Source organism: Phocoena sinus, chromosome 17 (assembly GCF_008692025.1).
Source record: "Phocoena sinus isolate mPhoSin1 chromosome 17, mPhoSin1.pri, whole genome shotgun sequence".
Classification (NCBI taxonomy): Eukaryota; Metazoa; Chordata; class Mammalia; order Artiodactyla; family Phocoenidae; genus Phocoena; species Phocoena sinus.
In genome coordinates this window covers 49,168,304-49,745,019 of record NC_045779.1, presented here as the reverse complement: position 1 = coordinate 49,745,019, position 576,716 = coordinate 49,168,304, and the positions used below count along the sequence as shown (strand labels likewise).

The 576,716-nt window shown below is 38.4% G+C and overlaps 3 protein-coding genes across 18 annotated transcripts; 1 reads left to right on the top strand and 2 right to left on the bottom strand.

The window, feature by feature from the left end:
- The first annotated feature begins 94,334 nt into the window (after nucleotides 1–94,334).
- On the top strand, nucleotides 94,335–103,046 carry ABRA (actin binding Rho activating protein). The gene is made up of 2 exons (XM_032609370.1): nucleotides 94,335–95,056; nucleotides 102,447–103,046. The coding sequence occupies exons 1-2, from the start codon at nucleotides 94,380–94,382 to the stop codon at nucleotides 102,964–102,966; spliced, it is 1,197 nt and encodes a 398-aa protein (XP_032465261.1). The 5' UTR covers nucleotides 94,335–94,379; the 3' UTR covers nucleotides 102,967–103,046.
- Nucleotides 103,047–110,122: 7,076 nt separating this feature from the next.
- On the bottom strand, nucleotides 110,123–567,722 carry OXR1 (oxidation resistance 1). Of its 16 annotated transcripts, none has more exons than XM_032610521.1 (17): nucleotides 567,415–567,722; nucleotides 485,323–485,496; nucleotides 347,816–348,012; nucleotides 191,833–191,915; nucleotides 186,849–186,956; nucleotides 185,087–185,200; nucleotides 177,917–178,069; nucleotides 170,280–170,464; nucleotides 166,719–167,479; nucleotides 163,174–163,342; nucleotides 157,511–157,673; nucleotides 128,246–128,326; nucleotides 126,197–126,322; nucleotides 125,267–125,419; nucleotides 116,127–116,222; nucleotides 114,636–114,709; nucleotides 110,123–112,040 (listed from the first exon to the last, which is right to left on the bottom strand). In XM_032610521.1, the coding sequence occupies exons 2-17, from the start codon at nucleotides 485,343–485,345 to the stop codon at nucleotides 111,905–111,907; spliced, it is 2,622 nt and encodes an 873-aa protein (XP_032466412.1). In that variant the 5' UTR covers nucleotides 485,346–485,496; nucleotides 567,415–567,722; the 3' UTR covers nucleotides 110,123–111,904. The 16 variants fall into 16 exon arrangements, with proteins under 16 accessions (XP_032466412.1, XP_032466414.1, XP_032466411.1 ...); XM_032610523.1 differs by having other exon boundaries at nucleotides 485,344–485,496; nucleotides 567,415–567,595; XM_032610520.1 differs by lacking the exons at nucleotides 485,323–485,496; nucleotides 567,415–567,722 and adding an exon at nucleotides 425,946–425,980.
- On the bottom strand, nucleotides 474,390–477,757 carry LOC116742695 (serine/threonine-protein kinase MARK2-like). The gene has a single exon (XM_032610536.1). It carries the CDS (start codon nucleotides 476,160–476,162, stop codon nucleotides 474,723–474,725), a length of 1,440 nt encoding a protein of 479 aa, XP_032466427.1. The 5' UTR covers nucleotides 476,163–477,757; the 3' UTR covers nucleotides 474,390–474,722.
- Nucleotides 567,723–576,716: the final 8,994 nt, after the last annotated feature.

The following is a 576,716-nucleotide window of genomic DNA, read 5'->3' as shown; positions in this document are numbered from 1 at the left end:
TACAAAATGACTGGTCTAGAATCTGCAAACCATCAATGTGGTGAAAGTCAAACACTGAGGTACTGTTCCAGGTTGAAGGGGAAAGACATGACAACAGGTGTAATGCATAATCCAGGATTGGATCCTTTGCTCTTAAACAAACATTACTGGGACAATTAGCAAAACTTGAATGGAGTCTCTGAGAAAATGATAAATAGGAGTTCTCTGTGTTATTCTTGCACCTTTTTTGTAGTTTTAAATTATGTTGAAATAAAATAATAAAAACCAAACAACCAGAAGTCTAGGGTCACTTAGGGTGTAGCAGATATCCTCAGGGCAAACCTTCGCTTCCCAGTATTCCTGCTTTCACTTAGGTTTTGGCCTGTATGGATTTGTTTTCTTGTCAGCTCAGTGATGCATTTGAAAAGATATATTTTATCTAACATTTTCAGTTGTCTTCAGTAGAAGAAATATTTAGAGTATACTTTAATACAGTTGACTCTTGAACAACATGAGGGGAAGGGGTGCTGACCCTCTGCACAGTAGAAAATGGCATATAACTTTCTGTCAGCCCTCCATATCAGCAGTTTTGCATCTGTGGATTCAACCGACTGCAGACCGTGTAGTACTTATTGAAAGAAATCTGCATATAAATGGACCGGTGCACTTCAAACCTGCGTTGTTCAAGGGTTAACTGTATATTTTTGTTCTACTTTCTTCATTCTTTCTTTACGAAATATCAATGTGTGTGTATCTCCTTTGACGTTCTGGAACACTCTCTGTATTCCTTTTTTTTTTTGACTCAATGTTTTTTGGGGTTTTTAAAAATTTATTTGTTCAGTTTCCTAGGACCTGTTTTTCATACCCCTAATTCCATATTCAGCAACATCTAGTCTTCAGTTTTCTTTTTGCTAACCCATCTATGTTTTTCACTTCTGATGTGGTTTTGTTTATTTCTCATGGTTCTTTAATGAGTGCTTCCAACAATATTTTTATTATGTTCTATTGTCTTATTTCCACTTTGAGCATATATTTCAGGGTAGCCACTATGGAACTTTATAAAGACTCTCTATCCTAATTTTTGTCTGCTTAATGGTAAAATATTTCTCATCTGAACCAATTTTCAGTCCTTTATTTGTCATATTCCTGTTAATATTTTTTCTTACACTATATTGAGAGGTCCCATTCTAGTTACTTTCTTGTTATTACTAGATTTTTAGTGCCAGCTAAGTTGTTGAAAGAATGCGGACAGCCTTGAAGAATGAAATATAGACATACCTTGGGGGTATTGTGGGTTCAGTTCCAGACCACCACAATAAAGCAAATATCACGTATGCCTGTAGTCAGTAAGTAGCTCCAATTTCAGCTAGTTGTCTCTGTACACTTACTTCCTCATCAGGTGTCTGCCAGCTGAGCAAGTTTCCACTCCAGGAGAATAGAAATTTTTCCTCACTACAATGACACAATTTATCCCATAAGCCACTATGCAGTGATTTAGCCTACTTCTCTGTCGGAGATAAGAAAAATCTATGGCTACAAGACTAATTACGAGCAGTAGTTTACTGACATAGCAAAAGAAACAAAAGAGGTAGTAAAGATGGCACGTCGCTGCATTTGCTCCTTTATCACTGCCCGCGGACACACTGTCGTGTCACAATGGGATATTCATGCGGTACAAGGGACACACAAACACATCTGGACTACACAAGCTCAAAGGACAGCAGGAAGGCCAGAGCGCTTGGAAAGTACTGAGCCTATATGAGATGAGGTCAGAGGAGTAGGTTGTGGCCAGTTCACATAGTACCACAGGCCACGACAAGGAGTCTGCCTTAAATTCTAAATAAAATAGTAAACTGTTGGCAAGCTTTAAGTAGGGAAGTAAACCATGCTTTGGAGGTCAGAGAGGGCTGCTTGGGGGAAATAACTGTCATTTGAATGACAGTGGAGAGAAAGAGCTTGGCTCTTTCTAGAAGCTGCAGGATGCCTGAGACAAAGAGCAAGGCATGAAATTGTGAGAGAAGGGATGGAGAGGTGAAGGCAGTCAGGGCACTGGAAACCTTTTAAACCATACTCAGACTTTGGTACTTACCCTGAGGGCAACAGGGTGTCAGGGTAGGCTATATAAGCAGGGAAACCAAAAGGTACCTATTTCCCTCCTACTCGTACTTCATTGTCATGAACCAGTCACAGACCTCGCACAGCGGCAAGGGCTGTGGAGTAAGGTTCCTGCACACCCAGGGGGGGAAGAGGAGGGAGTCAGTGAGCATTAGCCATATTTACGACAGGCGGGGACCAATTATATACAGATTACATATTCTATCCCAAGTATCCACATTCATTCCTCTTCAGTGGAAAAGACACAGAGACAAAAGTTTTTTTAAAAATGATCTATTAAAGTTGTGGTCTTTGTATATATTTGTCTGCTGCTATAGGATGTAGCTGTAGACAAATATACATTGTCATCAGATCTGTATGTTACATTTGGGATGATTGATCTTTATTACGGGCTCTGCCCCAAGCGCCTGAACAGCTGAAACTAAGGAACATAAAAAGTCCAGTACGGCTGCCAACTTGAAGAGATTTGCCAAAGACAATGTTAAGACACCACTGACGGAAAACCCTGGTTTCAAATCTTATCTCCAAACAGAAAGCATCTACAAGTGTAGATGCTTCAAACTGCTGTGATGGGCTCAAGCTGCTTCTCCCTGTGCAGTGTGTGTATGTGTGTGTGTGTGTGTGTGTGTGTGTGTGTATGTGTGTGTTTGTGCGTGTGTTCCTCGAAGGGAACAGAATGGGGATTGATTTTTAATGATGATGTGATTTCCCTAGTAACTGTAAAAGCTAGCTAGTTTTTGATATTACAGGGAAAGCCCAAACCATAGCTGATATGAACTCTGTAGACACTGCTTGAACGACGTTACTTTCGCTACTGTTTAGGTGAAGAAACATGGCATGTGCTTTGGTTTGAACAGAAGCCTGATTAACCCCAGGTTCCGCCACTACTGGCTGTGTGGTCTTGGGCAATAAACTCAAACTTTGTGAGCCTCAGCTTATTCATCTAGAGTCTGATCAAAATAATGTGTATTTTACTATGTTGTCTTAAGGATTAACTATTTAAGACCTATAAATCACATAATACCACACTTGCCATGTGGTGAGGGCTCAATTAACAGGAGCTCTTACAACCTCATTTTTTAGTTCTCTGTGCTCAGTTGTAGTTTTTGGATAAAACTATTTGAATTTTTTAAATTTAATGTCACAAATTCAAAATGACTTTGTTCTTACTTTAAATGCACGAAAGAATCATTATAAACTGAAGAATTTTTATAAAGTTCATTTTAATGAACAAATTTGATTTAAGAAAAAACATGAATTCTTTTATGGTCAGATCTTTTTCATAAAGTTCTGACAAGTCAAATCAAATGTTTGCCACGTTTCCCCACCTGCCAAGAACTACAGATGTCCTGGGCATCTGGTGCAGGGATACCCACAATCATGCCCACAGGCTGAAGGGCTTTAAAATCCTAATGTGTGGATTCAGAACTCACTGTGCTTGGTGGCTCAACAAGGTCCTCAAACATACAGCCCTCAGGCTTCGCTCTGTAAACTGATGATCCCCTTAGGTATCCCTACAAATTCAGCACTGGGTGTACTGAAGGCCTTTAAATGCAGACAGTGTGTTCTGCAGAGTCCCCAGGAGACCTGATCCATACCAGGGTTCATGTGGTAGAACGGGTTACAAAGAAAGAGGTACCGAATTAAGTAGCGCCTGCACAAGTGTGCTTAAACAGTAGTTAAGTAAAACAAACCAAAATAAACATAAAAGACATGTCATGTTGAAAAGCACTGCATCAGCATCTATTCAGCGTCACCAGGTTGCTGACATTAGGAAAGAAAGAAGAAAAGGACAATGAAAGCAACTCACACTCTGAAAGCAAGCTTCAGAAAACAGTAAGACTAAAGTAGGTGAAATAACACAATCTTTGAAACAGTGACATTGAGCTAGTGAAGAGATCACTAACCAGTATACTTCTAAAGTCCCTTCTTTCATTCTATTGCTAGTATTTCTGCATATGTGCAGGTAGAAGGCAAAAAGCCCAACTTCTAAAAACAAGCTGAGGATAAGTATTAACTTCTGCTCTGTTTCCTTCTATATTTGCAAAGATCAAGATTTAGCCTCTCTTGCAAGTTGATCGTAGAAACGTGTAAAAGAGGTAGTTGGAAAGGAAAGCACATGAGTAGGAGAAATAGATACACACTTTACCAAGAGCTGGGCTGTAGTCCTACTTTGGTCCCTGATAGAATGTGACTTCACTAAATTTCAAATCTTGTGGCTTCATTTCCTAATACGTACCAAGAGAAGGGTTGACTGGTTGACCTCTTAGTAAATGACCATACATCCGAGAACAGACCCAGTTTGCACCTGTTCTGGAGTTCTTATGGCATCTCCTCTCACACTGAAACATTCCCTGGTTTGGTTGATAAATAATGCTCTCCACCCTACCTCTTGTATTTTTGAGCTCTAAAATTCTATTAATACTTCCATTCATTTATTCTTCTACATTGAGAGCATTTATATTCAGCAATGCTCTCACCAGAAAAATAATAGCTGGTGCATATTCACCTATCTTGGTAAGCATGTTAGCATAACTGTTCCTTGCACATAGGTCTTTTCAGCTGGACTTCTGCTGTAAGTCCAAGATGTCATCTGCCTTGTACAATCAAATTCTGAAAAACCTAATTCACTTGAACTTTTCAATGAGGTAAACAAATGCTAATTATTCATTTTCCTATTAGTGAGTCACATCATTTTACACCCAGTGGCCTTCATAGATTAATAAATTATAATGATTAAATTCTTTTTTTTGTTTGTTTTTTTTTTGTGGTACGCGGGCCTCTCACTGTTGTGGCCTCTCCCGTTGCGGAGCACAGGCTCTGGACGCGCAGGCTCAGCGGCCATGGCTCACGGGCCTAGCTGCTCCGTGGCATGTGGGATCTTCCCGGACTGGGGCACGAACCCATGTCCCCTGCGTCGGCAGGCAGACTCCCAACCACTGCACCACCCGGGAAGCCCATGATTAAATTCTTAATTCTTAGGCTATGTCACACTTCCAGTTTCCAACTGGTTAACGTACTCGTTATATTTTTAGATGCCAAAAGCCACTGAAAATATATGTCTATTATGCCATTTTCTGTGGAAGTAAGATTTTAAGAACATTTCAATTTCAAAAAAAAAATACTTCGACCATAAATATATTTAAATAACTAAAAATTTTTTCTTCCCAAGTTAAGGAATATAATGATTAGTAACATATGTTGTAATATGTCAACCAAATTGTATAAATTTTCTGTCTGGAATTTTTTTAAAAAGCTAAATCTCAAACTTACCAATTAAACTAAAAAATATTATTTTAGCACTGCATAAGCCAAACAAATCTATTTCTTGGCTATATTATCCATAATGGATGATCCTTCCTGGAAATAGTTCCTTATTTCCTTCTCCACTTCTTGGCAGCCGTGCTTGTCTTCTGGGACACTCCTCCCTCTGCCTGAGCCTCCAACACCCTTCCAAGACCGGCCAACTCCATCTCGGGCTTGCCTTTCTCCCTCCTGTACCCTTTAACTGGAGCTGCTGATAATTTACAAATGTGTTAACTGCTTTAAGCAAAGCTGTGTTTTAAACATTAGCACAACTGTGTCGGGGGACATCTACAGGCTGTCTTCTTCCATAAAAAGAAGAACTAAGATGAATTACTTGATTAATCAAGGCCACTTCACTGCCATACCTTGCACTCTCATCTTTTCTCCACCAATTAATCTTCACATTTGACCCCATTCCAAAAGAAGACTCAAACATAAATCTTAATTTATCATCCAAGTAAATCTACAAACTAATCTGTATTTATTACTATTATAATAATTTCTTGTAGTGATTATAAACTCTCTCCAACCCATACATGTCTCAAAGTATTTTAGATGATTAATTTTGTACTTTAAACTACGGAATATTAACAGAACTTGACAAGTTATATTTCATATGCAAAGATAAAAATGTTTTGGAAAGTCTAATAGTCTAATAATAAATAACAGAGGAGAACCAAAAATTAAAACAGATGCTTTCAGATACGATTAAAAAATAAATAGGAAATGAGTATTTAAATAATCAACGCTTGCATACATAAATTATTCAGCCATAAAAAAGAATAAAGTATGATACATGCCACAACATGAATGATCCTTGAAAATATGCCCGTGAAGAAGCCTGTCAAGTAAAAGGCCACTACTTATAATTTCATTTATATTAAATTTCCAGAATAGGCAAATCTATAGAAGTAAAAAGTAGATTAATGCTTGCCAGAGGCTGGGGGGAGGGGGAAATGGGGAGTGACTACGAATGGGCACGGGATTTCTTACTGGAGTAATGAAAGTGTTCTAAAATCAGATGGTGGTGATGATTATACAACTCTGTGAATATACTAAAAACTACTGAACTGTACTTTTAAAGGGTGAATTCATGGTATCTCAATTATATCTCAATAAAGCTGCTCTTTTTTCAAAAGCCAATAAATAAATAAATAATCAAGGCTTAAAATAATTATACCCAACATTTACCAAATACTTTCTCTGTACCAGGTCCAGATCTATGCACCTCCTGATGCATTATTACCGTAATCACCCTTCAGGTTAACTGTTTTACAGATGAGGAAATGAAATCAAAGAGAACGGGAATAGCTTTTCAAAGTTCTCACAGCAAGCAGGTAGCAGAGATGGGATTCAAACCCAGGGCCGACTCCATAGTCCTTGATTTTAAATAATTAAGCACTTCTTTATAGATTCATGGTTTTTAACTCATTCATGGTTTCAAATACCCACTTAAAAATAATATTGTCTAACTCCTAGTTCAAAATTCTAAAATAAGTTTACAGAAAATATAATCTACCTACAGATATAATTAAAACAGACAAAAAGCCCCCCAAAACTCCCTAGTTGTTATACAAAAGAGAAATAAAAACAAAGCAAATTACAGTAAAATAATATATAATTCAATATACAAAAACTCACATTAGAAGAAATAATGACCTCAACAGCCAAAAATGCAGACCAACACAGGTGTGTTGCATTTTTTTTTTTTTTTTTTTTTGCGGTATGTGGGCCTTTCACTGTCGGTGGCCTCTCCCATCGCGGATCACAGGCTCCGGATGCGCAGGCCCAACGGCCATGGCTCACAGGCCCAGCTGCTCCGCGGCATGTGGGATCTTCCCGGACCGGGGCACGAACCCGTGTCCCCTGCATCAGCAGGCGGACTCTCAACCACTGCGCCACCAGGGAAGCCTGGTGTGTTGCATTTTTGACTCAAGTACATCAAGCAGTGTTGTCATCAGTGATGAGATGTTCCACAATGATGAATAACTCTCAGAAAAGTTCCAAATAAAACAAAGGAAGACTCTATGTACACAATGGTTGCATTCTGTCAAATTCAGTTGTTGTTAAAACCGCATAAAAATACCATTTGTTTATATGTAAAAAGATCATTTGGTTCTTCCTTCAGAAAATTATAAATAGGTTGTTTACACTTATGAATGTCTGGTGGGACTTCTGAAAGTCAGCAGTACAAAAAGCAATTACTTGTGGCTCAGGACTCTTCTGAACATTATTAGACATCCAACCTGGTGATTCTCCACTCACTAAATGCCAGCAGGGCCTTTCAATCACTGGGACCACCATAAAACAGCCCCCACGGATTTCCAAAACATCGCTTAGCAGCAGGACTGCCCCTAATGAGTACCCCTGCTATAGAAGAGAGTAGACTATACACTTAGAGCAGAGGAAGCACCACCTCTAGGAGAGGAAAAGAAAGCCCAAATCCAAATATAGATGGAAAAGTCTACTTTAGAATGCATAATCTAAGGCAAAATGATTTTGAACTTTAGATGAATACTGAAAAACAGGCCGGCTGGGGTCTCTGGCGTTTAGTTTGGACACTTTTCTCTCCCTTCTCATCAGCATAAGACATCCCACCTGGCGTAACTGAGAACGTGCCTCTGGTCTGCCTCCTTTTCCAAAAAAATAGCTTTGGAATGGGCTAAGTCTACTCTGTGAAGGGAAGTTTATTTGCTCTTTTTCTTCTCTTTCTGCCAAACTCCATCACCTTCCTTCCTCTAGCATCCCTGTCTTCATCATTCTTCTCTTATTCTTAGCAAGTACACCCACAAAGCAGAATGGGGCTGAAATGAGCCCCAGGAACAAATATTTTTGTGATAAAAGATTAGTTGAGGGCTTCCCTGGTGGCGCCGTGGTTGAGAGTCCGTCTGCCAATGCAGGGAACATGGGTTCGAGCTCTGGTCCAGGAAGATCCCACATGCCGTGGAGCAACTAAGCCCGTGCACCACAACCACCGAGCCTGCGCTCAAGAGCCCACGAGCCACAACTACTGAAGCACGCAGGCTTAGAGCCCATGTTCCACAACAGGAGAAGCCACCACAGTGAGAAGCCCACACGCTGCAATGAAAAGTAGCCCCTGCTCGCCACAATTACAGAAAGCCCGCACGCAGCAACGAAGACCCAACGCAGCCAAAAATAAAATAAATAAATTTATTTTTTAAAAAAAAGAGAACTTGATAGAGTCAGGGAACGGCAAATAACTCAATGCTACTAGAGACAGGACAGAATTGACAAGTACTGTGGCTAGACATGTTAGAAAAGGCTAGATCATGCAGGTCATATTTGTCATGCTGAGAAGACTGGATTTTACCCTGAGTGTCATGGGATCCCACAATAAGGCTTTTGTTATGAGAACTGGTTTTTGCAAAGACCATTCTGGCCCTTTGTGGAGAATAGATTAGAGAAGGGCCATAGTGGAAGCAGAAAGACCAGTAACAAGGATCTTGCATTGTTACAGGCTAGAGATAAGGGTAGTTGAGACTAAAGAAGTGCCAATGGGGATGGGGAGAAGTGTCCAGTTTTGAAAGTTATAATGGACATAGGAGTGGATAGGACTAGATGATTGTCTAAACGGGAGGGGTGAGGAGTGCACACACAAACACATGTCTGTCGGCTCAATGGAGGATGGTGCTATTGACCGAGATGGAGACAACAGGTTGGGTGTAACAAGAACGCAGAGGGTGGATTTTGAGGCAAAATACCCAATTGCAGCTCTGTTACTAAGATACCTAATTTTATCAAAGGACAACTTTTCTGTTTAGAGCTGCTGAATTTTGTAATGATGGAACCAAAGAGGACTTCGGTTATCAGACGTTTAACTTCCTCATTTTAAAAATAAAGGAACTGAGCACAGACTAGGAAAGAAAGCAACTTAATCCAAAATTTACAACGAATTAATTAATTGAGGCAGAATGTCTAATGAAGAAAAAGACTCAGAATCAAATCTCTATTCTGCTGCTTATCCACTGCATGATCTTTTCAAGCGTCTTTTCCTGTCTGCCTCCACCCCTTAGTGTTGTTGCAAAAGAGATCACAGGTGCAAAATGCAGCACAGTGCTGGGTACAGAGCAAGTTCTAGAAATGTTTTCTTTGTTTCTCATCCCAAAGAACTTGGTCATTCCCTAGATGAAAGGACAAAAGGATGATTTTCCTAAACTTAAGTGTTCACTTGTCCTCTCCCTGGGCACTGGAATTGGTCAGAATAAGATTTGAAAACAGATTCTGATGCTCTACTGGACAAGGTAACTAAATGTCTTAAATTGATTTCCTTTTCTGTAAATGTGGTGATGCCATCTGCCCTACAGGATTTCCCAAAGATTAAGTGAGTGAACGCATAAACACACTTAAAATATCAATAGTACCGGTCGCATAGTAGATGCTCAGTAAATCGTTCCAAGTAGGCATATATAGTTGAAATTTTAAGCTAGCAGTTTAGAAAGGAGATCAGGATGACAGATCTAAATTGAATTCTCTAAATAGACATGACAACTGATAGGAGATTAAAATTGGGGTGGGATGCTGAAAAAGGGAAAATCTACTAAGTCTTAAGGAGAACATATATTTATGAAAGACGGGGTGTGGTTGGTCAAAGAAGGGAAATAAAGCCAAGGATTACAGGGTAAAAACTATTAACAGAGTTTAGAGGGGAAGTAGGGATTAGTCAAGTGGTAAACACAGCACAGAAGTAAGTAATGAGAGGAGCGGAGAAAAGACTATGAAGTGTGCAAGCTGGATGGGAGAAGAGGGGGACATTTAAGAGATCAGTTTCAAAGTGCTTTCAAACTGTACAAAGTCAGTAAATATGTACTGCTCTTCAAATATTAATTTCACAGGTGTATATATGTGATTGGGTGGGGTTTTGTGTTTTGTTTATTGGTTTTGGAGTGTGCGTGCTACTTAGTTTCAGAGTCAGAGGAAATGGTTCTTCTCTGCAGCATGTTGATGTTGCCACAACTGTTTTGTTTGTTTGGTTGTTTTGGTTTTTTTCAACTAGGGGAGAATAACCTAGAATTATAGGAGAGCCCCATTGTAGGAGTTCACACCGTTTTTCATTTCTATGTACCTGATCTATCCTGGCCAATCCTTTTACTCTCAATAATTTTTGTTATTTTAGTTTTGTCCTTTGGAAACAACATATTTATTTTGGGTTTTTTCTCTCTTTTTAAAAAAAATATAAAACTGTAATCTATCTATATTAAATTATAGACAAATTTGTTATTTACATGTATGTATTTTAATACACCCCTTGTTGACGGTTTGTCCTATAACTACCTGTCCTATAACTTACCTTGTTTCTGTCTTTTCTTTGTGCACTATTGCTATATTTTCTCTACTTTTATCAATTAAAAGTTATCCTAAGTGTTTTCAAAACTCAAAATGTGCTTGAACTCGCTGTTTTCAATGATCAATATTAAGAATGCAAGAGAATCTCTTGACTTTCCCCTGTAAATAAGAAAATTAGCATGTTTGGCTTTCCTTAATTCTCTCTCAGCTACTCAGTTTTTTTATATATAAAATATGAGTTTTTAAGGCATGAATTATTTTTATTTTGTATATTCTCTTTGGGCATATTTTTATATTTGTACTTTTTAAATTTATATTTACAGCAAGAATTTAAACTTATCTATGTGTCACTGGTAGCAGTGTTTATAATCAATTTTTCTTTCTTTTTTCCCTTAGCCACACAACTTGTGGGATCTTAGTTCCCCAACCAGGGATTGAACCTGGTTCAATGTGAAAGAGCTGAATCCAAACCACTGGACTACCAGGGAATTCCCTAAAATCAATCTTTTTATGACCCAATTTGTCCTTTTTTCAGTTTGTTATTAATTTATGTCTTGTTCTAATGTATATTTAATTTTTAAAAAAGATGAGTGATACAATTTTTGATTTTATGAGAATTTCTTTCCTTTATTTAATATGTTTCATATTCCATATACTCATATTTTCACATTTCCTATATACCTTGGGAAAGGAAGGGGAAGCTGGGAGTGACACCAGCACCATGGCAGCAAGAGTCATTCCTCTTTTCTCTCCCCTTTGATTAACAGCTAATTAGACATCCATAATGGAACAAAAGTGCCGCTGCACATTATACCAGGATACCCGGAAGGTTTCTACCCACACATGCTTCCGAAAATGGGCAGACAGGACCTCAGTAGGGGCTATGAGGATGACTTGACGAGCCTGCCCTGCCTTCACTCACCTTGATCACAGAAAGGAAATCTGGAGGGTACAAAACTGGGTGGATACCCGTGGCCACCTGTGAGAAAGTTTGTGGAGGTCCAGCCTTTCTGAGGGGAGAATCTGGCATACCATAGGAGCAGGACAGAGATGAGTTTGGATGCAGAAAAGAGGAAGGAATTTGCCAAGACGGGAACCCCTCTCCAGGGCAACACTGCAAGTGGCTGGGCTTTTGGCTGTGTCAGTGGGGACCCTTCCCATGGAGGAGGTAAAAAGCAAAAGTGGTGAGTGAATTCCAGGCTGTCCCAGGTGTGCAGGTTGCAGCTGGAGAAACCTGTTTCTCTCTACCAACACCCAGATTTCTGAGGATGAAACTCTGTGCCTGGGGAAGGGACAGGAAAGGGAAGGAGGCAGATAACATAAAAGGACTTTGAAGGAGTGTGTTTCCTGCTGTCTGCTTCAGGACTTCAGCAGGAGGTCAGCCTGTGGGCCTCTGGGAGTGACACACTTGAGGAGTTCATCCCTGGGCTCACTCGTGGGTACCCCAAAAGTCGCAGGTGCTAAGCTCACACCTCCCCTTACTCTGCTGCCAGCTCCACATTCCCAAGTGCATCCCAGACAGCCAGCTCCAGTAGGAGAAACCACAGACTTGAGCTATCATGCCACCTTCTGGAATATAAAAGAAAGGTTTCTAGTAGACAGTTCGTCGAATTTTAAGAACCAAAGAACCGAAGTTCAATTAAGGATGGGTCTGTTGCTTCAAATGCAAAAACAAACGTGCATACCTTCAAACAGTATGAAAAATCAAGGAAATGTGGTATCATAAAAAGAAAATGATAATTCACCAGCAACCAAACTCAAAGGCATGGAATATTGCAGTCTAACTTATGAAGAATTCAAAATAGCTGTTATGAAGAAATTCATTGAGCTACAAGAAAACTCAGAAAGACAATTCAATGAACTCAGGAATAAAATTAATGAAGAGAAGGAGTTCTTTACCCAAAGACAGAAATTATAAAAAAAGAACCAAACAGAAATCCTGAAGCTGAAGATTTCAATAAATGAAATAAAGAATGCAATAGAGAGCATCAATAACAGGGAAGAACAGATGGGAGAGAGAATAAGTGACTTGAAGGATAGGAATATAGAAATATTTCAATTAGAAGAGGAGAGAGAACTGAGTTTTTTAAGTGAAAAAACCCTAGGAAAGTTATTGGATTTGATTAGAAAGGCAAATATAACTGATGTATCGGAAGGAAAAGAGAGGTGAAGGGGGCAGGGAGTTTATTTAAAGAAATAATAGCTGAGAACATCTCAAACCTGGGGAAGAACTTGGACATATAAGTCCACCCTGTTGTCTCAATGCAAAAAGACCTTCACCAAGACACATAATGAAACTATCAAAAATCAGTGACAAAGACAGGATCTTAAAGGCAGCAAGAGGAAAAAAGAAAGTAACTCCAAAGAATCCCCAATTAGGCTAACAATAGATTTCTCAGCAGAAGCTCTACAGATTAGGAGAGAGTGTTATGATATATTCAAAGTGTTGAAAGGTAAAAACTGCCAGCCAAGCATACTTTATCCAGCAAAGTTATCCTTCAGATATGAAGGAGATGGAAAGGCTTTCCCAGACAAACAAAAGCTGAGGGAGTTCACCACCAATATACCTACCTGACTTGCAAGAATGCTGAAAAAGTTCTTCAAGCAGAAATGAAAAGATGTTCATCAGAGTCATATGAAAGTATATTACACTCTGGTAAAGGTAAAAAGTTGACAGAATTAGAAAACTATAATTCTATTATTGATAGAATGATGTGTTAACTACTTAACTATAGTATAAAAGTTTAAGGAAATGAGCATTAAAAATAACTATAGCTACTATAGTTTATGAACAAATATACAACATAAAAAGAGGTAAATTGTGACATCAAGAAGATAAAAGGGGAGGAATAAAAGAATAGAGCCTTTATAGGCAAATGAAAATAAATTTGCTATTGGCATAAAATGGACTGTTTTATCTATGAGATGTCTTATGCAAGCTTCAGTGATAACCACAAAGCAAAAATCTACAATAAATTCATGAAACATAAAAAAGGGAGGGACTTCCCTGGTGGTCCAGTGGTTGAGACTCTGCACTTCCAATGCATGGGGCACAGGTTCGATCCTTGGTCAGGGAACTAAGATCCTATGTGCCGCATGGCGCAGCCAGGAAAATATTAAAAAAAAAAAAAAAGGGAGACAGAGCATATACCACAATGGAAAACCACTAATTTACAAAAGTAAGCAGAAACAGACAGAAAAAGAAACAAGGGATATACAAAACAACCAGAAGGCAAACAATAAGATGGCATTAGTAAGTCCTTACATATCAATAATCACTCTAAACATAAATGGATTGAATTCACCAATCAAAAAGGCACAGAGTGGCTGGCTGGATTTAAAAAACAAGACCCAACTAGATGGTGCCTATAGAAGACTCATTTCAGCCCTACGGACATAGGCTCAAAGAGAAGAGATGGAAAAAGAAATTCCAGACAAGTGGAAACCAAAAGAAAGCAGGGGTAGCCATACTTATATCAGACAAAATAGACTTTAAGCCAAAAACAGTAACAAAAGACAAAGAAGACAATTATATAATGGTGAAGGGGTTAATACATTATTATATAATGATAAAGGGTTAAGATACAACAATTATAAATATATATGCACACTTCAGCAGGCTCCTAAATATATTAAGCAAAAACTAATAGATTTGAAGGGAGAAATAGATAACAATACAGTAATAGTAGGGAACTTCAGTACCCCACTAGCAGCAATAGATATGTCATCCAGACCAAAAAAAAAAAAAAAAAAAATATATATATATATCAATAAAAGAAATGTTGGACTTGAACCATACTTTAAACCAAATGGATTAACAGTTATATATATAGAACATTCCAACCAATAGCAGCAGAATACATATTCTTCTCAAGTGCATACAGAATATTCTCTAGGATGGATCATATCATAAGCCACAAAATAAGTCTTAGCAAATTTAAGATTTAAATTATACCAACTATCTTCTCTGATCACAGTAGTATGAAACTAGGAAGCTGTAAGATCTACAAATATGTAGAAGTTGAACAAGACATTTTTGGAAAACCAATGGGTCAAAGAAGAAATCAAAAGAAAAGTAAAACATTATCTCAAAATAAAAAAAAAATGGAAACACAATGTATCAAATCCAATAAAATGTTACAAAAGCATTCAGAGAGAAAATTTATAACAATAAATGCACATATTAGAAAATTAGAAAGGCTCAAATAAACAACCTAATTTTATACCTCAAGGAACAAAAAAAAAAGAAAAAAATTAAATCCATATTTAGCAGAAGGAAGGAAATAATAAAGATCAGAAGAGAAATAAAATATATGAGACCAGAAAAATGATAGGAAAAAACCCAATATAACTAAGAGCTGTTTTTTCAAAAAGAAAACAAATTTTACAAATTTTTGGCTACCATAAGAAAAAAAGAGAGAAGACTCAAAATTAGAAATGGAAAAGGACACATTAGTCTCCCAAGACAACAGAAATAAAAACAAAAATAACCAAATGGGACCTAATCAAACTTACAAGCTTTTGCACAGCAAAGGAAACCATAAACAAAACAAAAAGACAATCCACTGAAAAGACAATCCAGCAAATGATGGGACCGACAAGGGCTTAATTTCCAAAATATACAAATAGCTCATACAATGCAACAGCAACAAAATGCAAACAACCCAATCAAAAACTGGGCAGAAGACCTAAATAGACATTTCTCCAAAGAAGACGTACAGATGGCCAATAGGCACATGAAAAGATGCTCAACATCATTAATTATTAGAGGAATGCAAATCAAAATTACAGCAAGGTACCACTTCACACTTATCATTAAAAGGTCTACAAATAACAAATGCTGGAGAGGGTGTGGAGAAAAGGGAACCCTCCTACACTGTTGGTGGGAATGTAAGTTGGTGTAGCCACTATGGCAAACGTATGAAGGTTCCTTAGAAAACTAAAAATAGAATTACCATATGACCAGCAATCCCACTCATAGGCATACATCTATAGAAAACCATGGTTTGAAAGGATGCATGCACCCCTATGTTCATAGCAGCACTATTCACAATAGCCAAGACATAGAAACAATGTAAATGTCCAATGACAGACGAATGGATAAAGAAAACATGGTACATATAAACAATGGAATAACACTCAGCTATTAAAAAAAAAAGAATGAAATAATGTCATTTGCAGCCACATGGATGCAACTAGAGATTATCAAAGTAAGTGAAGTAAGTCAGAAAGAGGAAGACAAATACCATATGATATAACTTACATGTGGAATCTAAAATATGGCACAAATGAGCCTATCTACAAAATAGAAACAGACTCATAGACATAGAGAACAGACTTGTGGTTGCCGAGGGGGAGGGAATGTGGGGGAGGGATGGACTGAGAGTTTGGGGTTAGTATATGCAAACTATTACATGTAGAATGGATAGACAACAAGGTCCTACTGTGTAGCACAGGGAACTAAATATATTCACTATCGTGGGATAAACCATAATGGAAAAGAATATAAAAAAGAATGTATGTATGTGTATAACTGGGTTACTTTATATATACATTCATAAGAGAATGCTATGAACAATTACATGCCAACATATTAGACATCCTAGAAGACATGAGTAAATTTCTGGAAACATACAACCTACATGACATAAGCAGGAAGAAACAGAAAACCCGAACAGACCAACAATGAGTAGAGATTGAATCAGTAATCACAACTCTCCCAAGAGAGGACAAGATGGCTTATCTGGCAAATTATACCAAACGTTTAAATAAGAATTAATGCCAATCCTTCTCAAACTCTTCCAAATAATTGAACAGGAGAAACACCTCCAAACTCATTCCCTGAGACCAGCATTACCCTGATACCAAAGACAGATAAGGACACTACAGAAAAGACCAACATACCTGATGAATACAGATGCAAAAATTCTCAACAAAATATTAGCAAACTGAATTGAAGACTACATTAAAAGGATTATATCCCATGGCCAAGTTGGGCTTTATCCCTGAGATGCAAGGGTGGTTCAACATATGCAAATCAATAAATATAATACATCACATTAATAGAATGAAAGATAAAGATAACATGATCATTTTAATAGATGCAGAAAAAGCATTTGAAAAAATAAAACATCCTTTCATGATGAAAACCCTCAACAGATTGGGTATAGAAAGAACATACCTCAACATAATAAAGGCCATATACAGCAAACATACAGCCCATATTATACTCTTCCAGGAATAAAACAAGGATGCCAGTGGCCACTCCCACCACTAGTGAGAAGTACTGAAGTTCTAGCTAGAAAAATTAAGCAAGGCAATGAAATAAAAGGCATTCAAATCAGAAAGGAAGAAGTAAAATTGTCATTATTTGCAGATGATATGATTTTGTATATAGAAAATCCTAAAGATTCAACCAAAAACTGCTGGAACTAATTTAAAAATTCAGTAAATTTGCAGGATATAAAATCAACATACAGAAATCAGTTGCATTTATATACGCTAGTTATAAAATATGGAAAAGAAATAAAGAAAACTATCTCATTAACAACATCAAAAACAATAAAATACCTAGCAATAAATTTAACCAAGGAGGTAAAAGATCTGTACAGTAAAAACTATAAGAATTTGTTGAAAGAAATTGAAGAAGGCACAAACAAATGGAAAAACATCTCATGTTAATAGATTGGAAGAATATTAAAACAACCATACTACCCAAAGCCATCTATAGATTCAATGTAATCTTCATCAAAATAATAATAGCATTTTTTAAAGATGTAGGAAAAAAATCCTAAAATCCTCAAATAGCCAAAGCAATCCTGAGAAAGAAGAACAAAGCCGGAGGCATCACTCTTCCTGATTTTAAACTACACAACAAAGCTATAGTAATAAAAACAGTATGGTACTGGCGTAAGAATAGGCACATAGATCAAAGGAACAGAAAGGAGACCCCAGAAGCACACAGTCACATAATATTCAACAAGGGAGCCAAGAATACCAGTGGGGAAAGGATAGTCTCTTCTATAAATGATCTCAGGAAAATTGGATAAACACATGCAGAACAGTGGAATTGGACCCCTATCTTACACCACTCACAAAAATTAACTAGAAATGGATCAAAGACTCAAACATGAGATAGGATACCATAAAAGTTCTAGAAGAAAACCTAGGGAAGAAGTTCCTCAACATTGGTCTCAGCAATGATTTTGAATATGACACCAAAAGTGAAAACAACAAAAGCAAAATCAACAAATGGCAAAGAAGCAGTTAACAAAATGAAAAGGCAGCCTACAGAATGGGAGAAAAATTTTGCAAACCATATATTGGATAAGGGGTTAACATCCAAATATATAAGTAACTCATAGAACATGACAAAAAATTTGTTTCAAAAATGGGCCAAGGAACTAAATAGACATTTTTTCCAAAGAAGACATCCGAAGAACCAACAGGTACATGAAAAGATGCTCAACATCACTAATCAGGGAAATACAAATCAAAATCACAATGAATTATCACCTCACACCTGTCAGAATGGGTATCATTAGGAAGACATAAAGATAACAAGTGTTGGTGGGGATGCTGAGAAAAGAGAAAACTTGTGCACTGTTGATGGGAATATAAATTGGTTCTTCAGCCTCTATGGGACACAACATGGAGCTTCCTCAAAAAATTAAAAATAGATCTATTGTATGATCCAGCAATTCCACTTCTGGTTATACAGCCAAAGGAAATGAAAACAGGATATGGAGGAGATATATGCACTTCCATGTTTATTGAAACATTATTTACTATAGCTAAGGTATGGAAACAACCTAAGTGTCCATCAACAGATGAATGGATAAAGAAGTTATGATATATTTATACAATGGAATATTATTCCACTATGATAAAGAAGGACATCATGCCATTTGTAACAACATGGATGGACCTTGAGCACATTATGCTAAGTGAGATAAGTCAGACAGAGAAAGACAAGTACTATATGATATTACTTGTATGTGGAATCTATAAAAGCCAAACTCATAAAAACAGAAAGTAAAATGGTGGTTACCAGGGAATGGGCACGGGGATAGGACAGATGCTGTTTAAGGGTACAAACTTGAAACACGTAGTAAATAAGTCCTAGAGATCTGATGCACAATGTAGTGCAAGAGATTAGAATTTAGAATTCAATTATCCCAACCTCTAAAAAGAAATAACTATATAACATGATAGAGGTGCTAATTATTGCTACAATGGCAATTATATTACAACCTAAAATTACCAAATTAACATGTTTTATACCTTTAATTTAAACAATGTTATATGTCAAATAAATTTCAACTGATTTTTTTTATTTTAAAAAAGAAAGAAAAAGAGAAAAATTGGATCACAATTTCTTCCCAGGAGTGGATGTAAGTGTTGTGCCCTTAGAGTCTAACACTAATATAAAGAATTGTAAAAACAGTTTCATGGGCTTCCCTGGTGGTGCAGTGGTTGAGAGTCTGCCCGCTGATACAGGGGGACACGGGTTCGTGTCCCGGTCCAGGAAGATCCCACATGCCGCGGAGCGGCTGGGCCCGTGAGCCATGGCCGCTGAGCCTGCGCGCCCGGAGCCTGTGCTCCACAACGGGAGAGGCCACAACAGTGAGAGGCCGGCGTGCCGCAAAAACAAACAAACAAAAAAAAAACAGTTTCATTTCAATTTATTTGTAATTACCCTAGTTTGTTTCTGTTTTGTTTATTTCCATCTGGACACTTAAATAGATTGCTCTCTAGCTCTAAAATTTGAAAACAATTCATCAGGATCTGTCTCAGGGTTGTTTCCTTTTCATCAATTTTGCCTGATATTTGATTGAGACAACTTTATTTATAACTGGTGTTTCTTAAGTCAGTAAAGCTTTACGCTTTTATATATTTGTTCCTTATTACTCTTCATTTTTTTCTGACCAGGAACATTTTTTTCTAATAGAATTTCTTGAATATTGATTACGCCCTTCACTGCTTCTATTGCAGCTGTAAATCAAACTTCATCATTTTTAGGTTTTGTGCAGGATTTTCTTATTTTTACCTGCATAGAAGTCACTCCTTTTTCATATTTCTTGTCAAATGTATATTACACTACTATGCTAGTCACCTACATATACTTGTGTTCCTCATATATTTTTATAGAATACTTTTCCTGTATTCTACTGAAAACCCAAAGCAGATGGTTTATAAAATTTAAATTTGTGTGTTTTACATAATTTTTAGAAGTCTGATTTTTCTCTACGACTTGAGAAAAATAGTGTCATTCTTTAGATCGTAGAATCTTTTCCTAAGTCCAATGTTCCCTTTCACCAGATTCCTCATCTTTCAGCGAGGAGAGCTCTGTTCAGGTTGAGGGTTTCCCACAAAAACAGCCTGAGAACCCAGATTTGGTGCTCTGGTTGATGTGCACGGACTCTAATCAAACTCCTAATGTCTGAACGTTCGTTCTTTTAGAGTTAACATGCTGAATTAACTGTAGCTTGCTGGAGCATATCAGATCATTTGAAAGCCAATGAAGCCCATAAAATACCCCTCTCACCTTTGCCCCAGGAGGTATTCACCAGCACTAGGCACCTAGATAATCTGAGTACAGATTCTAGAGACCAATTGCCTATGTCCAAATCCTGGCTCCACAATTTAGGAGTTTTGTTATCCAGGTACCTTTGGAAAACACCTTCCAAGACTACGGTGGGAGAAGTATTTCATAAGCTTTGATTTTTTTCATCTCTGAACTAGAGATGATGAGTTTTTCCCCCATAGGGTTGTCGTAAGGCTAAAACGAGTTACCATATGTAAAGTGCTTCAAATAATGCCTGGCACACAGTTACCGTTACATAGCATGTGTGCTGTTTCTCAGAAATGTTAGCTTTCAAAGGGATTGTGTAAGATTGGCAAGCTCAGCATTTACATGGATCTATGTGGTATCAAGTAGGAGCTGAAACCACCAGAGCAACCAGGAGTATAAAGACGCTGGCCTAGTGAGCAGAAAACCTCTGTACCTACAGACAGCCCACTCTATACTGGCTGCCCAGAACCGATTCCTCTTTGGGTGTGCTCCCCCAACACCAAGTTCTAACAATTTTGTCAATCCCAGGATGTATAGTCATGCCCATTAAAATCCTTGTGTGGAAAATGTGTCCATAATGATGTAAGTATTCTCATCACCTGGCTGGCAAATGCACAACAATGAAGAAGAGAAAGGACAGCTGTGTTTTGGGAATGAGACATCTGGAAAGATCAAGGAGTGCACCGAAGAGGCCGATGACACAGGAGATGGAGAGACGAAGGGGAAGGGGAAAGACTTTCAATGAAATGATTATTACAGAGAACAATACCCGTGACGTTTCAAAATGACACAATAAAGAGAAAACAGGTTGCAAGAGGAAAAATGCTAAGGAGGCAATGATTCCACAAAGGACCTTGAAGGATAGGGTGTGGGCGCTGCCTCACCGCTCACACAAAGGGCACCTTTTGTGCACCAGACACTTGGGAGTTCAAAGCGCCACCAGATATAATCAAGGGTGAATGTAGAGAAAGGGACTGTGCCCTGTGCATACAAAAAGATTCTGTAAGGGAATAAAAATAAGAGTGGTAACAGATTTGTGATGAGGCAGAAGGACAAAGAAGGAAGAGAGAAAAAGGATTATGCCTAGATTTATTTGGCCACAAACAGCCCACTCCATTGTGCTCATGTTACATGATTTTATATGGTAAAAATAACAAGGGTGATGCATCCCTTGACCATATGCAAAGCAGCCTTTTGTTTCTTTGCCTGATCTTCTTCCCTCCTTGTTCCTTTATTATCAACAGTCTTCTTTTTTGTTTCCAACCTAAGCCTCATACATTTTAAGAAAACTAAACAGACTACTTGAATAAAATAGAATTTGATCCATGGATACTGAAGAGTTTAAGAAAATATGGTAGAATTTTTTTTTTTTTTTTTTTTTTTTTAAACATCTTTATTGGGGTATAATTGCTTTACAATGGTGTGTTAGTTTCTGCTTTATAACAAAGTGAATCATCTATACATATACATATGTTCCCATATGTCTTCCCTCTTGCGTCTCCCTCCCTCCCACTCTCCCCATCCCACCCTTCCAGGCTGTCACAAAGCACCGAGCTAATATCCCTGTGCCTTGCGGCTGCTTCCCCCCAGCTATCTACCTTACTACGTTTGTTAGTGTGTATATGTCCATGACTCTCTCTCGCCCTGTCAAAACTCACCCCTCCCCCTCCCCATACCCTCAAGTCCGTTCTCCAGTAGGTCTGCGTCTTTATTCCTATCTTACCCCTAGGTTCTTCATGACATTTTTTCCCCTTAAATTCCATATATATGTGTTAGCATACGGTATTTGTCTTTTTCTTTCTGACTTACTTCACTCTGTATGACAGACTCTAGGTCTATCCATCTCATTACAAATAGCTCAATTTCATTTCTTTTTAAGGCTGAGTAATATTCCATTGTGTATATGTGCCACATCTTCTTTATCCATTCATCCGATGATGGGCGCTTAGGTTGTTTCCATGTCCTGGCTATTGTAAATAGAGCTGCAATGAACATTTTGGTACATGACTCTTTTTGAATTTTGGTTTTCTCAGGGTATATGCCCAGTAGTGGGATTGCTGGGTCATATGGTAATTCTATCTGTAGTTTTTTAAGGAACCTCCATACTGTTCTCCACAGTGGCTGAACCAATTCACATTCCCACCAGCAGTGCAAGAGTGTCCCCTTTTCTCCACACCCTCTCCAGCATTTATTGTTTCTAGATTTTTTGATGATGGCCATTCTGACTGGTGTGAGATGATATCTCATTGTAGTTTTGATTTGCATTTCTCTAATGATTAATGATGTTGAGCATTCTTTCATGTGTTTGTTGGCATTCTGTATATCTTCTTTGGAGAAATGTCTATTTAGGTCTTCTGCCCATTTTTGGATGGGGTTGTTTGTTTTTTTGTTATTGAGCTGCATGAGCTGCTTGTAAATTTTGGAGATTAATCCTTTGTCAGTTGCTTCATTTGCAAATGTTTTCTCCCATTCTGAGGGTTGTCTTTTGGTCTTGGTTATGGTTTCCTTTGCTGTGCAAAAGCTTTGAAGTTTCATTAGGTCCCATTTGTTTATTTTTGTTTTTATTTCCATTACTCTAGGAGGTGGGTCAGAAAGGATCTTGCTGTGATTTATGTCATAGAGTGTTCTTCCTATGTTTTCTTCTAAGAGTTTGATAGTTTCTGGCCTTACATTTAGGTCTTTAATCCATTTTGAGCTTATTTTTGTGTATGGTGTTAGGGAGTGATCTAATCTCATACTTTTACATGTACCTGTCCAGTTTTCCCAGCACCATTTATTGAAGAGGCTGTCCTTTCTCCACTGTACATTCCTGCCTCCTTTATCAAAGATAAGGTGTCCATATGTGCGTGGGTTTATCTCTGGGCTTTCTATCCTGTTCCACTGATCTATCTTTCTGTTTTTGTGCCAGTACCATACTGTCTTGATTACTGTTGCTTTGTAATATAGTCTGAAGTCAGGCAGCCTTATTCCTCCAGCTCCTTTTTTCGTTCTCAAGATTGCTTTGGCTATTCGGGGTCTTTTGTGTTTCCATACAAATTGCGAAATTTTTTGTTCTAGTTCTGTGAAAAATGCCAGTGGTAGTTTGATAGGGATTGCATTGAATCTGTAGATTGCTTTGGGTAGTAGAGTCATTTTCACAATGTTGATTCTTCCCATCCAAGAACATGGTATATCTCTCCATCTATTTGTATCATCTTTAATTTCTTTCATCAGTGTCTTATAATTTTCTGCATACAGGTCTTTCGTCTCCTTAGGTAGGTTTATTCCTAGATATTTTATTCTTTTTGTTGCAATGGTAAATGGGAGTGTTTTCTTGATTTCACTTTCAGATTTTTCATCATTAGTATATAGGAATGCCAGAGATTTCTGTGCATTAATTTTGTATCCTGCTACTTTACCAAATTCATTGATTAGCTCTAGTAGTTTTCTGGTAGCATCTTTAGGATTCTCTATGTATAGTATCATGTCATCTGCAAACAGTGACAGCTTTACTTCTTCTTTTCCGATTTGGATTCCTTTTATTTCCTTTTCTTCTCTGATTGCTGTGGCTAAAACTTCCAAAACTATGTTGAATAAGAGTGGTGAGAGTGGGCAACCTTGTCTTGTTCCTGATCTTAGTGGAAATGGTTTCAGTTTTTCACCATTGAGGATGATGTTTGCTGTGGGCTTGTCATATATGGCTTTTATTATGTTTAGGAAAGTTCCCTCTATGCCTACTTTCTGGAGGGTTTTTATCATAAATGGGTGTTGAATTTTGTCGAAAGCTTTCTCTGCATCTATTGAGATGATCATATGGTTTTTCTCCTTCAATTTGTTAATATGGTTTATCACATTGATAGATTTGCGTATATTGAAGAATCCTTGCATTCCTGGAATAAACCCCACTTGATCATGGTGTATGAGCCTTTTAATGTGCTGTTGGATTCTGTTTGCTAGTATTTTGTTGAGGATTTTTGCATCTATGTTCATCAGTGATATTGGCCTGTAGTTTTCTTTCTTTGTGACATCCTTGTCTGGTTTTGGTATCAAGGTGATGGTGGCTTCGTAGAAGGAATTTGGGAGTGTTCCTCCCTCTGCTATATTTTGGAAGAGTTTGAGAAGGATAGGTGTTAGCTCTTCTCTAAACGTTTGATAGAATTCACCTGTGAAGCCATCTGGTCCTGGGCTTTTGTTTGTTGGAAGGTTTTTAATCACAGTTTCAATTTCAGTGCTTGTGATTGGTCTGTTCATATTTTCTATTTCTTCCTGATTCAGTCTTGGCAGGTTGTGCATTTCTAAGAATTTGTCCATTTCTTCCAGATTGTCCATTTTATTGGCATAGAGTTGCTTGTAGTAATCTCTCATGATTCTTTTTATTTCTGCAGTGTCAGTTGTTACTTCTCCTTTTTCATTTCTAATTCTATTGATTTGAGTCTTCTCCCTTTTTTTCTTGATGAGTCTGGCTAGTGGTTTATCTATTTTGTTTATCTTCTCAAAGAACCAGCTTTTAGTTTTATTGATCTTTGTTATTGTTTCCTTCATTTCTTTTTCATTTATTTCTGATCTGATTTTTATGATTTCTTTCCTTCTGCTAGCTTTGGGGTTTTTTTGTTCTTCTTTCTCTAATTGCTTGAGGTGCAAGGTTAGGTTGTTTATTCGAGATGTTTCCTGCTTCTTAAGGTGGGCTTGTATTGCTATAAACTTCCCCCTTAGAACTGCTTTTGCTGCATCCCATAGGTTTTGGGTCGTTGTGTCTCCATTGTCATTTGTTTCTAGGTATTTTTTAATTTCCTCTTTGATTTCTTCAGTGATCACTTCATTATTAAGTAGTGTATTGTTTAGCCTCCATGTGTTTGTATTTTTTAAAGATCTTTTCCTGTAATTGATATCTAGTCTCATGGCGTTGTGGTCAGAAAAGATACTTGATACAATTTCAGTTTTCTTAAATTTACCAAGGCTTGATTTGTGACCCAAGATATGATCTATCCTGGAGAATGTTCCATGAGCACTTGAGAAAAATGTGTATTCTGTTGTTTTTGGATGGAGTGTCCTATAAATATCAATTAAGTCCATCTTGTTTAATGTATCATTTAAAGCTTGTGTTTCCTTATTTATTTTCATTTTGGATGATCTGTCCATGGGTGAAAGTGGGGTGTTAAAGTCCCCTACTATGAATGTGTTACTGTTGATCTCCCCTTTTATGGTTGTTAGTATTTGCCTTATGTATTGAGGTGCTCCTATGTTGGGTGCATAAATATTTACAATTGTTATATCTTCTTCTTGGATCGATCCCTTGATCATTATGTAGTGTCCTTCTTTGTCCCTTTTAATAGTCCTTATTTTAAAGCCTATTTTGTCTGATATGAGAATTGCTACTCCAGCTTTCTTTTGGTTTCCATTTGCATGGAATATCTTTTTCCATCCCCTTACTTTCAGTCTGTATGTGTCTCTAGTTCTGAAGTGGGTCTCTTGTAGACAGCATATATAAGGGTCTTGTTTTTGTATCCATTCAGCCAATCTGTGTCTTTTGGTGGGAGCATTTAGTCCATTTACATTTAAGGTAATTATCGATATGTATGTTCCTATTTCCATTTTATATATTGTTTTGGGTTCGCTACTATAGGTCATTTCCTTCTCTTGTGTTTCGTGTCTAGAGAAGTTCCTTTAGCATTTGTTGTAAAGCTGGTTTGGTGGTGCTGAACTCTCTCAGCTTTTGCTTGTCTGTAAAGGTTTTAATTTCTCCATCAAATGTGAATGAGATCCTTGCTGGGTAGAGTAGTCTTGGTTGCAGGCTATTCTCCTTCAGCACTTTCAGTATGTCCTGCCACTCCCTTCTGGCTTGTAGGGTTTCTGCTGAGAGATCAGCTGTTAACCTTATGGGGATTCCCTTGTGTGTTATTTGTTGTTTTTCCCTTGCTGCTTTTAATATGCTTTCTTTGTATTTAAATTTTGACAGTTTGATTAATATGTGTCTTGGCGTGTTTCTCCTTGTATTTATCCTGTATGGGACCCTCTGTGCTTCCTGGACTTGATTAACTATTTCCTTTCCCATATTAGGGAAGTTTTCAACTATAATCTCTTCAAATATTTTCTCAGTCCCTTTCTTTCTTTCTTCTTCTTCTGGAACCCCTATAATTCGAATGTTGGTGCGTTTCATGTTGTCCCAGAGGTCTCTGAGACTGTCCTCAGTTCTTTTCATTCTTTTTTCTTTATTCTGCTCTGCAGTAGTTATTTCCACTACTTTATCTTCCAGGTCACTTATCCGTTCTTCTGCCTCAGTTATTCTGCTATTGATCCTATCTAGAGTGATTTTAATTTCATTTATTGCATTGTTCATCGTTGCTTGTTTCATCTTTAGTTCTTGTAGGTCCTTGTTAACTGTTTCTTGCATTTTGTCCATTCTACTTCCAAGATTTCGGATCATCCTTACTATCATTATTCTGAATTCTTTTTCAGGTAGATTGCCTATTTCCTCTTCATTTGTTAGGTCTGGTGGGTTTTTATCTTGCTCCTTCATCTGCTGTGTGTTTTTCTGTCTTCTCATTTTGCTTATCTTACTGTGTTTGGGGTCTCCTTTTTGCAGGCTGCACTTTCGTAGTTCCCGTTGTTTTTGATGTCTGTCTCCAGTGGCTAAGGTTGTTTCAGCGGGTTGTGTAGGCTTCCTGGTGGAGGGGACTAGTGCCTGTGTTGTGCTGGATGAGGCTGGATCTTGTCTCTCTAGTGGGCAGGTTCACGTCTGGTGGTGTGTTTTGGGGTGTCTGTGGCCTTATTATGATTTTAGGCAGCCTCTCTGCTAATGGGTGGGGTTGTGTTCCTGTTTTGCTAGTTGTTTGGCATAGGTTGTCCAGCACTGTGGCTTGCTGGTCGTTGAGTGAAGCTGGGTGCTGGTGTTAAGATGGAGGTCTCTGGGATATTTCCACCGTTTAATATTATGTGGAGCTGGGAGGTCTCTTGTTGACCAGTGTCCTGAAGTTGGCTCTCCTACCTCAGAGGCAGAGCCCTGACTCCTGGCTGGAGCACCAAGAGCCTTTCATCCACACAGCTCAGAATAAAAGGGAGAAAAAGTAGGGAGAATTAGTAGAAGTATGAGTAAAGAAAGAAGGAAAGGAGGAAAGGAAGGAAGGAAGAAAGAAGCAAAGAAGGAAAGAAAGGAGGGAGGGAGGGAGGGAGGGAGGAAGGAAGGAAGGAGGGAAAGAAGGAAAAAAGACAGAAAGAAAGATGATACAGTAAAAATAAAATAAAGTATAATATAGTTATTGAATTAAAAAATATTTAGAAAAAAAAAAGGGACGGATAGAACCTTAGGACAAATGTTGGAAGCAAAGCTATACAGAGAAAATCTTACACAGAAGCATACACATACACCTTCACAAAAAGAGGTAAAGGGGGAAAAATCATAAATCCTGCTCCCTGAGACCACCTCCTCAATTTGGGGTGATTCGTTGTCTAAAGGAGGGAAGGAAGGAAGGAAAGAAAGAAAGAACGAAGGTAAAGTATAATAAAGTTATCACAATTAAACTTAATTATTAAGAAAATGAATTTTTAAAAAAAAGTCATGGACGGATAGAGCCCTAGGACAAATGGTGGAAGCAAGAGTATACAGACAGGATCTCACACAGAAGCATACACGTACACATTCACAAAAAGAGGAAAAGGGAAAAAAATCATAGATCTCGCTCCTAAATTCCACCTCTTCAATTTGGGATCATTCCTTGTCTATTCAGGTATTCCACAGATGCAGGGTATATCAAGTTGATTGTGGAGCTTTAATCCGCTGCTTCTGTGGCTGCTGGGAGAGATTTCCCTTTCTCTTCTTTGTTCTCACAGCTCACAGGAGCTCAGCTTTGGATTTGGCCCTGCCTCTGCGTGTAGGTCGCTGGAGGGCGTCTGTTTTTTCGCTCAGACAGGACGGGGTTAAAGGAGCCGCTGATTCGGGGCCTCCGGCTCACTCAGGCCGGGGGTTGGGGGATGGGGGTAGGAGGGGCACTACGTGCGGGGCGGGCCTGCGGCTGCAGAGGCAGCGTGACGTTGCGGCAGAGGCCGGCGTGATGTTGCACCAGCCTGAGACCCGCCGTGCGTACTCCCGGGGAAGTTGTCCCTGGATCCCGGGAACCTGGCAGTGGCGGGCTGCACAGGCTCCGCGGAAGAGGGGTGTGGAGAGTGACCTGTGCTCGCACACAGGCCCCTTGGTGGCGGCAGCAGCAGCCTTAGCGTCTCCCGCCCGTCTCTGGGGTCCGCGGTTTTAGCCGCGGCTCGCGCCCGTCTCTGGGGTTTGCGCTTTCAGCCGCGGCTCGCGCCCGTCTTGGGGGCTCGCGCCCTCAGCCGCGGCTCGCGCCCGTCTCTGGGGTTCGCGCTTTTAGCCGCGGCTCGCGCCCGTCTCTGGAGTTCCTTTAAGCAGCGCTCTTAAACCCCTCTCCTCGCGCACCAGGAAACAAAGAGGGAAGAAAAAGTCTCTTGCCTCTTCGGCCGGTGCAGGCTTTTCCCCGAACTCCCTCCCGGCTAGTCGTGGTGCACTAACCCCTTCAGGCTATGTTCAAGCCGCCAACCCCAGTCCTCTCCCTGAGCTCCGTCCAAAACCAAAACCCGAGCCTCAGCTCGCAGCCCCGCCCGCCCCGGCGGGTGAGCAGACAAGCCACTCGGGCTGGTGAGTGCCGGTCAGCACCGATCGTCTGTGCAGGAATCTCCCCGCTTTGCCCTCCGCACCCGTCGCTGTGCACTACTCCGCGGTCCCGTAACTCCCCCCTCTGCCTCCCGCAGTCTCCGCCCGCGGAGGGGCTTCCTAGTGTGTGGAAACTTTTCCTCCTTCACAGCTCCCTCCCACTGGTGCAGGTGCCGTCCTTATTCTTTTGTCTCTGTTTTTTCTTTTGCCCTACCCAGTTACGTGGGGAGTTTCTTGCCTTTTGGGAGGTCTGAGGTCTTCTGCCAGCCTTCAGTAGGAGTTCTGTAGGAGTTGTTCCACGTGTGGATGTATTTCTGGTGTATCCGTGGGGAGGAAGGCGATCTCCGCGTCTTACTCTTCCGCCATCTTCAAGGTCCCTCCCTGAACTTGATCCCTTTCTTCATTGCCCCATATCCTCTTCAATGGTGCACCATCTACAGCCTGAGGCTTGTCTGCTCACCCGCCAGGGCGGGCGGGGCTGGGAACTGAGCTATGGTAGAATTTTTATGTTTCTCCACTCTAACCAGATCAAGTACAGGACAAATAGTTTTTCTTGTAATTTTGTTTGAAATTGCTTCCATAATTGGAACATTTCTGGTGAAAACTCCTTTCCATCTTAATCATCTGAATAATTGTCTCAATTCACGTCCCTTTTAAAAACTGCAGTGTTTCCTCCTTGATTCAATAAATGGCCTTGCTCTTACGAGAAGGCATGGTTTAGATAGAATCCGTTGCAATTCTCACTGTGTCCACAAGATGGCAGGAGGGGATTTAGACTAAGTTTAAGAGTGCTAGTGAAAGACTTTTCATAGATCTTTTTTCCTGATTCAGATCACCTGTTATTCAATCGATTAACAAATCTTTTTTCTTTTTCCCCCAAATTTACTGAGGTATAATTGAAACATTAAAAGTTTTATATAAGGTGTACAATATGATGATTTGATATATGTACGTAGTGAAATGATTACCACCACCAAGCTGATCAACACATTCATCACTTCACATAGTTACCTTTCTTTTTGTGGTGAGAACACTCAGATCCACCTCCTTAGAAATTTCAAGTAAATAATATTGTTAACTATAGTCTGGGGACCTAATGTGCAGCAGTAACCATGCTGTACATTAGACCCCCAGAATTTATTCATTTTATAACTGAAAGTCTATTCCATTTGACCATCTCCCCATTTTCCCCATCCTCCAGTTGGCAACCACCATTCTACTCTCTGCTTCTATGAGTTTGACTTTTCAATAAATCTTCTTTGAATACATATTATGTGCCAAGGATTATACTAGATTTGGGGTGGTGGGGAATACCATCCAGTTTTAAAGATTACCTTTATTTACCATATGACTTAGAAAAAAACACCAGGTATTTTGTTTTCTGGAGAAAAGGCAAGAACTTTTGGACAGTACATTAATATAATTATATGCTGCACAGGAAGCCACAACTAAAATGTATGCAAGAAAAGTAGCACATAAAGCAATAATCAAGATAGCAGACTGGGTGTGTCTGAGAATCTTTAAAAATCCTACCAGGATTACCACAAAAAATCTGAAGATTGACTCCAAAATTCCAAACTTTTTGTTTCTAAAAGTATTTCCTTTGGAATTTAATTTGCTTACAATAATAAAATTGTAAAATATTTTTTTCCCAGAGACCAGTTAACTGAGTAGAAATTGAATTATCAGTGCTAAGAAATAAACCTTCACTATATTATGAAAGTCAATAAACAGAGCTATATTTTAAAATAAAGGGAACTTGAGAGGTCAAGAGATGCCAGGAAAAATGTTCCCTTTCCAGATCTTGAAATTTAAATCTGATAAATTTTCTTTCTACTATACTGATATTAGGCAATCTTAATTTAAGCAAAATTAGAATCACTGTAAAATGACATATAGTCTAGTTTATTTTAGATATTCATATTTTTATTTTCTTAGTGTTCCCTACAATTTAACATAATTATTAAAAGTAAAATCATAAAAGGTAAATTTAAAAATTAGTATTCAGTATTAGAGAATACTAAAATTACATGGCTACAAAATGCCAGATGGTGTCATGGATTTAATCCTGGAACAGAAAAAAAAAGGGCATTAGTGGAAAAAACTGGTGATATCTGAATAAAGTCTGTAGTTTAGTTAGTAGCATAGTATCAATGTTAATGTATTGGTTTTGACAAATGAACCAAGGATATATGACATGGTATTAGCGCATGGGTGATGCTATACAGGAATGCTCCATATTTGCAACTTTTCTGTGAATCTAAAATCATCCCGCCAAAAATGTTTTAAAAAACTTATTAGCACACTAACAAACGTAAGGTAGACAGCTAGTGGGAAGCAGCCGCATGGCACAGGGATATCGGCTCGGTGCTTTGTGACCGCCTGGAGGGGTGGGATAGGGAGGGTGGGAGGGAGGGAGACGCAAGAGGGAAGAGATATGGGAACATATGTATATGTATAACTGATTCACTTTGTTATAAAGCAGAAACTAACACAGCATTGTAAAGCAATTATACCCCAATAAAGATGTTAAAAAAAAAAACTTATTAGTCTAGTTAACAAGCACTATTGGTCATCCACCATACACCAGGTAATGAGCTAGATGCTGGTGAGTTCACAGTCTAGAAGCGATATTAATATTAATGTTAAATCATAATCACAAAATATCTTTACCAGTGTATTTTACCAGCAAGTACATTCTTCCTTTTATTTGGAAGAATTAAAAATCACAGAGAAATTAATATGGGTAAAAGAGGAAGGAGAAATAGTGTTGTAAGAGTTCAAATAGAGAAACAAAAGGGATCATTGCAGAAGCAAGGAATAAGTGGGTGGATGGAGTGCACAGCCTGGTGTGCTGGTGGACATCCTCTCCATCATTGTTTCCTTTAAGACTTGTTCCTGATTAAAATATGCATTTTTTAAATAGCTGCAAAACAAATATGACTTAAATAGTGCAATTCCCATGGATAATTTCATGTGCTATCTTGTTTTATGTCCTACCATTTTGGCTTGTGTGAGGCATGTTTTACCCCATCCTCCTAATAGCATGTTTTATAGGTAGTGGGGGGTAGGGAGAGGAAATAGAAGAAAACAAGCAAATAAAAACCTAAGTTGTGGAAGAGATGGAGAAAATAGAAGAAAAATATAAGGTAGGAAAACAAAAAAAAGGAAAGTCATCTGGCTTCACCCAAAAACTCACTTCCCAAATAATCAAGTTAAAATGCTGGTATAAGCTGAGTCAACCCTCTTCACGCTTCAGCTGTCACCATTAACTATCAACAGATCGCCCAGGGGATTAACTTTACACAGAAAGGATTTAATAGCTTTCTGGGAAGGTGGGCTCGCAAATTCCAAGAAAGTTACGTTTTCATCCTTCTTTTACCAGTCAAGGATAATTTGGCCTCCTCTTAACTCTTTTCAAAAACTGAACAGTTTTTTCTTAATATACCACAATCGATCAACAGTGATGTGTACGGTATTTAGTACCAGAGGACACGGGATATGATACAGATGAAGTTTATGATCTTAACATTTAAGTTGACTAGCCATCTAGAATTTCACAATAAATAACTGTTTTACTGGAAATCATTTCTCATGTCATAAACTCAAGGTTCATGAAGTGGACGACATGCACAGAAAGGTAACGACAATGATCAAAGGAGAGAGAAGGCTAAAAGTTCTGGAACACGTAGTTCTATAAGGGTGAGGCTGGACTGTAACAGAAAAATGAATAATACAGTCACTAACATGGATTAGCAGACGCATTCACCTAATTCTATAATGTTAACATACCCTTCAAATCTGAGTGAGGTGGAGTTAGGAAACATGGAAGTATTGCTTCTTTCAGCTGGGTAACTTAGGAGGTGACAGCAGTTAGAAATTTGTAGAGATTAATTCAAAACTGGTTTGAGAAAAAGAATTTTAGCTAAAATATCCAAAGTGATCACCTCTGTGTGTGTCCAGCATTCCTTTTCTAGGAATTGATCTCTCCACAGCCTGGGTAGTTGCTGCAGGAGCTGTCAGGTTACAACAGGTCACCTGCCCGCTAGCAAATGAGTTTCCTTCCTTGGAAATTTGGACCTGAATCAAGAGAACTGAGACAGTCTTTCCTCGTGTCTACACTGTAACACATAAAGCATGGGAGTTGTTGCTGGATGACTGTGTTCCATCATGTAAGTAAGAGCAAACAATAAACCTATACAGAGTGAGGAACAGAGAGAGAAAAGTCAGTCTTGACAGGGGTTCAGATCCCTGAATCCTGCCTCTCCTGAAGCCCAGAAGCATTCTGTCTTTGGGTTCCACGCTACACTGAGTGTCCTTATAAAGAAATTTCTGGCCGAAATTCATTTTAGTTGGTCTCTGGTCTTTTCAACCAAAATAATTCCACCTAACACAAATGCTCTAAACTATTCTCTTTTTCTCTCTCTCCGATCTTTCCCTTTCTCTTATATCTTCAATTTCTGCGTGTAACCAATACGTATAGCAGAGAAAACAATTAAAAACAGTCATCTCCTTGCTAATCAGTAACTGGAGAGCTTAAACTACAGCTACAGTTAGGTGGATTTCAAGCAGGAGAGGGGGGATAGTGTCACCTGATGATGCAAACAACAGCTAACAAAAATAATGATTTTTAGTGAAGAGTCCAAGTCTGAAGTAGCACTCAGCCTAAAGGGTTTTCTCTTCTTGCCAAATACAACAGAGGTGCCCACAACCTCTTCCAACGCTACACTGCTATCCGGAGAGGTGTCATCGTGCAGTGGAGGCATTTAGAAAGAGCCAAGTCTGAGGATTCAATATTTGTACACACCTTATCGTGATACATAGGAAAGAAAATATGCGTCATAAAGAGAGAGTTGTTGAAAGCCATAAACTTAAATGTGGCAGTTAGTATGTCACCTCAGGCTCTAGAAGGAAAAAAAAAAAAGAGTGGCATGATTGGTCTAGGACAAGGAACAGTCCATGAATCAGCTGATGATACAGAAGTGGTCTTATTGGTACCTAATCTATTCGACAGCATCACTGAACACCTAGCAAGTTTGAATCAGGATCAGCATTTTCAGATCTCTGTCACAGGATTTCACCAGTTTCCTGCGTCATTAAGAACAGCATTACCTTGTACTGACACCTCTCATTTCTAGGGGAAGCAGAGATCCCAGCAAATGTGGCTGCTTGGACTCGATGATCTAAAATTTTCCTTCCAGCTCAACACATGTCTGCGCTTTTTATATTCCTAAATGTGAAAGTACTTTGTGGGAGACTCCATTAAAAAGCTATTAGCAATGACAGTGGAGGAAGAAGAAAAGTGGTGACAAGGTAGAGGAAATCAGTGACTATAAAAAGCCATTTATCTCATCAAAAAACGGATTTTTCTTGTTAAAATGTTTGATGTATTTAGAACATGTCAGACTCTAAAATATCTCGATGGAGTGGGTATCATAATTTATGAAGCTAGACATCACACCCAACTGACTCAGTGTATTCTCATTGCACATTCACGTGTATTAAGAAATGAATCAAAAACATTGCATTGGCCAAAAAGTTCGCTCAGGTTTTTCCATAACAGCTTATGGAAAACCCAAATGAACTTTTTGCCCAATGCGATATTTCCACATGTGTGAATGTGTGAATGGTTTTTATTTTCATACTTTTTCTACTTTGATATAGCAATACAGACCTGTAGCCTTCACTTACAGTAAAATCTCAGTCCTAATTTAGAGTGGATTAGAGTTATTTGGGAATAATAAAATCAACTTTTCTTGAGAAGTTGCTATGCACCACGCATTTTTCTAAGTGCTTTATGTATATATAATTCTCATGCTATCCCTATGTGCCAAGTACTACGCTTACCAAAACTCTTTTACAGATGAGCAAAGAGAGGAACAGAGAGATCTAACTTGCCCAAGGACCCACATCTAGGAAGTCCCAGGATTGGTCATTTGAACCCAGACGTTCTGAATTCAGAGCTGCACTCATAAATAAGCTGTTGCCCAGATCCTGGGAGGCCAGCATGGATAGGATTTTATGCTTAGGGGCTTGGTACTGGCTCCATAAGACCATCAGAGACAACAAAGCTGGAAACAACCTTCAGTGCCCCAACTCAGGTGGGAAATGCTGTACAAAATTGAAATGGGCTGTTCGGAGAAAAGGCAATGGATTTTTGTTTACTTGGCAGACAAACAGCATTGGATAAAGGACCAAGTACAAGTTTAAAGCCAATGCCACTCTACTTATTTTATGTTGTAGTAGGAAATGACAGGTACCAAAAAGGAAACATCTGATTGTTCTCTACGTTGCCCATGTGAAATTCAAAACTATTATTAGGCTACCAAGACCCACCAGGGTAAGCCCGCTTAGATCATTTAGAGACTGCCCCAGTCGCTCACTCATGTGACAGTTAGTAGAGCAATACAAATGTCCTAATGGGACTTGATGTCTGTTTAATACTGCCTGCTGAATTTTAAGTATTTAATAATTTGGGGGTGAATTTCTTATTTTATCATTTAGTATTGGAAATTCTATGGAAGTTACTGGTGGAGAGTTAAGGTAGATTTTAGATGCAAGCCCAGCGTATAAAAAGTTATAAAAGTGTGGCAGCTTCACTGAAGGGGCTCGGAGTTCTGGAGCATCCCCCCCTCCACTAGTACATCTCCCTCCTGCCCCTGAGGGAGTGCATAAAGGTCTTTATGAAACCCCTAGGCCTCCAGACTAGAGTTTGTAAACCACTGGCTGTTACCAAGTGGAAAACAAATGGGCAGTATTCCTGAGCTCTGGAGGTGATATGATATGTTCTGAGGATCAAGAATGAAGTCAGGTTTTGATGACTCTGCCAGAGTTAGCCAGTAAAGTCCATTTCCCTGAAGGTCTTCATGGGAACGGTAGGGATGGGAGAAGGGAACACCCATGTCTTTTCCTAAAAGTCAGAAATGCCCAAGCCCATGTGATGGGCCAAACATAAGCCCCTTTAATTTAGGGTTTGAGGAATATCTTCACGTCATTCTAAGGAAAGAAAGAGTCAAGCAGAGAAGATTCTGTGAAGGTTATTAGCACATATAGGGAAGGGAAAGGGTGGAAGGATGGATGCCCAGGGGCAGAATGACAGTTTGACAAAAATGGTTCCAAATAACTCTAAGGACAAAGAGTGGTACCTGAATTAAATTTGAAGATGACTGCCTAAAGGTGAGAAGGCTGAGGAATGCTGCTAGATGCTGGAAGGATCATCACCAATACAGATTTTAAACACTCAGGGAGCATATTGAAGGGAATAAAGCAAACTTTATGATGGATTAGGAATGGAAACCATTAAGAACATCTTAAAGTTCACAAGATTTTCAGCAAGTGACGGCAGGATGAGCATTGTACGGATGGAAAACCTGGATACAGGTGGTGTTGATGTTGGCGTTCATCCCACTCGAGGAGCCTCACAATCCTGGTGTTAAACTTCATCTCGTTATGGACTTTTGCTCTGGCTGATAAGATACTTTTTAGGTCATATTTATTTTACCCTAAAATTTCACCATTTCTTCTAGCCATTTATAAAATCTACTTGGTGGGTCTCAGCCAGCATTGTTTAATGAAACAGGATTAAAAAATCAAATGCATTTTATACAGTAAGGGTTAGAATTATTTTGTGTGATTTTTGTTTTCATTAAATATATGTGTTTGTTTATGTATACGCATTTATTATGTGTGTATGAATGTATGTGTTCTAAGTCACAACATAAAGTATTTTTTTTTCCTTACTCTTGGGTCATATTCAAGAAAAACTTTAAAGGTCACTAAATTAGATAACCTGGTAGTGGTGATGCTGTTGAAAAAAAGGCACTCTCTTACACTTCAACAGAGAAAGCGAAAAGGTACAACTGTTATAGAGGGCAATTTGGTAATAAGTTCCAAGAGCATCAGAATTATTCAGATCTTTTGATCTTGTAATTCTGCCACTCAGAATTTAGCCTAAAGAAGTATTTGATCAAATACTTAGCTACATATAATTTCCCACAGCATCATGAATAATAATGAAAACCTAGAAACAATCAAGGGATCAAAGGATAGAGTGATGCTTTATACAAATTTTGTGGCAGGTATACATCACACACCAAATGTTGCTAGTTGTTATTTATCAATACAGAAAGATATTCATGATAAGATTACATTACAGTTCAAATGGCGTCACCTAATTTTTAAGTTTTTTTCTTAAATGTGTGTCCATTGAGGGTGTGGAGAAAGGGGAACCCTCTTGCACTGTTGGTGGGAATGTAAATTGATACAGCCACTGTGGAGAACAGTATGGAGGTTCCTTAAAAAACTACAAATAGAACTACCATATGACCCAGCAATCCCACTACTGGGCATATACCCTGAAAAAACCATAATTCAAAAAGAGACGTGTACCAAAATGTTCATTGCAGCTCTATTTACAATAGCCTGGAGATGGAAACAACCTAAGTGTCCATCATCGGATGAATTGATAAAGAAGATGTGGCACATATATACAATGGAAGATTACTCAGCCGTGAAAAGAAACGAAATTGAGCTATTTGTAATGAGGTGGATAGACCTAGAGTCTGTCATGCAGAGTGAAGTAAGTCAGAAAGAGAGAGACAAATACCGTATGCTAACACATATATATGGAATTTAAGAAAAAGAAATGTCATGAAGAACCTAGGGGCAAGACAGGAATAAAGACACAGACCTACTAGAGAATGGACTTGAGGATATGGGGAGGGGGAAGGGTAAGCTGTGACAAAGCGAGAGAGAGGCATGGACATATATACACTACCAAACGTAAGGTAGATAGCTAGTGGGAAGCAGCTGCATAGCACAAGGAGATCAGCTCGGTGCTTTGTGACCAACTGGAGGGGTGGGATAAGGGAGGGTGGGAGGGAGGGAGACGCAAGAGGGAAGAGATATGGGAACATATGTATATACATAACTGATTCATTTTGTTGTAAAGCAGAAACTAACACACCATTGTAAAGCAATTATACTCTAATAAAGATGTTAAAAAAAATTTTTAAAAAAAAGTGTGTCCATAAAACAAGCCCGTCATTGGTGGCCCAGGGCAGAAAGGAGTCCTGCCCCATTGGAATCTGTCCCCACAGCAGCACAGCCGTTGTTGTCAGAGGTACCTCAGTGGCTCCTTCTCTCCTTTCCACAACCAAAGCCATTCCTGCTCCTCTGAAATAGATGGGGCTCCCCCACTTAAAGAAGGAGGAATGGGTGCCCCCCACCAGGCAGGCCAGCTTTGAGCAAAACCTGGGGCGAGGCATCGTAACTTTCTCACACCATCTCTTTCCCATCCCCAGGCAGGAGACCCTGGGTGTGGCTGCCCGGGCTGGGAAGAACACACATTGGATTACAGGGTTGAAACAGAAATCAGAACGTGTTCTTATAGAAATAACGTAAGGGAGCACCCATAACAGGCAGAGGTATACTAGTTAAGTTGGTAGACTTTCCACAAGGAATCATAAGCGGAAAGAAGCAAGATGCAGAAAGTGAGTGTAATGTGATCTCAGTTCTGTAAACAATTACTATGAACGTATGTATGTACATATACATATGTCAACATATGATTATATAAGCACAGAGAAAATAAATTTAATTATATGGACTTTACCTGATGAAGAGGCTAATAAAAGGAGATGGGATGGGGGAAGGGACAAAAAGGAAAATCAAGTAAAATTACACTGAAAATTGAAAAAAAAATGTGTCCATAGAAAAATTTCTGAAAAGGCATTTATACAAAAATTGTAAAATCAGTAACTCTGTGGGAAGTGGGGAGGCATTATGAATGTTTCATTTTTTTCCTTTTCTATTATTTCACTGTCTTTTTTCTAAAATGAATATAGATTTTTATTTTAGAAACATTGACACTTATTTCAATCCTGTCCAATTGGGAATACTATGACTTCCAGAGCCTGTATCCAAAGATGAACCTCTGGTATTCAGCCCACACAATTCCTTATGAGTATCTTGAGTCCTATAGGGACAGCCTAAAGTGTGAAGCAAGAAATGGGAATAGCATATAAAGCAGACAAGAAGAAATTAACCCAGCTGGAATAGAAGATGCCTTTTAAGAATATATTTTAAGATTAAATTGATAAAGGGAAGTCAATAGGATATCAGGCCTTACATGTAGGATATGCAATATGGACTTGATCTTTGTAAAGTATCGAGTCATTTCACATGAGGGCACTGTCACGTTTTCCTATCAGTACATCATAGCGTCTACTTGGTCTAACTTTAACACCCCATGGAAACTAACTCTGAAGGGCAGGAGGTCCACACTGCAACGGGATGGTGTTAGTATATGGAATGGAAGTGAAAGTGATGCAGGAAAGTTCTTCATTGAACTCTTTTCTCAAAAAACAGCAGACATTCTTTTCTAGCTACTGTAGCAAGTACTTCACTTTTTATAACAAGCTAAGGAAAACTGCTATACAGCTATAAAAGTCAGCTTGAGTTCTAAGATTAATATTCTACTTGGAGCTCCATTTCTTACAGGACAAGATCTCTGCAGTTTCATTCTTAGCAATGTTCCAAGCATCGTGTTTGGAAAGCACCATGCCTTAATGAAATAAGACCTAAATAGGCTCAAAGGGAAATAAAAGTCTCTACTTAATACTGTAAAAGATAAGAGTACAAATGTAAGCCTTGGTCTAGAACTTGGCAAACTTTTTCTGCAAAGAGTCAGATAATAAATATTTCAGGCTTTGCCAGCCCAATGTTCTGTTGCAACAGTAACGGTAGACAATATATAAACAACATGGGAGTAGTTATATTGCAGTAAAACTTTCTTTTCAAACATTGATAACATGCCCAACTTTTCCCACAGGCTACAGTTTGCTAATCGCTAACTTAGACGATATAAAATAAACTTCACCAAAACACAAATTAATCTACATTCAGAAATTTACCAAAAAGTAATAATTAAATAAGCAGACATTATTTGATCATTTAAATAGTCTACTATTCAAATATTTATTGGTCAATTAAATATTCTAGATTTTATGCAAAAATTATTAATTTATACTAGATTTAGTGTGTTCTCCTAGAGCGTTTTTGTATTTTACAAATCCAACAATATAGAGGTGAAGATCAGATCTCCTCTTTAGATTTTAAATTTATTAAATATGGAAGTTATTGTAACTCTATTGGAATCTACGTGCTTTTTAAGTACATACTTGAATATGAAAATATTTAGGCTTCTTCTCTGTAACTAGCTCTATAGCCCCATTTCTGCTGATGGTAGAAAACGGGTCAACTCTGGATCAGTTCTGGGTCCAGCCCGAGTACTTCGTGCAGGCCTACAGCAGTCTTGTTATAGTTCCAAATTCCCTCACATGCTTTTGGCTTTTCTCCTTCACCCAGTTGCTGAGTTGCGTCTACAGTCCTAATATTAGGGAGGCTCCAGTAACAGCCGATGAATCTTTGTCCCACTTCTCCCTGGAGCCTGAGTGATTGTGGGTTCCTCCCATGAACGATGATGCCCCTAGCATCCTGTGTAACTGACTCTACGTATTTCCTCCTCCCTGACTTTTGGGATCTATTCAGATTTTGATCAAGGGTCCCTGATAACGTGGGGGTAAACTATCAATACAGTATTTGCCCTCACACTTCATCCTGCTTCTAGCCATGGCCACCAGGTGGCAGGCCTGGGAACACTTCCAATTCTTCACTCGCTCAGGGCCCCAGGGAACTCAAGGACCCTTCCAGTTCTCTGGAGCCCTGAGAAACTCAGGTGGGAGATGAGGGACAGGGCAGTCACTGTCCCTCTGATGCTCAGATACTGTATGTGTCCATTTCAGCTCCCCAACTCAGCCACCGTGAGCTTGGTGCTGTGGGGAGAAGAGGCACCCTGCTAAGATCTCAAACAGGGAAGAGGTTCCAGTGCACTTGCTTTCAGATCCTCAAATCCCACGGCAGTAGGGTTGGGGTGGGGGGTTTGAGGAGGTGAGGCAGGGCATCACACCCGCACGAAGTGCTACCTAACACATTCGATTTCCATATGTAGTTCTTTATATCTGGTAGGGAGGACCCTGAGTTTTACACATAAACCTAAGATTTTGAGGCCCTTTATTTTTCTTGTTTTTTTTTTTTAATTTTTGGATGTATTGGGTCTTCGTTGCTGCGTGCGCACGGGCTTTCTGTAGTCGTGGCGAGTGGGGGCTACTCTTCGTTGCAGTGCGCGGGCTTCTCACTGTAGTGGCTTCTCTTGTGGAGCACAGGCTCTAGGCGCGTGGGCTCAGTAGTTGTGGCTCACAGGCTCTAGAACGCAGGCTCAGTAGTTGCGGTGTGCAGGCTTAGTTGCTCCGCAGCCTGTGGGATCTACCCGGACCAGGGCTCGAACCCATGTCCCCTGCATTGGCAGGTGGATTCTTAACCACTGCGCCACCAGGGAAGTCCAGAGGTCCTTTATTTTTAAATTGGTCTTTCTTTGTCAACTCCCCCTTGGTGTCTGGGGTGGGTGATGAGGGGATTCAGAAACAAAACATGACCTCAGGCGTGGAGGCCAAGATCTCCTTTATTGTAAGGAGATTCCAGTCTCTAGTTATAAGCAGCCCAGAGCCCATGGTTGAAAGCTAGTGGGAATATAACACTTGGCTGGAAAAAGGAAGCAGGAGATAAACATTGAAAATGCTCTCTTTGGGACTGTTATGTCTTAAAGCATTTTCAGGAGGAGGCAGGAATGTTATTCAGACACATGGACTAGTGATTTGAGGATAAGGTGACTGGGAAGAGGAGGAATAACAGGAAACTGGTTCTGAAAGGCCACCTAAAGCAGTACTGAATAGTGCAGTCACTATGCTGTTCGTCATACCTAAGTGCGGTTCGAATCCTCAGTTCCCTCTATTTGCTGTCATGGATGGACTTCCCAACCCACTCCACTTGTACAATGGATCATTATAATCCCAGCTCTTTGGAGGTTCTTCTCTCTCCTGCATCATTCGTCTCCAGTCTTCTTGAGGTCATTCTTAGCAGCGGTACTGTCTGATGTCTTTAAAAAGATAACAACTCCCTCCAGCTATCAGCCCTTTGCTCTGCTCCCATGTGTGGCAACATTTCTCAAGATCTGTCTGTACTCACTGTCTATTCCTCACTTCCCATTCTTAGGAAGGAACTGGCTATGTTTTAATCCCTTCTCAATAAGCATTCGTTCTAGATCACCCCATAGAAACCTCACCCACGTAAGAATCTGCTGGTTATTTCTCAAACCTCATCTTCTAAAGCCTCTTGGCAGCATCCGGCACAGCTGATGATTCTCTTCTTCTCCAAATGCTTCCTTCAGTTGGCCTCCAGAATATTATATTCTTTAAATATGCCTCCTATCTCACTGGCCCATCTTTCTCAGCTGCCTTTGTTGCGTCCGCCTCCTCTGCTCTCTTCTCTACCCTTACTTTCCCTAATCAGTGTACTCAATTCTTGCTTTAAATTATCTTAATATCATTTTTAAGCTGATGATTCCTGAATCTTTATCTCTATTCCTGACATCTCCTCCGAAATCCAGGAAGCCTACTCTACATGTCTACTCAGATATGTAATAAGCACTTCAAATGTAATTGTTCTGAATAGAACTTAAAATCCTCCCTTAGTCTTAAGACAAAAAAAGCAAAGAGATATTGAACTGTAGCTCACAGTTTATTTTTCACAGTGATATGCATTAGCAATTCTGAAACTATTTTGTATATAGTGCAGGATTGAGCAAATGGGTCAACATATTGAGAATAATAGGAACCAGGTTTCTCACTGGCTGGTTGTTTGGAGAAGAAATTACAAATACGGAAATGGAGAAGTTAAAAGTCTTAGTATAAACTTGGGGTATTTGACATAGATCAATAGATGACAGACAGATAGAGTAAATGAATAGAGGAACACACACCCACATACACACAGCTCTTCCTGCTGAGAAGACATAGAAGCACTGACATCCCAGGAACAATAGATCTTGATTTCAAAATGCCATTCCTCACAAAAAGGAATCAGGATTTCTTGGAAACCAAGGAGCAAGGAAAGTAGAAGGTAAGCCTGGAGCATCTTCCTGTGCTAGAACGTAAGGAATTGTTCAAAGAATAATGGAGACATGTCGAAAGGACACAACTAGCATGAAGAAACTCTCACCGGCTAAACTTGGGAAGTTTGAGCATCAAAATAATTAGTAATGGTAATATATAAAAATAATCCTTTGAATAAAACAAATATCCATGAGATAAAACTAATATAAATACATTGATAAATGCAGGGGAAAGTAAAGCTTTACCTTAAAGTGTAATGACAACTAATAAATGTGAAAACAATGATAGAGTTTGGGGGGCATGGAAATCACCATTTTGCAGCCATCTTTGTTAAGACTTGATTTAGCAGAGAATCATCAGTGGATGATAAAACTAGCGGTTGAGTGTTTGAGGAGGAAGAGGGTATTTACAGGATATTAATCTCCAAGTAACTGTCTGTACATTAATGGCAAAGTGAAATACAGTAACTGTACAGTGGAGAGAGGTGGTGGACATTACCTTAACAAAGTAATCAAAGCTAATGTCACCAATAATAGGACAATACTCCATTATATGTTTCTTGATATGACGCAGTGAGGACATAACATTTGTAGTATTCCTGCTGAAAAGGCTTGCTGATCTAATCATAAGGAAACCTGAGATAAACCCAAATTAAAGGACATACTAGAAATTATTTTGCCTCTCCTCTTAAAAAATATCAAGGTCGTGCTTCCCTGGTGGCGCAGTGGTTGAGAGTCTGCCTGCCGATGCAGGGGACACGGGTTCGTGCCCCGGTCCGGGAAGATCCCACATGCCGCGGAGCGGCTGGGCCCGTGAGCCATGGCCGCTGAGCCTGCGCGTCCGGAGCCTGTGCTCCGCAACGGGAGAGGCCACAGCAGTGAGAGGCCCGAAAAGAAAAAAAAAATCAAAGTCTAGAAAGACAAAAATGAGGAACTGTTTCAGGTTAAAGGATACTGAAGATATAGGGAAACTAAAAGTAATGCATAATACTGGGCTGGAAAGAAAAAGAAAGACAATATTGGAAAATTGTCTTTGAATATAAATTAGATGAGAAATAACATTCAACAGTAAATATACTGATTTGGATCATTTTACTGTACTTATGTAAGTGAATTTCTTGTTCTAGGAAATGCACTCTGAAATATTTAGGGATAAAGGGTGATTTGCAACTTTTTTAGATGATTCGTAAAGAGAAATGGAATGTTAAAGCAAGAGAGCTAGAATGTAAAATAAGTGGTGAATCTGAATATGAAGTAGAGTGTATACTATTTTCACAACTTTTCTAAAAGATTGAAATTGCATTAAAATTAAAAGCAATGTTTATATCTATGTTGTTTTAGAAGAATCAGGGACTTCCCTGGTGGCGCAGTGGTTGAGAATCCGCCTGCCAATGCAGGGGACACGGGTCCGAGCCCTGGTCTGGGAAGATCCCACTTGCCGCGGAGCAACTGGGCCCGTGAGCCACAACTGCTGAGCCTGCGCGTCTGGAGCCTGTGCTCCGCAACAAGAGAGGCCGCGACAGTGAGAGGCCCGTGCGCCGCGATGAAGAGTGGCCCCCGCTCGCCGCAACTAGAGAAAGCCCTCGCACAGAAACGAAGACCCAACACAGCCAAAAATAAATAATAAATAAATAAATTAGAAGAATCAGGAGTGGCAGAAAGGTCATAAATAATGTCAGAAGCTAATATCAAGTTCAACAAGAAAAGAAACAACAAGAAACATAAGTGAGGATATGCTGAGAAGAAGGAGTTCAGAATTTTACCACAAAAAGCTGTTTCCAAGGGTTATGATGTCTAAATCATGGCCTCACTAATAACGGCTGTGAAAAGGGAAGATCAAGATCCTGGCATTGTGACAGTTAAGGCATGAAGAGGCCAGTCATCAATACAATGTTCGGAGTCTACAAAGATGACAAGAGTGATTCAGAGAAGTCTTTGTCTACAACTAAGTGTTGAAGTCATCAGATAAGATGGAATCAGTAGATAACAGCAACGAGGTTGGGGAGAAGGTGGCATTAAGTGAATAACATTGGGAGTCCAAAGAAAGGCATTAACAAGGGTTTGTGGGGAGCAGTGAGGGAGAAGCAGATAAATGGAAGCTTAACGTGTAATGACCTTTCCAGGATCAATGAGGGAAGGTAGGAAAAAAGCCCTCTGTTTGAGAGGGTGGCCAGAAAAGCAGTATCATCAGGGAAAACCATGTTTCACTTAAATAAAAGGAACTGAGAGCATTCCAAGGAAATGTCAAAACTGCGGGGTTGTCTCTTCAACAAATGGTGCTGAGAAAACTGATTATCCACATTCAAAAAAATAAGTTGGATCCTTACCTTACAAACTATACAAATACAAAATCAACTCAAATGGACCAAAGACCCAAATGAGAATTAAAAACTATTAGAAGAAAATACAGTGGAAAATCTTCATGATGTTGGATTTGTTAATGATTTCTAAAATACAACACCCAAAGCATAAGCAATGAAAGAAAAAATACATAAATTGGTTTTCAACAAAATTGAGAACTTATACATCAAAGGACACATTAAGAAAGTAAAAAGTCAAGGCACAGAATGGGGGAAAATATTTGCAAACCATATATCTGATAAGGTCTAGTATTTAGAATATAGAAAGAACCCTTACAACAAAAAAAAGACAATTTTAAATGGTCAAAGGACTTGAATAGACATTCCTCCAAAGAAGATATACAAACAGCCAACAAGCACATGGAAAGATGCTGAGCATCGTTAGTCATTAGGGAAATGCAAATCAAAACAATGAGATAGGGACTTCCCTGGTGGCGCAGTCGTTAAGAATCCGTCTGCCAATGCAGGGGACACGGGTTTGAGCCCTCTTCCAGGAAGATCCCACATGCCGCAGACCAACTAAGCCCGTGCACCACAACTACTGAGCCTGCGTTCTAGAGCCCACAAGCCACAACTACTGAGCCCATGTGCCACAACTACTGAGCCCGTGTGCCACAACTGCTGAAGTCTGTGCTCCTAGAGCCCATGCTCTGCTACAAGAGAAGCCACCACGATGAGAAGCCTGCGCACAGCAATGAAGAGTAGCCCCTGCTTACCACAACTAGAGGGTCCGCCTGCAGCAATGAAGACCCAACACAGCCAAAAATTAAAAACAACAACAACAAAAAAAAAAAACACGAGATACCACTTCATACCCACTAGGATGGCCATAATAAAAAATGGAAAATAACTGTTGGTGAGGATGTAGAGAAACTGGAGCCCTCATACATTGCTGGTCGAAATGTAAAATGGTACAACCACCGTGGAAAACAGTTTGGTGGCTCCTCAATAATTTAAACCTTGAACTACTACATGACTCAGCAATTTCACTCCTAGGTGTGCATGTATGTGTGTGTGTATATAAACAAAAGAAAATTTGTATGCAAATGTTCACAGCAGATCTATTCACGATAGCCAAAAGGTGGAAATAACCCAAATGTCCACAATGGATGAATGGATAAACAAAATGAGAGAAATCCATACAATGGGATATTATTGAGCTATAAAAAGGAATGAAATATCAATACTTGCTACAACATGGATAAATCTTGAAAAAATTATGCAAAGTGAAAGAGACCAGAGACCTAAGACCACTTATTCTATGATTCTATTTGTATAAAATATCCGGAATAGATAAATCCATAAAGACAGAAAGCAGGTCAGCAGATGCCAAGGGTGGGGGAACATGGAAGTGACCACTTAATGGGTACAGGTTTCTTTTCGCAGCGGTAAAAATGTTCTAGAACAAGATAGTAACGACAGTTGCACGATACTATGAATGTACTTAATGCACTGAATTTTACATTTTAAATTGGTTAAAAAAGTTTTATGTTGTATATATTTTACCACAATAAAAAAAAATGCAGGTTATTTTAGAGAACCTGGTAGAAGTAGCTAGACAGGTGTGAAATTCTATCAAGCATCTGCAGGATCAGGAACAAGCAGGTGGGAGTAGTTGCATGAAGACACCAAAAAGAAACTTTGGAACCAAATTTTGAAAATCTTTGAACATCATGTAAAAGAGTTTGGACATTACTCTAGAATCAATAAAGAACCACCGAAGAGTTTTAAGCAACCTGGTAAATCGATCTGAAGAAGTTCTAAAGTTACTGTAACATTCTTTGAAATGGAGGCCTGAAATGACATCTAAACATGTATCAGAAATTCTCTTTTATTGACAGTTTCATTAAATAGACTTGATTAAAATGTCTCCCTCTCTGTCCCCAGAAGCCAAGGTGCTAAAGTCCTTTCCTAGTATATAATTTTTCCAATCTCCTTCTTAAACTGTAAGCCAAAAGTACCCAGACTGCTGGCCATCCCTAACAAGGTTTTAATAGGTCTCTTAGGATGCTTTTTACATAAGGATACGAATGCCTCCCTCAACAATTAGTGGACTGAAGGCCTAGGCTATTTTAACAAAAATATTTCCCCTGCTCCCAGGCAGTCCTGAAGCTTCCTCCCAGCTGTGGGATGACCTACGCCTAAGCACAAAAGCCAGGGCTGCTGACATTTCATGGCAGGAAGTCAACTCTGCAGCCTGCAAGTCTGGCATGTAAGGCGTATAGATCTATCTTTAATCAAAACCACAGACCGTTGGCACCTTGGGCACTCCAAGAATGCAGACAAGAATTCTCTGTGATCCAGCCCTGGCCCAAAGCTCCCATGAACACCTGACATTGAGAGACTTGGTAAAATCCAATCTTAACCCTTCACTCTTCGAGCTGAGTTAAATACTATCCTATCTGAGATAGATGAGTTCATAAATCTCACACAGAGGACTCATGACCATAGTTCTCCAATTATGTGCCTTTCCTGGATTTTAAGGTATTATAGCTTCAGATTCAAGTGTTCAACTAAAAAATATTTTTTTTTATTTTTAAAATCAACCACACATTCACCAGGGTTCATTCAAGACCCTTCATGAATTGCCCAGTCTCTCTAACCTTCTAGACTCATCTCCCACTGTTTCCCCACAGAACCCTAACTTTTGTCCACTTATCTCATTAGTTGTGTGTCTTCTGATGTGTCAGTTGCTGAGGATTCTAGGCTGGGTAAGACACAGTTTCTGCCTTCATGGTATTATATCAGCTCAACAGAAAGACAGACACTGGGCTGTCATAGGAACAAGGCATTTGCCAAGAATGTCTCTCCAGTACTGTTTTAGTATCTGTCAAATTTTTTTGCCAAAGATCTTAGGAGCTTTATGAAATTAGTGACGCCTCCCCATTCTAGGCAGGACTTGACTCTGCACGGTTTTAATCACAATGAGATGGAAGCTTAGGACAATTAGACCAGCCAAGAAAGCTTTACTGTCCCTTTTTGTCGGACAAAATGTGGTGCCTAGCAGCACCCAGGAAGCACCAGCTCTTCCCCTGCTCTGAGCAGGGTGTGTGTCTCCCCACCTGAGTGATCCAGGATTCCTAGGGGCATGTGTACAAACCCACAGCCAAACCTCACTTTACCAAGCGATGGCTGCAAAAGGTGAGGGGGTGTTACGTCCTTCTGGCGCGACTTGGGCCTCAAACTGTGCTATCGAATCACAACTCTTTTACTTCTTTTGAGACATAAAGGGGCAAATCTCTTTCTAACCTGTTATAGCATCATTAAACAACATGCAGAACTGTGGACAACTTTATCTCAGAAATGTTTACGAGATCCACATGCTTTCTCCCCTTGTGTGATAGGTAGAATGTATTTTATAGTGACTTGTTTAAGAATAATAAACAATGAGCACAGTTTGTTAATCCTGTTTGTTTCCCATAAAGAGAGAAAACAATCATTATACGGTAAGCGTCAGGGATTTTGAGGCCATTGGTGGATGGTTACTTGACTGGGCTAAGGGATGCCCAGATAGCTGGTAAAATGTCTCTCTCCCTCTCTCTCCCGCCCCCTCTCTCTTGGAGCTGGGGCATCCATTTTTTCCTGTCTTCAGACATCAGAGTTCCTGGTTCTTGGGTCTTTGAACTCCTGGGCTTACACCAGCACCCCTACCACTCCAGGTTCTCAGGCTTCAGGCTCAGACTGGTAGTTACACCACGGGGCTCCCCTAGTTCTCAGGCCTTTAGACTCGGACTGAATTATACCACTGGCTTTTCTGGGTCTCCAGCTTGCAGATAGCAGATTGTGGGATTCAGCCTCCATGATTGTGAGTCAATTCCTATAACAAACCTCCTCATATAGATCTGTAGATATGGATATAGATCCTATTGATCGTGCTTTTCTGGAGAACACTAATATACCCTTTAAAGGGGAAATTGACTGAGAAGCTCCCACAGCAAATATCTAGCCAGTACTGAGCATATGGTAAGTTTGTGATGTCACACTAATTTTAGTAGTAAGTGTGCTTCCATAGGAACCAGATTCTCCTTGAATTTCCAAATAGCACTTTTTTAGTGCCTATTAGGTCAATTTACGTACAGGAATTCTATTACACAATTAGTGACTAAATTTTCATTAATCTCCCCACCCTCTGCACTTTGCAAGCTAACACCCATTTTTTTTTTTTTTTCCCATAGGAACAAAAAGTTTGCTTTATTCAAGAGGTCAGCAACCTGGGGGTATGTGTCCAAAAACCAACCCTGAAGATTCTGCTTGACCATGAACGTTTTTAAAGCGAGACCAAACTAACACCAATTTCTGATGCATCTGAGTGAGTCATGAGGCATACCGTTTCTTGTCTGTTATTTCTACTATTTCTACCCTATGAATCAACCATTCCATACTGCTGGAATGGAATTTAAACAGAGGCAGTGATCACTGTGAACTTTGTATGTAGAAAAAAATTATTGTGGGGCACCTGGGAACCATGTCTGAGTGTTCATTTTGGACTGCATCAGTGTGAAACATCACTATTCCAAGGCTATTAGAGTCTTGGTGCATCCCAAGTGGACCAACATGGAAATCTTTCTCTTCTCCCTGCTCTCCTGGCTGTACGGCAGCCCAAGATCCTCCACAAAGCTCAGAGAGTCAATTCATTGTCCGCTCTGCAGACCCAACTCTCTCCAAGGCCAGTTCAAGGTCTAGATTTAGATGGAGGTAGTAGGAATTTTGCCTTAATTTCCAACCAAGGAGCCCTCGGCCTTGGAATGATTAGTTCTTGATTTAAAAATAATTTGTTTTCCCTGAATCAGTTTTATATCTATTAGCACTTAGAGGAGAGGACAGGTAATTATTTGGTATCCTAGAATGCCAACAGGCTTAAAATGGGCCATTTCTAAACCAGCTCAGTTTCACTTTCTGGGATAGTTTGACCCCAGGGCAAAGGAGACGAGAGACTGAACACTGAACTCTCCAGTTCTAACTCCTCCTCTCCCTAAATACACACAAATGCTGCAGTTGAAAAGGCAGATCCAATACAGTCTAGAATATCCAACACATCTTATGGGTCATCTGGTCTCTATTTCTCTCCCAAATAACAAGAGCAAGATTCTGTTAAAGAAAAAATACCAGAAGAAATATGGGAGGAGAGAAGATTAATAGCCATATAAAGTAGGAAGTAAATTTAACCTCAGCAAAAATAAAAATTCTAACAATGAAAATCCTCAGCAAACGAAGGAAATCCATCACTGGAAACATGATACGGAAGGTAGATGGTCATGGCAGGGGGCTCTAGAGAGGATATACAATTTGACTGAGAAATTAAAGATTCTCTGAAATCCAAGTACATTATACAGAAGTCACCTGGCTGCTTGCTGTCCAGCCAAAGTACAACCTAGCATCATGGCTTTCCTTCCCACATAGCAGGAGAAGCCACCAGGGGTCAGTGAAAGCTAGAAAATAAAATCAAGTTTGGGTGTTTTAAAAAAAAATAACTTGCCTAAATTTACACTAGGAGATAACATTCTGGACATGTTTTAATAGTAATACTGAAAAGTAATGATAATAAAGGGAATATCAAATACAGAACCTCACAAAAATTATCAGAAAAGTTTGTTAATGAACACCATAATAAATGAACTCCCAATAGAGAATGTCTATCTTAGTTAACCAATGCCACACTGGGAGAGGAAGAAACAGTGCTTCCTATTGATCAGATACACAGCAAATAGCAAAATTACTTTAATAAACTTGGCCATCAGACGCATTCCACCTGGGATCACCACAAGCATCACGGGAAATGGGCAGCTGTTGGAGGATCACAGCTTTTGATTAAATCCAAGGAATTTTAACTGGCTTTTCCACTCTCCCCACGCAAATAACCTCGCTCAGATTCTTACTGGAAATTTTAGAGAAGGTTCTGCCTATTTAGGGAATGGCCTCTGCCACAAAGAAACAAGTGAAAATCATCAGCTCCCGCTCACCTCAATGGGCCCTGAAAATTGCCATGCTTAGAACAGACTGGCACCTCCCAGAAAATTTCATATTTTTCTACCTCAAGGTCAATGGGTTCTTATGGGGGCCTCACATGGACTTTCAAATTAGCCATATGCTTGAGAATTAGCTACCCCTCTTTGCCTCAAAAGCAAAGAAGAAATAAAAACCAATATTCTTATACCACTTTATGCTTATAAGACAACATTTTCCCTTGTGTTTGATATTAACAGCAATCCTGTGTTGTGGGTAAAATAATTCCATGCCCATTTTATAGATGAGGAGATGGAGGCTAAACAATTAACCCAAGTTTGCACATTGGGTTAACTTCTCAGCATCGAGTTCCCCACTTGTAAATTTTTCTGACTCAGCTCTAAGAGAAAATAAAAATAAAGAGCCATATGCTCTTAAAAATGTTTTCCCTTTCCATAGAAAATCACCATATAAAGGTAGAATAAAGAGACAAATACAGTTAATCCAGCAGAAAAAAAATTAAAACATTCAATACTGCAACTAAAGAAATTTTTGTCAAAACCTAGTTAAAGATACTCAACTTGTCACGAGACTATACCACTGTAAACAAAATAGAAGTTATATATTTATCATCTATCAAAACACACATTTTTTTAATCCATGTCTTTGGCAGGAACAGAGTGGGTTGTGAGCCAACTTCACTTAATGTTTGCTTATAAGGCTTAATTTTATATTTTGAAATTTTAATGTGAAGAAACTAGGAGACGTGGAAAAGTACAAGTTATGGGGATTTGAGAAGAAGCCTTAATAATATAATCCATTTACCCTCCTGAGTTCTGAACTAAGCAAGATAAACAGAAGTCGGGCAAATGAGACGACAGACGTCAGCTTCACATGAGCTGTTGGGGAATGGGACTCAGGTGGGAAGCAGCAGTGGTCCCTAATAATGCACCCTGAACAGATTTACCCAGAAGCCGGACCCAAGGCAAAGATTTGACCCCCAGTAGTATACCTGGGCGTTAATCCAAGCAGAAGAGTGAGGGGAATGAGACAGGGAAGGAAAGAAAGCCAGCAAGGAGCATGTCCTAAAGTCAGTTACCAATATACAAGTGTATAACTGAATCACTTCGCTGTACAGCAGACACTAACACAACATTGTAAAGCAACTGTATGCCAATAAATATATATATATTTTAAGTATCAGTCAATCAATCAATAAATAAAGTCAGTTCCCACCGTGGGCAGCCTGTTCTCAATCCAGCTGGGGGACTCTGGGAGAAAGCAGAGAACACACCTCTGAGAGTTGTCTCACCCCAGTGTCTCTGAAACTAGCTCTTTATTCATCAACTCCCACTCCATCCTTGCTGGAGACTGGCCTCTAAGGACATCAACTCTAGGGCACTTCCAGCTTGTCCTGTGCATGGGCCAAGCATGTTCCTGTGGCCAGGAACACACGCTAAGAAAGCGCAGGCATTGGTAATAAGCAACCTTCTGCCTGTAGAGGTGAAGGCTGGGAGGAGAGAGATGGGGCACCCACAGTACTTGCTGTACCCATCGAGTCACAGAGAGCACAGGCCAACCTCACCGTGTGACCAAGAGCAGACCAGACGCTAGGCTCTCCTGAGCCAAGAAAGAGAAAGGGATTGAGTCGTGTGTGCTCAGCTCCTCAACCAAAGTCACATCAGCTAAGTCACTCTTCTGCCAAGAGAAACAAGTGAGGGAGCAAGAGGGGCCAGGAGTGAATGTTGACGGAGCTATAGGGAAAAAGGGCCCCCATAAGGACAGTTGGGGTGATGTTTACAGCAGGTAAGAAGGGTCTAGAAACATTACCTAGAATGCCTTCACTCATCTTTTTACCTCTTGTTACCAAAAGGAAATCTCGAGCAAGCCACTTTTCCCGGTTTGACTTAGGTTTCACTGAATTATTAGCATATTTCTACATAAAGACTAGAAAGTATAATTTGGGTACTATAGATCCAAAGCAAATACCTTTAACAGAGTCGACTGGCATAAAAATTACTTTCAGATGTTTTATATATATTATATATATATATATATATATATATATATATATATATATATATATCCTCTAAGGGAGAATTCAAAATCATAACCCAATGGTTGGGTAGTAAAAATCTGTCTAGGGCTTCCCTGGTGGCGCAGTGGTTGAGAGTCCGCCTGCCGATGCAGGGGACACGGGTTCGTGCCCCGGTCCGGGAAGATCCCACATGCCGTGGAGTGGCTGGGCCCGTGAGCCATGGCCGCTGGGTCTGTGCGTCCGGAGCCTGTGCTCCGCAACGAGAGAGGCCATAACAGTGAGAGGCCTGCATACCGCAAAAAAAAAAAAAAAAAAAATCAGTCTACTTTAAAATATTTTTATAACTCCCAGATACCAATTAAATTGACTTAAAGAGGTGAGAAGTAAATAGGCAGAAATAAACACTACAAACAGCAAAACAGCCAAGAATATAACTTGTCAGAAAAAAAGCTTGTATAGGGTTATACCATACTTATGCTAGGACTTAAATACTTCTGGATGTGGCAGACCAACACACCACCTAATTTATTTTATTAGAAAAGGGAAGCCTTTCTGACATGAAAAATATATGGCAGCCCAGTGTATGTATGTGTCTATGCATATATACACGTATGTATATATACATACACACATAGGCTGTGCGTGTTCATGTATATGTGTCTATATCACTGACTTACTGGATGGAGATTAAGTAACGGCCTTTGGCAAGTTTCAGCTCTGTAGGAAGTGGAGACAATCAATACAGATCTCTAAAGTTTCCATGACAGAAGTGTGTGCTATGAGAAACAATGGACTACCTTTAGGGCCAAAAACCATGTATTTATTCAGTCCTCATTCATTTATTCATTCCACAGCAACTGAGTGCCTACTTGGCAGACAGAAGATTAGGAAAGAGCAGAAAAGAGGTTGTATATGTTATCTATTGCTGCGTAACAAGTTAACCCAAATGTAGTATCTTAAAACAACAAAAATGTATTATCTCACAGCGTCAGGAATCTGAGGGAGGCTTAGCTGGGGGCATCTGGCTCAGGGTCTCTCAGGAGGCTGCAGGCAAGGTATCAGTTGGGGCTGCAGTCATCTGAAGTCTTAGCTGGGCTGGTGGATCTACTTCCCAGGTCACTCATGGGACTGTTGCCCACAGCCCTCGGTTACTCACCCCATGGTCTTCTCCAAACGACTGCACACAATATGGCAGCTGACCTCCCTAGAAGCACATGCTCTAAGAGAAAGAGAGCCACCAAGAAGGAAGCCGCCTGGCAATCTCTTTTGAGACAAGTGTATTTGGAGCCTTGAGTCACCATGTAAGAAGTGCTGCTACCTTAAAACTACCATGATGGAGACAGCACATGGAAAGAGCACAAAGACGCAGAGAAAGATGCCCGAGGAGCCCCAGCTGTGGGAGCCCTCGGCCCAGGCCGCAGACCTGTGAGTCTGGAGGCCTTAGAGACCACCCAGACCCAGCCACAGAGGGACTGCAATCCCATGAGAGATGCCAAGGGGGAACCCCCCTAGCTGAGCCTAGTCAACTCAGCATTATCAGAGATAATAAGAGATTGTTCTAACAAACCACTATTGGAGGGTGGTTTGTCACACAATAACAGATAACCTGAAACAGATCTTACGAAGAACACAATCTCCTTCAACTTTAGCCAGAAAAAGGATTAAAAGTCATCATAGATTTGCCTAAAAAGACTGTTGTGTTTTAGAAGGGTTTTGGCAACCCTGGAAGCCAGTGATTTCATTCTCCCAGTTTCCCCTCCCCCCTTCATTCTAAGGCCTCCTGCAGCACGTTTTCTAACGCAGAAGCTCAGCTCTGTCAAACCTTCTTCATTACAAAACAAGTGAAACACCACTTTCTAACCCCTCGGTTTGGAGATTCTAGTGGTCCTCGCTTTCAGAAGCGGCTATTTCGAGAGAGAAAACTACCAAATGACTGACGAAATGCTATTTTACTGGAAGACAGCAGCATCAAAAGGTCACTTTCAACACAGCATTAATATAAATGTTGTGTCTTAAAGCACGTGTAAAACCTTCCTGGGCGGCCCCTTTTAATCACCACACCAGGAGGTGTTTTACTTATTGAAGGACAACAAATGCAGGCAACTCTCAGTGAGGCATTTGCTTCCCAGATCTGACTTACAGGATGCTACCTGTGCAGGCAGGGAAGCAGCCGCAGGAATAACAATCACAGCATCTGCCAATGAGATCAACCACCCCCCTCCCCCTCTTCCCAGGACACTAGCCGAAGCGGGAAGGCAATGGGGGTGGGCGGTAGCCAGCAAGCAGAGTACAGGGGCTGGGCAGGGCAGGGGGATAGGTGAGGTGAAAGCAAGTGAAACACCCGAGCTCTAACTCATCAACTATTTCTCCCTAAGTCCGTGGCAGCTCTCCTACATGGGAGTTAGAGTTGCCACGTATGCTAAATATGAACTAAGTGGCCTGGTCCTCCTTTCTACAGGTACAGAAAGTCAAAACAGCTTTGCTGTCAGATCATGGCCTGAATATTTGATTGGCTCCATAGATCTCAGAGGCCTTTGCTGCAGGTTTTTGATATTTACTTACTGGCCTTTAACTCTGGGCCAGCTCTGCTCTCTATTACAAGTGCAACACAGAAATGTGGTCATGAAGTACTTTGTTGGATTCAGTCACTCTGCAGGTCAACTCCTGGTTCCTCATGCCAACCCAGAGAGCTTACGTGGCACTGTCATTACTTCCTGAGAGAAGCATTACAGTTAGCTCATTATTTAGGTTACTATGATATGGGAATGCCTAACAGGAGTGTGTTGGATAGAAGGTATGTGTTCAACAAATGCAGTTCATTTGTTGACGATGACACTAATTGGCAAGCCTGATTAAGCCCTAACCTCTGCAGCGATGGTTCAAGTCTAGCAGCACATTTGCATCGCCTAAAGGGCTTTTAAAAATGCTGATGCCAAGCCTGCCCCAGAACAGTTATATCAAAATGACTAGAAGTGGGAACGTGGCGTTGGTATTTTTAAGAGCTCCCTCACGGTTCGCACGTGCAGCTAAGTGAACTTCTGCTTTATATTATTTTCATAGTCAATTAATCCTTATTGGTTTCAGAATCAATGTTTTTGAATGCCTTCTCATACTGTAGGGCTGACCACCCTTACTGTTCACCTTCAACTGTTGCTACAGGTAGTCCTGCAAATGGCCCTAAATCCTTCTTAAAAGGAAATTTACCAGTTAAGAAAAAATGGAAGACTATTAGAAAAAGGAGAGCTCTTAGAAAAATTGTCTGTTGCTTGAAAGTAGAAATTCTGTACTCAATTTTCCTGAGTCTAGTCACTCTCCCTAAAAATTTAGCAATTGTTTCTAAGTATCTCATGTAACCCAAACAAATCTGGGTGCCCTCTAGACCAGAATTGGCCTAGTGTTGTATCCATAAACCAGCACAAATATATCTCCAAAAGGCCTTGACAAAGGGTGTAAGTCTTTACTTATATTTCTTGAAAAGTGAGAGAGAAGAAATTATATAGCATGAAACATAGCAAACTAAGATTAAAAACACCATCTTCCCCAAATCCCACATCACAGCATAGCGAATGTCTCTAATATCTCCTCCCTGCTCTCTCAGAAACACCCTTTCAAAAACTCGGCCTACTCAGGATTTTCCATTTCTCTCTCCTTCTTCAAATCCACTCTTTCCTCCCACAAATAGCTTTCTGTCTCTATAATATTTCTGTCATTGTTACCTTTTATGTTTTATGCCCAGTATCCATAATTTCTTATTCTAGTAATAAAAGCACTTTTTCTCAGGAAATCGCCCCCTTCCTTGAAAGTGTTTCAAATGTAGCTGAGCAAACCTGTCTCCAAGGCTGAGTGCGAGAGCTGGCCATCACCTGTAATCCGCAGTGACCTGTCTGTTCAGGGTGAGCACAGGTCAGCCAGCCCAGTTAGAGGCAACGGGACAACTTCAAGACGGCTTATGCTGTTAGACAAAGACTTTCTCTTTCTTCTGAGGATACCAGCCTTAGAAATACATCTCTAATTGCCCTAAGTGACCACAGAAGCCTGAGAATGAAACCAACAACAAGGACATAGAACGCAGGGGTGGAAAATAGGTGCACCTGGGTGTGACAGCATTGCTCAAGTAGGCTAATCCCAAACCTATTAAGCTTTTGATGGAATCCAGCTGTGCTTCAAGAACAACTATCCTGTTTCACAAATGAAAGAGAAACTATTTTAAAGTATAGTGAGTTAGGTTTCTGTCACTTGACACTGAAAGTTATATGCAATACAGAAACCGGTGCTTGGAAATAGGGAATAGTATTACAAATAAGAGTCCATAATGGGGAATTGGCCAAGCTGTGTTAGGTTAGATGGCAGTTAGGAGACCTCTGGCCTAACTAAGCTAAGAAGCTGGAAATGTTTGTTACGAGGTGATTTACCTGTTGCACCTGGGGATATAGAGAACATGTCGAAGAAGGCTGGAATATTAAGGAATTTTGCAGAAAAACTCTAGAATGTAGGGATATATCCGTTACTCCTTGCCGCCTTCACTAAGCTCCAGCAAGAAAAAAATTTCTTTTACAAACAACTCCTGTGCACATTTGCCCTTCTAGAAACAGAGGGAAAATAAAACCTTGCTAAGAAAGACCCTTTCTACGTACAAGTAATTTGGAGAAGCTTTCAATTCTGTTTGTATTTTACTTGCAGGGTTAGAGATACTAAGCCCCAGGATAACGTTGGAATTGAAGATAAATGTGGGAGCAGATTAGACAGCAAGAGGAATCAACAGCCTTCTCCCTCAGGCTTCTTAAAACCTGTGAACTTCCTATTTTAAAAGGAGACAATCTACCCCAAGGAAAAGAGCCAGTCATTGGACTTCGGGTTAGGGACAAGGGAATGATAAGATGGGACTTCTGCCCTATCTTGAGACAGAGGCCAAACTGGAGGGTATTAAGCTGATCGCTGGTCAGATGGACAGAACTCACTCTAATTTCAATTCAGGGGCACTGACTTGACAAGATAACTAGCTTTGTTTTTACTAAAATTGAGTGGCTGCAAACAGAGCCCAAACCTACTAAGCTTTTAAGGGAATTGTGTTTTCAGAGAATCCTCGGTCTATTGAACAAAGTTCACACATATAGTTTTCTGCAGCTTTTCTTTTTTCAGTTAGCAATGTCTCAGGGAGAGTTTCATATCAGTGTCTACGAGCTTAATAACCCTCTCTAACTTCTACAAATTTCCTTGTATAAAGGTTTTATCATTTATTTAGCAAATCCACTATTGCTGACCACGACCTCTACCCAATTTAGAGACAGAATAAAGAATACTGCACTGAATATCCTTGACTGTACTTATGAAAAGAGGTTTTTTTTAAAAAAACAAACAAACAAACAAACACTCAAACCTGGTACTATGGGAAGGGTTGCCATGTCCTAGCCAACAACTTCTGGGAACTCAAACAAGCATTTGTTCAAAAAATGAACTGAAAGCTATCTTTATTACCCATGAGTTTTGTGTTTCATTCCCAGATCCGAGAGACGCAGAAATATCCGCCATAACACTTCATCCAAAGAAAGACCCCAGCTATGAGGAGCGCAGTAACCCAAGGGCTGTGAATTTAAGACCTGACCTTTTGTAACGCTCCAGCGTCCCACCAGCACAGTCTCCACACTCCAATTCTCTTTTTCTTCCCGGCTGGTTTTGTCAAACCTCCATGGTTTCCTAGTATGCCAGCAGCGTGTTTGTTTTTCATTTTCTTGCGGCTTTTAAAGCCGCAGATGTGGGTGGGTGGCAGGAACTCAGTACTTCGCTTCCTTAGCAATAAGTACCGCCATCAACTGCACACATATGGCTCCTATTAAAGTAAATGCAAGGCACGTGTCTAATCTGGAGGACAAAATTGGCAAAACTGAAACAGCTGTAGCTATTGACCCTCTGTTTTGAATGGGTACTATAGGAGGTGAATAGTTCAGTCCCTTTTTCTAACCTGCTTATATGACTTCTTCCTTGCAAAGTGGTCATTTCTTTCTACCTCTGTTCACATACCCTAGGATTTTCCCCAGACTTCTCTAGGTTCAGTATTTCTTTCTTTCTCATTATAAAAGAAAGAAAAAAAGCCATTTGGCATAGTCTGTAAACACCAATGATAAAGAACAACTCCCAGTGCCTGCAGAAACTGGGTGACCAGGTATTGGTATATTTTAGAAGTAAATCAAATTGGGAATCTAACTGGGACAGTGGTTGAACATAAGATTCCTTTTGCCCCCATGTGTCTGTGATTCATGAATCAACGCAGTGAACATATTTTGAGCATCTCAGGGTGCCAGTTACTGGTAGAATCTGGACACACACAAAACAAAGACAATTTATATTTCTAAGGATTTCACATTCTAGAGAGGACAGACCAGAAAACTGCCTCTCACAAGAATCCATGAACAACGAAAGGGCAGAGAAACTGTGCTATTTGTTGTTGTGTTGTCAGTATTCAACAAATATCTGTTGTATGAATAAAATAATTGCAATGTATGTGATGAAACCAACTAGAGACAGTAGAAACACAGATCTGAAAGTTAAAAGAATGGTCCAAACTTGGTTGGAAAATTATGAATCATCGCCGTAGAGATGTTAGAAGAAAATGTAAAAGTGGGTGAGACTGACCAGGAAGAATATAGGAAGTGTGGCCAGCTTCGGAGTGACTGACCTCTAAGTGACAGATGAAGGGCAAGGAACCACCAAGACACAATCAAAGATGTGGGATGAATATCTATGAAGTGTAATGTCCTAGAAGTCAAGAGAGAGTGTCTTAGTTCGTTCAGGCTGCTATAACAAAGATACCATAAACTGGGTGGCTTACTTCCTGTTAGCATCTAAAGGCATCTGTACACCAACATGAATGAAAGGAAAAGTTCTCCAAGATTAGGCTTCAAGGTGGCAGAGCTGAGGGAAGGATGCCTGAATACCATCGTCATGATTGGCCAAATGAAACAGCTGGTCGCTTTAGACGGGCTCAAAGCTTGTGATCTCTACTATTAAATATGAAGAGGGGACTGCACCCAAACCTCTGCACCTGGAAGCAATTGGCCTCCCAGTCTTAGCCGAACTTCTAAGGATGAGGAACCAAAGGCCTTCATCTCATGGTGCAAAATGACTCCTGCATCACTGGTATGCTATCATTTCCCACACAACCACCAAGTGAGCTGGATAGACTCCCCGTTTCCTCCACCCTTGGGAGAATTTGCTGGAAGAAACAGACATCCAACTGATTTACAATTCTGGACAGCCTTTCCTGTGTACGTGAAAAACTATTTCTCACAGGGTTTTTCTCAGCTGTTGCCTTTTCCTGACGCAAGTGTCAAATGCTCTGGCAGGTGAATTCTACACCCCTGTGGTGGCCTTGGGTGTTGGCACTTGTAAACCAGTATATTTCTGTCATCACTTGCATGCCAAAGCTCAAAAGACAGCTACGTGTGTACTGAAGGAGAATGCAATTAAGAAATGTTTTAGCACACAACCTCAGCATTTCCTTTGGAGAATAAGGGGGAAAGCTGGATAGCAAAGGGGGTTCCAGCCAGGGGAATGGAATCTCTAGAACTAGATACATGAATCTAAGAAGCTTAAAGAGAAAGCAAGGCAGAAGGGAATGATAAAAGATCAGACCCCATCCCACGCCTCATTTGGCTCAAACCTTTGTCTGAGGTAAAGCCCAGAAACTGCTTCCTTTGATTTCTGCCCGACAAAGGTGAAATTTATTTCCAATGCACTTAATATTGTATAGACATAGCAGGAACCGAGTGGAATCAAAGGATCGAAATGCATATGTACCAAGGGTCATCCTACTCTTAGCTTGGTTACCTGTCAGTTGAAACATCCAACACTTTACTGGAAGATAATTAGGTGCCTTCCCTACTTTACCAAATAAAAGAGAGTAGGAAAACCAATCACTGGGTTGAAGCAACACTTTATACATTGAAAAGAATGTGAAATATGAGAGCCAGAAATTATCTTAGAATTAAAATTTCCACACTCCTCTTTTTGAGTAAGGAAACTGAAGCTCAAATAAAGTGAGTTCACCAAAGCCAGCCAGCTGGTTAGTGACAACAGAGACTCTGATGTAGTTATTTAGCAAAAAAAAAAGTCATTTTTCCAGGCATGGTGCTGGGTACAAATGGGTGCAAAGGGGAAATAAACAAACTACACTTATCACACCAAGAATCACATACGTGTTACAGTGGATAAATGCAGGAGTAAGGAGATCATTCAGGTACAATGTGCAGAGTGAAAACAGGAGACACAAAAGCCCGTCTCCTCATGAGCCACCCAAGGTTCTTTCCACAAGGCCCACTCCAGTCAATACCTTCAAAGGAAAAACTTAATGTCATCTCCACAGCATCACATTGTAAAATCTTGTGATTTAAGACAGTTTTATGTGAATGTAAAATGTCATGTTTATTACCAAAATGCATTCAAATCTCACACTTGTACTGTTTACTATAAAGCAGATTGGGGTACATAGCTCAAATATCCCAGACTTCAGCACCCAGGAGGTCACATTTCCCTTTTATACATAAATCACAACAGTTGGAACCCCTCATCCTTTTGACATGCATTATTTTCCAGGTTGTCTTAGTCCATTCAAGTTCAGGATGTTCTAAGAGGATACCATAGACTGGGTGGCATATAAACAACAGAAATTTATTTCTCACAGGTCTGGAGGCTGGAAATCCAAAATCAAGGCACCTGCCTGATTTGGTGTCTGGTGAGAGCCCTCTTCCTGGTTCATAGATGGATATTTTTTCACTGTGTCCTCACATGGTACGAGGGGGCGAGAAGCTCTCTAGGGCTTCTATTATAAGGGCACTAATCCCATTCACGAGGGCACTGCTCCTGTGACCTAATCACCTCCCAAGGCCCCATCTCCTAAGAGTATCATCATGTGGGTTAGGATTTCAACATGAATTTCGGGGGAGGTATATAAACCTTCTGCCTACAGCATAGGTTTTCCTCTTTTACCGGTTTCTGAACATCTCAGTATCTTGTGTGTTCTCTAAATCCTCCTGTCACCAGTCATCTGATTCTAGATTCTGTAAGGTGCTTCTTCTCACCCCAGGAGAGCCATTCCCAAGTATAGCAGAAGCCTTTCCCTTTCACAGCCAAGAAGAAACAGGCTACTTTTGAAAAAATAATGATAATAAAATTATTCTAAAAGTAATTCAAGGGGACTGCACAGTCCCCAGCCCCTTCCAGGTCCCTTATAAAGCAAGTTTATAACACGTCCTCTACCCCAGGCCACTTACTCAGCCCCAAGGGTTTATCCTATGCCTAGTGGCTGTTCATGCTCCAGGTACCTCCACATCTCCAGGTCTAGGCCAAAGGGAACCCAGTCTCAGAGAGAGAAAGAAAAGTGTTTCCCTCACCCTGTTCTAAGGCTCATTTAGGAATGACTTCTTTCCAGAATGATCGACAGTTGAAATGTCCATTTCCTTCGGAGGCAAACCCACTCCTACTACAAGGTTGCAGTTGAGCTGTTCACAGGACAGTTCTATGATGACTGATAGCATATTTCCCAAAGCCCATGTGCTTTAGCCCGTCCCCAGTTTGTAGGACATCAGTAGCTCAATGGAAATTCAGTGATGCCAAAGTTAGTATTATTCTGTGTTGGACAGAATAATGCCTCCCAAAGATGTCCACATCCTAATCCCTGGAACCTGTGAATATGTATGTTACCTTACATGGTAGAAAGGACTCTGAAGATGTGATGAAGTTGAGGGCCTTGAGATGAGGAAACTATCCTGGATTATATGTGTGGGCCCAATGTCATCACAATGGTCCTTAAAACTAGAGGAAATTTCCTGGCTGGGATCAGACATAGATATGACTACAGAAGACTGGTCAGAAAGATGCAACATTACTGGCTTTGCAGTGGAGAAGGGGGGCCACAAGCAAAGGAAAGTGGGCAGTCTAGAGAAGACAGAAGAAGCAAGGAAATGGATATTCCCCTAGAGCCTCGAGAAGGAACACAGATCTGCCAACATCTTGATTTTAGCCCAGTGAGATCCGTGTCACAATTCTGACCTACAGTCTGTAAGATAATAAATGTGTGCTGTTTTAAGCCACTAAGTGGTAATTTGTTATGGCAGCCCTGGAAAAGTAATTCCTTATTCCTTTTCAGTCTCTCCTCATTAAGGATACAAAAGACATGGAGACACAGTCTCACCTAGGAATACACTAGCAATATGTATTATACTTGTTACCCTTGTTATGCCAGTTTACCTTGGATGTGGTGTGGGGAATTTTGATAAGCAGCGGTTCTGTACTAACTTTAGTCATTCTTGGACTCAAGAAAATGATCTAAAACAATAAATAAAGTTGACGTCAATTGGAAGAAATTTTAAATCAATTAGAAATAAATTCTCCAACCCAAGGTGTCTCAATTTGGCACTACTGACATCCAGGGCCAGGTCATTCTTTGCTGTGGGAGGTTGTCCTGTGCATTGTAGGATGTTTAGCAGCATCCTCTACCCACTAGATGCCAGGAGCCTCCAATTGTGACAACCAAAAATTTCTCCAGACATGGCCAAGTGTCCCCTTGAGACAAAATAATCTGTGAGTTCAGAACCATTGTTCTATCCCAAAGGTATTTTGAGGGGAAATAAACGAAGCTATCGTCCAAGGATAACTTTGCTATTTCAGGATAGGAAAATGTTCAGTTGAGAATATACACTGGTAGGATATGTGTCAATCCCACAGGCCTTTACATTCTCAATGCACAGAACACACAGTGTCGGGGATACAAATATCTATTTCGAAGTGATTTAGGTATTAGGACCTTCTTGGATAAATTCACTGTACTCTCCTCCACTTTTAATACAAGTTCTTTTTCCATGAGTCAATCATTTTTCCTGGCACACTGACTTGGAATGGCATTAAACAGAGGTTCAGTGGCATAGCGTGACTTCTTAGGAGATCAGACACCAACACAACCAATTGCAGGTGGCTTTGGGTTACAGGGCACAGGCCAGTGGGCGGGGGGGGGGGGGGGGATGTCGCCATACCGCCACTCCCTGAGAGGGACAGGGGCTTCAAACAGAGCTACATTAACTTGGGCTAAAGTTATTAAATGGGATCTGTTCTCAGAAAAAAAAAAAAATTCCACTGAAGTAGATGTCACACCTACAACCAATCCCATATTTTTATTCCATGCTTGAGATTTAGCTACATTAACCTTAAGTGCTGGCACCTCAGGCTGCCACATGCACAAGAAATCAAAGGTTATCTATTCTTCTCAAATATGGTAATGATCTAAAAATAGGGAAGTGATTTAGGAACTAAACAAAGCAACTGAGGTGGTTGTTTATAACCTGTGAATAAGGCAGTGTATGAATTCAGGAGACAACATTTGAAAATGAAGAATTCAGCTAGAGCAAAACTTAATCCATCATCACAATCACATTAACCAAATTAATAAATGAATGGAACAGAGAGTCCAAGGTTCTATTCCATAGCAAAATAACCAAGAATTTGGGTGACTCTTTTTTTGAGGTGTTTTTTTTTTTTAAATCACTTAGCAAAATGCCCTTGATATCCATCAGAGTTTGTGTATCAGTAATTCACTCCATGGTATGGATGACAGATAAACCACAGTTTGTTTAACCTTTCACCTACTGAGGGATATTTTTGTTGTTTCCAGGTTTACAAATAAAGCTGCTATTAGTAATCACCTACAGGTTTTTGTGCTGACATAAGTTTTCATTACGAGCATAATTGCTGAATTGTATGGTGAGTTTATGTTTAGTTTTTTAAGAAACTGACAACCTATCTTCTAGAGTAATTGTACCATCTTACTTCCTCAACTAGTAATATATGAGAGATTCAGTTTCTCCACACCCCCTGCAGCATTTGGTATTGTCGCTATTTTTTTTTTTTGCATAAACCCATTTATTTAATTTTTTTTAACATCTTTACTGGAGTATAATTGCTTTACAATGGCGTGTTAGTTTCTGCTTTATAACAAAGTGAATCAGCTATACATATACATACATCCCCATATCCCTTCCCTCTTGCGTCTCCCTCCCACCCTCCCTATCCCAACCCTCTCGGTGGTCACAGAGCACCGAGCTGGTCTCCCTGTGCTATGCGGCTGCTTCCCACTAGCTATCTGTTTTACATTTGGTAGTGTATATATGTCCATGCCACTCTCTCACTTCGTCCCAGCTTACCCTTCCCCCTCCCCGTGTCCTCAAGTCCATTCTCTACATCTGCGTCTTTATTCCTAGGTTCTTCGTGACTTTTTTTTTTCCAGACCATCAATAAGGTCAGCTGGGTCTTTTTTGTGGGATAGAGACTTTTTAAATTGGGATTTTCTTTAAAGTACATTTATGATGTCCAGTTGCCAGATGTGGTGATAGTCTATGGAAACAGTATTTGGGAATGGAAAAATAAGTTAAAAGTGATAGATAAATGGGTTCTTTTTAGCAGGGTTCTACTTTAGATGATTTTTTATAAATATACTCCCATAATAAATATTACACAATTAGGGGAAAAATCCCCATTCCTCCTTCAAAATAATTAATTCCTATTTTCCTCTTAGATTCAAGGTGATGTCTCAATTACATTACAGATAAAGGCATTACGGCCACAACTTATAGCTCTCTTTAAATATTTCAAGGTCTGTTACCTTAGCGGGGATTAAGTCCCTATGTGTTTCTCCAGAACGAGGGCCCATGGACAGACGCTTTAGGAAATCAGGTTTCAGAACAAAATACAGAAAGAAACCTCTTGCTGTTGTTGTTTAAGGAGAATGGCTTAGCCACAGACTGAGCTCTACTGTACATCAGCTCTTCCAGCAGGGGCTGCATCATCACTGATTTAAAATGATTTAAAGGAGAGGCTAGCCTAGCAGCCCTTAGAACAGCCTCTTCACACTGCCGGGGTCTACACTCCAGCATCTGAAGGTGGCCATCATGTAAGGCTCCCCAGGTGGTGGGTTCTAAGATGTCAGATGACTCTTCCAGCCCCATAGGGACCTAGCACAGCCCCCCAAACCCTGCCACCCAGGAGCATCAGTGACAGGAGGCTTGGCCTATTTTCTGTGTTGGAGCCACTGTTCATGACGGAGCACGAGCTCTGTCAATAGTGCAGGTTACGAGAGAACGCAAATGGCCCACCCTCTGCTCTTCTCTGCCCTTACTCCCCTCGCCATCAGCAAAATGGTTTGTAACCCAGTGAAGAACCCATCCCTAATTAGTCAGGTCCCCTTTTGATGTTTTCAAGCCTGCTCAAAATGTTGGCTCAAACCTACCCCTTGAGTATATTTATAAACCAAAATCATGCATTCAATAAATATGTATCAAGGACCTGCGTGTATCAGGCACTGTAACAGGCGCCGGGATTAAAGGGGTGAGCAAGATAGGGGTGGGTCCTGCATTTCAAGGTGTTAACAAATACGGAAAATATGCAAATAAACAAGCACTAGCATAAATGAAGTATAATTTGGGAAAACGTAGGGCAGTAAAGGAGCACGTAGCGGCAGCCTCTCACCTATCGGGGTGACAAGGGGCCTGCCAGAGCCAGGGGCCTTCAAGCTGAGACCCGAGGAAGGAGAGGGAATTGGACCTGGAAAAGAAGGAGTGTTCCAAACAGAGAACAAAGCACGAAGGCCGGAAGTCAGGGTAGCTATACACTTCTGAGGAAGTGGTAGAAGCTGCCCATGGCTGGGTTATAGGGGATCCCGAGCAAGGAGTCTGGAGAGGAGGGCCAAGGTCCTTCTGCTCCTTGGTGACTGTGTGGTGTAGCCACGTCAACTCAGTTACACTGGGACCAGGGAAAGCCCCACCCCCAAGCACAATAAAACAACGCACCCAATACCAATGCGCGTCTCTTCCTGGGGCAAAGCTCTGTCCCTGCCCAGACATCCCCAGGCGCTGACTTGCTCTGAACGCTTCCTGCATACAGTCTAGAGGTGACACCGTGATAGAGTCAGTGACAGTCCCTCTGCCCTGTTTCTCTGCAGTTCCCACCAAAGTTTGCTAGGACGCTGCCACCCTCTCCCAGAAGGCACCTGTCAACAAGAGAAACATTAGACACCATAGGCTCCAGGTCTACCGACAGCCCCCTGATTCTGGTACTGCCCTCCTGGATCATTCCCAATAGACAGACGTGAGCAGGGACCTCAGTAGGACATACCCATCTGTCAGCATTGTTCTCAGGGCACAGCCTCATCTGGAGAGGGAGGGAGAGCAGGTACTAGTGAGAGAACATGTCCCTTCCATACTGGAAGGGTTTTATCCTGCTTTTCCCCCTGGGGTTGACTGGAAAGGCCATTCTGGAATGACAGATACTGATTCCAGTCTTTCTCCGCCACACCCCACCCCTAGGTTGCATGATATGGCGTGGGGCTGGGGGGAGATTATGTGGAGGCAACTTTAAGCTGTGCAGTCTCTCCATCTGTAAGGAGGGTCCCTGCCCACACCTCTGCATCACCCAGCTCACTAATGGGCAAAGAGAAAGCTTTCTGTGATTCCCACGCTTAACCACTACCGCTGGTTCAGTGTCTCATGAATGTATGTGGATCTTCAGGGCCCACCTCTCCCCTGTTTCTCAGAGGAGGCAGCCTTCCTGGGCCTCGGCATACAAAGGCCCCAGGGAATGCCCCAAGTTCTGAGTAAAAGTGATCAACTTGGTTGCCAAAAGTTCTTGGTAGGCACGGAGTGGCCATCCAGTGTTGGCCACAGACCAACCTAGGAAAAGAGGCTGCAGTTTTATGCAGTCAAAAGTATGATGAGTTTCGCAGAATCTGAACACTAACTGATTGATCATGATACGAAGGAACACTTGTTTATTTTTTAGGTGTGATCATGGTATTATGGATGTATTAATGAGAGAGAGATCTTTTAGAAAGAGAGGCCCAGGTGCAACATTTATTAGTAAAATTGTGTGCTGTCTAGGGTTTATTTCAACATAATCTGACAATGGAAGGAGAGTGGGTACATAGATGAGACAAGCTTGGCCATTAACTTATGATTGTTGAACCTGTGATGGAGACTCAGAGTACACAGAAGTGATTACACTATATTTTCTACTTTTGTCTGTGTTTGAAATTTTCCCTACTGTGGAGTTTTAAAGCGTATCCTTAGTAAATATGCAAACTACTAGAAAGGTTTAAGATAACTGAAATCCTTTAAAAAGGCTTTAATAAATGGCATTGCACTAGATGAATAAAGGCAGAGCAAGGTCTCCAAGGTCCATGTTGAAGTCAGCAAACCTAAGATTGCTTTTGAAAGACCTTCTGCCGCGGATTATACGTAAGTGAAAACTTGGGCTCAGAAAATTAAGATTAGATCACATACAAAGAAGGGGAAATCAGTGCAGAGATCTTAAGTAGTATATAGTCTCTCTTGGCGATAATACTATTAGATTTACCAGGTAATCAAGACTGAACAACAAAAAAACCACATTTATTAATTTTCGGAAAAGTTTTGGATCCAGTTCTGCCAGAGGGAAGAGGTCCAGTTCCAAGGAACCTCCAGGCCTCCCAATTTGGTTTCTGAGTAAACGAGTGAGAACGTGAAACCTCTCAGAGTCATTCTTTCTATTCCACTGATGGCAGGTCTGGTCCCCTAAATGGACACAAGTTTTATTATCAGAGGGATTGGAAATACCCAGGTGTAAGTCTATGGTGTAGAGATACAGCAAGATTCAGGAAGTGAATCCGAACCCTCAGGCTGGGCTCACTCTCAAAATGTAAGAGAAGCGAGGAGAATACAGTGAACAGGTCATTTCATCCTAAGTTAGAATTTAGATGTCTGTCACAATCCAAATTCCTAGTGCTGAGTTCAATAAAAACTGTGCCAAGGGCTTCCCTGGCGGCGCAGTGGTTGGGAGTCCGCCTGCCGATGCAGGGGACGCGGGTTCGTGCCCCGGTCCGGGAGGATCCCGCATGCCGCGGAGCGGCTGGGCCTGTGGGCCATGGCCGCTGGGCCTGCGCGTCCGGAGCCTGTGCTCCGCGGCGGGAGAGGCCACAGTAGTGGGAGGTCCGCGTATCGCAAAAAAAAAAAACTGTGCCAAGGTTTTCATGTCACACTTCAACTGCCACTGAGGGGCAGAATTAGCAGACAGACAGATAGTGACCACTTAAGCAAGTGGTCACTTGCCCCGCCACTTTCGAGTAAGATTAGAGTCTAACAGTGAACTATTGAGTGTCCCCTGGGGCACTAAGCACTTCACCAACATCATCGAATATAAACCTCTCAGCTATAACCTCCCCATTTTACAGATAAGGAAACCAAGGCTCAGAAAGTTACCTGATGTCCTACCACTAGTAAGTTGCTAAGCTTGGGTTTAAATCCAGATCTCTCTGACTACAGAACCCAATGTCCTTCACCACGACGCAAGCCCATTTTATTAAATACCGCAGAGACTAATAAAATATATCAGAGAGTATTTTCTCGCTGGCCTTGACCAAGTAAACACATACTCTTTTGCTGATTCATTGGGCAAGTTGTCTAGCTATGTCCTTTATCCTTCACTGCAGTTAACCTCTAGTGCTGTGAAATCCCTTTCCTTCCAGAAGCTCATCAGGGCTCCAGTCTGGGCTATGACAGCGTCGCTTGTACATTTAAAAGTAGTCACTTGCTTTTCACACACACAGGCACACTCAAACACACATTGATTTTGGTGGATTTGAAAGTTAGAAACTAAGGAAAACATCCCTGAGAAGGATGCCTGTGATCATCAAAAATAACTTCTGATTGGAATTCAGAAGAGCCCCATCTAAGGCAAAGTTGACTTGTTAACTTGCCAGAGAAACTGTGTATTTCCTGCCCAAGGAGGAATTTACTCTAGACCAGCAGGTATGTGGGCAAGATGGCTGCATAAGACTTGAGAAGGAGGTAGAAAAGGAGGAATTCCCTTCGAATAGGGTCTTTCTATATTTCTGTAAGAGGGAAGGCGAATCTTCCCCCTACAAGTTCAAGCTTATTAGCTCTGTGCCACCAACCTCATATGTGACCACCAAAATTTATTGTATAAGTTTTAAGCGAATGCAGTTACAATGTCCTTCTTAACCCTGAAGGACAAGTTCTTTGGCAGGAAAACTGAATATAATCCTTCCTTTTGAGGGGTATAAATATTTATCGCCCCAACACTACTAGTACAACAAATCTGTGGCTAATACACTCTCAATGCAAAGATTTACCACAGTACCTGGCCCATTACAGTCATTACTTAAACAGCATCTTCTCCACGACGTAACTTTTGTGCTAGCTGACCAAAAGTATTTGAAGGTAAAATAAGGCATCTTGTTTCCTTGTTTGTAACACTCACATGGGTAGGCTACGTTAAATCCAATTCAAGAACTCCTTGCTTGAGTTTCATATTATATATTTCAAGAAGCTGCCACCTATTAGGTTTAGTGTTCTGTAGTACTTTGTGCTGGGATTTCTCATGAGTGGTAGTGAAGTGGCTTGTCTATGCTAGGCCATAAGACATTCTTAGGTGTAGTAAATGCCTTCATTTAATTAAATATGTGCAAAGGACAAATAACGGCTCTTCCTCACAGACATCTCACAGTGCTCTGAAGTCAGTGGCACAAATGGTCAATAATTTATCTAATTAATTAAAGTAATTGCAATTTAAGGGGTCAAAATTTATGCTTTTCTTAAATTAAAACAGTCACGGTTTTTCCTATAATGTCACTCTCACTGGTTTATATTTTGTTTAATTGTGGATTTTGATTGATTTTAAATGAGAAAATTCCAGTCCAGTGTAGCTTAATAAAAAAGGGAATTTATTAGTTAACATAACTGAAGAGTCTTAGGGGAGTAACATCTACGGGTATGGCTTGACCAAGGTGCTAAAACAGTGTTATCTGGACTCTAACTCTCTCCATCTTCTGATTTGCTTTCCTTTATGTTGATGGCATTTTCATGTAGGCTCTCCCTATGTAGCAAAACAGCTTATCTTATAACTTAGCAACACCAATAGAAAGGAAACCTTTCCTTCCCAATAATTCCAGAAAAACTCTGGGATTGAGTCTCACTATAGTAATAAGGTTACTTGTCCATTCCTACCTCCAGTGGGGATAAAACACACTGGTTTGTTAGATCAGTCACTCACCAGGACGGGAGGTACAGGACAGGTGGTGGGTTTTTAGTCTCACTCAACTACATAGGCAAAGAATAAGATGATTTCTCAAAGAAAAATTGGGATGCTGTTTCCAGAAAAAAGAAAAATGAGAGCCAAGCAGACAAAACCAAAAGTAGTCAACTCCATATAGCAAGGTGGAGCTTTAGCAAAAGCACTTGTCAAACATACCTAACAGATGATCCTATCTTACCCTTTACTCTCCTGAATGACAACAGTGATGACTATGTGGTGGTATTTGTGGATTATAATTTCATAAATTCTAACAATTTGCTTTCTCATTTTCTTGATAGATACATTTTGAATACGAAAGAGACCAAGGAAAAATGCAAAAAGAGTAAGTAGTATCTCCATATCCATACTGACTCTGATACCATTATGGTAAACTTTGCTTAAATTTACATCCAGATTTTTTTAAGTGCCATCTCTCATGTGTGTGAAAGCAGATAAAAGTTTGAGAGCTGCTCCGAGACCTCTGAAGAATGAGCCTTCGGGTATAACCCAACTCTGCAGAAGGAGAGCCTCTAGCTCATTAAAGATTTTTCTGGCTGCTTAGTTTATGTTATTTGGGTTTACTTTGGAATTTGTTCTTAGATTTTCAACCTATACTAGCATATAATGCAGGAATTGCCAAGGATGTTATTGATATCCACAATATAATTTGCAGAACAATCCATGCCTTAAAATGAAGGTAGAAATGAATGACTTTCATGGCTTTATACATTTAGTTTTTTAGTGTCCTAACATGATACTATCTCGTTTAACATTGTCATAGAACAAGGTATTCTATATAAGAAGATTTCCTAGATAATTGTTTTAATTATGTGTTACTTTGATATATTTTTCGAAAGTGCATTATTGTATGCAGTAGCTTAGTTAGCATACATATCTGGGTCATAGATAAAAACATCAACTAAATTAATACGTCAAAAATCAGCGACAGTCTCAAGGCTTATAACTTACTGGGGTTTGTATGGGTGTTTAGCCAATATGTTAGATGACTTCAAACTCACATGCAGTTGGAGTTGTGTCTGCTGTGTCCTCCTGTGGCTTCACAGTGCTGTAAGTATATCTTCCTCATTGCCATTTCCAACCTGTGGCAGAAGAGAAAATGGTAAGTGAGCTTGTTAGAACTTGTCTAAAATAAGACTACATAGATCATTTAAGGAGCTCTGCAATGAATAAGGTACGACAGTTGCAGTGCATAAACTATTTTATGTTCATCGACCACTACACTCAGAAGTCTAAGACAGCAGGGCCCCATCTGCATTCTTAGAACCTACCAGAGTAGATGATATATAATTGGCACCCAATAAATATATGCTGAATGGCTAAATGAATTTACAGTCTGGCACTTATTTAACTGCTCTGAAACTTTTAAATTTCTTGGCTTTGTAGGTTTAAATATGTGGATTCTGCATAAACTGTTACTGACAGTCCTTGTGAGGTGAGGAAACGTGCAAAACCACTTAGCTTAGTGCTTGATACATAACAGGTGCTCAATAATGTAAGTTGAATCAGCATTTTCCTCCATTATGATGCTGTCTTTGTTTGCTTATTTTTTTAATTGATTTTCATTTGTTACAGAATTTTCAGAGAGGTTGCATGGTATAATGGGAAAACCACTTCATCAAGACTGAAAATACCAAGTTCAAGTTCTGGCTTTTTCAAGTATTATTTAATTCTGGCAGTGGGCAGTTAACATAATTTCTCAGAACCTCAGTTTATTTGAGGGAAAATAGAAATAACTATCCAACTGCAAACAGTGTATTGAATCCCAGTCAGAGTTAAGGTCCATAAGATCCAAAAATGATCTATCGCTTTTCTACTTCATACAGGTTCTTATGAAATTCAAATTAGATAATATAAGAATCTTTTGTAAACTATGAATCAATATCCAACAATTAAATGCTATTTGGATTATTTTTCCATGAAGCTTAAGGTCTTTTTTTTGTCACTGAAAGCCATTCAAGTTCTTTGGTTTCTTTTTCTTTCACTGTACCCTTCAGAGACAAATCAAAACAAGGACTGCTTTGGGTTTTTTCAGTTTGTTTCTATTTGCAGTTGATTTTTCCAAAGCCCAAGTTCTACTCTGCTTTTGGATTTGTTTTGTGGGATTGAGTTACATATTTCATAGATGTTTTGGGAGTGCTGGGGATGAATGTTTGCTTACAGGATCTTAGGGAAAGGTTTACAGGATTTCAATAAGTGGATTTGATTGATCTAGAGATTTTATTTCCTGTATTGATCTAAGCAGGAGTCAAGGAATGAAGGATGGATAGGGCAGATAAGTAGTCTCTTTGAAGCCAGCCCCTTTGCAATACTGGGTAGAGATTCAGGGTATGCTAGGTTGCCAAGTCTAGCAAATAAAATAGAGGTCCAGTTAAATTAGATTTTCAGATAAACAATAAATGAAGCTTTAGCATAGTATTGCCAAATGTTGTATCTTGTATTTTATCTGGCAATTATAGGTGAGACAACGCCTAGAAGGTTCTAAGAAGACTCCTTATTTACTTTAAAGGGTCTATAAGGAGTCAACAAAACAGCAACCTTCAGATCTTTACTCTGTTAAAAATTGAGATACATTTGCCACCTGGAAAAGGGTTCTGTAAGGGTGACAAGAGTCGTCTGAAAGGTTCTCTTTTATGGTCTCTCATGTAGGTGCAATTCCATGGCTGCTGGGGCTGGAGTGGTCTAATCGTGCCAGTGAGCTGCAGACCCAAGAGACCTCACAGAACCGACAACTGACCGGGAGCTCACCTGACAGATACTGAATAAAGTGTCTACATATGGCAAATCCACATGGCTTGGGCATCTCCCAACATGGTGGCTGTGGTCCTAGAGAACATTCCAAGAATGAGTCCAGTGGCCCCCATACCCACAGCTTCCGCATCTGCAAGACTCAACTAACCACAGATCAAAAGTTGGAAAAAAAAACTCCAGAATGTTTCAAAAAGCAGAACTTCAATTTGCCATGCACTGGCAACTATTTTTTTTAATTAATTAACTTTATTTATTTATTTTTGGCTGCGTGTGGGCTTTCTCTAGCTGCAGCGAGCAGGGGCTACTCTTTGTTGCAGTGCGCGGGCTTCTCATTGTGGTGGCTTCTCTTGTTGCGGAGCACGGGCTCTAGGCACACAGGTTTCAGGAGTTGCAGCATGCAGGCTCTAGAGCACAGGCTCAGTAGTTGTGGCACACGGGCTTAGTTGCTCCACTGCATGTGAGATCTTCCCGGAGCAGGGCTCGAACCTGTGTCCCCTCTGCATTGGCAGGCAGATTCTCAACCACTGTGCCACCAGGGAAGCCCACTGGCCACTATTAACACACCATTTACATTATATTTACAACTATTTACATAGCATTTACACTGTTCTAGATATTATAAGTAACATAGAGATGGTTTAAATATATGGAAAGATTACATAGGTTATATGCAAATACTATACCATTTTACACAAGGCACTTGAGCATCCATGGAGTTTGGTATCCTTGGGGGTCCTGGAAACAATCCCCTTTGGATACCAAGGGACAATTATATTCCAAGAGCTAAATCCTTTGCTTTTGCTTTCAAACTAAGCAAACTCAGTGAATTTGTTGATACCACCAATATGCATGCTTTAGAGATGATTAATATTGTTATGGCACTTGTTACATGGCTTCTGCTCTCGAGGACACATTTACTTCAATCAGTAAGAATAAAAAGATGCAGGGCTTCCCTGGTGGCACAGTGGTTGAGAGTCCGCCTGCCGATGCAGGGGACACGGGTTCGTGCCCCGGTCCGGGAAGATCCCACATGCCGCGGAGCGGCTGGGCCCGTGAGCCATGGCCGCTGAACCTGTGTGTCCGGAGCCTGTGCTCCGGGACGGAAGAGGCCACAACAGTGAGAGGCCCGCGCACCACAAAAAAAAAGAAAGAAAGAAAGAAAGAAAGATGCAAGAGAGGTCAAATAGTGCATGTGAAGTGAGGATTGAACAAAGGGCAGAAGGACAGGTGGAGGCAAGTTATAAAGACACAAGTGGTGGCAGGGAACTAGCTATCTTAGGTGGATCAGGGTAGTAGGTAAAATGGAAGAGTTACGAATTACACTGGACTGATATACGGATTATCTAGGATAATTCTGAGAGCTGTTTAATTAAGAAATAAGTTGACTCTTAGGGGAGAAAAACTAAGAACGTGGAATCCAATTAAAAAATCTGCCCCAATATTTTTATACATTAGACCCTATAAGGGACTAAAACATAGTAGGTTAATGGTTTAATCCTTTTTTAAAAAGTAAAATTTTTGTTTGACTTTACACCTGTTTTTCATTTAAGTCTATGGCCAGTTGCTTTAATAAAAGGTTACTTTCCCTTAAACGCACTTAAAAATGTTAATTGAACCAAAAGAACTCACCTCTAACACGGATCTTGGCTTATATTTTGAATTATATGATAACATCCACTGCACTGCTGTTTCCTTTTCATATTTCATGAATGTCCCAAGTATAAGCTGAGAGCCCCAAAGGCATTCAGGAGCCTAAGTGAGTATAAATCCCACTCTATCAACGTTTCTAATCTCAAGTCCTTGACATGCCTAGGCATGTGCAGAAAATGTTTGATTGAGGCTCAGTACGATTGTAGGTGAGCCCCAGAGGTTGCTGTTGGTTAAATAAATAGTAGGTCTGTTAGAAGGTCACCTTTCCCAGCCATAACATAGCTGCCTGCTGAGGAAAACAGTTGGTGGCTGGAAAAGTAGCGAATAAGAACATGTCCTGCCTGTTGCTATGAGATGTGTTAAAGCATATGTAGAGTCCCCGTTTCTTTTCTCCCTTTCCTGTCTCAGCAAGAGTATTTTAGCAGCTCCATTAAGCTATTCAGATTTCCAAATATCAGACTCCCTGGAGTAGCTTTCCAGGTTGAAACTTTACAGAACAGAGGTGGGTAAATTGACATTTTCAGAGTTTGAGATGAAGATGCAATGAAACACACTGCAACATAAATAAGAGAAGACATATCACGATTCTTTTTAAAAGGTCACTTCAACCGCTGAAACTTCACAGCATCAAAATGACTTACTAAACTTTATGGATGGGTAACACTCACACGCTTGAACCACTTGGACAGCCTGAGCACTGAATTAAACCTGGGTCTTGAAAGTCCCACTACGTGCCAGGTGTTAATCCCCTGGTTGCTGGACTGGGGGTGTCTAGAGGTCCCTGGGTCAGAGGTGAGGTGGGAAAGCATGACTGCTGTTCACGAGTATTTCAACATTCTAGCAACCGTACTAGCTGTGTCTGCGTACACCCACATCATATTTTTCCTGTTTTATGCTGCTCCAAATTGTTCATTAGGAGATACAACAGAAAACATGGTATGATCCAGATTTTGAACCTTTGCTGTGGTTCTTAGGCAACTGTGTGATTAATCTCATTGTCTCAGTTTTCTTGTGGAAAATAGTTTTTCTAACCTTAGTCATCACGAAAACACAGATCGTGAAAGCTTTCTGCAGGGAAATCTGTCATCAAAAAGCTCTTTATTACTCTCTAGCATTGTCTGTCTTTGAAATATTCTTAAAGAATTTTCGCCCTGTAACTTTCCTAACACGGTCATTAAAATTGCAAACATACTGTCTTAGCTAGATGACTATCACCGTCACCATCACTGGTGCACTGTGTTGACATTATTTAGATATTTTCAGCGCCTAATGATGTTCTAAAGAGAAGTTTATGTTCACTTCTTTCCACTGTCCTTAAGTCAAATAATTTTAATCGGGTTAAAAATATACTCTCCTCATGTTTTTTACCACAATAAAAAAAATATAATTATGATGTTGGCATCTTAGGGTTAGAGTATATTACAAATCCAGGGACTTCTACTACTAGGACATAAATAGATATTTATATGTATTCAGATACCTGTATACTAATTGAGACATGACTTGTAAACATCAAGACTGGCATATTAAAATGATTAACATGTATATATAAAATATATATGTATATCCTCTACAATATTATCGTGAGTATCCGAGGACACATACAGTTTTCACAACTCAGCCACTTCCTCAGCAGCTGACTTGAGAATAGCACGTTTGCATTGGCCACAAGACCCAAACCCTTAGTTGATAAAGGAATGAAAAGTCAAACATGTACTGAGGGAGACAGACCTGTTTCTTTATCTCATCCGTTAGCAGCCTGAAAATGTTTCTGAGGGAAGAAAAGGTTGTGGGAATCTGGTTGCACGTGGTAGAGGATGATTTATGAAAGTTCAGTTTTACTGCGACCCCATTTGTGGTATTCGCCAAGAACCAGATGTGAGTGTCTTTGGTAAAGTAGAACAGAAAAGCAGCCCTGAACACGTACTGATCTTCAAAACAAAAGAGCAATATGATGGGTGGCTGCCAGATACAAGTCTCCTGAAAGGGCATTGTAATTAAAAATACCTGAATAGTTTTTAAATACAATATACACGGCCATTCCAATAAGAAGGTAACACAGGCACTGACAAAGAATGACAAGGATTCTCAGAAAGCAAGTGCTTGGAAATTACATTGCACGTGAAGTTTCACGTAGGGGCTTTAACAAATTGTGTCAGAAGAAAGGGTATAATTCATCTCCCATTCTAATTTTATTGTCATGACAGGAGGCACGCTGCCACTCAAAGGCTCAGAGACCTGCTATCGCATTGCTTATACCCGCAAGAGACGGTGTATAATCGGAAGTAACATTTTGCAAGTCCCAAAACAAAGTTTCAGTCAAAGGGGAAAACTGGACAGTTTACTGACTGGCAGGTTAGGAAGGGCAGACACAGAAGAGAGAAGCAAGGGTTGAGATTTGCACTGGGAAATGTCCGTTTATGTAGCCCATCTTCTACCTGAACCTGTCTTGATCCACATAGCAAATAGCTCATGCTGTTTTGATTATCTGAGCTTGAATCAAGATGCCAGACTTCAATTCTAGCAGCGTGTATTTCCTCCACAACGTGGACAGATCATTTCCCCCACAGCTTCACTTACCTGGCTGTAAAATGAAGATAAGGCACACGTTTTTCCACTTTGAGTTATAACCAGGAGGTGCTTGGATAGATTCTCTTAGGTGAATAAACCTAACACAAGAAGCAACATAGACTCCAGCAGCATTTACCTATATCATCACTGAAGCAAATTCAAAAGACACGCTAGGGATGTCCTGGAAGCTCATATACACAAGATACAACATAATTCCTTGACCATCATGCGCTTTGTCCATCCTGCTTCAGCCCCATTAAAAAGCAGTTTTCAAAAAGTACGGAATTATAACCACATTTCAGTTATATACTATAATAATACAATTTTTTAGCACTTACCATGTTTTACCAAGCTCGGTTTTAAGCACTTTGCACATATTACTCATTAATCTGCCCAGTAACCCCGTGTCTAATACTGTTTTTATCACCTTTTTATATTTAGGCAAACAGAGTGGATAAATTGTCTTAGATGTACTGGTTTTCTACTGCCGTGTAACAAAATGCCACGAAGTGAACAGCTTAAAACAGCGCACATTTATTCCCTTATAGTTTCTGTTGGTCAAGAGTCCAGGCCTGAATTAACAGTCCCTTGCTCAGCATCTTGCAAGGCTGCAATCAAGGTGTCAGCTGGGCTGCGTCATCCCCAGGCTCAGCAGGGGAAGAATCTACATCCAAGGTCATTTAGGTGGTTAGTAGGAATCATCTCCTTGCACCTGTATGATGGAGGGTGTCCCTTTTATCTGGCTTCTGGTCCTGGAGGCTACCTGCCCCACCCACACTCAAGGGAGGGGATTAGGCAAAGGCATGAACAACAGGAGGGAGGAACTACTGGGGGGTCACCCCAGGGTCTGTCTGCCAGTACTTCTCAAACTTCAGTATACATACAAATCATCTGGTGATCTTGTTAAATGCAGATTCTCGTTTAGTAAGTCTGGGAGGGGCCTGAGCATCTGCATTTCCAACAAGCTCCCAGGTGATGCTGATGCTACTGACAGTCTGGGGACCACCAAGACCCTGTAAAGCTGAGGTAGGAACGAGCAGTTTGAGCTCCTGGCCCTATGCTCTTAACCACTTCACTATACCTGTTAAATCTCCCAGGACTGGACATAAGGTTGTTGGCAACAATGGGTCTGCTTTTATTTTTGCTGTGCATTTATTCTTGGAATCCTAAGGTGTTCCATGTAGTTGACATCTGATTACCTCTTTTGGCATATATGTGGTTTACAGAACAAAGCTTTACCACGGGCAAGCTAACCTTTAAATCAAAGCTTCAGACACCTGCTAGTTGGCCCTAGTGTCCTCCATCCCCTTCCTCAGCCAGGTGACAGTCTGCCCTGGCTAAGGGTGACACCCCTGGGGAGGGGATTTTGCCTGTTCCCTTTTTAGCTTGCTGAGGAGTGTTGGATAAGCGCTCCCCTAGGTTCTCAACCATCACCTCCCCTCTCTAAATGAGAGAAGTTTCTTCTTGACTTGTTTTATAAATTGGGCCTCCATGGATATTTTTACTTGACCAAGTGTTTCACCAGAAAAAATTTTCCTTTTAAAGAAAAGGAAAGATAGTACAGGTTTTGAACACTCCTTGGTGTTTTAAGAGAATAAATATTTACTTGGAAGAAAAGACTTACAAGAATTTAAAACATCTTACTTAACTAACCACAAATAATTCTCCCTGGACTTTGTGGTGGGGGAACCATTCTCACCAAAAGCATAAAAATGGTTGAATTCAAGTTTCTTTTTTGGTAATCTCTCCCAGACAGGAAGCTGTTATCTATCTTCTTTTAAAAATGATGCTTAGACCCTTACAACTTAAATTTAGCTCTCAGGCAGCCTCTCCTTCCTCCCTGTGGGGTACAAGGGGTGTTAAATGACAGACCATTAAACAAGATACCTCCCCACACAGCTGCCTTTGCCTCTTTGAGTAAGCTCTAATCTCTATCTAAAAAACAAAAAAAGAAATCTGAAGATAAGCCTGTCAGAGGGTTCTGAAATTAACATAGCTCAGACCTCCGGTCAGTGTCCTAAAACTTAAAATAGTGAATTTCCAGCTGTCTGCCAGCTAGCTGCAAGGCTTTCAAAGTAAAGCCCCTGTTCCGAGGTTGGAGCAAGTCTGCAGTGCTTACCTTGGCGCTGGGAAAATTAAGGCAGAAGGAAATAAAGGAGAGATAAAGGCCTCCTTGTAAAACTACACATTGAAGAGCTGACGTCCTCCCAGTGCCTAGTGTCACAGCTGCTAACTGCAGAGAAATCATCTCTTCCCATTATTTACTGAGCTGGGCTAACAGCTTTACATTCCATGCCCCATTTCTCCTTATAATAATCCTGTCAAGAGCACATTTGCACTTCCTATTTGCATAGAGAACTCAGGCAGAGAGAAGCTAGGTAACATGCCGAAAGGTCACACAGCTAGCTGGCAATGGGGCTTAATTTGATCCAAAGTCAGCCTATATAATACAAACAGAGAAGCCTAAAAGCACAATAGGATGCCAAAGGAAAGCAAAACACTGCAAGAAGACTGTGGTGGGTTGAATGGTGGCCCCCCAAAAGATACGTCCACAGCCTAACCCCTGGAATCTGTGAATATGATATTATTTGGAAAAGGGGTCTTTGCAGATGTAATTAATTTGAGGAACTTGAGATCATACTGGCTTATCTGGGTGGGCCCTCAATCCAATGACACGTGTCCTCATACAAGAGAAAGGCAGAGGGCAATTTGACACAGAAAGAAGAGAAAAAGACACGGACACAGAGGAGAGAACCATGTAAAGACAGAGGCAGAGACTAGAGTGGCGCAGCCACCAGCCGAGGAAGCCTGGAGCCACCAGGAGCTGGGAGAGGGAAGGAAGCGTTCTCCCCTGGAGCCTTCACAGGGAGCACAGCCAGGCCACCATCTTTTTTTTTTTTTTTTTTTTTTTTGCGGCACGCGGGCCTCCCACTGCTGCGGCCCCTCCCACCGCGAGCACAGGCTCCTGACGCGCAGGCTCAGCGCCCACAGCCCACGCCCCAGCTGCTCCGCGGCATGCGGGATCCTCCGTGACCGGGCCACGAACCCGCATCCCCTGCATGGGCAGGCAGACTCCCAACCACTGCGCCACCAGGGAAGCCCCAGGCCACCATCTTGATTTCTGAACACTAGAACCGTGAAAGAATAAATTTCTGTTTTAAACCACTAAGTTTGTGGCAATTTGTGACAGCAGTCCTAGCAAAATAATACAGACTTAGACAAAACAAATCCTTAGGTTAACAACTTGTCAAGGCCCCTGTAATTATCATGCGCACCTGAATCCCTGACTAGGGTGCAAACCCTGAGACACCACCTCGTGCGTCCTGGCACCTCTTAACAACCATGATACTTAGCTCAATGAACGTTTGTTGACTTGGGCCACGGAAATAATTGAAGGTCTGGCGAGCAGAACCTGTAGAGACAGCAAGCCTGGAATCATCTGACAGCAGGCAGAGGAGGCTGTGATCAGTCAGTCCCTTCCAAAGGGCAGATCAGACTGGAATCGCCTGTGTGGCTCTTCCACAGGACTGAGAAGAAGGACCAGGAACCCTGCCCTCATTTGGGGGGATACAGAGGAGGCCCCATGCAATTCAGAGCAACCAAATGTTTTCAGTCCTCATCAGATCAAAACACAGTCATGGAAATGGAGACAGATTCCTGTAAATTCTGAACTGGAGAACATAACAACTGGAGAAAATAAGAATAAATCTGAGGCCCTTCTATCATTCACTCTTTTGTCGTTTTATTTTTTTTTTTTTTTTTTTTTTTTTTTTTGCGGTACGCGGGCCTCTCACTGCTGTGGCTTCTCCCGTTGCGGAGCAACAGGCTCCAGGCGCGCAGGCTCAGCGGCCATGGCTCACGGGCGCAGCCACTCCGCGGCATGTGGGATCTTCGCGTACCGAGGCTTGAACCCGTGTCCCCTGCATCAGCAGGCGGACTCCCAACCACTGCGCCACCAGGGAAGCCCTGTCGTTTTATTTTTAATTTACCTTTAAAATAGATTCATTATTAAGGTATACAATGGAATTCAGGAACATCTCCCTCCCCCATCACCCATTCATTCACTGACCAAACATTTGTTGAGTGCCTACCATGTGTGCTCCTCTCATGTTTTCCAAGAATACATTCAAATTCTTTGAGAAAAATACCAGATTTCTCTCTTCTGGTCCCACTCTTCTACCTCTAATATCTTTTCTCTAGTCTTTTTTGTCCTTGATTGCTGTCTTGCCATCTCTCCCAAGAATTATTATATCTGCTTTGCGTGCTCCCTTCGACTTCACAGAGGTCATGTTTTCTGTCTTTACAGTTTTGGCTGAAGGTTCACATTTTTCACCTGTTCTGTGGTAGCTTTTTTCTGGTGAGTGGTCTTTGTTGGTAAGTTTATTGCTCTTTTCCACATATTTTTCTTAAAGTGTCTTTGGGTTGCTACTGTACCATTTTAAAACTTTTTTTACATCACTAAATGAGTTGAATTTTTCTGGACTAGGCATTTAAGAAAGTTCCTGTAAAGAAAGAGGATGGACCAGAGAAGCTTCCAGGTGTTTCAATCCAAAGAACTTTCTATAGCCACCTTAGAGATCTGACTGCTTCCTGCAAATATGATGCAGCCATTTAATTCTTTGTGTACCCTTACTGCTTCTGCCTCTTTAAATCAACTGCTTTTCAAATTATGGTTTTCTCAGGGTATATGCCCAGTAGAGGGATTGCTTGGTCATATGGTAGTTCTATTTTTAGTGTTTTAAGGAGCCTCCAGACTGTTCTCCATAGTGGCTGTATCAATTTACATTCCCACCAACAGTGCAAGAGGGTTTCCTTTTCTCCACACCCCCTCCAGCACTTATTGTTTGTAGATTTTTTGATGATGGTCATTCTGACGGGTGTGAGGTGATACCTCATTGTAGTTTTGCTTTGCATTTCTCTAACGATTAGTGATGTTGAGCAACCTTTCATGTGTTTGTTGGCAATCTGCATATCTTCTTTGGAGAAATGTCTATTTATGTCTTCTGGATTGGGTCGTTTGGATAGAGAAGATGTGGCACATATATACACTGGAATACTACTCAGCCATAAAAAGAAACGAAATTGAGCTATTTGTAGTGAGGTGGATGGACCTAGAGTCTGTCATACAGAGTGAAGTCAGAAAGAGAAAAACAAATACCGTATGCTAACACATATATATGGAATCTAAAACAAAAAAAATGGTTCTGATGAACCTAGGGGCAGGATAGGAATAAAGACGCAGACATAGAGAATGGACTTGAAGACACGGGGAGGGGGAAGGGGGAGCTGGGACGAAGTGAGAGAGTAGCACTGACATATATATACTACCAGACGTAAGGTAGATAGCTAGTGGGAAGCAGCCGCATAGCACAGGGAGATCAGTTCGGTCCTTTGTGACCACCTAGAGGGGTGGGATAGGGAGGGTGGGAGGGAGAAGCAAGAGGGAGGGGGTATGGGGATATATGTATACATAAAGTTGATCCACTTTGTTGTACAGCAGAAACTAACACAAGTAAAGCAAGTATACTTCAATGAAGATGCTAAAAAGAAAAACGAAACTGCTTTTCAAAGTCGAAGTTTAGGAGGATTTTGATTGCCAGACCTGACACCAGATTTCTACACTCACTACAGCAAACATGCCATGCAGCTTTTTTACTACACGGTGAATTGCTTCCTTTCAGAAAATGTATTTTTACAAAATCCTTCTGCAACCCACCCCTGCAGGCCTTCTCAGTATCCCTCTTGACTTTCTGCTACATAGATTCTAACCAACCTCAGCTAGTTTTAGCAATTATTACACATATGTCAGAGTCTGTAGATTACCTGTGTCCTACTTAACAGAAGATAGAGTCCGAGAGGTTTTTTTTAAAAAAATTGTACCTGTTGCTTTTAGATAATTTCCAGGAAAAGACGGGAAACATCTGGTGTACAAAGCCATGTTCAATGGGCTATTTCAGCATTTTTTTCTCAAAATGACAGCCCTGCACTGAAAGGAATACTTCTAGCACAACTAAGGTTTCAGGACTGGGAATAAATTGTAACTCTGTGTGACATTCATGCCGGCCTATGGTAAGTTGCATGAGGATAATTAGGATTGGCTATTCCTTCTTGGTTTTCCAAACTTTATCTTTCTGTCAGGACTTTCTTTCCCTCAACATATACACATATTTACACACACACACACACACACACACACGGAAGGGGATGTATACAAGATGCTATAGAATGTTTAAATAAGTTAGAAGTAAAAATCTCCCCTGGGTTTGGCAGTGAGGAAGTCATCTGTGCCTTGACTAAATTGAGTTTGTGGGCAGAGACCAGAATTGTGGGTTGAATGGGTTGAGAAGTGAACAGGAGGTCACAAATTAAGAAGTGAAGACTACTTTTTTTTTTGCGGTACGCGGGCCTCTCCCGCTGTGGAGCACAGGCTCCGGACGTGCAGGCTCAGCGGCCGTGGCTCACGGGCCCAGCTGCTCCGCGGCACATGGGATCCTCCCAGACCGGGGCACGAACCCGTGTCCCCTGCATCGGCAGGCGGACCCCCAACCACTGCACCACCAGGGAAGCCCCGTGAAGACTACTTTTTAAACATACCTTTTTTCCAGCTTTATTGAGATATAATTGACATGCAACAATGTGTAAGTTTAAGGTGTATAATCTGTTGATGTGATACTTATACATTGTAAAATTATTACCACTATAGAGTTAGCTAACACCTCCATCGGGTCACATAAAGACACTTGGCATTAAGGAAAGGAAAGTTTTACAGGATCAGATAGAAAGTCAGGGCTAAGAAACCCTATATTTAGATCTTCTTAAGAAGCTGTTTTCGAGAGTGGTGTCACAAGCTTCCGAAGCCCATCCTTCAAGGTGGGGCGCAAAGCAAGGAGGAGGAAAGGAATTTGTGTCCGACCACAGTCATTAGCAGCCCTGACTCTGGAGTCAAAGTGTCTGACTTTGATCCCAGTGTTAACTCTTGTTGGCTCTGTGACTTGGCATGACTTAGCCTCCATGATCCAAAATGATGCCCTAAACTACATAAGAGCCCAGACCTTACTCCTGAGCTCCAATCCCCATCTACTAGATAACTTACCCTGGAGGTCTTACAGGTATCTCCAGGTTAGTATGTCCAAAACTTAGTATTTGTCCAATCCCCAAGCTTAGCACTCCCTTCGTACTTTTATTCTTCGTGAATGAAATCACCATCTACCTATCAACCCAAGACAAAAAGCCTGTTCGTCCCAAACGCCTTCATTTCTTTCACACCGAATATCTCATTGTGACCAACTCCTATCAATTCCACCTCTTAATTCCACTGTAGTGCTTATTACCTCCTTTCTGACTTTACCACTACCATCTTAGAGTAGGTTTTCATCATCTCTTACCTAGATTTCTGCGCTCCTCCGCCCAGCGCCCTCGCACCTGGCCTGGAACTGTAAATCCCTAGTCCAGATTCATGAATCCGATTCCTGGGGGCGAGGCCGACGGGGGGCGGGGAGAACTGGGGGAAAGCAGGAGCAGCCGCCCATTGGCTAGAATTTGGCGCGGTCAGCAGGGCCCACTACATTTCTCGGTTTGGGAGGAGGGTGGGAGAGGCACTTAGGTTCCCCGACCCCCCGCTGTCATCATAGTAACGAAACTTAGTGGGTGAGGCCGTCTCTCCACTCGCCCACCTCCAGCGGTGGGAACAATTTTGGTCTAGTTGGTGAACTAGTAGGGGAAAGAATTGACTGGAATTTCTGCTTTAGAAGAGCCTTTATAAAGGGGGTGGGAAAGAGACCAGAGAGCCAATAGAGACCCCCAAACATCCTGCCCTCGGCGGGGGTTGCCTCTGGATAAAAGAAAACAAAAATTATCTCAGCCTCTACTCTTACCCACTCACCATCCTTGAGTCCATTCTCCATACTACTGACAAAATGAATTTATTAAAATGCAATTCTCATCATGCCATTCTTCAGGTTAAAACTTTACAAGGTTTGGATAAAATCTGTATTTCTTTTTTTTTTTTTTGCGCTATGCGGGCCTCTCACTGCTGTGGCCTCTCCCGTTGCGGAGCACAGGCTCCGGACGCGCAGGCTCAGCAGCCATGGCTCACGGGCCAGCCACTCCGCGGCACGCGGGATCCTCCCGGACCGGGGCACGAACCCGCGTCCCCTGCATCGGCAGGCGGACTCTCAACCACTGCGCCACCAGGGAAGCCCAAAATCTGTATTTCTTATCAGGGCTTTAAAGTTCCTCCACTATCTGGTCTTATTTACCTGACCAGCTGCCAACTTCACTGCACTTCCTTCCTCGGTTTCCACTGCAGAAGGATGCAGCATTGCTCTTAAGAGGAGAACCTCTTTTGTTTAGAGAGACTTTGGATCTCTGGAATATGCAGAGGCAATGGCGCCGGCTGGTGGAGAATCAGGAGGTTAAGACAAAGGGAGCTACAGCGCAGAAGTCCTGGGACAGGTGAGAGCTTGGAGATCCGTGTGGCCCAGGCAGGGTGAAGAATGGGGTAGGGGAGAGTCACAGGGAAAGCAGTCAGGGGCCTAAACGGGGAGAGTGTGGTAAGACTTTGCAGACCATTGTGAGGATTTTGGCTTTTACTCTGAGGCAAAAAACAGAGAAAAATTTAAGTCTTTAAAGGATATGACTAATGTTGGGAATAGACTGGACAAGGTTAAGAGTAGGGAGACCAGTTAAGGAGACGATGTAATAATCCACAAAAATGCTGATGGTGGCTTGAGCTGCCCATGGTCCAGGTGAGAAGGGGCGGGCAGGTTAATGTCAATAAAGATGGTGAGAAGTGGTCAAATTCTAGATACTTCCATTCACACTCATATTTGAAAAGACTTCTAAGATAGCCACTAGATTCTTTCCGTTTACACTGAGTGGAGGGGGATGTAAGTCGTTTTCTTGGGTTATTAAAAGAAAGGGGGGCTTCCCTGGTGGCGCAGTGGTTAAGAATCTGCCTGCCAATGCAGGGGACACGGGTTTGAGCCCTGGTCCGGGAAGATCCCACATGCCGTGGAGCAACTAAGCCCGTGCAGCACAACTACTGAAGCCCACGTGCCTAGAGCCTGTGCTCTGCAACAAGAGAAGCCACTGCAATGAGAAGCCCGCGCAAGGAAGAGTAACCCTCATTCTCCACAGCTAGAGAAAGCAGCAACAAAGACCCAACGCAGCCAAAAATAAAATAAATTTATATTAAAAAAAATAAAAATAAAAGAAAGGGGACCCCATCAGGCTGTAGTGTGTAGGGAAACCCAGCTTACACTCCAGTAAGACATGCTGTTTCCTCCTCCGTACCTTGAGTTGTTAAACCTCTCTCTGGGGCTTCCTCTCCCCGACCACCTTCGACTGGACAGCAACCCATAATGCTCAGTTCAATCAGCACCTTCTTTTTTGAGGCCTTCCCTAACCCCAAAGATATAACTGATTCTGACCTCAGATATGCCCCTATTCTGACCCGTATATCATAACCCAGTAACACCTGATTGCTTTCTTTCTTTCTCCATGTTCTACTGTGAGCTTCATTAGGGCAGACACTGGTCAGACTCATCTCTTTTGTCGCCCGTCCCCTCCATAGCCCGCAGGTGGTGCTTAGTGGCTACATGGGTGTACATCAGGTAGTAAGGTAAAAGGAGGTGGCACCAATGGAACCCAGAGACGGGGGTATTACAGAGCTCAGTGGTTTACAGTCACTGAGGATCAAATTAGGATCTTAAACCACATTAGGATCACCTGTGGAACTTTAAAAACTACAGCTGGTACAGAGCTGTAACACAGCCAGAGATGTATTACAGTATTACAATAGACCCAGTAGTGAAGAAAAAAAGAGAAGTCCGAGCATGGTGACGGGGCTGCTATCCTTCTTTACAGTTTATGAAACACTTTGGTGTACATTATTGACACTCACACCGAGTCCAGGACAAAGAAGATTTTTGCAGGAAGAAACAGGAGCAAAAATTAAATGAATTGTCTCAGCACACACAAAGCTTCTCTATGTGCGCTGTTGTTTCAGCCATACATCCTCCAAAATAGGAAGAAAAAGGCTTTTTTCGGTGAAATTCCATAGAGTTACCAAACTATAAAGGCAAGGAGTGAAAAGTGAAGGCAAATGATAGCAAGCTTTGACTATGAGGCTAAGACGTGTTAACTTTACCTGGATGATACTGGGAAGTGGTTAAAGGGTTTTGATCAGCTGGGCGAGTTTTAAGGTAAACATGGGAGATGTGTACAGATGGATTTGCATAGAGCAAAATGAGAAGTAGCAAAATGGATTAAGGAGCTATCGCACGAATTAAGTGGACGTGATCAGCCCAAACCAGCCATTGATTTCACTTTTTTTTCATTGAACTATAGGTTGACACCATCCTAGGTGTGTTATGTTATACTATTCAATGATCAGAGGAGTTAGGAACATGGTACTTTGGTTTAGGGTGTTAATGAGGTACACTTCTAAATTGTGCAGTTTGGAGTTAATCGATTAAACATGAATTGAACCAACTTAGTGTTAATAACAGTGAAGACTGAACTGTTATTCAAAGAAGAGTGAGTTTCAGTCATGATTACAAGGTCAGTTTCTGAGACACCACTGTTCAGATTTACTTAAATATCATAAGCATTCATCTGTTTGTCTCCTGAATTAAATTAATGTGACTATAGATTGGTAATGGTTTGTGTGACATTTGTTCTCTGAAATTTTCTTTGGTCTCTGGCAATGTATGTAAATTATTATTGTTTATGATGTAAAAGTTTATGTTGTATTATACATATTGAGGTTCGATGTGCTGTCTGTGAACTGAGGTCATTTATGTAGAAGGTGGCATCATTACCCTCAGTAACAGTGTAAAGAACAATGTGAACAGCTTCCACGTGGTGTTCTTACCCAGCGTATTGGGCATTGTGCTAACTGCTGCACAAACACCACCTCATGTAGACACAAACAACGGCGGGGAAAGTCATGTCATTGCCATCAGACAAGGCAACCGAGTCTCGGAGGAGTTAACTCTTGTGGTACACAGATTCCGAAAGGAGATCCAGAATGCAAAATCAATCTGCCTGAACCCATACCTGGGATACTGGTCACGACACTCTTGAGACCTGCATGTGAAATGTCTGCTGGAAGCCTCTAGAATCTAGAACAAGGGTTGTCAGCCCCGACGGTGTGTTAGGTTAAGATGGTGCTGGGATCCTACCCAAGACCTGTGTCCAGAGACAGTTTAGCACCAGTGGTAGTTTTTAAAGCTCCACAGGTGTTCCCAATGTGATTTAAGATTCTGATGTGAGCCTCAGTGATTGGAAACCACTAAGCTCCATATTCCAGGAGGTTCCAGGAGAGCACCTGTGCTCAACTCTTTGGTTATCCCTACCAAGTAACTGAGACCTCATTTGACCTGCACCAGGCTGAGGGAACCCTTTCAAACACTGCTTTAAAGGCCTCACTATAAATTACCTTACAATGAAGCACTATAAATAAGCGTTCCCTCGCAGCCACCAGTCCCTCCCTACAAATCACCCCGCTTGACCCTCCCACCTGAAGACGCATCCCTGCCGTGGGTTTGGTATCAGTCCTGTCCTTGGTCAGACAGAATTATCTAAGGAGCTTTAATTCTCTAACTCCATGACTCAACATCCAGATATTAATAGCAATAACCACTTATCGAGCTTCCATGGGCCAGGCATGCTGTTCAGTGCTTCACATGTGTTACTCATTTGATTCTAATGAGGTAGACGCTCTGATAATACTCATCTTACAGATGAAAAAACTGAATCTTTTTTTTTTTTTTTTTTTTTGCGGTACGCGGGCCTCCCACCGTTGTGGCCTCTCCCGTTGCGGAGCACAGGCTCCCGACGCGCAAGCTCAGTGGCCGTGGCTCACGGGCCCAGCCGCTCCGCGGCATGTGGGATCTTCCCGGACCGGGGCACGAACCCGTGTCCCCTGCATCGGCAGGCGGACTCTCAATCACTGCGCCACCGGGGAAGCCCGAATAAACTGAATCTTAAGAGGAATTAAGTAACATGATCTAGGTCACCCTGCTAACCTGCAGAGCCTGGATCTTCACCTGCTTCTGCCCGACCACCGGGTCCATGCTCTTGGTTCCTCTCAGTGCTCCAGGTCGGGCGCCCCAGCACTTCCGCAACTCAAGGGGGAAAACCTCCTTCTCACCACAAATCGTCCCTTCTATCCTTTTCCAGATAATGCACCTCCTCACTCCTGTCACTTAAACTGAAACCTCTAGACCACCTCTGATACCCATCACCCTTGGCAACTAGCGGGTCTGATGTGACCCTCAATGGCTCTCAAACCTTTCTCTCTTCTTTCAGATCCTCACTGGGTTCTTTCCAAGATTATTTTTGTAACCCCTATAAAGAGTCTCCCTATCCTAGTCCTATCTTTTTCAAATCCAAACCCCACTTCACTGGTTTTTGATTTGATCGTTTGGTGACGCAAATTTGATAACACATTGAGGTTTAAAATTTTTTAGTGATGCAGTGAGTCCCATTTGATAAAACACTGATTCCTTAGCAAGGCGTTCTTCGTAATATCGCTCCAACTGACTTCTTCAAAGGCCTGTCCTACTGCTCCCGGGCCCCTTGTTCTTACCCCATAAACACTGTATGCTCTTCTCTAAAGCTTATAAACTGGGGGCCCACAGAATCTGGTCCGAGAACTGTGTAGGTTCACCCAGTATTTTGTGTATGAGCATGTGTGTGTGTGTGTGTGTGTGTGTGTGTGTGTGTGTGTATTAACTGTCACCACTTAAAGAACTGGGAGAGTTCATGTAAAAATCCAGACCTCTTACTTCTCTTGTGACATTGCTTCGCCAGTTGCCCACAGTTCTCACCACCCCATATTGTGCCCCAACCCAACTCACCTCATGGGTTTAAATGACCTGCATGCATCCTGTAGGCATCTGAGGTTGTGACCTCCACGCTGGGCCATCAGAAGGTCTCTAGGTTTACCGTGCATCTTCATGCCTTCTTATCTTTGTTCACAGCGTTTCTTCAGATTAGAGCACCCTTTCTCCACCTGGTAGAGTTTTACCTTTTAAGGATCAGATAAAGGACCACCACTGATGTGAAGTCCTTCCAATAAAATCAGTCACCTGTGCTCAATGAGCCCATAAAGCCTTATTTCTGTTTCTAGTGTAGTTCTCCCCAAACTATTAAGGGCAGTTGTATGCATGTCCTCTCCTGGCTAGATGGGAAGACGTTGAGAGTAGTTTCTGCTTTGTTCAGCTTTACACACTGTCTACCATCAGCCCTCACCCATTGTATTCATTCCATGAGCACTGAGTTAATTCACTTGAAATCAAAAGCCATTTGTTGCTGCCCATTAAAGTCTTTTCATTCCCACTTTTCTGTGAATGAACAAGTAAAAAGTGTATTTATTTATGTAGAAAGGATCAATGAAATTATTGTTTCATATAAGCCTTGAGCAAACGTCGGTTTCTAAAGTCTCTTTAGTAAGATTATATAGCTGGTGATGAGAGCTGGCTCCCCCTGGCTTCTAAGTGTATCATGCAGAGAATTGTATAAATATAACTCCCTCCCTTCCCTAGTATTGCCCATATGATCAAATAATAACTAATATTTTTTACAAAACACTTTCACACTTATGACAAATTTCTTAGGTGGTAAATACTTCATTAATCAGGTCTGCATCTTCACCTACAGTTTCTAATCTCATCGTCTCACAGGAAACTCACATTGTAAACTACTTAGTTCACTATATCTTTCTTTGAGACTTTTTTTTTTTGTGTGTGGTACGCGGGCCTCTCCCGTTGCAGAGCACGGGCTCCGGACGCACAAGCTCAGCGGCCATGGCTCACGGGCCCAGCCGCATGTGGGACCTTCCCGGACCGGGGCATGAACCGGTGTCCCCTGCATCGGCAGGCGGACTCTCAACCACTGCGCCTGGAAGCCCCTATTTTCATTTCTTTTACACCTTCTATTAATGCAGAAGAATGCTGAACTCTTAAGAATCTAGATCGAGGTTGAGAAAGAAGATATTTCTTATAAGATGCGCAGTAGGTAGCATACAGACCTTTCTTTAGGGAAGGAATGCCCAAAGCTGACACGAGGAGGAAAAGGATTTCACACTTTCTTCTGAAGAAGCATCAGTGAAGGACCAAAGTTGCCGTGGAAGCAAAATCTCAGAAGGAATGACCAGATTCTTTTAGTAGCTGCCTGTTTTTGCCAAGACTATCTGCTGATAGCCCTAAGCCCAGGCAGCTGACTGCAATGCCTGTTAATACGTGAAAGACTAGTAACATTTTGCTGTTTCCATTCTCTCCCTATAAGAATTGAATGTGGAACAGGTGTGGGCAGGGAAGCAGAAAAGTCCCTTGGAGAGTTATAAATTAGCCTGGTCCTGGGTTGAGTTCATGGGCATCTCTGAGGAACCCCATTCCTTCCCAAGGCATTCCAAGTAGCTGAAGGGAATCTAACAGGAACCAAACAGTCTGCAGTGTATCTACATTCTAAGAAAGAATGCCAGAAATTTCAGACTCAGATTGAAATCTTTGTCATAGTTTTCTTTTCTTGTGATCCAATTTCCTCTTAATCAAGAGGGATTTAGTCTCTGCATTGTCGGGCCACAGTTAACATTTTCAGATGCTGTTGAACTCTAAAAACACATCTGACAGATTTCTAGATAGAGTAGTAAATCGTCTCCCCAGTTGTCTCAATCCTGGGAGGTAAATGACCTACAGGATGGAAAACTGACATCAACGTATTTTTTAAAATAAATTTGTCTCACAATCAGAAGTAATTAAAGTTCTTACCTTTTAATGCTCTTAGACAGCAGTTTTCAATCAGTGTGGTTAACTACATGTCAAGATTGGAGGAAAGTATACAGTTTAAAAATCTATAGAACTGTTGTACGAAGAAAAAATTCTATTTGTCTTACTTTATTGCTCAGTGTTGAGCCCTGAGCATTTTTACCTGGTTTAGGACACTTAATAGATGGTTATTTTCCTGTCCAAGTGCCCTATCTATCCAGTCCTTTTTTAAAAACTATATTTCAGGTCTTTGTTCTGAGAATTGAAAAAACGGTTTTTCTGCATGAACTTGAAGTTCTGCTAAGGAAGGTTGTGTTATTCAAAACAAAAGTTCGGGTAGGGGTTGCTTCTGATAGCATTCACTTATTTTGTCTTTAAATAGTCTGCTTTAACAAAACATTTGAAAAGATTTGTTGTAATAATCTCTGAAGTTCCGTGTGTGTAGGTCTCAATTTAAAGATTAAAAAAAATAATAATTGGACCAAAATTTTGACTATCGTCTTGTGTATTAATAGGATTTGTCTATAAAATAATTCAAACGTGGGACTAAAACACCAGGCCTTTGTCTCCCCCCTTATCTGGGCCTCAATTTTCTCATCTGGTAAATGGAGGTTGGATGAGGTGACTTCTAAAGTCTGTACCGAATAGAGCTAAAGACAAAAAGAAAAAGGCAACTTAGGACCCTTGGTGAGTAGAGTGAAAAGAGGCACATGCCTTACATCAGACATCTGGGTTTGAGTCTCAGATATTATTCGCTACAGGGAGTTACGTGTCACTGTATTTAGCTATAAAATGGGGACTAACTAAGAGCTATATTGAAAACTGTTGAGGTTTCAATGGAAACAAGCCTATAATGTTCCCAGCACAACTTGTGCGTGTATTTTATGCTCCTATAAATGGTAGGACCATATTTTAAGGTCAGGAAAAACCTAAGGCTGAGCACATGGTCGGATCTAGTAATTTCCACTCTGGCACTTGGAGAAGAAAGGGCGTGATCCTCTCACTGTCCTTTACCAACAGAGATGTCCCTCTGCTCTGATGAAACTGGAGCTGTCAGGGTTTAAAAAAAGCACACCATCACAGGGAAGGCACTGCGTCTTGGCAAGAAGTGCTTAACATAGTTTCCACCGTGACCAAATTCCCTTCCCACCCCACGTCCCACTTCTATTTAAATCGCAGGCCCTCCACCGGCCCACACTCATTTTAGCCAGTGCCCAGGCTAGCAGCAGAGAAGAGAAAGGTAGCATGGCTCCAGGGGAAAAGGAAAGGGAGGAGGGGCCAGCCAAGAGTGCCCTCCGGAAGGTACGCACAGCCACCCTGGTTATCAGCTTGGCCCGAGGTTGGCAGCAGTGGGCCAATGAGAACAGCATCAGGCAGGCCCAGGAGCCCACAGGCTGGATGCCAGGAGGGACCCAGAACCCACCCCAAGCTTCTGGACCAGTGATCCATCCCACCACCCACCGGAAAGCTCAGAGTGCCCCAAAGTCTTCCTCCCCAAAGCCAGAGGGACACGGAGATGGACCAAGCTCAGAGGAAGCCACCGAGGTGTCTCAGATCAAAAGGAAAGAGGTGACCAAAACAGTCGTCAGCAAGGCTTACGAGAGAGGAGGGGATGTGGGCCACCTCAGCCACAGATACGAGAAGGATGGGGACATGCCTGAAGCTGGGCAGCCAGAGAGTGAAATGGACAGAATCCTCTGCGGCCATGGCTCCCCGACGCGGAGGAGAAAATGTGCCAGCCTGGTATCTGAGCGGATCGAAGGCTGGAAAGAGATGGGACAGGAGGAACGGGAAGGGCCCAAGTGCAGGAGCAGCAGTGTAGACACAGAGGACAGCGGCTACGGAGGGGAGACGGAGGGGAGGCTGGAGCTGGATGGAGAGCGGGTGGCCGCTGCCAGAATCAAACGCCCCTTGCCCTTCCAGTAAGTGAATGCGTCTCCCAACTCCTTATCCCGCTCCTGAGCCCCAGGCAGCCGCGGGAATCCCAGAGAGCAGGGAAGGACCACCAAAGTCAGAGTGAGAATCTCACAGCTCGGGCAGGCAGCGAGGTCTGGGGAAAGGCACGCCCCTGGGCTAAGAGGGCAGGACCAAGCTCAGCCATGGACCTTTGGGCCAAGGGCCTGCACTATTTGGTTTCTCCTTTCTGTTTTGAACACTCCAGGTTTAGCCACAACAAAGATGAAGCCACCGGAGAGGGGTATCTGCTTTGGGAAAAATTTTTAAGTCAATTCTATAATGAGTAACAAATTGGTGTATTTTTCTGCAGAGACAAGTATTTACTGGTAGACTGAGTGGAGAAACCTTTCCCTTGTCCAAAATCAGTCTACAGTATTTTCAAGAGACACATCTACCCAAATAGTGCCCCTGGAACACGGACTTCTGTGAGCCTGTATACAGGTGGGAAGCTGCTGTCTGACGTCAAAGCAGGCTCTGAAGTCAGACAGACCCAAGTTCAGATTCCAGCTCTGCCCTGACTATAGTTAACAATACTGTATTATGCACTTGAAAGTTGCTAAGAGAATATCTCTTAAATGTTCTCACCACACAAAAAAAACGGCTTATTCTTCTAAACCCATTTCCTCCTTTGTAAAACAATGGCAACAGTAACCTTTTGGAATAAATTCTGTTGTATTGGGAGGAGATGAGAATTTAGCACAGTGCCTGCACATAAGCTCACTATATGAAAGTTATTACTCCTCATATAGATTTTTTTAGCAATTTTTCAAACCTTCAGAAAACTTTGTTCTGCTTATAAACAAAGACAGAAATGCTATAAAAGCTAGGTAATTAAAATATCACAATCCGAAAACAACTAAATGCGCGCGCGCGCGCACACACACACACACACACACACACACACACACACACAGACTCAAACTGATACTTCAGTCTGACAAGAAACGCAAGTTTTGTTTCAAGACAGTAGCTGGCTCCACGTAACAGGAAGTCAGGATTTCTCACTCAACAACCACAGGATATCAGAATATAGGAAAAGTCTCAGATGTGGCAAATAATTATAAACTGACTCCTTCTGGGAACGGTTAGATGTGTAGGTGTGTTTTTCAACTTTTATGATATAATCAGAAGGTAAAGAACAAAATTAGTTACCTTATTTGACAAAAAGCTGTCAGTTTGTGACTTTAAAGATGTTTTGAAAGAATTAGCACTATTATATTGAAAGCTTTCAAGAAAAATGAAATGGCAAACTTAGATAATCATAATTCCGCGTGCATTTAGTGTGTGCTGTGGGTATTTTACGTGCTTTGCCCTTAGAGCTCTCACAGTGAGGTAGGTAATATCCCAGTTTAGGGATGAGAGCACTGAAGCTCAGAGGGAAATTTCACTCAGCAAGTTAGTGACCTGAGATGTGTACGCCTGTCTCCAAATGTAAGGCTTTGCAACCAGACATGATGCTACTTCTCATGCAGAACCTTGAGGATGCATTCAGAGACCTAGATTTGTGCTCTATTTACATTCACGTAGGAATTCATAATCAGAAATCACTATTCTACCAGACCATATGGAACCATAGTCTAAGTTTCGGCCTTGTGAATTTGGGGGTGTGTGTGCTATAAAACAAAACAATAGAACAGAATAAACCCAACAGAACAAAGACTAAGGGTGGCACAATGATGATCTTCCTGTCAGCATGTTTTGAATTGGCCAGAGGTAGGGAGGTGACAGTTGGGACCAATCTCCAATGCATGTTACTCTTCTTTGGCACTTGTCTAAGTATTTATTCATTTAATCCTCAAAACATTCTCATGGGGTAGGCACAGTCATTATCCTCATTGGATAGATGGGAACATAAGACAAAGAAGTATTAGGGAATTTGTATAAGATTGTACAGCCCATGGGATTTGAACCCAGGCACTCTGGATCCAGAGCCCACCCTCTCGACCACTACTCTAAACTGTCTCACCTAGAAGTGAGAACTTCCATACCGGACCCTTCTGTTGGTTCCCCCAGACAGACATGGACATGGACACCTTCTTAGTGTGATAGATACCTTTGAATGAGAGACAGATTTGAATCATGGTCACTCTGGCAAATCCTAAGTTTCTTTGTACTCATCTAAAAAAAATAGAGGTGATAATCCATAGAGTTATTTTGGTATTAATTATGTAAAGCAACGGACCCAGGAAAGCTACTTAATAAGTTGTACTCATTATAATGCAAGGGGCCAGCCCTGGTGATCCCAACACTATGAGATGCTAGGAGATTGGCTCTCAGGGTTTGGGGAGGAGAATGCGAATGAAATCCCTTCCTTCCTTCTTTGGTTCCTTTCCCTTAGTCTTAGAATACGTAGGGTACCAGAATGTTGTACACAGCAACAGCAGCTCTGAATGTCAGCAGTAATCCTAGCTATGCTCAGGAAGCTTCAGCAGAAGCCCAATGGGACTTTTGACCTGATGGGACTCTCACATACTGCTTGAGAAATGAATGTGGCATTATTGAGGAGGCCTATGGGAAAGGGGGTTTTGTTCATTTATTTTTAATTCTAAGCACCATTCTTTCCCCATATCCACTAACAGGGAGAAAATTATGTGTCATGAATATTTAAGTAGAAAAAAAGTTTTCTTGGTGGTTAAGATGTTCTATGGATAACAGAGACAAGTCAGGTTTGGTAGAAAGTAGAAATATTCTTCACCAGTAGAGTTCTACTACCTGGGGCTTTACTATGAAAATGATTTCTATTTTATGCTTTATTTTTTAAATATTCAGTCTTTTGATTGTATAGCTATGTGACTTGTTTGGTCCAGCTCCTTTAGACAAAGGAAATTTTATCTCCCACACAGTAATGATGCAATATTGAAACGACAGTCACTCATCCATTCTCTCCTCCAAGTTCTGTTTGGCAAAAATACTAAAGGTTGAGCGTTTTATAGAAAAGGGAACTGAGCGTGGAGATGTATACAAGTCATAGAGCTAGTAAGTGATGACATTGGGAAGGCTGATGCCAGAGCTTGCATTCTTAACCACTGTTAGACTGATTCTCTGAGGACAGAATGGACTCAAGAAATCAAATGGAGATCAAAGCATCAGCTTCATTAGTGGAATCCCAATAACTCCCAAACTGTAGTGTTTTGGTACCACTATATTGAAGATATTTGCTAGAAATGAAGGGGAAAGTATGGCTTTCTAATATTTGCCCCCAATTCTCGAGCTTGGAACCCTTTCCATGGACTCTGAGGACAGCTGCCGATCTGCAAGGAGCAGCACAGGCTTGGCTCCCAAACATGGCTGGTAACAGAAAGGAGACAGTTTTGAATTCAGTCACCCTACTTCTGATAAGTGTGACCCCATAGATATCAATCTCCCATTAACCAAGCTGGCTATACTTCCTGTGGTGAAGGGCAAGCAAACCAGTGGACAGAGGAGCAGATTCTCCCCAGAACTTCCCTGAGAAGTTGGAAAGGGTGGCAGAAGTTCTTCAGTTTACTGACGGAGAAGTGTTCCAGCCTAAGATATGTGTAACGCTTTGCTTCTATAAATGTGTAACGAGATTGTCTTTCTAAAGCTCAATCTAAACTGTTATTCACATTTTTACTTGAAATTTAGAAAAACAGGATAAGCTGATATATTGAGTCTTACATTCATTGATCAGGAGGATACTCAAGGTATAAGACTTTCTAATCCTGATTTAAACCTGAAACTTCCATACTTTTTAAAAACTGGAAATACTAAGACAATATAGAACGTTTATAAGATAGAAAAAATTAAATACTCATTAAGATATATTTTCTTCTGGTACTTCTTTAAAACAACCTTGTCTATTTTCTAATTCTTGCTAATAGGATCAATTCTTTTGCTGTCCTTTTCTCTTATTACTGGGAATTACAGTTTGACCATATAACAAATGGAAATTAAGATTTAGTAGGTGCTTTTTTAGATGTTTCTCTTCTTCACAGTTATTACCTCACCAACCCCAACCCTTATCCCAAATGACATAGAGTGTCAACACTCAGGGAATTTAAGTTCTAATTAAAATTAGAAGAAAAAATACTACATCAATGAATGAGAGACCCATATAACATACAGTTTAAACAAATTACCTCTGGATGATAATTTGAATATTTTTCTATTTTTCTGCTTCTTGTAAATTCTAAAATCAATACAGTTGATGCAAAACAACATGGGTTTGAACTGTGTGGGTCCACTTATAAGCAGATTTTTCAAATAAATGCTTGCAACACTACTACACAATCCATGGTTGGTTGAATCTATGGAGGTGGAACCATGGATACAGTATAAGTGTAGAGTTATACTCGGATTTTCAAGTGCTTGAAAGATCACAACCCCTCCCCCACCATTGTTCCCTTGAACAACCCGATGAGGATCCTGTAGTACTGTAGTATTTACTATATAAAAAAAAAAAACCCATGTATAAGTGGACCTGCGCAGTTCAAGCCTGTGTTGTTCAAGGGTCAACTATAATACCAGCATGAAAGAGAATTTTGAAAAAGAAAAAAAAATCAACTGTCATCTAGATACCGACATAATTATTTTCAGTTGTGCACATGCTCTTGATTTCTTCGGCCTGGTGTGTACACATTTTACATGGTTAGAATTGTACCATAAATACTCAAATTTGGTTCACTCTGATGATTTTCATGAATGTCTTTTAGTGGTTATTCGTCGTTCTGTTTTCATTATTGAATATTCAACGAGTACCTAAAAGACTGTCTGGCACACAGCAGTTGTCATAAGTACTTTACTAGAGGATGGAAGGAATGTCAAAGTGCCCAGAAGCTCCTTAAAGGGAGGATGTATTATGTTTTATACTACAGGACAGAACCACAGGTGGTGCTCAGGAGACAAAAAGTATGAGCTAATAAACCGTGCTATTCTTTTCACTTTCTTCTGAAATGTTTCAAGTCGCTTCTCCAGCAAGATGTTCCAGCCTTGGGCTTGTTATTGAAGACTATGTCTGCCATGGATTGCCATCATTCCAAGGGCACTAGGTGTTTCCTCTCCTTTGGTCATGAGATCAAGCAGCCCATAATCTGAGCAGCTGAACAGGGACAGTCTGTGGAGATGCAGATGAAGACGAGGACCAGCAGGGTTGAGGGAAATGCATTCCACTTCAGGGCAGTGTAGCTCCTAGCACTTTTCCATACATGTATGATTTTTTTAAGTTGTGATTAATTGTGTAAACAGTTTTTGTATGCTGCTTTTTCCCAATTAACTTTGTCATATACTTTTGCCCATGTCATTACAAAGAAGAGCAGTGTTATATTCAGCAATGTACTCCTAGTTTGAATTCTACTGCAACAGTGAAACAATGCAGCAAGTGTAGGACACAAACCACGGGAATTAGTGAAAGGTCGCCATCTAGTGGATGGCCTTCCTCTTCGAAGAAAACAATGCTCAGGCAAGTAAGCTTGCCTCTCCATCCAGTGTTAGCCTCCTGCATCTGAATGACCAGACTGCAGGAAGTGAGTTTGGATAGCGAGGAAGACTCACATCTGACCCGTTCCTGGGTTTTGAACAGCAAATTGTGAGAGTTCAGATAGCAGGGGCCACTGAGTTCGGGCATGCCACTGCCATAAGCAAATTCAACCCTGCTCTACATCTCCCACTTCCAATGCTTCCACACATGAAGCCACTCGGAGCTGGGGAGAAGGATGGGTGAGTCACTTGTACGGATGAGGAATACAAATTTCTGACTTTTAGGTAGTCCAAGAGTTCATGCTTTACTCATGAAGGCAAAGAGACCTCGAAAAAAAGTCTAGGAGATTGGAGATACAGAAATGACAGGAAAGTCTGTTAAAGACAAATTTTGCCATTTTAAAATTAGATCTGCACCCTCATGACATTATTGGTCTACATTTTCCAATGCTGGTTTTTGTTTTGTTTTAATAAGAAATGCATTCCAAACTGCAAAGGCAGACACACACATTTGAGACACAGCTCATCCACATATTAGACACTGTCCTGGCAGGCTGAGTGGCATCATTACACAGAGGGAAGAGCACTGACTCTGCCTAAGACAGTTTGGGTTTGAATCCTGCCTCTTCCGCTGGGTTAGGGCAGCATTTCACAGAAGATATACACAGGCTCTGGAGCCGGATTAACTTTGGTACAAGTCACAGACCCATCACTTAACAGCTTTGTGACTTTAAGCAAAGTTACTTAACCCCTCTGGCCTCAGTTTCCTCATCTGGGAAGTGAGATTAACAGTACCTATCTCATGAAATGGTTGTGGAAATATTAGTAGAAAGTGTTTAGAAGAATGCCAGCACACTGTGTTCAATAAATGTTACTATTGCTAGCTGGTGTTTCCTATATATACAGCTTGATTTTTCAAAATTTGTGGTACATCATAGATACTAGTATAGATATGCTTCATTAAAGATCCATATATAGGGACTTCCCTGGCGGTCCAGTGCTTAAGACTCCACACTTCCACTGCAGGGGGCACGGGTTCCATCCCAAGTCGGGGAAAGAAGATCCACATGCTGTGCAGGGGGCCAAAAAAAAAAAAAATCCATATATAAAAATCTATACATGAGTAAATATTACAGAGTATGTGTGCCGATATAAGGCTTATTTTGGGCAAATAATTGTTTCTTGATGTCCTGTGTAAAGTGTATTCCCTTAATACACTCATTCGAGTCCAGTTCTAAATGTTACTAATATGCAACTTTAAGATACACATATTTGGGGCTTCCCTGGTGGCACAGTGGTTGAGAATCTGCCTGCTAATGCAGGGGACACGGGTTCGAGCCCTGGTCTGGAAGGATCCCACATGCCGCGGAGCAACTAGGCCCGTGAACCACAACTACTGAGCCTGCGCGTCTGGAGCCTGTGCTCCGCAACAAGAGAGACCGCAACAGTGAGAGGCCTGCGCACTGCGATTAAGAGTGGCCCCTGCTTGCCACAACTAGAGAAAGCCCTCGCACAGAAACGAAGACCCAAAACAGCAAAAATAAATAAATTAGTTAATAAACCCTTACCCCCAACATCTTCTTTAAAAAAAAAAGATACACATATTTGCATTACATTTGTGTAAGGAAGCTTTTTTCTTGAAATAGTTTAATATGATTATTTTACAGAGCTTAAAACATTACTGTTATTTAGAGAGAAAATAATCTAGAAGGAGATACCTCAAACTAAGAACAATGGTGGCCTTGTATATGATTTTTCTTCTTTTATCTGTTACTTTTTTGAATTGTTCATATTTCTTTCATAATGAAACAATTATAGAGTTACATTAAGATGCATATGTACAAGAAGTACAAACAGAAAGCAACACTTGGGTGTTAAAATATCAATATTTTGATTCTTCATCCTCTCTCTCTCTTTTAGGGCAAATAGATTCACAGAGAAACTCAACTGCAAAGCCCAGCAAAAATACAGCCAAGTGGGCAACCTGACAGAAAGATGGCAACACTGGGCTGATGAACACAGACGATCTCAGAAGCTCAATCCTTTCAGTGAAGAGTTTGATTATGAGTTGGCCATGTCCACCTGCCTGCACAAAGGAGATGAAGGCTACGGCCGTCCCAAGGAAGGAACCAAAACTGCCGAAAGGGCCAAGAGAGCCGAGGAGCACATCTACAGAGAAATCATGGACATGTGCTTCATCATCCGAACGATGGCTCACCACAGACGGGACGGCAAGATCCAGGTTACTTTTGGAGATCTCTTTGACAGATACGTTCGTATTTCAGATAAAGTTGTGGGCATTCTCATGCGTGCCAGGAAGCATGGACTGGTTGACTTCGAAGGAGAGATGTTATGGCAAGGCCGGGATGACCATGTTGTGATTACTCTACTGAGTGAACCTTCAACTGCACAAGCCAAACTTGACCCACTCTTGTCTTAATGCTAAATGCGAATGTAGTGAAAAGTAAAATGCAAACTGCTCTGTAATAAGTTGGCAAATATTAAACAATTTTTACATGATTGACTTTTTTGGCACTTTATTTAAGCACACACAAAGCATTTCAGAAAGGACATCGAGGACCATTCGTATATAATAGTATAAATATTTGAAATTCCATTTACCCTTTTAGGCAAAAATATTTGGCTATTCTTTGCACAACTACTATAAATCTTTAAATAAACAATTATATCTAAGAAAAATGCTGACTTCAGGGAAATATCAGCAAAACATATTACAATGTGTCATTGTTCAGGAAAAAAAAATTCCAGCAAGTTTGGCAAAACTAAATTTAAAATTTTCTAGGAAGCTTGACTTTGTACCATTATTTTTATCCCTTAAAAAAACAAGCACACAAAATAAGCACACAAATAAAAAGTTGTATTCAAATAAGATGCTGGAATTTCTCTGTGGACTTTGAATTTAATAGGTTTCCAACAGAAATTAGCCACCCTTCTCTGATGTGATTTGCACAAATCACATAAAAAGACATTGCTGGTGGTCTTAGAGCCAGCAGAGAAGGCGGTTTTGTTCACTTTCTCTATGAAAGCAGAGCAAAGGTAAGACATTTAGATTTACCTGCCATCGCAGGACTTCTTGGGGAAGTTTCATTTTTTCTCAAAACCTTAGTGAGTCATGCTGTTTGAAGTAGAAATACAGAAAATGCTACAGTGAATTGGAATGTTGAGTGTAGAAGAATCTGATAGAATCATGGGTAGATCAGAAACAGACTTGAGACATTTTAATTTACTTCATGCTGTAACAAATTTTTGGAAATATCTGAAAGTCCTAAAACAGCAATATTAGTCCTGCCAAAGTGAAAAAAGTATAGCTTAATGATGACAGACAAATTTATTTGGCACTAATCTGTTACTTGTCAATTGTTCTCAATTAGATTTAATGTGCCTTGTATAATTTTAAAAACAAACTGAATAAAAATTGTGAGATTACAATTCTTTCAGAATTCAATGGAAGTTACTAAATGATATTATAGCACTTCGGTGTTAGATACAGAAATTAATGTCAAAGCATAATACCTCAAAGTAATAGACACTCATAATTGTTAGGCATTAGGTTTAATATAAAGTATGGATTAAACTACTGTAGGAGTTATCCTTGTTTTCATGTATGATTCTCTTTCAAACTGAAAGTTCCAAAAATCTTCTTAAAGAAGGTTTATACATTTTTGTTTCCATAATAGATTTGTTAAATTACAAATTAATAACTAATATTTCTAAGTAGGATTTCATATAAGATGTATACTTTTATCACAACAGTGAAACCTATGTCAAAACTTAAAAACATGGCACAAGAATAAAAGATACTTTCTTGTACTTTATGTTCTTGTTTTTATATTACTGTTTTGAAGTTATATTCCACAATGCCACTTTTATAGAGTGCAACTCGGGTTACTTCTAGAGTCGGTGGAATATTGAGACAGAGAGCGCGTATTCAACTCTGGGCAGTAACAGTTTATGCAAGCATCCATGCAGATCATTCAAAGTTCAGTTTGTCTGAACGTGAGGATGGAATTTAAAAGTCTTCTTCTCAGAGAGCTTACATTAACACTCTTCTGAATAAGGTGTGACTCTAAAATCAGAAAGTTTTCTTAGAGGAAAATGCCTGCTATATGACAGATTTTTATCTTAAAAAAACTCCATGATAGGAAAAACCCATGGTTGAAAACCTTAAGGCTTTTAGACAAAAAAAGATGAGTAGAACTCAGGTGGCAAACATGTTAATGAAAGTCCTCATATTTTCAGTCACCAAATAACATATGAAATAATTATATATAAAGTAAATATACTATCAATAGCACTTTACTTTTGGCAATTCTAAATTCCTAGTAACGGGTAAGTGTACAGTTGGTTTCCAAATCTTCAGGATTTTTCCAAACTTTCAATCAGATGTTTAAAGATCTTGGGGTTACTGAAAGGTACATTTTTGTTTTTTTAACCTTTTCTGTATGGACCTCCAAATGTTTGATGCCTTTTAATTTCTTTAACTTGAAGTTTTATGACTTCCTGATTCCCAAGTTCACCTTCTTATCACTTTGCCCACTTACATCAACAGGAGGGAAGTCGGCACTCGGACTTTCTTTCTCGCCAACACTGTGTTGGAAAATGAGGCTGCAACTATATTTTTACTTCTGCTTTTACTTTCCCTTCCCCAATTCAAGTTCCTTTTTTTTTAAAATGAATTTTTATTTTTAATATATATATTTTTAAATAAATTTATTTATTTACTTTTGGCTGCATTGGGTCTTCGTTGCTGTACGCAGGCTTTCCCTAGCTGTGGCGAGCAGGGGCTACTCTTTGTTGTGGTGCGTGGGCTTCTCATTGCGGTGGCTTCTCTTGTTGAGGAGCACAGGTTCTAGGTGCACGGGCTTCAGTAGTTGTGGCACGTGGGCTCAGCAGTTGTGGCTTGTGGGCTCTAGAGCGCAGGCTCAGTAGTTGTGGTGCACGGCCTTAGTTGCTCCACGGCATGTGGGATCTTCCCAGATCAGGGCTCGAACCCGTGTCCCCTGCATTGGCAGGCAGATTCTTAACCACTGCTCCACCAGTGAAGCCCCCCCACCCTTTTTTTTTTAATACTACCAACAGATATATTAGGTACTGTTTCTCACATGATGTGGGAATAATTTTGTGTAAAGTAGAATTTCGTTTCAGTGGGAACTCATGCTAGAGAAAGTATCGCTGTACTTTATTGTCACTAATTTCAGGGATTACAGAAGCAGGGAACCATCTGGCCCATGTTAAAGTGGCCTCTTAATGCAGATGCCTCCTAGAATATACATTTTCATTCCCAGTACCGAGGATGTTTCTTGATACACAGTAAGAACACAATGTCTGCAGAAGTATTTAATTTATAAATGCGCCATAGGACCTAACTTCTTGGCCTAGAGGTTTTCAGAGTGCTGTGGTTCAATATCATCCCAGCAAGGATTATCTCATGGCATTGTGTGCCCAGATTTGGGGGGCACCCCTGTATCTAACAAAATCACATTGCATTTACTTTTTTTTTTTTTTTTTTTTGCGGTATGCGGGCCTCTCACTGCTGTGGCCTCTCCCATTGTGGAGCACAGGTTCCAGACGCGCAGGCTCAGTGGCCATGGCTCACGGGCCTGACTGCTCCGCGGCATGTGGGATCTTCCCAGACCGGGGCACGAACCCGTGTCCCCTGCATCGGCAGGCGGGCTCTCAACCACTACGCCACCAGGGAAGCCCTGCATTTACTTTTTGACCAATAAATTCCAATCCCCAAATTTCCTTTTAAGATACAACTCAAACAATATGAAAATACATATGCATAACATAGTGTACTATTTTTAATTGTAAAATAATGCAATAACCTAATACATATAGGAAAATGGCCGAAAAAAGCATGGTACATACACATGGATGCAGCTCTGAAAAAAGTAAGGAAAAGGTTGCAGGGGAGATTAAGATGGCAGAGAGTAGGAGAATGCTGAGCTCACCTCACCCCAGGAACACATCAACAGTACAACTTCACGTGGAGCAATTCTCACTGAAGACAAACTGGAGACTGGCAGAAAGGCTATGCTACAACGAAGGCTCTAAAGAAAGATTCACACAGAACCAGGTAGGAAGGGAGGGGAAGCTGTCAGCAGGGCCTGCACCCTGAGCAGGGAACACAAAGAGGAAGGGGATATATCACAAGCTCGGGGATCCTGCCTGGGGAGTGAGGGGTTTGAGACACATATTGGGCACCCCCAGACCTGGAGTCCGACACTGGGAAGATGAGCCCCTTTAGCTGGTTTGAAAACCAGTGCGCCTTACCAGAGGGCTGGCTGTAAGAACCAAGACTCTGCTAGTGAAGAGTGCCCACGTGCTTGATTACTTCCAGGAACAAGCCAGAGGAAGCAGTAAATTAGACTCAGTAAAACAGGTGAATGGGTGAATGTATGGAGGGAGCAGGGCGATGGTCAGGAGAGGAGAAAGAAAGCAAATAGTTCTTTTTTAAACACTCTAGTACATATATTTTGGTAAACAAATATACACAATTACTGTTGGGTACATAGCAAGGAATGAAATTTGCCAGCCAAATTTAGCTTTAGTAGAATACCGCCAAAAAATGTTTTCCAAAGTTATTCCACTTCACATTCCTTTTTAAAATAGCGCTTATTGGCTGTTTTAATACTTTTAGGAATTACCAAAGTCTTCTGCCTTTTTCGTCTTTTGTTTGAGTCGTAGTCATTTGTATATTGTGTATGAGACCTTCATTAGATCTGTGTATTACAAAAACCTTCTACTCTGTTGGTTGCCTTTTCATTTTTAATGATGTCTTTTGATGAAAAGCTCTTAACATTTTAATGTAGTATAATTTACCATTTTTTTCCTTTATAGTTAGTGCTTTTCTGTCCAATGTATGTGTAGCCTAAAGTCATGATGATATTCTCCTATATTTTTCAACTAAAAGCATTATTTTTTTACCTTTAACATTTAGATCTACAATCTGTAATTATGTGGTATGATAGGTCAAGATTTTTTGTTCCATACAGGCATCCAATTAATCCAGCATCATTTATTGAAAAGACCATTCTCTCCACTAAGCAGCAGCAGCATCTTTTTAAAAAATCAGTCTGTTTCTAGACTCTTGACTTTAATCCATTCTTTTGTATATCCTTTGACCAATACCACATTGTTTTAAACACCTTTTTAATAGATCCTGATTATCTAGTATTTAAGACCACAGCCTCATTCTTCACTGTTGCCTCAGCTGTTCTTTGCCTTTACATTTCCATATAAATTACAGACCGGCTTAATTTCCACAAATAAACCTGGCTGAGATTTTCCCTGCCAATACAGATTGATTTTAGAGAACTGACATCTTTCAACTTTGTCTTCATATCATGAGCATGGTATATCCTTCCTACTTATGTCTATCTTTTTGTTACATATCCGATTTTTTCAGTGGTATTGCAAAATGACAGTATTTTAAGCTTCATTTTCTAACTATTGGTTTAGAAAGAATAAAAAGAAGGGTTTTTACTCTTTTTTTTAATATTGAACTTGTCTTTAGTGACCTTGGCAAATCAAATGATTTCAATAGTTTGATTTTTTTGGAATTTTCTATGTCCACGATTGTGTCCTATACAAATGACATTTAAAGTCTTTTCTTCCCAGTCCTTATGCCTTTTATCTTGCTTTATTGAACTGGTTGGAACTTCCAGGATAATGTTGAATAGAAGTGGTGAAAGCAGTTATTATTGTTACGTTTCCTACCTCTGGGAGGAAACTTTCAATAATTCACCATTAAAGATGATGCTTCCTGTACATTTTTCAAGGATTTTTTTTATCAGATTGAGGAAGATCCCTTCTTTTCTAATTTGCTAAGTTTTTATCATAAACAGGCACTGAAATTGATCAAATGCTTCTTTTGCTTCTGTAGAGATGATCATGGATTTTTCTTCTTTAAATGTGGAAAACAATACCAATTTAAAAATAACTACTGTTTGCTTTCCTGGAATAAACTCAATTTGGTTGTAATATATTATTCTTTCATACATTGCTAAATTTGATTTGTGAATATTTTATATAGGATTTTGTATCTATGCTCATACCATGCTGTTCTGTAATTTTTTTGGTAAGGATTGTAAAGTTTTGGTATCAAGGTGGTGCTAGCCTCAATAACATAAGTTCTCCCTTTTCTCAGTACCCTGGAAGAGTTCATGTAAGACTGATACTTTATTTTTCCTTAAATACTTAAAAGGATTACCCAGTGGAAGCATACAGACCTGAGTTTTTTGTGGGAAGGATTTTTTTGTTTTTAATTAAGAGAGTCAGTTTCTTTAATACAAAAATTTTATTTCTTCTTGGATCATTTTTTAATAAATTCTGTTTTCCAAAACATTTTTCTGTTTCATTTACATTGTCAAGTTTATTGATGCAAAGTTCTTCACAATATCTTATCTCTTTAAGGTTCAATGGTTCCAGTGATGTCTCCGTTTAAATTCTTAACAGTGATTTATCTTTTTCTTAATCTTGCTGGAGGTTTACAATTTTATTATTCTCAGATTTTCTGTTCTGTATGCTTGTTTTAAATTTTATTGATTTTTGCTCACATCTTTATTTCGTTTTTCCTTCTATTTTCATTAGGTTAAATTTGTTACTGTTCTTCTAGCTGCTTAAGATGGAAGCTTACAGCCTTTTCTTCTGCCTGTCACTTAATATTACTATACCCCCAAAACCTATCTCAAGAATTCTCTTTTCACTCAGTCTATAATCTCAAAGGGCATCTCATCCACAGGTTATGGCTTCAACATCTACCTATATGTTGTTGATTTAAAATTTTTTTTTATCTATCAGAACAGAATATTAATTCCCCCCTGCCCCCAATCTGTTCTCTAGTTTCTCATATTATACTATAATAAGTTCCACAACTAACCTAACTTCCCTATCTGCTGCTTGTTTCTACTCTTTGTACATCACCCATCTCGATGAATAATATATTCCTAACAAAAAAACCTGAGAGCTATCCTTAACTCTTTCTGACATCCAATTAATAACCATATCTTGTTAATCCTAATTCCTAAATCTGTTTCATATCCATGCCTCCTTTCTTATCACTATTGCTACTATTCTCGTTCAGACCTCAACATTTTCGCTCTGGACTTTTCAACAGCCTTATTAGTGTCCTTGTCTCTAATTTGTTTCTCTACTAATCTACTTTTCACAGACATCTTTCTGAAGTGGAAATCTGATCATAACATTCTTGCCCTCGAATTTTCTTAATCGCTCCTGAGATTAAAAACAATCTACATTTTTTGACACTGCACAACAACAGGGCTCTTTATGAAATTAGTCTTACCTTGCTATGCACTCCCCACCAAGAAAACCAGGGACATAGTTTAAAAATAACAAATGACTTACATTTCCTCATGTGCCAAGTACCCAAGGACATCCCCATTTTTTAAACTGTGCTGTTTGAATGCATCCTTCCAACATTATTACTATTACCACCACCACACCACCACCATAGCTCCTAGAACCATTTTTCACATATAAGACAGTAGTACATTTAATCAGACTTCTTAAATATAAAAATAACTTGATTATTCAATAAATCCAAACTCAAATTTGTACTTATGTATTCAATTTTATTTGGTATACACCACTACGACCTTATTGTGATTGAAATCCAGTACAGGATTTTTTTATGATTAGTCAACTCCACAAAGACAATAATACTGCTGTGGAAGACCAAAGGGGGAAAGAAACTAATATATTTATTTACAGTTCCCTATATTGTAAACATTTAATCTACACACTGGTAGTAACTTTTAATGAGAGCTTTACATAAACAAGGAAACAATGCCCTGTATTTCTATTCATATTCGGCAACAGCATATTAAATAGATTATCAGATTTTCTTTTTCATTAGCACTATGCTTTCTTTAGATAATTATCTAAACTTTCAAAAGATCTAAATATATCCAAGTACTATACAACTAAATCTACTTAAGCCAACATATTTGGCTTATAATTTCATTTTTAGAATAATTTAAAGTGCTATAAGCAACCTGGCAATCAACACTTTCTATAAGAACAAAACTACCTTTAAACATTAATTTACAAGATAATATACAATGTTTACCTGGAATAGCTGAAATTTCAGCACAAGGTCACTGTCACATGTATAACGGCAGGATTTTTTTGCATTACATGAAGCTTTGAAATTAACTGATGAATTATTGCCGCAATGGCTTATTACTGGTTTCCTACAAAAGAGGATAAGAACTACTGATATATTTTATCTTTTCTTTTTTTGAGGTCACTTTACAGTAAGTTTGCATATTCAACAAGTCTACTGAGTTACAATATTCTACTATAATCATTGCCCTTTTATAACAGCAAATGCTAATGGTGATTAATAACATATACCACTCAAAAAAAAAAAATCACAAGTTTTTTTTTTTTTTTTTCTTTTGAACAGGAACCTTATTTTGGGAGTTGGTGTGCAACAAGGCTAAAACAACAGAACTATAAAACAGTATACCTGACACAATATGTTGACGAAATATGCATCTGTTTCTTAGTTTTTGTAGTTATGATAATGCCCTGCTAAGCTACAAATATGTAAATAGTATATTTTCTTGCTTGATATATTAAATTCAGTAGAATCATCAAGTTCTCATTCTCCTTTGTCATTTTATAACTCTTTATCAGATAATTCAACGATGAAAGCATATGCCCAAACCTGCAGATCATGTGCACTGTGGTCTATTACAAGCAGAATTTTCCTCAAATTTCATTTTTATTAAAATGAAATTGAGAATACAGGCAAAATTAATAAAGAGAATGTTGTACTGTGAATTAAAACTAGAACTCAGTGGTCTATGAAGTATGCATTGTTTTGGCATGTGTTTTTTCCTTTGTAAGAATAACTAAGCGGAGCATGTCGAAAAGTCACCTGTGCCAACCTCACAGATACAGCAGTACCTAGTCTTCGTTCCCTCAATATCCCAGGTTAGACTACTCTACTAAAACAATCAATATAGTTTAAAAAATAATAAACCAAAATAGGTTCAACAAAAGAGCACCATCCTATTAGGAGACTGAGAAAACATGGATTATAGATGAGGTGGTCACTATGATCAAAATGCTACCAAAATTCTGACAAAACCTAAGCTGTTACACTGCAGGGACCCACGCCATGGTCTAACCCTAAAGACCTCTGGGACAGAAACATGATTTTAAAAATAAATTCCAAAATTATAGCTGTAAGAAATGGTGATATGAACTATTTTCAAAGCATGAGTTACATGTTACATTGTATTGCTTCTTGAACTTTCCAAACAATGCTTGTTTGTCCATGTCAGGTTTGGGCCATTATCCTGCTAAGAGAGAGAACATTATATTCATTCAAAAGCCCAGATTTCAATGTCTTGGATAAAGAAGTCTTCCTTCTTAGAAAGTGTATGATTTCCAAATGTTTTACAAGAATGGCTTCTTCCATGGTAGAGATCTCCATCAAGCCACAGGGCAAATTCTCCCCTGTAATACATAGAAGAAAATAGTTCTAACAAAAATCTTTTAATACTTATGCCCTAAGTTGTAAAAGAATAATTGCAGAGGTTGTAAAATATTAATTTAATGAGACATTTCAATATTCAACAACTCTAAAAATTTTTTTCAAAACCATTCCCTACTCCTTTCCACACAAAGTGGCACAAGGCAACTTTGTTTTGTTCATATCCCATTATAAAATCACTTAACATATAGATCAAGGAGTAAGATGAACCCTCTAAAATTATAGAATTAGCTTTTGAGGCAGGTACTACTCTGTTATTCTTTGCTTGGTATTATCAATTTCTCTTTGCTGTTTGGTTTTAATATATTTAACATGAGTTTCTTAGAGACATGAAAACTCCCTATCATCTAAAATAAAATGTGTGGTTAATGTTAAGGGTTCACTCTCTTTTTCTTTTTTTTGAGGTATGTGGGCCTCTCACTGTCGCGGCCTCTCCCACTGCGGAGCACAGCCTCCGGAGGCGCAGGCTCAACGGCCACGGCTCACGGGCCCAGCCGCTCCGCGGCACATGGGATCCTCCCGGACCAGGGCACGAACCCGTGTCCCCTGCATCGGCAGGCAGCCTCTCAACCACTGCGCCACCAGGGAAGCCCAAGGGTTCAATCTCTAACTCACAGCTGAGGAAACTTTAGACTTGAGTTGTTCAAGGTCCCACATGTGATTTATGTTGAAGCTGGAATTTGAATCAGGTCTATCTGACTCCAAAGCCTATATTCAGTCCACTACATGATTTTGATTTCTCTGGGGCTCCTGTTTAGAATTCTGGAATATGAAGTCCTTATAGCTCCCATTTTCTGAGATTGTACTCACCTTCAAAGACTGTAAACTTGTCTTAATTTGTTATCAACTGACCCAATGGCTAGTTTAGCTTGCTGGAATCGTGTTGCATCATTAACACTAAGTTGCAGCAAATATCTAATGACATTGTGTACATTACTTTCAAAGACTAAAGGCACCCTTAATAGCTTGAAATTATAAGCCACTTGCTTGTGAGGCTTTCCTGGAGAGCTAACTGAATCACATGTAAGACCACCATTGGAGTAGGGACGAATGACTCTGCCTTCTCCCCAAACAAAAAAGGTGTAATTGGAACATATAAACATTATAAGCTAATTCCAACAACTAAAAATAACATGGTTTTTAGTTACCTGGTTATGTCCTTCAGAGAAGGCTATCATAACCATGGTTAATTTTTAATCATTGAAATCATGTCTTCCAAATACCTATCTATAGAGAAGTTGTAAGAGAATGTGCTAGAATCACTCAGGATGATGAATATTCAGGCTAACAAGATTCTGTGACCTGAATGAATTATTATTATATATCCTGAAATGTGGGAAACAAATAACACTTCTATAAATTTAGGAATTATTTAGCATACATTATTCTGATCCTGAAGGATAGAGAGAAATAACATATGAAGGAAGTCGTGTTTGCTAAGGGCTAGTTGAGGAGTCTAGGCTAAGAGGCAGTAGAGCAAGCTACCCCCAAATACCATGAAGACTAAATGAAGTTGGAATACCAGAACAACAAAAAAAAAGTTTCTCACAATGCTTGCTATGCCAAAAGAATCAAATCAAACTGCTGATGACTCATACTGTTAACAAAAAAGAAAACAAGCCCTGAAAATCGGGGCAGGGGGTGTCACTAACATTTTTAACAGGAAAACAGATTTCTATTGTCTAAAATATCAATCCAAATAGTCTCCAGGGTAGAATAACATGAAAAATTTCAGACCTTTTTTATAAATTGAGAGAAAGAACATATCACCATGGTTTTCTGAAAATTTGAGAAGTTCTAAGGGATTAGTGTATTTCTCTTTCAACTATCAAGAAGTCACTAGACTTTAAAAGAAGGGTTTTAATCAAAAGGGTTAATCAAAGGGGAATCAACTAAACAGCATTTTTTTTTGTTTTTGTTTTTTTTTGTTTTGTTTTTGCGGTACGCGGGCCCCTCACCGCTGTGGCCTCTCCCGTTGCGGAGCACAGGCTCCAGACGCGCAGGCTCAGCGGCCATGGCTCACGGGCACAGCCGCTCCGCGGCACGTGGAATCCTCCCGGACCAGGGCACGAACCCCCGTCCCCTGCATCGGCAGGCGGACTCTCAACCACTGCGCCACCAGGGAAGCCCCTAAACAGCATTTTGAGATGAGTAATATTCTACCAAGAGTTTCAAATACTACACTCAAGCACCTTCTTGCAAATATTATACTTTCTTAGTCATAATATATAAATTAGGATTCCAATGTCAAAACTTTCCAAAGATAGCTGATTTTATAAATAACACAAATGAATTTTTTTTTTTTTTCGGTACGTGGGCCTCTCACTGTTGTGGCCTCTCCCGTTGCGGAGCACAGGCTCCAGACGCGCAGGCTCAGCGGCCATGGCTCACGGGCCCAGCCATTCTGCGGCATGTGGGATCCTCCCAGACCGAGGCACGAACTTGTTTCGCCTGCATCGGCAGGCGGACTCTCAACCACTGCACCACCAGGGAAGCCCCACAAATGAATTTTTAAAGTTTCTTTCAAAATCTCACAGTCAAATGTTCAAGAGACTTACCCTCCACCACCAAAAGCTAGTGAATCCATGTCTCCTTTGATAAAAAACATATTATCTCCTGTCCACTTAAAGACCTACAAAAATGACAAAAGCTTTAAATAAGTAGATGAAAATATCACTATCTATGTGAATTTCTCTTTTCTGACTACAAGAGTCAATGGTTAATGAGATAAGTTAAATAAAGTAGAAAAGTAGTTAAAAACTGAGTAGATGTCATTAACTTTTATTTTAGCATCAAATATAAATGAACATTAATTTGATAATGTTTTAACATTTTGGTATAGGGCCAAGGTCTTTTCTTTGGGTATGAATTTGCCTATCATTATTCTCACAGAAGCCTATAGCACGTGTTTATGCTTTCCAGTTTCAATTTCTTTAAAGAGGATTGAACATAAAAACACTTGAGACATTCAAGGGTAAAACTTTTAGATGTTAATATTCTTAAATATTTTTAACCTTTCATGCAAGTTCTACCTAAACCTAATACAACATCAATTTCTAGCACCTCACCTTTATAAAAATTTTCCGAAGTATTCATTACAGTTTTCAATAAAATATACTTTAGCACTCACTTTTTCATATATATATAACATTTGTTTAATTACATTATTAGTTACCAGGTAGAAACAGCATCATAAAAAAAGGACTGGAAACAAGTATAACTGAAACTTCAAAAATCTGTAATGACTACAAGCTTCCAGGTAGCTGTAGGCATCAGTTGATATGTTTTATGGAAGGAATGGAAAGCACTGGTTAATCTGGTGAGCCACTTAAACCCAAAGTTGTTAAGAGAGTTCGTTCCTATTATGTTATCAAATCCTATTTTGTTCATTATAGAAACTGTTCCTAAAGACAATTTTTAAAAAAACCAATTGTGCTGATCCCTATTTTCAAGGTTATAATTTCATCTCTTAGGTGCTGTCTGACATGCTGAACCTGACTGTACCAGAGACTCTGAGATTGCACTCAATGCTTTAAACAGTTACACATTCACTAAAATTCATGTATTAAATTTCAGATCTCATTGGCATTACAATGTATCTAATTTTAGTCAAGTCACAATAAAGAAAATGAAATCAGGTAATCACTGTTGATTTAACCCCAAATAATTTGTTTTAAAAAGTTTCAAGACTGACATCATTAAACTTAGTCATTAAAAGTTTCTAGAAATTTTACAAAGATAATTAATAAACAAAACAGTAATAATGACGCATACTCCTTACTGAGCCCATGATGTCTTTCTGGTACCACACCAAGTGTTACACATATATGATTCTCATTTCATTTTTAAACAACCTTGTTACATTTTATGATCCCCATTCTAACCACAGGAAAGTTGAAGCTCACAATGGTCAAAAAAGTGCTTGGTTATCAGTTAGTAAAAGGCAGAGATTGAGAGTCAAATGCAAGTATGCAGGACTCCAAAGTGAATGTTCTATTCAAGATGACACCTCTTCACAAACTGAATATAACTGGAATAAGTGTTCTTACCTCAAACTGTGGACAGAACGTAAAAACAAAGGTCTCTCCAGTACCATAAAAGCCATCACTTACTTTAAATGGCTCAGACGCCAATGCACCAAAAACCTAAGGATAAAAAAGGCACGTTCAATGACATGACTATTAATTTGTTTCCGTAAGCACTGTCCCATTATATATGTTTAAGTAAAATGCAAAAAGTTTAATCTAGCATAGTTTTGTCTACTTGTACTTAAAAAGTGAAACATGACCAGTTGTCACACAATTCATATTATTGTCAGGTACAAAGCATATCAGCTTCTCAGTGGGAAAAAAACAGATTTTTCCTAGTTTTGAAATCTAAAAACATGTCTATTATAACAAAAAGATAATCTAAAAAAGTGGTAGCCACATTTCAGCATGACAATGTACACACAGTGAGGACAACATGCTGTTGTGGTACTGTAGCGCTTACGACAGCAAAAACCCCTCAGTATGGGTAAACATTCTACTACTAAAAAGGTATGCCAGTTTCCTCTTCATTAGACAGTAAATTCCATGAGGACAGAACTTCAGTCTGAATTGTTTGGTCCTGTAATAATGCCTTGGCTTTACACAGTACACGACACATAGTAGATACCCTAAAAAAAGGATGAATAAATGAATAAGAGGACTGGACAAGTCATTTCAATGTTGTGGGTCTAAGGTTCCAGATCACGAAATGGCAAAGTAGAGTTCGATGATCTCTACAGTCACTGTCTCTCCTGACATTCTACTTCCAGACTCAATTTTTAAAATAGACTTTTCTTATTGTAAGGTGTGTATGTACATATATATATATATATATATATATAAATAATACAATCATACAGATCAATTTGGAATCACAAAGCAAAGTTCCATTCAACCTTCATGCAGACCTAGAAACAGGACATTACCAGCACCCCAGAAACTCTGTACCACCACCTCCACCTCCCAAAATGAAGCTACTAGGTCTGACAATAACAAAGACGTGTTTTGCCCATTTATGAACTTGCTGTTTCAGGAATAACCAAACTGTGTCTTCCTTATCTGGGACCTTGTTCTTGGTCTCATCCTCACACAATTATCTTTATTTATTTTATAAATTTTATTTATTTTTTAGCTATTTTTTAAAAAACATCTTTATTGGAGTATAATTGCCTTACAATGGTGTGTTAGGTTCTGCTGTATAACAAATTGAATCAGCTATACATATACATATATCCCCATATCTCCTCCCTCTTGCATCTCCCTCCCTCCCACCCTGCCTATCCCACACCTCTAGGTGGTCACAAAGCACTGAGCTGATCTCCCTGTGCTATGTGGCTGCTTCCCACTAGCTACCTATTTTACATTTGGTAGTGTATATATGTCCATGCCACTCTCTCACTTCATCCCAGCCTACCCTTCCCCCTCCCCGTGTCCTCAAGTCCATTCTCTACATCTGCATCTTTATTCCTGTCCTGCCACTAGGTTCTTCAGAACCATTTTTTCTGCTTTTTTTTTTTTTTACATTCCGTATATGTGTTAGCATATGGTATTTGTTTTTCTCTTTCTGACTTAGTTCACTCTGTATGACAGTCTCTACGTCCCTCCACCTCACTACAAATAACACAATTTTGTTTCTTTTATGGCTGAGTAATATTCCATTGTATATATGTGCCACATCTTCTTTATCCATTCATCTGTCAATGGACACTCAGGTTGCTTCCAAGCCCTGGCTATCGTAAATAGAGCTGCAATGAACATTGTGGTACCTGTCTCTTGAGTTATGGTTTTCTCAGGGTATATGCCCAGTAGTGGGATTGCTGGGTCGTATGGTACCTCTATGTTTAGTTTTTTTAAGGAACCTCCATGTGGTTCTCCATAGTGGCTGTACCAATTTACATTCCCACCAACAGTGCAAGAGGGTCCCCTTTTCTCCACACCCTCTCCAGCAATTATTGTCTGTAGATTTTTTGATGATGGCCATTCTGACCAGTATGAGATGGTACCTCATTGCAGCTTTGCTTTGCATTTCTCTAATGATTAGTGATGTTGAGCATCCTTTCATGTGTTTGTTGGCAATCAGTATATCTTCTTTGGAGAAATGTCTGTTTAGATCTTCTGCTCATTTTTGGATTGGGTTGTTTGTTTTTTTGATATTGAGCTACATGAGCTGCCTGTATATTTTGGAGACTAATCCTTTGTCAGTTGCTTCGTTTGCAAATATTTTCTCCCACTCTGAGGGCTGTCTTTTCATCTTGTTTATGGTTTCCTTTGCTGTGCAAAAGCTTTTAAGTTTCAATAGGTCCCATTTATTTGTGTTTTTATTTCCATTTCTCTAGGAGGTGGGTCAAAAAGGATCTTGCTGTGATTTATGTCATAGAGTGTTTTGCCTATGTTTTCCTCTAAGAGTTTTGTACTGTATGGCCTTACATTTAGGTCTGTAATCCAGTTTGAATTTATTTTTCTGTATGGTGTTAGGAAGTGTTCTAATTTCATACTTTTACATGTAGCTGTCCAGTTTCCCCAGCACCACTTATTGAAGAGGCTGTCTTTTCTCCATTGTATATTGTTGCCTCCTTTATCAAAGATAAGGTGACCATGTGTGTGTGGGTTTATCTCTGGGCTTTCTATCCTGTCCCACTGATCTATTTCTGTTTTTCTACCACTACCATACTGTCTTGATTACTGCAGCTTTGTAGTATAGTCTGAAGTCAGGGAGTCTGATTCCACCAGCTCTGTTTTTCTTTCTCATGATTGCTTTGGGGGCTTCCCTGGTGGCGCAGTGGTTGAGAGTCTGCCTGCCGATGCAGGGGACACGGGTTCGTGCCCCGGTCCGGGAAGATCCCACATGCCGTGGAGCAGCTAGGCCCATGAGCTATGGCTGCTGAGCCTGCATGTCCGGAGCCTGTGCTCTGCAACAGGAGAGGTCACAACAGTGAGAGGCCCGCGTACCACAAAAAAAAAAAAAAAAAAAGATTGCTTTGGCTATTAAGGGTGTTTTGTGTTTCCATATAAATTGTGAAATTTTTCGTTCTAGTTCTGTGAAAAATGCCATTGGTAGTTTGACAGGGATTGCAATAGATCTGTAGATTGCTTTGGGTAGTATAGTCATTTTCACAATGTTGATTCTTCCAATCCAAGAACACAGTATATCTTTCCATCTGTTGGTATCATCTTTAATTTCTCTCATCAGCGTCTTACAGTGTTCTGCATACAGGTCTTTTGTCTCTTTAGGTAGGTTTATTCCTAGGTATTTTATTCTTTTTGTTGCAATGGTAAATGGGAGTGTTTCCTTAATTTCTCTTTCAGATTTTTCATCGTTAGTGTATAGGAATGCAAGAGATTTCTGTGCATTAATTTTGCATCCTGCTACTTTACCAAATTCATTGATTAGCTCTAGTAGTTTTCTGATAGCACCTTCAGGATTCTCTATGTATAGTGTCATGTCATCTGCAAACAGTGACAGCTTTATTTCTTCTCTTCTGATTTGGATTCCTTTCACTTCTTTTTCTTCTCTGATTGCTGTGGCTAAAACTTTCAAAACTATGCTGAATAACAGTAGTGAGAGTCTTGTTCCTGATCTTAGTGGAAATGGTTTCAGTTTTTCACCATTGAGAACAATGTTGGCTGTAGGTTTGTCATGTATGGCCTTTATTATGTTGAGGAAAGTTCCCTCTATGCCTACTTTCTGCAGGGTTTTTATCATAAATGGGTGTTGAATTTTGTCGAAAGCTTTTTCTGCATCTATTGAGATGATCATATGGCTTTTCTCCTTCAATGTGTTAATATGGTTTATCACATTGATTGATTTGCATATACTGAAGAATCCTTGTATTCCTGGGATAAACCCCACTTGATCATGGTGTATAATCCTTTTAATGTGCTGTTGGATTCTGTTTCCTAGTATTCTGTTGAGGATTTTTACATCAATGTTCATCAGTGATATTGGTCTGTAGTTTTCTTTTTTTGTGACATCTTTGTCTGGTTTTGGTATCAGGGTGATGGTGGCCTCGTAGAATGTGTTTGGGAGTGTTCCTCCCTCTGCTATATTTTGGAAGAGTTTGAGAAGGATAGGTGTTAGCTCTTCTCTAAATGTTGATAGAATGTGCCTGTGAAGCCACCTGGTTCTGGGCTTTTGTTTGTTGGAAGATTTTTAATCACATTCTCAATTTCAGTGCTTGTGATTGGTCTGTTTATATTTTCTATTTCTTCCTGGTTCAGTCTCGGGAGGTTGTGCTTTTCTAAGAATATGTCCATTTCTTCCAGGTTGTCCATTTTATTGGCACAGAGTTGCTTGTAGTAATCTCTCATGATTCTTTGTATTTCTGCAGTGTCAGCTGTTACTTCTCCTTTTTCATTTCTAATTCTATTGAGTCTTCTCCCTTTTTTTCTTGATGAGTCTGGCTAGTGGTTTATCAATTGTTTTTATCTTCTCAAAGAACCAGCTTTTAGTTTTATTAATCTTAGCTATTGTTTCCTTTATGTCTTTTTCACTTATCTCTGTTCTGATCTTTATGATTTATTTCCTTCTGCTAAATTTGGTTTTTTTGTTGTTGTTCTTCTTCTTTCTCTAATTGCTTTAGCTGTAAGGTTAGGTTGTTTATTTCAGATGTTTCTTGTTTCTGAGGTAGGATTGTATTGCTATAAACTTCCCTCTTAGAACTGCTTTTGCTGCATCCCATAGGTTTTGGGTCGTTGTGTTTTTATTGTCATTTGTTTCTAGGTATTTTCTGATTTCCTCTTTGATTTCTTCAGTGATCTCTTGGTTATTTAAGAGGGTACTGTTCAGCCTCCATGTGTTTGTATTTCTCACAGATGTTTTTCCTGTAACTGATATCTAGTTTCATAGTGTTGTGGTCGGAAAAGATACTTGATACGATTTCAATTTTCTTAAATTTACCAAGGCTTGATTTGTGACCCAACATATGATCTATCTTAGAGAATGTCCATGAGCACTTGAGAAGAAAGTGTATTGTGCTGTTTTTGGATCGAATGTCCTATAAATATCAATTAAGTCCATCTTGTTTAATGTATCATTTAAAGCTTGTGCTTCCTTATTTATTTCCATTTTGGATGATGTGTCCATTGGTGAAAGTGGGGTGTTAAAGTCCCTTGCTATGATTGTGTTACTGTCGATCACCCCTTTTATGGCTGTTAGCATTTGCCTTATGTATTGAGGTGCTCCTACGTTGGGTGCATAAATATTTATAATTGTTATATCTGCTTCTCAGATTGATCCCTTGATCATTATGTAGTGTCCTTCTTTGTCTCTTGTCATAGTCTTTGTTTTAAAGTCTATTTTGTCTGATATGAGAATTGCTACTCCAGCTTTCTTTTGATTTTCATTTGCATGGAATATCTTTTTCCATCCCCTCACTTTCCGTCTGCATGTGTTCCTAGGTCTGAAGTGGGTCTCTTGTAGACAGCATATATATGGGTCTTGTTTTTGTATCCGTTCAGCCAGTCTATGTCTTTTGGTTGAAGCATTTAATCCATTTACATTTAAGGTAGTTATCGATATGTATGTTCCTATTACCATTTCCTTAATTGTTTTGGGTCTGTTATTGTAGGTGTTTTCCTTCTCTTGTGTTTCCTGCCTAAAGAAGTTCCTGTAGCATTTGTTGTAAAGCTGCTTTGGTGGTGCTGAATTCTCTTAGCTTTTGCTTGTCTGTAAAGGTTTTAATTTCTCCATCAAATCTGAATGAGGTCCTTGCTGGGTAGAGTAATCTTGGTTGTAGGTTTTTCCCTTTCATCACTTTAAATATGTCCTGCCACTCCCTTCTGGCTTGCAGACTTTCTGCTGAAAGATCAGCTGTTAACCTTACGGGGATCCCCTTGTATGTTATTTGTTGCTTTTCCCTTGCTGCTTTCAATATTTTTCTTTGTATTTACTTTTTGATAGTTTGATTAATATGTGTCTTGTTGTGCTTCTCCTTGGTTTTATCCTGTATGGGACTCTCTGTGCTTCCTGGACTTGACTATTTCCTTTCCTATGTTAGGGAAGTTTTCAAGTATGATCTCTTTAAATATCTTCTCCGCCCCTTTTTTTTCCCTCTTCTTCTCTGAGACCCCTATAATTCAAAAGTTGGTGCATTTAATATTGTCTCAAAAGTCTCTGAGACTGTCCTCAATTCTTTTAATTCTTTTTTCTTTATTCTGCTCTGCAGTAGTTATTTCCTCTGTTTTATCTTCCTGGTCACTTCTCCGTTCTTCTGCCTCAGTTATTCTGCTATTGACTCCTTCTAGAGAATTTTTAATTCCATTTACTGTTTTGTTTATCATTGTTTGTTTGCTCTTTAGTTCTTCTGGGTCCTTGTTAAATGTTTCTTGTATTTTCTCCATTCTATTTCCAAGATTTTGGATCACCTTTACTATCATTACTCGGAATTCCTTTTCAGGTGGACTGCCTATTTCCTCTTTATTTCTTTGGTCTGGTGGGGTTTTACCTTGCTGCTTCATCTGCTGTATATTTCTCTGTCTTCTCATTTTACTTAACTGTGTTTAGGGTCTCCTTTTCGCTGCCTGCAGGTTCATAGTTCCCATTATTTTTGGTGTCTGTCCCCAGTGGCTAAGGTTGGTTCAGTGGGTTTTGCAGGCTTCCTGGTGAAGGGGACTAATGCCTGTGTTCTTGTGGATGAGGCTGCATCTTATCTTTCTGGTGGGAAGGACCGCATCAGGTGGTGTGTTTTGGGGTGTCTGTGAACTTGTTATTTTAGGCAGCCTCTCTGTTAATGGGTGGGGTTGTGTTCCTGTCTTGCTAGTTGTTTGGCACAGGGTGTCCAGCACTGTAGCCTGGTGGTCATTGAGTGGAGCTTGGTCTTCAAGTTGAGATGGAGATCTCTGGGAGACCTTTCACCATCTGATATTACGTGGGGCTGGGAGGTCTCTGGTGGACCAATGTCCTGAACTCAGCTCTCTAACCTCAGAGGCTCAGGCCTGACACTTGGCCGGAGCACCAAGACCCTGTTAGCCACATGGCTCAGAAGAAAAGGGAGAAAAAAAAAGAAAGAAAGAGAAAGAAAGAAAGAAAGAGAGGGAGGGAGGGAGGGAGGGAGGGAGAGAGAGAGAGAGAGAGAGAGAGAGAGAGAGAAAGAAAGAATGGAAAAAAAGAAAGAGAAAGACAGAAAGAAAAATAAATTAAAGTTATTAAAATAAAAAATATATTATTAAAAATAAAAAATAAGAGTAATTAAAAAAAAAGAAAGAAAGAAGAGAGCAACCAAACCAAAAAAGAAATCCACCAATGATAACAAGTGCTAAAAACTATACTAAAAAAAATCAAAACAAAGCGAAAAAAGACAGAACCCTAAGTCAAATGGTAAAATCAAAGCTATACAGACAAAATAACATAAAGAAGCATACACATACACACTCACAAAAGGAGAAAAGGAAGAAAGAATATACATATATAAAAGAAGAAGAAAGGAAGAGAGTACCAAATCAATAAACAAATCTACCAATGATAATAAGCTCTAAATACTAAACTAAGGTAAACATAAAACCAGAAACAAATTAGATGCAGAAATCAAACCCCAAGTCTACAGTTGCTCCCGAAGTCCACCTCATCAATTTTGGGACAATTCATTGCTTATTCAGGTATTCCACAATGCAGGGTATATCAATTTGATTGTGGAGATTTAATCCACTGCTCCCGAGGCTGCATGGAGAGATTTCCCTTTCTCTTCTTTGTTCGCACAACTCCTGGGGTTCAGCTTTGGATATGGCTCTGCCTCTGTGTGTAGGTCGCCTGAAGGCGTCTGTTCCCCACCCAGACAGGACGGGGTTAAAGTAGCAGCTGATTAGGGGGCTCTGGCTCACTCAGGCCAAGGGGGAGAGTGGGGTACGGAATGTGGGGCGAGCCTGCGGTGGCAGAGGCCAGCATGATGCAACAGCCTGAGGTGCACTGTGCACTCTCCTGGGGAAGTTGTCCCTGGATCACGGGACCCTGGTAGTGGTGGGCTGCACAGGCTCTCAGGAGCGGAGGTGTGGATAGTGACCTGTGCTTGCACACAGGCTTCTTGGTGGCTGCAGCAGCAGCCTCAGCATTTCATACCTGTCTCTGTGGTCCGCGCTGATAGCTGCATCTCGCACCCATCTCTGGAGCTCGTTTAGGCGGTGTTCTGAATCCCCTCTCCTTGTGCACCCCGAAACAATGGTCTCTTGCCCCTGAGGCAGGTCCAGACTTTTTCCCAGACTCCCTCCTGGCTAGCTGTGGCGCACTAGTCCCCTTCAGGCTGTGTTCATGCAGCCAACCCCAGTCCTCTCCCTGGGGTCTGACCTCTGAAGCCAGAGCCTCAGCTCCCAGCCCCCACCCGCCCTGGCCAGTGAGCAGACAAGCCTCTCAGGCTGGTGAGTGCTGGTTGGCAGCAATGCTCTGTGCGGGAACCTCTCCGCTGTGCCCTCTGCACCCCTGTTGCCGTGCTCTCCTCCGTGTCTCTGAAGCTTCCCCCCACCCACCTGCTGTCTCCGCCAGTTAAGGGGCTTCCTAGTGTGTGGAAACTTTTCCTCCTTCACAGCTCCCTCCCAGAGGTGCAGGTCCCGTCCCTATTCTTTTGTCTATGTTTTTTTTTTTCTTTTGCCCTACTCAGGCACCTGGCGAGTTCCTTGCCTTTTGGGAAGTCTGAGGTCTTCTGCCAGAATTCAGTAGGTGTTCTGTAGGAGCTGTTCCTCATGTAGATGTATTTTTGATGTATTTGTGGGGAGGAAGGTGATCTCCACGTCTTACTCCTCTGCCATCTAGAAGCTATCTCTCACAATTATCTTTAACTTTCTAGAATTTACCCACATCTCAAGACTGTCAATTTCCACTACTTCCCGGAACCTCATTCTTATCTCCCTCAGATAGGAATGAACAATCTAAACACCCCTTTTACTTTTTACAGAGTCTAACTATACCAGGCATATTTTGCTTGGCTTTAGAGATAGTCGCATACTTTAGTATTCTTTTCTACCAGACTGTAATTCCTTTGAAGGCAGGAACTGTTTAATTATTCATGCTCATATCTATACCTCTGTAGGACTCAGCATTGCCTTGCATATCAAAAGCACTCAATAATTACCAGTTAAACTTAATAAAATGTACTAATGAAAATTTTTATCAAAAGAATATGCTAACATTACTGTTACTACCATCTCTTAAAAGGTAAGGTTGTTATTTTTCATACCTGCCCATCACTGTCTTTAATCACCATCAGCACTGGAGTGTCTAAACCTGTCATTGTTCGATAAAGGGTCTTCAAGCTTGTACCGTGCTTCCCAGTACCATAAACAAGAGTCCATGGATAGCCAATTGTTCTTGGTGGAAGATGCTTGGTAAGCTTTGAAAAATAAATTGTTAACACATACTCAATAGTTGCTTATTGTTAATCTGTATGATACTAATCCAGCTGGAATTTAATAGTACTTTATAAAATGCAGCCTACAAAAATAACAGTAGAAAATATCATTGTCAAAGACACTGAGATGCTTGAAGAATAACTGTACATTTCTCAGTATGAAATATTAATTGTTCATTAGGAAAAGAAACAGTCATACCAAACAATAAACAGATTAGAATAGAGTCAAGAAACATGGATTACTTATTGTTTGCATCCTCTGTATCAAATTAACAAAAATATTTGATGAACTGTTAGCTTATTAATAACCTCTCAAATCCAGAGGCAGACTATCAGAATTAGAAATCAAGCTTCAATATGTTTTAACTGTATGGCTTTGAACATTTATTTAACCTCTCTGCACCCACGTTTCTTCACTTACAAAATTGATAATAAGAGCATCCAACTCCTACAGGGGCTGCAACAACTACATTAGATTGCCCATATAAAGCAAGTAACTGGCACACAATAAGAAATTAAATACTGGCCATTATATTGTCTCACCTAAATTGCTACTGTTATTTATTTTAATGTCTACTTACCCAAACCTCCTAATATCTTCTATTACTGCTAGCTGCTATATTTTGTTTACTTTCTCTGCATTGAAGACTAAGACTAGGAACAGCAGCCCTGCTTCTTCAGTTTTCAAAACAACTGAAAATAGGGTATTTTATTCTCATGGCACATACTCAGAAAGGCACATATGTGGGTATGTCATACCTTTTCAATTTGATCTGGCAGTAAGAGTTCACTGGGATCACTTAGGTTTGGTCGAAAAGATTCAGATTCCAGGTCTGCTTTCACTGGAGTAACCTGCTTTGAATTTATATCTTCCCTTGTAGTAATCTAAAGAAGTAAACAGCAGCAACATATTAATACAGAACGGCAACCAACCTTCAAAAATTTTAGCCTTTTGAGAGAAATAAAACCTTATACCTTAAAAAAGGTGGCTAAAGCTTTAATTTAGGATTTTAGAATAGGCAAAAGATGCTCCATCTAATAACAATGGCATGTCCAATGCAGAAAAAGTTTTTTTATTAAGCAGACATTTTTCTCATCTACTACATGAGGAAGGACAGGTATTGAATGATAAACTCCACATTTCTGGTAAAAAGAGGTAAGTTGCATGGAAACTTTAATTTTTCTGTTCAAGGGCAAAAAATGAGCCAGCTAAGCTTGCTTTTTATCTGTGCTATTTAAAATATGTGAGAATATTTTTTCATGGTTAACATAAAATTTGCCAAAAGTAATTAAGAAAACTTCCTGGGTGCCAAAATTTTAATTTTAAAAAAATAGTACAAAAAAAAAAGGATAATGTTTCATTGGTGTGCATGTGTATGTGAATTTATCTGCTTCACTGAAAAGGTTACCATTATTTTTAGAAATGCCTTTTTAATTTTTACTTTCTAAACATGAATTTTTTTTATCTAGCTGAACCAAACAATACATTTAAAAGTTAACTTTTTCACAAACCTATTTTTAAATTAGAACAATTTGATGCACTAAAAAGTATGTATGCTTTTCTTGATGGAAATGATCTCACTGATATTCTTAAAATGATAAAAATGTTGATTAAATCAAAACAAATTCTTATACAATTTATTCTGTTGGTACTTTTTCCTATTAATTTTATTTTCATATGTAAAATGGAATAATATTAGAAAATAAAATATATGAAACAACAGCGATATTCTTAAAGTGACAGAAACGATGATTAACTTAAATTCCTGTACAATTTATTCTGTTGGCACTTTTTCATATTAATTTTATTTTAACATATAAAATGCAGTAGTATTAGAAAATAAAATATATGAAACTACTGTTGATGAAACTTTTAAATTGGAAAACAGAATTCTATTGCAGCAGATAACTAAAATGCAGCAATTCTCGACGACTGTGATTCCACGCAGGAATGAAATCTTGCTAAATTTTGTTCCTTTAACAGATTTCTTACCAAACCTAAACAACATATATTTTCAACCAATACATGTTCTAGAACTGTATTGTTTTTTGATGAAAACTATATTAATTCTTTCACATCATCATCATGTTTTACCCTTATTTTGATGATGTGAAAGGTTAAAAAATATCCAAGGCAGCATGAGAAGCATTAAAAGAAAAGAAAAAAATTCAGGAGTTCTAGCAAAGCCATGAAAGCATATCTCATTAAGAAGAGGAAAACACACAATAATACACAAAGCTGAAAAATGAGGTCAAATATATAGTTCTTATTCCTGAAAAATCACAAAGATTATTTCACAGAATTTTAAACAATTTATCTAGCTGAAGTGCCTAATCTATACTATTCCAAAGTATTTCTAATACCAACCAGGAAAACCTAAGGAGAAAAACAATTCATCTCATTATGATATTTGATGTAGGGTTGATACAACTGAAATAGCCTTAAAGAAGAGAACCTTGCTATCCGTTAAATTTTTAAACATTTTCCCATAGTACATCTTTCGGATTCTATTTAGTAAAGATTCTACCTCGAACCCAAGACATTCTTCCAATGTAAAATGAAAACTCCTCATCAATCTAAGAAATACAGTACTGAGAACAGTTCTAAAATAACAGAAAATTCCTCTGAACATTTTTCAAATGAAAAGATGCCAGAAAAGACAGTCCTACAGCTCTTCAAGGCAATACTGGGTATTTTAGTGCTGCAGTCAAAATGAATCCTTCAAAAAAGAGATTTGCCCTGACAAAAGACACTGAAAACAGGGAATATTCAATCTCTGGAGGGGTTTAAACTACTGAAGGGGGCACCTGGAGACGTCTGCAGAGTGTGCGCAGTTCTTCAGTATTTAGAGCATCGATCCTGCGGTGATACTCAGCCACTGACACTACCTGAATATGGAGACAGGAAGACAATAATTCCACTGACAGTTGAGAAAAACAGCCAAAACAAAACAAAAATTGGAGAAATTTAAATGGGAAAGAGAACTGTAATCAGGATTTCTCTCCCCACTCCATGCTGAAAATCCAAGAGATTTATATATTAAACTACGGTGAAATACACATGAATGAATTTAACTTATTAACTACTACATCCAACTAACTACTAGTACACAACTTAAGGTTTATTTATAACTACTAGTACACAACTTAAGGTTCATATAGACAGAATATGACTGAATAAATAGAATTACAGTCCTTTATAAAAGAAACACTATATAAAACATAACATGCTTTGCTAATATCAAAGATAACATCTAAAATCTAACTGTCTTGCAGTTTACAAAGAAAATGGTAGTTTCAACTCTCCCCTTCAAATCAGTTTTAACTCAAACGTTACATCCTAATGGCAATGCTGGAAAAATTTCTTCTAGGCAAAGGTAACAAACATACCCGTGCTATATGATCTGTATCAGAACAGAGAAGTGGGGGAGCAAGAAAAAGATATGAACTACATTTTAAAACCTAAGACAGTAAGAAAAATAAGCTCCAGAAATAGAAAATTAGATTTTTAAAAGCATATCTAATAGCATTCTCAGGCATGTCCACTTAGTCTTTCTAAATGATCCTGAACTGAAAGTTATTGCCTTTCCTCTACAGTAATTCTTTGTAGTTGGTACTGTAGCAGTTATTTGTGACTAAAATGTAATGACTTTCCTACATTCTAAATTTCTAAGGGAAATTCTATATCTTCTGTAATTGTCTAGACCAGTCTCTTGCACAGTGCTGAATTTGAAAGCCATGTCTGACAGATAAATATTATTATAAAAAGCCCACGAAAACAGACAAGTTTCCTCAGACTGACACAACAGCTACAGCTTTTTCAGATCATGACATAATTCCCAAAACAGTAAGCATAATATAGTGAACTCTGGCGGTGCTATAAATGTGTGCTGAATTCTCCTGACCTATGACAAATTCCTCTTGTGATCAATCAATTATGTGTAGAGGTTCTGGCCACAAAATGCAGTTAAACCAACTGACCCATAAAAGGTTTAGATTTTTAAACTAACCTAGGTTTTAAAAGGTTCTTGTTCCAGTCAACTAAAACGAATTAGCTACTTCTATGAAGAGCTGTAAAGTTGTTGAAAGCAATGAAAGCAATGAAAGACATGAGAATAGAAAAAAGGAAAAGAAACTGAACAGACTTTCCATTCTGGCCATTATTATTAGATTGACTTTTGAAAAGCAAGAATGCTTGCAATATGATAGCTGACTCTCTACTTACAAAGAAACCCAAAGTAGTTATGATTTCAAGCTCTGGGGAATCAGATGGACCTAGGTTTTCCCCCTTCCTTATCTATTTCTCCATAAAACAGTGGAAATAATAATAGTACATATTAAATAGGGTTTTTGTGTAAATAAAATGAAGAAATGAAATGCACATTAAGGATTGAGTATAGTGCCCACCACAGACTAAATAGTGGTTAACACTACTTTTACTTAATTTTACATCAATTACCCTAAGGACTAAAGGATAATGTTGAAGAGTGTCCATATTTATTTTTGGTTTTTATTTTTGATATTAAAGTATTTCAGTTTTAAGAACTCAACTATTTTATATATTTTGTCTATTTTGAAAGTTTAATTTAAAAATATTAAAGGTTTTTCAATTAAGAACAGAATTTTCAATAAAGATGAAAGAAAAATTAGGTACTAAAAGTAAAAAAAATCACAGCTTGCTTTTCTAAGACCAGCAAAAGAAATCTCTACAAAATATTTAATGACCAGTTATACCTTTCTTCCTTCTTCCTATGGCATTCAGTCTAATCGAGAGTGTCCTACACAAGAATTTTCAAATTATATGACTTGACTATTCCTCTGCATTCTTTCTATTCCTCTACTCAACACTGATCTTACACTGAAAGCTCTTCCTTTTACCATATAAAACACAGTTCCCGGATGAAAGTAAAATTGAATTTGCTCACAAAACGGCTCAGTATCAACATCACTCAGAGTAGGAATCATCAGTTAGGGAACCATGAACTGGCATCGTAAGTATAAGCTATAACATCTGGTAGTCATAGTTTCTTTAATGTCACAAATCTACTTTCCTCATTCATTTTTTTTTTTTTTTGAACTGTATTCCTTTCTGGAACTTATAAACTCACCGCTTCCTTACCTTTAAATATTTACTCATGCTGTGATGAATGATAATATACAATATTGTCAAAAGAGTAGGTGAACTAAGAAAGAAAAAGGATTTGAAATCAAATGACTATGATCTGGGGGTGGCCTCAGCCTGCAGCAGCTTCAAGCAGGATTTCGGTTCCCCGGCCAGAGACTTAAGCCAGGCCTCGGCAGTGAGAGCGCTGAATCCTAGCCACTAGACCACCAGGGACAGTGGCCAGCGACAAGGTCCCTGGCTTGTCAGCTTTGTAGAAATGAATTCCAAGAGATGAAAAGTAGTGAAAAAAGTAAAGCATTTATTAGGAGGAAAAAGGGTACGTATGAATAGACTCACATGGGCAGACTCAGAGAGTCGAGAGTTGTGTGCTCGTAGTAGTTTACCTCACTTGTATGGGACATTTCTTCTGGGTTCCCTTTGGCCAATTATCTTGCTTTGCCTGGTTCTGGGTCTGTAAATGGTTTATCTCAGGGTCCTCCCACGTGTGCATGTGCATCTCTTAGCCAAGATGGAATTCTAGAGAAGAGGCCTATGGGTAGGTTGACATCACTTACTATGGGGTGACGCCTCCTCCCTTTTTGACCTCTGTGGAGCCTTTCTGCGCATGTGTAGTGGGAAAGGTCTCCTTGACTCTGAGAACGAGAAATATGTGGTCCCTTTATCTTTCATCTGGGCAGGTCTTAGCTTCTCCTTCCTCCTGCTATTGTATTCATCTTGGAGAATCTGTCCACAGGGGATAAACTCCAGCTGCTCAGCCTGGGGCCCATCTATCTCCTGCCTCAACTAGAGAAATATACTTCCTCCTCTCAAAATAAATGAATAAAGAGAGATAGATTCCTCGTATATATGGTGGATCTAGAATTAGTCTCAAATTAATTTTTAACCCCTTGGTAAATCATACGCCATGTACAGAATGTATTACTTTACCCAAAAGATTAAACCTAAGTGGAAAATGGACAGATTGCTACAAAATGTCCTGTATCACACTCCCAATTATTAAAGGTACACAGTTGAGGAAATCAAGACCTTCTAGCTAAAACTGTATTCACTGTCTGGCTAAAAAGTCATTTCCTGAGGAGCAAAGTAGTTTGCCTATACCGCTAAATCCCATCTGCAGAAACTAAGTACTATGAACTACCCTCTGCAGAATTAAGTGCTACTCTCTAGTCTCTTCAGTTTTTGACAAAGGACTCTCACAAAGTGAGAGCATTTATTTTCAACAAATTACAAATGTGAAGGCAGAATTAAATCTACCCATCTCTACTACAAAGAGACTAATAACAACAACAACCAGAACAGAAGCTGAAAATAGAGGAAATGTATAGTTGCTGCAAATCCCATGAATAAGAACATGCTGTCCTAGAAAGAAAAGAGCTTCAGTCTAACATTGGTCTGACAGTCCTCCTTGCAGGATACTCCAGTATTTCCTCCTGAGATTACACCATAAACAAGCCAAAAACCTCCTTTCCTCCAACTGCCTTGCAGACTAAAAAAGATATCTGTGAATGTGCAATTTTTATTTCTCACTTATGCCTTACTGTTATTCCTTAGTAAAGGAAGATGGGGTAGAAAGAAAAATGTTACTTAACAATGCCATTTATATTTACTTTGGAATCCAAAAATATTTTTAAAAAGGAGGAAATTAAAGTTGAGCTGTTGTAGCTAACAAAAAAGGGCATACAACAGCATCCTGAACTTACGTAACATTCTGTTCTGTATTTCATAATGTATGACAAAGTCTTATCACAAAATAAGACCTGGATTATGTTAAAACTTTACTCCTTTTTGCCTTAAATTAAAACTACTGTTTTCAAAATACACTTCCGTGACTTAAATAAAATATAAAAGGAGCAAATAGAGAATCATAAATTAGGAAACTACAAAGTAGAATTATGAGGGAAAAAAGGATTAAATCCAGAATGAATAAAAAACAGAACACATTACTGAAGTTTTGATTTGAAGAAATCTTTTATATTTAAAATTACATCCTGTTAAGTATATCTGCAGATGACTCACATAGAATTTCATAAGAAGGCAGATATATTCACTGTTCTTTTAGTCAAAAAAAAAAAAAAAAAAACCTGTTAACTAGTCAAAACCATTCAATTACAATATGTGTATATTATACTAGCCTCATGGAACAATAAATGTAAGAAGTGACTCTCACAAAAAGGGAATAATCTTGTTTTCCCCACAGCATATCAGGGGAAAATAACACTCATTACATAATCTTGAGATATATTAATTCACTATTATAGTTGGAGACTTCAAAACTCCTCTATCAGTAATTTGCAAATCTGACAGAAAATCAGTAAGGACATAGCTGAACTGAACAGTATTCTCAATTAGTTGGATCTAATTGACATGTATAGAATACTCTACCCAACAACAGCTGAATACATATTCTTCTCAAGCTCACATGGAACATTCACTCAGACAGAACACATTCTGGAACATTAAACATACCTTAACAAATATAAATCGTAAAGTATGCTCTCAGACCACAATGAAATTAAACTAGAAATCAGTAACAGAGAAATAGTGCGAAAATCCCAAATTACTTTAGAACAACACACTGCTAATTAACACATAATCATTAAAGTCTTGGGAGAAATTTAAAATATTCTGAACTAAATAAAAATATAACTTACCAAAATTTTGGGATACAGTGAAAGCAGGACTTAAGAGGAAAATTTATAGCACTGAATGCATATGTAAGAAAAGAGAAAGATCTAAAATCAATAATCTCAGCTTCCATTTTAGGAAACTAGAAAAAGAAGAGTTAATTAAGTCTGAAGTCGAAGAAAAGAAATAATAGAAAAAAATCAGAGTAGAAATCAGTGAAACAGAAAACAGAAAATCAATAGAGAAAACTCAACAAAACCAAAAACCAGTTCTTTGGAAAGATCAATAAAATTGATAAACCTCTAGCCAGGCTAACTAAAATAAGAAAAAGAACACACAAATAAATTATATCATAAATGAAGACAGGCCATCATTATTGATAATAAAGGAAAATAAAGGAATATTATAAACAACTCTATACCTACGAATTTGAAAACCTAGATGAAACGGACCAATTCCTTGAAAGACACAAACCACTAAACTCACACAGAAGAAACAAATCATCTGAACAGCCCTATATCTACTAAATAAATTGAATTAGTAATTAATAGCCTTGCAAAACAGAAAGTACCAGGCCCAGTTCTAGCCAACTAAAATGAATTAGCTACCAGTAAACATCAAGGTAACTCTATGAAAAGCTATGCAAAATTGCTGAGCACTATGACAGACATGATCATAGAAAAAAGAAAAAACTGAACAGATTTTCATTCTGGCCAATATAATTAATTATATTGACTTTTGCAAAGCAAAAATGCATACACCACGGCAGCTGATTTTGTACTTACAAAGAAACCCAAAGTGGTATGATCTCTAGCTCTGGAGCATCTTCAGTGAATCCAGATAGATTCACTAGTGAATTCAATTAAACATTTAAGGAAGAAATTATACTAAATCTCTACAATCTCTTCCAGAAAAACAGAAGCAGAGAAAATACTTCCCAATTCATTCTATGAGGCCAGCACTACCCTAATAAAAAATAAACAAAGACATTGTAAGAAAGACAAACTACAGACCAATATCTCTCATGAACATACATGCAAAAAAACCTCAACAAAATATTACCAAATTGAATCCAACAATGTATAAAAAAGATATCTATATAGTGACCAAGTGGGATTTAATTCCAGGTATGCAAGGGATATGCAAGGTATTTCAACATTTGAAAATCAACTGATATAATCTATTACACATAAATAGATACGGAAAAAGCATTAGTCAAAATCTACCATTCATTATAAAAACTCCTGGCAACCTAGAAATAGAGGGTAACTCCTGCAACTTGATAAAGAACATCTAACGAAAAAAATCCTTCAACTAACATCATACATAATGGTGAAAAATGAAATACTTTCCCACTCCTATTCAACATTGTACTGGAAGACCTAGCTAATGCAGTAAAACAAGAAAAGGAAATAAAAGGTATACAGATTGGAAAGGATGGAATAAAACTCTTAGCAGATGACATAATTGTTTATAAAGAAAATTCTAAAGAATCATCCAAAAACTACTGGAATTAATAAGCAATCATAGTAGGCTTGCAGGATGTAAGGTTATATACAAAAGTCAACTGCTTTTCTATATATCAGCAATGAGTAATTGGAATCTGAAATGTACAACCATACTATTTATATTAGTACAGAAAAAAATGAAATACATGAAGTACAAAATTTTGAAGAAAGAAATCAAAGAAGATTTAAATAAATGAAGAGATATTCCATGTTCATATATATGGAAAGGAAGACAATACTGTCAAGATATCAGTTTTTCCCAACTTGGTCTATAGACTCAACATGATTCCAATAAAAATCCCACCAAGTTACTTTGTGGATATAGGCAAACTGATTATTTAAAGTTTATGTAGAAAGATCCCAATGCCAACACAGTAATGAAGGAAAAGAACAAAACTGAATGACTGACACTATTCAACTTCAAGACTTACTATAAAGTAATCAAGATTGTGATACTGGCAAAAGAACAAACAGATCAGTGGAATGGAAGAGAGCACCTACACATAGACTCACACAAGTACAGTCAACTGATTTTTGACAAAGAAGCAAAGATAATGCAATGAAGAATGGATGGTCTTCTACCAAACAGTGGTGGAACAACTGGACAACCACAGACAAAAAAGTTAATCTAGACAAAGTCCTTATACTTTTCACAAAAATTAACTCAAAATGGATCATCAACCTAAATGTAAAATGCAAAAGTATAAAACAACTAGAAGCTAATACAGAAAAAAATCTAGGTGAACATGGGTTTGAAGATGCATTTTTAGATAGAACACCAAAAGCATGATCCATAAAAAAAACTAGTAAGTTGGATTTCATTATAATTAAAAACGTCTGCTCTGTAACAGACACTGTCAAGAGAATAAAAAAATAATCCACGGACTGGGAGAAAATCTTTGCAAAATACATTGCTGATAAATATCTTATCCAAAATATACAAAGAACTTTTAAAAAATAACAAGATAACAAACAAAACATGAACTAAAGATCTGGACATGTAAGAATATGAAAAGATGCTCTATGTCATATGTCATCAGAAAAATGCAAATTAAAATAACAATGGGATACCACTACGCACCTATTTAGAATGAAAGCACTGACAATATTAAATGCTGGTGAGGATGCAGAGCAGCAGGAACTCTCATTCATTGCTGGTAGAGCACAAAATGGTACAGTCACTTTGGAAAACAGTTTGGCAGTTTCTGTTACAAAACTGAACATACTCTTATTATACAATCCAGCAGTCACACTCCTTGGTATTTACCTAAATGAGCTGAAAACTTAGGTCCACATAAAATCTGCACATGAATGTCTATAACAACCTTTTATTTAGTATAAGTGTCAAAACTTGGAAGTAACCAAAATGTCCTTCTATAGGTGAACAGATAAACTGTGGTACACTGAGAAAATGGAATATTAAATGTCAGCACTAAAAAGAAATGAGCTATAAAGCCATGAAAAGACAGGGAGGAACCTTAAATGCATTTTACTAACTGAAAGAAGTCAATATGAAAAAGCTACATATGATACGATTCCAAGTAGATGATACTCTGGAAAAGGCAAGACTATAGAAAGATTAAAAACATCAGTGGTTCTCAAGTGGAGGGAAGGAGGGATGAACAGATGGAGCACAGGGCATTTTGAAGGCAGTGAGACTACACTGTATCATCCTGTAATGGCAGATACATGTCATTCCACAGAATGTGTAACACAAAGAATGAACCCTAATGTAAACTACAGACTTTGGGTGATAATAATATGTATTAGCTCATAAATTATAACATGTACCACATTAATACAAGATGTAAATAACAGGGGTACTGTGTTTGGAGAGAAAGGGGTATATGGGAGCTCTCTGTACTTCCCATTCAATTTTTCTGTAAATCTAAAATCTAAAATCTCTAAAAAATAAAATCTATTAATTAAAGAAAAACAGGGAAAAAAACCAGGCAAACACAAAATTCAGGGAGGTAGTTACCAATTTGGAGTTGACATGAGATGAGACAGAGAAAGAACACATAGGATGATGCACTTTCACTGGTAACGTTCTAGTTCTTAAGTTGGGTAGTGAATGAGTGAGTGTGATCACAAATACTCATTTTATCATTATGTCTCACAACTTACATATGTAATAAATATGCTTTTCAACTACTAAGTCAAATAAATAAAGAAAAAATATTCTACACCGAATATATGTGTATACGTCCTCTTTTCAATTATGTTGTGACATAATTAGTAAGATGTTTTATACAATAAGGCATAAACACTAGTTAAAAAACTTCCCATGAATATGTACTATAGGTAGGCAACATAGTATAGTAGGTTTAGCTGTAGAACTCTGTCTTAATTCTGATTCTGTTTAATAGTCGTTCCTACATATGCCTGAGAGATTGCTTCCAGAAACCTTCACAGAAACCAAAACCCATGGATGCTCAGGTCCCTTATAGAAAACAGCACAGTATTTGCATATAATCTATGCATATCCTCTCCTTAAATCATCTATATATTACTTATAATACCTAATACAATGTAAATGCTATGTAAATAGTGGTCAGCATTGTGGCAACTTCAAGTTTTGCTTTTTGGAACTTCCTGGGATTGTTTTTCCAAATATTGTTAATCTGTGGTTGGTTGAATCTGCAAACGCAGAACCATCGAATGCAGAACTGGTGGATAAGGAAGTCTGATTATATTAGTTTTGTGAACTTGAGCAACCGTACTTAATCTCTCAATTTCTGGTCTTTCAAATGGAAATAATAATCATATCTTAGGTACCTTATGAGGAATAAATAATAGTATGTGTAAGATACATATAAAGTAGAAAATGATACAGCAAATGTACAAAATAAATGTTAATCCCCTTCTCCTAGTTATAGTCTGAAGATTTTGAGAGCACGTATGGCAAAAAATTTAAGGGCACAGCTTACAGCCAGAATAGAATGCCTGGATTCAAACCACAGCTCTGACCTTTATTGGTCAGAGTATGGCTGTTATATGCCTCTGTTTTGTAAAATGAAGGTGAAAGCAGCAATATTTCACAGGTTGAGGATTAAGTAAAAAACTCATGGTAAGTGTATAGTGTTAGTATAAGTAATTATTAATATTTTAATCAGTATTATAATCATTAGCTGAGGTCCCTGGAAAGAGTTTTACATTTAAATTTGTTCTTAAAATTCTACCTGTGAGCTAATTTCTATACAGATGTAAGTAATTCATCATGTCATGTGTTTTCAAATATAAAGACCTAAAATACACAAAAAAAATTCATCTTGTCATATATTAGGGCCTAAAAACAACAAAAAAAGGAAAAGATGAGAAAATTCAGTGAAGTACTGATAGAAAAAAATGATGTTATTTAATATTTTGTGACTTTAATCTGATTAAACTTATACCCTTATAAAATGAGCTTATAACCTTCACATGAATTACAATTTATTGACAGACACTAAAAAGGCAGGATATAGTATATGGGTATATCAAATATATAAACAGTTTCAAGTAAATGATTAGAGATTAAAGTTTAGGTTATTTATCAGAATAAACTCTAAAACAGCCTTTAAAAATAAAGAAAACATAGCAAGATGGCTGAGCAGAAAGACCCTGAGTACATGAGCACACCAAAATTACAACTATTTACAGAACAACTATCAGTGAAACAGACCAGAACCTATCAGAAAAGATCTTTTACAGCTATAGATATAATGAAGATGGGCAGCAGGGGTGGAGTCATGGTACAGTCAAGACCATACCCCTGGTAGGTGAACCAGAAACAGAAGAATAATTATTGCAGAAGTTCTCCCCAAGGAGTCTGAGCCCCACGTCAGGCTCCCAAACTCAGGGGTCCTGTGCTGGAAAGACAAGCCCCCAGAATGTTTGACTTTGAAGGCAAGTGGGGCTTCCTTTTGGAAGACCCAGAGGGTTGTAGGAAATAGAGACTTCACTCTTAAGAGGGCGTACACACTCTGGGACTGGGGACAGAAGCAGTAATTTGAAAGGAGCCTGAGTTAGGCCTGCCTGTTGATCTTGGAGAGTCTCCTGGAGAGGCAGGAGGCAAAAGGAGCTTACCCTGGGGACACATACACTGGCAGAAGCCATCTTTGGGAGCTTGTTCTACCATGGGGACATTGATGCTGGCAAGTACCATTTGGAATCTTCCCATTACCTTACTAGCACCTGAACCCAGCCCTGCCCACCAACCTACAGGCACCAGTACCAGGTGCCTCAGGCCAAGCAACTAACTGAGCAGGGACACAGCGCCACCCAACAGCAGACAGGCTGCCTTAAGAACCCCTGAGCTCACAGCCTCCCCTGTACATTGCCCAGCCTACCAGAGGGCCCACCAACCAGTACACAGGCACTAGACCTTAGACCAAGGGAATGATCATGATATGATCAAAGAACTCAGGAGAAAAACAGATTAACAGAGTGAGAAATCTTAAGTGTTTAACAAAGAGTTAGAAAATATAAAAGAACAACCAAACAGAGGTGAAGAATCCAGAAAGTAAAATGAAAAATACACTAGAAGGAATCGACATTCGACTAAATGATACAGAGGAATGGATAAGCGAGCTGGAAGACAGAGTAGTGGAAATCACAGAAGTGGAACAGAAAAAAAGAGAAAGGATAAAAAGAAATGAGGACACTAAGTGACCTCTAGGACAACATCAAGTGTGCTAACGTTCGCATTCTAGGAGTCACAGAAGAAGAGAGAAAGGGGCAGAGAAAATACCTGAAGACATCATCACTGAAGACTTCCCTAACCTAGGAAAGGGAACAGACATCCAGGTCTAGGACACACAGAGTTCCAAACATGATCAACCCAAAGAGGACCACAGCAAGACATACTGTAATTAAAATGGCAAAAATTTTAAATAAAGAGAATATTAAAGGCAGCAAGGTAAAAGCAATAACTTATATACAAGGAACTCCCGTAAGACTATGAGCTGAATTTTTAGTAGAAACATTGCAGGATAGAAGGAAGTAGCACAATATATTTTAAATGATGAAAGGGAAAAACGTACAACTGAGAATACTTTACCTGGCAAGGCTCTCAATCAGATTTGATGGAGACATTAGAAGTTTTACAGACAAAACGTAAAAGTGTTCACCAAATCAGCTTTACAAGAAATGTTAAATGGGCTTCTCTAAGTGAAAAAGAAAAGGCCACAACTGGAAACATGAAAATTACTAAACAAAAAAGCTCATTGGTAAAGGCAAATAGGTAGTAAATCAACTGCATAAAAGCTAGTAGGAAGGTTAAAAGACAAAAGTAATAAAACCATCTACATCCATGATAAACACTTAAGGGATACTCAAAAGAAAAGTGTTAATGTCAAAAACAGTAAACGTGAAGAGAGAAGAGTAAAAATGCAGGGTTGTTGAAATGCATTTGAAATTAAGAGAACAGCAATTTAAAATAATCACATACATATATAGATTGCTTGCTCGCTATGTGTGTGTGTGTGTGTGTATAAAAACCTCATGGTAGGTTTTTATACAACCACAAACCAAAAATCTGTAACAGATACACAAAAATGAGAAGGGCATCTGCATGTAACACTAAAGATAGTTATCAAATCACAAGGGAAGAGAACAAAAGAAAGGAACAAAAAAGAACTGCAAAAACAATTAACAAAATGGCAATAAGTACATACAGATCAATAATTACTTTAAATGTAAATGGACTAAATGCTCCAATCGAAAGTCATGGAGTGGTTGAATGCATACAAAAACAAGACCTGTATATATGCTGTCTTAAGAAGTCAGACACACACAGACTGAAAATGAGGAGATAGAAAAACATATGCCATGCAAAAGGAAATCAAAAGAAAGTCAGGGTAGCACTACTTCTATCAGACAAAATACTTTAAAACAAGGCTGTTACAAGACACAAAGAAGGGCCTTACATAATGATAAACGGATCAATCCAGGAAGAAGATATAGCAACTGTAAATATATATGCACCCAACATAGGACCACCTAACACAGAAAATATTAACAGAAATAAAGAAAGAAACTGACAGTAACACAATAATAGCAGAGGCCATTAACACCCCACTTACATCATCCCGACAGAATATCAATAAGGAAACACCGGCCTTAAATGACACATTAGACCAGATGAAGTTAATAGATATATATGGAATACTGCATCCAAAAGCAGCAGAGTATACATTCTTTTCAAGTGCAAATGAAACATTTTCCAAGATACATCACATGCTAGGCCACAAAACAAGCCTCAGTAAATTTAAGAAAATTGAAATCATATCACGCATCTAATCTGACCAGAGTGATATGAGACTAGAAATCGACTACAAGAAAAAAAGCTGCAAAAAAATACAAATATATGGAGGCTAAACAATATCCTACTAAACAAACAATGGATCACTGAAGAAATCAAAAAATACCTGGAGACAGATGAATATGAATCACAATGATCCAAAATCAAAAAGCAAAAGCAGTTAAAAGAGGGAAGTATATAGCGATACAAGCTTACCTCAGGAAACAAGAAAAATCTCCAATAATCAACCTAACCTTACACCTAAAAGAACTAGAAAAAGAATAAACAAAACACAAAGTTAGTAGAAGGAAAGAAATCATAAAGATAGAAGCAGAAATAAATGAAATGGAGACTAAAAAAAAAAAAAATAGAAAAGATTAGTGAAACTAAGAGATAAACTAAAAGATAAACAAAATTGATGAACCTTTAGCCTGACTCATCAAGAAAAAAAGAGAGTAGGCCCAATTCAATAAAATCAGAAATGAAAAAGGAAGAGAAATCATAACAGATTACTGTGGACAGTTATATGACAATAAAATGGACAACCTAGAAGAAATGGACAAATTCCTACAAATGTACAATCTCCCAAGCATAAACTGGGAAGAAAGAGAAAATGTGAACAGACCAAATACCAGTAATGAAACTGAGTTAGTAATAAAAGTTCCCATCAAACAAAAGTCTAGGACCAGACGGCTTAATAGGTGAATTGTACCAAACATTTAGCAAAGAGTTAACACCTATTCTTCTCAAAGTATTCCAAAACACTGCAGAGAAAAGAACACTTCTGAATTCATTCTATGAGGCCAGCATTACCCAGATACTGAAACCAAAGCTATCACACACACAAAAAATTATAGGTCAGTATCAATGATAAACATAGGTACAAAAATCCTCAACAAAATATTAGAAAACCGAACCCAACGAAACATTAAAAGGATCATACACCATGAGTAAGTGGGATTTATCCCAGGGATGAAAGGATGGCTCAATATCTGCAAATCAATCAGTGTGATATACCGCATTAACAAATTGAAGAATAAAAACCATATGATCATTTTGATAGATGCAGAAAAAGCTTTTGACAAAATTCAACAACCATTTATGATAAAAACATTCCAGACAGTGGGTATAGAGGGAACATACCTCAACATAATAAAGGCCATGTACGAGAAGCTCACAGCTAATATTATACTCAATGGTGAAAAGCTGAAAGCACTTCCTCTAAGATAAGGAATAAGACAAGGATGCCCAATCTTGCCACTTTTATTGAACACAGTACTGGAAATCTTAACTACAGCAATTAAACAAGGGGAAAAACAAAGAGATACAAATTGGAAAGGAAGAAGTAAAACTGTCACTATTTGCAGATGGTATGATACTATACATAGAAAATCCTTAAGATGCCACCAAAAGACTACTATAGATCATCAATGAATTTGGTAAAGCTGCAGGATACTAAATTAATATACAGCAATCTATTTCATTTCTATACACCAACAACAAGCTAACAGAAAGAGAAATTAAGGAAACAATCTCATTTACCATCACATCAAAAATAATACTTAGGAATAACCTTACCTAAGGAGGTAATGGTCCTATACTTGAAAAACTGTAGTGCACTGATGAAAGAAATTGAAGATGACACAAACAGATGGAAAGATACACTGTGTTCATGGATTGAAAGAATTAATATTGTTAAAATGACTATACTACCCAAGGCAATCTACAGATTCAATGCAATTCCTATCAAAATTCCAATGGCATTTTTCAGAGAACTAGAACAAATATTTTAAAAATTTGTATGGAAACACCAAAGACCCCAAATAGCCAAAACAATCTTGAGAAAGAAGAACAAAGTTGGCGGTGTCACACTCCCTGACTTCAGATTATACTAAAAAGCTACAGTAATCAATACAGTATGGTAGTGGCACAAAAACAGACACATAGATCAATGGAACAGAACAGAGAACCCAAATATTAACCCACATATGGTCAATTTATCTATGACAAAGAAGGCAAGAATGTACAATGGGGAATAGACAGTCTCTTCAATAAATGGTACTGGGAAAACTAGATATCTGCATGTAAAAAATGAAATTAGAACATTTTCTCACACCATATACAAAAATTAACTCAAAATGGATTAAAGAACTAAATGTAAGACCAGAAACCATAAAATTACTAGAAGAAAACTACTAGGCAGAACACTATTTGACATGAATCTTAGAATTATTTTTTTGGATCCATCTCCTCAGGCAAAGGAAACAAAAGCAAAAATAAACACACAGGACCTAACTAAATTTAAAGCTTTGGCACAGCAGAGGAAACCACTGACAAAACGAAGACAGCCTACTGAATGGGAGAAAACACTTGCAAATAATATGACTGATAAGTGGTTAATACCCAAAATACATGAACAGCTCATAGAGCTCAGTATCAAAAAACCCAATTAAAATATGGACAGAAGTCCAGAATAGACATTTTTCCACAGAAGACCTAGAGATGGCCAACAGGCACATGAGAAGATGCTCAACATTGCTAATCATCAGGGAAATGCAAGTCAAAACCACAATGAGGTATCACCTCACACCTGTCAAAATGGGTATCGTCAAAAAGAACACAAATTAACAAATGCTGGCGAGGATGTGGAGAAAAGGGAACCCTGGCACACTTTTGGTGGGAATATAAATTGGTGTAGCCATTGTGGAAAACAGAATGAAGGTTCCTCAGAGAACTAAAAAGAACTGCAATTCTATTCCTGGGTATATACCCAAAGAAAACAAAAACACTTAGAAAAGATATATGCACTCCAATTTTCCTAACAGCATTATTTACAATTATTTACAATTTAGCCAAGATATGGAAGTTACCTAAGTGTCCATCAACAGATGAATGCCTAAAAATGTGGTGTATATACAACAGACTACTACTCAGTAGTAGTAAAAACAAAATTTTTTTAAAAAATTAAAAAAACAAAAACCAAAAAAACAAAACCAAATTTTGCCATTTGCAACAACATGGATGAACCTAGAGGGTATTATGCTTAGAGACAAACGAGTACTGTATGTTATCACTTATAGGTGGAATCTAAAAAATTAGTGAATATAATAAAAAAGAAACAGACTCACAGATATAGAGAACAAACTAATGGTTATCAGTGGAAAGAGGTGATACAGGGGTAGGGGTTTAGGATGCAGAAACTACTATGTATAAAATAAATAGGCTACAAGTATATATTGTACAGCACAGGGAACATAGCCAGTATTTTATAATAATTATCAATGGATTATAATCTACAAAAATTTTGAATCACTATGTTGTACACCTGAAAATAATATACTGTAAATCAACTATACCTCAATAAAAAACGTATAAGGAAAAGATAAAGTTAAGCATGTTTCATCAACATGGTTCTCACCCAAGCTAACTGGCAAAGGTTTAACTTTATTCCATATATTTTGGAGCATATTCTAACTATTAGTCCTATTATCTTTGAGACTTTAATTCATTTACAAAATGCAAATAATCTATCTCTGGTTAACACACAGTTACTAAGCATTTAGAAAACTGTCCTAGTTTACATAAATATATGGCCATATCAATACTAGCTACAAGACTATTTATTACTTAAGTAATACCATTCTACTAATCAGTTGAGTAAAGTTATGAAGAACTGTAAGAAGTTACAAAATACGAAGTCCAAAAATGAGAAATTTTATTTGTTCTAAAATATTTGTTATACTCCTCGAAAAATTATTTTTTATTTTCAGTTTTAAAGTGGAAGAGCTCCCTCTCTGGCAGAATCTTAGAGGAAGTTTCAATCTACAAAACAAGTAAAAGAACTGCTATCATTTTAATTCGTATTTCCTTAAGTCTTTCTCCTACCCTACAGCTTCTAGGATTTCTACTCCAAAGCAAGGAAAACAGCTAGAAAACTGGGACTTGCGCTTGTCTACACACCAAGACACATCATAATGTATTGTACCATTTTATAAAACTCTCAAAGACATCCTGGCGAGGTAATGAATATGCTAGGGTCTAGCTGTCTCTGTGCTCCATGACAACTTAGTTCAGTAAACCACTCGATATGAATTTTCACCTTTAAAATGGGAAGTAATACTACTGACTTTGCAAGGTTATTGTGAAGGTTAAGTGAAACAACATATATAAACTCTATGTGCAGAGCTGAGGACCAGCGAGAAGCACACTCTCATATCTGAAAAAATAACGTAACAGCTTCCTATGAGGTTAAAAAGGAACTGGTGACTGTAAGTGTGTGATGTACATTATAATGACCTATAAAGTTCAAAATATCCACATTTTGCCTGTATTTGTAACAAATTAAACTATATTACAGTATTAGCAAACTAATGATAAATGTTAATTCAAACTGCAAATCAAAAAAATACATGCATAGCATCACTGTTCTTGGTTTAAAAAAAAAAAAAGCTATGCTAATTGGCTAATCGGATAACCTGATCAGAATTTTAACAAATTCAATCATTTCAGATGCCTAAACCACTCTGTGCTGATGTTTCATAAACAAAAACTTGAAATCATTCAACTTAAAAATAAAAAGACATAAAAAAGTACTCTCGAGCCAAATTACACCACCACCAATGGAAATCATTTTGATATTTTTACATGTTTAACATTTAAGGGTGGCAAGCTGCTTTGGGGGCATCTTCCAAAGTCACTCCCGGTTCTAAGTATATGTCTAGTCTCATTTAAATCATCTATAATCTCAGTAAAAATAAAATTAATATTCATAAGGCAAGATATAATCTTAAATTACCAAAGAAAAAACAACTGGCAATACATTTTCTAACAAATAATGCATACATACTTATACTGAAAAATATCTAGGATTCTTAAAATTAGTAAGGTTGAGTCAGATATTTCTTTATTAGAGTATCATTTATCATCACAGAGTACCATTATCATTTTGTATTAGGCAACAATGCTTGAAACTTTTTGGATAGCTTGAGAAAGACTTTTCTTGGATTGCTAAAATAATAGTCTTAAAACACAAAATTATATTTAGTCTGGGATCCAGTCAATAAAAATTAAAGTTAATTCACTAAGATAGTTCTACTAAATTTATTTTTAAGCAAAACAAAAATTCCAAATATTTTCCTACAAAGTTAAATTAAAAATTAAGGCAGTAATAAAGGTTTGATAACTTCCTGTTGATGTAGAACAGGAAAACCAAAACACTTCCACAAACCAAAATTACAGTCCCTTATTCATTTCCATTTTGAAGATATTTATGATTAGCAGAAATAGCTTAAATTAAGGTACACTTTTATAATCATACAATTTTGTATTCTATAAATATTCTCTATACTTAAACTTTTAAATTATACAATTTTTCAGAATGTCACCATACAAAGACTAATAAATATAGAAACTGAAATCATCGACTAAGATTTACCAGAGTATATTTTTGATTAATTGGTTGATGCCTTCTCCCCTTTTTCCCATACCAGAGACGAGACATTTCCTTTCCAGGGCAAATTAAGTTACATCAAATCTCCTAAGAACTGTTTTAAAAAGCATTCTTCCTCTGTCAAAAATACATTTCTAGCACAAGAGCCCTACTACAGTGACAAAACAGTTTGCTGGAGACAAAGATTTGATTGACAAGACAGAGAGCTAATCACTAAGTAGTATCCATTGCAAAGATAGTCCTGAGTGGAGACTGTAAAGCTGGGGAGGGAAGAGAGGATTTCCCATGTTTAAGTTTGGTTGCACTGTACCCAAATGTGCAGAGAAAGGATTCAAAAGCTTAAAGATACAGAGCATGTATTTCCAAATACCAGTACACTAAGAAATATACTAAAAATAACCCAGTCATAAAAAAGTAATCAGTACAGTTTCCAGAGTCCCTCCCAAAGTACACAAATGATTTGAATTAACATTTTACAATTTGCTCATACAGTCATAAAATTCTGTTCCTCATTTACATCTAAGAGTCCTATACATTTCATCTTACATGTATTTTTTAAGCAGTAAAACATCCTTTGAGGACCCTTCAATCCTCAAACTTTTAGAATGACTATGTAAAAATGAAGCCAATCTACTACAAATAAATCCTATACAGATATTCAGTGTGATCTGAAAATTCCTTTTAGTATTAACACAGTCCATTTTTAAACTGCATTTTCTAACATCTAGTTTCTTGAAAAAGTACTTATATTTACTATGCCTATGTATACTTCACTAACCAGGGGTATCCTGAATATAAGTGAATTTTTAAGTTTAAATATTATTATGACTATAAACTATAATCACCTAGATTACCTCAATTTTAACTAGAATATCAATGCCATATGATATACTGAATATTTCTTCCATTTTAAGCTAAGACTGCTCCTCCCCCTTTACCTTGTTGTGTGTACACACAAAGCTGTGCACACAATGCCACCCTTCACACACACACAGCTACCTTTCTAGTATACACAATGCTGCACCATACCCACACCCCCCCATCTCCTTCCTGCACATTCCAGCACGTGCATGCACAAGACACAGCACACCCCCTGATGAATATCCACCCTGCCATGCCACTCATACCAGTCACCTCCCTAACTCCCCCACCAGCTCCACCACACTTACCTTAAGATCGCTCTCCCACAGTCCCTTGTAGGCACGCTATACCCATCTCCACACCAGCTTTACAATACAGGGTTCAATTATATACATAGTGAACTGTGGTCGCCAACCCCCATCCCTGCACTCCCTCGGCACACACCAACAGCATTAGATAATTTGGTGGTAGTGGGGTGCTCTTCTGAAAACCTATCATTACTTCTAGCCGAATTTTCTAGAATTAGAAATATATGCATACCAAAATGTGGTTTAAATGAGATTTTAAAAAATATACACACATGCACCATGCAAAGGATAGCCTATTTCATTGGTTGTCTTACTCAGCATACATCTCCACACCTTCTTCCTAATACAGTTTTGATTTTGCTAAGGTATCTTTTCAGCCATGTGTTTCTGAGAAGGCTGGCTCCATGCCTAGACAGGATGGGTTCTTAAAGATCTAAACCAGTGGGTCTCAAATTCTAGCCTACAACAGAATCACTTGAACATTTGTTAAAACAGAATACTGGGCTCCAAAACCAGTTTCTGATAAGCTGACTGCAATGGTGCCTGAGAATGTGTATTTTTAAATTTTTTTTTTTTTTTTTTTTTTGGCTGCGCTGCAGCTTGTGGTATTTTAGTTCCCTGAGCAGGGATCGAACCTGGGCCCTGAGCAGAGAGTCCCAACCACTGGACCATCAGGGAATTCCCTGTACTTTCTAAACAAATTCAGAGATACTATTGCTGCTGGCTGTGGTCTAGGGACCACACTTTGAAAAACAACTAAACTACAATGAGATATCACTTCACACCGGTCAGAATGGCTATTATCAAAAAGACAAGATATAACAAGCATTGGCGAGAAAAAGGAGAAAAGGGAAACCCTTATGCACTATTGGTGGGATTGTAAATAGGTGTAGCTACCATGGAAAACAGTATATTTTTTGAGGTTCCCCCCAAAATTAAAAATAGAACTACCATATGATCTAGCAATTCCACTCCTGGGTATTTATCTGAAGAATGAAAACATAAATTTTAAAAGATACATGCACTGCCATGTTCAGTGCAGCATTATTTACAATAGCCAAGATATGGGAACAACTTAAGTGTCCATCAATGGATGAATGCATGAAGAAAATGTGGTATAGATACACAGTGGAATACTACGTAGGCAAAAAAACCAGAAAACAAAAACAGGAAAAGACTGAAATCTTGCCACCTGCGACAGCATGGATGGACCCTGAGTTCATTAGCTAAGTGAAATAAGTCAGACAGAGAAAGACAAATATCATATGACCTCATTTATATGTGGAATTTAAAACAACAACAGAAAATGAAGCTCATAGATACAGGAAACAGATTGGTGGTTGCCAGGGGGTTGGGGGGTGGCATTGGGGAGGGCAAAATGAGTGAAGGGGAGTTCAAAGGTACAAACCTCCAATTATAAAATAAGTCATGAGGATATAATATATAGCATGGTGAATATAATTAATAATACTGCATTATATATTTGAAAGTTGCTAAGAGAATAAATAGATCTTAAAAGTATCACAAAAAAGGTTAACTAGACTTACTGTGGTGATCATTTCACAGTATATACAAATCATAATGCTGTACATCTGAAACTAATATGTTATATGTTATTTATACCTCAATTGAAAAAGAAAAATCAACTGGTCTAAGCTATTTTAAGTGTGATTTTCTGTTTCTTGAAGCCAAATGCTTCCATTTAATAAATACAATACCTACCTAGCAGACATAAAATGAGCTCAGTAAATCTCCTTCTTGCCCTTTCTTTTTTCATAATACTCAGAAAACATAATGCTAGGTCATTTAAATTTGTCTAGACACCCCAGGGCTTGAAGCAGATGTCAATTTAGCATTAAAAATGTAAAATGACAGGCTATAAAATGAAGCACTTTTAAAAACATAACCAGCTTAAGGTTGAACATAATCTGTTCTCATAATTCACATATTCAACTTAATGTTTTTTCCTTTACTTTCTTTATCAGGGCTGAAATTACTGAATTACCTTATATCTGATATCCTCTAAGTTGGGAGCGGTCTACTAGAAGCAATAATACATTATCTACCCTACTCAATATTTAAAGTAATATTTTAATTTTTAAAATCATAAAATAGTCTGTCATTCATTCATCCCTTCTCACAATATCAATTAGACATTTTGTGCTTTAATAGACATTTTATAGTCTATAGCTTTTGGCTAGTAACTGAGATAGATTATTAATAGGGAAAGCAAAGCATTGGTTCAATACTTTCTTGAGGTAGTTAACATCAGTAATAGTCAAAACAGACCATAATGACTCCTGGGTGCTAAATGCTAATATGAAAAAACATAATAGCCTAGAACTAGAGACCTACTCTACAGCACAGTGCCTATAATAATACTGTACTATATACTTGAAAATTTGCTAAGAAGGTAAATCTTATGTTAAGTGTTCTTATTACAAAATAATAACTATAAAGAGGTGAGAAGAAACTTCTGGAGATGAATGTTTACGGCATAGACTGTGGTGATGGTTGCATGGATATACACTTGTCTCCAAACTCATCAAGTTGTATATATTAAATATGCACAGCTTTTTGTATATCAATCATACCTCAATAAAGAGGTTTAAAAAATACTCAATATAGAAATATTATATAAGACAATCTGTATTAACTCATAAATTCTAATTGTTTTTAATGCTTTTGATTTATGAATTTTTCATATTTACTAAATTTCTTTGGCATTATGATTTGTAATCCTATGTGATTAGATCAATGTAAAAAAAAGTATATTCTTCTTTAATTGCTTTTATCTGAGAAATGTGACCTCTACTTAGTGACTTAGAGATAGAGACTACTTTCATTTTGAACAAAATCAATTCTGTATGGATTTTTCAGGCTAGGCTAAGAGATGAGGAATTTTGTTTTATATATTGACTCAATTTTAATCTTGGCATTACTTGTGCTTTAATTTAAAAAACAAAACGAAACAAAAAAACAACCCATGTGTTTAAGAAAATGAACACCAGAATACTCATTGTTTGGCAGCTTAAGAAGTAAAACATTAATCAAACAATTGAAGCCTCCTGATACTGGTGCTTCTCAGAAGTTGCAGCAATACCAAACTGTTAGTCTTCTCTGAGAAACCTAATAAACAACCACGGCAATAACTCTACTTAATTAGTGACAACTAAGAAAACAGAACTGATTCCACATGATGATTACCACATCCTAGTGCAAAGCCAAATCAATAAGGATATAATATGATAAATTTTATAGCCTAAATTGCTAAGATTAGGTTAAATATATTAAATTTATATAACTAAAATGGAGAACATTAAAAATTAATGTCAAAATGGGAAGATCCTATAAATGAGTTACAAAATTATCTACGCCAGAAAGCAGATTCTAAAATACCTGGAGTAGCTACAAAACCTTTGTACAGGTTTATTTAATAAGCAGCCAATATATTTACACTTACACTTTCACTTCAATGAAAGCTTTGATTATTTGAGAAAATGTGAGTAATGTCAAGCACCTAAAAATGAACAAGTCATATCAGAAACCACTGAATGGAACATATTTTTATCAATACTTTGGCAAGTGTAAGAAGTAAGAAGTAAACCAGAGTAATCTTCTAATAACAATCATTGCTTTTAAAAATGAAAAGCACTAATACATTATATAATTTACTATGGGCATGTAATTTTAGTAAATCCATATTTTAAAATTTAATCAACAAGGATAAACCTGGGGATACAATCTTACTAAACTTGTATTTTAAAATTTAACCAACAAACATAAGCCTGGGAGGGAAACTTTTAAATAAATCAATTAAAGCTAATTTAATAAAGTCAATTTCTTAGTTGTTTTGACCACTGGATGTTTTAATTAGTAGGTCTGGAGTATGAGAGATACTGCACTACAAGTGGTATAAAATTAGAGATGAAAAAAAATTGAAACCTTTTTCTGCCAGCTCTTATCCCAAAAGGAGTGGAATGTCAACCCAAAGGAAGTGGTACAACAAGCAATTTTAACTTCAAAAGTTCTACTTTTGAGGCATGTCATCAACCAGCAAGACTGGTACACTCAACAGATGTGACAAGCTGAAACCTAAAACTTTCAGAGGATTCTAGTAGAGTGCCTATTGAAGTTGGTATTTGGGGTCGAGAGTAATAAAGCCTGAGGGGTGTAGTTATGTGCCATGGTACCTGGTGACAGGATAAAACTGATCTGTATTACTGTAGCATCATTTTTATTTCATGATACGAATTTTTAAAGTTTTTTAGGTACATCAGATAAATTAAGAAGATAAATGCAAAATTCACATGAACCTTAAAGATAAAACAAGCTTCAAAGTTATTTCAGGCTTACTGTGGTAGGCACTGCTTTAGACTATACCATTGGACACTTGGGTACTTGTCAAGTACATCAAACCTTAAAGCGCATTTGATAGATAAGTTCAACAGGCACAGATCAATGAAAAAAAAAGTATGGAAGGCCTGGTATATTTCTTGATTTCCCTTTCCTTGTAGTGCCTCTGAGTACATAAGGTGATAGGAGTCCTTCGGTATGTAAGGGAGCTATGCCTGAAGTAACTATGTCAGGATTGCTACTATTGATAAGAAATCTTTTTAAAAATCAAAGCATAAAATGATTAAAGAAAGTTTCTCCACAGTGAAGCAAATTTATGTTTTTGGTGTGCAGATGCAACACCAAAATAAGGGGAATATTTTGAAAATGTTTTATACATTGTAACTTGCATGACAGACACTTGAAAATTAAAGTATATTATGACCAATATAGTCTGAAAGTATCTTTTGTCTTAGCATTATATATGTTTAACACAACACCCAAAGTGGTGGCTTGGGGTAGTACAGTAGTTATTCCACCTCTACTGTACAATGTAATCACCTGAGGAGCTTTAAAAGAACACTGATAAGTAGGTCCCACCCCAAGGCTTCTGATTTAATTGCTCTGAGGTGACCCCGAGTATTAAGATTTTTGAAAGCTCCCCCAGATGATTCAAAGGTTCTGCCTAGGTTGAGAACTTGGTGTGGTAAAGAGTATAGTCTCTGAATTACAGATTAACCACTTTGAGGATTTTAGCTAAAATTAAGCTTAAGAAACAAGCTTAGAGAAATTATCTGTAAAATAAAGATAATAGTCTATGATTAAGTGGGATGCAATAGATCTAAATATTGATTTACAGGAAATTCAAGGCAGAAGAACATGTCAGTAAGGCTGTGGGGATGTGATCAGCAAAATCCAGACTATGGGACATTCTACAGGAAAAATATGATTTCTTAAAAGCTAAAATTACAAGGTAAAAAAGCAAAGCAAGGCAAACAAATGGAGGGAGAACCTACATCTACAGAGAATTAAGAGACGTTTTAACTAATTGAAACATCTAAACCTTAGTTGGATGCCAATTCAAACAGCAAACAGTAAAAATACATTCATATTACGTGTATTTTAAACATTTTTATCACATTTGAAGAAACGTGACCTGGGGAAAAGGAAGGATTACAGATAAAATAAGTTGAGAAAGCTGAGTGGCGCATGCAAATTCACTATACTATTAATCTCTGTATTTATGGATTAATCAAATCAAAGCACAATCATCAGCAAACAGTAGGGGTCAAAATAGGCATCTTTTCCCACCTTTACCTGACACTGCTGAAATGCCATTAGTGTATTTTCCTTTTCAGTGAACATCCATAAAAACACTCCCCATCAAAAAAGCAAGTAATATTTCTCACAAAACTGCAAAGGCCCACATAAAATATTATCCTCAGTAAACATGCTCTACTGACTTCTTGCACTGAGTACTGGCAGAAACCAGAAGACTCTACAATTGCTCCTTTTCAGTCGCAAGGTAGGGTTATTAAACTACCAACAGCAGAAGAATTCATAATTAAGAAACTCAAGACAGTATGGTTAAAAAAGAAACAATGTTGAGGTAACCTGATGTTTTATGCTAACTATATTTATATTGACTAATGACTAAACTAGAACAATAAAGAGTACATATTAAATAACATCAATCTGTTACACATCTTGAGTTACATGTATAGTATTTCTAGATTCTTTCTCCCAATATTCAGGAATCTTAGTTCTAATGTATCTTAAGGGGTTCTTACTCCTGACGATCTTAAAATTTAGCTACCTTTTCTCTTTGCTAGTAAAGGTAGGTTTCTGCTGCTCTCACTTCTCTCTGGAATTCACTGTACAAATCTCTAATACTGCTCTCCTTTTTTTCCTTTTCTCATCATTTCTAATTCTTGAATTCCAACCTTTTCTAATTATCTTCAGAACTGACTTTCAATTTGCACATTTGGGATCTGAAATTGTTTCAAATATTGTAGAATTCTTCTTGCTACAAAAGGTGCACATTTTAGTAATTTGGGGTGCCACAGTTAATGAATCCTTTTAGGGTAATGATGAGGATAGTGTAAGATCAAAGAAGAGTTACTAAAGTCAAACAGAAGTACCAGGGAAAATAACCCTGGTAGAGGATTAAAAAGGAAGATAATAATAATAAATAATAATATTTAATTATATTTAAATATTAATATTTGATAATAAATTTTCATAGTATCATAGTATATAGAAAAATATGTTGTTACTAATGTGCACTGGAAGGAAGAACAAAGACAAATGTATTAAACTTACACAGGTATGCTTCTTTAAATCACCAAGAGAAAGAACTTTCTAACACAACTGTCCGAAACTGAAAAGTACTGCCCTTTGAGGTAGTAAGTTTCTTATCACTAAATATATTACAGCAGAACCAAGAATAGTGTAAAATGTAAAATGAGAGAGGCTGAACTGTCAGTTAATTCCAACTTCCAGAGTCTATGGCTTTATGACAAAATATTTACTACAAGTGACATAAGAACTTATTTTAGGATACAGATCAATTTTTAATAAGTACAAGTTTCATTATTTATTTTAATCTATGTCCAAATTTATTCATTAATGCTGTAAGTATTTATCGAGGATGGATTATGTGCCTGTATTGTTCTTAGCTCTGCAGACAGTGTATGAAACCCATAAAACCCTGCCTTCATGCCACTTACAGAGGTAGGGGGACAGGAAGGAAACAGAAGAGAAGTAGTAGAGGAGGTGAGTTTATCATATGCAGAAGTTTCCTCAATGTATAAATTTCATGTTAGCATGAAATAAATTCATAATAAATTCATCCTAAATTCTAAGTCACCTCTTCTCCGGCCGTAGGTAGAAATTTTGAATTACTCTTATTTTATATATGTCTCTAGTCAAATTCCTTTTTAAAAAAACATCCTTTTAACATTTAAAATACTTTTTATGTCGTTTTACATTTCTTGAAACCCACAGAATGTACAACACCAAGAGTGAGGCCTGAGGTAAACAACAGACTTTTGATGGAGAAAAAAAGCAACAACAACTTTTTAGGTACTTAGTAGCTATCAGGCACTAGACCAACACTATACAAGAGAAATACAATGCAAGACATATGCAAGTACAAATTTTCTAGTGGACACATGAAAAAAGGAAAAAAAAAAAAGTTAAATCAATTTTAATATATTTACTTCACCCAATATATCCAAAATATTATTTCAACATAATCAATATAAAAATTAATCTTACATTTTTTTCTTTCAATTCTAAATCTTTAAAATCCAGTAAATATTTTGTATTTACAGATTATCTCTATTTGGACTAGCCACATTTCAAGTGCTCTACAGCTACAAGTGGCTAGGGGCTATTGTATCTATAGGAATTAGTATATTTTAACTACATCTCAATGCAGACACCAAATTTCATAGGAAATACCTGAACTTACTTAGATCATATTTAGATTTCATGAAATTTATAGTTGAAAGAATAGATTCATATATCCAAGTTGTTCCAAACATATTTAAACGTCATCCAATACTGAATCAAGTATCGGTTTTTACATTTAAATTATTTAAAAGTAAATAGAATTAAAACTTCAATTCCTTAGTTGCATTAGCCACGTTTCAAGTACTCGATAGCCACGTCAACAGTGGCTACTATATTAGATAGAGCAACAAAATGTTTCTAGACAAGGCAGCAAAAAAAGTTTTTAAAATTAAATTTTTTATCATCCATCTTTTTATTTGAATCAATTCTAGTTGAAAACAAGTGAGGGGACCTTTTTTTTCTTTAGAAATCATAACCTGAAGAGTCTTCCACAAGAACTGAGGCAGTTCCTTTGAATCAAAATGTCAATACTCAAAAAAATATAATAAAAGTCTATTATTTCCAAAGTTAAGTATTCCAATCCCAAAGGAGAGAAAACTCTCAACTCCCTTACCTGATTGAAAATATTGCCATCCACCTTGCCATCCAGGTTAGAAACTTCACCATTACCTAATTGTCACTAAATCCTGTCTTATTAACTAGGTAATACATTTTTTAAAAACTTTATTTTATTCCCTTCCACTCTACCTTCTATTGTTACTACCTTTGATCACCGGGGCTATTTTAAAAGTATCCTAAAACTAATTTTAAATACATAGGGATTATTTTGTACATGTGAACACCCATGTAAATCATCACCAAGAATAAAATACAGACCATCTCCAGTACTCTATATAAAGTTCCCTCCTGCCCCTTGCCAAACCCTAAACTCCCAGAAACAGGTAGTCTGGTGGACTTTTGATTAGTTTTGCCCTTATGAATTTTATGTAAATGGAATTATACAGTATATAGTCTTTTATGTTTGGCTTGGCTTCTTTTATTAAACTATTATCTTTGAGACTCATCCATGTTGTTGTTACCAATAGAACCTTTTTATTGCTACATTATTTGGAATTATATAAAATTCTGAAATTTATTTATCCAATCTCCTGCTGTTAGGCATTCAGGTTGTTTCCAGTTTGTGCCTATTGTGAATAAAGCTGGTAAGAAGATTAATAATGTTGGTTTAAATATTAAAATAACTCAAAATAAATGCTCAAAATCTGTTAAACTCTTTTCCTCCATTATGTTGTAGTCACAGCAGAAACTGATGCTGTATATACCACAGAATGGACTTAGGCACATACAAAATCAGGTTTGCATTTTAAACAAAAGACATGCCATGTATACCTTCAATCATTATACATGTTAAGTACATACACAATACATTCATCACATCAACAACTGCAAACATTAACACCACATGGATAACAAAATTTGATTCAGTTTATTATCACATTTTAGCATCTGCTTTGTATTTTCTAATGCACAAAGAGGTTAATCCAGGCAACCATAACAAGAGAGAAACTGGGTACTGTCACCCACCCTATCAATCCCACAAGACAAAGCATGTAAAAACATAATATGTAATACTAAAAGATGGATCTAAGAGGGGTTATAAAAAGTTGATTAGTGTTAATCTGATCATTTAGACAAGCTCAGTAAATTTGAGCACATAAAACTTTCATTACTTAGTAAAATTAGCATCAGCTTATTTCCCTAGCACTATTGCTAAACTGATGTCAAGATAATGCTTTATGAGCTTATGAGAAAGGAGTGCTAATTTGCATGAATGAGTTAAATAACTGCTGTACCACCTCCATGCAGGAGATAACATTAAAACAAATCAGAAACATAACAAAACAAATCAGATCTGAAATAAGTATTTTATGAAAATTAGTATAACAGCAGTTAATATTATTCTAAAGTTCACTCAATAAAAAGCATTTTATTGCTATAGGTTGCTTCTCTAGTATTTTAAAGGAAAAGGAAAATGACAAATAGGAATAAACCAAAGTTACTAATCAGATTTATTCAATAAACATGTATATACATGGACAGTGAACCTTTAAAAAATTACTCTTTCGTACAAAGATCACTTGCACTTTGCCTGTAACTACTATAAAACTATAAATTCACACAAAGCAAAAAGATAAATGAAATCTTCACATTTTCCCCCTTACCTCCCATTCTCTAGCTGCTGCTTCATTAGTAGAATCCTCATTTGTTTCCGATTCTTCAATCTTTTTTACTACTATAAATCCAGGTTCTCTGGTATATTCACCAGTATCTTCTGCATATATTTCCGGACTCCACTGAATGAAGAAGGCATACAAGTGGTCTGTCCTGTTAGAACAAGCGATTATTAATAGTAGACCTAGTATTCTGTGCTGTTAGCTAGAATTTAAAAACTATATTTTTTAAATATTTTCACAAAACTTGAAGACTTAAAATATACAAAATATATACCATGCTTTATTTAAAAATAAAACAAAGCCCACTACCAGGAAGACATTAACTTAAAATTTTTTGGCTGTGTTCTGTCAGGCTCTGAGAAAACTACATTAGGATTTTCTCTAGCATGGTTTTGACATGCTCAGATGCTGTCCACAGTAATGTTTCTTTTCTTTAAAGAAACTTAGCAATGGGAAGGAAAACTGAACCCACCATTTTGACCTCATTTACACAATGATCTAATTATATAAAATATAAGTAAACAACTAACTAATTACCTATTTTAAAACCTGGACATTATACAGATTTTTTCCAAGTTAATAGAAATTTAGTATGTTTAACTTTTATTTTTTTATTTTTATTATTTTTTTTGTGGTCTAGAGTTTTTTTCTTTTTTTTTAACATCTTTATTGGGGTATAATTGCTTTACAATGGTGTGTTAGTTTCTGCTTTATAACAAAGTGAATCAGTTATACATATACATATGTTCCCATATCTCTTCCCTCTTGCGTCTCCCTCCCTCCCACCCTCCCTATCCCACCCCTCTAGATGGTCACAAAGCACCGAGCTGATCTCCCTGTGCTATACGGCTGCTTCCCACTAGCTATCTACCTTACGTTTGGTAGAGTCCATGCCTCTCTCTCGCTTTGTCACAGCTCACCCCTCCCCCTCCCCATATCCTCAAGTCCATTCTCTAGTAGGTCTGTGTCTTTATTCCTGTCTTATCCCTAGGTTCTTCATGACATTTTTTTTTCTTAAATTCCATATATATGTGTTAGCATACGGTATTTGTCTTTCTATTTCTGACTCACTTCACTCTGTATGACAGACTCTAGGTCTATCCACCTCATTACAAATAGCTCTATTTCGTTTCTTTTTATGGCTGAGTAATATTCCATTGTATGTATGTGCCACATCTTCTTTATCCATTCATCCGATGATGGGCACTTAGGTTAGGTTGTTTCCATCTCCGGGCTATTGTAAATATAGAGCTGCAATGAACATTTTGGTACATGACTCTCTTTGAATTTTGGTTTTCTCAGGGTATATGCCCAGTAGTGAGATTGCTGGGTCATATGGTAGTTCTACTGGTAGTTTTTAAAGGAACCTCCATACTGTTCTCCATAGTGGCTGTATCAATTCACATTCCCACCAGCAGTGCAAGAGTGTTCCTTTTCTGCACACCCTCTCCAGCATTTATTGTTTCTAGATTTTTTGATGATGGCCATTCTGACTGGTGTGAGATGATGTCTCATTGTAGTTTTGATTTGCATTTCTCTAATGATTAATGATGTTGAGCATTCTTTCATGTGTTTGTTGGCCAGAAACTATCAAACTCTTAGAGGAAAACATAGGCAGAACACTCTATGACATAAATCACAGCAAGATCCTTTTTGACCCACCTCCTAGAGAAATGGAAATAAAAACAAAAATAAACAAATGGGACCTAATGAAACTTCAAAGCTTTTGCACAGCAAAGGAAACCATAAACAAGACCAAAAGACAACCCTCAGAATGGGAGAAAATATTTGCAAATGAAGCAACTGACAAAGGATTAATTTCCAAAATTTACAAGCAGCTCAATAACAAAAAAAAAAACAACCCAATCCAAAAATGGGCAGAAGACCTAAATAGACATTTCTCCAAAGAAGATACACAGACTGCCAACAAACATATGTTTAACTTTTAAATACCAGGAACATTCAGTGTATTATTGGTTCAGGGATGATCCAACCTTTTAACTCTCTTGTTCCCCTTTTCCATTTTGTTTACTAGAGTAAAGCCTAAATCCCTGATAAACATTATTTGAGGGTCAGCAACACCTTTCAAATATGTATGTTTTGTTGGCTGTAATTAGCATGGATAATTGAAAAGTGATTATAAAACTCTCCACTAGCACATATTAATCAATAACCACCGTTCTGGAAATTGTTTCTAAGTTAATACAATTTTTTAATAATGTCATTTCTTATGTGGCAACTAACACTTTAAAAAGGTATAGCTCAATATCAAAAAAACAAACAACCCAATCCAAAAATGGGCAGAAGACCTAAATAGACATTTCTCCAAAGAAGATATACAGACTGCCAACAAACACACGAAAGAATGCTCAACATCACTAATCATTAGAGAAATGCACACCAAAACTACAATGAGATATCATCTCACACCAGTCAGAATGGCCATCATCAAAAAAATCTAGAAATAATAAATGCTGGAGAGGGTGTGGAGAAAAGGGAACCCTCTTGCACTGCTGGTGGGAATGTGAATTGATACAGCCACTATGGAGAACAGTATGGAGGTTCCCTAAAAAACTACCAATAGAACTACCAAATGACCCAGCAATCCCACTACTGGGCATATACCTTGAGAAAACCATAATTCAAAAAGAGTCATGTACCAAAATGTTCATTGCAGCTCTATTTACAATAGCCCGGAGATGGAAACAACCTAAGTGCCCATCATCGGATGAATGGATAAAGAAGATGTGGCACATATATACAATGGAATATTACTCAGCCATAAAAAGAAATGAAATTGAGCTATTTGTAATGAGGTGGATGGACCTAGAGTCTGTCATACAGAGTGAAGTAAGTCAGAAAGAGAAAGACAAATACCGTATGCTAACACATATATATGGAATTTAAGAAAAAAAATGTCATGAAGAACCTAGGGGTAAGACAGGAATAAAGGCACAGACTACTAGAGAATGGACTTGAGGATATGGGGAGGGGGAAGGGTAAGCTGTGACAAAGCGAGAGAGGGGCATGGACATATATACACTACCAAATGTAAAATAGATAGCTAGTGGGAAGCAGCCGCATAGCACAGGGAGATCAGCTCGGTGCTCTGTGACCACCTAGAGGGGTGGGATAGGGAGGGTGGGAGGGAGGGAGACGCAAGAGGGAAGAGATATGGGAACATATGTATATGTATAACTGATTCACTTTGTTATAAAGCAGAAACTAACACACCATTGTAAAGCAATTATACTCCAATAAAGATGTAAAAAAAAAAAAAGGAATTAAGTATCATCTTTCAGATAATTTGTCTCTATGAAAACAAGCAACTGTTTTTTCATAAATTACTTAGATACAGTACAGTTCAAAATTCTAATAAAACTAATTTTTAATGAACATTAGCCAAGGTGCAAGGACAACATTAAAATGGAAAATTCCATGCAAAAATTAAAATAAAACCAACAGTAATGAGAAAAACAAATCCTTACATTATTTTTAACTAAAGATATAATAGGGTTGAATATTTCATTGTAATCATCTTGGTATCGTTGGCAGATCTGAGTATCTGGCTCTTTGCCTTTCATGTACGCATGAATTATGCAAATCATACCATATTTTTAAATTATTCTAATCACCGTTTGTTGAATGCACAGACTGTACTGTATATTTAGGTGAGGGGGGAGAGAGAAGAATTTTATTCCTGAAAGCAACAGTCTTCAGAGCAACATATAAAGACTTTCCAAGAGGTACACAGACACATAAGATAGTCCTAAGGGAAGTAATCTTATATTCTGCTTCCGTATGTTCATCTTATACTAAGCTGCCTGAGAACAGTGTGGTCAAGACATCTTACAGATTGCCTGTTCTCTGCTTTCACTAAGGCACTATCATCAGTCACCCAGAATTTTACATGCCATAAACTGTAAAAACTTCCTTGTTGCCCAAAGTTGGTACTGAGATGGGGAAAAGTTTTAAAAGACTGGATAACAAGTCCTTTGGCATATCAGGTGGTTTCTAATTCACTGATTTCCATAAAACTGGAGGAGTTTTTAATGAAGTTGTTCACTAATGGTCACTGAAAATAATTTTGATGAAACGTAAGTAATTTTGGAATATAAATAGAAACATGTTTAAAGAACTGACATTATAATAAAATTTTCATAGACTTTTTTATGAACAAAGCTTCTCAATACTTGTAATAAAAAGAAAAAAGGGAGGGGGTAGAACTGAGGGGCTGAATCCTATCTCATCATTTCAATGAACAATATTCATCAATGGATACATAAACTAATTGGAGGAAAGCCCTAAATATTTTATTAAGGCATTTCCTATATTTTACTTTTTTATATGTAATAATTATGACTATTTATAATTTATGTTGCTTTGATGAGCTGTTTATTAGTAATAATTGTAATGATAAAATTTTCTTGTGTTTAATTAACATTTGGAATAATGCAGTTGTTGATAGACAATTTTCTCTTTGATTTCCACATGTATTGTGAGCAGAGGCATCATGTATCTTTGTTCAGCAATAGTACCTTACTCTGGAGCAAAGGGTAACCATGCTTACTGTACATTATAAAAGGTTTAAGTTCCCAAAACTTATGGTTCCTCTTCTTTAACATAACCCATGGCACATGTAGCTGTCACTTGGCCTTCTTCACATCTAACTGTGGGGACTGAAGCTCAAAGAACTCATACAAGTGCTGGTACTGTGACTGCTGCTATTGACTCTGTTTTCTGCCAGCATGCATTAAACTGAGGCAGGCCAACTTGTTAGCAAGGTAGGGTAAGCCTTAGACCCTTTACTCTTTTGACAATAATCACAAAATTTTTAAATAAATGTAATTCCAGTACACACACACACACACATACAGATAAATGTGTAAGTATAGGTAATTTGTTGCAAAAAAATGTAAAAGGGAATAAAAATATAGTACCTTAGAGTAAGATTCTATGAGGAGGTATAATTGAAATACAAATTCAAAGAGAAAAAGTAATGATGCAAATTCTAACTGTTAAAGAGCACATTCAAGTGGTGTTTAAATGGATAATGGTAGAGGGCAAACTGTTAACAATGTTTAGATCCTACTGAGTATATTTAAAGTATAAATGCAAGTTTTAACTTAAAATGTCAATATTTACAATGCAGTGATGACAGACATCCTTTAGAATTGCTTAAACTTAAGAGGAAAAATTTTACTGTGTAGTGGGTATAAAAAACAGTTTGAGGACCACATCCTTTCAGTAGCTAATTTAGTGCTATGTATTCTATAGTAGGCATTCAGTAAGCATTTGATGAAATTTTTAAGAAGGAAATTATACATCATTACCTGCCTTGAGGTAGGGGCTGTACCAGTTAGTATTTTGATGAACCTTCTTGATTTAAGACATTTTAAGTAAGTTTATTTACTACTAAAACTAGGTATATGTTCACCTTTTTTGCATCAAACCATGAAAGGGACTAAAATTAGAAATGGGGTAAATTAAAGAGTGTAAAAGAGGAGGAACTAAACGATTTTGAATAGATTTAATGTCAGGTTTTAATCATAAACTATTTCAATACTTTGCTACTGGTGGGATGTAGTATACAAAATAATTTCAATTCAAGGAATCTCAATAATGTTTTGAAGATTCTGTTGTTGTTTTACCTTTCTTGTGGCACAGCAAACCAATATTCATGTTTCTTATCTCTCTGTGCATACTGCTGCATCATTGCACTTGCTTGAGATACAAATGTTTTCCTCATAGGTTTTCCAACTCTGAGACATAAGAACTTATGTAATCGATGCCTCCTCTTTTCTTTTAAAAGTGCAGAACCTAGAATTGAGACACAAACAGTGTTTATTCAATTCTCATACACCATGCTTGAATGATTTAAAATAATTTAGATTAAGTAATGCTTATCTCCAAACTTCTGACAAATAATTACAGAATAAAACGTCAACTTACTGAATTCTCTTAAGTAGCTTGTATTTTTTCCCATCAGAGGCAAAGTGACAAGTACAGCAGGACTAATGAACTAATAGGCAAAGTATGAGCTGACGTTACGTCTAAGCGTTAGGGAAAAGGCAGAAGATCCAGGAACTGTTGTCAAATTTCTGTTTGTGACACCCGCACTAAAGTATCACATACACATGCGCAATTTTCTGCATGCTCTTTACCAGCCTTCTAGAACAATATCTAAATAAGTCTGTAGAATTTTCAAAGGTTACTGTAATATGGTTGTTACAGACAAAAATTTAGTAAAAAATCTTGTGAAGCTTTTATATGCATATGAAGGTGTGATAAAAACAATATGCTAGATTCAGCCATCAGTTTGGACAGCCTGAATTATCTCTAACCCGTCCAACCACAGATGCTGACATATGACACACTGAGAGTCTGACAACATGGTTCAATTCAGCAATCTAGGCATTAATTAGCTTACGAAGGTGGCATACTGTGAAGAAAAAGCACTTAGTTATAGTCAGGAGTCATGGCTTTTTTCCTGTGTAATACTGCACAAGGTACATAATCTATCTGAGCCCCAACATTTGCATCAGGTTAAAAGAGTGAACTTTTACCATTCTTCCCACAATTATATTTGTACATTTTTATATTTACAGTTTTGTAAGTTTTATGATATTATAAAGTCACTAAAGCTCAGAAACTTTAAATATTTCCCTATTATAGGATCTCAAGTTACTTAAAATTAGTTACTTAAAACTAAGTTTCTTGTCCCCCCCTCCATACACTGGTACAAAAAGAAGAAACCAAATGGTAACAATCCAGGAATACCTATCTAAACTATTTACCAATTTTTCTCCTTTTAGTATTTTGTCATAATGGGATGTCCCTCCCATCACACCCTGCACCCAAACAAACCCAATGAAATAAAAGTAGTCTACTATATTATCGGGTCAAATGGAAATGCCTCATTTTATCTTTTTCAAAGTTTCAAAATATAAGACAACTATCAGACACGAATATATCTAATAAAGATATTTATGCCAGCCTCCTTTAAAACATCAAAGAAATATCTTAATAATATGAATTGTTAATAACAACTGAATGTCTTAATACAGAAATGGCTAAATTACAGGGCCATTAAAAACCATGAAAGAATTATATGGATTCAAGTTGACCCTTGAACAACACGGGTTTGAACTGCACAGGTCCACTTATATGCAGATCTCCTTCAAATAATACATACTATAATACTACAATACATGGTTGGTTGAATCCATGTATGCAGAACCACAGATATGGAGGGCTGACTGTAAACTTATACATAGATTTTCGAATGTGGGAGAGGGGTGTGTGTCACCCCTTAACCCCTGAGTCGTTCAAAGGTCAACTGTATAATGACATGGGAAAATGTTTATTACATAATATACTAAGTTAAAAAAAAGCAAGAAACAACACTACATACAATCCTGATTTTATATGAAAAATACATGTAAGTAAAGATACATACAAAAACTAGCAAAATTGTATGTGTCTGTGTGTATGTATATACACATACACACTAAAGATCAAAGATAAATATACCAAATATTAACAATGATCATTTCTAGGTGATGAACTCTAAGTAATTTTTATAAATTTTCTAAAAACTTCCTACATTTGTCAAATGTTCTTTAATGAACATTCATTAGCTCTGAACAAAGAAAAAAATTACAAAAGAAAAAATATTCAATCTTTTATAGAACCTGCTTTGAGTAAATGAATTCCTTAACATCTATTGAATATAATCCTTAGGTCTTCAGTATACCTAAATTAGACAATGCAAAGAAAATTCAGTGTTTTTAAAAACTGAATCAAACCTTTGTGTGTTGCTGGTAGGAATGTAAAATGGTGCGGCCACTGTGGAAAACAGTTCAATGGTTCACCAAAAAATTAAACACAGAATTACCATAGGATCCAGCAAATCCACTTCTGGTATATATCCAAAAAATTGAAAGAAGGAAATCGAACAGATTATTTGTACACCAATGTTCATAGCAGCATTATTCACAACAGCCAAAAGGTGGAAACAACCCAAATGTCCATCAACAAATGAACATATAAAGAAAATGTGCTGTGTACAGTAGAATATCACTCAGTTTTAAACAGGAAGAAATTTCTGACATGGTACAACACAGATGAAACTTGAAGGCATTATGCTAAGGGAAATAAGCCACACACAAAAGGGAAAATATGGTATAATTCCACTTATATGAGGTACATAGGGTAGAGACAAATTCACAGAGACAAAACGTAGAATGGTGGTTGTCAGGGACTGTAGGGAGAAGAGAATGGAAGTTACTGTTTAATGGGTACAGAGTTTCAGTTCAGGAAGATGAAAAAGTTCTGGAAATGGATGGTGGCGATGGTTGTACAACAATGTTGAACGTACTTAATGCCACTAAATTTTACATTAAAAATGGTTAAACTGGTCATTTTTATTGTATGTATATTTTAACAATTAAAATTTTTTAATTAAAAAGACTGAAATCTAGTATTGATTAATCTAGAATCAATACTCCAATAGAATATGAGAAATGTTAACTAAGATACTTGAGTTATACACCTTTTAACCCATAATGTACTAAGCGGAAGCACTGTATATTAGAAATAAAAGACAAACTATTACTATAATTTTCATAAGTAAATAGTATGAAAAAACAAAATGGTGTTTTAATTTATCCTTAGTACTGCTTTTTAAAGGAAAACATTTAATCAGACAACGATGGAACTTGTGGATACTTGAAAGAATTTCAGAAATAGATTTTTATGTCTAATTGCACTTTTAAAAAATGATGGGACTACAACTTCGGCAATTGCAAATTGCAATTAGGATATTATATACGAAATTTTAAAAGGTATTTTAATGATGAAACATATCAAGAACTAAAAGAGAAATGGAGAAATCAGAGGTATTATGGAACTTGTGTGCACTTTCAAGAAATAAATTGTTTAAAGACAGAATGCAGTGTGTGAGGAATGTTTAAACATGGTGGAAAAGATGCCCATTATGTGTACAACCCACTGTGGGATAAGAAAAGACAGGAGAAACCAGAGACTATGTACTTGTCCCCAGAGAAACATCAGTCAAGGGCTACTAGATCATCCTTCAGAGTGGCCTAAGATACAGTAGCTTTTGAGTCAGTGAGGAAAGACAGAGACAATATGCAATAAGATAAACTAACTTTATATATTCCTTAACACTTACCTTCTATATTGGTTGTTGCTATTTTATGCTTAATTTCTTTTTGTGACACCTGTTGAATATTTTCCCTTTGCTGTTTAGCTTGTTGCATCGTATGGGTTTTCCAGAGTTTCCGTAGCTCTTCTACCTCAGTCTCTGAGTCCTGATTTTGTTCCTTTCCTTGTTTTCCTTTGCTGACAATTGGCTTTTGTTTAAATTCTATTGCTTCCCCACAGGGCACACTTTCTTTTTCACCTTCTTCATGGTGTGATGAATTCTCATTAAGAAGAAAATCCTGGTCTGCATTACCTTTTATACCTGTGCTTTGTTCTTTAGGACCTGAGATTTCTTGAAGATTATCTGTAGTCTGATCTCCTTCCTTAGTAGCCATTTCAAGATTATTTAAATCAGTTTTAAGGGAAAGAGTCCCAACTTCATTGGCAGTATGTCCAGCATCGGATTTTAAGTGGTCAGGAGTACTAGCAGCCTCTGTTATTACTGTCAAACATTCTACTCCACTCTGACTGACGGTTTGCACAGATTCTGATGACGCACCAGATGATTTATCTTGTCGCAGCTCACCTGAAGAAATAAGCTCCTCTCGTATAGGAGAGAGTTCTGATTCCGTGAACACATCTTCAGAAAGAGACTCCTCGGTGCTCCTAGGAGCAGTGCTGGCACTATCATTACCTGCATCGCGAATTCTTGAGTCTATTTCATCAGTATTACTTCTTGTCATTTTCTTCAAATGGCAGACGTCCCTTCCTGATAACTGATCTATCTCTCTGTCAGTAAACAAAATTTAAAGTTATTACTTTTTAAATTGTAGAATTTTATTTTCCACAAACTTAACACTGAATTAATATCACTAAAAAGGTTTTCCTAAAAGGGTGTAGCATACATCTCTTAACAGCATATCAAAAATTTGATTGATTCCTATAGACCATGTTATTAAGTCAAGTTTTGCATCAATTGCTTAAGATCTGGGAAATATCAGTGTAAGATTTCCTGAATTGATCTACCTGAAGAGAAGTTGAAGATACAAGTTCTGGGTGAAGCTATAATTCTAAACTAAAATTTATTCACTGATGAAATATGCAAATAAAATTTTGATTAAAATTTTAAATGTCTTAATAAAATAAAAATACACTGATATTACACACACACACAGTACTTATTTACGTTTAAATAGAAATTAAACTAAAATAAATAACTCAAGTGCAAAGTTAAAAACCAACCTGAATAGAACTGAGGCAAAAGTGCTTAGAGGTTAGATATTAGCTAGCTGAATGGTTCATCATTACTTCTAGATTTCCATGTTTAATGGCATTTGTATATGCAAGCACTAATGTTCAATGGTTAGACAGTTAAGTTCTGGAAGGAGACAGTGTAAACACTACATGAAATGCAAGTCAGCAACTCAAAATGATGGCTAAAAGTAGTTTCTGATAAACAGAAATTGCATGAGTTCTTTGGAAAAAGTATGAACATTTATGCAAGTCTGAGAATAGGAAAGACTGGAAGTAAGCCGACACACAATTTATTGGCTACCTCTGGATGGTGAAGTTGGGTAACCCCGTTCCTCTTATTCTAGTACTTGATATTTTTTATAATGATATGCATAATTTTCATTGTGCATAGGATAGGTAAAATTTATTTTTAAAAAAGTATTAATTAGTTGAAGTCCAGTTCCTATCTCTGCTTCCCTTGTACTGAGTGATTCACCTTAAGAAATGTATGTAAGCATCTAATCTGTGTTATTAAATGTGTAATAGTGTCATCTACTGGTGAGCCCCTAAAACTGCATACATAGGGTCTTGGGACTTGGCAAAAGTTTTGAGAAACTGTACCTGTAGATTTAACAAGACCCTTAGGTATGAGATAAAGTCAAGTAAACCTAACAGCATATAGATTTAGGTAAGTGCTGTAACCTTATTTTTTTATGTCAATGATGCTGCTATTGCTCAGTACAGCTCCTGCACGATACCTTTGCAGTTAGCTTCCCAAGCAGTTACGACAGAAGAAAACCAATCAAATCTTACACCTCATTTTTACCATACATGACATTATCTGACTTGTTGCCAAATATTGTTTTTAATCAATTCATGAGGCAGCACTGAAAGATATTTCTTCTGGAGTAACTTTTTTAAAGGTTTGGATCAAATAGATGGTCTTTCCAGGTGATGTTGTGAATGATGAAACAGTGATTTACAAGAGGAAGGGCCCTATAGCATCTGTGTAGAATAGTTATGGATCATTCAACATAATAGAATCCCAAAGTATCCTAATACAAATGGAAAAGCAGGGCAAGATAAAATGGATCCCACCAATGACTGGCAACATATACATACATATACTCTTCTTGTTTCTCTTTTAATCTAATCCTTCACTCCTTCACCTTTGTCTTACCCCTCCAGCTGCCACAATAATCTTTACTTGCTGAGACTGATTTTGGATGATGATATATTAAATAGCTAACAGTAGAGGCAATCCTAGGAATAATCTGCACCTCTAAGGATGAGTTTACCAAGCCAAAACAGTATCTACTGGGGGGCCGTTATAATGGAGACTGTTTAAATAAAAGATTTTATTCTACCACAGGTATTCTAACAATTCATGTAGTCTGCCTCAGAAACAAAAATAATTTGCCCTCCGTCCCTTTTGTAAGTAGTTCTGTCTCACAGGGGTTAATTTTGAAACAACGATTATCATCCCTGTGGGCTATTATAGGGATAGAAATCTCAGTATCAGTTAAAGTGAAGCCAGTTTTTTAAACTGTTGACAAAGTCATGTATGGAGGAATGGGGGAGTTCTTTTCTATTACATATCAATTTCCTTCTTTTGTCCTTCCCTTCCTTTGTTTGTATACCTGTCTTTTATTTTCTTCTCCTTTTATTTCTTATCCTTCCCTTTTCTTTGTTATTCCTTTAGTTAAACACATTACTTTCAAAGGCTATGCTGACCTGTAGCCTCACATCTATGTTACCTGAAACACACAAATTCCCTAACCAGTATATTCCAAGGTTAACTCTTTAAATTTGTGCAATCTGTGGGTCTTCTTCCCTGTGTTTTATACTTTTCTGAGAGAAGGGTGCAAACATATAAATCAATAAACGACAAAGCTGCTCTGGCTTTATTAATGTCAGGTCTTTGCTCATGTGACCTCCCCCAAACCCCACACCCAACTCTTCAGGCTCTTCTAAGGAAAATTTGAAAGCTACCCGTGATTACTTATATTACCTTAAATTACTAATAAAAATAATTTGAATTTACCTGAATAAAATGGGCTGGTAAACATTGAATTAAATGAGTACTATAGGTTACTTTTAAATATCAGGTTCTCTGACCAAATATACAAATATAAATCTAAAACAATTCCTAACCTAGTGCAGTAAGAATAATCTTTTCATTAATTAATAAACTCATTAATAAATAAACTAATTCATTAATGAAACTACTGTTTCATTAATTATAAAATGAAAAGCAGCTATAATAAAACTATTAAAAAATACTTCAGAGTTATTAGACCAGGGTCAACTATCTAGATGAAATAAAATTGCAAAGGAGTATAAATATCACTCTTACATGGGCAAGGATTCCTTTATTTTGCTATCGAAAATTTCTTTGTACATTGCAGCTGACATCACCTCTTCCATTGGACACATGATGCCATATTCCTCACAGCCATTCTCTTGAACCAAGGGGTCAGTTTTATGTGGATCAAACATTATATTATTTGGCGTAACTAGCAACACACCGCTGACTGTGCCCTAAGATGAAAAAAGAAAATAATGTTTAAACTTCAAAGTTTAAATTTTCAAAATTATTCTAGATATTTTTATTTCCGATGTTAGGCCACCTACCACATATAAAAGTAGTATAGTCAAGCACTATGGCATTCTCATGGAAATGTTTTTAATAACACCCAAATTTTCCCAGTAAATTCTCCTTGTTAGCAGAGGCAAAATACAAAGAATATCATATTCACCTTCAATCAATCAAGTCAGGAATTAAAATTTGCAGCCTCAGTAAAATGCTGAGTTATATCAGCAAGATAACTTCAGTAATATAAGAAGGATTGTAAAGTCCTTCAAGGCATGAGCCATGTTTTACATTAACTTGCATACAGCCTCCTGTGTTCTTCCGTCACTACAGGTATCAAATAGTTTCATGCACACACTGCAGGTTTAATAAATAATGTGCTGACAACTCAATCCATTATAAAAGGAAAATAGTATAATCTGTTTAAAATATCTTTAAAAAAAAAAATCTCCGTTTCACTCAATTCTGCTACTGCCTAGTTATGTGACCTCTGGCAAGCAAAGCCTCTGGGGTTGTTTCTTCATCTGTAAAATTAATTAGATTAGATTACTTCTAAGGCATACAGTAATTATTTTAATCATGAAAAGCTATGAAATTTTAAATATATTTATACAAATAGTGATACAAATATAAAGAGTCCAACCCTCTCATCTTACAAATGAGCAAACAGAAGTACTTAAGAAGCTGATCCCACTAATATTAGCTAATGTTTCTTGAATGCTTTGTATGTATCATGCTTTATATATATTATTGTTCATTTATATATATTAGTGTTCAATTATAGCTCTGAGATGAGAATACAGGTGGGGAAATTAAAATTGAGAGAGGCTAGGCAATTTGTCCTAACTAATAAATAACATAGCTAACTAGTAAGTGGCAGGACCAAGATCCAAAATCCAAGCAGTCCATGCTTTTTACTATAATCTTTTCACATTTGAGTTACAAACAATCATCACTTCAACTCAAGTACCAAATATTCCTTAATCCTATTTATTTTATTTATTTTTATTGAAGTATAGTTAATTTACAATGTTGTGTTAATTTTTGCTGTACAGTAAAGTTATTCAGTTATGTATATTCTTTCTTAATCCCATTTTCAAACTCCCATTCCACTACATCCTGTAAGAATAAAAATAAAGAGCCAGACAGAATTCTAAAACTAAACCAAATAATTACTTCAAAGTTGTCTTTTTTTTCTGAAGATACCAATAGAAAAACTTAAATATTGCTTGATTTGGTATCACACCCTCCTTCCAAGTCCATATTCAGCTCTGTGAATTTATCTGATTTAACTTTAAGAATGTAAAACTTAAGTTATGACAGACACTAACTTTAGAAACAAAAAAATAAAAAGAAAAATCCTACTAAAAATGGTCACCCAATCACAAACGAAAAAAAGTTATTGCCAATGTTCGAGATTATAAAATACGCTTATTATTTACAGTAACTGCATGCAATACTGGAGAGAAGAATACGTGTGTGTGTGTGTGCATCTTGGTGGAGGAAAGGGAATCAATCTCAAACTCTGACTAGTATTTCTTTTAGTTCAGACCATGGACCTCCTAAATAAGGAGGAACTTTATGTAAACCATAGCCTAATCATCTTTTGATCAATATTTTATTTTATTGTTTTTTAATATCTTTATTGGAGTATAATTGCTTTACCATGTTGTGTTAGTTTCTCCTGTATAACAAAGTGAATCAGCTATATGTATACATATATCCCCATACCCCCTCCCTTTTGCGTTTCCCTCCCACCCCTTGATCAATATTTTAAACAGATTCATATACATTATGTATTCCTGGATCACATGCCAAATGAAATCAATGAGTGATGATAAAATATGTTGCAGGGACATTTACAACTGCCAGGGATAATCCAAGAAATAAATAATCAAGAGTAGAGTATATACAATATAAAAAAGCTGTAAGATTTCCAATCTTTAATACCTTCCTCTATCTCACCACGTCTACAAGCAAGTTATTTGAGAAATGAAACCAAACAATCAGTAAGGATTAAGGAGAGCAAACTTCAGGTTCTCTGAAAGACTTCAGGTCATTCTTGATTTCATAAATTTCATCTGAGCATTAGTTTTAAATGATGATATAATATTTGGTCCACTGGCATAACACTACATCTTCTGCTTTAGAGGATTTTCATTAAAGACAATGATTACTAGGTATTATAGAAAAGGCCCAGTGTTATAATAATACTTTAATTCACTATACACATGAATACTATAATCTTAGTAGTGTAATTATAGAAACCATTTGAAAGGTCTCTCAAAACCGTACTTCTTTACTTGGATTACAAGGGGCTTGAAGCCCTATAGCTTAACACTGGAATGATCAATTTGCTAGTGTTATATTCCAGGAATTCACCCTTATTTGCTACTACTGAAGGATGCACTGATATATTCTTCAAGCTTCTTTCCCTCTGCCTTTAGCTGGAGCTCTTTGAGGTATTCTGTGAGATGTCAGGTGTCTCCATAAATCAAAAGAGACAGCCATGAGAAACATCACAACACAAAATTCACAAAAATCTCTTTAGAAAGTAGCCTCTCAAATTCATTTGACCAAGATCAAATCTGAAATCATAAACTCATACTAAACCATTAACACTTCATTCTTTTTAAATACTGTTTCATAAATGTAGACATATTTTCAGGAGCAAGAGCATACTGTAAGTAAGAGATTTCCAATTACCATATCTTAATCCACATGACCTTCAGAAACTTTAAGCACCTACTTCCCTTTAGTATTAGTAACTTCCAATTCCTTATGTGCAATTATTTGACTAATCTTCCAAGAAGGAATTATTTCTATTAGAAAATAAAGTCTATTTCTAAAAGAAAAGTTACCACTTATATTTCAATATTTCTGTAAATACTAAAAGATAAAAGATTATGATTTGGGAACTCATCCCAGGAGAAATAAAAGCTTGTACTGATTTTTTTTTCAGTCTTAAGTCCACAGTAATTTAACCATTACAATAATTGTTGATAAATTTCCATAATTTTATATAAATAATCTTTACTACAATCAACCTGTAAGAAGAAGAAAGAAGATGACTTGTATGAGAAAGCATCTTTTCCTGCTTACTTTCTTACAAGAGATTATGTTTCAAGAACACCAGTGCAAGCCATTCCTAACCCTACCAATGACTTTATCTTTTCTTTGATTCTTAAACAAAATTGTTATTCAAATACTTCCAACTAAAATTTTGCTTCTAGCCAAGAACTAATTCTGCCTAAAGCTACTAAAACACATAAAATACATGAAATAACTCTTTTCCGATACTATAATGCTGAATAAGGGGAAACAAATAAGATGAGATCTACAAATGCCCCAGCACACTGGGTGGAGTTTCCTGGCCACAGACAGAGACAGGAAAGGAGAGAACACTCCCTACTGAGAAAGCTTTGGAGATCTACAGAGGATTCTTTTCCAAGGTTCCAGCTGAGGACTGATTGCCACGTGTGTGAAAGCAACTATCCAAGGATGAGAAAAAAAGCACTCAAAAGAGAAGCTGAGAAAACAATCCCTAGAGTCCACAGAGTCAGAAATAGTTTGTGTTCTCACCAACCAGAGCAAAAACCCTTGTAATTTACAGCACCTCAATACTCAGAAGGGTATTGTCTCAGTAAGGGGAAAACTAGTTAGACTTAAAAGCTGTTCTGGTCATGCCTGACAAAACTTAAAAGCAAGCCATGATAGGATGAAGCTGTTTCCAAGAAACCACCATGTCACAGAAAAATGCGCAAGAATATGTACAGAAATACAAAAATATCCAGCACCCAACAAGATAAAATCCATAATATCTGGTATCCAATTAAAAATTACTAGGCATGCAAACAAACAGGAGAATATGGCTCACAGCAGTAACAAAAACCAATTAACTGAAACAAACCCAAAAGTGGAAGAGAGAAAAGAATTGGTAGAAAAGACATTAAAACAATTATTTTAACTATAGTCCATGTATTCAAGAATATAGAAGGAAGATTTTGCGTGTTAAGTAGGGATGTGGAAGACATAAGCGACCCAGTTTAAACTTAGAGGTGAAAAATACACTGGATAGAATACCAGATTAGATTTGGCAGAAAAATAAATTACTGAACTTCCAGATACAGCAATTGAAATTGTCCAAAATGGAGAGAGAGGAAAAAAAAGAGCAGAGTATCAGTAAGCTATGAAGCACAACATCAAGCAACCTAAAATATGCATAACTGGGGTTTCCAAAGAAGAGGAGAGAATGGGGAAGAAAAAACATTTGAAGAAATATGGCCAAAAAATTTTCAAATTTGATGAAAACTATAAACCTACAGATCCAAGAAGCTGAACAAACCCCAAGGAAAACAAATATGAAACACACACCAAGGCACATCATAATTAAACTGCTCAACAATATCCAAAAAACAAACAACCTAATCAAAAAATGGGCAGAAGACCTAAACAGACATTTCTCCAAAGCAGGCATAGAGATGGCCAAAGGCACGTGAAAAGATGCTCAACACTGCTAATTATTAGAGAAATGCAAATCAAAACTACAGTGAGATATCTCCTCACACCAGTCAGAATGGCCATCATCAAAAAAATCTACAAACAGTAAATGCTGGAGAGGGTATGGAGAAAAGGGAACCCTCCTACACTGTTGGTGGGAATGTAAATTGGCACTATGGAGAACAGTATGGAGGTTCCTTAAAAAAGTAAAAACAGAACTACTATATGATCCAGCAATCCCACTACTGGGCATATATCTGGAGAAAAACATGGTTTGAAAAGATACATGCAGCACTCCAATGATCACTGCAGCACTGTTTACAACAGCCAAGACATGGAAGCAACCTAAATGTGTATCAACAGATGAATGGATAAAGAAAATGTGGTACATATATACAATGCAATATTACTCAGCCATTAAAAAGAATGAAATAATGCCGTCTGCAGCAACATGGACGGACCTGGATATTATCATACTAAGTGAAGTGAGTCAGACAGAGAAAGACAAATATATATTGCTTATATGCAGAATCTAAAAAGATACAAATGAACTTATTTACAAAACAGAACAGACTCACAGACATAGAGAACAAACTTATGGTTACCAGGGGGGGAAGGTGGGGAGGGAGGGGTAGACGGGGAGTTTGGAAGTGATCTGTACTATATTTAAAATAGATAACCAACACTGTATACCACAGGGAACTCTGCTCAATATTCTGTAATAACCTAAATGGGAAAAGAATTTTAAAAAGAATATATATGTAAAAAAATAATAACAATAAAATTAAAAAAAAATCAACTTGCTCAAAATCAGTGATAAAGACATCATCTTAAATGCAAACAAAGAAAAATATATATTTTATACAGCACACCAAATACAAAAATAATAGAAGACTTCTCCAGAAACAGTGCAAGCCAGAAAACAGTAGAGATTTGAAAGAAACATCTTTAAAGTTCTGAAAGGAAAAGAAAACCCTGTCAACCTAAAATTCTATGCCCAGTGAAAATATCTTTAAAAAGTAAAGAAAATACCAAAGCTATATGAATAGCAAATAAGCAAATGAAAAGATGCTCAGTATCATAAGTCATTAGGGAAATGTAAATTAAATGAGTTATCACTAAAGACCAATAAGCATAACTAAAATCTAAAACACTGGCCACGGTGAACGCTGGTAAGGATGTGGAGAAACAGCAACTCTCAGTGACTGCTGGCAGGAATGGAAAATAACACAGCCACTTTTGGAAGGCAGTTTGGTAGTTTCCTACAGAGCTAAACACAGTCTTACCACACGATCTAACGATCACATGTCTTAGTATTCAACCAAAGGAAATAAAAACGTATACAAAACCTGCATATTAATGTTTATAGCATCTATCTTCATAAGTGTCCAAACTTGGCAGCAACCAAGATGCCCTTCAGTAGGTGAATGGATAAACTGTTGTACTGTATATCCACAGCGATAAAAACAAATGAGCTGTCAAGCCATGAAAGATATGGAAGGCTCTTAAATGCATACTGCTAAGTGAAAGAAACCACTCTGTAATCATTCAATCATACTTTATGATTCTAACTGCATGACACTCTGTAAAAGGCAAAGCTATGGAGACAGAAAAAAGATCAGTAGTTTCCAGGGGTCCAGAGGAAGGGATGGATGAGTAGACAGAGCACAGAGGATTTGGGAGACAATGAAACTATTTTGCATGATACTGTAATGGTGGATACATGTCATCATACATTTCTCAAAACCCATAGAATGTATGACACAAAGAGTGAGTTCTGATGTAAACTATGGAAACTCACTTTAAGTGTAAGACACAGTCTCAAAGTAGAAAAATGGAAGAGATAAATCAAGTTAACACTAACTGAACAGAAGCTAAGTGACTACATTTGTGTCCATCAAAGCAGATTTCATAGCAAAGAGTTTTACCAAGAATAGTCTTTCATAATTAAACAAGTCCATTCATCAAGACAATATTAGAATCCAAAACATTTTTATACCTAACCACAGAGTTTCAAAATACACACAAAAAAACTGATAGAACTAGAAGGGGAAATAGACAAACCCACAATTATAGAGGTATTTCAACATCCTTCTGTCAATAATTGATAGAACAAAAAGACAGAAGATCAATAGTAACACTCAACTTGATTTAATTGACATTTATAAACTATTTCTCCCAACAACAGCAGAATACACATTCTTTCAAAGTGCACATGTAACACATATCAAGATGTAATACATTCTGCACCATTAAACGTTAAGCCTACAGTAAATCAGTAACAGAAAGATATCTTGAAAAATACCAAATATTTGGAAACTAAGAAACTTCTAAATATTCCATGGGCCAAAAAAGAAATAAAGAGAAAGTATTATGAACTGAAAGAAAATGAAAATACAACATATCAAGACTGCGGATTCAGTTAAAACAGTACATAGGGGGAAATTTATAGCACTAAACACCTATTTCAAATACCCATAATTTATGAATTACTACTATAAAGAAATGGTTCTCACGTGTGACTTCTCAAGTGGGTATCATACTATAATTACTTTCTTTGCAACACCTGGAGTTTATTTTGAATACTACTGTACTTTACTATAATTCCCTTTGCAGACTGGAAGTTCTCTGCTTTAGAAAAGCAGCAACGTATGGTAGATAAAACACAGATTCAAACTGGGTTTGAATTCTAGCCAGGATAGAGAAACCCTGGACTCGTTAACCTTTTCTGAAAGTTTTTTTTCCTGTGAAGAAGGAATAGGACTGCCTATTTCACAAGATGATTTTAAATTGATCATCACGTGCTGATGCTGATGACTAAAAATGTAAATGCAAAACTGTCATATTTTAGTAATAAATAAAAAATGATTAAAAGTTTTTTCTAAAGTTTTATCCATTACCTTGCCACTGGTAATATATCTGCAATTAATTTTAAGAAATTTCTCAGTAAATGCTTCTTCCTCCTCAGAAGTTGAAGATACAACTCGTGCAGGTCGAATACCAGTAAAAGCAGATGAGAGAGTTTCTTCTTTCGGGTGGACTACATCAGGATTCTTTAAAAAAAAAAAAAGATAAAGACACTTCAGAGTACTAAATAAAACTAAGCACATTGTTAAATGCAAATGCATAGCTCTCCCCAGTAAGTGTTCTTCCTTCTCATCACATTCTGTAGAACAGCTCAAAATGTTTTTATGTAAAAAAATATGGGAAAGACGGCTTCCCTGGTGGCGCAATGGTTGAGAGTCCGCCTGCCGATGCAGGGGACACAGGTTCGTGCCCCGGTCCGGGAGGATCCCACATGCCGCGGAGTGGCTAGGCCCATGAGCCACGGCCGCTGAGCCTGCGCGTCTGGAGCCTGTGCTCTGCAGCGGGAGGGGCCACAACAGTGAGAGGCCCGCGTACCATAAAAAAAAGAACTGAAAATATGTGAGTTCTATTGGGGGCAAAGTCACAGGTATCCCTGGTGCTTTTCTATAGTTTGCTGCTTATATTCTTAATCTTTAAAAATGTTAGATTTCACTTAAAATTTTTTCTATCCAAGTTCACAGAACTCATAGTTTTCCCAAAGTTCAATATTCTGTACAAATGTAGGAAGGTTAGACAGACGCCTTTTAATCTTTGTTTTAAATACCTCCACAGAGGCATTTCATACCTTATAAGTAAATGCACAATGCCTTATATAATAGTTTTCATAGTAGCAAGGTTCTTCAGAGCTTTGAACTAAAATCTGCCACTTTGTAATTAATACCTAATAGTTATTATTTGCCCTTTTGAAATAATAAACAAGACTGCTTCCTCTTCAGTCTCACAGACTTTGAGATACTTGAAAAGAACTATCAAATTTTAACATAACTTTTTCTACTCTAATAAATGGATCTAATTCCTTCAATTCTGTCCTATATAGGACAGAATTTGTAGACTTCCTTTCTAAATTTCATATACCCTTCCTAAAATATAGGGCTGAATCCCAAGCACTTGGGGAGATACTCAACAGACATTTTTTGAAGGTAGACCAGTTCAGAACACTGCAAAACAGCTACATTTGATATAATTATATTTTTAAAAAACCTAAAATGGAATTATATTTTAACAGCTGCATGATACTGTTATAGCATTATTATCAATCTTTTCATTTTGTGATACAAACTAATAACTTTACATTCATCCTGCTGTGTCTGGTAGTTACTGTATCTAAGAGTTTTATACCATATATAAATTCATTTAGCACAGATAATTAAATAAGGGACATTAATAATATTAATTGATATTTATGAATACCTTTATATTTAAGTATATTATAAAGACCATTTCATTTTCAAATCACTCATAAGGTATATACTATTACCTTAATTTTTAAGGAAACGTATGCTTGTCCAAATTCAGTAACTTGCCCAATGAGTAAGATGAAGCTGAGATGAAAACCCATGTTGCCAACACATGAACTAGTGAGCTTAACTGCACTACTATATGCTTTCCATTTCAAACATTCTTCTACAAGATTGTGTGCAGAGGGGAAAAAAAAAAGCCAATACAGAGCCATCACAGGGCCCCCTGCAAACTGGCACAAAGCAATACACAAATTTTGTCTGACTGTTCAGTTACTCCCAAATCAGGTGACAACAGTATCTACTAAATAACCATATTATTCACAGAAACTGTATCAGGGTACATTGTCAAATATTTTCCTTAAACATACACCTCATAGAACATGATCTCTGAGGTTCCCTCAAAGTCTCAAATTCTACAACTCAGTATCAATAGCAATCCCAACTTGTCAAAGTAATCCTATTAAAAAGAATACATGAGATTAGCTTAACAAATGCTCAAAGTATAGCACAAAAGAGTATTTCTTTAAAAGAGATCAAAGTTGTTTAGAGAAATCATAATCAGACCTCATTTTAACTTACATACATGTACATGATCCAAAGTATCAGTATCTCCATATCTCTGTGAATTTACAGATTCTGTTTCTTAATAAGGTGATTTGAATAAGCTTATTTGAGTGCTTTCTGAAGCTTCTTTGTGCAATTTTGTTTTAGCCACTAGGGATGGAAAGGTCCTTAAAAATATAGGATTATAAACATTTATTTATCAAGCCTCAATTGTCACCTCAATTGTTCAAATGTGCAAAAGGAAAGCAATGCTATGACAAGTGACCCAAAAAGGTTGACTTATGGTCATCTTTTTTGTACAATATGATTAAATATTATATCATTTGTAGAGTATTATTATAAATCATTACCATAAGCTAATTAGCAACTCCAAACTCTCCTTTTCCCATGTTGCCTTGGCTTTATGGAGTTTTTGTTCTTTAGTGATTGAAAATACATAGAAATGTTCTCTGGTAACACGTAGGTAAGGCATACAAAATTTGAGAAGGAAAAACCATACAGGCACAGAAATACCAACATTTATGTTTATTTCATACAACATATATAATATATAATCTAAAATAAAATGTCTATTTTTAAAGCAGTGAATATTATGTTTCTTCACTCAATCCAATAAATATGATGGGTACCATTTACTTCCTATAAATTGTTATGTTTAACTATCACTCTTAGAATTTATTTAAACTCCACTTCTCAAGAATTTGAGGCTCTTAAACATACAGAATAAAATACAATACAAATAAAAAATAAAAATATCAGAGTGAAGAAAAAATAAAATGCAATTTTAAGTGTTGCACTTGGAGTTTTGGATCTGGCACTGAGCTTTTTAGCAACCAGGTTAAAAAGCAAAGAAGGATCAATTTTTAAATTCTAATTATGAGAACAATGCTTGCTTTCAGAAGCTAGAAGAAAACTCTTACCCAGTAATTTAACTATTTATTTGTGATATGACAAATACAGAGATTTCTTCTATATAAAGAAATGCTTTCCTAAAAATCTATATAAATACAAAGTCGTACTATGAAGTTTTATGTTTTCACATATTTCAAATATAAAATTTTGTTCTAAGAATGTAAGACTAAGGTATAATTATAGAACCATCATTTGAAAAGTACATATTAAAAAATTATAATTCCCTAATAAACTGCTGGTATTTAAGTTTAAAAGCACCAAAGCTAAATTATATTATACAATATATAGGTAACATATAATTCATGTGTCATTTATACATACAGCATTTATAGTTGTTTAACTTTATTTTAATATAATATGTAATATATAAGCTTATGTTTATTATATAATAAAGTATATATACTTACATATGAAAATTTAGGTTTAAAAGCATGAAATTTAAAATCATAATTTATATATTATATATCAGATAAAATATATTTTATATATTATATATTTTAGTGATTTTAAATTTATTTTAAGTTTAAATATATAATATTATACACAGAGAGAGAGGGGAAGGAGGTGGAAGTAAGGAAGAAGGGAAAGAGGGGAGAGGAATGCTTGTGACTAGTTTAAGGATGGCATATGTGAGAACAATTTTTGAAGCATATGCTATATTTAATCTCTTCAAACTATATTGATATTTCTAACTAAAATTTTTTTAACTTCTTGCATGTGTGCTATTACTTTAATGTCTGTTTTCAGGTATATAAGTTCAGGATGTCAATGAATTATGTGATTAGTATAATTAAAATAGAGGGAGGTTTATTTTATTAGATTTCACAAATATTCTCAAGATCCCCAAAACCCTGTAAGAAATTAACATCACTCTTTTATATATTTTCTCATCTATATGTAAAGAGAATAGTCACTGAATGTCTTTTTAAAAAAAATCTTATTTGACTAGAGCTAGAAAACCTTCTAAAGTTCCCTGACTAAACAATGTGGTTCTCTTGAAATTTTATAAAAGGCAACATTATGACACTTCACTGTGTCACCCAAGAAGATATGCTGAAGTCCGAACCCCCTACCTCAGAATGCGACCTTATTTGGAAATCAGCTTTTCACAGATGAAGTGAGTTAAGCTGAAGTCACACAGGAGGAGTAGAGTGGACCCTTAATCCAATTTAATTGGTTTCCTTATCTGAAGAGGAGACCACTATGTGAAGACACAAACACACAAGGAGAAGACAGCCATGTGACTACAAAGGCAGAAACTGGAGTAATCTGTCCAACAAGACAAGGAATGACAAGGATTGTGGGCCAACACCCAATGCTAGAAGAGGCAAGGAAGGATCCTCCCCCACAAGGTGCTTGCCAACATCTTGATTCCAGACATCTAGCCTCCAGAACTGTGAGGTAAGTTTCTGATTTAAACCACCCATTCTGTAATCCTTTGTTACAGCAATCCTAGGAAATTAATACAGGCAAATAATAATTTTTTAAGTTACATAAACAGAAGAACAACATACTTAAAAGTCCAGAGAATCTTAAATATTGAGGAAAAAAAAGCAATGCTTTTGTTCACCTTTTAATCATTTTAAGCAATACTTCCGATTATCTGCTTTACTTTTATTTTTGCTTTGGTAAGCAAAAATTTGCTACATTACTTCCACATAGCTCTTTACTACAAACTTTCTAGTTTCTACAATTTGGGACACATATATTTTAATTTTAGATTGTATGTCTCAGTCACAGAGAATCTGTACTGCTAATCCTTACCCTTTCATCAATTAGTTCAAAAAGTGGTCAAGAATATAACACAAAACCTGGATGTAGACTGTCAGGGTTTAAATCTCAGCTCTACCACTCATTAAGTATGTGACCTTGTGTAAATTACTCATTCTCTCTATGCCTTAGTTTCCTCATTAATAAATGCATAGTAAGTACTTTTTAAATGTTAATAGTAACTGTAGCAGAATAATTGCCTATGCTTAAAAAGAAGCTTTTAATGTGCCTAAACTCTATTAATGCTTTATATATTTTCTCCTGTAAGACCTTCTAGGCCTTCCATAGAATCTCTTAGTAGTATTTTTTTCAAAATTATATTTTCTTACATTATAAGTACTCTACTTTTCTTATTATCCTTTAGATTTATTAGAGTATACTAAAGAGTGTTTTATATTAAAGAGAATACAACTATCTGCTAGCCCATCTTTCAGTGGAGTATAGTAACATAAGCAGAAATTAAAAACTATTTAAAACCATTTCACTTTTCCATATTATTTATTTAAAATTTTTTTTCCTCTGAATTCCATCCTAAATTTATCACACTAGTAGTTCTAGCCTAAAATGGCATTAGCATAATAAATAAATTTAAGATGCAGAGAGGAGAAATTAAAGGAGATAAACACGAGGTTTTTATATTTACAAAAGAATGTCAGATTAAAAAAATTTTACAAAATGACAGTGCAAAAGTGACAGGTTTTACTACACTCACAATGATTGAATATTACTTATCTTTTTGGGTTGGGTCCAATTATTTACTGATCGATAGTAGTGTCTGAGCTATCAATTTCCAGCTATAAAATGCTAGTAAAAAAACATGGGCTCTGGACTCAGACTATCCGCGTTGGAATCCTAATTCAGGTAAGTAGTCTAGCTTTTCACAATTTTGCTTTAGGGTATGGAACACAAGCTAAATTAACCGAAGGCTACACTGCCCTCCTTTGTCATTGCCCCTTATGAATGTATCTGTTAAGTCCCATGGGACAATGGCATGGCCATGTTCAAAAAGGTCCAGTAACCGTTTGGTCCAGTATCATTAGAAACTGACTTCCATTTTCGTCAGTGATGAGAATAAATGTAATATATTCCTTTCATGTAGCTGTATTCTAAAGTAGTTGTCATTTTTACAAGATAGCCAGCAAATAAAACATTTGAAAAAGACCCCCTTTCTCCCTCCCTCCCTCTCTCTCTCACCACAAACACACAGAAAAAAGTCCCTAGGCAAGGAGACAAATACTTATTAATAATATCATGTCCTTTACTCCATGAGAGAAGTGGAACTAGTCTAATACTACAGCTTAGAAACTAATAATTCCTAATAATTTATAGGCAAATTAACATTAATAATTTGTGTTTTGTTACCAGTATGCCATTTGGTATCCTAAACTTTGAGTGCAAATTGGGGCAGAGAAAAGGATGTCTCCTAAAATCAGCACAGCAACACAGAAGAATCTCTCACAGGAGTCTAGCCAGTTAATGGAGAAATAACCTTTTACATGTAAACATAATCACTGGGTCATTATGAAAATGGGAAATTATGATTAGTATTAATTTACACAGGAAAGGCACAAAAAACATAGTTCCTGTCAGAGGAATTTTAATCAAAATTATTAAAGTTTTTTTCCTCGGAATTCATTTGTAAAATGTAACATATAGAACATCTATTCCTTTAAAATGCTAGATAAATTAATATACTATTAGTTACTCTGAATTAATATTCTGAAGAACAACTAAGATAATAATTTTTTTTTTTCTTTGGCAGTGCTGTGCAGCATGTGGGATCTTAGCTCCCCGACCAGGGATCGAACCTACGCCCCCTGCAGTGGAAGTGCGTAGTCTTAACCACTGGATTGCCAGGGAAGTCCCCATAAATTATTTTTTTAAAGTGTGCCAATAATGAACTCAAGAGTTTTAAGTATTATATAAACATTCACAGAAACTCAAATAAAAATCAAACTGGGGGCTTCCCTCGTGGCACAGTGGTTGAGAGTCCGCCTGCCGATGCAGGGGACACGGGTTCGTGCCCCGGTCCAGGAAGATCCCACATGCCGCAGAGCGGCTGGGCCCATGAGCCATGGCCGCTGAGCCTGCGCGTCCGGCGCCTATGCTCTACAACGGGAGAGGCCACAACAGTGAGAGGCCCGCATACCACAAAAAAAAAAAAAAAAAAAAAAAAAATAAAATTGGACGTGGACTTCCTATCATGATATACTCATGTTTGTTAAGTAAAATTCCTTTCTTAGTTAAATTATTATATGATATTCATAAAAGGGCTGATGAATATCTTTGGATTACTACTACCACCAACAGTAATCAATTTAAGCTGTCTGATTTAATAAGAATGTTTCACTTTAAAAACCGGGATTTACAAATTTAATTAACAAACTAAAAAGGTAAAATTTCGTTCAAGCCATAGGCAAAGTAGGATTAAAAAAATGGTGATATATACAAATACAGTGACATTTCTTGATAGCTTTGAAAAGAAGGGAAACTTACAGTGGTCTTATCAAGTTCAGCCTCGGATGATGTTGGTGACAAAGGACTTATGGGGCTTAGAGACGGGGAGCTCTCAACACTGGAGACATATTCAGGATCAGGAACATATAAAACCTGGAAGAAAATATTCACATAAAGATTTAGTCAAACTAAAATATTAATAATCAGATGGTATTCTCTAAGCGAGCACCATTAACAATGACCTTCAGAAATAAATTTTAAAAATTAAAACCTTCAGATTAAAAGAATGTTTATTACCGAAATAACTGTAACAAAATTTTTAAAAAGATATTTAATTTAGATAAGTTTGATAACACAAACCATGGGCAACAGTGAAGGGAAACAGTAATTCTTAAAAATTATGGGTGTTCCCCTTAAAGGACAATTTGTCAACAGCCAGCAAAACTTAAAATGCACATATCCTTTAACTGAGCCATTTTACTTCTAGGACTTGAATTTATAGACATACGTGCATATAAAGAAAAAGAGAAACAAACAAGAATGTTTCCTAGAGCAATGTTTACATAGCAAAAAAGTAGAAAGTCTAAAGCCTACTGTGCTTGGTTAAACCATAATACAGGCACATGTCGTTCTACTGTGTCATCTTATTGGACTTCGCAGATATTGCGTTTTTTACAAACTGAAAGACTGTGGCAACCCTGTGTCAAGCAAGTCTATCAGCGCCATTTTTCGACTGCATTTGCTCACTTCCTGTCTCTGGGTTTCATTTTGGTGATTCTTCCAATATTTCAAACTTTTCATTATTATTATATTTGTTACGGTGATCTGTGATCAGTGACTGCTGCAAAAAGATTATGACTCTCTGAAAGCTCAGATGATGGTTACCATTTTTTAGCAATAAAGTACTTTTAAATTAAGGTATGTACTTTTTTTTTTTTTTTTTTTTTTTTTTTTTGCGGTATGTGGGCCTCTCACTGTTGTGGCCTCTTCCATTGCGGACCACAGGCTCTGGACGCACAGACTCAGCGGCCATGGCTCACGGGCCCAGCCGCTCCGTGGCATGTGGGATCCTCCTGGACCGGGGCACGAACCCCTGTCCCCTGCATCGGCAGGCGGACTCTCAACCACTGCGCCACCAGGGAAACCCAAGGTATGTACTTTTTTTAGACATAATGCTATTGCACACTTAGCAGACTACAGTGTAGTATAAATATAACTTTTATACACACTAGGAAACCAAATAATTCTATGACTCGCTTTACTGTGATATCTGCTGTACTGCAGTGGTCTGGAACCAAATCCACAATATTTCCAAGGCATGCCTATATATTAATAGAGTGCAATACTTTACATACATGAAAAAGTCTGAGATTGAGTTATGCTTCAACAGAACATTTTTCCAGAATCAAAGTTATTTATTTTTTTTAAAGAAGAAAGAAAGGCTAGAATATTTTTGGAAGGGGATACATATTGGTAACTGTGGTTGCTTCTGGAAAAGGAAACTGTAAGTCTGAGATAAACTACCTTTAAAAAAGTTTGAATTTTTTATCAGGTACATGTACTGCTTTGAATATTTTTTAAAGCTCTTTAAAACTATATTTGAAAAGACAACAGTTATTTTCAATATGTATTAAGAAAAATTCACATGGATATAAGTGACATTTAATTTCCTCTTCTAGAACCAATGTGATTTGTTCAAAGTGTGCATAAAATTACTCTTCTTAAATTAACTGTATTGCAATGGATACTTTCTGTCTTAAAACTGATGCTTCTAACCATCAATGAATTAAAAAAAAGATACCTGTCCAGTAACAACTGCTCGGGAGAATAACTTATTTAACTGAACAAGTTCGTTGGGCGTTGTATCAAATTTCAGGGCTATACTATTCAAAGAATCCCTTGATTCAACCTGTTTAAGAGAAAAAAAAAAATAATTTGTTAAAACAGAAAAACTAAACGATGAGGTTTAATGATCATTAATATGTCTATGGACCAATTTTACATTTGACTAATAACTGGTATTTCCATCTTTAGAGATAGGATAACTTGACAAATTTTGTGTTTGTTAGCAACTGATCTCAACCTATTATGATACAGAGTATATGCTTTATCATAATACATCACAATTACATGTAGGTCTCTACTTCAAGCAATTTCAAAATACAAAATATAACTGTCAACACACAAACAAGTGATTTTTATTTTACAAAGACTTTAAAACAATATAAATAGTTTGTAAAATATATGTAACTTCTAGAAGCTAATTTTACTTTAGCAAAGTATGCCTGTATTAAACTTAAAGTGCTGTTTCTAATGATCTTTACATAATCTTCCATTTAAATAGATAAATTAGAAAATATATTTGAACCAAAGCTGAGGAATATGTTTTTGAATTAGTATATTTTAATGATCATATTTATAGAAATCTTAAATCATGGGATTTAATTGTCAATTATCCTGAAAGAAAGTCATTTGATCAATGTATTCCTTTAGAGTTCTCTATACATAAAGCATCTCTGTAGAGAATGATGAAGTCCAATGAAGTGGTTTTAGGGCATAAGGGATTTACAACCTAGTTAGAAAGTAAGAAAGACAAAAAAGGTTATATAAAAGATAAAGAGCAATTTAAGTGAAACAACAAATGCAACAGAAGCTCTGAGCAGACAGAGCAACATATTTGCTCCAAATTGTCCAAGAAAGACTTTATGGAAAAGATTTAAAGCTATCTTGAAGAACGGGTAGGAATTTGAGAAGTAGAGGGTAGGGAAGAACATTCAAAATGAAGAGAATAGAACTGACATATTAGGAGACAGAAAAGAACAAAACACATTTGTGGGATACTATCTCTTCCTCCTAAACCATCCAGGGTACACTCATGAATTTAGGATTCTAGGAAGGTACGTAGAGCCAAATCTCAAAAAAAGGATGAGATTGAATCAGGCATTTTGAATTAGACTGTAAAAGACTTCGAAAATCAGGAAAAGTAGATATGTATGTGGGGGTAAAAAAAAACCAAACAAACAATATATATTTTTTCTTTAATGGTTTTGTAAAACCAAATTGATGCCAAAGACACAGACTAATAATAATCTAGCCCTGCTCTCTTCTTCCATGCAAACTTTCTCATCTATGAAATGAGATGGTATGTCACCTACCTTATTGAGATAATGTATGTAAAAGCTCTCTATAAACCAATTTTACTTTGCAGAAACATCTGGAAGCTTACAAAGTTCTTATTAATTAACACACATTTCATCTTCACAATGATCCTATCAGTTGTGGTAATGAAAGTAATAAAAACACCAATATGAAGCAAGGAAGTTACATGGCCGAGTGGCATCTTAGATTAATGGCTACAGGTCTATGATTAATGACACAAGAGAATGGATGCAGAAAAACCAATGTAATACTACAGCAGCAGGATCATCCTTAAGGTCATACAAATGTAAAGAAAGAGATAAAGGTATAAGATTTTCAGATAAGACTCAAGAGAAAACAGGAATGGATTGAATCAAGTTGTAATAGAGCAGTAGTTGTATTACGTCAGAGGTGTAAACATTAATGATCAACTGATGCTAAATCCAAAAATTCCAACCTGGATGAACAACAGATTGAAGGAAAATAGAAACAAGAAAATAAAGCATTAGGCAAGAATGAAGAAAAAATTGGTGAAAGGTTTGCTATAATTTGTTAAATATGAAGTGGTGGTAGGAAATGTAAGCATCTAGAAGGGCAGAAATAGAAAAAAGTTTGGGTCTTACTTCATATAGTAAAGTTCTTAAGTTCTCTAAGTTGCAGAATGTAAATGGGAAAGTGAAAAGATACAAGGAACCACTCACATTTGGAATCAACAAGAGCAGAACAAGCAGTGAAAGAGGTGTAAGATACAGTCAAAATGTTAGCAAGAACAGGGCAATGAAGCATAATGATAGCAAAATGTAGTACAATTAGTTTCTAGAATAAATTGAGAAAGGAGAGTATATAATCAAAGAAATAATGGCTGATAATTTTCCAGAATTTATGAATGGCATGATTCCTTAGAGTGAAGAAACACAATAAGTAAGATAAAAATTTGTCTGAATCTAGACTTATCACAGTGGCACTATAGAACTGTAAGGACAAGAAGTAAACTTAAAAAAACAATCTAAAAAAAGAAGACTGCCTAGAAATGAACAAAAATAAAAAGGCAACAGAAGGGCATAAGATAATAGATAACTACATTCGAAGTGCTGACAGAGGGCTTCCCTGGTGGCTCAGTGGTTGAGAGTCCGCCTGCCGATGCAGGGGACACGGTCCGGGAAGATCCCACATGCCACGGAGCGGCTGGGCCCGTGAGCCGTGGCCGCTTAGCCTGCGCATCCGGGAAAAAAAAAAAAAAAAAAAAGTGCTGACAGAAAATAACTGTTTACCTAATAATCTATAGGCAGCTCAACTACCAGGAATGAGGGTGCACTGAAGACTTTTCAGACACTGCCTGATTATCCATTCACAGATCCTCACTGAAAGATACATTAAAGAACATTGAGAAGGAAAGTAAAACAAGAAAGAAGGAGCAGTGAGTGGTATGCAACAACAAAGAAAAAGCCACCAGGTTTGATAATTAGAAAATCATTAGTGACTTTAGACAAGGCTTTCGGTAGAATGGTACAGGGATATTAAATTAACTAGGAAGAAAATGGTTATGTATAACATTTTCAAGGTCTACTTGATCCTACTGAAAGTAATTTTATAGTTAAAAACTGTGCGTGTATGTGCATATATAAACACATACGTAATATATATGTATGTTTTTTTTATGTATGATTCTAACTTTAAAGCTACCTAAGGTACAATGACTAATTTATACTATATTTAGGTGGTCCGAAAATACATTTAAGCTAACCATAAATATTTTAGAATAAGTAAATGTTGAGAGTACACTGTGATATTGTAAGATTTCAAAAGAAATATAGAAAAATATATTTTTCCCAAATACAAAAATCATGTTATGTACCTTATATAAAGATATTATATGAAGATCTTACAAATTATAATAAGAATAGAAGACAGTAATATCTTAGTTTTAGAAACACATGTGTTTCTATCTTTAGGATATGGCATCGGGAAAAAACAAAGGGATAAAAAATGAAAACAAAGATCTCCTAGAGGATGTTTTATAACTTTTCTTATCAGTAACTGATTATTTCCCAAAGGTCATTTATAACATAAGAAAAAATATATAGTAATTCCTCAGTATCCCAGGGGATTTGTTCCAGGATCCCCACAGATATCAAAATCCATGGGTGCTTAAGTCCCTTATATAAAATGGCATAGTTATTTGCATATAACCTACACACATCCTCCATATACATTCAATCATCTCTAGATTACTTATAATACCTAATACAATGTATGTAAATAGTGGCCAGTAAGGGAAATTCAAGTTTTGCTTTTTGGAACTTTCTGGAATTTTTTTCCCCAAATATTTCTATCCATGGTTGGTTGAATCCATTGATGCAGAACCCAAGGATACAAATGGCCAAGTTTCAATTAACCTTTGCCCAAAATAATGGTTCTTAATTTAAATTTAAATTTGCTACCGATAACACAAGTTTTATTGAATTACAAGAACAAAATTGGGAAGCTCCTGAATTCAAAACCAACTAAACTTTTGTAATTCTTCAAAACCACAGGATTACGTATGTAGATAACATCTTATGCCTTATGCCTACAGTCTTACGTCTTAATAAACACTAATGAATACATCAAACTACATTACTCAATATTTTACTGTCTGAATTTATATTCTCAATTTCTCAATCATGCAGAGAAGGTACAAGCACACTCGAGTTTATAATATGCTTAAGAGGAGATTCTTTTGATAGTAGTAAATATAATTCCACCTTAAATTATCTGGTTTCAAACCTTTTTAAAATACTTAAAATCTCAAACTGTCAATTATACAGTATATGAAAATAAAGTATAACTCAAGGTTTTGATAATTTGTTCAATTTTTAGAATTTATGAAAAATAATCAAGACTCAAACCAAGATTGGAAGACTTCATGATGACACAAATGTATAAATTGTTTCAACTTGCTATTTTCTTCTTAATACAGTTACAATAACATATTAGAAAAACACAACACAAAATTAAGCTCAGTTAAAATAACAGATTTTTAACATGTTAAAATTATCTAACAACATTTACATTCAATCAAAGAAGCAGCATATCACAGACTAAAGTACATTTCTCACTTCAGTTTTCCATAGTAACCAGAAATATGAAAAGCTGACTGCAAGGAAATTTGAGGGTCATTTCAAGAACACAGGAACTTAGCCATAAATCAGTGTAAATAATCTAATGTGAGAGGTTATTCTGGAAAATTAATAGCAACTTGTTTTTTCCGTATTCTATCTGCCATTTTCATTATCGTTAGCACTGCTGGGAATATAATGAAGATCACATTTCTAAAAAAGTAAATATTTCCCTAAAAGTCTAACCTAATAAAAAATTATTGTACCACAGGAACTTTAACTCCAAGTAAATTATCATTTTGTTAAATTTGCTAGAATAATTATCTTTATATCACACTTAATAAAATTTTCCTTTAAGGAAAAAAAATCCTAAAATACAGTTAAGAACTGAAGTATCATTATTATTAGTAAAGCAGTTATCGAGAGTGGTGTACAGATTTTTAAAATAAGGCAATTAGGAACCTTTGTCTTATTTACAGCATAAACAAAGAATGTCTCAAATAAGACTATCACAAAGAGATATCAGCTTTTTCAAAACAAATAACTTACAGTATATTCAGTAGTCCCTTTGGGTTTCTGAAAAGACATTCTTCTCCCATCTTTCTTGTCTAGGGTCTTCTTTTGGCCAGTGTCTGAAAAAAAAAAAATGATGCAAAACTCTATTAAATTCATTTTCCTTTCACCGTAATGTCAAGGACTGCTAAATAGAGCTCACTGGGCAGATATCTACTGGATTCACCAGTAATACAGCTTGCTACGTAGGATTCTCTACTCTAAAATACAACCGAGTATCAAAATAAGTAAATGTACCTTCCTTCCTGCTTGCTTTCCGAACTGACCAGTATGAAACACTATTAATAACTGGAAGTCAATTCAAAACCTAACTGGAAGTCAATTCAAAACCTAAGTAACTGTCAGCTGAAAGGAAGGTATTAAAAGTTAAGTTAAGGGCCATATCTTTCAACACATCTAACCTATTATAATAAAACTATATTTGAAGATTATTATTATTAACCAAACCAATTCTGAAATATGTAACATTAATCTTCACAGTGTTTCTACTTCTACAATCATAGTAAAAGACAGAGCCGTCTTTTGTATTAAATTACTGAATTCCTTACATATACCATGAAGTAGATTAAGATACTCTTTCATATACAAACATACTTTTATGCACTTCATTTCAGAAGGAGTGCCAACTATTTTTCACTTGCTTATCAAGACATTTCACTTGAACACATCATTACCACCAAGTTTATGGTATCTGTTTTAGTTTAAATTTTGCACTAATGTTAATCTTCTCATCTATACTTCATGTAACAAAGATTGCACTGAACTGATAAAATACCACTCCTATCTAAACAATTTTAAATAAAATCTCTAAAAAAAAAATCAATCTCTAAAACACTAATAAAAACCTCAAAACTGAGTAAGACAGTAAACATAGCAAAATGCTATACTCACACTCATTTTTTATAAGATTAAAACAGTAATTTTCAAGGAAAAATTAGTTCTACCTAAGCCTAAAGAATCTAGAAAATATCCACTTCATTGCTCTCCACCTATCCCATCTTAACTGACATTTTGACCATACCAGAGTTTGCTTATATGTATCTAATTAGCTCAGTTGGGTGAATGGTTCTAATGAAGCATTAACAGTAACAAAAATAATATTAATAATCAAGTCTGAATCCGAAAGAAGTCAGTTAGCTCTGCAATACTTAAAAAGGCTGTCCTAAAACCGTCCTGATCACCCAGGCTAAGCCAGATCTCTGTTATTAGTCACAGAGCATCTTTGTCTCCTTCACAGCATCTAGCACAGTTTCTTTTTAAATCTCTCCCACTAAACTGTAACCTATAAAACACCGTGCTTGCTTTGTTCACAACGACTTCTCAGTGCCTAACAAAGAGCCTGACACAAGGCAAGCATCATATTTGAATGAACTAATGTTTTGAAGCTATAACTTGAACTGCACCTAGAACTGCCACAATTCTTATAGCCATTTTTTTTTTTTAAGAAAAGTGGACAAAGGAAAAAAATATATATATACAGTCTGGCTGTAGAAAAAGAGGCATTTTTCTAAAGGTATGGTGAGAATGCAAAATGGTACAATTCTTAGTGAAAGACAATATTTTTGCTTATCACTATATTTTAATATTTTCTCCAATGAACAGCATATATGTGAATTTGATTTTTGTGATAAAACATTAAAACTATTTTTAAATAAATTTTTAAAATTTATTTCTGCTATTTCATAAACAGCAGGAGCCAAAAACACTTTCCTCATTTTGCAATTTAAAAGCAATGCAAAATACAATTACAGATTACTTTTAACTACTAATATATATCCCTTCTTAATTGATTTCAGGAGTAAACGTTAGTCTACACTTATTTGTCTAACCGTAGTTTTTCAATCCGTTAAAGAGTTCGTTAAACATTTAATCACAATTAAGTTTGCAACTGCACTACCATTTTCAAAAGTTCGCCACGGAGTGCAGTTCAGAGCAAAAAAACTAATATACCAGTTTTCTGCAGTTTAGAGTTTCAAACAAATTGAAAGTATTCACTTTAATAATGTAAAATTGTAAAATATATTGTAATAATATTATAAAAATAGTTCTAAAATTATTTTAATAACCAATATTAAAACATGTATTCACAAATATAAGTACCAGAGTACAATGAAATACACTGATCATTCTTTTCTATCAATATGAAAATATAATCACAGTAATTGAGAGTTGAAAGTGATCACAGTTGTTACCTAGTCCAGTCTCTTACTTGGTAACTTTATAATACCCTCTCTTACATGGTAACTTTATAATACCCTTTTAAAGACAGTTGCCAGCAAACATGAATCTAGATTGGGAGTATGGAAAGGAGAGGTCCTATTTTTCTTCTTTACAAAAATTATTACAGTTTAGAAATGCATAGATATTTGACAATCAAAATAATAGTTAACATTTACCAAGTGCCTAGCATATTCCAGGCACTGTTCTAAGGACTTTATATTTACTTATTGTCTTACCTAATTCATCAACCTTATAAAGTAGGTATCATTATTATCCCCATTTTACAACTGAGAAAACCAAGGCACAATTTTGGTTATCAAAATGAAGGAGTATTACTGGCATCTAATGGGTATAGGCTGTGGATACTGCTAAACATTGTGTGCTAAAAAATGCACACAACAGTCCCCCCAAAAAGAACAATGTCACAAAATGTCAACACTGCTGAGGCTGAGAAACAATGCTATATACCAAGCACCTAATACAGTAGTAAGTATGACATATGGTAGGTGTTCAATAAATATCTGATAAATAAATGAATATATATGACTTTCCCTGAGATATAATTATCTGGTATATTGGAAAGAGCAGGGAGTTAGATTTTACTCCATCATTACCAGAAGCAAAATCTTAATATATGTAATCTAAAACAAGAAATTCCCATCTAGACTGCATCCTACAAGTTTTGATACATTGTATTTTAATAAGTCCATCCAAAATATTTTATGGCTTTTACCCTATTTCTTCTTTTGCTATTTAGAGAATATTGTTTAATTTGCCAATCTATGACAATTAAAAATTTTTACCTTTTGGTTACTGAGTTCTAGCTTAATTGTACTGTGGTGAAAGAAAATACTCTTAAATAGTTAAAACCTATAAAATTCGTTGAAACTTGCTCTATAATCACATATAAATTTAGTAAATGCTCCATACATGCTTGAAAAGAATGTGTATTCTGTACTGTAGGGTAGTGTTATATGTGTGTTTATGCGTATGTGTGGATATTCATACATACACACACACACTCCTATCTCCACATCCATGAGATTAAGTTTGCTGATTGTGTTGTTCAAATCTTCTACATCCATATTGGTTTGCTTCTGCATGCTTATTCTTTAAATTACTGATAGAGACTGTTAAAATCTCCCACTATGATTGTGGGTTATTCAGGTCCTCCTAAGTCTCCTTACTTTGCTTACTATATTTTGAGACCATGTGATATTAGGTTCATACAAATTAAGAACTGAACACCTACTAATTGTTTTAGATTACATCTTTCCAGTATATTGAAACTTTTCTTACAATATTTTTTGCCTTAAAGTCTGACATACTCTTTAACTATTATGTTAGTGGTCATCCCATAGATTACAGCCTAAATTACTAATTTTCACTATCTAATATTAATTAGCACTTTTATCATCTTTCTGGATAATATAAGGATGTTAAAAACTATGTGCCTTTACCAAGACTTATATGCAATTCTTATTACATACTTTAATTACATGTATGTGTATTTAAAAACACTGTGAGAGATTATTATTTTTCTAGATAGTCAACATTCATTTAGTTTTGCCCTCATATTTACCATTTTAATTGCAGCTCTGGGTAATTTCACAGGGGATGGATTCTAAGCTGGTAGGTATTTTCCCCTGCCGTTTAGTTTCCACTGTTTCTGTTGAGAAATCAACTGTCAATGTTATCGCTACATCATTGACTACTTGTTCTGATTGCTTTTAAGATTTTTCATCTTTAGTGAGATTTGTATTGATTCCATTAGGGGCCTATACGGATGCTTGAATCTGTGAATTAAAGTATTTCATCAGTCTTGGAGTTTTCAGCCATTCTCTCATTAAATAATACTTTTGCCCCCCTTCTTTCATTTGGGGGACTCAAATATACACACATCATAACTTCTAATTAAATCTTTTTTTTTTCTTTTTTGGCTATGTTGGGTCTTCATTGCTGGGCATGGGCTTTCTCCAGTTGTGGCAAGCAGGGGCTACCCTCCGTTGTGGTACGCAGGCTTCTCATTGAGGTGGCTTCTCTTGTTGCGGAGTGACATGTAGGCTCAGTACCTGCAGCATGCGGGCCCTAGAGCAACCGGGCTTCAGTAATTGCGGCGCATGAGCTCAGTAGTTGTGGCGTGCAGGCTCAGCAGTTGTGATGCGTGGGCTCAGTAGTTGTGGCGCACGGGCTTAGTTGCTCCGTGGCATGTGGGATCTTCCCAGACAGGAATTGAACCCATGTCCCCTGCATTGGCAGGCAGATTCTTAACCACTGTGCCACCAGGGAAGTCCCAAGAACTTCTAATTATATTTTGTATTAAGCTTACCCCCTCCTTTATTTTCCTTTTTTTTGTCCCTCTCTCTTTATTCTGGATATTTTCTTCTGACCTATCTTTCAATTCACTAATTCTCTCTTCTGTGATGGCTAATTTGCTGTTAACTTCATCCACAAAGATCCTAATTAAGACCTTTAGATTACATTAATCTAAAAAATTGGATTACATTTTTCAATTCTAGAATATTCATTTTTCTTTTTTATAGTTTGTACCTCTACAAAACTCTTAATTAGCTCAAAATTCTCAACACAGCTATTTTAAATCTGATAACTACAAGATACAGAGTTCCTGTGGATCTCTTTCTATTTTCTTGTTTTTTTCTGCTATCTTGTCAGGTGCCTAATTATATTTTATATACTGGATACTAAATTTGAAAAATGGTCTATAGACAGAATTTGACACAAAGAAAGCTGTATTTCTCCAGAAAAGATGTTTGCTTCTGCCAAATACTTGAGGACACTAGCAATACCAGATCTTATTAATGCAGTTACAGGAATGATAATTTAAAGCTAAGCTACCATCCTATGAGAGCCTAGCCACTTCAGTTTTTCTGTATCCTAAGGTACAGCATTTTGGGGTCCTAAGTGAGAGGAGTTCACCCCTCTCCTGTGGTGGGTCTTATACTCTGTCCCTGTCTCCTTATACCCAACAGGCTACCAAAAGCACCTCTTAATCTCTCAGCTGCTGCTTCTGGAATCAACACAACCCCCAGGGGAAAAAAAGCAATCCCAAATTGGAGCTGCTCCTCCTTGGGCCTCTGTCAGCACTCAGATCCTAATTTGGTCATATCAGTTAGCATTCTAATACCCTCAATAAAATGTGTTTTGTTTTCACTCAGCTATTTATTTATTTATAACTGAAGTATAGTTGATTTACAATATTGTGTTAGTTTCTGATATACGGGAAAGTGATTTAGTTATACATATATATACATATTCATTTTCATATTCTTTTCCATTGTGGTTTATTACAGGATATTGAATATAGTTCCTGTGCTATACAGTAGGACCTTGTTTATCTATTTTATATATAGTAGTTTATGCCTGCTAATCCCAAACTCCTACTTTGTCCCTCCCCCACCTCCCTTACCCTTTGGTAACCATACATTTGTTTTCTAAGCCTATGAGTCTGCCTCTGTTTTGTATATAAGTTCATTTGTATATTTTAGATCCCACATATAAGCAATATCATATGGTATTTGTCTTTCTCTTTCTGACTTTAGTTCACTTAGTATCATAATCTCTAGGTCCATCCAAGTTGCTGCAAATGCCATTATTTCATTCTTCTTTATGGCTGAGTAGTATTTTATTGGGCATATATATACCACATCTTTATCCATTCATCTGTCGATAGGCATTTAGGTTGCTTCCATGTCTTGGCTATTGTAAACAGTGCTGCTGTGAACACGGTTGCACGTATCTTTCAAAACTAGAGTTTTCACCAGATATATGCCCAGGAGTCAGATTGCTGGATCATACGACAACTCTATTTTCAGTTTACTAAGGAAACTTCATACTGTTTTCCACAGTGGCTGCACCAATTTACATTCCCACCAACAGCATAGGAGAGTTCCCTTTTCTCCACATCCTTTCCAGGATTTGTTATTTGTAGACTTTTTAATGACTGGCCCAGCTTTTTAAATTGTTCTCAGCAGGACAATCTGAATTACCTAGCTTGCTATAACCAGACGGAGAAGTCCCAAAAGATTTTTAAGTAGAGAACTGAGAAAGCAGTATCAGACTTTAAATTAAAAATCATGTTGGTAATAGAATGGGAAAGGCAAACTGGAAGAAGCAAGGCTGAAAACCAACAATGAAAACTGTATGAGGTTTAAAATATGAAAAAACACCTAGTATAACTGAATATTGTAATTTTGGTAGTAGCTACTGATAAAAAGTTTGATGATTTAAAAATACTGACATAGACCTTCAAGATGGCGGAAGAGTAAGACATGGTGATCACCTTCCTCCGCACAAATACATCAGAAATACACCTACATGTGGAACAACTCCTACAGAACACCTACTGAACGCTGGCAGAAGACCTCAGACTTCCCAAAGGAAAGAAACTCCCCACGTACCTGGGGAGGGAAAAAAAAAGAGAAAAAACAGAGACAAAAGAACAGGGACAGGACCTGCACCTCGGGGAGGGAGCTGTGAAGGAGGAAAAGTTTCCACACACTAGGAAGCCCCTTCACTGGCAGAGATGGGGGGGTGGTGGGGGGAAGAAGCTTTGGAGCCACGGAGGAGAGCACAGCAACAGGGGTGCAGAGGGCAAAACAAAGAGATTAACGCACAAAGGGTCGGTGACAACCAGCACTCACCAGCCCAAGAGGCTTGTCTGCTCACCTGCCGGGGCAGGAGGGGGCTGGGAGCTGAGGCTCCGGCTTCGGTAGTATCCCAGGGAGAGGACTGGGGTTGGCTGCGTGAACACAGCCTGAAGGGGGCTAGTGTGCCACAGCTAGCTGGGAGAGAGTCTGGGAAAAAGTCTGGACCTGCCTAAGAGGCAAGAGACCATTGTTTCGGGGTGCACAAGGAGAGGGGATTCAGAGCACCACGTAAACGAGCTCCAGAGATTGGCAGGAGCCACGGCTATCAGTGTGGACACCAGACACGGGCATGAGATGCTAAGGCTGCTGCTGCCGCCACCAAGAAGCCTGTGTGCGAGCACAGGTCACTGTCCACACCTCCCCTCCGGGGAGCCTGTGCAGCCCGCCACTGCTTGGGTCCCGTGATCCAGGGACAACTTCCCCGGGAGAACACACGGCGCTCCTCAGGCTGGTGCAACGTCATGCCGGCCTCTGCCGCCGCAGGCTCGCCCCGCACTCCATACCCTTCCCTCCCCCCCGGCCTGAGTGAGCCAGAGCCCCCGAATCAGCGGCTCCTTTAACCCCATCTGGTCTGAGCGAAGAATAGACACCCTCAGGCGACCTACACGCAGAGGCAGGGCGAAATCCAAAGCTGAACCACAGGAGCTGTGCGAACAAAGAAGAGAAAGGGAAATCTCTCCCAGCAGCCTCAGGGGCAGCGAACTAAATCTCCACAATCAACCTGATGTACCCTGCATCTGTGGAATACCTGAATAGACAATGAATCATCCCAAAATTGAGGTGGTGGACTTTGGGAGCAACGATATATATATATATTTTTTCCTTTTTCTCTTTTTGTGACTGTGTATGTGTATGCTTCTTTGTGTGATTCTGTCTGTATAGCTTTGCTTTTATCATTTGTCCCAGGGTTCTGTCTGTCCATTTTTTGGGGGGTTTTTTAGTATAGTTTTTAGCTCTTGTTATTATTGGTGGATTTGTTTTTTAGTTTCGTTGCTCTCTTCTTTTTTTTTTATTACATTTTAATTTTTTATTTTTAATAATTATTTTATATTTTTTATTCGAATAACTTTTTCTTTTCTCTTTCTTCCATGTTTTTTTTTCTCTCTCTCTCTCCCCCCCCTTTTTCTTCTGAGCCATGCGGCTGATACGGTCTTGGTGCTCTGGCTGGGTGTCAGGCCTGTGCCTCTGAGGTGGGAGAGCTGAGTTCAGGACACTGGTCCACCAGACACCTCCCGGCTCCACGTAATATCAAATGGTGAAAGCTCTCCCAGAGATCTCCATCTCAACGTGAAGACCCAGCTCCACTCAACGACCAGCAAGCTACAGTGCTGGACACCCTACGCCAAACAACTAGCAAGACAGGAACACAACTCCACCCATCAGAAGAAAGGCTGCCTAAAATCGTATTTTCGCAGACACCCCAAAACACACCACCAGACGCGGGCCTGCCCACCAGAAAGACAAGATGCAGCCTCATCCACCTGAACACAGGCACCAGTCCCATCCAGCAGGAAGCCTACACAACCCACTGAACCAACCTTACCCACTGGGGGCAGACACCAAAAATAACAGGAACTACGAACTTGCAGGCTGCAAAAAGGAGACCCCAAACACAGTAAGTTAATCAAAATGAGAAGACGGAGAAACACACAGCAGATGAAGGAGCAAGGTAAAAACCCACCAGACCAAACAAATGAAGAGGAAATAGGCAGTCTACCTGAAAAGGAATTAAGCATAAGGATAGTAAAGATGATCCAAAATCTTGGAAATAGAATGGAGAAAATACAAGAAACGCTGAACAAGTACTTAGAAGAACTAAAGAGCAAACAAACAATGATGAACCACACAATAAATGAAATTAAAATTCTCTAGAAGGAATCAATAGCAGAATAACTGAGGCAGAAGAACGGAAAAGTGAACTGGAAGATAAAATAGTGGAAATAACTACTGCAGAACAGAATAAACAAAAAAGAATTAAAAAGAATTGAGCATAGTCTCAGACACCTCTGGGACAACATTAAACACACCAACATTCGAATTATAGGGCTCCCAGAAGAAGAAGAGAAAAAGAAAGGGACTGAGAAAATATTTGAAGAGATTATAGGGAAAACTTCCCTAACATAGGAAAGGAAAGAGTCAATCAAGTCCAGGAAGCACAGAGAGTCCCGTACAGGATAACTCCAAGGAGAAACACACCAAGACACATACTAATCAAACTATCAAAAATTAAATACAAAGAACAAATATTAAAAGCAACATAGGAAAAACAACAAATAACATACAAGGGAATCCCCATAAGGTTAACAGCTGATCTTTCAGGAGAAACTCTGCAAGCCAGAAGGGAGTGGCAGGACATATTTAAAGTGATGAAAGGAAAAAACCTACAACCAAGACTACTCTACCCAGCCGGGATCTCATTCAGATTCGATGGAGAAATTAAAACCTTTACAGACAAGCAAAAGCTAAGAAAATTCAACACCACCAAACCAGTTTTACAACAAATGCTAAAGCAACTTCTCTCGGCAGGAAACACAAGAGAAGGAAAAGACCTACAATAACAAACCCAAAACAATTAAGAAAATGGTAATAGGAACATACATATCGATAATACCTTAAATGTAAATGGATTAAATGCTCCAACCAGAAGACACAGACTGGCTGAATGGATATAAAAACAAGACCCATATATATGCTGTCTACAAGAGACCCACTTCAGACCTAGGGACACATACAGACTGAAAGTGAGGCGGATGGAAAAAGATATTCCATGCAAATGGAAATCAAAAGAAAGCTGGAGTAGCAATTCTCATATCAGACAAAATAGACTTTAAAACAAAGACTATGACATGAGACAAAGAAGGACACTACATAATGATCAAGAGATCAATCCAAGAGGAAGATATAACAATTGTAAATATTTATGCACCCAATATAGGAGCACCTCAATACATAAGGCAAATACTAACAGCCATTAAAGGGGAAATCGACAGTAACACAATCATAGTAAGGCACTTTTAACACCCCACTTTCACCAATGGACACATCATCCAAAATGAAAATAAATAAGGAAGCACAAGCTTTAAATGATACATTAAATAAGATGGAACTTAACTGATAAAGGACTTTCCACCCAAAATCAACAGAATGCACTTTCGGCTCAAGTGCTCATGGAACATTCTCCAGGACAGATCACACCCTGGGTCAGAAATCAAGCCTTGGTAAATTTAAGAAAACAGAAATCGTATCAAGTATCTTTTCTGGCCACAGCTATGAGACTAGATGTCAATTACAGGAAAAAAAATCTGTGAAAAATATGAACACATGGAGGCTATACAATACATTACTTAATAACCAAGAGGTCACTGAAGAAATCAAAGAGGAAATCAAAAAATACCTAGGAACAAATGACAATGAAAACACCATGACCCAAAACCTACGTGATGCAGCAAAAGCTCTAAGAGGGAACTCTATAGCAATACAATCCTATGTCAAGAAACAAGAAAAATCTCACATAAACAACCTAACTTTACACCTAAAGCAATTAGAGAAAGAAGAACAAAAAACCTTCCAAAGTTAGCAGAAGGAAAGAAATTATAAAGATCAGATCAGAAATAAATGAAAAAGAAATGAAGGAAACAATAGCAAAAATCAATAAAACTAAAAGCTGGTTCTTTGAGAAGATAAACAAAATTGATAAACCTTTAGCCAGACTCATCAAGAAAAAAAGGGAGAAGACTCGAATCAATAGAATTAGAAATCAAAAAAGGAGAAGTAACAACTGACACTGCAGAAACACAAAGGATTATGAGAGATTACTACAAGCAACTCTATGCCAATAAAATGGACAACCTGGAAGAAATGGACAAATTCTTAGAAAGGTATAACCTTCCAAGACTGAACCAGGAAGGAATAGAAAACATAAACAGACCAATCACAAGCACTGAAATTGAGAATGAGATTAAAAATCTTCCAACAAACAAAAGCCCAGAACCAGATGGCTTCACAGGTGAGTTCTATCAAACATTTAGAGAAGAGCTAACACCTATCCTTCTCAAACTCTTCCAAAATATAGCAGAGGGAGGAACACTCCCAAACTCATTCTACGAGGCCACCATCACCCTGATACCAAAAACCAGACAAAGATGTCACAGAAAAAGAAAACTACAGGCCAATTATCACTGATGAACATCGATGCAAAAATCCTCAACAAAATACTAGGAAACAGAATCCAACAGCACATTAAAAGGATCATACACCATGATCAAGTGGGGTTTATCCCAGGAATGCAAGGATTCCTCAGTATACACAATTCAATCAATGTAATACACCATATTAACAAATTGAAGGATAAAAACCATATGACCATCTCAACAGATGCAGAAAAAACTTCTGACAAAATTCAACACCCATTTATGATAAAAACCCTCCAGAAAGTAGGCATAGAGGGAGCTTACATCAACATAATAAAGGCCATATATGATAAACCCACAGCCAACATCATTCTCAATGCTGAAAAACTGAAATCATTTTCACTAAGATCAGGAACAAGACAAGGTTGCCCACTCTCACCACGCTTATTCAACACAGTTTTGGAAGTTTTAGCCACAGCAATCAGAGAAGAAAAAGAAATAAAAGGAATCCAACTTGGAAAAGAAGATGTAAAGGTGTCACTGTTTGCAGATGACATGACACTATACATAAAGAATCCTAAAGACTCTACCAGAAAACTCTAGAGCTAATCAATGAATTTGCTAAAGGAGCAGGATTCAAAATGAATGCACAGAAATCTCTTGCATTCCTATACACTAATGATGAAAAATCTGAAACAGAAATTAAGGAAACACTCCCATTTACCACTGCAACAAAAAGAATAAAATAGCTAGGAATAAACCTACCTAAAGAGATAAAAGACCTGTATGCAGAAAACTATAAGACACTGATGAAAGAAATTAAAGATGATACAAACAGATGGAGAGATATACCATGTTCTTGGATTGGAAGAATCCACATTGTGAAAATGACTACAGTACCCAAAGCAATATACAGATTCAATTCAATTCCTATCAAACTACCAATGGCATTTTTTACAGAACTAGAACAAAATATTTCACAGTTTGTATGGAAACACAAAAGACCCCGACTAGCCAAAGCAATCTTGAGAAAGAAAAACAGAGCTGGAGGAACCAGGCTCCCGGAGTTCAGAGTATACTACAAAGCTACAGTAATCAAGACAGTATGTTACTGGCACAAAAACAGAAATATGTATCAATGGAACACGATAGAAACCCCAGAGATAAGCCCAACACACACACATGGTCACCTTATTTTTGATAAAGGAGGCAAGAATATATAATGGAGAAAAGACAGCCTCTTCAATAAGTGGTGCTGGGAAAACTGGACAGCTACATGTAAAAGAATGAAATTAGAACACTCCCTAACACCATACACAAAAATAAACTCAGAATGGATTAAACACCTAAATGTAAGGCCAGACACTATAAAACTCACAGAGGAAAACATAGGCAGAACACTTTATGACATAAATCACAGCAAGATCCTTTTTGACCCACCTCCTAGAGAAATGGAAATAGAAACACAAATAAACAAATGGGACCTAATGAAACTTAAAAGCTTTTGCACTGCAAAGGAAACCATAAACGAGACGAAAAGACGGCCCTCAGAATGGGAGAAAATATTTGCAAATGAAGCAACTGACAGAGGATTAATCTCCAAAATGTACAAGCAGCTCATGCAACTCAATATCAAAAAAACAAACAACCCAATCCAAAAATGGGCAGTAGACCTAAACAGACATTTCTCCAAAGAAGATATACAGATCGCCAACAAACACATGAAAGCATACTCAACATCACTAATCATTAGAGAAATGCAAAGCAAAACCACAATGAGGTATCGTCTCACACCCGTCAGAATGGTCATCATCAAGAAATCCAGAAACAATAAATGCTGGAGAGAGTGTGGAGAAAAGGCAACCCTCTTGCACTGCTGGTGGGAATGTAAATTGATACAGTCAGTATGCAGAACAGTGTGGAGGTTCCTTAAAAAACTAAAAATAGAACTACCATAATACACAGCAATCCCAGTCCTGGGCATATACCCTGAGAAAACCATAATTCATAAAGAGTCATGTACCACAATGTTCATTGCAGCTCTATTTACAATAGCCAGGACATGGAAGCAACCTAAGTGTCCATCGACAGATGAATGGATAAAGAAGATGTGCCGCATATATACAATGGAATATTACTCAGCCATAAAAAGAAACAAAACTGAGTTATTTGTAGTGAAGTGGATGGACCTAGAGTCTGTCATACAGAGTGAAGTCAGTCAGAAAGAGAGAAACAAATACCGTATGCTAATACATATATATGAATCTAAAAAAAATTTTTCAATGGTTCTGAAGAACCTAGGAGCAGGACAAGAATAAAGACGCAGACATAGAGAATGGAGTTGAGAACATGGGGAGGGGGAAAGGTAAGCTGGGATGAAGTGAGAGAGTGACATGGACTTATATATAATACCAAATGTAAAATAGATAGGTAGTGGGAAGCAGCCGCATAGCACAGGGTGATCAAGTCGGTGCTTTGTGACCACCTAGAGGGGTGGAATAGGGAGGGTGGGAGGGAGACACAAGATGGAGGAGGTATGGGGATGTATGCATATGTATAGCTGATTCACTTTGTTATAAAGCAGAAACTAACACACCATTGTAAAGCAATTATACTCCAATAAAGATGTTAAAAAAATAAAATAAAATAAAAATAAAAATATTGAGCTGGGAGTCAATATTTTCAAACTCAATAATATAGATTTTAAACTTTGAAAAGCATCTTCTCAACTAAAAAAATATGCTGATTACTGTTTTTCTAATTAACTGATCCCATCTATAGTGAAGTAGTACAGGAAAAAATGCCTGTACTTTCAACCTTTCACTTGCTATTGACTGCTTATCCATAGTCAAAACAGAAATAAACTTTTTAAAATATCCCTCAATTTTTCTTGAAGTTTGTAACCATCCTCCTCTAGATATCAGCCTATGTTTCTGCTTCTTTTCATAGTCGAATTTTTGGAAATAAGAGTCTACTTTCACTGTCTTTACTCCATCACCTCCTACTGATTCCACAATGTACTGCAATGTCTTCTGTCTTCCCAGTTCCCTAAACCTGCAAAGGAGAATAAACTAAAGGGCAAATTTGATAGTCTTTTTCAATTTTATTTTATTTGAACTTTATGAAGCACCGAACTAATTCCTTATCAATGCTCACCTTTCCTTTCATTTGGTAACATCTCACACTCCTTGGTCTCTAACCTGTTTTTTGTTCCCCTTTAATGCTCCTTTCCTCTACCCAGCCAAGGAATTTTTGTGTTGTGTGTGGCTCACTTCTAAGTGAAAAGATCCATGATACAGAGTGCTATAGAGCCTTGCTATTTAAAATTGTGTTCCAAGGACCAGCAGCATTGGCATCACCTGGGAGCTTACTGTGACGGCAGGATCTCGCGTTTCACTCCAGAACTGATTCACCGTTGCATCCACAATAAATTTGAGAAGGACTGTTGGTAGAGCTTTTGAAAGGATTAAACTTGCAGACTGAATAACTGACAGAAGAAACAGGCTTCTTTATACAACTCCCTACCCGTGACAGTAACACTAGCATCTTCAAATATCTGTCAAACGAATTGTTTTCTAAGGTAGTCATTGTGATAGACTACCTTACAGTTACTAAATACTCTGTATTCCTCCCTGGGGAGGAATATAAAATACACTGTACCATCCCACTGATGTCAGACTTGGCTATGTGACTTGTTTTTCCCAAGGAAACGTGAACAGAAACCATGAGTCTTTCAGGTAGAAGTGTTAAGACCCAACATTAAACTTCTAAGGTCTTTTTTCCTTCTATCTCAAGACCAGGGCTGTTCCATATAGTGACTACTCTCTAAAAGGCTATTACACATACACATACCTGTGCACACACATCTAGTCATTCCTGTTTCTGCTCCTGATTAAATTAAAATGCTTGGAAAATAAAAGTTCTCCAGGAATTCATGCATAAGAAGCAAATCACCTACTAGAAGAAAAAGAAAACAGTGTAGCTTGCTTAAGACCTCTTTACTGAAACATTATTCAATGCCACAAGAATGAAATTATACGAAATTATCAAAATAAAAACTCTAGGAATGGGCTTCCCTGGTGGCGCAGTGGTTGAGAGTCCGCCTGCCGATGCAGGGGACACGGGTTCGTGCCCCGGTCTGGGAGGATCCCACATGCCGCGGAGCGGCTGGGCCCGTGAGCCATGGCCGCTGAGCCTGTGCATCCGGAGCCTGTGCTCTGCAATGGGAGAGGCCACAGCGGTGAAAGGCCCGCGTACCACAAAAAAAAAAAAAAACAAAAAAAAAAACTCTAGGAATGATCAAAGGAGTAGCAGGGAGCACTGAACAATTACGTAGTGGAAAAACTATTTGTGACTGGTGTAAGTATGACAGCGCTATGTAAGTATGAGAATTGTAAATATGATGTAATGAATATCAGGGGGTGGGGAGAAGAAATATGGGAGATGACACTGCTCATGTTACCTCAAAGAGTTAAAGAAACCCCGCCTAAAACTGAAAGAAGAATGTAACAATAATACCAATCTCTTAATATTTTTGCAGATTCTGCTTAACTTTAGAAATACTTTCTTAAGGCAAACAAATATCTTTCAGTCACTCTTTCCCTCTAACCATCTATCCATCATTTTATACGTATATATTCATAAAACAGATCTTAACAATAATGCCTACCCTAACATTAATGACATCACTATATAGTTGGATTGGAGGTGGCTTTTAAGCTTTAATATTTGTTATGTATGACTTCTTCATAGTTAGCATGCATTAGTTTCACCAAAGTTTATAATCTAGCACCTACCCCTCCGTTAAGACAAACCATCAGATAACTGCATATTTGGGTTAATTGTTTTCGTCCTGTATAGAACTGTTTTTACTACCTTGCATTTTGTTGTCACACCACTGAACTACATTAAAGAACGGTGTTAAAAAAATAGCTTTTTGAAATTAGAATCTGTATTTACTATAAAGATATCTGATAAGGACACTTTTTGCTATATTAGAATTCCATGAGAATTTTTTCTCTTTATTCTATCAGGAAAAGTTGTGTTTTTCTTACCCGCCTAAGCAACGGGTTTATCTTTATTTTAGTGACACTGTGATTTATGTCTGATCACATTTCCCTTTTTCACTGATTGCTAGAAAACAAAGGCTAATTTTTGGCCTTTCTCTAATACATTAATTTGGTCTTAAAACATGCCCCTTTTTTGTACTAATATTCATTCATTCAAAAAAATGTATCAAGTGTCTCTTAATGTATGTTTGCTGATGGCCATTAGGGAGTCTTTATAAACACAGAAAAAAACTATTTGCAGTTACTTTACTTTTTAATTAATGTTTGATTTATTGAAGTACAAATATAAAAATCTAGTTTTCCTTTAAGCCTTCAACTGTAAGTGGATTCTATTTATAAAACTAGTAAATTTAACACACGTTCTAAGGTGCTTTTGATAGTTGATCAACTCAAACAGAAAACAAACTAAATATCCTTAAATACAAACGAGTAATTAAATTCTCTCACATATATATACTAAATTGTATTTATACATCTACTATTGTAAACACTTTAATTGCCTCTAACAAGAAAACCTTTCTAAAAACTTAACTCTAGTAAATACATTACAATAAAGTTTTAAATATAATGAATGTTAAGTTCTCTTAAACATTCCAATAGTTTCAAAATTTAGCCAAATACTTGCACCTTTTAACTTAAAATCACTCAAAAAACAATTACATAAGTATTCATCTTCAATTAGATTCTTAGACTAATTTGTATGCACTCTAATAGGCCTAATTCTCTGAAATATAACAAATATTTTAAAGACCAAATACACTGATTATTCCTAAACTTAATACAAAAATACTAAGCATTTAACAAATTTCATCATTTCCATATTTACTTCTAACCTTAACAAGGGTAAAAGACTTACCCACTAAAGAAAGCAGTGATTCTCAACGTGTGCTCCCCAGATCAGGAGCATTGGCATTACTTTAGAAGTTGTTAGAAATGCAAATAATGGGTCCTGGCTCATCAGAAACTCTAGAGGAGGGGTCCAACATTTTTTTTTTATACATATACATATGTTGCCATATCTCTTCCCTCTTGCGTCTCCCTCCCTCCCACCCTCCTTATCCCACCCCTCCAGGCAGTCACAAAGCACGGAGCCGATATCCCTGGGCCATGCGGCTGCTTCCCACTACCTATCTACCTTACGTTTGTTAGTGTGTATATGTCCATGACTCTCTCTCGCCCTGTCACAGCTCACCCTTTCCCCTCCCCATATCCTCAAGTCCATTCTCCAGTAGGTCTGTGTCTTTATTCCTGTCTTACCCCTAGGTTCTTCATGACATTTTTTTTTTCTTAAATTCCACATATGTGTTAGCATACGGTATTTGTCTTTCTCTTTCTGACTTACTTCACTCTGTAGGACAGACTCTAGGTCTATCCACCTCATTACAAATAGCTCAATTTCGTTTCTTTTTATGGCTGAGTAATATTCCATTGTATATATATGTGCCACATCTTCTTTATCCATTCATCCGATGATGGGCACTTAGGTTGCTTCCATCTCCGGGCTATTGTAAATAGAGCTGCAATGAACATTTTGGTACATGACTCTTTTTGAATTTTGGTTTTCTCAGGGTATATGCCCAGTAGTGGGATTGCTGGGTCATATGGTAGTTCTATTTGTAGTTTTTTAAGGAAGCTCCATACTGTTCTCCATAGTGTCTGAACCAATTCACATTCCCACCAGCAGTGCAAGAGTGTTCCCTTTTCTCCACACCCTCTCCAGCATTTATTGTTTTAACAAGCCTTTGGGTGATTCTGAGGCACATTAAAGTCTGAGGCTCATTGCTTTATTGTAGCCTCAACTACTCAGAGGCAGTTTTGTCCTAAAACACAGATAATGTAAAAGCCTTGAGTTCAGCCATTCTGTGAGGTGAGCAGCAATTCTAAAATGGGCAAATCTACTTCATGCTTGAGAACCAGTGGACAAAGGAAACAATATTAAGACCTCAAACTTAGTTGGAGTTACCATCAGAGCAGATTGAGGTTTATCAAGAAGAGATTCTTCTCCCCCTCACCTTAGGAAATGAGACTAAGACTGCTGACATCTAGGGTTATCCTCTTCCATGAGTGACCAGCACCATGAGTTGTTTTTTTAATAGTAACAACTGGTACTCCAAATCCTATACAGGTACTTGGTCTTCTCTGGGTTCAAGATAAACTATTATCTAACTCTTCCTGACAATCTGCATCTGCAATTTCCAACCTAAAATATATCTAAGTTTTCTTACACCTTCCTTGGATTTTACGTTTTCATCTCATTTTAATATCCTTCTGATTCTAAATAAATTTCAGTGACTATCCATCCTATCCTTTACCTAATTTAACTTGTTTTAACTTTAACATCACACATGATAAAATTTTGCATTCTTCTCACATTTTTCCCTGTCTGACATAACTCTTAGAAATAGGAAGATAACTCTCAAATGGATTCTATATCCCTTATTTCTTTGCCTGGCCCAGATTCTTTGCCAGGAAAATGGGATAATAATAGTACCTATCTCACAGAGTTTTTATTAGGATTAAATAAAAGTATCTGCTAGTGCCTGCTCCACAGAAAATGTTCTTAGCCACTCTTATTCTTGTCATTTCCCCAAAAGATACTGTTTTAATTGGTAAAAGTAAATGAAAAGAAACTTCAAATAGGAGTGAGATGTATTTAAAGTATACTGTCACCAAGTGGGAGAACAGAGTTGACATAACAGGGAAGTTTATGATAAAAACTATGCTACAATTAAGTTGAAACTCTAAATATGTTAATTTTTTTTACTTCTTACCATGTGATCTAGTAAACTGACTACTTTTAAAGGTTACCCAATACAGGTTTATGGTGATGCCTCCAAACCTGATCTATACTTAAGGTCTAAAAAATTTTTTGAATCAGAACATAATTTACTCTTTAAGCAGGAGCAAAAATTGTGTCATAGTGTGTCTTCTTTGTAACTGTTATTAACTAGAGCAATGGTGTGATAAGCTCCTTAATGTGTCTAAGTCCCAATTAGATTTTCCTGAGGGGACTATAATGTTGGAATCAGCAAACACTGAAAACTGGTAAAAGCAAAAGCAGCCACCTTGGAGAGGAGTGAAGGCATCAGTTAACACTGTCAGGTAAGCAGTTTGTTTACACAAAGAGTTAAAATCAGAAACATACGACCAAAGTTTTATCTGGTCCATCCTTAAACTGTCAATGGTAAAACTATTTTATCGGCACCTTTACTGAACATGAAATGGTGAGGGGTAAGATCACAAACAACAAATGGAGTCCTGGAGTGTAGCCGATCTACAAGTGTAGAAGTGTCTGCACAAGGTATACTGCTACAACACACAGGACATTTTAAAGAACTGAAGGCAGGGTGACAAATAACAGGGAACTTAAGCAGCTGTTATAAAAATCTAAAATAAAGGTAGTCACAAGCAGAAAGAGTAGAAGAAATCCTTTAAACAGACTAACAAATACTCATTCCAAAGGACACAAATGTAAAGAAAAACCCTATACCCAAAACCTATCTGGTAGGCAGCTGCCAAGAAAAGATTTCTCATTTTAAGCAAAGGCTGCCTAGAAATTAATGAAGAACCATTTATTTTTTACCTGTATGTATACATGTTGCCTCTCAAAGGAGTCAACTGAGGAAGCTATACTTATTCTAAGAGTGGGAGGGGGTAATCAAGTTATTGCTGGGGCATTCATCTTTTGAACTACCTTCAGAACTCTGTAGGCATAACTTTATAGACTTACAATGTTTTTAACCCCAAATGCTATTTAATTTGTAGCTTTACCATCTATCACGTTCACTAATTCTGTTCCAAATGAAAAAAGAGCTCCAGAGTTGAGAAACTTTGAGATCATCCAATCAACCTCATTTAAAATGAGAAAATATACACCCAAAGAGATTAAGTAATTTATACAAATTCTTTCAGCTAGTTAATGCTAGAAGTACCTGTCCACTGACCTTGGTCATAAACTGACATCACAAGGCCTTTCTAACTTGTGTCAAGAGATTTGGGGGCACCATGAATATTAAAGAAAGTGCCATGAGTTCATAAGGCAGCTTCAACAAAAGAGGAATCTGTATAGTATTTTGAAGCTGTAACTCTCAAGGACAGTGTTTGATACAGCAGTGTGCTCAATACATGTTTCTGAATCAATGAATCAGATGTATATATTTGGGCAAATTTGTTAAAATTATTCATCATATCCCTTTCCAGGTTAAGTTACACCACATATTTCTCAGTTCTTCATCTACCTAGAGGCTGGTCACATTTCAACTGTTTTCAATTTATCAACTGAGGTCTCATAAAAAAAAAAATCCTTTATTCAAACACTTTAAAGTTCTAGTCCTCATCCCTGGTCCCACCTTTAAGAGGATTCTGCATCTGATTAATGTCCTTCAAAGCAGAAACCAAGTATCCCCTTTTTCACTTTTCTAATTCCATAAACAAGAATTGTGAAGAAAAGATATTATGTAAAGTGAAGAAAAATTAATAAAAGGGACCATGATAAAACTACATTTTAATATTCAAGTTTCTTCGAAGCTTAAATTACACACACACACACAATCAATAGATGTCCTCACAGTTTCAGTGCTTTAAAATGAATGTTAGGATGTGGGTCATGGATAGATTTTATATTCTTTGTACTTTTCTCTATTTTCTAAACTAATACTCACATAATTTACTCTCATAACACCAGAACGCATATTAAAACAGGTAACAAGAATAAAATACGATTAGCAGAGGTCTGCCACTTACTAACTCAGAGGAAGCCAACGACATTGGAGAAGTTACCATATGCATGATGCAAATACCGCTTCAGCAAGTGCTTTTAAAAATTCCGTAAGATATCAATATCCTGTCATTATAACTGATTTTTTAAAGGGCAGTACAACTCCACTATGACAAAAGAAAACTTAACAGGCAGTAGAAATTATAACTGAGGAAAGTTTCCAGGTTCTGCCACCTCAAGACAACACGCAGCCTTTCAAAATACACGACACAAAAATCCACTGGGTTCCCGTGTACGCTAAACATTTTCTTTTCCAAAGCCGTATTAAGTGCTTATGTGAATTCTGACAGTTGGCAAATATCAAATAAAACAATGACCCAATCCAAACCCAAGTCAAGCACAGCGTTCTTAATGATTTCTAAGAGGGAAAACATGAGCGTCACAATTGGTTCAATATTCACGTCTCACGGGGAGGGAAAAACGAAGGGATCCTACCCTTGAAACAGTTGGCGGGGTAAGGAAAGTCGAGCATAGGTGAAGAAAGCAGGAAGAGCAGAGCAGAAAGAGCTACGACGCAGACACGAGCAAGTCTTCCGTCCCCAGAGCAGAGCGAGCCCTCCGCTCCTCGCCCCGGTCCTGCCGCCATCCCGGCCCGGCACACCTGCCAACGCCCGGCCCGCGCCCCCCGCCCACCCCATTCACGCCGGCGGCCCGCGGGGCCGCGCCCCCAGCGCAGCGCCCACACCTCCGCCTCCCCCCCGCCCTCAGCCCGGGTCGGCCGCGCGGGACGCGAAGGAAGGCTGGGCTCACCGGGTCCCTCCGGGCTGGACGGCGCCGGGGGCCGGTGGGGCGGGGACCCGCACCCGGGGTCCCCCTGGGCGGGCTCCCTCAGGTAATCCTCGAAGCGCACCTGCCGGGCTACGCCGCCACCCCCGAACCCCCGCAGGCGGTTGGCTGTGCCTCGCAGAAGGCGCCCGCTCTTCCCCGTGAACGTGGTCAGGTAGTCCATGCTGCCGCCGGGCAGGCGCCGAGGAGGCCAACGGTTTCCGCCGAGATTCTGTGCTCGCCCACCCACGCGTTCAAGCCGACACTGGGGGCGGTGGCTCCGCACGCCTCACCGGAGGCTGGGAGGGAAAAGGGGAGGGGACGTCCGGAACTTGGCCCCGGGGCGGACCATCAGGGAACTAGGCGTCGGGGGAAAAGAAGCTGGACGAAAGTTTTGAAAAGTTTTTCTTGTTGCTTCCAAACGCCAGTTCGGGCCAAACGTAGCTTGTAAAGTAGATATATACTTCCTGGAACAGAGGCAGCGTCGAAACGCGGCGGCCTTTTAGCAAGCCGAACGAACCTATCCGCTTCCCCCCACGTGCCTGGCTCCAATGGAGCAGGCCTGCCCCGCCCTAACCCGCCCAGTCCCGACCCGACCGGACTTTCGGGACTGCTAGAGAAAGGGGAGGAGGCCGAGCCTCGGGACCCGAGGGCAGAGCCGGGTATAAGGATATAAGGGTATAAGGATGGCCCTGGGGAGGCTTCGCTGGATTTGCGGAGAGTTTGGGGGCCTAGGAGAGCAGTGTCCAAAAGTTTCTGTGAGTCTCTGTGTGTTAGGGGGAGGGGCACAACCCACAGGAAACTTTTGCAGTTTGAAATTTTGGTGGGCGGGGTGGGTGAGAGGAAGGAGAGAATGTTAGTTTTAAGGTAAAACTAAAGTCGTAGTTAACATAAAACAACCCAGATAAAATGCTTCCTAGGAAGCCTTATGAGACCATCTTTGTAAAATAAAGCATTAATCGTCACGTTCGAAGTTCGCCGTGGCATTATGAACTGATGTTAGAGTTTGACATTCCATGACTCTGGTCCTGTAAGGCAAGGTAATTAGGGCTTCAGTGTGCAACTTTATCCTCCTTTAAGCAGAGAAGGAGCAACGACATTAGACAGACATTTACTACCCGATTTTGTTTCCTGTGAGATCTGGTTATTCTCTTCCTTTCACATCTGTTCACAGGTGTTTTAGTTTTTCCCATGCGGTAAATAAACTTTCTTGGAATTACCAGATTATTAATGCATTTGAAGAAAAGGTTTGAACTAGGAAGTTGAAGAGCTAATCATACCAAACAGTGGAGTCCAGAAAACATCTTTGAGGAACTTAAGCATTTTGCCAAACCATTAAAGATTATCCTCTGCCCTGCGCCCCCCTTTTAAATTATTTGACTGATCTTTTCCCCATCATCACCATTTTCAGCTTAAATTCTTAATAGGTTGGACAAACTTCACCATTCTAACATCAGCATCACCTTTATACTTGGTTAAATGTATAGACTGTCTGGGCAGTACCCCCAGAGTGTGATTTCACAGTGTTTCTGAGTAAGGACCCAGGAATATGCATATTCAGCAACCATCCCTGTGTTCAGATGTGCTGCTTAGGAAAGCACTGCTCCAGACTTCCTTCTGTACCTCCTTGGAACCCATTTGGTAGAGTGGTAAGTGGATCCCAGTTTTTCTGCGATTTCCATTTCATAAGGAAGGAAGCATTACCAAGCTTAGCACCACTTCCAAGATCTCAGAGAGGCTCAGTAAGCTTTACAAATTGAATTTCAATGACTTAAGTCTAATCCTGATTAACTACAGTGAAATCCTTTTTCTAAAATATATTTTACATCTTCAAATCTGCCATTAGTTTGTGATAATCATATCCAAAATAGTGGTTGAGTATTTTATATCTGATTAAATCTGCACTTTTACATCTAACCTTAGTAGGAACCTGTACTCTACCAGTTCAAATACAGGTTTACAAGCAGTTAACCCATCAATTTTTTCTGCTTCTGTTTCATGGAAAGCCAGAGCTGCTGGATAAAAATGTGTAACTTTGATGATTAAGTGCTTTACAAGTTTTTATTTAAACTCAGCTAAGCCCTAATGTCTCTAAAATCGTTTTACTCATTTTATCATCTTTCCTTTTCTTTCTTCCCATTTGTTGTCTGACCCATCACCATCCTCCTGAAGTTACCAAATTCATTACTCAAACATGTTACTTGGTCTTCTAAATGACTTAAAATCATAGGCCATGAAATATAGACACTCTCACTTTTCTTCCCCTTTCCTTTTTAATCTACAAGCTCATCTCCATATATTGCCTCAGAAGGAAGGAACTCCTTACACGTCCATGCCTCTCGTTCTCCAAATTAATTCTTGACCTTAGTCTGGTGTATGTTGTCTATGACTTGTCAGCCTTATTATTCCTGTGCGTTTTATTATTTTTTCTCTCTCCACTCTGGTTCCTTCCTCCTTATCATGCCATATCACCACATATATTCCTCTCATCCTTCAAGAAAAAAAAAAAAGTGTCCTTATATATCGTGCATGCCTCCTCCAGCAAACCTTTGCCTTATTTTTATTTATTTATTTATTTATTATTTTTTATTTATTTATTTTTGCGGTACGCGGGCCTCTCACTGCTGTGGCCTCTCCCGTTGCGGAGCACAGGCTCCGGACGGGCAGGCTCAGCAGCCATGGCTCACGGGCCCAGCCGCTCCGCGGCATGTGGGATCTTCCCGGACCGGGGCACGAACACGCGTCCCCTGCATTGGCAGGCGGACTCTCAACCACTGTGCCACCAGGGAAGCCCCCTTTGCCTTATTTTTAAAACAACTTTATTGACATATGATTTTACAAACCATATAATTCATCTGTTAAAAGTATACAACTCAATGGTTGTTAGTATATTTACACAGTTGTTAAACCATCACCCAAATCTAATTTTTGAACATTTCTATTACCCACCAAAGAAACTTCTTGTCCATTTCTAGTACTCCCCATTTCCACCACAGGCACAGACCACCACTAATCTACTTTTTGTCTCTATGGATTTGCCTTTTATAAACATTTCACATAAATGGAATCATACGATATCTGGTCTTTGGTGTCTGACTTCTTTCACTTAGCCTAATGTTTCTGAGGCTTATTCATGTTGTAGCAGGTATTAGTATGTCATTCCTTTTTATTGCCAAATAATATTATAGGGATATATCATATTTTATTAATCCATTTATAAGTTGATGGATATTTGTATTATTCCCACTTTTTGGCTATTATGAGTAATGTTGCTATGAACATCTATGTACAAATTATTTTGTGGACATATGTTTTCATTTCTCTCTATACCCAGAAGTTGAATTGCTGGATTTATTTTTTTGGTATAGAACATATTCTAAGTTTAAGGTATATAATGTGATGATTTGATAGGAGTATATATTGCAAAATGATTACTGCAGTAGAGTTAATTAACATTTCTATAAACTCGTATAGTTACCTTTTTTGTATATGTGCTATGAGAACGTTTAAGATCTACTCTCTTAGCAACTTTCAACTATACAATATTGTTAGCTATAGTCACCAGGTTATATGTTAGATCCCCACGAGTTATTCAACTTAAAATTGGAAATTTATACCATTTGAGCAACATCTCACCATTTCCCCCAACCTCCAGACCCCAGCAACCACTATTCTACTCTCTGTTTCTATGAGTTCAGTTTTTTTAGATTCCACATGTAAGTGAGTTCATACAGTATGTGTCTTTGTCTGACTTATTTCACTTAACATAATGCCCTCAAGGTCCATCCATGTTGTTGCAAATAGTAGTATTTCCTTTTTATGGCTGAATAATATTCCATTGTGTATCTATATCACATCTTATTTATCCATTCATCCATTGATGGATATTTAGGTTGTTTCCATGTTTTAGCTATTGTGAATAAAGCTGCAGTGAACATGGGGGTGCAGATATCTCTTTGAGATAGTGATTACATTTCCTATGGATATATACCCAGAAGTAGAATTGATGGATCATACAGTAGTTCTAATTTTAATTTTTTGTGGAACCTCCATACTGTTTTCCATAGTGGCTGTACCAATTTACATCCCCACCAACAGTGCATGAGGGTTCCCTTTTCTCCACATCCTTGCTAACACTTATCTCCTACCTTTTTAATAACTGCCATTCTGACAGGTGTGAGGTGATATCTCATTGTGGTTTTGATTTGCATTTGCCTGATGATTAGTGATGTTGAACATCTTTTTTTTTTTTTTCTTTTTTAAACATTTGAACATCTTTTCACGTAACTCTTGGCCATCTGTATGTCTTCTTTGGAAAAATGTCTATTCAGATCCTCTGCCCAGTTTTTAATTCAATTGTTGGTTTTTTGCTATTGAGTTTTATGAGTTCCATATATATTGTGGATATTAACCCCTTATCAGATGAGTGGTTTGCAAATATTTCCTGCCTTTCCTTAGGTTTGCTTTTTATTTTGTTGATTGTTTCTTTTACTGTGATGTAGTCCCACTGGTTTATTTTCGTTTCTGTTGCCTGTGCTTTTGGAGTCATATCCAAAAATTTATTGCCAAGACCAATGTCAAGGAAGATTTTCCCTGTTTTCTTTTAGTTTTATGGTTTTAGGTCTCACATTTGAGTCTTTAACTTGTTTCAAGTTAATTTTTGTGTATGTTGTAAGATGGGGGTCGAATTTCGTTCTTCTGCATGTGACTACCCAGTTTTCTCAGCAACATTTATTAAAGAAACTGTATTCTTGGCTCCATTATAGTTGATGGTATATGCATGATTTATTTCTGGGTTCTTGATTATGTTCCATTGATCTGTGTGTCTGTTTTTATGCCAGTACCCCACTGTTTTGATTACTATGACTTTGTAATAAATTTGAGATCAGCAAGTGTGATGCATCAGCTTTGTTCCTCTTTCCCAGGATTGCTTTGGCGGTTTGGGGTCTTCTGCAACTCCGTATGAATTTTAGCATTGTCTGTCCTATTTCTGTGAAAAATGCCCTTGGAATTTGATAGGGATCACATTGAATATGTAGAACACTTTTGGTAGTATGGACATTTTAACAATATTCTTCCAACTCATGAACACAGGATACCTTTCCATTATTTGTGTCTTATTCAATTTCTTTCATCAGTGTCTTACAGTTTTCAAAGTAGAGATCTTTCACCTCCTTGGTTAAATTTATTGCTAAGTATTTTATTGTTTTTGATGCCATTGTAAATGGGATTGTGTTCTTTCTTTCTTTTTCAGATAGTTCTTAGCATATATGAATACAACAAACTGACTTTCTCTGTCAGTTTGTATCCTGCAACTTTATGAAATGATTTATTAGTTCTAACAGTACTTTTATGGAGTCTTTAGGATTTTTCTATATACAAGATCATATCATCTGTAACTTTACCTCTTCCTTTCCAATCTGGATGCCTTTTCTCTGTCTCGCCTAAGTGCTCTGGCTGGAACTTCCAGTACTATGTTGAAAAAAAGTGGTGACAGTGGGCACCCTAGTCTTCTTCCTGATCTTAGAAGAAAAGCTTTCAGCCTTTCATTGCTGAGTGTGATTTTAGCTGTGGGCTTATCATATATATGGCCTTTATTATTTTGAGGTACATTCCTTCTGTACCCAATTTATTGAGAGTTTTTGTCATGGAAGGATACTGACTTTTGTCAAATGCTTTTTCTGTAGCTACTGAGATGATCATATTAGTTTTATTTTTCATTTTAATAATGTGGTATATAACACTTATTGATTTACATATGTTGAATCATTCTTGCATCCCAGGAATAAATCCCACTGTTTGCTAGTATTTTGTTAAGAATTTTTGCATCTATATTCATCAGAGATAAGTGTCCTGTAGTTTTTTTTGTGTTAATTCTTCTTTAAATGTTTGGTAGAATTCACCAGTGAAACCATCCGGTCCTGGGCCTTTCTTTTTTGGGGATGTTTTGATTACAGATCCATACTTCTTACTAATTATTGATCTGTTCAGATTTTCTATTACTTTATGATTCAGTTTTGGGTTGAATTTTTCTAGAAATTTATCCATTTTTCCTAAGTTATCCAATTTATTGGCATGTAATTGTTCATAGTAGTCTCTTATGAATGTTTATATTTGTATGTTATCAGTTGTTTTAGCTTAGACCGTATTAGAAATTATTTCCGTATCTCTGCTCTGTATTAGAAAAATGGAAATGCAAAAAGGAAAAGAAAGAGCAAAACAACTTTGGAGAAACCTAAGCCTGTTGCTAGCTATGATTTTTATACCAAAATGCCAGTTTCCAGCTTCAGTCTGTAGCTGGTAATTAGATACTATTGTTTTTATTTTTTCTTGTTGGAGGGGCTATGGAGGAATTGAACTTTGGGGTCTATCAATACAAGACAAAATGAAGCATGGCAATAAAAATAGAACCTGCCTACAAGTCCATCCATCTCTCTTAGACAAAGTTCTGGGCAGCAATGCCAAGTTCTTATCAATATTCCACTTGTTTCAGCCAGGGTACATGAGCAGAAGACTGGTAAGTGCTGAGCATAATATTTGAAAGGAAGAGAACCTACTCCTCTTCTTAAAGTGTATGGGGGTTCCTTGACTCCCCACCTCCCCATCCCAAACAACATTTGGGAAAGATGCTAATAATACTAGGCAAATTAGCCAAAATCCAGACTGCATATAGGAAGAGAAACCCAAACCTGGATGGTCAATCCAGCACTAGCCAGATAGGTTTGATTTTCAAAAGAGTCATGCACTGGCCATTCTCTCCCACTGCAGATCTACTCTTGGCTCTCACAAGGCAACAGAAACATCAGTAGAACCAGATTCTGTGCTGTTCTAACAGGCATGAAGAAAAGTTTGACCACTTCCAGCTACCTCTCAAGAGAGAAGCAGACTAAGCCCACCTACCCCACTCCCCACTCCCTACCCAGGGCCTCTTATGGGAACTAAGCTGGCTCTACAACCAACACCATGAGCAGCAGTGGCATGAAAAACACGTAATGAATGAAGTGAACCAAGACTGGTTGGAAGCCACTTTGTGCCTACTCTACTACTTTTCTGGAGTTAAGGAAGAAAGGTGTGGGGAGGAGATTCTTAAAACATACACAGAAAGATACAACAGCATTGTTAGGCTGCATGATACATAAACACATGCACTTATGTTTGGTCATTAAACCCTACGTGTTGTGTGACATGAAACCTCCCAGCTTTTGGTTTCTCCCCTCTTTAATCATCTCCAACACTGCAGCTGGGTAATCTCAAATCCATAGATCTAACTGTTGCCTTTCCTCCACTTTAAAAACATGCCTGTTCCAGCAGCAACATCCTGCAGTTAATGAGAATCAGCTGTGGAACATTTAAAGAAATACAGATTTCCCTACTATACCCCAGAGATCCTGATTCCAGGGTTGTAGGGTGGGGCTCAGGAACCTCATTTTTTGATTATGAGCCGTGTTTGAGATCTGCTCCTTTACAGTTCTACTAAGTGCTTTGCATATTTAGTTCACGCAAATCACACATTTACTTCTGAATAGGGCCACAAGGCTAGTTTTGACAAACACTGAGCAAAAGTGACATGTTTTACACTCACGTGTGTAAAGAAACAGCCTCTTTTTAGAGCAGCCAATGTTCTACACTCCATATGCCCCTGCCTCTGCCTCAGCAACCAAGGATACCACCTGCTTCAGGTGGCACAGCTATGAGATGCTGGAGCCATCTCCAATAAGCTGGATCCCTGAGAAACTACGTAGATCAGAGTCCCTCCCCGCAACTTCAATCTGAATTGGACATGTAATATGAGCGAGAAATAAATAAAGAAATAAACACTATTACAGTAAGCCACTGAGGTTTAGGGGTTCATTTGGCACCATAGCAGAAGCTTAGCCAACCTTGACTGATACAAGGTTTACAAATGCTTAATTTACATTGATTTTTATCATATATTCCAAGTTAGTATACAAAAGACTTCCTGATTTATGTTGTCAAATTCATGCATTTTGTTTTTCAGGCCTCTCTTGCCGTTTCTACATTCTGACGAGTATTCTCAGATTCCAAGAATATTTATTAATTTACCATCTAAATGATGTATGTGAATAAGAATTTTCTTGACATTTCACAACCAAAAGCAAGTAAACAAACCAAAACACAATGAGTAGAATGCTGAGGTGCTGATGCTAAGAAGAACTCATCAATCATCCATCACTCCCAGTTTAAAACTTCAGTTTCATTCACATCAGCCTAATTCTCTCAATAAATGTCTTTATGATCAGAAAATATTATAAATTTGAACTTGTAAAACAAATGTATGCTCATAAAATGCCATGTTTATGTTCTATATATTGGTTTTAGGTAAAACTATATTAGAAGAAGTTTAAAAAGAATTGCTTTTAGAGCTATAAAGAGTAAGTCTCAGTTCTCTTTCACATGCTGCCCTTAATTTACTAATAGCAACCCTGTTAGATCTGAGAGAGACCTTGGTGTTTATCTGTTTGAGCCTCTCAGATTTGTTGATTTGTTAGCTAAGACCCAGAGAAGTCAAGCGAATCTCTCAAGGTCACACACTTGGATAAGAGCAGAGCCAGAAGAACCCAGGGCTTTTCTACAGGGAGTGCTGCCACATGAAGTGCTCCATCTTTGACTTGAGCAATGAGTTGTGACTCTCAATTCACCCAAACATTTGTTAAAGTGGCAGGATGTCCCATAAAGTGTTTTCCAGATGTGAAAGCTGGGTCAAAGTATTTACTTTTGAGATGTAGCTTTCTTATCTGTAAAATAAGAGCAAATAATACCTATCTTGCAGCTCTATTTTGATTAGAAAGGATATCACACATGTTCAGTGTTAGACCCATTGTCCCTTGGCCTTAAGTAAACAAATTTAGATTTATTGCCTTCAAATCTCAGCCTATACTTCTAGATCAGGGTTCAACAAAGTATGGCTTATGGATCAAATCTGGCCTGGTACCTGTTTTTATCAATTCAGTCTTACTGGAACACAGCCACACCAGTTCATCTATGTATTGTCTATAGCTGCTTTTATGCTACAACAGCAGAGGTGACTAGTTGTGACAGAGACCTTATGACCCAAAAGCCCCAAATATTTACTTCCATGCTGTTTTCAGAAAAATTCTGCTGACCCATGTTCTAGATTGCTGAGATCATTTTGAAACTACTCTTGATTCTTTCACTGAAGTATCGTTCAATTATCTCTTTCCCTGACTCAGCCACAAATTTATCTCTATTCAAGTTGTTCCTAAAAATATTTGGGACATGGGCAAGGAGAGTCCCAGGGCACAGCACCGGAGAGTGCCTTCATGGTTGACAATGATTACCACGCGCTGGACACACTTATCTGGAGAAGTATGAATCCACTAAATGATACCATCACCCAGTTTTCATTTATCAACTATGTCATATATTTGTTAAATGCCTTTCTAAATGCCTTTCTAATGGAAGAAGATGAGGTACAGACTCCACATGATCACTGTTTATCCCCTCCCAATGGGTTTCAAACCTTTGTTGTTTCTGTATCCTTCAACTCCATTTCAGCCCCATCCTTTGAAATTTGAATTATTCATCTAACTATAGTTTTCTGGCAGATCTCCTGTTATCCTGGTAAAGACTGGTTATCTGTCAACAAATCTGATTATTCTTCCTGGGCATACTATATTTCCCAGCTTTCTTTTTGATCACGGTGCCCAAGTGACTGAGTTCTAGCCAATGGAAGAATTGCAAAAGCGATGCGTGCTACTTCCAGGCCTGGCCCACAAGAGCATCCCACTGATGACCCTTCACGGTCTTTTCCTTTCACAGCCTGGAAGCAGATAAGCAGGAAGACCCAAGAAGCCATTTGTTAAAGATGGTAGAGCCACAAGATAGAAGGAACCTGGGTCCCTGAATCTACTCTTAGAGGGGAGCCACCCACCATTCAGGAACACCAGTTTTGGACTTGAACAAGAAATAAATTTCTCTTGTATTTAAGTCATTATATATATTTGAGGTTTGTTTGGTATAAAAGGAAGTATAATTTTCACAAATACACTATCATTCTCATAATATTACTACCAAAGGGTCTGTGACCACATATCAAAATATCCTAATAATCAAGTTTTCTGGACAAAGAGGTTACAAGTTATGCAAAGTGGATGTAGGTGGTCTTTCACTATATCCTCACCTACCTTAACCTATAAATCTCCATGTCACAGTTTCTGTTTTGTATTTTCTAGTAGCTCATTCATTTTTGTTTTTTAATAATGCTCAGGGGTTTGTTTATTGATTCAATCAGTCAACAGATGTGGGGCCCTGACTAGGCACCAGGGAGATGCTAAACCAGACAGACAACCTTCTGCCTCTAGTGCTTCCTGATTTGTATTCGTGAATAACTCAGTGAACACTGCCTAGCCTCAGTTTCCTCAGCTATCACACTGGGGTAGCAATGGTGACCTAGTGTTTAATGAAAACAGTGTAAGTTCATGACATTTGACACAAGCCTGACATATAATCAGTGCTCTGTTGGGGAGGAAGAAAACTTTTCCTCTACCCTTCTAGGTTCTTCTGGCTAGATTATTAAATTGACATGTAGCTCATTCATTCTTAATTGAGAAAAAGCAAAATAGGCACAGTTGTTCTGTCTTAATAATCAGTTCAACAATGTACATCTTCCTCAAGAAGAGAGCCTCATACCGGCTTCTTATTCTCCTTTTTTCAAAGACTTCCCTTTTCACAGAATGATCCTAGTTGGCTAGTTCCTTTAGTGTTTCTGAAACCTCGCTCTGTGTTTTGACCTTTCTAACACTCTTTACAGTTTTATGCCATCCTTTTACTTGTCCTGGTTAATATGCCCTTCCTACTTTTATCTCTTCTAGGAACTAAACTCAGAGAACATGTTAAGTCACACTGCTTTCTCCCCATTTTGCTTTCTCAGTAAGAGTATTGATGACTTTGATTGTCTGGAATGCTATCATCTCTCATGTAGGCTTCAGTTTTAATCTTTGAAATTAGATTAAAATGTCTTATTTATTGTCTGTCTCTCCGTACTAGCATTCAACAAGTACAGGGACTCCCTTCACTGCTTAGAATATGGCCTGGCACATCGTAGGCACTCAGGTATTGTATCTGTTGAACGAATGAATGTATGAAATCATGTCCATCTTTTCTCTAGATTGGATCCCAACCCATTTTTGTGGTTCCCATTGTGGATCTCAGCCTTAGCTACACATTTTAGGACCTCTGTGGATCTTCTGAAATTCCAGTGCTCAGGCCACCTTCCTGATCAATGAAATCCAAATCTCTTAGAGGTAGGATACAGACATCAGGGAGGACACTGCCTAGGTGATTTCATTGTGTAGCCAAGATTGAGAATCACTGCTGGGCTCCTGTTGTTTCTGTAATAGTCTTTCCTGTTAGTGAAAATTAAGTCCAGAGACCAGTAACTATTATGACACCATCTTGTGAGGGATCCTAAGGTAATAATAATGAACATATACCAATTGCTTCCTATGCCAGGCATTGTACTAAGGATTTTTCATACATTATTTCCTTTAGATCTCATGTCAACCCTGAGGGGAAAGTTAATGAACCCTCCCTTTGTAAACAAGGTTACTGGTAACCTCAGAGAGGTAAAGGAAAGCAACACTGTCAGTCAAGTCAGTTAAGAGTCTCTTGGGTGTCTGCTCTTAATTTAGTGGCGTCTACAGCGCAGGGGTTTTCAATCATGGGCAATTTTGCCTCCCAGTAGGGTTACTAAATAAAATATAGGACTCCCAGTTAAATGTGAATTTCAGATAAACAATGAATAAATTTTTAGTACAATTCTACATCAAATGTTGCATGGGACATACTTATACCAAAAAGTTATGTGCTGTTTATCAGAAATTCAAATTTACCTCGGGGTCCTCTAATTTTACTTGCTAAATCTGGCAACCCTACCCCAAGGGAACATTTAGCAATGTTTGGAGATCTTTTGGGTTGTCAGACTGAGGGTGTGCTACTGGCATATAGTAGGTTGAGGCCAAGGATGCTGCTTAAGATCTTACAATGCTCAGGACAGCTCCCAAGACAAAGAGTTATCCAGCTTCAAATGCCAATAGCGCCCAGGTGGAGAAACCCAGATCTAGTAGATGCTGGGAAAGATAACTGCATTATGCCTCTGGCAACTTCTATAGTTTGTCCTCAAACAGCCTTATCTCATCCGACGCCTAGCTAAAGTAATGTTTAATCTTCTTTTACATTTGCACTTTAGTATGTTGTGCACGGAGTTGGCATGTTTCTCTTGATCCTGATACCTCTCCATCTCATTACAGAGAAGATCTGGGGCAGGCTATGACCACTTCCTGCCATATCTTTCTGTGCTTTCTCTTTCAGCCCCACATTTGCACTTACTGCTTCAAAATCTATGTGGTCCCAGTTAAGACACCTTACTCTCTGAAGTCCTGTTTGCACCAATTTGACTTAGCTGCAGTTAGCACAGAGAAATCTGTGACTGAAAGGTGTCATAAAAGCCCAGATGGCAAAGGGAGAAGATAGCTGCATGCAAAATAGTTTATTGCTAATAGAATGATGCTTCTGAAGATAGCAAATTTTTATGTTGTGAATACCATTAGCATGAATGGCAAGTATTTGATAACTTCTACAGGTGTGCTACCTTCAGATGTTTTCTCAAAACTTTAGCAAAAGAACATTGAAATGAATTTTACCTCAGTGATTTTATAGAACATGCATTATGAGCCTGTCATGAATAAATTTAAGTCAATTTACTTTATATTATGCATATATTCTAGTTTGATTTTGGAATCTGTAAAAAGCACGCTGGGTATTCTTTCAAGTATTGTGACCGAACACAAGAGTGTATTTGGTACAAAGTTTTAACTATTTCTTCAAGAGCTTCAACATTGAATCATGTGCCAGAATTTGAATTTCAGAAGATTTCATTTGTCTTTTTCAGGTGTAACTTTAATACACTCACCTTAGGGTGTTCCTAAAAATTGATTTGCAAGGTAACAGATGTCAATTTTATTCCACGAAAGGTTAGAGCTTGAGTTGCTTCCCAAAGTAAAGCTCACTTGCCAATCAGCCTTTTAAAAATATATACTTACTTCTATTATTTCTATATAGAGAATTTACTGTGTTTTAAAATCATCATACTCACTACTTATCTCTCCCAAAAAGAAGAGACCGTGAGTTTTGGATAATATAAAAAGAGCTCTATCCAAAGGTCCTCTTAGCCTAAGGTCCCAATAAGGATTATCCGCATTAGCTAGGGATAATCACAATTATCACAAAAATCTAATATACATATACAGTTAGTTGAAATATACACACACACACATATGTATACACACACATGCACTTCACCGTATGTGTAATATAACTGGTTCTTAATAAATGTGAATTCTTTTCCACTCCTCCAAAATTTTGAATGTTTATGAGACATGTACTTGGTATTTCCAGACACACTTTATGTGTCTGTCTCTGAAACTATTAGTTGACCGTCTACATTAATGTGACTTTACTACTCTACTGTCCTCTGGCTCATTTCAGAAACATCCTGAACGAAGACATCAGCTCTTCAACAGAAAGCATCAACTGATAGTTTTCACACCAGAGCTCTTTGAACCCCTTGCCTCAAAATCCTCATCTTATTCTATCAATTCTAAACTATCATACCGTGATTCTTACCCAGTCCTAACCAAGTTGTTACCCCGGAAGACCTGCTTTCAATCAAACTTGAAAATCTCAAAAATCTCAGCTATTACTCCCCCTGACTTCTCCTCACCCCCAACACAAGGCACTTAAAAGGCTCTGTTGAGGTGGTATTCTCTCTACCTCAATAAACTCAGTTTTGTCTTACCAAAAGGTAGTCTTAGGGGAGCCAGCTTTTGACATTTCCATTAGATTATGAATTCCTAAAGGGCTACCTATGTCTCACTAATCTTATCTGCAGTTTTTTACAGGGTTCTTTTAGGCAGGTGGTTACCAAAGTGTTATCTTCAGACCAGCATCATCAGCATCATCTGGGATCTTGTAAGAAATACAAATTCTCAGGCTCAAGCTCAGCTCCACTGAATCAGAGGATGGGCAGAGCCCAGAAATCTGCGTTTTAACTAGCTCTCCAGGTAATCCTGATGTACTCTTAGGTTTGAGAACTACTGTAGATCACAGCAGACGGTCAATACACAGGAAGAGTACAGAAAAAAGTGTGATGAGTCTCAAGTGGAGGTATGGTAATTCCTAGTTAAAATAGATAAAGTACAACATGGCTTTTTGGAGGAAGTGACAATTGCGACTTGAAGGATTAGTAGAATTAGTAGAATGTAGTTAACTTTGGCTGAAGAAAGTAGGGTTTAAGGGTGTTGAGCTGGAGAACAGAAATCGGAAAGAGGCTGAAGCTAAATTGTGAATGTCTAAGGAATTTGGACTTCTTTGTGTTGATAGCAGAGGGTCACTGATAGTAACAATGCACTTAGGGATACAGTATTGTAAGGGAAGAATAATTCTGTGCTTCAGTGGAAAAACTATGCAGTGTCTAGAGTACACTCTTCTGGGTTATCTGCTTTTAATTCTATGGAACCTAATTTACAACTCTATAAAGTGTAAAAGCTGAGAGCTATGCAAAATTATTCTTGTCTATAAACAAAGACATTCTTGTTTATGCAAGTTCTGTCCAACTTTGAATTGACTTTGAATTGACTTTCTTCACCGACAGTGGAAGAATGTGTCCCCATCTAAACATTCATTCCAATAAGCCTGTTCTACGTCTCTTTGGATTCTCCTTTAAATTCGTTGTAACATCTTACTGCTTCCTTAATTAACGAGTTAAATAAAATATTTAATGTGTTAATTTTTATATCTGTCTCGATGTTACCTTTTTTTGGGGAAAATTATCCTCTGACCATCTTATTTCTCTAATAGAACCTATTTGGGATATACGCACATGCATAGACACACACATCAAAGCTTTTTTTTTTAATATAATGATATTCTTTTAAAATAGCAAGAGGATATACTATTTTTGATATATTTATTAATTCTTTGGGCTATGAAACTTTGCATCATGCTTCCTATAAAGTTCATATACAGTAATAAAGGTACTTTAGAGCTTTGGAAATATTGTTATATTTTATAATAATAAACAATTTTAACAGTGGCAATAAGGTTAGGAAAAACAACAAGTTGTTCTAATTACAATTCTCCAGCCAAAGATTATAATATTGTGCTGTAGCAGAACAAACAAGCTGAAGGGTACAGAGGTGTGTGGAACATGTTTGCAGAATGCCAAAAAATCACAGTTTGCCAATCCAAAAATGGGCAGAAGACCTAAACAGACATTTCTCCAAAGAAGACATACAGATGGCCAAGAGGGACATGAAAAGATGCTCAGCATCACTAATTATTAGAGAAATGCAAATCAAAACTGTAATGAGGTATCACCTCACACTGGTCACAATGGCCATCATCAGAAAGTCTACAAATAGTAAGTGCTGGAGAGGGTGTGGAGAAAAGGGAACCCTCCTACACCATCGCTGGGAATGTAAATTGGTACAGCCACTATGGAAAACAGTATGGAGGTTCCTTAAAAAACTAGAGTTGCCATATGATCCAGCAATCCCACTCCTGGGCATATATCCAGAAAAGATGAAAACTCTAATTTGAAAAGATACATGCACCCCAATGTTCATAGCACCATTATTTACAATAGCCAAGATATAGAAGCAACCTAAATGTCCGTGATGAATGGATAAAGAAGATGTGGTATATATACACAATGGAATACTACTCAACCATAAAAAAGAATGAAATAATGCCATTTGCAGCAACATGGATGGACCTAGAGATTATGATATTAAGTGAAGTAAGTGAGAAAGAGAAAGACAAATACCATATGGTATCAGTTACATGTGGAATCTCAAATATGACACAAATGAACTTATTTACAGAACAAAAACAGACTCACAGACATAGAAAACAAACTTATGGTTACCAAAGGGAAAAGGTGGTGGGGGGGATAAATTAGGAGTTTGGGATTAGCAGATACAAACTACTATATATAAAATAGATAAACAACGAGGTCCTACTGTATACCACTGGGAACTATATTCAATATCTTTTAATAAACTATAATGGAAAAGAATTTGAAAAAGAATATGTAAAGAACATATAACTGAATCACTTTGCTGCACAAACATTGTAAATCAGCTATACTTCAATAAAGAAGAGAAAAAAGACCATGGTTTGACTAACAGGTTTTTGTTTGTACTGAAGCCTAATGAGCAATATATAAAATTTCAGGCAAAGGCTGCTCTCGTGAAAAAACAGAGCAAGAAATACTAGCTGACTGGGCACCTACCAGGAAGAACAGGAAGAGAGAGAGAAAAAAGAACTTGTGTCTAAAAAGTCAAAAACCACACACATCGAACAAAGCAGCTTCCTATGAATAGGGAGCCTCTCGGGGCACAACCTAAATTAGAGAAGCTTGAGGAGCGGCACCTGAGTGTCAGTCACTCTGATTCAGAGTCAGAACCAAAATTCCCTCCATTATCCCATTACTCATTCATTCCTCCAAATACATATTCATCAAAGGAAAACCTTAGATGCTCTAGGTTATTCCATAAAATCCAAACCAATAGACCAAAATATAGTGCCATGTAGGGAAAACTACTTGTGGTTCAAATGGGAGGGTTTCTGGAAGCAAATTCTTGCTCATCCACTGACTCACTCCCTAAACACAAGGCACCTACTAAACCAGTCAGGGTCAGCTGTTCACCTGTAAACAGTATAATGTCTACATCTGGGGTTGTTGGCAGAGTTTATTACTTAGTCTCTGAGAACCATTCTTAGGTATCTATAGGAAGGAACCAGAAAATATAAAACATTACCACAATTACTGCCAAAGTACTTGGTTGCAAAAGTACTTGGTTCCTCTTTTTAATAGCTTGTGGAATTCTCTTTTGCACCCCTTTCCAGAAACAAAGAATGATATGCTTTGCAGTGGTTAAGTACATCAAGGATTTATATGATGTTGAAAGGAATGCCTTTCTATATGACAAATACATACCAGCTTAAAGGGTTTCCTATTGATCACATAACATCAAAAGGCCTTAGTCTGCACTTACAGGCATAGACTCTCAACAGAATGAGATCAGTACAGGACTCTCTATTAAATGCTGGATTTGGATGACTATGTAGCTCAACATTCCATCAGTCAACCATTAAAGTGAAGAATGCCACAAGAGAGGAAACACAGGGCTAGAACAGAGGCATCTCCAACTGCTTTTTCCTGTTTTTAAACACAGCTAAGGCATTAAATCTAAGACCAATGGCCCGAAGTATTCACAAAGTATAACATCTACCACAGAATCATTTTTGAGAAAGGCAGCCGGGCAGATTTTTTTATGTCTTCTGGTTTTTACCAAGACTATATCTAAAATTGCCCATAGACCAAAAAATGTGTGCTATTATTTAAATCCTTTGGAGAAAGATTCTTTGACATTCTGTGAAATGATTAACCCTTTCTACTATATGAGACTTCTTCTAGTTATTTCTACAATTTCTAGGGCATAAGTCCATTTATTTTGATTTTTAAAAAATATTTATTTATTTACATTTATTTGGCTGCGTTGGGTCTTAGTTGAGGCATGCAGGCTTTTCCCTAGTTGTGGCGCACGGGCTTACTTGGCCCGCAGCACGTGAGATCTTAGTTCCCCAACCAGGTATCGAACCTGCGTCCCCTGCATTGGAAGGCAGATTCTTAACCACTGGACCACCAGAGAAGTCCCTATTTTGATATTTTTTTATAAATTTATGAAATATTCTAACATTCAAAAGCAGATAGAAGAGCAGAATGACAGATACAACAGTTTTCAAGATTTGGCCACATTTGTATCACTTACTGCTACTGTATTTACCACGACATTTTTTTGGCCTCTCACCCTGTGGCCTCTCCCGTTGCAGAGCATAGGCTCTGGACGCGCACGCCCAGCGGCCATGGCTCACGGGCCCAGCCGCCCTGCGGCATGTGGGATCCTCCCGGACCGGGGCACGAACCCGCGTCCCCTGCATCGGCAGGCGGACTCCCGACCACTGCGCCACCAGGGAAGCCCTACCACGACATTTTAAAGCAAATTCCAGCCATATTATTTCACCCCTACATATCTTGGTATACGTGCCTAAATTTTAAATGATTTGGACATTCATCATTAACCATTAGGTGCTATTATCATACCTAATAAAATTAGAGCTTAGAATCCAAGAACTAGTCGGTGCCCAATTTCCCCAGTAGGTGAAAATGTCTTTTTGCAGTTGGCTTGTTGAATCATGATGCAAACAAGTTCCACCTATTACAATTAGTTAAATCTCTGGTCATCTAGACCAGTGCTGCTCAAATTCTAATGTGCAAATGAATCACTGAGGGATCTTAAGATTCAGTAGGACTTGGGGCAGGACCTGAGATACTATCTGTCTAACAATCTCCCAGGTGGTGTCAGTGTTGCTGGACTCAAAATGGGCCACCTTTAAAGTGTAAGATCTGAGCAAAGACTCCACCGGTTTTTGTGTGTTTGTTTTTTGCATGCCATTGGCTTGTTGCAGAAACAGGTCAGTGATACTGGGCTACGTCCCATGGTCTGAATTTCCATGTTTGTTTTCATGTGATATTATTTAACCTGTTCCTCTTCCATTACCGTTACTTTCTGTAAATAATGTTCTCTCTAAAACTGGAATAGGTTCAAGCTCACCTCTTTTCATACGAATATCTTAAGGAGTATTCTCTGATTCAAATCACTGTTCAATCTGCATGAATATCATATACTTTATGGTGACTGTTGTGTTAAAAAGCTGGCTCTAGAGTCAGATTTCTATGATTCAACTTCACCTCCATCAGTTACTGTTTATATGACTTTGGACATGGTGATTTTCTCCAAGCCACAGTTTTCTCATCGGTAAAATGGGTATAATAATACTACCCTCTTATAGAGTAACTGTGAAGAATGGCACATGACAATTGTTCGATAAGTGCAAGCTATTATTATTGTTATTGATTTTGTAATCTTTTTACTCCAAGTTAAAATATTTTAGTTTCCGGGATTTTTCTTCTAAGTCCTAAAACTAACTTTTCAGCTCTTTGTTCATTTTTAGGCTCCTGTATAAATCAGCTATGGCTTTTGTCTTCTTTTGTACAGTGCAGACTACAGAACTAGGAAGGACCCTAAGGGAGAGAATATTATTAGTTTTTGGAGGATTTCCTTTTCATGCTTTAATTTCTTTTTCATGGTATCATGGCTTACAAAGCCTACAAATAAACCTTTTAAAAATCTTCTATCAACTCATCCGAGTAAGCCTTTCAAAAGCATCAGTTCTTGGCAGTTCACGATAGAAATTTAGGTAATAAAATTGCATAATATGAAATGTTCCAAATCAACCTTCTTAAGTGGATGCTGCAAAACTAAGGAAACTTGTTGTTCATTCATATAAATCCTATATAAATTATAGAGCTTTTTAGTGTGTTACCAGTAAGAAATGTTTTGATACTAGGACTAGGGTTTAGTCAGAGAGTAAATCTTCAAGATTACTGAAGTTGAGCTGACGAGACACTCTGATATTTCCTTATCGTTCTTTTAGCTTGTGAAGTTTGGAGAGGATTCCCAAATTAAACTTGATACTTTGGGAAATCTAAGAAGCTAGGGAAGGAAGCCTAGGTCAATCCAGAACAGCACAGAACATTCTGAATTTTTTTTATGACTGACTGTATGAACACAGCACATGATTTATATGGACAAGAAGTCTGCAATTGTAAGTTGAAGCCATGACTAGTAAATTATTCCTTTCCTTATAATAAATTCCATCAGCACAGTCACTTAGAGTCATCTTTCATAGCAAGCAAGCGCTAGCCCAGATGACCAGGGCCAAAAATAAATTTGGCAATGGGCCCAATATTGTTCTACACTTTGCTCTTTTTTCTTTTCCTTTTGAGTCTGATTTTCTCAGATGTCTTTCCTATGAGACAATGAATATATTTGTTTCAGAGAAGTATTCTCTTAGTTTAATGATATGGAGAGTAAGATAGGAAGGTAGAATTGGCAAAGAGTACCAGCAGCAAAGCAAAATAACTGAAGAGAATATTTTGAAAGTCAATTACTTTTGAAGAGTTATTTGCAAGACAGCCATATGGTAATAGATGAGTAGTGATATTACCATAATTTTATAATTATGCAGTATTTTGGAATCAGCATTTACATGTAATGGAAGTAAAGAATAACTAGAAATTGTACGGTAGACTATATAATTATGTCTAACTTAACAAAACACAGCAAAAATTTAAATGAAAAAAAGGGTGGTATGTAAAAAGTGTCCCCCCCTTTTTCTGTAGCTATAATGTATACACATACACATATAGCACCTAAACCACATGTTACATATACATACACAGACATACACGTAACACCTAAACCAGATCAATACAGTATAAGCATTAGCCAACAATGACAACCCATCTATTATCAGATAATAGAGTATTTTACTGGACAACTTCTTCCATTTTCAGACATTTGATTGCATTTAGCCTGAAATTATTGATTAAAAGCCAAACACAAAAAGGAATTAGATGGAATAAGACCACCTAGAAACAAAGTTGCATTTTATAAACATATTTAGAATTTAGGCCACAGCAGTTTTCCAAATCATCCCTATAAAGATAAAAGGCACAGAAGATGGGTTATGTGAGCAATCCCTCCAACAATGAAGGACATTGCAAAGCTAGGTATGTACTTATATGATCACACCTGAAGGTGATATCTGTTTCCAAATTAAGCATGAAGGACACTCTTATTCTCTCACAACCTTTTACTAAAATCTGAAGGGTAGGCCTAATCGGATCATGTTGGATCTTTCTTCACTGTTAATATTTGCAAGATCTACATCTCCTAGGAAACCTTCTGCCTTCGCAAACTGTATTTAGGTTTAGGGACCATATCAATAACATTTTCTCAATGAGGGTAGATATTTTCTGTCTTCTTGTCTAGGATATGAACTAAAATATCCCAGTGCCTCTGATTTTATTTCATTTTCCAAACTGCAAGTCTTTAGCATACTTTTTTGGTACTGTATCCTGATGAGAGGCATAGTATTATATAAAGTGTTATCATAAACAGCAGACACAGCAATCTTCTCAGAACAGAGAACTAAAACTTTACTTAAGGAATTCTTTTCAGTTGGTGATTAAATCACTGTATCAGTAATATGTTCCAAGTACATGTGTGTTGAAAATTATTGAATATTTATATGTTCTTATTAAGATCAAATCTTTCTTAGTAGACTGATTATGATCTTCTATGACATGATCTAGCTCATTACTGGCACATAGTAGCCATTCAATAAACATTTGAATTAAGTTAATAAGTACCAATAGAACACAATGAAAGCATATTACATGTTCACTAAATGCTCTCAATCTAGACTCATAGCCATGAAATAGTCTACCTTTTACAATTCAACTTATAACTACTTAAAATTAAAGCCACAAAGATATTTTGATATATTTTTTGTGTGTGTGCCCAAAAAAGAGAGAAATGCAAAACAAGATGCATAACAACTCAAGGGTGACTATTTCTCAAGACACTTAATTTGTCTTAATCTCATGCTCTGTCCATACTTATAAAAACAACAGTTCTTAACATCCTCACATAACGCTGTCAAGAATCACTATCAGATAGTTGTAAGATTTTAGAAAACTACAGGTTGTAATTGTGTATGTGTAGACTCCAGTCTAAAACACTTCAAACATTTCCACAATCTCCCAGCTCTCTTTCCTCCCTTCATCTCTTACCACTCACATGTTGATCTTCCCTGCCTTTCATTGTTGAACCTGTGCTGGAGATATTTAATCAGTATTTTCTCCCCCTCCCATGGTTTCCATGCCTGACAACAATTTCCTTTGATCCAGAAGCATCTCCCTTGCTCTCTTGACCTCGTGGTGTATACCTTCAGGTTTCACACTTGAGGTCAGGTCCCATTTCATACAGCAAAAGGCCAGAAGAAAATCCTCCAGAGGGAACTGGTCTAATCTCTTCTTGAGCATAATACTACAGATCACTTGAGAAATTTCCATCTAACTGTCCTGTCCACTTACTGAATACTGGCTCAGCTGTGATCCATGTACAAGCAAGAGGCCTATGGCTCTCCACCCCTCTCCACTCTGCCCCAGGGTCATAAGATAGCTCCTGAGTAAAATAAAACAGTCCAGGAAGTTAAAAACAAAAGAAAACTTCTGGGTAGTGAACTCAAATCTTTCTTTACTACTCTTAGATCTATCCTAGCTCTTAAGGGTCCGGTTGTTTCGATTAGTCAGTAGTGTTGCTATAGAGTTCTACTGTTCCTGATATCTTTCACTGATAAACAATTTGGCTATTTCCGAATCTGGATCCGTATGAGAAGGTTAACGCATGGGTGGCTTCAGGACAATTAGTTGATCTCTGACGTTTAACTTTAATTCTAATTTTGATTACATAGCAATACTCTTGAAACTAAAATTTAACACGATTCCATTGAAAGATACATTTCAATGTAGACCACTGTCAGCCTGACAAAGGATAAATGTTTCTTCACTAGAAAAGTGTGAAGTTCTTGTAATCTTGAATACAAAAAAATACCATTCGGTTTACTTTTAAAATTCAGTCCCCCACTCCCACTCCTTTGTTTGAGAAAAAAAAAAATTTTTTTTAAAGCTAGCTATCCACATTAGGGATTTCCAGATAGAAATATTTTAACTGTCTTGTCCTACACCAGGCATATCTGACCCAACTTTCAAGACACTCTGAGACCACATTTGGATTGCACCATGACTGGTCGAATGGCAAAAGTTCATGGAGCTCATGGATGTAAGAATGGTTTGCAGCTGGTATATTTTAAGGTTAAAATTTTATCACCTACTGGTGTATTTTTTAAATGGCCACCATGGATTTTTAAATAATTTATGCTTATTTTACTCTCACCGATGACCAGAGAAGTGGAAAGGCATGCACTAGAGTCTCCTTCTTCTAAAGCATAAAACTCCTTCCCTTCTATTACCTTCTTAATAAAATTACCTTATATTTATATATTCCATTTTGCTTTTCAATTTGCTGAAACTCTCATTTATCTTCCCCTAATCAATGCTGCTCTGCCCAAGACTGCAACTACCAGATATCCATTCTTCCCTCCTTCCTTCCTGATTCTATTTGGAATGACAGTATGTTTAGCAAAAAAGCTAATTTTTCACATTCTTTTTCAAGTAGCTCTGTGACACAGTTCTGGACACTGAGACATGAGCTGAAGTCTGCTAGAAGTTCTTCACTGATATATGTGCCCCTCCTTTCTGCCTCTACCTTCCTCCTGTCTGGAAGATGGATGTGATGGCAAGAGCTATAGCAGATCTCTTAGAACCATGAGGAAAAAGCTAAGAAAATTTCAAAGAGACCCCAGCCTTGACATCCTGAACCTATACCAGTGATGACCTATTTGCACAGGAGAAAACTAAAGCTTTATGTGTTTAGATAAGTGTCATTAGGAGTCTTTACTCACAGACGAATGCAACCCCTTGCTATTAGAGTAGGAATTTGAATTTAGGTTCTCAGTTTCCAGCTCTGTAATTTTTCCATTGTCTCTTCTAGATTATGGTGTCTGCTAATCCAAGACTATAAATTTGACTTGTTCTTATTCCCAGCACCCGTGAAATACAGCATTCAATATCCAGTTTTAGGCATGAAAAAAAGGGTAGTGTCCTATCTTGGATTTTAATTGGTTACCTCTGTAGCCCTAAGCAAAAAAGCAAAGCAGCCAAAGGCTGTTTTTCCCGTTTCTCACCAATTTTTTTTCCATGAGCTTCTTTTGCCTCCTGGCACTCAGTAGTAACCTTTGGTGTATCTACCATTCAACTCCTATCTAGGTCTGCCCTTTCCTCAGGGCTTTAAGCTCTCAGTTACACTCTCTTCCACCTCTCCATCACCAATCAAAGCTGATGTGATTAGAGGAGAAATGTAGACTTACTGTCAAGGGTAATTTATGGGGATGTAAGTATCATTTTAAGAGAATATTTGCATTTCATAAGAGGGACTTGAAAATCCAGCTGAACTTCTAAAACTGGAAAGCACCGAAGAGTCATTTGTGAGTGAGAGGTTTCCCTGGTACCCTCATCTAAACCAAGCAGCTACTCCTCTCCCCAGCTCAGCCCCTTGAACTTCCTCATACACCCTCCGCCCACAGCCAGCACAGGTGGCAACACAGCATAAAGCAGAGATTTCGTGTACACTGTTAAGATCTGCTAAGTCCTAGAAGAGCGCTAGAAACAGGGAAGGCAAGAAATGTGTTTTTGATAATTCCGTAAGTTAAAAACATATCCTTTGTAGCTATTTTAACTATGTAATACGAATTGGGTAATTAAACGTTTTTCATGTTTTAATGTATGTTTGGCATGCTATAAACCCTCTAATAAATATTCTTCCTGTACCTTCCTCTTTTCTCATTTGCTGTCATGTCACTTGGTGTAAAAAACCTACTTCCTCTTTAAGATCATTCTATCATAGTCTTTACACCCCTTCCTTGTGTATATCAGTTCTGTGGTGCCCATCAAGTGAAAAGAAAAAAAAAAAGGAAGCAAAAACAAAGCACACTCAAGCAAAGGACTTGGTTTCTAGCCTCAGATGTACAACTCACAGGCTACTGGTCTTGGACACAGCATTTACCATGCCTCTGCCTCCGATTTCTTAGCTGAAAAAGGTGAGGTAGATTCACTTTGGTAAGGTCCTTTTCAGGATTCTATGATTTAAGCCCACGTTTACACATTTGTCATTAATCTTTGCAAGAACCTTGTAGGGAAGGAGGAAAATGTTATCCCCATGTTGCAGACGAAGAAACGAGGGGTAAAAGAGATTCAATGACTTTGTCTACTGTTGCACACCTGGCAGGTAGCAGTGCAAGGAACTAAACCCAGGTATTAGCTGACTTTCACATCTGCAGAGAAAGGTAAGCCACCATTTTCCTATACAAAGAGGAGATAAGGGAGGTCAGATGAGTGAGATGTTAAGGGTCACCTACAAGTTCCTAGACAGAGGCAGGGGTTTCACTCTCTTAAGACATGGGATTGTAATGTGTAGATATACATACTGTATTAGATCACACTGACTAAGGGAAATCATTACTATTTTCCCCCAGGATAACAAATCTACTTTAGACCTTATAGTTGTTGAATATCACTTAGGGATGGAGGATCCCACCACACAAGTTAAAAAGAAAAAGGAAAGTAGTCGTTTATTACAAATAATGTTTACCCTCTTCTTCGCACAGAATAATGATGGTCAATGAATACTTCCTTGTTTTATAATTTAAGAAATGCTTTTGTGCTGATATATGTTGGCTCTCTATATTTTAGGGGATAACATAAATTTTAGACATATATCTTTGTTGGTATTCTTGACATAATATTACACGCTAATCAACAGAACATATGCATTTATGAGTTAAAAAATATTATTCTATTAAGCAGGGAAAAATAGAATATGGGCACTGGCAATGACAGTGATTTCTTTCCCCAACTGTACCATCTTCTATTTTTACCAAATCCTTCAGGGGACATGGCAGTAGTTGGATGCGTAGAACCCTCCACTAGTAGCCAGATGATCTAAACTTTATTCCTGGGACTTGCACTGACTCACTCTGTGACCATGTGTCTACCAGTTGATCTCCTCTAAATTCTGAGACCTTAAAATTTAGGGGTATTTTCTAATTCACTAACCTCTGAGAAATGTGTGAATGGAGGTATAACTGTTTTTGAAAAATGGAAAAAGGATCAAGGCGGGGAAAGCTTAAGACCTGAGTCTTAGTCATCTTAGCATGAGGCATAACTAGTACCTTTTTAAAGAATTTAAATGTCATTTCACTATTTCTAAATATTATCTTCTCTCCTTCAATCTTGCCTCTTTCTCATCTGGAGGGAAAAGGGCAAGGAAGAAAAAGGAGGGTTCATCTTCCCTTCACCCTCTCGGACCTCGTAAGTCTGATTCTGCTCTTCCATAATGACCCGGTTGAGTGTTATTTGAAGGGTCAGTGCAGTTACACATTAAATGGAAGGAGGGATTCCTCATTTTTGAGAAAGGAGAAAGCTTCTCTTCAGAGCTTGCTTCACTCCTTCCATTTGTTCACCACTTGCTGAATGTTGCACACATTATGCTCAGCTCCAAGGACACAAAGACAGTGAAGATGTGGTATCTGACCCAAGGAACAGCCCACCGATGAGAGGCAGTAGATACGTAAACGATTATTACACCACAGTACGCTGAGTGTGAAGTGAAAGAGGACAGCATAGAGGAGACTGGAGCATCTAGGAAGAGTCAAAAAAGTGGTTCATCCGTTAACCTTGGTAGGCAATGGAAGCAAGAAAAAAAGGTCGTTTTCCAGACACTGTAAGTTTTATAGTAATGGGTTTAAAAAAATGAATATTTCATCAAGCTGAATTGTACACCAGGCAATGTACCAGGCAGCAGTAAAATCTATAAAAGCATCAGTTTTGGAGTCGGAGAGATAAAATTACAACTCCATTTCTGGCTACTGGTGTGACCTTGGGCAAGCTGCCTGACCTCTCAAAATCTGTTTCTTCATTTAGAGAAGGGAGATTATAGAAGTATCTATACCTCATAAGGTTGTATGAAAGTATCTATACCTCATAAGGTTGTATGAAGATCAATACACATAAGCACTCAGCCCAGTCTTTGGCACCTGGCAAGATGGTAAGTGTTCAGTAAATACTAGTTATTATTGAGTACTCTATATACACTTTCTCACTGGAATCTTGCAACAATCCAGTGGACAGGCATTCCTAAAATCAGGTCAACACGAAGAGGATATATAGACAGGAGATGCTAGGAAGATAGGTTCCAAACCATGAAAGACTGTGTGCGCCATAATAAGGAGTTGGCATATATGTAGCAGCCAATGGAAAATCGAAGAGGATTTTTAAAAGAGAGAACCAATCAGTTCTTTGTTTTAGAAAGATCATTAAGACGGCAGTGTGGATAATGGGTTGGAAGGGCATGAAGAAAGAAGGAAGGTTAGAAGTCCAGTTAGGACTTCCTTGTAGTAAATCACTCTGAGTAATAATAGTATGGGAAATTCTAAATGCAACACTACAGACCTTTCGAAAAAATGGCTGGCAGATCCCCTGCCCCTCCAACCTCCACCTCTTCCTATATCCTGTCATGGCAGAAGCTTTAGGACTTGCCTTAAGGCTAATGTTTTCAGCTTTGGCTTGCACCAGCATTGACAGTCTTTTCAGATTGGTTGTCTTTGTTACCAAGTGGCATGAGGTTTTAATCATCTCTGAAAAGGCAGCAAGTAAGTCCCTTGCTGGCACTGGAAGAATTCAGTATCAGTGTGACTGTTCCTTGGCTGTAGGGGAGAAGTAGAAAGCAAGAGCTCTAAAATCATTTGGGTAGATTGCTACCTTTATCACTTTCGTCATCTCCACATGTCGGTGATGTCATCATCATCATCAATCTACTCAACAGCAGTGAATCATACACAGTAGCAGAGTTGATACAAAATGCAAACAGAATATCTCACTTTACATTAATTTACCACCACATACCTAGTTTTTCATCTTTTTCTATTTCAGAAAGTCAATTTTCCTTATCCCAGCATTGAATATTTCTGCTAGAAAACAGTAGTCCCCTTCCACTATTTTTGTTTACGATTATCAACAGTAAAATGTATGCTTTGAAAGAGAAAGGAATGCAAGGGAAGTTTAAAACAGTTTGATGGCCACTTTTCCCTCAAAAAAAAACAGAAGCTAGATAATTCAGGACTGCTCTCTTGATTATGGACCAGCATCTGAATATATACCTAGAGAAATGTATGAGAAACCAAGTTTTGAAATACCATCTTTTCTATCCTAAAGTCTCCCCTTTCTGCATGTGCTCTGATCCAGTTTTGATTAACAAGACATGCTTTATCAGAGTTGCCTTGATTTCAGTTGTTTGCATAACATGTACATGTACTTTGAGATAAACGCTGTTGCTGATGTGAGACGTAACCAGCTGGAGAAAAGAGTCAAGACCTAGAGGGAAAAAAAGGGTCTGAGCATTTTCTATTTTTCAGGATTTGCAATTTTGAAATAATAAAAGAAAATATGTGTGCTAGCCCTTAAGTTACTGAGTACATTAAAAATCATGTTGCATCTGAAATATGTTAATTATTACATATATTTAAAAACTGGCTTGAAATATTTACATGATAATTAGAAACTGTAAATATCCTAAAAATTTTTTGAAACCATGGAGTATTAATTTAATGTGTTTGAAACTGAGAACACGTTATCACAACAATAGTGAATAATAACTTTGAGATATTTTCTTCAAGTTTAAGACTTGGTGGTGGCGGTTGTTTTGATTATTACAAGGATCTACAATGTTAAATGAGGAAATCAGCCTTAACTTGGAAGATAAAGCAGAAGGGAAAAAAAGATATCCTTAAATGAAACACTTATCTCAAGTTTTAAAAAAGTGTATGAGTTTTAAAAAACTAAGAAAATGAGATACTTTTAAAGTAAAAAAAAAAATTATAAGCAAGATTTAATCATCCAGACAGATAAGGTGTTAAGAAACCACAAGACCAAAGGAGAAATAAACAAATTAATTTAAAAATATGAAAAAGGACTTAATTAAAAGAGAAAAGCTGTCAAACTTCAATCAAGGCCATGTCATACAGAGAATGACATTTGTAGGAATACAACTGAAAATATAATAAGCAAGAAAGAGGAAATACTAGTTAAAAATGTAATCATCAAATCTACAAAAGGGAAGAAGGGTTTTCTTAGCTAATAGGCTGAGACAGTAAATATCACACCTCTATATAATTTAATTTTTAAAAATTTAAAAACAGAATATGTGGTTAACTGCATAACCTTGACTTGCTTCTAATAAGCAAACTTAATATCTGTAGCCCTGAGATATTTCTAATATGTCCAGATTGTTTATTCAATTTTTAAAATATTTTTTTGCCTTGAAAGAATTTATGCTACAAAACACACACACACACACACACACACACACACACACACACACACACACACACACACACATGCTATTAGAGCAAACCTCTTTTATTCATTGTAGCAATTCTTTTTTGTTTCTCTTTTTTTCAGCAATGAGCAGCCTTTAGATATACCAAAGCCCCAAGTTCATTTCAAATCTGGGTTAAAAGACAGTTTTGACTCTTGGACAATATTGATGATGCAGGTGGCATCAGATGACATGAATGTCTGTAGGTGGGGGAAGGGTTGCTTTGTAGACATCTTTGTAGGCAAGTTATGTAACATTTTTATACCACAGTTTCCTTCCCTGTAAAATGGAAATAAAGTTAGCCCTGTCTACTTCATGGGGATGTTAAGGAATTTTAAGTAAAATGAGAACGCATGTAAAGGTTTTAATAAATTATGCAGTACAGAGCAAATTCAAGTTATTCTCTACTAGAAACAGTAGTAGATTTATACTTGAGACACACTTAAAGAAGAAAAACAATTCCAATGCTCTTAGGCATAAATGAAGGTTAATTATGACTGTACATCATGTCACTGGCAAACTCTGAGACCTCATCTTGTACTACTACTCTGTCTAGTCGTGTTCTTTCTGTTCTGTGAACAAACCAAATTCGTTTTCGCCTCCCAACCTTTGCACTTACTATCTCTCTATCTGGTTAGCTATTCTCCTGGTTCCTTGTATGGCTTCTCATCATTTGGGTCTCAACTCTAATGACACATTCTCAGAGATACACCCCCATCATTATGCAAGCTAACTGTATCTCTGCCCACCCCACTCCAGTCTCATGTGACCACATAACTCTACATTATTTTCTTCTTAACATTTATTGTTTAAATACCTTATTTCTTTTTGACTTGTTTGTGGAGAAATCACCACCGTGTAAGGGCACAGTGTCCTTTTTACAGAGGACCTTAGTAACAACCAAGCAGTCTGTCACCAAGCTAGATCAGACTGCCAACACTTTGGATGGCAGGAAGTTCATAGTGACCTTGCCAAATGAGAGACGTGGTCAGCTGGAAACCAGACTTTCCAGAGGAACAAGGTGGGTAGGGAAGGATGTGAAATTGACAATTTTCCATATGATGCATTTGGATAAGTAATGATATCCTTTTACTAATTAAATTCAATATGTATTTACACATCCTTCAGATGACTGATTTGCCTGTAATTTCTATTCTATAGCATATGTAATGCTATTTTAAAATACCCTCTCTCACTGAGTCCCATCATCAAAAGCAAAATTGTAACATGTCACATTTATTGCTGACATTCCCCAGCCTCCTCTTTCAAACAGTGTTTCTTGAGGCGTTTAATCCCTTTCCACTCACTATTTACATACTTGCCCCACGACTCACTCTACAAGGCCCTGCTTTCAGCTGTTCAGCAGATCTCTATTTGCTGTTTCTTCTTCTAAATTCCAATTCAGAATTATACATAACCCAACCATGACACTTAACGAAATGCATAATTATAACTGTCTGCATATGTGTCTGTCCCTCTCGTTAAATTCTACTTGCATTACCAAATATGGAATCCCTGCACTTACTTATTACAGAATATAGTAGACATTCAATAAATGCTTTCATTTTATATTTTTCCACAGTGTTGCCTTTCTTCTTTTAACCATTGTCCATATGTTACTTTATTATTACTATTTGAATGTCAACATGAGTGGAATTGGGGTCATTTGTTTGTACATTTTTCTATGTTAAAAACTCATACCTTCTTTTTAGAAAAAAAATTCAAAAAGTGATGGAGGAAAGAGGCTTCACTGTATCCTGGCTGTGCTAAGCCAGGCAACTCTCAATTTTTCACTTAAGTGGAAGAAAATTGAAGAAATTAATTAATTGATTAATTGAAGAAAATTAATTAATTGAAGAAAACCCCAGAGAATAGCTGAATCTACATATAGTTCTATTTTCCCAATTAATCTACTTAGTCACTTAATTAAGGACATGGAGTGGTCTGAACACAGATTCCCGGAGCCAGGTCTTGGGTTTGAATCCTGATTCTGACCCTTAGCTTAGCTTGTTTGACTTCAGGCAAATTTCTTAATCTACCTGCATTTTAACTTCCTTCTTTGTAAAATGTAAAAAATAATTGTACCCAATGAATAGGGTTGATACAAGGATACAGTCAACAAATACTTATTTAGGACATATTATATACCAGGCTCTGCTCTTGGTACAAGGGATAGAATATGAAAAAAAAGACAAAAAAAATCCTTCTTCACAGGGTTTGCATTCCAGTTAGCAAAATAAATATAAACACACATACATATGTTAGTGATAAGTGCTAAGGAAAAAAAATAATAAACAAAGAAAGGTATGAACTGTGATGGGGCTGGAGGGATTTAAAGTTTTAGATAAGGTGACCGGGGAAGTTCACACTGAAAAGTACTGAAAAAAGACTGGAGAAAGCAAGGAAGCTGGCCACGCCAGTCACTATGGGAGGAGCCTCCGAGGCAGAGGGAACAGTACTTGTAAGAGCCTTGAGGAAGAAAGAAGCTTGTCTGATGTGTTCAAGGGACAGCAAAAAGCCCAGTGTAGTTGGAGTGCAGTGAATTGTAGGAAGTTGTGTGTGTGTGTGTGTGTGTGTGTGTGTGTACTCGTGTCGGGGTGTCAGGTAGGGCCCTGTGCACCACGATGGGGACTTCAGCTTGGCTTTTACTCAGAGAGAAGAGCCCCTGAAGAGGTTTGTGCACACAGGAAAGACACAATGAGATTCAGGTTTTAACTGCATTCCTCCAGGTGCCTTACTGAAAGCTGACTGGTAGAGGGGCGATGAGGGAAAGCAAGGGCAGAGGCAGGGAGACCTATTGCCATAATGCAGTTGAAAGATGATGGTGGTTGGACCTAGAAGGAAGTAGTACAGGTGGTTAAGAGCTGGGCAGGTTCTGGATTTATTTTGAGAATAGAGCTAGCAGAATCTCTGGGCTGATCAGATATAGAGTGGAAGAGGAAAAGGAAGAGTAGCAACGTTTCTGGCCTGAACGACTAGAAAAAGGGTGCTTCCATGAACTGAAATACTAATAAATGCTCAATGCATGATTTATGTAATTTTGCTAAAACGTGTTAACCTGTTAATGAGTTAATAAATGGTACAGATGAACCTACTTGCTGGGCAGGAATAGAGACGCAGATGTAGACAACAGACGTGTGGACACAGTGGGAGGAGGGGAGGGTGGGATGAATCGGGAGATTAGGATTGACATACATACACTACCATGTGTAAAACAGATAGCTACTGGGAACCTGCTGTATAGCACAGGAGGCTCAGCTCGGTGCTCTGTGATGACCTAGATGGGAGGGATGGGGGTGGAGGGAGGTCTAAGAGGGAGGGGATATAGGTATACATATAGCTGATTCACTTGTACAGCAGAAACTAACACAACATTGTAAGGCAATTATACTCCAAAAAAAAAAAAAAATATATATATATATATATATATGGAAAGCACTTAGTCTAGTACTTAGTACCCAGTCAGCCCAATATAGGTGTTTGCTGTCAACTACTAACAAATTGAGATGGGAAATGTATTAACCCCCAGAATATTATTAGATGGGAAGATGTTCACAGTAGAGTTAAAACTTTTGGTCTTTGGAAATAAAGTGACTGAAATGAGATACTGAAAGACTCTCTGTTGGATGTTAAAGTATAGGAGATAAACAGGATTTTCAAGTAATGACCACAATTCCCTCTCCTTCAATTCCCCCTTTTCACCTGCACGTGCCTTTAATACAGTATTTTTCTCTTTTTTTACTCCTACCTCTTGAAAGTATCCATAACTTCAAAAAATAACACATGCACAAAACATATTAACCTTACAAAAAAAAAAATCTTTGTGTTTTATACTCACTATAGCAATGGAATTTACATTCAACAATACTATTTTAAGTACCATGGAAGTACTTGTATTTTGAAGATACAACGATGACATTTATTTTTTATTGTTATTTTATGTTCTTGAAACTGTGAAAGCCACTACAATGAAATGTAAGTATTAGAGAATGCTCAAATACATACAGATATCCTAACCAGCTTTTTTTTTTTTTTTAAAGCACTTTTGGTTTCTATGCAAAGGTTTGGTTTCTATGTTCTTCTATAGAATTCATTTTTCACTGGCGAATTGCAAGATGACATTTCAAGCTAAAAATATCTGGAATCTTCCTGTTGGCAGAAAAAGGGTCCTGGCTATGGAAATAATTATGTGACTGATTCCATTTGATTCAATTAACTTTGCATCATTTCATTTCTCCTTTGTGAATATCTGGGATCAGGGAGTAGGGGCCCTTCCATAATTACTATTATGACTTCACAGTACTTTTTTTCCCCAGTGGGCATTAGCTTATACCTGTAACTCTCCTTCTGTAGGAAGTATGACTCTATTAAAATGTATGCTCATGTGCCGATTCTATTTCAGTTTAAGTCTGTATGTATAACAGGGCCTGGTAAATAAATAACACTGGGGGCCCAGTAAATAGACAATAAGGTTTGGCTGCTTCGACCAGACCAAGCAACTAAAACAAACACAGAAAGAACAATAACTGCTGGAAACCCCACTCCACCCCCTCCCACCGTGTTTTCCTCTGAAGGTGAGGAGTTAGACAAAACTCTTTGTCATATACTGATTCCGAAATCCACTGTTAAACACGCTTATGTTATTTTTCCCAAAGCCTTACTGTAATTTACAGATCGATATGGCTCTTAAATGGAAGGAACAAAGACAGGAAAAGAATTGGGGAATCTAAGTAACCTCTTTTACTTTTAATGCCACAGCGGTGCTGTGGGCTGTAGTTCTGCTAATTCAGTAAAGGATACAAGTTCTGAGACTAGCGTGCATTCAGCACTGGGACTCAAAATAGCTTGAACGCTGCAAGTTGGAAGTTCTCTGAAGATAGATGTCACAGTTCTTCTTTAAATTCAGGCAGTGAGTTAATGGGTCAGATCATCATCTCCAACGATAATTAAAATGCAGAATGTACTCTCTTTAATTTGGGATAAATTCTATAATGTCTCCTTCTTTCCTCTTCCCAACCGTCTAAAGTTTTGTTTAATGTTGATGCTAAAATTGATAGCTAAACAGTACTTCATGGTTTATCAAGTGCTCTCATATACATTTCGTATTCAATATTTTTACTGGCCCAATATTTTTTACAAATCGTCCTAACAATATCATGATGAAGAAATTATTCATATGATTTCTATTCTTTAGATACGTAATTTGAAACTCTGAGAACAATGCTGGATCACTAAGTACATATAGGTTAAAGGAGCAGAACCATAACTTGAACCACGTCTTTAATTTTTAAAAAACTGTACCCTTTCCATTTCATTACAGTTAAATATTGGTAATTATATTACTAAAAATTCTCTGAGTATTTTCCAGAGGTTTTCAGTCAAGACAGTTGCCCAAGAACAGGGAGAATCACAGTGCAAGGGAATTAGGGTGGAGGAAGGTACTGAGAAGAGACCAAAATTGGCCCTGGATAAGCTACAGAACAGAAAGAGAATACTCTTACAGAGTTTGAATGTGAAATGCACAGCATTTAGCACATTATACAAGTAATGCATTTATCTATAATTTTTACTGCCATATTTCATCAAGACTGCATTTATTATAAGATGCACCACCAAGAGAAAAAACAAAAAACGAAACCCTGTCAATTAAACCATGATACACCATTGATCATAAGATATTTTGAGGTTTTAATAAGTCAAAATGTCAAAAAAGGTACGTCTTAGAATCCAGGAAATATAGTACTGGTAACTGCGGAGGGTATGGGAATTCTCAAAATCAGTCAATATAACCTAACTAGACAATCAGTAAGCGTTTATTAAGTGCCTATGGATGGGTATGAAGAAGCAAAATGCATAATCTAGGTGAAGAGGCTTAAGTGCTACATACAAAATATTAATTGCTATCCTTCAGTTTCACAGTGATGACCACTGGTTGGAGAAAACAAATCTGCCCGTGCAAAAAAAGATGTCTGGGTGTGCAAGTGCCAGGGGGTTATGAGGTATAGGAAGGAGGAGGAGAGAGGGGAATAAAGAGGAGAAAGCAGTTGGGGGAGGGGAGGGTGGCTTGGAGGACAGGTAGGAAGAATGGAAGGAGGGGTCTAACCTGTCCAGGAGCTTCACTGAAATTCATGAGTGGTCTGAATCCTGTGCACACAGATCTCCTGATCCTATTAATTGCTGGGCTGTATGTGAAATGATTCTTTGAAACAACAGCTTTGAAAAAGGGCTTCAAACATTTTTGTAACGTCTATAGTCTAACCCTGATGATTTTTCCATTCTTGTATATTGTTTAAATCACAAAGACTGAAAACTTAGACACTTTTGATACCTCTCAAATTTGAGCTAAATGTAGCTGCCTAAACATTGGACATTGCTTGGAAATTAAATTTTGTTATGACTGGTCTTCAACATTCTTGATGACTTAAAAGCTTTAGATTCTGTGATTAAAGTTAAAAAGTTGCTTGGGCTGAAACCAATCATCTAAATATTTAACTTGGGCATTTTGCATATTTTTATGATTATCAGCACACAATCTGTGTGCTGAACTGGAAAAATGAAATTAGATTGTTTATTTCTAATTAAAAACATTTCTGTTTCTGCAGTGAGATTTTCATAAATAAATTACCCTGTAATGTGAAATAATTGCTTTTGCAATTAACCAAGTAAGAAGAAAAGATACTCAACCTTTTAGCCGTGCATTATGCTCATAAATTTATTGCTAATTGGAAAGGGATAATATCCTGTAGCATCATTAAGCTTCATGGCTAAGTGATAAACTACATTAGACATTCTGATACTGTTACATAGTTGCTTGTGATTGAGGAAAAACTAACCTAGTAATGGTAATTACTTCTTTTAAAAGGAAAAACTATAAATAAATAATAATGCAGAGCAGTTTCATTTTTAAAAGTCAATAATGAATTCCGTCTGCTGCATGCCATTAAAAATCAAAGAGGTTACTTACGTGCGTGCCTCAGATCTTTTTATATCTTTATGCCTTCCATTTAGAAGTATAGGTCGACCCATCAATGATAATGTTATTTTGACTTGTTTGACCAAAACTTAAAGAAAGAAAAAGACGGGCTTCCCTGGTGGCGCAGTGGTTGGGGGTCCGCCTGCCGATGCAGGGGACGCGGGTTCGTGCCCCGGTCCGGGAGGATCCGACATGTCGCGGAGCGGCTGGGCCCGTGAGCCATGGCTGCTGAGCCTGTGCGTCTGGAGCCTGTGCTCCACAATGGGAGAGGCCACAGCAGTGAGAGGCCAGCGTATTGCAAAAAAAGAAAAAAAAAAAAGAAAAAGACAAAAACCTCCTATTGATTTCCCTCCGCATTTCTGTGGAGCCTAAAGGACTTATTTCAATAAAATGCCAAAGGAAAACAAAGGCATTTAAGCAAACTTTTAAGAGGATGGTTAGGAGAGCCTAATGAAATGCATTACCAGTCTTTGAAACCCAGAAAACAAGCATAAGCGTGTGACTTAATCACTAGCATTACCCTACCTGTGCACAACCTTTCAGTTACGGGCAAGATAAGGCAATATGCAAACCTCACTGGCAAATTTCATTTCCTACGAATGAATGAATGAAAAAAGTCACTAATGACATATAAATGGCCACTGGACATGAAAACAGACCCAAAATCACTATGTTTGAATCTATTTCTGGTAGGGCCTCCATATAGAATCACAGCAGCTGCACCTACAGCAAATCATAGACAAATAATGTAGCTGCACGGAAAGTCTTTTTCATATCCTATATTCAGACTAGTATTTCAACAGAGTCACTCCCTCCTGACTGCCCCCAGCAAACATTCCCTTCCTGGAGGTAGTAACCAACAGATCCATATAGGTCATCGGGATTTTGAAAATGTAACAAAGTCACCTTTCTCTGACCTTCTAAAATGACTTGTTTAAAGCTGAGAGCACTTACACATACCTTTACGTGCGCAGAACATTTCTGAGGTCCTCCCTTCAACCCCTACTCAGCCAGCAAAGTGCTGCTCTCAGGAAGACAGCACGGGGATTTTGGTTCCTGTGCTTCCCCGGGTAATACAACACTTCCTTTCTGGGAGAGTGCCCTCTACTCCCGGCCCTGACCTCTGGTGGCAGTGTTTGAGTCTCAAAGGTTTCTGTTTCTGCACTCGGTAAAACCACTGTATCGCCTCCTGGCTGCGTAAGCCTCCCTCTCGTTTCACTGAACATTCTCGAAACAGTGCCAGCATGCTCTACATAATACACTACTAAGTGGACCCTCTAAGTCTATCATGGAGTGAGATAACAGAACTCAGTATCTAACTTCTGTACGTTTCTTATCTTAAAGTGAATCAATGGCGCAGCCACCTTTAACAAATCTCTATTATGTACTCCTAACAGCACTGAGACTCAGCAGACCTGATAAGGCTGGGTCCTAACCTGATTGGTGTTTTATACCTTTACAGATATTTAAATGCTGTTAGCTCATTGTCCAAACATAAGTTTGATTTCTTCTTCTCCAGGACCTCCATCTGCATTGTCATGATATAGTACACACTACTTTGCATTACAGTTATTTCCTTCTGTATTCTTTCCCTGTTAGGACAAGGAGAGAGTACATTACAGCACCTATAATAGTGTGGAAACTTAGTAAGTGAATGAATGAACGAGTCATAATAACTCCCTCTTCCTACCTGCCCCCCACCTCCCCTTAATTCACATTCTGTGTTAGTCCTTTACAAGCAAATGGCACCATCCACAGCCTGGCTCTCTTTGACTCTCAGAATCCTGGAGAAGACTTTGGTGGGTGTTTCCCTTTTGTTGTCCCCAGTCATCACATTTTTATGGGATCCTTCAGTGGCAGCTCACTGAGATATAAACATATGATAACACTGTATTTTATTTGGTGGGTAGGGCTTATTATCATCAGGAAGAGAAAATGTCAACTCAGTAGATAAAAATCCTTTGCGAGTCCAAGGTCTGCTGTCTGCCAAAATAGGTGGGCTCCAGGGGCAAGTTAAAAAAATATACAAGTCATTGAAAACTGTGTGCAGTACATTGTGATGAACTGACAATGCTTATAAAGAAAACAGAGTTCATATTACCACCAGTTCATGACACCGGCATCTCTACGCAAGACAATAAGACCAAGATTTTGCGTGCAGTACAGAACTTACGGCCTTTGCCAAGTTCTGACAGTTCCATGATAAGCTATTCATTGGCTAGTACAGAACCGGATCAAACCAACATGATTTCAGAGGAAAATGGTATAAAATGGCGATATAATTCATTCTCAGATGAAAATTTATGGTATCTAATCTTCTCTATGGAGCTACCGTTGTATCCACCACAAACTATTTGGCTCCTTTAAGGGTTCCAGCAGTATTCCATATGAATGCTATTAATTAAATAAGACAACCTATGTAAAACTTCTGGTAAAGTTCCTGGCACTCCGCTATAAGTGTTTTAACAGCTATTAATTTCTATTCCATTCCTTAATCATACGACTGGCTTATTCCAGTCCTAGATACCATTCTACATAAGAGCAATGCTAATGCTAAACAATGCCTTACATGTAGGTAAGGCTTTATCATTTACGAAGTGCTTCAACTAATATTCTCTAGTTATACACACAGCCACCCTGGGAAACGTTGCTTATTCTCAAAGTTTTGTGGAGTTAGCTATGTATAGAAACTTAATGACAATGTATCCTGGCAGCTTTATATGGTGAACAAAAAGAGAGGCCAGAAGTGTTTTGAAGTTGCTCTAATGTTCACCTTCAAATAATTTCGCATAGCTGCAGACTCCTGGAAACGACAGCAAGCAGGTAGAAAGCAGGAATGAACTGGCTCTTTTTTTAAATCAAGACTTTATATTAGAAGAAGAGACTCACACACAAAAAACCCTAGACAAAACATAAACATATGGTTTTCAGGATCTGCCGAAAATGCAAACGGGTGGCTTTTATATATTTACATCTCACATAGATGGTAATGCTATCTATATCTGCATTGTGTTTGAATTCAAATAATAGAAGTATAAAGACGTACACACATATCAAATACACTTATACACTGGTCATATGAAAAGTACTTGTAAAAACAAATATCCATAGCTATATACATTTCATATCTACACAACACACATATTTCCCAGTATTCTGTCATTTGCTCTTTCTTATTTGCTTTCACTAGGAATCTGATAGGAACTAGATTTGAGTCACTTGTCAGCTAAGTGTAGTTCTTTCAAGGTTTTGTAAGACCAAGTCAATCTTTTAATTGTGCTTAGAACCGGCCATTAGGCATCTGATGACATAGTTTCCAAAGAATAAATACTGGCTCTTGGGCATTGCTTCCTCTTAGCTGTCCTTCAACTTTGGGATCCAGGCTGCTAAGAAGCTCTGTTTTTAAAATATTTTTAGTGCTGTGGTCAGGAATGCCACTGCTTCTACATAACCTCTGGTTTTTATTCTAGATTCTTTTTCCAGTATTTTTAAAATGTATTTCCTATCTTACTTCTTGATTGATTTGCCTTATATTATATGTTACATCATGTAGTTTGATCAATTCGTGATAATGAGACGTTTTATTTCATTGAAAGGTTTTTTTTTTCTTCAATTTTATTGTGGTAAGAACATAACGTTCTTACCACACAGTCTAGTTCTTATCAGATTCCTAATGTGAGCAAATAAGAAAGAGCGCATGACAACATACCGGGACATACGGATTTTGTATAGATATGACACATATATAGATATTTGTTTACATAGGTACTTTTCATATGACCATTTCACAAGTGTGTTTGATATATGTGTGTCTCTTATTTGAATTCCAACACTTAACATGTTAACATGCAAAATTTTGCATACAGTACATTGTTGTTCATTATAATGTAACTTTTTTCCTTATATTTTATTTTTTATTGAAGTATAGTTGATTTACAAAGTTGTGTTAGTTTCAAATATACAGCAAAGTTATTCAGCTATATATATACACACACACATATATATTCTTTTTCAGATTCTTTTCCGCTATAGGTTATTACAAGATAGTGAATTTAGTTCCCTGTGCTATACAGTAGGTCCTCGTTGTTTACTTTATATACAGCGGTGTGTATATGTTAATCCCAAACTCCCAATTTATGCCTCCCTCCCTTTCCCCTTTGGTAACCACAAGTTTGTTTTCTATGGCTGTGGGTCTATTTCTGTATTGTAAATAAGTTCACTTGAATCATTTTTTAAAGATTCCACATACAAGTGACATCATATGATACTCGTTTTTCTCTTTCTCACTTACTTCACTTAGTATGATAATCTCTAGGTCCATCCATGTAGCTGCAAATGGCAAAACTTCATTCTTTTCTATGGCTGAGTAATATTCCATTGTATATATATACCATATCTTCTTTATCCATTCATCTGTCAATGGACATTTAGGTTGCTTCCATGACTTGGCTATTGTAAATAGTGCTGCTATGAACATTGGGGTGCATGTATCTTTTCAAATTACGTTTTCTCTGTATACATGCCCAGGAGTGGGATTGCTGATCATACAGCAGTTTTATTTTTAGTTTTTTAAGGAACCTCCATACTGTTCTCCATAGTGGCTGCACCAATTTACATTCCCACCAACAGTGTAGGAGGGTTCCTTTTTCTCCACACCCTTTCCAGCAAATAATGTGACTTTAAATGTAAAAATTTGTTGTTTTATTTCTATGCGATGGGTAAATCTGCTTGATTACACAATTAGGACTTGTTCAAACTGAACTTTTTTTTGAAGATGGTAGGGATAGGACCCTTTGCTAAAGGAAAATTTATGAAAAAATAGTCTTTCCAATACTTGGGTAATTTCAGAATCTTGAGGTCTTCCTATTTATAGATGTTAATTGTCGGCAGGTAGGATTATAAAAGCACTTTTGCTAATAACACATTACAATGCCAAGGATACAACCTTAACTTGAGATGTGAATTTTACTTGTAGCCTACACCCTTATCAAAACGCATGCTACAGAATACAAAAAGAACGCTTTCCTCCTCAGGTGAAGTGCCAAACAGATGCGGTTAAGATGCCGAGTGATCAGCGGTGTCAGTTCTAAAACAAAGGTTTTCCAGGGGATGAATGCAAGGGGAGGCAATGTTCCCTGGTGGAGAGAAAACATCCACTTCTCTATGAGAAGGGCTACTTATCAAGTATTTAATTTTCTTTTAGAAGAGAAAGGGTGTTTAAGAGTGATTTTTAAAAGAAAATTTGAACTGCTTACAGTAGCGATTATTGCCGGGTATACGGAGGGTATTTCAAGTGTACTAGTCTTCATGGTAATAAATGCCTCACAAAATTCCTATAAGTTTAGTTTGCCTAAAAGAGCTTTCACCAAACCAGATCAGGTAGCACGTAACAAAATTAATGCTGTTTACTGAGCAGCTAGTGTTTGAGGGAAGCCTATGCCAAACACTGGAGTTACAGTGGCGATTCAGTAACCTGATATACGCAGTCTTTTAAATTTTCTTCTTTCTCCTTGTGAACATACTTTCTGAATGAAGGGAAAAAAGCCCCAAGTTCTGTGTTTTTTCCCTTGGGAATAATGTCTCCTATTGAGCAGGGAGCACAATTTCTGTTCTATTTTTCCTCCTGTTATATTTCTCAGCAATCCGCACTAAACAGTCAGCTTGTCTCCTTTCTCTGGGCTGTATCAGCTAACGTAAATATTGCAGAGTGAGCAACAGTTTAGACTCTGGAGGCAGTCTGCCTGGGTTCCAGCCTCCACTTTCCAGCCATGAGGCCTGGGGTAAATTATTAACCTCTCTGCCTCTCAGTTTTCTCACCTGTGAAACTAGGATTTTAACACTTCCTACCTCATAGGGCTGCTATGAGGATTAAGTGATTTAATACGTACGAGAAACTCAGAATAGTACTTGGCATGGAATAAGTACTCAATAAATGCTAGCTTGTTAAATTATCATTATAAAGAGAAAGCTATAGAAGTAGGTGTAGGTATTTCACATATTGCCAGCCATATCAAGATAAGTCATGTTAAGACAACATGCTTTATAATATAGAAATTTATTAGGATGAACTCTTCAAAACAAAGCTTTCCTTAACTATCTGATTTTGAAATTTCAAAATTGTCATAAGAAAAGAGATGCAGAAAGCAAATAAAGGAAAAAAACCCTCAGTTCATAACGACAAATGAGTTTTAAGCTTGATTTCAAGCTCCTATAGTAAGGTCTAACTAAGAAAATGAATGATTCCACACATAAAAAGTTACACAGTACATGAAAATTACTATAGCCTAAAAGAATTATGTTAAAGTTAGTGCTTGATGAAAACAGTTACGTCAATCAATGGTGCCTTGGGACTTACCTGGTGGCGCAGTGGTTAAGAATCCGCCTGGCAATGCAGGGGACATGGGTTCGAGCCCTGGTCCAGGAGGATTCCACATGCTGTGGAGCAACTAAGCCCGTGCGCCACAACTACTGAGCCTGTGCTCTAGAGCCTGTGAGCGACAACTACTGAGCCTGAGTGCCACAACTACTGAAGCCCGCGGTGCCTAGAGCCCGTGCTCTGCAACAAGAGAAGCCACCACAATGAGAAGCCCATGCACCACAATGAAGAGTAGCCCCCACTCGCGGCAACTACAGAAAGCCTGTGCACAGCGACGAAGACCCAACACAGCCAAAAATAAATAAACACATAGATCGATTGATCGATAAATAAATAAATAAATAAATATTAAAAACAAATCAACGGTGCCTTGGACATGGTCTAATAGTGTAATCTTAAACTTTTACTTTATTATAATTATTAATTTAAAAAATTTCCCCAGATATGAATTATATGCCATATAATTTTTTTTCAACAAAAGGGAGACAATCATTAAGATTATGGACATTGAGAAGTGGAAACAACAAAGATCAAGCAGAAGATTATAAAAGAGAAAAACAATGAAATGATTAGTGACTGATTAATAAGAAAAGAAAATGGAATAGATATCATTTAAGAAAATAATTCAAGATCTCTCAGTCACATTGGTCAGAAACAAGTTAGTCCTCTTGAAAATCAGAATGACCTTTTAGCTTTTGTTTTCACATATGTTAACCATATGTAGTGTAGAAATTAAAATTATACTATATTTGATCTATTTAGACTATGTGGCTGGAAACTGATGTAAAAACTGGAATTAATTATTTTATTTTTAAACAATCTATTACATTTCCTGACAAAAGCCATTTCTATAGTTCAAAAGCAAAAGTACTCTCCATCACCATTTAATGGCTGGGAAAAAAAAAAAAAAAAAAAGCCTAGATTTGACTAAGTTAATTTTGGAATAGTCAGGAAAGAATGGGGATGCGAAACAGCAAAAGGAAGATATTTGGGATGTCCAGGCTGTCTGCCCAGCACTGCTACTTTACATGGAACAAAGGCTTTGCTCCACCAGCTTGAAAGAATCTTCTTGTGCCTTGTAAATTATATTGAGGATTTGGATTTTCATCTGAGGGCAATAGGGAGGTACTTAGGCTTTTAAGCAGAGTACCTTTTGACATCACCCTTACAGTTCTCCAGGGTCTGTCCAATTCTGGCTCTTTAATTCTCAGGGCAACATCTCTGAACTAGATGGGACTCTCCTCCCATTGTCCTTGGTCCCCACTATCCTTTTTCCCCACAAAATGCAATCCAGTTTGTGTTCTCAGTCCAAGTAGAAAACCATGAGGACAACTGAAATCAATGCTCAGACAAAATCAGACCTGACAGAGTGGATTCACTACTCACAGGATCCGGCCTAAGAACTCCTTTCCATCATCACCCCCTCTTGCTCACTGAGTTTAACATATGCAGGCTTCTTTGCTGTTCTTTGAACACACCAAGCATGCTCCTGTCCTAACACTTTTGTACTTGTGGTTCCCCTTTTCTTAGAATGCTCTCCCCAGACATTGGCCTGACCTTGCTCCCTCATTCTATTTAAGTCCCTGTTCACTTAGCTCTTCCTTAGAGAGGTCTTTTCTCACTACAGTATCCAGAGAAGCAGCCCCTTACACGTTTTCTCCTTCCTGACACATCACTAACTGATATTATACCTTTATATGTTTCTGCATAGTCCCCCCTACTAGAATTTAAGCTCTAAGAATGTTCATTGCTATAGTTCCTCACAACCAAAACAATGTCTGGAACATTGTAGGAGACCAAGTAATATCTATTCAATGGCCCAACTAGAAGTTGCTGGGCATATAACAGATGTCCAATGAGTACTTGTGGAAAACCTATTAAGGTTTAGACTGAATGAATGTGTACATGCTTTATGCTAGATTAAAAATATGTATTCATAATAATAATTCTATTGCTATTTTATTTTAAATTTGCTTCTAATTACTGATTTGCTAAGACTTGGGGTGTCATGAGTCTTTCCTAGAGTAATGTTGTCTAAATTGAGATTTAAAGAGAGAAATAAATTAGGCAAACAGGATCATGTGTTGAAAAGGTAGGTGGGAACAGGGGAAAGGGAAAGTTCTCAAGGCAGAGAGACTACACGGGAAAAGGCCTGGTGAGGAAGCTTCAACTGCAAGAAGTCCAGTGTGACAGTAGCATGCTACAGGAGAAGATATGATACATCATGGTACAGAGAGAGGAGAGATACGAGATTAGGGAAATAAGCAGGAACCAGGGCCTTCATGTGCCCTGTAAATTACACTGAGAATTTAGATTTTAATCTGAGGGCAATAGGGAGAGCATTAATAAGATCAGACTTGAACTCTAAAAAGTAGCCCCAGTACAGGAGATGGATTGGAGGGGGACACATCCTGAATGTAAGAATGGTCTTAGGAGGTGATGATTATAATCCATGTGATATACGAAGCTAAATAACGACAGTAGGGACTGAAAGAAGTGAATCAATCGAAGCCACTTTACAGGTTAGAATAGCTAGGATTTCTTGAGTGATTATAGCTGCTCTGATGGGGGAGATGTGCTTGGGGTGGTAGAAGAAAGAACCTATTTTGGTACCAAAGAATACTGAAGAGAACTCAGCTTTAAAGGGGGGCATTAGAAAACCAACTGTGGAAAGGCTGGTTTTGAAATACCTGTGGAATATCCTAGGAGATGTCTAATAAATAGTTGTAGGTCTAAGGTTTATGATAATCTTCCCAGCTGGAAATTTAGATTCGAACATCATCTGCTCATGGATGTGAATTAATATTGCTTAGGACAAACATATTCTCATATATTCTTTACCTAGATTCAGCCATTGTTAATATTTTATCCCATTTGTTTTACATTTGTGCTCTCCCTCTCTTTGTCTTCTCTCTCTGACATATATGTATACATACACACACACATAATGTATATATTTGCTGAACCATTTGAGGGTAAGTTACATGCATCATGGCTTTGGCCCTAAATACTCAAGCGTATACTTCCTATGAATATGGATATTCGTGCATACCCCTGAATATGCACTTTTCAATTTCACATTGACAGAATACTTTTATATGATTGTTGTCTGCAGTCCAATTTTGACTACTGACCCAATAATGACTCCGGACAGCATTTTTAATTCTCAAGTTAAGGTTGATTTCTTCTGCTAAGTTTGGCTTTCACAATTACACAAAGGTCTAAGAGTCACGCTAAGTAGTTGATGTTGTTTGCATTTTCCTTCCGATAAAAGAAATAATAAGGTTTGAAAGTATATTTCTTTATGTTACTGAAATCCATCTCCTGCAGCTTTTTTTTTTTAATTCTATGAGTTCTATCATCTACATAAAGGCAAAGCTATCACATGAATAAAAAAAGCGTTGCCCAACTGACCTCCTCGGTATAGTATTTGCTTTGATGCTTTTTTATGAGCAATAAAGCTTTTTAAGCCCCCAGGGAACATTCTTCCTGTTCTTAAGATCACCTATTTTTGTTTGTTTCTTTTTTGTTTTTTGGGTTTTTTTGGCCTCCTGGCTTGTGGGATCTTAGTTCCATGGACTAAGGATCGAACCTGGGCCCTCGGCAGTGAGAGCGCAGAGTCCTAATCACCGGACAGCCAGGGAATTCCCAAGATCAGCTAATTTGAGTTATATTATTTTTTTTCTCCCTTTAGGAAAGTAATTGATAAGGAAAGGATGGAGGGTAGTGGTGGAAGGCGACAAAGTCCAGTCTGTAAAGTAGACTTTATGATTAAAGTCACCTTTAAGAAGTATCAAAATTATAATTCTAAAAAATGTAACGCACCAGAGCATCAGCTAGAGCTAAATTCAGTAGGTTGTCAGCAAGAGCTCAGAGTAGGACGATATAAACCATCAGCATTCCAAACCTAACAGGACCAGAGCTGCACAATGGGAGGCTTTATTTATAGGAAGCCTATCGCACCCACTTGCAAACTTGCTAAACTGGTTTCTGTTTCCTTTGTGGGTGCTTTGGTCAAAGAAGAGAAGCGTGTTTTGGCTTGTCACTGAATGTTGATCTTTAATGGAAAAGAAACAGATTTATCAGAATTATTTACCTCCAAAAGAGTCCTGACTTCACCTTGTTCAAAGCCACTCATAGCTGTGCAAATGGCTTCCTCGCTTCCCATCCCTCTTTTTTTAGATATGAGAAATGGACCTGGGTTGATCTGCAAGCCACGTCAAAGGCAAAGGTTTGATATGTCTTAAATCTCTGATAAAAAATAGTACACATAGCAGTCCTTAGCTGCCCTCGGAAACCACCACCAAGATGACCAAACCATGATACATTTGTCATTTAAGCTACTGGAAGATTTGCCCCAAAAGTACATGAACTTGGGTGTACCTTCATAAGGTATCTGTTTTAGAACCTTAAAAACAAAATCAAATGGTGGGGCTCCAGTATAAAGCTGTAAAATTAGGGGCTTTGAAATCAGACACATCTGAGTTTGAATTCTCTCTCTGCTGCTTACTCTGTTGCTTTGGCTGAATTACATAAAGCTCTCTATCCCCCAGTTGCCTTGATAGTAACAAGGGAGCGATAGCACGTACCTACCAGGGCATTAAATGAGGATTAAATGAGATAACATATGTGACATGTCTAAGTACAATATCTACCATATAGTAGGTGCTTAAAAATAATTCCCTGAGCCCTTCAGCATGCTGACAAGGACTGATTTACTACAAAGCAGAAGGCCTGATTCAAGGCAGAAGGATTGATTTAAGGCAGAAGAGGTGGAGAGGAGGGACCCGAGTCTTCCTGGAGGCGGTGACATAAATCAGTGAAGGAAGGAAAGCAGAAGACAGGCGGCTATGTCATGGTCTAGACGAGGGCACAAGAAGCTCGAACTTGGATAGCACCAGTGAGGAAGACGACTGGAGAGGACTTGTGAGTGTTAGGGAGCACAAGAGACACGTGACTCCCAATGTTCACATCTGCGTGGCAGAGAGAGTGATGCTGCCCTTGCACCCAGCGGGCAGGAAGAGATGGCTTGAGTCAAAAATGGTCTTTTGAGGGCTTCCCTGGTGGCGCAGTGGTTGAGAGTCTGCCTGCCGATGCAGGGGACACGGGTTCGTGCCCTGGTCCGGGAAGATCCCACATGCTGCAGAGCGGCTGTGCCCGTGAGCCATGGCCGCTGAGCCTGCGCGTCTGGAGCCTGTGCTCCGCAACGGGAGAGGCCACAACAGTGAGAGGCCCGCGTACCGCAAAAAAAAAAAAAAAGGTCATTTGAATTCTCAGGTGTTTCCAGGGACCCACAGACTCTTAGGGGGCAGTCGCTCAGCTCCAGCTGGACGTGTGGTGCCTTATGCTTAACAGAAAGGTTAGCACCCAAGTTCTATTTTGGGGGAGTCAGCTACATATAGGTGAGTTGATACCACCGCAGAAAATATCCTCAAGAAAGGAAAAAGTGTACAGAAAGAAGAGAACAGGAAAGCTCTAGACCATGTGTATTTAGGTCAGACGTAACAATCCTGTTCTTCATCTTTCAGCTTTAAAGGCAGGGTGCCAAAACTATGTTTGTAGAAGGTGTTGAAACATAGTGTGGGAGGTTCTACACTCACCTGGTGTCTGGGACATTGGTCAGTTGGCGCCTTCTTATTTAAACAACAAAAAACATTCAGAGAGGGTTTCTTTCTTTATGGGGGATCAAGAATAGCAAAAACTAACATTCCCTGTGTTGCTTCGTGGCAGGTACTCTGGTGTGGTAGGCAGAATAATGACCCCTAAAAGCGCCCTTGTCCTAATCCCCCAAACCTGTGAATATGTTACCTTAAGTAGCGAAGGGGAATTAAGGTTGTAGATGGAACTGAGATGCAGATGAAATGAATTAAGGTTGCTAATCAGTTGGCCTTGAGATGGGAAATTAACCTGGTGGGCCCAGTGTAATCACAAGAGTCCTCCTAGGTGGAAGAGGGAGCCAGGAGGGTCAGTGCCTGTGTGATGCATGTGAGAAAGACTTGATCAGCCATCGCTGGCCCTGAAGATGGCAGTGGGCCACCAGCCGAGGGCTGTAGCCAGAAACCTCTAAAAGCCTCTAGAAGCTAGGAAAGGCAGGAAAAGAGATCCTCCCGTAGAGCCTTCAGAAAGAAATGTAGCCTCCACACATACAGACTTTAGTCTAGTGAGATGCATTTTGGACTTCAGACCACCAAGATAAATAATTGTGCTGTTTTAAGCCACTCACTTTTTGATAATTTGTTACAATTGTAACAGGAAACTAATACATCTGGTAAATAGTTCACATACCTTACTTGAGGTAAGACCTATTATTACCCCCAATTTACCGAGAATTAAAATGAAGAGAAGTCATACCTTGGTCTGCAACCAAAGCCTGTGCTCTTAGTCACTACGTTTCCCCCTCCAAATTCTTCCAAAAGATTGCGTTGGCCAATAAGTTCATTTGGGTTTTTCCATAAGATTTTCGGAAAACCCAAACGAACTTTTTGGCCAACCCAACATCTAGCGAGGAGCCTCAAGTCATCAGCTTTCGTTTTTTACAAAATTCCTCGACATAGTTCTACTCATCTAAAGACAACTACGTCATATTATAATGGGACAAGAATGGATTATAATCGCACCCAATAAAAACAGTATGACCGTCTTCTTGTTAGGATGACTTCGTATTAGTTGCTTTCAACCAGGAATGTAAGAAGTGCCTTGGCACAAATAACTAATTGCCACTCCTTGAAGCTTAGTGTTTACGCTGTTTCAACATCCATAAGAAGTAGGAGCTCTCTGACTTGAGGTCTTTAGCAATGCCCTTGTTCACATTAAATTCTAGCTATTTCTGTTCTGGCTCCTCCCCTCCAGAAGGCGGTTGGCTCAATTAAAGCAGGCCATTAGGTAAGCCTAGGCTGAGTCTTGCCGGAGAAGAAGGAAGAACATCTGACCTGTACAAATAGACCGCAGACAGAAACCAGATCGGCAATGCCGACAGCCGGCCATACCCTACCCTTGTGTTTTAATTTAATTCCTGTAGTTGTAATTTTGATAAACAATTCCTTTTAAAATCATTTTAGTTTTCAAGTGCAAGATAGTACGGAGTTTTTATCTTTATGAATTACCTTATACAGTCAACGTTTCTAAAAGCTTGCCTTTCCCATGAAATCTTTCTCCTCACTCCCCTTCAGCACAAAGGAATGATTTCGCCCTAGTGCAAATCAAAAGTCCCAGAATCTCACCTCCTTCATCTTGTAACATTTCAGGAAATCTAAGCTGAAGAGCGCATTACGCAGCCTCTGGTCTATTAACTGACTGTAACCAGAATGACATCCTGTGCTACCTCTTTGTGCAAAGAGATGCGCGAGTCACATGCACACGCGTGTGCACAGGGCACACAAATACACGCACATCTTGTACACAAACGTGAGCTGCCTAAATCATTTCTGAAACACCTCAATCATAATACATAAACTTTTTGAAAACCACTCTCTGAGAATAAATAAGAAAAGCTTATGTAACAATTATCAAAAGGTAGGGACTGCCTGTATCTTATTGCAAACAGCTGTACAACCATTTGTTAATCAGCTGGGTACTGGAAAGGCAGTAAACAGTTTTATTCAATAAACCTCTTCCTCTCTTTGCCCCGGTTTAAAATCCTGTAATCCGACACTTCAGTAAAGCAACTGAGCTTTGTTACTGCATCTGTCCACAGAAAACAAATGGATGAGTTCAGAAGCAATGAGTTTTAATGCTGTCAAATCTTCTTAGTAAGAGCAATACCCATAGAAATGTACAAAAAGCTGAAAACCAGTATCATACCTAATTTAGAGGATGTCAACAATACTGTATATGACAGAAAGGGGAAAGATGGTGGCATCTAAGTGTTTTTAAAATTCACATAAATATGCATATTTGTCCAACAAATTATGTATTTTGTGTTTGTTCCCTGTTAAAAGATGGTACCAGGGCTTCCCTGGTGACGCAGTGGTTGAGAGTCTGCCTGCCGATGCAGGGGACACGGGTTTGTGCCCCGGTCCGGGAAGATCCCACATGCCGCGGAGCGGCTGTGCCCGTGAGCCATGGCCGCTGAGCCTGCGCGTCCGGAGCCTGTTGCTCCGCAACGGGAGAGGCCACAGCAGTGAGAGGCCCGCGTACCGCAAAAAAAAAAAAAAAAAAAAAAAAAAGATGGTACCAAACCATGAACACAGGAAACAAGTTTTGCACTCTCTTTCCATTAATAGCAATGGCCTTGTCCCGATACAGCCGTGTTTTCCTGTCCTGCACTTCTCGGCTACTAACAACTGGTGTTTTTCAAATAACTCAGCAGTTCATGACTGTGGAACACAACAAACCTTATAGATAAACAACTGGGGAGAGAAGGAGCAAGAATAGAAGTCCAAGTATTTTGGCTCTAAAACTAATTGGTTGCATAAACCTTAGAGAAGTCTTTTAAATTAAACTTAGTAAGAACTCTTGCTGTTCTAACATCTACTTAGCAATATAATTAACTAATGAGATCAAATATTAATCAGCACCATTCATAACTCAAAATAGCTATATTCCATTTGGAATGACCAATGAAAGTGTTACCACATGGAGGACCAGCTTACATGGCGGTAATTTATAAGCCTATGGGGAAGAGCTCAAAAACATGTATTGTCAAATTTATGATTGAAAAAAATCATTATATCACCCATATATATGGTATGCACGGTTTTGTGTATATACCACATGTAGAGAAATTCTTAAGCACACTAAAGCATGTTTAAAGGAAGAACGAAAGGAATGTCTATATGCATGCAGATGTTTGGACATTCAAACCATACTGTCTTTAAGATAACTATGAAACCCTAGTGATGAATGGTGTATGGATGGGGGATTACAAAGTGTTTCTGTTTGCTTGTTGGTATACTGCTTTTTTAGTTCTGTTATTCATATTAAGCTCTATAATTTTAATTGATTTGTCATGGTTTAGATGACAACAATGGAGGCACATTCCACACTTTATGTGGGTTTTGGGTCCGAAGTCCTTGAATAAGTTCAAGGTGGTATGATTCCATTGCAGCTGCAAGTGGTAGACACATCTAGGGATATCACCAAAGTCTACACTTTCCTCTTGTTGAAGAGGTGGACCCATGTCGGCATATGGTTCTCCATGACCATTTCCTTGAGCTGACTGGATAATGAGGTCTCCGCTTGACACTTGACTCAAGGGCTGTTCTTCCATGGGCAGACAGTCTGGGCAATCAGATACTCTCTCAAATTGGAACTGAGAGATGAATTCTGGAGCTCAAAGACCATGTTCTTAGAGCCTAACTGAAGTCATAACGACAAAAGCCATCTGTAAGCTAATGGATAAGGAGGGAAACTAGTCTATACACAGGAGAATGGAAAAGACTTACGCAGAAAAATGGAAGTCAAAGACCTTGGGGAAGCAGGGGAAGAGAGAGACAACCTTGGCTTGTGATTTTCTAGGACCAAGTCCTATGTTCACAAAGCCTGGACTGTGGATGTCATTGTTTGCCCAATCATTACCATCTCTATCTAGTAGGATTGGATAGTTGTAACTTCTTATGACTCAGCCTTGACTAGAAAGAACACTACTATTTAAAGAGTATGAAACATTCTGCTGGAAAAATTTATACAGGTTTCTCATTTGACCCTTACGAAAGCTCTGAAAAATATCACTCCTATTTTATAGGCAATAAAAAGGAAACAGGTAGGTTTTGTTCAACACTGTAGAGCTTTGTCCAACACTGGGATTTTCAATTCGGGACTGTCCATCTCCATTATTCCATCCAACCACCACCATCACGCCCAGACAGTTTCTTCCCAGCAGAAATTTCCTAACAAAATTTGTCCATGTTCATAAATGTCCTTGTTTTCCTAATAACTGACACCATGCCCAGAATTTCTGTAGAATGGTGGAGCTCTCTCACCCCTAACACAATGGTGCCAAACTTGTCATTGGAGGTTTTAGCCCTTATCCTAATTCTGTAAATCTGACAGTACTGCATACAGGTGTTGGGGGCATAATGGCTAAGTGGATTCTGAAAGTAAAGGCTATTTTAAAGAATCATAAGCTTTTCAACTAATCCTTAAGCACACTGAACATTATTAACATTTAAATCAATGTACTTTAAGTAAAGCGCCTTCGTAATGTAGACAGGCCATATCAGCTGAAGGCCTTAAAATAAAAGACAGGTTATGCAGATGGCCAACAGGCACATGAAAAGATACTTAATTATTAATCATCAGAGAAATGCAAATCAAAACAACAATGAACACCAAAAAGAACACAAATAACAAATGTTGGCAGGGATGTGGAAAAAAGGGAATCTTCCTACACTGTTGGTGGGAATGCCCAGCAATTCTACTCCCGGGTATATATCCGAAAAAAAACCAAAAACGCTAATTTGAAAAGATACACACACCCCAATGTTCATAGCAGCATTACTTACAATCATCAAGACATGGAAGCAATCTAAGTGTCCATAAACAGATGAAATGGATAAAGAACATGTGGTATGTATATATATATATATATATATATATATATATATATATATACACAATGGAATACTACTCAGCCATAAAAAAGAATGAAATTTTGCCATTTGCAACAACATGGATGGACTTGGAGGATATAACACGAAGTGAAATAAGTCAGAGAAAGAGAAATACTGTAAGATATCACTTATATATGGTACCTAAAAAATACAACAAACTAGCAAACATAACAAAAAAGAAGCAGACTCACAGATATAGAGAACTAGTGGTTACCGGTGGGAAGAGGGTAGTGGGGAGGGGCAGTATAGGGATAGGGGATTAAGAGGTACAAACTGCTATGTATGAAATAAGCTACAGAGATATATTGTAGAACACAGGGAATATAGCCAATATTTTATAATAACTATAAATGGAGTATAACCTTTAAAAATTGTGAATCACTATGTTGGACACCTGTAACATAGAATATCACATATCAACTATACTTCAAAAAAAAATTAAAAAAAGAAAAGACAGATTTCCTGAAGAAGGAATTAGGCCTCAAGACTACAACACAGAGACCCTGCCTGCGTTTCCAGCCTTCCTGTCTTGTCCTGCAGAATTAGGATTAAAGACTGCAACATCAACTCTTGCCTGAATTTCTACCCTGCCAACTTGCTTTCAGATTTGGATGTGCCAGCTCCCACAATTGTATAAGCCAATTCTTTAAGATAAATCTCTCTAGATAAATAGAGAGTTGGATAGATTATATATTTTTAAATTGTGCGTGTGTGTGTTTCCTGTTGATTCTGTTTCTCTGGAGAACCCTGACTGATACTTAGGGTTTGCTGAGGTTGTTGAGGGTGGGAGAATTTGACTCCGGAAGCGTTAAGGAAAAAAACCGTAGTTTAAAATCTTCAGGCAGTCCTTTGTAAAGGTGGCGGTAGAGATCCTGAGTGGATGGCACTTGGGTTAGCAGACTATCTTAGTGAGTTATTGAAATACGAACACAGGACCAGAGCCTAGACTGGCGAGGGATGGAGAGTTAAATAGCGGAGTGATCTTCCCGGTTTGAGGGAGTACTGGAGAGTTGGGAAGCCAGATGCGGGTTATAGAAACAACTGCAGAAGAAAGGCAGAGGGTCCAGCAATGTGTCCAGAGGCCTGAGTCTGAGAAAGAAGTAACCTGTGGTGAGGAATTGCTGGTAAATTCCCAGGGACAGTGGTGTCTGATACTGAATTTTAGTTGTTTCCTGCTCTTTGCAGGAAACACCTTCACCACTTCTCTCCCCACCTCCAATCTCCAATCAAGTGTGTCACACTCTTAATGTTGTTTTAGTTGTGCCTTGGGAGCCAAAGGAAGAAAGCGTGGGTTTCCAGCTTGAAGCAAACTGGGCAGAGTGAGGTTCTGCACCCACCAAGTGCCTCAGTGGACAGCAATGATTAGAGGTGATAATGGCAGAGAAGTAAGTTGCACATAGTCTGACTCAAAGACAGCCAGTCTTGAAAGCAGTGGTTAAATTGCTTATATACTTAGAAGAAAAACAGTTTAGATAGACAGTAGGCCAAGGATTACAAGTAATAGCTAAGAGCAAGAATTAGGAGTAAGACAATCCCGAGGTTAAATCTTACCCTCTCTGTTTACCAAGGGGGGATGTTGGGCAAGCTATCTCTCTGAACATGATTTCTTCATTTATAAAATCAGTCAACTTACAAAAAAATTCTGTAAAGTCCTCAAAAATCGAGTGCATGTAAAGCACAGAGCAGACTACCCAGCACATAGAAAAAACTCAAACAAAAGATATTTTCATCATTAACAAAGAGAAGCCTGTAGGTCTTTTAATGTGGTTTCCAAACGCCATTTAATAACTGACATATGTGCTTGATGCTGAGCTGTAAAAGGCTTTCTTTTCTTCTGAAAGTCAAGCTTCCTGATTTCACAGCACCCTGGCTTATCCCTTCACCAAAAGGGACTCTCAGCCCTTTCGGCAGTTTTTTTTCCCCTGACCCATTTTTTCTTTTTTTTTAACAAACGTATTTATTTATTTATGGCTGCGTTGGGTCTTTGTTGCTGCACGTGGGCTTTCTCTAGTTGCGGTGAGAGAGGGGCTCCTCTTCGTTGCGATGCGTGGGCTTCCCAATGCAGTGGCTTCTCTCGTTGCAGAGCACGGGCTCTAGGCGCGCGGGTTTCAGTAGCTGTGGCACGTGGGCTCAGTAGTTGTGGCTCGCGGGCTCTAGAGTGCAGGCTCAGTAGTTGTGGTGTACGGGCTTAGTTGGTCCGCGGCATGTGGGATCTTCCCGGACCAGGGCTTGAACCCATATCCCCTGCATTGGCATGCGGATTCTTAACCACTGCACCACCAGGGAAGTCCCCCTAACCCATTTTTAAAAGGTGTTTAAAATATATATATTTAAAGGGTGGTTTAGGTTTTCCCAAAAGTATAATTGTTGGTTTTAGGTCAGGGGTTCTGGCATACAATTACACTGTACAAGCCTGCGTTTTCAAGAGTTTTTTCATTTAATCCCTTCAAGTGTTTAGGTTGCTTCTGTTTATTCTTGATTTTTAAAGCAGTTTCAAGGAATTGCTTTCTAAGACATCTTAGGGGTTTTTTTAAAATTACAATTTGAAGTTCTATTCAAATCTTTATTTTTAGAGAAAATTACATGTTCAATATTAGACATCTGGGCAATATAGAAAAATAATAAAAATAAAACAATCACTCATCATAAGCCCATCACCCATAGGGAACATTATTAAATAATATACACCCTCATACATGGAATACATTTTAAATTACTGATTCTTGAGATATATTATAGACGTTTTAACTGATAGTTTTAGCTCAGAAGGATAATATGGTAGTATTATCTACCATATATTATTTTAAAAATATAGAAAAACAGGATGAAAATGTTAAAGACATTTTTTGTTCTTTCTTTTATAAAGAGAACTTGTATAAAAAGTATTTTAGGGCTTCCCTGGTGGTGCAGTGGTTGAGAGTCCACCTGCCGATGCAGGGGACGTGGGTTCGTGCTCCGGTCTGGGAAGATCCCACATGCCGCGGAGCAGCTGGGCCCGTGAGCCATGGCCGCTGAGCCTGCGCGTCCGGAGCCTGTGCTCTGCAACGGAAGAGGCCACAACAGTGGGAGGTCCGCGTAAAACAAAGCAAACAAACAAACAAAAAAATATTTTACACTGTGTTTTTGGAGGAAAGCTAATTGAGAATGAGGATAGCATCTGATTCTAGACATAATTTCAGGAACTATATCAGAGAAAATTAATTATCTTGCTTTTCATCTGTTTCCCTGACTAGACTGTAAGACTAAGGAAAGCACAGCCCTTTGTGTCTTTTTTCCATTGTATCCCAGTTCCTAGCTCAGTGCCTAGCACCAAGAAATTGCTCGGTAAGTATGTGATGGGATGAACAAATGCTAATGGCAAATGGGCCTTTCTAAGATCAGCCTATATGACATAAGCCATATAAATAAACATGGAATAATACAGAAAATATGAGGACCTTTTTGCAGTTAAGGAACTATATGTATCATCCGTGAAGCAAGTGTTAAAACCCTCAACAGTGACAGACTCTCAAGTGACAATCACAAAACAAACTTGGCAGCTTCAAAGGTTGATGAGTTCTTATCACTGAAATTGTTCTAAGAGAAGTGAATGGCCACTTCGCAAAAATGGTCAAGAAGGGATGTGAGCCTTGGGTAAGAGGTTGGAAGAAACTGCTGTTTAGGTTGGGCTAAATCACGAGGGTAGTAAATTGGAGATCCATAGGCCATGTTTGTTTTGTGGATGGGCTTGTTTGGAAGGCAAACCATATTTATTTTTAAATTGGTTTGAATATCTTTAGATAGGGCATACACTCTTGAAATTCCCATGGTTTCCATCACTCTTATTATTTGCAAATGATGTATATACTTATTTATAGTAGCTGCCTGACCCCAAACAAGCCTATGAGTTTTCTGCTCTTGGATTCTCTAAGGTCTGTTTCAACACTTGATTATAAAGGACAAAGTGACATGTTAAGAGAGTTGTTGGGAGGGAGGGATATAAACTTTACACTAAAAATAATCATCACTGTGTGACTTGCAAATCCTTTCTCTACTCTTTATCCTTGACATTCTAGCCTATGAAATCCAACTCTCATTACACAAGCCTGTGGCTCACTTCGAAGATTTTGTCTGTTATCAAAATATTAACTTAACCTTTCCCATAAGAAACTTGATAACAATCCAACACATCTGTGGACCAAAAGTAAATTAATCTTTTTGTTCCTGGTTGAAGAATAAATATGATCCAGTTCAGATATTTGAAGGAAGATATGGAAAGTAACAAGTCTCTCTAATCATGTAAATATTGAATTCAGGCTCAATGTTCTTTTTGATTTCATGCCATTGAGTTGCAACTGTACGTGATTTTATCAGTGCACGTTGTAAACCACTGTGGTGGACCAACTTCGTGTCCTACCACCGATTTTTACTGTTTGAGATGCTGAAATAGTATCTGATAAAGGGAATGCTGACATTTTCTCCTTTCAGTAATAAACAGCAACTAGGAAGAAAGAAAAGTGTTCACTGTGTGCGAGGAGGTAACACTACCCTCTAATCTGCCTGTCAACTAGCCTCCTTAAATGGAATATGGTCTACTAAGTGAAGCCACTGAACTTGATTCAAAGTCCCCTCTTTCTCATTTGTTTATCATTTTCTTCACAAAAAAAAATCCATATTTTGTGTCAGTTTCCCAAGTTTTATCATATGAAAACTGGAAAAAAAATTTTTTTAATTGAGGACATAAAAAATAATTTTTTTGTACAATATAATAAAATTTACGCTAAAACTCTCAGATTAATAAACCTGTACTTGGCATTTATTTCATTGATGCGAGCCTAAGAGTGATCAATGAATACCTGAAAAACTTAAACACTAAGGCATTATGTTAATTCTTCTAAGCTCATGGAGTCATTTAGCCAATTAGTACTTGGGCCACTGAACAGTCAGAACAAACAACTCAGCTTCTTGTTTTTACAGAAATAGTCTATCACCTTAAAATTAGGGAAAAGGAAACAACAACGCTATTTATATAAAGTAGAAAAGTAATTTAGGATATTACTTGTATTTGAAGCCCAACTTGCCTACAATCTTTCACTGCCTAAATACCGTTCAAGTGGTATTAAATCAAAACTCATATTTTTTCTGGAATAATAGTTTTTTAAATACTGAATAACAGGCTGAATGTTTTAAATTTTTGTGGCATTGGTCAACTTTTTTAAGCCAACAGAAAACATCATCATCTACATTTTGGTTACAGAGTAAGTAATGAAACAGATAACCAAAATTTTCTTTTCATAGGTTGTGTTTCTATTATATTTCAGGAGGTTGGTTGTAAAACTTTGTAATAGTTGCCTAGTAGTGGCTTTAATTTACCACATCTGAACATACCCCAAAGCACATGGTAGTCTTTCATACCAGTTTTCCTGAGGTCTAGTAGAGTATAGGTTTTCATTTTGGTGAGTTAATAAGTCTTTATTTTAGTTGTACTATTACGTTGCTTTTTACATCCAGTTAAGTAAGTCCAGAGATACCCTTGGTCTCCCACTAACATCAACCTCTGATGGTGGAAATTAACTTCTCTCTTAGTTAAATTATAGTTAAGTATTAGTTATAGTGAAGGCACTTTCTTCACAATACTCCACAGCCCCAGGTGTGGAGGGGACATCATGAAGTTGCCTCTGATAATTCTTAGATTCTCTCCTGTCACGGGGTCAAGTGGGAGACCTTGTGATTCTGCAGAGTCTGCCAAGTTGTCTTACCCCCATGGCTCCTTGCAAGACAGGAAATATTACCTTGAGACCTGTGTGTGCTCATGCAGAGAAGTGTTCACCCTTGTGCCTTCCTGGGCTGCATGGGAATTGAGTATGCTGAGTACGAGAACACAGGCTGCAGGCAAAAATTGTCTTCAGGAACAGCTGAAACTAGTGGCAATCTTGGAGGATGAATGAACTTCAAAAATCACATGGTAAACTTGATCCAATAAGACTACAGTCAATTAGCCTGTCAATTAGTGATCCATAATCCATAATTGATCCATAATTGATACTAACCCAAACAGTATAGCATTTTGCAGGGAAAGATATATTCTTCACAAATTCAGCCTCAGTTTAAGGTGATCGTATTTATAAAACATAAGCCACCTGCAAGATATTACATAGTTGTGAGATTAAATTTTCAAAGACTATTTCAAGGGCAAAATTTATACTAGAACTTCATCCTGAATGTATTCCATCTGGATTATGTAAATACGAATATTAAGCACTTCAAAATTAGCAATGGTTCTGCTCATGAGTTTTGTTTTGATAGATATTTTTATGCTTTCCAAAAATACTAGAAGGTACTAGCTGAAATTACTGTACAGCTATGTAACATATACCTTAAAAACGGTTGCCTTTTGAATTCTGCAACCTTTTGGTTCACTTAACACAAAATGTTAAACGTAAGTCAAAATTAAAATATCACCCGATATTCATGAACAATTTTTGTTTCATGGGATACATTTGAGTTGCCAGGGGTGTATTGTAACTTCACACATTCATAATTATGTGAACTCTAAGTATCATAGACTTGCAGAAAAGCAGACTTGCCAAGGTACCTGATTATTTTTAGAAAGTGGTCTAAAATTAAGAGATTAAAAAGCACATACAGCAAGGACTCCGACACAGCATATACATCTATGAATCACTAACATCACGCTGTATGACAATATTTTTCTTTGGACCAAATTTTATTTATGATTAGATTGAATATTTATATATTGCTGGCTCTTGCTGCATCATAAAAAAAAAAGTTTTGCTTTTAGTATTTTCCTTCACTGCATTTCAAGTAGTTACATTTCTACATAAGAAAACCTAGGCACAGAGTAGTAGCTGGAAATTGCCTCTTTCCGCTCTACTTCTCTGAATTGCATTTGTTGTTCTGAAAATCCAGTTAAGCAAAATTATCTGTACGTTCTGGTTAATTGAAAGTTTTCCTAAGATTATTTATGAGGATTTAAGGAACTTGGGCCCAAATCAGAATGCTTTAAAAACTCACAATAAAGAAGAGGACTAAGCAAGAGTAATGCATGAAGGAACTCTCTACTGGACAGGCTCTGGTCCCATGCAATGTCCCTGGCATAAAAAAAGAGGACAAGTTCTCTACAGCCATGAACTGTATATAAACAAGAACTAATAAGAGGTGGTTTGATTTAACAGGGGAAGCACCTGGGCTGACGTCCTGGTTCTGCTACTTCTGTGTGACCTTGGGCTTAAAAGATGATGACTTTTCTAAGCCTCTTATGCCTCATCTGTAAAATAGGCCTCATGGTTTTGTGGAAATCAAATGAGACAATGTGGGTCAGAGGGCTTTGTCTACTTGAAGGCCCTTAAGGAAACCTGATATCTTAACAGTCGAATTTTCAAATTAGATTACTCTGGTGTATTTTTCCCCCCCACGGCAGCCAGCAAACTGCCACTATTATACTTGGAGCGGGTGATCAAGCGTAAGAAGTTCCCAAAGTTGTATTTCTGCTGTGAGTGAAAAATGGAAATAACTGGGGAATGTGGGTACATTCTGAGCCAAACATATACGGCAGGTGAACAGGACGATGATGCCAATGACCTCTACGATCTCCCTCTGAGTTAATGATGCCTACTGCTAATTGTTGTGACCAAGCAAGTCTCAGCCACTCAGATAAACAAGATGACTGTGGACATTTCCCACCCATATGCAAGATCAGTGCTTAGCAAAGAGAAGATGAAGCAGTAGGTAACTCCGAAAGCAGGAATCAAACTCCAGGGAGCACAGTTTACTTCCATGGAGTGAAAGGAAGGCAGTCGGAGTAGGACTGGGAAAGTGCCAGAGGTTGGTAAGTAATTCTCAAATTCTGAGTTCTAGAGAGGCCTAGAGACAGGGAGGAAGGAGTTATCTCTATTGCTGTAGTGACCGAGCTGTGACAAGGACAGGAATCACTTGGCAGAAGTAAACGGAAGTTATTAGCAGAAGCGGGGAGCCAGAAGGAGGACCCTGATGAAACATTATGCTTGCAGAGGAGGCACGTGCGGAAGGGCAAGAAAAAATATAGAAAGCGGGAGGGAAAGTTTGATCTGGTCAGATTATGGATTTCACCACATCCAAGCTGCAGGACACCTCCGGAATAAGTTTAAAAAGTTCTGATGAAGGCTGAGGATCATTGTGTAGGGCTCTGAAGAGGAAGTGTTGAGACAAATTACAGTGACCAGGAGAAAGCTGTTGAAAGCCCCCGACCTAGAAGATTTTGCATGAACTGCAGCTTCCTATGTGGTCTGAACAACTGATTAATCACGTTGCTCGTTCATCAGTTGAAAGACCCCACGTGTAAAATAGCTAGCTAGTGGGAACCCGCTGTATACCACAGGGAGCTCAGCTCGGTCGGTGCTCTGTGACGACGTAGATGGGTGGGATTGGGGGTGGGGTGGGAGTGAGGGCCACGAGGGAGGGGACATATGTATATATTTAGCTGATTCACTTCGTTGTACAGCAGAAACTAACACACCATTGTAAAGCAATTACACTCCAATAAAAAAAATTAATGAATGGATGAATGAAGAAAAAAAACCAAAGGGGAGGATTTATACCCAAAAAAAAAAAAAAGAAAGACCCATATGGACCATAAACTGTGCTAACCACTGGGGATACAGTGAGGGAGAAGACATAGTCTCTGCCCTCCAGGAGCTCACCAGACAAGCAATTACAGAAGAAGCAGTTAGTACTATGATAAGGATAAGCAGGGGGAGCTAGGGAAACACATAATTGCTGGGGTACAAAATTCAGCTTTGGTGGAATCAGGGAAGGCTCACCAGAAGAAGTGATGCCCAAGTAGAGACCAGGAGAACCATCTGAGGGTAGCCAGAGAAGGTGATGGGGAACCGCATGTGCAAAGGTCCAGAGGCAAGAGGGCTTGGCAAATGGGGAAAAGGAAGTAGCTCCGTATGGCTGGAATGTGGACAGTGAAAGGTAAATTGGGAAGAGATGGTGTGAAAAGGTAAGCAGAAGCCAGATCATGAAGGGTCTTGTGAACAAAGATCAGCGGAATGGGGAATCAGAGGGAGGCAACGAGGAACCACTGAGGGGTAAGGAAATTAAGCAAATCTTTAAGCTTCATTACTTTACCTAAAAAAAAACAGAAATCATCCCACCTGTCCCAATGAGTTATAACGAATATCAAATAAAAATGTATGAAAAGACCTTTGTATACTGTAAAGCTTTATAAAAATATATTGTAATATTATTCCCTTCCCTCAATTTGTAGAACTGTTTATATTAAATCTGTCTTCTCTTCTTTGCATTAAAGGTATGAATTCCATCAGTATACACACAATGTGCCAGTTCTTTATCACTTAGCTTACACTGCTTTGACAAATGGAAAAAAAGAGTGGTAAACAGTAAAAAACACCTATCTCCTCTCTGTATTGCCCAAAAGTCACATAAGGCCCTCCCTGACCTGCCTATTTAAAAATACAATGTGCACACCCCCATCCCCGGTCCCTCTTAGCCTGCCCTACTTTTACTTTTTCCATTGCACTTATTTCCTTCTAACATACCAGGACATTTATTATTTATTAGTTCTGAAATATAAGCTCCTTGAGAGCAGGATTTTCATCTGTTTTGTTAAATGATGGATCCCTTGTACCTCGAAGGGTGCTTGGCACTAGTAGGTGCTCAACAAATACTTACTGAATTAATTGGATAAATAACTAGATGAAAGGGAAGTTCAGTAGAAATTGTTGCTAAAATGTACATTTTCAAAGTAATTACAGTACGTAGAATTTACAAAATTAAGAAGAAACACTTGGAATGCATTTTCAAAATCTAAAGCCTCTTCAACACTCTGGTTTACAAAGGTTTCTGTTAACTAGTCTCCTCTGACCTGGATCTCATAACAGCCAGTAGCTAGATATGCCATAGATCACATTTCCAGAGCACGTATTGAATTCTAATTTCAGCAGGTTATTGAGAATTCAACTACTTCTCTAGGAGTTTTATTTGCCACCTTTATTGAATATGTCTTGTTCCTACTATGCCTGTTGGCCTGTTTACAAGCAAGGAGGAAAAAGCCACTTCTATCATTATTACATAGGTAAAGTGACCATAAAAACAAGACAAATGCTGTCTTTCTTACTTTTTTTACCCCATGAGGTACAGTGTTGGTGTTCTTAAAGGACATAATGCCTCTGTTTGAACAGATAATGTAATGATGCAACTGGTTGTTATAAAGCAAAAAGCTAGTTCTGTGCATGCATGCTCTTTTTTCAGAGTCCAGGGACCCGGAGCCTATTATAATTTTAAAGGAGGGGTTGCAAAATGGTGGTCCACAGGCCACATCTGGCCCTCACACAGAAGAGTATGGTTTTGACTATAAGTTTCAAAACTTTTTTTTTAGTACGCGGGCCTCTCACTGTTGTGGCCTCTCCCGTTGCGGAGCACAGGCTCCGGACGCACAGGCTCAGCGGCCATGGCTCACGTACAACAAAAAGAAAAAAAAAAAAAAGATTATAATCTAACAGTCAATGAGACAGGTACTTAATGCATATCCTAGAACAGAGGTTAACACAGGAAAACTATACCTGGAATACTACAGAGTTCAAAGGATAGAATTATTATACAGTTGAGAGATCAAAAAAAGCTTCACAAAAGAAATCTTAAAAAAGGTTGCAATGGAAAGGAGGAGAGGGTTCAAGGGGGGATTCTAGGTAGAAAAAAACCCTGAAAAATGAATAGGACAGGGGAACATGGGGGACTATTTAGGAAACATGAAGTGGTTCAGTATTTCTAGGGTGTGTGTAACGTTTACATAAATGGTGGAAACGGGTGGTGATGTGTAACGTTTACATAAACGGTGGGAATGGGTGGTGATGCTTTAATAATACATTGGGTCCATCATTGGGAAGGCACTGAAGGCCAAACTGAGGATTCTGGTTTTAATTCAGTAACCACTGTCTCAGATGTTCTTGAGCAGAATAAAGTTAGTGATAAAGAAGGCATTTTGCCGAACTCTTGGCATGCATTATCTCATTTAACTCTCATGACAATCCTGTGGAATATGTACTGCTATTACCTCTGATTTTACAAATTGGAAAACTGAGCTTAGAAAGATTAATGTTCCCATGGCAAATAAATGGGAGAGCTGGAGTCAAGCCCCTTTACGATTACAAAGTCCCTAAACATAAGTGTTCTTCTCCTTCGACAAGTCAGAGCTATGTTTTGGCAATAGTGGGTAAAATGAGTGAAAATGGAGACAAGGATAGAAGGACTATTGCATTGTTCAGGTGAGAGGCAATGAGGACCTGAAGTGGTAGTGGAAATGGAAAGGAGAAAGCTTGTCTGACTGACATTTCAGAGGAATATTTCAGACTTAGAAACTGGATGTTCAGGAGAGAGAGTGTTGATAACATAAGTTTTAAAGTTGGGTGCTCAGCAGAATGGTAGTACTACAGAAAAAAAAGTGGAAAAGGGTGGAACAGGTTTCCAGGGATAGTTGAGCTTGAGGGACCAAAGGAATGTTCAGGTGAAGATATGCAGGAGGCATGATGGCTGGAATGCTAGCAGCCATGTGAAAGATGAAAGCCACGTGCTAAGGAAGGCAGAACAGAAAGACAGAGCCCAGTGACTTTGTGGAACCTGAACTGCCTATCTTTGGTCATTCTGCATGAGTATAAAGGTTTAGTCTGACTAAATATTGTAGTTGTGTCTCTGTTACCACAATCTAAATGTACCTCCTTTTTGATACAAATATTATATATATTTTCACTGACATAATGAAAAAATTAGTTCTGATTGCTATAATTGTTTTCACCGATATCCACAACTTATGGAAACAAGGTTGGGGATTCTCTATCATTCCATTATAGACATTCTGCTGTATTTATGGAACGAAGGGTTTTGTCCTCTCATAAAGTACTAATCCAGATAAAGTTGATGTAAAGTAGGTAAAGGGTTTTAGAACAATTTATGCAAAGTTTGGGCAAGGAGAAAAAATTTTAAACTAACAGGAAATCGAAAGTATGTAAAATTAAAAGTACCCTACCTTACTGCTGGGAAGAGAGCTTAGGAACAGAAAAGGATTTTCTAATTAGAAACATGAGAGTTGGTCTTCCTACTTTTCTAAAAAGAGGTATCAAAAGAAATCTGTTGCTAACTACATGATTTGGGATTCTAGGTGCTGTAAGGATCAAGCTAAGGACACAGGGATTCAGTTGGCCATAAATCCAATCTCATTCCCAAATGGGTCACATGAAGAAGGAAATCAGAGGGAGCTTCCAGTTGCATTTGATGACGTGACACATGATTGAGGGAGGTGACTGTTCCATTGTCTGATGAGATCTGGAGTAGCCTGCCCAGTGCTGAGTGTAAAGGGGATACTGGCAAACCAGAGAACATCAGAAAACAACAAGGCTGAAGGCTATGGTGAGAAGAAGGGCTGGAGAACTCGGAATGTTAGGTCTCCTGAAGAGGAGGCCCAGATGGGACAGAAGTTACCAATCTCCTAACTAGTTGCCCTTTACCAGCTCTTGTTTTCCTATAGTCTGTTGTCCTTTCAATATCCAGAGTGAGCTCCTTAAGTCAGGAATAAGGTTACTCCTCTGATTACCATTCTCCAGTGGCTCCCTCTTACACTTCAGAATAAAATCCAAGCTCCTCGGCGTGAACTGGCCTCTGTTACTTTCTCTGCAGGCTGCTCTAATATAGGGTCTTTTTTTTTTTTTGGTACGTTGACATTCCAGACTCACTTTCATCTCCTGGCCTTTGCACCTGTTATTACTTCTGCCTGGCTTGCTTTCCCCTAGATCTTCAAAAGCTTGGCTTCTCCTCTTCATTTCAGTGTCATCTCCCCAGAGAAGCCGACCCTAAGCATTCCTGGAGTCAGAAGTGGTTTTGTTTCAAATCCTGGTTCCACGTCTTAGGATCATTCTGGCCTTACCTCAGTACCTTCAGCTGTAAAGTGAAGTAGCTACTTGGAGTTGCCGTGAGAATCAAATCACAGAAAGCCTTTAACTGAACAGTGCCTTTTTAACTTTCTGTATTCACCATGACCCACAACTATGAATTAACATCACTGTTGTTTAATGCATCTATCATAACCTTAAATTATTTTATTTATTGATATTTTCCCTATTTTTTTGTCTGTTTACTCGTGCAAGAATATGAATTCTGTCAGCGAAGAAATCTTGGTTTTCTATTCTCCATCTTCAGTGCTTCTGACAGTATCAGGCTCATAGTAGGCACCCAATAAATAATGTGTTGACTTTCAATTTAATGAGGGGAGAGGCAATATGACAAAGCAGGGAGAAGTGACTTTTCAGTAGCCTAAACCTGAATCTTCCACCATCTGTGTCATCTTGGTCACTTTTGGGGCGCCTTAGTGAGATTCTGTAATATGGGATACAGTTTTGTTAATTTTATAAGGGTTCCACGTGTGAAAAGGTACAATTATGTATCAGGCAGCAGGGGGCAGCAGTGCACCAAAAATGCATCTGCAGCTCTAGTCCAGGCATCCTGTGTTTTCCCTCGAGCTGAGTAACTTGTATTTAAATATTCCATCAAGTCATTACAACCTGTGAGATAAGGAAAGAATCGATATCTTGAGAGAAATGATGTGTAAACTATCTTTTCTTTCTGTAAAAACTGTTTTCAATTCAAGGATCAAGAAAAACTCACTCTTCTGATTTTATTTCCACATGGGAAGCTGTTAGTCATGGGACGCATTAGAATTGGATTTAAGGATTGGGGTGATGGTAGGTGATGCTTTCAGTTCTACCTTTTACTAGCTGTATGGCCTTAGGAATGTTGGGAATAAGTGGCTAAGGATAACTTACCTGTAATACTACTATTCAATTCTCAGGCCAACCCTATGAGCTAGATATTAAAACACCAAACAGGGAGAGATTAAGTCATCTGCCTAAAATCATGCAGCTGAGATACACAAGCCCTGCTACAAAGCTGTTAACTATTACGTTATATTATAAGAATGTGCTTGGTTTAAAAGTAAACAAGGGACTAGAAGAATTTCTTGCAAGTAAATGAAAACTAAGAAGCAAGAAAAATTTTCTTCTTTGCTTGAAAAATTAGATCATTAAACAAGAGGTTCAATATTCAGTTAATTCAATACCTGGCAGATCTACCAATAGTAACTGAAGATAATTTGAGACTCCTTTTGAGACAGATTAAATTTCCACACGATCATCCTACTTGTTTTTTTTTTTTTTTTTTTTTTAATATTTAGATCATCGTTCAGCTGGCCTTACTTTCATGGGTCTATCCTGAGTAATTTCTTATCTAAATCTGTAACTTTCCCTTCTCTGTTCTCAGGCATTCTATTACCTTTTTGGTTTCTGTTTTTCCTTTTCCCAAGCTCAAAAATAATGCTAATACACATCAGTTCAAACATTAAAATTTTCATCTAGAAATGTCATAAGCAAAGGAAATACATGCCAACAAGAAAGGGAAAACATGCAGGAAGGGGATACAGAAAGGTTTCAAGAAGAGAGGAAGGAGAAAAGCCAGGTCGTAATGTTTATGTGGGCACGGCCATGGCCACGTGTGCATACATGTCAAAGAGAAACTCACGGATGATTATACTTTGACCTCTTTGGACTTCTATGAGAAATCTAGCCTATTCTTTGAGAACATTCTTTATTCAAAATCCATCTTAAAAGAACAACCATAAAGATCTTTTTTATTTTCAAATACAACTATACAGTCACGAAAAGCAAGCTTTCTAGAGATATTACTGTGAACTTCAAGCTGACCCATAGTGCTGCCTGGCATTTGTACTGCATTTTCCTAGTTATTCACTCTCCCACTTTCCTAGATGATGACTTCACACCATTTCCTCTTTCCTAACAGCCCGAATAAACTCTTCCTCCATCCGTATCCTCAGATGATGATCTTGCTACCTAATTTACTGAAACAGTGAAGCATTCCGAGGAGGACTTCCACAGACCCTCAGTATCACACTGACCCACCTCCCAGCATCTGCACCCACCCACTCAACCTCTCATCTGCTCCTACCTTAAGCTCATTTATCTCCCTCCCCTACTACTTATTCGAAGACAAACCTTCTGAAACTCTCCACTCTCCTCTACTTTGTCAACTGTTTCCCTCTCTGCTGGATCACTCTCATTCACATAAAAATATGATGCTATTTCTCCCATTTTAACAAAGCCTTCTCTTGACCCACTTTACGCCACGGATGAGCACCCCTTTCTGCTGTTCCCTAGGCTGAAAAAAAAAAAACTTGAATTTTTCCATATTCACCATTTCTAACTTCTCCTTTCCCATGTTCTCTCCTAAATCCACTCCAACAGTGGTGGCAGGCTCACCACTGCACTGGTCTTGTTAAAGTTATCAATGACCTTCACCTTGAGAAAACCAATGGCCATCTCAGTTCTCACTCAACACAGTGACCTCTACCTCCTTCTCCACACACATTCTTCACTGGGCTCCATGACATCACCATCTCCTGGTTGTCCTCCCACTGAGCTGGTTCCTCCCTCCATCTCTTCTGTCAGATTTCTTCTTCCAACACTGGAGACCTCAGGCCTCAGTTCTTGGTCATCTGTCAATGCTTACTCTTTTGGTGAGCTCATCTATGGCTTTTGTTACGTCTATGTTGAAAATTCCCAAATTAATATTTCCAGCATAGATGTTTCTCCCCAACTCCAGATTCATAGAGCCAACTTCCTGATTCCCCACTTGGAAGCCTAGATAACCTCTCAGATGTAACATGTTCAGAAATAAACTCATGAATTCTCTGCAAACCTGCTCCACCCATGTCTTTCCCACCTTACATGAGGGAAAATCCTTTCATTTGCTTTGGCCAAAAACCTTAGCAGAATACTTGACTCCTTATTTTGTTTATTTTTTACTTTCTCTCTGTTCTTTCACACTTCATATTCTAACCATCAAGAGAATCTGTTGGCTCTACATTTAAAATATATCCAGAATGTGACCACTTCTCACTACTGCCATCACTGCCATCTTGGTCTGAAGGACCATCATTTCCCACCTAATCAGAGCAACAACTTCCTAAGTGGCGTCTCTGCTTCCGCCCTTGGTGGTCCACCAGTCTATCCTCCACATTCCACTTAGAATGAGTCATTCAAAATGTAAGTCAGATCTTGTCACATCTTTTCTCAAAATCATTAATAATGCTTCATTTCACTGAGTAAGAGCTGTAGTCCATTAACCCAGAATAGAAGTTTCTAAGATGCCATATGATCTGGTCCATTATCTCTCCAAACTCATCTCCCATTTATTCTTCCCTTGCTCACTTCTTTCCAATCACACTGACTTGGATGTTCTTGAGACACATAAAGCAAGCTCCTGCCCCGGGGCCTTTCTTCCCTTCTTCCTGGAATTCTACTTCCCCAAGTATCTGCTTTGCTAACTCCTCAATTCCTTAAAGTCCTTGCTCATCTTTGCCATCTTCTCAATGAGGCTTACCCTTACTACCATTAAAGAAAATTGCAACACACCCCCTTCCCTGGCACTCCTGATCTCCTTTACCTAATATGACATTTAATTTACTCATTAGCTCTTTCACTTAATTTCCTATACAATTTACTTATTTACTATGTTCATTCATTTTTTTGCCTTTCTCTACTGATATATATGCTCCATGAGAAACTGAATTACTATAGTATATAGAATGGTAAATAATGAGATAATGTAAAAGTTTTTTTTTAAGTATTAAATTCAATCAGGCCAAAAAGATAACTGCAAACTGGGTAACAGGTATATACCTAGTAAATTAGTTCAGACAAAAGCTGCCTGAGGTGATAGGAAATAAGTGAACAAGGAATGATGTGACTCACTAGGTGGTAAGAAAAGGGATGGGCTTTAAAAGTGACATTAAAAGAAGGGACTTGGCTTGTCAACCTGTATTTGGACAGAATTTTCCTAGAAGTAGCACTGAGAAGTCCAAGAATCACCATCCACAACCAAAATCAATGACCACAGTTGCTGCAGTAGAGTGGAGATGATGATAAGTCTCTTTGGTTGAACGGCTAACTTTTAACATGAGGAAAGTACATCCGCAAAAGTGCAGAGATGCTGAAATGAATATTGCTCAAGTTGGGTTTATAGAAACTTGTGAATTTTCTAATCAACATGATGATTTGATTATACATTGTAAGTTTAGTTTTAACTTTTAGCAAAGTTCCACACGAACTAAAGGAGCCCATACTTAGTTCTCCTGGGCTTCTTATAAAATAAAGCAGTTCTTCCAATCCCTTCCTTTTTCTACTCCCTAGAGCCAATCACTCTGAACTCTTTTAATTCGGACCTGCTCCGGCCTGAACTGTTGTTATCTAGGACAGCTCTTAGTGGAACTGTCCTTCAGAAGATTCCTTCACTTCTCCCTTATGTATGGATATATCCTGCTTTCTGAACGCCATAAATTTTTTTTTCTTGTTTTATTTTCTAATAATGATGGCACATCCAAGAAAGGGGACGTGGGAGTGAAATGTTAAAAATGTGCATTACGAAAATGGCTTTATTCTACTCTCACATATTATTTATAATTTGAGTAAAATTTCTGGTAGGAAATAATTTACATTAGAATTTTGAAAGCAGAAGTCCTATACCATTCTGATTCTTGATCCATTGATTACGTATGTCACCTTGAAGATCTGAGGATCCTTTCCTTATTACCAGTTTTCTCAAGTTTCACGATAATATGTCTATGTGTGGGCCTATTTTTATTTATTGTTCTTGGTAATAGGATCTTTCAATTTGGAAACTAATGTCTTCCAGTCATGGGAAATTTTGAGTTATTTCTCTGACTTTTCTCCACTCTATTTTTCCTTTCGTATCTCTTTCTGGAACTCCTGTTTGGATGATGGACTTCCATGACTGGTCCTCTAATTTCCCTTTTTTTTTTTTTCCTTTTATTTTCATCCTTTATCCTATTATCTTACTTTCGGGAAGATCTCCTTCAAAGCTTTTACTGAGTTTTTAATTCATGCCATTGTATCTTTAATCTCTTAGAGCCTTTTTGTTTTGTCTTGTTTTCTAAATATTCCTTTTTGTATCTCCCTATTTTGGTTTCATGGATACAATGTATTTTATCCTTTAGAGAATATTACTGATGTCTTTAGAAGTTTTTCTCTCTTCCTGTGTATTTTACATTCTTTACAATTCTTTTCCTGTGTGTTTGGTTTGGTCAGTGCTCTCATATTAAAACAAAATTTTTTTTTTTGGCTGCACCCCGCATGGCTTGTCTTGTGGGATCTTAGTTCCCCGACCAGGGATTGAACCCGGGTAGTGAAAGCACGGAGTCCTAACCACTGGACAACCAGGGAATTCCCTTAAAAACTTTCTTAATTTAAGGCTGTTTAAATTAAGAAACATACCTCAATAGCTTTCCTATTTAAGAGTGGGACACTAAAAAAGCTGATTGGAAGTGGGGCTTGGTTAGTTGCATTGTTCACTGTAAGACGCTCTAGTTGAGCTGATTCCTAGGAGGATTCTTTTTTTTTTTTTTTTTTTTTGCGGTACGCAGGCCTCTCACTGTTGTGGAGCACAGGCTCCGGACGCGCAGGCCCAGTGCCCATGGCTCACGGGCCCAGCCGCTCCACGGCATGTGGGATCTTCCCGGACCGGGGCACGAACCCGTGTCCCCTGCATCGGCAGACGGACTCTCAACTACTGCGCCACCAGGGGAGCCCCCTAGGAAGATTCTTAATATCAGTAACGAGGTCTTTTCTTCTGGGTCAATCTACTTTTTAAACAGATATTATTTTAATTCTACCTTTATTCCTACTTTGTGAAATACTCAATATCACCAACTGCATTTCAGGAGTTCTGCACTATAAATTTCGTGCTTCTCACTTTTCCCAAAGTTAGCCTTAGCTTTCTTGAGTCTGCTAAGCCATCTGCTTTCCAACTTCTGAAATATTTTAACTGTTATTTCCTCTCTATATTCCTTTTAACCTACAGTGCCTTCTTAAAAGAGAAAAAAATCACTTTACTGTCATTTCAGTTGAGCATCAAAAAGGAACAGACCTTAATGGCTGTGTTTAATCGGCCGTCTTTAACTGGAAGTCTTGCTTCCAGCCGTGACTTTAAGATGTTCGAAATACTTAGGAGCATCTTATTGCTTGTTTTTTTTTTAATGTAAGTCACTATTTTTAGAAATTGAGGTATAGTTGATTCACAAATATTATGTAAGTTTCAGGTGTACAACACAGTGATTCACAATTTTTAAAAATTATACTCCATTTTTCGTTAATATAAAATATTGGCTATATTCCCCATGCTGTACAATATATCCTTGTAGCTTATTTATTTTATATATAGTAGTTTTTATCTCTTAATCCCCTATCCTTATATTGCTCCTACTCCTTCCCCCTGGTCCACTGGTAAACTCTAGTTTGTTTTCTATATCCATGAATTTGTTTCTTTTTTGGTTATATTCTCTAGTTTATTTTCAGATTACACATATAAGTGATAACATACAGTATTTTTATTTCTCTGTCATATTTCACTAAGCATAATACTCTGAAAGTCTGTCCACGTTGTTGCAAATGGCATTATTTCATTCTTTTTTATGGCTGAGTAGTATTCCATTGTGTGTGTGTGTGTGTGTGTGTGTGTGTGTGTGTGTGTGTATGTATACATATATATATATACCTCACATCTTCTTTATCCATTCGTCTGTTGATGGACACTTAGGCTGCTTCCATATCTTGGCTATTGTAAATAATTCTGCTATGAACATTGGAGTGCATGTATTTCTTTGAATTAGTGTTTTCGTTTTCTTCGGATATTTTACTAGGAGTGCAAATAAATCTCTTCGGATATTTACCCTGAATCATATAGTAGTTCTATTTTTAGTTTTTTGAGGACCCTCCATACGGTTTTCCACAGTGGCTATACCAATGTATTACATTTATAGATTTGATTATTAGTTTTACAGGAGTTGAGTGCTTAGAAAGTACTGGCTTATTACATTTTAATTTGTCCCATTAAGCATTTATAATGTTTGTTAAAAATGACATAAAAATCATGATTTGTTAAAAATCATTTGTAAGTGTAGTTTAAAATGTTTAAAGAAGCTTATTTAACTAGATTTGTGAATGATAGTAAATTTCAGGCGAACTTAATCTGTTAAATTTATGACTTAATGGAATGAAGTGACTACAGTTTTATAAAAAACAGACTTATGAATTGTGCTTAAATCTTAAGGAAAAACTATGCTAATTAATATTTAGTTTACAAAAGTTATTTATTTAAACACAAATAACTTTAAAAAGCCTTTTTCACAAAAGACTACCCTTCCTCCCAACTGAAAACCTTGTTGATGAACCTGAAGGTCATTATGCTAGGTCAAATAAGCCAGATACAGAAGAATAAATACTAGATGATCCCAGTTACATGAGGAATCTAAAATAGTCAAACCCACAGAAGCAGAGAGTAAATTGGTGGTTACTAGGACCTATGAGGAAGTAATAGTCAAAGGGTACAAAGTTTTAGTTATGCAAGATGAATAAGACCTAGAAACCTACTGGTCAACATATTACCTATAGTTAACAACAGTGTATTATATACCAAAATTTTTTTCTAAGGGGGTAGAGCTTATGTTAACTGTTCTTATCATAAAAAATAAATAAAGAAGGTGGGAGAAAACTTTTGGAGGTGATGGATGTTTATGGCATAGATTGTGCTGTTGCTTTCGTGGGTGCATACTTACCTCCAAACCCATCAAGTTGTATACATTAAATGTGTACAGTTTTTTCTTTTTTTTAAATGCAGGTTTAGGTCTACAGATTTGATTCTGAGCACCTGACAACAGCCAGCTCCTTAGCCATTCTCTCCAAAGGAGTCCCCCAAACGATGGCAGTTCGGGGGTTAAAAGACTTCCTCACTGATAAGATACTGGATGTAAACTTGTTTGCTATGTTCACAGAGTGAGCAGGGATGTATCCATTGGTACCACCTGCCTCTTGTGTATCTCTTTTTTCTTTCAGTTTTATTGAGATATAACTGACATACAGCACTGAATACATTTGAGGTATACAGCGTAATGATTTGACTTACATACATTATGAAATTATCATCAAAATAAGTTTTGTGCACATTCATCACCTCATATAGACACAGAATTAAAGAAATAGAAAAAATGATTTGTGATGAGAGCTCTTAGGATTTGCTCTCTTTACAACCTTCCTATGTAACATACAGCAGCGGTAATCGTATTTATCGTGTTGTACATTGCATCCCTAGTACTTACTTATAACTGAGGCTTGTATCTTTTGACTGCCATCATCCGATTGATGATGGACCCTCCCTCCGTCCCCCACCTCTGGTAACAACAAATCTGATCTCTTTTTCTATGAGCTGTTTGTACATTTGTTTGTTTGTTTTTGAAGTATATTTGACCTGCAACACTGTATTAGTTCCTGTTACACATGATGATTTTTTAAAAACTACGTTTCAAAATGATCACCACAACACACTCATCAAGCTGTAGACAGTACATATGTACAACTTTTTGTATATCAATCATACCTCAATAAAGTGCTTTTTAAATAAATGAAAAATAGTGTAAGTATATCATGTCACAGAAGTGTAGAAGCTATGGAAATGAAACTTTGTTTCAGCTTTGGCTGAGGGTCCTAAGGCTGAATGTTGTGGAGTGGGTATCAAATATCTCCATATCCTGAAAGTGATGCAGAGACTATAACGTTGGTTTGGCCCATCACGTACCTGAAGGGTATAAAACAGTTGCTATGGACGTCACTGAAAGAGAACTTCTTTGGAGAAAGTGGTCAGTATATTGTGCTTCCACCCCCATCCCCCCACTCCCACCCCCATCTGGTGTGGGAAAAGGCCTAGGAAAGCTTCTTCCTCATGTCAAACCAAGTGAAAGACTTCAGGGTGCCTTTAGAGAACTGGCTGCAGCTGGCTGGCCAGAGAAAGTAGAGGAGGCTGTGTAGGCATTGGGCTGTATTTCCACCAATGGCAGAGCAAAGCAGTCTATCTTCTGGAAACCAGATGCCATGATAAGTAATTACCAAGATATCATGGTAGCTAATTCCCTGGAATTGTTTGATTGTTGATTGTTAATGTCCCTCAAACAAGAGGGACACCTAAGGAGTGAAAGGGAACCTCAGGGAACGTCTGAGGGGCTGGCAGTTTGGAGTAACTGCATGTAGTTAGACATCCTCTGGCGTAATTACATAGAACTCCAGAGAATAAGCATATCCACTACCTGAAAGGAGTATTGTAACAAAGTCAGTCGAATAGCTTGTTGGGTCTGTTAATTAGGACCCATTAGATAATAGTGCTATGTTGTTATTTCATTGGCAAAAGACTTTGATAGACTAGAAAGAAAAAAAATACTGTTACAACTATGGCTGGACATTACTTACTACCTCCAACTATTATTAAAAATATCCCTATAAAAGTCAAAGGCCTTTATTTTTTTCTCTTTTATGCCTATTTTCTCTAAGAAATCTATTTGCTCTGCAACCACTTTGTGACTAAGTCCATGGCCTCCATAGTCTCATTGTTTTATACATTAGTGATTCCTTCATAAATTAAGCCTGCTGGTCAAGTGATAAGCTTTAGTTACTTTCTTAAAACAGGAACTAGAACACTGCCGTCGCTTTGTAAGTTATTGTCTCTACTTTATAACGTGGTGTTTTCCCTCTTACTTTGTTATTATTAAGCTTTACTCATAAACTCAGTAAGGAATTTGGCTTTATAAGGTTAGCAAAGGCGAAGTTAAAGTGTTGTGGAAGACTTTTTATGTAATGCTCTCCATTGTTGAACACTTACCCTTGAGAAAGAATATACAGTAAGCTCTACAATTACAGGGCATTTCTGTTTTGTTCCCCATGCTAGACAACCATAACAAAGAATAAATATATGAAAGAAAATTTCACTGTCCCCAGGTTTGCTATTTTTAGCTGCCACACAGAACAAATGCCTTGTCTTGGGCTCATCATTAACTTTCACTCTCACGCTTCCACATAATTTTGTCTTATCTACTAGGTCTTTGTTATTTTTTTTCTAAGTAAACTATCTTGAGTTTTGAGCAATATTTGTTTTTCAATACATTATAGAAGTCTATTTGTCTCGCTGTGTTTTTTTTTTTATCACTTCTCTGATAGTATTAGAAAATTTATCAGTCACTGGCTGGAAAATGTTAAATATCCTGATTTTTCTTCCATACTAGCAATTCTTTTGAGAATCTAAATACCGTCATCTTATAGTAAATAAATGTGAGGTTAAATTATTATAATTTTATTTTATTCACCCGTTCTCATGTTTAGAGTGAAAAAAGATATTTGCTTCTCGACATTTCTACTAATGAAATGAGAAATGGAAACAAGAAAAATCAAACAATATTAATAGAAATAAGATAAATGTTTTAAATATTTTTTAACCTATATCACAGAATCAAAATATTACAGACAGCTAACAGAACTACTGCCCTTAAAGTCCAAGGTTAGCAATTTCTGGTGCTTATGCCATAGAAGGGCCACTATGCAAATATCCAAATCCGTTCTTATTTGCATAAGATTCTACCCTTTGGTTAACTTCCATTAACCAAATGCTTCAGTAGCAGGATTCTGCTTTCCCCAACTATGACTGCCATTTCAAATAAATGAGAAATTAAAAAAATAGGCATGATTTCAGAAACTTACTTCTCCACTTCATGAATACTGGGTATATTTTTTTGGAATTCAGCCTTCTGCAGTAGTGCGCTGGCGAGTTGTCTTTCAAACATTCTTGCTATTTCATTGGGTTTATTTCCATCCCAAATTCTAAATCTCCAAGTACAGAGTGCCTTTGAATAGCACCATTTTTTCTCCATCTTTAGAGAATATTGAAGTGAGAAGTCTATACCTTCCCACTTGTCTTCCTCTGAGTGTTTTTAAGAGGATTTTAAAGTTGGGTAAGACAGTGGCAGCCAAAGGAATGAAGAAACAAATATGTGTTTTAGGTTCACAAGAGCAAGTTATTCATTTACTCAAGAAATGTTCTGGGAAGTATTTAGCTTCTTAGATTAAACACATTTTAGAGGGCTAGAAAACATTTAAATATGTTAGCCCCAAATTGTTTCTCACAAAGTATTAGCTTCAGTAATATTATATTTTCTGAAATACAAAGTATATTTCTTCATCAAAACATGAAAAAGATAACAGGAAATAACAAGTGTTGGTGAGAATGTGGAGATATTAGAACCCTAGGGCACTGTTGGTAGGACTGTAAAATGGTGCAACCACCATGGAAAACAGTACGTTAAGTTTCTCAAAAAATTAAAAATAGAACTTCCATAGGATCCAGCAATACTACTTCTGGATATATATCCAAAAGAATGGAAAGCAGGGTCTCGAAGAAATATTTGCATACCCACGTTTATAACAGCAGTATTCACAATGGCCAAGAGTTGGAAGCAACCTAAATGTCCATCAATGGATGAATGGACAAACAAAATGCAGTGTATACATATAACGGAATATCATTCAGCCTTAATAAGGAAGGAAATCCTGTCACATGCCACAGTACAGAGGGACCTCAAGAACTTTATGCTGAGTGAAATAAACCAGTCACAGAAAGACAGCTTTTTTATGATTGCACTTACATGAGGTATCTAAAGTAGTCAAATTCATAAAAACAGAAAGTAGAATGGTGGTTAACAAGGGCTAAGGGGGAGGGGAAAAGGGAAAAAATAAGTTTTATGGTTATAGAGTTTCAGATATGCAAGATGAAAAGGCTCTGGAGATCTGTTTCACAAAAATGTGAACACACTTAATGCTACTGAACTGTACACCTAAAAGTGGTTAAGATGGTAAGGAGAAAGATATGTTTGAAAGGCTTCTTATTTAAATTGCTCTCTATCATTCTGTGCATTTGAAATCACAGTGGCTGGTCAGTCACACAGGAAGAAAATGCTGGTCATTAGGATATGTTTTCCAAGCTAAATCATGAATAATGATTTCAGACAGCTGGCTGGAAGCGTGGGGTCTTTCAGAATGCACACACTTCTGCTATGAGCCTGGCATGACAACAGCATCGGGGCTGCTGCTATGAGACTAGTGACACTTTTTGGAGTTTTAACCATTCGTTACTACTACCCCAAACTTCACTGAATTAAAGAATTGCGCAGCTCATGAAGGCTAAATTTTTACAAAATCAAGCACATAGATAGCATAGTGATTAAGAATATGGGCTCAGAACTCAGCCTGTCTGAGTCTGAATCCTGACTTCCCTGCTTAGAGGCTGTATGGACGACTTTGGAAATTCTTAGCTTTTCTGAGCTGTAAGCTTGCTTTCTCTCATCTGAGGGGTAAAAAAAAAAGTTGTAAGTACTTTGTGAGGCTCTCGGGAGCAGTATTATCTGATGAAGTGCCTGGCACGTAACACTTAAATCTTGGCTATCATTACAATTTTTTCTTTTTTGGAGAAGATATTTGAAGCTAGAGGTTTTCTTCTCAATATTCTGAGTGAGAAAATGAATCAAACTGTTTTACTGAGTCTCTGAAACCAGGCTTTATAATTACTTTGATTCTGTAGATTACTTGGTTCCTTCAAATACTAAGGTATTAAATATTCAAATATTAATAGTATTAATTTTTACCACTGTTACTTTCAAACTCTATGACATCCTTTGAAGTAGTAAGAGAGTTTTGGCATCACCTTGAGGTAACAGAAAGAATAGTAAGTTTGGAGTAACCACACGAAGGGGTAGATATGCTCTTGACTACTAGCTAAGTTCCACTGGATACATGTGTAAACTTTACATTTTGTGTCAGTATCTTCATATGGAAAATTAGATTAATTTCTATTAAAACCTTGAAAGTAAGTTAAATGTGATCAATTGTCATCATGCTTACCAAAAAACTCTGTAAACCCTAATACTGTACAAATGTAATAAGTTCTTTAGAGTTAGTTGATAATTAAAATATATGGATTAAGAGTCAAATATATATAGGATGTATATTATTAGTAACTGCTCATTGTAGAGTCACTGCACAGGGCAAAAAAAAAAATGTTAGCCAATTACACGCAGGTTTGCCTTGACAGATGAAAACAGTATCTTTGTCTCGTACATGGACCCAAGTGTAAACTAAGCTAGACTGTTAATTGCTTAACCCAGCAACTTGGCTGGAACAGGCTGTTCTAAGGTTTCCATTCTAGTCACTGCTTCTTCCAGGTTCCTACAATCTTTGGGCCCTTCCAACACAGACTGAAAGAAAGATTTTATTAATAGTGATCTTTCTCCCTTCTTCATTTACCGAAATAGATGCCACATAAAAATGGAGGGCTCAATAATTGCGTAAGGGAAGTTATATGTATTCAACCATCCTCTCAATGATTGATAAGTCAGGAGAGTAGTCATTTAGACATGATATTCAATTTTAGATATCAACAAACTCATCAAGTATCACGACAGAGGAATAATACAGCAAAGGCTAACATTTCAGTGCTGGACATTTCTGAGCAATTTGCATGCTTTATTTAAGTTAATCTTTACAATGATTTTTGAGGCAGATATGTTCTATTTATACTATACACAAGGAAACTGAGGTATAGGGAGGTAAAGAAACTTGCCTAAGGTCACACAACTAGTAAATGGTTGAACTAGTTGTGTGAGCTCAGTCCTTCTGACTCCAGCGCCAGCAAACTCAGCCACGAGGCTTTCCAACATCCTTCCCCAAATACCCTGAGATGAGCAGAGGTGCAAAAATAGTCACTCACTTCTCCCACTTTGACCTAGGTTCCCTGCTCAGTTTATTTAGCTAGAGGCTGGCAGGCCCAGGAATCAGCAAGGCTAGGGCTAACCCTGGCCTCAGGTTAAGATGAAAGGACATACAGGAGAACCAGAAGTGTGGGGCGAATCAGAGGTGAGGAGTTTCAAGGGACAGCAATTACAGGATGTCAGACAGGAAGGGATGAGTTTCAAGTGGTCACTGTATAACCAACCGCAGCCATAAACAGAATTACGGCAAAAGCCAAGCAGCAAGCCAGAAATGTGGTCTGGGGCAAGCCAGGAACCCAGAGTCAGCACAAAAATTCTGGAATCCAAACAGTCACAGCTAGAGACAGGCAAAGGAGTAGGGAGTCAAGAATTTCAGGAGCTAGGAGGGGTCAGTCCAAGTCAGCAATAAAAGAGGTAGCATTTATTTCAGGACGTTTTGGTATATTTTCTTTCTATGCAAGAAAAAGACTGAGAAGATTATCTGGGTAGTAACTAAGGTCAAAAGTGCCATTGTAGTAGTAGTTGAGTTCAGATAATGGCAGGAACCAGGAAGAGAGTCAATGGGAAATCTGAGACAACCTTGTTGATAAGAACAATACGAACACCATGTAAACACTTTTGAACTGATGAATATGTAACCAGATGTGTTAAGTATTTTGCTAACTAATGAATTTAGTACTCAGAGCCCAGACCTCAGATACAAGTGGTACAGTGAAACTTAACGCATGTTACAAATTAACAATTGACCTATTTTACAACTACGTTAAATTTGTAAGTTTTTCCTTCCTGTCACATTTTTACAATATACATAAACACACACACGCATATATGCATATATACATATATACACATATATGCAATTATATACATACACACCAAGAGTATATATGGTAAATCTTTAATTCCTTAAAATGTTGACAAGGAAGCTATGCTGGCACATGAGAAGAACTGACTGGTTTGTATTCCTGAACCATAAAGAACTACTTATATCCTGTATATGAACTCATTTCTTTGCAAAGCAGACAAAGTTCTGATAGCCTCTATCAGAGTTACCATATGTACCCACGTTAATTTATTAACTAGTAGGAAAATTATCTTATCAATTCCAGTATTTCTGCTTTAGGAAATTATGCTGTCTCAGTTAGTGTAGCCAGGAGACAGAACAGAATGCAAGGAACAGTTTAGGTATGAAGTAGATAACACTAAGCTATCACAAAGAAAGCAATTGCAGAAAGCAGCTACTACCTTGGGCTGGGGAGCAAAAAGAAGTGGTTGATACTTTTAAAACAAAGGAACTTAGAGAAGGGTTGTTATTGGAATGAACCCCGGTTGCCAAAGTTAAGGGTAGCTGGGTAGCTACTCATAGCAGTAGCAATCAGCCAGGAAAGAGTTCATCTCCCTGCTTCAGCCTTGCTGTCTCCCTCTGGTGCCCCCTGTGGGCAGAGCAGAAACTTGGTTCACAGAGACCCAGCTACAGCCATAACGGAGCTGAGCCCAGAAGAGTGGGTTTGGATCTGAGAGACAATAACTTACTTAAAAACTGGTACATGTAGAAATATGTTCAATGTAACATAATTTAGTAAAGGAAATCATGTAATTGCATTGTTCATGTGATTAGTTTAGAAAATCTGCAGATGATCAATTTCAAGCTATTATATTAAAGGAAATATTTCATACATTTAGTAATTTTCTAGAAAATACTATGAATTCTTCTAAGTAAAAGTAGTAAAAGTTACTCTCCCTAAATACAAAGAAAAATAATTTACACCGAAGAATGCTACAGAAACAATTTAAATAAACATTCTACTCCTATGTGCAAGATGAGTGTATATGTAAAAAATCTAAACACACTTTATGGTTTAAATTGTTGAAGTTTTACTTATGCCTGAAACAATTTTAATTTGTCAAATGTCTGCAATATTACTTATATAGCAAGAGCACTCTGTCTAAATATATAATGATGCTTGACTTATCTAATTTAAGAATTTCCTTTCTAACGTCATAATGTATGATCAATCATTATGATCATTACTTCATAGAACAAATAATTTAAATAGTATCCAAGAGACACCCTCAAAAGACTACTGACTAAATAATGATGTCTTTTACATCACTACTAATTATGTGTTTTGCATCTCATCTAGTTTACATTTTATATATTACAAATACTGCATGTTTATTTTTACTCTGGATAAAAATCTTTCGAAAAGAGATTATATTTTTCAGGTCTTCTGCAGTAAAGTCTGTGGAACCAAATTTGATCTTTTCTTGTTAACTTGGCTACCACCGTAAGCACAAATTATTGTATAATTCTATATGTTCTCAATAAGTACAAGATAATACTTTCTATTCTTAAATTTTCTGGAATATTATTCCAAAATAACATAACTTTAATTCTCTCTATTAGAGTAATACATATATTTTTTAGAAAATTTAGAAGATACAGAAAAAAGTAGGAAAACTTATCTTACCACCCCAAGAAAATCAGAGTTCCTATTATAGTGCATTTACTTCCAATATGTCCCTTTTCAATTTTTAAAATGTCTGTGATCAAATTTTATGTTCAAAGTTATATCCAGCTTTTTCTTATTATAAATGGTATTTTTCTGTTATATTAAAGCCATAAAAATAATACGTAAGGCCTTCTTAACATACTTTCAATAGGTGAGCTATAGTTCAATTAAACACTAGTTTTGTTAAAAAGTTACAATTTTAAAAAGCAGAATTTCACATTGTCGTGTGTGTTTGTGTTATAAACAACACAAGATCCCTCTGTCTCTCTCTCCCTCCTCATTGTCAACCTCTTAGCTACCATTATTTGTTGTCAACGTGTCTGCTGCTCTTTTCTAATCTGTTTTTAATCTGCTATTGACTTGGAAATCATATAATCAAATGTGTCAGGATTTTATCTAACTTCAGAGTTAATGTGCTTTGAAATGAGGATTTGAAGTCTCCCCTCTGAGAAAATTTCACGAACTTTGGCACATAAATGAGGTGTCATTTATTCTAGCAATTCAATACCTGCTCTCCCCCTCTCTCTTTTTAAAAATATGCTCTTCAGGATTCTTGGCTAAATCAAGTTGGTTGGTGTCATTAAGTGAGATATCATACATTCACTTCGTACCTGCTTTAGTGACTAACACAGTTGGGCACGTGATAGTTTCTATTTGCATTAAAACCAAGGATGAATAAAAGATCAATATAATAGAATTTAATGTAGACATGAAAACAGTGCTGGTACATGTGAAACTACACTCAGGCTCATCGGTCATCAAGGGCCTGTGAATGTCCTTTATCATGTAACTGAGTGAGACAAATTTATTTAATTATAATAATGCTAGTAAGAGTGATATGAAAGAGATTAGTAGAATAGGAGAAATTTTCATGACCCTTTGCGGAAAGTGATTTAGCAATATAAATCTAGAGCCTTTAAAATGCTCTTACCTTGTGATCCAACTTGATTTTAAGACTCTATTCTAATAATTCAAAATGCAGGCAAACATTAATGCATGAAGATGTTCACAGTAACATTCTTAATACCGACAAAGACCTAAAACTCTAAGTATTTGATATTGGCAACATGTTGAATAAATTCTGGTACTTCTACGGGTTAAGTTAATGCAAACATAAAAAATATTTAGAATCACTTAATATTTCAAAGATGTGATAACAATGTATATTATCTGGTTAAAAAATGCAAAACTGTGTCTAATTATCTACATAAAGAGAAGAATCTCATGGAGAAAAGCCATAAAGTAAATGTGCCAAAATCTTAACAATGGTTATTGCCGCCTAAAGGAATTATGGTTGATTGTTACCTTATTTACATTTTTCTGTATTTTCCAAACTTTCAAAAATATGCATTGAAAAAAATCAGAAACAGAAAGTACATGTTATAATGATTTTAAAGGCTGGATTCTGTAACCCATGGTAACTGAGGTAGAAACTATTTTAGTGTACAAAAATCTTATATTCTGTCTATTACAGTTTATATTTAGACAAGCTGGTGCACAACTGGGAGAACTGGACAGATGTAACTTAGCTTGGGTGGACAGGGAGTTATGCAGCCTCCTTTCTTCAGAGACTCTGTGACAGAGCCTGCTAGTTTTCTCCCTAATATCTGTGCTTGTCTCCTATAGAGACACTGGGTTTAACTGGGCACTAGGCTATCCAGCAAAAGACTTTGTCTCCCAGCCTTCCTTGGCTCTAGGGGTGACCACATGACTAGTTTCTGGCCAGTGAGAAATGAACAGAAGCAGTGATGTGGCAACTTTGGGGTCACGCTCCTTCCTACAGGTAAGGGTTTTGTCCCATCTTTCTATTTCATCTCTTCACTGGCTGAAATGCAGATGCTGGAGTGCACACTAGAGAAGCCTTTTTAGACCAAGAGACGGAAGATGAACATTAATATGTCAGAGCAACTAGAATGAGTCTCTACTCTTGACACTAAAAACCTGCCCAGGACTCCTTACGCTCAGGCTGCTGTATGGGACAAAAATTAAATCTTTGGGCCTTTATTATAGCAGCAGCCAAATGAGTATCTTAACTAGTGCTGCTTCTATCTGTCAGAAGCAGCTGGACTTAGCTGATTACTTTTAGAAGATTAGTTCACCATTAATTACACCAAAACTAAAATCACTATATTTAGTACCCATTCCCCAATATTTAAAGAGCTCATCTTAAATAACCCATTCTGTAGGCCAATTAATACAGCTATTTGAGGGTTCAGAGTGGCATGCTACTTGAAACCAGATGTCCCAGAAGCCATCTAAGGTCCTTCAAAGAATTAATGCCTTTTTTTTTTTTTTATATTAAAAGTCACTCATCGGGCTTCCCTGGTGGCGCGGTGGTTGAGAGTCCGCCTGTGGATGCAGGGGATACAGGTTCGTGCCGGGTCCGGGAAGATCCCACGTGCCGCGGAGCGGCTGGGCCCATGAGCCATGGCCGCTGAGCCTGCGCGTCTGGAGCCTGTGCTCCGCAACGGGAGAGGCCACAGCAGTGAGAGGCCCGCGTACCGCCCCCCCCCCCCCCCCACAAAAAAAAAGTCACTCATCATATGCCATTTGGCTCAGACTCAGTTGCTGGAGAAAATTCAAAGTATTTATTGGGATACTGTTGGGAGCATTTTCAGGTCACATGACTTTTGACACCAGTGCTGAAATGAGAGTCAGGTTCTCAACTGTTCACAACAGAATGTCAGGCACTTCAGATCTGACATCTTAAGCATAAAGAAACCTTGCTTTATTTCACATCTTAGATGCTGTCCCTTCTCAGAGAACTGAATCATGAATTGACAGCAACTGAATACTGCTCAAGCATTTTAAATGGCTTTATTTGAAAGACTAATGGATATACTAGAAATCTATTCTAGATTCTCCAAATCATGTCTCCAATTAAGTTAAAACATGAAAAAACAAAATATGTATATAAAAGTTTAGTACTCGACTGGTGTTTCTTACCTAATCTAGCAGAATTATTACTGAATACACTGTCTCTGTTAAATAGTTTTTTTTTAGACAATACTCAATTCAATAAACTCTTCCTCCAATTTCATTTTTGGAAGTACAAGATGAAATTAATTTCCTTTTTTCAAATATACATATATATTTTTTTCCTTTTTTAATATATACATATATAAAACCCAAAGTTTTCCCTTCACAGCTACTCTGGGGGATATCTTCCCTTTAGCCTACCAGCATATATTCCTGTGACCCTTGGTAAAAGCACTCCCATTCTTGTACTGGTTCCACTCCTCTCCGATACAGCCCATGTGCTTCAAGGGTAACTGGCTTGACCTCCAAATTGAAAGTAGAATCTATGGCTCAGGCCTAAAGCAATTCGCCTAACCTAGATCCAGCCACATGTATTGAGATAAGGGTGGGCAAGTGCTCTAAGCTGATTAATTTAGGCTAAAGCCCCGGATTTTGTTTGAGAGTAGGAAACCTGTACTCTTTGCTGAATGAGAATGAGATTAGCATATATGATTCAAGTTCAAGTTTGCAACCATTCACAATAGACTGTTAGCTAATGCAGATCTGACGCCTTAGCCGTAAAGAAACCTGAATGTGAACAAAATAGCCATCTTGGGACTGAGGTGGGAAGCTTGCACAGAATGGAGTTAGCACTAAAGAAGTGGAGTCAAGAAACGGGGAGGGCATAAAAATGGGTCCTTCTCCTGTCATGTAAGTAGACAGGTCAGGCCTGGTCTCAAGTCATTTTACCTCCAGATCTCAGTCACACATGCCTATGAATTTCTTTTATGTTTAAATCAGTTTGTGATAGGTTTGCTGTTGCTTGTAACTAAAAGCATCCTGGTAGAGACAGCGAGAAATTGAGACAAATTCAGGGCTTAACTGCAACACTAATTTCATCTCACATTCCTGATAATGCCAATCCCCTCTCTTAAAGGTGGTCCTTGGTTGTTTAACTTAATTACACTCTTTACAATATGTTTACTTCCATAAACCTCTGCAGACCTTCCCCACATTGTGTGGGAAGGTGGTGGGAAAGAAATCTTTATTAATTCTCTGCCTACTTTGAGTCGGGCATTCAACGTATACTATTTTATTTAATTCTCAAAACTGAGAAGGTAGGGTCTCCATTAATAGATACAGAAAATGAGGTTCAGAGAAGATCCCCGAGGTCACACAGCAGTTAATCCAGCTGCTGGGAACTGAATCTCCAAAGCTCAGTCTCTTTCTTTTCTTTTCTTTTTTCTTTTAAGTATTTTTTTTTTTTTTTTTTGATGTGGACCGTGTTTAAAGTCTTTATTGAATTTGTTACAATATTGCTTCTGTTTTTATGTTTTGGTTCTTTGGCCACGACGCATGTGGGATCTTAGCTCCCCGACCAGGGACTGAACCCTCACCCCCCTGCATTGGAAGGCGAAGTCTTAACCACTGGACTGCCAGGGAAGTCCCCCTCAGTTTCTTCCTATTACACTAGGTTGCTTTAGATAAGTAATAAATTCCAAACAAATAAAAACATTGAGATACCCTTTCATATGTGAGTTTTTGAAACATTGGCCACTGCCTACCTCTTTAAATTTGTATAAAGTTTGAAGACTTAAAATTTTGTTTTGGAAAAATTAAGAATTTTCCAGACCATTTAGAGATAACTTCAATGTCAAAACAAGGCAGATCTCATTGACTCTTAAAAAGAGAAAAACATGAATGTGCCAATTTGAACAGTCTGGCAACTAGTAACCATTTCCCCTCAATCTTTATCATCAGAAGGCACACGTGTCTCAAATGATTATCAAAGAGCAATTTTCAGAGCTCTTCCCCATCTCTCTAAGCTACCCAGAGTCCCACAGTTCAAATCTGTCTCTACTGTTAAAGTAGGATTCTTGGCCATTCTTCTACTTTCTTACTGTAATTTTTCTTTTGATTTCTTGGCAAATTTCTTTTCCACAATAACCTTCTTCCCTTGCAGGTAGAGGCCAGCTTCTTTGTCTACTTTATATCATCTCTTTCTAGGAGGCACTGAAGTTCAAGTTTCCCATTTTTTCTCTCAATATCCTGTTTAACTCTTCTTTTTAAATGTTCATGCCTCTCCTTTCTCTAAATCTTCACAATATCACCCAACCTCTTTCCTGATTATTATTTAATATTGTCAATTCTCTCTCTTTGAGCTGCTTCTTAAATAGCAAAGTCATGTCTAAACCTTTTGGTAATCATTAACTGACCATATCAAATTGAGCTCTATGCAACACAGAAAGTACCAAGCTCTGTACTTGCAAGACTATGTAGTCTGGAAATATCTTCAAGGGGGGAAAAAATCTCACATCCGGAGGCACAGACACAATGGCAGTGGCATTAATGATTTTTCTGAACGTCAAAGCCCGAGCATACAAGGAAGCAGAACTGGATATTGTCATATTTGTTGTTCACATAAGGGTGTATAATAAAATTGTGAGCAACAATCATGGCTAGGGGTAAACTCAGATAAACCATCAAAGCTGCACCATGACAGCGTACTGACAAGAATGCAGTAGCTGTGAAAATTTTGTAAGACCCCATTCAGCTGTAATGTGTTCTGGTTGTTTCAAAGCATTTGCACCTAGAGATATACAAAATAATCTATTTACCTTGGAAAAACAGCTCCCACACAGATTTTTCACATTTGATTTCATGACGGGAGAACGCTGCACAGGTTACAAATATTTCACAAAGTTTTACACCGTTTCTGGGTTTCATAACAGTTTGGGATTGATTTAAACGGGCACTGTCAAACTATACAAATGTGAAAAATGATTTACTGAAAATGATTTTAATGTAGAACGGTGGCATGTCAAAGTGAAAGTATTGATATGAACATCAATGGAATATTTATGGGAACTTTCTTGTCATTTCTCCCAATTAACCAAATCAGTGAAACAAACAAAACAGAACTTTCCTGACACTGTTTTAGGAAGATTTTATCCTTTCTGGGTTATAGGATCTTGTATCTCAGAAAAAGTATTTGGAAAGATGTCCTGGGCTGGTAACACAGCATGCAGAAATAAATATTCTCAACATTTAGTATGCAGTGATCTACTTTTTAAACTGATTTTTAATTTTTTTCAACATAATTCCTAATAACCTGTGAGAGTGAAGGGAAAGAGTCAGTCTCCGTTGACTGGATTGTGAATTGACACAATCTTTTGGAGGGCAATTTGGCAACATGTAACCATTTTCTAAAATTGTAAGTGGATGACTTGAACTTGGTGATTCCCACCTGTACAAATTTATCCTAACAAAGTCATAAAGAAGAAGAAACGCATAGGTTTATTTGCATGGATTTTGATTAAAATACTGTTACAGGTAAACACGAACAAACAAAATCTGACAAGTCCAATAACAGAGAATCTAATTAAGTTGTGGTATATCTGTACTGTAGCATACTATATAATCATTTAAAATGATGCTGCAGAATGATACTCATTGGCACAAAAAGATATATAGGAATATAGTAGTTAAAAAGAGTACTGGGTATATACTCTGTGACTGGCGTGTTCTAGATGCTTGAATAAGAGCAGCGAACAAATCCAAGCACATCCCAGCCCTTACAGAGCACATATACTGGTGCTTACCTTAGAACCGTATAATATCAACCGATTTTGTTAATGTGTAAACACAGTTTACATGTAGTTAGAAAATCTGACAAATTATACAAAGTGGTTCTCTCTGGAGACTGTGTTTATGCTTCATTTCTTCTATTTGTTCATACTGTCTGGTACTTTGTATAATGAACAAATAAGCATAAGTTATTTTTAATTTAAAAAATTGGGATATACAACAGCCAGCAATAACAAAAAACTGGTGAAAAGGAGCAATGAGAGAAGGATCTCGACAGCAGTATGGACGGACCTAGAGATTACATACTAAGTGAAGTAAGTCAGAAAGAGAAAGACAAATACCATATGATATCACTTATACGTGGAATCTAAACTATGACACACAGAGGGCAGACAGCAGAAGCAAGAAGAACTGCAATCCTGCAGCCTGTGGATCAAAAACCACATTCACAGAAAGATAGACAAGATGGAAAGGCAGAGGGCTATGTACCAGATGAAGGAACAAGATAAAACCCCAGAAAAACAACTAAATGAAATGAGATAGGCAACCCTCCAGAAAAAGAATTCAGAATAATGATAGTGAAGATGATTCAGGACCTCAGAAAAAGAATGGAGGCAAAGATCGAGAAGATGCAAGAAATGTTTAACAAAGACCTACAAGAATTAAAAAACAAACAGAGATGAACAACACAATAACTGAAATGAAAAACACATTAGAAGGAATCAGTAGCAGAATAACTGAGGCAGAAGAATGAATGAGTGACCTGAAGACAGAATGGTGGAATTCACTGCTGTGGAACAGAATAAAGAAAAAAGAATGAAAAGAAATGAAGACAGCCTAAGAGACCTTGGGACAACATTAAACGCAACAACATTTGCATTATAGGGGTCCCAGAAGGAGAAGAGAGAGAGAAAGGACCCGAGAAAATATTTGAAGAGATTATTGTCGAAAATTCCCTAACATGGGAAAGGAAATAGCCACCCAAGTCCAGGAAGTGGAGAGAGTCCCATACAGGATAAACCCAAGGAGAAACACACTGAGACACATAGTAATCAAATTGGCAAAAATTAAAGGCAAAGAAAAATTATTGAAAGCAGCAAGGGAATAACAACAAATAACATACAAGGGAAATGCCATAAGGTTAACTGCTGATTTCTCAGCAGAAACTCTACAAGCAACAAGGGAGTGGCATGATATACTTAAAGTGATGAAAGGGAAGAACCTACAACCAAGATTACTCTACCCGGCAAGGATCTCATTCAGATTCGATGGAGAAATCAAAAGCTTTACAGACAAGCAAAAGCTAAGAGAATTCAGCACCACCAAACCAGCTCTACAACAAATGCTAAAGGAACTTCCCTAAGTGGGAAACACAAGAGAAAAAAAGGACCTACAAAAACAAACCCAAAACAATTAAGAAAATGGTAATAGGAACATACATTTTGATAATTACCTTAAACGTGAATGGATTAAATGCTCCAACCAAAAGACACAGGTTCACGAAATGGATACAAAAACAAGACCCATATATATGCTGTCTACAAGAGACCCACTTCAGACCTAGGGACACATACAGACTGAAAGTGAGGGGATGGAAAAAGATATTCCATGCAAATGGAAATCAAAAGAAAGCTGGAGTAGCAATATTCATATCAGATAAAATAGACTTTAAAATAAAGAATGTTACAAGAGACAAGGAAGTACACTACATAATGATCAAGGGATCAATCCAAGAAGAAGATATAACAATTATAAATATATATGCACCCAACATAGGAACACCTCAATACATAAGGCAACTGCTAACAGCTATAAAAGAGGAAATGGACAGTAACACAATAATAGTGGTGGGGGGGACTTTAACACCTCACTTACACCAATGGACAGATCATCCAAACAGAAAATTGATAAAGAAACACAAGCTTTAAATGACACAATAGACCAGATAGATTTAATTGATATTTATAGGACATTCCATCCAAAAACAGCAGATTACACTTTCTTCTCAAGTGCACACAAAACATTCTCCAGGATAGATCACATCTTGGGTCACAAATCAAGCCTCAGTAAATTTTAAAAAATTGAAATCACATCAAGACATACAGATGGCCAAGAGGCACATGAAAAGATGCTCAACATCACTAATTATTAGAGAAATGCAAATCAAAACTACAGTGAGGTATCACCTCACACTGGTTAGAATGGGCATCATCAGAAAATCTACAAACAACAAATGCTGGAGAGGGTGTGGAGAAAAGGGAACCCTCTTGCACTATTGGTGGGGATATAAATTGGTACAGCCACTATGGAGAGCAGTATGGAGGTTCCTTAAAAAACTAAAAATAGAATTACCATATGACCCAGCAATTCCACTACTGGGCATATACCCAGAGAAAACCACAATTCAAAAAGACACATGCACCCCAAGGTTCATTGCAGCACTATTTACAATAGCCAGGTCATGGAAGCAACCCAAATGCCCGTCAACAGATGAATGGATAAAGAAGATATGGTACATATATACAATGGAAAATTACTCAGCCAGAAAAAGGAATGAAGTTGGGTCATTTGTAGAGGAATGGATGAATCTAGAGACTGTCATACAGAGTGAAGTAAGTCAAAAAGAGAAAAACAAATATCATATATTAACGCATATATGTGGAACCTAGAAAAAGGGTAGAGATGAAGTGGTTTGCAGGGCAGAAACTGAGACACAGATGTAGAGAACAAACTTATGGACACCAAGGGGGGAAAGCCACGGGGGAGTGGGGGTGGTGGTGGGATGAATTGGGCAATTGGGATTGACATGTATACACTGATGTGTATAAAACTGATGACTAATAAGAACCCGCTGTATAAAAAAATAAATAAAATAAAATTCAAAATAAAAAAGAGTAAGTAAATAAAATTTAAAAAAATTTAAAAATAAAATAAAATATGAGACAAATGAACTTGCCTACGAAACAGAAACAGATCCACAGACATAGAGAACAGACTTGTGGTTGCCAAGGGAGAGGGTAAGGGAGGGATGGACTGGGAGTCTGGGATTAGCAGATGCAAACTAGTATATATAGGATGGATAAACAACAAGGTGTCCCACTGTATAGCACAGGGAACTATATTTAATATCCTGTGATAAACCATAATGGAAAAGAATACGAAAAAGAATGTATATATATGTATAACTGAGTCACTTTTCTGTACAGCAGAAATTAGCACAACATTATAAATCAACTATACTTCAATAAAATAAATTTTTAAAAAAAGAAAAGATTGTCTGTCATTTAGGAAGCATGCCACTTTCACATGATTCAGATATATCTCATTTACAAAAAATAAGGCCAGTACGACTTCATAGACAAAAAGAAAAAGAAATGTCAGGCAGGACAACTGTTTTCAATAGATGCCATTCTTTTTTTCACCAAGACAACTCAGGAGAAAAACCAAATTATCTTTTAGGTCTTGTCTGCCATGGTTCTATATTTTACCATCCTTCTAGTACAGTCTCCAGGATTATAACTTTTTCTGTAGGGACCAGAGGTCAGAGGCCAGAAGATTTCACGGAAAAGGCAGATTTGAGAGTTCCAAAATGATGCAGGATAAGAAAAGGAATACAGTTGATGGTGAACCTGACGAGTTATAAGTGGAGGATTCTGTACTTGGAGCTTTTTACTTCCTTACTTATTTATCATCATTCCACCAGGTAGGTGTTCTCCATTTGTTACACACCAACAATCTTGGAAAAGGTATCTTGTTCATGTTCACACCGTTAGGAAGTGAGGAGACAAGATTTGAATTCATATCTGGGTCCAAAATCAGTCCTTCTTTCACTGAATCATTAGGCAGGCCAGAAGAAAACAAGCTATAATAAAGCCAATGACCTAAAAACCCACAGAATTTTAGAACAGGAAAGGATCTTGTAGATCGTGGGTTTCAATTTCCTCATATTAGAGATGGAAAGGCAGAGACTCTGGGAGGCTAAGAAACTTGTCCAGGGTCACAAAGCCCCAGCACTAGAGAGAAATGATCATAAAATATCAAAATGTGAGTCATGAAGCAATAATTCTACTTTCTTTTGGCCATTATTCAGTGGCTGTTTGCAAATTATTCAGTGATCACACATCATCCAGGTAGCTTCATGCAGTGAATTCCATTTACATTTTAATTGAAGATATTCTGTGTTTATTAGCAACTGGAATGGAAGGTCACAAAAATTATTTTGTTTTCATTACCTTTATTTAGATTTCATTACCTTTATCAACTCTTCCTGAATACTTTGTGTTTTGAAAGAATGCATAATAGTCACGGCTTTCAAATTATGCAATATATTTACTATTGTGACAGACTAACAAGAGTTTCTAAATATTACCCATTTTAACAGCATTTGTATTTGGTATTGCAATGAATTTTGGCAGACCAACTTCAGAGAAGTAACTCCTTATTTGGGTAATTATCCGGTAATGGGCTCATAGAAAACAGTGTAAACAGATGAGGCTAAAAAATGTATTTGAACTCTTTCCTCACTGAGTTAAGCACAAAAAGAAAGCCATGGCATCAAACTAAGTAGCTCTCCTTTTTGAGGCAGCATCTTTATACAGCATACCGTGCTGATGAAATTGCAGAGCATCTGGTGAAGCCATGAGTAATCTCTTTAAAACCTGAGGAACTTACCTGAAGTGTCTGGTCCGCCTGTCTTGAATCTAAATAAATTCAACATCCCAGATATCTCTATATGCATAACAAGCATTTATAGAAGATAAAATCCCTTCTTGCCTCTTCTTCCTACACCTAATGAGATACGGAGTGTGAAAACAAAATAATCTCATGAGAGGTAAGATATGCAAGTTCTTAAGTCAAGTCTGTCGTAGCAAATTGAACAAAATGTGATGGGGCTGATTAGAGGGTGGGCTCTACTTATCATGGCTCTTAGCAAGTGGCCAGTGACTTTAACAGAATCTGGAGCCCAAGCCATTCAGGCTGATACCCCTGCTTAGCAGATGGGACTTCCAAGGCATGCAGGAACTTCAATGGAGCCCCGACAGGTTATCTGTCAAGGTTCAGGACAGGAACTACCTCTGGATGCCTGCTACGAGCAATCTTGGCCAGCTTCATACAATTCCCGAAGAGGTAAAACGAATCACTTGGGAGCATTGGTGCTGATTCAGGACAGGTTTAAGGATGGGACTATGCAAGAAGAGCTCAGAAGAAAGACCCCAACCAGTTTATGGGACAGAATTCCATATCCAGCGCATAGCTCAAACTTGCCTTAGTAAGCTGACATCCCTGTGTTTTACTAAGGTTAATGCCGTTTTACAACTGCATTTCCTCAATACAGCAGACCATTGGAGCCAATGATTTTCCAACTTTAGTGTCAGTAAGAATGATCTGTTTAAAATCAGACTCCTGGGTTTCACCCTAGAGATTCTGGCTTTCTCCGTATTACCTTTAAGTTTTATGTTTCTCAATGTTTTTAATCCATGGTGCCTTTTGAAATAGGGTGTGGGTCTCTTCCTGTTTTGAGCATTGTGTGTTTGGGCAAATCTCTACCAACTTTGATTATCTATTATGATGAAAAATAATTGGACTTTTTGTGTCCCACTTGACAAATATGGTTATTATAATATTGGAAAACAATATTTTTTTCCAAGCCCATTACTGCCATCTTTTTCCCAATTAAGAATCATTGCCCTATTTCTAGGAGGCATGTATAAAACTTGTGCTTGTTATTGATGTGGGTTTATTGGAATTTGGGAGAGGTGGGATGGAGAGACACATGGATGTAAGCAGTATCCTTGGTACTAAGATGAAGGGGGCACTAGTGCTAACTGCAAGGTACAGTATATTAGTGATAAGATATCAAGAGCCTTGGGGCAACGTGGACAGGAAGAAGATTATAATATGGATGGGGCAAGGCTAACATTCAGACAGTTTGTATCAGAAACACTTTTGTATTGGCTGATCTATAGCTGCTGCAACCGATCCCCAGACAGCCCTCTCCCGCACTGTCCAGGCTCCCCAACTTGGCCCCTCAGACCAGCTAACCATCCAGGAACTAAGTGATTAACAATCGCCTTGCAGGGGTCATCCAGCCCTGCAATTGCACTTGATTGGTCTGAGCTGCTGCCAAAGTGATTGCTAAATATTCTGAATATCACTATTTTGAAAAGGGCTAAAATATATAAACATTCATAAAAATCAATTATTTTGACTGAGCCAACTGCAGAAGCATGAGAAGCAGGAGAGCCCAGATGAGGCCTGAATAATCACCCAGCTCAGTGTTACCTAAATTGGAAGAAGTAACTTCGATAAACGGTTGTTGTTTTAAGCTACTGGCTTTGGGGTTGGTTTGTTAAGCATCAGTGGCTAACTGATACAAGAGGGCTCTGGCTTTAACTTCCAAGAGTAGGAAGTAGGAAGCTTCAAGAAGGAAGCTAGTTTTTCCCTAGCACATGTCCTAGAAATGGGAGCTCATATCTCATATAATTTTGACAGTAACTCTATGAAGTGACTGTTATTTCCACTCTGAATGTGAGAAAATGGGCTTTTAGACACACGAAATGACTTCTTCACCAGTTACAAAATCTCATCAGTGGTAAAGCCAGAATTCAAAGTCAGTTACATCTGACTTCAGATCACTGAGGTGAACATCTGTAGTGATATGCAATATAGTTTAGTTTGCTGTTGTGTCTTCAATTTTCAATTCAGCTTCTTAGTCACACTTAAATTACTCCTCATTGATTCTTCATTCTTTATTAAGATGGAGCCTTTTCTCTTAAAACAAATAAGAGGAGTCCAACAAAGACCCCACTTCAGACAGGAGGGTCTGAAACCAACATGAGTGGCATTCAACTTGACAAGTACACAGAACGGTAGCCCTGCTTCAGGACTGTAAGTGTTTATTCTTGCCACATTTTAGCTTAGCTCAGCCTTAGTTGCCTGCAGAGATGGAGGATAAATGCTGAGTTCCAAAGGATCCTATGTGATAAATTCAATAAGTGGAATCTAGGGGAAATACCTGCTTCTTTCTCTTCTTGGGAGCTACCTGTAATAAGGTAGTTCCCAATAAATAAGTAGAATTCCACAAACCATAGTTTGAGAGTTTTGGTATCTGCTAATTCTGTGCCTCAGATAAACATGTCCAGGAAATATGAATCATTTGACTTTGCTGTCAATGCCAAGTGATCACCATTTAGAAGAAACCCAGGCCAGAACAACAGCCTCTGTGGGTAACATAACCCTTAACTGTATGCTTTATATGTCTAAAATTGCATTTTAAACTGAGCGCTAGTGTGCCGCTATGTATGGATTTATTTCCCATGCTTCAGCTACCTTATTATGGCAATAACTTAAAATGGTTTTAAGTACCATAAAGGGAGAAGTTTCTTTAAATCCTACTGATCTGCTTTTCAGGTAATGGGTTATGCCTTCTTCATTAGAAAAAGTCTTAATTAATCGGAAGGGCTCCATATAGAAAACGTTTCATTAACTACAGTTAGGGCCAACACTAAGAGAAAAAGGAATTCAGGTCTCCGTGCATGTGTGAAAAGAAAAGGAAAGAATTCTATTTGTATGAGTTTAGAAAAAAAAAAAGAAAACTGCAGGTGGGTTTTTGCTCAGACTGCTTCAATAGCTTCAAGGTTACAAAATTAATGAGGGAAGGGAATTGCTCAGTTTCAGACGAGAGAACAGGAAGCGGTGGCCTGAAGCTACGGAAGGAAAGATCAGACTAGCTGTTAGGAAACACAGTGAGTTAGAAAGAACATTTAGCAGTGAAGCATACACACAGTCAAGTGACTGTGAGGGAACAACAGCAGAGACATCGCTTAATCAGTGAGGAAAGATTACATAAAACATAGGCCTGGCATTAGACGGTCATCTTGCATAACAAGGGCCTTCTGGGCAGCCTTTGCTGCAGTCAGTTTTTTGTGTCTCTTGCTTTTCAAGGACAATTTGATGTCCTACTATACTCAGCTGTTGATGCATGATCTCATTTAATTATAAGAATCTATGAATCAGGAATTACCCTGCTTTACAGATGAAATAAATGGAGAGATATTAAGTATTCAGCCCAGCTCACAAAGAAAATAAAGGCAGAACCAGGATGTGAACACAGATTCTGTCATTTGATATGAACGCTTATGCTCATCAGAGCTCTACAGCTTCTGATATTGAGATAACAACATAATCTTAAACATAAAAATGTATATTCTTCAACACTGCAGAACACTGGTTTGTTCTTCCTGCAAATGCCTAAATCCAGAGTCTTAAATGAAAGCACAATACAGAACAGGTTTGTGATGCCTCATCATTGCTCCCTAGCCTTCTTCGTTGCACCCACAGTCAAGTCAAAAGGGCCTGGAATGCTGGGGCTTAAATCTGCTTCTTCCCGCGTCCCCAGCCTACTTGTACTCTTCTCTGGGCTTTACAAATTCTATTATTAACAAGATAGCTCTCGTGGCTAGGCAAAGGTTATGCCTAATACCTTGTTTTGCAGAGTTCTCAGATACTGCCCGTGCTGAGAATATGCATTCTCCTGCAAGGCTTAGAGAGTTGGTATCTTTGGGGAATTAACCCCTGCTGCATCTGTTAACATTTCCCCAAACCTTTTTTTCTCATTACAATCTCCAGCCAAACTCAGAGAACTTCCACTGCTCTCTTTTTGTTCTTTATTAACCCTACAGTGGAACAGAACTTACTTTCCAAATGGACACTGCAAATTTTCCTCAGAGGCAAAGTCTTGGCTTAAACAGATGTGTGGACAACTTCATATTATAGCTAATTTCATCTTTTTCCTAGAAGACTCTACTCATGTAGTTTTCCAACATAGCAGGTGGCTTGAAGTCTAGTCTGAGGGAGTCCCAAGATCAAAGAAAAAGAATGTTTTCCATTCCATGGATAATCATCCAGTTTTAGGAATGCTACATTGACTTATATCATATATATATCTCCAAAGGAAAAAATTCATCCATTCATGAACCATACCAATATACCAGTAAGCCGAGGGACTTGTAAAACTTAGGCCAAAATAAATAATAATTTAGAACTGCCTTAAGTAGAAAGGAAAAATTATACAATGTCAGTCTCTATTCAATATCCTGTTAGATAAGCAAATGTAACATTCAAATATATTATGTCTACAGCATGCCATCAGTCCTACTAATCCCCAACTTCCTCAATATTTCCACTGAGGAAACAAGTAAGTCACCTCTTACTCTGTGGCAAAACTTTATTTCAAAACAGAACACAGAGTTAAGGTCAGAATTTGTCCTAAGGTATTTTATTAAGCTGATCATAAGCAGAGGCTAGAAAGTCTTCAGTTCACACTTAATTGAAACTTTGGGAAAAACCTCCTTAGCATCATTTGAGAAAACTGAGCCTAAGACCCATTTATTATTACGACCAGCATATTCATTACATTCACATTAGAACTGATCCCATCAAAAAGCTGCTTTAGGAAAATGTGCACTTGAAGTAAAAGACTTACTTTTATGAGGGCAATTAATTTTTTTTCAGGGCATCAGCTACTCTAGCAAAATTCCAGTTCTAGAGCATTATATGGTAAGCCACCGTTTTGCAAAAGGAAATTTACTCAGTATGTTTAGTTCTCAGAGTTTATTTTACTCAAATTGTATCATGATTACATAAACCAAGAATGGAAATAGATAATAAATGGGTAGATGAATATAGATAAAATATAGATATGGATATAGATATAAATTATTTTCTCAGGTTATGGGGATATTAAACAACACACACTGGCAAAATGTTTTTGTTTAACAGATACAGGAATGAATCCAGACATAATATGTTGGTTTAATACATAGTTTGTATGAGCAGAGTTTATTTTCTCTGCACAAAAGGTAGAAAAGTATCAGATTAGACCACTTTTTGACAAGGATACTTATTATTCCATATTTATCAGCATAGTGCTGGTTGTTTTTCAAAGGAAAGAGACTGGAAAATTATTTCCACTGAATATGGAAATCACAAATTCCCTCAAATAACATGCCAAACTTGTTTTTACACATTTTTCATTTTAAACACCAATGGTAAGAACGAATATATTTTAATAAGGATGGAGGAGCCATGCTCCTCCTTTGTAAAGATTCCTGATCAGATTTGCAGTTGTTACAAAATGACAACTCAGGGAAGTGTAGTTACAGCTGTGCTTCTTCCTAGATGCTGTTAGCAGTAAGGGTAGCTGGCAGGAGGCATTCTTAGAAGGGAAGCTCTATGATACCACTTCCTCAATGAAAGCATTGCTATTGAAAGAGTAAAGGGGAGGAAAAGTGGTGGGGAACACATGGCCTTTCTTATTCTAGGAACTGCCCGGCTTTCCTCCCCAAGGATTTGCAGGTCATCAATCACTGAAGTTCAGTGGTGGGAGGGAGAATAAAGGACTTGTCCTTCAAGGAAGGGGTCAGTGATGCCTCTGCAGGGGTGTTATCTAATGAGCTCTTAATGAAGAAACAGGTGTTCACAACCAGATGTTCACAGGATCTGCAAGAGGCAGGGGGACGGCCACCAGTGGACCTGGTCTGAGTGATGTCTACGGAAAAGCATTAATGTTTATCTCAGTTATTTATTTCTACTCTAACTCCATGCATTTGTGCATAAGAATTCAACACCCATAAAGAATCTTTTTTGTAAATATTCAGCTTGATTCTAATTCCCAAATGGCTGCAAGCCAGAAATAAAAGACACCTTTTTGTAAATTAAAAAAAAAAATTAATTTAAATTAATTAAATTTAATTTAAATTAAACAAGACACCTATCTCAGCCCTTAGAACAAAGCCAGTCCTGACTAGTAATTGAAACAGGTACTCATCGTCAACATTTAATAATTCAATGCCTAAGATAGCCTTGACATTGATCAAGATAAGACAAAATTCTCTAGGGCCACCAAGATACCTTGGAGCTCGAGAGGTATTAAACATATGTATTCTCCCTCAAAATTCCCCTCTTATCCGAAAATTCAGCCCTATCCGAAACGGGAAAACAAACATGCTCAGATAACACCAACCCCCCAACCTGTTCCTCTTTCCTACCCTCACATCTCTACCTGTATCCCATCAACATGCCCTTCAAAAGAGATTCTTAACACATTTACTTCTCTCTCTGTGACTGTCACTGGACTCCAAGTTACTATCTTCCCTGCTACACTGAAACAGCATCTTAGCTGGTCCTTCTGCTTCCACGCTTGTCTCCAAAAATCCAATTTTTACATACGCTAACTTAAAAATATAAACATACATGTATATATATTTTAATTATATATATATATGTATATATGTATGTATATACATATGTATATATACACACATATATATGTGTGTGTGTGTAATATATATATATATATATATATTATATATATATATATATAGTTAGTTAGTTAGTTAGGTTCAGATGATGGCTGTTAAAACTCTATAGGCTCCCATACGACCTACCCCAATTGTCCCTTATAACTTCACTCACTCTTCCCCTCCCTCACTATGCTGGCCTTATTCCCTTTCTACAACATGTGCAGCTCATTCCCACCTTAGGGTCTTTGCACTTGCTATTCCCTGCATTTGGGATTCTCTAATCCTTGATGTTTACGTGACTGGCTTCTTCTATCACTTAGGTCTTATTTCAAAAGTAACTCCTTGGGCAATGCTTTCCCTGGTGGCCCAATCTGGAGTATCCATCCACCACTTACCTTTCTCTATGATGTTGCCATATTAAGTTTTTAAAACTCATTACTGTTTTTATTGAGCTATAGTTCACATAACATAAAATTAACTATTTTAAAGTGAACAATTCAGCGGCATTTAGTGCATTTGCAATGTTGTGCAACTAACCTCTATCGACTTCCAAAATATTTTCATAACTCCAAAAGGAAATGCCACATGCATAAGTAGTTGCTCCCCATTTCACCTACCCCAGCCCCTGGCGATCAACAATGTGTGTTCTGTCTCTAGGGACCGACCTTTTCTGCACATTTAATTTAAATGGAGCCATACAGTATGCGACCTTTTGTGTCTGGCTTATTTCACTTAACATATGGTTTTCGAGGTTCATCCACATTGTAGTACGTATCAGTATTTCATTCCTTTTTATGGCTGAATGATATTCCATTGAATTTATATACCACAGTTTGTTTATCCATTCATCTGGTGATGGACATTTGGACTGTTTTAAAATTATTTTAAAGAGTAATTTATCTGAAATACCATGTTCACTTATGAATTTATTTGTTTATCATGTGTGTCCCTCTACCACTGGAATGCAAGTTTTGTGAGGTCAGGTACTTGCCTTTCCATTACTCTTTCCCTAGTAAATCACTATTGAATAAATAATGGCCAAACATATTTTATCCAGGCTGGGGGATTTATCATCCATGGATTTCCTCTGAGCCCCTCCTTTTCCTGCTGGTACAATAAGGAGGTCTCTCTCTGCAGGGCCGTAGCCTTCACTGCCAGAATCTAGACCAACTTCAGTATTTCTAGATAACTTGTAATGTTTCCCAAACTTTTCTGATCATAAAATTCACTTTGGCTGAATGTTAAAAATTCTTATCTCCTCTGAATATTGATTCAGTAGGTTTGGAGTGGGGACGTCTATGTTAAAATGTTCACGGACCATTGTCATGACCATGGAACGTTCCGGGATATGCTTATTATAATCATGCACATTGGGGAACATTAGCTTAGAGCAGCAATTTTCAACCATGTTTTGCAAAGAATTACTTCAAGAGCTTTTAAAAAAGATCAATGCCTTTGTCCAAGCCCTAGATATTCTAACTTAATGTGGGGTAAAGACTGAGCATTGGGATTTTAAAAAAAACCTTCCCAGGTGATTCTAACGGACAGCCAAATTCAAGTACCTTTGGTTTAGAGCACTGGTTCTCAACTTACCTGTTCATTGGAATCACCCGGGGAGATTTTTAACGTCCCAGTTTCAAGGTCTCAACTCAGACAATTTAAATCAGAACACCTGGGAGTGACATAAGTGACTGTTTATTTTTAAGTAATTGTAGATTTACAGTCAAGTTGTGATAATGGTACACAGGATTACCATACAGCCTTCACCCAGCTTTCTCTAATATTAACACCTTATATAACCATAGTGCAGTTACGATAATCAGAAGATTAACAATGATGGAATATTTTAACTAATCTATGTCTTTTTCAAATATTACCAGTTTTCCTACTAATGTCCAATTTCTGGTTCAGAGGACCCTGCCTTAGATCATGAAAATAAAGGTGAAATTCATAACATAAATTTAAGCGTGTTGAAGCATGCCAGCCAATCATTTCATAGAATACCACTCAAGTGGATCTGCCTGGCATTTTCTCGTGATTAGACTGGGTTATACCCTTTCCAGATGCATACCACAGAGGTAATACTGTAGCCCACCTTAATACATCGTACTGGGTGTACAGGATATTCATATGACTTACTATGAGCGTGAGTAGTTTTTAAAACTCCTCAGGTGATTCCAATATGCAATCAAGTTTGAGAACCATTATTAACACAGAAGAGATTATAATGTCTCCAGAATCTATGGTAACTTGATAAATCCTGGGATTTGGATATTACAGAGAGGAAAACAAGAGAAAAAACATTCCAGATACTGAAAACTGGTGATACAAATATAAATGGAGATATAAGTAATATAAATATGAATAACTGGCATTTAGGCTTAAAATTTTTTACTGAGTGTTCACTACATGCCAGGTATTGGGAAACAAAAATAAATAGAACATAAACTTAGCCCTAGGGAGCTTAAGGTAATGGGGAAGAAAACATTTTTAGCATAAAATATCAAATTCTAATACAGAGGTATTATGATGGCTTTCTGGAAGTGATGCCACTTGAATTGAATCTTAAAAGAAAACGTTAAAGTTAACTGATGAAAGATGAGAATAGCCTTTAGGCAAAAGAGGAACTTCATGAATAAAGAACTGTAGGCAAGAACAGCAAGGTATACAGGTGGGGTATGGCGGGAGTGGCCATATACATTTTACGGTTTATATAATTTAAAAATACATATAATACAAGAAAATAAATTGCAACAGAATAAAATGGCATTAAAAGTTTAGCTTGGGTTGTGTTTTTTAATGTGCAAGACTTTAGGGTTATTTTTTCTCTGAATAAGAATATATTTCTAACTATTTTTATAAAAAGTTTTTCTCCCTTTGGGTTTAGAAACATTTTCTTTCCTAAGATGCCAGCAAATGCTTATAAAACACTAACTGCACACCCAGCATACTGATCAATGCTGAGGGGCAATTAAGAGGAGAATAAAACAGTCTTTGAGACCCAGGATGCTACTATTTATTTGGAGACAGAAGTTCAAACGATCCACCACCCATGTCCACACTCGGGTTTACAGAAACTGTGTGGAACTAAAAAAAACTGAGAACCCATCAATGTCACTACTGTTAAGAGAAATGAAATATTCATACTAATGAACTTAGTGCATTTCAAATGAATTTCATATCTGAAAATCCAAGCTTAAACATAGTCTCTGTTACCTCCGTGCCTTGGAAAAGTTATGTGTTTTATTTTTTGCAAATGCAAGAGTCACTGAATCCTCTCTCAGGAAGGCACAGAAAGTGGAATCACAATGCATTTTTACTTTCTGGTTTTACACAAATATATCTGGACAATTAGCAGCTAAATTTACAGAATCCTATCTATCAGGAAGGCTTAATACTGAATGTGTAAAGTCCCTATGGATTTCTAGGAGGAATGAACATACTGACTCAATTTTGATTTGTAAATGCAACAATAGTTTCAGCCTGAAGTCCACATATTTACACCGCCTAAGAATAGAGAACAGAGCAGCCCACACAGAATACTCATATGGAGCTTGGGAGATATGATCAAAATTTATTTGCTTGATAAACAGAAATGGGACTACTCAGAATAGATTCACGAAAGAAAGCACCGTCTGGTTCCTCATCTCAGCTGCAACTCTTCCGTCATGGAGTTCAGCCATGCACTCTGCCTACAGGCAAGCACTAAAAGGCGCAGCAATTTTTTCACCAAAAATAAAGCTTTAGCATCTCAAACGATATATAAATCCTTTCTGCCGTCTGAACACTTCGATTGCCCTAGTATGAGTGATTCCCCTGGTACAAAGAAGTCCCTCTCACTCTCTAAGGCACTGAACTCAGATGTGACCTCAGCATTCTAAACTGAGCTGTTATCACAAAAGCAATCCAGAATTCAAGTAGCTGATGGGCACTTCATTTTACCTCTAAGGGCCAAAAAGTGAACCCAATGCTAAGCAAATAACGAATTAACTGTTTTTATATTTTTGCACTTAAAAAATACAAAACCACTTTTGTACCCAAACGTGCACGAATAGAAGAGGACTTTAGAGTGGTTTTCCTGGGGCTCATTTCTTTTAACTGTTACGTTTCCACTTAATTTTGCATATTTCAACAAGAAGTATTCCCTAATTACAGCACTTATTGAGCAGTACATAACTGGTAGTTGGTTGGATACTATGTTGAACTATTTCCTAAAATAAGTATAGTACTCTGGGATGAGTGAATTTTCCGGATAATTTACATACTTACTTTAAAATGTAACTGCTCTTGATCGTACACTATCTGAATTTCATTACTCTAATTAAATGAGTAAGCAAAGGTACAACGGAATGGGGTCAGAGAGAAAGGGAAGATTCCTTTGGGGACTGGGAGAAGGTTTCACAGGAGAGGTAGCATTTGAATTAAGTTTGAGGGCATTAAAAGGCTACTGATTACCCGAGGGTTAGAAGAGAGGATCATTCTCGGATAAAGAAACAATTGAGTGCTTAAATGTGGTGATAGCTGTTTGCTCCTCTGATTGGGCAACTTCACTGTTTGGCTTATCAAGTGTTGTAGGCAGGTGGATGTATTTCCATCATGAGTGAAATCCAGGCGGGTGAGGCTTCTGAAGACTTACTAATGAGAATATGGAATGCTGTTATTTATGTACTGTGATTTTGGCCCTTGCTCTCTGTCTACAGTGTAATCTGAGTGTTTTGAGAGCTGCAACTACAGTATCTTTCTGCACTGGAATCCCCTCCTTAGAGAGAGCGAGCAGTTTGAGTCTATCATATTAGCAGCAGAACCCAGGACTAACAGCACAGTTTTCCTAACAGCACAGTTTTCCAAGTCCCACTTCCTTTGTAGCATTGTGACTTTGGGTGGATATTTAATCAATTTAAGCCAAGGTTTTCTCATATGTAGCATAGGAATGATGGCAACATCAAGCTCATCGTACAGCACTCTTAAAAGGATTAAATTAGATACCTAGGGAAAGCTCGTTAGCGTGATGCCGGGCAAATGGTAAGAACTCAGAAACACCACTTATTTTTATTCAGGGTGACCACGCTACACTATGTTCTTCCCAACGGCAGTAGTAACAGGACACAGGAGGATCTCCCACGTGGATAGTAAATGGTTGACCCTTATCATTTATGCCTTCAGCCTTTCATCTGGGCGATCACACCATTTTACAAACAGATATAACGGGGAGTTAGTACGAAAGAGCCCTTGGTGTCATGTGCAGAAATAAAACTCTAGAGTTTAAAAAGATTAGAACTTTCCCAATCATGCTCATACACATTTGCTAACATTCGTTTACTCACAAAGTCAGCAAATGTTCATTGAGTGTTTTCCTATGTGTCTAGCCCTGAGCAAAAGTACAGGGGAGACAATGATGAACCAAGCAGGCTGGACTCCTGAGTGTTCCTGGAGATTACGGTCTAGATAAGGACGAAAGTCACTTCAGAAATGTTTGATGGGTCTTATGGTGGGAAAATCCAGGGTGCTCTGGGAGTTCTGCAGTCAGGTTGGTGACATCACCACTTCCTTTGCTTCACAGAGCATTGATTCTATGCAGGCTGTTCCAGTTCCCTGGAGGCGATGGGCACCCATAGCTGAGATTTACATCACTGCTGCTGGTTCTCTCAGTGATAGCGACTTTGAGGCAGGTGTATTCTGCACTGCTGCTTTATGTTGCTTTAATGTATTCATGAACGTGCTGGGGTTATTTTTGTGTTGTGATTCCAGTGAGGGGGAAGGATTCTGTGATTGGATGTTTACACAAGTAGTTCTTTTTCTGCAGCTGGTTTTAGGCTACCAGAAAACGGCACATTTTATAATATTCACAGACTACATTACCTCTGAATCACGAAATATTTTGAGAACTCTAAAAACCAAATCCAAATCTCTTCATATTAATAGAAAATGACAAAGCAATAGGCAATATACATCCTATGAATACATTCAGTTCTCTTTTACACATAGCAATTTCCTGAGAACTACTTCTTTGAGGTCCCAAATACATAGTATACTAATAAATTAAAACCTCTTCAGCTGGTTATCAATTCATTGTTGAGACCAGAGCGTAAATTACTTTTTAATTCACCATTCTTTACTGGTTTGTGGAGAAAACAACATTTGTTCATGTTTCTTACTCAGCTTTTCATACAACATTTTTATTGTGGTAAACACTTCTCAGGACATCTACCCTCTTAGCAAAACTTTAGGCGCACAGTACAGTATTGTTACCTATAGGCACATTTTTATAGCTATTTCCTCCACAGTCTCATAATTTTCCTGCTATCTCTCTTTTTTAGAGTGAAAGATTAGAAAATGTTTAGCCGTAAAGCAGGAGAGAGGCAAAGGTGAAATTAAAGTGGAAAGTTTCTGGTAGGTCCCTCTTTGTGTCTACTCGTGTAACCAGAGGAACATGATGGCTTGGTGGAGAAGCAACAGACCAGGAGTCAGGAAACAAGTTAAGCAGCCACTTAACCTGAGGTAATAAGTCCCATGAATTCTCTGACTCAATGTCTGCTTATGGCAAAATAAGTGAGTCAAATCAGATAACTGCTAAGATATAAAAATGAATGATTCATGCCACTTCATACCCATTAGGATGCCTATTATAAAAAAAAACCCAACAGATGAAAACAAGTGCCGGCAGAGGATGTGGAGAAATTGGAACCCATGTACATTGCTGGTAGGAATATAAAATTGTACAGCCGCTATGAAAAATACTATGGTGGTTCCTCAAAAAATTAAAAATAGAATTATTGTATGATGCAGCAATTTCACCTCTGAGTACATACTCAAAAGAACTGAAGGCAGGAACAAAAACAGTTGTACATACATGTTTACAGCAGCTTATTCACAATGGCCAAAAGGTGGAAGCAATCCACTGTCCATCAATTGATGAATGGATAAACAAAACATGGTAAAGGCACACATTAAAATATCATTCAGTCCTAAAAAGGAAGGACATTCTGATAAATTTTACAACATGGCTGAACCTTGAAGACATCATGCTAAATGAAATAAGCCATTCACGAAAGGATAAATACTGTAGGTACTTACATGAGGTACCTAGAGTTGTCAAATTCAGAGACAGAAAGTACAATGAATGGTGGTTGCTAGGTGCTGGGGAAGCAGGGAATAGGGAATTACTGTTTAATTGGCATAGAGTTACAGTTTTTTGTTTTTTGTTTTTGTTTTTTTTTGCGGTACGCGGGCCTCTCACTCTTGTGGTCTTTCCCGTTGCAGAGCACGGGCTCCGGACGCGCAGGCTCAGCAGCCATGGCTCACGGGCCCAGCCGCTCCGCGGCATGTGGGATCTTCCCGGACCGGGGCACGAACCCGTGTCCCCTGCATCGGCAGGCGGACTCTCAACCACTGCGCCACCAGGGAAGCCCAGAGTTACAGTTTTGCAAGATGTAAAGTGTTCTGGAGATGAATGGGGGTGATGGTTGCATACAGTATGATGTACTCAATGTCACTGAGACGTACACTTAAAATGGTAATTTTTATGTTATGGGTATTTTATCACAATTTTTAAAAATATAAGTATACTTTACAAATAACAAGTCCACTGGGCTAGAGCCTGGGAATGGTGTGATAAAAGTCTCAAAGAGTGAACTGTTTAGCAGAGAAGAGAGCTAAGTAAACAGAAACTCACGATAAAAGCTAAGCCCATCCTGGTGTGGAATTATATAAGAGCGGAATTAACAGAGACAGCAGAAGTCAGGGGAGGAATGGCCCTGGTGTGTCAGGGGTGAATGTCAAGTGTGCTGGTGAAGGAGAAAGAACAGGCCCTTGGGTAGAAGGATAACCCACAAAATGGCATAGAAGAGTCAACACCCATTTTGTTGAAATGTAAAGTGTGAAGGATTTAACATTTTTCTTTCAGATGGTTAACCAACTGTACCAGAATCATTCAATAAAATCTCCCTCCTTGGGCTTCCCTGGTGGCACAGTGGTTAAGAATCTGCCTGACAGTGCAGGAGACACGGGTTTGAGCCCTGGCCCGGGAAGATCCCACATGCCTTGGAGCAACTGTGCCCATACGCCACGACCACTGAGCCTGCACTCTAGAGCCCGCGAGCCACGACTACGGAAGCCTGTGAGCCACAACTACTGAAGCCTGTGCACCTAGAGCCCATGCTCCGCAACGAGAAGCCTGCGCACCGCAACCAAGAACAGCCCCCTCTGGCCGCAACTAGAGAAAGCCCGTGCGCAGCAACGAAGACCCAACGCAGCCAAAAATAAATAAATTTAAAAAATAAAATAAAAATAAATTTCCCTCCTTTACCTTCTGATTTGTGATGCTACCTTTCAAAACTAATTTTTTTTAATGTAATTAGGTCATTTTGAGGCCATTTATTCTGTGCTACTGGTCTGTTGTTAGATACCGTGTCAGTGTACCACTGTTTTGATTATTATAGGTATAAGGGATGCTTTAGCAAAAATATTTTCATTCCTTTCTTTTTATAATGTCCGTACATTTCTTGCTTGTGGTTTTCATAGGTTTTTGTTGTGTGTTTGCTGCCCATTACAAAAGGGACACTATATTGCATTTCCTAACTTTTTTTGATGGTTTATTGATTTTTGTATGTGTGTGTGTATATATATATATATATATATATATATATATATATATGTAGTTTTTGACTAGTTTATTGAAGTCTTTTGTTCAAATAACTTCTCAATTGAATGTCTTGGTTTACCAGGTAAACAATTATCTAAATAATAATTTTGTCTCCCTTTCAGTAGCTGTTTCTAATTTCTATTTTGTATTACATTGAACTGTCTAGAAGATGTGCTTCTCAACCATACGGGACTTTTTCTCCCGGGGATATTTGTCAATGTCTGGTGACATTTTTGGCTGTCACAACTGTGGGTTGTGCTACTAGTACCCAGTGGGTAGAGACCAGGGGTGCTGCTAAGTCAGCTTTTTGCCCCCATTATTTTTATTTGCAGAGGAACACAGAATACTTTTACATACTTTCATGCCAGTCAAAAAGACTCTGACACCACAAGAAGAGCAGCGCTCATTTCTGTGAGGCTCCTTCCACCAGTAATACATATATGCTTAACTGCTCTCATCAACTGAAAACAAATCAGGTACACCTGAAGGAGCATTTCCATCATGGGGATAAACTTTTACCTTCTAAAACAAGATATAATTGAACACATTGAAAAATGTTCCTGCTTGCTTCAGCTTTTAATGTGATCCAATTTGCTAACCAAAATGCTCATAAAAGGCTAAGGAAAGCTGATTTTGCCAATATTGTTGGTTGCTAGGTAACTTCCTTATTACCTGTATGTTGCACATATCTGTCTCCTTTTGGATTATAACAGTTTGACAAGCACACCGATCTTGTAAATGGAAGTAAAAAGCTTGTCCTCTCTGCCATTAAGAGGCAGGATAAGAAAGGATATGTAAACATTTAGAATGCTAACTCACTCAACATTACTCAAGCTAGTCCTCTGGAGAGAACACAAAATTCCACCTATGACTTATATGAACTGACAGTGCTCTCTTGTTACAGAGATATCAATGCAGTCCCATCCCTGACCTTTTAAGTACAGTGACCCAAAGGGCTTGAAGCCTAAAAACTAGATTTTTTTTCTATTCTCCTGTAAGTTTTCTATTTAGATTCCATCAATGAGAGGTATTCATAAAGACTTGGAAAGGAGAAGATAAGGAGACTTTTCTTTCCTCTGTTAGTGGCCAACGTAGACTTATGGGTCGATGGCAATGTGAAATTTTCAAAGGCTTCTCCCGTGTCTCTAAAATCATTTATTTCAGTGCTGTAGACAGCTGAGAGCTTGCTTCCTGTCAAATTGGCACTCCAGGTTTTTCAAAGCCAGAAAGTGCTGTCTGCCCTTCTCTCCCAACCTTTCCCATAGCTTTGTAGGCATTAATTCCTTGTATTATGTCCTTTCTTGCTCAAATACCTAGAGTGGTCTGTTTTCCTAAGCAAACCTTAGCTGACAGTCTATAGTATCAGCTGACTAATGAGTATCTGTAGGGAGAAATGTACCTACTTGTGTCTGAAGAAATAAAATCCTGTCTAAGGAAGGCAGTAGCTTTTCATACATTTTAAAGAATCACTTGTGGCTAAGAATTACATAATTTCTACAGAGTTCCTTTTTTTTTGGTCTTTTCTTTTGTTTCAAGTATATACAATGTTCATTACCTTCTCTCATGTGAATCATTAATCAACCTCTCACCCCCACACACGGGTCCTCAAAAATGAAACAATCCATCAACATAAAACCCAGAAGAAAAACAAAGATAAACTGACTGCATCTCAGGAAGGGATGTTTAAAAAAAATGGGTATAAAAACAAAGGAATGACCATATGGGATGGGACAGGAATGACGTAGCTTAAACTAGTTAAATTGAAGTAATTTCAAAGTAGGGTAACTTGATCAATAAGCCTTTTATGAAATTCTGTGAATGATGAGTGTCATGCCCATTAGATTGCCTCCTTCTCCTTTTCCCCATCCTGCTCTGTAGAATCCCCCAATGTCTATATTCGGAGCCAGTCACTGAGGATTTGCCAAGAAGCACAGACATGCAGGAAGCCTCTTCTTTATGCTTACAGTGCAAAAAGAAGTTGCAAATTTCTGCAGGTGTAGCCCAGTTACCATAAAAAAGTCATAAAAATGGGACTTCAGACTTGTGAGTCTTAAGTCAAAAGCTAACAGACTTACGAGCCATATCTGAGATCAATTGACAGGAAAAAGGAATTTGCCATATCCTCAACACTTTTGGGGAATTGTTGACACAAACTGTATCCATTTATGAAAAACAACAACAACAACAAAGCAGAGCTTGATGGTTTGCTAAAAAAAAAAAAAAAAAAAGGACAAATCTTCTGAGCTACCAGAACCAATTTACACACAGTTTCATTATTTTTTTTTTTTCTCATGACCTTAGACCTCAAGCCAATGTGAAATTTAGTTTCTTGTAGTGATATCACTTTCTGGCTATTGCTAACAGCATGATATATTTGAGACATTTACTTAAACTGAATCTATTTATATGCAGTAACGCTACCACAGTTTTATTGAAGGGAATGGAAATTAAAACAAAAAAAAAGCCTAACTCACAGTGGAAATTTACTAAGAGGAAATAATTTTATGATTGTATATATGTGCACACATGAATGTGTAACATTTTCTCAATAAACCTTGGCATAACTACAGATTGGGAAGAAGAAATAAGTTGTTTTTGTGATCTTTTTAAGTTCTGAATACGAACCGAAAGTTTGGAAGCTTTGCCTCCAAAACTTCCTAGAATTGGAGAATATATTTTCCCCTATCAGATGCTCCACCCATTTAGTAAACACTTGTTTTAGGCTACTTACAGTCTGTGTGTTTTCTTGTGAACTTATTTCATTAGGATTTCAGGTTGGGTAATATTCATAGTAATCTCCAATTATTATATAATCTTAGCTGCTAGACAATCTCTATCAAGCTAAAGAATTCTTTCCAAAGGGCTTAGGAAGATCACCTGTGTCCCTATTTCAATGGTGAAATAAGTTTGCTGTGTTTGTAAAAGAGAGGCTCATTTTACTCATTCAGTGACAGAGAGTAAACAGATTTCTGCTCTTGTACAAAAGGCAGGCTCAACTCCTTGGTTCATTGGTTACTAACTGTGGGATCTCAGGCAAGCTACTTAACCTATCTGAGCCCTAACTTGCTCATTGGTTAAATGGAGATAAAAATACATAACTCATAGGATATGCTCAAGATAATATAGAATGATACATATAAGAGCCAAGGGCCAATACAACAATAAACTTAGGGCCTAGATAAAATGTTGGTATCTTAGCCCCACTTGGTATAACGTGTTTCTTCTCTATCGCCTTTGAGATCTCTATTCACTCCCTGGGATCCCTCAGGGACTGCTCTGCCTTTCAATCACTCAGTGTTAATCCCTGCCCTGCTTCTCTTAGGCTTGCTGAAATCAGCTGTTTCCATAGCTCTTCACACCTCAGGAAACCGCTTCTGTGCTTCTAAGATAGCAAACACCAATCTGCTAAATTCAGTTTTGCCAAAGTGCTAATAAGCAAGAATCAAAAGTATTCCCTTTCTTCTTCACAGGTGGATCAGCGATCCCCTGGAAAAAGTCATCTCTTTGTTTTATAACTTGTGGGTGATTTTCATAGGGGGGCTTTGGGATCAAACCAAAAGAGAAAATATTTGGGGTTAGACGTGGCTTTACGATAGCCCTCGACTCACGCAGCCTGCTTTGGCAACAATGAATGAACCTCCTTTTCTTCATTTCTTCACCACTGTATCTCCCAATAAATGATCTGTGCTGCATCCCAGGGGCACCATTATACCAATTTGTTTCACACTAACACAATAATCATTCACTTTTATTTATCTACTACTTACTATGTGTCTGACACATTTCTAATTGTTATAAAAACATGAATTATCATACTCTTGTAAATTATTATTAATGGGTATTTGTTAAGCACTTACATTTTATTTGAAATTACTAATTTAAAAAACACATTATCTACATTTAATGCTTAGAACAGCCTAGTGATGCAGACAACATCTTTTTAGAGATGTAGAAACAGAGGTTCAGAGAAACTAAGCAAACTTCCCAGTATCACATAGTAACTAGTAGAGCCTAGATTTAAGTCAGGCTATGTTCGGCTTTATAGTGAAGGCTTTTACCCTCTGCTACACTGCCTTTTACTACGGGGCCCTCCTAGTTGAGGGCAGTAATGCTGAAGTACTACAAGAAAAAGGAAATCATTCAGAAGTCTATTAAACTGCAAACAGAATCTGACTGTGGCATTGCATAGTCTAAAAAATGGAACAGTACAGACATTACCATGGTTTTATGCAAAAATGAAATATGAATGTATTATTTTAAAAAACAAAACAGATTAACTGTTGGGTGGAGTTGCCTTAGAATCCCTTCTTTTTGCAGTCGTATTTTCATATAGTCCTTCTTTATATTAAGCTAAAAAGTGGTCTTGGAACTTCCACCTATGGGTTTTAGAGCTATCCTTGGAGCCATGTAGATGATCCTTCTTCCTTAAGGTAGAAAACAGCTAGCAGGTATCCCTGAGATCCTGATCATTCAAGACCGTATTCCCTTTTTCGGCTTGCAATGTCACATTGCTGAAAGTCCACTTCTAAAACTAAAATCCATGGATCTCTTTTTATCCAAATTGCTGTTTAATCAGGTTTTCTGAAATCTGTACATGTACAGGTGACTTTTTCAAGCAGAGAAAAATTAACATTTAAACTTATTAAACGTTAATTTTTCAGTTTGAGTCAATCATTTAAGGTGAACTTATCCTGTCATATTTTTATTTCACTTAGCATTGTGTCAATTTAGAGCTTATCTGTATATGGGCCAAGACAACGGTGAAATGTGAATGAGACAAAGTCTTAAAATTCAGGCCTTATGGCCCAGTACTAGGAAACCATTCTCTAAGCTGACCCCTCATTATTAGTCATCCTCAAAGCTATCTACAGAATCATCTCATGTTTATTTCTCTCTCTGTTTAACTGACCATCATAAGAAATTTGTCAGATGGCTCTGCTGAAATCAAGATATTTTCACGATGACATTTTCCTAATTCTTAAATCTTCTATTTAAAAAGAAAAGGTTTGTTTGACATGAGTCATTCTTAAAACACTCATAGCCAATTCCACTGCATGACATTTTAAATTAATTTACCATTTTTTAGCAATATGTTTAGTGAACTTAGTTTTGGTTCCTGTCAAAAAATATTGTAATTTTATCAGTTCACAATATACTAGAGCATGAAAACAAACAGGACAGAAGTTCAGTTTAGATTTTACTAAAAAATCTACACACACACACACTCCGTAAGAAGTCCCAAGTTGAATCATACAATGAATTTTCAAACATTGCCAGTATTCTGCTTTCATTGAGAAAACATGAAAAGGGCATGTATAGTGCTTCAGTGGGAACAAGACATTAATTATAAAATGCTATTTCAAATACACATATGAGAAGTAAAATTCCATGAGTAAGACTAAGTGCATAATTGTACCCATCTGTTATTTATGATTGTTCCTTAGGAACCTAAAATGACTTATCCAGTTTTATCAATTATAGCGGTAATAAGCCACAGTTGTACAGCACTTTACAGTTTATGCAGAGCTTATACAGGCATCATCTCATCTGTTAAACAGGTTGCTATGAAAGAGTAGAACTCTTCGGAGAAAGTGAAATTTAACGGAAAGAAGATAGACAGGTTTTGGAATCCAATGTGGATTTAAATCTTTGTTCTACCCTTACGAGTTGGACGGCCTTCGGGAAACGATGCGATATCTTTGAATCTCGTGTACACATGTACACATATGACCAAAAAAAAACCTATCACAAAATTTTTATGATAATTAAATGAAATGATAATGCATAGTGTCCAGCACACACATGTGCTTATAACTGTTGGGACTTTTTTCTCCTTCTTCTTCCCCACTTTGAAGAAGCTAGCTCCACACACGTTTTTGCATGCTTAACTTTAGCTATGCTTTATTGCGCTCAAAACACCGATTTCCATGCTATTCAGAATTGTTGAGTTTGTGAGAACTATCTGGGGTCATGAAACCAAAGCAAAGAACACAACCACTGAGAAAAGGTTCCTTTCTGTAAATGATTTAATTATATAAAGATTGCTTCTTTTAATGCAGCAAAACAATTATACTAAATAAAAGGAGTTTAGGCGGCTGTAAAAGGACAGCCTCCTAAAAGGATGAATGGTTGGAATCATGAACAGGAAATAAGCAGTTCCAACCTGAGACTTGTACATTTTGGTAAAAGAGCCTAGCCTAGGTTTTTGAACAAACAAATCTCATGAAAGAAAACTAAAAATGACAGAAGGACAAGGTACAAGTAACTGCAGCTGTTTTTAAGAACAAATGTTGTTTTGTATTTAGATAGGGGTTATGCCAAAATAAGTCAATGCTCAAAATAACTTTGTTTGAAGGGAACGCCAATAAAAGGCACCACAGTTAAAAATATTAAAATCCATGTATTAAAGGCTCAGAGGGGTTTTCCTGATCATGTGGATAGCAAATCCCCTAGTTTTTCAAGTAGGAGTTAGAATTCTGGGAGGATAAGTGACCCAGGTCCAGGACCACACCTTTGATTAGCAGTAAATGTGGGAACAGTTTCAAAGTTATCTGATTTTGGAGTCGCCTCTTTCCACTATTAACGATGATCTGTCTGCCCCTAATGTCAGGGGTGGGTCTCTCTATCCTATGGGTCTGTCAGTTCTACCTATTTCTGCCAATTCAACCAGGACAAGGAACTTAGTCTTTCCATCTGTTTCCACAGGAAATCCTATCACAGACAAAAATGTCTTAATTTGTATAAACTGTACTGAAAGTTCAGGAGTCATGGGGAGGGGATGGGAGGGGAGGAGGGGCCATCGGAAGATCCAGATTTAGCAAAAAAATCGGCATCTAGGTAAAAGGATGGCTGAATAAATGAAGAGCTCTGGAGACAGACAGAGATTTATCTCCCTGGATCTATGTGTTTATATTTCAAAGGAGGCTAAAACCCTGAGCTATCTTGTTTGTTGTGCCAAGGGTTATAAAAATTTAGGGACCAGAGAAGATTCATACATATTACGGACAAAGATTTCTCCCCCTCTTTCCAGAGGGGAGCAGGGCAGCTGTCCAGCTCCTGTATAAATGTCCAGATTGATATTTCAGGCTCCTACAGTACAAACTCCTACAAGCAGGGTTGACATTGCCCTTCATCAAGCTGCTGCCAGGGAAGGGGAATCAGTGCTGTTATTGCTGTAGGTAATCTTAAGTCTGATGCAGAAACCTCATGTTTGTTTTCAGGACAAAATTAATATATAGAGACATTAAAATATAGCAATAACAGATTTTCCCCAAGTAAGACTACTTATTATTGATTATTACTGATTGGCTATTACTTGCCCATTGACATCTTTCCATTTTCATTCTCCTTCTTTAATGAAAGAGGAACTATCTGTTAAGAATTTACTAACCAGATTCAGTACCAAGAGCTTTACATGCATTGTTTTATTTAACACTCACAAAAAGCCTATGAAGAAAGTGTTTTTATTCCCATTGAATAGTTAAAAAAACTGATCAACAAACTTGACCCATACAACTGGTGAATAGCAGAGCTCAAACAGCCAGGGAATTGCTAAATTCTAACCTGTCTCTTTTGTTTCAGAACCTAGTTATTTCTCCTGCTCTGCACTGAATTACATGATAATGTCCCAATTAGCACCCTCGACTAATCAAATTCAGAAGCTGCTAACACGTGGCAAATTCTCTAATCTTAACAAAACAATTTTATCTATTACTACTTTAGGGTAATTTGTGTATCTGATAGTATGAAAACTATGTGTATGCATGTGTGGGTGTATCCACATTCTTACTCTTACTCTGAAAGTTTCTAATAGCATAGGTATTCAGGGCTTGGCGTAGCAGTAGTCTGTTTCAAGAAAGGAACATTAAGTCTTCAAGATATATTTTTAGTCCAGGATGATAACTTGGGTCCAAATACTGAAAAATATTTTAGATGTGTTTCCTCGTGAAGGTGCCTGCAGGCTCTATAGACCAGCCTTGCTATTCATGGACCCAGCAGCACCTGGATTGTTGCTACAGATGCGAAATGGTGGGTCCCACCCCAGGCCTACTGAGTCGGCCTCTGCATTTTATAAGATTCTCCCATTTAAGAAGGGATTCTTTAGAATAGTCTGAAGGCTTTAAAGCTTTCCTTTCTGAGTGCTGCTGATGAAAAGTAAGGTAGCTAGCTAGTGGGAAGCAGCCGCACAGCACAGGGAGATCAGCTCGGTGCTTTGTGACCGCCTGGAGGGGTGGGATAGGGAGGGTGGGAGGGAGGGAGACGCAAGAGGGAAGAGATATGGGAACATATGTATATGTGTAACTGATTCATTTTGTTGTAAAGCAGAAACTAACACACCATTGTAAAGCAATTATACTCCAATAAAAATGTTAAAAAAATAAAAAAGAAATAAAGAAAAAAAAAACTATTGGGGAAAGACAGATTAAAAAAAAAAAAAAAACCAAGCCTTTCCCCTCTTCAGGTGGTGTATCACGGAACCGCCTTGAAACCCTGAGTCATTTGCTGTCTGCTGTTTATCCTGAAGTTTTCTACAAGTCCCCAAATAAGGGAGGAGAAAGTTCTCAGACTGTGTGATGTGACATGACTCTGCAGTAAGTAGGGTGTTTAAAGAGAATGAATCACAAGTGTGATTTACGCTAAGAGGACAGACTCATGAATACTGATTCAATACTGGAAAAAGACGTTTTCGGATGCATTGACATTCCTCTAAATCAGATAGAAACCATTTGCCTTTAACATCAAAAGGTTTCTGATGTGATACTTATGACATCAATCCCAGTTCATCCCATTTTTCTTGACAGATTTTATTACTCCAGTAGACTTAAATCACAGGGGATGACCAAAGAAGGGAACCAAAGAGAAGTTGCTGTTCCCTCTCTCTTTGACAAAGAATATTCCCCCTGCCCCTCTTCCAACATAGCTTTCTTGAACACATTTCTTCCTGAATCCTAGGATGTCAAGGCCTCATCATGATAATCTTTTGCATGTTTGGTCATGTGAATAGCATAGTTTCATTTCTTTCCTAAATAACTAGTAGAGGCAACAAGGGGACAATTTATAGGATTATAGAGCTTGAGGAAACCACAAAGATTCCTCCTACGTCCTTGTTCGTCCTTTCTCAGTTTCCTTTGCAGCCTGTTGGTCTGCTCCTACCCCTTAAATTTTGGGGAGGACTCTTTTCTTTATCACTTTATTCACTCTTCTTAAGAAACTCCGTTATACTTACATGCTGATTTGGAGGGACATCTTCATCCTAAACCTACCTCCTGTGCACCAGAACTGCAGATCCAACTGCCTATCCCCTCAGGAATCTCAAAGCTCAACGGACCCACAATCGAACTCAATATCCCATTTCAATAGCTATCCCCTGAGCATTTCCCATCTTTGTGAATGCTAACCCCATGCACCTAGGTGTTCAAATCAGAAACTCAACAGTTATCCTAGAAGCCTCACACAAATCATAAAGTCAATTTAAAAACTAACATTTTTTTTTTTTTTTTCATTTTCTCTAGTGAATTCCTCACCCAGTTGTTGATCTTGTTGACTTTCTCAGTTTTAGCTTTCCTCGTGTACTTCAATTTTAGTTTCGGACTCCTCTTGAGAGCGAGCTTTTAGGTTTCACATTTTTTTCCCTCTCTCTAGTGCCTTCACTTCCTCTAGCCATTTTCCTCTTAGCTCAACTTGCCCCCGAGACTTCCATTCCAGAATAAGGTCTTGTATTGGTGGCTCACGGCGAGAAAATCGATTCGGCCGTGGAATGGAGGGGTGGCTTCTCCTAGGTCCAGGTTCCAAGCCTCTCTCTGTTTCCTCTGGCCTCTGAAGCTTACGCTGAGCCACAACCCAGTAATCACAGCTTTTTCCAACCTTTCATGGTTGGGAATCCCTGCTCAGCTGCTAAATTTGAAGAAGTAAGTGGGGCTCTGTTCTTCTAATGTGCATGGTACGCATTTTTTTTAAATAAAATTTTCTGTTTAAGTTTTTAGATTTATCGAAAAATTGCTAAGATAGTACAGAGTTCTCATATATCCCATACCCAGTTTCCCCTATTATTAACCTCTTATATTGATTAGTTACATTTGTTATAATTAATAAGCTAATACTGACACATTGCTATTAACTAAAGTCCATACTTTATCCAGACTTCCTTACATTTTAACCTAATGTCCCTTTTCTGTTCCAGGATCCCATCCAGGATACCACATTACATTTAGATATCATGTCCTCTTGAGCTGTTCTTGACTGTGGGTTCCATGCTCCTTTATTGCTATGTGTTTCTACCCCTTTTCTGGCCCATAGAAATATTTGTTTGGTTTAGAAAAGAAGATATACCTTAATTGAAAAATGTCAGCTATCATTGCTTCAAGCATTCAAAACTTGAAATCATAGAACTGATTGGAAAATCTTCTTCTTTTTCATTTCCAGCTGGTCACCAGTTCCTCCCCATTTATATCCATCACCCCTCTGTAATTCTCTCCTCTCATATTGCCTCTGCCTTAGATTAGGACTTTGTCACTCTCCATTAATATTATTTTGATACTTTACTTTTTATTTAACTTCTACTGTGTGTTACTCTGTGCCAGGATCTAGTAAGCAATTTGTACACATTACCTCATATAAACCTTATTACAAACCTGAGTGGTACAGGGTAATATTCTCACTTCCCAGAGGAAAATCAGTGAGGTTAAGTGACTTGTCCAAGGTCACAGAGCTACTTAGAATGGCTGTGTGGGTATCCAAAACTAGATCTGTGTAATTCCAGAGCCAAAGCTCTTAAGCCGTACAGCATAATATCTAATTAGCCCTGACACTTATACATCTAAAAGGTTTTTCTGTCTCTAGGCATGTATAGCCCCAACCCATTCTCTATATGATGCTCAAAACATCTCTCTATAAAGCAACCTTATCAAGGTACTCCCCTAGGCAAAAACCTTCAACAATTCCCAAGGTGTCATGATTAAGTCCAAATTCTATAGTACAGCCCACAAGATGCCCCATTATCTGGCCCCTCATCTTTCTCAAGCCTCATCTCCAACTGCCAATTGTCAACAGCAGTCATTCATTTATTAAATGAATGAATAAGCATTCTTAAAACTGACCACCGAACTGAGATTTAGATAGGCTTATTTAGGGGTAGAGATGAAAAAAATAAATGAGAGCATGGGGAGAGCGAATTACTATTGATATTCCTCTTTTTCTTATTTTAGTGCGACTTTTTGGCTATCCCTATCCCATCCCACTCACCCTATGTTTATTTACAAGAATGTTTCTCATATCAAGAAAGATCTGTAATTTGAGAGAATTATTTAAAGTAGGAAGTGAAACTTTGTAGCCTCAAATAGCACACCAGGTACCCTGTTTCTTTAGTTAGAGTAAACAGTATTCTGCTGTTCTGCTATATGATGACTCACTTGAAATAATACTTGAAAAAGACCTCAAAGACACTAAAATTGCCTAATTAAAAAGGAAATTGTTTTGAACTGGTTTATGAGACACTCACTAAACAGAGTCACAAGGTAAAACTCTCTGTGGGCACCTATGATATTTTATTTCCAATATACTATTGATGATAATTTTTGCCTCCTTTGGCTCAGAGAACTAGGAGAGGAAATCAATGTCCTTTCTATCGACGTATTAAAATTTAAGCAACAAAATCAAGTCCAAGGATTCTTGAGTGCAAATCCTAGCAAATAAAAAATACTGTGATGCAGCAGGTAGGCAGGCACTGTTTAAAGTCTTACTGATTTCTCCGTGATGGACTATCGTCCATATACTTAATGTGTAACATCTTAATATTTAATGTCCATAAGACTGAATGTACCAGAAGACTTAAGATTCCAACTCATGAAACAGGCTGACCAAATAAATGACCAAGGAGAATGGAGGAAATGGGATGCTAAGATGTGTCGGCCATGATTACACAGACAATATAGGCCTTCTCCTCCAGGAAACAACCATTTAAATAGCTAAAGACTTATTCAGATAATATTTTGAAGGTATTTAACTTTGTTATCTTCAAACATACATACTAACATGAAATAGGTTAAGTATTAGATAACAATACTTCAAAACCATTACATGAATTTCTCTTAGCAGGTATTTTTACCTACTAAAAGGCTGTTAAGCTAATTTGCTGAACATAATATTTTCTGTATTCTGAAATCATGTTTCCATTAAGAATTCACATAGCTTTTTATTCATAGATTATACTGACACAAAGCCTTTTTAGGTCATAGTCTGTTCAGATGATTCAAGGTTTGAATTAGTGAAGTTTTAAAATAGCTCACTAAAAGCTTGCTTGCATGTAGATGTGCACATGATTTATAGTGAATCTATTAGGAATGGTCACCGAAACATTTATAATTGGGCTATTCAAAGTAATTAACTATAGTCAAAGTCATTTCAAAACCTCTGGCAGAAATAGCAAATAGAAGCATTTCCCTCAATTGTGTCTCACTTTCAACTATTTTCACATTCTTCTCAGTAATATTCTTTTGGTCAGAGTGTGAACATGGTCAAAATTTTGTTGAGGAGCATGAATCTTGCAGGTTTTTTTAATGTGTGAAAAATGTCTTTAGATATGAAGTAGGAAGAAAAGCCATATCCTAAAAAATCAGGAGATATCAATTGCTTTTTTAAATATATTTTTCATCGAGGTATAACTGACATAGACATTATATTAGTTTCAGGTGTGCAGCATAACAAGGGGCTATCAATAGCTTTATTTCTGAACGTTTGCAAGATCCTAGAAACTCTTTAAATTGATGCTTTTTTTAAAAAATGGAAATACGGGGGAAATTTGAACATATTTCACTGTTCAAAATGCCATTAATTCTATCCCTTAACGTTTAAAACAAAGTAGGTATTTCTTAATAATCTGTCATTTTCTTCCCCTAGCCATGGTTCAGTGGAAAGGAACGTTCCGACAAGCATTGGCAGGGGGAAAGGGCAAGTTCTGATGGCTGGCAGTGCTGACGGATTTCTTGTCATAGGAATTTAGCAAATTTCAAATAAGATCATGATTACTTCTCCACCACGAAACAATGTCTGTTTAAATTATTACACAATTTTAACCAGTATAGCTTCAATTAGGCTGCTTAGAAATCGTTCAATAAATTGACAGGTATAATTTGTTTCTAATAAGTTATAAGCTATGCTGCAACTCAAATACCAAACCAACACCAGTAGCTCAAGGAAACCCTGGGGTATTGACATTTCATAATCCATTTATCACAGCCATGATTAAGCTGTGTTTCTTGATCCTGGGTTGATTACCTCTGACAGAGAACAATAACAGAATCAGGGCAAAAGAGAATATGGCAAATGTACAAAATATGGTGGTAACTTTGTAAATTACAGTTGGCAAGCTTATCTAGCATGTTACAAACATTACCAATCTATAGGGGTATCAAACAAACATCTTTTTCTTCTTTCTGAATACACCTCTACTGCTTAGCAAAATTTAGTTAAAATTGTATAAATGCTTAGTTAAAAAATCTAATTTCTCTTGAAAGAAATAAAGTGTTCATATTTATTCTAGACTGGAAAAGAAGTTTTCATCTGTGGTTTTCCTAGGCCTCCTGTTTTAAAGTGGATTTTAAATGGAATTTTTTAAATGACATGAAATAAAAACCCATTCAAATACCCCTCCAGCACATACACACAGACACAGATTTTCATACACTGAATCCCAAGGTCTGCTTACCCCACTAGTAAACAAAAAAATTGAACTTGGATTTTCAATATCTTCAAATTCCATTATCTTAATACAAACGGGCCAATCTAATGCAATGTGGGTCAAAAAGAAAAGGCACTTCTACATGTGCAGCAGTCTTTGAAATCTGTGAAAAGCCCAGGTCCATTTAGGGAAGTCCAGATTCCATGTATAACAAGGAACCTCAGCAACAGAATAATTTTCCTTAAATAATCTTGTGACCCAGAAAGTATAAGAAGTCATCAAACTTCAATTCAAAACAAAGTAATTTTTCTCAGGAACATAATTTAATCTGAACCCTCAGAGCAGTTACCCATTTGAGTTTCTGTGCTTACAGACAGTGACCTGTGTGCCAAGTTGGTTGTTCTGATTAAATCAGAGACTTCCTGCTTTTACATGAAGAATCTTCTAGCGTGGAGAGAAGGTTCTGGTTCAGCGGTGACCTAGTTTCAGGCTGCAGAATGTGTCACCTCCAGCGAGATTAGTCTTTTCCTTTTTTTTCTTTCTCTTTCCTGCTACAATATTTTCACTTTAGAGTCGATCTTTTTTATTCTTATAATTAAAAAGTCTAGATTCAAAAGGAGAGGCATATAAGTTATGTGGTGATATTTTTAAATGCCTGGTGTATTGCAATTAAAAAGTAGTTAAATACGTGTCTTGCTTTTCCCTTTTTAGAGTTTCCAAACCAGTTACTACTCTTTTAATTTTGCCAACTACTCAGAAGAATTCCCAGGGAACCCCTAATTCTGTAGGCTCTCTTTTCAATATGTAAGCAGCCTGGGGTTAGTAAGATACAAATTTGGAATGTTGAAGTTTGGAATGTTGAAGATATTCTATTCTGAAGGCAGGGCAAAGGACAAGATCAGTGGATGTCAGACTTTTACAATTTCACAGAAGAGTAATATTTCAAAAGAATATTTGGGGGACATTTTCTAACTTAATTTTGACAAGTGAGGAGATTTAAAAATAACACATCTTAGGGCTTCCCTGGTGGCGCAGTGGTTGGGAGTCCGCCTGCTGATGCAGGGGACGCGGGTTCGTGTCCCGGTCCGGGAAGAGCCCACATGCCGTGGAGCGGCTGGGCCCGTGAGCCATGGCCCCTGAGCCTGCGTGTCCGGAGCCTGTGCTCCGCCGTGGGAGAGGCCACAGCGGTGAGAGGCCCGCGTACCGCAAAAAAAAAACCAAAAAAACAAAAAAAAAACCACATCTTATTAAAAAATTCTACAAAAGCAATACATATACTATTGCCATCATTTCACAGAAGGCAGTCCGTTTTAACACGAGGAAGGAGGTGAGAAAAGAAGAAAAGAGAGGAGGGGAAGAAGGAAAGAAAGAAGGAAGGATGAGCAAAAGAAGGAAAAGATGGTCACTTTAATCGAATAAATGTAATTTCATGAAAAACTAGTATTCTTTTTTTAATGCATCTGTTTCGCCATAAAAGGTATGGACTAGCGCTTGCGAAACCACTTACTGAGATCTCTGTCAATGATCAAATTTCATTCTTGTTTTTGTTTTTGAGAAGAGAATTGACCTGAAAACATGCAGAAGATAAACTCTTTACCATTAGTTATCAATCTACTTATTCTTTCCTTGACTTTGCCACCATTTCCAGTGTGATCATGAAAAAGTCATTCAACTTTCAGAGACTCAATTCCCAAGAATGCTCTGGGGTGGCCATAACGAGTATCCTACTCATCTTTTAGGAATGTTATAAGCATTCACTGAATTTAACATGTATTTTTTAGTCACCTAAGAAACTGACAATGCATATGTTAAAATGCTTTGAATCTTTTCATGTTGATCAAATCTGGGGAAGGTGTCGCCAAGTATGAGGAGAATTTGGATGGAATCCTAACACTGTTCTAGGCAGAAGGAAACACTTCCATAAAGCCCATCATACATCATACGGAAGGACACCTTTGGGAAACCACAATGAGCATGGCTACAGTGTGGGGCTGGGGTCTGAGACTACGCTGGAGAGTAAACTGGGGCAGAGCATGAAAGGTCTACAGAGCAACAAACAACCTTATCTTGTGGGGAATGAGGAACCACCTGCTAAAAACCAGGGGATAAGCGAGCATATCCACAAGGATCAGGGCAGGAGGCTAGCTTCACATAGCAGGCGGGCAGCAATCAGGACGCCTCATTCATGCTGCATCTTGAATGCCCAATGACAATAACAAGCTCACCAATATTCATGGAGAACTTCCATGTTCTAGGCACTATTATAAGCACTTTACATAGGCTACTTCATTTACTCCTCACAACGGCCCTTTCAGGAAGCAGCAGTTTCATTTCCTTTTATAAGTGAAGACACTGAGCTTTGAGATTCTAAGTGCCTTGTTTATGGTCACATAACTAGCAGGGGGAATGGGATTCCAACTTAGACATCAGATTCCAGAGGCCAAGTTCCTCACCCTTGATCCATCCTGCCTCTGGGACCAAAAGAAGGAGCTCAGTAAACGCAGTGGAATGAACGACCACCCTTCCGCCTTCCTGCCACTGATCAAAACCATTTAGGATCTTGGAGAGCTGATCGGAGCACTGTTCCAGGCAAGTTGATGCCTAAACCACTCTAAAGACATAACAGCTGTACTTTAGAAAACACGACCCAAACTTCCCCAGTAACGGTGCTCAAATTGTTACATTCCCCCAGTATTTAATTTTTATATTCTTTGCTACAACTTATTCTTTTCTTGGTAGAAGTGAAGAACATCTGGGCACCTCCTTTTCAAAACAATGCTGGGAAGCTTGAGGATCATTAAATTTTCCCTCAATCATTTTCTTCTTCATGCTGCAAATATCAATTCCATTAGTCTTTTCATAAATTAATTCTATGCCAAGCGAAAAACAACTCTTTGAAAAATCTATTATTAATGTATCAAATGTCCTGTAATTGAAACCAGCCTAACTGATTTCTCAGAACTGTATCATTTATCTGCTAGAATGTTTATAAAAATTGTATAAGGTTTAAACACATTTTACAGAGTAACTTTTCTATCGCCCTCCTCCATTAACCTGTTTTATTTTTCTTTAAAAACGTACTATTCATTGACAATGAATAACTAGTTGCTTATTTATACCCTGCTTTTCCCACTAGAGTATAAGCACCTGAGTGCCTGGACTTGGTCTTATTTTCTCTTGTATTAGTGGCACTTTGAACAAGGCCTGGTTTGTAGTAGGCATTTAATAAATATTTATTTAATTAATAAGTGAATAGGTTAATAAATGAAGGAACATATTTTCATATATGAAAAAGTCTGAGTTAAACACATCCACCAAATAAACCCAGAATTTGTTTATCTGAATATAACTGGAAATTACTGTGTAGAGAACACTGACCTATTCATCATACATGGTATTCAACAAAGGTGATACAGTGAGATTAATATAGAAAGGACAAAAGGTAGAGACTGATCCATGAGGGCAAACAAGAGATTAAAAGGCGTGAGCAGACTGTTAGTTCGCTTGACAAGGTGAGGACCTGCACGGAAGTCTCAACTGTAGGAAAGTTCCAGAAGTATTATACAGACACCTGTTATCCAAGGAGCCCCCTACTGGCCCTGTTTGGAAGCCCTGCTGAGCCAAGAACCTGGGAAGGCTAACTTCAACCCTTTTCTGCCTTGTCTTTGAACTTGCAGAGAGCATTTAAATAGCATAATAAATGCGAATTGGTTCAGCCACTATGGAGAACAGTATGGAGGTTCCTTAAAAAACTACCAATAGAACTACCATATGACCCAGCAATCCCACTACTGGGCATATACCCTGAGAAACCCAAAATTCAAAAAGAGTCGTGCACCAAAATGTTCATTGCAGCTCTATTTACAATAGCCCGGAGATGGAAACAACCTAAGTGCCCATCATCGGATGAATGGATAAAGAAGACGTGGCACATATATACGATGGAATATTACCCAGCCACAAAAAGAAATGAAATAGAGCTATTTGTAATGAGGTGGATAGACCTAGAGTCTGTCATACAGAGTGAAGTAAGTCAGAAAGAGAAAGACAAATACCGTATGCTAACACATATATATGGAATTTAAGAAAAAGAAATGTCATGAAGAACCTAGGGGTAAGACAGGAATAAAGACACAGACCTACTGGAGAACAGACTTGAGGATATGGGGAGGGGGAAGGGTGAACTGTGACAAAGCGAGAGAGAGGCATGGACATATATACACTACCAAACGTAAGGTAGATAGCTAGTGGGAAGCAGCCGCATAGCACAGGGAGATCAGCTCGGTGCTTTGTGACCACCTAGAGGGGTGGGATAGGGAGGGTGGGAGGGAGGGAGACGCAAGAGGGAAGAGATATGGGAACATATGTATCTGTATAACTGATACACTTTGTTATAAAGCAGAAACTAACACACCATTGTAAAGCAATTATACGCCAATAAAGATGTTAAAAAAAAAAGAAAAATGAGAATACTTAAATTACTAAATTAAAAAATAAACAAGGGTATATTACTACTGACCTTCCTTATAATAAATAAATAAATAAATAAATAATAGCATAATAAAAGGGAGTTTTAAATATAATACATGACACCATTAAACTCCTAGAAGAGAACACAGGCAAAACGTTCTCTGACATAAATCGTAGCAATGTTTTCTTAGGTCAGTCTCCCAAGGCAAAAGAAATAAAAGCAAAAATAAACAAATGGGACCTAATCAATCTTATAAGCTTTTGCACAGCAAAGGAAACCATAAACAAAACAAAAAGACAACCTAAGGAATGGGAGAAAATATTTGCAAATGATGCGACCGACAAGGGCTTAATTTCCAAAATATACAAACAGCTCATACAGCTGATTATCAAAAAGGCAAACAACCCAATCAAAAAAATGGGCAGAAGATCTAAATGGACATTTCTCCAAAGAAGACATATAGATGGCCAACAGCCATATTGAAAAGATGCTCAACATTGTTAATTATTAGAGAAATGCAAATCAAAACTACAATGAGGTATCACCTCACACCAGTCAGAATGGCCATCATCACAAAGTTTACAAATAATAAATGTTGGAGAGGGTGTGGAGAAAAGGGGACGCTCCTACACTGTTGGTGGGAACGTAAATTGGTACAGCTACTATGGAGAACAGTATGAGGTTCCTTAAAACCTAAAAGTAGAGTTACCATATGATCCAGCAATCCCACTCATGGGCATATATCTGGAAGAGACAAAAACTCTAATTTGAAAACATACATGCACCCCAATGTTCACTGCAGCACTATTTACAATAGTCAAGACATGGAAGCAACCTAAATGTCCATCAACAGATGAATGGAGGGACTTCTCTGGCGGTCCAGTGGTTAAGAATCCACCTTCCAATGCAGGGGACACAGGTTCGACCCCTGGACAGGGGACTAAGATCTCACATGCTGCAGGGTAACTAAGCCCGTGCATCACTGAGCCCACATGCCACAACTAGAGAGCCTGTGTGCTGCAACTATAGAGGCCACGTACTCTGGAACCCGTGCGCCACAACTAGAGAGAAGCCCACGCACCCCAGCGAAGAGCCTGTGCACCACAACAAAAGATCCCACATGCTGCAACTGACATGACACATCCAAAAATAAATAAATATTAAAAAACCCCCAGATGAATGGATAAAGATGACATAAAGATGTGTACATACACACACACACACACACACACACACACACACACACACACAGAGAGAAAATGGAATATACTCAGCCATAAAAATGAAATAATGCCATTTGCAGCAACATGGATGAATGTAGAGATTATCATACTAAGTGAAATAGGTCAGACAGAGAAAGGCAAATATCATATGATATCACTTATATGTGGAACCTAAAAAAATGGTACAAATGAACTTATTTACAAAACAAAAAATAGACTCGTAGACATAGAAAACAAACCTGTGGTTACCAAAGGGGAAAGGGGGGAGGGATAAATTGGGAATTTGGGATTAACAGATACAAATTACTACAAATAAAATAAGGACCTACTGTATAGCATAGGGAACTATATTCAATATCTTATAATAACCTATAATGGAAAAGAATCTGAAAAAGAATATATATATATATATATATATATATATATATATATATATACACACACACACACACACATGTATATATATGTATGTAATGTAACTGAGTCACTTTCCTGTACAACAGAAATTATCACAACACTGTAAATCAATTATACTTCAATTAAAAAAGTAAATTAAGGGCTTCCCTGGTGGCGCAGTGGTTGAGAGTCCTCCTGCCGATGCAGGGGACACAGGTTCGTGCCCCAGTCCGGGGAGATCCCACGTGCCGCGGAGCAGCTAGGCCCGTGAGCCATGGCCGCTGAGCCTGCGCATCCGGAGCCTGTGCTCCGCAGCGGGAGGGGCCACAACAGTGAGAGGCCCGCATACCGCAAAATAACTAAATAAATAAATTTTAAAAGGGTTTTGCTAAATCTAACCTTTTTCTAATTTCTTAACAGATTTAAAAGTTGTAGACCTTATTCATTGTTCTCCACAGCAGGGGTTCCAATCCTTCTCTCATGCCTGGAAGTATTCAAAGCTCTTCTTTACACTAAGCTCTTGGCCCATTTCCTCCCTCCTCCTCCACTGAAAAGGGCAAGGTTCATCTCCACTACCTCCACCACTTACTGTGTGCCTTACACTCTACTCAGTGTTAGGATTAATGACATTAATGCCATCCTTTCCTACTCATAAGAATTGAGATTTGGTATGGAGACATGCTAACACAAGAAGATAAGGAAGACAGCTAAGTGCTAGATGTCAAGGCAGCGAGGAGAACGGAGGGTGATGAACGGTGACTAGATCTATGAAGCCAATAAAGAGCCCAGGAGTGCCTTTAAGGTCTGATGTGATTTCTCCATCTTCTGGATTCCACAGCACTTTGAGTGAACCTCCCCTGCCCTCCGCTACTCCTCACTCATCTCCCCTACCTCTGGCCCCACGCATGGCATTGAGAGCATCTGTCTTGTATTCTACTCACTGGTGTGCCTGTTTTAACCAAGCACTCCCTCCCCCACCGACACGTGATGAACACCTCAAGAGCAGGGATCTCTGTTTTACCCTTCTTCTTATTCTGAGCAGCATCTTCTATGAGGCCTTCACACAGCTGGGTCTGATCGAGGACAAATCAGCATGTGGTGTGTCACTGAATGACTCTGATTATGGAGACATCTATTCAAGACCTGTCCCACTTCCTAACTGTCAAGCGAAAAAAGTCTCAGAATGGAAAGACATCAGCACATTTTACTAATAGTCACAGATGCTGGAGAGAGATGTACGAACTCTGGCTTTAGATTCTGAATCAAGGAATGAATATTGCATGGATTTACAAGCCCAGCTTAGGGAGTGCTGGGACACTTTTGGATTCTGCATGCCCAGTCTTCTTCACTATCTCTACATCTGCTTTACAACTCTTTTCAGAAGTCCTCACGTGTAGTTCTCTAAATTAAATGTAGAGAATACACGGAGTATTAAAAATATGAGTCTACTATTTGGTTTCATTTTCCATCTTTAAGTAGGGACTATGCTTTTGAAGGATATAGGTTTCTTATATACATTGTTAAACTCAAGTAGTTTTACCGAGCACAAACAAAAACTGGAGTAGGGAACAATTCTATTCTGTTTTCATCTGTTTACCCATTAGAGCCAGTCCACTAACTTAATACTATATTATTCTAGTTCTAATTAACACTTTTATTTAAAACTAATAATAGAATTGTAAGTACCTGAAGGACTTCAAATATCTAGTCCAGCTGTAAGTCTCAACTCATTAACAGACCGTGTAGTCAATTTCATGTGTTGAGATTGCATTTAAAAAAATGAAAATAACGATCAGAATGGATAGTAAGGAAATGTTCTCAGGAAAACTTTTTCAGCTATGTTGGTGGTTGAGTGTGCACTGGGTAAGTGGTGTACAATGTGTTAGGCAGAATTCTAAGATGGTCCCCAAGATGCCTCACCCCTGTAATGTACACATGTGTGTGATCCCCAGGCCTGTGAATATGATGGACATTACTCCCATGATTAGGTTTTATTGGCTTTGAAACAGGAAGATCATCTGGGTGGCCCTGACCTAATTACATAAGCGGTTTAAAGCAGAGAGCTTTCTTGGCTAGCCCAAGGAGAGGAAGTTAGAGATTCATAAGAGAAGGATTTGACATGCAGTTACTGCCTTGAAGATGGAAGAGGCCACATGTCAAGGGAAGAGAGTAGCCTCTGAAAGCTAAGAGTGAGCCCCAGTTGACAGCCAACCAGGGAACGGGGACGTCAGACCTACCACTTCAAGGAACTGAATTCTGCCAACAAAAGGAATGAACTTGGAAGCATACATTTCCCGAGCCGAACCAACCTCCAGACAAGAACTCAGCCCAGCTAACACCTTGATTTTAGCCTTGTAGATACCCCGAGCAGAAAATATAGTCATGTTTTGTGGATTTCTGACCTACACAGCTGTGAGCTGATAAATGGGTGTTGTTTTAAACAGCTAAGTTTGTGGTAATTTGTTTCACAGCGATAGAAAACATATACAGTACTTCATATGGTCAACTGTATCATAAAAAGCGAGCAAGAAAAAAATACTCAGAAAGACTGATTTGGTCTAAATCCATCACTGTCCAGATGAGAAGGTTAAGGTCAAGTGATGCGAAGTAACTGTGCAAGATTATACAGTTGGTAACAAAAGCAGCACAGAACAAACTCTTTCTTTAGCCACAGTCCTGATATAGTGGCTACTCTCCTTTTAATTTAGCTGAAGATTCATATATCTCACGCCAGTAGAGAACAGCTTTTCCTCTGCTTATATCAAAACAATGAAATTTTATTATATTTCTTATAAGATGGATTGTTTTCCTATAAAAAGTAATGAGTTTATGCCATGCCGTTTTGTTTTTTGCTGCTATAATGGTTTTAACATGTTTCTGTTATTAGGAATAATTAAGGACCTAAATCTATTGTCTATACAAGGAGGCAATCTTTTTTATTTCCTAGAGTTCTCTCAACAGGAAGTAGATCCTATACATAAATACATGAGGGATAAAATCTGTGAGATCAAAAGAAATTTCTAGAGAAGCTACTGCAGCCACTCATCAGCCACTAAGAGACATTTAAATAAGTCCAAAATTTTCTAGTTCTTTTTTTTAATTTAAAAATTCTTCAATTCCTAGAATGATTACTTAAATATAGTACTGCACTTCATTGCTAAATTTAAATGTAGTAGTAACTTGGCCACAAGAGGGCTCCCAGGTTTTTCCGGTGTTGTGAGCTATAAATTGAGACATTTGAAAGGGCATGCTGGCTGGTGGATGGGTTAGTTGGCATGGTTTCCTTAAGTGAAATTTTCTGGGGATTGCAGTAAAAATATCACTCCACTGTATCACTCAAAGAAACTCCTCGGGCTCACCTCTCTAGACGGGGATGGTATCCTTCCGAGTGACATAAAAGGCAGACTCTAAAATGTCACAAGAAGGCTAATTTCATTCACAGAGCTGGCTATCTCTGGCTCACAGTGTTTTCTTTCATTTCTTTAAGGTTCTACCCCTCATCTAAAAAAATGGAGAGTATAATACTTACAAGAGTTGTGAGGATCAACTGAGAAAGAAGGAAGGAGCTTAATGTGTGCCTAGTATTTGGAATTACCAATAAATGGCAGTTATAACTGTCGTCGTCTTTATTACCAAAACATTTACTAAGGGATACTGAAATAGGCTTGTTTCGTGAAATGATCTTTCAATATAGGTGATTACGTGGTCGCTAATATTTCAGCCTTGAAAATGTCTCCAGGTCTATTTTCACATATAGACATGCCGCTGACATTGCTTATAAATCAAACTGTTGCAAATCCAAAAATAAACATTCACTAGCTGTAGGACTATTTAAAATAACTGATAGCTCATCTTTCTGCAACCCAAACTCACCATTTAGAATTCTATTTTTCAGGCTTAGTTGTTTATGTACATTGGCCAAGCTGGGGGTCAATGTTTTACCCTCATTTTCTCATCTTCAAGGAATATTGAGTTTATAAGATAAACTTTATTTTCTGAAGGCAAAATACTGTCTTCTTATCCAGTTAATAAATCAGAAAAGCAGTAGATGGTAGTGGACATGTTGAAGGGTGGGAGGAGAGGACATTGGAAAATGGAGAGAGAAGCAGTTATGTAAACGTCACGGGCTTTTCTAGTTGATTGATTTTTAGCACTCTGCTATCATAAGTTTTAAAAATGGAAATATGTACCTGTCTACACTCTCTTATATCAATTCTCATTATAGCTGACCACTGACATCCTCAAAGACACCATGCTTGCTGTCTATTAAAAAATAAGACTTTAACATCTTCATGTGGAAAAAAAGGAAACCTGAGAGTAGATATAGGAAGAAGATACAAAATGGTAGGAAAGGAAAGCATGGTTTTAGGAGCCAAATCCTGAAAGACTACTAGACATACATGGAGGCACCTCTTCAAGTGTGAAGGAAGTAATTTAACCCAAAGACACAGGAGAATGACTGAACAAAGTCACACAGAAAATTGGTATGGGAATCAGAACTAGAAATCTGATCTGATTACATTTCTAGATAGAGACACTAAAATATCTGAGAAAAAATTCCAAACATCCCATAATGGGGTGGTGGGGTGCTGGATACCAAGAAAAACATGACCCCTTTGATGTAACTTTAGTAAAGCCATTAAGCCAACAGTGTCTACTATTAAGGATTTTGGTGATGACCAAATCTCTCCAAATGAAATAATAAGCAACACCGAAGCATCCATCTTCTTCCTGGTAGATTCATCTCCCCTACACATCACCTCTACCATACATATGTTTAGCAACTTGTGTCTCAATTAGACCTAAAACACTGAAAATTGTTATTGTGAGTTAAAAATCAAGGCCAAAGACATGATGAACAAATATTCGTACATAAAAGTTGGTAATTTGACTTATTTGAATTGATTACCTCTAACACTCCAATTAAGTGTTAACGTTCAAAATTACAGGATATTATTCTACCTGGGAAAAAGGCGGTATAATGTCTGCAAGACCCTATCCACAGCCTACTACCCTGTCATACATTGGGATCTGGACGTGATTCAATCTCTCCAATGTGAAGTAATGTGCAAGGTAAAAACGGACCTACAGCATAATCTGTCCTTCCTCAGAAAGTAATAATTTTCTATTTTCTTAGTGGCTTTGTTAGTTACAGGCTGACATCAACCACTGTCTCAACAACCTGACAGAACAGGGTCAGCCACTTGAAAGCCTGGAGGGAGAATGAAAAGAGCAAAAACCGAAAACAAAAAACAAAAACGGCGCCCGGCTAAAGACTGGCAAAAATGAAAATAGTAGCACATAAGCTTAAAACTTGGAAAACCATATATATGTAATTTACTTCTCTTAGGCAGGATACAGAAGGTCCTCAGGCCTACTCTCTTACTTAACTTTGCTGAAGGTGTGCAGTATTTTTCCAACTCCATGTTCAGACTGTATGAGATGTCCACCATAAACCATCAGAAAGATATACAGTCGGCCCTCTGTATCTGCAGGTTCCACATCCACGTATTCAACCAACCAAGGATTGAAGGTATTTGGGGGGGAATATCCAGCAAGTTCCAAAAAAGCAAAACTTGAATTTTCTGCACATCCAGTACTATTTACATAGCATTTACATCACATTCGGTATTATAAGTAACCTAGAGATGATTTAAAGTATATGGGAGGATGTGTGTAGGTTATATGCAAATACTATGCCATTTCATATAAGGGGCTTGAGCATCCTCGGATTTTGGTGTTCCTGAAGGGTCCTGGAACCAGTGGATACTGAGGGAGGACTGTACACGTTATATAAACAAGGGGCATTTAACCACAGCCCCACACATTCACTGTGCTGTTTGGATAGACCCCATCTATTCACTTGCATAAATCGTGGTGCTCACCAATGGTGTAGAACCTCTTCAGCTCACTCCTTCGGGAAGGATGCTTCTGGGAATTTGCTGCGTTGTTCTGCTCTTCTTCAATGATGGACGTCTTGGGTGTGGTGGGTTTACTGGCTTGTGGCATTTGCTTTCCTGCACCAGCCAAAGGGTTGAACCCTGGAGCAGTAATATCCACCGACTGGGACTTTTTCTTCAACCTACAGGTAAAGAATACCGCATGCTGTAATTACTGACTCTAGAGAAAGACACACTTCCTTCATATTTGTCTCCACCATAATTTCTCTCAACAACTGAGTTAGACTTGGCCTTGAAAGAGAACAAGGTATGTTCAGAAATTACAGACCTTCCCTACAGTATTTTAAATTCTTCAAGTATTCTTGAAACTAGTGGGGAAGAAAATCTTCTGTCTAATCATTCTGAAAGGTTTCATTGAAATATATTAAAATGTAAGGTGACAAAAAGAAGACCTTTATTTTTTGAATAGCAAATAAAATGTAACTTCAGACAAAGACAATGCATTTGACTACTGCTTGTACTTTTGAAAGGAGTGTTTTTTAATGCTAATGTAAAACATTAGTTAGAGATAAATAATTGCAACCCAGAAAAGAATAATGAAATGCCTATCTGTATAACTAGAGGCTGCCAGTGCTTTTCTGTTTCATCGGTAACAGCAGCTTAGCTGGAAAAATTATAGCGTTTATACTGTTTCTCCAGATACTCTCAATGACAATAAATGTATTGCTCACTCCTGCATTTTAGAGAGCTGACATCAGGCCTAACATGGAAAGCAAAAGGCCACGTAGCACGAGAATATTTCTCTTGGTATAAAAATAACTGGTAAATGGTATGAGTTAAATTCAAATACTTCAAGCAACACAACTTGATATTTGTAATGTAACTGAACCCTAAGCCCAGCTTACTCTAGGCCCTTGGTTCTTCTGGAGGCTAATGTTAAGTGTCATTTTCAAGTCTTAATTCCCTACAGAAAGCTAGTTGGCAGTTTTCTTTATCAGTTATGGTAGTCACACCTGCAAATTTGGAATTTCCTGAAAGTTTCATTCACCTTCACACCTACAGGTTTTATTCAAGCTTTTCCAGTACATTAGCTTCCACTTTCTGCCCCACGGTCAGACCCTGCTCCTGCTTCTAGACTCGGCTTAGATGTGGTCTCCTCTGGGCAGCTTTCAATGACATAGACCTTGGTGGCCTGACACCATTCTGCATAGGAGGTTATTCATAATGAGCTCTCAATAAGCGTTTATTAAATTGAATTTACCAGAGCAAAAGCTTTGTTAAAGAAATAGAATATATCAATTAGCAGAAGATTCTTCAATGAAAGCAGTGTTTACTCAATTTTAGTCACTGAATTATCACCTGTTCGATATCTGCCATATTCACATACCACCTATGTTACCTACTTAATATTCATGAAAATTGACTCACTTTATCCAAATTGCCAACAAATATATTAACAAGTGCTCAACAGCACTAGTCATGAGAAATACAAACTAAGACCACATTGCACTCATGAATGGATCTACCAAAAGGGCTAAAATGTCAAAGACATGGCGTGAAGTATGGTGATAAGCAGCGACTGGAATTCTGGGACACTGATGGTGGAGACCACTTTGGGCAAATGCCTGCTTAGCTGAAGGCATGCGTCTTTTGGCTCATCAATTCTGTTCTTAGAATTTATCCTACACAAATATAGGCGTGTTCACCAAAAGACCCAGTTGAGAGTATTCACAGAAGCACTATCTGTAACACACAAATATCAAAAACAGCCCAAATGTCTTCCCAACAGGAGAAATGCATAAGTGAGCTATGATGATACTTACATAGTGGAATTTTATACAGCAACGGAAATGAACAAACTACAACTACTTGCAACAACATGGATGGCTTTCACAAAAATAATGTTGAGAAAAGGAGACAGATACATAAAGGCACATGCTCTAGGATTCCATTTGTATAAAGTTCAGATAGAAGCAAAACAATCTATGATATTAAAAGTGTGGGTAGGATAACTGCTGGGGGAGTTATTACATTGATAGAGACATGAAGGGCTTTCTGGGATTCTGGTACTATTTTGTTTCCTAATCTGGGTTCTATGTATTTACTTTGTGAAAATCTAATGATCTATGGTTTTTGCATCTTTTCTGAGTATACCATATACTCCAATAAAAAGTCTCCATCTGAGGGCTTCCCTGGTGGTGCAGTGGTTGAGAGTCCGCCTGCCGATGCAGGGGACACGGGTCCGTGCCCCAGTCTGGGAAGATCCCACAGGCCGCGGAGCGGCTGGGCCAGTGAGCCACGGCCGCTGAGCCTGCGCATACGGAGCCTGTGCTCCGCAACGGGAGAGGCCACAACAGTGAGAGGCCCACGTACCGCAAAAAAACAAAAAGTCTCCATCTGAAACTGACTGAATTTTTAACTTATTCATTTACAATGAAGATTACATATAGTTACTGAATGGCTGCTTGCTACAAAAAGGTGACAGTAGAAAGAAATAGAATGAAAGTCTTGGCCTCTAGCCTCCCAAAGATGGCCAGAGTAGAGTGAATCTAAAGAAGGATCCTTTCCTCGCTGGGGATGGCTATTCCCTATCCCCTATCCCCCTGCTTTTCATGAACTGAAAGGGACTATTCATTCATTCCTTGAATGGCTACTCTGCACCAGGCGCTCTACTGGGCACCACGGATACACAGTGAGCAAAAGAGGCAAAACACCTGCCATCATGGAATCCTCATTCTTACAGAGGGAGACAAGTAATAAGCAAAGAAAGAAACCAATAGATAACAAATCAGGTGGCAAAAAGGACTGTGGATTAAAATAAAGCACAGTAAAAGGGATAGCGGACAGAGGTGTACATTCATACTATTATATAAAGGAGAGCCAAGGTAGTGCTCTCACACCATCAGACTTTTGAGGAGAGACCTGAAAGAAGGAGCCACGAACATATTTGACGAGCAGCATTTCAGCAAATGGGGAACCAGTTTTTTTGTATGCTAGAGGAACAAAGTGGCTGGAACAGAAAAAGGGAGGGGAAGAGAAACAGGAGATGAAGTCAACAAGATGGTGCTGGGGAGCAGGGGAAAGAGGACTGATTATACAGAGCTTCAAGGTCATTCAAGAATGAGGCCCGGAGAGGATGTGAGCAAAGCAGAAATGGCACAATGACTGTATTTTAAAAGAATCACTTTGGTTGCTTTGTTGAAATTAGGTTGAAGGCTGTATTTCCAACTTGAGCAAACTGCACGCAATGTCCTTCAAGGAATCACCACCAAAAATCACCTACAACATACAAATCAACATACAACCAAGTATGCCGTAATGTTCAACATACTTAAGGAAACAAGGGTTTACTTTGTACAGGGTTATGTATTTATTAATGCCTTGGTCTTCCAATAACATCATTCTTGTCTTAGTCTGGAGTTTGCAGACTGGAACTAAAAGTTATGGTCGTACTATATGCAGCTTAAGAAGGCATTAAGATTAATTAGAAGTTAAGAAATAAGCTGGGGGCCACCAAAGCAGCAACGTTAATTTGTCCCAACGTGGCTTTCCGAAAACTGCACTTAGACACAAAGACTTACACTAAAAACATTACACTGAACCCTACAAACTCTAAGAAATCACCAACATTTGACCATTTTCACTTACAAAAAGGTTAATTTTTCTAGAGTTCATCCTATAAACTGTATTTCAAAATTAAATTTGAGTTTCAGTATAAAGCAAGTTTTCTGGGGGGAGGGGGTGCAGAGGAGTAGGGATTGAAAGGAAAAGTGCTAAATTTTCCTGAAAGAAGTTCAACTGCTCTCTAGTTCTCAACAAAGATTATTTTCAAAATGTAAATGTGACAGATTTTATTTCCAATTCACATAGCAGATTATTTCATCACCAGAAATTGTTTATACCTTATGTTGGTCTGTTTCAGAATTGATCAGAGTTGCTAAATTTATGTGTCCCACGGGAAGATATCAACAATGGATCTTATGTTTGATAAAGAGCTAGATACTATAATTAATGAAGTTCTCCAACACCTCAAACACCTAAGTGTCCCACAACTCCTTTTATAGCCTCTTTGGAATGAGCAAAGGACAAAGGCAAGCAGCCAATAGCCTTCCTGCATTTCCCCTCTTCTTTCTGCCCTTCCCCAGCAGACACTCTTCCCAATCAAGACTTGAAAGGTATCACGTTTTCGTGTTGTTGCTGGAGTCGGGGAATACTGCTAGTAGCTTTGTGGGCTTGCTTAAGAAAAGACTTCCATTTGCACGATCTTAGAAAGCAGAACTATGTGGGTAATTGAATTACTCCTTTAAAGATTCTAAAGATGACTACTGTGGTTGACAAGGAAACCTGCTAAATGCTACCTTCGATTTCCAAATTTCATGAAAGGGGAAGTCTTTTTACATTTTTTAACAATGTTCTTAATTAAATGTGTTAAACAAATGTAAATATAGCATAATGGCCTATGTAGTTGTGCATGAGATAAAATAACCCATTGATGATAAATGAAGCACTACAAATGAGACAAAAATAATCCCTTAATAGGCACCGAAAGGACCTTTGTTTAGTGTGCTTTGCATTTCCAAAGACATGAACAGAAGGAGCCATCCCTCTTGGCATGGCTCTGATACGCAGACAGTCCCGGTGTTTCATAATCTTTGCCTTTTCTTGTTCCTCTGTTCTTGAACAAAAAAGAATTCTTCCTACTCCTCCAAACATATATCCCACTACCTCCTTTCTGCATGGGAACAATGTTGGACACTTCTCTGAGACTCAGTTTCCTCATCTATAAAATGGGGATAAAACATACCCAGGAAGGTTCTGAGAACTAAGTCAACATCCTATGGGAAAGTACCTAGCATAGCACCTGCACAGGATGCAAGTTCCAATCCCTTTATGATGATGTAAGGGGATATAATTGTGTTCAAACTTCTATGAATGCTGAGGAAATTGTATCAGTTTCTTAGGATCCTTCCCTGCTGTACAACTTTAAACATTGAGCCTACAGGGATTACATTACATTTTGTAGGGGGCTTCACCTTTTCTGGAGTGTGGATTTTGGTGAAGGAGTGGAAGATAACAAGAGGAGACACGCTAAATGGGAGTCCTTTGCGTGATGTGTAATATGATATTTTTTCCTGTGAGAGCCCTCAAATCTTTTGGAAAACAACTGAATCCACTGGATAGTTCACTTGAGTTATACATATTTTTAATCTGTGTGGAGTTGACCTAAATTAGCAAACTTGTAAGCAGAGGTAGAGACCAGGGAATAAGGAGGAAGTAAGGACAAGACCAAGAAAGCACGCGTGAGGAGGGTTTTTGCCTCTCCTACTCTGTAAAAATAGGGTTCATGCCGATTTTAACCAGTTCTCCAAGGAGCAGGAGAAGCGCTGTAGGCGGATGATGAAATGTGAGGTCACAGGAGCTAGAGAAGAAAAAAAAGGAATGGCAGAAAACTTTCAATTCCAACCAATTTAAACAGAATTAATCTCAGTCATCAGCTAAATTTTATTCTTGCCTAACTTATTTCGACTTTACCAGAAACATAAGAAATCTTCCACTCATTTTCAAAATCACGGAGTAGAATACATGAATCTTCTGGCTTAAAGGATGTAATGGACATCTGGAGCCCAGAACTTGTGCCGACAGTGAGTGAATGTGGCTTTAAGCTGCTCACCACACAGGACTTCTCCGCAAGATGTGGGTCAACCCTCTATTTCAACGGCTTTCACCATGGAGAAGCTTTTTCTAAGCATCTTCACATTTAGATGTTTATTACTCTGGTTTATTACCTGTCATACTCTTTTGGTCTTACCTTCCCTTTCCCTCTCACACTGTGGGGATTTTCACCTTCCCACTATCTGCACCCTTCAATCATCTTCCCTCCAAGTCATAGCTAAGCAATGCTTTTCCTCTTTCTTTGCCTGTCATGCTCTGCGTCTTTTAACACTTTTGTTAACTTGTTTGAATACTGCATAATAGAACTCTACCTTAAGCCTAAACTAAACCCTGGTATGACTTAAATACATGAGAAAAAAAATTCATTTAACCTGAGTTCTTAACTGGAATTACTTCTCCCATCAAGTGAATTTAAATCGTACATTTATTATAACTAATTGGATATGTTCCTGAGCTCTGTAGCTATCTGGGGAAAAAAGTGAACCTTCTATTAATCATTTACTATATAGTATTAGGATGCCCATAGCGATAATAGCAACAGTTGGGAAAATCTACTACAGTTTAAGGGGAATATTCCCTAGGGCATAGGAAAAGTTTGGTTGGGAGGCTAAAAATTAGGGAAGCTGGAATCCAACCAGGACATAAAGCCATACTTTAGAATTAGGAGACAGAGATAAATTTCAGCTCTGACACTCATCAGTCATGTGACTGTGGACAAGAACTTGGATTGTCTGGGTCTCTACTTTCTTACCCACAATGGTGGCATTCAGGCTATCTACCTACTTGACCCAAGAGAGTTACTGTGAACAGAAAATGCGTTAATTTCAATGAAAGTACTTGGTAAAATTCCACAGAACTCTGCAGTACCAGTAGCAGCTGTACAAATTCCCTCTTTGCCCCATTTATTTGTTGTATACTTACACAAATGTACATGTACACATACATACATGGATGCATGTGAATGGCTATGCCCCAAAGACTCAATGCTTATAGTCCTTTCCAGTAATTTCCAACCAGAAGACCATCTGTGATTTGCACAACTCATTACTGTTAGCAAAGCTGTCTCCTTGCTTCCTAAAAGAGCTAATGTAAGGATGTTTTTTAAAGTAGTAAAGCTGCTGAGAATGTAGATTTTCGAAGTTGGATACTGTGCGCTGCAAAAATGTCAAGTCACTCAAAAAGAGCTTTTGAGAGTGAATGCCTAAAGAATTTTCACACTGCAAAATTAAGGGCTTTTGTTACCCCTGCTGTAAAGTTTGACTAAAAATCAGCAGCTAAAAACAAACCACAAAACCATCAAAAAACAAGCATATTCAGAAGTCCAAGGAGAAGAAATGACAGATTGGAAACCTATGCATTAAAACAAGAAAACAATCCCTTGGGGTATGGGGTATGCCAATTACAGCCTGCTCTATAATTGCTGTGGCCAATCTATTCTTTGTGCTCCTAAACACAAGGCTTAAGACAGAAAATATCATTAACATGGGATCAGGAATTACACAGTCTTCTTTTAAAATTCCAAACCAATGCAAAAAGTTTCAACAGAATTATCATTTGGGAGTACAAACTGGTATTGGAACAGTTAATGGGACACCAGAACTAGAGGCCTTGTTATAATAAGATGTTTCTAGCCCTGTATTCATTCTAAGAGATTTATACTTTCCTATCTTGGAGATTCAGAGCACAGAAAATTCAAGAATTGAGCCACAGGTGCAATGATATGTAGAAATGGTTTGCTAGAAATTCTTTTGTTAAATGCAATTGAATTCAACTCTGTGAAGAGCAAGCAAGGCCAGTGTACATAATATCAATCATACAGAAGCATACATGAATTCATTACTATCATACCTAATTTTGTAACAAAAATACTAGAAATTAAATCCAAAACCAATCTGCCTCTACAGAGTTCAATAAATCCTAATGTAAAAGGTTAGCCTTTCTTATTGACCTTTCATGAAAAAGACATCCAAGTCCTTGAAGTTTGCCAGCTGGTTTATTTATATCCCCATGCTTATGCCAGCCCAGAGAAAAGAGGTTGGAGAGAAGCATTTTTCATCAGGAATACTCACCACCAGATCAACTGAATTCCTGCATTCACAGAAATTCAGTCTGTTCACCATTTCATTCCTAGGACTTAGCATATTTCTTGGCATATAGAAGGCACGTCATGAATAGTTAAATGAATGAGTGGTTTCATCATGGGAAAAAGCCACAAGAGAGAACACAAAAATGCAAGCAACTTCATGTATAAAATCCAGGAAAACAAACTAAGAGAATAAGTAACTTTGGACGTTTGGGAGCAGATATAATAATCAATTTAGTACATTCACATAATATAGCCTCTTTCCCATCCGATCACGGTAATGTTTTGAAGCTTAGACAAAGGAAATTATTCCACCTCCATTATCAGTAGTATGATAAAGCTGAACAGTATTTCACTTCTTTTTTCACTAAATTCAGCTTTGTAATTTCTAAAAATACACTCTGTAGTCTTGATAAATTGACATCCCATGCAAAAAATTTCAGTGGTGGCATGAAGAAGTGAAAAGAGCAACGACTCTGGAATCAAAAACTGGGGTTCGGGCTTCCCTGGTGGCGCAGTGGTTGAGAGTCCGCCTGCCGATGCAGGGGACGCGGGTTCGTGCCCCGGTCCGGGAAGATCCCACATGCCGCGGAGCGGCTGGACCCGTGAGCCATGGCCGCTGAGCCTGCGCGTCCGGAGCCTGTGCTCCGCAACGGGAGAGGCCACAACAGTGAGAGGCCCGCGTACCGCAAAAAAAAACAAACAAAAAAAAAAAACAAAAACAAAAAAACTGGGGTTCAAGTTCAGGATCTACTGTCTTAAAGTAATCTAATATTAAATAATGTTACTGATTTGAAAGTTCTACTTTATATTTTTGATCACTCATTAAGAATTTTGCCTACTATCTTTCTACTATCAAGTTTCCCAAGATTAAGTCAACAGTAGTAAAATTTTATGTTTCCCCTTCCATGTACTTTCCAATTATACCATTATATTGTAAGCATTCACTTTGAAATTACACAGGTTTCCAATTTATTTCAGTTTTTGCCTTGGAACTTCAAAGCCTTTCGACTGGAAAATCCTGAAAGTAGAAACACATTACGCAAATCCAAAGATCAGGGCTTGAAGGATTTGGAAGTCAAATTCTTGTAAATGTTCCACAGTCTTCTGTAATAACTCACAGAGATGGAATTTAATTTTATTACCTTTGATGAAATGATTTGTAACAGCTATTGCCACATCGATTGCATTCTGTTTATTCATCTTAGGGAGAAGGAAATCAGAATAAAGAAGACTATTTTAAGACTTTAGGCTTCTATCCAACATTGCTGATTAAAGGAATCTATGTTTAACAGGGCCTATTACAAACTATCTGTATAAAGCATGTGGACTAGCTGATTAAAATGTAGTTTTGCTTACGCACAACATAAGGCAACTCCAAACTTAATCAAGATAGCTTCTGCAGGTAATAATACTCTGGGCCAAAGCGCAATGGTTTATAGTTAAAATGCCAATGTAGCACAAAAATCTCCCGTCTTAATTTCCCCAAATGAATACATGAGACACAGGAAAAGAAGTTCAAAAATATAGGTCTCTTATTACATATTAATTCAGGAGCTTGATGGAAAACATCACTTCATTTAATCCATTGTTTCTTTACCTCTTTAAACCAACCCATCCTATTGTCATCCTAAATATTTTCAAATGAAAATGATACCTTGTTGTTTTTAAGTGTAAGATTGCATTATTGAGGGTATTCCTGATGGAAAAGGATTTTTTTTAAACGGTCCTATGTAGACTCTAAGTAGCTACCCTAGAATAGGGCAACCATGTGCCCTCTCCCAGTTTGAAGATCACTGGGGAACCTGTTGTAGTTTTCTTCTGTTCAGATCATAGTGGTTTAACACGTGAGGTCTACGAAGTGTGCCCCCAATACAGCAAAGTTGAATTTTAGACTTTCTTCAGATAAACATACTATAAAATGTTTAAAATTACATTAAAGAAGTCACTGTCTTCTTCCCAGTGGCAACTCTATAAACCTACATTTCTTTCCCTATTATTTAAAACATTTTTCCTATTACAGAAAAGGGTATGGTCCTCCTCTCATTAAAGCTAATCTCTCCATGTGTTCTCTGAATCCAACAGCATCCTCTCTCTATACCTGAGGTTTTAATGTACTAACTACCCTCTTCCCTCTGTAAATCCTGAACCAACTGAGAAATAAAGACAGGAGTCAAGGACTCCGTTACAAGCTGGCAGCTTGGAGAACCGTATCCTGGTGAGGCTGCTCCGTGCTCAGAGAACATCACAAAGATGCTGTGGGCATCGCATCCCAAAGACAGAAGGCAGAGGAGGTGGGGCCAGACCTCTGCAGTCCCTTTCACAGTTTGAGAAGTTGCTCTCCTTCCTTTGGAGAGGCACAGACACAGAGAGCCAAAGGTCTCTTCTAAATCCTTCACAAAGGAAGGAAGTTTCTCTTTTACACACACAGGAAGGGATGCCGGCAAGGCAGACGATGCTCCTCCTACATCACTTTCTCAACTTTACTCCTAGGTTATCTGCTTCCAACCTGGTCATGCATCTCCCCCTCTTTGCTAAACCATTCCCACCAGCATTCCACCAAGTGCTAAAATCTCTCATCCCTTCAAGAAGCTGTTTTCTTCCTAAGGCTACCATCCCATTTCTTGAGTTCCCTTCTCTGTTTCACAGCACTCGGCTTCATCTCTTCATCACTGCACAACCCTCTCCAATACCACTCTCACAAAACAACTCATTTAGGTTTTCAATCATTTCACACAAAGTTACTTTTTTTGGTTTTCATCTCTTTTTTAGTCTTTGAGTCACAGGATGTGTTTGTAGAGGTGGATGGCACAAAGGGTAAGACTCTGGAGTTAGAACCCTGCGTCCAAAATTTGGGCAAATTGCTTCATCTCTCTGCAGTTTACTCATTTGTAAAATGAGTTTAATAACTCTACTTACCTTGAAGGGTTATTAAAAGGATAACATAACATCATCCATACAAATATTCAGCATGATATGCACTGGTACATATAAGTCCTCAACTTTTTTTTTAATGGCCCCTCTATGTTGAAACATCCTATCTTAGAGCCCCTGACACACAATACTTCTAATATTCCTTTTTTTCCCCACTATTCCTTAAAGAGTTCCTTTTTTTCCCTTTCAACCCTAAATTCTGGAATATCCAGGGGCCTAACAGAGCTGGGCCTCCCTTCGCTTTATGTTCACTATCTCCCTAGATGTTCTCATCCATTCCCTTGGGAAGAAATATTTATATGCTAAAAACTCCCACATTTATACCTCCAGCTCAAACTTTCCCCAGAACAGCAGACTTAAACATACAACTAGCTACTTGGCATTATCGATTACCTGTGGCACATCTTAAACTCACCATGTCCCTAAACAAATTCTTGATTCCTAAATTTGCCTCAACCTTCCTTCCTGTCTTCTCCATCTTTGCAAATGGCACCAACACCTACGGTTATTCAAGCCGGAAAACTCGAAGTTATATTTGTTCCCTTCCTTTGCAACACTCTCCAGTTCTAATTCATCAACACATTCTCTCCATTCTGCCTTCCCAAATTATACCTTCAGCCTCTCCACTTCTCTCCATCTCCACTCCCACCTCCCTAGTCACCAGCCCACTGGATTACTGCCACAGCCTCCATATTGGTCTCCCTGTTAGACTTTCCTTTTTTCCTACCTGTTCTTGCAGCAGCCGTAACAAGCATTTTAAGCCTAAAGGAGATAGGCTACTCTCTTGCTCCAAAGAACTGAACGCCTCCCCAGTGTGACCTGATGAATTTCTCAACTGCTTTCCATGGGCTGTAAGTCCCTGCATCTCTCCATCTCCTACTTCATCCTGGGCTCTTCTTCTTGCTCATGTGCCAGTCCCCTTGGTGTCCTTCAAGGTTCTCAAACACGCCAAGCTCTTGCCTTCCTCAGGGCCTTTGCACATGCTATTTCCTCTGACTCTCTGAGTTGCTGGTTGCTTCTCATTTTTTAACTCTCCTCAGAAACCCCATCCCCCATGATTCTAAGTAGGTTGTCTCCCATCTCCTACCTCCCAGCCCCACTCAAGCTGTGCTTTAGGGCTCTGCTCATCTGCTTCTCAGGGTATTTATCACCAAGTCTAATGATACATTTGTTCATGTTTACTTTTTTCTCTTCTGTCTCTCTCACTTTGCTGTTCACTCTGGTGGGCCTGGAAGCACATCTCCTTTATCCATCTACCAAGTGCCTTGCACAGCAAAAAGATTTACTACACGAATAAGTGAATCGATGAAGAAGTAAGTAAATGATCCCTCTGCGTAAATTCCAGACATGTCTTCACTCAGAAGACTTACAGGGCATGAGGTTAGGTTTATCCTCTCCCTCTTCTCTCATTTTTAGTTTGGACCAGTCACAATGTACAGGGCATGAGGTTATGTTTATCCTCTCCCTCTTCTCTCATTTTTAGTTTGGACCAGTCACAATGTACAGGGCATGAGGTTATGTTTATCCTCCCCCTCTTCTTTCATTTTTAGTTTGGAACAGTCACAATGTCCCAAATCTTTCTTAGGAAATTACTGTCACATCTCTTTGGTTAGAAAACCACAATATTCGTAACAGTTGTGTGAAAAGAGAGCTGTCTCCAGATCTATGAGAAGGACTAATTTTAAAGGCTGAAAATTATGGTTGAATGCATCATCTAAGGAATAGGCTTGGGCTAGAAGACCCTTTAAAACATGTGTTGATATACTGGCATTATGCTAATGGGCATTTCACTCCTGTATTTTCTGGGTGTCATATTTCTGCAGGTAGTAAATTACATTAGGAGAAAAATCAAATGGAGATTGAATAAACAGAAGCAAAATATTACATGTTAACAAGCCAGGAAGAAAAGGGCAGTAGAAAAAAATATATCCATATATGTCAATTTCTAATTACATTAAAGACTGATAGAAATACCTACATAACTCTATTAAAAATAGTATATTCAGTCAAGCATCATTAAAGAATAAGAAATAAAATCTGATGATGGCAAAAAGTAGCAATCTATACTTAATTGTAGTTGGGAGGGCCCTTACAATCCGTAGGGAAGCTGAGTTCAACCACGTGATTTCACAGTGGCATTACTGGAACTAATATTTCTTGAGCTCATGCTATATATTAAGCAAATGACCAATTACTGCCTTTAATCTGTATACCATAAGCTACCTGAGGTCAGGGATTGTCTTATTTATATTTGAACCACCAGCGCCCTGTACCCTGCCGGGCACACAGTAGCCACCATTAAAGGCTTGACTTCACCTAAGGATAAACTGAATAACCAGGTACATACAAGTACCCCAGGAAAGACTGCCTTGGAGTCTTCTTATGAACTCTTAGTTGCTTTGTATCACAAACCTGGTAATGGCCATACAGTGCTGTTCTGAGCACCTGTTCAGAACAGTGCTCTCGACTAGATTCTGCCATAACTAGGAATAAACCTGACTTAACACACTTAACCTGAACCTCATCATTCTCATCTGTACCATGCTGGACATCACCCCTGTGATATTTGCCCAGCAAGTTTACATTCTTTGTGTTCACCAGGTATCCGCTGATTCCCATCTATGTGCAAGGCACTGTTCTATGCTCCAGGGATCTTAGTTGTGGGCACCAGCACTCTGCATTTTGTTAGGTGTTTAAAGCCACCTCTTTCTCTTGTCAGGTGGGATATTTTATAGGTTCTTTGTAGTCCAGTCCTGACTGGAGATCCCTCCTCTGCAGCTTCCTCTTTTTGAGTGAATGCAAATCTTCTCACTGGGCCCTAGTAGCTCCTATACCAGCCCTCACATACACTGCCGTGTTATTTCCCCCAAACAGCCCTCCTCGACAAGATCTAAGACCTGACCTTTCAGGCCAGGTCTCTCTCTCTCTCTCTCTCTCTCTCTCTCTCTCTCTCTCTCCCTCTCTCCCTCTCTCCCTCTCTCCCTCTCTCCCTCTCTCCCTCTCTCCCTCTCTCCCTCTCTCCCTCTCTCCCTCTCTCCCTCCCTCCCTCCCTCCCTCCCTCCCTCCCTCCCCCTCCCTCCCTCCCTCCCTCCCCCTCCCTCCCTCCCCCTCCCTCCCTCCCTCCCCCTCCCTCCCTCCCTCCCTCCCTCCCTCTCTCTCTCTCTCTCTCTCTCTCTCTCTCTCTCTCTGCCATATTTTGCCAACAAGAAGCGAACATTCCTTGACCTGTAGGTTTCAGCACACTCGCAAGATAGCAGCTCTTTGTATCCCTGTGTCAGATTCTCCCTACTCTTTCATTTCTCATGGTTGAGTCAAAGTCTAACCCATTGTTTCCCCAAGCTCTCTGGGTTGTCCCAATGAAGCCCCATACATAGATTTAAGGTGAGGGTGGGGGTTGGGATAGGACAAGATTCCCAGAACGCCAGCAGCTCTCTCTAAAAATCCTGCTCTAATCTCCAAACTGTTATATCAGCTGGCGGTGGGTGCTCAGCTAAGAGTCACAGAACAGTCCCTGACCATCAGCTTCTCAAATCTCGATCTGGCGGTTCCACACCTCATTTCAAAATGTGTGAGTATCGGGTGTCTTAGATCCAGCTGAACCACAGAAAATGTCTAATTTTCACTTCCTGCTACAGATGCAATGCACCTTTATTAACCCTTCTTAAGGTCATTGCTCTTTGGCTCAGGAAGGGTTGGAACCACCAAAGAAGGTGGTGATAGAATGAAGACACCCCTCCATTTCAGGGACATTTCCAGTTAAATATAACACAATACAATATAATATAATATATATATATTTTTTAATTTATTTTCAATATATTCAATTGAAGGCTTATTGAACCTAATGCACGATGCTAAGTGTTGGGGATACCAAGATAAAAACTGTTGCTCTCCCTTAGGACACAAAAGGGGATGGATTTATAAAACAGAATTATAAGTACTCTGGTTACAGGAGGGTAATCTCTCCTCCACTTTGGATTTATCTATAAGTTCTAACATTCATGTGAATTTATTTCTGATTACCTTTTACTCAACCTTAAGAAATTAGGTTCAAGTATTTGTGAACTGTGTGTCATTGCTATTGGGAATAATTAGAATAAGAGAAAACTGAGGTTGGGATTAGAAAAAAGGAGGTAAAGGTAAAGCAGAAGACGGGGATAGGATGGAGCGTTTTGTTTGTTTGTTTTTTGTCAAGAAGCATTAGGCTGAAATGAAGTGGTCGTTTTATTTTACAGAAGTGCTTTAAAATAAAAAGTTCCTACCTGCTACCAATATGTTACAAAACAGAAAACATGTTAGACCAAAAGTGGCAAGATTAATCTAATTTCAGAATAAAGAGCAGACCTCTCAGCTGAACAAATTTACCTTTACAAAAAACTGAGGGCATCCTCGTCCATGTTCTTATTTTTCCACAGAGAGGTAAAAATCAGGTAGGTGTGGACTGAACACAGGCACTTGAAAACCACTGGGCTAGATTATCTCAGATTCGACAGGCAACGAATTTCCTTTGCCAGAGAATCCCTTTATTCGAACCTGCTCCACTCCTTCCTCTACCTCTCTATGCCTGACAGCAGAGGGATAGATTTTCATACAGTTTTCCAAGCTCTGTGATCAGGGCCAGCTACATAATTTGTGGTTCCCTGTGCAAAATGAAAATGAGAGGTTCCTTGCTTAAAAATGTAGTAAGAATTCAAGATAGTGACTGCAGAGCATAAAACCAAGTGTGGACAGGCACAGGCCCTGTACAGCTAGCTGCACAGGGCACACACCCGTAAAGCTGGATCTGCCTGTGTTGCCTAACACAATCCCTCACATTGATTTCCCAAAGCAGAGCTTTTTAAAAATGATGCTTCAGCACCTAGGAATCGTGTATAAGGAAACACTTCTAGAATGACAGTCCAGCTTGATGAAGTCTTCCTTATTGGTCAGTAAATCGTATCTTGCAGGTCAGAGCTCAAACCCAAGGTACCGCAGATTATGAATTTAAATACTGTCTTAACCTCCTGGCAGTTGAAATGTCCTTAGTCATCTTAAGTTAATCTTTGTGTCTGTGGGGTTGTATTGGAGCTTAAGAATAATATTCTACATGTATACAATTTGATCAAAACCACCTGGATGGTTCAAAATAATCTCCATGTGGAGAAAAGGATACTGAGATGGGATACAGCTCTGGGATGGGAAACAGCTGCGGAGAGTATGCTATCCTTCCCTTTTTTGCATTGAAGCAGAAAGTGTTTAGATGGATAACATTTTTATTTTGCAGAGGTAAGAGGCATTTCAGAGCAAGGATAATTTGGAGAGTCCTGAGAAGAATGTTCTGGCTGACCCACCATTATTCCTTCTTTGGATGCCACTACAGCCTCCTACTGCTTCTGCTCTTTCCTCTCATTCAATCCATTTTCCACACAAAGAGCAAACTGCTGTTTTAAAAACATAATTCAGATCAAGTCAGTCCTTCCAATAGGGCTTCTTATCTTCACTGCATAGATTTTAAACCACTTACCAAATCCTGCAGGACCCTTCATGACATGGCCCCTGCCTCTTTCACTGTCCTCATCTCTATGCTCCTCCTTACTCGCTGTTGTGTCCACACTTTTTTCTGTTCCTAGACACTTTACTAGTCTCAAAGCTTTTGTACTAGAAGCTCCCCCTGCTTGAAACGCACCTTCTCCAGAAATTCACGTCTGGTTCCTTGTCATCCAGGTCTCAACTCAAAAGCCTCTTTAGAGAAAGACCTTCTTTACTACCCAACCTGAAGTTGTCAGTTCCTCCCGTCACCCTATTTTATTGGTATTTTCTTCAGACTGTTTATCGTAGATATATTTTATTGTGAATGATCTGTGGTGCCAAACCGCTTCATTAATGATCTGAGAGCTGAAAGCTCACCTGCCTTGTTCACTGACAGATTTCCAGTGCTTAGAACAGAATTTTAGACGGTAGAGCAATTGTGTCACAACTCAAATACTTCATTCTGCATTAACTAAGAAGGAAACACTACACACATTCATTTAAAAATGACAGTTTACCTGCAGAGATTTTTAACTAGAAGGAAAGACTATATGCTTTCCATCATTTAAAAATGACAACTTCTCTACAGAGGTTTTTACATATACAGGAAAAAGACTGACATCTTAAATGTAGCACTTCATGTATAGTATCTGCTGTGTTTTTCCTTGATGATTGTACTTTTCCTTTTTAAAGAAATTCTTTGGTAATTTCTCAGGAACTCGATTAAGTAGTCTACACACAATGACAATTTGCACCACAAAAATCCATAGAGCACTACAGCCAGCAGCTGGACATTAGTGGTCATTTATGACTCCTGGGTCATTGGTTTTGTCACAGTAAGCAAAGGAAAGCTCAGTGACTACATTTTTAACATTCATTTCTCACTTCACAGGCAAAAAAAAATACTGCCTTATTATTCAGACAAAGCTTTAGAATGGCAAGTCACTGCTGAGACAGTGACGAGAAGGTCAGTTTTAGGGGAAGAACAATTCTTTTTCTACCACATATTCTCCTATTTAACTTCACGGGTATTGTTGGAGTTAGAACCCAAATATTGCTTTATCTCACTACATATATCAAACTACTGTAATTATATTTCTATGTTTCCTTTCTACTCCAACAGGAAATGTTGAATAAGATTCTATGTGCTACTCAAGAATCAAGGAAGAAGAAGGAAAATTGTGAAACATGTTCATAATTCTTGTCATGCATTCAGTTGATTAAGGGCAGCAGCAATTTTGGAGACAGTGATAAGTCCATTGCATGTTTTAACCTTTCCTGCACAGTGGAAGCAAACACCATACAGGTTTTGGGGAAAACAATCCTCTAGGCACACAGAGCAGAATCTATTTTGTTACTTTAGTGCTGACAACACAGAATAGAAAAAGCAAAACCATGCTACACAAAGGTTTGGGCCACAGAAGGTGAAGATATTAAAATGAATATATTTCATACTAAACACATGCTTTTCTTCCCCTGACTTAAGATGACCCTCATGGAGGCCACCAGAAATAATAACATTTTTCATGACAATAAGTATGAGCCCAAAGCAAAAGTAGTAATTAACAAGCAGTTAATCTGGTAATTACCTCCTGGGCAAAATTACAGTTGTCAAAGAAAACAGGACACTACATACTTAAAAAATATCTACTCATGGGCTTCCCTGGTGGCGCAGTGATTGGGAGTCTGCCTGCCAATGTAGGGGACGCGGGTTCGTGCCCCGGTCTGGGAGGGTCCTGCGTGCCGTGGAGCGGCTGGGCCCGTGAGCCATGGCCACTGGGCCTGCGCGTCCAGAGCCTGTGCTCCGCAACGGGAGAGGCCACAACAGTGAGAGGCCCACGTACCGCAAAAACAAACAAACAAACAAACAAAAAACCTACTCATTCTTTAGCCAAAGAGGTAAAACCTGCATCCGTTGGTTTCTTGCCATATAAGATGATCAAGGTGAACTAATGCCAAATGAAATTGTCTTGGAGAAAAAATTAACTCCAACCATTTTTGAAAAAGTTTTTCAAGTGACATACTACAATGAATCCCAAGATGCATTGTCTAATTTACACACACACACACACACACACACACACACACACACCCCTTAAGATGTGAGTAGAATGGAAACTAGTGATGCAATCATGATTTAAAACAACAGTCTTAAAGTCTGACTTAAATAAACTGCATTCCTATGGTCTATGTTGCTATTTAAAAGTTTCTGGATTTCATACAAAGGTTTATTTGATTGAAGCTAAAATATATGGGCTCCAAACTGTCTCATGAAATTTGTTAGTAAGCAAAAAATTTATTATTTCTGCAGATAGCATTTTTTTAAATTATATCTGAAATACTCTGTTGATTGATTTGTTCATAAGACAGATTGTGTTGGGATATGTTTAAAGGAATAGTCCATGCGTGGATTTATTATCTAGGCAGCAAACGTCAAAACTACATTGAGAAAAATGTTTTAATAAATGTAAAACCTGATGTCCATATACTTGTACCATTTTCTTAAAAATTGTATTTTATTACAATTTTGCAAAATAGAATTCATAGCAAACAATATATGCCAACTTCCAGGAGTGTCTATAAGAACTTTTGGTGGCTATTGCTTAAGGACAATTATCAGCTAATTTCTAGCAGGGAACTACAATAAGAAGATATAAGTCATACGTACAGAAGTCAGAGATGAGCTAGGACATTTGAACTCAGTTAAAAGTATACTAACTAATCCCATAGAGTTTTCCTGGGCAATACACACATTTTTTTCCCCCTGGGGAAAAATAGGGCGACAAAGTGGGCAGATATTATAAGGTGTACGTTTCATAGTGAGAAGGTGAAATATTCTCTACCAACATATATGTCATACCTCATTCTCAGACATTCAATAAAGATACCCCCTGAAAAAATATACTGTGACCACATAAATTCTCCTACAGAAGTTTTTTCTCCATTGGCGAGGGGCTTAATCACCTACTGGTACATTACAATGCAACAAAAAAAATTTGTGGTTACTAAATACAAATGTAGCATTTAATTGTAGATTTCAATCTTCATCAAATGCACATTTATGGTGGCATAGTGGCTAAGATGTTTCCAAGAGGGTCAAGTAATAAAATCTTCACCAGATGAGCCAGGCTTTTTTTTAACAAGACCGTATTAGATCAACTTTTACTGTGACTACTTTCTCATCATTACATGCCTAATAACTTCTCTTTATTTATTTATTATTATTTTTTTGTGGTATGCGGGCCTCTCACTTTTGTGGCCTCTTCCATTGCGGAGCACAGGCTACGGACGTGCAGGCTCAGCGGCCATGGCTCACGGGCCCAGCCGCTCCGCGGCCTGTGGGATCTTCCCGGACCGGGGCACGAACCCGTGTCCCCTGCATCAGCAGGCGGACTCTCAACCACTGCGCCACCAGGGAAGCCCAACTTCTCTTTATTTTGAGGCAAACGCAGGGCAAGTAGAGAACATTGTAGAAAAATGCCAGCTGAATGTAAGATTTTATAACTGATGGAAAAGAATTACCTGTCACAATCACAAAGAAATGATTAAGTACCAGTGACTCATTGTTCCATTAACTGAGTCCCAATATGAATTTAGAAAAACCTCAGACCTATAATCTTTCTAAGTCAATATGTCAATTTAGTCAGTGCTGAAGTATCCAAAGAGTTTATTTTATCATCATCAAAAGCATTTAAGAAATCACCCTTTAAAATGTCCTGCATTAAGTGCTGAACGAGTGCACTTTACACAGACAACAGCTCTGGTGGATATGAAGCTTACCCTACAATCTCAGGTGTGTCCGAAATAGGAAGTGCAATCTCAGTCACTCTTGTATTTTCCTTCCTTGCCCAGAGTTGTGCAAAAGTCCCTGGGTCTTAAGCATCACCAAAATAAAACAAAGTGCCCCCTCCTTTGGCCCATCCCAGTCACTGGTCTACTTTGTCATAGATTTCATGGTCACATTGGTTCACATTGGTCCACCCGCTGTTCCAGGCTGCATGGCTTCCTCAGGGCCTGTGATTCTGCTTTTCCTGTGCCTGCTACAAACATGGGAATCATTGGAGTGGCTGTGGGGTGTTAGTGGGTCATCCTCTCTGAGATCTCGCTGTATCTCGATAATGTGTTAGTCATCCCTAGCTCCCTGGCTTCTGGGCACTTCCTGTCCCCCAGCCATTGGGTAGAGCCTCGTGATTAGTTCTGGCCAATTAGTGGTTAGTGGAAGTGCCACGTATCACTGTTGGTCCATTAATCACCAGTGTGAGACCCTCCATTTTTCTTTCTCCTCTGGCACAGTGCTAATAATGTTGCAGACGGTGGCTGTTCTGTCACCCGGATCCCAAGTGAGGAGACATGGAGCAGAATGAACCCATCCTAACCATGATGGAAGTTCAACTTGAATGAAATCAAAAATCATACTGTTTTATATGGATACTACTGAGATGTAGGGCTAGTTTGTTACTAAAGTAAAATTTAGTTTAGTGCTTCTCCAGCTTCAGCATGCATCAGAATCACCTGGAGGGCTTGTAAAAACAGATTTCTGACTCTGTTCCCAGAGTTTCTATTCAGTTGGATCGGGGTAAGACCTGAGAATTTCCAGTCCTAACAAGTTCCTAGATGATGCTTATGCTACTGGTTCAGGGACAAGACACTGAGAACCTCTGACCTAGACTCTCCTGACTGATAAGAGCTACCTGGGAGTGACGCTCAGTCCTTCTATTGAACCTGGAGACCACACCAAAGGGTTCCATAGACTTGGATGGGAGAATGTTTACATCTTTATTTTCATTAACCTCTAAGTGAAAATGTACCATTTCCTTCTATTACAAATGTAGGCAATAAACTACAATAGTATTGATATTAGCAGTACCTATAAATCCATCATGAATAAAAAGTAGAGATATTTTATATCACTTCATAGCTAAAAATCCATGCTCATCACTATATCGAAATCAAGGTAATTATTAGCTATGCTTCCAGACCTTATTATTTTATACATTAACAAATAAACATATATATTACTATATCTCAATCTTAAAAAGTGTTTTGATAAATGAATGTCAATATAATAGGCTTTGTTTGTAATTCTCACCAAACTACTGGAGGGGACCATGGCATAGAAAAAAATGAATAATACCTACAGCATCATCTTCTCAGCTTAGACTGAATTCTTTTGCCTTGGGAAAAATTCTTGTTCCTTTAGCTGTCCTCAAAAGAACTCTTCTCTCTTCTACCCTACTCCATGATACATAGCATAATCTCTTCAAGTTTAAGATTTTATAAAAGAAAGAGCAGACTTTCAGCAACTTCTGTTGTTTGCACTGCAAAATTCTCTATGATAGGAAAACTAGGGAACCAGATAACTGCATGGAAACTGGAGGAAGGCTTCAAGGGGAATAAAACTTAAGGTTAAATCTCAAATAATTATCCTACCAAATTCCGTCTACATGAATTACCTTCCTCTCCTTCTCTTTCTATATTTATAAAAACTAGTTCAAATTTTATTTCTTTTCTGAAACTTTCAATATTTGCCCAATTTCAAGAAGTTTTATTGTAGTTGTCCCTAACACTAATTTGACATGTATTATTGCATATTTACAACTTGAGGGTGATAATATATTCGTTTGAATGTTCCTATTAGGATAATATACACAATATCTAAATATTATGTATGTATGTATATTACCATTACCTGTATTCATTTAGTCATATATTGAATCACAAATATTACTGAGTACTGGTGTGTGAGGAGATGGGCTTTCGGCTGCAGCTCACCCACATGTGTTAGGCGCTACTCTAGGAGCCGGGAATACGGTGATGATCAAAGTAGAAAGGTCCGTGCTCTCACAGAACTTAAATTCTATTGGAGAATATAAGCAATATGTAAAATAATAAAAGAACAGTAAATACCAAAAAGTGCTAGAGAAGTAAAAGAAGAATGGGATACCTTAGTGCTTCTAGAACTTTAATGTGTCTAAGAATCACCTCGTGGTCCATGGACCGGCAGCGCTGGTGTCACCTGGGAGCTTGTTAGAAATGCAGTCTTAAGTCCCATCCTAGATCGAGTGAACCAGACTTGACATTGTAATAAATCCCACGTGATTTGTGTGTATGTTAAGGTGTGAGAAGCATTGTTTTGTGACTACATAGCAGCACATAGTAGGTACTCAATATTCATTCTTTTAGGGGCAGTGAATATTCATTAAACTGACTGGCATGCTATAGTTACAGGTTGACAAATCAGGATATTGATTAAAGCTGGAGAGCATTATGGCTTACAGATTCCTGTCTTCAGGCTCTAAAGAAAATTAAATTATTTCCAGGGCTCATTTTGTTCCTCCCAGTGCACACTGACTATGTGCAGTGAAAGGCCATCAAACACAATTTTTTTTTCCCCTCCATGGGAGAAAGTCATTGTTTACAGTGAGACCATGAACGATTTATTCAGCTTGAAGTTTCACTAAGTGCTAGTGGTGGGGCGGGGGAGAAGCAGGAGGGAGGCGGCACTAAAATCCTAAGACTGAAAAAATCTGATGCTTCAGAACCCCCAGCTTCTAGACAGCCTCCGAATATCTAATAGGAAGAAGGAATGAGGCAGATGGGGGACGAAGGTGTCTTCTGCTCCTTCTATTTACGAACCGTGATCTGCAAAAAGTCCCTTAATTCTATCCTCAACTGCCCCTTCTGTAAAATGGGCTAATGATAACCAATCAGTGTTTATTATTTTCAGAGATCTAAACTCTGTCAACATATTCTGATTCATAATTTCTCATAACAACTATTTAAGGTGGGTATCATCATGCCCTTTCTAGGGATGAGGGACTTGAGGCTTAGAGTGGCTGAGTGTCTTAATCCAGATCTTATGAACACTACACGGGAGAGCTGGAGTCTGACAGCAGGTACAGAGGACAGACTTCAAAGAGCGTGTTCTTACCTTTAGCTCATACTGCCTCATGGGCTGGTTTTGGTAATGTAATGCTATACTGACTTTTATTCCTACTTCCATTTTTCTTTCAATCTCCTCTCCTATAATGACTGTAAACATTCACATAGGATGTAAAAAAAGAAAAAGAAAAAAAAAAAAAAACGGTCTTGGTATTCCATCAGCGGACCCTGAGTCCCCAGAAGCAATAAGCACAGGTCAGGAAGATAATGACATCCCTGGAAGGGAGGACAGTGCATTTGAGTGCAGAGTCCCCAGATATGTGGCTATGGTGATAACAAAGAGTGTGTGAAATGGGCAGAGGGGAGAGAGTGAGAGGAGATGACTGAAGAGGACTCCGGGGTCAGGGAACCTACGTGGGGCACACAGGCAGTGTGGATGCGATCAGCACACATTTGAACCTAACCGCGACAGCATGCGATGAAATGAACGTGTGCCGGCCTGACAGTCCTGCAGGCTGGAGGGGCTTTGCCCTAATCTGTAAAGCAGCGGCAACACAGGGTGACCTTAAAGCTCCTCCCTGACCGCACGCCTACCTATAGCTACAGCATGTAGTGTTGCCGAACAATCTGTAATGCATTTTAGAAAGATTTATTCTTAATTCTAGTTTCATGTAAAAAGTAACTTGGCCTCAAGGTCCACTCCAGCTCCTTCCGTATATGTAACTGTATCTTTCCAGAATGTAGGAAAAACGTATGAGGCACTTTTTAAAAAATTCTTTTTAACATCAATTCATATGTAAAAGCTCTTGTCTCTATGTATCCTCCAGCTCTCCAGAACCCTAGATTTTACTGTTTAGGAGTCTGGACTGGTGAAGTTTTGTTAAATCATTGGCAACACAGTTTGGTAAACATTAACATATAATATATAATGCATGATGGGTTAATTGGCCTGGGAGCTTACAGGTCTGGTGAGGCAGTGCTTACTTTCTCCAAAGACTTAGTTAGCTTTTTACAACCAGCCCAAATACCTGTGGGCGGCAACTTGAAACGTATGGAGCCATCTGGAAGACAGGTGAGTGGACACTGCTGTATTGCTGCTGGTTTCCACAGCCTGGGGGGTGGAACAGTAAACATCAGGCTTTCCTTTTACCTACATCATTGTGCAGGTGACCTTCGGGTAACTTCTGCTTGGCACACCTGCAGAGGAGCTCCAGGGAACCATAAAAGCATGTATTCCTAGGTTTTAAGGGCAACTGTGATTGACACAGTGAACACACTGGAGAACTGAGTCTCTTTTTCCTTTACGTTTTGCTTTAGATTCTCCGAGGCTTTCAGGCATACCGCAACACTTTACATGAAGCCTCAGCTTTCTTTTTTAGATTTTCCTCTGAGGGCTTTCTGAGCTAACTCTGTGTAGAGACAGATTAAAGGTTTTGGAGAGGGGGAAGTCATGAATCAACATCACAGAGCACTTGCTGAATGATTATGAAATAACAGGCAGAGGTAAGAGCTAAACAAGTAAGTACCCTTATCATTTCCGAATTGTGCCCCAAAATACCTCAGGGGCTGCAGCAAACTCACAGCGGGTATGTGTGGAGGTTGGGAGGGATTTAAAATTTTCAGGGAAAACACATCGACAACTGGTGGATATCATGCAAATGTAGACAAAGAACACAGCCTGTCTTGTCAGTAAGCAAAGGATGCTGTAGCCATCAAGCCATCAGCCACCACAGCTGCCCCGCTACCCCCCCTAGCAGCCACCCCCAGCTGTGCACCCTGAGGGCATTCAGGACAGAGGAAAAACAGGATGCTGGCCCCAGACAGTTAAGGTGCCTATCAAAGGAATGATATAAATGAGCCCAGACTCTTGCATCTTCCCATACATAGAAAAGCGCTAAAGTCATTACCTTGAGATATCTGCGTTTTCCTTAATTAACAGTAATGTTTTGATGTTCTGTCTACCTCTGTTTTGTCGCCAAACTTCCTATATATCCTGGCTCCTCCCTCACCTCTTCTGAATAGTCCCTCAGAGCCATCTGAGAGCCTGTCTCCTGGGCTTACATCCTCAGTATGTCCACTGAATAAAACATAATTCTCAACTTTTAGGTTGTGCGCTTTTTTCTTTTTCAGTCAACACAAATGGCTACCTTTCCATGGTTTGGACTTAATTAATTAACAAACTATTAGGTATTTATTTCAGTCTAGAGGCACCATGAGAAAAGCCTGAGATTAGAGTGAACCCAGGAAGTTTGAGAACCTCTGGTGCATCTCATGAAATATAACCAGATAGTGTTTTATACCATTTCGACTTTTTTAAAAATTTGCTTTTTCATTGTTAAATCTAGAGGAAACAAACAAAAAAAAGGATGACCACATAGATACCTTAGGATGTGCTAAGCATTGATCTAAATATTCACTCAAACCATTCCAATCAATCCTGGAAAGTTTGTTCTTCTCGGCCTCATTTTACAGGTAAGGAATGAGGAGAAGAGGTTGACTCGCTTGAGGTCACACACATTCAGAGCAGGCAGTAGGTGTGTCTGTGGAGCTAGCCCTTGTCACCACGACACTGCTGCTCATCGCAGGCCGGGAGCATAGAAAACAGTGTGACATGGAGTTAATTCAACAAGCCTCTGCTCTCTTTCACAGGCTTGAAAACCGGAAATTTCACACTACTGATATTTTCACACTTCTAAAATGTCACAGATTTCTTTAGGAGCTTTTTGGGGGTGTGGGAAGAAAAGATACATCATCACATTAATTGTATGTACTGGTTACAATATATATTCTGTTTAGTTAATATATGGGAAAAAAAGTGTTTGTGGGTCAAGGAAAATCAGTGTACTCATACTGCTGCTTGTGTGTGCGTGTATCTGTATGCAAATGACTGTTTGTCTACACACACATATGGATTTCAGTCCTATTAACCAAAATAAAATACTAACTAGGAAATGAGGGGAAAAACCCATAAGAGACAGCAAAAACAAACTGGGGCCAGGAAGGGAAAGAAAGGAATGAAAAGAAAATTAAGGCCAGTTATCTAGGCAAGATTGGGCAAAAGAATAATTCCTTCCCGAGGGTACGAGGCAGAGCAAGTCTGTTGGTATTGTATTTACAATCGGTAAAAATCAGGATGCTCATATATTGAGCACATTCACCAGGAGAGAAGACATGAAAGGAAGGGAGAAAAATGAATAACCCCAGATTGAGACATTCGGCCAGTATAAAGGCAGAGCGGACAGCCAGGACAAGAGAAGGGGCTGGGACTATCTTTTGTTTAATAATAAACACATCACATTAAACATACATTCCTCAGGTTGGCATACAAAGCCCTCCATCATGTCATATGGCATCAGCTCCTCCACACATGGACTAAACCTGCCAAATCCAACTCATTATGCCCCTGTGCCTCTTCAATCCAAGATGACAGGAGACTTACTCTCAGTCAGGGAAACTGCCCCAGGGAACCTCCTGCTTTACATTTCTGTCTTCAGTTCTTTTAACCACCCCTCCAGGCTCACCTTCAGGAGGAACACGCTATTTAAATACTGCATCCTCCTACCTCGCATAAGACACGCTTTCTTTAACTCTGCACCTCACAGCATTCTAAATCTTCCTCATGACATTGAACTTATTCTTCTACTCTACTCTTTTGGTGGTTTGCAAGCATTTTAAGTAAGGTAATACATTGTTTATGTGAAAATAAATAAAATTCATCAAAGCAGAACACAGCTGGTTGGTGGTGAAGGAGAAGGCTGGTGAAAGGAAAATGTATTCCTTCTTTCGTTTCTTTGGTTCAAAGAAAAATGTCTTGCATGTAATAGTCCTCAGGAAATATTAGTTGTGTTTAATGAAAACAGGGCTACTGGTAGAGTGATCACACATTCAACTAGCCTGGAACAGTCTAGTTTAAGCCAATTGTCCTGGCATAGTTATTAATGGTGCCCTTATTCTCTCTCAAGTGTTTCAATTTGGACACAAATTATATGGTCACCTTAGTTACAGGAAAAAAAACTGTTTGATTGGTGAGAAAAATATATTGTTTAGGTTAAATTAGTTCAAAATCACAGAGCGTATGATAAGTACATAATCGAGGACATAATCCTAAATCAACAAGAGGCAAGCATCTTTCATAAAACTAAACATCTTAAGTACAGAAGACAGCTTGATGAAACACATTTTGTCGTTAATAATTAGAACATTTTTGAAATTATTATTCTGTATAACCATGTCATAACAACTCTCCTGATATATCTAAATAATGTTTTGTGTTGGCTACATCATCACTGGTTTATTTAATATTACCAACTATCAATACCAATCCTCAAATCTCAAAATCAAGCTACCAGTAAATATTTACCTAGTGTCTACTATACAGAAGATAGTAAATAAGATGTCAGATACACTAACATAAAATGCAAATACTTACTGCACATAGACTTAATTATGAAAGGAAATCTATCTCCCGGGAAAATCTGCAATGATGGGTTTTTCTGGCAACTGCCCAAAGTCACCCCAGAGATGGTGCTGCATTCGAGTGGGTCCCCAGGGCTCCCTCTGCACCCTTCATCCTGACTCCAAGTCACACACCAGCACAAGAGAACCTGGATTCGTATTCAGGAAGGTTGCATAATACTTGAGATATTTACTCAATATGACCCAAAGCTGCTGTTTACTTGAACTTCAAGAACTTTTAGGTTAAAAATTATATTGACATTGAAAGCATTATATAGTAATTATAACTTATAATATAATAACCTCTATCTGGTCACTTCAATAAGCAATTATGCATACGAATTTAACTGCAGTACTAGACTGGGAATCTACAAATTCTACTTCTTCCCAGATGATAAAAGACAAGATGAAAAGTCTCATTTTATGCACTAAACAGGCATATAAATAAAATGTGAAACCATGAGAAGTCTCAAAAACTTTTAATATAAACAAAATAGGCTTATTTCCTACAGGTCCAGGAAATTAATATATAAACATACATTTTATTATATATGTAATTGAAAAGGAAAGGGAGAACAGCACTGTTTTTTTTTTAAAAAAAAAGCACAAAACTATCAGTATTTGTCTCTAATTCATTCTGTATGATTATACAAATTTAGGAAAGACAGGCAGGATTTGAGAAATTTTTTTACCAAGATCCAGTTTCTTAATATATCTTAATTCTTGACATAGTTGGCTCAGAGATCTAGAAGGTCATATCTGAGAGAATGTATACATGCACAATTGGCTAAAAGAAAACCAATGTGAAGCTCCAGTGACATTAGCTAAACATAGAACATGAAAGCAGAGGCAATTAGAGGGTTGTTGTGGTGACATTTTTTTGAAGCGTGTAAAATAGGTGTTCTTAGATCAAGAGTCTGAAATAGGTGGACAGTTTTCTTTTACTTGATTAATTTATTCAAAAGCCGTTTATTGAATGAACTCAAAAACATTTATTGAGTTGAACGCTTATGGTGGGGCCCCATCCCAGACACTACAAAACAAATAATATGAAGGAGGTATGGCGGTTCTGCTAACCAGGCTTAAAGATATAGAGGGAGGTAAGGAAACAGACAATTATCATGATGATAACGATGGCAATGCTGTTATCAGAAATGCTGTAATGTGTTGAATGCGTACTACAATCTATGCAATATGTTAAGTAAGAGGGCAACTCATTTACAGATGAGAAACCCAGAACTCAGAGAGGTTCAGTACTTATACAACATCAGTCAGGTAGAATCTGATAAAGCGAGAATTAAAAGTCAATGCTCTCGGGCTTCCCTGGTGGCGCAGTGGTTGAGAGTCCGCCTGCCGATGCAGCAGACACGGGTTCGTGCCCCGGTCTGGGAAGATCCCACAGGCCGCAGAGCGGCTGGGCCCGTGAGCTGTGGCCGCTGAGCCTGCGCGTCCGGAGCCTGTGCTCCGCAACGGGAGAGGTCACAACAGTGAGAGGCCCGTGTACCGCCAAAAAAAAAAGTCAATGCTCTCAACTACATGGAGGTGATTATGAAGGTGAGGAAAAGGATAACAGGAGTGTGGTGGGCAGAATATAGCCCCAAAAGGTGTCCAAATCGTCATCTCTTGAACCTGTAAATGGACTACCTTGCACAGCAAAAGGAACTTTGCATATGTGGTCAAGTATCTTCAGATGGGGGAAATTATGCTGGATCTAAGTGGGCCCGATGTAATGAAAAGTGTCTTTAAAAGTGTAAGAGGCAGGCAGACAAGGCGCATCCGGGGGATATATGAGCACAGCAGAACAGGAGTAAATGACCAACAGTGAAACAGAGATTGGTAGCTTTGAACATGGAGGAGAGAGAACATGAGCCAAAGAATGTGACTGGCCTCTGGAAATGAAAAGGCGAGAAACAGATTCTCCCATAGTGTAGCCAAGCAGGACCCCATGGGACCTTCCTGGGACAGACCCTTCCCCCCATGTCCTCTGCCTGCCTCTGGCTTGTAGAAAAGCTGTAGTCTCCCAGGCTTCCCCTGAGTCACAAAAGCCTGGCTCAAGAATTAATGATTGAAAGGATGTGAACATGTAGTGACAAAAGCAGCAGCTGGGCCAGGAGAACTGGTAACAATTTAAACAGTAAATCAACCATATGGCAGTCACAGAATCTTTAGTTCCTCCCTGAAGTACCTAGATAACAGTATCTCATGCACATTTCCTGAGCTGTTTTACAGATGCTAAAACCTCCATCAAATGGAAGAAGTTAACTACTTGCTGACCATAAGCACATCGCCCAGACCTACTGGAGCCTGAGGATTGATAATGTTAACCCCTATGACACCACCCTGTTACCTCACCATCAACCAATCAGAATTGTGTGCAAGCCGATCACAAACCCTGGGATGCCCCTCCCTCACCTTGCCTTTAAAAATGCTTTGCTGAAACCCATCAGGGAATTCAGGTATTTTGAGCACTAGCTGTCCTGAACTCCTCGCTTGGTACCCTGCAAATTCTTTGCACCCTACATGGTTCCATTTCCTGAGCTTGGAGTGGGGAGCACTGCCACAACAGGAGCAGCTGAGCAGGACTTGCGGGAAGGAGAGAGAAGGGGATATGGCTAGGCTGATTGGATATATACTGTGTCCAAATGGAAACCTGCAACAGGTGGTTGGCTCTGTGTATGTGGCGTCTCTAAGACCGTACTTTCTGTATTCACTCTCTTGAGTGCATTCCTAATGTTGAGCAAATATAACAAAAGCCTTTTCTCTCCCTCAAGGTCCCTCTCATTATCCTCTAAACCGACAGTGGTTGTTCCCTTCCTTGTCTCTCCATTTTCTTCTCTCCCCTATCCCTCACATAGGCTCTTGTCCTCTGGCTGACCAGAACACTCCATGCCGGTCAAAGAACCCAAGGGTGCCATGCTCCTGAGGCTTCTCCCTCACTCCCTGTGGGAGGAAGCATACAGAGTGTCCCCGCAATAAGCCCACTCAATCCCCTTCCCAGGGCACTACACTCCTTGCCCTTGTTGCTCTTATCTGCATTTTTAGCAAGAGATGCCGTGTAAATAGAATTGTTCGCAGTCCTTCAATTGTTAAGGATTTGTTGCTTCACTTGACTACAGTGCATTCATTACCCACTGCTTTGGAAACGATTTTAGTTACCGTGACAGCTGAAGTTAGTGCTTAGGGAAAGAGACACACTCTACTTATTACAATAACGCCAGGAGGAAGAAAATGCTGCAGGAAACTACTTAATGCACAGAGCAAAGTCACTGCACAGGTCAAGGCGACCTTACGTGAGACTGCTAGATTTTATTGAGGTATAACTGACCAAAAATGGTGTATATTTAAGGTGTACAGTTTGAGCTTTTATATTCATATACATTGTGAAAAGATCACCAAAAACAAGCTAATTAACATACCTATCACCTCACTTACTCTTCTTTCTTTTTTCTTTTCTTTTCCTTTCCTTCTCTCCCTTCCCCTTCCTTCCTTCCTTCCTTCCCTCCCTCCCTCCCACTATTCCTTCTTCCTTCCTTTCTTTTTGTGGTAAGAATACCTAAGATTTACCCTATTAGCAAATTTCAAGTATACAGTTCCATATTATTAACTCTAGTCACCATGCTGTATATTAAATCTCCAGAACTTATTTATCATGAATAACTGAACCTTTGTGCCCTTCTGACCAACATCTCCCCATTTCTCCCCCGCTCCAGCCCTGGCAACCATCATTCTACTCTCTGCTTCTCTGAGGTTGAACTATTTTAGACTCTGCAAGGAGTAGAAGAATAAGTGAGATCACACAGTATTTGCTTTTTACGTGTCTGGCTTATTTCACTTAGCATAATGTCCTCCAGCTCGATCCATGTTGTCACAAATGGCAGGATTTCCTTCTTTTTAAAGGGCGAATAACATTATATATATATATATATATATATATATATATATATGTATATATATATATACACACACACATATATATACACATATATATATATATACACACATACCACATGGTTAATAAGTATCTTTAAATTTCGATCTCATAGGTACCATAAGAAACCTGAGAATCTATCAAAGAACATGCTATGTTAGGAAGGACAGGGATATAAAGGAGAATGACCTTAAATAGTCTTAAAAAATAGCATTGCCTATTATCTATATATAAAATAGATTTATAATTTTATAAAGATTATTTACCCATGTTGACATTGGAACAGAGTCCACCACTAAATTGATGATTTTCTTTCATATGTTTAGATTACTTAGAAGAAGGAATTTTAGTCTATCAAAAGCATTAAAAAATGGGATTGAAATTTAGAGTGATTGAGGAAAAAAACCCTGACTTCAAATCCAGTTAGACAGGCAATGTTTTTGAACCAAATCATCCAGTTTATGAGCCAGGAGGTGCTTTGCACTCTTGCAACAAGATCAAGCATTTTCCTTGATAAAACAATGTTAGTAACTTTCAATACAATGTAAATCCAGTTATTTGGGCAAATCTTTGCCAAAAGCAAGCAAGCAAACTAAAATGACATTTAAATCAATAAATTAGTGCAACCCAATGATGAATTAATTGATAATTTAACAGTTGAAATTTTGTGCTTTTAAAATTAGTCATACCTTTTAAAATTAACTTTAATTGTATGTTCACAGAAAAATGGAGCAGAAGGAATAGATACTCCCCTCTACTCCTTGCATCCCCCCACTGCAGCCTCCCCCATTATCAACATTCTCCACCAGAGGGGTACATTTGTTACAAATGGTGAACCTAAATTGACATGTCATTATCACCCAAAGTCCACAGTTTACATTAGGGTTCACTCTTGGTGTTGTGCATTCTATGAGTTTGGACAAACACTAGGGTATCATACAGAGTAGTTTCACTGCCCTAAAAGTCCTCTGTGCCTATTTATCCTTCCCTCTCCCCAGTCACTGGCAACCACTAATCTTTTTACTGTTTTCATAGTTCTGCTTTTTCCAGAATGTCACGGAGTTGGAATCATACAGTATGGAGTTTTTTTCAGATTGGCTTCTTTCACTTAGTAATATGAATTTAAGGTTTATCCCTATCTTTTTTTGGCTGATATATATTTCTTTTAAGTGCAGAGTAATGTTCCATTGTATGGAAGTACCACAGTTTATTTACCCATTCACCTACTGAAGGACATCTTGATTACCTCCAAGTTTTGGCAATTACAAATAAAGCTGATATAAACATCCATGTGCACGTTTTTGTGTAGACGTAAGTCTTCAGCTGCTCTGGGTAAATACCAAGGAATGTGATTGCTAGATCACATGGTAAGAGTATGTTTAGTTTTATAAGAAACCATCAAACTGTCTTCCAAAGTGGCTGTACCATTTTGCATTCCTGCCAGCCATGAATGAGAATTACTGTTGCTTCATATCCTTGTCAGCATTTAGTGCTGTCAGTGTTCTGGGTTTTGACCATTCTAATAGATGTATAGTGGCATCTCACTGTAGTTTTAATTTGCATTTCCCTGATGATGTCTAAACTGGGGCATCTTTTCATATGCCTATTTGCCATCTGTGTATCTTCTTTGGCGAGGTATCCATTAAGGTCTCTGGCTCATTTCTTAATTGAACTGTTTGTTTTCCTATTGTTGAGTTTTAAGAGTTCTTCATATATTTTGGATAACAGTTCTTTATCAGATATTTCATTTGCAATTATTTTCTCCCAGTCTCTGGGAGACTTTTCATTCTTTTGACAGTGTCTTTTGCAGAGGAGAAATTTTTAATTTTAATGAAGTCCAGCTGATCAATTCTTTCTCTCATAAATTGTGCCTTTGGTGTTCTAACTAAAAAGTCATTGCCAAATTCAATGTCAAATAGATTTTCTAGCTATGTATTTTTTTTTAATGTGGATCATTTTTTTTAAGGTCTTTATTGAATTTGCTACTATATTGCTTCTGTTTTATGTTTTGTTTTTTTGGCCACAAGCCATGTGGGATCTTAGCTCCCCAACCAGGGATTAAACCTACACCCCCTGAACTGGAAGACGAATTCTTTAACCACTGGACTGCCAGGGAAGTCCCTAACTATGTATTTTTTTTTTTTTTTTTTTTTTTTTTTTTTGCGGTACGCGGGCCTCTCACTGTTGTGGCCTCTCCCGTTGCGGAGCACAGGCTCCGGACGCACAGGCTCAGCGGCCATGGCTCACGGGCCCAGCTGCTCCGCGGCATGTGGGATCTTCCCGGACCGGGGCACGAACCCATGTCCCCTGCATCGGCAGGCGGACTCTCAACCACTGCGCCACCAGGGAAGCCCCAACTATGTATTTTTAATAAATAGAGTAAGAGGTTAAAGCCAAACCAAATCTCTTGATCTGATCCCTTGAAAATCAAGTATAAATTCAGTCATTATAGTTGAGTCCAGCATAGGATGGCTTCATTTTGAATGGAAAGGTGTTAGCAAAGATGTTTGGGGAAGGCTGGCTGGCTCTCCAGAGAAACTGGCCCCCTTAGCTTGTGATGACATCACCATTTCCCAGAATCTGGTCCTCAGCTTGTGGGCTTGGAAATTTAATTATTCATCCATGCAAGAAAGTCTACAGGTAATCAGATTTCCAAGAGACTAACACATTAAAATCACAATGCTAAGCCATGAATTTATAACCAGAAATGTTTTCAGGTGGACCAGATACTCCATTGGCCTATATGCAAGCTAATAATTCATAACCAAATTATAACTGGAAGCTTCCTGATGAGGAGAAAGATAAGCAGATGATTTTAATGGCTACTTTCATGGTAGTACTGGTATATAATTTATAAGAAGAAATCATGTTCAGGTGTCATATCACCAGCCCCTCGGGATGGGGCTAGAGGTGCTATCAAGCGTTCACTCACTAAGTCACCAATCTTTATTTTCAGTTGCTATCACTTCTATTTCTTGTTTCCTTCCTCCCTCCCTTCCTTCCTTCTTTCCTTCCTTTTTTAATAGAAATGCCAATACCTTCAAGTCAAATCTTGCTGCATGAATCTTTCTCAGTTGACTGTGCTCATACATAGTATTGGTTTACAATTTATCAGCCAGAAAGCAATATTATTTCTTTATTTCCTAGTCCCCAGTGACTGGAACTACCTGTTGCTGTCATGTTTTCCTACAGGTGTCAGATGACCAAGTGACAGTTTTACTGCTGGGCAGTTCTCTATTTACTTTCACCTATTCTGTTTCATTGGCTATGAAGACTTTACCTTCATAGTGATTTCAGGCCCCAACAACTAAACATTAAGGAAACCAGCGAGGCACCTTCTGCTCATTACTAAAATAATTGGTCTCAATGCCTTCACATTCTGACATGTATAAAGCCACAGCTCATTTGAAAGAATCTTTGAAGCCTGGAAAAAAAGATCCATAATGAAGTGAAATCCAAATGAGTGAACAAAACAAATTCTAGTTAATAACAGAGATAAAGAAGAAGACTTTAGTACCTTCTCTGCTATTTGAGTCTATGGATATATGACAAATTGAATACCCATCGAAGTATTTAGTAATAAGGAAATTAATATTTATTAATTGTCTACCATGTACCAGGAACTATGTAGGACATTATATAATGAGCTTGAGAAGTAGGTATTTTTATCTCTACTTTAAAATGCAAAGTTTTTCAGGGAATTTCTGTAGCCTTCTAAATGTCACTGAGCTTGCAGGGGCTACAGATGGGATTTGTGCCCAGTTTCCACTGATTCCTAACTCTTATTCTTGCCAGTATTCTACACTGCCTCAACATCTTATCCACTCATTGTTGAATGATTTACTTGGTTGGAACCCGTGAGAAGGAGTTTAATTTCTGCTCTGTGCTCTTGTCTTCCAGATAATTTGGGGGCTCAGAGTATGCATGCCTATAGAATAGTCTTTCAGAGCCCCCATAACTAACACTCCATCCACCAAAATGCAGTAATATAGAGAAGCCATGGGAGTACTCTGATCTTGCTCTAAATTTGTTGTTTGTTTTGCAGTTGTGTATCTTTTCCCCATGAAATAGCCATGATTCACTTAAAGGTAAGTCAGTACGGTGTCTGTATCAAATTTGACACATTCATTTGTTAATGAATGAATGAAGGCATCCATGAATGTTATGTGCATGTTATTTTTACTTGCCCCATTATCCTCTCCCCAATTTTCTGACAACAGTACCTCAAATTTCTCATCCTGTATATCCTACTCATGGAAGCCTAAAAGTATCATAAGGATACAGGAAAAACAGAGTTAATTACTTAACCTACCCATAATTCACACGCACGGCAATTAAAAGGAAGATGACACAGAATAAGATTAGCATGAAGACTGATATTAACTTAATAGAAATCATACTATGAATCCATCAAGGGGATGTTTAAGATATATTTTTCAAAATAAAATAAAACAGGTTAAAATGTGGCAAATTGAGTTGCTCCATGTAAGAATGACTTATACTTTCCTTTCTCAAAAGCTATTTGGATGTACTCTTGCCCCCCATGGCTCTTCTTAAGAATTTATTCTTCCGGTTCTCTAACCTAAAGACACTTCATATTTTTCCTCAATTTCTAGTTCACTTCAAAAGAAGCCAGTCATATATTCTCACTAGAGCTACCAAAACAGTTCATTGGAGAGCTATGCAATATTGCCTAAGAAAGTTTTATTTATGTTTATACAAGGATCAATATTCTAAATCTTCTGTATCTGGTTATGTTTCTGGTATCCAGCCTCTCCCTATTGTTGGAAGTCTTTAATGCCATTTTCTAAAAGTCTCCTAGTTTAATCTATCATGTAGAATTAAGGAGGTAGCAGGAAACCATTACATAATGTCAGTATAGGGCCTTCCAAGAAAACATTCAGTGTTCAGTCTTCAACATTACTCATCCTGTGTGTCACACATGGCCCAGGTGTTTAAGACTCCAAGATCCAACCACGTTTTGCTAAACCATTTGCCTGTCTTAGGATCAGCACAATAAAAAATTTTCAAAGAAATGAGAGGCTACTGTCATCCACCTCAACGTTCTTACTTAGTTCTAGCCATGGCCTCCTCGTTATCTTCATTTACTTGGTAAGCTGCCTTAACACTGATGGAGATGATTATGTAAGATTCCCAGAGATACCAATTTATTTCACTCAGTGACCTGAAACAAGGGAGCTTTTGAACAATAACTGTCACCTTAATTTAGTTAGAAGTATTCAATCACTCTCTTCCTGAAATTCATATGGCACTTTATTGGTCTAAGTTTGCTCATGTATATTAAATAATTTAATCCACATAACCTTTTGTAAGATAGGCAAGGCAGGAACTTTATATTCCTATGAGCAATCTAAGGTTCAGAAAGTTTAAGGGACTATGAAAATTTACACAGCTAGTGACTGACAGAGAAGACACACAAGGCCAGGTCCATCCTCCAGTGCTGTAGCACATATTACTGTGCTACATCACAGGTGTTTACCGAGGGCTTACCATGTACACACATTCATTCCCAACACTCACTGTCTAGATCAGGAAATAAGAAACACAGGGAGGAATTAAGCAATACTATCACTCAAAACGTCTGGGACTGAAATATTTCTATAGTTTATTATCAGCTAATATCCAGTCCACCCACCAAAGTGCATCAATAGGACAAAAGAAATAGAATTTTAAGAAAAAAGGCATTAGAATACTCAGAGAAGTTATTATTTCTTCATAAGCCTAATTAATGTAAAACCTATTTCTATCAGTACTTTACTAAAAGGAATTGAGAAAAAATGCAGAAAGTGAAATAGCTATACTAGGTTTGAATTTTACAAGCAAGATGATTTGAGAAATAACACAATGCAGAGAAGCGAAATATCTGGCTGGCTCTGCATATCGGGAGTAATGCTAAGAAAGTGACCTTTCAGGGTTTCTTTTTTTCTTCATCTTCTTCCCATCCCTTCTCAATTGTTTATCACAATAAACAATTGTGCTTGATAATTAATGAACAAAAATTAATGAACAAAAAGTAGTTCTTTGGAAACTACTGTGGGGGAAGAGCATTCCAGAAATTTAGGCATTGCTACTACAGTTGTTAAGAATATAGAGAAGTCAAGAAGTGGCAAAATTGTTGTAACACACTAACTATCACAACTCCTACACCTTCCACCTACATAACTAGCCAACTTCACAACTGAAAACACTGCACTGAAAATAAACCCAAACTCTTTACATTCCCAGTAAAGTCTCTTAAGTTTGTTCTTTCAATCAAGTTAGAAACTTTCATCTTTTGTGATTAAATTCTAGAGTACAAATCTTTACATCCTCAAGTGCTTCTTGTAGTTCAGGAATAACTATAAAGCTACAGTTTTTTCTGTATTCAAATGTGAATACTGATTAAATTTACAGCAACTGAGTCATGCAAGTAAATCCTGGATCTTTACGCAAAAGCTAGTTTATGTAAAGTAATTGGCCAGCTCTAAGTACTAAATATAAATATCCAAAATTGAAGTCCTCTATGTTTGGGTAATGACGGTAAATGGCTGCGACGCAGGTTGTGCACTACACAATCCCAGGGAGACAATGGTGCCCCCCGGAATTATGTAATGTGGCAGCCCCGTAAGCGAATTTACTTTAAGCAATTGCTTCCAACTAGCAGTTGAGAAAACGTGATGAGAAAATCTAAAGTGATACCGGAGAGGGTCATAAAAACTTACGAGGTAGATAAGACATTGCAGAGGACGTCAATGGGAAGTGAATGAAAGATTCTGATTTTAGATTCCATAAGGCACAGCAGTACGGTAGACTGCATAAGTCCTCAGCAGCACACGGTTAGTATCAATATACGAAAATCATTTAAACAAGTACAGTCCTAGAGAAATAGACAATATAAAATAGATACTGATATAGTACTATTCAGAGGATACACTAAATATTTAGACCAAAAAGCTAATTATTGATAATACATATTTTTAAAGGCAGTGTAATATTAAGTTAGGATAGAGCTGTAAAAGTGATTAATCTAGAGAAAAGTCACCCTTTTTCTCCTCTTCTGAGGAGGTGGGTATTGAATTGCTATAGTACTCAATAAAGAATATCTAGAAATTATCAAAAGTATAGGACTGAAATTAGATACAGAATTTAAACTGTCGTATATTATTTAAATGCAGTTGAATTTAATTTCTTACTTTAGAAGTATACACACAGTCACATATACATAACACACATGTTCTTCAACTTTTCTTAGAAACCAATTCTAATCTTGAACTCTCATTTGAAAGAAAACTTTTTCTTACTGATAAAAGTTACAATGGTTTTACAACAAAAAATAGTAGGAAAAATTACGTAACAGCTCTCTCCTATAATCAAATTATTTTTTAGAATTAATCACATAGATTACGTTAAATTTAACTATTAACTAGCTCTAAGGCATCAGGGACCACTGACTAACTTCTCATGCTATCACACCCACCCTTATCCTAAACTATACTTTTTCTGGATTTAGTAAGTCCAGTGTTCATCTCTAAACAAAGAGTCTCTTTCAACCAATTACTGCACTTCATCTTTTTTTAAAATTTATTTATTTATTTATTTTTTGACTAGGGTCTTCGTTTGGGGTCTTCGTTTCTGTGCGAGGGCTTTCTCCAGTTTTGGCAAGCAGGGGCCACTCTTCATGGCGGTGCGCGGGCCTCTCACTATCGCGGCCCCTCTTGTTGCGGAGCACAGGCTCCAGACGCGCAGGCTCAGTAGTTGTGGCTCACGGGCCCAGCCGCTCCGCGGCATGTGGGATCCCCCCAGACCAGGGCTCGAACCCTCATCCCCCGCACCGGCAGTCAGACTCTCAATCACTACCTCACCAGGGAAGCCCCCATCTTTTTTTTTTAAATAGGTGCTCTTTCTGTCAAGCATTTTCTTACTGTTCAGACATGAAAGAATTCAACTATGAGATATCTGTATTGTCCTTTTATTCTGCTTTGCAAGTGTGAATTAACTTTTTTTTCCCCAAACACCAACTTTTGGTGATTTGAGGTGGCCTAAAGTATAGAACACAGTAAAAAGTAATTTACTCAGGATTCCCCTGGTGGCGCAGTGGTTTAGAATCCGCCTGCCAATGCAGGAGACACAGGTTCGAGCCCTAGTCCAGGAAGATCCCACATGCTGTGGAGCAACTAAGCCTGTGCACCACAACTACTGAGCCCACATGCCAGAACTACTGAAGCCTGCGCTCCTAGAGCCCTTGCTCCACAATAAGACAAGCCACCGCAATGAGAAGCCCATGCACCACAACGAAGAGTAGCCCCTGCTCACCGCAACTAGAGAAAGGCCACGCACAGCAACAAAGACAAAATCGCAACCAAAAGATAAATAAATAATTTACTTGGACTCAAATAACTTTAAATTAATTACATTTTGGTTAGGGGCTCGTTCTTTTATTTATTTACTTTTAATAAATTAAGGATGGTGTGCTATGTGAAATAACAGTATAGGTGCAAAAATGAGGAGCTCCTTCAATCACACTCAACCCTTGCAGAATTGCTGGTTACATAAAATTCATACACTGATAATAAACTGTTCTCCCCTATTCATATAACAAGGTCACTTACAGATATTGCTAATTAATTAATAGTTACTTTGTCGAGTTAAGGTTAGTGTCACCGATGAATTTAAATATAGAAATAAATATTATATATTAATCCTATGCAAGACCTTTCTAAATTACTTTCCTTCTACTCCCTTTTATTCTGACAACATTCCAATCCCCAGCCAACATGAGAATTACAGATACATCAACACAGTATAGCTGAAGATGTGCATAATCGATAACAGCTAACATTCATTGAGTGAGGTGCCCTAAACTTCACCTGGATTATCTCGTTTAATTCTTAAAATAATCCTATCAGGTAGGTAAAACAATCACAACACTACCACCAATAGTGATAAAATTACAGCAGGAACACCAGATACTACTTGATATTACTCACCTGTGTTAATTTTTACAGCAACTGATGAAGTAGGTACCAGTACTATGTTTTCCTTATTTCACAGATGAGGAAACTGAGGCACAGAGCAGTTATGTAACTTGTCTAGGCCCAAAGCTATAAACGGCAGACCAATATTAAACCTAGTTTGGCTCCAGAATCTATGCTTGTAGCCATTACACTCTGCTGCCTCTTTATTCTCTCGTGACAATTCTACGTCACAGGCACTAGTTTACTAACCCTATTTTACAGACGGGGAAACTGAAACACAGAGAATTTAAGTGATTTAACTAAGATTGCCCAGCTCAGAGGAAGGGAAACTTTTTCTATAAAGGGTCAGATAGTAAAATTTTTGGCTTTGCAGAACGTAGGGTCTTTGTCGCAACCACTCAACTCTGGTAATGTAGCACAAAAGCAAGCATAGCCAATACAAAAATAAATGAGCATAGCCATGTTCCAATAAAACTTTATTTATGGACACAGAAATTTGAATTTCATAGAATTTTCATGTGTCACCAATTTTTTAAAGAAAACTTTTCAACAACGTACAAACCATTCTTAAATTGCCAACGATTCAAAAACAGGCAGTAGGCCAGATTTGGAAGACCAGCTATAGTGTGTCTACCCCTGACATAGCTTGGGACTGTTGGAGCTGGTATATTAATCCCAGGTAATCCATCTTCAGAGTTCACATTCCAAACCACTGTAATCTAAAGAAGTGCTTCTCAAACTTAAAGGTACATAAGGATCTTGTAAAAATTCACTTCTTTAGATTACCATAAGCCTTCCTAGTCTGAAAGCCACGCATCAAGTTGTATGCTGCTGTCCATAATCAGGTGTTGAAAAGCTTATGCCTTCCAAGAACACTTTGAGTAACAATCATTTCCTGACACATGGGGGTGCCACTTTACCTGGTAAATAGAAAAATTCTCTAGATTACATAGTCCATAACATTGTCAGTCCTAAGGGAACACTGGTCTGAAATTCACATGACATATAAAATACATATATATTTCTTACTGAATTCATGATAGCAAAGTACAAATAAGTAATCAAAGTTTTGCTTTCAAATTGGACAACCTTTCTGCCTTCCACTGGCAGGTGTAAGTCTCATGTCAGTGGCAAGGAAAGGCACAGGCAATATGAAAGAAAACAGGGGCTTCTCGTCTGATTTTTCTTAGAGTATTGAATAGACAAGACTGAAACTTCTCCCGCTGATGAGACCCCAGATATTAAATGTATAGAAACAATTTGGTAAGCAGTTATTTTAAAAGTATTGCAATAATTTTTTATAATACTCAAGCTTACCCCCTAAAGAATAGAAACAATCCTCTTTATTAATCTCTTCACCTTCCACTAGAAATTAAGCGCTGTTAACTTCTACTTTATTAAAGTGTCTGTTTTTTCCCCTGTAGATATGTGGTCATAGCATGTGGCTCTTTTTAGAGCCCTCTAGAAAATAGAAAGACATACACTTTGTGTTAAAAGAAAGCCTTTATGGTTATCTTAGCAGTTTATTATTTTACGTAACAAAAGGTTACATTTCGTTTTCTTTTAAACCTAACAATCTACTACTCAGAACCCTAACATTTGTTTTATTTTTCTCAAGAAACCTTGAGATGCCTAATGAGAGCATTTGCTGCCTAAACAGAACACATATTTTTTATAGTCGTTTCAAGTGGTGTTTTCAAAGGCACTGGGAGAAAGGCTGATATTGTGTGATGACTACCATTAGGGTGCTGTGATATTCTTTGACCTTTATTTAATCACCTTCATCAAAAGGCATTTATCTGGTGCCCAGCTGCAGCAGCAGTTTATCTGTGCTGCGGCATTAAGTTCCATCCTGCCTTAGGGCTGGAAGGAAACCTGAGGGGTCATTTTATCCAACGTGATCTTCCAACCAAGAATACACTAAACTATTCCGAGACAGAGTATTCTTTCTTCTTCCAGTTGGTATACACAGGATCTTTATAACCTTCCCTGTCAATCATTTCATAACAAAGTCGACTGAAAATGAGTGAAAAAGCAGATTTCATAGGACATACCAGTGATGTATAACTTGAGTAGCGCTACAAAAAAAATCACAGAAAAACACATTGCCTATCCTGGTTAGGCAATTTTTAACGTGGCTTACTGCTAGGAAAAAACAAACAAACAAACAAAAACCTCAGAGTACAAAGTTAAGAACAGCTCCAAAAATCTGGGCCTGTGCAGCCTAGACCGGAAGAACACACGGAGTGAGACTACTGATTACTCTGGCTTAATAAGGAGCAATTCCTGAGAGATATAAGCACTGGACACTGATATCTGGATGACAGGCAAATGTGGATATTAACTTTAGAAGAAAAGAAGACACATCACCATGGAGTGATGATTTAATTAATATAATTTAATTGTATAAGTCTCTTACATGATCTAAGCATGGGATAGCAAGTTGTTTGAATATACCCTTTACTACAGCAATCAATCGGTCTCATATGTTGAGAAGCATTTACCCTCTAAATTTAAACCAATTCAAATTTGAGGGTTATAGTAAATATCTGGGCTTTTTTTACATTTAGCATTCACTTACCCTCCTTCCTGTAACCGCATTCCTATATTTCCCTCTGAGGAACAACCCTTCTCCCCCTTAGTCACGTGCCTCCAGTGAAACCTGCTCTGTGATCCAAGCCTAAGCCAACCCTACCATCGTTTTTCCCTTAGCCAGAACTATTGGTTCAGTAATGTGCACGTGACTTAGACCAAACAAGATACGGGAAGATACATGCTATTGTTTCTGAGAAAGTGATTCTTCTTTTCCATTGTCCCTAAAAACCAAGAAGATAGAGACTGTTGACAGGAGATGGAAAAGAACAAAGTATTGATGATATATATATATATATATATATATATATATATATATATATATATTTTTTTTTTTTTTTTTTTTTTTTTTTTTTGCGGTACGCGGGCCTCTCACCGCTGTGGTCTCTCCCGTTGCGGAGCACAGGCTCCGGACGCGCAGGCTCAGCAGCCATGGCTCACGGGCCCAGCCGCTCCGCAGCATGTGGGATCCCCCCAGACCGGGGCACGAACCCGCATCCCCCGCATCGGTAGGCGGACTCCCAACCATTGCGCCACCAGGGAAGCCCTGATGATATTTTTAAAGCCTTGAATCCAGAACATCCTGAGATATGGGCTTTTCAGCCTATATAAGCCAATAAAATTATTTTTTGTTTAAGTCATTAAAAAGAATCAATTGATTCAATGACTTAAATGATAGCATAATCCTCCTTCAATATGTTGTTTTAATATGCTCTTTATTTAATCTTTTGTGCATATACATTTTAATAGTGAACAAAGTCAATCAAATAGTGAACAAACTCTCTATATCTTGCCACCTTAGCCTGATTGTATAGTATTTGAGGTAAAGGATTATGGCTTGTATTTCTTTGCATTTCCCAGGGCACCTAACAGTATATTTTTACTGCATATTTTCAGAATTTTTCTGTTTGAATTACTGACTCACCCTTTTATTTGTGAATGGGAAATCCTCAGTAGATCTGAATTGGGGAAAAAGTATCAGCCCAAGACTGTTCAAAACATAGCCTTGAAGATAATTTATCTTTATATATGACATATTACCACTTTTTGAACAAATGCATCCTAGGCTTATATATTCAACAGAGTATTTTCCTGCATATCCTGAATCCAAACATCAGGAAACATCATTCAAACACTCTACAAAATAACTGACCATTACTCTTCAAAAGTGACAAGGTCATGGCAGATAAGACTGACACAGATTGGGGATACGACGGGACATAACAATAGAATACAACAAGGGATCCTGCATTGGATCCCAAGCCAGAAAAAGGACAGTGGTGGAAAACTGATAGAATTCTAATAGGGTCTGTAGATTAGTTAATAGAATGCTATATATACCCATTTTCAGGTCTCAATAATCAAAATATGATAATGTAAGAAATTAACATTAGGGGAAGCCGGGTGAAGGGCATATGGGAACCTGCTCACTATTTTTGCAGCTTTCCTCTAAGTCTAAAATTATTTCAAAATAAAATAGTAAAAAAAAAGAGTATTTTCCCCTTCAAAGTAGCTTATATATATAGCCTACATGCTGTTATTTCTTCAAATAATAATATGCTATCATTGGAATTTATCTCCCAGAACTGCCTTTAGAGCAAATTTTTAAAACAAAAAAGCACTCATTACTTTAAAATCAGAGTCCCTTGCTTGGTCATCTGCTTTATTCATGTGAGACCCCTGAAGAATCTTCAGCACTGGGAGCAAGCTAGAATGTGATCCAGTAAGTCTGGGTTGTAGCTTAATCACCAAGGCTAACTAAGTTATTTGAATCAAGCTGTAGACTTCCTCAGTGGCAGGGTTTCATCCCTTCTTCATTATTCTACTACATCTACATTTACCCCTTTATATTTAGTACAGAAATGTATTTCATTTGGGGAAAATATTAGTAAATATAAATTGAATTGGAAGTAAATTATATCAAATAAATGAAATTTATATGGATGAAAGTAACTGAATTGAAAGCAACAAAATTGAAAGGTAATCATGTCATTTCTAAGTTAAAATTTTAGCTTCCAAAGAATAATCAAGAACATGATCAAATTATACTATGGGGCTTCCCTGGTGGCGCAGTGGTTGAGAGTCCGCCTGCCGATGCAGGGGACACGGGTTCGTGCCCCGGTCCGGGAAGATCCCACATCCGCAGAGAGGCTGGGCCCGTGAGCCATGGCTGCTGGGTCTGCATGTCCGGAGCCTGTGCTCTGCAACGGGAGAGGCCACAACAGTGAGAGGCCCGCGTACCGCAAAAGAAAAAAAAAAATTATACTGTGGCTGAATAAATTATTTGGGCTAAAATAATAGTCTTTGAAAGAAAAGTTCCTTTTCCTTGCCACCCTCCCCCTCCCAAAAATGTGGCTCAATTTTGCAAACCAGTAATATTAATGCTCCCTTCCTATTCCTATAATATATTCCAAGCTTATACTTCGAAGATTCAATTTCATGAAAAAATGGTGAATGTTCATCCTTTTATTAAATTAGAAAAGCATGTAAAATAAGCAGTTATGTGTCTAAACTGTTATAGTGCAGTATCAAAATTATTCATAAGATAAGAATTCATAAGATATCAGTTTTTCTCTCAATTGAGGAGCACATGTTCTAGTAAGGACAACAGATATGGTAACATATAAAATATAAACACATAGAATAGCAGAAGTTTTTACAGGTATAAAGTAGGGCAGTGGAGAAACTGATTAATATTTTTTGGACAATGACATTAGAGAAAGCTTCTTAGAGATGCCTGAGTCAGTCTCATTTAAGAATAAAGTAAGTTTGAGACTTAAAGTGGCTTAACCTACATCACGGGGCTAGTTTATGGAATATTCAAGAATAGAACTCGAGTCCCCAAACTGTCTCTTGGATAAAGTACATCAAGTACCATAACCATATGGTATCCTGTCACTATGTTCAAGTTGTTGAAGTTTTCTATTCTTAATCTGTGGGAGAGAGAATGATGATAGGTAATGATGTTCCTCAAATTGTTAATGACAGCTCGAATCTTCTAGGTGCTCAAGTCAAAAACTCTGATATCATCCTGATCCTTCTCTTTCTCTCACATTCTACAACTGGTCCATCGGCAAGTTATGCAGGAGGTACTTTCAAAATATATCCATCGTTTGACCACTTCTCATCCTCCCATCACCACTACTCTGGTCCAAGCCAAGATTCCCTCATCTGGTCTCTCTGCTATGCCTTAGTCTATTCTTAACATAACAGCCAAAGTGATTCTGTTAAAATGTCAATCAGGGGCTTCCCTGGTGGCGCAGTGGTTGAGAGCCCGCCTGCCGATGCAGGGGACACGGGTTTGTGCCCCAGTCCGGGAAGATCCCACATGCCGCGGAGCAGCTGGGTCCGTAGCCATGGCCGCTGAGCCTGCGTGTCCGGAGCCTGTGCTCCGCGACCGGAGAGGCCACAGCAGTGAAAGGCCCGTGTACCGCAAAAAAAAAAAAAAAAAAAAAAAAAAAATGTCAATCAGATCACATCATTCATCTGCTCTGTACCCTCCAGTGGCTTCCCATCTCACTTAGAGTTAAAGCCAAAGTCCTCACAATGACCTACAAGGCTCTACATGGTTTGGCCTCTTTTTGCCTTTCTGACCTCATCTCCCACTTCTCTCCCTTGCCCCCATCTACTCCCTTGATGACTTCATTTCAACTGCATTTTCCTCTTCAATATTTTTCAAACACACTGGGCATGCTCCCACCTTAGGCAGGCCTTATACTTATTTTTCCTTCCACTGACATCCACAGCTGGCCCCCTCACTTCTTTCCAGTATTGATCCAACAATCATCCTCACAGTGAGGCTTTCCATGCCCAACTCATCTAAAATTCCCCCCACCCAACATTCCCTATCCCCTTTTCTATCTTATTATCATTAATACTGAAAAAAACTTAACATACTATATATTTCATTCAAGTATCCTGCTTTTCTGTCTGCCCCCTCCTTTCAATGTGGGCTTCATGAGGGCAATGACTTTTATACCTTTTCTCTACTACTTTATCCCTAGTGCCTTTATAGTAGCTACTCAATAAATACTCATTGAATGAATAAATGAGTGTAGATGTCATGACAACAAAGAACACGCCCATGTTCAGTGATGCAGAAAAGGGAACCAGATAAGAGATGACAATCTATCCATGGTTACTGTATAAAGAGGCACCTCCCTGCCTGACATATCCTAGGTGTCCTATAAATATTTGTTGAATAAATTAATAAAAAATAACATAAGGAGATTTCTTCCAGCTGCAGGATAAATGAGACCTGCCATTTATCAACTATGAAGTCAACATCAAAAAAGGCCAATAGATGCACTGCCAAGAGTCTCTCTCACTGACACTTACACTGTGCTAATGTCAAGGAACCTGGGGACATCTCAGGGTGGCAGCAGCAGGCTGACATTCGCCATATCAAAAGTTCCTCCTCTTGGGAATTCCCTGGCGGTCCAGTGGTTAAGACTCAACGCTCTCACTGCTGAGGTCCCTGGTCAGGGAACTAAGATCCCACAAGCAGTGCAGTGTGGCCAAGAGAAAAAAAAACTTCCTCCACTCTATGAAGAAGAGAAAAAAGGAATAATAGAAGTCAAGTAATGAATGATTCCTTCTTTATGTCTTTTTTTTTAGTTTTTCAACTTTTGCGTTTTTTTTTTTTTTTTTTTTTTGCGGTATGCGGGCCTCTCACTCCTGTGGCCTCTCCTGTTGCGGAGCACAGGCTCCGGACGCGCAGGCTCAGCGGCCATGGCTCATGGGCCCAGCCGCTCCGCGGCATGTGGGATCTTCCCGGACCGGGGCACGAACCCGTGTCCCCTGCATCGGCAGGCGGGCTCTCAACCACTGCGCCACCAGGGAAACCCTTTTGCATTTTTTTTGTACAAAACACTGCACAGGGGACAAGCCTTCTCTCTTCCCACAAAGGCACATATATAATCCATTAATTTGTGTGGTCTAGAAATAATCAACTTGAATAAACAACTTAGCTTAATTTTACTCCATTAACTTTGCTATCAGTTTCCTCGTCACAAAATAAGAATAAAAATACCTACATCACAAGATGTTTTAAGGATTAGTGCAACACTGTGCTTGAAAATGTTTTGTAAAATATCAAGTGCTATCATTCCAGAGGAAACATCTGTGGAAGACAGTACTTTTCTATGAAGATTCTAGGTTCAACTCAATAGGCTACAATCAAACAAACAATGAGAGTACAATCAGGGAGTTTTAGAAAATATTACGTTAAAATGAAATAAACACATAAATAACAGAAAAAAAGATAGATAGGTTCACTTAAGTGTGATGATAAATAGGTGAGGCCCTGAAATTACATTCTACAATGCAGAAGTACCTGTGGTTTTGAATAAAATCAATTATATTATATATCGATGAAGAAACTGATACTGCTATGAGCAACAACCGACTGTATGCTACCCAGATGACTCAGGCTTAGAGCTCAGGTTTTCCTGGTCTAATCCAGGACTCTAAAATATAGCTATAAGCATTTATTGAGCTCTTACTATATGCCAGTATCGCCCTAAGTACTTTATATGAATAATACAATGACGCTGGTGCTCTTATAATCCCTGATTCCCTGATAGGCTAGTTGAGACAAGCAAAAATTAGGTAATTTAACAAAGTCACACAGCTCAGAAATGGCTGAACTAGGATTTGAATCCTAGTTCAACCAAGGCAAGCTGACAGCCTTGCTATGTTCTCAACCTCTATGCCACTTCTCTAAGCAGAGCGAGACTCCCTGGCCTTCCATTATGCGTTTCTCAATCTCATGAAAAACTAGTTCATGGGCTCTTATTATACTTTTAAATAGTTTATCCAAGGTTTTGGATTGCATTTGCCATTTATTCAGAGAAGGAATGTGTTCTCCCAAAGCTCCCCACAGGAACTGAAGAGTCTGTGAATGGATAGTGATTGAAACAGAGGTGGAAAAACAAACGAACACATTCAATGCAGAAATAGCGATTAAGAAGTTCAACACAATATCCTACTTACGCCTTTACATGCTGCCTAAAGCATAACAATCAGACAAACCTTGTGTCCTTTAAAGGTTAATAAAGACTACTGTAGGAATGTGAATATATAAAGCTGAGAAATCTAAATTCATTTCTCTGAAATGATTTTAATTTGGCTAAATTATTCGCAGAGGTATACTTTTCTGGAACAGATTATTATCCTTTTCCAAAACTTCTTTGAGACACACAAAATAGTCCAATAGACTAACCAACAGACAAAACCTGCCGGTAAGATCACCCAAGATCTTCTATATAATAGAAAAAGAGTACATTAATACAACTAAAAAATAAATGTGAAAGGGAAATAAATCCATCTGTATCCAAGTCCCTGTAAAGTGAGTCGGTATCTTTTTTCCTAAATGTAAGTCTGAAAAATACAAGTTCATGTATTATCTTTAGGTGTTTTAATTTGGATGTTTCTTCCAGATGCTAATGAATAACTGTGGTATTAGTCAGATCTGATTCACACTCATTAATGAGTAACTTCCTTTCACGCAACAGAATTACTTATTCTTTATATTTTTTGCAACACTTTGCATATACGGTTGACCCTTGAACAATGAGAGAGTTTAGGGCAAGGGTTAAGGGTGCCGATCTACCCCCCCCCCCCACACCCACAGTTGAAAATCTGTGTTCTGCTATCTCTGCCTCAAAAACAAAGCAACCGATAAATCATTCACCCAAGGGCAGGAAGCTGAGACAGTTTGTATAGAATCAGGCCTCAAAACCCTAGTTCTGATTCCATGTATTGTGATCTCTAATCAAACACAAACTTTTCCCTTACACTTAAAGATCTGTAAAATGAAAACACAGGTGCTATATTTATTGGAAAAAAGTCCACACATAAGTGGACCCATGCAGTTCAAACCCATGTTGTTCAAGGGTCAGCTGTATCATCTATTCTCCTCTGCACAATAACCTGTGAGGGGAAAGGCAGGTATTATTATTTACAAATAAAGAAACTTAGAATCAGCAAGAAGTCTATATTTTTGGGTTTAAAATAACTGTGAAAGCCACCTATTTGAACCATACACCCAAAGCTTGACGCCCCTCTAAAATTCCTACTTTATATGTCAATACATCTAGTGAAGGGAACTCATCATTTCCCAAAGGGGATTGCTCTTACCTTCGCCAGATCTCAATTTGGGAAAATTTTTCCTTCCTAAAATCTGTTCACATAATCTCAAACCACTGGCCCTAGCTTACCATTAAGGACACTTAGGACAAATCTAACCATTCTTGGATAAACAGATTTTTAAACATATGTGCTTGGCTATTAATGGCCCCCTATTGTTTTTTCCTTCAGGCTAAACATTCTGCTTGTTTAACTCTTCTTTGTGTCTTAAGTAAATATAATATAAAATATATAACTAATACATATTTTATATTAATTTAATATACTTACGTATTAAATTGGTATCTCACTTTACATGTAATAAATATGTAATATATTAATATACAGTTATTATACAATTATACATGTATATATATAAATATATATAAACTTTTTAGTATAAATCTATATACATAGGCCCCAAATACTGCATTTCTCTGTGAGATTTTATACAAGCCTATGGAGGTAAAATTGAATGTCATTCGACCGCATTGTTTTACCAAGTCAATACATGTTTGAGTAATTACTGTGTACCCCAAATTTGAACAGCATCTACAGAAAAAAATAAAGTGGTATAACATAGGGGAACTTTTCTCAATCAATTTATAGTCCAGTTGGATTTATCTAATTTTAAAAGTATATGGACTAATTCAAGTAAAATTAACATTCCATAATCTGGTACTAATTGTAAGTGTAGTAGGAATTTATAGGATTATCACATAACCTACATATATGTTACAGGTCACACATGCTACAATTTCTGTTCCCTTGCCCATGGCAGGCATTGCTAAGAGATCACTGAACTGAATGCTGAGTATGGATCTATGACTTCAGAATCCTTCTCTGGGAGAAGTACCTTAAAAGAGTAATTGGAGATACATTTGGGGATTGTAGCCCAGCAGGATGCTATGGGGCCTTCCTGGGACAGACCCCTCCCCCATATCCTCCGCTTTAACTCCTCCCTGAAGTACCTAGATGATAGTATCTGATGCACATTTCTTGAGTTGTTTTTTTTTTTTTTTTTTTTTTTTTCGGTACGCGGGCCTCTCACTGTTGTGGCCTCTCCCGTTGCGGAGCACAGGCTCAGCGGCCATGGCTCACGGGCCCACCCGCTCCGCGGCACGTGGGATCTTCCCGGACCGGGGCACGAACCCGTGTCCCCTGCATCGGCAGACGGATCCTCAACCACTGCGCCACCAGGGAAGCCCCTGAGTTGTTTTACAGATGCTAAAACGACCACCAAATGGACGAAATTAACTACTTGACGATCACGAGCTCAGCAGCCCACAGAACTACTGGCGCCTAAGGCTTGATAACGTTCACCCCTGTGACACCATCCTGTACCTCACCTACAACCAGTCAGACAATTGTCCACGAGCTGATCATGTACCCTGGGACGCCCTTCCCTCACCTTTCCTTTAAAAATGTTTTGCTAGACCCCATCAGGGAGTTCCAGATTTATGAGCACTAGGCATCTTGAACTCCTTGCTTGGTGCCCTGCAATAAACACTGCACTTTCCTTCACCATAACCCGGTGTCAGCAGATCGGCTTTACTGCACACTGGCGCGAGTGCATCCAAGGTTGGTTCAGTAACAGGATTACTAGTGGAGTTCATCTACACAATGCTAAGTTTGCTCTTGGATAACTGAGAAAATATTTTTAACTGTGCCCTGCCATATTTTTCCTTAGAATTTATTACTGATTTTATTATTGTTATAGATTATTGTTATAAGTTCTGGAGAAATAACTTGTTTTTAAGTAGAATTCCTTTTAAGATGTTTGACTCATGATAATAACATGCTTTAAGTAAAATTCCTCAATGCCCCATTAAAGATAATTTATACTCTTCTTTTTCACGTTTCTAAATTTACAGTTTAGAAATGACTGTAATAATTGTTTGCTCATCAGTGATGGTAGAGGCACCTAAATAGACTTCTATAAAACTAGGAACACTATGGATCCTGTTCCTTTTTCACAAAAGGAACAGTAAAGAAAACAGTTAAATATTTTTCCCAAGGTCACGACTATATACACACATACATTTAATATGCTCAATAATTTGATGTCACTCTCAGATATTTTATTTGCAGAGTAAATAACAACAAGATATCTCCGTTACTTTTTGGTGGTTCCTTGGTAGGGACAGAGTTTAGACAGGCTGAGCCTCAGAGAATGTGGAATAGTAAAAGATGTTTAATCAGAGTTAGTGGCATTTTCTTTGCAAGTCTGTTGGTGGCTCCATGGTTAAAACTTTAGTTTATGTCTGTACAGCAATCCTGGCCACAGTGTGTATGGGAGGAGGGGATAAATTCAAAAGAGGCAAAAAATGACAGCCCAGGGGCAGTCTAAAATCACTGCCCTGAAAGACAAGGGGAGGGGGGTTAGCCTTTCTGACTATATCTGCACAGTACAAATATCATACACCTGTACCTGGGAAATATCTGAATTTCTTTGGGGATAATTTTGGTTCATCTGCTAATCACCTGTCTTAGGCAAATGTTCATGCTTGGCACATTCTGAGTATAGGGAGATTCTGCCTTACAGAAAGTCTTTTCCTTAATAAGACATATCAACGGGAACATATTCCAAACATCCCAGCACAGTACATGCTTATTAACTTACTTTTATAAAATGATGATGATTACACAAATTGTTTCACCAGCAGTAGACCTGATTTGGCCCAGGCATGAGGCACAGAGATTAGATTACTTTTAGAGACTGCTTTAAAGCCCTTTAGCTACCACTAGAAATGCTTCTGAAACCAAGGCGGTGCGTGGCCCTATCACTTGACTTGGTACAAATGTTTTCAAAATGCCAGGAAATGGCATGTAAGAAACAACCCAAATTCCCCCATGCTGCCTTCCATGCAATTCCAAGATAACTGGAAGCAGAATAGAGGGTATTGCAAGTCACATTTCTTATACATAGAAAGATGATGATGGCATTTAATTCTGCACTTGGAAACTGACAGTGGCAGCTCTTGAAGGACAGGGCAGCCTCAGAGAGTGTACTGAAAGTCTGCAACTATTTCCAGGTGTAGAGAGATTCTTGGTGATATTTCCAGGTGTAAAGAGATTCTCAGTGATTCTCTGGGTTACTGTCAACTTGTGAAGGCAATGATTTAGAGCACTGGTGTCAAAAGTAAACTTAAAGTAAGCTGCAAGTGACAGACTGGCATCCACAAGGCTGGGACCATCTCTGCCTCATCAACCACTGCATCTCTTGTACCCAGAACTATGCCTGCCACAAGCAAGCATTCAACATGCCCTTTATTTTAAAAGGAATGAATGAATAAATGAGTGAATGTCTGTGATGAGCTGACAGTCAGCTAGCGCTACAGCTAGAGGAAAAGAGACACCTATGAATGCTCTGCCTCCCCCTGACTCTAGCTCGTGCAGCCCAGCTGGCTTGTGACACTGGGTGAATAACGACGGCTAACAATGACATCATTTCTCTGACAGGCTTCAGTATATCACAAAGGTTGTCTTTTGTTAAATTAAAAGATTGTTTTAGTGAAGTAAGAAGGACACATGGTGGCAACTGCTGCAACAAGAAAAACCTGGCATGTATTAATGAGGCCATGTCATTACAGACATATTAAGCTAAATGAACAGCAGATATGCTAGGTCCTGGGCTTTTCAAGATGTTGACCCACCTTCTCCCTAGTGAAAGGCTCCTGTATAGGTCAGGAAGTGGTTCATTTATTATAGATCGGAACAGGAAGAGAGACAATTATTCCTAACAAGTACTGCCAGAAGCCCAAGCTATAGTCATAGAAAAGCAAGCTGGTTGGAAGTAAGTACCTTGCTCGCCTGAGTCCCACTGCCGAGCACCGTGCCTGGCACACCGGAGGGATTTAGGACATGTGTGTAATCAGTAAGTAGATGTGAAATGAGTAAATCCCAGCTTCAGAGGTGGAGAAAGACTGAAAATTTAGATGGAGACTGCCTAAAATATAACAATGATACCCAGTCAGATGTCTTAGCCACTGAATTAGGGGTCAATTTAAAGATGCATTTTTATATAAAATGCTTACAATAAATACAACTGCAATTTACAGAAAGAACACACACACTCACAACATTTATTTCTGTGGTCTCTCGGATCCTTGAGCCTCCATTTATCTGCCACCCCTGGTTGACATGGGACTCTGCTAAGGATCCAAGTAAAGGAGCGGCTGGGCAGAGGGGTTAAGTAGGCTCCAGAGGTAATCAAACGCTGACTAAATTATTGTTACGGAGTTTATGATGGATATAGATGTAAATGCAAAGAAGAATGCAGGTGAAATTGTGGTGTGGAGGGAAAAAATGCAGGTGAAATTGTGATGTGGAGGAAAAAAAACTCACAATACCTCATCGAGATGGATTCAATTTGTCTCTTTCCTCCAAACTACAATGTGATGCTATAAAAAAATCTCCAACATAATTATCCTATCAATAGAAATAAAGTCAGACCATAGTGCTAAATGTATTCAAATTCAATTATTTAGTTTTTCAAGTTCCTATTGTGTAAATAACCCAATGTCTTTTTTTTTTTTTTTTAGTAAGTGATGCTTATTTTGCTTCTCCTGAATATACCAGAAGCCAGAAAATCCTTAATGAAAAGCTGTTCACATGGTTTCACAGGAGCATGATTGTATGACGCATGACTAGATTAAGAATCATCAGAGGATAAAGAAGATGCGGCACATATATACAACGTAATATTACTCAGCCATAAAAAGAGACGACATTGAGCTACTTCTAATGAAGTGCATGGACCTAGAGTCTGTCATACAGAGTGAAGTGAGTCAGAAAGAGAAAAACAAATACCGTATTCTAACACATATATATGGAATCAAAAAAAAAAATTGGTACTGATGAACCTAGGGGTAAGACAGGAATAAAGACACAGACCTACTAGAGAATGGACTTGAGGATATGGGGAGGGGGAAGGCTAAGCCGGGACGAAGTGAGAGAGCGGCATGGACATATATACGCTACCAAATGTAGAATAGATAGCTAGTGGGAAGCAGCCACATAGCACAGGGAGATCAGCTCGGTGCTTTGTGACCACCTAGAGGGGTGGGATAGGGAGGGTGGGAGGGAGGGAGACTCAAGAGGGAAGAGATATGGGAACATACGTATATGTATAACTGATTCACTTTGTTACAAAGCAGGAACTAACACACCATTGTAAAGCAATTATACTCCAATAAAGATGTTAAAAAAAAAAAAAAGAATCATCAGAGCAAGGAGGAAGTAGGTAAGGTATGGAGGACAACAAGTACATTCTATTTCCAGTTAGGCTCCATCCTCTGGGTGACCTATGATGACTCAGATCTCTTTCTACGTGTGCGCAGTGACTCAGAATTGTTTTAAAAGCTTTCTGTTTAATTCTATATCACAGATCATTTCCTCTGGAAAGCATACAGTACAAAATGATCTTTTTTAGTTCTTTCTTCCATCTGTATTCACAGCGAGTTACTAACTCCCCATGTATATAGAGTGAAGTGAAATGGCATTATGTTTACAGCATTTCACAGTGAAAGGCTAATGATGAAAATATTCTAGAAAATATTTTTCAAAGTTTTTGAATTATGGAACCTAAGAGTGCTGACTTGTACAGCCCAGAAGAAAAAGTCCCTATTGGAATTTGGGAATTAGTCTAGGATTACCAGGAAAACACTAAATATATCTTCTGTGGTATCAGATTCAATGGATCAGAATCTAAAATCACATATTCTCAAGCTTCTGTGCCTATAAAAATTACCCAGAATCTAGGGAATCAGAAGCTGAGGCCCCCTACTGCATTTCTATCCAGTATGTGACTGATGCAGGCTGGAACAGACAATATTTTCAGTAACACTGTTCCAGAAGATCATCACCTGTTCCTTTGTCAGTATCTCTTTGAGTCACGTTAACATCTATATATATATTGTAGAATGACTCATGGCTAACATAGGGATTTGGACATACACTCTTTGTTTTAACACTTGTTAATGAAATGAGAAGATACTTTTAAAGAACAGGCATTGGACCTTGGCTAAGTTTTTTTATCAATATACAATGTTTCAACTGAGAATTTAAATTTGCTCTTAAAGTTTCTAAAATTGTTTCTAGTTGTCTTTTTCAGACTCTGATCTCTGGTTAATTGTAGTATAAAAATTGTGAATGTATAAATGATGTTTAACAAATAGGTTGTACAATTCTGATGAAATGTACACAAATATTGGATTAGTGAGCTTTTGTTTGTTTTGTAAAATGTAGGTCTTGACCAATGCAGAATTTAGATATTCAATCTAAAGCAAAATACTGGACCAAGGATACCAGTCATATAAGAGCCTTGGTATCACAAGTCCTCCCAGGGAAACTTTGGAAAAACGTTCTCTCACTTCATACCATTCCACAGTCAAATAAAGGAATGAGATATACCAAACTATATTTATTCAAGTTTCATTGAAAAAATAACTGTGTGCCAACAGCAAGAGGACAAAGAAAAATACCACATGTTTGGTCTTAATCCTTAACCATGTCATCAGAAAAAAAATGTGAGAAGTGTTCAAATTAGTGTATACAAAATGCTCAGAAGGTATTGGAGAGGCAGAAACAAAGTCTATCTGGGGTAGTGAGGAAGGTAGGCTTGGAGATGGCATTTAAATTGGATCATGAAGAGCTAGTCTGAGTTTGAGAACAGAGAAGAGAAGTCAATTTCATGCTGAGTGAATAGGAATGAATGCAACAGCACAGAGTTGCAAAAGGATCTCCTCCCATTCACAAAGTCTCTCAGTTCAGAGAAATAGTGTGTGGGATTGAGTTGGTGGCGAGAGGAAACTGAAAGGGTAGGTTGGGAGCATTATAATAATAGCATGCATTCAGCCCATGCATAATTCACTTTGTTCATCAATTCCGAGACGTACCTTACCGTTTTAACCTTTTAACACCTCTGAAACCAGGATGTAGCTGGACAGCTGGAAGTTATGACTACCTATGAATGCACATAAGAACTTGCAAAGTGGGTGGAATAAAATAACTCTTCTAAGACATGCTTCATCACTAATACTCTTGATGAAACAGAGAACGATATTATGTGGAACAGAACACAAATGTCAATGCCTCTGAGGAGGAAAGAGATGCAGAAACATCAGGCTTTCATTGCAAAGTTGTAAGAATAAACTTAGCCCATTTATTTTGCTTATATTTTGCTTTTTATTTACGCACCAGAGTGATAAATAATAAAAACCTGCTTTTATCTGAAGAAGTCTCAAATGTCTTTCAGGAAGAATAAAATAAAAATTCAAAAGCATATAAGAAAGAAACAGTTGTGCCATACTAGAATTTGCAGATTTCTTTTCCCTTAGTGGTACATAAAATAACGTTGTGTTTTGTGATCACTGACGTCTTAGATTTGATGTCATAGGTTATCCTAAGATAGCACATGCATTGTAAGACATGCCAATCACTGTGCTAGGTGCTGGGGTATAATGCTGAACAAAACACCATGTGTCCCAGATCTCATACTGTTGCCAGGCTACAGTCTTAGATGCTGGGCCTGGATTATGTATTATGATAGGGTGTGCCCAGGGGGTTTTAAGAACAGGAATGATCAGATATGTTTTCAGGAAGTTAGCTCTCGCAATGATATATAGGCTGGATGACAGAGAAGGGGACTGATGGTAGGGAAGACTAGTTAGGAAGATCCTGAAATCGTTTGTATGAGATATAATGAGGGCCTGAATGAAAGACTGGACTAAGAAAGAAGAGGATTTAAACAACATGATTCCCACTGCTCATGGTTCATAATCAAAGAAAATCAGCACTCAATTTAAAATGCCTTCACATTGATAGAAGAAGAGTATAGCATCTGAGAGCTATTTGATCATCAAAAAGATGATCACTTTCAAAATGGTGCATACACTGTAGCCTTAGATCACCCAACGTGGAGGGCAAGGTACCGTGCTGAGCCCTGGGAATACAAAGAAGAATTGAGTCTTCCTAGGTGAATGGGAGAGAGAGATGGAAAGGTGATGTGATTATACCAATGTGATTATGTGCAGCGATAGAAGGGCAAACTCGGCCTGGGACAGCTGAAACTGAACAGCACTGCAGCACTGCCTGGAGATGGGAAGGACCTCCAAGGGGGAGTCACATTTACCAGACACTTGAAGAAGTACTAAAAAGCCACAAAGCGGACAGTCCAAGAAAGGGCATTCTGGGCAGAGGTAAGCCTGTGCAAAAACACAGAGCTGAGAAAGAGAAAAACACATTTGAAGCAATTTTCAATATATGGGTATGGCTATGGACAGGAGGGAGAGATTAGGGTGTATATAACCCAGGGGGCTTTACATCACATTAAAAGGTTTCAATTTAACCCTAGAGCACTGTAGACTCACTAAAGGATTACCTATATTTCAGTTTATGTTATTTAAACAGGCCTTCAAAATTTTTATCACTCTAAATTGGATTACACATAAAAACAAGCCCGAAAAGGGTTTTCATTAAGTTTCAAAATAAACAATAAAAAGCGAGGGAAGAGGTTGCTAATATGTCCCCATTAAAGTAGGCAATTAATTTAAAATGTTTCTCAAAAAGTGAAATGCCAGGAGCAGTAAATTGTTGACCAATTTAAAAGAACAAGTCCAATATCAAGTAGAGGGGTGGCAGTGTTTTCAGAATTATTCCATGATGTACTTGGATGTAATAGAAAGAAAAAGTGTCTATAGATACTGAGTGGCCTAAATATTCTTTTTCGTAAAGATAACAAAATGTGGAAAAATTTTCCCGTGAATTAAAAGTTTCTCTTTTATATTTATGAGCATAGTATATTTAAATATATATACACAGTAACTATAAATAATATATAAACATGTATATAAATGAATAGTTAATTTAACATCAACATTTTGGTTTGCTGTCATGTTTATAGAGGAGATTTAAAACACTGCTGTCTTTAAGTTCATATTTACATGCATTTCAAAAATTTAAGAAGCCGCAAGAGAATAAAAAATTCAACTAATATCACGCTTCTTTTGAATATCAGTGGGGTTCAGCACCCATCTTCTACCATTTTAAAATTACCATTGAAGAATAAGCCACATCCTTTTCCTGTGTTTTTCATTACACACATGACCCTACTAGAAAGAAACCAAATGCAGATGGAGTAAGGAGCTAGACTTTGGTCTGTTTTTTACACATGAAACATTTTGAAATATTTGCCAGACTCTGGGACCCCGAAATGAGTACACAGTGGGCATTCAGTCAAGTATGCTCTCTTTCCCGAAATCATCTCATGGCCTCGTGGGTTTTTTTTGCGGTACGCGGGCCTCTCACTGTTGTGGCCTCTCCCGTTACGGAGCACAGGCTCCGGACGCACAGGCTCAGCGGCCATGGCTCACGGGCCCAGCCGCTCCGCGGCATGTGGGATCTTCCCGGACCGGGGCACGAACCCGTGTCCCCTGCATCGGCAGGCGGACTCGCAACCATTGCGCCACCAGGGAAGCCCCAACCTCGTGTTTTTAACGCCCCACTGTTTGAGCACATAGCAGCCTTCCTGATGTTATACCATATTAATATTTACACATTTAACTCTGAGTTTCACCCACTAACCAGGAAAATCTGGAGAGCTAGAATTGCGTTTTATTCATTTTTGAATCTTCTTATAACAAAAAGTCAAATGCCTTGCAAAAAATAAAAGCTAAAGAAATCTATGTTGAACTAAATTACAGATATATGTCCAATATTTAAAATTTTTATTGCTAGTCTCAACAGATATGAGCACTTCTGGGAAACAATTAAAATTTTATAGTATATAAAGCTTTGTCTCTTTGTGCTATTTTTAAATCATTAATATTCCAACCAGCATACTTCATCATCATCAAAACCAATGTGTAAAAAACAAAAAGAAAAAATTCCTATTATTCTGAAATAAAAACAATCATATAAATTGCTTTGAAACTGAACTGGCTTTGAAGGGAATGACTATACACATAATTTCTCAAAAGGTCAAAATTATAAGAACAAATCCGTTATTCTGAATAGTGTATATTTAAAGAACAACTACCATGATGCAGTTTCTGGATAAGTTTTTGTTTCTAAGTGGGTAGAATTCATGTGTATGAATGATATATATATTAGAGCCAGTGTAAGTACTTGTAAGATTTCCAATATCATGCACTCAGATGTAGCCCTAGATTCCAGATGGTCCTGAACAGAACGCTCAGAGTATCAACGTGAAAACTCCCATTCTCAGATGACTGCGTTCCTGTCATCACCTCAAGGGCATATATGTATTTTTTGCACTAAACCCTGAGCAAATAAACACAATGCAAAATTTCTTTCAGACATTTAAGATGTGAATTGAGTCAGGCTCCACATCTCTAGCTTTGATGCGTTCCACAGGAGCACAAAGAGTGTGCTATAGTCTCTCTTGTTTCCCAATTTATGATGGGGACGGTACTGAATGCCACTCTTCGCTGCTTTACAGAATACTGCTAGATAAGCAAACTTGCTTCAGTTCCAGAAGCAGGAAAAGTCAAGCAGATAACTTGATGAGCTGCTTGTTCTTGAGAAATAAGAAGTGAGGAATTATTTTTCTGAGGCACAAAAAGGAAGTACTAATCACTGTAGAAGATTTGCTTTGTTTTCAAACTCAAAGAGGAAAAAAACAAATCTCTTTCAGGGCTCTATAAAATGGAAACATAAAAGTATTTAAGGAATAACTCTCCTATGCTCAAGAGGTACTCAGGTGGCTTAAAGATGCCTATTTCATTCTACAAGAAATACTGGCGCCACAGGAGACAAGGACCTTAAAGGGTTGTTGTCTACAGTGTACTGGGGTTCAGTCGGCCATGGAAAGCATATTCTTACGGAGAATATCCCAGGCAATGTGTTTATTTCAGAGCTGCCTATCCTTCTTTATTGTTTTGATTGATTGCTTTTGTTTTTTTCTTTTCAAACCAAAATTTAGAACTGCAATGAATTAGTGTTTTTACTTTTCCCATCAGCAAAAATTTAACAGGTATAGACATTTCAATTTTCCCATGTCCTAAGTCCTTCTGGTTTGCTTCAAAGAATCGAAACTAAGATACTACATAGAGACAAAGATAATGAGATCAATTATAGTCTTCAAGGCAATGGGGAGCATTTTAAGAAGTGTGGACTTGGGATATAGCCAGGCATAATTTTGATCAAGTAATCGCTAAGAAATTGCAGTATTATGAAAAATGTTCTCATAATCAAACCTTACCTTTGGTTAAAGCACCTGGCTCATCTCGCTCTTTCTGTCAGGTGTCTACTTCAAACACTTAGGCAATTGATCATTCATTTATCTGAATATCCATCATAACATGAATAAATTATGGTTCATTCATCCCATGCAATATTATGCACCATCGTAAAGCTGAGCTGTAACTCTAGTGGCATGAAGCATGACTCTACCGTGACGTGTAACTTGGTGAAATAGCAAATTTCAAAGTAATGTTTGGATGTTTTTATGTTTGTTTAAAAACATGCACGCATGTGGGAGAGTGCACGTGTTTGTTGCTTAAGCATGAAGAAAAATGCAGAGAGATATTCCCTACTGTCAGGAGAGTAGGTTCAGAAAGGGGACATGGCAGAATTGTTTTCTTTGTACATTTTTGTGCTATTTGATTTGTATCCATAAGCACATATTTTGTAATTTGAATACCTAATGAAGGAAACAGAAGTGGAATTTTAAAAAATTAATCTTGAATTGGATTTGTTTTAATTTTTATTAAAAAATCTATTTTTTAATAAAAAAAAATCTATTACCAAGCTACTATGGACTCTACTGCCACCATTAGTAAATGTGTGATGCTGAGAAACTTATTTACTTTTTTTATTTCAGTATCCTAATCAGTACAACAGGAATAATAACAACACCAATCTCACAGGAGTGGTTGTGATAATTGTGTTAATACATGTAGGGCACACGGAATAGTGGCCCATATTAAACGATGAACATCATTTTCTAGTATAAGTGGTGGTACCGCTGGGGTTATTTCTAAAGAAATAATTTTGTTAAGGTTTCTGAATATCTCTATTGGTTTTGCAACTAAAGCATTCTATGTAGCTGCCTGCTTTTGCCTCAGAACTTTGGATGGTTTTCCTCATTTAAATATTGATGGAAAGAAGGCAAGAAGAACTGCAAGTTTTTCTCGTTATTAAACAGAGTGAAACTGGTCAAAAGGGAAACATCTGTTGAAGCAGGTTAATTCTTAATTAGGAAATTTCAACCCCTAAAATATTTCTACAATGAAGGCAAAAATCTATATATTTTAAATTAAGTTTCCAGAAAATTGTGGTTTTCTTGCTTCCAAGACGCAAATTCGTGGTCAACTTTAATTGTCAAACCAGGCAGCAAAGTGCTAATTAAGTAATCTGGTTAAATACTCAAGTTTCAAAAATTATGTTTTTTCCCACCTACCCATCTGTAAACTCCATATCAGAAGGAAAAAATAGCTTTAATTACATAAAATAATATAATTTTGATACTTGAATGATGTTAAAAACTACTAATGCTGTAGTCCACATCTTACAGAAACAAAGAAAAAGAAAACATAATCTTACAGTTTAAAAAAAGGGATTAGGGACTTCCCTTTTACGGTCCAGTGGTTAAGACTTTGCTTTCCAATGTGGGGGGGTGCAGGTTTGATCCCTGGTCAGGGAGCCAGGGTCCCATGTGCCTCGCGGCCAAAACACCAAAACATAAAAAAAAAAAAAAAAAAAAAAAGAAGCAATATTGTAACAAATTAAATAAAGACTTTAAAAAAAGGATTAGTGAGTAAAGGGAATTAGTTTATTTCTCGGGGTGAAAGACAAGTTTCTGTACCTTTGCTGTGTCAGATGTTGTAAAAGATCACATGGGCATCTACCATGGCCCTTCAACAGTTGAAAATTGAGACTATTCAAAAAATATTCTATGTTGCTAGACCGACACCACTGTTAGTTTAAAATACAGAGTGCTTGAAAAACTATTATTCTCAGAAAAATACAATTTTTCATGACTCGTTTTCTCAAGTAATTATTTAAAAATGATTTTAAATAATGTATTAAGCTAAATACAACATACTAAAATATATAATAAATGCTTAAGATACTTTTAATGGAGAACAAAAAGTATGATTATCTCCCCACGCCATTTAAAATCGTTTAATCCATCAATAAGAGGTGCTAGTCAATGACTGGTAGTGCTAAGGTAAAATTAGAAAAATAGCATTAAAAATTACAAAGCACTATGGTTTTGAAAGGGATCAGAAATAATGGATACAGCAAACCAAGCATGTCCGAAGGTTTTCCCTTTCTTTAATACCTATGCCTTTGGCTGCCTGCCTTGTTCATGGTCCCATTTTGCCAGGAAACAGCCACAGAAATCCATCTGTTTGGTCCCATAAACACAAAGATTTGATTTCCCACTTGCACAGAAATCAGAGACCTGATTTCATTTGCTAATGGAACTAGGAAACGTTTCCTTCATAATAACAGAGGAAGTAACAACAGATGGAGCTGGTAGATCTCACCTACCCTGGGCTGTTTTGGTCCTTCGTCATTTCAGTGCGGGAGAGCAGGCAACCTTATAGCTGTGTGGGAGCCCGGGCGGATCGGATGAGCGTCGTGTTACCTGTGAGCCCGGTACTTGGTGTCTCGCAAACTCCGCCCACACCTCCACCAGGGACCCGGCTGTTGGGGGGAGGGGCTGGCATGAGGAAAAGCATCCGAGGAAAAAGAAGACCCTGAAGTCCACACAGCAAGCTGTTATTCCCTAAAGAACATGCCATTCGGTGAGTACAAAGAAGGCGGGTGTTAAACGCAATTGCTCTTCGGTTATGTATGTGAGAAATATGCTTCCATACGTGTATTTTTCTTTGTGGCATGTCATTTAAACTACACAATAAGATGTGTTAGTAAATGATAGGTAGCGCTCAGGTGAAATTTCGTCGTAGCACACAAAACAAACAAACAAGTGATTTAGATAGAGATAGTGTCCATATCAGACTTTCAACCGTCAAAGAATGCAATAATACTGACGTGGACACGGCTTTCACTTTAATTCATTGTGTTCTTACTATGCTCTAGGCATTGTGGCAAATGCCCTAAATGCATTACTTACTCTCACAGTGGTGCCTGTGAGGTAGCTACTATTCATATTTCCACTTAACAGAAGAATGGGAAATTGGCAAGGTCGTGGAATTTGCTCAAGGTCAAATAGCTAGTAAATGGCAGACATGGGGTCTGAACTCTGTCCTTAAAGACTCCGAACACTGACCTGTTGATCACTTTATCCCATTTCCCTCACTTTATTACATTACTTTAGGTAAAGCCCTTCATACCACCAGAACGTTCTTCCTCAGTATTAAAAGAGAAATACTTAGATAAGGTAGATTTTGTCATTTAATGTGCAGCATTACCAAAGATAAGCCTCAATTACTGCCAAATTAATACCCTAAAAAAGTTTAAAATGCCTTCAAAGAAACATTTAACTTTTAATGTTTCTTCAAAATCTTGGATGCCAACGATGATAATATATTAAAAATCTGTAAACACAGTCCTTAGGTGTAAATTACCTAGCATCCTAACAAACGGAAGTAGCAGAAAGAGTCAAACGTATGTTATTTAAAGGATATGTTGGGGATGGGATGAAAACTTAGACTGCTGCTGCCAGAGATCACTGTAAAGATTCAATTTCTAAGTGAAGAAGCTCCCTGTGGATTCAGAGAAGCCAGGAGATAGGAAAGCCCCAGGGCAGTGCGACACCTAGACTTGTGAAGAGAAGTAGAAATGAGTGAGAGCAGCTTCCTCAGATGACAAACCAATCTCTTAAGGGACCACATTTGGACACACGAAGGTGTCCACCTTGCCAGTTTCTCGAGGGTAACAGTGAAGGGGAGACAGCCACCTCGCATCGCGCTCACGCTTTTCACTTGTATCCATCTGCTTGGGCTGCAGAAGAAGACTGTCACAAAGCCATCCTCTAAGAGAGGAGGCTGGGCCCTGCCCAGATAAGAGATAAAGGACCACATATTTCTTATTCTCAAAGTCAAGGAGAACTTCCTGACTACACATGCACAGAAAGGCTCCTTGGAGATCAAAAGGGAGGGGGCGTCACCCCATAGTAAGTGATGTCAACTACCCATAGGCCTCTTCGCTAGAATCCACCTTGGCTAAGAGATGCGCATGCACACAGGGGAGGACCCTGAAATATACCAAATACAGACTCAGAGCCAGGCAAAGCAAGATGATTGGTCAAAGGAAACCTGGAAGAAATGCCCCATAAAAGTGATTCAAACTACCACGAGGGCGAGACTCTCTCTGAGCCCTCCCGTGTGTCTTTCCACACATACTGTACTCTTTTTCCTCCTAATAAACACTTTACTTGCTTCACTACTTTCCAGCTCTCTGTGGAAATTCATTTCTACAAAGCTGACAGGCCAGGACCTTGTCACTGGCCACTGGTCCCTGGTGGTCTGGTGGTCTGGTGGCTAGGATTCAGCACTCTCACTGCTGCTACCCAACCTCAGTCTCTGGCTGGGAACCGAAATCCTGCTTCAAGCCGCTGCAGGCCGAGGCCACCCCAGATCACCTCTGTTCACGAACACCCATACCCCAGGAGAAATTAAGGCCAACTTGCTTTTAAGGTAGACCTAAACCCAGCCCACAGCCTATTTTTGCCACTCCCTTTCAGGAGGAGCTACATTTTTATTGTACTTTTAGAGAAATAGTAAGATATGACTTGCCACAGGTAGAAATTCTTCCCGAGCCTTTGCAATCTGAGTACTGCCAAGCTGTGAACTAATAAGCATGTGTATCTTTTCTTTCTGTCCCTAACATTTTTATTCAGGTAAGATCTTATTAAGTGGACATCTAGGGTAAACTTAAAAGGTAACTAAGGTCTAAAAAAAGGCAATGGATAATGGACATGGACAGAAATGAAGGTGGCAAAAATGGGGAGAGGGCACATAAGGACCAGGGACAGCAATAAGGCTGGTCTTTTAGCACAGGCTGGATGTGATGCCATCTGGGGGCGGGGGGGGGGGGGGGCGCTGCCCTGAAACATGACCAGTTAATAATGAGCGGTTCCCAAACTATGGGCAGCAGGCTGCTAGGCTGGGGATCCTGCCAATGGATTTGCCTGGCACTAGAAAATGCTCACGTTTGGACGGACCCATAATTTAGCAGTTAGGCCTCGTGGTATTCAGGGTTCACTTACTCGGGTATTGAGTGCCTAAATAAGCCTCTTAAGTGACTACAAACTTGTCACGAGCCCATGACGTTATACTAGAAATAAAACAGGTGAGATTAGAGTGTTTGTCTACTCCACTGTGCTGTAAGGCTCTTTCATAACAGGAAAGCAGGTAGATATTATCAGGACTGCTTTAGTGGTTTCCGTTTAATTCCCTATAAATAAGGGGCTCTGTTGGTAGACTCATTAAGACAAAGGATTTAGAAACAGCAGAAAAAGAACTCTCCTTGAATTCTTAGTGGCTATTGCCCAAGGTCATATCTAAAGTGTTTTATATTTGTTCTAAAATACTGTGGTTTATATTAAATTATCCTAATTCTAACATCTGTGTGATAAGTATAGATCGTGTAAGTGTGGCTTACACGATGGCTGAGCACAGCTGTCCCGGAAATGTTGCACTCCTATCTTCAGAGCAGAACCTATTCAACCAGCTTTTGGAGGGTGAGCATATAAGAATAAACCAATAAGTTATAAATCTATAATCTAGACAATACACTAAAGTTTCTAAAACTGTTGTCCACTTTGAAAATGCAGTTCCATTGATGAGGGGCACCGCTATGAATCCCCTCTATGACAGAGAGAGCAGATCTTTTCTCCATTTCATTGAAGATGAAATTAAAAGGTCAACTTATTTAAAATAAGTTAAATTTTATTCATGCTCCCAAATAATATCAGCCACAGTAAAACCTCACTTAGCCAGCGTTTTCAACTATCCAGAACACAATCGATGATTTACAGATTCACAAATTCTCAAAGACATCATTCATAGGAGAATTCTATGTGCAGAACCTAATTAGAACTCTATCTAAATCTTTATTTTTATTATTAATCTAATAGACACGGCTACCTGGTTTCTCATTCATTTGACAAATTTATTGAATGTGGCATTTTGCGAGGTTCTGAGGATTCAGCAGTGGAAAAAAAAAAGTGATCTCTCCCCTCTGCCAGTGGGATTTCCAAGAAAAACCCCACAATGTTTGCGTGGAAAGTAAGAAGCTGGTTGAGGTGGGGTGGGTAGTGACTATTAAAGGCTAGCACATGCATCCCTTAGCTGCATGGGAAGAGTCTAAAAGGAATAAATTCAGAAAGCACAGTGGTTTAGGACCCCTAAATTTAAAAGCAAATATCAGGAAATAGAACAAAAACAGTTAAAAAGCTAAAAGAATATATATATACATATAAATACAATTTTGAAAAACAAATGTCTCCTGAATATTAACAACAGTAAAAACAGCAATGCAACTATCATTTTCCATTATTTTGCTCCAGGTGGGGTTCTAAGCAACTTTCATGCATTATCTCATTTAATCATCCCAACAACAATGGGGATGGGACCCTTATTAAACCCAATTCATATGTAGGTGGGGACTGAGGCACAGAGATGTAACTGGCCCAAGGTCACATGGCTGGCAAGTTAAGGGCACCAGAACAGTGCTAATCTAATTTCATACCTATCAGACAAGCTATAGGGCCTGAACCAACATGCCCATCCCTGGCCCTGTATCTTAAACATACTGCCATCATTTACTGAATCCTAACGGTGGGATGGGCACTAAGTACTCAATAAATATAGTCTGGTTTAACATTTAGAACAAACCTGTGAGAACAGCGTTACTCTCATCTGTACTTTACAGATGATAAAACTGAATCTCAGAGTAGTTAAATAATTTGCCCAGCTACAAAGCAGCAGACTCAGGCTTAGAATCTCAGGTTGGACTCCAAAGCCCTTACTCTTTGTCTCTGTAAATACCTTGGTGACTTCCTAACACTCTAGTACTCAGGCAGCACTGGTTTGGTAGCAGCACTTGGGGCATACAACATAGTATATAGACAAGCATCTATTTTGGAATGAGAAAGTTCTGAGTTTGATTCTGCTATTTGTGCTCTCTGGACCCAGGACAAGTTACTTCATCTGAATGAGCTTCCTTTTGAACGGAGGATAAAAACTCCAACTTCATATGGCAGCCCAGAAAAGAGTAGGTGCTCAATAAGTATTAGTTTTCTCACACAATTCCCCCAACACATTTTGTAATCAGTGACCAGGCTTTAGAATAAAGGTATCTAGAGCTTGCTTACAACTTGGAATTGAGAACTGGTAGAAAATGGGATTCATAAAAAGCATCCTCAGTTCCTATCTGGTCAAATTAAATACTGCTCTCCGATAGCCATATAATGTAAGCCATGTATGTTTAAATTTCCTAAAGGCCACATCAAAATAACTAATATTTATAATATTTTACCCAATGTATCCAAAATATTATATCATTTCAAAGTATAAAAATTATTAATGAGATATATTTTGCATTCTGTTTTCGCATATTGAATTAGCATGTATTTTTCATTTACAACACATGTTGATATAAATTAGTGCCTCCTGTATATTATAACACTATAACACATGAATGTTATGATCATTTCTTTGTTTGTGGTGGATTCCCCCTTTCCTTTCCTTATATAATCCACTCTGGATTTGGATACACTCGGTCAACAAACTGGTCCTTGTGTACCTACCTTGACTGCCTGCATCTACCTTTATGCTGATATTCATGGAAATAATTAGATTCACCCATATTACAAGGTATGTGTGGACAGTCCCTAATGGTCTGAACCACTCACCAGAAGTTAAAACGCCTAAAGCACTTCTATTCACATGGCACACTGTATATGCTGCCTTGTATATTTATCTTTCTTTTTGCCCATATCTCTCCAGGTAGACTAGAAGCCCCTTAGAGCTTTTCTGTGTATCTTTGAGATCCCCTCTTCTAGCACAGTGTCATGTACCTATTAGATAATCAATGCATTTTAGGGAATGACAACAGATTCCCTTGAAGAACCATCTTGTAACTTTCACCATATCTACCACAGTACTGTACCACAGACTCTCAATTCATTTTTGTCTGAGTGAATGAATTTTGATTTACTGGCCAATTTGAAAAGCTCTACTGTACCCAGTGTGAAAATACAGACATTAATGAGATTATGTAAGAGGGTTATAGGAGATCATCTCAGAAAGTGAGGAACTAATTGGCTGTCCCTCATTCCTGATTCCTAATCCTGTACTCTTTCCACTGGGTTACATTATTTATTTCTGCCTACACTTTTCTACTTAATTTTTCCCAAGCGGAGAGTACTGTCCTCAAAGCGTGAGGTCAAAAACACCGAAATAAAGATCGTTGAAATGATGATAAAGACTCTTTGTGTTGTTGGGAAAGACAGAAAATAGTAGTGCAGCCTTAAAATGAAAGATGAGGAGAAAGTCCATTCTATGCCAAATATCCTTTATTTTGGAGATGTGATGAGGGACATTTTATTCGATGCAAAAACTGTCATGAAATTAGACACTAAATCATTGCATTTTTTTTTAATCTAAACTTTAGAGAATCTCTAGTTTCTAGAAAAAATATTTCCCTTATGTTGACAGACTTATTTTTAAGAGATGTATCACAAGTATGCTGGTGCTTTTAAACATCATTTCCTTTAAAAACTGGCTTTTTTTTTTTTTTCACAGAAGTACAGGAGATTTTGAAATTATCTCACAATGGATTTTTTTTTTTTTTTTTTTTTTTTGCGGTACGCGGGCCTCTCACTGTTGTGGCCTCTCCCCTTGCGGAGCACAGGCTCCGGACGCGCAGGCTCAGCGGCCATGGCTCACGGGCCCAGCCATTCCAAGGCATGTGGGATCTTCCCGGACCGGGGCACGAACCCGCATCCCCTGCATCGGCAGGCGGACTCTCAACCACTGTGCCACCAGGGAAGCCCTCACAATGGATTTTTAAAGACAATTATCTGGAGATGAAGCTCCGTGTAAAGGGTAACAGAAAGTGCTTTAGAGCCTTACAGATCTGAATTTGAGTCCTATATATGTCACTAAGCACTACTGGAACACAGGTACATGTAATGGACAGATGTTATTTGGTTGTTTTGTTTTGCTCACCCCACAGTCATCCCCCCTTTCTGGGGGTGAAGGTACAATGGACTGCTTCTCTCTGTGAATTTGGGTTGTATTGAGCCTACTTCCCTGCCCCAGGGGGAGGACGGGATTCGGACTCAGCCAAACAAGGAATATGCGATGCAATTCCAGAAATGTGCAGGAAGTTCAGGGAAAGAGGCATGGCTGGCCTGCTAAGGACTGGGAAGCAGAGAGGATGTGAGTCTTCAGCAGCTGGCAGTCATCAGCCGCCTCAACAGGGAAGGCTGTGTGTGAAAATAGCCGACAGAGAGGAAAAGCACAGCAAAGACGTGGAGGGAGGGAGATTACATCCTCTGGGCTCAGGCATAACGGAAGCCAGTTCTGCCCCTCAGCTTTACATGAATTATTAATACCTAGGTTTTCTGTCTCTTGAAATTGTAAGGTCCTGATAAAACTGTAAGTTATGAAACTTCACTCAACCTCATTTTTTTTAGTGATGAAACAGGCACAAGACACCCATTTTATTAGGCTGTGGGGAGGAGTAATTGAGATTATATTCACGAAGTCCCTGAAAGAGAGTGGGATGCAAATAGTCAATGGTGCTATTTTTATTTTAAAAAGGGTAGAGAGTGAGATGGTTGAGAATTTGAGCTCCTGAGCCAAAAAGATTATGTTTGAAACCTGGAAGTGCTACTAACCTGCAAAGCAAATTTGAGCAAGACTGCAGAACCTCTCAGTTCCAGTTTCCAAATCTGTAAACTGGGGATAATAATATGCATTTGAGAGAAACATCATACCATTTGGAAATAACCTATGCAAGGGCCTAACTCACTGCCTGGTACATGACCAGCAGCCATGAAATGGTGGCTGTTTGTTTTGCTATTACCAATTTCAATAATTACTAACTTTAATATATTTTATGTCAAAAGCATTATAAATAGTATCTGTTTTAGTTTTTAGCCAAAAAGCCATAACTATTTCTACTCTTTCCTTGGAGAGAGAAAAAAAAATGCCATGTGCATTTCAAAAAAGCCAATGTGGGGCTTCCCTGGTGGCGCAGTGGTTGAGAGTCCGCCTGCCAATGCAGGGGACATGGGTTCGTGCCCCGGTCTGGGAAGATCCCACATGCCGCGGAGTGGCTGGGCCCGTGAGCCATGGCCGCTGAGCCTGCACGTCCGGAGGCTGTGCTCCGCAACGAGAGAGGCCACAGCGGTGAGAGGCCAGCGTACCGGAAAAAAAAAAAAAAAAAAAAAAGCCAGTGTGATCGTGAACAGTGAAAACGGATGTAACATCCAGAATAAGCAAAGTAAAGCCCCACTTTACTCTTTATCCATCTGACTGATTTTGGAGCTTAATTTCACGTTTAGGACCAACCATTGGATATGGTTGGTCATGCAGATGTGCCTAACGGCATCCTACAAAGCAGTCAGTAATCAGAGCACTGAAGGGTGAGGAAATGTGTCACATGGAGAGTGGCTGTCATATCTGGGGCTGCTGAGTGTATGGAAGACAGAGGGTATTTGATAGGGGCACATACCCCAGTGGCTAAGAGGGGATGGTTCCAGAGGACCAGACAGAGAAGTGAAAGAATGGGGAGAGAGTTTCCATTATTTGGAGTCAAAATGTATCTACTTTCCATAGTTCTATAATTACCCCTGCTTCCTCCACATCCTACATATAGAAGTACTAGCTTTTCATCTGGGACATAAAGTCATACCCACAAGTCCCCAACGTGCTTATAGTCACACACACATACATGAATAATTCAGGCCTTTATAAATGATTAAGCAGATGTACTGATATTTATCAGGAACAGGTACTTTCCTTTCATAGTATCACAATTCCTCATGATTGAGGGTGATTAAGGAGAAGACCTGACTGAATAACTGACAAGCCCAGATTATTAAGAAATTTTATATTCTATATTCAAGTAGACTCTGTAAATAGCAACAAAACCAGCAAGACGTCATTGCCAAACAAAGCCCTTCAGGTTCTGCATTAATAAACTGCAGATAAATATCATTTGCAATGAGAATATTATTTACAGGCAGATGGGGGTCATATATAAGAAGCAATGTCTTCTTTTTCCTGAAATTTCTAGATCTAATCAGTCAGTAGGTCACGTATGCTCTACCACCAGATATATATTAAATATGGCTTCTGTCCCCCACCTCCAATACTATCCCCTTCTCAGTTCTCAATTGGGGCCAATTTTGTTCCCCCCCTCCACCGCCCCGGGACATTTGGCAATGGATGGAGATATTTTTGGTAACACCTGGGGCAGGGAGGTGGGCAATGACACTGATATCTAGCGAGAAGAGGCCAAAGACGTTGCTAAATACCCTACAGTGCACAGCACACCCACTCTTGTGTGGTTGCCCCAAGATGCCAATAGTGCCTGGGTTGAGAAATTCTGCCCTCATCTAATCCACTAGCGCATTTTTTTCTTCTGGACTACTAGCAACCCTGCCCGTGCTCAGCGGTTACCCTCACCCACTAGGTGGCCCCTTACTATCCATTCTCCAGGTAGTAGCCAGAAAGGTCGTTAAAATATAGAAATATATAACATATATATAAAGACGCAGATGTAGAGAATGGACTTGAGTACACGGGGAGGGGGAAGGGTAAGCTGGGACGAAGTGAGAGAGTGGCATGGACTTATATATACTACCAAAAGTAAAACAGATAGCTAGTGGGAAGCAGCTGCATAGCACAGGGAGATCAGCTCGGTGCTTTGTGACCACCTAGAGGGGTGGGATAGGGAGGGTGGGAGGGAGATGTAAGAGGGAGGGAATATGGGGATATATGTATGCATATAGCTGATTCACTTTGTTATACAGCAGAAACTAACACAAAATTGTAAAGCAATTATACTCCAATAAAGATGTTAAAAAAGATATAGCATGTACATATATTATATATAATAAATGTTATATATTATACTATTCATTATATTGAAGGATGGCAGAGTGGGCCACCCCCAGGTGTGCCACATTGGTGTAGGAATGGTTTTGGCTGGAGGCACTTTAGAAAGAGCTGATGCAAGAAGGATATTCCAATTTCCCCTTTTCTTCCCGAAAACAGGACATAAAAACTCCTGTGGGAAAGATCCCCTCCCTGTACCAAGAGAGAAAAGAAACATTCTTTAACCAGGAGTCAAAGCTGAGAGAATTCTGTGCAAACAGACCTTGTAAAAATCATTCTTATCTTCTCTTAGCCTCCCTGTATATTTTAGGCGCTTCTCCACAATCGCCTCTCTCTGTTCAAGCTGGTATAAAGCGTTTAGGCTTTGCCACTTCTTTGGGTCTTCATTTCCTCACGAGGGCTCCCACGTCAGGTAAAACTTACAAGTTTTCTCCTGTTAATCTATCTGATGTCAGTTTATTTATTAGACCGAGCTGAAAAACCCTAAGAGGGGAGAGGTGAAATGGTGCCTTCCTTACAATATTATTATAATTAGTATGTCAATAATTGTTAATAATAATATAATATGTATTATGTATGTCTAGTATAACATACACACACATAAATCTGCCATGCCACTCCCCTGCCAAACCTTTTCAGTGGCTTCCTAGAATACCTAGGAATTCCTAGCTTAAAATCCAGCTCTTTACCAAGCCTCCAAGGCTCCTAGCTGTCCCACCTACCATATATTCTGCCCCACCTACCATATATTCTGCCCCTCTCTCCCTCACTTCCTCAGTCACACAGACCTCTGCAGTCTTCACACACAGCAAACTTGTTCTCACTTGCTGTTCCTTTGACTGCAGAGTCTTTCACTGGATGTCTGCATAACTGATGCCTCATGCAGCTCTTAGCTCAACTGTTACCCCCTCAGAGGTGCCCCCAGGACACCAGAGCTAAGGCAATTTTGACCCCCTCTCTGTCCCCCAGATGCACTCACTTTCAATCACACTGCCCTGTGTTATGGGCTTCACGGCAGGAGTCAGTTCATAGTGGGGCATCATCTCATTTAAGTATGAGTTTCCTTGTTTATTATCTCTCCTACTACTAGTAAGCTCAAAGGAGTAAAGACCTCAAGTATTTTATCCATAATTGTATCCTGAGTATCTGGAATAGCACCTGACTCCTAGTAGGTCCTCAATAAATAACTGCTAAATGAATAAATTATATTTCCTGAATCCAACTTTCTTCCCAGGTTTATTGAGGTATAATTGCCATTCAACCCTAACACTAGTTACTTGATAATTTTTCTTAGCACAGATAAACTTTTTAAAATGTTGACCTTTAGATTAACTTCTCTTCAAATTGTTACAAATTAAGTAACTAGAACTCAGCTTTTTTTCCTTTCTGGAATGATTTAACAAGGAGCAAGGTGAAATGATCACCCCCAAAAAGCCATTTTTTCTTATCTGTTTTAGTTGCATTCATAGCTTCACAGTCAAAATGTATGATATCCAGTAAAATATGCTGTTTCAAAGCATATTGAAAGCTCCAGTTCTTTTGGAAATTGTCTATATTATATCTTAGTATTAAAGCTCTTAATGAGTTTTTCGGTGTTTTTTCCCATCACCTCTTCAGTTTAACAAAGTTCACAATTTTGTAACAAAATTGGCTTTCTTTTAACTTTAGCAAGCAAAACGCAAAACTCTCTGAATAGTTTCTCTCTGATTTAGTGGAATATTAGCGTTGCTTAAACTACTGGGGACACAGTAATTCAAATGATCATATATATATATATATATATACACACACACACACACACACACACACACACAACCACACAAAGGTGCAGGCACAGAACATCAAAATGAAATAATTTAATCATAGGTAACATTATATTCTACTTTTAACAGCAGAACATATACATCATTAGGGCACAATGTCAGAAAAGTATGAGATTTAAGAGGTAAATAGAATATTAAACTTGTTCTTTAAAAAAAAGTTTGGTGACATTGTTTTTCTCCCCACTCCTAAAATGACTTTTACATTTGCACAGGGACATCTGGTGGATGACAGACGAATCCTGTAAGCAAAAAACTAATTTCTGTGCAATTACTTTTATAGATGAATTTAACTGCTAGGTGAAAAAACTCAGAAATGTTTATTCTGTTATGCACCTACAAGGAAAAACAAACAAGAAAAGTATATTCTAAAGAATGTTTCTTTCAGCATTGTTTAGAAAAGTGAAAACTAAAAGTAATCACAATCTAAAAATAGGGGAATAGATAAATAAAATGTATGGAATAACATAGCACAGTTAAAATGACTGGACTAGATAGATGGATGGAATATAGTGTTCTGTGTATATAAATTATATGTATTATATATATAAATTATATAAAAATATACATATAAATACATATATATTATATACACAGAACACTATATTCCTATATTTCTTCATTCAACACATTCTGGGGGCACCTACTTTATGTCAGCCATTATTCTAAGCCCAAAAAAGATGAAATCAAAGAAGGTCCCTGGGCTTCCCTGGTGGCGCAGTGGTTGAGAATCTGCCTGCTAACGCGGGGGACACGGATTTGAGCCCTGGTCTGGGAATATCCCACATGCCACGGAGCAACTGGGCCCGTGAGCCACAACTACTGAGCCTGCGCGTCTGGAGCCTGTGCTCCTCAACAAGAGAGGCCGCCGCGATAGTAAGAGGCCCGCGCACCGCGATGAAGAGTGGCCCCCGCTTGCCACAACTAGAGAAAGTCCTGGCACAGAAACGAAGACCCAACACAGCAAAAATAAATAAAATAAATGAATAAACTCCTACCCCCAACATCTTAAAAAAAAAAAAAAGAAGGTCCCTGACCTTACAAAAGCTTATAATCTACTGAAGGAATAGACAACAAAAACAGATAAATGCATGCATATATACATACATCCATGTGCAAATTCTGCCAGGTCATGGTATATTTTATGGAGAAAAATAAAACCGGGTAAGAGACCATGAGGGCAATTCAACTATAGATTGAATGGTCTCCCTACCTCATCGGGAGATGACTTTTGGACAAAACCTGAACACAGGCAGTGATCTGCTGGAGCCTCAAGAGACAGGCCTCTGGGAGGGCCATCCAGAGTGAAGGACGTGCAAACGCAAAAGCCCAGAGATGGAAATGTGCTTGATGTGCTCCCTCAACAGCAAGGAGGCCAGTACTCCTGCAGCACAGGGGGGCAAGGCAGAGAGCGGGAGGGAGGCCTGGAGGCTGGAGGGCGGATCATACAGGGCCTTGGTGAACAGGGCAAGGACCATGGATTTTATTCCAGTGGCAGTGGAGCCCCCGTGGGCTCGGAGGAGGGAATGCTTTTGAAGGATCAATCTAGCTGCTAGGAGAAGAAGAAATGGAGTATGTTGGGACGACGCTGTGAGAGAGAAGGCAAAGAGCAGTTAGGAAGATGTTGCAGCAACCCTGATAGAAGATGACAGGAGGTGGACTAGGTAAGTAGCAGGAACAGGTGAACGGGGCTTGGGACTATGATATACTTCATTTTGAAGGCAGAGCCGAGCAGATATACTGTTTGTGCACACAGTGATATATAGTAAAAGCATAAGAATTTACGTGTTGAATAGTGATAGTATTGCCTCTGGGAGAGGAGAAAGGCGAATAGGAAAACATAGGCAGATTTGACTTTCTCTCTAATATTTTATTTCCTTTAGAGAAAAAGAAGACTCTGATGTGAACATGGTATAATCTGAACATTTGTTAATTCCTGGTTTAGGGTACCCAGATATTTACTATAGTATCTTTATAATATTCTGGCTTTCATATTTTTCCAGAAGAATTACATTCTATACAGAAAGAATAATATCTATGCCTTTTTTTCACTGTGAATCATTGATTCATTCCTTTATTCAACAAATATTCCTTGAGCAACTACTCATGCCAGACTCTGGTTGCAGGCGCTATGGAAGCTATAAAGTAAAAAACAAAGTCCTCGTGAAGTTTATATTCTGGGGAAGAATGCAGACAGTTGAAGAAACATATATAATATTAGGCCATTTTGGATCATGGCAAATGAATAAAAATGAAGCATGATGGCAGAGTGACTTTAAGTTGGTTCTACCTTTGTTTTCTTATAAGAGAAATCTAACTTATTCAGTTTTATTCCTGTGGTTATAAATTTAATGAAACTTAACAGGAACACAGGCAGCTGATGTTTACAGGGAGGTTAAGAGCACAGACTTTAGAGTGAGAACCCCCGTGTTAGAAGTTGGTAAGTGTTCCAGTTATCTGCTCTGGATTAAAACAACAATTTATCACCGTCATCACCTTATTATTTTATCTCATGAATTTTGTGGGTCAGTAATTTGGTCTGGGTGGAGCGTGGACAGCTTATCTCTGTTTCATGATACTGGAATTTTAGCAGGGATGGCTCAAACGTCTGGGGCTGAAACAACTGTAGGCTGGTTTAGCATATCTTGGGCTTCCTTATAATATGGTGGCTCCAGCCGGACTGCTATGTCAGCTCAGGGCTTCAAGAACAACTATCCTTGAAGTTGGGGGCAAGAAGCTGCCAAGTTTCTTATGACCTAGCCTCAGAAGTCCTAGAACATCACTTGTGTCACATACTGTTGGTCAAGCAAGCCACTGAAGCCATCCCAAACTAAAGAGAAAGGAATTAAACTCCACCTTTCAATGGGAGGAGTAGCAAGGAATTTAATCTACCACAGCGAATTACTTTATTTAGAGATGCATTAATTAACTCTAAAAAAATGGAGCAATAATGTCTGCCTCAGAGAGTTGTAAGGATAGCAAATGATGTATAGAAACTGTCCACAGCAATGCAGGGTTTAGGGACACCAACCCTCTGTGCAGTCAAAAATCTGTTTATAACTTACAGTCTGCCCTCCGTATCCATGGTTGCTCTGTATCTGCGGTTCCACATCCATGGATTCAACCAACCACCTGTACACTGTAGCAATGTAATAATTACTATTGACAAAATCTGTATTAAGTGAACCCATGCAGTTCAAACCCGTGTTGTTCAAGGGGTTAACTAGTACCTGACAGGACCTCTAAGATGGATTTGTTCCTATAGGCTTACAGAGAAGGAACAAAAAGACTCCAAAACCACTTTCCTCTGAGATGAGGAGAGTCAAGGAAATCCTTGAAATCCACTAGGACTGGAAGAGTGGGATAGTCATAACAAGGCGCTATTATTTTCTCTTGGAAAGACCATGATAGGAAGATAAGCTAAAATACCACATCTAAGATAATCCAGACTCTGTGCATCTGTCTTAGTTCCCAGAGTTTTATAACCTCTATAAAGTAGGTAGCAGCTTTGTTATGGTAAAGGTAAAGAGTATCATTTTACACCTAGCAGGTTTTTAGAAGAGGGATGAGATAGGTAAGTGAATTCTTGATTCTTAGGATTATAAAATCAATAAACTTTCAATAAATCAGTAAACAAATCAATAAATACTTTCTTCCTGAGGCGGTTGTTAAAACCAAGGTATTTTGAACATAATAATAAATGTTCCTTTACTTAGCTCTGAAATGAAGTCAGATAGGTAAAGAGCACAATCTACATTTGAAGAAAGTATGGGATAAACATTACTTTCATTCCCCTCTGTGCTGTATACAATTGTATTTTTTAAATGCTAACTAACTTCATCCCATCAGTTCCCTTTTAAGACGAAGCAAACTAAATTGGTCCACTGGTTTATATAACACATAAAGTTCCTTTCAATTCTTTGCAATAGGCCTTTGGATGTTTGAAAAATACATTCATTTTGTAAGGGATTATGACTTAACGAAAAATGCTTAAAGAAAACAAAAGATACCAACCTATTATGTAAATGAAATCACTAAAGTTCTATCCACACACACAGAAGAGGCTACAGAAATCCTTCTATGCTTAGTTTCCATTTTAAGGGAACATAAATCTCTATAACCATCAATTCAAAGAGAGACATTATTACAGAAATTACTGGAAAATATCTACACTGAACATGCATAAGCTTTAAATATACTGAATAAAATACTGGAAGACATTCACAAACTTACCTACATTTCACAATTATATTTTCTTAGCAAAACTGAGAAGTCCAAAGCAGTCTGGAAAAAACTCAACCAGATAGAAAACATATATATATATATATAATCTGATGGTCCTCCAAAAATGGGAGATATATTGATCTCTATCATAGATTGTTTGATAAAGTAATGATTTCTTAGACCTCTACTATGTGCCTGGTGTTCTGCTGAGATTTAAAGATAATTAGAAGAAATTCTTAATTCTAGAGGAGCTCATAGTCTTGGGCAGGTATCCTTGCCTCCACCATTGAGGGATAGAGGGTGGAGATTTAGGCTAGGGGCCAAGTTTTATCTAAGGGCAGCCATTATTAACGAATTTCCAGCAGGGACCCAAAACGAGCAGAAACAGATCTTAGAAAGTCACACAGTAAGTGAAGAAAACAGATTGTGAGCCCAGGGCTGAGTGACTGACAGTCTTCACTGCATCCTACTGTGAAGAACTTTGGCTTGGTGTCAATTCAGATTGATCTGAATCCTGACTCTGCCACACAGTGGTTATAAAGTTGTAGACAAGTACTTTAATTGCTCCAAGCCTCAAGTTCCTATTTTGTAAAAGGAGGTTTTAAATAGCTGCCCATGGTTGAGAGGATAAGTATTCATTTTGGGAGGGGGTCTTCCAGGGTAACCCATGGGCACATATGGCACCAAACCATGCCTCCCACACATCCCATAACCATGAGATGCCTACATATGTTGACATTTGAATTTCTAACTCTAATATCTTTATTTCCTTAGTAACATGCTAAGTTGTTTTCAATACTTAAAAGACCACTTATATTAGCCAGTTTTCCTTAAATGCAACACTCTGTTCTCATCATCACTCCAATACATCAAAGTCCTAGTCCTATACTCCACAGTACTAAACAGTCTTGAAGCCAAAGTCTAGTGTCATCTACAGTTTGTCACCTAGATTTTTGAAAAAGATATTGACTACTCCAGGCCCATAATTGCGTCATTCCATAGGATATGGAATTCCATAGGATAAGTAGCTAAATGTCTGCTATGGCAAAATTGTAGACCAGTACACTCCATCTCCTTTCCAACCTTCTCCTCTTTTGCTTTCTCTGCAGTAGATGCTGGTAAGAGAAATACATGGACTCCCAACCTCTGTCGCAGGTGGGGTGGGCATGTGACAAGTTCTAGCCAATTAGAGGTGGGTGAAAGTCTTGGGAATAATGCAGAAGGACCTCCTACAGTGAAGGCCTAACCTTCTACACAACTTCCTTCTTGCTGGGTTGAATACAGATGACATGCCTTGGGGTACAGCCATCTTGTGACCATGAGGATGAAAGGGCTGTGAATGTAGGGCTGCTGAGGCAGAACACTGAAGGAGCTCATTTCCTTAATAACGCCTGTAAGCACCCACATTATCCCTGCATTTCCTAGTTCCAGATTTCTTCTTATATGAGAAACAGACCTAGTACTTATTCAAGTCATCCTTTATAGCTGTGCTCTTCAATATCGTAGCCCCTGGCTACATGTGGCTTTAAAATTTTAATAAATTAAAATTAAATAAGATAACAAATTTGGTTCCACAGTGCTGGACAGTGCAATTATAGAACATTTCCATCATCACAGAAATTTCTACTTAAATAGCACTGGAGAAAATGTTGTTGTTTGCAGCCAAATATACTGTAAATGTTACGGAGGCTAATATTTTCATCACTAAGCAAAGGGCAGAAACATTTCCGTCCCTGTCTCGCAGCTAAGCCTATATGCCCCCAGGTACTTGATTGTTTATTCCATATTGAAATATCACACATTGATTTATCACTAGCCTTTCATCCAAGAGATTTCTCACACTTCTTAGAGGATTAGATTGGTCTGTCAGAACATATTCTTCACATAGCTCCAAATAATCAAGTACTCTCCCTAGAGATAATGGCAGAATTAAGAAAATTAATATTCCTGTGCTAATATTTCAGGAAGAGAGGAAAGCCACAATAATGTCACAATAACGGCATTTGCCAAGTTGAAGCAATTGACCTCAATATATGGCTATCTCTCCAGTGGTAGCTCTTGGCCCTTTCAGAATATAGCAGTCTCTTTTATTCTCTTAAAAAGTATTACAGAACGAGCGCTGAATCTGAGACCACAGAGTTACCCATAGCTGCAAGCGTGACTGTTTGAAGCTGTGTCCTGCAGTCTTTGATCGGGCTTCAATGAATATAATATAATCACGAATCAGTCTACCAAACATAGAGGCATATCACAGAATTCAAATCAATGGGAAGAATACCTGATGAGGCAATTTCTTACAATTTTAACTTTGTTATAGCAAAAGAGGGGCAAATGATAAAACTTTCAAAAATATTTCTGATAAATTTCCTAAAGTATTAATTCCAATTTCAGCTTATTTACTTGTAAGCCACAAAATGGTGATTATAATAATAGTATCTAATATTTATTTAGTATTTACTATGAGCCATGCAGTACTGCAAGTAATGTTCATAAACTTTAATCCTCACAAATGTACTCTGAGATAGGTACTGTTATCATCCTAATTTTATAGATAAAGAGACTAAGGCGCAAAGAGTTTTTAAAAACTTGCCCAAGGTCATGCAACTGAGTAAATGGTGAAACTCAGATTCAGACCCACAAAAATCTGTCTCCAGGGTCTTCCTCTTAGTCACTATATTCTTTTAAATTGATCAAGTTCCTACAGAAATAAATCAAGAATTATTCAGTGACGTTACGAAGAGAATATCACTTTTCATCCAGGTACTGAGATCCTCCAGAAGAAGTCTGAGACCACAATGAAATTCTTCTCCATCACTTATACCCCTTCTTCTTGAAGAACAAAATACAGCATTTATTATTATTATTATTTTTGGCCATGCCACGCGACTTGTGGGATCTCAGTTCCCTGACCAGGTATTGAACCCAGGCCAAGGCAGTGAAAGCCTGGGATCCTAACCTCCAGGCCACCAGGGAACTCCCCAGAAAACAATTATGAAAATGAATATTTTCTAACACATAAAGTTACTTTAGATTGAGGCATGATCTTCAATTATTTTAAGAGTGTATAAAAGAAGACATATAAAAGAAGAAAAGTAGAATAGATTTGCCAGAAATTAGAGGTCTGTAGAATCTGTGTAGCAATTAAAAAAATAATAATATCCTCAATATTCTATAATGACCTATATGGGAAAAGAATCTAAAAAAGAGTGGATATATGCATATGTATAACTGATACACTTTGCTGTACAGCAGAAACTAATGCAACATTGTAAATCAACTATACTCTAATAAAAAATTTTTAAAATACTAATAATATCAAAAAGCTACTGAATGCTTCAAGTGCCAGGCCTTATTCTGAGCATCTCGGTTGTAACACCACATTTTATCCTCACAACATCCTAGTGAGGGAGGTGTTATTGTCCCACGTAAGAGGTGAAGCAGCTGAGTCACAGAGATGGTCAGGCAGATAGTAGGTGGCAGTTCCAGGCAACTGGCTCCACTGTTGACCTTTCAGGCCTTTTGTGGTCTGGCCCTTGACCTCTTTGCTTTTATTTAATCCACTAAATAAACAACTGTTCAGGTGAGCTAAATTAGCATAACAGAGGCTTAGAAAGTAAACTTAATTTAGAAGCATCTTGAGAACTAATTTACCTGCCAGAATTTAGGCAATTTATTCTCTCAAATTGCTTCGGGAGTTTATCCTAGCCATAGTTCCAGAAATATAGAAATAGCTCCTTAAATAAAGCCCAGTCACTTAATTTGAATGACGGTTTCAAAACTGAACGCCTAAAATTGCTTTACCAATAAAGTAAGGATGGTCAAAAGGATAGTTGATAACTGTGCTTTAGGACGGACCTTAAATCTGAGGGTACTCATCGGGTGCACTTTGAAGGTGGCATATATCGTTTTTGAAAGACTGAGTCTACAGTGATAAGAGCCATGGTCCCTCTTGAAATGTTTTACTTTGCTAATTTTTATTCAACTAGATGCTAATCTAATCAATTATAATAAGAAATCACACTCCCACAGGGCCTGACTACTTATTGATTCCTTGGTGGGGGGAAATAACAATGAAACGGTGAAAACACAATCAGGGTTGGGTCAATAACATGACTAAGGGGTTTTGAGCTCTGAAAGTCAGAGGCTTCTAGAACCCTAGGGAAATGCTGGATATTTATGCTAACCAGCCAGGGGGAACCTCTCTCCTGGGCAATACCAAGAGCCATTTTGACCCCCTCTGTAGGCACCATTTAGATCACTCACCTCTTAAAAGATCTCTGTAATATTAAAAACCCATTAAGTGCTTTACAGTGTAATGATTAAGAATAAAATTAAGAATATAGAGCGTAGAATTTGGTGTCAGAAAGAAATGACTTCAAGTTCTGATTCTTCTGACACTGATTGATTGTGACCTTGGGCAAGTTACTTAGCCTTTCTAAATCTTTTATTAATCTGTAAACATAGCTACCTCACTGAGCTGTGAGCACTAAATGAATGCTCTACTGTGGCACAAAATGAGTTCTCCAACAATGGTAGTTAATCACCATAAGGGTGAACACGCACTCTGAGAAGCCATTCAGCTTTTATATTTGAAATCATACAGGTGGAAAACGCACGGAAATTCATAAAATGTGACTTAAAATGAACATATTATTACTATTTATCTTTTTACTATTTTATAATATTTTATGTTTTAAATTTATTTATTTTTGGCAGCTCCACATGGCATGTGGGATCCTAGTTCCCCGACCAGGGATGGGACGCACGCCCCCTGCAGTGTAAGCGCAGAGTGTCAACCACTAGACCGCCAGGGAATTCCAATAATGATTTAAATAAGCAAATGTTTTTGTAAGACAATAACAGAATCTGGGACATTTATAAGTTACCTCAAAACCAGACACAACCTTGCCATTCAGAATTAACTTCTTTTTTCACTGAAGAGAGGTGTTCTCATTTTTTTTCTACTTTGGGGGGTACTTCTTTAAATAATATATGTGTGTGATATACATTACAGGATACAGACTTTTACTGTGTATTTTTTGAGGAATTATCAATTTCTACCTTAAATGACAGAATTTTATCACATTTCCCTTTAGTTTTAGACCAACGCTTCATGAAAAGAGGCTTAACTTTCCATATGCAAAACAAGTGAGTACGTAATTACAACAGTCACAATTACACTTTTCCTGCTTCCTTAGAGCTGAGACTACCCAAGACATTAATGACGAAACCCTTTGGAAATACAATCTTAACATGTAACTTCAACTTCCAATGAGCTGAATTACAAAAATGAAACGTGTATAACCTCTATGGCCAGAAAATTACCCTAAACACTGAAATAATCAGAGGACTGAGGTATATTTGGCACTGGCTACTCTTACAGCTATCTAGAAATTATCAGTCCATTTGCATGTATCAAACAGAGAAGAGACTTTGTGTTGATGCTGTAGATTGACAGCATTAATGGCCCCACCTCTCATACCCATGCCTTTTACTCTTTAATTGTGTATTGCCTTCCCAATCTGATGCTGAGCCCGATCAACATTTGCTTTAGCCAGTGAGACAGAAGCAAAAGTGACGGAAGCAGAGGCTTGAAAAAGCATTTGGTCATTTGCTTCCAATCTTGCTTCTCTGAGATCATGGTGAGAACACACCCAGTCTTGCCTTCTGAAGGAATGTAATAGACAAACATGTGGAAGGGAGCCCAGGTGTCCCAGCTGAGGCGATCCTAGCGCAGTCCATAGCTAGACACGTGAGGGAACCCAGCCAAGATCAGCAAAACCGCCTCCCCACCCTACAGCTAACCACAGACATAGAGTGAGCCCAGCTGAGCCCAGAAGAACCATCCAGCTGACCTACAGACACAGGAATAATGATAAATGCTTATTGTTTTAAACTGCTATGTTTGGGTGCAGGTTGTTACCTGGTATTGTTTTGGTGATAGATTAACTGATATACCCGTAAATTAGTAAAAAGTCTTCCAATTTTAGCTTCCTATTATACAACGCAGAATTATTTAAAGAGGTCTAAGGAAGAGCAGACTTCTATAATAATGTTCTCCAAAGTGTGTATGTTTGTGTGTGGAGGACGGTGGCACACACCCAGATGTTCCACAGAATCATCTGTTCGGGAAGGGTACGAAAGATGTTAAACTTTCTATTTGTGTGAAGAACTCTATTTGGGAAATATGTTTTATCATGTACAGAGTATATTATTATTATAGCTCATATATATAATTTATTAATAAATATGTGATATGTATTGGAGGCACATATTTTATCAATAGGTATGCACCCTCAAAAAAGTTCAGAGGCCACTGATCTTGACTGTTTACATTTGGTAATTTTGTTATCTAGTGTGGGCTTCCACGGTGGGTCATCTCTTCAGAAACAAAATGAAGGCACATTCATTGGCTAGGTGTCACTCTTCTCTTCTGAATATGATGCAATTTAAAGTATTTTTTTAATTATTAGTATTCTATTAAAGGAAAATGAAAAATAAAGGTAGTGACTGTATAGTGGCTTCTTTTTTTAACATATGGTCAGTGTATAGAACAGCTGCAGGGGAAAACACAGCACAGTCTCTTTAGCTTGAGACCATCCCTCAAATAGTAACATTTTAATTGGCCATACCAATTTAGTGTGATATCATATTAATATTTTGGATATAAAATATTTTCAGATATAAGGTATTTTAGATGTAAAATTTAGATATAGAATAGTTTTACTACAAAATGTTTACAAGAAGACACAATTGTTTTAATGAGTATAAAGATTTAGGAGTTTTGATATCATAAGAGATTGCACATATTAATGGTTAACAGTGATTTTAAAATACAGCTAATTTAGCTAATCACATAAACCCCCAAATAACTCCTTTATTGGAACTAAAATTACAAATGTATCTATTAGTAAACTAGTAATGAATGATATATTTATTTCTCAGATATAAGGAAATTTATAAAAAAGATATATTCTTCATGACTTCAGAGAGTAAAGATAAATGTTAGAATGTAAATTCTACAAATTAACGAAAAAAGATGTATGACCTTCAATTCATGACCAATTTTACAATGTTCTATATCTTTAAAAGGAGAGTAATTTAAAACTGTCAACTTTGCTTCAGTATGGCTTTCTTATATATTAAATTCTCATAATGCTACCACATGTATTTTTCTTTTCGTCTTAGATCATTCTGCCAAATTAATACACATTCATATTTAAAGGTATTTTTAAAACACAAGTGATTTTCCTCCCCTTCACATAAAAATGCTTTCCTTCTTTTCTGCCCCAGAGAGTTAAATATTCTGGGCTACCGATTTTCCTGAGAGCTCAGTTTTAACCCTTTAAAAGAAGGCTGGAATAGTCTGTATGTGTTTATTCAGGTTGGGTCGTATTCCTTCTGAAAAAAAAAAAATAGCGTAAGTGTAAAGTCTGATTTGCATATTGAGTTCCACAGTGTTTTGAGTTATATCTAATTCCATAAAATGAAATAAATCTGCCACTCTACACTATTGCAGTTGGACTGGCAAATAAAAGGTCCAAATTATTAAGAAAATCCATTGAATTACTGCCCAAATAAGAAACAAAGAACCAGAGAGCAGCTAAGAGATTGCCCCCAACAATACAGCAATCCAGACAGATGCAAAGCTGAGGGGTGCAGTGCCCCAGCCTGTCCTGAAGGGGGACCCTCTGCAGCCCAACCAAGGAGTGGGACATAATGCAGCAGAACTAGTCTCCTCACAGACTCCGTGGATTTCAGCTTTTCATGCCTTTAGCCAAATAACGAGCTCATCTGTCACCTATTTAGCTTTTGAACTAACAGGCTATTGACTGGATCCACGCTCTAGGGACTGGGATGTTCTTGGAAGAGCTGCTGATACTCACCATGTGACCACAATCAAGCCAATCAATACACCACTTGGCTCTTCAAAGTTCCCTTTCTGCAAATAGAGGTTAAGAAATAGCCTGCAACCTATCTAAGTGTGTGCTATTTTGCACCCTGCTTTTTGCCCAGTTGTTGTGGACATCTATTCCTCTTCCATAAATAAACAGATTAATAGCACAATTTTCGATGGCCGCTGTGTTGTGCTCCATGGCAAGGATACACTGTTTTATTCTGAAAAACAAGCCACCAACGAACAACAGAAGGGAAGTTTAGCACCATTTCAAAATATCAGACAGTTTGTTATGAACAAAGGATCAGGAGATGACAGAGACATTACGAGAGAGAAGGACATGGAATATAGAGAAAGATGGTGTGAAGAGATGAACACATTAGTATATTTTCAAATGAATTTTGTATATCATATATATATATATATATATATATATATATATATATACACACACACACACTGAGTAGTCCATTTACAAAATGAAATATAGGGAGGGAGACACAAGAGGGAAGAGATATGGGAACATATGTATATGTATAACTGATTCACTTTGTTACGAAGGAGAAACTAACACACCATTGTAAAGCAATTATACTCCAATAAAGATGTAAAAAAAAATGAAATAAACACTAAAGATTACAAAATCCCAAATTTGCATCATTTATTCACAGCCTCAAATGAACCTCCTCCCCCATTGATTTACTGTCTTTTCTTTTTAACTTCCTTGTAATCACATTCTGTAAGCTGCCATTTTTGTCAAAAGTTAAAATTTAAAGTGTTCCTTTACTAAGCTGGCCACTTGATACTGAGTGGACAGCTGGACCCACCAGAGACGGCCGCAGCTAGAGTGAAGCAGCCCTTTTCACAAAGCCCTCTGTCTCTGTCATCCCTGGTCACTTCACGCCTAGGAGTGATAAAGTCCCCTCTCACCACCACTGTCCCTAGTCCCTGGAGGTTACTGTGCTGTCCCTAGTGGCTCCCTACATGCTGGTTAACCCTTTGTAAGTCATCCCTTCATTAAAGTCTTCTCAAATTACACACTCTGAGCGTGCCATTGCTTCTAGACAACACCCTGACTAAACCATACGTATTCCATAGGTATAAAGACACTACAATAATACTGATGCTATACGGTAATAGTTGGAACTCCTCGTGGGTGCTTTTTTTTACATCAAATTTTTTACGTCACAAAATTTGGCTGACGAGGAAACCTAAAAATTTCTTCTGTAAACAGTAATAGTTTTATAGATAGCAGCTCCATGTATTATATTAGGAAGAGACAATTTGATAACTGAGTTCGTTGGACTCACAGACACATTTGAAATTTACTGAGACTATTAGGTGTTTTCCAACCACACTTTAAACAAAAGAATTTCCTCGGTCTCACAGAGTGAAGCGAAAAAGAATTAGCTAGAAAGAATTGTACCTGACAGTAAAGACTATACATAACATTTTGTAGTAAACCTTGCTCAGATCTGAGTGATAAGTCCATAATTTTAAGTAGTACACATTCTCTCTTATTTTTACAGGTTGTCTTATTTGCACAATCATGTCATGTTTACATAACAGTAGAGTTTCAATAGCTAACACTTGGAATATTTAATAACTGACAGCCACCATGTTAGGTATATTATATAAATTACTGTATAGTTCTCCAATGATTTTATGACATAGGTATACTATTGACAACACTTTTTTTCAGATGAGGTCACAGAGCTGGTGAAAGGTGAAACTTGACATTTTTAAATACTGCTAAGTATAAGACACTAAAAATGATTCATTCAGCACACAGAAATATATTTGATGCATACTATTCCTATTAGTCTTTTTATAACACTCTTCCTTCCTATGCATCAACCTTGTTTCTTTGTAATGCTAATTAACATTCTAAGTTAAGAGAAAACTCGAAAAAACCCTAAGTCAAGGCCCCTTCCAAGTCTTACCAGCCACAAATGTCTAAGCCACCCAATAAAGCAAAATCTTCAAAGTTGCTGCTTTGAGTTTAAATCTGGAGATAAGAAATGGCTAAATAAGTAGCACTTTGGCCCAAATGGTAAATAGTACTTAAAAAATAGTAGACACTAAAATTAGGCTTCAAGAGAATGTTGGCCAGATTTATGCATTGCTACCAGCCCTGAGGTACTTCACGCTTTGGGTCTTTGCCACAAATACAAGAGAGAACACTTCATAATACACACCCATAATACATATTGAGTTCTTAGATTTGCCATGTAGTCACTTTGCATTAGCTCATTGAAAGTTCACAGCGACCTTAGAAGTAGGTACTATTATTATTATTCTTACATAGATACTAGAACTCTAATTCTATATGTGTTCTAAATGTGCCTATAAAGTCAAAAATGACAAAAGCGTGCCATTTCAAACCAAACAACCATTTCTTCTTTAAAAGAAATGGCAATGGGTAGCCACAGTAATGGACTTCCTTAGAATTAGCACCCAATTACTTTTAAATTGTAGCTTCGAATTACGACATAGAAATCTTAGTGATTGAGTGACCTGATTTGGGGTGTTACCAAAAATACCTTCAGGATCTGGCTCCAGCTTTTCCGATTTCCTCTCCTCCCATGGTCATACGTTAGCAGCAATGTCATCCCACCAGGCCCATGTTTCACACTCAGGCCCATGTACATTCTAACTCTCTCCTGCTTTCTCATCCTTATGCCTTCCCTTTTTTAATTGTATTAAAACTCAGATGAAAGGTCATCCCCTCTAGTAAGCCATTCCCTTACCCCCAGGTTGTTTCTACATTATACCTACAGCAATCACAACACTTACAGATTATATTGTAATCATCTGATCATTTGTCTGCAAGTTTTTAAAGAGAGGGGACTGTATTCTGTTCATCTGCCCAAGTACTTAGGAGCGTCTCAAAATCTGTTGAGTGAATGAACGCCCAGGCAAGACTGTCCTAAGACAGGAAAGCTCCAACAGTGTGGGGATAACTATTTGAAGATATACGACGAGCCAGGTGCCATGCTTTGCACCAAATGTATAAATATGTTGTCCTCCAGAGACACACAATCTACTGCGGGGAAAAAGGGCAAAAAACTCACCATAATATAATATATAAAATTGCGTAAGTTCAAAATAATATTGGATTGCTGACAAGGGAGCAAAAATTTCTCACTATTAAGGGTGAGAGTAATCACCATAATGTATTAAAGAGAAAGTGTTTTATAAGAAACTTAATTATGCAACTTTTTTGTTTGCCAGGAGTTATTCCACAGAAGGAAACAATACGATAAACATCTAGTCCTTTCTCTACATACTCATATGCATGGTCTCTCTCACTCTCACCCCCTTGCTCTCACGTGCATGCACGCACGCACGCACGCACACACACACACACAACACATGTAAACACACAAATACACACACACACAAAACACATTAAAAGCCTCTTAACCAAAAGATAAAGGAAACTTTACCTTACATAAAGATTCTTACGTAGCCTACTCTCTAAAAAAAAAAAAAAAAAAAAAAGAAATTATCCTGGTTGCTAGAACTGAAATTTGAATATCATCTTCTAGTCAACATCAGCTGTTAATTCAAACTGCAGATAACATAATGATGCCTTCCCTTTTGGCAAAGCATATGAATACCAATAAAAGATGGCAAAGCATTATTATAAGTAATAAGACAGATGGCAATAGATTTTAGGCCTGCTGAAAAGCCATAAAAATACACTGAATATTGACAAGGAAGAGAGGTTGCAAAAATGGTGAAAAGTAAATCATGGTCCTGTTAAGGCATTTTAACAGTGTGTCACTGTTGTGTCAAATAAAAAGAGGAGACTCCGAGGAGGCATGTCACCTGTCACTTCAGATATCTGTTTACAATTCTAGGGGTTCATACTCCATTATGAAGGATGACTCAGATTAAATTCAGGCCATCATCCCTCACAGTAATTAGTTTGCTAATTCTGCAGCACAGCTTTTGGCTTCTGCTCAGCAGTTGGCCTGCGGTTATAAACTGGACTCTTTATTAAGCTTTATTAAGACTGCTGTCAGCTGTAATCATATTGCTCCTCCACACAAAACCTTCAGTGGCTCCCTGCTGCCTTCCTAATTAAGTCCATACTCCTTGTCTTGGCATTTCAAAGTCCTTTACAATATGTTGCCAACCTTCCTTTCCAGTCTGTATTTCCACCACTCCAAAGGTTGTTCTGGTCTGGTCCAACTAAACTTCTTCTTGTTTCTCACCCACCCTTTCTGATATCTATTCTTTACCCATGAGGTTCTGACCAGACTGCTCTTTCTGCCTCCCATTTTTAACATCCCATGCCCACCCATCCCTCTATATGGCCACAGCTTTTCAAGCTTTCCTAATGTATCTCAAAAATACCCTGTCTATTAAAGAATGTAAGTGGTATAAGTGGGAAAAGTGTCACATTTGAATGAGATAGATTGGATTCTGAATTCTAATATTTTTCTACTTGCTGATGAGCTTGAGGAGGTTAAATGAGATCCCACATGTAACAATCCTGTTATAGTGTCTGGCACATGGTAGAAAATCTATATACACTGGCTTTCCTTCCCCTGATTTCCCCAATTCAGTATGGGCTCTTCTCTCTTTGAATTACATATGACAGAAAACACTCCAACTGTGTCACCTGGGAGTTGTTTATGATCTCTTAGCACTTTTCACATAGGAAATATATGCCTTGTCATCAGTGATAAATCACTGATGGCACATTTACAAATCAAAACCCATCAATTGGGCTTCCCTGGTGGCGCAGTGGTTGAGAGTCCGCCTGCCGATGCAAGGGACATGGGTTCGTGCCCCGGTCCGGGAAGATCCCACATGCCGCGGAGCGGCTGGGCCCGTGAGCCGTGGCTGCTGAGCCTGTGCGTCCGGAGCCTCTGCTCCGCAATGGGAGAGGCCACAACAGTGAGAGGCCCGCGTAACACAAAAAAAAAAAACAAACAAAAAAACACCATCAATTCCAGAAAACAAAGTCCCAAATATCATAAATCAGTTTGTCAAATTCAGAAATTTAACACAGCCTCTTAAAGCCTTATTTAGAAAAAAAATATTATTGGTTAAGAAAAAAAAAAAGCACTGTGCAGTTCTAACAACAAAATAATTACAAGATATTCAACCAAAAGTAGATACAGCAGTAGCTATATTTTCATCCTATTCTGCTAACCACCGTGTATGCAGTGAGAACTGGGTCTACTTTGAAAATTAGAAAACATCTAATTAAGAATATTTTCTAGATAGCATGGAGTTATTGAATAAAACAAAAATAAAATCTAATTATTGACCCTTAACCAACCTGTTAAAACTCTTTTCAGTGCTACTGAAAATTTGTCTTGATTAGCTCTTATTCAATTTAACAATGTCTAATAATCACTATGTCTAGGGGACCTGAAAATTTAAGATTTTAGAGCTTAACCAGAAGCTCGACAGACATTGATGTCTTTCTACAATCATTAGTGCATACATTAATAAATCACAGTGAGTACTTGAAAGATACTTAATTCTGAGAAGAGAGCTTGGAGAGTACAGTAGGATTTCTGGGATCAGGTACCTGCGTGTGCACTGAATACATGTTTTGGCCTAATAGTAAATGACCATGTATTTAAAAGCAGTGTTAGATCAAAGTCAAATCCAAAGCTAAACATTATCATAGAATGAAAATACTAAAAACAGGCTTTATATATGATGAATACAATAGATCAGTAGCAACCCTAGAAAAATAAGGTATATATTTAAAAAAAAAGAAAACTAAATGAAGGCAAAGCTTAGCCTTGTCTAAAACAAATTTTTCCTTAGTTATTTGTCAAAAAATGTTCTAAGTCAGTCGTAGACAACCAAATGGATTCCCTGGCAAGCAATGAAAACTCACATGGTATTTATCAAGATTAGCTTTCAGAATAATGCAAGTTACCGTCTATCACTGAATTTCTATAACATGATGAGCGTAAGTATTCCCCCCTTTATAGGGCAATACAAACAAATAGGATTACAGAAGAGATAAATATATACATCATCATCCTGTAATGAAATATATATGTATCTTTTTTAAAAGAAAATGATTTATCTGATAATATAAATAATATACCTTTATTATAAAACTTTTAGGAAAACACCAAAATAAAAGAAAAATCACCCCATTACATATAAGAATTAAAGCTCAATCTACTAGTTAACCAATAAAAATAGAGGCTCACATTGCCTGACTTGATCATTAGCATAATTCTATTTCAGGACAGAGTTTTCGGTCTAAAACCTCCTGACTCCTTGTGTACGTCACCTTGAAAATAATAATATTTGTGGAGGAATTTTCTGTGCCAAAATAAACTAGGTAATGGCAATTGATAAGAACACTTATGTAGGAATTGCTCATAGCCCAAAGGTCTGTTTGGTTTTAATGCTGTTAAGATGCACACTGTGATGTACGGGGACAATTTTAAAGAGGTCTGGAAACTGTTTCCAGCGCTGGGCCTTAAATAGCTTTCATATTTACAGCTCAGTTTGAGAGGTGAGATGTAGCTCACTTTTGGTCCCAGAAACACCTTTTTCCCCATCCTGGCATTTGAAGGACAGGATGCCTTCTGGGATGCTCGGGATTGATTTGTATGCTATTGGATATGGCTAAGGAAATTTCCTGAGAGACACAAAAAGCCTGAGAGAGGCTGATATAGTCAAGAGTGAAAGTTGTCCAAAAAACAAAAATCTAGGTTCAAATGCTAGAATTACTAGTATCTCAGAAGAATTGTGAGAATTACCTAATATAACAACAATAACAACAAAGGGAACATTTTTGACTGTTTAATATTAATATGTATTGAGAGTATACTAAGAAATTTATAGAAATGTTTATGGTCAATCCTCACAGTAATCGTATGAAGTAGGTTCTGCTTTTCTCTCCATTTTACTGCTGAGAAACTGAGGACAAGAAAATTAAAATGTCACAGTGAGTAGCAGAGTCACTACTGCCTCCTAAACAGTTTGGCTCCAAAGTGTTCAATTCCTATACTATTAGAGTAACAGGTAGTATGCAGAGTGCCTTTTACAGTCCAGCACTTTAACTGTTCTGAACATAATACAGGCCCCCTCGGTGACGCTATATCTAAGATTATATAGTTTAACCATAAAGGATCAATGGCAGAGGTAGCCTGAAGCCTTAAACTCTTTAGATGCCAAAAGGTCAATGTTCTAAGACTCAGGGTTGTACAGAAATCAGGGACCTTGGATAAGCAAAGCCTTATCACTGCACTATGGATATTTATAAAAAATTATGCAATGACCATATATTTACTACTGAGCACATATCTGTTGCATTAGAGACAGGGGATAAAATGAAAAGTAAGGGAGACTCTGTCCCAGAAAATTCACATGGGAGAAGAAGCATCATGCATATGTCTCCTTTATGACACTGAGGACTTCTTGAATGAACCAACTATAACTTTCACACTTTCATATCCTTCATGGTGCCAATCATGTACCATCATGTGTCTATTTTGTGACAGCTGTATACTACACAGTGCCTTCAAGGTGTAGGACATAATGGGTATCCACTGGATGAAAGTCAGCATGTTTAACCTGGTCCAAAGTGCTGTGCATGCTCTGCCCTTGCCTCGTTCTCCTCCATCACTTCTTATCATTCTTGACATCAGTACCTTCCCAACACAGGAAGTTTGCCCACATGCAGCTGTCAGCTTAAGTGTCACTTTCATACAGAAATCTTCTCTCTTCTGTATACTAGTTCAGGTGAAAACTCCCTATAAATCATTCTCATCTCATAAGATACTTTTCCTTCTTAACACTTTCCTCAAATATAATTAAACACTTATTTATGTAGTTAATTGCAAAAGGGCAAAAACATTGTAAGTCTTATTAGCTGCTATAATCTCAGCATCTACCATAGTATCTGATACTTGGTAGATGCTCAATAGTGACTTATTAAATGAATGAATAAGTGGATTAATAAGCATTTCTGAAGAAATGAATCCTTTCTGGAACATACATATAATGATTTAATCATTTCTGGAGGACCACAGATGCAGTTAAATTGATAAGTACTGGGAAGCTTAGAATTTAGTACAAAATAAAGTTATTAGAAATGATTGCCCTTTTCTCTGAGACACTCATGGTAAAGTTGGTTGTTGTACACATTCCATTACTCTTCTTTTGCTTATACCAATCAGTCATCCATATAATGCTTTCATATTTTTTGAGCCATATCCCATATCAGGTTATCCACATCTTAGGTTTTAAAGTCAGAAGCTTTGATAACCTCGTTGCTATGCCTATAAACATTTGCATCCCCTCTAGGCTCAGCACCTGTTTGCAGGAATCACCTTGGAATTAATTCAATGTTCTAAGAGGCCAAGGCTCCTTCTGAAGGTGCAGGGCTCTTTTTGAAAGAAGGTTCTGGGTTGATTTTATACTAATGAATTGATTTACTGAATAAAGAAAGAGTCAAATGTTTCTTGTAAGGATGTCACTAACAGCCAACATCTACCATTGTTCCGAATACAAAAGAGATTTAATACATTATCATTGGATTTGATTAGAAAAACAAGAAAGTACCAGGATTTTTAACTTTCAAGCTAAATCAACTTCATTTAGTTCTCTCTTCTCTGACAACTTCCCTTCATTGACAAATGGAATCTTAAAACTAGAAAGATGCTTACAGAGAATCAAAACTGTTATTCAATCTACAGAAAAACTGGTATTTATTATTCCTTTTCCTCCTAGAAATAAATGAGGCCGAGTGCAAATGCAAACTCAAAACTTTTTCGGCCATCTAGACCTTAGATTGTTACTGAAATAATAGGAAATTATATCTTCATTGGTGGTTTTTGGATTGCGTTTTATGGGTAGTTTTGAAAAAGTTCATACTTGTATGTGTGTGTGTGTGTGTTATCTCCTACAGGCATTTAAAAAAACCAATCCCAATTGATCAAAGAAGAAATTCTTCAGTTTGCTCCTTAGTGGGATGAGACCTTGCTGCATACTCTCCGAGGTAAAATATTTTCAAGATGACTCTCTAAGAAAGGAGAAAGATTAAGAAGTATATACAAAAACACCCCATCTAATTCACTAAGCTCAATTTAAAGACGAGATTTAGTTGCTTTGTATATTCCAAGAAAAGAAAGCCTATCTAATTCTTTTTCTATCATTAAGCCCAACTCTAAGCCTTTCATACAATACAACTATATCAGCCTGCTGTATGAAGCTAGTGAGTGAACCACAAATATTCTTAAATATTCTCCAGGAGTTGTGAATTAATTTCCGTAAATGTAACCCCTGTGAGCTTTACTTAAAGTTACTCTACGTGTTTCAAGTTCTGTATTCATTACTTTCGTAATTTCATTGGTTTGTGTGCCAAGTACATTTAAAAGTCTACTATTTCTTAAGGAAGATAAAACTTAATTTAATTTCTTTGGAAAGAAACCATTTTCTCAATTTTGACTCCTTCCCAGGCCAAATAATCATTTTCTAAGAATTAGACAGTTACAGACAAGGAAACATGGCTGTACCAAAAAACAGATGTTTTGGTGTGTTTAACAGTAAAATAATCTTTCCTTTCTTTTATCTGAGAAAAGCCCAATGATGCTTCTGATTTCTCTGCTTTTGCAAAATTGACCTCCAGAAGTGATTCAGGAAAAGCTAATTATCATGGGGGAAAGTAATGCATTTTCCCTCTGTGTAGTATCAGTATATTATTGTACGCATGAGGCATGCTAGGCACTAGAGAGAAAAGCTCAAAGGTTTCATAGTCCAGGGGAGAAAATGAATCTATTACACAATTAAATACCACTGCAGTGATGGAAACTTTTCCTGTAGGACCCCTTGGTTAAATCTCTCTTGAAAGGCCAACTTCCCCTCCTGCTCTCCCTATCAGCTTCCACCAAAACCTCACCATAGAATAAATGATCTTGACCTATTCTAACTGCTTTCTGTTCTCCCTCAACTAAGTCATACTAACACCTGCATGCACCTTACCTAGAGAGCAGCAAAAATTGAAGAAAATGTAAAGTTAATTTGCTGAAATACAGTTGCCACCAGTGAGATAATAGTTTGCTCTGATCAGAACCCCATATTCTACTTTGGAAGAGAGAAGATAAAGGAATGGAACCATCCCCTACCCACTCCCCTGAAGCAGTGAGTAAAACCCCATGTGTCCAAAATCTTCCAAATAGGGGCCCGGAACAGGAAGAGGAGGAGAAAGAAGAGGAAGTGGGGGAGGAGGAAGAAGAGAAGAAATCTCACCAAAACTGAAACCAATGTGAATTGTATGTGCATATGGTTGAATACAGTTTTGAATTTAAAAAATTGAAAGAGCAGCGAAAGAAACCCTATGAATTAACATATATCTCTTAACGTCTTGAAATGTCCATCTTACTGCTTATTTTAAAAGAACTAAAAGTAAGTCTATCCCAGAGAGGAGAACCATCTCTGGTACTGGCAGGCACCTAAGACAATGCTGTAACTCAGGGTTTCCCAAGAGCAGCACTATGGATATTTTGGCCAGATAATGCTTTGTTGTGGAAGGCTGTCCTGTGCACTGTAGGGTGTTTAGCAGCATCACTGGTCTCCACCCACTAGATACTAGGAGCAACCTCAAGTCATATCCTTCAGAAATGTCTCCAGACATTTGCCATATGTCCCCTGAGAGGTAAAACCACTCCTAGGTTGAGAACCATGGCTGTAACTGACGTGTTGTACAATCCTGGATGGTGGGGACATAGTCAATGGTACCTGGGGACATTAGTGAAAGCTTCCCAAACAATGTGATAACTTGAGTTGAGTTTTCAAGGGTGAGCAAGAATTTGTTCTGAAGGCTAAAATAAACCCTTTGCCCATGAGTAAATTTAATTGGAGATCTCAAAACTGGGAACATTCAGGGTCAGTACTAGCCATTCCTGGGCCAATCAATTCTCCAAACTGTACATGAACATTGCTCTGCCATGCTTCCCTTCTCCACCATAACGCATTTTTGACACTGTGCACTGCTGAAAGACAGTATAACTTAATAAATAGTGGTGCTGGCTCAGTCACTAGCTATGTGATCTTGAAGAGTTACCTAACTTTTGGGTGTTTCAGTGCCCACATCTATAAAGTGAAGGTGTTCAATTAGTGTTTGACCTCCAGGGTGCCTTCATATTAAATTCTTTAATAAATCTTTTCTGTTTTTTATAGTAGTCTCTCTGCTCATTAAAATGGATGCCCTTCGTATTATATTGATTTGTAGTGGACACTAATCAAATAACAGTTCTAATAACCTGGGTACTGAAAACTGATTAGAAATGCATCCTCACTTTTCATGCCCCTCTGGTGAAAATATTCAGATTCAAAGGAGAAATAATTCACCATTTAGACAAATCCCAGCATTACTGCACTGACAGTGAATTAAACTGCTCAGGATTCAGTTTCAAAGAGATACAACCTTGTCATGTCACAGATGTACACAAGTATCGTATTTTTATTTTATTCATTTATTTTTATTGGGGTATAGTTGTTTTACAATGTTGTGTTAGTTTCTACTGTACAGCAAAGTGGAGTTGCCTGTGCTATATACAGCAGGTTCTTACTAGTTTTCTATTTTATACATATTAGTGTGTATATATCAATCCCAATCCTCCCAATTCATCCCACCCCCACCTTCGACCTCCCTCTTTCCCCCCTTGGTGTCCAAACATTTGTTCCCCAATGTTCATTGCACCACTATTTACAATAGCTAGGTCATGGAAGCAACCTTAATGTCCATCAACAGATGAATGGATAAAGAAGATGTGGTACATATATACAATGGAATATTACTCAGCCATAAAAAGGAACGAAATTGGGTCATTTGTAGAGACGTTGATGGACCTAGAGACTGTCATACAGAGTGCAGTAAGTTGGAAAGAGAAAAACAAATATCGTATGTTAACGCATACATGTGGAATCTAGAACAACGGTACAGATGAACCGGTTTGCAAGGCAGAAATAGAGACAGATGTAGAGAACAAGTATCATATTAACATTCCTCAAAAATCCTGAATGTTTCCACAAAGAGAGAAATGGAAGAGCTGAATTCAATATATAAACTGTAGTCTTTTTTTTTTAAACAGACATTTTTTAAGAGCAGTTTCAGGTTCCCAGCAAAACTGACCATAAAGTACAGAGAGTTCCCATATACTCCCTGACACCACAAATGCACAGCCTCCCTCATATCAACATGCCTTACCAAGGTGGTACATTTGTTACAACTGATGAACCTACATTGACATATCATTATCACCCAACGTCCATAGTTTACATTAGGGTTCACTCTTGGAGTTGTACATTCTATGGGTTTTGATAAAGGTATAATGACATCTATCCACCATTAATAGAATCATACAGAATAGTTTCACTGCCCTAAAAATCCTCTGTGCTCTGCCTATTCATCCCTCCTTCTCCCTAACCCCTGGAAACCACTGATATTTTAAAATTGTCTCCAATAGTTTTATCTTTTCCAGAATGTCATAGTTAGAACCACAGAGTGTGTAGCTATTTCAGATTGGCTTAGTGATTTGCATTTAACTTTCCTCCATGACTTTCCATTGCTTGATAACTTATTTCTTTTTAGTGCTGAATAATATTCCATTGTCTGAATCTATCACTGTTTATCTGTTCACATACTGAAGAAATCTTGGTTGCTTACAAGTTTTGGCAATTATGAATAAAGCTGCTACAAACATCTGTGTGCATGTTTTACATGAACATAGTCAGACACTCTTTAAATTGTGGTTTATGTATATGAATAAGCAAAGCCGAAATGGGTATCGAAGCTTATATTCTTGACTCAAAAATAATTCAACTTGTATTGAGTAAACTTCTAACTTACATGTTTCTGAATAAACTGAGCAGTTATGTTAGAGAACCAGAAATAACAGCTATTCTTGGGGTAATAATTAAAGATTGTTTTCCAAGTACTCATACAAGTGCAAAAGCAACAGTAAGACAAGCATGCCCCAAGACAAGATTAGATCAATGTAAGATACAGAGAGGAGGGTTCTAAATATGTTCTTCCAACTGTGCAAATTGTAAATGTTTACTAGTTCCTTAGGAGGGACAAGAGATTGACTTCAGAAGACTTTGAATGTTTTTCAGAGTTCACTGTGTATGAATATATAGGAGAGAGTTTTAACACCATATTTACTATTTAGTCTGTTAAATAACTCCTCTGGTGTATTGGTTAGCTACTACTGCGTAACAAACCACCCTGAAATGTGGTGGCTAAAAACAACCACTTATTTAACTTATGATTCTCTGGATAAACAATTCTGGCTGGACTCATCTGGGTGGTTCTTTTTTCTCAGCTGGCCTCCCTCAACATCTGCCATCATGTGCAACTTGGCATTGCTGATCTGTTTTATACTCTCTCACATCTCTGTGACTGTGGCTGAGACAGCTGAGCTGACACAGCTCTGGCCCATATTCTCTCATCCTCCAGCAGGTTAGCATGTAATTGTTCACATGATGTCTGGGTAGGGTTCCAAGGGAGCGGAAGCACGCAAGCGCTCTTGCAGGCTAGGCTCTGCACTTCCACAGTGTCACTTCTGTGGGATTCTATTGGCTGAAGCAAGTCACAGGCCCACTCAGACTCAAGGGAAGGGGAAACAGACTTCACTTCTTGATGGGAGAAGCTGAAAAGTCACTTTGTGCAGGGCATGGATTAGGAAAAAGTGAAGAATTATGGAATTTTTTTTTTTTTTTTGCAATCTGCTACATGTGGGTTATTAGACTAGCAGAACAACACTGTGGTTTAAATTCTGAGCTCTGGAAATCAGCCACTGAAGCTCAAAACCCAGCTTTGTCATTCACTAGCTGATTAGTAATGACCTCTTTAACCCTAAATCGCCTTATCTGTAAAATGAGGATAATAATGGTAACTACCTTATAGTATTATTATGAGTGTAAGCGTACTGCCTGGCACACAGAAAGCATTCAGTGATGGCTTTCCTTGCTTACTATTCTATTATCATTACTATCTGTTATAAGGGAACTTTACCTCACTATAAGAAACACAATTATTGCCCAGTTTGGGAAAATGAGATAAACTGTCCTTCCTCCTCAAATAATTCATCATTAAGTCATTTCTTTAAGTACACTTCTGAGTACATAGAAAGATCATGGAGCTATTTTTGGTTAGCTTTTATTTTTATACTAATGAATGCCTTTTTTCCCGTCTTTATCGACAAGAACAAAAGCAATCATCAAATTCTCATTTGCTAAATAGTTTCAAGTAAAACAATTTTTAAATGCTTAGCTTTCTATCTGTCTTTAACTTTTCATTTTCTTAAACTTAGTATTCACTAGAGTACTTGATAACACATTGAAATCGTTGAGTAGTAGCTACTCAAATTTTTTAATAGCATCTGACTTAAATTATGAAGTCAAAAGGATCATTTAATCCTCCAAAACACATACCTACTTGTATCTGTCTGTCATAAATCCATTCAGCAGGATCACGATACCTTTGAGCATGCTTTGCTTCCATATCAAAATTAGATATTCTGTCTCTAAGTGTGATTCATAATGGAACCTTGTTATGGAGATATTTTATTACAGATGTTTCCTTTTGTAATGAAACTAATTTAAAACTTGTTTATTTTCATAATCCAAATTGGATGTCATAACTCAGTATTTCAGTCACTCAAATAATCTGCCAACTCTGGCTATAAAATCATAATACAAGACCAATTTATGTTAATTTTAAAAAGGTTTTAAAAATTATAGTGAATCTTTTACTACTCTTGGAAAAAGAAGAAACTGATTTGAAAGGAATATTTTTGTTAATGTTAGAGAAATGCTGGGATTCTTTCAGTCCAAAAATGTTCATGCTATGTAATTCTCTTTTGAAGGTATTTTTAAGAAGGTAGCCATTAAACCAGAGGAAGAAAACCCAGAGTTAAAAACCCAGAGTTGAAAGAGATCACTTTGCTAGACATATATAGAAAGTGCTTTTATTCAATATGAACATGATTTCCAGTTATTCAAATGAAACTTCCTTTATTTACAGCAGGAAGATTTGGCATTTAATAGAAAGTACTTGTGAGCATCTACTAGGCACACTTTGGTGGTGACACAAAGGAAAAGAAGGTAGTATTCCTGATTTAAGAATGTTGGAGTATGCTTGAGAATATGACGCGTGTGGACATTAATGATGTAAGAATACATACAGAGAACAGACATTCAAATGATCATTAAAATAGTGTAAGATATGCAACTGCTAAAAGACAGAGTCAAAAAAAATCAAAATAGTTGGAAAGCTAATAATCAAGAATTTATTTTGAAAAAATAGTGAGTCTTGGAAGGGCAAAACACAGATTATGAGAAAAACTAAAGTAAGTTAGGGATGTTGATAAACATAGAAGAGAATGAAGATAACTCATATCATTGCTTTACATAACTGCCTGGTGATGAATTTTCTTAACCAGACACAAGGAGACTTGAAATAAGGAAAAATACACTGAGATTGTCTATAGAACCCTGTTTTATTGCAGAGGCAGAAAAGCACAGGAGTTAAGAGCTTGCAATCTGGAATCAGACTGCCTGGATCCAAACCTGATTCTGCCACTCGGGAGCCAGGTGACCTTGGGCAACTTACTTGGCTTTGTGCCCCAGCTTCCTCATTTGTGAGACAAGGAAAATAAATGCGCCTGCTTATATGTTGGACTGTGTCATGCCAACTTGGTTAAGGTAGGAATTACATTTCCCAGAACCCCTCCCTTGTACGTTGCTGGGTTATTCTTATCAAAAGAAAGCTTGCCGGAGATGTGCAGAGTGGAAATGAAGCAGGGGTCATTTAATCTCTGAATGGCTTTGTGGTCAGATGTGATGATGGACAGATGCAGAGATGTCTGCTGGTTTTCAGCTTGTCCTAACTTTCCCTCACTGCCCCATTCAGAGGTTCTTCCTTACTTGTCATGCTGCTGACCAAGAGCAGACTCAGAGCTGCCAGCAGGCTCTTGACTGAGGACCCACGGAGGCAGAAGTTACAAAGAAACCACAGCTTCTCTCTGTGAGCTCCCCTTCTTGTTGTCATTTCAGTTTCTGGATGTACCTGGCTTCTCAGATTGATAGGCATGTGACTTCTCTGATCCTCTAATTTCCTCTTCTGGACCTTCAAGTCCCCAGCTCCTCCCACAATTGATCTAATTCTTTTAATAAACCCTTTATGCCATAAACTTATTGTGACTGATCTCCTGAACAAATGTTTACTGATACTCTTTCTCATAGAGCTTTGTGAGGATTATATGAGTTAATATTTGTAAAATGCTTGAAGCAGTTTCTAGCATATAGTAAATACGTATGTAAGTATTTGTTAAACAAAATAATCTCTAATAAATTAGTGTTAGGCAATTGAGGGGGAAATTTTAAAAGTCTGTGAAGGAGAAGGATGACAAAATGCAATACTCTCTATGACAAATACCATTTGGGGTAACAAGGACAGAGGAATTCTGATGCATCATGATATGGTGAGAGATACACAAATGAAACAATCAGGTAAGAACTTCTGACAGAATAATAGCTAATACCTACTGAGCACCTTCTATGTGCAGGTACTAGCCTAGGTCTTTTGAATAGATTATTTCGTGTAATCTTCACAAATGCCCTGTGAGATACACACTCTCCATATCGTAGAGGAGTTAGTGAATACTATGATGAGATGTAAATAGTAAACCATATGTAAAGGAAATTAACTCCCATGACTACAATTATCATTGTTGTAAAGTGGGTCTAATATTGTTCTTTCCCCCTAGTTTGTCTTAATAAATTCCGTTCCAAAATGTACTGCAGCCCTGACAATCTCATATCTTACTAGAGATTCTGAGAGGTTCTGTTCTGAGGAACACCATTGTTACTGATGGTTGTTCACATTTCCTGGGCAAAAGAAGCTATAAGTGACATGAAAAAGTAACATTCTGACATAGGGGAAAAATTCTGGCGTTCTGGTAACTAGAAAAATCTGCATGTGATCCCTGACTTTGCTCCCTCTTGCGTGATTTTTTTTTGCGGTACGCGGGCCTCTCACTGCTGTGGCCCCTCCTGTTGCGGAGCACAGGCTCCGGACGCGCAGCCTCAGCGACCCCGTCGCTCCGTGACACGTGGGACCTTTCCCGGACCGGGTCACGAACCCGTGTCCCCTGCATCGGCAAGGCAGACTCTCAACCACTGCGCCACCAGGGAAGCCCCACTCTTGCGTGCTTTTGAGCTAAGGCCTTAACACACCTAATTCTAATTTGCCTCGAAAGTAAAGTGGGAATAACACCACCCTACAAGGACTTTCATAAATATTTATGAAATAACACAATAATATTTGCACACTGTCCGGCATATTATTAGGCACTTAGTAAATGGCTGACCAATATTATTATTTATTCTCTAGATCTCAAGGTCTAAGAGAAAACATAATCAAAAAGAAAATTTTAAATTCTCTGAATTTGTTCTTGTTAAAAATAATACCAGTGTTCTATGATTCCCATACATAAGACCTGTTGGTTTCCTAATTACTCTTGAAATAAGTTAATGTAGAGGTAATGAATATCTTATTTGAAATGCAATAATATGAAAAATAGGTACTTCATTTACAGGGGATCATATTAGGGGTAATGTGCACTTTCCAGCATGTTGACAGAAAACACACAGATGGCATGCCAGGTCATTAAACTAGTAGACATGTTTGATCATAGAAATTTTAGCATAACCGAAAACCCTGATAACATACATATTAGAAAAAAGAATAGAAAATTAAATAATGGAGGTTCTGTTTATATCTCCACTTCAAAGTCAGGTATATACTTAATATAAAAAACTACTCAGACTTGTTTAGTCATAAATGCCTATAAGTTAATGGAAATGTATTGCAATTTACCTCTTATTTCACAGCAGGGCAACACTCAAACTTTCCTGAACTAACATATAATCGAAACAGGTATGTCCTAACTAGGATAGAGAAAATTATACAAAACTGAAAGAATTACAAAAAGGAGCATGATTCATTAATTTTTATTAGTCCTCTCTGCTGTATTAGACAGGAATTTGGCAATTACCCACTCACATCACTATATACACTCTGTTTCACTATTTAGTGTTTCATGGCTACATTATGTAAAACACTGTATATATCTGTACTCCTAAGAAGAAATGGTATTACTCATTTCATTTTTATTCCATTTTAATTGGGTTATTTATTTTTCTTTTCCTTTTTCCTGAATCCAACGAAATACTAGGAAAAGAAGAAAAACAGGGCTTCTAATCACAGTCTGAGTGCCTAGTAGAAGCCTTCAGAAAGGCTTCTTTTGGGATAGTGAAATGATATTTTAAATAATGTTCTTTAATTATTCATATCTATGGCTATAGCACTCTTTTCTGAATTATGAGTTTAAAAAAATGATATACTGGCTCAGATTATAAAGCCCAAGATGAGCTATAACAACTCATTTTCATTCCAGTTGTTCCCAGCCAGGTAAACAGCTGAGAGCTTAGATGAAATAATGATAATAAAATGCTAGGATTGCTATTTTCACAGCTATATCACTGAATACAATAAAAACTACTGAGCTAGAGTATTTTATACTTCCCAAGCCCTCTTTACTATCTTTATTAATTTAATCTCCACACAAACAGAATGAGTGTACTGACATAATTATGAAATTACTATATCAATGTCAGAGATGGGGAAACTGACTCAGGATTATTTAGGAGGCTTAAAATCTAACTGGTAGCTGCTTCCATTTAAACTTCAAAACATTTTAGTATTTTCAACATTTTAGTATTTTCAAGTGGCCTTTGGGGCATCAAAATCATTATGGCTGGTGCAAATAAAGACAATGGAGACAAAAGTTAAAGATTCAGTATTCCAATTTGAATGAGACTATTTAGTGGGTGGGGGGAGAGGAGGATTAAACTGAAATCCTAGAGAAAATGAGAAGAAAATTCCCAGATGTGCATGTACAAGGAATATTTTTAGAGAACAATAAGAACTAGTAAAGCAAAGCTGTATCAACAGAAAAAAGAAGCTATGCTAACACTCACATATCTAATATTATAACTCAATAACAACAACAACAACAAAATCAGTTAAAAAATAGGCAGAGGAATGAAATAGACATTTTCCCAAAAAAGACATCCAAATAGCCAAGAGGTACATGAAAAGGTACTCAACATCACTAATCACTCAGGGAAATGCAGATCAAAACCACAATGAGATATCATTTCAGACCTGTGAGAATGGCAATCATCAAGAAGACAAGAGATAAGTGTTGGCAAGGATGTGGAGAAAAGGGAACACTTGTGCCCGGCTGATGGTACTGTAAACTGGTGCAGCCACTATGGGGAACAAACAGTTTGGAGGTTCCTCAAAAAATTAAAAATAGAACTACCATACAATCCAGCAATCCATTATGCAAAGGAAATGAAAACAGGTCACTGAGGAGTTTCTATATTTCTGAAAATACAGAAATGCCCTCTTGCTTATTTGTAACTTATTTCTCTGATAGTGATAAATCTGGCTCCAGTTATAGGCAATTTACATATATACATACACATCTGAAGTAATTTCAGAATTGCTACTGGGTACTCCTGGGAGAAACAAATTTACCAATTAGAATACAATGTTCATGCATAATTCTTTTCTGTCTCCAGCTTGATAGCTTCCAGTCAAAACAGTGTTTTCTAATTATTTAGGTAAACTACTTTTTCCCCATTACGATCACTAACGTTATGTCATACATTTGTAACAAGGTTAGATTTAGTTTTCTGTCTGCATTCTATGCCCTGGGATCCCCCAACATCGTGGTTGATCTTTTAAAAAAATGTATATACATACATTGAAGTTCACGTTTGTGATATACATTTCTATGGATTGTGATAAATGCATAGTGTCCTATATCTGTCACTGGACTAGAATACAGAACAGTTCATCACCCTAAGAATCCCTTGTGCACCCCCATTTTATTCAACCACTGTCCCCTCCTCAAAATTCAGACAATCACTGATCTGTTCCCCATCCCTATAACTTTTCTAGAATGTCAAACAAATGGAACCATGCAACATGTAGCTTCTTCAGTCTTTTTCTTCAGCTTCTTCACTTAACAAAATATAGTTACAATTCATTCATGGTGTTGCTAATATCAATAGTTCCTTCCTTTTTTACTGCTGAATAGTATTCCATTGTATGGCTATATGACATTGGCTCATCTGTTAACCAGTTGAAGGACATTCAAGTTGTTTCTAATTTTCAGTGATTATGAATAAAGTTATTATAAAAATCCTCATACAGGTGAATATTGGTTTTAATTTCTCTTGAGTAATTATCTAGGAGTGGGGTTGTTGGGTCATATGTCAAGTGTATGATTAATTTTGTAGGCAACTGTTTTCTTTTATTTTACTTTTATATTTTTTTGCCATTCCAAAAGGTATGCAGCAGTAAACATATCCTTTTAAAATGTTCTCTAATTTTAAACATTTCATTTTTCAAAGCTAGCAAACTTGTCATGATTTGTGGGTGGCTGTGTGTCAATTGCTTAGAAATATGTCCCTTCCACCCTCAACTCTTAGACTAAAATATTGTGTCTCAAATGCCCTGTCATTGGTTATTTAATCGTCTAATGGATGAATCATCTATTCATCTAATCTTTAGAATAATTATGGTCTGCTTTTTTAGGTAGAGATTCCATTAAAAATGATTTTCTACTATTTTCCTAAAATATATGTTCTACTACTTTCTTAAAATGTATTTTGAACTGAAATAGGTAAAATTATCTAAAGAATAGGAAAGTACTACTTTTTCTTTGGCCAGTACCTTACTGTATTTCTTTCCTACCTCCAATCACCCAACTTACCAATCTTATATTAACCTTCTTAAAAGAGCCTTTTTTAAAATGGAGCTACCATATGATCCAGCAATCTCACTCCTAGGCATATATCCGAAGAAAACCATGGTTCAAAAGGATACATGCATTCCAATGGTCAGAGTAGCACTATACACAATAGCCAAGACACAGAAGCAACCTAAATGTCCATCAACAGATGAATAGATAAAGAAGATGTGGTACATGTATACAATGAAATATTACTCAGTCATTATAAAGAATGAAATAATGCCATGTGTGACAACATGGATGGACATGGAGATTGTCATACTAAGTGAAGTAAGTCAGACAAAGACAAATATCATATGATATTGCTTATATGTGGAATCTAAAAAAAAGTGATATAAATGAACTTATTTACAAAACAGAAACAGACACAGACTTAGAAAACAAACTTATGGTTAACAAAGGGGAAAGGCAGGGAGGAGGGATAAACTGGGAGTTTGGGATTGACATATACACACTACTGTATTTAAAATAGATAACCAACAAGGACCTACTATATAGCACAGGGGACTCTGCTCAATATTCTGGAACAACCTAAAAGGGAAAATAATTTGAAAAAGAATAGGCACATGTATATGTATAACTGAGTCACTTTACTGTATACCTGAAATGAACACAACATTGTTAACCAGCTATACTCCAATATAAAATAAAAATTCTCAAAAATCTGCTAAAAACAACAGGCAATCCACGTACTAGAAGAATATTTCCTTAGTTCTAAGTTCTTATCTCCAACCTTATCTGTTTCTCTGTCCTTCCCTTCGCCTCAGCTAAACTTGCAGACTCACTGTCTCAGTGTCACTCCACCCTTCTCAATGGTTGTTCACCTCCAGAGATGCCTCCTATCCAACCTCCTTTAAGACCAAGTACAATTCCAAACTTCATCTTGACTTGGTGGGGAGGCCAGGAGAAGGAAAATAGTATACAGGCAAGAGAGATATGAGAAAAATCTCCATTATTGCTTCTCCACAACCGAGGGTATCAACGTAACAAGCAATGCTTTTGGTGGGGGCCCTTCTTAATTATGTAGGTTTATTATTCCTCAGGACAGTGTCTGTTACTTTTTTGCCAGACACATTATCTCCCAGAAATGCAGTGCTTTTTGTGAGATGGCTAACTCAGCGAAGGAAGAGATAAACTCTATTGAAAAACTGGCTTAAGCAAACGTATGAAGTCTCTCCTCTCTGCTCTGTTCTGGTCCTTGAGCTCAAAAATCATAGAATTTTAAACTTGAAATGAGCCTTCCAGTCCAACTTTCTAATATTGAAGGAATGCATTGCCTCTAGTCAACTTTCCAGTACTGGAGTGACACCAAGGGTCAAAGAGATGCTTGGATAATATCCCTTCATAAACTTGAAGACCTCTGCATTAATCAGGGTTCTTGTTCACAGGGAATGTAATCTAGCTTGCTTAAGTAGAAAGTATTTTACTACAGGGTAGTAAGTAGTTACAGAAGTTCCCAACCACATGACAAGAATTTCATGGAGGAATTCTCGCCGTTGCTGCCAACCCCCTGCTCAACAGCTATGATATCAAAGACCAGACCAGTAACTACAGGAGAACAAATGCCTTTGCTGCCTTTTCTGCACCTCGCTTCCACACACCCCAAGTCTTAGTCAACAGAATCTGGTTGGCAGAGCCCGGAGCACGAGTATAGCTCTAGCTGCCAGGGAGCCTTGAAAAGGTGCTCTTTGAGTTTCCAGGCTGTATAGCACAGGAAGATATGCTAGAAGGGGAGTAGAGTAGGTATCAAATGAGCCAATCTGCAGCATCCTCCCCATGCACTCACCATACAACGAATGAGTTTGCTTCTCTTACGGATAACAAACTGGATAATGAGACTGTGCAGAGACTTGATTCAGAGAGTAGGCCCTGGACTGAGACTGCTACGGTACAAATCACATCTCAGACACCATCTGTGTGATCTTGGGCAATCACATATTACTTCTATGCATTTATTTTGTCTATAAAGGGGATATTTGTAATTCTTTACTCCCCTGATTAGTATAACGATTAAGGGCATTAAAATGTAAAGTGCTTCAAACATTGCCTCTCACATACTAAAGTGCTCAATTAATGTTCGTTATAACTATTTCTATGAAATTGTGGCTTTCTTTGAATTTATGTAAGCTGAACTAAGATCTGTGTGCATCTTTATCAGAAGACAGTCTATATGAATTGCAACAAATGGAACAAATGATACCTCAAAGTACCAATGAAAATTTTGTCCCGAGACTTTTTGCCAGCTTTTTGTAATATTGCTGTGAAAGGATGGAAAGAAATCTGTTATTAACCTGCCTCAAATTAGGTAATTGTCATAGCCTATGATTGCTGTCCCAGGGAGGGTAATGAAAGCTTTCGTATACCTTTCTTTGAAGGAAAAACCCTGCCCCCGTGTGTTTACTTTGAGTTCTGAACAGAACTCCCTATTTCTATCCCTGAAAAAAAGAAAAAGGGAATCCAGACTGGAACTAGCATGGGAAATAACAAAATGCTCCTTAATAACTTTTTGAGTCAATAATTTAAAGACAGTAAAACAGCAACAACGAAAACTTCTGACAACTTTTAGTATCTTAGATAAATGGAAATCTCCATTCCATTAGGGCCAGACCAAAGGAAGGAGCCGCTCTTGATTTTGCATATACCTAAAACAGCTCCCCTGCCACTTCTTGAGCACCTCTGCTTATTAGAAAACTCTTTCACACAAAGGTTTGAGAACCTGTCTGCCAAATTTAACCCACTGGCTAGTTCCACACCCTGGCACTGTATAAAATCACTCTCTCCTCATGCAAAGCACTGTAGTCCCAGGACAGAGCTTTCAAGGACAGGCAGATATTTACAAGTGGTAACACGTGGCAATATCATTAAGGACAGGGACTCAGGTGTCCCTCTTCCTGACTGTGTGATCTCAAGGAGGTGCATGAACTTCTCTGTGCCCATCTTATTCTCTGCAAAATGGGTGATAATAAGTATCCTTACCTCACTGGATTGTGAGAACATTAAATAAGATAATGTAATAAGCATGAGTTATCATTAATGATATCCTCATCACCATCATCACAGACTCCATATTGGTCTCAGCGTTATCTAACGTTTTCTAATGAAAGCATCTTTATGAGATGTAGTTCTATTTTTATCTACCTTTAATAGACAGATTCATTTTGTCAGTCTCCTCTACAGTGTGATTGTTGGAAATGTGCACTGCCCTCTGTGGGTGATTTAATTAGTACAGCAGACAGATGAAGTCTTCCCCCTTGCCCATTTGTTTTCGCTCTATGCTTCTATTAATGCCACCTATTATAATAGGTATGGGAGCTCATCACAACTCTAGTTTACACTGACTTTACGGACAAATAAAATCCCTAGGTCTTTTTCCCGAGGAGCTATTATGCCAACTGTTTCTCACACTACGGTTTTATGAGTGATTTTTTTTTAATCCAAAGTGCTATATGATAAAAGAATTCTGCTTAGGGAAAGCTTTGACTTGGTTTGTGTGATTTATGGGCAAAGACCATTTTGGTAAATAAGATAAACAAAATAAAGATGATTCCCATGGTGCTGAAAATCCAATCATCTCTCTGGCTCCTCTACCAGACTATTAGCTAGATGAAGCCTAAGATTCAGTCTTGATCATCTGTTTATTTTTTGGTCAAAAGTGTGCACTCAATACATGACGAACTGCCAACCTCTACAGTAATGATTTGCTCCCTTTGTTTTTATCAACCATGTGCAAGATAATCCTGATAGATTTGTGAACACTGCCTCAATTTCTACATAATACGGTATTTCAAATGATGCAATGACAAGGCATACATCTGGTTTACAACAAATGCTTCATTTTAATGCAATCTTGTGGCTGCCTAGAGGATGTAATACCTGTCACCGATAATACATTGCCAAACTAACACAACAATGGCGTATTACAGGTACTGAAAATAAATTTAGATGTAAAGACACCAACTACGTAAAATGCAGTGGAGTTTTACATAGAGAAATTTTAAAATACCTTTTATGCTATAACCTAATTAAAACACTGATCGATAGTGTTCTTGCCTCATTACACAAGCAACTCAAGGGATGACAACTGCTTTTATGATCATTTATTATTAACAATGGGAAAACATGATTTCCATTAAAATAGATACCTTGAAATGAAATGAGTATGCTCTCCAGAGATATGTGTATCAATCTTTCCTTCCCCACATACTTCAAGTCTCTTTCCTCCCCACCCTTAGAGGCATCCAGGGGAAAAAAAGAAAGTGAAAAGAGCATTAAAGTTCTTCCTCCTAGGTAAGCCCAGTATTCTTCCTCCCCATGGATACTCTAGATGTACAAAAACAGAGTAGCAAAGAGCAAAGACTTTGGATGTAAGCTGTCAGAGGTTCAGCCAACCTCCCTCCACTTACTTGGGTAAGTTCTTTAACCTGAATTAGTCTTAGTTTCCTCATGTATAAAGTGGTGATGACCCAATTTCCAGGAAAGGCATAAAAATGTATTGAGATTAAAGGGAATTCCCTGGCGGTCCAGTGGTTAGGACTCAGCGCTTTCACTGCCGGGTCCTGAGTTCAATCCCTGGTCGGGGAACTAAGATACCGCAAGCCATGCAGTGTGGCCAAAAGAAAAAAGAAAAAAAAAATTATTGAAATTACATGACAGAGTACCTAGCACAGTGCTTAGTATGGAAAACGTTCCCACAGTCCCCCATCCACATCCCCACAAAACAAACAAACAAACTCACTGTAGTTCACAGACCTGGATAGGAGAATTTGGAGTAGAGAAGAAAATACCAGATTGCTGGGACCCTCTGGTATGGCTGGGCTGTGGGGCGAGAGTGCAGCCATCACAAATGTGGTTCACATGGAGAAGGAGGTCCAGCACGTGTATAAATGCTGTTCAGGAGGCCTGAGACTGGGCCAGCCTGGCAAGCGGCTCTCAATGAACATTACGTGAAAAGATTCAGGACAGGAAGGAAACATCAGGATTTCGGTTTGAAGGATTTGCAATCAATTTTAAAAAAAAATCGTCAATGAGAAAATAAGATAGTATGTTGCATTATACCTTTAAATCAGAATGGTATACATATATTAACTTGGAGATCTGGATTAGCAAACAAAGAGAGAAAATGCAACTCCAAATTTACAGAAAGACTCACAAAGTAACAAATCTGGAAGCCACTTTCGATTTCATTTTGACCTCGTAATTTTCCCAGGAAGAAATAAGGTGTCCAGATTGTGATTTACCCAAGGAGACAGTTAGTTACTGCAGAGGGACTTAAAGTTGGGTCTCCTGGTTTTTGGTCGGTTAAAAGTCTGATTTCTGTACACTTATTCTCCAGATATTGATATTAGGTCGATGGGAAAGCTTCATATATAAACCATAAAAACAAAAAGAAAATCATCTGAAGGAAGCTTGTAATTTAGAAAGAAATGTTTAGATTATTGTTTGGTAAGCATCTAACATTTAGAACAGTGTAGATTATTTATTAATTTTGCTTTGGCTAAGAGATTAAAATTAGTAACCATTTCAAAGATCCATAGGCACCTGGATTTGTGGGGGAACTAGAGGTATATTTAGGCCGTTAAAATACTGAACTGTAAGGGATATCAGGTGAATTTTTCAATTAAAAGCTTGCCTCAAACAGACTGTCACTGTAAAAAAACTCAGTAACACAGAATATTCTATAATAAGAAACATTTCTTCATGAACAAATCAACACTGATGATTTGATAGAAGCTTCAGATGAACGTATTATGAGGAGGGAATGCGATGAGAGTTAGAAATCTCATTGAGACCAACAGAAAATGATGTGAACAGTAAAGGTACAGCCTGTTTGTTTGGGTCCCACATCTGAGAATGGTTGTGGAGCTCAGAGAGGTGGCCTGACGGCCAATAAGGAACTACTCCCCTTATGTTTTCTATTCTGCCCCGCCCTACCTCACTGAGACTTTGTAACCACCCTCTCCTTTACGGTCAAACAATTGTTCCCTCTCCACACACTTTCTATCCATTGCCTCAAACATGCTCAAATCTCTCCAATCTAAAGACCCTTCTCTTCCTTGTTCCTGATTCCACTTCATGACCAGCCTCCTCTCTCCTACTCATCACATGCCAATTTAATAAAGGCACATGCATACTGCTACCATGTCCTCCTTTTCCCTTACACATAAGCTGAGTATATTATGGTTCTTGCCCCATCATTCCAGAGAAACTGTTCTCTTGTGTCACAAATAACCAGGATCCTAATTTCCACAGCTTATATTTAGTTCTCATTCTGTTTGAACTCTTCATTATTTGGCTATCCACCCCTTACGGAAACTCTCTTTCCCTTAAAACTCTGCATTGGTTTTCTCCTCAACAAATTTGAAGTAAAATCCCTCAATTAAGTATCCTAGATAAGTAACATGTGAAGTTGATGTTGAATTATCATAGCAGTGACCATTGCTACTCTATTTCATTGAAAAGAAAATGCACTTTTTCAAATCTCTCATTAATCTCCATCTCCATATATAGAAATCACATCTAGTCCTTCAAGCCTTTATCAAAAAAAAAAATACCACGAGTCATATACCTGATAAGGACCTGCATCTAGGATATATAAAGATATACAAAGAATTTTTTATAATTCAATACTGAAAAGTCAAATAACTCAATTAAAATATGTGCAAAGGATCTGAATAGCATTTCTCCGAAGAAGCGGCCAAAAAGCATATAAAAAGAGGCTTAACATCAACATCATTAGGGAAGTACAAATCAAAACAATGAGATACTACTCATACCCACTAAGATGGTTAGATTCAAAAGACAGATAATGGACTTCCCTGGTGGTGCAGTGGTTAAGAATCCACCTGCCAATGCAGGGGACATGGGTTTAAGCCCTGGTCTGGGAAGATCCCACATGCCACGAGCAACTGAGCCCGTGAACCACAACTACTGAGCCCACGTGCCACAACTACTGGAGCCCGCGTACCTAGAGCCTGTGCTCCGCAACAAGAGAAGCCACCGCAATAAGGAGCCCGCGCACCGCAATGAGGAGTAGCCCCCACTTGCTGCAACTAGAGAAAGCCCGCATGCAGCAAGACCCAATGCAGCCAAAAATAAAAATTAATTAATTTTTTAAAAAGATAGATAATAAGTGCTGGCAAGGATATGGAGAAACTGGAACACTCATACATTGCTGATGGGAATGTAAAATGATGTAGCCACTTAAATAGTCTGGCAGTTCCTAGAGAAATTAAATACAGAGTTACCATATGAACTAGCAATTCTAGTCCTAATTCCTACCCAAGATAAATGAAAATAATGTCCACACAAAAACCTGCACCATGGGTGTTCACAGTGGCATTATTTATTCTAAAACGTGGAAACAACCCGTGTCCATAAGCCGATGACTGGATAAATAAAATGTATATTTATATTTAAAATACTATCTATATTTAGATATAATATATATATTTAATGGGCCATTATTTGGAATGATTTGAAATAATGAAAAGGACTGAATTACTGATGCACGGTACAACATGGATGAACCTTAAAAACATTATGCTGTCAGAGAAGCCAGTGATAAAAGACCATATACTGTATGACACCATTTATATGAAATGTCCAGAATAGGCAAATTTATAGAGACAGAAAGTAGACTAGTGGTTGTCTATGACTGAGGGCGGAGTTAGGTATGGGAGTGGGTGTTAGGTAAGGGTGGGGGGTGGCTGCTAACGGATACGGGGGTTCTTTTGGGGGGGTGAGGAAAATGTATTAATTGGGGTGATGGTCGCACAACTCTGAATATACTAAAAGTTACTGAATTGTACATTTTAAATGAGTGAATTATATGACATATGAATTCTATCTCAATAAAGCTGTTATACATTTTTTAAATATCAATACCATGAAAACCAGAATGGGCAAGAATGGCCTCCAGCAACACACATTCCTCTCTGAATGTTTTAAACATTAAGAAATCAGAATTGTTGCTTTTAACATGTGTACCAAAATATTGCTCCGAAATTTACATCAGTTGGATGCCGCAGCTAACAGGAAAAGAAGCATGATCTTACATGCTGACAATGCTCTCCTCCTGTCAAAAAACAACTTCAAAAAAACAGCTGAAACTGTTAGTTAAATATTATCAGAAGGATCTTTTGCATATCAATTATGCCCAAAGTCATTATTTTTGGCAGTCACACTGTAAATCTAGACTCTAGAGAGACAATTTTATACCCATCTGTTCTTAAACTTGAGCACGCACCAGAATCACCTGGAGGGCTCCATAAACTACAGATTGCTGGATCCCAGGCCCAGATTTTCTGATTCAGTAGGGTTGGGCTGGAGCCTGGAACAAGTTCCCAGGTGATGCTAATTCTGCTAGCCCACTTTAAAAACCACCCACTATTCTACACTCATCTATTTAGTTTACTTGTGGTCTTACTTAGGACTCACTTATCTCAAAGATAGTTATCAAAAATCAAACCTGTTACATGAGCCATATGATAGATTAGAACTGCCATAGTAGAAGAATTGCTTGATTGAGAGAAAATTATTGAAATAAGATAGCAGTGCACCCATAGGGCCACCATTTCAGCTTGAAATATATGGGGAGACTTAAGCAGTGGTAGCAGGTACAGAATCAGAAGGTCACAAGGAAAGTCAGGCATTGTTAAATTAGAGGAATACAAAAGAACTAGAAGAGAGATCAGTGAAGTTTTGCTCCTTAGTGCAACGAGATGACAGTCACTAGGGCATCAGCGCTTCCTAATTGGCCTTCAGTTCTTTTTTAAAAAATTATTTGTTTGTTTATTTATTGGCTGCATCGGGTCTTCATTGCTGCGCGTGGGCTTTCTCTAGTTGCAGTGAGTGGGGGGCTACTCTTTGTTGTGGTGCACGGGCTTCTCATTGCTTCAGTAGTTGTGGCCCGCGGGCTCAGTGGCTCCGCAGCATGTGGGACCTTCCCGGACCAGGGCTCAAACCCGTGTCCCGTGCATTGGCAGGCAGATTCTTAACCACTGCGCCATCAGGGAAGCCCGGCCTTCAGTTCTTGAAACACTTTCTCAATTTTGTGAGGCCCAACGGTCCCGTTGTCTCAGTGTTCCCCTGACACTTTCTTGTGTCACTGTTTCTGCAGTACAGCAAGCTGTGTAGATGAGATACCTGTCCTCATTATTCCAGACTCATTCCTTCAATAACCTGTCCCTACTTAGAACAGACTTCAGTGGGTAGCTTTCCTCAAAAGTCCAATGAACACATTTCCAGAAAGATCTTAAGGTGACAGGTTAATGGGCCAGCTCTAACAAGGTGATGCTTGATAGAGATGTGCGCTCGTGATAGGCTCAGAGCTCATATCTAACAAGCACATGATAAATATGGCAAAAACAAGGCACAGCAAAACTAAACAAAAATGAGCTCCTCTTGCACTTATAGGAATAAACACCCAGAAAAAGAAGACAGCAGTCCCATATTGCACGAGGTCAAGCCAAACCTGGTTTTTGTGTTCATTTATTAGCCATATTTTTTGACAGAAGCTAAAGACAAGTTAAGGCATGTCCTGGGTAGAGCAGAAGGGACTGGAAATCATGTAACTGAGTTAAAGGAATCAACGTGTTTAGTTTGTGAATCTTTAAAGAAAGGCAGAGAAGGAGAAAAAATAGCTTTTATCTAATGATTTTAGTGCTGCCCCTAAGAACACCAGCTACTAGAAAGAAAAAAAAAGGTACCGCAGTCCAAATTTGGAAAACTCAGATTATTATATCTTCCTCTTAAATATCTCCAGTATAAATTAGAATATAGAACACTGTCTGCCATGTAGTGGATGCCCAATAAATATCTGTTAAATGAATTAGCCCAATAAAGAATTTGTGAAGTACTGAAATTAATCAATCTACTGGTTTGAACTATTGTTTCCCCAAATAATCTGTCTGTGGTCTCCCCTCCTCCTCACGATACCTATTAACACATACCTTGGAATTACTGGTCTTTAGAAGATATTTGGGAAAGTGTTGTATTAGACACAGCATATATGGCTTTAGGTAAAATGATGAACTACTAATTAGAGTAGTAGACTTAGAGCCAATGTAGAGGAAAACTTGTAATAATTAGAAAGCCCAAATTCATATGAGCAGCCCATTAGGCTGGGGACTCACAGGAAGGGTGTGAGAAAAGGCTGAATTATCACTACTTAGGATTTCTGTTGATGGGATCCATGGCTTGGGTAATTATCTGAACTAGGTCAGTAGTTCCCAGACTCAGATTCATAGAACCATAAAGCTGAAAATTAAAATTGGACATCCACTTAGTATTTTAGGCTAAATACTTCTGCTTTTCTTAATTAGGGATAATGATTATTATTTATTATCACCTTCTTTGCATAAAAGACCATTTTAATATCAAATAATCATTTCAGATAAAAAAAGAAATTTAGCAAAATTAGTCTGATATTATCTTTATTTTTCTCATTTGGTAACAAGATGGCTCGTCACTGACTGCCCTGTGTCCATGAACCCCAACTCTGTAACCAATGCCCTACGTGACCTCACAGCTTCCTTCTCAAAAATGGTCTATGATTTTAGGCAAATACTCTGCCAGCGCCAGCCAATAATTTATGGTGATGTGAAAAGGCTAAGAGATAGTCAGGAAAAGCAGAAGATGACAGAACACGGATCTGAGGAAATTTCTCCGGAGTGTAGAGGTTAAAAATCAAGATCACAGGACGGGAACAGAGCTGTTTTATTTTCTCAAATATCAGGAAAGTTCTTACATTATCATACATTAGACACAGACTAGCTTTATGACAGTCAAATCACTTTACCTGCTGTTCCAATGTTGGACTTTTTTTTAAACAAGATTTTCCACCCATACTATATATATCCTGTCCATTACAGTGCCTGGGGAATTAGACTGAATGCTCTGGTGAACGTTCAGCTAGTTATGAGTGCAAAGCATCTGGTGAGTACCAGGTGCCAACAATGTGCAAGATGACCTCATCTCTGTCCTAGCAGTTGGCTGTCCAGCTACATGCTAACTGGGAAGCTGAAGTTTCAGACATCTCATAATATATGTTCTGGTAACAGCTATAGCTCAATGCTTCAATCAATCACATTTACAACCTGCCAAATATAGTATGTACTTGATATGTCTGTTTTATTCTCCAAATGCTTAGAACTTGGAAAAATTATGGAGGGATATCAAGCAAATCCTCACTTCAAGAAAATTACTTTCTCTTACTCAGTTCATGAGAACCCAGAAGTAATAAACATAATGAATGCTTTCACCATGCAGATAAATTAACAGATGCCTTTCAAATCTTTTCATATCATCATCTTTACAGTCACTTCAAATATCTAGCTAGTTTTCCATAAAAACACTAAAAAGAATATTATAGATTGAAAAAGATCATCAAAATTTCAATGAGCCTGATTCTATGCAAATTCTCTATCTGAATGTAAGTTTATGATACTATAAAAACCTCAGGGAAAATGTCTAAATGAAAATTTACCTGGGGACATCACTTAACTTGAATTTCAATTTCTTCTGTCATATTCATGAAAGCACTTTATATCAGTAATCTAAAACCAAAGAGTAGTTAACCTAATCTAATTTCTTTGTCAAATGTTGGCGTAAAACCAATTTTCAGTTACAGCAGGAGTCCACAAAGCCACTGTGCGTAAAGCTGAAAAACCATCTGGAACAACAGCATCTCCCCTGCGTGAAAGGTACCTGTCAGAAAAGATGGTGGAGTGTCAGAACTTGCACTTTCTACCATGAGCTCTCAACTGAACAAGGGAGGCCTGGTGCGGCCGGCTCTTTAGAAATCATCTGTCAGAGGAGGTTATTCTCTCTCTGCAACTGTCGCTGAGCTGGCCTGAATATTTAGCACGGAAATTGTAAAATCATACACCATTTTATCTAAGCAGACCTAGATCAAAGGAAAATGTTCACTTGAATTGAACGCGGTTTCTATAATTAGCAGTTTCAGTTCACCAGATATCATTTATGTGACCTCTGTCAAGGTGAATGTGAGAGCAGTTAACTGTACAATTCTGGAGACTCAAAACACATTCAAAAGTTCAAGTCTAGTTATCATGAAATATAGATATTTCTTATTACTTGGGAGTAGCATTAATAAGTTAAGTAGCATGGAGCGATGAACTAACTGATTTTGTTCATAATAAAAAATGGGTTTGTGGAACCACCAGTAGAAAAACTTTAATGTTCTCTGATAAAGAAAATGTAATTTTTTTTTTTTTTTTTTTGCGGTACGCGGGCCTCTCACTGTTGTGGCCTCTTCCGTTGCAGAGCACAGGCTCCGGACACACAGGCTCAGCGGCCATGGCTCACGGGCCCAGCTGCTTCGCGGCATATGGGGTCTTCCCAGACCGGGGCACGAACCCGTGTCTCCTGCATCGGCAGGCGGACTCTCAACCACTGCGCCACCAGGGAAGCCCTCCTCCAGCATGTTTTTACATTTTTTTCCCTGTAATTTATTTCTAATCTCATAGCATTGTAGTTGGAAAAAATGCTTGATATGATTTCAATTTTCTTAAATTTACCAAGGCTTGATTTGTGACCCAGGATGTGATGCATCCTGGAGAATGTTCCATGTGCACTTGAGAAGAGAGTGTAATCTGCTGTTTTCAGATGTAATGTCCTATAAATATCAATTAAATCTATCTGGTCTATTGTGTCATTTAAAGCTTGTGTTTCCTTATTAATTTTCTGTTTGGATGATCTGTCCATTGGTGTAAGTGAGGTGTTAAAATCCCCCACTATTATTGTGTTACTGTCCATTTCCTCCTTTATAGCTGTTAGCATTTACCTTATGTATTGAGGTGCTCCTATGTTGGGTGCATATGTATTTATAATTGTTATATCTTCTTCTTGGATTGATCCCTTGAACATTATGTAGTGTCCTTCCTTGTCTCTTGTAACATTCTTTATTTTAAAGTCTATTTTATCTGATATGAGTATTGCTACTCTAGCTTTCTTTTGATTTCCATTTGCATGGAATATCTTTTTCCATCCCCCCGCTTTCAGTCTGTATATGTTCCTAGGTCTGAAGTGGGTCTGCTGTAGACTGCATGTATGTGAGTCTTGTTTTTGTATCCATTCAGCCAGCCTGTGTCTTTTGGTTGGAGCATTCAATCCATTCACATTTAAGGTAATTATCAATAGGCAGATGCCTATTACCATTTTGTTAATTGTTTTGGGTTTGTTTTTGTAGGTCCTTTTCTTCTCTGTGTTTCCCACTTAGAGAAGTTCCTTTAACATTTGTTGTAGAGCTGGCTTTGTGGTGCTGAATTCTCTTAGCTTTTGCTTGTCTGTAAAGCATTTGATTTCTCCATGAAAGCTGAATGAGATCCTTGCCGGGTAGAGTAATCTTGGTTGTAGATTCTTTCGTTTAAATATATCATGCCACTCCCTTTTGGCTTGTACAGTTTCTGCTGAGGAATCAGCTGTTATCCTTTTTAGAGTTCCTTTGTATGTTATATGTCGTTTTTCCCTTGTTGCTTTTAATAATTCTTCTTTGTCTTTAATTTCTGTCAATTTGATTACTATCTGTCTCGGTGTGTTTCTCCTTGTGTTTATCCTGCCTGGGACTCTCCGTGCTTCCTGTACTTGGGTGGCTATTTCCTTTCCCATGTTAGGAAAGTTTTCGACTGTAATCTTCAAATATTTTCTCACGTCCTTTCTCCTCTCCTTCTGGGACCCCTATAATGCGAATGTTGGTGCATTTAATGTTGTCCCAGAGGTCTCTTAGGCTGTCTTCATTTCTTTTCATTCTTCTTTCTTTATTCTGTTCCACAGCAGTGAATTCCACCATTCTGTCTTTCAGGTCAATTATCCTTTCTTCTGCCTCAGTTACTCTGCTATTGATTCCTTCCAGTGTATTTTTCATTTCAGTTACTGTGCTGTTCATCTCTGTTTGCTTGTTCTTTAATTCTTCTAGGTGCTTGTTCTTTAATTCTTGTAGGTCTTTGTTAAACATTTCTTGCATCTTCTCGATCTTTGCCTCCGTTCTTTTTCCAAGGTCCTGTATCATCTTCACTATCATTATTCTGAATTCTTTTTCTGGAAGGTTGCCTATCTCCACTTCATTTAGTTGTTTTTCCGGGGTTTTATCTTGTTCCTTCATCTGGTACATAGCCCTGTGCCTTTTCATCTTGTCTATCTTTCTGTGAATGTGGTTTTCGTTCCACATGCTGCAGGATTGTAGTTCTTCTAGCTTCTGCTGTCTGCCCTCTGGTGGGTGAGGCTTTCTAAGAGGCTTGTGCAAGCTTCCTGATGGGAGGGACTGGTGTTGGGTAGAGCTGGGTGTTGCTCTGGTGGGCAGAGCTCAGTAAAACTTTAATCTGCTTGTCTGCTAACGGGTGGAGCTGGGTTCCCTCCCTGTTGGTTGTTTGGCCTGAGGCGCCCCAGCAGTGGAGGCTACAGGCTCTTCGGTGGTGGACTCTGGGAGGGCTCATGCCAAGGAGTACTTCCCAGAACTTCTGCTGCCAGTGTCCTTGTCCCTATGGTGAGCCACAGCCACCCCCTGCCTCTGCAGGAGACCCTCCAACACTAGCAGGTAGGTCTGGTTCAGTATCCTGTGGGGTCACTGCTCCTTCCCCCCTGGGTCCTGATGCACACACTACTTTGTGTGTGCCCTCCAAGAGTGGAGTCTCTGTTTCCCCCCAGTCCTGTTGAAGCTCTTCAATCAAATCCCGCTAGCCTTCAAAGTCTGATTCTCTGGAAATTCCTCCTCCTGTTGCCGGACCCCCAGGTTGGGAAGCCTGACGTGGGGCGCAGAGCCTTCACTCCAGTGGGTGGACTTTTGTAGTATAATTGTTCTCCAGTTTGTGAGTCACAGCGGTTATGGGATTTGATTTTATTGTGATTGCGCCCCTGCTACTGTCTCATTGTGGCTTCTCCTTTGTCTTTGGATGTGGGGTGTGTTTTCTGGTGAGTTCCAGTGTCTTCCTTTCGATGACTGTTCAGCAGTTAGTTGTGATTCTGGTGCTCTTGCAAGAGCGAGTGAGTGCACGTCCTTCTACTCTGCCATCTTGAACCCAAAGGTCCGATAATTGATATTATATTCTCAATTTCCACAATTTACCAAAGCATTCATTCACCTTCTTCTGATAGGCTCCTTAATGCAAGATAGAACATTTCTGTGGATGAAATCTCTTTTATATCATGCCCCTAATTATTCAGATGTATCAGATTTGTTGGATCTTTTGAAATGGATAGTAAGGAGACACAGGCTATTTTCCTGAAAAAAGGTTTTTCATTAAAAACCTTTCATTATTACATCTCATTAATCATATCTGCTCTATGTTTATATTCAGAACATAATATAAACTCTTTTAATAAAATCTGTAGATCACAGAGAGGTCCTATTAAATAGAAATCAGATTAAGACTCTGGTCTCAACACTCAATTCTTCCCAACACTGAATTTCTCTAAATTTATATTTTATATGAACTTTTGCCTATAATGTGATAAGTGAGGGCAAGGTTTTCCATCACACTTAAAATATAATTCAGTCTTTCTGGTGACCTACATGGTCCCTGCTACCTCTCCAAGCTCAGTCAGTTCCTAGGACTCTCCCCTCTATTGGTTGTTTCCACCAAACTAGCTTCCTTGATGATTCCTCAAACACACCAGGTACATTTCAGTCTCAGAGCCTTTGTCCTTCTGTTTCTCTGCCTGAAATGGCTTTCCTCTGGAAGCTGTATAGCTCATTCCCTTTCTACTTAAGTGCCACCTGTCAAAGAGGCTTTTCTTCACCAATTCCCCATGCCTGCCATCACTCTATATTTTCACTCTGCTGATTATTCTTCAAAATCCTTACCACTGGGGGAAGGTGTCCCTGGATCCCGAGACCCTGGCAGTGGCGGGCTGCACAGGCTCCCCGGAAGGCTGGTGTGGATAGTGACCTGTGCTCGCACACAGGCTTCTTGGTGACGGCAGCAGCAGCCTTAGCGTCTCATGCACGTCTCTGGGGTCCGCGCTTTTAGCCACAACTCGCGCCCGTGTCTGGAGCTCCTTTAAGCAGCGCTCTTAACCCCCTCGCCTCGCGCACCAGGTAACAAAGAGGGAAGAGAAAGTCTTGCCTCTTCGGCGGGTCCTTTTTCCCGGACTCCCTCCCGGCTAGCCGTGGTTCACTAACCCCTGCAGGGTGTGTTCACACCGCGAGTCCTCTCCCTGGGATCCGACCTCCTCCGAAGCCCGAGCCTCAGCTCCCAGCCCCGCCCGCCCCGGTGGGTAAGCAGACAAGCCTCTCGGGCTGGTGAGTGCCAGTCAGCACCGATCCTCTGTGCGGGAATCTCTCCGCTTTGCCCTCCGCACCCCTGTTGCTGCGCTCTCCTCCATGGCTTCGAAGCTCTCCCCCTCCGCCACCCGCAGTCTCCGCCCGCGAAGGGACTTCCTAGTGTGTGGAAACCTTTCCTCCTTCACAGCTCCCTCCCAGAGGAAATGTACCCACGAGGAGTTCTGAGACAATGTCCTCAGATGTTGTGCTGGGATTAAACAAGACACTGCTGTATTTCAACTGAGCTTGGCAAAGCCTGCATATGAACAATTGTGCAGGTGGGCCCCTCAGGGCGAGTGAAGAGAGAAGGCATCCAGTCAGGAACTGGCCACTCGCAGCCCTGCCAGTATGCCCCTCCACCAGATTTCTGTAATCCCCACCCGGGAGACGGCCAGCAATGGGAGAAGTTCAATGGGCGGAAACGAAGAGAAGAACAAGGAAGTCGAGATGCACAGCAAGTCAAAACAGTGAGACCCCGAGGTCTGCAGCAAAGAGAAGGTTTATTCGTAAGGCAGCTGAGCGAGGAGATGGGAGAACAAGATCTGCCTCCCTGAAGAGACAGGAGACTGGGTGGTCGGCGCTGTGATTCGCGCTGGGCTGGCTGGGCGGCGGCAGCCGTCACAGGAAGTAAGTGACCGTGGTGCTCAATAGTTTGGATAAGATGATTCAACTCCAGAAAAACACGGCTAACATCAGGAATATCTGTGTTTTGGCTCATGCTGACCATGGAAAAGCTACTCTGGCTGACTGTCTTATATCTAGCAATGGTATCATCTACAGCCGCCTGGCACGCAAGTTAAGGTACATGGACAGCAGAGAGGATGAACAGGTCCGAGGGATCACTATGAAATCCAGTGCCATCTCACTACATTATGCAAAAGATAAATGCACTCACGGGAACTCTTTTTACTTCTAAAGTGCTAGAAGAAAGAGCAGAGAGAGAGACTGAATCCCAAGTGAATCCAAATTCTGAGCAAGGAGAGCAAGTGTGACTGGAGCACCGGCTTGGAGGACACGGATGATTCTCACCTTTACTTCTCTCCAGACCAGGGAAATGTGGTATTTACAAGTGCAATAGATGGGTGGGGCTTTGGAGACTTTCTGGGAGCTTGGTGGCTGGACACATTGTTGTGCCACTTGCGGCCACTTGGGAGCCCGAGTTCAGAGACCCCAGTGCGTAATGGCCAACGGGCAGGAAGTGAGGCCTTCTGTGAGCACCTCCAGGAGCCGATGGCTGGGTCCAGCCCTGTAACATCTGGGACTGCCCCTCGAGTATTTGTTCTTAGGTGGTTCACGGGCACGTGGTCAGAGTGCTCTGTGTCTTGTGGTGAAGGATTCCGCAGTCGGCAAGTGACCTGTAAACGGACGAGAGCCCATGGGACTGTGCAGGTGATGCCTCCGAGAGCATATGCCCCCAGAGAGAGGCCTCTGGGAAGAAGACCCTGCTCCAGTCACCCGTGTGTTCAAGGGCTTATTGAACCAGGGAACCAGGGAACGCTGACAAATCTAGTGTTTTGAGAGTATGATCATCTAGTATAATCATCCAGTCCCCGTGGTCCAACCCATGCATCAAAACGATGAAATTAAAAAAGAGACTTCCCTGGCGGTCAGGTGGTGAAGACTTTGCCTTCCAGGGCAGGGGGTGCAGGTTGGATCCCTCGTCAGGGACCAAGACCCCACGTGCCTCGCGGCCAAAAAAACCAAAACATAAAACAGCAGGAATATTGTAACAAATTCAATAAAGACTTTTAAAATGGTGTACATCAAAAAAATAAAATAAACCCATGCATCAGGGCCCCTCCGCACGGGGGAAGAGGAGAGCCCAACTGCTGCGCGACAGTCGTGAAACTCGGCTGCACGGGGACCTTACCACACCGCGCACAGGCTGGTTCACGGGACCTTCTTATCCTTTCATGGGCCTCTCTGTTGTAATTAACACAGGCTGCAGGGACCAAAAGTTCCCCTCGGCCCTTCTGAAAATGTTCGGTAATGTTAGTGCAGGAAGGTACTTCACACTTCCTGCATTTCTGCCCTGCAGTGCAGCAGTTGTTGCTGCTGGGAGTCATTGTGCTAATTCTCTTAGGTCATTCTCCCCTTTAGTTGTTCTGATTAACTCCAAGCACTACATGGCTATACACCTGTCTAACTGGAAAATGCACAGCCCCAATTCTGTGCAGGGACGATGCAAAGCACAGTGTGATACATCTTTCTGGAGCATCAAGTTTATTAACTAGAATTGGAAGAACCAAGGAGTTCTTCGAACAAGAACTATCCCCCTCCCCCACCAACACGGAAGACAGAAGAGTGGGGGAAGGGAGACGTGCCCCAGGAATGACGGTCCAGTCTCTGAAGTTTCACCCAGGTGGGGATTGAGGGGCGGACCTGCAGCCACGGTGGCCTCTCTTTCAGTCGCCTGGGCTGCTCCGGACCATCCTCTGAGCTGGCCAGGGTCTTGGATACAATGCTTCTGAAGGCCGTGCAGAGAACACACTCATCTTCCACTGGACCGGGTCCCAGGGAGCGCGGCGGCCTGACCTTCCTGCCTCGGTCATCCATGGGGTTCAGACGGGCTCACTTTATTATGACACCTCTCGCAGGGTAGCTTGCAACAAAGACGTTTTAATGTAAACTTCCAGATTCTCCTAGCCACCCCTTGCTTTTTCTGGCTGTGGCCAGAGGGAGTGGATGAGGACATACTCTCAGGCTGCCCAGCGTGGGAGGACCTTCCAGTGTTGGACACCCCCGGAGGGCAGCTGGTTCCCTCTGGGGCTCCAATCCTGCTGCTGGTGGAGGGGAATGTCCCAGGGCCACACTGGTGGGCTGGGCTGGGGGTGGCAGTCGTCGACTGCAGGCTGGGAGGGGGCCAGGCAGGCTCACCGGTCTTCTGTCCTGCCTGCTGGTCTTCCTGCAGCTGCAGATTTTCTCCCTGGTAGAGCCATCTGGTTATCAGGGTGGACAACTCAGAGCTTGAAGAAGGCTCACGTTCACTGCCACTGAGGTCCCTGGAAGGCAAGGGCCTCACAGTTATGATGGAGGACCCCACCATTTGTTTCATGGAGCTCATACTGCCTGTTCCTGGGTCCTGGATCTGATCGCGAGTCATGCCCAGAGTCCTCACCATTGTCACCTCTGGGTCCTCTTCACAGGGTGGCTGGAGTGGCTCCTTCTGGCCCATGTTCACCCAGGGGTGCCTCATGAGGTCAGGTAAGGTGCCTCTGTCACTGGGGTTGAGGGCAATCATTTTTTGTAATAGACCCCTTATCTCCAAAGACAGGTAAGGTGGGATGGGGTACTGCCCTTGTAGGATCTGCTTCCGCAGCTCGTGGGCGTCTTTTCCCACAAAGGGCCGGCATGCAGTTACCATGGTGTAGAGCACTACTCCCAGGCTCCACACATCCAACGCAGGGCCGCTGTAGCTCTGCCCCAGCAAGAGTTCTGGGGCAGCATACGGGAGTGTGCCGCAGATCGTGTCCAGTTTGGCAGTGTCATCAAACTTGTTGCTGAAGCCAAAGTCTGTCAGTTTTAGATTCATGTTAGAGTCAAAGAGGAGATTCGGTGGCTTCAGGTCCCGGTGCACGATACCCCTCTGGTGGCAGTGCTGCAGGGCGGAGACCAGCTGCTGGAACGGGCCTCGGGCCTCCGCCTCTGTCATACGGCCATGGTTCACTAAATAGCTGAACATGTCCCCCCCACTGAGGTACTCCATCACGAGGAACAATGTCTCCTCCGTGTCAATCACCCCCAGCAGTTTTACAATATTGGGGTGATTCAGAGCCTTCATGTTGCACACTTCCCGGAAACGTTCCTGGAAAGTTGATGAGCTCTGACGCCTTTTCTTAATGACCTTGACAGCCACCTGTGTCCCGGTCAGAATGTGCCGGGCCAGCTTCACTTTAGCGAAGGTGCCTTCACCAATGGTGTGGAGGATCTCGTAATCATCAATATGAGCCTCCATGTCAGCAGAGTTGGCTGTGAGGCCCTCCATCATGGTGACCTGCTAACGACACTGACTGACAGCACTAACTAGCAATGCTAACTATGCTAACTAACAGTGCTAACTGTACTAACAATGCTAAGTATGCTAACTGTACCAACAGCGCTAACTAGTACTAACTACACTACCTATGCTAATAAAGTATTAACTCCACCAACGACGCTAACTATACCAACAGTACTGACTGTGCTAACTGTGCTAAGCTTGCAGTACTAACTAAAAGTAAGATAAAAATGAGAAAGAGAACAAAGGCACAAAGGAAAGCAGAAGAAATGGAAAGGAAACACCAAAAAACTGAGAAGAACAAATTTAAAACTAAAAGAAATGATAAAGAGAGAAAAATAAAGAAAAACGAGAAAAAGGCAAAGAACAAAGAAAAATGAGAAAAATCAAAAAGGGTAGAGAAAAGAGTAAAAAAAATCAACAAAATGGCAGAAACAAGGAAAAAACAAGCTAACTGTGGGTCCAAGGCCGTCAGGTCACCAAAAGCAGCTTTCTGGGCTCTAAGGACAAAATACCTGCACCCAGCTGGGTTCTTGTGAATTACATCACAGTGGGGCATTCTGAGGTCAGAGCAAGAAATGGACCCATCACCGCTGGGGATAAACCACAGTGGTTTTTCTCACTTTTTGAGTTCAAGGCCCCTTTACACTTAGGAAAAGGGATCCCAAAGAAATTTTTCTGTACGTGTGTTATTAGATATTGGTATTCACTTTGTTATAAATTAAAATCTGTAGGATACTTCAGTGGTCTTTTTATTTCTAGTTTGAAAATGTGTAATAGTTTTAAAGACCTCATAATGTCTACACTTGAAATATTCAATTCCTTTTCCTTAAATTCTGGTCTCAAAATAATGTTACAACTTAACTGACTTCACGATACTATACAAAATGTTCTGTTGCATAAGACACGATAAGGTACATTATGAAAGTCCATGAAGCTGAGAGAAGATTTGCCAGGAAGGTTGTGAGCAGATTTCTCATCAGGAGCCTCGGAGGCCAGATGGCATGGCTCAATGTACTTGAAGTGTTGAAGGAAAGAAACCGTCAACCAAGAATCCTATATCTAGCAAAACTTTCCTTTGAAAATGAGGGAGAAAACAAGACATTCCCAGTTAACCAAGAGTCGAGAGAGTTCTTAACCACCAGACCTGCCTGCCACAGGGAGTTCTTCAGGTTGGAGTCAAGGACCCTGGACAGTAACTCAAAGCCTTATGAAGAAATAAAGACCTCTGGTAAAAGTAGATAGACAGGCGATGAGAAAAGCTAGTACTATCGTAATTTAGGTTTGTAGCTCCACTTTTTGTTTTCTATTTGATTTAAGAGACTAATATAGAATAAAACACATACAAATCAAAAAAAATCCTTACCACTATCTGATATTATAAAACATATTTGTTAATTTGTTTATTTGTCTTCAGCACTAGAATGTAATTTTAATGAGAGTAGGGGCTTGTTTCATTTATTATTCTATCCACAGTACTGAAAACTGCACATTGTAGGCACTCAAAATATTTGTTGAATGAAGAAATGCATGAATATAACCATAAAATATTCTAATTTACATAAAAATAATGCAATTAAAATATACTAATTTATCTCTGTACAGGAATTATTTTTAGATTCCTATACAACTCATAACAATAAACCTATTCTTTAGAAAAAAACATAAAAACAAGTATAAATGAATAAATCTAACTCTTTTAATGACAATCCAATTGACCTGAAAAGTGTTTGATTTTTTTTTTTTCTCAGTTGAACTGGAATAGTTTTAAAATCAAGCTGAACTCCACGACTCACAATAGCCAAGACATGGAAACAACCTAAATGTCCATCGACAGAGGAGTGGATAAAGAAGATGTACCTATATACAATGGAATACTACTCAGCCATACAAAAGAATGAAATAATGCCGTTTGCAGCAACATGGATGGACCCAGAGATTATCATACTAAGTGAAGTAAGTCAGAAAGAGAAAGACAAATACCATACTATATCACTTATATGTGGAATCTAAAACATGACACAAATGAACTTATCTAAGAAACAGAAACAGACTCACAGACATAGAGAACAGATTTATGGTTGTGGGGAGCGGGCGGTTGGGGGAGGGAAAGGCTGGGAGTTTGGGATGAGCAGATGTATTATATATAGAATGGATAAACAACAAAGTCCTACTGTATATCACAGGGAACTGTATTCAATATCCTGTGATAAAGCATAATGGAAAAGAATATGAAAAAGAATGTGTATATATATATGTATATATATATATATATATACATGTATGTATATATATATATATACATGTATATATATACGTATATATATACGTATATATGTATATGTATATACACATACATATACTCTCTCTTCCCAGTACCTTAATATACTAGTCATTCATTCAACATGCACTTACCACACTGAGAAATACTCACAGTACCTAACCAGCTAAGCCTGTACTATCACTCAGAAGCTCTCATCTTTTTTTCAGTTCAAAGTATTAGCTTTATATTTATGGGTAACCTTTTTATTTTTTCCCTCTTCTCCAATAGTAGGCTGTTGACAATTGACTTTTAACGTTTACTGTAAAACTCAGGATCAAAACTTCCCTTGCAATCTCTACTTAACCACATTTTTCCCCCCTGTGGGTTCTGATCCCTCCAGAAATAGAGACAATTCAAATCTCTACTTCCTCTGCCACTGCAGAGCCTGTCCCTGAGAGCTTACTATTTAACAGTGTAAATAGGACAAGTAGTTTGCAGTAAAGTGGCTAAGGCAATTTTTTTAATATTTATTTCTTTTTTTAATTAGTTTTTATTGGAGTATAGTTGCTTTACAATGTTGTGTTAGCTTCCACTACACAGCAAAATGAATCAGCCATACATATATATATATATATATCCCCTCCATTTAGGACACTACAGTGCATTAAGTAGAGTTCCCTGTGCTATGCAGTATGTTCCCAGCAGTTGTCTATTTTACACATAGTATCAATAGTATACATGTGTCAATCCCAATCTCCCAATTTGAGGAAAGATCCCGATTCTTCCCTTTCTCCCCCTTCCTTAGAATAAACAGGCTGCTCCATCTCTCCAGAATTTTTTTTTCTCCTAAATGCAGGTGCCAAAGAATGATATGGAATGATACATTTCTTCAATTATTCATTAAAGAAGAACTTAGATAAAAATATTATAAATAATGTGAATAATCTGACAAACCAAATTTTGTATCTTTTTCAATTCTAGGATTCTAACACACTATATTTGGATAAAGAAGATAATTCAAATTAGTTTTAATCTCCTATTACAGCATTACTGAACTTCCCCACATTCATAATAGCATTTTATACTACAGGCATATTCAGTAAAAACAATTCACTGCTTCTAAATTTAGTCAATATCTCAATAACTTACAGAATTCAGACTTTTGTTATATTTCCAACCTATGGGCATGCGTGATAGAATATTTTGTTGACTTTTGATAAAATTCTATTAGTCAAATATAAGAAAATATTTCTTTGACAATTATCAGCACGTTTTCAATGTTAGTGAGGTGAAACATCTGGTGAAAGGGTTAGCATACATGATGGGTCCTTTTCTAAAATAAAAAAGGAGATGAGTTGACAAGACACTTTCTCAGAAATCCCATATTTTCTCCATAGCCTTGATGTCTGCAATTCCAGGAGCTGCAACAAGATAGGGCCTTGCCAGGTACTCTGAATGGCACAATACCTTGTGACCCAGCAATGTCTGAATAATTTTCATCTCACGAGAAGTATCAATATTTACAATAGTAAAAACAAAAATTAGAAAACATATGAAGGTCCAATCTGGATGGCTGAAATAAATAACAGTACTGCCATACAATGTCACCAGACTTTACACGTGATGATGTCACTTTATACCCTTCAAATAGAGATGGCTGTAGAAACTGTTCAGTGAAAACAGAAGATGGCAAAATATCATGCATGGTTTGAGTCCATTTTTGCAAAAAGATGTGAGTATATGTAGAAAAGAGTATATCTCACATTTATAACAGTGGCTTTCTATGAATGACAGGATTTAGTTCATTTTTTATTTCTGCTTTATAATTGTAGAACGTTTAACTCTTTGTAACTAGCATATTTCTTAATTTTTAGAAACAAATGCAAGATGTGCATTTGTATTTCTGAAAAAAAAAGGCATTTCTTCCCAAGAAGAAAAAACAAATACCCATTTTGATTTTCAAAACACCCTGGACATCCTCTTAGAGCGCTTATCACATTAAATCAGTTATTTGATTACAGTCATCTCCCTCGCTATCTGCAGGGGATTGATTCCAGGACCTGCCAAGGATATCAAAATCCACCAAGCTCGAGTCCAGTAGTGGGCCCTCACATCTGCAGTTTCCACATATGCAGATACTGAGGGCCAACTGTATTTATTGAAAAAAAATTCCTATATAAGCGAACCCGTGCAGTTAAAACCCACGTTGTTCAAGGGTCAACCTCACTTAGTCTTCCTAGCCAAACTATAAGCTCCTATAAGAGCAGTTATTACTTTCCACCAACACCGCTCTGTGTTTAGCACATGGCACATTACAGATGCTCAACTGATTTTGACTGCCTATTTGGCTTCTTGCTTTCACCCACTATCCTCTTCCTCCCCTACCTGGCTCTAGTTGAGTTACCTTCACCTCTGTCAGGTGCCATAATGTCTTTAAGATACCATAGGGCAAAAGCTGAAGTGTCTGCAGATATCACAATGAAAAATAATTTGGGGTCAAAGAGATGCCATTTGGCAAAGTAAGTTGAGCCGCCACTAGAATCTCTCTCTAAATACTGACCTACATATGTACAGTAACACTAAAATAATGGAAGCTGAGGGTGCAAGATGGTCTGGGGAGGCAGAAAGTACTGGATTTAGTAGTGGAGGGTCTCTATGAGACGCGCACTTGAAGAGCCACTTCAGTTGAACTACAGCAAAGAGCTGGCATCTCTCTGTTGTGCTTCTTTGGTATTACGCTGAAAACCTGACAATTTCTAGCCTGTAACATAACAAGTGGAACTAAGATTTACATTTAGTAGTATATTTAGTAGTTTAGTAGTTAGCTCACTTTATGGAATTTTGGAACTAAGTTTCTGCTAGCAACAACCTCCTTACCGCCCCTCAGAAATCAGGGGGCTCATTCCACATCCTGCCTCGCTAATGCCTGCTAGGGTTCTTGGTCCGCACACCCCCTTCCTTCCAGGACAGATGCCAGGATATCCCTACTGGAGGAAATTAAGGGAAGCATTCTGGTTGGAAATGGGAACTAGGGTGCTTGCTTTGAAGCCACACGCGCAGAGCAGGGATACTGTTTTCACACCGAGAGTTTTTGGTTTTACACGGGTAGTTTAGTGGTTAGGAGCACTAAACAGCTGGCGGCCTTCATTTCCTAACTCTCTACTCAGTGGCTGTATCATATTGGGCAAATTACTTAACTTTCTGCGCCTAACTTTTCCATTTGTGGAAATGCAAATAACAATATTACGTTCCTAAGAAGGTTGTTGTGAGGAGTATATGGACAAAGTATCTAAAAAAGAGTGCCTAGTACATGGTAAATGCCATGTAAATGTTCACTCTTGATAATATTTACTTAGATTGCACGTTGTAAAAAGTGTATGTTTTAAAACATTACATATATGTACATATAAATGTTTATATATATTATATATGTACATATATATATATATCTTATAAAAACATTTTTAAAAGGAGGGATTGAGGATGATTATCAGAAAAGGAAGCACTGAAATTTCTTCCAAGCGCTTCTCGGCATCATCGCTTTTCCCTCTTTGTGCTATAGACATAGGATCCTTTCTCAACTCTTTGTACCTCCTCATGTCCCCTGCTAATTATCTCTGCTACCAGCAACCATTCTTGCCCTCAGATCATAGCCTCGAACCTCTCACCTCTCTGTGGACGTCTGCAATGGATTCTGTACATCCCTCTGTCTCTATCTTAACCAACGTCAACTCAATCATTGTCTCCCTCTGGTAATTATTTACTAAAGACAAAGATTCATGAAACACCCGTTTTGTGTCCCTGTGTGACTCGTAATCAATTCCCACCAACCTCCTTACCTGATTGACACTGCATAATTTCCCATAAATTTGGAACTTTCCTAGATTGTATTTCTTTTTGAGATTCTGCATGAAAGGGCCAAGTTATTTTATATTTTTTAGGGGTCATACACATAACTTCTAGAGCAAGAAGTTTTTTTGGTTTTAATATGTAAAAAGACAATTTTCTTATACTGGTATTTCAAAGCTGGGAGGATTGCTTGGATAGTTGTAAATATGAAAGTAAGTATCTTAACCTATATTTTCTAAATTCCTAGGTTATGTGTAGGGATCACGATTAGGCATCCCTTCTCCCATTAAGCCTCAGAGTTAAATTTTAAAATCAACACACGGTTATGGTCAGGTATGTACAAAATCATGGTAGGCAGAGCAAACTATTCACAGATTGAAGTAAGTTTTGACTATAAACGCGGTACTAACATTAATGAGAAAGCCAAGCTGAGGAGAGCCTGGCAGACATGGAACAGAAGAATCAGAGTGACAAACACTGACAGTGTTCCTCTAACTCCTAGCCATGAAGAAGCCGCCCTGAGAAACAGATGGTGGTATGTGGCAGATACATCCCTTATTGACAGGTAATCCTGCCAGGCGCAGCCTATCCTGTTTCCTTTGAACTCTGGAAGCGTATAACTCTCCTTGCCATGACAACGTGACATCAGCCAAACTTCTGATTTAGATTCTCAGATAGTTTTCTGTAACAGTTAGAGGATGCACTGGTCACGCCAAAGCAAGCATCCTGCAAACTTAAAAATTACCTACATATTTTATTTAAATTAGTAGTCTGGCAACCCAGTTTATTTTCCAATGTCAGTATTTTCACATCTTAGTTTCTGGATTTCAAAACAGAGAGCTAGACCCTAGACTATAATAATTTCACTAAATTAATGTAGATCTGTGAGAAATTCTCACAGAGAATTGATGAGTTACCATGCATCTGTATTCAAATATTTATAAGATAATGTTTCCCAAATTGTAGATGAGAAATGTTAGGAAATAAAGAAGAATTACAAAGGTTAATGTGAAAAAAGAAGATTAATGATTTCTAAATTGGGTGTAAGTGAAATAAATCAATGATTTGTTTTGCATATCTTAGATTTCCTTTCCATACTTCGTTCTTGCCAGTATGTGGGGAGCCCAAATTCTAAGAGGGAGAATGGAAGTGCCAAATGGCACACAGTTGTATGAAGGGATGACACTGGTCAAGCAAACTAAGAGCTCCCTATATGGAAATCTAACATGGAACATCAGTTGTGGCCAGAATTAAGGATACCATCGAATGAAAATATCCAAGAATTATCTCTGTAAAATCTGAACCTTTAACATGGAAAGAATTCTAACAAATTTCAGATATATGAAATCTATAAGATACTCTCATAATTTTTAATTCTCTTCTCGAATAAAAACATTAATTTCCCATTGAATTACCTCCTTTGCATTTTTTTTCACTCATTCACACAGCACAAGTTTATAGAACATCCGCTAAATTCTAAGAGCCAGGCTGGACAATTGGACTGGAACCACAAAATACAATCTTTCTCTTTGTGTGGAGTTCACTCACATCAAGGTATCTGTTCACTGAGGTACAAACCAAGGACAGGCTCCTGTGTCAGCCTTGTCCTGACTCTGTGAACCAGGCCACACCACAGCCTACCTTGAGCTATGGCAATCACATGTGTGTTTTAATCTCCCTCTCCCTCTCCTGCTTCTTACTCATCTTCTCTTGCCCCAACCCTCTCCCTCCCCCTCCCCCTCCTCTTTCTTCTCCTCTTCTGTCCCCTCTCCTTCCTCCTCCTCTTTCTTTTTCTTCTTTGGTATGCAGTCTTCCTTTTGAGGATTCACCTCCAACACACACAGTCTGCCAGGCGTATAATTCTTTTAGGGGTTTGAATGGGTTCACAAGTTTTACAGAAATAGTTTAGTTTTTAAATTTTAACGATAATTTTATTTTCATAATAATATAAAAGGAAACATTTTGCAGTAATAATTTGTAACTTAAATGTTTTTTTCTTTTCTTTTTACAGAATATATTTCAGCTTCTTCAATTATTTTTTTTTCAAACTGAGATCCTTAGCACCCAGTAGGGACCCAAGGACATAGTCTAAGGCATCCATAAAAACGGGTCCCTCAGAAATACTACTCTAAATCTAAACAGATGATTCCATCCTCTGCCCTAAAGAAATTGTTTACTTAACTAAAACTAAATGCATGGAATTACACTGCAGAAACTAGTCTTTAATCTGATGCTATCTATGGTTCCAGTACAAATTGAAGACAAGGATAAGATGGGTTCTTAAGGAAACAGAAAAGATTACCAGGTCTTTGTGACATTCACATATTGAATACCATGAATTTGTATAATATCACTTGTTCAGCTCTTTATATACAGAAAAAATCCAAGGTTCAATAAATGGCTTAAAATTCATCCCTGCTAGTACTGCTCTTCTTTGCCAAGGAAAAGTTGTTGATTATTTGCCAGAAAAATATCTTCATGCTTTTTTAAAACCACGAACAGCTTTTAAACATGAAGTGTAAGTCAAAGATTATTCAGAATGCCAGCTGTTTAGAGGTATCAATCTATAAAGGAAATTTCTCTTCCATATTTGAGTTCTACTCAGTTTAATTTGGGTAGGTCTGTTGAAATAGGAAATCTAAAGAAAAGTATTGATGAGAAAATGTCTATCCTACCCTTAGAGCCACGCTTACAGCTTGTTAGTCCTGAATCTGGGCATATCACAGAGGATATGAATGTTGAAAGGATATTATATTCTTATCCCTCTCTCCCCCAGAGTGTGCTGAAAAGAAAGGCAGTGGATATCACGCAGATTCAGTGGGAGGCTTGAACCCTTTCCAGAGTCCCCAGACACCATGGTACTGAAAGTGCCAAACTTTTAATTCTAGGTTGCCTTCCTCACCCTAACACAGGACAACAATTTCTTGAAAACAGATTTTTAAGTTCTCTCCCTGTTTTAGTTCTGACCATACAACTTATAAAATATTGCTTCATGATATATGTGTATTTGCATTTAAAGTTAGGAAGTCATTCACTTACCATGATAAATTAGATACAGACATTGTAGCAATTTCTGGAGGACTCTTGTGGCACAGTCTTCTCTTGGTTTCAGAGTAGGGAATGAGTAGATCAGGCAGACAAGGCCACCAGGAATTCTAGCTTGGCCACCGCAATGACTCACAAACCACTTAGTCACTCACAGTCTGAGAAGACCTGGAAAGAAAAGGAAGAAAATGATATCTTTAGTACCAGATCTATATAACTTTTCACAGGTTTATTTCATCCAGGTCAATAGTTTTGTCATGGTATAAGTCACACAAAAGAAAATATGAATTTTTTTCTTAAAATATAAGACATGTCATACACCAAAGAAAATTAAATCAAGTTTGTGATGAGTTGAATGCTTTTTCTTGAAAATAAATTGAAAGGTTAATAAAATGTTAATTCTCTGAAGTAGAGAATACAAGGAGGGAAGAGAATATATTTTTTAGAGGCACTGAACTTTTTCCCCATAGGGTCAATCAATTATGCTTTCTAAATCAGTTTTATATACTTGTGATTAAAAAGATCAGATCAAGATCTTGATTAGTCAGTAGCAGATACTGGAAAAAAAAAAAAGCTCCTTGGCACAAACTGTTGTCCTATCCAAAGCTTTAATAAAAATCATTCATTACTACATCCGAGCAAATGAAAATTTATAATGAGTAACACATGGGAGGTAAGCAGTGTGTTTTTACATAACAAACAGTTCCACACACTTTTTTGCAGCATATACTGTATACAGTGTTCTATGATCTTGAACCAAAAATTTTCTGAGGGTTCAATTAATTCCATGATACTATTTTAGGCACTTTCATTAGTTCAGGTCATTAATCCAGTAGTGTTAACAAACATTCATTGAACATATACTATGTGCATTTAGTCTATCCTAGGTACAGCTCAGGGATAAAGATAAATGGCACATGAATAAGACATTGTTCCTGCCCTCAAAAAAAGTTTTATGTAAAAAAGATACTTGTAATAAAATAGGATAAGAAAGGTTTACACAGAGTACATGGGAGCACAGAAGAGGGGTTTCCAACCCATTCAAGAGATTTGGGAAGGATTTCTAAAGAAAACATGCCCCACACTACTACCACTAGGTTTGGCTGCAAGTTTCAAAAACAAATCTTGAGTCTTAACAAGTCCAAGGTGCATATAGCAACTCCGTGGACACCAGAGATGTAGGCTCCTTTTTTGTTGTTTCATCAATCTCAACAAGTGGTTCCCCATCATGCTCCAAGTAGCTGCTGAGTCCAGGAAGTGTGTCTGCATCCAGCCAGCAGAAAATAGGAAGAGGGAAAGAAGGATGCACCCTAAAATTTACACATGAAATTTCTACTTTCATTTCATTCACTGGAGTGTAGCCACATGACCACTCCTATTCTAAGGGAGACTGGAAAATGCAGCCATTATCCTAGGCAGCCATCTGTCCAACAAAAAACCAAGGTGCCTATTAGAAAGGAAGAGGGGGAAAGTGGGTCTTGTGAGAAAACTAGCACTGTCTGCCATCATGATTGAGACTCTGTGACCTTTACCCCCAATATTTTATGATGCTGCACCTACTGCAAAGTGACAAACATGGGACAGAGGGGAAGTGGAATTGATCCATTGTTCACTGGTAACTTTACATATTTGATATGTAATTTTAAATATCAAACTTCTTCAGTTTTCTTAAGTCATTCCTAGAATCAACAAAATGTTTTTTGTTCCCTACTATTTACAAGGCCCTAAGTACTAAGGACACAAAGATGAATAAAATATAGTCTTTGCTCACAAAGAATTCACTGTCTAACACAGATGCCACCACGTAAAAAATAAAACAAAATAAAATGCGTGCTGAAAATCGTTGTGTACATTCAAAGGTATACAAGAAGCTATAGGGGAACAGAGAAAGTACCATAATTCTAATGGATTCTAATTTTAATAGACCCTGCCTGCTTGTGGCGTAAGCAGCTAGAAAGTCTGTATCTTAAAGCATCTTACAGTCCAAGAAGCTTTCAAGTCCATCCTACCCTTGGGTAATTGTTAACACACATGGGCTTACATCTATTAAGGATATGGGAACCCCAAATTCTGCTCCCCAAACTGGTAACTGCAAACTCTCACAATCTGTATTACCTGACTCTTATCAAGGGTTTGGTTACCACCCCTCCCCTCCCCCCCCCAAAAGTATGTAATACTGTCTGAAACAATTCATCCTTCTAGATATTCTTAATTCTATCTTTAGAGAAACGTATGCCTGGATGTTATTATTTTAATACCTAACTAAATTACTTTTACTGAATTATACTTTGGTGTTTGGCCAAGAGTTTGCACTGAGGGACATCACTGAAGAAAATAATAGGTATCAGCTAATAGCTATCAGCTATTAGGTGAAACATTAGCCAACACAAAAATATTGCCCTCACAAGTACTCAGTGGAAAAATGTGCCAGATCTCAACATAGGGAAAACCATTGTCCTAAATGTCTGGTTTGCCTCAATCTGGTTTGCTTGAACCCTATTCAACAACAGGGGCGCATTATTGCAACTTACGCTTATTTCCTTGCTTTAACTTATGGGAAGCTTTGAAACAAATTTATGATATTTCCTTAAGAACTATATAAGGCCTTGAGGTCTGCTTTTTTAGTGCTAATCCATTTTTGCATTTTTTGCCAACTTTAATCTTTAACCTCTTTTTGATAAACACACACACGTATACACACTATATTTATGTAAATACATATAAAACCATCCCCAACTCTATTTTAGAGTGATAAAGGGCATAACAAAGACCACAGTTCCAGATATGTTTGCTTCTGCAAAATTAGGAAATAACATGCAAAGAAATTTGATCCAGGATCTTTGATCAAGCCATATGAAACTGTTGTTTTTGTAGGTCAAAAATGGTCAAATATTGTCAGTGTACATGGTACTACTTAATATAACTGAAGAGTCGACCAAGACAGCCTCTTATCATTCCCTTCAGCCTGACTAAACTTTAGACAGGCTTTTTCTTGACTGTGGGCCGCTGACATCCCCTTTCTTAGAGCATTCACCTTAGAAAAATTGCCATCGTAAATTCATTCTCTGCCCTTCTTCCAGCCTCTGGCCAGTTTTACAACCCAGGAATGTTCTTCTCCAGGACCTGAGAGCCATCCTTTTGAAATGTAAATGTAAAGGGAGATAGCACTCTATTGCCCACTCTCTGTGGGAGGACAGGAGCTTAACTTTCATAAGTACCAATCAGCAAAGACAGATGCCTAATCACATTGACCAACCTCCCCCTAATATCTTCCAGTATTTTTCTACTAGCTCATCCCAGCACTTAAAAACCTTCCTGACTTTTGTTTCAGCAGAGTTAAGTTCAGTCTCTCTTCCCTATTGTAATAGTCTTGAATTAACTCTGTCTGGTTCATTTTTCTTTAAGAGAGTTTTTTTTGTTCTTGTTGTTTTTTTTTATCTATCTATTTATTTATGGCTGCATTGGGTCTTCGTTGCTGCGTGTGGGCTTTCCCTAGTTGCAGTGAGCTGGGGCTACTCTTCTTTGCCGTGTGCAGGCTTCTCGTTTTGGTGGCTTCTCTAGTTGCAGAGCACGGGCTCTAGGCGCGCAGGCTTCAGTAGCTGTGGTACACAGTAGTTGTGGTGCATGGGCTTAGTTGCTCTGCGGCATGTGGGGTCTTCCCGGACCAGGGCTCGAACCCGTGTCCCCTGCATTGGCAGGTGGATTCTTAACCACTGCAACACCAGGGAAGTCTGTCTTTGAGAGAGTCTTGTTTTTAGTCTTTAAAGTTCAGAAAAATTTCCTAAGGTGCTGGCAATATTGTTAAAAAGCATAATCTTTTCTTAATGTACTTCACCTGCAATCACTATCAACTTGGATTTTAATAAGCTTATATTAAATGTGGATTTGTAAAAAAAAAAAAAAATCTTAAAGAGTTGAATTTTTCTGACTTTAAACCTAGATGTTTATAAAAATAAAATATTTGAACACAAAAAAATTCATAGTGACGATTCAAAATTACAATAATCACTCTTTCATCTTGGTATTCTGGCATCTTTTATTTTTATTTGCATCTTACAACTATCTTATTTATTTCTCCAAGGATATGCACCTTGAGGTACTCAGTAAAGTGTACTGAGTTGAAAAATGCACACAAAAAAAGCCTGCTATGTTTGTACTTTTTTTAATTTAATTAATTAATTTATTTATTTATTTATGGCTGCATTGGGTCTTCCTTCCTGTGCAGGCTTTCTCTAGTCGCGTTGAGCAGGCGCTACTCTTCGCGGCAGTGCGTGGGCTTCTTATTGTGGTGGCTTCTCTTCTTGCGGAGCACGGGCCCTAGGTGCTCAGGCTTCAGTAGTTGCAGCACAGGCTCTAGAGCGCAGGCTCAGTAGTTGTGGCGCACAGGCTTAGTTGCTCTGCGGCATGTGGGATCCTCCCAGACCAGGGATCAAACCCGTGTCCCCTGCACTGGCAGGCAGATTCTTAACCACTGCGCCACAGGGAAGTCTCTGTTTGCATTTTTATGATGCAGAGTTTTTCAAAGGCCTTGTTAGTGGGCTTGTTATTCTCTTAAGTGACATTTAAACAATTCATTGCTTATCAGTGCAAACGTTCCAGAGGAGATATCTTTATGATCTTCAGGCAAGTTTAAATTTTCTGTTTATTGTGATGATTCACAATCTTTATACTAATCCCAGTATCAGTCTCCACACTGAAGTATGAATTTATAGCTTTCAGCCAAAATTCTAGCACTACTAAGAGCCACATTCGCCCCTTTGTCAAAAGGGAAAAAGAGTATGTCTTCATGGCTATAGAAATGTTTCAAAATATATGGAATGATTTGACTGTCCCCGAATGCCCAGCCAGGATTGTAAGTTGTAAGCAAATGCACAGCTGTACCCTTTAGGTTACTCTTTTAGCCCAATGTTAGGGAAAATGGCATGTGAATTTAATACAAGACCCTTCACTTGGCAGATTCATTAAAAATGTGAATAGGGCTTCCCTGGTGGCGCAGTGGTTGAGAGTCCACCTGCCGATGCAGGGGACACAGGTTCGTGCCCCGGTCCGGGAAGATCCCACGTGCCGCGGAGCGGCTGGGCCCGTGAGCCATGGCCGCTGAGCCTGCGCGTCCGGAGCCTGTGCTCCGCAACGGGAGAGGCCACAGCAGTGAGAGGCCCGCGTACCGCAAAAAAAAAAAAAAAAAAAAAAAAGTGAATAATACTTGAACAAAACAGTGGATTATTGGGATTATACTTTAACAAAATAATTCTTTTAATCATTTTATTCATGAATAAGATTCTAGGCTTCAAATCCAGCTGAAAGGAATACTATATTCTCATACGTTCATTTAGTTGAAATTACTTTGTCATTTAGTTATATAGCATTAAAGAATTTTTGTAAAGTGATTTGACTTAAGCAAAAGAAGTGTTTTCATAACCTAGTCCATAAATACAGATACTTTTGTATCTTTAAGATGTTAAAATTCCATGAATATCCGTTTAAGCAATCTACCATACAGTAAAAGTATGTTTTTATATATCCCATACTTAAGACTATAAAAAGTACTTGGAATAGGAAAGGAAAACGATTAAGCGTTTTTGACCATAAACACTATTGCGTGTACATAAGTGAATCACATTGCTTTGCCTACAGAAAAGAGAGCTTGGAGCTCAAAGGTGATACTAAACATTACAGGATAATTTCAAACTGGGTGAGACCATTGGATTTTGTTTAAATGATGGATCGTGCAGGTAATGAGGTACACATATACTCTTATTCCACTAAAGGTATTATAAGAAATAACAGGATAAAGTGAAGAATAAAATGCATTAAGGACAGAAAGAACATTTTTATGCCAAAGATTCAAAATAAATGTTAGCAAAGAGAATGATCAAGAAGATATTAGAATATTTTGAGTTTTACAGAGTGGTTTCCTCTTTATTACCACATCAAATCAAACGCCTTTCCCTTGCTTTCTGGTCCCCCTATAAACTAACACTGATATTTCCAAACCTAGATTCCCTACCTCTGGTTGAGCTTCTTTGCTTACTGTGCTCATTCCTAAGCCCTGACTGTACTACAAAGCTCCGATTCTTCTCCGTGGCCTGATGTTTTCTTTCCCCTCTAGTTGCATGTACCCAAATTCTTCAAGAATCAATACAAGGCCCACATATCCTGTGAATTCTTGTCTCAGTTTCAGGTATCTCTGATCTCCCCTCTTCCCCTCTTTCTGAACTAACCTACATCCAATTTAGCAATTAAAATAATTGAGCATTAAAATGTATACATAACTTTTCACGTATATGTTATTTTTACTTGCTTAAATAGACCATAATTTTGCAAAGGTCAGGAATTGCCTTTTATGTCTAAAAGTATCAAGTATTCTCCAGGTGTTAATAAACTAGTGGACAAAATGCAATGCCTTAGCAGCAATATGATTTGAATGACTGAAAAATAACAGTTCGAACATTAACTTTTTTTCTTATTTTATTCTCTTATTTGTATTACTAATTTCAGGACCTCCAGGACTTCAGGAGAATATAAGTTAATCTTTATCCTTAAAGAGATATCCTATGGATTTCTCCTTATATCAAACTCTTTCTCTCTACCTATCTACTACAGGTAGCCTACATACACACTTTTTTCCTGTACCTTGCTTTTTCACATATGTACATAATTATATGTACACACTTTTTCTGCGCCTTGCTTTTTCACATATGTACAAAATTATATGTCTATATACAATATTTCCTTATCAATTCACATATAGAGATGCCTCATTGCCTTTAAGGATTATAAAGCATTTCATTGAATGGATTTACTCTAACTTATTAGCCTGTCTCATACTGAAGGAGATTCAGTTTGCATCTGATATTCTGCAATTACAAACAATGCTGCAGTGTATATCTATATCTATATCTATCAATCTATCTATCTATCTATCCAGCTATCTATATTACAACGCAGATACATATTTGTGGATAAATACCTGGAAGTAAGGTTTCTGGGTCAAACCGACGCATATTTTTACTTCTGAAAGATACAGGTAAATTGCCTTTCATAGAAGTTGTACCAATTTGCACTCCTACAGGCAGTGTATAAGTTTAATCTTTCTGACATTACTGCTCCTTAGTGTACCAATAAACCTGGTAGATTTTACAAATACACTTCTTGAAGTGTATTCATTGTTCAAAACAGAAATACTGTTCCACACAACCAATTAATCCCTAAGCCTGGTTGATTCTACTTTTGAAATATCTTTGGAACAGGTCCATTCTTCTCCATTCATACCACCTCTGTCCACTGTCTTCTGATGCCTGAATAATAACAATGACTTCATAACTAGGTCCCCTTTCTAGTTTAGCCTTCATGCAAAACATTCTCCCGCAGCACACTATGGGCTGAGTGGTCTTCATGGAAGGCACTCATTTTCTACATAAGAGCAGTAGAGAATACAGAAGCAGAGATGATGATGCCAGACAAGTCTGGGTAGGATTTCCATCTGTGCTCCTTGTAACTTATGATCTCAGGAAAATTAAGTACATTCTCTTGGTTTTCTTTTTTTTTTAAATAGGAGCGTTAATAGTCTTTTTCTCATAAGATTATGGTGAGAATTAAAATAATAATACATAAAAGGACTTAATATTGTCTGGCACATAGTAAGAGGTGAAAAAGTGATAATGGTAATGATGATGATAATGATGAGGAAGAAGAAGAAGAAAGAGGAGACACTGATTACCTTCCAAGTTGTTTTTATACCCGACTGATACCTAGCCCAAAAATACAGTCTTTGCAGAGGGATGAGAAATCCCACACATTGAAACTTCAGATTAGCATGGACGGTAACCTTGGAGACAAGCTAATGCAAAGCTTTATGTGTTCTTTCGCTGCAGCGCAGCTGTCATTTTACTTGTACTAAAGCCATTTCATGGGAGGTATTAGTATTCAACTGAGCATGTCAGTAATTGGTCTAAAAGCATTCATCAGAGGGACTTGGCTATATTTATGATTATCGTAAGTACCCACTTCCAAAATAACCCCTATGTTCAAATTATAGGAAGCACTTATCATAGGCAGAGAAATAAAGGGTTATGTGTCTTAGAGTAATTTTTAAATAAATTTAACACACGAAACAAAGATCCCCTTAAAACTGTTTGAGATTATTTTCTTCAGAATAAATGACCGTACCAGACATTATTAGAATTTTCTGAGGAAAATTCATTTTACTCTTATACAAACTGTAAGGATGGCTTTTCCACCTGTGCTTTCACGCTTTGATCTCATCTTCTCTCGAATCATTATGTAGTCATAAGCTTCTCTGTTCCCTACATCTTCCAACTCCATCTCTTCCTGGTTCTATTCTGTGTCCCTGATTCTTTAACTCTTTCCTTGTTGTGAGTTCAAACTATTCCTTTTTCTTATTTCTTCCCTTTACTGACAAACTCCACAAAATATTACCTACATTCACTGTCTTCTCTTTTTCATCACCCTCTTCTGCTTTCTGCTTTCTGCTCCAATATTCTCATCACCAGTCAACTAGCCAATATTTAATTCCAATAGCCTTCTGTCAGGTGCCACTCTCACTGTTCACTTGTCCTGAACTCTCTTTCTTTGACTTCCAGGATGCTGAAACATCCAGGCTCTCCTAATCCTCTCTGTTCTCCACTAATCTATCATGATTTCTCTGTTTCCTTTTATGTCAAAATTCTTCAAAGTTTTGTCCAATGTGACTTTCCCAGTAGATAATTCACAAAGTTCTACCTATGGATCTGATCTTTATTCCTGACTTCCAGAATCATTTTTTCTGCTTATTAATTAAACAGTTGCCAGATCTTGTGGTGTTGTTGTCGTTATTGTTGTTTTACTACTTAATAATATCGAGTCATTGTTTACTTTTTATTCCTCCTACCACCACCCAAGTTCAAGCTCTTATTATCTTTTGTCTTAACCATCTTTTTTTCCAGATATTTTAAAGCATCTAAAAACATATCAGCAAATAAATAATAAAGCATATTTAAAATCTTAAGATGCACCAGTATTCTAATTGAAAAATAGAGCAAAAAAAAAAATGTTCTTTGGACAGTTCAGTGTTTGATGAGGAACATGTCATTTTCTGGAAAACACTTGAAGACTCTCCCCTGAGCGCTAGTCTTCTCTGATACATAGTTTTCAAATCACTGGTTGGAAATGGTTGCACTGGCTGTGAACTTGTCTCTCACCCTCAATCCATATTAGAAATTAACTTTATTAAGGCAAAGCACTTATGTACACAAATTCCTTGTTTAGGAAACCTCGAATGATTCCCTACCACCTTGAGATCTTCTCCGATATTGTCTATCCTCTATTTTCTGGCTTGTCTTCACTCATGTTGGATTACCATTGTTCAGTGAATGTTTTCACCCTCTGCTGTAGGCCTATCACAGCACTCTGTACACACCGGAACTAGTCAAAAATACTAAATTGAATTCTCAGTTCAAAACTCAAAATTTTCAGGTGTACATTATTGTACTCAAGGGTAGCACTAAATAAATAAGCCTTTTAAAAAGTATGCTACATCGAAACTGCCTAAGGTTTTTAGAATTTACAATACATTTTGATGAGTCACTAAAGGTTCAATCTAATATGGATTGCCTAGTAGAAAGGACTGCCAAAACTCAGTTTAATTAAAAACAGAAAGAAACAAAGCAGCAGAATTTTTTTCTAAATAAATCTTTCAAGTGAAAAAATATCTTAGGCACACTTAACGAATCTTCCAGTAGTCTCAGAAAATAAGCATTTTAGTATACAGAATTAACTTAGGAGAACTGGGGAAAACCAGCCCGGGAGCACAATGCAGTCTAGGAATGTAATATACAGTTGTTGATTTTCCCCTGAAGACTTGCCAGGCATGGCTTCAAGGCTCTTTATGGTTCAGCTCAGGTCACCTTGTTGATCCTCGTCTCAAGCTCCCCCAACCCTGCCCACCCCCTAAGGCCTGGCAACACCGGGCTTCATTTGTTCCTGAGTAAACTGAACACTTTCATGCCTATAGGTTTCAGAACTAACAGACTGGTCATTACGTTCCCACTTCTGGGAATGTCTCTCCTCCTGGTCCTGAAGATGTATTTGTCCTGCAAAGTGCAGCTCAAATATCAATAGCCCTGTTATTTAAAACCTAGTAGAATGATGACCCCTTCATATTTGTACCCTTCTCACGATATACATATTTCTACTGCAATAGTTATCACATTTCACTAGTGTTATGGTTTACCTGTCTGTTAAAGGTGAGCATTGCATGTTAATCATATGATATTATTTAGCTACCTAAGAACTAGTTAAGAAACATGGACTTTGAAGTTTCTAGCCATGGGTATGGGGAGCACCCTGTGTTACAACAAACGGACAGACAACCAGAGAGGAGATATAGTAATATTTATTTAAAATATATTTGTAGGTATTTTAGAAAAACTACCAAAGCCAAAGCAATCCAGTAGTTATGCACCTATCTGAGTCATACTATTTCCTTAAGAAAAATAATTATATCTTAAGTTCTTTTTTTTTCTTCATTCTTGTACTACTTAGCCTGGTTTATTATCTAGAAGGAACAATCAATAAATATCTGTTAAATTGATCTTAGTTGAGTTGCTTTATTATTATGGTCATGCAAATTATAGACTTTTCTTTCTTATTTTTCTTTTGTTTTTCCTTTTGTTTGACAGTGAAGTCATCTGCGTATCAGAGACTCAAACAATAGATATAAGGAAAAACAGCCTACTTCCAAGAGAAGAAATCTTAAATGTTAAGACCTTCTCTGCTGATAACCACTAGTCAGCCCCTACATGTAGGCAATACCTATTTCTTACGGAATATAACATCTTAGAGTGAGGCATTTTTCTCAGATACGGATTACAAGAAAAATATTTGCACGTCATTCTTCGCTAAGGCAAATGTTTTCTTCTTTTGGACATTATTTGAAAATACCTAACATCATCGCAAATCAATTCATTTCTTTAAACAAGTCCTTTCGATAAGCCTGGAGAAGAACTGACTTTTCTCTAATAGCCTTTGACTTTCATTTTGCAGAGATCGACCTCCTTAAACTGAGGAGCTTCCATCATTTGGAGCTGAACAGAAAGTGTCTCTAAACATCAGAGAGTATCACAGAAGGTTCAATGAAGTACACAGTCACCTTTACAGAGGGATGATGTCACCACTGGTGAGATGAATTAGCAATAGAAAAATAGTTCAGATATCCTTCTGAGATGGAAACAAAAAAAGGATTTTCTTAGCATATCATCCAAATTCTTTTTCTTCACAGCAGCGCTTACTCAACAACCTCTTCATCAACTATTTTATTAAATAAAAATTAACTCAAGTCTCAACCCCAATTCTTTATGTTGTTCTAAGAATTCATACCCTTAAGAAATGAACTGTCTGAAATTATGACTCCTTGAATAATGACTGAATGCCTCCTTTGTCAGCCAAAGTTTTATGATTTGAGAACCACAGAAGAGGCAATTTACTTTTCAACATTTCCTTGGGGTATTCAGAGTTATACAAATACATAACCTTTTCGTTTGTTGAATTGTTTGCTTTTAAACATTACTTTAAATTCTCACTTAAAAGGTATGCCAGTTTATCTTTGGATATTTAATGCCCCGGATATTTTTTTCTTATCCTTTTAAAATGCCAAATTTCATCAAGAAAATTAGTGTTTATGAAAATCTGTTAGCTCCTTTTGTCAACTGTTTTCTGTAGTTTACTGGGAAAAACTGCTACAACCTCATTACCAAGAAGCCGCTTCCTCTGTGATCTTCAATTGATGCTGACTTGCATAGTATTTAAATCGTTTGTACCATTTTAGGCTTGAAGTTGAAACTTGACTTCTTACCAGATGATCAATCTCTTTCGTCTTCTTCTTCAGATCTTCAAAGGTGTGTAGTACCTTCAGTAGCATCTACCTGGTTTCAAAGATTATGATGATCTACACTGCATGAGACAAATTTCTAGCTTTTCAAACATACCATATTATGCTTGAGTGACACAGTGAAGCTTTCCAAAACCAATAATCATAATATAGCACTGTGATAGATGTTTTCAAAACTAGAAAAAAGCCTATGCGTTATAGATGGAGACATACACATGACCAGGCTTATCTCTTGTGTTCACCCCTCTCAGTATACTTCCAATGTTCCTTCTAATGAATGGGATTTCCTAGACCTTTTGTGCTCACTAACCTTCTTCAAAGGCTTTTCCATTTCCTTAGAAGACCCTGAAATGACCCTATAAAGAGAACAGCTAAGCTACGATGGAAGAATACATCCTCCTACGTGGATTCACCTACAACTTAAAACACTTCCATTTTTGTACTATATACACTTGTTAGTTGAATTTCTATTTGGATAGTAAATTTTGGGTGAAAATTTCATACAATGTTATAGCAAATATCTGGATAGCAAGAGTTCAGATAGTGAGGGCTATCTGCTTTGCAGGAATATATGTGTTTAATAGTTTCTAATTTAAAATCCTAGAGTAAGAAACATTGCCCAACTCATTCCTCCTAGCTCTAGCCAGAATTAATTGCTGCCGGTTAAGAGCCCCTATTATTGCCTGTAAATGTTTAAAAAACAGAGGGGGAACATCTGCCAAATTTTTATCATATAAATAATTCCACTACAAGGGGGTGACTTCAGTCCACCAATGTGGCATTATTGAAAGCAGAGCTGGGAAGGGATGCTCACGATCAGCTCGGGAGCCATGCTGGTGCGGGCTGGCAAATAATCTGGATATGGGGTACAAATTGTGGAGAAAGAGCTAGCAGACGGGGGAAAGTTAACACAATATATAAAAAATGGAAAGAGAAGCACTGAAGAAAATTCTTGAAGAGATCAGGTGAATAATAGATGGAAGGATGAAGCCAGTACAGAAAAATAGAAAACTTCTGAGCCTTGACTAAAGGAGGTGAGGTTGGCTATAGATAGAGGAACATTTTTACGTATAGGAATGGGAAATTGTGATACTTAAGACTAAGACAGTTCAGAGTTTCCAATCCCCAATCAGGTGGCACTGGGCAGTCAAGATAGAAGAGCTCATGTGGGGAACAGTAGCAGAGGGTGATCAGGGGCAAGTACTAAATAAATATATGTGTATGTGTGCATGCAGATATTTGATGTTCCTATCTATCTTCCCCCACTACACTGGAGTTCCCCTAGAGAAATAAAAGCAACTTACTTATCTTTGTTTCCCTGACATATATCCTAGCTCTTTTAGTTTTCTTTTAACATTACCATTTGTTGATAGGTAGGCATAGGTAGACTGGATGATCAAATAAACATGGAAAAATACGCAGGTATTTCTGAAAGGATGTACTATTTTAAATATTATTTATTTCTCAATCTCATGCAAAACCCATTAACCTGAATTCAAATATCATATTTAAGGTATTTGTTGTTGTTGCAGACAAGAGAGCATTTATTTGGGGAAAAGTCACCTTAGTCCCAAGATAATAATTTTAAGTAAAGGTGCTGGTTATAAAAGAGATTATATACACATAGATGACATAAATACTGGAATCCCTCCCTGCTTTTTTATAGGATATGTAGAACAAAACTTTTAGCATAACAGTTGAATATTTTCAATGCTCTTGAGTCAGATAAACTACCTAAGCTTAGGTCTATCACTTAATATCTTTATTCACAGTTTATGTTTGCTTATTTCTGCAGTATGGATAATGCAAGTTTATCTAAAGTATCTTTGAGATTACAGTAAGATTTGCTATAAACGTTTTGCAAATATCAGTAAAGGTTGAATAAAACAGGCTTTAAGAGAAAAAGTTTGAGATTTCTAAGATTGTAGTAGGCAATATAACTTTATAGCAGTTTAAGTCATTGCTCCCTGCTGTGTTCCTTGGTGCTTTTATATTCTTTATTAATTCATCCATTCACTGATTCTTTGGTCCATATTTAAATGACTGTCACATGAGAGCATTGTTCTATGTGCTAGGAACATAGCAAAAAAATTAGGAAAGAGCTGCTGTCCTCGTGTGGCTTATATCCTATACTGTAGGAAAAAAGCTACAAGAACAAAATAGTAAATGGATATATATATATATATATATATATATATATATATATATAAAATATCAAGAAATGATAAATGCTATGAAGAAAAGCAAAGCAAGGCAAGGGGCCAGTGGGTGATGGGGCCACTATTTTAGATATGGTGGTCAGGGAAGACGCATCTAAGGAGGTGATATTTGGACAAAAAATATAAAAGGGAATGATTTAATCTCCTTTCTAAAGTACTTATGTATTTTTACGAATTTTTTTAAGTTGTATCAAAAATAGAAGTAGGGGATTCAGCAGCTCAGGTAAAACTATACTACTACACTTACCTTTGCTTTCTTAAATAGGATAAAACAAAGAAAATTTATTGGTGACTTGGGTGGCAGTTCACTATTATGATCCATTTAAATCAGAAGCTTTTCTTTCCTTTCCCCCACTGACAGCTGCTCCAATCACAACCTATCTGTTGACTGCTGCTAATTGCTATGATATGAAAATTCAGAGCTATGGTTAAAAGGACTCAGTGAAAACAGTTAAAATATTCTGACTGGTGGTTTTAAGGCTTGCCTACAGAAGAGGTTTTGCTTGTAGACTTACAAAAGTTCCTTCATTAGCTCTGAGAATTGTCTTATAAACCAACTCTGAGAAAAGGAACATATAAACACAAAAGGTGGTTTACATATGAGATCACAAAAGCTAATTATTTATTAAGTGCTTACTCTATTTCAGACGTTGTTCTAAGCACTTTATCTCAATTCCTCCTTCAAAAGCTAAGCACGCTCTCTCAGTTTTTCTGTCTATAAAATGGGGAGAAAAGTAGTACCTTCTTCGGAATTTTACTGATGAATTTATGATTCCCTACATATTATATTTAGCAGAGAAAGAATTAATTTTTTTTATCAGAAGGAAGATAGAATAACATATAAAGACTCTGAGACAGAAATGAACTTATTGTGCTCGAGGCAGAGGAAGAGACCAGTATGGCTTATTCAGTACGTATATCTAAATAGCAGTATGTGCTATTTGCCAGAATATTATTGGTTATCTGTCGTATCTGTTTTAACCTTTGTTAAAGTTAAAGTCAATGCCTGCAGCTGAACACATGCAATGAGGAACTCCCAAACAGCAAGATTTCAAATAAATTTCCTGACATGGAAACAGAAAACGTACCTCTGTTCTTACAGAGAAACATGAAATCCAAAATATGAATCTCCCTTTAAGAAGAGAAACAGCTTTAACTAATAGAAAACCGAAAAAAGCAATCACTTTTGTTTATTTCTATGCTGTGTGTAAAGACCTTCTTTTGAGGATGAGGGTAACTTGGGAGGACAGAGAGTACTGACAGCCCTATTTGCTAAAAAGTCAGATCAAGACCAGATAGGAAGTTAAAAAGAGAGAGAGCAAGAGGAAGAGAGAAAGAGACAGAGAGAAGCAGTATGATAACAGAAAGCACATATTTCCTTTCTAAATAGTCAATCTTTGAATAGATTTCAAGAAGAATAAAATATGTTTTAGAGAATTACAAGTTATAAAGCATGGATGGTTCAGGATATATTGACATTTCATGAATTATACTTGTAAATCATTTCAAACGTAACAACTTACACTGAAAACTCTGAGATTTCCCACTGAAGAGATCAGGATTTGTTCCCCTAAAGCTATAAAAAGCCAAATTAGTTTTTAGTTTTTGAGATAGTTATTACAACTTTATGTCTTCTTTTTGTACAATTTTAATTACTGAAATACAAATGCTTCTGAGAGTACTTAAAGCCAAACATGATGTGGAGTTTTGTTGACACTTCAACATAAGATAAAGGTGATTAACTAAATTTCCAACTGAGACTTTATACTTCCACTCCCTTCCTTGCAGGAATATTTTATTTTGTCCCTTACAACTTGATGGAAAAGGTATGATTTCAAGAACATTTATGTTGGTTGAGGATTTCTGCGTCTATGTTCATCACTGATATTGGCCTGTGGTGGAATATTACTCGGCCATAAAAAGGAATGAAATTGGGTCATTTGTAAAGATGTGGATGGACCTAGAGACTGTCATACAGAGTGAAGTAAGTTGGAAAGAGAAAAACAAATATCATATATTAACACATATATGTGGACTCTGAAAAAAGTTGGAAAGAGAAAAACAAATATCATATATTAACACATATATGTGGACTCTGAAAAAGCTGGTATAGACAATCTTACTTACAAAGCAGAAATAGAGACACAGGCGTAGAGATAGATAGATAAATAGATATGGTATCCATATCCAACATATGGATACCAAGGGGGAAAGGGGTGGGTGGGATGAACTGGGAGATTGGGATTGACATTTATATACTATTGATACTATGTATAAAATAGATAATTAGTGAGAACCTACTGTACAGCACAGGGAACTCTACTCAGTGCTCTGTGGTGACCTAAATGAGAAGGAAATCCAAAGAAGAGGGGATATATGAATACGTATAGTTGATTCACTTTGCTGTACAATCACACAACATTGTGAAGCAAGTATACTCCAATAAAAATTTTTTAAAAAAAGAACATTTATGTTTGGAACTTTGAAACATTTAGGAACTTGTATCAGTCTCTATCTGTAAAACAAGGAAGTTGAACTACATCACCTGCCTGAAATATTTCATAAAATGTCAAGCACTATTCCAATAATCTTTATTATTTATTACCATTGTTACCTAAGTTAACAAACTGTAAGATTCTAGAATTGTGCTATAATGCTCTTTGGAAAAATTAATAAATTTTAAATCCCCAAATATGAAATTATATTCCATATAATATTAACATTAAATGTATTTTGTTGTATTCTAGTTATTAGATATAACAATCTGTTTATCAGATATTTAATTATTTAAAATGCCTTAGTCACAAGTCACACTTTAATAATAACCCGGTTTGCTCTGTATCTCTTTTTCTGTCTTTCTCTGTTTCTGTCTCTCTCTTTCCACACACACATATAAATATATTCCTTCCCTATTTTTAGAAAAATTAGTAAATCAAGTCTTTAATATTCTACTAGGTATGTCCTATGTTTCAGTGACAGTCTATATTTAGAAAATTCTCTGATTTTTATGATAAACTAATTTCCACAAATGTTGGCATATGTGGCTGAAATACACATTAAATAATTGAGAAAGAAATTTTAATTTTTCTTCATTTACTTTTATTCCCTCTGTATTTCTCAGTTTATGCTACTGTCACATTTTACATAAGATCTTACTTTCAGTTTTCTTATTTTAGTCAATAAGCCAATAGCATGTGCAGAATACGTCTAGACTATAAAATTATTTTCTTATAGTAATAATTTCTTCCAAACTGTTTTTATTCATTAAATATGCTGTCTGATAGAGATATTTTGGACTCAAAAAATCGTAACTAAAATCTCATCAGGAAACAACAAGAATATTCATGAATTATCTTTGTACTTCTATGTTAATTACAGAACTAAATATTTTAAGCCATGCTTTATAACTCAGAGATATTTCCCAATTAGAAAACTGACTAAGCATAGCTTCTTGATGTTAAAGTTAAACACATTTGTAACATACAAATACAGTTTTATTCATGAAGGCTTTATAATATCCTATCATCGTGTTATAGACATTTGCCTAACAACATTTGAATTAAGCTCTTTGCCGAAATGACTCTTGCTGGCATAAGCCATTGGTTTATGTCAACACTCCCAGGTCATTACAGAGTCATTCTGGTCCAATGTTTATGATTCGAAGTAATAGGAAGTTTTTTCAACCTGCCACAGTGCCCCAAATCCTCCAATTTGGTTTTCATCCCCTAAGAACAGCTGTAGAAGAGTTCAACAAGAATAAAATACTTTCAGAAGAGGAAGGTGAAGTCAACGTAGTAGGCCTTGCCAGCATCCCTCCCCACATCCAGTTAGTAATGACACCTGGTCGTGGGGATGGGACTGCAAAAACCTGGGCTCTAAATTAGTTAAAGCTGGTGGATGCAATTTCAATGCATCAGTTTGAATTTGGGCACAAGTTTACATGTGAAATGTGAAAGTGAGGTAGCAATATATTACAAAGGGATCAGTGGGTTAGTTATGCCTGGGAAACCCAATCCCTTAATGACTAGAGCCAGGTCCCTTGCTCCCCTAGGGAGTGACTCATAGGCCATCATTCAGGGCAGCCTGAAGAAACACACCCAGTCTCTGACTCTGCCACTGGAGCTGCTGAATGTTCGCCTCTCGATTGCTATTCTTCCCAACAGCACACAATGAAAACCTCAGTGTCCTTGGAAATCCAAGGGATACATGTCAGATAATGCCCGCTCCTTTTCTACACTGTCAGTCTGCACTTTGCCCCACCTGCCTAAACTGTGATCCTTTAATCTGCTTTTTGACTAGCCTTCCTCGCCTCTCCCTTCTTGCCAGTGGGTCTATGGAAAATGAGATTGGTATTCAAGTCAACTTTTCTATTCATATCTTGTCAGTCTGCATTATCTGGGTAAAAACTCACTCTTTCAGAGCAAAATCAAAGGCCCTGAACCTGGTTCTAATTCTTGACCCAGAGAATTAGTGTTTAATCAGATTAGGAACTAAATAATCCAGGAATCATTTAGCTCAAGTTACTTGCTCTGATTTTACTTCAGTGAATAGAGTACTATAGTGACTGTAGCCAACTGGGTATGATGGGCTGAGAGAGGGAGAAGAGACGTTAAAGGCCCAAATTGTCATGTCCTCTCATGGAAAACAGTATAAGCAACATGCAGCCTTTAATTACGGATGGCAAAGAAGGCAGTCTGAGGACAACAGTAGACATTCGTTCAAATACTTTTCAGCATTTACTGCAGACCACCGTTCAGTTTGGGACATCCAGAAATCAAAGAAAGACCCGATCTCACGGAGCTCAAGGTGCAGGGTGGGTGACAGAGATGAAAATGAACAATTAATATAACACACAATTGTATGCCTGGGGATTAGAAGAGGAAAGTGGTGGATATAAAGCCATGGATCAGGGCAAGGGGAGACAGATCTGGGTGAGCTTCCTAAAGAAGTTCATGCCAGAGTTTTTAAAAATTGCCAACTGAGGCACGTTGAGTGAGGGAGGAAACATTCGCCAAGGCCACAGAGAGACAGACCATGGCATGTTGACATGGTTAGGAATAGGAATGGCTAAGGTGTAAAGGGTGTGTGTGTGTCTGTGTGTGGGTGTGTGTACGTATTTGGGGTAGGACATGAGATGAAACAGGAAAGGTAGGTCTGATGTTTCAAAAAAGATGTTAGGCAGAGCTTTCCTGGTGGCGCAGTGGTTGAGAGTCCGCCTGCCGATGCAGGGGACACGGGTTCGTGCCCTGGTCCGGGAGGATCCCATGTGCCGCGGAGCGTCTGGGACCGTGAGCCATGGCCGCTGAGCCTGTGCGTCCGGAGCCTGTGCTCCGCAACGGGAGAGACCACAACAGTGAGAGGCCCGCGTACCGCAAAAACAAACAAACAAACAAACAAAGATGTTAGGCAACCTTTTTTAGATATAACACCTAAAACACAAGCAATCAAAACAAAAATAAATTGGAATTTTTCAAAATTGAAAAACTTTTGCATGTCAAAGGACACTATATTTAATTTTTTTTTTTTTTTTTTTTTTTTGAGGTACGCGGGCCTCTCACTGTTGTGGCCTCTCCCGTTGCGGAGCACAGGCTCCGGACGCGCAGGCTCAGCGGCCATGGCTCACGGGCCCAGCTGCTCCGCGGCATGTGGGAACTTCCTGGACCGGGGCACGAACCCGTGTCCCCTGCATCGGCAGGCGGACTCTCAACCACTGCGCCACCAGGGAAGTCCCAAAGGACACTATAAAGAAAGTGAAAAGACAATCCACAGAGTGGGAGGAAACGTTTGCAAAGTATATCTGTCAAGACTTTAGCATTCACAAAAGAAAACTAACCCAACGAAAGTTTGGGCAATTACCACATTTAAATATTGGCTTGAATGTTTAGAAAGTGGAGCTCTCGTATCTTGCTGATGAGAATGTAAAACTGTGGAAAACAGTCTGACAGTTACTCCAAAATTTAAACGTGGTGTTACTATATGAGCCAGCAATTCCACTCCTAGGTATTTATACAAGTGTTGAAAGCATGTATTCACACAAAAACATACATAAATGTGCATAGAACTGTTTTCATAATAGCCAAAAGTGTAAGTAAGTTAAATGTCCATCAACTGATAAGTGGGTAAACAAAATGTAGGATACCCATACAACCATACAATGGAACACTATTCAGCCATATAAAGGAAGGAAGTACTGATACCTGCTACAACACAGATGAACCTTGAAAACATTAGGCTGAGTAAAAGAATAAAGACAGAAAAGGTCACATATTGTACAATTCAATTTATAGGAAATGTCCAGAATAGGCAAATCCATAGAGACAGAAAGTAGATTATGGTTACCAAGGGCCAAGAGAGGGAGGAGAAGAAAGTGACTGCCAATAGGTATGGAATTTCTTTCGGGAATGATGGAAATGTTCTGGAATTAGCAGTGATGGTTGCATAGTTTTTTGAATGTATTTAAAAAAACACTGAATTGTTCACTTTAAAAGAGTGAATTTTATGGCATGCGTATTTTATTTTGATTAAAAAAAATTTAATGTGTTGCCAAAGGAAATGCAAACTCTACAGACATAACACAGTAGGCCTGAGTCTCAATTATAAGGTACAAGTCTCCAAAACCCAATTTTATCTTTCTTTGCTTTTCCCATGATCAGCCTTTGTACTATAAATGCATTCCTTCCGACCAACAAGTTATGTAGGAATCAGTAAAAATCTAATTCGTTATGATAAGTATTGTAAATTTTTTCTTTTTTATAAGAAGACTGAGTAATATCCAGAAAATAAGATATACATTAATTCCAATACACTGCAGAAGGGGAAAGAGCACAGAAACTCTGATGTTGCACGTAGAAAGTGTTAAATATCAAGTAGACATGAATTAAAGACCCAGGAGGTGACTTTGAGTAGTGCTACTCCCCACTATGATTCATGGATCTCTGCAGTCGATGAAATGTTAGTTACCAGTCTGCAGTGAGACAGGAGGTTGTACCAGAATGTAAAACATTAATTCATTATGATAAGCATGGCAAGTTTCTTAAATATACATGGCAAGATCTTAAGTGTCAGCTTTTCTTCAATAATATTTATAAAAGTGGAGATCCAACTGGAAGAAGATCCAACTACATGAAGAAATACAGCAAAAACAGATTCTTAAAACAGTATATGCACAGCTCAAATTTTGAAGCTGTTAATTTATCGTGTTAGCCCACATTTTCCCTTGATACCCTCCCATATTTGCTTCCCAATTCCTCAACACATGACTTGGTTTTATAAATTCCCAAGTCCAAAACATGTTATCACTTATTTTATTGAAAAAAAGAAAAACTAATGTGTGGGGAGTTGGGTGGAAGGAGAGTAGATGTACATACACACACACACCCCCTATCCTAAGAGATAAATGTAACAAATGGTGCCAAAAGCATACCATTAAATATATTTACGTAGTGTTTCCCATCACAAATTACAAAGAATAAAAAATCTGTCAAAATGGGATTTATAGAATTTCCTTCTGCAATTCTCACAAATAACTTCCAAGCCATCGCTTATTACATTTTACTTTTACTAAAAAGCTAATACGATATCTGTTTAAAGTAATTTTATAATTTATTTCTAAGACACATCTAAGACTCTGTAATTGTAATGAATTCATAAAGAAGAATGTATTTGTATAAGTGTTTCCATGACAAATTAATCTATGGTAGCAAAAATTTTAATTGTGAAAAACATTTGAAGCAATTTTTCAAATATTTCATTTCAATCAACAAATGGCAAACATCCAACCATATTTGCATAAGTTAATTTTAAAATATTTTGTTGATATTATACAATTAGAATATACTACTCTTTTTTGTCACTGGATGAAATGTTTGTTTACTTGAGGATTAAAGTTAAAGTGAACTTAAATATTTATAAAGTAGGGCAAACAATATTGGAGTAGTAGTTCATAAACAAATAACGAGTAGGTCTTGAACAAGACAGTCATTTATTGTACTTCTGTGATTCTGGGCAACTCACCAACACTGAATCACTGCGGTATGCAAATAGAGCAACTCCAAAGTCTAAGAAATGTTTACAGTGAACCTTAGCTCCTCTTAGCACTTCATACTTTTCCCTTCTTAACTACATTTTTAAAACTAGCTGGTCACCCCTTAACAAAACTAGCTTCTGGAGATCAGAGAAGAATTATTTTTTCTGAGTCCTTAGAAAAAGTTGCTGAGAAAAAGCTACACGTTTTTGTAGTAGAAATGTTCCTAATGTATTTTACTGTGGTCCAATCACTTTGGTTGAATGCTTCAAAACTGATCAAAATTAAAGTGCCACTAGCTCTTCACACCTTGATGACACAGCTGGACGAACTCAACAGCAGTGACCTGCACTTATATTGAATCATGCTGGTTCTCTCCCATGCAGGAAAGATGGGGTCTTGAGAGAACGAGCCATAATCAAGGAGTAATTCTTAAAACCCAGCAGTCTTAACCCTATCCATCAGGAAAACAAAACACGCCCGGAGAAACTTCTGCCTGTGCGACGATTTTCTTCTTTTCTCTTTTAATTCCATGAATGAGCATATTTTCCTTTTTCAAAGTATCTAATGTTAAATCGAGCTTCTGTCTGTTGTAATAGATGGTCTGGTCAGAGACGACCGAAAAGGGTTGTGAAAAAAATTCACTGACTTAGCCCAAAGAACCTATTCCACAACACTTGGATACCCAGGACCCTAGCGTGAAGTAGTTTTTTCCAGTGAGGCTTCGACATTACCCCACTATAACGCCAAACTAAAAGCAAATACTTGAAGAAGCCAATTTTATTTTGAGGAATGAACAGCTGTTCTCATTCAACAGTATTTCTTACAAATCTTCAACAAGGTGCCTGGCATTGTGTTAAGAACAGTAAAGGCAAGTAATATATAATTACTGAGCTTAAACCATTCAATCTAGTGGGGGAAACAGAGGAAGCAGAATGTATAAAGGCCAAGAAATATAAAACAGAATGGCAATTCAAGAACCAAGAAGCTCGTGGCTAAATCACAGGGCAGATATAGGGGAATGGCCACGGATGGGGCTAAGAAGAGAGACAGAATTCACAGTGTAGCCAATATCTATTAAGAACTAACTATATGCCAACAGTGCACAAGGGTTCCCTTTTCTCCATATCCTTGCCAACATTTGTTACTTCTTGTCTTTTTTGATAATAGCTTGGTGAAGACACATAGAACACAATATGGATGTTCTTCAAAGAATTAAAAATAGACTCACCAAATGATCCAGCAATTCCACTACTGAGTATCTATCTGAAGAAAGTGAAAACACTAACTCAAAAAGATATATGCACCCCTATGTTCACTGCAGCATTATTTACAATAGCCAAGATATGGAAACAACCTATCAATGGATGAACGTATAAAGATGTGGAATACACACAATGGAATACTACTCTGTCACAAAAAAAGAATGAAATTTTGGACTATAGGGGTGGAATTTGAGGGTATCATGCTAAGTGAAATAAATCAGAGAAAGACAAATACTGCATGATTTCACTTATAAGTAGAATCTAAAAAACAAAACAAAATAAAACAAAACCCAAACTCATAGATACAGAGAACAGACTGGTGGATGCCAGAAGGGAGGGGAATGGGGGGGCACGTGGAATGGATGCAGAGGATTAAGAGGTACACACTCCCAGCTATAAAATAAGTAAGTCATGGGAATATAAACTACAGCATGGGGAATATAGTCAATAACATTGTATTAACTTTGTATGGTGACAGATGGTATCTAGACTTATTGTGGTGATTATCCCACAACATATATTGTACCAATGTCAAACCACTATGTTGTACACCTGAAACTAATATAATATTGTATGTCAATTGCACCTGAATAAAAAATTAACTATATGTCAGCTGCTGTGGTAAATATGTTACATACTTTTTTCTCATTTAGTCCTTACAAAACAAGTCTGTAAAGCAGATCTTATTTTGATCACCCCATTATAGATGAGGAGGCTTAGATATAAAGAAGGTACGTAAACTGATACCTACACTGCCCAGCTAATAAGCAGGAGAACTGTGATTTGATTGCAGCTCCCAGATTGCAGATGTACGCCTAATATAAAGGGTCTTGTGTAGAAAAACAAGTTTCACTTTTTCCTTGTAGATGAAAAGGTGTCATGGATGAGTCTTAGAAAGATAAGTAGCACAATTAGTTTGACTCCAGAGAATGGTGACCCTGACCCCAAAGTTGAGCATAAACTACAGGGGACAGACCATGGAGCAGGCAGAAACCCAGGGGGCCAAAGTGGTAATCCAGGCTGGAGATGACGAAGTTACGAATTTTGGCAGCAGAAATGAAAAGAAGCAATGGCTCTACTGGAGCACTGATTCAATTAGATATATTTAAATTTCTAAATAATGACTCTGAAATGCGAAACATGCTCTTGATAATCCCGAGTCATTCAATGTCCTGGTCTGAAAGGGTGACAGGTGGTCAGGAATCCTGTTACGGTACTATTCCTGCTCAGACCTTTTCTTTTCTCCTATTACTTTCTTCCTTTTTTATCTTTTATTCTTGGCTCTGAAACAAAATTGTCACGCTTTTGATATGTGAATCTCAGAAAGCAGGCTGACCGACACTGAACTGTAACATCTCCCCTACAATCAGAGGCCGGCACGGTTGTGTTAACGTTTCCCTACGCGGCCTTTCAGACACATCCAAGAGAACAGCTGTGCCTCCTTTGCTTATTACGTTTATTTTTAATTTTTAACGTGGGATTTTTTTAATCCAAAAGAGGAGTTCACTAGATCAGAGCAAAAATAAGCAAATAATAAACATGTCATCATAACCTTACCCCTTATTATTATGAAACGAATGAGGCTACTCTACAAACATCAGTGCTCCTTCTACCTCCCAAATTCAAAAGGGGCCCAAACTACTCATATCAGGACACTATCTTATGATTCACAGCTTGCACTTTGACCCCTTAGCACTTTAACACTTTAAAGAATGCTACCTGAGAGAACACAAACACAATACACACTTTACTACAATGTAGTTTGCTTATATTTCTCTAGGAGCTCTGAATACCCAGGATAATTAACGGTGGAGACAGTGATTTAAATGGAGGGAAAAAACATGCTCCTACATTTTGAGAGTCTTTGTATCTGAGCTGTTTATGGTTTCCAGAGATTTAGAAGATCGCTTTGAAGAAGTTCTAAAATTTAAGTAACTAACCTAAAGAACTGTTGTTAGTAGAGAGACCCTTGGCCTAACACTCGGCATCAAAAAGACCTGAATTGGACATGGGAGTTTGTTATCGCTGCTTGACTTGCTTCTCCTGTGTAAGAACCTCCCGTCCCTTAACCAGGCCATTTCACCTTCCCCACCTCAGTAAGGCACTCAACTCATATTAATCAGAGTTTCTCATCCCTCCCTCAGGATGGAAATGTATCCAGGGGTATGCACACGGCGAGAATGGCCAAATGTAACCCTTCTGAAGAAATTATAAACATTAGGGGGAAGAGAATCATGGTCTTTTCTTTGGAAATGTTAACTACGAGGCCTGGGACTGGCAGTTGACCATCTTTGTTGCCACCTGTTACTCAAAAATCATGCCAAAATAAGAAGTTAGTAAAGGTAAGAGAGACACACATACATCTAGAATCCTAGGCTACCACACGAAGCCCTGGATGTACTGTTTGAATCGACCCTACATCCTTTGTCCTTCCATTCCTTTTTCAATTAAGCTAATGTGAATTGAATTTCTGCCACTTGCAGCTGAGAAAGTCCTGATTCCCAAAGCAAGAACAGCAATAAATTAATTTTCTCTTTGAAAACACAAAATAATAGAATATTGGTTAAAAACAGCTACATTATATAATGAAATAAACTCAACTTTTGCTTATCAGGAGATTAACTTAAGAACTAACTGGTTCTCAAGGAATTATGAGCTGGTACTTATAATTCCTTTGGCACTGAGTAACCAACTTCGGAGAACCTTGAGGGACAAAACCAAAGAGGATTCTTTTTAGAAGAACCATTTATAAAGAAAGCCAATGACAAAGACTAAAAGAGACTTTCTCGAAAGTATAAAAACAGTAGGGATCTGTAGATTTCAACAACATTTAAAACAATGTGGGGAGCTGCATTTAGCAGGGCACATTTTCAACTGAGCACAGTGGAAAACACGAGTGAATATATTTCATGAATTATGCATTATATCAGAACCTCACTTGGTAAGCATTCTGACCTCTGCTATTTCTGTGCTGGTGTCTGTTGTACTCCCAATTAATCAGGAAAGAAATGAGCATGGTAGATAAAAGATAATGCTAGAATTAAAGACAGGAAGTTGAAAACCCTTATAGTGATTTAACATTCAAAAGCATGAAATTAGTTTTGAAATTAAAATGAAATCAAAGAGCAGGAGCAAGAAGTAACCTCTTTCTGGTTCAAGCTATAATTTTTAAGAGGACATAAAATTGCTCTCTATATTTTTATTCTCCACAAGTAGTTCGAATGTGAATGAACTAAATATATCATAAAAATATAGAGAACAGTGAGTCGATCAATGTAGGCCCGCAATGAAACTGAATATAGCACATTAAAAAATAATCTGGTGGTTAGATATAGGAGAACACTTCTATAAAGGACACTTCATTGTTGAAATCACTGTAGGCAGATATTTTCATCATAAATGGGAAACTGAAATGATTATATGGGTATGTGTATGAATTTTCCTAAAAATTAAAATAATGTAATGATTTCTATGGTAAAGTATTATATATTGATTATAAATTAATTTATTTTACAAAATAGTCACTATTTTATAAAATAGAAAGTTCCAAGCAGAGAAATAATTAAAATGGCACTAACTCCTAAAAATCCTGTAAACCTCTCACGATGTCCCTCGTTCTGGCCCACGACCTTCCTGACTTGATTCCCTACTGCTTTCCTCCTCTCACTCTGCTCCAGCCCCACTGGCTTTCTTAATGCTCCAGGCCTGCTCCAACCTTGCATGAGCTGTTCCATATGCCTTGAATGCTCTTTGGCCTGATATTCACATGGCTCACTCGTCCTTCAAGACTTTGTTCAATTTTCTCAAGAAGGCCTACCTTGACCACTCTATTTTAAATTGCCCTAAAATACCTGCCAGCTCCCCTTACCCCGCTCTACTTCATTTTCTCTTTCCTTTTACCACCTTTTGGCAAACTATACACTTTAATTTTTACTATGTTTTTGTCTAGACTCTATCTGGACTACTCGTTCCAGAAAAATGACTCCCGGCTTTGCTACTGGGTTAAACTGTTAGTGAAAGGGTGATGTCTTTTCCCTAGGAAGTACCCCAGTTCCTCATCTAAATGCACTTCACAATAGTGGTTGTCATTTTCCTTCCAACACACTAGAAGGACATTCTTCTATTAGTAAGACTGGTTCACCTCGGGAATGCTGCTTGGAAAGGTGAGAGATGGAGGGAGACATGTGGATAAACTGAACTCCTGACAGAGGATGTCGACAAAGATGGTACATTCTCACCAAATATTATACTTATCAGCAGTCATAATCAAAATTCCTCTAAACCTGTTATAATTCCAAATATGCCAAAACAACTGACTTACCACAGTTGGTATCCCAAGCTCTAAAAAGTCAATGGCATTGATGATGACCACTGGCCGTGCACACATCTCCTCTCTACTTTTATTTTATAAGCAACACAAAGGAATTGTGATAGATGACATCATCTAAATTTATTCTTCTACAGACCCTCATATACAAATGCCTTCACCTTTAAAGAAAATTTTATGTTGTAGCAAACAATAAAAATGGTATAAGCATTTTTACAGAGCAATTAAAATCAAAATAGTCTGTGTATATTTCCACAGAAATGTAAATGTAAAATATATTTTGAGGTTTTTTCTGTATGGACATCTTCATAAAACATTCAGATCCAAGTGAAAAATATAAATCAAGAAAAATAAATGTGATTGGCAAATTTCAGGGTGATTCAAGAGTTGATGTGTATTAATAACAAGAGTGATAATAGACAACATTCCCTGAGTGCACACAAGAGTAACCAGCACATATGCAGTGGGTGCTGTCATGTATTAGCTCATACAATTTTCACAGCAACCCTATGTCATAGACACTATTATTGTACCCACTGTACAGTCGAGAAAACTGAGGAATAGAGAAGTGCAGTTATTTGAAAAAAGTAAATGCCAGAGCTGGAGGTCAAAACCAGGAAATCTGATCCTAGCTCTAGGGCTCTTAACCATTGCACCATTATACCATATCGTCTCCTACAGGCAGTAGGTCTTTTGTAAGAAAAATATGCAGATAGGGAGTTCCCTAGTGGTCTAGTGGTTCGGATTCAGTGTTTTCACTGCTGTGGCTCGGGTTCAATCCCTGGTCAGGGATCCACCAAGCTGCATACGTGGCCAAAAAAAAAAGAAAAATACGCAAATAAACAAAGGAAAACACAGGCAGATTACTTCTGAAGGGAAAACGTGTAGATTCAGAGAGAATATTAATGAAGCAAAGATACTAATGTTTCTTTACATTATTAGCAGATATGTTACATAACAATACAGTAAGTCCCCTACATATGAACGAGTTCCGTCCCGAGAGCAAATGCGGGAGTCCAGTTTGTTTGTAAGTCCAACACAGTTAGCCTAGGTATCCAGCTAACACAATTGGCGATACAGTACTGTACTGTAACAGGTTTATAATACTTTTCACACAGATAATACATAAAAAACAAACACTAAAAATATAGAAAACACTTCTAATCTTACAGTACAGTACCTTGAAAAGTACGGTAGTCCAGTACAATAGCTGGCATACAGGGGCTGGCATCGAGTGAACAGACAAGAAGAGTTACTGACTGGAGGAGGGAGAGGAGGTGGGAGATGGTAGAGCTGAAGGATCCTCAGCAATAGGAGACGGAGGGCAAGCTGCAATTTTGTTCATGCCCGACACTGATGGCACAGGTTCTGGTTCCTTTCTGGATTCCATTCTATCTACCCTCTTGAAAAAACGATCCAGTGATGTCTGGGTAGTACTGTACCAGCTACATCACTGCTGCTTTTACCCTTGCTTCCAGATGTCCTGGGCTTGAAATAAAGATACTGTACTTACTGTACTCTATATAGTATTGTAAAGTACACAAAAGCACAACCACTTGTAGAGGGTGCGTGCAGGTGACAATGTACGCCAGACATATGAATTAACTTACGTGACTGGACATACGAACGCATGTTCACATCTTTGAAAGTTCGCAACTTGAAGGTTCGGATGTAGGGGACTTACTGTACATTAACAGTCAACCAAACAATATTATGACAATGCATTGCTCTATTGGGGGGGGGAAATTTCTATGAAATAAAAAAAATTTAAAAATTATTTCCAAGGTTGCCTTCCTCTTTTGTCTTTTATTACTTTTATTCTTTTCCTAAAGGTCTGTTATTCACTTAGAGATGATAAATGCGTTTTTGTTTTTACCTAGAAAATTTCCTTTATATTTCAGGGGGCCATTCTGCTAGCAGGAATTATGGAAAAAACACAAGATTTGAAGTTAAAGGATGTGGATTATATTTCTAATTCTTTTACCTTGTATCGTGTGCGTTTTATCCAACCACAATACATACTGTCTTATGGCTTCTTTTGCACTACATCAGCAGAGATGAGTAAATGTGACAGAGCCCTTATGGCCCCAAAACGCCTAAGACATTTACCATCTGGTCCTTTACAGAAAAAGTCTACCCACTAATGAAGATAGCCCACAGGTAAAACACTTAGAGCGTCTGGCCCATGGGGATCATCACTCAGTACATGTGAGCTCAGCATGGGGGGCAGAGGGTGGCTGATGTCAGCGGAGGGCACCAGGTGCTCTGAAAACAGAAAGGAAACATCCCTGCACCCAAGGACAAACCCAGGATGCAGCACATGTATCAGCAGGGATTTCTAAAGCTTTTTTTCTCTTTTTCGGTACAACACCTTCTTTCAAATAAAATATTACATTGAAACTCAATACACAAAATGAATAAAAACTATGCCATTCTCGCTGGGAATGGGGATGGCCAAGCTAGGATTCAGGCATCCCGGCTCACAGTCTTTGGCCCTTTCCTTGTGTCACATAGTGTTCCTTCATATAATAATGTTCTGTTATTGTTCAATTTTTATTTGCATAATAAAGGTAAATCAAGTTGTATAAAGAGGTGCTCTAACAAATCTGTTTTCCAAGTAATAATCTAGGGCCTTCTCAACAAAATGTGAACCTCAAAACCTCAAGCACGAGAGATATTTGGTAGCTCCCAATTAGAGAGTTGGTTATTTCACAATGGTAGCATAAATCATCATTCTAGAATACAACCCTTGTCACGGAAGCTGAAGGCAACTTCTAACCTCATTTCAAACAAACTCTGGGGTCGAATCTGGGGTCTGCCTTTGGTTGGGGGGAAAGCCTGCGTGTGAAGGAGAGGCTGCACCCTCATTTCCTCTTCTACCTCATCACTCTTACTTCACTGCTCACCTAACATCCTTTCAAAGCAGTCTTAATGCCATTTAGAAGTGGGAAAACATTCTGCTTTGTACTGAGTAACATCTAGGTTTGCTCGGTTAATCTGTACCTTTCCCAGCACCGCCACCCCCCAACCTCAGCATTCACCTCCAACTTCTGCTTCTCACCTGCTCCTGCTACAAACACTATTGTTGGTCACAGGCCCACTGCCAGAGGACCCTCCTCAGTACAGACACTTCATTTCATTAACTGAGGGAGAAAAAAGAATATGCTAAAAAAAAAAAAAAAAACCAATCGAACTGTCAGATCTATTATATTTTTTCTTTGAAACATGAATTATCAACTCAGAACATTTAATATGGGAAAGATGTATTTAAATCCACTGGTCCTTCTCTCAACAAATAAAATTGTTCACAAAGCTCTGTTTTTGTAAACTGTAATTCCAAAGGCCATTTTACATAAAATTGATTATTTTCAACATATAATTTGAAGAGGTAAAATGAATCCTAGACTTGAAGAAATTTCGTTCCTGTCACGTGAAGTACTATAGACTTGTGTTACTAAATCTTATGCATTATTAATCAACACTTCCAGTTGTCAAAAGCCATAAGCAAGTAAAAACAGTTGTCAAGGATGACAGGAGAGAAGAGAGAAAGAAAAAAGAAAGAGAGAGAGAAAGAAAGAATGAGAGTTACAAACACAGAGTGATTTCATAATTATCACCAAGAAAGTACTTGTGGAAAGAAGTAGATGCTCAGTAAATTCTCAGCTGATAAAATATTACCTATTTTGCCCTAAATCCTAAATGAAAGGGCATATCCAATTAGCATCATTGTAGCACAAGGCAGCAGAATCACGGGATACGCTAAAATGTTAGTTTTCATAACCATTCCCACTTCTCCCCTTCTGAGGAGGATTTCTGCTATCTTGCCTTTGTGGGCTAATCAGAGGTAAAGGGTACAAACAAATATTTGCAGAAATCTAAGTCTATGGCAAGGAGATCCTGAAAGCAGACGTGGGCAATGGGAGAGAAGGCAATGTCTGTGGGGAGAGTAGGGCAAAGAAGTGAGGAACAGGGAAGAGAAGAGTCCCAGAAAATGATGAGGAGAGGTTTGAGCACCTATGTACAGTCTCAGAGAGAGGATTTTATGTGATGTGCAATATGACTGCATCATTACATTTCAATAATAGTCACTATCGCTCCAAGCCCTGCGGCCCGAGAGACAATTTCCTGACAAAGAGGAACTTCGCTCAGCTTCTCAACCTCACTCCAGACCACAAGAGGTCGCCACTCAAACTGCCTCAAACTTGGAAATAAGAGAAAAGAACCTTAACCAGGCACAGGGACCCCCTGCAAAACTTCAACAACTGGGACATGAAACACTGAAGATGAGCAACTATTCCTTATCAAGAGCTTGGCTGGGGCTTCCCTGGTGGCGCAGTGGTTGAGAATCTGCCTGCTAATGCAGGGGACACGGGTTTGAGCCCTGGTCTGGGAAGATCCCACGTGCCGCGGAGCAACTATGACCATGAGCCACAACTACTGAGCCTGCACGTCTGGAGCCTGTGCTCCGCAACAAGAGAGGCGCCGCAATGAAGAGTGGCCCCCGCTTGCCACAACTAGAGAAAGCCCTCGCACAGAAATGAAGACCCAACACAGCAAAAATAAATAAATTTTAAAAAAAAAGAAGAGTTTGGCTGATTTTTAAATTGGGCTAACCAGCCAATCCACAGAAGTGCCCAGAGTATAAAAATAAAGGATTCACCCTGATTCCCCCTGCCCAAGGCTACTGAGGAACCCATTTATCTTCAGGGAGGTGGTCTCTCAAATATTCCCCCAGCATGTTGCCGAAGGGGAATGGCTGCAGCTGCTGCTTAATGCATTTTTTTGGTCAGGAAAATAAGTTTCCTCATTGAAAGGGTAAATGGAAGAAGAAAAGGCTCTGCAAACTGTCATATTTCACAAGCAAAAGGCCTTTTAAAATTCCCTGGGAGTTTGATTTTCTCTTATAGACCAAAAGAGCTTTAATTGCCCTACTTCAGGATGGGCAAGACAGGCCCTGTTTCTACAGTCCAGACCTAGACAAAAAGTTTAATTCTCTGAGAGGCCACTCCTCTATTAAATAGCTTTTCTTCTGGATATAAAGTTGGCCAATCACCAGTCTGAAAATATGCTGCCTTTAGTGGAATGTGGTTTTCTTTAGTCAAGAGAAAGTCACTTTTCAGCTTGTCCTTCTAGCTCCTTGGCAAAGGAGTGGTTAGCCTGCTTCTTTATCTTTTTCTCTGGCTCCACTTCAATGCCATCAGCTATACAGAAGGCTTTTGGATAGACACCAATCTTAAATTATTTCTTCTGGAAGATCTTAGGGAAACAAGAGCCTGTAAAGTAATAAGTTTCAAGAAAATTTTATGATATATTTTAGCTAGTTACATTAATTTTGTAAGGAATCTTTAGGAAGCCCACAGGTTGGACTTTAAGCTATGGAAAAAACTGGGAGCAACGTAAATTACCTTGGGAATATACAGGCTACTAGAAATACCAACTATTCAAAGAATCCATCCACTTAAACATTAAGATTAATACACTCATATAAAAGAAAAAGACATTTTGGATATTTTCTCATTTGTTAAATGGCTGTTGACAACTGTAAAAAGATCCGTGATCCAATTCATTTATTTACCTCTTTCACCATGCCAGGCTCTAGTGATGAAAAGATAAACAATATATTGTATCTGCTCTCCAAAAGATTAAGAAACTAGCAGAAGAGCAAGCATCCTATAATAACAGTGTAATATATGCCACACTTGTGATGTGAATAAAGAAAGAAAAGGAAGGCAGAGGAGGAAGTAAATAATCTGGCCAGGAGACGAAAGAAAGATGCAGGAAGACTTCACTTGAGGGGAAATTTGAGCTGAGCTTTGAGAGTAATCAGAATTTGCTAGGCAGTTAAGTGATGAGGGGGCATTTCAGACTGAAAGTCTATATCACATTTGAGGAAAGGCAGAGAGCTCAGTGAGCACAGGAAGCAAGGTGAAAGGGTAGGAGAAGTGGCTCACAAGCTAGGTTTCTGTAAGGCCTTGGATACCATACAAAAATTTTAAAGTTTCTTTGAGGCTCTGAGGAGATGTTCAAGATTTCTAAGCAAGGAAAAACCCACAAGCAAAACTACTGGCTAGAAAGATTACCACTGCGACAAATGATAATTGAAATAAACATTATACAACATAGTGCTTAAAAAATATTTTCTTACACCTAGATTTTAGTTAATCAGTTCTAGGGTGGGAACAGAGAAGAAATCCTAAGCAATTACTTCATATTTTCCATTTTCTGAGTGTGTTTATGCTGACAACAAAATACTTTTTTTTGAATTTTTGAACTTTATTTATTTTTTTATACAGCAGGCTCTCATTAGTCATCAATTTCATACACATCAGTGTATACATGTCAATCCCAATCGCCCAATTCATCACACCACCATCCCCATCCCACCACGGCTTTTCCCCCTTGGTGTCCATACGTTGGTTCTCTACATCTGTGTCTCAACTTCTGCCCTGCAAACCGGTCCATCTGTACCATTTTTCTAGGTTCCACATATATGCGTTAATATACGATATTTGTTTTTCTCTTTCTGACTTACATCACTCTGTATGACAGTCTCTAGATCCATCCACGTCTCAACAAATGACTCAATTTCATTCCTTTTTATGGCTGAGTGATACTCCACTGCATATATGTACCACATCTTCTTTATCCATTTGTCTGTCGATGGGCATTTAGGTTGCTTCCATGACCTGGCTATTGTAAACAGTGCTGTAATGAACATTGGGGTGCATGTGTCTTTTTGAATTATGGTTTTCTCTGGGTATATGCCCAGTAGTGGGATTGCTGGATCATATGGTAATTCTATTTTTACTTTTTTAAGGAACCTCCATACTGTTCTCCATAGTGACTGTATCAATTTACATTCCCACCAACAGTGCAAGAGGGTTCCCTTTTCTCCACACCCTCTCCAGCATTTGTTGTTTATAGATTTTCTGATGATGCCCATTCTAACAGGTGTGAGGTGATACCTCATGTAGTTTTGACTTGCATTTCTCTAATAATTAGTGATGTTGAGCAGCTTTTCATGTGCCTCTTGGCCATCTGCATGTTGTCTTTGGAGAAATGTCTATTTAGGTCTTCTGCCCATTTTTGGATTGGATTGTTTCTTTAATATTGAGCTGCATGAGCTGTTTATATATTTTGGATATTAATCCTTTGTCCGTTGATTTGTTTGCAAATATTTTTTCCCATTCTGAGGGTTGTCTTTTCATCTTCTTTATAGCTTCCTTTGCTGTGCAAAAACTTTGAAGTTTCATTTGGTCCCATTTGTTTATTCTTGGTTTTATTTCCATTACTCTAGTAGGTGAATCAAAAAAGATCTTGCTGTGATTTATGTCAAAGAGTGTTCGTCCTATGTTTTCCTCTAAGAGTTTTATAGTGTCGAGTCTTACAATTAGATCTCAAATCCATTTTGAGTTTATTTTTGTGTATGGTGTTAGGGAGTGTTCTAATTTCATTCTTTTACACATGGCTGCCCAGTTTTCCCAGCACCACTTACTGAAGAGATTGTCTTTTCTCCATTGTATATCCTTGCCTCCTTTGTCATAGGTGCGTGGGTTTATCTCTGGGCTTTCTACCTTGTTCCACTGATCTATGTTTCTGTTTTTGTGCCAGTACCATATTGTCTTGATTACTGTAGCTTTGTAGTATACTCTGAAGTCAGGGAGTCTGATTGCTTCAGCTCCTTTTTTCTCCCTCAGGACTGCTTTGGCTATTAGGGGTCTTCTGTGTCTCCATACAAATTTTAAGACTTTTTGTTCTAGTTCCATAAAATATGCCATTGGTAATTTCATAGGGATTGCATTGAATCTGTAGATTGCTTTGGGTAGAATAGTCATTTTCACAATATTGATTCTTCTAATCCAAGAACATGGTATATCTCTCCATCTGTTGGTATCATCTTTAATTTCTTTCATCAGTGTCTTATAGTTTTCTGCATACAGGTCTTTTGTCTCCCTAGGTAGGTTTATTCCTGGGTATTTTATTCGTTTTGTTGTAGTGGTAAATGGGAGTGTTTCCCTAATTTCTCTTTCAGATTTTTCATCATTAGTGTATAGGAATGCAAGAGATTTCTGTGCATTAATTTTGTATCCTGCAACTTTACCAAATTCATTGATTAGCTCTAGTAGTTTTCAGGTGGCATCTTTAGGATTCTCTATGTATAGTATCATGTCATCTGCAAACAGTGACAGTTTTACTTCTTTCCCAATTGGATTGCTTTTATTTCTTTTTCTTCTCTGACTGCCGTGGCTAGAACTTCCAAAACTATGTTGAATAATAGTGGTGAGAGTGGACATCCTTGTCTTGTTCCTGATCTTAGAGGAAATGCTGTCAGTTTTTCACCATTGAGAATGATATTTGCTGTGGGTTTGTCATATATGGCCTTTATTATGTTGAGGTAGGTTCCCTCTATGCCCACTTTCTGGAGAGTTTTTATCATAAATGGGTGTTGAATTTTGTCAAAAGATTTTTCTGCATCTATTGAGATTATCATATGGTTTTTCTTCTTCAATTTGTTAATATGGTGTATCATATTGATTGATTTGCATATATTGAAGAATCCTTGCATCCCTGGGATAAATCCCACTTGATCATGGTGTATGATCCTTTTAATATGTCGTTGGATTCTGTTTACTAGTATTTTGTTGAGGATTTTTGCATGTATATTCATCAGTGATATTGGTCTGTAATTTTCTTTTTTTGTAGTACCTTTGTCTGGTTTTGGTATCAGGGTGATGGTGGCCTTATAGAATAAGTTTGGGAGTGTTCCTTCCTCTGCAACTTTTTGGAAGAGTTTGAGAAGGATGGGTGTTAGCTCTTCTCTAAATCTTTGATAGAATTCACCTGTGAAGCCATCTGGTCCTGGACTTCTGTTTGTTGGAAGATTTTTAGTCACAGTTTCAATTTCATTACTTGTGATTAGTCTGTTCATATTTTCTATTTCTTCCTGGCTCAGTCTTGGAAGGTTATACCTTTATAGGAATTTGTCCATTTCTTCTAGGTTGTCCAATTTATTGGCATAGAGTTGCTTGTAGTAGTCTCTTAGGATGCTTTGTATTTCCACAGTGTCTGTTGTAACTTCTCCTTTTGCATTTCTAATTTTAGTGATTTGAGTCCTCTCCCTCTTTTTCTTGATAAGTCTGGCTAATGGTTTATCAATTTTGTTTATCTTCTCAAAGAACCAGCTCTTAGTTTTATTGATCTTTGCTATTGTTTTCTTTGTTTCTATTTCATTTATTTCTGCTCTGATCTTTGTGATTTCTTTCCTTCTGCTAACTTTGGGTTTTGTTTGTTCTTCTTTCTCTAGCTCCTTTAGGTGTAAGGTTAGATTGTTTATTTGAGATTTTTCTTGTTTCTTGAGGTAGGCTTGTATAGCTATAAACTTCCCTCTTAGAACTGCTTTTTCTGCATTCCATAGGTTTTGGATCATCGTGTTTTCATTGTCATTTGTCTCTAGGTATTTTTTGATTTCCTCTGATTTATTCAGTGATCTCTTGGTTGTTTAGTAACTTATTGTTTAGCCTCCATGTGTTTGTGTTTTTCACGGCTTTTTCCCTGTAATTCATTTCTAATCTCATAGAATTGTGGTCAGAAAAGATGCTTGATGTGACTTCAATTTTGTTTACTGAGGCTTGATTTGTGACCCAAGATGTGATCTATCCTGGAGAATGTTCCGTGCACACTTGAGAAGAAAGTGTAATCTGCTGTTTTTGGATGGAATGTCCTATAAATATCAATTAAATATATCTGGTCTATTGTGTCATTTAAAGCTTCTGTTTCCTTATTAATTTTCATTTTGGATGATCTGTTCATTGGTGTAAGTGAAGTGTTAAAGTTCCCCAGTATTATTGTCTTACTGTTGATTTCCTCTTTTACAGCTGTTAGCAGTTGCCTTATGTATTGAGGTGCTCCTATGTTGGGTGGGTACATATATATTTATAATTGTTATATGTTCTTCTTGGATTGATCCCTTGATCATTATGTAGTGTCCTTCCTTGTCTCTTATAACATTCTTTATTTTAAAGTCTGCTTTATCTTATAGGAGTATTGCTACTCCAGCTTTCTTTTGATTTCCATTTGCATGGAATATCTTTTTCCATCCCCTCACTTTCAGTCTGTATGTGTCCCTAGTTCTGAAGTGGGTCTCTTGTAGATAGCATATATATGGGTCTTTTTTTTGTATCCATTCAGTCAGCCTGTGTCTTTTGGTTGGAGCACTTAATCCATTCATGTTTAAGGTAATTATCGATATGTCCCTATGACCATTTTCTTAATTGTTTTGGGTTTGTTTTTGTAGGTCCTTTTCTTCTCTTGTGTTTCCCACTTAGAGAAGTTCCTTTATCATTTGTTGTAGAGCTGGTTTGGTGGTGCTGAATTTTCTTAGCTTTTGCTTGTTTGTAAAGGTTTTGATTTCTGCATTGAATCTGAATGAGATCCTTGCTGGGTAGAGTAATCTTGGTTGTAGGTTCTTCCCTTTCATTCACTTTAAGTATATCATGCCACTCCCTTCTGGCTTGTAGAGTTTCTGCTGAGAAATCAGTTGTTAATCTTATGGGAGTTCCCTTGTATATTATTTGTTGGTTTTCCCTTGCTGCTTTCAATAATTTTTCTTTGTCTTTAATTTTTGCCAATTTGATTACTATGTGTCTCAGCATGTTTCTCCTTGGGTTTATCCTGTATGGGACTCTCTGCACTTCCTGGACTTGGGTGGCTATTTCCTTTCCCATGTTAGGGAAGTTTTCGACTATAATCTCTTCAAATATTTTCTTGGGTCCTTTCTCTCTCTCTTCTCCTTCTGGGACCCCTATAATGTGAATGTTGTGCATTTAATGTTGTCCTGGAGGTCTCCTAGGCTGTCTTCATTTCTTTTCATTCTTTTTTCTTTATTCTGTTCCGCAGCAGTGAATTCCACCATTCTGTCTTCCAGGTCACTTATCCATTCTTCTGTCTCAGTTATTCTGCTATTGATTTCTTCTAGCGTAGTTTTCATTTCAGTTATTGTATTGTTCATCTCTGTTTGTTTGTTTTTTAATTCTTCTAGGTCTTTGTTAAACATTTCTTGCATCTTCTCGATCTTTGCCTCCAATTATTTTTCCAAGGGCCTGGATCATCTTCACTATCATTATTCTGAATTCTTTTTCTGGAAGGTTGCCTATCTCCACTTCATTTAGTTGTTTTTCTGGGGTTTTATCTTGTTCCTTCATCTGGCACATGCCCTCTGCCTTTTCATCTTGTCTTTCTGTGATTGTGGTTTTTGTTCCATAGGCTGCAGGACTGTAGTTCTTCCTGCTTCTGCTCTCTGCCCTCTACAATAGATACTTTTAAAATTTATCAATTTTGTTATAATTCTCAAATTTGGGTCTTTATTTACAATGCCTTTGTGTATTAAGTATCATGTATACTTAGTATTCATAAAATTTATGTAAGAGGGATTAGAATTTAATAGTGTAATCATTATTACTTGTCAAGGTTGTTTGGACTATATTAATTTTATCTTTTCACATTTAATATTATTCCTTACACAACAGGTTTATTTTATTTGTTAATCTTTCCTTTGTATCCTCTTTCATGAGGAATTAAAGCTTAGAATGTCAATGTACTGTATTGTGGCTGGCCGCAAAAAGAAAAGTGTTTACTAAGAGTTAATTTTTAGAAAAATGATACAAACTCTCCAACTCCTTTTTTTTGTTATTTGGAAAAGATGAAAAAAGTGGGGTGGGGAGAGAAAGAGTGAGAGAGAGTTCTACAGAAAGGTATTGTGAGGCATCGTGCCGTGTCAGTTAGATCCTACAGCTGCTCCAAATAGGAAATATCCGGAAGCACTGTGCTGTGTAATGGGAGAGAAGTTCTCAGTTTTTTAACTGCCTTGCTCCAATGGTGTCCTAGCTAGGAGGTCATCTGGGGGGCATGAGCCAAAGGAAAATACACATTAAGGTCACACTTTATGAAAAATGCATTAATATAATCAACATTTAAAATCAGACCTTAACCTTAGAATGTTCACATGCTCAAAAATTTATATGTGTATGTGTGTGTGTGTGTGTGTGTGTGTGTGTGTGTATATAAATATATATATACACTTTAATATAAAAACTACTAAGGTATGTTGGTCACAAATTGTAGTTAACATACTGCAGATAACAGTAATCAAGACAGTATGGTACTGGCACTAAAACAGAAATATAGACCAATGGAACAGGATAGAAAGCCCAGAGATAAACCCACGTACCTACAGTCACCTAATCTATGACAAAGAAGGCCAGAATATACAATGGAGCAAAGATACCCTCTTCAATAAGTGGTGCTGGGAAAACTGGACAGCTACATGTAAAAGAATTAGAAATTAGAACAGTCCCTAACACCATACACAAAAATAAACTGAAAATGGATTAAAGACCTAACTAAACGTAAGGCCAGACACTATAAAACTCTTAGAGGAAAACATAGGCAGAATATTCTTTGACATAAATAGCAGCAAGATCTTTTTTGATCCACCTCCTAGAGTAATGGAAATAAAAACAGAAATAAACAAATGGGACCTAATGAAACTTAAAAGCCTTTGCACAGAAAAGGAAACCATAAACAAGACAAAAAGACAACCCTCAGAATGGGAGAAAATCGTTGCAAATGAAGCAACTGACAAAGGATTAATCTCCAAAATATACAAACAGCTCATGCAGCTCAATAGCAATAAAAACAAACAACCTAATCCAAAAATGGGAAGAAGACCTAACCAGACATTTCTCCAAAGAAAACATACAAATGGCCAACAAACACATGAAAAGATGCTCAACATCACTAATTATTAGAGAAATGCTAATCAAAACTACAATGAGGTATCACTTCACACTGGTCAGAATGACCATCATCAAAAAATCTACAAACAACAAATGCTGGAGAAGGTGTGGAGAAAATGCAATCCTCTTGCACTATTGGTGGGAATGTAAATTGATACAGCCACTATGGAGAAGAGTATGGAGGTTTCTTAAAAAACTAAAAACAGAACTACCATATGACCCAGCAATCCCACTACTGGGCATATACCCTGAGGAAACCATAATTCAAAAAGGCATATGCACCCCAATGTTCATTGCAGCACTATTTACAATAGCTAGGACATGGGAGCAACCTAAATGTCCATCAACAGAGGAATGGATAAAGAAGATGTGGTATATACATACAATGGAATATTACTCAGCCATAAAAAGGATTGAGGGCTTCCCTGGTGGCGCAGTGGTTGAGAGTCCGCCTGCCGGTGCAGGGGACACGGGTTCGTGCCCCGGTCCGGGAGGATCCCACGTGCCGCGGAGCGGCTGTGCCCGTGAGCCATGGCCGCTGAGCCTGCGCGTCCGGAGCCTGTGCTCCACAACGGGAGAGGCCACAGCAGTGAGAGGCCCGCGTACCACAAAAAAAAAGGATTGAAATTGGGTCGTTTGTAGAGACATGGATGGACCTAAAGACTGTCATGAGAGTCTGTCATGTAAGTTAGAGAAAAAAGATATTATATATTAATGCATATATGTGGAATCTGAAAAATTAGTATAGATGATCTTATTCACAAAGCAGAAATAGAGACACAGACGTAGAGAACAAGCATATGGACACCAAGGGGGAAGGGGGATAGGATGGATTGGGAGATTGGGATTGACATATATACACTATTGGTGCTGTGTATAAAACAGATAACTAATGAGAACCTAGAGCACAGGGAACTACTCAGTGCTCGCTGGTGACCTAAATGAGAAAGAAATCCAAAGAAGAGGTGATATATGTATACATGTAGTTGATTCACTTTGCTGTACACTATAAACTACCACAATATTGTAAAGCAGCTGTACTCCAATAAATAAAAAAAAAAGTTTTCTACTCTGTCTTTTCAAGAAGAAAACAAATACATCAAATCACTACCCTTTCCTAGCCTAATGTTTTAATTAAGTTTTGAAGGGAGAGAAGTTCAACACTGAATCTTTACAGGGAGCTAAATAAAATAAAGAAACAAGGATGTGATGTAATATTGTAGGTTCATTTATCTTCTTTTGTAAAAATAAAAAAATCACTGTAAGTAAATGGTTATAACCCTCAAATGACCAAGAGAGGTAGAAAGATGGCAGATAAATGCAAAATGTAATGAGGCAGGATTGTCCAAAAAGCCCTGCCTGTCTTTAGTCTACATCCTTTTCCATAAAGATTGATTGTAGCCTTCAAGGCTACATTATTCTTCAGATATCCCATCCTGGGTGGTTAAACTCCTCCCTAGTGATTTTTATTAGCCTTCGTTTGTGTATACCTGACACAGAAAAAAAGAAGCTTTGAATCATGTACTTTATAAATTTACCCTTATATAACCAAACAACAGATAAGTTTGCATTCGAATATAATTATCCAATATAGGTGTCTATGTTTCTCCAATGGTCAGATTTTCCTTTACACACCCTGTTACTTCAATGATACAAATGTACTGTAGATTTACTACAGCTTTTTACTTGACACAAATTGCCATCATGTCACACCAACCTTTCAAGACCAGCTGCCTCTCCAAATGGTCTATCCTACATATTATCCATTTCTAAAGGCCTTTGAGAAATGCATTTCATGATTCTTCTTCAGTTCACATCAAAGTTTAAAAATAATATACATATCAAAAAAAAAAAGGTTTTTTTTCGATCTACTCTACGTGCCTCTTGTTTCCAATTTGGCTCATTTGGAGTTATTCTTTGTGGGATTAAGGACTAGTGTTAAATAGAATGTTATCAGAAGTCCTTTCCATACCCACTGCTCTGTGGGCTTTTGAGCTTAGGTTTCCTTTTAATGAAATGTAGAAAGTAACATTTGCATATTTTGAGCAGTCGCAATACTTCTCTTTGTTACCTTACCCACTATGTTTTCTATGTTATTTCTTTGATTCTAAGGTGCCATTGATTTTAAGTATCACTAGTGAATTAGTAACAGCTTTTCTGAACGTCGTTTCTGAAATGTTAAATGAGTAAAAACATGAATCTTAGAATCAAGACAAAAGGATTTTTCAAAAGTAATTTTCAGCCAGGCTTTAAAGATCTCCAACTATAAATCAGTATGTCAAGAGGATGCCATCCAGTTGTAGAAAGTCTCATATGTTTTATCTTGTGTTTAAAAAAATACGTAAGTTAATTTCAATAACAAACTTAATAAATATTACTAGCATAGGGAAAAGGGGAAGAAAATACCATTTATTTGATACTGGCTACTTGTGTTATGTATGTGCTGTATATGAGTCCTTTCGTTTAATATTTACAACGATCCTGTGAAATACATAATATTCTTCCCATTTTATATTGAAGAAAACTCAGGCTCCAAAGAGGTTAAGCAGCAAGAAAAACAAAAGCTTGACCAAGGTAGGAGATTTAGTAAGTGGCAGAATGGCAAGTCAAAAAGTATAAGACCCTTTCTACTACAACGCCTCTCCAAGAAATGCCAAGTTGACAAGTTTACAAAAAAACAAAATCTCTGCTAAAATAAACTTTCATATGCTTAAAACAATTTGCTGAGAAATGTACCTTTCATATCATCTCAACCTAATTCTTCAGGGATATTTACTCTCTAATCACTAACCCTAAAACCAGTGTCATCCCCTGGAGATAATTCTGAGTGACTATATTGTTACAGTCTAATTAAATCATCTTTTCTAAAATTAAGACCCCATTACTTTTACATATATCAGGATACTCTTTCTTTAATGAGACTAAACAACTGATTACTCACGTTCTATCCATGCCTGTATTTTTTTTCAAGTTAACATATTCAGTATTTTCAAACATAAAGAAAAACATACATGTATACACACACACGCATACATGCTCGCACACATGCACACCAAGAATGAATTCATAAACCTTCGGTATACTCCAAGTTCTTACCATAAGTAAACTTTCCAAAAGTCGCCCAAGAAATTATTTACAAAGGCTGGTAACATAACAAATATTAATTTTTAAAGCGAATAGCTTCTAGAATTTGTCATTCCATTAAAAGTACACATACAGAATATCTTTAGGTCCTAATTTGATGTCCAGCTGCCAATGTCTTGCTTTGTGCTGGATATGATAGAGGAAACGGTATGGATATGATCTGAATATGATATGATATGAGTTATATGATATGATATCCATGCCTGTATTTGCCAGAGGTAGTTAGGAGCTTGTGTGAAGCCAGGCTGGGCTGGTTTTGAGCCCCTGCTTCACCATGTTACTAGCTGTGGAACTCCGGACCACTTACTGAGCTTCTTTAAGCCACAATGTCATCATCATTTAAGAGTTCATGTTCATAAAGCTCTGAGCCCACTTAGCACAGAGTAAGCCCAGGTGATTCTTTCCATAAATATTTTAAGTGTTACTGAGGTATAAAGCCTATGAAAGGAAATTCAAAATCTCAGTACATTTAACTTTAGCTTAGGCAGTGCGCTCAGTGTCTTACATACAGAAGTAATTAAACCTAATTTTAGACAGGCATATCATATTCAGTTCCTTCAATAATTAACAATCAAACACTGCCTTCCCTTTAGAATTGGAGAAGCACTGGTGAAAATTCCACAGTGGTCCATAGTACACAGGTTTAGAGGTCACACCTTGATCAAAACATCAAGAACCAAGATGAACTTCAGTTTGCAATGAATGAGAAATACCTAAAAATGAGTTTCCCTAAATAGAAATACCTAAAAATTTGTTCCATATATACTGACCTCATGACATACTCCTAAAGGGAAAAGAGCTCCCTGCAACCTTGGATTCCTACTGTATAAAATATTCCCTTCTGGTCACGGATGATGATCAAGTGCTCTGTGACCACCTATAGTAAGGAAGCCTGTTTAATGCTACAAATTTATAATTTCCTGAATTTGTATGATCACAGAATTTTTTCTCTCCACATAACACCTGTTAAACCAAGTTCTATGGAAAGACAGTCCGGGATTCAAGAGACATCACTGGAAAGTTCACCAGAAAACTCTTCTTTAATTTTTTGTTAAAGCAATAGCATTGTGGATTTCCTCTTCAATTTTCAGAAAAATTCTGCTACAGAGGCATGGAGTTACATGTTAAAAGTTCAATTTATTTAGTATGGAGGGCTCCAGGATGAGAATAGCATAGGGCAGTGAGTCTTATACTTCATATTAACTGTTTTAGTTCCATAAAAAGCTTTATGATTTAATTTGGCAATGGATTCCTGCCACACAAAAAATATATCTTTACGCTATGATATGACTGGAAGAATTCATTTTGTCCTAGGAAGAGGAAACAAAAAAAATTACATTGGACTAGAGATTCTTCGTCATCACAAAATACCAATCTAGCAATTCATAACTGTGCTTGCTGAGAGAAAAAAAAAATTCCACAGTAAAACATGGTGTGAGCTTATTGGTCACCCATTTAGGAAAATCTCAGTAAATTCAAAACACCCAAATGAAAATCAAACAACCGTGGAAAACAATATGCTTTATTTGCATGTTTCTGAAAACTACTGCAAGACAGAAAATGCTGTACCCTAATTATATTGGTTTCCAGTGGATGTAAAATTTAAATTACAACTTTCTTTAAAAAAATGTACGTACTTAGGGAATTTTAAAAGTTTCAAGAATGAAACTACAGCTCTGACAACACGATGTAAGGTGAGAGTAAATTTTCACCAATCTTGAAGGCAGTCACGATAATAGCAATTATTTTTAACAAGGGAGAGACCAATATTCCACCATCTTGAAACAATATTTCACAGCATCATGACTACTCAGAGTCTTAGTATAGAAATACAAATGTATACTGAAGAAAAAAAAAAAATGAAGATCCTATATACCCTTCTTAAATTTCACCTTGCCTAGTGGTCTCTGATGTTCTTTATTATCACGTTTCTAACGACCACTTTTTTAAATAAGAAAATACCTCTGAAATAGTCTATGCAGTTCAAAGGATTGGCTCTTTCAAACAGAAGTCTCTATTTTGGTGTGATCTGACATCTGACTGTCTTGCCTAGATAATCACCATGAAACACCAGATCTACACACAAGGTAGGCACCCTTTATTAACATCTGAAGGAGTAATTTTAAGTTCAACCCATTGGGTCCTGTGTTAGCTGACAACCAAATTCACATTATATAACAAATTGTACAGCTTGATGGATTAATCTAAGCTTTGTAAATGGCTTTCAAGAAATAAACAATTTCATTTTGATTCTTCACAGGTAACACCATAAAATTTAGTGCATCTCAGTGTACCAATGTGAGTCACTCAAGCTTGAGAGTATTATAGACTGAATGTTTGTGTCCACCCCCAAAATTTATATGTGTTGAAACTTAGTTACTAATGTGATGGTATTTGGAGGTGGGGGCCTTTGGAAGGTGATTAGATCATGAGGGCAGATCTCTAACAAATGGAACTGGTGCTCTTATAAAAGAGACCCCAGAGAGCTCCCTTGTCCCTTCTGCCATGTGAGGACATGGCACGAAGAGTGCCATCTATGAACCAGGAAGTGGTACCTCACCCAGCACTGAGTCTGTTGGTGCCTTGATCTTAGACTTCCCAGCCTCCAGAACTGTGAGATATACATTCTATTGTTTATAAGACACCAAGTCTATGGTATTGTTTTAGCAGCCATTATAGATGAAGATAGAGAGCAATTTAACCAGGAAGGGAGCTGGATAAATATCCAGTGTGGTAGCCAACTTCCAGTATGACTGGCAGTGATTCTCACTGTGCATCCTCTCCCACAAAGAACAGAGCTAGCTGACCTCTTTAACTCCTAGACTGCTGAGGCAATGAAGCAGTATGGCATCTCAGGCAAGGTCATAGATTATTTTGTGGATTCCGCCTTGCTTTCTTGACTTACTTGCTCTGACACAGCCAGGCGTCACATTGTGAGGACACTCAAGCATAGACAGGTCATGGGAAAGAACTAAGGCCTCTTGCCAACCACTAGCACTGTGTGAATGAAACATCTTGGAAGCCACCCCAAGTCAAGTTTTCAGATGACTGCAACCTTGTCTGGCAAACTGACTCAATCTCGTGACAAACCCAGTCAGAGAATCCAGCTCAGCTGCTTCTAAAGCCTTGACCCATAGAAACTGTGTGAGATGCCAAGTATTTATTGTATCTTTAAGCTATTAGATCGTGGGGTGATTTGTTGAATGATAATGGACAACTATTAACTCGTGGGATAATTTAATGCACAGTAATGGATAAGTATACCCAACATTGCCAATTCAACAGTGTTTTGTAGCACCTGACTTGTTATAATATATCTGATTTATAAGTAAGGTATATGCTCTAGTGGTAGGCATTAAGTGAGTACAGACTTTCAAAGAAGTTAGGCATCTCTCTCAAATGTCAAGGTTTCATTGTACAGTGAGTAACAAGCAGCACACAAGTGTAAGTTCCATGAGGGCAGGTATGTTGTCTGTTTTATTTTCTACTGTATCCCCAATGCCCAGAAGAGTGTCTCTATCACATAAGATGCTTAATAAATACTAAATGAACGAATGTATGCAGAGTTAAGAGGTTACCTCCCATGTAACTCTCATTGAGAGAGACTACCTATCTATATAAGTTATTCTATATATAGAGAGAAAATATTTAAAACTTGGATGTAGGAACTAGAAAGACAATTTTTCTATTTATTTTTCTGAAATGTTTCACTTATTATAAGAACTTCAACTTAACACATATCTGTAAGTTATAGATTTTTATGAGTATTATTTTGAATAAGGAACATGGCTAAATATTTAAATGAACATGTAGATTTTGGAAAAATACACATATCCTAAATTTTGAAGTTTTTAGTTCCAGAGGTTACTCATCATTTGTTTTCCAATTAAGTATACTGACTTCCTTGATGACGAACCCAATAAGCTTTAAGAAAGAATATATTACAGAATAATTAGAGATTTCTTGAATACATTTACATTTTACTAGCCAAAAAAATAGTTTTATTTCCAAATAGATTGAGAATAGATTTTATAAGAGAAGCAGAAATTGCATTGTTTAGTAATCAATTCAAGTAATCCTTTCTTGTATGAGACCATCTTGTAAATACTTTCTGTAACCAGATCTCTAAAGCTTTTCAGGTCATACAATTGAAATCACATATTGACTACATCAAACTGAGAAATATATATGTTCTTCTTTGTCAATAATTTATAAATAATAAGGGTAATAAGCAGGTAAATATTAAGTATCTTCCTGGTAATACATTTATCTGGCTTTCAATTTTACTTTGTATAGATCTTTTAGTACCACACAGTATTTCATACGAGAGAGTTTCTAAATGCATTCTAGCATTTAAAAAGGAGCTTTAGGGCTTCCCTGGAGGCGCAGTGGTTGAGAGTCTGCCTGCCGATGCAGGGGACACGGGTTCGTGCCCCGGTCCGGGAAGATCCCACATGCCACGGAGCGGCTGGGCCTGTGAGCCATGGCCGCTGAGCCTGCGCGTCCAGAGCCTGTACTCCGCAACGGGAGAGGCCACAAAAATGAGAGGCCTGCGTACCGAGAAAAAAAAAAAAAAAAAATCCTGCAGCAAGTGAGCATGAGAACCAAGAAGTCTGAGCCACAAATCTTGTGGAAGGAGTACTTGAAACTGAGGGAACTGCATGTATAAAAGCCCAGAATGAAAGAGAGTAAGATACATTTGGAAACTGGAAGATTATGAGTGGATGAGGAATATAAGAAAGGGAGAAGGCTGATAAAAGATGAGGCTGGAGAGGTAAGTGGGTGCCAGCCCGTGAAAGATAAAGGTTTTGAATGTTACCCTAAAGACAAAAATACCCATTTCTAAGTAAATGTAAATATAGGATCAGTGTCTCCTCATCCTGCTGTGTAAGCTGAACCTACAAGTGCTTCTTCTCCTCTGTCCATCTTTGGGAGGTGTTGGCAGTATAGCGGTTAGCTCAGCTGCCTTCCATCTTTGGATGCTTTTTACATCTCTTCCCTTTGGCTAGCTAACATTTTCCTTTTACTACTGCAAATTTGTTAATACCTACATTCTACTTGGAAAATCTCCATAAAATGTACAGAGAGTGAAATGTACAGATACTAAGTGTACAATTGGATAAGTGTTAGCAATTGTATACACCCCTGTACCCAACACCCTAATCAAGATACAGAACATCTCTATTATCCCCAAAAGTTCTCTCACTTTCCCTTGTAGAGCAGTCATTTCTCAACCCCCACAGGCAACCCCTCTTCTGATCTGCTATCACCCAGATTAGTTTTGCCTATCCCAGAAAGTCATAAAACTGGAATCATACAATATTCCACAATACAATACTATTCTTTCACACAACATAAAGTTGTAGAGACATCCATGTTTGAGTGTGTATCAGTACTTCATTTTTCTCTATACTGCTAACTAGTATTCTATTGTATGAATACACCACAATTTGTTTAGCCATTCTCTTGTTGGTGAACATTTGGGATTTTTCCAGTTTTTAGCTATTACAATTAAAGTTACTCTGAACATGTACAACTATTTCTGTAAACAAAGCTTTCCATCTGTTTGGAATAAATATCTTGAACTAGTCATAGGCTAGCTGTATGTTTGAGACACAGTGATAATGGATTCCCACAGCTTTAAATCCCAAATTATTATGAGTAAAGATGAAATAAAGTTATTAACTTTAAAGATTTATACATCCGTGCTTTGTAAATCTGAAATTGTTGAATCTCACCTGAAGATGAAATCTGAACACCTATGTCTCATATTGCAATTTAGGAGCCATTAAAGAAAATCATTCCTTTGATGTCCCCAAAGAAGAAACATTTAGCACAAGGAAATTTTAAAAACTAAATTGCATAATAGTATCAGTAGCGCTTCAAAATCTAGAGAATCAGTTCATACTGCATTTTAACAAACAAAAAAAAAAAGAGCTTTGAAGGTATGGGGCAAAATACACAATGAAGGTAGCCTAAAAAGTAGGAAAAAACCCACTTCGCTTCCTAAAATCTAAGCCCTTTGGACAATACTTTACCCTCTCCTGAGGTATTTAAGTAGATTAGCAAAAAATCCTTTAGTTTTTGCTTTGGAATACAAACTGTGGCTTCGAGTGAGAAACGGCAATAAAAACCTCTCTATATCAGTTATAGGTAGGAACAAAACAAAAGGAAAATCCAACTGACATAGTTAAACAAATGGCGATGAAGCAAAAATATAGAAAAGAATGAATCTGAGACACAGTCACTGCTAAGAATAGATATTGGGTTTAGAGAAATCAAGTGGTTCCCTGGCAGATAAAAAGAAAAACATGAGTAGCAGCCATAGCAGAAAATACGATGGGTGTTTAGGGGATGTCTGAAGGTAAAAATAGACTTTGGAAATTATTATCTACATAGCTAAAAAAATCACTAAATATTACTCTAATTGAATATTTCTTAAGTAAAAGTAAATAAATCTAAGATCATCTTTATTATAGTGAAAAAAAGAACTATTAACGAAATCATGGAAAAAATTACTTAAAGCTACCTCCTAAACAAATTTAAATTTATTTAATTGGAGTGGTTTCCTTACCCAGAGCTATTAACACTTAAAAGTATATTTGCTAAATCTGACTTTCTGAAGTAAATAATATTTGAAAGCATGTTCTTTTACACATGTTGAATCTTAGGCTGGAAATATATATAAACTCTTCTGGCTATCTTTTTTTTTTTTTTTTTGCGGTACACGGGCCTCTCTCATTGTTGTGGCCTCTCCCGTTGCGGCCTCTCCCGTTGCGGAGCACAGGCTCCAGACGCGCAGGCTCAGCGGCCATGGCTCACAGGCCCAGCCGCTCCGTGGCATGTGGGATCTTCCCGTAACCGGGGCACAAACCCGTCTCCCCTGCATCGGCAGGTGGACTCTCAACCACTGCACCACCAGGGAAGCCCCTCACCTGTTTCTTTTTACTTTTTAAATGTTACTACCAGGAAATTTAAAATTACAAACATAGCTCACATTCTATTTCTACTAGATAGCTCTGGTCTGAATTCTTCAAAAGAAAACGAAAACAGAGGGTCTGGTTCTGATAGGTTTTAAAAGCTATGGATTCATTTGACTTTCTTCAAATTAAAATGCACAACTATTAAGTCCAGTATTTGGGGGGAGTAACAAGTTGGTTCTTACAGTTTAATAAACAGGCATAATTCTAGGCTTAGAATTTAGACAGCAGGAAAGACCAAACTCAAAATACTTAACCAAGAAAATCTGTCTTCAAGCAAATGACATAGAATATAAAATAGGATGGAAAAAGTCCAGTCGTTTGCCTTTTAAAAGAAGTACATGAAGTATTTAGGCATGTCGGTGATGACTAAATATTTTGGGTTACCAAAGAACTTGTTACTATTTAGAGATTAGAACTATATTAGAGAGGATGTGATTTAAAACAACTCAAATTTAATCAGGATTTCAATCACTAGCAGAAAGACTTGACTGAATCAATTTTTCTGAAAAAGTAATTAAAAATAATATGTACTAATGTAGCCAGACAATTTCATTTAATGAAACACATAAGGCATTTTATAGTAGTGATTCTTACTATTATAGAAAAATCTTTCAGTAATTTGCACAGCTAAAAAGAGACAAATAATGCTATTTATTTCCATTGTTTTTACCAAGATAAGTGAAATACATACTTGTTAAACTACTAGTAGATATTACAGTTATGAAAGGTGAGCTACATACTCGAATATATTTACCTGACAGGTATTGAAAGGGAAAATATACCAGTTTTAAAGTATTTAGTTAAAATTTTAATTAAAACAAGTTTATGTATTACACAGATTTTATTCCAATATATATTAAGATATTTCATTAAATAGATATTTGTGTTTTTGAGCAGGTGAACCATAAGTACTAAAAATGCCACAGTGACTGAATCCTGGTTTTCAATCTATCCAGTAGGTTTACTTGAATGAAGTAAGGGAGTAATGTACACAAATTTCCAAGTTAATGGCAGAGTAAGCATCCAATAAAGTTTATTCCTTTCCCTATAGATGTGAAATGTGTACACTTAAAAAAATAAAAGACAAATTCAGAGAAGTCAATATAGAAAATTAAAGTATTAGGCTAACTTAGGGCTTTCCTTTTCATGTTCTTAATTTAGAAAAGACAGGTATGCATTCCTTTTTCCCTTCTTCTCTCAAAATATTCAACCTATAGTTTTTTTCCCCTAGTTATACTATACTGTCATATTTATGTCATAGTTTCTAAATGATTCTCCATGTTTTTTTAAGGCACAGGCTCACCCTCGACTATGAAATTTAATAAACTTAATATTATAGAGAAACAAACTGCCGAATTCGAATATAGTCAGAACTTCGTCTGCCCGAAGAATGATTCTAGAACTTGGGACAAAGAAGACAGACAATAAACTAGGGAAAAGTAGCAGGTGGCCATGAACTCTTTATAAAGTTATGATGCTAACATTCCCACGTAACGTCAATCTGGCCATATGTAGGTAGGTCCTTCTTTAGTTATTTCTTTCTTATCCCTACCATCAGTAATTTAACAAAGTTGATTTTTAAGTTTGTCTACTCTGCTTTTAATTCTCTCATGTGATAGAGACTTTGGTTCTGTCTTAGAAGAAAAATATGCCGAAACTATATTTTAATTTCTGCTTCCTAAGATTTACTTGAAATGTAAACAAGTTATCTTGAATAACTGAGGCACTTACTGAATCCTTAAAATAAGGCTCAAAATTTGTACATGTTCTCTCATGTAATTCTTAGAATATCTCTGCAAATTTCTAAACCTTTCTAAGGAAGTTACTATTATTCATTCACCCTTTTAACAGATAACGAAATTAAAGTTCAAAGAGGTTCTTACTTAACGTGCCCCAAATCACACAGCGACTGTGATTACTAGGTTCTAAGATGGGCTTGTTTCACTCGAATGCATCCATGAAAACAGGATACTATTTAAAATCAACGGTGTCTTCATTTGATGAAATTCAGTAAGAGCATTATGGCAGGGATCTGGACCCCAACTGGTTTGTTCAATCCAAACCCCCTTGCTCCTCTACACAATGGCATTACAATGGCTAGATGGATCTATACCCGGAGTTCAACATCTGATTGAGTTCCCAGCCCCTGTATATTTCAAAGCCTGACTACATTTTTATATTCCTACTGATTGAGTACTGAAATCAATCCTCCAAAACATAAAAAATAAATACAAGAAAATTTTAAATATATATTCTATATGTATAACACGAAGACACCTCAACTCAAATTATATGGTTCAACTTTCTAAGTAGTGAAATCAATACATAAGTAATAGCTAAAATATACAGTGGTTATAAAATTTATAAACAACATCCTATCAGTAACAAACACTCCTTCCTCAAATCATCTGCCTCCAGGTAACATTCATCATCCCTGATCTGGGGCAATGTTACAGTTATGCCCAAACACTATAATGAAAGTCAAGAATCCTGACTTTAGCTCTCAGCTTTCATATGACTTGAGTTTTTATCACTTCGTATTTTGGGACCGAAAATTGTCACACTTTACAACATAAGGGTTTGAATCATTTTGAAATATTCTGGTTCTAAACCCAAACTATCCGTTCTCTAACCCAGATATAAAGAAGAAAAAGAAGGGTGAGGAAAAAGAATGAAATCATCCAACAGAAATTATCCAACAGGGTTTCCGCAGAGATACCCTGAAAGGCAGGGTATGAAGAGATTCCTTCTCCCTGGTGGAAAGCACAGCATTAATGTACAGTGTTCCGCACCTCAATTCAATCAAACATTTTCAAAAAGGTAATCAGAAGAAGTCCTTTTTCAATATCTGTCCCTCTGCCTTTTATGAAAAAGGAACTGAAGTGGTGATGGTTTTCCTAGCAGGTTACATTTTGATCTCTGAAATGTCTGTACAACACAGTCCTTATGCCACAGGTGAGGCATTGCATGCCTTGGGTTGAATATTTGTAGAACATCATAAAAACAATGACTCATGGTGCATTTCATGATGCAAATGACTCATTAATTCATTTTTCTAAACACATTAACTGAGGGCTCCATGTATAAAAGGGAAAATTGTATATGTTGAACAAAAATATGGAAATCCACATAAGGAATTAATTTAGAGGAGAGAAATGTTTTAGGTGACTCACTAGGACAAGCTCACTCTATGCAAATGGAATAAGCCATAAACAAAGAGGCTTAAATGCAAATCTTAGACATGGAAAAAGGGAAAGATCAGGGGCCCAAATTAATCAAAGGTAATGGATGCAAGGAAACCCTGGGACTCGACTGGGACATTGCTCAACTGAAAAGGGGAGTGGAAATAACAGAAAAGTCTCCACTATCGGGGCCAGGGAGAGCACTGAGAGGTTCAGGAAGGCTAATCTTTCTAGGCAGATATGATAAATTCTATCAAATAAATCCACCATTTATCTTAATCTATAGACCCAGTCTTAACTATGCTTTCCCCAAACTCTATACCCTAACTATAAAGAACTACTTGTATTTTTCAAAACTGTTTTACATTTTTTCCCCTGTGTCTCTGCTTTTGTTCATGCTAGTTACTTTGCCTAGAAGGCTTTCACGCCACTTCTTCCTTGACTTTTAACAAACTCCTATCCAACTTTCTCAGGACAGGACGGATCTCATCTACAGTGCCATGTAATGATTCCATTCCCCAAGAATCTACCTTTCTCTTCTCCATGTTCCAAAGCACTTGGTAAACTCTCCTTCAACAAGTCTTTTCCACAAGACTGTGTTCTAGTTTCACTGACTGACAACAATGCTTACTTAATACACATTTTTTAATGAAATACTATTTCCTCCAGGCTTTAAATCACTAAGAAACAGCATTTCTGAATGAGATCAAGGTGTGATCAAGCACATGGTAGTGTACCTAGCACAGAGGACGTTCTCAATAGATATTTGATTGAAAAATATTCGGAGTGAAGTTTATAATATAGAAATAGTGACTTAATGTCCTTAATAATAGAATGAATGGAAATATGAGAGGGTATTTTTTTGGAGGGGAAAGTGGGAGAGAATATGAGGATAAATGAAGTTAAAGCCATAAAGCAATGCTCTGTTCTTATCTATTACTATCTCCCCAACCACCTGGGAAAAACACCTAGGAGTAGATGCACCAATTCCTATGGGTACAGTTACATTCTGAAAATTACAGTGCATTCACGGTACACCAATACTCCCCCAACAAATACAGAATTAGTTTGCGTATCAGTATATTGGGTTATCATATTGTAGTCGCTTACATTATCATTCAAAAATATCGTTGCAGGAGGATCATCTGTACTCGAATATTCCATGCTGATATCAGGCTTCAGCATGACTTTCTTTGACCAATGACACGTGGGAAGAATTGACGCATGTGGGCAGAAGCTCTTGGATCTATTATAAGGTCTGCCATGCTATTTTTTTCTCTCTGTTATGAGCTAAGCAATATTCCAGATATAGGCTGAACTGTCAGCCTGACTCCAGAGAAAGACTGAGTAAAGGAGAGCTGCAGCTAACTTGCAATGGACATGCAGCATGAGAGACACACTTTTGTGGTCTACACCACTAAGATTTGGGGGTTGATTGTTAACACACCATAGCCTAGGTTATCCCAATTCATTGTACGTGTGTATATATATGTGGGATTACATAAGCTGTGTAGCACATATAAACACATACATAAAGTACACACATATGTGGGTAAACATGCTTTTCTCATGTTTTGACTTTCAGGGGTTTCACAGTCACTAGAGGAGAGAGAAAGGTATGTCAGTATGGACAGATTAGTAAGGTTCTTATTCTTCTGTCAATAAACAAAGTTGCTTTTGTTATATTTTCTCCCCAGAAGGGTCTCCCCTCAATAAAACAATAAACATAAATACCATTTGATACTCCATATCAAATCAGCTATGTGCATATTCCATCTTTGTATAGCTCTGGTCCTGATTATCCGCCTTTGCATCATTTTCTACTCAATTCCACTCTATTTTATTCTATCCCACTCATCTTTATAAAATACTGCATAAAAAATAGGAAATGGAGACAGCACTCATCATGAATGACCGATTGTCAGGATTTATTCTCTCTTAATCCCTACTTGATATGCATCGACGAGCAGCAGCATATCTGACAGAGAAGGCAGAAGAGCACATAAAAGAAGATTTTATTGCCGGTAGATTTTATCTACCGGGTTTTTTCACAATATTCCTTTGCAGGATCACCGCCTCCCGCAGTGATAAATTTTATGTATTTGCCAGGGCCACAGCTTGCCATCAAAAATCGGATCTCCATGTCAAGCATCTGTGCTGTATTCATGAAGTACCCTCACCAACTTTTGTTTATTTCCTTTACCTTGTAGATTTCTCGCTACTACTTTCCCAAGGTGTTCTTGGACAGAGATTTGTATATCGGTGAGAAAACACTCTCAATGAGTATTTACACGGAACCAAAAGATTGGTAAAAGTAAGAACCTGTATGCAAACAGTTAGCTTAGCATTTAGCAGATACTTAATAAGTGGTAGTATCCCTCCCCTTAAGAAAATTATCTAATTCAAGACAAAATAGACAAAAGAACATACCTACTTTAAGACACAATAAAATTATACAACCCAAGACAAAATAAAATAAAATATCTTAGAGTCCATTTGTCTAAGATATTGCAATCATGGGGCCCAAATCACTTTACTTTGACAGTAAATGAATGAGAGATGCAGTTATCAGCTTTGGGAATGCTGTACGGATAATGCAGTGGAATCAACCTCTTAAAATTTGTCATGAGGATTAAATGAGACAATGCACATGAAGTAGGTGGCAGTTTCAGAGTAAATGCCCCTAAATATTAGTGGTGATGACATCGAGTGGAGCCAACATCACAGGTTTAGGGTGTGCTTGGACTCGCCTGTCAGGCGAAGAATAATGTTTTTAGGGCAAACCAGTTGGCAACACAGCATCTAGTACCAGGTCAGGTCAAAATAAATAATGGAAATCATAAGCCAAGATTTAGGAAAACTGTACCAGCACGGGTTAGAAATTAAGTGCTAAGGTCTAAGATTACTCTTGCCCCAGCTTTATCATTTCCCTCTTGAACCTGCCTTGGTCTTTGACCCAACTCTGGGGACCATGCAGACAAATACTCACTGCTTGTCCAAGGACAGAATGAGAGCCAGAGATTATATTTAGTCCACAATATGTACACTGGCCTCACCACTGCTCATCAACACAATCCAGGGCATCACTAGAGTTTAGCCAATCACCAGAAGCTAACGGGAGAACCAGAGCTCTATCTGAGGCTCCTTTTGTAGGTGGCTCCTATCTGGCAGTAGGAACTGAGGAGGGTGATGGTCAAGCTACTTCTCTTTGCCTTGGTTACTCATCTGCAAAATGGACATAAAAATGATACTTTCCTTCTAGAGTTTTTATAAAGAAAAAATGAGAAAATGTCTGCAAACCACCTGGGTCAGGGACTCACCTATAATAATCATCATCATCTATTATTAACTAAAAGGAGAAAGATACATGGTAATAGTGATGTGTGTGTCTGTGTTTGTGAGTATGTATGTGCGAGCAAGCGTGATATATACACACACATATATATAGAAATTCATGAAAATAGTAGAAAATGTGGTAGCCATCTTTGTTTTCTGTGTTTTTTTTTTAACTTGCCAAAACCATTTCACCATTTTTCTGGCAATAGTTCCCCCAGTTTTGAGGAATTATTCTTTTTCACTCAAGCCATGAGGGTTTCCCAGTTTCTACGCACAGGCCTGAACACGTGGCCCGAGCTGAGCCAATAAGAGCCTCTGTTCCTTCCAGTCACAGTGGTTAGCTGAGAGTTGAGGGAATCGATATGGCCCGTTCGAAACTTTCCCTGGAATTTTACGATTGAAGCTGGGAAAGTGACTAAGTCATTTTTATACGTGCTTTTAGGAATAGCAATATGAAGAATATCCTTAGGCAGCTCACCTATAGTCAAGTGAGAGTTGATAGAACCTTTGATTGCGTCAGCGCAAAACAAGGAAATGAAAGGAGTGGGGTACAATGCAAACTGATGCTAAACCCATTAGACCCTATAAGAACTGCAGACTGGAGCAACCAGCAGGAGACTGAGAGCAACACTGGCTCTGCATATTGCTGCCACGGCTGAGATCTTCCGGATGAGTGGTACACCCAAGGGGACAACGATCGCGAGCACCGATGGAAGCACCACCTCGGGGAGCAAGCTCTGGGAAGAGCAGACAGGGTCAGGTTAGAAGACCTTCAGGCTCTGTGATCTCCACCAAGAGAGCACGACTTACCCTCCAGAGAAAGGGGTTCAGTTTGTGTTATTTTATAACACCTGGAAGTATGTGCAGCAAAAAGATTGATGATATCTCATTTTACTCCTCCTTAAGGACAAAATCCATGTCTGATTCATCTTTCTATTCCCCCCCAGCACCTAGCACTTTAACGGCACCTGGAACTTTTTGTACACGCTAGATGCTCAAAAAATCTGCTGAATGAAGACAAATGTTTAAAAATTTTAGCTCCAAGTATTCGGATTGGTTACAAAACCTAGAGTCCCTGGACGGTGACCGGCTCACTTGTAAACTGTAATCAGACCTTAAGATTTTCAAGAGATTTTGCCAAACATCACATCTGAACTCCAGCTAACAAAGAAAGAAAGAGAAATTGCTGTTGCTAGATCCCACCACCTCAAATTTGATTGTGACATTGTTTGTGGTATAATGAGTCATTCCCTCTACAGTGAGATTATTATAATATATATACAGAAGTGTCCTTTATATCTGAAATGATATCACTCATGCCAATTGCTCTCTTTTAATAGATATGGTTGACAAGTCCAATGGGCAAAACTCATTTAACTATTAAAAACTCTTTTATATATTTGAGGCTACAATTGATATCATTTACCTCAAATTTTGGTTAGCTTAGAGAAGTCTTTGCTTTGGTAGCTACCCCAAACTTGGATGCTAACTCTTATGCCCAGCAATGCACACAGTATCCTTTTGTTCTCTGAAACTATGATCATGCTACATAGTGTATACAGTTTAATTGGATATCTACAATGTTCCACACATTCTACTTGCTACTGGAGTTATAAGACACAGCCCTTCCTTCTACTTCCTTAGTTCGCGGGGAGGCAGGGAAAAGTCAGTCAACCATTCTTGATTTATAATAGCGCTATGACAAAGGTAAAGCACACACAGTGCTGTGAAAACACATAAAAAAGACAGATATCCGAATGGTCAGATGATCTGGAAGGCTGCCTAAAAGATGGTGCTAAGCTAAGTTTTGAAGAACAAGTATGGTATAGCTTCAGTTGCCCTGTGACCCTACTTCATAAATATGAGTTAATTTGTTATTTTAAAAGAATGCTCTCCTAAGCCTATTCTCTTACACTTGCCTACTAATCAAAAAAACAAAATCAAACAAAGCTAATGAAAATCTAGAAACCATAACTTTAAGAAGGTATTGCTCCACAAAGTATTTTATAACTTATCTGTGTGCAGTTCTGTTAACTTTGGCAACCACAGCACACGTGTACAACTACAAAATCAGCAGTTCAAGAACGTGCCATACCTGGATAACCCTGAGAACCGGGTCATAAAGGTTTTCACTGGTGACTCTGTCTAAAGCAAGGTTCCTCAGAGTGAGGGCCACAGAGGAGTCTGGTCTGGAAACTCCTTCTGGTCTATGGCAAAAGAAGGAGCTCGTGCTAGAATTTAAATCAATGCACTGCTTCCTTCCTTGAGAAAACCAAGCTATGCAAAAGAAATTCAGCTGATTTACATTTTGGCACAAGCTTCCTATGTTGTCACAGACCAGTGACAACGAAGTCTGCACCCCAGTACTTTGAGTAGCACTGATCTAAATGAAGATCACCCAGATAGGACAGTTCTCTTTCCCTCACACCCAATATCGAATCCAACTCTAGGTCATATGTGTATGAGCATATTTTGTATCCTGCCTTCCACCATATTTTGTGCATATCCCAAATGTAGCTTCTTTGACCACTTCTACCACTATAGTCATAGTCCAAACAATCCTTATTTCTCACATCCATTGTTGCAGCAGCCCACTAAATGGTTTCTCTCCTTCTGTCCCTGTCCTGTGATAATCCTGCCTCCTTGGCAGTCAGGATGAAACTTCTAAAATCATCGGCTGGGTCAGGTCACTGTTGGGCTTAACAAACGACTGAAAACACTCTCTAAGGACTGCTTCCCTGGTTCTCCTGCTACCTCACTGGCTGCTGTTCCCCAGGCACCTTGCTTTTTCCTCCTTTGCTTCCCATTCTCTAAATTCTCTACCCTGAGCCAGTCCTCAGATCCCTCCTATATTTAATCTATGTACTATTATTGTTCCTCAACCTCCAGGCTTGTCATACTCTTTCATGTTATCCACATTATTCAAATATCTTTTCTTCAAGGCCTTTACCTATGTACATGCTTAACAGTTGACTGTTTCCACAAACTAGAATGTAATGTCTGTGAAAGCAGGGATTTCTTCGGATTTATTCACCACTTTTTGTCTATGTTTGTCAAAGAGTAAGCAATCAGTTTACGTACTGAATGAAAGAATGAATAAATGAGTTGGGACTCCTCAAAATTAATATAAAATGAAAACTACCATCAGTTTATTATACAGTTAGCTGAAGTATATTATGCAAAAATATGTATTTGGAGAGGGGGGTTCCTACACATCAACTCCAATCAGATGCTCATTCATACCGGGCTGTAGGAAACGCCTGGGCTTTCCCCGGACTTTCGTCACCCAGAGGCTGTTCCTCTGTGACTTATGCTGTTCTGCACTGGAACAGTCCCTTCCCTGTGTCAGGGGCTGTACTGCAAACGGCAGAGAATGCTCAGCTTTTCTGTCAGCAATGGTACCAAGTGTAAGGTCCATAAATTCAGAGTCGCCACTTGAACTTCTGTAGACCTAGCTCTTCCCTGTCTTAATTTCACAAAACCGAAGGAGTCTCCTCATCTTCCAATACACTCTGCCTGCCACAAATGAATTTTCGTTGCCCAGGAACCCCATCTGTCTGCATGGCCCATCTGTCCCTGGGCTGCAGCTACAGGTCCCAGCAAGCAGCCTCTGCGTTCTACACGGGCACGGCCAGGGCAACAGGATGTGCTTCGTACCTCACCCCTTTTGGTTAGAAGAACATGCAGACTGAGAGTCAAATGCACAGGAAACTCCACTGCACTGAAGTGTGCATTCCAGCCACTTTCTGTGTGAGCCTACAAAGCATCCATCTAGCTGGAACCGCCCCCAGGGGGCTCTGTTCTCTTAGCTATATATACTTACAGATATGATAACTGATAACAAACTGAATACTTGGAGGCAAATTTAGATGTGTGTGCTAATTTGTGTTTATTAATCAATCTCCTATGGATACAAAGGTGAGAACTGCTTTGGTTCTTGTTTTTTTGTCACCAAGGAGATAGTTTATTAAGCCATCGGTTCACTAAACACAGCACAACAGAGTTTCATTACCCTCACGCTACTTTCTCTTGTGCATTTGTCTTTTGAAAATGTGATGTTTTTCCCCATTAAATTACCTGGGAAGGAGAAATCTATTTTTTTCTATTGCAGGAGCACAAGGGATAATAAAGACCAGTATATTCTATGATATCTAATGGAAAACTGGTGCTTGTTGTATTTTCTCTTCTAAATGGAAGAGAGCAAGCTAAACCAAGATGTTTCTTTACATATTTGGAGACCCTCCAGGCCATTAACTTGGAAGACAATGTTTTCTGGTCACTGAATTATGATATGCAGAGTACCTCTTCTTATAGCTTAGTAACCGGGTTCTATTACCAGCTAAAGGGCTTGTGTTATAACCCTTCCTAGCACAAATTATTATCCATGAGACAAGCATCAATGTATAAGGAAGGTCTTAATAATGCCTCTGATTCCCCTAGCCTCCTTTAAGCCATGAACTATCCTAAGTTATAGATGTTTCATGTATCTCTTCAGAAAGAAATAATGAAAAAATAAGCCACTAGCATAAACTTGTATCAGAAATGTCATTATAGATCCTCTGCTTTTCTGCTTTCCACTTTAGGTTCACAGGACACTTGAAATGCTCTTTTTCATTACCATACTGTGTATTTGTTCTTACCTGTCTTTAAAAGGAAATGGCTGTAAGAAACCAATACTTAGGATGCCAAATGGAATGAAGCTGCTGCAGAACTGTGCGTCCAAAATGACTGACTCACATTTTCTAGCTATTTAATGTCCAAATGCTGAGTTACTAGAACTAGAGGATAATCTGTCTTTTATTATTGTCACTGCTTGTCCTTCTTATCTTGCTATCCATGTTAGAGACTATTACTGGCGTTGTAATATCTTATTTGTTGAACAATAGACCTTAGAATGCCTTATGGTAAAAGCAAACGCACAACAGATAAATGTATCCATGTCTTTCAGATGGCAAGGCTGTAACTAGGAATCAGCCAGCCACCATTAATGTTTGTTCCTGTAATACACAGCAACACTAAGTCTCCCGTTTCTGCATTTGAGAAAGACTAGGACGCTACTACGTCAGAATCTAGTTTAAAAGATCCAGCGCTATTTAAAGGAAATGGCATCAGGAGGGGAAAGTTAGCACATCCTTTGGTCTCTCTTACAAACTTTCTGGCTCAGGGCAATGGAGATTTTCAAATCCTTCACTCCACACCAGACCTCTCCCTTCCTGCTGTCACTTTGTATAGGGCCAGTTTATGGGCTGCTTTTATGCTTTAATTATTTTATTTAAAAGTAACAAAAACCGGGACTTCCCTGGTGGTCCAGTGGCTAAGACTCCGTGCTCCCAATGCAGGGGGCCCGGGTTCCCTGGTCAGGGAACTAGATCCCACATGCTACAACTAAAAGTTCACATGCCACAACTAAAGATCCCACAAACGGCAATGATGATCCTGCGTGCTGTAACTAAGACCCGGCGCAGCCAAATAAATAAATAAATATTAAAATAAAATAAAAGTAACAAAAACCTATCTTAAGTTAGCTTAAATGGAAGTGAAAAAAATGGGCTCATGCAACTGAAATACTTGGTAATCTTACTGATTTCGGGTGTGGGGAGATCAATAGGCTGAAGTGTGCCTTTTCATCTCATCCCGTTTCTATTTTCCTTGGACTAGCTTCATTTTCAGGCAGGCTTTCTCCATTTGATAACAAAGATGGCCACCAGCAGCTCTAGGTACAAATCCTAACAAGTCTGTGAGCCCCACGAGAAAGAGAGCATCATTTCCGTGTTCTGGCAAAATCCCAGGGAGTGCTCTCATCATCCTGCTGGCTGAGATCACACACCCATCCTTGAACAAATCACTGTGGCTGCAGGTGGGGGCCCTTTGGCTGGCTGGGTCACATGCTCACCCTAGGTGAACAGGAGCAAAGAAGACGGGCTAGCTCCACACCAACTGCAGGACTGAAAGCGTTGATTCTAGGGGTGGGAGCAGTCCACACAGGAAAGCTGCACAGATAAAAGACACATTTTCACGGGAGCACATTTTCAAATGAAGAATCTAAAATACAGAACAAAGCCCTTTGATGTTATGGTTACGCTCTGAGGCTCTTGTTGACATCATGTGTAAAGATGCCAAACACACAAAGAAATAATTCTCTGTAACTGCTTTAGTCACCTCCTCTGAATAGCCTTGTCTCAAGGTCCTTTCAAGGTCCTTCACGGTGTAGAACCAGTAAGTATCCTCCTAGATCTTCTGTGTACTAGGTAAAAAGAACTGGGGCATTAATAATGAGCCACTTAAGTACAGGTGGATGCTGCCTTAGCTTCATGTGAACTGCTGCAGAAATCGCACATAAGGGGACACACAGATCTTGGTTTGGCAGCTTTAAAGGGAAGAAGTTCATGTCCAATGCCTCCACAAGAATGATACAATCATCTGGTAACTAATTCATCCCCACTGGTAGCTAACATTAAAATGAGGCAGAGCTGCTCCAATTAACTTCTGGACAAAATGCTGCCATTTCAAAAAGTATACACATGAAATAAAAACTGTGTTTTACATTCTTACTCAAATGATCTAAATACTGCAAGAAATTTTAATTCACAGAAGTGGTTAAGAAGGCCACATAGACATCAGTGTTCAATACTACTATGGGCCGTATTTTCTAATCAAATGGAAAATTCAAAATTAGTCTACAAATGTAAATGTAGCGGAGATAACCATCCCTAAAAATTGCAAGTCAGTTCAGTTCAATTATACAATAATACCTCCAGCCTTTTATAATGAGGTCCAAATAAACAGGTAAACAATGGCAGCTAAAATCGCAAGCAGATACCTGAGTGATTTTAATAGCCCTTTTTTTTTAAAGACTGAAGACAATGTTACAATAGCTTTCATAATGGAAACTTTACGAAGAAGTCTTCAAAGGCAAATGACAAAGGCAAGTGGTTTAGAATTCCCTCAGCTCAGAACCTCAAAGAAACTAGTAATTTAATCTTAAAGCTGATATCAAAAGCTTGCTACTGGAGGTGAAGGAATATCTGTAATAATGTATGTGTATTATGGCGCATGTGTCATGTCCACTGTATTTAAATAGCCAACTTTTTTTTCTTAAGTTGAAAGGCATTCTGCTTCTGCTTAATGGCATCTGTTCTCTTGGAAAAGAAACAGCATTACCTTTGGGTCATTGTGTCAATAAAGAATAGTTGATTATGTCACTCTCTGTTTCAAAGACCAAAATCCTCAGCCTGGCCAAGAAAATCCTGTATTGTCTGATGCTAGCTTACCTTTCCACCTCCATCTGGTCCTACCCTCACCCTTGACTCAGCCACACCGATCACCTTCCATTGCCTCATAAAGGCCAAGCTGTTTCCTCTGCTTGGGACACGCCCCTATTCCTGCCCGCAACTCCACCTATGCGGCCCTCGATTAGGGAGCCCCTCTTTTAGCAGGGTCATTTCACTCTGCTGTATAGCTTCCCACCCCACCTACTTGCGGTGCCGAGCTCCTTCCGGCACTACAGCTAACACTACAGCTAACACCCACAGGGGCAGGGACACATCTGCTCTGCCCCTTATTATATATACCATCTGTGTTCAGCTGAGTGCCTGACACATATTAAGATCCCAAACATTTGTTAGAAAAATGTTCCATTGCAGCCTAAGATTAATGTCTCCCAGAAAGTATATTTCAGTCAAAATATACTTTGGCAGATTTCACAATGATCTGCATTCTTTGAACACATCAGGAAGGTCACAGTAAGAGCACTGCAGTAACTTCAGGAAATTTAATTGTGAGGTTTTACAGACCAAACCTAGGTCAGTGATAGAAGTTAAACAAAAGCAGATTTTATTCCAAAAGAGGCAAAACTTCCTGTCAGGGTTGTCAAAAATGAAATAAGCTATCCTGAGATATGTAGAAAACTTACCTTCATAATGGATATGTATCTAGCTGCAAAGTATAACCCACAGGGAAGCAATTCTCCCATTCCTCGGGCGTCCAGGTGGATGCCCATTTGCCCAATATCACTACCGGCATTTAAGTCACCCAAATGGTTCGCTCTGGCATGACAGCATTTAAAATAAAGTTTAAAAGACAATAAAAGTAAAAATATAAAAATCTTGGCAAGGGAGATGTGTTCATTTAAATCTTACACTACCTGCCAGGGAACTGAATCAATACTAGAAAAAGAGCCCTGACCCACGGCTCTGAAGTTAGACAACAGTCCTCCTGGAATTCACAAACATGTAAGTGGAACCCACAAGACTGACCTGTTAGAGCTGCCTGTCTCCCCACCAAGGATTCCAGAGGCCCAGAGCCATGAACATGGGATGGTGCTCTAAAACCCAGGCCCCTAATAGGCAAGGTGCGTGACACCAGATTCTTACTTCTAAGGCTGCACTGGCCTCACTATAGGACAGGCTTCTTAAAGAAGCCACCGAGAATCTACACATGCTCAAAAACATGCCCATTGCCCTCACCATTGACAGAAAACCTGCTAGAACCACTGTTCCCTACGGAATGGCACAGATGGCATCCGGCAGATCAAGCACACGTGCAGAGTGTGGGAACGCACTCAACAGCTCCGGCTTTCTGGACCAAGCCATCTGTGCTGAATGGAATTTACTGCTGACAGACCAAGAGAGGTTCCAGGTTCTTCTGTGATGCTGCGAATCCCTCTAGGAGTCTGTGAAAGCCTATGACCTCTTCTAAGAATGAGATACACAGGATTACAAAGGAAATGAAAAACAATGAAACAGTTATCAAATTATAAAAGAATGAATTCGTGACCTGGTGTATGTGTTTCTTTTTCTAATACTCTAAATAAAAAGATCTAACACCAGATCTAATAATAACCAAACTTTCAAAGTAGGAATGAGCATAGATGATATTTTTTTAACATCTTTATTGGAGTATAATTGCTTTAAAATGGTGTGTTAGTTTCTGCTTTATAACAAAGTGAATCAGTTATACATATACATACATTCCTATATCTCTTCCCTCTTGCGTCTCCCTCCCTCCCACCCTCCCTATCCCACCCCTCTAGGTGGTCACAAAGCACCGAGCTGATCTCCCTGTGCTATGTGGCTGCTTCCCACTAGCTAGCTATTTTACATTTGGTAGTGTATATATGTCCATGCCACTCCCTCACCTCGTCCCAGCTTAGCCTTCCCCTTCCCTGTGTCCTCAAGTCCATTCTCTATGTCTGTGTCTTTATTCCTGTCCTGTCCCTAGGTTCTTCAGAACTGTTTTTTTTTTTTCTTTTTAGAGTCCATATATATGTGTTAGCATACAGTATTTATTTTTCTCTTTCTGACTTACTTCACTCTGTATGACAGACTCTAGGTCCATCCACCTCACTACAAATAACTCAATTTTGTTTCTTTTTATGGCTGAGTAATATTCCATGGTATATATGTGCCACATCTTCTTTATCCATTCTTCTGTCAGTGGACACTTAGGTTGCTGCAATGAACGTTGTGGTACATGACTCTTTTTGAATTATGGTTTTCTCAGGGTATATGCCCAGTAGTGGGATTGTTGGGTCATATGGTAGTTCTATTTTTAGTTTTTTAAGGAACCTCCATACTGTTCTCCACAGTGGCTGTATCAATATACATTCCCACCAACAGTGTAAGAGGGTTTCCTTTTCTCCACACCCTCTCCAGCATTTATTGGTTCTAGATTTTTTGATGATGGCCATTCTGACAGATGTGAGGTGATACCTCACTGTAGTTTTGATTTGCATTTCCCTAATGATTAGTGATGTTGAGCATCCTTTCATGTGTTTGCTGGCAATCTATATATCTTTGGAGAAATGTCTATTTAGGTCTTCTGCCCATTTTTGGATTGGGTTGGGGTTTTTTTTGATATTGAGCTGCATGAGCTGCTTGTAAATACTGGAGATTAATCCTTTGTCAGTTGCTTCATTTGCAAATATCTTCTCCCATTCTGAGGGTTGTCTTTTTTGTCTTGTTTATGGTTTCCTTTGCTGTGCAAATACTTTTAAGTTTCATTAGGTCCCATTTGTTTATTTTTGTTTTTATTTCCATTTCTCTAGGAGGCGGGTCAAAAAGGATCTTGCTGTGATTTATGTCATAGAGTGTTCTGCCTAGGTTTTCCTCTAAGAGTTTTAGAGTGTCTGGCCTTACATTTAGGTCTTTAATCCATTTTGAGTTTATTTTTATGTATGGTATTAGGGAGTGTTCTAATTTCATTGTTTTACATGTAGCTGTCAGTTTTCCCAGCACCACTTATTGAAGAGGCTGTCTTTTCTCCATTGTATATTCTTGCCTCCTTTACCAAAAATAAGGTGACCATATGTGCGTGGGTTTATCTCTGGGCTTTCTATCCTGTTCCATTGATCTATATTTCTGTTTTTGTGCCAGTAACATACTGTCTTGATTACTGTAGCTTTGTAGTACACTCTGAAGTCTGGGAGCCTGATTCCTCCAGCTCCGTTTTTCTTTCTCAAGATTGCTTTGGCTATTTGGGGTCTTTTGTGTTTCCATGCAAATTGTGAAATTTTTTGTTCTAGCTCTGTGAAAAATGCCATTGGTAGTTTAATAGGCATTGCACTGAATCTGTAGATTGCTTTGGGTAGCATAGTCATTTTCACAATGTTGACTCTTCCAATCCAAGAACATGGTATATCTCTCCATCTGTTTGTATCATCTTTAATTTCCTTCATGAGTGTCTTATAGTTTTCTGCATACAGGTCTTTATTTCTAGGTATTTTATTCTTTTTGTTGCAATGGTAAATGGGAGTGTTTCCTTAGATGATTTTTAAAAATATCTGCCAACAACTGTAATGGGATATGATATCATCTGTGACTTCCATTGGGGATAGTCACAGGTACTGCTGATGCTACTGTGGTTGGTAACCTACACCTATAATGAAGGACAATGCTAAATTTCAACTAGAGGTTAATAACAATAAAGATGTCATTTTTCCTTACCCAAGTTTGTGCACTAGCTGAATTCTATCCATGCCTGTGAACTACAGGTTAAGAACCCCAGTTCAGAAGGATATTAGATGAATTCTAAAGACACTTTAACTTTGAAGAATCTATGACCAACTTGACATAAGTTTAGGGTAGTGAAAATCCTGTTTATGTATTTACAGAGGGCTTTGAGGTTCAAAAGGAGAGTAGTTTATAAATCGATAGTATTTTATGTATCATAATGAAAAAAACCCTCAGATCATATATAGGACTGTCTTCTTGCTGAGCAAATTATGACCTCTAAGTCTCTCCTAGCCTCACAATCAGCCCCTCTAAGTACTCCTGCTTTCTACATAATTGTCTTGATCTCCTTCCCAACCTTTGCGTTTTCTAAAGTGCCATGTTTTTCATGAAATATTCATGGCTGTCTCCCTGATGGTTACTCGCAGTGAACACTGGCACAGTGGTGAAGTCAGCACTTTCCTTTTATTCCTTTTTATTGCCCTGTAGAATTCTATTCTATGGAATACCAGCACAATTTGTTTATCCATTCCCCAACTGATGGACCTCTGCGATGTTTCCAATATTTAGCAATTATGAATACAGCTGCTACATAAACGTTTGAGTTCTCTAGGTCTTCCCTCACTCTTAGGTGCTATGAACCTGGGCCTTAGGCTGGCTTTTCCTCAACTTTTCTACAGATCTCCACTTTGTACCAGTGCAGGATGCTGGGCTCAGTGGGGTTTCTGCCCCTTCCCCAGTGGTAAAAGGCTTTTGCCAGTAAGAGAAGAATCTGGGGTTGGAGGTGGGATTTTACACCTGTTTCCAGGGGCAGCCTCTCACTATGTGCACACCTGTGGAACCAATGGGGTTTCTCTCTCTGGTTAACCTCCTTGCCCCCAAACTCTCTGGTAAGCACTGAGCAGAGGCCCATGGGAAAGAACTTGTCCACTTATATGTGGAATCTAAAATATGATACAAATGAACTTATTTACAAAACAAAACAAAGTCAGAGACATGGAAAACAAATGTATGGTTACCATGGGAGGGAGAGGGATAAATTAGCAGTTTGGGATTAGCAAATCCAAACTACTATATATAAAATAGATAAACAAGGTCCTACTGTATAGCACAGGGAACTATACTCAATATCCTGTAATAAATCATAATGGAAAAGAATATGAAAAGGAATACATATATATGCATAACTAAATCACTTTGTTATATACCAGAAACTAACACACATTGTAAATCAACTATACTTCAATTAAAAAAAAAGAAAGAGGGCTTTCCTGGTGACGCAGTGGTTGAGAATCTGCCTGCCAATTCAGGGGACACGGGTTCGAGCCCTGGTCTGGGAAGATCCCACATGTCGCAGAGCAACTAAGCCCATGAGCCACAACTACTGAGCCTGCACGTCTGGAGCCTGTGCTCCACAACGGGAGAGGCCGTGACAGTGAGAGGCCCGCACACCGCGATGAAGAGTGGCCCCCGCTCTCCACAACTGGAGAAAGCCCTCGCACAGAAACGAAGATGCAACACAGCCAAAAATAAATAAATAAATTTATTTTTAAAAAAAAAAGAAAGAAAGAAAGAAAGAAAGAACTTGTGAGAGAGTGCAGACTCCCCTTGCATCTACACTCCCAGGTATTCTCAGGTATCCTGCTAAGTCCTCACTTGACTTTCAAGAATTTTTTTAAGATTTTAAATCTTTCTCCTTATTCGCTTTCTAAAATATTTTTATTATTATCTTTAGTTGTGGTAAAACACACATAAAATTTATTATCTTTACCATTTTAAGTGTACAGTTCAATGGCATTAAGTCCATTCACATTGTTGAGCAACCATCACCACCGTCCATCTCCAGAACCTTTTCATCTTGTAAAGCTGAAACTCTGTATCCATTAGCCAAGAGCTCCCCATTTCCCCCTCCCTATAGGCCGTGACAGCCACCATTTTTTTTTTTTTTTTTTGCGGTACGTGGGCCTCTCACTGTTGTGGCCTCTCCCGTTGTGGAGCACAGGCTCCGGACACACAGGCTCAGCGGCCATGGCTCACGGGCCCAGCCGCTCTGCGGCATGTGGGATCCTCCCGGACCGGGGCACGAACCCGTGTCCCCTGCATCGGCAGGCAGACTCCCAACCACTGTACCACCAGGGAAGCCCCAGCCACCATATTTTCATCTCCATGAGTTTGACTATTCAAGGTACCTTATAAAGTGGAATCATATAAGAATCTGTCTTTTTGTGACTGGTTTCTTTCACCTACATAATGTCTTCAAGGTTCATCCATGTTACAGCATGTGTCAGAATTCCCTTCCTTTTTAAGGCTGAATAATATTCTATTGTATATGCATATGCTACATTTTGTTTATCCATTCATCCTTCGATATACACTTGGGTTGTTTCTACGCCATGTCTACTGTGACTAATGCTGCTATGAACATGGATGTACTCTTCTTATTCACTTTTGTGTATATTATTTCTTCTTCCTATGAGCTGGCACAGGTAAAAGGGTTCATGTCCCATATCTCCTTAGAAGGACTTGTCCTTTTTTGGCCTTCAGTTCACTTGCTTATCTTGTGACCTCAGCTCTTGATGGGCCCAAGACAAGTTACGACTTTATATAATATACAAAACCCAGCTTTTTGTCATTGTGATAGTGGGAGTGATTTCTTGTGAATGTCTCCACCTTACATGGAAACCAAACTTCTGAACTTTATTTCATCAAAAATAAACAGATGAAAAGAAAAGAAAGAAATACTGTTGGGAAGAGTGGGAAGATGGAGGAAGAACAAGATGGAAGGAAGTTGGTGAAAGAGATAATAATACTCATCTTCCATATGTTCTAATCTAGGAAGTTACCAGATAAGAGCAAATATCAAGATCTAGAACTCTATGTATTTAGGGATACGGAAATAAACACCAGAAAAAAAGTGGTTGCTTCCTATGAATAAGGAATTGGAGATAGTGAGCAGTGGAGGAGGAAACTACTAGTCTATATCATATGCCTTGTAGAAAATTTTGACTTTTTAAACATGCTCATGTATAAAACTGGCTGAAAATTTTAAAAATTCCTTCAGTATTACAATTGATTCCCTGAGGTAGTAAAATGTAAAAAAAAACCCTGTAAAAAGAAAATCTCCTTCCTTCTTTATGAAGTGTGGGCCCTATCACAAAAAGAAAGGAAAACAAAAACAAATACAATGGAGAAAGAATTACATAAATTAAAATTAATTCAACATTTATTCTATCAATGTACAAATCTACCTTAAAAGCCAGAAAAGCAATTTTGAGTTGCTTTTAAAGGGTAGTTCAGAAATACATAGTATCTAGGCACTATAAGCAATGCAAAGCCATATTTATATGCACAAAGTTCCCTTTCTCTGGGCCAACAGATATCTCGTGAACCAACACAGAAAGGGAGGACTCTTACACAGAACAGCTGCTTTCAGGTGTCCACAGTGCAAAGGAGTGCCAGAAACAGCAAGGAAGAAAGTCCAGACACATGAATCATCAGGAGAACTCTGACACAGAAATTTCCAAGTCTCAATCATCTATATATATTACCTTCTTGATTTTTTAAAAATATCATACCATTAAAAAATTTAACCGTGTGAATCTTTAAAGGAAGCTTTGTGTCATTATTTTATATGGAAACTAGCACTGAGCATGAAAGAAAATAAAACAAAAATGAATAGAATGGAAACAAAATAGTTTTACTGGACTTTTGAAAGCTTGGCAACTGAAGCTTACTCTGTTAAAAAGGGAGCTAAAACTAGTATCTTGAATACATGTTTAACACTAGCACCAAACTGAAACTTCCTCCTTGCCTTCATAAGAAACATTGGAGGAGAACAAATTCAAAATCCTTTTAATTTAGTTCAATACATATCCATACACCACCCAAAGTCATCTCGTATAAAATCAGTCATAGTGTCCCCCACTCTGAGAAACACTGCTTTAGCCAAAGTCCCCTCCAGTCTTCACAGTAACACGTGACCTTCAGGGGTTCAGGGCCGCCTCTGTTGGCAAAGACAGCCCAGAGGCGGAAAGAGATTAAGGAGGAAAATCACTCCCCAACTCCAATCCTATTTTTAAGATGGTAAAAATGAAACAAAGAGAGGGATGATATATGAGCGAGGTAATCCTATACAGCCAGAAGGCCATGGAGAAATCGTAGGAAGGAATATGACAATGCTGATACCCACCAGGTTAAGTACTCCAGGTGAACAACTTGAACATATATTTGTAAAGTAGACTCCGATTAAACAACAAATTCACTCAACAAGTAATTACTAATCTTGTGCTTTGTGCCAGATACTTTACAGGTTCCTGGATATGTACTATCACTACCATAGTAGACCGCTGAAATATTTATCTACGTAATAACCAGAGACTACGCATGCCATGTTTACTACCGTTTCCACCAACATACAATACCATGCTTCATGCTTAATAAATGTTTGGGGGATCACTAACGTCCTATGTATTCCTAGAAGAGGAGACTCTTAAACATGGAACCTTGGGCAGTTATCTAATCTAAGCTCCCTGGATATTCAGAAATCTCTTCTACATCATCCATAACAAATATGGATGATGAGCTTCTGCTGAGTGCTTCCAGAGATGGGGACTCCTGAACCACACTTATATAAGATTGTTCTCGCTTACAGTGAGCGAAAATCGGCTTCTCTGAAATTCCCAGCCATAGGTCTTAGCTCTTAAGCGAGCGATAAAGATTAAATCTCTCTTCCTTTCGACAATTGGAAGCTCATATTATATTTATCTTGAACTCCTCTTTGCCAAGTTTATGGTCCGTAGCTCCAAAAAACTGCCCTTACGAAGCAAACTGTTTTTCCACCAGTTCTCCAGGGGACACATGATCATCTGAAAAGGGGTGCCTAAACCAGGCATGATACTTCAGATGGAGTTTTATAACAGAATAATAGGATAGTACCCCCTTCCCACTCTTTAGACCTAGCTCTGTGCCTTGTTGTTTATTTTATCCACATTACATCAGTACTAGGTTGGACAGTGTCTCCCCAAAACTCATGTCCTTCCCAGAATCTCAGAATGTGACCTCATTTGGAAATGGGTCATTATAGATGTAATTGCTTACATTAAGATGAGGTCATACAAGAACAGTATGGGCCCTTAATCCAATATGACCAGTGTTCTTATCAGAAGAGACACAGACTCAACACAGGGGAGAAAGAACACCATGTGACGACGCAGGCAGAGGTGAGAGTGATGCCTCTGTAAACAGAGGAACACCAACAGTTACTGGCAGCACCAGGAGCTAAGAGAAAGGCATGGAACAGATTCTCCCCCTAGAATCTTCAGAGAGAGAATGGCCCCGTCAACACCTTGATTGCAGACTTCTATCTTCCAGAACTGTGACAGAATAAATTTCTGTTGTTTCTAGTCACCCAGTGGGTGGTAATTTGTAAGAGTAGCCTTAGGAAACCGACAAAGTATTTTTGCCTCCCACATGGATTCTGTTTAGAAAATACACTCATTTTATTTGTTGCTGTCATTTTGTTTTCCTTTTTTCCCTCCTAGTAATTCATCATCACTGAAGCAAGTTTTTCCCATCCGAATCTACGTAGTGGACATGAGTTGAGTATGCCTGCCCGGTATCATCTCTTCCCCTCCTTCTGGTAGGAGCAGATTAGAGATTATGCCTTGGTAGCCCCTTGGGCCTATGAAACACAATGTTGGTGGACTGCCGGTCAAGATGCCCTGTTTTTTCACTGACTCTCTCCTTCTCTCTCAGAATTCTGAGTCTTGGGCACAGGACGCAATGACGGAAAACAGTTAGAGTTGACTCAACCCGACAGCGGGGTACCCTTTCCAAGGTCGTCTTCTTCAGCGTTTCCTTCGATTCCATGAATTACTCCATGACCATGTGATGAATTCCTTTCTGCTTAAAATTGCCCAGAACCAGTTTCTATTTAATTCAGTTAAGGAACTCTGATAAATTACAAAACTGAAGCCTTGAATTTTGTTCTGCTGTGTTTCACCACTTATCTTATTTTGCCTTACCGCTATTAGTAGGTTCCATTGTAATTTCAGCTTCACTCCATTCCCTCCCACAAAATAATCTATGGAAGCAGCTCAAAACTCTTCTACATACAGCTATCTATAATGGATTTATTATTGTTTTAGCAAGGCTGTGTGCTTCTGTCCAAGAAGAGGAAGCTATTGGAAGACTTAAAAGAAATTAATGCATAGTTTCCAACTGGACTACTAACAACCTTTTTATTCTCACTCCCATTAACAATGAACTAGTCACATGGTTTGAGCCTTAAATTAGGTCCTACCTGGAGCCAGATATACTCCCCTATTTTACTCAGTTACACGTTCATGAAGTCTCTCTCTTTTTTTTTTCCCCTCAAGTCACTTAAAATCAGGTTTTCTGATTCTTTACAGTGAAAAACTCTGAACTAATTCAAGTATAAATAATTACTTTAGAGGTGTAGCTGAAGTACGGTGAATTAGCGGTGTACAAGGACAAAGAAGGGTGCCAGGCATCATGCTAAGATCTTTACTTGCTTATCTTACTTAATCATCACAAGAATCACACCTGTAAACTGGTGGGTGTGATTCGCAAAAGACAGGAGAAGCTGGAAAGTCAAGTAATTTGTCCAAGTTTTCACAGCTAGTGACTTAAAAATGGAGATCTGAATTCAAGTTTGTCTGATTCGAAAGGGAATGTTTTTTCTGTCCTGGCTTTCAATTTTAAGTCTTTCACTATTGCAACTGATAATATATCTTTACCATAAATTACAAATAAGACAACATACATAATATACTTTACAACTCACGAAGTACTTCCGACACATGTAGGTTTTAACATTTTCATTGAATCTGAAACTCTTCAAGAAACCACAATGGCAACAGCACGGATTTAAAACAAAAACGAAACTATTAATCTAGCAACAGAACCATCAACAAGGGCCAATCTTCAATCTTCTTGTCATTCATAGCAATAACCTATTTGAAGAACATTATCCATAGTGGCGGGGGTTTTTTTTTGTTTTTAGATAAAACTCTACTAATGTTCACCCCAATTAGGAAAACATAAACATGTACTGGATCATCTTGATCATTTAAGTGAACAGCTGAGTTGAACTCCTATACAAATTCAAGTAGAGATCCACTGATGCCTTCTTTAGTTGCCTATAAAAGACCTGGAATGTAACAACTGAAAAGAGAGGTTCTTGAGCTGAATAACCATTTTTAGATAAACAGAAGAAACGTGGATTTAACCAAGAAAATAAGTGTGCTCTTAAGGTGGAGAATGTTAGGATGGAGACTTTGAAAAATTATAGACTCAGCTGAAATGATGCAGCGTAACCTTGGGCAAATCACACCATAATCCTGAGTCCCCAAGGCCCCATCAGTCAAAAGAGGACATCAGACTACTTCACCTCCAAAACCCCTTCCTAACGATGATCCACTCCCATTGTCCTTTTCCATCTCATCTTGCTCACCAATGGCCCCACTACTTCCACTTCCTAGACAGTAACTATTTAAATCCCAGCACTAGAAGGACATATAAGCAGCACCACCACCAACACTATTAATACGCACTTTTGCTTTGAAAATATTTCCTCTAATCATATAGTGAACTCTACGGGGGAAAAAAAAAATCTCCATTTCAAAGATGAGGAAATTGGAGCTCCATGAAGTTAAAAAAGGAAAAAAAAAAAACCTCATCTAAAGTCACAGAACCACTAAGTAAGAGTGCCAGATCTGACTGCAAATCTTTTTTTTTTTTTTCTTTTTTGCGGTACGCGGGCCTCTCACTGTCATGGCCTCTCCCGTTGTGGAGCACAGGCTCCCGACGCGCAGGCTCGGCGGCCATGGCTCACGGGCCCAGCCACTCCGCGGCATGTGGGATCCTCCCGGACCGGGGCACGAACCCGTGTCCCCTGCATGGGCAGGCGGACTCTCAACCACTGCGCCACCAGGGAAGCCCTGCAAATCTCTTGATCCTCCTTAAACTGCTGTCCCTCTTTCCTGGCAATGGGTGGCGAGTATTCTGGCTCATCATTTGGTCTTTTCCGAAAACGTCAATTGATTCACAAGCCTGGTCGCAGCTCTGGTTCCAATCAAAATTGTTAAAATCAGGCTTCATAATCCAGAAGGCTGAGATCTATGTTTTGGTCAGTGGAGTCCCAGACCAATGTCAAGTACCAGGCATGTCTGTGTGTAAAAGAGGCTGCTTCCAGCACCCATAACTGTGCTCCCAATGACAAACAGTGTATCTCTTTCACCTTCTTTAAAAGGACAGAGACAACTCTAAATCACTAAATTAGAAGGGACTGCATCAGCCAATTTAGCCCAGTATTCAGATTCCGAATGATATCACATAATGAATATTCTAGAGATAGAAGAGACACACTATTTATACTGAAGGCTGAAAGCCTCGGGATACGTTCTAGGCTATTTGCTTCCGAAGATGAACAAGCATTTACGAATAAAAGTAAAACCTTCCACAGGCAAGGTTACCTTTTTCATGCATTACTGCTGCTTGTCCTTAACAATAATAAGCTAAAATGAAATTAAAAGCAGAAAGTCTCTTTGCCTCTGCTGTAGCATAAATTTCAAATTCCTGCTTTTGTTGTTCTTTTTCTTGTTCTTAAACTCAGCAAGGACAGCATAAACTGTTCAATAAAATTCCCAGCCTTGACACTACCCTTCTTCCAGCTGGACAATAAGTGACCTGCCACAGTGGCCCGCAAGTTTGTTTATAGGTAAGACAAGCTGCCATATTATTTCATTCCCCACTCCCAATACATACACTCTGATAGTTTAAAGCATAGGTAGTACCTAGTAGCCAAATCAGCACAGATGTTCCGCTCTGTAATCTTTATATTAGTCTCATCAAAAGAGTGACACGGTATGCTCAGCTTTTGAAAGTGAGCCTTTGTCACAAACATTACTGACAAAATTGATTTGAAATTCTGCTTCACTCTATCATACCAGCCAGCCCACTGCCTCCTACTATGGCTATCAGAAGTATAAAAGGGCACAGATCCATTCAACAAGTATCTGTGGGGAAGGAAACCATCTCTCCTTCCTCAAATGTCAAACAAAATCAGTAACTATGTCCTAAAGGAAAAGGGAGATAAGAACTGACCCCTTTCACCTCAGACTGCTCACTCCCTCCTTGTCTGATCTATAGAGAAACACATGTAACTGTTTCCCCCCAATGGTTTCTTTTGCCTTCTGCGTATCAACAATGTGCTCTGAAGTATTTTTAAGAATAAGGCTATATATCTCTATAGCCTCTCCAACTTTAATGAAAACAAATACCCATCCTGTGTTTCCTTTTATAGATAGACTTTGAGACATACGTGAAATATATGTATATTACTCTAAATGAACTTGGTTTTGCAAACTGGTTGCAACGCACAATGCAGCTCGGCATTGCAAATGCAGAGTCCCAGTGTCTAGAACAGAACCTACTACTGTTGAATTTACAAACGCCTGTTGACTTTACAAATAGGATTATCATTGGTTCAAAGCGTATTCTTGAGGCTTCATACAGCCCGTGAGAGGTGCCCTCTATCAACAACAGTGTGGCTCACAGTGAAGTTCTGTCCTCCTCAGTTCTTTCACTCTGTCTTTGGAAAGAGGAAGCCTTACTAAAATCAAGAATATGCAACTGAACAAACAATTGAACAAGACATTCAAGGGTGCAAGCAGAGAAACTGAGGTTGCGTCTGTGGAAAACAAGGACTCTCCCCACTGCCTTTTTCCAAGAGAGACGCAAATCGCTGTTCCTCTTAGAAGCAGGAAAGAGCTGTTTGTGTTTGTACACACAGGAGAAAAGGAGAGGTTACTGGGTGCCCCAGAAACTAAGCAGGAGACTCTTCTGCTGCATGAATTCCTGAAGGACTGAGGGATGGTGACGGCCAAGGATGGAGGGAATGGTTATCAGAACACAAAGGGAAGTAAGCAGCCCTAATGAGGATCCCTTTAGAATGAATTCTGAAACCAACCCACCAATAAAAGTGCTGGCAGGTGGAGGGAGACGGAGGGGAGACTGACTGACTAACTAAATCTGTTTAGTTTCTCCAGGCCTCAGTGTGATCATGACAAAGGTTTTATCAAGCAAGCGTCTGAGCTCCTCACACAGGTGTTCTTAGAATACTTCCCTGATCTTATTACACCCAAGAGTGTAAGCTATTGTTTCCCCTCTCCAAGCAGTGTATTGTGCTGCAAGCCGGAAAGGTTTGCTCCTCAATACATGCCTTGCTGTCGATTTAAAACGGAAACTAAATGCACGAACGTGATACAGGGTTCTTACCTTCCTGGACAGATGTCTACAAATACTAAGGTTTCATTTTGGAACACTTCACGAGGCTTCTAATAAGTGTTCAGCTAATATTTTTGCCTGATTCGGTTCAATCCCTCACTACATGAAGAATTTATTAGTTGTAATTTAAATTAAATTAATATTAATTTTAAAACTATGTATTTTTAAAAGCAATTACCAAACAAGTACAGTGAAAAATACAGTGGCAGAACCAGTTTTAACTTGTTTTCATCAAAAAAATGTTTACTCAGTCCCTATGCATACCATATATGTCTTTTCAGACGTTCCCAATCTACTTGAGGACTTTTTTTTTTTTTTGAAGGCTGAAAAGAAGTTCTGCTAAAAGGAAACCTCTTTAATTTCCTTAAAGCGACTGTTTTTGAATATGGGGCCATTTGCAAAGAAAGTCTCTTAATATTAACCACTCTTGATTTTCAAGATAGACTTCCAATAGGAATACGTGAAAGCATCCTGACAGGAGCCGCTTTTCATTATAATCATACCTACCTCTAAGCCAGGGTTCCTTATCTTCAGCACTACTGACATGTGGGGTTGGATAACTCTTTGTTATGGGGGACAACCCAATGCCGTGTAGAATATTAACAACATCCCTGGCCTCTGCCCACAGGTTGCCAGTAGCACCCCTCCCCACCCAGTTGTAACAACCAAAAGCATCTCCAGACATTGCCAGGGGGGTGCAAAACTGCCCCTGTTGAGAACCACTGTTCTAAGCCTATCAGTAAGATCTAACCCTGGGGCAAGAGAAAGTGATTTCTCTTCTTACATTTTGGTTAATATTTCTCTCACTCATTATTCTGCTTCATCAAACCATTTCACCACTTTTTTTTTTTAAACGACTTTACCTTAGGGCTGCAGGGAGTCCACTGATTATTTCCTAAAGTGTACCTGAATTTAGGGAACAACCCTCCAGGAAAATTATTAAGCTAGGCTTCAGAGGACTAAGAACCAGCCCAAGGGTACAATCCTTTGTATTTCAAATGCACGAGGCAAGGAGTGGAGACAGAAGGGGTTTCTCATTTTGCACTGAATTTAGCATTATATAAATGAAGCTTTCACCTCCACACACGCAAAAGATCTTCAGGTGCCTAAACTCTACCTTTATTTGACATCCTAATCAATTTGCCCAATTCTCCTTCCTCCATGACTCCCAAAACAAAAAATACAGGCAAACATATTTGGTTATATCTATTTGAGCAGCATTCTGGGGAGAACAGTATTAATGGGTAAGATAATAATTTATTTTACCTTCACCACATGTCCTAATAATAATCAATGAAAAAAACATAGTAATAGAAGCAGAAAATGACAGTATATGTCTTTGTATTCAAACTTTTCAGATATCCAGAATCATGGCCATACTTCAAAAGGTATTTTTCAATAGTTACTATACTAGAAACTGGGCCAGTCACTGTCCTATGGAATAAGACGACATGCCCCTGGCCATTAGAAGTCTGCTGTTCTTCTGCTGTGTCCCTCCACAGGTCAGTGATCACCTTGCAAGACAACCCCATACTGTGGTCCTCATCACTTTTTCAGAGTTTCTCACTTCCCTTCATCTGAATGTCCCCCCTGCAATTTGGATGTTCAGAATTATTTCTGATGTCTGAACACAATCTCAGAGCCCAGCCCTCTGAGATATCTGGCAGACAGTAAGCACAGCTCTTGCTCTCCCTTCTTTGAGTCCTTCCACAGATGGCACAGGTTTCCAGAGTCTCCTTCATCCTCATTTCCTGTATTTGGTAAAGTCTCGCTTAAAATATGGCACGGAGGACAGGAAATAGCAAGCTGGATGGAGTCTAAGAAACCGTGGACATGGTGACAACTCCCGCTCTGCCGCCCCCTCCCCTCCAGTTTCAGATGCGTACGCTGTAGAAGCTTCTTCCCTTCTTGTGGTTGGTGGGTAAAATATTTGTTAGTCTAAGAGGCGCTTTTACATAAAGCTTTTTGCCCTCAGGGCTTGTTTTTTCTCCTAACCCGGTCTTTTTCTTTTTAAGTTACAATTACCTGTGGGAAACTCTGGGGAGACCCACCTCCCGAGAACCAGTAAGTACTGGCTATTTGGAGCCATCACTGGGGTCCGCGGGGCAACATCACTGCGTCACCTGCAGGGGCAGCAGAGTGAACTGAGGACCCCCGGAGTGACGCCCCAGGGAAAGACTGGTGGATTCGGGAGCCCCTCTAACCAGCGGGACTCCTCGGATTCCCTCTGGCAGAGGAGGGACAGCAGCGTCCTCCGGGGTACCGAATCAGAAGACAAGACCGGCGTCAGGTTTGGGACGTGCAGAAGTCGGGGGAAGAGGTTAGAGAAGAGCATCATTGGACGAGCAAAGAATGTGACCCTAGGGAAAGGAGGCAGAAGAGAGGCAGGAAAGCACGTTTCCTTTACTCCCCTCCCCGTGCCGCCTGTGGAGCCCTGGATCCCCTCGTCATGGAGACAGACTGCAGCAACACACGCGACCCCGGGCGGGCAACACGCGCACAGGCGCGCACACACGCATACTCACACGCCCCGCCGCGAGTTGCACACTGCAGACTTCTGTCTGACTTCCCGGCCCCAAACACCGTACCTCCCGGATTCCTGTGGCCTAGTGCAGAAATCACCCTCCACCATCCCCTGAAACACACACATTCAGACCCTTGCACCCTGAGGGTGCCGGGAACCACTCAAGGGAAGCACTGGCAGCTCCCCTGCAAATGACTACCTTCCCGGTTGCTTAATCTGTCCAAATCTACAAGCTTGCCTAAAGCGAGCTGCCCTGTTAACAAGCGAGGTAGATGATGAAGGAGGAGCCTGGCGTGCAAGTAAACCTCAGAGAACCGCTACTAATTCACTAGTCAGGGGGGACCGCACGTAGTAGCCTCCAAGCCTTTCCTGAGCCTTTGAGCCCCAACAGCAGCCCCGTTCCTCCGCTCGATCTCTGCACCACTCCCCTCCTCCCCTCTACCCAAATCCCTCAGCGATTTTCCTACTGGCCCTTCCAGGCCACTTTCTGCCTCCATCCTCAGTCCAGCCAGTTCCCAACATTTGGCCTCGCGTATTCGCTTCGAAGACCTCGATCCAAGGCTGTCCCTCTCCATCATTATATCGCCCTGACCTGGTACAGACTCCCCAAGTTATTCGAGTCCACTCGTTTCCCGGGGCCCACGGCCCCCTCCACCGGCGTCCTAAGCTCTGGTTCAAATCCGCTTTCCACGCGCCCCACTTTCCATCCATCTTCCCTCCCGCCCCTCCGGCCAGGACACGCTCACCCTCTAGTATGCCTCCCACACGGCGCTCTCAACCCTGTCCCCCGGAGACACCCGGCTTTCCCTCTGCGGCTGTTCTCTGCCGGGAGCCCGCATCCCAAACCCATCCCGCACCAGCCCGCTCTCTCGCTGCGCGGTCCTTCCCTCTGCCCCAGTCGGCCCCCTCGGCCTCCGCCGGAGTCAGTTCAGACTTCCTGCTTTGCCGCCCCCGCCCCGCCCCCCACTAGAACATCCCAGTGGCCACCACTTTCAAATTGGCCAAGAGGCTCGCCGAGGCGCCGGGCACCTGGGGCAGCGGCCAGCCGGTTCTCCGGAGCGCCAGCCGTGCCTCCCGCCTGCCAAAGTGGGCTTCCCCGGGCCGTCAGGCCGTCGCCCCACCGCCCAGCCGCCTCACAAACTTACTTGCGGGTCGCCAGGAGGGGGCTGCGGTGAGCGGCGGCGGGCCCCGCGGCGGCTAGTGCGCCCCTCTCGGCTGGGCTGGGCGGCGCGGCGTCGGCACTGCGCTCCTGCGGCCGCGCGGTGAATGGGCTCAGCCTGACGCAGCCTGGCTCTGCCACCGCTGCCGCCGAGGCCGCCGAGCGCTTCCAGACATGCTCAGTTTCCAGACCTGCCCGCGTGGACGCTACCAAGAGCGAGTGACTGTGGGGGGAGACAGGAGGGAGCCGCGGAGCGGCGGCCGCCCGGCGGAGGCTACCAAGCCGGAGGCCGGGAGGAAGGGGGGCGACGCGCCGCTAAAAATAGCTAGTGCTGAAACCGCCGCTCGGGCTTAAAGCGCCCACCCACGCCGCGCGCGCGTCCCCGCCGCCAGGGACTTGGGCTCGGAACCTGAGCGAGCGCCCTGCTAGGTCCCTGCCGGCAGTCTGAACCCCACCCCGGGGGGAAAATGAGCTTCCCGCACAGGCACCAGAGGGTTTCGCCGGAACTAAGACCCACGCTTCCCTGATTTAGGGCTCCAGACTATCGGGCAACCCTAATTTCAGGTATTCGCCAAAGAAACGAAAGAAAGTTGGGTTAAAGCAATGAAAAAGCTCCGCGACTGCGAAATTGGCTTAGGACTTCTGGAGAAGAATTAAAGTTTTTTGGATACTTTTACTGGAAGGAAAAAGGAGGAAAGGAGGGTGATGATCAATAGCCGGGAGAGGGGGCCAAAGGGTGGCAAGCGGCAGGCTGTAGGGCACTTTGGAAAGAGCTTCTAAAATTAAAATGTAGAATTCTTTACAGAGCGTTTATGACTCCTCATTCCGCAGGGTTTTGCATAGTTCGCGGACACCCACCCTGACCTTGGTGATTTTGTTGTCCTTGTAATCTGAACTGTAATTTTTTTAACGCACGTTTTACCTCCATCCTTGCGCCTCCAGTCCGACTTTAAATTGCAAAAAGAAAAAGACGCAAACTGGAGATGAACGGATTCTGACACCTAAACTGGAACCGGGCCATTTGGTGACCCTGCGCGGAGAGGGGTCGGTCCTCTTGCCACGTCGGGCCAGGAAGCGTCCTAGGTGTCCTGAGCATCCGGCTCTTTCAGCCTCGAGGTCTCAGAGCCGCCCCACCTGCAAACAAACTATGCCCGCTATTCATTTTCAGTGTATTCTACCTTAATTCCTGATAATCTACTTTTGAAAATTTTCGTCTCTTAAGATGAGAGTTACAAAAGTTTCCTGGGTCAAATTCCTGTCTTTATTTAACCTACCCCTCACAACCATCCCGTAAGAGAATCATTATTATTCCCATTTGACAGAAGAGGACATTGAAGTTCAGAGACACTCATCTCTTGCCTGGAGTGAGAGTTTGAACCCAGAGTCCGCCTGACTAGACACTTCCATGGTTTCCACATAACCTATTCCCCTGAATCAATAGCTTTACCTGATAAGGGCAGAAAAAAAAATTTTTTTTCTCTGTGGAGTGCTCAGAATAGGAAAATGCCAAATATGAATTTTGTTCTCCATTATTTTATCCTAATTTCTTTCTCAACATTCACAGCTTAGATTGTGTGTATTCTATTAAAAGTGATGTGTTTCGTTTTATTCATTCATTCAGAGAGAATTTACTGGGAATCTTCTAAGAACAATGCAGTCACTGGGATGCATTTTATATCTCACAGTTCAGATTCTTTGTAAGCTACTTCGTTTGCCATTGTTACAAATTAATGCTGTTTTGCTAACCCTACTCAGTAATGTAGCTGTGCTTTTTCACAGAACTGAGTGGTATGTGTCTATCTGGACCAAGTTGTCCTCCCTCTTAAGTTTCCTCCTTCCCTCCCCACTGAAATTTAGTGCCATGTCTAGCCCAAAATAGTTGATTAATTAATGTCTGACCTTTTACTTGCCAGTCTCCAGCTTCTTGACTCCTTCTTCCTTTAGCGTGTGCCTCCGATAGATGTCATCTCCAGGACTAGATCCACTTTGTCAGGACAACACCATTTTCCTAATTTTCCATGAGCAATTCACTGGGAAAATCAAAACGGAATTTCCCTTGGAGTATCAGCACAACTCACCCATTCCTTTCTGTAGGTAGTGAAAGAAAATGAAAAATATACTTTGTCTTCATCCCGGTTGTTTTTCTTCTTCCTTTCTCAGTAATTAATCTGAAGGTGGGTATGATTATCTGAACATCTTCATGCTATAGCATGCATACCAAGCATAATCATGAGACGGGCAGATTTTGATTTCACAGTAAAGACTATGATTTCCTACCCAAAGGTGTAGTTCAAAAACATATTGCATCCAGGATTCTTAATAGCAAGTGACAGAAACTCAACTCTAACTAACTTAGGCAAAAAAGGAAATTCCCTGGGCCATGTAACTCAGAAGTACAAGGGGTGGTTGGGCTTATCCGAGGCTTAACAACGTCAGCTAGAATGTGTTTCTCTCTCTCACTTGCTCTCAGCATTGCTTTCTGGTTTGGCTTCATTCTCCATCAGACTGTGTCCAGAGTGCAGTTCCAGCCCTACACAGATGACAAAGTTTCCGATCTTACAAAGAGAGCAAACCTTGTGTTCTGATGAGCAGATCAGTCTCTGTCAAAGGAGCCTGGTTGGCTATCCTTGTGCATCCTCTAGGGGAAGAAACCTCTCAAAAGGAAATAAAGTATCCAGTCAGCGGAAGAAGGGATAAGGGATGCTTGCAAGATAGAAATAATAGGTATCCACCACAGGCAGGTTTCCCCATAGAACAAAAAGGACAGCAAGCCCGTGGTGGGATATCGGTTGATTTGAGTTACTCAGAAAAGAGCAAAAGGATAATGATGCTTAGAAGTGATTTTTCCTATCTCTTTTTAGGAAGAGGTGCTTTGATTTGCCTGCCTAAGGGTGGCAGTTAGTCCCTCTCCGTTGCCTTTTCGTCTTTATTTCGGGTCCATAGATACTTCCAAGGTGGTGCCACTCATTAAAGTCTTCTAATGAGCCTTCAGTCAGCTGAGGCCTCCAGTAGATAATCTGTCTCTATGGGAAAAGGACATTTTCTATATTCTTAAAGCCCCTTCTTTCTTTTTTGATTTAACATACCTAATAATTATGTAAACCATTTGGCAATCAAAAGTGAGATATTTCTCTTTTGCCTCCAATCCTGAACATATAGAGGAGAAATGTTGACCTTCTTATAGTAAATGTGTTATGTCTTCATATGGATCACTGCAATTCGCTTGTTCCCCTTTTAGTATTTGTTTATGAATAAATGAATGCAATCGATGAATCACTTCATTCAAACTGCATTTTATAGTTATATTAAAATCATCAAATCCATACCTTTTCCTTAATCTTCCTCATTAACTTCTTTGCACATGGTCTTCTAAGGACTCCTCACTCAGCATTTCTCACACCACACCTACTTTTATTTTTATTTTTTAAACATCTTTATTGGAGTATAATTGCTTTACATTGTTGTGTTAGTTGCTGCTGTATAACAAAGTAAATCAGCTATACGTATACATATACCTCCATATCCCCTCCCTCTTGCATCTCCCTCCCACCCTCCCTATCCCACCCCCCTAGGTGGTCACAAAGCACCAAGCTGATCTCCCTGTGCTATGCGGCTGCTTCCCACTAGCTATCTATTTTATATTTGGTAGTGTACATAAGTCCATGCCACTCTCTCACTTCATACAGCTTACCCTTCCCCCTCCCCGTGTCCTCAAGTCCATTCTCTACATCTGCATCTTTATTCTGTCCTGCCCCTAGGTTCTTCAGAACCTTTTTTTTTTTTTTTTTTAGATTCCATATAATATGTGTTAGCATGTTTGTAGATTTTTTGATGATGGCCATTCTGACTGGACACCACACCTTTTTAATCCATACTTCTGATTATTCCTCTTTTCCTAGTTCTCCTTTATCTCACCAGTGCAGTTCTTTGTCCTTCTCTTACATCACTCTCCCATTTGCTTTCATTATCTATATACTTGTTTTTCCTCCCCCACGGAAACACAAATTCATGGAGGATTGGAACTATGGCAAGTTTATGTATGTGTGTATTTTTATCTTCTCCATTGTTCGATAGATGTTCGCTGATGCATTAATGGATTATAAAGGGAGGTGAATGTTTAGATCTGAAACAATGGGTCTAAGCATGAAGCCCCTAGTTTCAATGAACTGGAGAAGGATGGAGGGGGCTGATGCTGGGGTAGGATGACATGGCACGTAGGCTTTGCCTGTCTCACCATTTTGTCTGGGGATAGCTCAGTATAGCCCCTTCTTCCCTCCTTGATGTTTTCTAACCAAACTTCTTGGTAACTTGAAGTTGGAATGCCTTCAGTATGATCTGTGCCACACTGCCAAGCATCTCTAATTTTCCCAGATATTGGCACTGACCTCTGAGCATATTCTGCCTCTATTACATAGAAAGAGCCCATTTTAGACACTTGGACACTGGGCTGCCTCTCCCTTGCACTTCTTTCATACTAAATTTGCTTTTAGAAAATCAGAACTAAATTAGGAATGTGAAGTAATTCATAATTGAGTTCTTTAAGAGAAATGGAAATATCATGACGGCTTCGTTGAAGAGCTATTAAAAGCTTGTCTTTTGATACCTGTTATTTTCCCATTGTGAAAAAAATATATGAAACGGAGAATTAAATGGGAGTAATCAAAGTCATTAATGCCCAAATTATTCTTTCATTTCATGACCATAGATAAATGTCATAACAGATCAACTAGTGATATGCACTAAAGATATAAATGTTCATTTCCCCCTCTCTCTGCACTTCAAGGCTAAAACTGCTCTAGGTAATAGTCATGGGACATTAAGGATGCTCATAATATATGTGAATCAAAGATACTTCTTGACTAAAAGACTTAGCTCTGATGGCCCTTTCCTCTGGGAAAAAGAATGTGGATAATTATGCACTTCAAATATCAGGCTGCTCTTTTCTTGCCTCTAATTCTAACACAAACATGACTTAGTTATTGAACAAGCAGCAAGGTCTTGTTAAAGCTGCAACTCTTTTCACTTCTCATTGAGTCCAATGCTACAATAATAAATATTCTTAACATGTGATCTCAGATTTTCAAGTATTGTCAAGAAATTCATGACCATTAATTTATTTCCATAATACATTTGAATATAATAGATACAAAATACTAACCTGCATCAGTTAATAATAATAATATCCAACATTTATCGGTATTTCTATGTCTCATTCTCCAGTAGGCACTCACTTTGCATACTTTTTATCATTTAATTCTCATAGCCATCCAGTGAGGTAGTATGTTACTTGGCATCTTTTTAATTGTACATATAGAAATCCAACCTAAACTAGTTTAGGTGAAAAGGGAGATTTTCTGGCACAATAGTGGTGCCCCCCAGAAGGCAGGGGGCTTCTCTGAACCTCAGGGTGTGGAAATACTATCATGATGCTGTCCATTTCTCATCAACTTCTCTCTCCTGTGTCAGCTTTATTACCCACCTTGCAGACAGCCTTCCTTACAACCTGCATAGTCCAAGGATCCCTCCTTTAAATATATATTGAATCTATTCCACTTGTTTTAGCTTTAAAATTCCCAGCGAACTTAGTGACTTGCTTCCATAGAATAGAATATGGAAACGGGAGAGTAGCAACCTTCTAGTGGATACCGCCTTAACCAAGTGATGAAGGTTAACGTCACCAGTGATGTCATGTGGATTTTTTTTTACCTCCTGATACAATGTGATAAGAAGGGCACTCATCTCTGTAGAATTATTTCCCCAAAGTTACAATTCTACAAAATATCAAACTCAAAATGAGTGGCATTCTGTAAAGTACCAGAATGGCATTCCTCAAAACTGACAGTCATAAAAAACAAGGAAAGGTTAAGAAACCGTCACATACCAAAGGAGACTAAGGAGATATGACAGCTAGCTGTACCCTGGATTGGGTCCAGGAACAAAAAGAGGAAATTAATGAAAAAATTGATTGGATCTAGAGTTTAGTTAATAGTAATGAGCCACATGCCTACATAATACAGTATTTGGCTGTTATAAAATTATATCAGCAAGATCCAGGGGAAGGAAAGTGTGTGTGTGTGTGTGTGTGTGTGTGTGTGTGTATTCTGAGGTTGCTAGCCCAGGGAAGAAAGAGGGACATAATTTATCAATGTGGGGGTAATTATCAGAGAGTCTGCGTTTGACGTACAAGCTTGAATAGGTGGGAAAGGTTCTAATGGTTTCTTCACTTGCTTATCTAAATCCTGGTCTTGACAGGTACTATACTGAATGGAGTTGAGATGCTAGAAGTTCCTGTGTATAATATAAAGGGTATGTGAGAGGTTATGGAGCTAGGGATATTAGAGTGACATTATCAAGGAGGATTGGCTTACCTACTCCCTACTGGTCCCTGAGAAGACTATTCTTCCATCAAGACAGTGACTGATGCATTGTCTCTCCTCTTTGGCCACGAATGAAGGTAGGAGATGTTGACGTTGAAATGGTTTCTAGGATTTAATGGAAATAAAGGATTATCAGGGTGGAGGAGACAGGTAGCAACTTAACCACCAGAGTCAAGGTGGGTGATTCTCATAGTGGATGATAAGGCTGAAATGGTCATAGAAAGTGGGACACACAGTGATCTTTGGAATTGGCTAAAAAGTCATGGTCTCTTTTGGACTGGATACTTGGGTATCACACTAAGGTCCTACTTGATCTACAGGTAATTTCTGTCATGGTGAAAATGGACTTGACTTAAATCACAGTAGAAAAATCATGGCTCTTCACTTAATTTCCAGACCTGAGTTAGAACACTGGAGTCTGGGTACACTCAGAGAGGGATCCTCCATCACAAGTATTTAATTCTTTCTCCTCATTTTCCCCCAAAGGACCTGCAATTATTTACCAGAGTGACTATCATAGGAAAAGGGAAATACCCAGATCTTTCTGGGGATTGTTGCATTCTAATTCTAGCCCAGAGTGCACTGTGGTCCACTGGCAGGGGATAAATAGAAATTCTGTTCTTAATCAGTGTCACAAGGGGCGCTGTGGTTCTGCAAACCCATTCTGTACTTAATTTTCCCCTTCCTGAGTGAAGAGTTAGAATACATATACTCAGCAGCTGTTATTAACTCTCTGACTTTACCATGCAGGCTTTCAAGGCAGAAAATCACCCCTCAAAACACACAAACAAACCAAAATACTCCCCAAAGACCTAGACTTTAACCTCCCTAGCAAAGGAACAAGAAGTGAGCCAAAGCAACATCACGTCGCTAAGAGGAATCATAGAGAAAAGTGTTACCAGCGAACACTTGAAGGTTGCAAGGGTAGTGACTGCAATCACATCCCCCATTTAACTCACCTGTTTAATTTATGCACAAGCTATATGGATACTGGAGAAAGACAGAGGCTTCTCAAAAGCTTAATTAGGTGATTGCACCAACTGCAGTTGATTTTTCAAAGGTGACCTCATTACTGGAACAACTCAAGACAGCCCCTGACACCTGGTATGCATCTATTTCTTGGCCAGATGTGTTTTTCATTGTCTCTATAAACACAAAACTGCAGAAGGTATTCGATTTCTTTATTTGATAGAAAAGCGGGACAATTTACTGTCTTGTCTCAGGGCAAGATCAACTCTCTGGTTCTGCACCATAATGTATAATCCAGAGGTCCCTTGACTATGTCATCATCCCCCAGGTTTCATGCTGGACAACTACACTGATGACACTCTCCTAGTGGGATCTGGTGATCAGAAAATAGGAGGGGTACTAGTTGCCTTGATAAGACATCTGGGAGATAGGGAGTTAGATTCAGATAAAAATTCCATATATGTAAGTATGTATTTATGGATATATGTACTTATTATCAAGTTATTTATTTAATGTTGCTCCTCTTGACTAGAACGTACGTTCCAAGAGAGTAAGGATTGTGTCTACCTTGTTGATCACCATATTCCCAGCACAATCTTGGCACCTAGAATAAATGAATGTTCAATGGATAGATATGTTTTTGAATGCACACCCTCTCGTAAAGAATGGTGAGAATTTTATAACAGCTATCTTCTTCAGCTAGAGATGACGTTTTTACTGCTAGACGTTATAATTCAGAAAGGTTTTGAATTGTGCTAAAACAAGATTGGATGTGACATCATTTGGAGGATGAAGCATGGTTTGGAATAGGTAATAAACATTATAAATGTCCTTAAATCTCAGTGACTTGTGTTTGAAAGAATTTCCATTTATGAAAAAGGACAGAATAATTACTGACTTAAAGAGATGCTAAGAAGATACTGGTCACATAGGGCAATTATGATATTCTTTTGTGTATTTGTTGTTCGTTTTACCACTTACTATTGAGCAAACAGTTTGTGAAACACCAAAATGATGCATATTTAATAAGACAGGAGGTCAAGGGAACAAAAGAAAGAAGAAAAAATGAAACATCAGTAAGACACTATTTTATATCAAATTTTTAAAGAAGTCATTAAGGAGGGAAACATGTAATGTTTTTGGCTTATCCAAATAACAGTTGATGAAAATTTTGGGGTTTTACTATTAAAATTAAAATTGTGTTGATTTGAAACTTCTAGGGTAAGATGGAATGAGAAGGGACTCCTTCCTCAATAACAAATATGCTATTTCTCTGTTATGCTAACAGAGAAAAATCTACACAGGAAACCAGGAATGGGTCACTTACACGCCATATTTTGCTACTGCAGTTCAGATGAATTTGCTTCACCTATCCACCTCCCATCATCTTTCTGGAATCACTAATACGCCATCCCCACCACTCAGAGGTGGACTGGATGCTCTTCCTAAATGCTCTCAATTTATCATATCCTACTCATTCCTCTCTAATACTTCATGGTTGCCGTTGACTAATTTCTCATCTGATACCCAAATTGAGAGAAGGGGTATATCTTATTTCAGATAATACCTCCAACACTTGCACAGGGCCTAGGCACAAAGTAGCCTCCAATAAATATGGATTGAATGAACAAGGACACTCTCTCTACAGAGCATTGTCCCATATTTGAGGGAGGAGGAACTGATCTTGATGATATTTTTAATTCAGAGGAGCAAATGTGGAGGTGAGGATTGACCATGAAGTTAAAAGGCCCATATCCTGGACTTATACTTTCTTCTGAGGACCCATTCAGCACCAGGAGAAAGCCTTGTATGTTGACTGTAGTGCAAACTCTCGTACAATAGAGGAAGGAGTGCAGTGAGAGGGTTTTTGAAGGCGTTCCCTGTTGTAGCTATAGAAATAATCAAGTTCTTTCCTCCACTTCCAGAGGTTGTTAAAAAACTT

Bases quoted from the DNA above. Each gene is read 5' to 3' on its own strand.
- OXR1 (XM_032610521.1), bottom strand. From the start codon at position 485,345: ATGTCTGTATCTAATTTATCATG. The intron at 185,201-186,848 runs GTATCTTTTTTT...ATTTTCTTCCAG, and splicing joins GAGCAGTTGTTACTGGACAG to GTTTTATATGTTCCTGATCC. The intron at 157,674-163,173 runs GTAAAACAACAA...TTGTTCTAACAG, and splicing joins TTTGCTGTGCCACAAGAAAG to GACAGACCACTTGTATGCCT.
- LOC116742695 (XM_032610536.1), bottom strand. From the start codon at position 476,162: ATGATGGAGGGCCTCACAGCCAACTCTGCTGACATGGAGGCTCATATT.
- ABRA (XM_032609370.1), top strand. From the start codon at position 94,380: ATGGCTCCAGGGGAAAAGGAAAGGGAGGAGGGGCCAGCCAAGAGTGCC. The intron at 95,057-102,446 runs GTAAGTGAATGC...TCTCTCTTTTAG, and splicing joins AAACGCCCCTTGCCCTTCCA to GGCAAATAGATTCACAGAGA.